The 576716-nt window shown below is 37.2% G+C and overlaps 2 protein-coding genes and 2 long non-coding RNA genes across 6 annotated transcripts; 3 read left to right on the plus strand and 1 right to left on the minus strand.

Moving 5' to 3' along the window:
* Positions 1 to 3506: 3506 nt before the first annotated feature.
* On the minus strand, positions 3507 to 371464 carry col19a1 (collagen, type XIX, alpha 1). 3 transcript variants are annotated; one of them, XM_031902343.1, is made up of 52 exons: positions 370946 to 371463; positions 354617 to 354743; positions 317036 to 317104; positions 315975 to 316074; positions 294435 to 294558; positions 293931 to 294206; positions 287858 to 287938; positions 282155 to 282271; positions 278961 to 279023; positions 274922 to 274975; positions 266255 to 266290; positions 243887 to 243931; positions 227380 to 227433; positions 224341 to 224394; positions 222626 to 222661; positions 209821 to 209850; positions 208577 to 208621; positions 176911 to 176964; positions 136875 to 136919; positions 129102 to 129143; positions 124201 to 124236; positions 121678 to 121713; positions 119479 to 119532; positions 119062 to 119106; positions 116086 to 116139; positions 115121 to 115210; positions 114474 to 114518; positions 113165 to 113242; positions 112402 to 112437; positions 112060 to 112104; positions 109509 to 109562; positions 108088 to 108129; positions 107314 to 107409; positions 104616 to 104669; positions 103759 to 103812; positions 98112 to 98165; positions 90889 to 90942; positions 89915 to 89959; positions 80660 to 80710; positions 80537 to 80578; positions 77392 to 77418; positions 75690 to 75743; positions 73922 to 73966; positions 66021 to 66065; positions 63821 to 63883; positions 44531 to 44566; positions 44346 to 44390; positions 37916 to 38095; positions 30884 to 30950; positions 19788 to 19925; positions 8449 to 8526; positions 3507 to 6527 (listed from the first exon to the last, which is right to left on the minus strand). In XM_031902343.1, the coding sequence occupies exons 2-52, from the start codon at positions 354702 to 354704 to the stop codon at positions 6397 to 6399; spliced, it is 3387 nt and encodes a 1128-aa protein (XP_031758203.1). In that variant the 5' UTR covers positions 354705 to 354743; positions 370946 to 371463; the 3' UTR covers positions 3507 to 6396. The 3 variants fall into 3 exon arrangements, with proteins under 3 accessions (XP_031758203.1, XP_031758204.1, XP_031758205.1); XM_031902344.1 differs by lacking the exon at positions 80537 to 80578 and having other exon boundaries at positions 370946 to 371464; XM_031902345.1 differs by lacking the exons at positions 3507 to 6527; positions 8449 to 8526 and adding an exon at positions 17322 to 18416.
* Positions 102326 to 104716, plus strand: LOC108647686. The gene is made up of 3 exons (XR_001924633.2): positions 102326 to 102393; positions 103507 to 103638; positions 104636 to 104716. It is a non-coding gene; the product is annotated as an uncharacterized LOC108647686 (long non-coding RNA).
* LOC108647685 lies at positions 268577 to 274237 on the plus strand. Its single transcript, XR_001924632.2, has 2 exons — positions 268577 to 268606; positions 272648 to 274237. It is a non-coding gene; the product is annotated as an uncharacterized LOC108647685 (long non-coding RNA).
* Positions 371465 to 446915: 75451 nt separating the features above from the next.
* On the plus strand, positions 446916 to 535495 carry lmbrd1 (LMBR1 domain containing 1). Its single transcript, NM_001078716.1, is given in 16 exon segments — positions 446916 to 446988; positions 451878 to 452054; positions 456481 to 456544; positions 470270 to 470367; positions 476153 to 476220; positions 481533 to 481621; positions 481976 to 482049; positions 486497 to 486622; positions 491921 to 492073; positions 502398 to 502462; positions 505252 to 505354; positions 506811 to 506915; positions 507374 to 507523; positions 509042 to 509120; positions 532402 to 532493; positions 534949 to 535495. Coding segments are annotated over 16 exon segments (1620 nt in total). The 5' UTR covers positions 446916 to 446928; the 3' UTR covers positions 535066 to 535495.
* Positions 535496 to 576716: the final 41221 nt, after the last annotated feature.

Below are 576716 nucleotides of genomic sequence, written 5' to 3' on the forward strand. Positions count from 1 at the left end.
GTAACTATAGAGCAGGGGTCAGGAACCTTTTTGGCTGAGAGAGCCATAAACACCACATATTTTAAAATGTAATTCTGTGAGAGCCATACAATATGTTTGGCCACGGATGCTGCGGGGCAAGGTAGGGTGGGTCCCAAGGATTCCGAATGCAGATGCGATGCAGAGGAGGGTGTGGCCTGTGCTCGGCGGATAAAAGACGTGTTCTAAGGCTTAGAACACGTCTTCTATCCGCCGAGCGCAGGGGCAAGGTAGGGTGGGTGCCAAGGATGCCGGATGTGATATGGAGGAGGGCGTGGCCTGCGCTCGGCGGATAGAAGACGTGTTCTAAGGCTTAAAAAACGTCTTCTATCTGCCGAGCACAGGCCACGCCCCCTGTTATTTTTTTTATTAAAGATTTGGCAGCGAGCCAGATGCAGCCAACAAAAGAGCCACATCTGGCTCCCGAGCCATAGGTTCCCTACCCCTGCTATAGAGGAAGCAGGCCCTGCCACAAACTACAGGTTCTGCTTCCTCTATAATTGTACAGATCTCTCCCCATTGTGGGGGGGCATGGTTAGGGGTTACAGTAGGGGGTTGTGATGAGCACTGGACCCCTTTGAAGGTTTTTTTTTGGACGGGAGGGTGCTGGTGCTGAGTTGTAACGCCAATGCACCTACCAATAAGAGCTGAACACAATTATAGCCTATTTAGCCTATGCAGAACCTTTGATGGACCATGAGTTTGGGATTTCAGTATAAATTTAGGACAGACAGCTTCCGGTTTTGCAATTGATATCAAACTGTTACTTTTATCACATAGCACCGACTATAGGGTCAGTGTGATTATTACAGTTTCCTATACCCCCTATTTTTAACAGATGGTTAAGAAGTCCAATATCAATGGAAGAGGCCAGGTCAAAAGAGCTGCAGCCTCATGAGGATGGTACCAAACACTTTTTTAATCTATCTTACTTTCAATTACTGTAACTGGGCCACAATTTAATAAAAATATCTTTCATGCATGCTTTATCCTTCATGCATGTGTGTATATCTCCTGCTCTTTTGAATCTCACCATGCTTTATATAACTTCACTGCTTAATTCTATTCTAATATCACCGGTGTAATAATGAGATGCCTGGCTCTTCCCTACAGTGATTCACTGACTGTGAGGGAAAATGAACTCTATGCGTAAAACTTACAGTAAATCACACCATTACTTAAAATAAGGGCCTTCCAGCAAGAAGAAAAATAATACTCACTATAATGGGCAAGGAAACAAAATGATCTTTTTCCCACTACACTAGTTTTTGTTTCATGATTATTTCTCTTTCAGAGCAAAATTCACTGACCTCTACAGTATTGACTTGAATCAAATCTATATTTGAATAGATTTCCATATTAAATTGCCCTTGAAATGCTTAAAGAATATTACTATATCATAATATATACCATAGCAATAGAATAAAATGGAACATTAATAAACGTTAAAAGAAAATCACAACATATTGGATTATTTTTCTAAGATAACATTATTATTCAATATCTGTCCTAAAGAATACATATTAATATATAAATATGCAAAGCTGCAGTTCCTATAGCATACATCTAATAAATTACTTGAAACAAGTTTGTGCTATTCTAGGGCACAGCAGCCTGTATGTAAGAGCCGTAAGACTGGCGCACTGGGCTGCACTGGAAGCTGAAAGGCAATGAAATAGCACTGAGGGGAAGCAGTACACAGTTTTATATGAAATTTATGTTCAAACACTCGCTCATGTCTCTTTCCTCATAAGAGGCCATTTGGTGCAACAATGAGCACTTATTGATGTGGAAAGGCAACCTAAATGATGACAAAAAAAAATAAAAAAGTGCATTCCTGAAACTATCCATAACTCTGTACATCTACGATGTTCAACACACATTAGATAAATGATACCGCATGTGCGTTTTTCAGCAAGTAGGAAGCGACGATGTTCCCCTGTACCGTAACTTGCTGAAAATGCTATGCATCATTAAATACTCTAGGTTCAGTCAAGACTTGAAATGACAGCAATAAAGATCACTATACAAACACAAGGAAAGGAACTGAAAAGACCTGAAATGACTTTTAAAGAAAACAAAAACCAACATTTTAAATATTACATATAGGTTATAGGTGATCTTCTAGTTAGGCAAAAATGTAATCTATAAAGGCTGGAGTGGGCAGATGTCTAACATAATAGCCAGAATACTACTACTACTTTCAGCTCTCTAACCTCTTAGTTAGTCAGTGACTTTAGGGGGGGCACATTGATCATAACTGTTCAGTTACAACCTATATTTAAATATCTGTTCAGTTAGTTTGTGAGCACGCAGATCAGATTCAAATGCAAACTAACTGAACTTATGTCCCATATGACCCCCCCCTCAAGTCACCGATTGGCTACTGACTGCTAACAGCTTAGAGAGCTGTAAAGGAGGAAGTAGTGTTCTGGCCATTATGTTAGACATCTGCCCACTCCAGCCTTTATAAATGACATTTTTGCTTAACTAGCTATATTGAAAATTTTGCGCAGTCTATCTATTTTACCCAGTTTCATTTTTGCACTGAACTGTTCCTTTAAGGCATTTATTTTATCCTTAGATCCTATTTAATATAGGTTTTGTGAATCAGTGAACATATTTAGTGCCTTTTCTATATCTAATACTATCAATGATTAAAAATGCTCCTAGACCTCCTAAGTAATAAGGGGATCTGAACACCGTGCTACCACTCTGTATATAATGCACATTGTTTTTAAATACACTTAATTTATTATTTAGTACACAGCAGGCAGTGCAAGACTCGATGATACCCACGCCTAAATCTTTGTAAGATTTATTTAAAGGGACAATTTTTCCCTTTCACGAAAAACCTGCCAAAGGCGAAATGTGGAAATTTGCCACAAATCCATGCCTGCAGAATTATTTTTCCCATCACTAGATACAACGCAACAATATCTGTGTATGAATGTGCCAGGCATTGCAGTGAGTCAGGACAGAAGGTTAGTTGTCTAGACAGCCGACTGATATAGCCACACACTGGTACCTTAGGTGTATACATTTTAGTCCAGCCCTTGTCAGTCTAATGGGGTTATGTAATAATGTAATTATGTACAACGTAATAAAAAGCACTACGTTTGCCCAGGAGCAGTAACCCATAGCAACCAATGAGCAGGAAGCATTTACTGGTCACCTGCTTAAAAACAAACATCTCCTTGGCAAACTTAGTGCCTTTTATTACATATGGGGTTTAAAATCCAATATCAACTTTTTGGAAACTATGTAAAGTTAACCATACAAAGGCTGAGCAGTGGCATCTTAAATAGTTCATCTTGCACACAGGGATGGTAAAATTGCACTTATCTGTTGGAATGATGAGTTTGCTAAGTTGGCAGAAGTGCTAGCTTGTGCATAGTAGGGTCAGCTGATGACCTGATACACCTTTTAAAACTATGGAATTTAGAATCATGTGTTAAAGTCACTACAAATGTATTTATCATCAGATATAAACATGTAAAGGTTTATTTTTCCTTAAAATTGACTCAATAAATATGTTGATAATGTCTCTTTTTCAACTAAATAAACATCGACGGGCAGTTTAACATTCAAAATATTTTTCTTCCATAGTGAAAGTAATATTTTTAAAGTTGGACTTTTTTCCCATTTAGTTTCATTTTAAGTTTAATTCAGCCGAAAATATATTTTTTTTTGCCGAAAAGTGTTTGCTTTGAACTGGCAAACACTATTATACCCGATGGGTCGATTGTAGTAAGTTTATAAAAATTCTATAAATTTGAATATCATAGAAACGTGTCATACTTTCTGGAACCCATTAACTAGAAAGTTCCCAAGTACAAGAAGGCTGTCTCCTATAGACACAATTTTAATCAAATAATTCAAATATTAAAAAGATATTTCCTTTTTCTCTGTAATAATAAAACAGTACCTTGTACTGAATCTAAAATTCTTGCTTGCCCCATAAGGCATAAAAAGCAGAAAACTATTCATTAGGGATGCACTGAATCCAGGATTCGGGACAAGATTTGGCCTTTTTCAGCAGGATTTAGATTTGGTCGAATCCACTCTCCTGGCCGAACACAGAGATTGAAAATGTTTCATTCAATTGTTCTCTTTAACCCTTCTGTGGCCTTTTTTGCATAAGCAAATTAGGATTCAGATTCAGTTCTGTATTTGGCCAAATCTTTCACAAAGGGGTCTGGGTTTGGATGAATCCCAAAATATTGGGAATATTGGGAATATTCATGTAATGTCATTTTACATACAATTCAGCTAAAAGTCATATGGGTAATAGATTGGGCCCAAAACAGTATTGAGCATAATATGCTGTACAATAACCCCCTCAGTTATTTTAAATACTAAAACAAAGCAAAAAAATAAAATATTCCAATGAGCACACAACAATATCTCAATAGTATATTCCTTTCAACATTTAAAATCTCAAAATATTAACATCTCAATTGTATATATGTACAACCTTGCATTCATGCAACGTGCATAAAAATCAGCACCTTTCGTTTATTACTATCAGTAATAGTTTGAAGTAAACAAGAAAAAAACACAGTTCTATGGAATACAAAGTACAGTATCTGACCCATGCAATGTATTCAAATCCATTGCCTAAAAATATATTACATTTATTTTTTCCGCCTTCTTTAGTGCCTACTGACCTACAAAGCTGCAACAATTGTGGAAGAGGAATAAAGCCTTTGATATTGTTTCTCCTTGCTTTTATGTCCCACCCTTGATCCAGTTATAAAATAAACTTGTATGGATTCAATTATAATAATATGCTGTGTAATGTGTTATAAACTGCATGGATTCTTCAATATTTGATACATGGTCACGGCTGCTCTAGAAGTAAGTGCTCTTTAGGATCTCACATATAGTGGCCCAGCTCTCAAAGGTCTAAATCTTTACAGGCATCTTCTATCTACCAAATGGGGAGAAAGAGAGGTGGTAACTCCTCAGCAAAAGTATACAGGTCTTCCCTTTAATTTTTCAAAATTAGCTGCAATAATTAAGGGAAGATTCTGAGCAAGCATTAAATGTGATCCTAGATTCTACAGCACCACACTGTGAGATGGTTTTTCTATCAGTGCAAAGAACCTCAGTAGAAGATACACTCCCCACAGTGTCAGGCATCACAGCCAACAGTTCTTGTGCTGAGCTGAAGAGATCACAGAAAATATAAGGCCTTATGAGAACTGTGAAAGAAAACAGGCAACAAATTCACTTTAAAATTTGCTCCTGCAAGGCCAGCACATACACACTCTCCAAGTTTCCAAACCTGCATTAGTATAGATGATATAGAAGAGCCTTCCCTATAAATTGGCAGACCCCTGCACTACCACTTTCCTAGGAATAATTCACTGGTATTCCTCATTCAGAAATGGCAAATTATTGCTAAGGAATGAAAATGTGTAAATATTACCACTGGCACTTGAATAAATAGTGATTTCTTTCTAGAAATAACAGAGGGAGAAAAACAGTAGTACAGTATGCAGAAGAGACTCAATAAGTCACTCTATGCTTTTAGTCACTAATTATACTGTACACTGAAGTCATAAAATGAGAAGGTTTGGTTAAGTGAACACTGTGCATGGGTAGAAAACTTAAGACTATTGTGGTTTTAAGGTCATGTGCAACACAAACATCAAATCTTGAAAATTACAGCAAACAGTCTAGGTACTTGGCCTCTGCCTAACAGGAAAACATATTCTTTTGAAGCTCTCATGAAAAATCTATTTTTAATAATATGCAAGCTTCTTTTCTATGTCAATTAACTCATTACTTCCAAATACAAATTGTGTATTGAAATAAAAGATGATGTACTCATATACTGAAGGTCAATATAAATAGGCATTGGCATGATACTTAGAGCAGCTGTAGAATACATCCTTTTAGCCCAGATTCCCCCAGGTTATATCAAAAGCTGAGTGTATACTGCATCAAGTGCTTAAGCCAAGGGTATAATAATTTAGAAGGAAAAATACCTCCAATCAAATACACAAACTTATTGCCATATATAATATATAAAAATAATACAACTAAAAACCCAATTAGGGAATTTCGCTTTCACTGTAAGGTCACAAAGGTTTGTTGCTTTTAACTACCAGGAAAAGAAATGTTTCCTTCTTGGTTCAGAGTGGCTTTATCTCCCACCAAGTTGTGCCTTTGGTGGCAAAGAGATTACTGAGCACCAGTCAGAAGGAATACCAAAGATTCCAGTATGGTAGTTGCATTTTGATGTGAATGCCCATTGCTTCAAAGAACACCCTAGCCTGTGATCTTATGTGAAGATGGCCTCCAGTACAAATGGGCAGTCACTTTTCAGCATTGTTGCAATCATTTTTCACATTGGTTTTCAGAGAAAGCTCACTTTCCATTGAGCCGTGATCGACCATGTGATAGAGGATAATAACAATCCACTGGATTACACCTTCCACCTATGCCTGGAGGTCCTGAAGGTCCAGAAGGTCCTGGAGTTCCAGGTGATCCGGGCATACCTGGGATTGAAAATATTTTAGACAGTATTTCTTCTGATGCAAACAAACATTAATAAGAGCCTTTGTTTATAATGTATTATGTATATTAAAGGCTAGCAAATTATACATAATTTTATATTTTACCAAGTTATAAGGCTTATATAATCATTTTACTCCATGATGTGACCATTTCTCTGTTGATATTGTGAACTGGTAATTGAAAAAGAGTTTGAAGGGAGATATATTTCCCCTAGGTTCATCTCTTACTACATTATGTATAGCGGTCCTGAGTGGGTTAATTCCCCAAGAAAGGCTCACTTGGGGAATAATTAGCAGGCTAGATATGCTTGCAGCCAGAGATGCCTAGATTGACTGAGAACTAAGACTGGTGTGGGAGGGTCTGTGCCTGTGTGGAACAGCTTGGAGTGCTGCTGGTGTCTCTCCCCAACAAAAAGGACTCTCTGAAGGTACAATGACTCTGTGGAGTTGTGTGTTTGGCTTTAGCTGTGAATCCCAGTATGGGACCGGTATCAGAGAGGGAAAGCACCCTGTGTATGAGTTAGAGCCCAAGTGTGGCAAGGGTTTTGTTTTAGCTTATTTTGTTTATGCTCCTGTCTGACAACAGAGACTAATACTGTACATAATAAACTGACTTTATTCACCTAAAAGAATTGTCTGTACGTCTGATCTCACTCACAATATCTATATTCAGGAGATTATATTAGAAATGTTATATATTCTGCAAATACTAATGTAGTCGGATCAAACTGAGAGCTGAAATTGAGCTGCTTGTGATACAGAATCTACATGAGACTGAGTGTAGGGAGAAAGGTCTGTTACTCTGGGGGCTGTATTGAGTCTTTTTAGGGGCTTTTATCATAAAAGACTTACTTATCCTTTAAATTAACTTAATAGAATGGTCTATTAAGAGCAACTGGCACTTTATTTTTTGAAGGTTTTTAATTATTTTCCTTTTCTTCAGCTTTCAAATTGGGGTCACTGACTCCAGCAGATAACATAAGACCTTTAAAATAATTTAAAGGTGAACTTGATGCTTATGGTGTCTTATAGTATTACATTGTACTATATATAGGAACATGAAGATAATTAAGTCGATTTGAAAGAGAGAGAGATACATTTAGGATGATCAGTGTCTACTGTTCAATAGGGTAGCTAGAAACTTTATTTTTCTGGAAATTGGATGCTAATGCACATTCCTGAGAAAATTAGGCTACATCGCTGAAATGTGCCTGAAAGGTAATCTTTACGGCTAACATATAATTTTGAATTAAGTGTATGTTAAGTTTTTATCATACCAGCAATGAGAGATTGGTCAATGCATATTTCCTGTGCATTTTTAAAAACTGTTTTTTTCTGCTACATGTTTACAATCATAAAATTTCCAAGCCACCATACAATATCAAGGTTAATCCCATATCGTGGTACATTTACAGCCGCTCATATTTTTAATAAGCTTACACTTCTCTGCTTGGTTGCACATCATAGAAAAAGGTTTACTAACCAAAGCATTGTTTTTACAGGGCAACTGCCTTATCTGCAACCAGATCCACAACCTGACCACCACCATTAAACAGAAAGTACTGTTTATGCAAAGTGAAAGTGACATTATTGGAAGTGGGGGGCAGAAAAAAGTTTTTATGAAGTAAAACTTGGCATAGATGAGACCAACATGTAGACTTTACAATTCACATGGTTATCTTAATCCAAAAGTCCTACCAGCAACCCACAACTTACTTGGTTTTTATGCCACATAGAGATTGGATCTGTGGAACCAGTGCTTTGGTCTGAAGACCAAGAAATGCAACCAAGCAGGAGTGTATATGGCAACCACTGCAATTACATAAATTCGTCCACACTCATGGACTCCATGGAAGCAGTCTGCTTAAACTTTATTACATATAAAGTGATGTTTGGAGACTACCTGTAGGGCCTGCTGGACCAGGACTTCCAGGAAGACCAATTCCAAATTCTCCTCTTTCACCTTTCTGCCCTCTTAATCCTGTCAAGGTAAAGAAGATATGGCACATTAAGCACCTGGAATGAAAAAAACTTCATAAACCATAATGAAAGCTTAAGAGTGATAATTTAGCCCCTTTAGCTGTGTGGCAATACTGTGTATGAGAAATTGTATTTTTGCAAATATGAAAGTATGGCCAGTGCCATACTTTGCTGGCAGTCAACAGGTTAAAATATTCACTCTGTAAAAAAAGGAGGGAAAATAAACATTGATTAAATAACTGGAACTAAATGCCAAAAAATGAATTGATGTACACTCAGGGGCTGATTTACTAAGACACGATTTCGAATCCGAATTGGAAAAATTCCGATTGGAAACGAACATTTTGCGACTTTTTCGTATTTTTTGCGATTTTTTCGGCGTGTTTACGATGTTTGCGTAAAAACGCGAGTTTTTCGGCGTCCTTACGAAAGTTGCGCAAAGTCACGATTTTTTTCGTAGCTTTAACACTTGAGCGCAAAGTCGCGCCTTTTTCGTAGCGTTAAAATTTAAAAGGCGCAACGTTTCGCGCAAGTTTTAACGCTACGAAAAAATCGCGACTTTGCGCAACTTTCGTAAAGACGCCGAAAAACTCACGTTTTTACGCAAACATCGTAAAGACGCCGAAAAACTCGCATTTTTACGCAAAAATCGTAAAGACGCCGAAAAAAATTGCAAAATTACCGATCATTACGAAAAAAACGCAATCGGACGCATTCGGCCCGTTCGTGGGTTAGTAAATGTGCCCCTCAGAGTGGTCCTCTTATCAATTTTAGACTGATAGGCAGACTTTCAGCTCAGCAGCATGCTTGAAGACCCAGAGTGCCAGTGACCCTAATTATGCACTTTCTTTGCACCATCTGGATTAACCTCCTGGATTCAGGTCCCCCTTGGTATTAGCAGTCTAAAAATTTACAAAAATGGCAAGTTTACATCAATTCATTTTTGTGGAGTATAAAAAAAAAGCAGAGACATTAACTCACCCCATGACATTACAGTGAGGAAAAAAAGTCCTGGAATTTAAAGCCTAGTAAGGTCTCAAAAATGCCTGAGTGCATTATTATCATCCATGGTCAGACAGGGCTGGTGGGACACCAGGAAACACCCAGCTGACCCAGGCCCGATCCCTACCTACTGCTCCATGCTACTCTCTCTTGTCCAATAGCAGCAAAGGGGGTAGTGGTGAATGAGCAGCTGGTCAGGGGCCCCTGAGGGGATGTGGGAGCCCCTTGGGTAGCAGCCCATGTGGGCCTTGCACACCCAGTCCGATCCTGCTATCATCCTAATAAAATGGGTTTAGTTGACGTCTATGCTGAAGCTAAGGCTTAACTGTACAAAAAACAATGGAGAAACCCTACCAAGGCCACTGTACAATTGCTGAGATCTTTATAGGGCTTTTATAGTAAATATGGAATGAGCTTTGAGATATGTGTAACATTTCTGTACAGCTCTTAGAGCCATAATGGAAAAGTTACCATAGCACGGCACAAAAGCTGACTGAAAGATGATAAAAAGCTAATTTAAACATAAATTAAAGAGTTCTAGTCAGTTTTCATTACCAGATGTAAAAGAAGGACTTCAGACCTGAATATCTCCTGGCAGTAGCTACTTCTATGTCATTAGTAAATGAAAGAGACAGTTTTATGTCCCAGCTTCCATAGATTTTGTAATACATGCCTTTCACTTTAATCACTGATTCTGCAGCATCTAAGTCACAGAGAGAATCTATTAAGCATTTAATAGTCAAACCATATTTTTCCAAGTTGTCATACAGTATATTTCAAATCTCTCAGCTTCTCAAGTGCTCTAGGCCTAAGAACAACATCAGACTTGGAACTTCAATCCAGAACAGCAACTAACTTAAAACAATGACCTGTAGCAGCTTTCATTCAAGTGAGGAGAAGCAGGGAAAGTGTTCTTCTCTCTAATAAAGGAGTCATTTTGAAGCCATCTGCACCCCAGAATTAGCAATCACGAAGAGTGAACTTTTAATCCCTGTGTCCCTCACATGTAGTCATTATGCCCTGAGAAATTCAGAGCATCAGATCATGCAGCTGTGATTAAGTTCTCTGTATGAAGTCTTCTTCATTTCAACAGAATAAGTAAAGTTTCAGGCCTTTGGAGTGCTTATTCAGTGAACAGATGAAAATTGAAAGTGAAAGACTGTGAGTGACCATGCGGTGCAGTCAATTCATGTAACTAGAACCAAAATATACTCTGGCAGATTTCTGTCAAATGAAGCCCTGCAGCACCGCAGACTTTATTCCCAGCTTCACAAAACACTGGGAAAGGAGGATGATTCGGCACTAAAGGGCTAAATGCAGCATTAAAGTCTGAGGGATATGTACATCTATGCATGCTCTCAACACAGACAGAAGCAGATTATGAAGGCATACCTTATGTGAGCAGGCTGTTAATTAAAGCATTAGGGTTAGATACTAATGTACTGTTGGCAGGCAGAGTAATTTCAATACCTTTAAACCAACATGCCAATGTTTATATAGAACAAAAAAAAGATGACATAAAAATTTAGATGTGACTTTCTTGCTTAATAGTTATATGGTGCTTTTATTAGCCGGTAGCCATGTGATCTGTGATGGTTCTGCCTTGCATTAAGAGCTGGGGATTTGCAATGCCTGATACTGAAGGTGCACCCGTGTGATTGGTTCCATTATAGAAGAGAATTATAACAAAACATCATGGGGAAGGTGAGCATGGTCAATGCAGACCTCCAAATAGGGGTTGTTTCTCAAAGTCAGGTATTGTCTTAGGACACCTTTTGCTTGGAAAAACCTTTTTCTGAGAAAAAAAATCTCAGTCTACTTTGTCACTTGGATTTACTGAAGACCTTAGCAGCAAGCAATCTGCGTGTCTTATGCTTGTTTATGTTATCATGCATTCTGCACTATGCATGGATTATCAAGAAAACATTGCCTTAGCTGAGCTTCACATGGGGGGAAGTTACCACCCCCCCAAAAAATAAATGTATAAAATATTGCACTGGCCTATTTTTGTACCTCCCAGTTCAATAGTGTGAGAATGATCCTTGCCCCGGTCACACATTCATTGGTGCATCTGGTGCAGAGTGCAGATTGCAGTGGTCTCAAAGGCAAGGAAGCCATGTGGTAAGGCAGGCCTTAAATACAGGGCACTGGAAATTCCTTGTGTTTACAGATCAATTACATTTATCCAAGGGGATCTCAACTACGCACCTAAATGCTGTCCCCTATAGAGGGCCAATCGCTTTCAGATGAAAACTTTGATTCTAATACTGGCAGGGACAAGGATGTATTATAGGCAAAACACCCATCATTTTTCAATGCCTTTATTTATCATTTGTTCTACTGCAAACATAATACAGCCTACTGTCCTATTAATTATTGATGCTCAGCAAAACTGCAGAGAGAGGAAACAGAAGCAATACTTTCTTAGTAGGCTACAGTCTCTGTCCATAAAAAACTCAAAGAGGCTCAGATGTTAAAATATATAATTTTTTTTGACAACTGGTCCTTTGAGTGTTTATGGACAGAGGCTGCAACCCACTAAACCAAGATACTGATTTCAAATATCAGTAGCTCCACAGTAACTAGCAGATCTAATATACCTTTATTTTCCTGAGGCTAAAAACCAAATACATTTCCTGCTGTATCTGCAAGTAACCCCCTTTTAATCCAGAGACTCTATTACAATTGTACATTCCAAGCTTTGGAGGTGCACCTAACCCAATTCTGGCTTTGTATCTATATGATAGGGAATAAAGGCTTTTTACAAACATTTTATTTAATTTCTCTCAAAAGGATTTTTCATTTACTCAGCCCTATGTGGATTTTCAGCATTCATACCTATTAAAAATATACTCTGCTGCCAACAGACCTTTTGTGAGATTTGTTTAGAAAAATACAATTACAAGCCATTGTCAGAACTTTTGAAAAATAAGGATTTGATTTTCACAGTGAGTGTTTAATAATTCAAGAGAATGGGATACAGATAACAAGCAAAACTAGAAGAAAGAAAGTAGGCAAGTGGAGAAAAGATTAATTTGTTTGGAGCTGAAACACAATTTTCTCCAGGTCTATACTATACATACGCTGTATTTGCATATAGAGAAACCATCCCACCTTTGTTTTTGAAAATCTGACCTTGAGGGGATAAAAATGAATTCAGGTTTGGTTATGTGCTTTGTCACACAGCTTGCCCACATTTGCTGAGAAAATAACCTCTTTACAACAATGGATTTTGCACAAAAGTAAATACAAATAACAGTATAGGACAAATGAAGAGACATCTTGCCAGCAGCCTAATATGGTTTGCTGCTTTATACACATGTTGAACAGGACTGGACACAACACAAAGTAGGACTACACACACACACACATTTTTATGACATTAAATACCCAAAAGGAAAGTATCAACCTGTTATGTCACATTAAGTCATAAATCGCCAATGATGGAGAGACAGACAAGGACCTCTGTGGACAGATGCTGTAATGTGGGGATTCCAAAATGTGGCCACAATGACAACCAAATATGTCCATTAAGGAAGGCTGTTGCCGGGTATTACATTGTTATGACTCGATCCCAAAACAAGGCCATTTATGATTGCTAGTTGCAAAAATGGATACACCATCTTAAGTTCTTCTATATTAACACTGTCATTCAATTTGCCAGCTTACTTTAGTGCACAAGATGCAAGAACCAAGGTACAGCTTGCTCTTATTCAAGGAACCTTCTACCAAACAGCTGCCTTGACTAAGGTAAGTACATAGATCCCTTGCAAATGCAATTGGGAGGTGTAAATATCTGCCAATGTCCAATCTTCATTAAGCACCTTCCCTTGGGGGTACAAGTTGGGCACATTTGCTCTCAAACTGTGTGTCCAGACAGTATCCACACAATATGTGTGCATAGGGCTTATTCACACATTAGGGGTCATTTACAATAAATAAGCCAATGTGTAAAGGTTAAGGTTTTCTACACTGCCTTTCTCTGATCCTGAATTGCTACATGTCACTTTGCTCTATTTCAGAGCACAGAGACCTTTAGCTGCCCTGACATATACAACACTGGCAGCATTTGGTAGTATTATATTCAAGAGTGGTGGGAGAGGAGAGGCACGTAGGCCTCTCCATCCCACTCCCCAACTTGTGCTTTATTCAGACGTACGAAGTTAACAAGCCACAGGCCGCAACAGGGCCCTGTCCGTACTGCTGTTCCCCAGGGCCCTTTGCTCAGATGAAATTGTACAATGGATGGCTGCAATGGTTTGTCACTAGTGCTTGGCCAGAAAATGTTGGCTGCTGCTCTAACCATCAGCTTTCTCTGTTCTTTCACAATACAGTATATATTATTTGACCAGTGTGTGTTAGTGTTTTAAATATATTTTCATTCAATTTTAAAGTTTTCTGTGAGGACCTTGGTATGCTAAACATACCAGTGACTTGCGATGGCAGTTTATAACAAATATTTATTAAGATTCCATAGTGTGGTATTTGGTGCAATTGATTGAAAATTTTTGGCTCTGTTAAAATACTACATGTCCCCCAGGTAATGGGTTAGATCACAGTGTCCATGTTAGCAACACAATAAAAGCATTTCCATGCAATTAAGAAATAATATATTTCCAGACATGGTTTTCCAAATAATGACTTTATTTCACAGTATTGTACAAGGTTAAAAACTGTGTGGCAATGAGCTTATTAGGGAATTCACATTGAATCACTTTTTTTAAACTTTCATATGAGGAATTCTGTGACAATTTGATATTTGTAAATAGAAAAAAAACAGAAGAGGTATATGGTGCTCGGTCCCTTTATGTTGACTGCATCGCTGGACTGTATATATCTATTGGGTATTAGGTTTTTGAAACACAAACAACAATAACACTGGTTCAGCACTGCACTTCATACTTTTCTAATAAGAATAAAAAAGTGTGCCATACACCTGAGATGGAGCAAAGCACTTTCAAAGCCACAATCTTTGTTGGCAAACTAAAAAGATATCTTTGTTATATGGTAGCTCTGAAAGCTGTCAGTCCTACCCCGATTCAGCTTGTTCACATTGTATGACATTCTAAAGATAATCGATCAAACACAAAGTTCAAAGGTCTCATAGCATGCCTCTATAGATTGCAATAAAAGCCAGAGAAGCCTAACAAAAAGAAAATTATTTATAAGTATCATGCACAGCTGGTTTTGCTAAGAGAGCAAGTCTATATCAACCATTACGTATTTTATTTAATAGCTTTGATTGGAAGAATTGGTAACAGAAATACAATCATGTCAAATTACGGATGTCTATCCTCACAGCATCTAATAGCTCTCTAAATTACAATATTTTGTTTCCAGTTTAATCCAGATGGGCTTAACAACAAGTAATACTGTGTACATTGTTTTATTAATAACAATATGCTCTGTGCTTAATATCTCCCTTTATAAGAGGGTACTTTGCTTTAGCATGTACTAATAATATGTTTTATAGTTTAAAAACTTTAGTAAATGAATAATGTAATCAGTTGTGTCAGATAAGTAGAGATGTAGCGAACCTCACAAAAAACGGGTTCGCGAACTTCTGCCAAAAAGTGCGAACTTTTGCGAACCCCATAGACTTCAATGAGAAGGCGGACTTTGAAACCTAGAAAAGCCATTTATGGCCAGAAAACTGATTTTAAAGTTGTTTAAAGGGTGCCACGACCTGGACAGTGGCATGCAGGAGGGGGATCAAGGGCAAACATTTCTCTGAAAAATACGTTGTTGTAATCAGTAATCAGAAAATAAAAGCAAATAAAAAGGACTATTGGGTTACAGCAGATAAGATCAGCAGGACAGCTGCCCACAGCAGCTACATACAGAGCAGTAGAAAGTAGATTACTAGTCAGCAAAGCTACCTAAACTGTCCCTCAAACCCCTGCACAGCTCTCTCCCTATGCTAACTCATCAAGCACACACAGACAGAATGTAAAATGGCTGCTGGGCTTCGGTTTATATATGGAAGGGAGTGGTCCGGGGGTGGTCCAGGAGGGAGAGCTGCCTGATTGGCTGCCATGTATCTGCTGGCTCTGGGGTGAGAGGTCAAAATTTGGCTCCAGCTAAGGCGAACCCAAAATTGCGAACATCGCTAAAAGTTCGCGAACTTGCGAACACCCGATTTTCGTGCAAATTAGTTCGCCGGCGAACAGTTCGCTACATCTCTACAGATAAGCAGCAACTATAATTCTATACTTACACTAATATGCATTATAGGACACATTAACTGAAATACCTCTTTGATTTCACTCTTCATATTTGGCTTTTGTATTGTGTTCATTGGATTTCTAAACCCAAATATTGGTATTTTTTGGTATTTTCTCTTAGCATACACATGTATATGGATACAGTAATTTCACATTCAATTGCCAGGGAAAATAATTGTCTATATTATTATATATTTTGCTGTTTTTACAGGTACCATTTTAGTTTTCAAAAAGAAACAAACAAACAAACAAATAAAAAAAAAGTTTTACTGGGTAACATACCAAATAGTTTCATAATTATAGTGGAAAATGTGAAATATATCAAAAGGTACTGGCATACATATCAAAAACTAAACTGCAATAAATACATTTTTTACAAATAGGTTTTAGAGTTTTGATATATTAAACTATTTATTGGTGTGCATGCTTAATTTGAACCTTTTTCCTGCTACTGGCAATTCAATTCTCTATGGCAGCTGGGCATTCCATATTGCAGAATAATCTTCAAGGTGACTTAGTACTTGGTGCTGGTCTAGTAACCCATAGTAACCAATCAGATGTTTTATTTCAGGCATCTGACCAGTAAATGCTACCTGCTGTTACTATGGGAAAAAAGACCAGTAGCCATCATTGTTCCTCTATGTTATGTTATTCTTTAATGCTGGAATGTTTGTCCGGCAAAGGGATTACTAACTAAAATTTACTGCATCAGCCTCATGATTGTCAGCTACTTCACTCATTTGTTCCTGCTATCAGACACACACAACATCAAGTTGTTTGCAGTATGATGAAAAACTGTTAGGTACTCATATAGCATTAAATATTTAAAAAGCTGTGAGAAAAAAAAAATCAATTTGGCAAACAAATGTATTAAGCCTCCACTACAGGTCTGAAGACAAAATGGGGTGCAAAGGAATTTTTGGCCTATCCACTACATACATACATACAAAAAAAATAATAAATTAAAAGAAATATTCTGTACAGCTTTTGCTTAATGTTGCATTCAGAAGACATGAAATAGATTCCATTTGTATTTTAGTTCAATGATAAGCAGCAGCCTTGATCCTTTAAAGGATGCTTGAAATTAAGGGGCTGATTTACTTACCCACGAACGGGTCGAATGGAGTCCGATTGCGTTTTTTTCGTAATGATCGGTACTTTGCGATTTTTTCGTATGTTTTGCGATTTTTTCGGATTCTGTACGAATTTTTCGGATCCAATACGATTTTTGCGTAAAAACGCGAGTTTTCCTATCCATTACGAAAGTTGCGTAAAAAGTTGCGCATTTTGCGTAGCGTTAAAACTTACGCGAAAAGTTGCGCATTTTTCGTAGCGTTAAGTTTTAACGCTACGAAAAATGCGCAACTTTTCGCGTAAGTTTTAACGCTACGAAAAATGCGCAACTTTTCGCGTAAGTTTTAACGCTACGCAAAATGCGCAACTTTTTACGCAACTTTCGTAATGGATACGAAAAACTCGCGTTTTTACGCAAAAATCGTATTGGATCCGAAAAATTCGTACAGAATCCGAAAAAATCGCAAAACATACGAAAAAGTCGCAAAATATTCGTTTTCAAGTCGGAACTTTTCCAATTCGGGTCGGATTCGTGGGTTAGTAAATCAGCCCCTAAGTCTCTTCAGTGTATAAAACTCAGTAAACTAATAGTTATAGGCTTGACTTTTTCAATATGTATAGTTAAAAAACAGGATCATTTGTCTGAGGTACGTTCTAAGGTACTAGTTCTTTATGGGGAAGACATAAGGATTATCAAATACACAAAAGTGATATATCTGAAATGTAATTTCACATGCATATTATTGTTTTGATGCCTAAAAAGCTGTACTGCTAAAATGCATGGCCATCAAATTTACCTTGAATTACTCAGCACTTAATCAATCCAATATAACAACTTACGAGTAAATGAACTAAATATTATGTTCACAACATTTTCAAAACACACACACTGCACTCATATACTCTCTCTCTCACTCTCTCTCTCTATATATATATACTGTATATATAAATGGGCCCATGGCTATTATACCTTCTAACTAGCTTTACTGACATATTCTCTGCAGAACAAATGCTAAATTCATTAAATATTGCATATTGCACCCAAAAATCTGCTAAGAAATCTTATTATTCCTTATAATAAGAATAAAATCATTATTATATTATAAACAAAAGTTTCTAGATAGCCATGTGCTAACAGATTATTACACTGATGGGACAGTGTTAGTGGAGGAATATTCACCAATGAGAATTTTAGTTTGAGGGATTATTGCAGTCCCTGTGCTGTGAAGGATGTGGTAATGGTGCACTCTTATGTTTATCCATCAGTATTGAAGATATACAAAAGGTACAATAACTCTGAATTCGTCTGAAGGTCTGAAGCAGGGAAGGACAAGCTCAACTGGTAGTCTGAGGTCGGACAGCTCTGGTCTACAGTGTTCAGTAATAGGTGCATCTAGTCCAGTTTTACTATTTCCCCAATCTACTTCAGGACCCACAGATACTGTTTGCTAGCAGTTACATCACTTTCTTAAGTTTCAGGCAGCTTAATTCTCTATTTTTCTTCAAATTGTTAAACTCCAAACATCTTCATATTGCACTTCTCTTGTCTTCTTTTCCTCTTTCATTTATTCTGGTTTCAGTGGAGAACCAACTAATAGAAAAAATAATAAATAGGAACCGCCTATAACGACACTACTAAAAGACCAAGGATTTTATTTATTATGTTCATGTACCATACTTAGAAAACCTTGCATTGTGATTTAACATGCTTCTTCACATCATGCCCTTTGTGAGAAGTTTACCACTGAGTATGTCTGCTGAGCAGATGTAAGTAGATTGATAATTCAAGGATACTGCATATCTGTTTGTATTTTCTGCTCTGATCAACTACTCTTATGGTCTCATGGTTTTTTTATGGACTTTGCAGCTAATTACTTAACTTCAAGTTCTGTGTGCAGCAGAGCACCCTGTCATTACATAATATAAACATTTATGAAAAGAATACAATAGTATTGCGAAGGATGAGCATAAAATGCTACATTTAGAACAACAGTAATCAGTCACACATAATCCGAATCAGAATTTTCCTGTATTCCTTATTTTTCTACTTATCTACTTTTGTGCCCCAGTTCCACACGTTAATTTTGGATTAGATGTTTTTAGAAAGCAGAAGGGCTCTATGTTAATGTTTAATGCTAATTAAGTACAATACTAGCATTTTTTTACTGACTGTTAATTATTTAAAAGCAGCTGATTTAATGTGTTCTGAGGCAAATGCATAATGAAAACCATATTCCATACACTTTGGAAATAAAACATTTAGTGAAACAAAATGCAATAGCCAGTTAGTATCTGCAATCCCAAGACAAAGCTATATATATATATATATATATATATATATATATATATATATATATATATATACTTGCCCATATGGATCACGTCTACCGAAAAATTACAGGAGCCTGCGTGCAGGTCCAAGGAAACTTAAAGATACAACAAGACTCACGGGATGGTGTTTGTGCAGATCCCCTTCTTGCTGTATATATATATATATATGTGTGTGTGGGTGTGTGTATTCAGTTGCAATAGTCTGTAAAATAACCAAATTGCTCATATACAACCCATTTTATGAACTTTGACTTCAGTGATCCCTGACCAGTGGCTCGTGAGCAACATGTTGCTCACCAACCCCTTGGATGTTGCTCCCAGTTTCCCCAAAGCAGGTGTTTATTTTTGAATTCCTGGCTTGGTGGCAAGTTTTGGTTGCATAAAAACCAAAGTCTCAACAAACCCTCCTGTAAGCTGATGCTTGTGTTGCTCGCAAAGTCTTTTTACACTTGACTGTGGCTCTTGAGTAAGAAAGGTTGGGGATCCCTGACTTATTTCTTAGAACCTTTCCTATTTTGATTTTAACAGCATCTAAAGGAGGACTGTAATGGCCACTGATTTAAAGCACTATACAGTTGCCATTTAAATCTGTATCAGCTGGATTTAAAACCAGACCACTTATAAATTTTACCTTGTTGGCCTGGGGGCCCAGGATCTCCAGGTGGTCCTGGCAGTCCATCATTTCCTGGTGGACCTGGTTTGCCATGGCCTTGAGCAGCAAGTAAGGCAGCTGGTGACTTGAGTTGGGATAGCAACTCAGCCATTCTTTCTGTTGGAATAAACACAAAAGGTAAGCTCCATGATGCAGGTCGCAGGCTATAACAAAGTTTATTCAGTTGAACAAAATGGGTATAGACTTCCAATTTTTATTATACCAAGGGGGTTGCACAGATTCTCTAGAAAGCAGTCCCACCACTTCACAATGCACAAAGAGTGAAGAAGGCGGGGAAGACTGGTTCCTATCAGCCACAAAATCATGGAATCATGATACATGTATCATGTAACTAAATGAGCATATTTTTCTTTAATATATTGTATTTTTCTTTAATACACAAATAAGCATAATATTTAAGAAGGTGCTTTACAGTCCAAGCTGTTGCAATAGATTATATTTGCCCAATATATGCATTTATTTTCATATACATAGGAATTCCTGTTTATAGGGATTTGTTATAAATAAATTTATAAAACAAAAAGTTCAATCAAAATATACATTTATTCAATAACAACTATTCATCTCAACAGTAATAAACATGCAAAATAACAAATATAAAACAAAATGTATTATATTAAAGAATGAAAATTATACCCATGTAAAAAATGCTTGTTTCTCCAGAGAACCAATTTTAGGACTTAAAGCGTAGCGGTAGTTATACCCTAAGACAGCTCTTCCTTTATTTATTCTCTTCATATTTTTTTTATCTTTCTGTAGTTTTCCCACCCCGTTACTTTGCTGTTCCTTAACAAAGTATATCATTTGTATTTCCATAGATCAACTGCAGTAATTATTTAATGCTTGAAAAGAACTTGCTTATTCAAAGCAAATGTATTGTTCACAGGTCTGCTAGATACCACAACAATGCACCCTGATATCTTATTAACTCTTTTACTGCCAAGCACGTATGGCATACGTGCTGGCAGTGAAAGGGCTTAAACGCCAACGACGTGTCTCATACGTCGTTGGCGTTTAAGCGCTGCCCTCTGCAGCGGCGGCACGTGCCGCCGCTGCAGAGGGCTTCTAACAATGACAGCCCCCCTGGGCAATGTGCCAGGGGGGCTGTCATCAGGGTCCTGCGAACCGATCGCTCGCAGGACCCTCCAGGAAGCAGCAGATGCGATCGCATCGCATCTGCTGCTTCCTGCTTCCTCCCTCTCCCCCAGCGCCGGCCCAAATGACGAAGGAGGCGATCGGTCTTCAGGAACAGGTAAGGACTTTTTTTTTTTATTGCATTTACACACTTTTACACACTTATACACACATTTACATACATTTATACACACTTACATACATTTACACACACTTACAGCACACATTTTAGCATTTTTTTATTTTATTTTATTTTTTTTTTTCATTTTTCACACTTTTATACACTTATTTACACTCATATACACACTTACACACTATCACACAACTTTTACACATGTACACACATGTATACACAAACACTTTGGTTTTTTTTTGTTTTGCTTTTTTTTTTTTTTTTTTTCATATTACCACTTTGTTTTTATTTTCTTTTACCTAAAAACTGTTTATTTTGACAGCGTAACTATTGGATCAGATATTCTGGCCACTAATTACACTGTCATGTAACTTATTTTGTTGTTTCACTGATTTGCACAATTTTTGTGGTTTTATCACATTTTATCCCTATATAAGTGTTCCTGATCTGTTTTTAGCGTAGCTTTGCCAGGTGTAACTTTGGTGTACAAAAATAACTTTACCTATTTTGAATTCATCAGAATGTGTACTTTCCAAAAATATATGGTTTTCTGGGGGTCACTGTATAGTTAGGGGGGGGTTACTGCACATAATACACTGACGGGGCTCTGTGTGCAAAAGCTGAGCTGGCAGGCGAGAAATCCTTATGCGCTATTTTCATTTAGGGTTCAGTACATACCGCAGACTTTGGTATATCTATGCATATTGGGCATCAAACTGTTCAGTAGGCCTCTGGTGTTCCTATTTGGGGTGACTTGCCTTTGTACGCAAGAAATTGTGTGAGATAAATGCGGCAAATTGCAACATTTTTAGGCGATTTTCTGAAATCTCATAAAAACCGATAACTTTAGGAAAGCTTTGCGGCTTGGTACTTTGGTGTAGAAAGGACTCTTTACCCTTGTTGGATTTGTCAGAATGTGTACTTTCCAAAAATATATGGTTTTGTGGGGGTCTCTGTATAGTTAGGGGAAGTTTTGGCACATAATACACTGACAGGGGGCTCTGTGTGCAAAAGCTGAGCTGGCAGGCGAGAAATCCTTATGCGCTATTTTCATTTAGGGTTCAGTACATACTGCAGACTTTGGTATATCTATGCATATTGGGCATCAAACTGTTCAGTAGGCCTCTGGTGTTCCTATTTGGGGTGACTTGCCTTTGTACGCAAGAAATTGTGTGAGATAAATACGACAAATTGCAACATTTTTAGGCAATTTTCTGAAATGTCATAAAAACCAATAACTTTAGGAAAGCTCTGCAGATTGGTACTTTGGTGTAGAAAGGACTCTTTACCCTTGTTGGATTTGTCAGAATGTGTACTTTCCAAAAATATATGGTTTTGTGGGGGATCTGTATAGTTAGGGGAAGTTTTGGCACATAATACACTGACAGGGGGCTCTGTGTGCAAAAGCTGAGCTGGCAGGCGAGAAATCCTTATGCGCTATTTTCATTTAGGGTTCAGTACATACTGCAGACTTTGGTATATCTATGCATATTGGGCATCAAACTGTTCAGTAGGCCTCTGGTGTTCCTATTTGGGGTGACTTGCCTTTGTACGCAAGAAATTGTGTGAGATAAATGCGACAAATTGCAACATTTTTAGGCGATTTTCTGAAATGTCATAAAAACCAATAACTTTAGGAAAGCTCTGCAGATTGGTACTTTGGTGTAGAAAGGACTCTTTACCCTTGTTGGATTTGTCAGAATGTGTACTTTCCAAAAATATATGGTTTTGTGGGGGTCACTGTATGGTTAGGGGAAGTTTTGGCACATAATACACTGACAGGGGGCTCTGTGTGCAAAAGCTGAGCTGGCAGGCGAGAAATCCTTATGCGCTATTTTCATTTTGGGTTCAGTACATACCGCAGACTTTGGTATATCTATGCATATTGGGCATCAAACTGTTCAGTAGACCTCCGGTGTTCCTTTTTGGGGTGATTTGTCTTTATCTGATCTTTATCAAGAAATTGTGAGAGATAAATGCGGCAAATTGCAACATTTTTATGCGATTTTCGAAAATGTCATATAAATCTGCAAACTTAGGAAAGCTTTACAGCTTGGTACTTTGTAGCAATAAGAAATATTTACCCATTATAGATTCGGGGGGATGTGTATTTTCCAAAAATATATGGCTTTCTGGGGTGAATGTACTTTTTTTGTAGCATTATCCCACATAAAGGATGTAAATGTGTTGATTTTGCAGGAGCTGAAATGATAGATCATATGGGGGTATGTTCCCATTGGGGCCCCTACATGCCACATACTTAGGTAAACCTATACATATTGGGCATCAAACTGTTCAGTGGACCCCTGGCGTTCAAATTTAGGGTGTTTTATCTTGGTACCTAACACTATGTGGGAGATAAGATGCTGCAAAGTGGAAGCTTTGAGGGGATTTTTGGAAATGTCATCAAAATTGCTAACTTTAGAAAAGCTGTGCGGCTTGGTACTTTGGAGTAGAAAGACATGGGTACCCATTTTAGATTCGGGGGAATGTGTACTTTCCAAAAATATATGACTTTCTGGGGTGAGCGTACTTTTTTGTAGCTTTATCCCACATATAATGATGTAAATGTGTTGATTTTGCATGAGCTGAAATGACAGAAATGACAGTATATATGGGGGTATGTTCACATTGGGGCCCCTACATGCCACATACTTAGGTAAACCTATACATATTGGGCATCAAACTGTTCAGTGGACCCCTGGCGTTCAAATTCAGGGTGTTTTATCTTGGTACCTAATGCTATGTGGGAGATAAGATGCTTCAAAATGGAAGCTTTGAGGGGATTTTTGGAAATGTCATCAAAATTGCTAACTTTAGAAAAGCTGTGCGGCTTGGTACTTTGGAGTAGAAAGACATGGGTACCCATTTTAGATTCGGGGGAATGTGTACTTTCCAAAAATATATGGCTTTCTGGGGTGAGCGTACTTTTTTGTAGCTTTATCTCACATATAATGATGTAAATGTGTTGATTTTGCAGGAGCTGAAATGACAGAAATGACAGTATATATGGGGGTATGTTCACATTCGGGCCCCTACATGCCACATACTTGGGTAAACCTATACATATTGGGCATCAAACTGTTCAGTGGACCCCTGGTGTTCAAATTCAGGGTGTTTTATCTTGGTACCTAATGCTATGTGGGAGATAAGATGCTGCAAAGTGGAAGCTTTGAGGGGATTTTTGGAAATGTCATCAAAATTGCTAACTTTAGAAAAGCTGTGCGGCTTGGTACTTTGGAGTAGAAAGACATGGGTACCCATTTTAGATTCGGGGGAATGTGTACTTTCCAAAAATATATGACTTTCTGGGGTGAGCGTACTTTTTTGTAGCTTTATCCCACATATAATGATGTAAATGTGTTGATTTTGCAGGAGCTGAAATGACAGAAATGACAGTATATATGGGGGTATGTTCACATTGGGGCCCCTACATGCCACATACTTAGGTAAACCTATACATATTGGGCATCAAACTGTTCAGTGGACCCCTGGCGTTCAAATTCAGGGTGTTTTATCTTGGTACCTAATGCTATGTGGGAGATAAGATGCTTCAAAATGGAAGCTTTGAGGGGATTTTTGGAAATGTCATCAAAATTGCTAACTTTAGAAAAGCTGTGCGGCTTGGTACTTTGGAGTAGAAAGACATGGGTACCCATTTTAGATTCGGGGGAATGTGTACTTTCCAAAAATATATGGCTTTCTGGGGTGAGCGTACTTTTTTGTAGCTTTATCTCACATATAATGATGTAAATGTGTTGATTTTGCAGGAGCTGAAATGACAGAAATGACAGTATATATGGGGGTATGTTCACATTCGGGCCCCTACATGCCACATACTTGGGTAAACCTATACATATTGGGCATCAAACTGTTCAGTGGACCCCTGGTGTTCAAATTCAGGGTGTTTTATCTTGGTACCTAATGCTATGTGGGAGATAAGATGCTTCAAAGTGGAAGCTTTGAGGGGATTTTTGGAAATGTCATCAAAATTGCTAACTTTAGAAAAGCTGTGCGGCTTGGTACTTTGGAGTAGAAAGACATGGGTACCCATTTTAGATTCGGGGGAATGTGTACTTTCCAAAAATATATGACTTTCTGGGGTGAGCGTACTTTTTTGTAGCTTTATCCCACATATAATAATGTAAATGTGTTGATTTTGCAGGAGCTGAAATGACAGAAATGACAGTTCATATGGGGGTATGTTCACATTGGGGCCCCTACATGCCACATACTTAGGTAAACCTATACATATTGGGCATCAAACTGTTTAGTGGACCCCTGGCGTTCAAATTCAGGGTGTTTTATCTTGGTACCTAATGCTATGTGGGAGATAAGATGCTTCAAAGTGGAAGCTTTGAGGGGATTTTTGGAAATGTCATCAAAATTGCTAACTTTAGAAAAGCTGTGCGGCTTGGTACTTTGGAGTAGAAAGACATAGGTACCCATTTTAGATTCGGGGGAATGTGTACTTTCCAAAAATATATGACTTTCTGGGGTGAGCATACTTTTTACTAGCTTTATCCCACATATAATGATGTAAATGTGTTGATTTTGCAGAAGCTGAAATGACAGAAATGACAGTATATATGGGGGTATGTTCACATTCGGGCCCCTACATGCCACATACTTGGGTAAACCTATACATATTGGGCATCAAACTGTTCAGTGGACCCCTGGTGTTCAAATTCAGGGTGTTTTATCTTGGTACCTAATGCTATGTGGGAGATAAGATGCTTCAAATTGGAAGCTTTGAGGGGATTTTTGGAAATGTCATCAAAATTGCTAACTTTAGAAAAGCTGTGCGGCTTGGTACTTTGGAGTAGAAAGACATGGGTACCCATTTTAGATTCGGGGGAATGTGTACTTTCCAAAAATATATGACTTTCTGGGGTGAGCGTACTTTTTTGTAGCTTTATCCCACATATAATAATGTAAATGTGTTGATTTTGCAGGAGCTGAAATGACAGAAATGACAGTTCATATGGGGGTATGTTCACATTGGGGCCCCTACATGCCACATACTTAGGTAAACCTATACATATTGGGCATCAAACTGTTCAGTGGACCCCTGGCGTTCAAATTCAGGGTGTTTTATCTTGGTACCTAATGCTATGTGGGAGATAAGATGCTTCAAAGTGGAAGCTTTGAGGGGATTTTTGGAAATGTCATCAAAATTGCTAACTTTAGAAAAGCTGTGCGGCTTGGTACTTTGGAGTAGAAAGACATGGGTACCCATTTTAGATTCGGGGGAATGTGTACTTTCCAAAAATATATGACTTTCTGGGGTGAGCGTACTTTTTACTAGCTTCATCCCACATATAATGATGTAAATGTGTTGATTTTGCAGAAGCTGAAATGACAGAAATGACAGTTCATATGGGGTATGTTCACATTGGGGCCCCTACATGCCACATACTTAGGTAAACCTATACATATTGGGCATCAAACTGTTCAGTGGACCCCAGGCATTCATATTTAGGGTGTTTTATTTGGTTACTTTATGACCTGTAGGAGATAAGATACTATAGACTAGAAGCTTTGAAGCGATTTTTAAAAAAAATCACAAATTTTGATAAAAACCAATAACTTTAGGAAAGCATTGCGACTTGATAGTTTGGAGTAGACAGACAGTTGTGCCTATTCTGTATTCCCCAGAATCTGTTCTTTCCAAAAATGTACAATTTTCTGGGATAAACCTTCTGTTAGTGGAATTTTGGCCTTGAAATCCAAAGTATGCAGTTTTTTTGGAGCAGTGCTTTGGGAATTTGGTAGTGTACTGCTGGGAGTTTTTGACCTATACAAGTGAGAAATCTCCATAAAACTATATATATTTGGTATTGGCACGTTCAGGAGACATGGGACTTTCCAAATCAGTTGTATATTCGTGCATAAAATAATTTTTGTTTCTAGTATGTGTGATTATATTATGGAAAATTTGATTTTTTTTGCATTTTTAGACATTTAGAAGCCTATATCTTGTTACAGAATTGGAATTACACAAAAATTCTACCATATTTTGAAAGCTTAGGTTGTTCTGAAAAAAACGATATATTGTTTTCCTTGGTAAACTAAAAGTCCCCCCGAGGAAAGGCCCCTAAAGTGAAACAGTGCAAAATGTTCAAAAACTGTCTGGCAATACAAGTTCCGCTTTGACCAAAATGGCTGGCAGTAAAAGGGTTAAACATGCAAGTGCTCTACTCAGGATTGTGTCCACTTTTCAGTTTATAACAAATTTTGAAAAACACTTTCTTTACTCATTCTCTTAACCAAGTAAAATAAAAATAACAATTATGGCAATAAGGACCAAGTATACAGGTATGGGACCTGTTATCTGGAATACTTGGAGCTTGTGATTTACTGGGTAAGGGATCTTTCTGTATTTGGATTTCCATAGCTTAAGGGGCACATTTACTAACCCACGAACGGGCCGAATGCGTCCGATTGGGTTTTTTTCGTAATGATCGGTAATTTTGCGATTTTTTTTCGTATCTTTTGCGATTTTTTCTGCGTCTTTACGATTTTTGCGTAAAAACGCGAGTTTTTCGTAGCCATTACGAAAGTTGCGCAAAGTCGCGATTTTTTCGTAGCGTTAAAACTTGCGCCTATAAAAGTGTTAACGCTATGAAAAAATCGTGACTTTGCGCAACTTTCGTAATGGCTACGAAAAACTCGCGTTTTTACGCAAAAATCGTAAAGACGCCGAAAAAAACGAAAAAAATACGAAAAAAATCGCAAAATTACCGAAAAAGTCGCAAAATGTTCGTTTCCAATCGGAATTTTTCCAATTCGGATTCGAAATCGTGTCTTAGTAAATCAGCCCCTAGGTGTACTAGAAATCAATTCAACATTAAATAAACCCAATAGAATAAGGACTAATTATATCTTAGCTGGGATCAAGTGCAAGGTACTGTTTTATGATTACAGAGAAAAAAGAAATTATATTTAATGTTTTGATTAAAATGGAGTCTATGTGAGATGGTCTTACTGTAATTTGGAGTTTTCTGGATAATGTGTTTCCGGATAATAGTTCCCATACCTGTATCAGTTGATGCTGGCATGATAATGCCAGGCTTTACAGAAGCTAACAAAGAGTTACGTTTTATTTTTATTCTCTTGGACAGAAATCTAGGCATAGGTGAAATGGATGCTACTCTTCACCCTTCCTTGTTACTGAATTATTATAGCACATTTCATATATATTATATATAAGAAAAGCTTATGTATCTAGCATGACAAATAAATGTGAGAAATTTAAGTTTGAATTCTTGGTGTTTTTAAAGTACAGTAGATACAAGCAGGTAATTATAACCAGTGAAGGCTGAACCAGGGTTGATATTTCCATGCGTTGACCCAGTTGAAGAATTTTCTTTAAAGGTGCATGATAAGAATGACATTACAAGACCCTCATTTTTAAATTTAGTTCGTTGGCTGACTACAGTCAGGTATGAAAGCAATTGATTTCTGTTAATTTACTCAAAACTGGTTTTGAGCAACATTCATTAAATCAATGCCTGAAGCTGTAATTACCTGCTATTAAAATGCTTTTAGAGATAACTGTTTAGCACTTGGCTCAGCATTATTGAGTTATTTCTTTAATGTGCTACCAGAGTTGTCAATTAGTTGCACTGAGCAGTGCGTTTTCCAAGGCTGCAAAAATGAGCAGCTATTCGAAGCTTTTAAAAAATGTCTTCATATCACAGAACTTTTGACCAAGTAGATTAATTGACTGAAACAACCGATAAGGATAGTCAGAATATTCTACTAAGTTTTATTTCGATTGGGAATTGTATCTTATTTCACCCAGCAAAAGCAATCATCCAAAATAGGTTTTAAAGAATTGTGCGCTTAAATAGCAAAGTAACTTTTCTAACTTCCAGTCATAACTTTGAACCATGAATGGCCATGAATGCTGTGTGAAGAGCAAAATGTTATATGATTTGATTTATAACTCATTCAGATACAGGAGGTGCCAGTATGCAGCCTTATGACCTTTTATTAGATTAGTGCACAATGCAAAATAAGTTTTTTTCTATGATTTTAATAACCTAACCTTTACACAGCTCAGTCAGAGATGGGCACCCTATGGTTTACCAGTCGGTGCTGAACTGGCTGTTAGAGCTTGTTAGAAAAATGTACAGTGTTTCACAGGTTATTCGCCATGGGAATGGACTGAGAATAATGCAAGATCTAACTCTGAAAACCACCTGCAGCATTACTGTACTACAAAAGATGAATGTTGGAAAAGTGGAATTTTTCAAATGAATTCAGTATTTTCCAATTTAAAGGTCTATAGTATTTCAGAATATCAGTTCCTTTTGGTATTGTTATACAACTGAACACTTCTCTTTAAAGTCATTCCCACTACAGTTACATTCTCTTTAATGATAGCGGTTAAGTAGTCAATAAGACATAATCTGGCAGAAGTGCAGTATTTTCATATAGTTGTGCAGCTGCCTATGGAAGACGTTTCTCTGCAATGGTTTTTTTAGGATCCTCTTACAAGAACAGTTACATAATCTCTATAATTTGCTCTTGTTTTCTTTTTAACATATTTATATTATTTATTTTTAAACTATTATTTATTCAAACTATTATCCATTTGCAGACTATCTTCATTACATAATACTCTGGCTATTACATTTCTTGCATGCTTATCTGGTAAAACTGCAGTTGATGCATTTTATGTAACTTTTTATGCAACTTTGAGCATTAGACTTCCAATAATGCGCTGTTAGTTCTCACGCCTCCTCAGTATTATTACTGGCACAACCTCTTGTATAATGATTGCACTCCCCTGTATGACCCCTGGATGAAGCCATAAATTAATGCCAGACCTGAAATGTGAGGCACAAGATCTGAATGTTACTTCATAGCCATGAAAGGGAGCTCAACCACAGCAAAATATCAGCAAAAGTGCTGACTGATCCACTTACAGTTAATTATGGAGTTTTTATGCATATAGACATGATTACCTATATTGGGAAATCAACAATGGACAGCAGATGCCTCAGATTAGTGTAAGCCTCAGAAGATTAGCCAGTTCTTGCTAATGGGGGGGGGGGAGGGCATAGCTATTTATCAAATAAAGCAATGAGCTTGGGTTCTGTTGGCAGATAAGGAGACTTGAGGAAACAATACAGTAGCTGGTTGCCAGAAGAAGGTATTAATCTTGCTTCATATGGAATTAAGCATTGCTTGAGTAAACAATGTTATTATTATAGTGTCCACCTAATCCTCTATTACTTTAAATATCTTGGCAGTACTATGCAAAGTTCTAATATAAAAGGACCACAATGGATTAAAGGGATGGATCACTTTTAAATTAACTTTTAAAATGTCATATAATGTCCTATTCCTAGAAACTTTGCAATCTTCGTTATTTATTTTTTTTTTTAAAAAAAAATATTTTGGGTTTAGATCCCCTTTAAGGCACATTTGATACTACATTTGCTTTTTTTTTTTGTTCTTAATTCAAATTTTGTCTTTGTGTCGTTAGTTTAAAATCTCTAAACTGAAATCATATTTTGTTCCTAAAACTGTGTTTATCTGTAAATGTGATTTTAAGCGCAAGTTAATTAATTTGTATGCAGATAACAGAGTGCTGCATATTAATATCTGACCAGAGGCTGCAGTAAAACTAGTGTTTTGTCTTTGCTATACAAATGCTAATTGCAGAAATACTTAAATTCCCACTGATTAATGGAGAAACTCTAACAGATTTAGGATGGACAGTTGGTGAGTCTTCCCAGGAAAGTTACATTTAGGTTACAAAGATTTGTCTTACCTTCAAATATTCTTAAAACTTCTTGTTTAATATATTTTTTCATTTCTTCAAATAAAATGTTCTCAGTCTGAAATAAAGGACATTTTGGTCATTTACATGAATGCACAAAATTGCAATATTTTAGATGCTAAACTAAACAGTTTAGAAGGTCTTTTATCTGTAATAAATAAATAAATAAATACAGGTATGGGATCCCTTATCCGGAAACCCATTATCCAGAAAGCTCCGAATTACGGAAAGCCCGTCTCCCCTAGACCCCATTTAATCAAATAATTCAGAATTTTGAAACTAATTTCCTTTTTCTTTGTAATAATAAAACAGAACCTTGTAATTGATCCCAACTAACATATAAATCATCCTTATTGGAAGCAAAACAATCCTATTGGCTTTGATTAATGTTTTATTAATTTTTTAGTGGACTTAAGGTATGTAGATCCAAATTACGGAAAGACCCCTTATCCGGAATACCCTTGGTCCCGAGCATTTTGGATAATGGGTCCTATACCTGTATTGCATATAGACATTGTTGTCATGATAGGCCTTCATTCTCCTGGACTATTTAATATATATATATATATATAGATAGATAGAGAGAGAGAGAGAGAGAGAGAGAGAGAGAGAGGGGGGGGGGGGAGTGTCTTAAAAAACACATGTAAAGGGAAATGTCCCCACTGGTTAGTAACAAATAGAAAAAAATGGTCATTCAACAGCAGCAACAGCAGTTTTTAAACTTACTGCTTTCACCTGTTTTAAATGGTTGCACAGACTATAAACTAAGGGGCTGATTTACTAATCCACGAATCTGAATCCGAATGGGAAAAATTCGGATTGGAAACGAACATTTTGCGGCTTTTTTTATATTTTTTTTCCGATTTTTTTGTCGCCGTTACGACTTGCGCAAATTGTTGCGACTTTTTCGTAGCCATTACATTTTGCTCGTATATTGTCGTGACTTTTTTGTATTGAGCGCTCATAAACGGCGGGCAAAACTTTCAGACTTTGCATGATTTTGGAAGCCTCCCATAGGACTCAATGGCACTCTGCAGTTCCAATCTGGCCCAAGGAAAGTCACGATACTGGAGCTTGAATGAATCTGAAACTTTCGTACTCGGCGCGACGGCTACGAAGAAGGTGCGACAATTCGCGCAAGTCGTAACATTACGAAAAAGTCGCGACAATTTACGAAAAAGTCGTATCGGCTACGAAAAAGTTGCGACAATTTACGAAAAAAAATCGCAAAATACCGATCATTACGAAAAAAACGCATTTGGGCGCTTTTCGGACGTTTGTGGATTAGTAAATGTGCCCCTAAGTATTTGTATACCAGTTAAGTTGGGAGCACACAGACCACAGGATAAAAAAAAAAATTATAAAAATGGTCATTTTTTTTTGCAGGAATTGGAGTCTATGGGCATTTTTTCTCGACGCTCATCTCTAATTGCATTGATGTTGCCCTAACAGTTTCAGGTTGGGAAACATTTTTTACTTTGGCTCATCAACTGTGTTGAGGCTGAACATCCATTAAGGAATTCATGCAACAGGCCAGGTGACTCCATTAGTATAAAAATATAACTGACAATTTATAGGACCTCTTGAAACACTTATACAGATTGGGTTTAGGTATTATTAGATTTCGATTGTTTGGTAACGGCTGAAAAAACACATATTAGTGTATACAAATAAATGGCATGTTCTATGCAAATCCCTCTGCCTAAAACATGTAATATATTCTAGGGGATCATGGAGAATGTTTTCATAACCATAGTGGTCTCTGTGAGACCCCATGATACGCTGTAGTGCTAATGAGCAAGCACTGGGCAAAAATATGGAAGTCTGAATTCTGGGATAATTTCTTTGGTGGCACTATGTTGATAGAAAGTAGTCAGTAGTTTCCCCTGAGAGTAAGATCACAATTCCCAAAGTTTTATCTGTTTTTAATCACTAGCTCAAGGCATGCAGTCAACTATTTAAGCCAATTTCACCTGGATATTTATTCAGTATCTGTATAGTATAAAGCACCAGGCTAGTGGGTTGGCACATGTCCTTCTACTGTCCATTGCATATTATCTAAATACAGCTAATCATATCTATATGCAAAAAAAACCTGTAATTAGCTGTAAGTGGCTTTTCATTGAGGTAAAACATGTGAATACAGGTGGGTACAACTACTTTACAAAACACTAACCTCATTTACTGTATGTTAAAAATTAAACAGGATGTTTAGGTATAAAAGGTAGTGATGAGCGAATTTTTTCGCCAGGCATGGATTCGCATCAAATTTCCGCATTTTGCCATTGGCAAATTGTTCCACGAAAATTCGGTGTATGTAAAACATTTTTGTCGCACGTCAAATTGGATGCAGTCGTGGGACAAAAGGCGTGGGCATGTCAAATTGCCCGTGGTCACGTCAAACAAGGGGGTGGTCACGCCAAACAAGGGGGTGGTCACGCCAAACAAGGGTGGGCAACAAAAAAAGACGCGGGCGACAAAAAAATTGTGCGACAAATGCGTTTCGCAAATTTTTCGGCGCTTCACAAATTTTATGGCGAAGCGGGACAGATTCGCTCATCACTAATAAAAAGCTCACATCTATAGCACCATGCAGACGTTCAGTGTACATACAAGTGTACATACTTGGATATAATACTATATATTTTTCAGCCAAGAGAACACATTTTGTAATTAAGAACCATTTACTGTTAAAGTAATGCCTTTTCTAAATAAGCTATAAAAAATTCCTGGAGTTTAGTCGTGCACTGTAGAATCTGCATTTTCTGAGAAAATAACACACGTTCCAGAAACAAATGTTTCCTTGAACACTTTTCCTGCTGCATTTAACAAAGTAACCATTCTATATTCTGCGTGTTTGCTCTAAAGATGTCATTTACATGAAATCTGCCTTCTGGTGCATTAAATTGGCCACTGCAGACCAAATGCAGATGCACAACAAAAGTTGTCATAGAAACAATTGATAGCAGGTAAAGAAAACTGTATAGGCTGAATGGAAAAAGAGTGCATGAAACAGCAGCACAACATAAACAGCTTTCTCTGTATTGTCAGCATTGATCACTGCTGATGATTGCTTTAAAGCCAGACCTCTGATAGCCAAGGGTTACACAGAAGATATCTTGGTTTTTTAGTAATTACTTTGGAAAGCCACAAGGAAAATCGTAAATGCATTTCTGCTGTATTGTCTCTTGGTTGAATGCTTAATTTTAGCTCTGTTCCAAAAATCAAAATATTAAGCACTTTACTCTGCAATGTACAAAGATTGCCCCTGATCAGATCAGTTTTGTGAGGATGTATTGTATTAGATCAAATTATCATCGTTTTTCTATTTACATTTGTTACAGGGTTTCTGAGAAGGAAGAAAATAAATGACAAATGCTCACTAGGGACAAAAGGAGCTGAACAGATCATTACATAAGAGAAACATTGAAAGCTACAATGAAATCAACAGAGAGACCAACATCAAGCACATTATCACATATCTGCCTCAAATTGCTTTTTTCTCTTGGTACACTCTGACCCTAGTAAAACCTCGGTGTACCCCTAATATGTCCAATGTTGGCCATGCATGGGCAAATTATATTGGCTAAAATGTAATCTGCTTAAACAGAATAGCCTTCATAAGTGGGCATCTGCCAAAATGGCAGCATAGGCATTTCCAATGAACCAGTCAGTGAACCAATATGGTTCCACTGCTATGAATCGTAACAGTTCTCTTTTTACTTTCTACTGATCACTAGTAAATTTTTCCCACATCTAAATAGGAAATTGCATTTATCTGATTGACCGAAACATTACATGGACTGTGCAGTCCCATTCCTAAACCATCACACATATTAAATTGCCCATCCCACTTTTCTTTCCAGCCAAATGCCTTTTGCTTTAAAGTTAAATTGGTCTGTTAGATTTATTTGCAGAACATCAGTTTCAACAGAAATATTCTATTCCAATGTTTTTAATTTCAATCATACATTTTCAACCACTTTTTTAACTTCACTTCATTTCAAGGCTATACCTTGTTTTGGAGGGACAGAGGCAATAGAAAGGAGGGGACAATTTGATCCAGGGACTGGTCTGATTGCCATCTTGGAGTCAGGAAGGAATTTTTCCCCCTTTGTGACAAATGAGAGAGGCTTAAGATAGTTTTTTTTTGCCTTCCTCTGGATCAACTAGCAGTTAGGCAGGATATATATGGGCATTAAGGTTGAACTTGATGGACATTAGTGATGGACGAAATAATTCGACATAAAAAAAAATTAGTTGCGTGCGTACTTTTTTTGCCGTGCACGTCATTCACTCATGACTAATGGACACTTACTATGTTACTATGTTACCCTGTCTATATTACTGAATGCTAATATTTTATATTGGAAGACAGGGAACCTTGCTCAGAATTTAATTGCTCATTAATAATAGGCATTTCCAATATCAATGGAAACTGGCAAAGGAGTCCATACAGTACTCATTACTGCTTCAACAGGAATGTGTTGGTGCTGATAAATACTGAATAGGGAAGAAGAAAAATGAGTGGGAACTTTAAGAATGGCATCTTATACACAGACTGCATATATGCAGATTTTAGTTTACCCTTGGAAATGAGATTATATAGTAATATTTCATAATATACTCTGCGGTTGTCAGGCCATTACCAGTGAGCAGTCTACATTTAGTGATGTTATCTTTCTTTGTTTTTCTTGTTATCTATCTGGTATAGGTAGTGAATTCATTATCCAGAAACCTATTATTCAGAAAGCTCCTAAATATGGGAGTACCAGTTCCCATGGGGTGCTGTTAAATAATCAATGGTTCTTTATTTTTTACTGTTTCGCTTCGCATCTACTAATATGATTATAAATAGGTTTAGATGACTCCTATTGTTTTATTTGTAAAAGCATGGTGCTCCACATTAGGGAAAGATCAGATATCCAGAAAACCCCAGACCCCACATATTCTGGACAAAAGATTCTATACCCGCACTGCATGTCATGCTGTACCATTTAGAAGCACCACTGTTTTATGCTTTAGAGATATCTATATTTTCCTTTACTTTATTCTATAAATAAGATGTTTCTGAATGGGTAGAAGAGGGTATATTTTCCCTGTCAGTTATCTTAGTTTACACTGTAGATACTTTCAGAAATTGTTTGTACCTGCCAGTCAAGCAAACTTTTATATAAAACTTGGAAAGAAAATCTTTTAAATATCTGTTGTCCTAAATGCTTCGGAATCTATGAATACACATTAACCATTCATTTGAAAATTCTAAGAAACAGTATAATTTTCCTTTTGCATGAATGCTTGCATTCTTTTAGATCCAAGCAGATGATGTGTAAAAAATATAATAAGGAAAAAAATGTATATTTCTTTTTTATAACTGAAAAAAATAAAACCAGAGCTTAAAAAGATAAATATTAGGTTTATGGTATGAGAAAACAGCAGAATGAAATCTTGCAAGTTTAAGGAAAGCCACAGAAACACCAGCTATGGTTTACTTCATACAAAATGAAATTCTAAAAATGATGGCTGCCTTTAAGGCAGTAATTATACTTTGAAGTGAAATGGTTAAAGAGCTGTCCCATTAGGGATAGTTAAGGTCTGGAATTGAAGAAAACTGATCTCTACTATCAAAGGCCACAGACTAGTCAAGCAGAATAAGTGAGGAATAGATTTTATAGCTGGAGGCCATTGAACAACTTTGAACAATCAGTTTAAATAGAATAAAAAATACTAAGTCAGAAAGGAGACTACAATAATGGGTACTAAGGATGGGTAGTATGTTTAAGAACATAATGGATTTCGCTGAGCTTGAAAATGTGTTAAACTGGAACACTCATTCTATAAAAATCGCACTGTTTTTGGCATTGTTCCATTCAGATGGCAATTATTTTGTAAATTTTTAAAATAAATACACAGATTGAAACATTAATAATGGGGATACAGGGCCTTGTTGAAGGACACTCTATAATCTGTGAAAGAAATTGGGTATGTACAAAGGCATTAACACCCAAAATGCATTTCTCCATTTATAAATTACATACACAAATTATACTATTATAAAATATACTTTAGAGTCTCTAATGTTTATGTTCTTCTTCTGTTACAGAGCCAGCTTATCAACTCAACATTTCATTTTGTTTGTATGTCAATTACAAATGAATTGTACACTAATGCTGTAATTAACACTTTGTGCAGGAAGTGACACCACTCCACACAAATACCAGTAAGGGTATTTGGGCCTTGTAAAATCTATCAAGTCTTGTGTATACTAAAAATATTCAATTGCTTTTTCAATATAGAAATCATTGACTGTAAACCCAGCATGTTAAACTTATAAAAAGTATATTTATTTAATCTTGTCTATTCATAAAAATCAATTCATTACCAAGTTACCTCTATAATTGTATCTTAAGAAACTCAGCCAGGTTAAAGGGGCAGAATATGAGTTCAACGAAGGGCTTGGAGGGCTTTTTGTTAGTTCTTGACTTAAACAGGGCAATCAGGGATATTAAAACTACTCCATGTTTGGTTCTTGTGAGGTAGATAATTAGATCACCATTGCGCAGATAATCCTACTGCATTCCGGTTCTTCTAACAAAACAGTTGCAACAAAAGGGGAGGGAGGAGGTTGCATGGACCAAACATGAAGTAGGTTCAGTTTCCCTGTTAGCCCAGTCTAGCTCTAGAAAACAAAAAACAGCTTTTTCATGATACAAATAGCCAGAGTATGTTTAGCACAAGCCTTATTGATTGACATCATGCACAAGGGGATATGCTGCCCCTTTAATAAATTTTGTTATGAGGGAATTTTATATGTACAGTACCACTGTAGACTGAAATGTTATTAAGCATTCAAGCATTGCTTCATCTTGGGTAAGATATAGAGGTGGGCTAAAAAAGTTGTACTAAAACTACATAAGATGTATAAGAGGATATGGCAGGTTTTAATAAACTAAGAATATTTCTAAATAGATACATTATTTCTTTTAAGACAAAAATACACAAAGGAAATGGTAGCTATCTTACTGAAATTCCCGGTCGACCAGGTGGTCCAGGTTGCCCATCCTTTCCTGGATGTCCCTGGTATCCTCTGTCTCCAGGAGGTCCTTGTGGTCCCACAGTTCCCATATCTCCCTTATAGCCAGATGGCCCCGGTTTTCCTCTTTCTCCTTGTGGACCTTGATCACCCGGTATACCTGGGTCACCCTTTAAAATATTTCAAATATTTTGGTTAATACAGTTATGGGGGTTATAAAATTAAATAAAACATTAGAAAAATGGGGTTTACATAACATGCATTACTTTGAGAAAAGGGGGTCATGATTTCTTCTCCAGTATCTGTACCATTCCGTTTCCTATCAAGCCAAATATCCATATATGTATGGATATATATTTTTATTTACATGCCTGTTGTGTATATAGTGGTGTATTAGCCCTACACTGACATTAAGATTCATGTGAATATGGCACATATATCATTCAATGGAGTAAATACAAGAATCTTAGTGGCTGCTAGCAAACTTAGCCTTTAAGGGGTGGCTACATGGGCACAAAGAATTAGGTTTATCACAACGCAAGGAAAAATCTACAGGATAAAATAGCTAATGAACAACACCACATGCAGAGGATATAGAGTTGTCAGAAGTGGTGGAAATAAGGAAACAAGTGCAACATGGGGTCACTGGTGTCTGGAGAAAAGCAAATAAAAAGGTATTACTTATTTTTTCAAGAAAAGCTCATCATTGTATGATTTTTGATGATTTAGTACATTTCTCCTTATTTGCTTGCAATTTAAATAATTTAGATGCCTACTTTAATTCTGTTAAGCAACTTTTTGTAAAACTGTTGAAATGACCCAAGATTTTTACCTTTTCTTAAGCTTTTCTCTGCACCCTGTTTCTATAAAACCTATTTGCAGTTTTAAGTACATTTTTATATTTTTATAAAGCAAGGCTTTAAATTGAGCTTTACAAATAGCTGGTCTGTCTCTCTAATAGAATACAATATAGCGTTTTACACAAGTTATCCAGCCATGTTTATAACCTCTCAAAGCTTTTGTAGTTTTGCAGTCACATTATATTGTTATCTGCTCTTCCCTTTAGTTCCTGATTCCATTGTCTGTCAATACAGTTAAATACATTGCATTGAATTTGGGCTATATCAGAAGTATTTCATTCTATTTTCAGATTAGCAGTGAAGCATTTGAAATATTTAATTAGTGAAGCAACTGAAATAGTTGGGTTCTATGAAGGCTCTTAAATGGCAAGGCAGCATTCAGCTTGAGTGTTTTTGTATTTTATGTCCCACATGGAACATTGTGCACTTCTTCTGGTGATCTATTGTTTATTTTGTCTTTATGAAATGTTACAGTTGGTCAAAATCTTTGATTTTATCATGCTCAGTAAAAAATGTTTCATAGTTTTATGAATAGTTTCCCAAATAGCCTTCCAGCAGCTAAATAGCATAGAACCCCTGGCAGAGAACAACCCAATATAAAATTGCACTATATGCAGAAAATGTTATATTAACACTCACTGCACCTCAAATCTCCCTACCTCAGCTACATGATCTGTTAGACCTATATGAACAAAACAAAAGCCTTACCAATTTTCATAACAAACCATAAATTAGCTGTTTTGCAATATAGTTATAAATATAATTGGAAATCAGATTCTATTACCTATTTAGGCGCTAAAATTACCGTGCGCTATGAAGAGCTTTATGCCTAAAACTTTGTCCCATTACCTCAAAGTTAAAGTAAAAGTCAAACTCATCAAGTGGGGAGCTAACTCCATATTGTGGTTTGGGAGGACTGCGGCCCATTAGCTTAAAAAGTAAAAGCCAAACTTACCAAGTGGGAATCTCACTCTATATCGTGGTTTGGGAGGACTGTGGCAGTTAAAATGAACGTTCTACCATAGTTCTTGTACCACTTAGAGACGTATGCTATACCAATCCCCATACATTTTTTTAGAGATATACAGACAGATATATATGCTTTTGTTTGGGGAAATAAGAAACACGGAATTAATAAAAAAAGTCCTAATCGCCTTTATCTCCCAAGGAGGTTTAGGGGTCCTATCAGTCCAAAAATATTATGAAGCAGATACATACAATTTGCTCTATATAATCCAAATGCTTGGATTTGGTCTTAATCACATGACGTCTTATCCAAAACTACTACACTCACTATTGATATCTGTAGAAAGATGACTGTCAATTACAAATTGGCCTTACCTCATTCTCCAGTGACAGCAAAACTAGGCAACCCCCTCTTACCCCACTAAGCCAACCAGGTGAACAAACTTCTTTATTCAAGGTCTACAATATGATAGACCCAACCTCAAAAATGACCCTTACACTTGAGCAGGCAAATGCCAGGACCACAAGCTCTCAACTTCCCTTGTATATGTATTTTCAGATACGCACTTTTTAGACCCATTATTCAAAAGACTTAAGGAATAGCCCCTCATGTAATTTGAAGCATTCACTCTCCAGGTCTTACCCCAAAATGGTCTGATCTCAAAAGTTTACAAAATAATTAACAACTTCCCTCTTACTGTACATCAATTTAGAAACTTTCATATATTCAAAAATGGGAGACCATCCTAGAACAGGAACTACCATTAGGAGACTGGGTTTGCATATGGGACAATGCTAAGCAGGGGATAACCTGTACAAAATTTATAATAGCCTATATAGAAGATATTAATGGTCTGGTATCTTACCCCCAGGGTGTGACATGCCTGGAACCCTTATGGGAAGAGGTGCGAACAACTCATGCAAGCCAAAATAGAAATTGATATCCAGACCTTCCTACTTGGCAAACCTTGACCTTAGTACAAATTTCCATTGCACCAAAATGGAAGTCCAATGCTATTCCCACTAGCGCAGAGATAGACCGCAAAATATAAAGTAACCTAAAATTCAAATACAATATTGCCCTGCTGCAAAATAAAACCATACAATATTTAATGATCTGTACAGCCTGGGAAGTTTGCCATCTCTGGCGCCAAGAATCAGTTGCTTACAGCGTCTAACTCGTTGAAGTCCCTGCAAGACCAGGACCCAACCCTGCAATACACCAATGCCCATCCCACCCTACTGTGTCATTTACCCTTTTCTAATATGGTATCCTTGTGTTACTTTTTCCCCTTATGTTACTTAATATTATTTTTCTTATAATGCCTTACAAAGTAAGAATGATATCCCTAACTTTACTGTTAGTTAAATAAGATGCAAAAGTATGATTGGTCCAAACTCTTAACCTCAAATGGATAATATTTCATGTGATGTTTATATCTTGTTTTGTTTAAAAATCAATAAATATTAAATTTACAAAGATAATGCAATATATATATATATATATATATATATATATATATATATATATATATATATATATATATATATAATATATATATATATATATAAAATAAAAATAATAGCACTGAAGCTTTGTACTACACAGATGCACTGAAGTACACAATCGAAATGATTTTAGCTGTACTGCTTGCAGAGTTTATCCTTTCACCAAGCGAGGTAAAATAACTGCCCCAAGGACACATAAAAAACACAAGTAAGATTAGAATCCTGTGGCTATGATCAAACAATATCTAACTGAAAACAATGATTTTTCATTTTGTTTCTTCATTAGTTCTTTGACCAAGTCTCTTTTTAAATGTTAAATGTTATTAAAATTTAAGCCAATACATGCTTCTTCCCCTATATCATACTTCCACCATTTTATTCTCCCATTGTCTTTCCTTGTCCTATTCTCTTTTTTGTTTTTCTTCCTGATTACTGATTTTGTTAATGAAAAACCTTGTGTTTTTTTAATATCTTTATATTTAGGCTAGCACTTTTCACTTTAACCATAGTAGGGGATATGCTCTGCAATGAAAATGCCCAGGGAAGATTTTTCTCAAAAGGTGCATACAGAAAAGTTGCTCTAATACAAAGAGTTATAAGGGTTTTATCATACTGTAGATGTAATTATGGATGACAAATATTAGCTATGTTTGACCTATTGCCTTAAAGAACAATCCAGATTTGTACAATGTACTTCACATCTTCACTTCATCAAAGCTAGGTCACAAATCAGTGTTCTTCTAGCTGACAAGTACTTTCAAGTTTGTTTAAATGAAATTATATTGGTGAGGTGTTATGAATGTAGACATTTCTCCTACTTATACTAGGCATGTCTTCTTAGACTTGGCTGGTATATTTAAAAGAATGCATTCAGTATTACAGAAACAATGAGTATATTCATAATAAAAATGTATTTCATGTCAGTCACATCATATAGAACTTTAGAATATCATTTTGTATTTATATTATAGAATGGCCCTTCATTCAAATACTGTTAAAATAAATCGGTATAGGAAAAGAGACTTTGGTCAAATTTTATGAGGAAAAATGTTTTTGTGGTAATGTAAACGTATAATTTAAAAGTTAACAAAGGAATGTATCTGCAAACAAAAGGTCCGGTTTCAAATAAATAACCAGTGCCATTAAGGAAAGGCTGGGCTGAACCTGACACTAGTTAATCAGTTACATCTTGCAGGGCACAAAGTTGCTGGTACAGTGCATTGATGAGAGAGTTTAAAAATAATCATTTTATAATCTATAAAAACTGGGCTTGATGAAAAAAAAGTGACCCTGCTCCAATTGTGCTAATAAAAAATGCTAAAATCAAAATCTAGATATTTTTAATTAGCATAATTCTTATCTGCCTCAACATCTTTTTAAATCCCAAAAATTTAGTTTGCTTTGCTGAACTGCTCTAAAACTACTTAAATATTACCGGTGGGTACTTAAGCTGCCAAAAAAGACTGCTTGTTTGATTTTTTTTGTGATGAGGTAAGGAGTATTTATTGAGGAGACTACTGTGTACAAAGGATAGCAGAACCACTGCCACTAGGGATACACAAACACTGCTAATTACACATGCATCAGTGTGTTCAGTGTCATGAATTAATGAGTCATGAATTGGAGCCCAGGGAGTCACTAAGCTTTCTAATTTGGAGCATCCATCTCTACCGGCATCATTGTCAATAAAGAAAGAAATCAGACAACTCAAATAACACTTTTCAGAAAGAAACAAAATGGAAGCAAAACTTTAAAATCATTTCAAATTACTGAGGTTGAATTTGTCCTAATAATGTTAGTTTTCCATAGTGAAATTATTGTGGCATGTAAGTCACTGATTAGCTCATGTCTGAAAAAGGCCAACTCAGTTATCTTGCTGTCTAATCCTGCCCAGTTATTTAATAAGGGTACTTTAAACTCTTGTATTTATAAGACTTTGTTCTGGAGTAGTGTAATTCTGGGTTGATGAGGTTGGGGTGAAATCATCGTTTTAAAAAGGTGGTAATGTTATAATATACATAATAAGCAAAATAAGAGCTCAACTCGTATACATTTGCAGACCTACTCCTAGCTAAAGGCACTGTGCCATCACCAGTACCGGGTCAAGTTACATACAACATATTATGGCTGTTATTATATCCTGTGCATAAGCACTATGATAAATGTTGTATATATATATATATATATATATATATATATATATATACAGTCACATAACAGAGAATAAATGATGCCATACCAAAAGCTGCCCTCAGCATAGGTGTGTCCCATTGGATCTAGCTATAGTATATTTGCAATTAAAGACAAGACAATAAAAACATTATTTCCCATTACGTAACTGGACCAGTTGTAAATTATAGGGAATCCATTCCTTCTCCCCAGCATGGAGATGTCACAACAAAGTACAAGCAGACTTTTCCACCACTGTGCACTGATCAGCCATAGTGCTCCACTCCAAAGGACTAAGCAGGCTCACAGAACCAAAGACAGTGAGGCAGTGAGGTGTGGAAAAGCCAGCACAGTTAAGGCTGGCAAAGTAAACTGAAGGTGACAGCCACACGCTTCTCAGCTGCCTCAGTGTGTAATGCACCAATGCTGTTGTTAGAAGGAAGAGCCAAACATATAAAATGTTTGATTTTGGAAGGGGGCTAATACATGGGAATACAGAATGGTGGTCTTGCGGTTCATTCTGAAATATGCCTGAAACTGACTGTCTAATTTGTACCCTGTGTGGGTTATTTTACTTTCTGAAGATTTACTGTTGTTCTTTCTTGCATGTGTTTATTATGCTTTATTTCTGCAACTAGTACATTTGTTGAGGTTTGTTTAATTTTGCTGCAATTTTAATGATTCACTTCCTTTTTTATTACACATGCAGTACCTAGTGAGTTCTTGTATTACCAGCAATATATTTCCCCTTTACTGTACATTTTTTCTGTCCATTTTTAAGGTTTATAGCTAAATTTCCAAAAACGATTCTGCGATCAGTTAGCATTACTACGGATGGAGAATTGTCAATTATCTTCTAGGTTGGAAATTCTACTTTTGCTGCAGTTATCTGTAACAAGGAAAAATGAAAACATACACGTTCGCCTTTTGGGCCTCTGTCTCCTGGCCGTCCGGGGGCTCCCTGAAAAACAGAAGCTGTAATTTATTGAAAAGAATTTGGAAACACATTAAGAAGAGGAGGAAAAAATCGAACGTTGCAAACAAAATGTTATTGTTTGTTCACCGAAGTTATTACAAGCAATAAAATTAAACATGACTCACCACTGAACCTGGTAATCCATCATTTCCGTTCTTTCCCTAGAAATGATAGATCGGATTTTAGTAGCGAAATTGCATAGCATAGCTTCACATGAGCTTTAGATCATCAGTTTTTCTTCTTCATCAAAGTTTGAAGAAGCACACACTGTGTACCTAGAGTGGGTGATTATAGGTGCTATTTATCAAAGTCTGGAAGCTGCTAAAATGATACAAAGGCTGTTCAGGAAACAACTTACAATGTATTAAATATCTCACATTCTTTATCAGTCGCTTGATGCTAGGGTTGCAATTTTGCTGCAGCCCAGGGAAACGTATTTTAATTCCTTACTCTGATAGGATACAACAACAAAATGAAAACATGTTAGAATGTACTGCTATATGAGTACACCACTTTAAGATGTTGGGTTATAAATTGCCTGTATTACATATCTAACTTTGGGATATCATTCCACTGTAAAAAAAAAACTGAGAAAGAGAGAAACTGTGTAGTATGACAAACCTTATGGACCATATTGGACTTTAATTCATAGTTATACATAGTAACACAGCAATACATGTAGTGATTTTTACCTCTAGCATGACCAAGTTCAGTTTTACTTATATCAGTACATATGATGTTGGTCTTTCTAAACAGAGAGTGTGCTGCTTCATTTTACTAGAGTTCCCATTGCAAAGATCTCATTTGTGGGCCCTCACAGCTGTCAAAAGGAATCAGTGGCAGAGCTACCCTCAAGCAGGTAAACTTAAAACAAAGAAAACTGCAATCCAGAGACCTCCTCATTCATAAAGGAATTGAAGTGCGTATGATACAGAGCAGTTGATTGAAATGAGAGTTCTGCTTTAAAAATAATAGCAGATGAAAAATCTCACAGTGTGTCCCCTGCTCTGGTGGGCCATGGGCACCCATTTATTAGAACAACCATGACAGGGAATCCTCTTATAGCTACAAAGTTATACAGTTACATAGTTATTTTGAGTTTGTACAGTACTTTTTATCTCTAAATTACACTGTTTACATAGCAAATAATTCAGTCTGCCATTTAAAATTTTATTCTTGAACAAACAAATGTATTTTTTTAGTTATAATATTGGTGTGTAGGCGCCATCTCAGTGCATTGTGCCTGAGTCTGAGCTTTCAGAAAGAGCCAGCGCTACACATTAGAACTGCTTTCAGATAACCTATTGTTTCTCCTACTCCCATGTATCCGGATTTGGACTTCTTACTATTGAGTGTTATTCTGATATCTACTGGGAGCTGCTATCTTGCTACCTTCCCATTGTTCTGCTGATTGGCTGCTGGGGGGGAAAGGGATTGGGGTAATAACATTTGTAAAAACACATGTTTTCCGATGACAGTATTCCTTAAACTTTTTAAAATGAAGCTCTGTGCATATATATATATATATATATATACTTGTCCAAGAAGCCATCCAAGCCAGACATTAATAGAATCAATCAACACTGCATCACCCAGCAGGGCATTCCACAACCTCACTGCCCTCACTGTGAAGAACCACTGATGCTACTTCTGATGAAAGTCCTCCTTTAATGTGCTTGTACAAAGTAATCAGTCCCAACTAAAATCCCCAATCATTCTTAATTAGGGAGGTCCAGTTCTACAATTCAGTCAAATCACTCTGCAAAGTGGCAACGTCATGGAACTGCACGGAATTTATAATTTTGCACAATTATAGTATTATCAGAAAACTTCCAATCTCAAGGTTATTAATAAAACAAATGAAAAAGCAAAGGACCAAGCACAGACTCCTGTGTTACTCTACTCCAAATCATCAAAACACATGTATTGTATTGATGAATAACTGATGAATAACTATGCTGTACTGATACTGTCTGCAGTTGGTCACTACAGATTGGTAACACGAACAAACTACATTTCATTTTCTATCTTGGCAAATTAATTATAGCATAGTCATCTTAACTAACAAATAGTTATCCACTTTATTCATGCTGACTGTATAAGGCCATTGCTGTTATACACGGGTCAATTCATAATCCCACATGAAAAGATTGCAGTATATGGGTAGACAGAGTGGAAGAGATTTAGAAAATGGTGATTATTAGTGGCATAGACATTTGTCAGCCTCCAGGATGGGGTCATGAAACAAATTTGCACTGTAGCCCTTAGACCTTTGGTTATTCCACTGGCATGTTTCAAGGTATTAGCTTAAAATATTGAAAAGTTATAAAAAAAAGAATGCTAGTGCACTGGAATCTCTGACATAACTGATATTATTGCCTGATTTTATTTGGAACCTTTTTAAATGGCTGTCTTTAAAAACATATTCTCTGTATGATGTGATATTCATGTTGTATATAGCATTTATTTGTGTGCATAAGTTTGCACTTAAAGATTATATCTTGACCTTGCAATAATGGGGAAATCATTGTTCCATTTATACTCTGATTTGTATAACAATATTCCAGTTTATATTGTACAAAGAACTGTGCAAAAGCCTGTGAATTTGTCTTCTGCAGTGTGGAAGTGAATGGGTGCACTGCAGAAAAATGAAATTGTTGCATATCCTCTATCAAGTGGCTTCAACAATGTTTAGATTCAAGAATGAACTGCAAGAAGTTCATGTCAAATATATTATTGATTTTGTGGGACTGGCTGACTAAAGATTTAGATAGGAGCAAAGCAGCAGATACATCTTATCAATATTTCAGTAAGGCATTGACTCTGTCCACGCAGAAAATGTTCTTAGAAACTTGTTTGGACTTGGCTTTTAGTAGTAGGATGGAAAAAAATGGATAAAACTTTGACTGAGGCAGTAGCAATTAAAGCTCAACTCAGATATAGAAATGTATACTTATGGTTACACTGTAGGATGCCCTTCTTAATTTATCTATCTCTCTCACTTACTGTGTGCATGGAGAAGTTAAACTGCTATATTTGAGCTGATATATACACTATTCTATACTATATACTATATATATATATATATATACACTTAAGTGGTCTAAAACTGAGACTTGCATTGCAGTAGACCAAACCAAATTTTAGAATTTTTAGATTTTACAGAATACAGAATTTGTTCAAATAACAAACTGAATCTGAACCTTAATTTATATCTTCTTTAGCTGTAATAAATGACAGGAAACCAGTTAAGTACATATCAGTAAAGCAACACCCTCTTTTAATAGCTGTCCCATCTGTGATCTGTGATAAGAGCCATTCCTGCTGCCATAAACATAAATACCTTAAGCATGCACACTTTCTTTGATTATAGTGGAACATTTTTTGCTAACCATTGGGAAGGTTGTGTGAGGTGTGTTGTGAATTCACTGGAGACCCACCTAATATTAAAGGAATTCTGTCATGATATTTATGGTGTACTTTTTATTTCTAAATTATACTGTTTACATAGAAAATAATTCACTCTACCATTTAAAATTTTATTCTTGAACCAACAAATGTATTTTTTTAGTTGTAATATTGGTGTGTAGGTGCCATCACAGTGCTTTGTGAGCTGAGCTGAGCTTCTGAGCTTTCAGAAGGAGCCAGCGCTACACATTAGAACTGCTTTCAGATAACCTATTGTTTCTCCTACTCCCATATAACCGGAGGAGTCCCAAGCTGGACTTGGATTTCTTACTATTGATTGCTGCTATCTTGTTACCTTCCCATTGTTCTGCTGATCGGCTGCTGGGGTGGGGGGGAATATCATTCTAACTTGCAGCTCAGCAGTAAAGTGTGACTAAAGTTTATCAGAGCACAGGTCACATGGCTGTAGCACCTTGTGAAATGAAGAATATGGCTAGCCCCATGTGAAATTTAAAATTACATCTGTTTGTGAAAAAAATCTGTTTGTGTTTTTTAAAAGCAGATTTCAGGATTCTGCTGGAGCGGCTCTATTAACTGATGTGTAAAACATGTTTTACCATGGCAGTATCCCTTTAACTGGGTTTCTTAAATCCCTAAATGCATGTTTCAAGAGCCAGAGTACAAGAGCTTGTAAAATATAACTTTGATGTGGTGCTGCAGGCATGTAGTGGAAAAGTTTACAGAATTTCTCAGTAAATAGTAAGGGTTAGATTAGTACAGTTCAGGAGAATCTACTGCTAAACAAAATGCTGAACTGTCAAGTGCATTTTTTGCTAAATATAATGTATATTAAAGTTAATTATACATATATAATACAGAAGAGCCATACATTTACTGTAAATGATATCCTTATAAGCAGAGCTTACGAGGATATAAGTCTTGCCATCAGTTATAATCAGTGCTTAGTAATGTAATTTCTGTCACATGACTCACTGAAATTTATGTATTATGATAAATAATGTACCCCCTGTTGTAAAATATGAGGATATTAGAAGTCACCTTGGAGTTTCATGACTTGTATAAAAGCAGTTGGTCTTTGGTCTCATGCTTTCATATGGTCATGAAACTCCGCAGTGACTTATATATACAGTATCCTTATATTTTACAAGAAGGGTACATCATTCACTATATAAACTGTCGCATTGGCAATTCTGAGATAATAAAATCCATATGACATTTTTTAATGTAAAATAAGTGTAAATCTATGTCCCTTTACAGTGGCAGAGCTTCAGGAAAGGCAACCTCAGGAGTGTGTTTGTGTGGACTGTGCATATATCTGTGTGTATTTGTCATTAAGATCCTATAACAAGAGTGGCTCTGCCTGACAGAGCTGTGGGTTAGTACTTCATTAATCAGAGGCTTGTCTCTGCTCGGTCTATTTTACTTGATTTCTCACCCTGCAATTCATTAAAAAAACTAGCACTAACTACTTCAGAAAGGATAAGCAGAGGTTTACTGACTATTTGTGAAGTATTATTTAACAATACAGATGCCTAGCTATTCTAGTAATTATGTGTTTTCCTTCTCATTAGTATGCAGCTTGTAGCATCCTCTCTAGTTTAGACAATAGTTGGTGACAATTACTAACACAGGTGTTAAATTGTAACTATGCAGTTACCAGTAGCTACCAATCATCACAATATTTCATTTAAATATTAACAGTTACAACATGAAATCTATTTTTTATTAGTTGCTGTGATTGACTGCATATTTGATATACTTGAGTAAATAAGCGCCAACTGGAATCAAAAAGAGGACTTTAGTTTTGAAAATTGCAAGAATTGACCCTGATGCACTTTGTTACTTTGTGTTGACTAAATGTTTCATTTGTGGAAATATTAATGCATTCATGAATGTATAGCTATACAGTGTTCATCTTAGAGGCAACTGTCATTTCTATAAAAGGGGCGCTGAACGTAGATTGTGTGACCCCCTATTCAAGGCAAATTTTGTGTACAGGGAAAAGGTAATACAGCAATAAGCTATTCCCTAAAACCTATGTGTCAATATAAGCAATGAACATGTTTACTTAACAAACCAGAAACAGGTTATTGGTTCCCATAAACATTAATGAGCCATAACCAAAGCACTTCCCATTGACAATGGTGTAAATGGATAGACAGTATTCCTATCTCCCTAAGGAAGATGGAGGCACTTAATCAGCCTTATGTGTCATTACTCTTACATTAAACAGTCCTCTAAGGGTGTTAAATACTGTTACTGTAATATTTCTGCTTTATTAACTGCACCTTTAAGTAAGCATCTGTAACAGTAGAAATTTCTTTGCAGGGTAGTTTATTTATATGAGCAGAAAATGCTAATATGTTATTAGCTATGTGCTCTGTATAGCTTTGCTGGATGCACAGTTTTGGAAATAGGTCCTGTATAATTTGCTTTATGACAACTTTATTTATCTGGTTACATAATGCTTAGCATACTGAGTGGTTCTTGAGCTTCAGTATATGCCTCAACACAAATAGTCTTTTTCATTCCTATCTTACTTTGTTGCTGTTGTTACCTTTATATGTAGTGAATGAGGCTGCCCACAAAGCACAGCCTGAGATCTAAAGTTGTCTTTTCTATCTTGTTCTTTGCAATTTTATATCCTAGTACTATTCTTTTAAGGAAATCTATTAAAATTGTATCACCTAGCTCCATCTCACCCAGTGGCTCAGAATGCATATCACTGTTCTTATGTGTCCTCAATTCCAAGCTGTTCTATTTGCAAAGGAATGAGTATTTTTTGCTTGGCTGAAAAGATTGGTAGTTGTATTATATAACCGTGTTCAGTTCACTGATGTGCCCAAACTGCCACTAGATGGCAGTATTGGATGGAGGAAAATTGTGCTGTGATATTTTCCAGCTATAAAGAGAATGTCTGCAAAGCTAGAATACCGTGGAATCAAAGTTCATTGCAACTTTCTCCTATTAAATCATCAATTGATACGCTTGTGGGCTAAATAAGAAATGTAAGGTCCCTGAGTTTTATGGCGTTCAATAGTTAAGTGCTAGTGACTTCATCACACCAATGCAAAGCTTTCTGTAATTCTCCAAACTGCAGAATTCATCACTGATAAACCTGACTTGAGAAAATGCATCTTATTCATTGAAACAGAGAGAAAAATATTCATAATAAACACATGCCTTTAATGTTCTGTGCTGGTTGAATAGCTCAGCTGGTACTGCATTAACTCCTTCCCCTCAGATAAGAGAAGCAATATACAGTATGTTACTGAGACAATCAAAATATTTCCAAATGATAATGTTGCAGATCAGCTCAGTGGATATGCTGGCCACCATATAAGCACAGCATAAAGAGTTCCTGCATTCAGATCAGTATCTTTATAACATGACTTGTGAGCTCTAGCACATTAAAAGCCATATGTATATAGATGTGCAAAAAAAACGCATTCATATACTATTTACACTGACACTTTAGTGTGTTGTTAAAACTGGGCACAGTTCTAAAGCTGTCATGTACATGTATAGTGTAATGCTTGGCAAAAACCAACATTGAGTTCATGGCTTGTAACACCATAAATTGCTTGCATACTGAATTTACCCTATTGATTTGAATGGGTTATGCCAAAGCATCCACAAGATATACAGGGGAGGACTGTCTGTGTCAGGTCCTAGTAAGAGCAAAGGGTGGTAAATGTTCTATTCTTATGTCCAGCACCTGGCTGCCATTAAATTATAAACCATGGTCAATGCATGGAACTGGCTGTTTTACAATATTAATATGATGTGCATGACCCCTAATATCACAACAAAATGGTGGATGGATAATAATAATAATGTGCACAACTGTGACAACATTATTTTTGGTTATGCCTCTTGGTAGTAGCCTCCCTGACTCTCCAATATCACTAAGAGCTGGCTAGACTAGGCTTCTGCTACCCACTCTTAGATTTTTTGGCAGGGATTCCTTTCCCCATAGGCTGAGAAGCTATCAGTGCATTTTGGCTATTTATCTTTAAGGCCACATGGTGCATGATCTGATCAGAATCAGCTTCAGGCAACCTCCACTCAATCAATTTAATGCAGGAGACAGTTTAAATGCATTGCACAAGCTAGAAATGTTCCTCTGCAGCAGTGCAGAATGCATTACAGAGAATTCCTGGCCATCTTGCTCCTCATTTTCTACAGCATTTTCAAAGAAAAGGCTGCTTCCAGGCTATAAAGCTAATAGTGTCTTCAACCATACCTCCCCAGTGTGCTAGAACACAGCATGGGGATTATGCAGTATTGATCAGATCATAGTAGAGAATATTATTAACAGAGATGGTTTCTGTTCTTTACACTCTTCCACCTAAGAACTTGTATTGAAGAATAAGTATCAATTTGCTTCTATAAAGGCGTTGATGCATACAAATCTCCCACATCATTAAGCAGCATGTATTATAATTATTCTGAATGATATGAGATGAGAGCAGTAATGCAAATACAGCACAGGGCGTATTTTCTCCTGCAAACCTTCTGAACACTGATTTTTAGAAAACAAGAGAGCACTGCTGTTATGCACAATGCTCCCTGCATTTAGCATCAAATGAATCCCACCCGCCGCTTCCCGATGAGCACTGTGATGTGATGCCTTCACTGAGATTTTCTGAGTAAATGCACAGCACAATATCATGTCTGCACCAAGACGAGACAGGGATGAGGTGATGTAACATAGTCCCATCTGACAGGATGTCTGATGGGATCAAAAGAGGATTAGGAGGAAAACACTGGGATGAAAGCCAAATGTCTAGTCAAGGAGCACCTGCCCTCTGATTGGAAAGGTGCTGCGCTACAGGCCCAGGGGAACCATGTAAATGAGTGTCATTTCGGGGAATCTATCTTAGGTATTATTTGAGAAAGCAGCTAGTAGGTAATTTATCACAGCGCTGCGGCTGCAAACCTGTAATAGTGAGGAAATAGCCCACTGCCTTCTGCATCTCCTTTTAGAAATGCATGCACCTGCTTCTCAGCTTAGAAAGTGTCATTTTGCCTGGACTAATTGAAATGTGCTATTGATCCATGCTCCATGTAATAATGTTTTTCATACAACAACCGAAGAAGGAAGCGTGCAGACTGGAGGTGTTGCCTGTTTGCTTGGACAGGAAAAACAAATGACCCGCACATAGTAGGACAGTGGGTAATGATGCATGCATAAGTCTCATCCACAAGTCAGGCCAAGAATCCAGATAACAGGCTAATATGAGAACACTGAAATAGGATGAGAAAGGATAACATTCTCAATTTCATATTTAAATGGAAACATGATTAAAAGTATCTATTAGAAACAATCCATTAAATAAAGTAAAAAACAGAGAAATTGGCTTCTAAATTAATATGCGCATATGTGTTTAGCGGGCTATTGTGGTGTGTGCTTAAGCTTAGCACACACAGTGCCATACACACGCACACAGAAAATAAAGGCATGTAATGTTACACAACTCAAATATCATATCAAACATAGGCACACACTCAGCCCTACCCTGTGGAGCACAGAGATATACTGTATGCTTACACACTATAGTGCTTGCCATAAAAAAAACATAAAATATCTCTTGATTGTAAGTTTAAAAATTCTGTAGTATTCATAAAAAATGCATTAAACTGTTTTCATGGCTTTACTATTTTCAGTTTTTTTTTTTCATTTTAAAATGTAAAAGGTGCAAAGTTTACCTATGTAACCCTCAGCAACCAATCAGATGGAAGTGACTAGTAAATGCAACCTGTTGATTTGCAGCTTTAATTTAATTACCCCTGTGTATTTTGAATGGCTTTTCTTGTGCATGGCTACCAGCAGTTTATAGTCAAACAGAATGCATCAGTGCCATGAACTTGATCAGCATGTGACCCTCCTAATGCTGCAGGATATCTGGTAACTCATGGAGTGATTTACTAAACAGGTGTATATGTTACTCTGCATGCATGCAAACATGTATAATGCATTGTTGTGCTAGGCACCCATTTGTTTGGAATGAAAATCTTGTAAAGTGCACCTATTGGTACAAGGGAACCCTAGAACTACTACTAAATGTAGCATTAAGTCCAGGATTCCCACAGCAGGATGTGTCAGTAGGTGCAATAGACTTACTCCCAAATAATCACATGCTAATGCCAATGTAACCCCACAAGGGTAACCCTCACCACTATTAGCCAGATTAATGAATAAACAAATGCGCAACTGTGTTCATCTTGTTTATGGGATGCATTTTGGGCAAAAAATGTCAGCTTGCTTCCAAAATTGTACCTTGCACACTCAACTTGAGGTCGGTTGTAAATTATTCTGTAATCATTGCCTGTTGCTTACTGCACCAGTGCAACATTTCATCTATGCATGTGCAGTGAAGTCAGTCATAAGCTAGTCATTAAAAGAAGCTGCTTAACTCACTTTGGCCCACGTTTCCCCTTTATACATTTCTAGCAAAGCAAAAATATTTATCTTAATTCTAGAAATCAGAAATTATTGATTCACGCCAAGAACAGAAGCTTCTATGCCATTTCTAGTTAAATGTTGATGTTTTTATAAAGCATGACTCAGAGTAATATTTCTGAAAGGAATAGCTGGTCTGAAGCCTCTGGTGTATGTGGGTGGGCATTATGCCCACTGAGGCTGCCTGAGGCACTGTACTGTATAGAGAATATAAAACCTTCTGCTCATGCCACTGAATACAAGATCCTTCACATGGTAGTTATGTTATACTTGTATTTCTACAAATCAGTCACTAAAACCCAGTGCCTTTGCGTGTAACATTGTCAGACCAAAATTGAACAAACATGCTCTTACCATCCAGGCAGCAAGATCCTACAGAGTAGTTACAATTTGATTAGAAACTAATGCAAAGTAAATAAATGTTATACAGGCATAGGACCCATTATCCAGAATGCTCGGGACCAAGGCTATTCCGGATAAGAGGTCTTTCCGTAATTTGGAACTCCATACCTTAAGTCTACAAAAAAATCAATAAAACATTATTTAAACTTAGTAGGATGGTTTTTCATCCAAAAAGGATTAATTATATCTTAGTTGGAATCAATTACAAGGTACAGGTATAGGATCCCTTATCCAGAATGCTCGTAACCAAGGGTATTCAGGATAAGGGGTCTTCCCGTAATTTGGATCTCCGTACCTTGTCTACTAAACAATCAATAAAACATTTAATTAAACCCAATATTATTGTTTTACCTCCAGTAAGGATTAATTATATCTTAATTGGGATCAAGTACAAGGTACTGTTTTATTATTACAGAGAAAAAGAAAATCAGTTTTAAAATTCAGAATTATTTGATTATAGTGGAGTCTATGGGAGATGGGCTTTTCGTAATACGGAGCTTTCTGGATAACGGGTTTCCGGATAAGGGATCCCATACATGTACTGTTTTATTACTACAGAAAAAAAGCAAATCAGTTTTAAAATTCTGAATCGTTTGATTAAAATGGAGTTTATGGGAGACAGGCTTTTTGTAATTCGGAGCTTTCTGGATAATGGGTTTTGGATAATGGATCCCATACCTGTACTTCCATTAACAATGCAAGTCAAAGGATAAACTACCAGAACTTAAAATGTCTGTGGTTGTCTTAATGATTAAAATGTCCATCCCTATTGACAGCGACTCTCCACTCACTTGATTGGGAAATGCACTGTCCATGGAATCCGTATTTCCAATCAATGTTCACCTGTCCTATAATAGATAGCAGGACTTGTTTACTAACAGAGGGCAGGTTTGCACTTGTGCAGTAACCCTTGACATTCAATCAAATTTCTGCTTTTATAAGTATTCTACCAGCTGCCTAAACAAACCTAACCACTTATTGAATGCTACAGATTACTGCTTAGGAGTGAACACAAACGCCCGTTTTGCATTAAACTTGAAAGAGGTAGTAATTTATCCAATAATCACGATGCTCACATTGCTTCTTCCATCAAAAACTATCATATATCTCCTTACTGTTGTTTGGTGTTGGGATGTAGGTATGAGCCTAAGTGACAGATGGAGGGCTGCAGCATTAACATATATGATTGATATCATTTCTGCTAAGTTTCTGCCTTAGGTTTTACTGTTCCCAAGAGTACCTTCATATCCAACTCTAAAGGGCACATTTACTAATCCACGAACGTCCGAAAAGCGTCCGAATGCATTTTTTTCATAATGATCTGTATTTTGCGATTTTTTCGTAAATTGTTGCGATTTTTCGTAGCCGTCGTGCCGAGTATGAAAGTTTCGGATTCATTCAAGCTTCAGTATCGTGACTTTCCTTGGGCCAGGTTGGAGCTGCAGAGTGCCATTGAGTCCTATGGTTTGCCCGCCGTTTACGAGCGCTCAATACGAAAAAGTCGCGACAATATACGAGCAAGTCGTAACGGCTACGAAAAAGTCGCGACAATTCACTTAAGTCGTAACGGCTACGAAAAAGTCGCGACTATTTATGAAAAAGTTGTGACGGCGACGAAAAAATCGCAAAAAATACGAAAAAGTCGCAAAATGTTCGTTTCCAATCCATTTTTTTTCCCATTCGTGATTCGGATTCGTGGATTAATAAATGTGCCCCTAAGCCTACCTATTGGTAGACTTGAAGAAGACGACTTGATGAAGAAGCTAGGAATATCTTTTGGATATACCTTTACAAGACCTATCCTTACTAATACTCCTACTCAAAATTATCCAAACTAATAAAAGTGAAGTACTTTGGAAATATTTTATTAAGTTATTGTTATAAAGAAAAGAGAATGACATCACTAGTGAATATAAAAGCTCTAAATCTGGCTCAAGTCCTTTGTCTGCCACATGTGACAAAAGATAAGTGACTTTATTCCTCTGTGCCTAAGGCACTCAAAGCTACATTATAAGTTTCATGAAGCATTGATCCACCATGCCTCAAGCATTCTGCATACAACAGCACTATGTACGAATACAGATTACTGTTAGTTATCTGAATACATAGAGAGCACAATAGCAGGCCTTTTAGATCCCAGCCTTAAGCCATGCAGCTCAGCAAAACATGGTAAAGCAAATTGTCTTCCAAGAAATACAAGGTTTTGATATTTAAAAAAACAGTACCATCTCTAAGATTTGCAGCAAACAAGGAAAGATTTTTTCTCCTTTCAAAACATACAGTATGTTGACATATATTTAACAAAATAATTTACTAATACTTTATTTTCAAAACCTGACTGTTAAGTATGTAGTAAAGTAAACATATTTTGCCCTGTAATAAGTGTATGTTGAAGCACAATATAAGGAACATTACTAGTATAAAACAGCAGTCCATACTGTCTCTTAGACTTTGGTAATCTCTGGTAGAACGCTTTCTGCAGAGCATGGAGTTTGCACAAAGGGAACAGATAGATGAACATAGATGGCAACAATTTTCAGGGGATTAATGTAGCACTCAAAGCTGGCAAAGTTTCTGAAACTGTGAGAAAAAAACATCCAATGTGTAAGAAGAAAACTAAAGAATCTGTGCACCCTGAGCAGGCCAGTCCTGTGCCTGGGCAAAAGGCTTGTGACACAATGCTGCAGTGTGAGAGATGCTGTAAAACTGGTCATAAGCATAGGGTGTATACTCAGTTCATATCAAAATGGTGACCTTTTAGTATTACTCTGATAGTAGTCAGAAAAACTAGAGGTTTCCCTTTGCCATGCCTATTTTCTAACATCTATCATTGGGGCATTGTAGTTATATGCAAGCTCTTTACATTTTCTTTCACTTCTTTAACGTCTTGGGCTAAGATTTCACTTATTCACTTAATATTCCTAAGCAGTTAAACAAAGTTTCAGTTGTGGAAAACGTCCGTGAAATTTGCTGTGAAAAATTTGATGCATGTAAAAAAAGTCGCAGTTGCGTCAAAAAAGGGCGCAGTCGCGACAAAGAGGGGCGCACCAAAAATGGGTGTGGTTCGTGAATTTTCCAGCGAAGTGAAGTGGGACAGACTCGCTCACCACTATTCATGATGGAGGTTGGATTTTTTAATATTAAATGCTATTCTGATAGCTACCACTTTTAGCAATACAGGTGTCAGGGAGCTGCTATCTTGCTATCTTCTCATTGTTCTGCTGATCAGCTCCTGAGGAGGAAATTCAATTTGCAGCACAGGTCACATGGCTGTGGAACCCTGGAAAATGAAGAATATGCCTAGCCCCATGTGAAATTTCAAAATTAAATATAAAAAAATATGTTTGCACTTTAAAAAAATGGATTTCAATGCAGGATTCTGCTAGAGAAGCTCTAATGACGTGTTTTGAAAAAAAAAAACATGTTTTCCCATGACAGTATTCCTTCAGTGGAGTGGAAATGAGTATAGCAATACATGTGTGCATGTAATCCGAAGTGCATGTTGTGATTATATTACTGGTAAATTGCTGGAGGAACTAACCATCCTATAAGTGATAGGTGTGACATTTCTAGTACTGCTGTCCATAATCCTTTTGGCTTGAAATACCTTTTGTAAGCTAATACTGCTTACATAGCTGTTGTAATTGTTTTTGAATCCATATAAATATACATCAATCATTTTGCATGCTACCTAGCTTAGAACTAATCTTTACTAACAGGGTTCAGGTTTGAATTGTTGTATAGTCACCATGAAAGCATTAAAAATTAACAGGCTCCACGTGACTACCATTTTAGTCAAATTTAAAATATGATGTATATAAAAAGTTACTGTAAGGGGCACATTTACTTACTCACGAACGGGCCGAATGCGTCCGATTGCGTTTTTTTCGTAATGATAGGTATTTTGCGATTTTTTCGGAAAATTATCGCGACTTTTTCGTTACCAATACGATTTTTGCGGAAAAACGCTAGTTTTTCGTAGCCATTCCGAAAGTTGCGATTTTTTCGTAGCGTTAAAACTTGCGCAAAACGTTGCGCCTTTTAAGTTTTAACGCTACGAAAAAAGCGCAACTTTTCGCGCAAGTTTTAACACTACGAAAAAATCGCAACTTTCGGAATGGCTACGAAAAACTCGCGTTTTTTCACGCAAATCGTATTGGTAACGAAAAAGTCGCGATAATTTCCGAAAAGTCGTAAAGGCGCCGAAAAAATCGCAAAAAATACGAAAAAGTCGCAAAACGTTCGTTTCCAATCCGAATTTTTTCCATTCGGACTCGGATTCGACCCATAGTAAATGTGCCCCTAAGTGTTTACAATTTATTGCAACAGGGAGGGATTTTCTGAAAGGTAGCTGTCTACTCACTGAACCCATCTGTGTCTACCCCTTTTGTTTATAAATGCTGTCCTTGCATTTACTGGATACAGCCAAGTCTCTTTACCACACCATTAACCAAGGTCGTAGGATTAATCTGGCCATTATGCAGGGAAAAGGGGATAGAGAAGGCACCTACATTACTTCTGTCATTTCTCCTTCAGTTTGTTTGGAATTTTCCAAATTTTAGGTACAAGAGCTTCCTTTTTAAGTTATGTAGAAATTTATTTGTTTTTATGATACTCAGTGAACCAATATTCATTTGTTGCATGTGTTACTGTTTTCTTTTCTTATTTTTATTTTATATAGGCTGTCAAAATGCTTTCAGTTTGTATTGTCTGGTCCATTGCAGTGTGCACAGATAAGTACAGTATATTCAAGGTTAAATGTTATATTATTACTAAAATGTATCTCTCTAATGACATTTCTGGTGTTTCTTACTGTGTCTAATTTTGTACCAGATATCTGAATTAATTTTAAGCATCGTCATACCCCAATGGAAATTGTCACATATTTAATCTAAAAGGTTTACATCATCACATGCCTATATTCTATCCAGCCTTGATAACAACAAAGCATAGGGTCCATAAATTATAATCTCAAATGACATGCAATATAAAGTACTGTTAGGGATTTTGAAGGGGAAATAATGAGTTATTGTAATAAACAAGGGGCAGCTGAGGAACAGAAATGGGAACAGGAACAGAATAAACTGGAGCAGGATGGAGTGGGTATAAAGACATCAATAGGCAGAAGTGGGATGTACTCAGGACAGGAATAAGACCACAGGCACTGGAGCAAGAACAGGACTGGAACAAGAACAGAACTGGAGCATGAACAGGACTGGAGCAAAAACAATGATGCAGAAGGTGGGTTTATATTAACGGACCAATAAGGCTGCTACGATGAGAGGGAAAAGCCAGGTGAAAGGTAAAGAGAGAACTTGCCAGCTGCTCTCCTGGCCTAAACCTGAAAACCTTGCTTGAATCTGAGCAGCCTAACAAGTATTGAATATTAAGGCAAATAAGATCTTACTGATCTGGTAATTTGCTATCTGTCTAGAAATAATGAAACTTAAAGAAAAAGGAAAGGCTTAATTACTGGGGGTGCCAAATGTTAAGCACCTCCCAGTGATTGTAATTGCTTACCTGAAACTCCTGGCCAGTGCTCCTGTTAGGAGAAAACTGCACCAGCCCAGGGTTAATGCAGATGAGCAATCCTCGCTAGAATGGAATAATGACCATTGATTTGTTGGTATCCCTATCCATACAAACTTGTGGGTTCTGTCTAGAACACCACCACACCATGATCATTTCTAACAGGAATTTGACCTTTCCTGAGATCTTCTTATGAGCACAAGATGAGTCAATATCTCTGAATATCAGTGTGCACATTTATTTTTATAGCTCTTTGACTAACTGTATAATGATAAATATCACAAAAGTAGTAAAAATGTTTCAGTTAGATAGCCCAGTGGTGTAAATAACAAACTTTTTGTGGGTGTTTCCTTTGTACCATGCACCTATCAATACATCAAAAGGACAGACAAAGTATTCATTGTGTTCTCAGGGAAATTGTGGCATCTCATCCTTAACATCCTTAAACATATACTGTTATACTGCAGTGTATGGAAAGGATATGGCCTGAAACATATGGGAACAAGTACAGAGCAAATACTGCATTATAAACTGGTATCTGAATTAATGGTTGCCGGTGGTTCAAGGTTATTTTATCATTTCTGTTTTCTACAATAGATATCAGAAATCAAAACACTGGCTGATACAGCTCTAACAATGTCTGTGACATTATATCTTTCTTTAGGTCCACCTAGCTGTTTTAATGTATACTTTAAGAACAATGGATATATGAAAGAACAGTAGAAGAAGCAAATAGAAAAATGTGATTATAACTATGATTATTAAAATACCCTGCTTGTAAGTAATAGAACTGAAGCAACTCAAGTGCAATATTAAATGAACTATGATGCATTTCTCATACTTCTACTTATGAAAACCATAACCAGATGAGATCATAAACACTACACTACCATTAAAGTCAACAGACAAGGCCTAGGTACAACTTTAAATCTTGCAAATTAAGCTCTGCCTAATAGTAAAGAGGTGGCTGATGCCATAGAAAATGAAACTCATCGTGCAGCATTGTCAGTTAGATCTATGGCGTAACATTTAACATGCTTTCAAGGGCACTATTTGCATGAAGTCATAGAGAGAGAGGACCCTTCAAATGGAATCTGGAAGTTCTTATTTGTAGAAGCCTAAAATAGTTTTATTGCTTGCCACAAGGAATGCAGAATCAATGAAGTGCAGCTGCAAAGTAAAGCATAGTCTCCACCAAAGATCATTTTAATTCAAAATACAACCAAGCATTTCCATTGCCTTGATATGGCAACTACTTAAAACATGCCTCATAAAGAGGGTAGTGTTATTTTAAAGAATGATATTTAATTGAATTATTTTTGCACATTTGTCAACAGATTTCACCTGTTGCAGCCTGTGAGGCTGCAAATATAAGGTACAGAAAACCAGCACTTTGTGTTGTTTACCTTATGCCACTAGTGTCTTTAATTGTTATTAAAGGCCATCTGAAGGCTTTGTTTATATAAGTTTTATCAAATAAGTTCACTTGAAATAACCAGAGAGAGGAAGGGTTGTTGTATACTATTTAGTATGTATGTTCTGACTTCCTGAATATTGACCCATACTGCCCGCAACTAAAGTCACTATAGACACAATCCCCTATAAGGTATTTTTTACACTGTAGGCCTTAGTTTAAATAGGCTGTTTCATGAATTGCTATTATGGACCAACTTCAGCATCACTACCAGCAACAGGGGTAAACTCCTCTGTGAAAAATATTCCTTAAAAATGAATCATGGTAATAGCAAGTTAAGTACATAATTTACCTTCCTTTCAGAACGGAATATTTTTTTGTCCTGCAGCTCGAAGGCTTAAAAATTGTCATTGGTTTCTTGTTGCTAGCACATATATACCCTAGCAATAAAGCAGCAATTAAAGGTCAGCATGGGATATAAATAGCAGAGGCCTAAATAGAAAGATAAGTATTAAAAAATAACAACAAAAAAAACCTGAAGTTTTACAGTTTTAGTTGCTGGGGTGGGTAAAGAGCTAGAAAACATTAACAGTTATCAGTGGAAAGATGCAGAATAGAATAAAATACCCCCATATGTAATAAAAGGCACAGGCATTGCCCAAGAACAGTAACTCATAGCAACTAGTAAGTTGTTTGCTTATTAACAGGTGACGAGTACATTTTACCTGCTGATTGGTTGCTATCGGTTACTGCTCCTAGGCAAACATAATGCCTTTTATTACATAACCCTCTAATAGTTCACAGACCAAAGCTGCTTAGAACAGATCTACAGGTATGGGATCCATTATCCAGAAACCCATTATCCAGAAAGCTCTGACTTACGGGAAGGCATTTGTTTAATTTCATTTTTAAGGTTTAATTTATGTTTAAATTAATTTTTTGTAAACATAAAGTAGAATGAAAGCTTATATGACAAAACTAAGTGAATTTGCTCCTCACTAACACCTCTCCTGAAACGCTGCAGTAAAAACTATTCACTACCTTTCTCCTGCACTGTTATGCCATTTTATATTCTGACACGTCACTTCCCCCTTCCTCAGAAAGACCTGAACACTGTTTTTTTTCCTCCTTGCAGATCTGTGAATAAAAGTGAGCAAGGAGCTTCAGAGCAGTGGGCATCACTATTTGAACCAGATGCCATTAAACTTATTGGTGCAGTTAATCCGGCAGGCAGGTCTAAGGTCAGCAATGAAGTCAGCCATCTCTTCAAAAGACAGAGGAGAGAGCTATAGCAGCACTGATCCTGGTCTGTAGCTTCAAAACTAAACATTTTTAGAGATGATTTTTTCTGACATGGTCTCTTCAAATTCAGACTATTGTCTAAACATGAACATCCCCTTTCATTCTTTTGGCATAGATTAATAGTTTTAAAAAACACAGAAAACCTTTGAGAAAAGTACCCCTGGTAAGAACATCAAAACTTCATGGCCAATAATTTTAGCTATTTTTATTTTTAACCTTTCATTGTCCTTTATGGTATGGAGTTCCATACCTTCATACCTATAAAACATACTTAAAAAGGACCTGTCACCCAGACATAAAACGCTGTATAATAAAAGTCCTTTTCAAATTTAACATGAAACCCAAATTCATTTTTATATTAACACATCCAAACCCATTATAAAGGCATTTAAAAATCCCAGCTGTCAATCAAATATTGCTTGCCCCGCCTCTATGCCTTAGGCAGACAATAACTTTAGCTTTCCATTCAGCACTACCTAGATGTCACTGCACATCTCACTTTTCCCCTCACTCCTAACCATCTAATTGTGTAGCCAGTGCATGGGCCTGGGCATCTGGTCCCCCATTCTGGCACATAAACAAGATTCTGGCATGATACAAAGCTTGCCTTCATAACTGATTGAGTAATTCCAAGAAGGAAGGAAACAAGATTTATATTATTTACATAGAGTAAGTAAAGTTTATTTTGCTCAACTAACAATATAGAAAATACTTTGGAGTTATTTCTTAGGGTGACAGGTCCCCTTTTAAAGGTAATTTAAATGTGAAATTCCTTTTTAACCTCAAAAACAGAAAAAAACATAATAATAATAATGATCTATTTTACATATTAAGAAGAATTCATTTCTTATGAATGTTTTTCAGTGTACTTACTGGTACGCCAGCAGGACCTTCAGGCCCTGGAAAACCAATATCTCCCACTGGACCTCTTTCGCCCTATAACAAAAGCAAAAATCCATGACTTAACAATCTATATAAAGGCAAATGTTGATGGAAGTAAAACTAAAGTATATGTAAAACATATCAGTATATACAGTACTTTATTATGACCTCAAAAAACTTTAGCTTTGGTGTTTCTACTAGAGCCAAAAATGATAAAATAAAAAAAATTCAACTCAGTTTTACATCTCACTGGGGGATCGTAAGCAGGCGAAGCAGCATATCCTTACATTGTATTATTAGTGAATCTTTAACTTGTAATAGAAATGGCCATTAAAAGTACACATGAAGAAGCAGAAGGTAATCTAGTGTGAAGCTGAAAGCCTTCATTGAAGTTTTAGTGTCAGCTCTTTGTGCCCTGTTGCTTTGTAATTCAAAACATTACTCCAAAGTAATATCTACCGTAATTGTACCACTATATCCTGAAATTAGGACAAACTATTCATATTGTCAATTTAATGAATCTCTTGTCATTTAGTTAACTACAATGAAAATTAGGACATGAAAAATGCACAAAAAACTTGTATGACCAAAAATGTACGCTACTGGAGGCATTCTCTTTTAAGTGTACTGTTCCTATCCAGTATTATACATTGATATTGTGTCCTATATAATGTGTTCCATATAAAAGTCTATAGTTTAGGCCTCCAATCTGAAAACTTCAAAATCACTGGGTAGAAATCATTTATGCCTATAATATGCTACAATGTTACTCTTTTCTGCATAGTCCTTAAAGGTACAAGTGGCATTCTGTCTGCTGAACCTAACACCTTTCAATATGGGAGCTCCATCCCCTTCTGCTTTTCCTGTCAATACCTTGTCTACTTCTTTACACCTACAGCCAAGTTTATCCGACAAAAGGGATGAAATAGCATAATCTTTCTGAGGGGACGATTGAGGAAAATCAATAGATAGGATTGGAAGTATGTTCCAAGAGAGTTGTGAGTGAGTTTTTGGGAGATTTGGGAAGAGAAAGCAACTGGCAGAATGAGTTGTGAAGCCTATGGAAATTTTTCCCATGTGAAGGCATGTCTAGAGACCAACATCCCTCCCCCTAAGGCCCTTTGGGCTCGGAACCATCAATAACACCAAGAACTGCAGTATACCAGTTTATCTCTGGCTTGGCTACACATGGGCTATATGTGGGACACTCTAGGAGGTTAATCCTGCCAATTGGTAGCTTACTCTTTAGAACTTATGGCTTAAAATGTCAGCAACACCTTGTGCTAATTATTGATTAAAATTACTTCAAAACCATACCCTGGACCTTTAAGTTCTCTTGCCTGACAATTATTCCATATTATGGTTTATAGGACACAAAGGCCTGTTACAACTACTTATAACTGGAGTATAGTTTCCGTTAAGAAACTAGAACATAGAATTTAAGCATTAAATTAGGAAGTAAAGGATTTTGTATTTGTATCTTTTGTATCTATTCCACACAGGGTACAATATTGCTAATAGCCAGAGCCCTATTTTGGGTATACAGAACAAAATGCTATATACTATATTGTATAGCATGTTATTGCACTGTAAAAGAACATATTACCATGTAATAATGAAACATATGCTATCAGAACAATTATATATTTTAGAAATTGTTCCTATACAATAATAAAATATAAAAATAATATACCAATGGCGTGTTTAAATGTGTTTGGTAAGCTACTCACAAGAAGTAAAAATGTGTATTACTGCATTTTATATTATTTTAATTGCTTTTTGTTATGTGTTCCCAGAGGCAATGTAATTTCAAAACAAACCATTTTGCACTTATAAAATATATTCTGTGTGTGGAGAATTGCGTCTTTGACTTACCTGACAGCCAACGGGTTAATTAAGACACAGCAGTTCATATAAACTTTGTGTTTCGAGAACAATTGCTGCAATAAATAACTATTTATTCAGTTACAGTGTTAATTACTTAGCTTAGCTCTGTTAACAAGCATCACAAGAATAAACATATGGCCACGTTCCCTAGGGTGTGCTCTCTAATACTGTAAGAAACGGCATCTCCATTTTCATGGGAGTTACGGGTCTCACATCACCAATACTTTGGGCCTTAGGGAAGCAGAGCGACCAGATTTGCTCTGCAACGAGAGTTTCCTAAGCTTCTGTAAATATGTCTACTTACTGATTCACCCGGATATCCTGGAGGACCTGGTGCTCCATTTCTCCCCTAGTAAAATAAATAAATAACAATGAATGCATCAAAAAACTGAAGCAGCTTATACAATATAAGGGTCCCTAAGCAATGCAGCTCTACAGTTAAAGAAAGTATAATTAAAAGGATTTCTTTCTTGCCGATAAATGCTTCACTTGTTGGTGCACTACAATAGCAATGTCCGTATGCTAAGAGCGGCTGTAGCTGGTAGGGCTCGCATCACAGAACTGACTGATTAACTAATCCAAAAGACAGACGCACTGATAACCTTTCTGTTTCATTTACAATGCATTGTGCATGTAAGGATTTACTGTGATTAATCTGGTCTCAGTCCCAAAAGAATTCATTTAAATCTTATACTGAACTAAAGAGTTTTTCTTTACTGGGGCCTTAACATTCCAGTGTTTTCTAAAATGTAAAGCTCTCCATCCAAAAAGATATACCTTTTTTGTTTGCCTAATTAATGAAAATGTAATAGAAGCCACTTTCTGTTATATACAAATCCCATATTTTCAATGATTTGAAAGTTATTTATAACTGAATATTCAACTGAAAGCAGTATTTGCCTATCCTTTGCTATTACTTTTGCAGTTTGCCAGACTACAGAAACAATGTATAAGAAATTAGCTCTCCTTTAGGCATATTTGCAGTTCCCACAATGCCTTGCACACTTAGGGGCACATTTTCTAACCCAGGAACGGGCCGAATGCGTCCGATTGCGTTTTTTTCGTAATGATCGGTAATTTTGTGATTTTTTCGGCGTCTTTACGATTTTTGCGTAAAAACACGAGTTTTTCGGCGTCTTTACGATTTTTGTGTAAAAACGTGAGTTTTTCGGCGTCTTTACGAAAGTTGCGCAAAGTCGCGATTTTTTCGTAGCGTTAACACTTGCGCGCAAAGTCGCGCCTTTTTCGTAGCGTTAAAACTTAAAAGGCGCGACGTTTCACGCAAGTTTTAACGCTACGAAAAAATCGCGACTTTGCGCAACTTTCGTAAAGACGCAGAAAAACTCGCGTTTTTACGCAAAAAACGTAAAGACGCCGAAAAACTCGCGTTTTTACGCAAAAATCGTAAAGACGCCGAAAAAATCACAAAAATACGAAAAAGTCGCAAAATGTTCGTTTCCAATCGGAATTTTTCCAATTCGGATTCGAAATCGTGTCTTAGTAAATCAGCCCCTTAGTGGTGTATTTATTAAGACTGGAAAGACATCTCACTGGTGATGTTACCCATTGCAAACAATTAGATCTTAGCTTTTGTTTTCTAACTTGTAGGTGACCGTTTAGGGCTCTGGCACACGGGGGAGATTAGTCGCCCGCGATTTAACTCCCTGTTCGCGGGCGACTAATCTCCCCGAGTTGCCTACCCCTGCCATCCCACCGGCGAACATGTAAGTCGCCGGCGGGACTACACGGGGGCGACTAATCTCCCCCGTGTGCCAGAGCCCTTAAATGTAATTGCTAATTCGTTGCTATGGGCAACATCAATAATGATGTTTGTCTTCAATGTTAATAAATACGCCCCTTATTCTCCTCCTTTGCAGTTTTATTAATTTTGCTATTGGTTTTCATTATTTATTATTAATGTTTTTTAAATTATTCACCTTCTTCTTCTTCTGCCTCTGTCCAGCTTTCAAGTGGGGGTCACTGACCCTGGCAGCCAAAAACTATTCTCAGTGTTGCATTTCATTACTTATTTTTTTATTCAGTCCTAGTGATGAGCAAATCTGTCCCGTTTCACGGAATTGTGAAAAACTTCGCAAAACGCGGGTACCCACTGCACCCTTTTTTGACACGATTGCGTCTTTTTTGTTACGCAACCGTGGGATTTCGATGCAAATCCATGCCTGCCAGAAAAATCTTGCATCACTATTCAGGCCCTTTTTCATATTTCCATCAATTATTCAAACTGGTTGCTAGTGTAAATGAGACCCTAGCAACTAGATAGTTGTTGAAATATTTGGAGTGCTGCTGAACAAAAAGCTAAATAACTAAAAGAAAAACATAAAAAATAGGTGAACTACCCCTTTAATCACAGAATATGTAAGGCATTGTGGGAACTTGGCTTGGGTAGAGGAGACCTGACTACAGATGCAGGGTTGCAATAGTATGAATAATAAGAGAAAAGAGAGGAGGGAATTCAAGAGACAGAGAGATACTGCTATCGCATTAAAAAACCCTTAAAATAACTGAAAAAATTGTTTAGTGGAATGTGAGCAACGTTATAGTTACATTTTATTTCATAATGCCAGTTTTTGGGTGGACACGCTTCTATACTGCAACTGTAGCTTGTAATGAGTAATTTGGAATACAGTGATGGAGACTATTGTTTGCATTAAGTAACTTTGTACAGGTAGGATCTATAGGAAGGTAAAATCATTGGGGGGTGACAAGTTGTTTGAAACCCCTCAGTGATACTAGTCGTTTGTCTGCTACCCTAGACTGGCTTTCCCTCCTTTTTATAGCATATTCAGCCAGCCTTACACACCTTTATATATAAAATAATTCATATATAAATACTACAGTCCTATTATATCTCAGCCAACATCTGCAGATTATTACATGTACAGTGATATCAACAATGTCAATTTGTCCACAACAAATGTAAAATGTATGTGTAATGATTGTGTAGTTTAGTGGGTTGCAATGTGCCAAATACAATACAGGACACTGAGACTGAAAGTAGATAAAAATTACTTTCAAAGCAACTGTATTTCTCCTGCTTCTCTCAACAGCTGACAGCAAACACTAACTCAGATAGATGATAAAAGTACTGTATACGCTATAGGCACAGTAATTGAACAAAACAAATCCACACATGCATGCCCACAACATAGTAAAGTGAAGACTATGACCATCAGCAGTTTACCAGAGAGACAGATTGATGCCCACAAAGCAACAGTGGGGTAAAAAAAATCCTTCAAGGAAGTAAAACTGGAAAGCTTAATGGTGAAAAAAAACAATAGAAATGACTGATTATGATAAAGGAGAGAGGCCAGACACAGAGAAGACTGACAGGACAAAAAACTGACAGCAAAAAGAAAAATTCATTTTCACACACTGTCCAAATTGCTGTTCTTTGCTGATAGCTCAACTGGAGAAAAGATGAGGGATGTGTACTGTGTTAAATGTTTTAGACACAAAACTGACAGCAAAAAGCCTCTGTCTGTCTATTTTTCAAGGTCACCATGAATCACAATGGACTCCATTCTGCCACTGTGTATGTAGATAATGTGAGTGGGAGCCACACTTTGCTTTAATAAAATATATTTGCTTTGCAAATGTATATACAGTATATTGTATATGTGTGTGTGTATGTGTGTGTGTATGTGTGTGTGTATGTGTGTGTGTGTGTGTCTGTGTGTGTGTATTTATAAACACAGGGCAACAGGACATGTAACTGGCTACTTTCACAAATTGCATTCCACAAATGCTAACTGAGCTTCCTATGAAATGTGGCAGATGGTACATGTCAAAGTTAGTGAAAGTCAGTGAAACTACAGCTATTTTCACAAAGTCATTGTGGGGGTAAACCTGTTCTTTGAGATGCTCCAATACTTTGACAACACTCAAGGATGTAATTTCATGCTAAAACAAACATCTATATTCAAAATAACTATATCAAAATACTCCCTAAATCATTTCTCAAAGCAGCATTTTTTCTCTCAGTAACAGTTTGTAGATCCTTGTAGATCGAGGTCTCCCCAGTGTCAGTAGGCGCATTTCTGTAGAACTCATCAGAAGAGTCAGGACAGATGCACTGACACTTGGGCAATTTGAGGAAGTGCAAGGAATGTGTTCCTTTAATGCAGTGATCCCAAACCAGTGGCTTGCGAGCAACACATTGCTCAACACCTACTTTGAGGTTGCTCCCAGTGGCAAAGTAGCTGCCCATTTTTAAATTTCTGGCTTGGAGGCAAGTTTTGAAAGCACAGGAACACAACTTTACCCCAAGCAGAGTCTTCTACAAGCCAGCAGTACACATGGGCTGCCCAAATAGCCAGTCACAGCCCTTATTTGGCATCCCCAAATAATGCTTGTGTTGCTCACCAACACTTTTTTCACCTGTGTGGCTCACGAGTAATAAAGGTTGGGAATCCCTGCTTTAATAAATAGCATTAGTACATTTACAACCTTGCACTGATTGTAGACTAGTAGACTTGGTCATAAATGAGGCTTATAGTGTGTACCAATCAATAATTTATTAATATCAAATAGTACTGGACTAACAAAATGTCCATAAAAATGAGCTTATCAGGTCAACCATACAGTGCCTATAAATACAAGCCTGGTGATCTTGTTTTATAGACACTGTAAGTGCAATATTATTTGATATTAATAAACTATTACCCACACTATGGGTTTGTGGCCCTCTGTCATTTTATATGTTTCATTTCCTTTTATTGTGTGCCAGAAGACTTGGGAACCTAAGCATGTCTGCACTTTTCCTTATTCCATTCAGGCTAACTGAAATGTATAGCCCATTTGTATAACTGATGGCTTTCTGGACAAGAGGTTGGTTTTTAATATACAGCTGCAAAGACTCAGGTAAATAGCCTCATTATACTGATAAACATCAGACAGATTAACATCATCCATCATCTACAACCAAACAAGCAGAAAACAAAGTAGTGCAATTTCTGCAACATGATGTGATATGAGGACTGTAATGATTAAATCCTATGTTTTTTTCCCAGAAAAAAATGACACAATCCAATTCAATTACAACTTCATATGGTTGATTGGGAGAGACAGTATGAGATTACTGTCAAAAACCTATACACACTAGCAACCACATTTCCTTGTTCCAAGGCATCACAGAAGATCCTCAGAGTTCTATATTAAAACGTATTCATGGGGTAAAAGATTATAATGGGCGCACTCACTCAAATAAAATCTTCACCTGTCAAAGTACAATAAAAATCATTGTTTTATGTCCAACACTTTTCTCTTCATAGCTTGTTAAAGGCAAGTAGAACATACTGTAAATGACTGCTACAGGTTCTGCTATTCTGCTATTTTTCCTCAGAGTGAAATTTCATACTTTGAATTATTTAATAACAGAGGAGCTAAATGCACCATTGCAGCTACCCATAGCAACCAATCAGATTTTATTTTTAACTTGTATATATGTATATTTAATTGTATGTATGTATGTATCTATTTATTTAAATAGCATTGCATATGTATGGTTTAAACACAAACAGGGGTATAGTTATACTAAAGGAATACTGTCATGAGAAAACATGTTTTTTTCAAAACACATCAGTTAATAGAGCGTCTACAGCAGAATCCTGCATTGGAAATCCATTTTTCAAAAATGCAAGCAGATTATTTAATATTTAATTTCAAAATTTCACATGGGGCTAGACATATTCTTCATTTCCCAGGGTTCTCTGATCAACTTCAGTTACACTTTAGGGTGAAGACAGACAGAGCTACTAGTAGATGCTACTTTTCATGGCTGATAAACTCCGAAAAATACCCTCCCATAGCCAAAACAAATACTTGCTACTAGTAGCTCTGTGTGTCTTCACCCTTACTGCCTGCTGAGCTGCAAGTTGGAGTGATGTCACCCCCTCCCAGCAGCCGATCAGCAGAGCAAAGGGAAGGTAGCAAGATAGCAGCTCCCAATAGATATCAGAATAGCACTCAATAGAAAGAAATCCAAGTCTGGCTTGGGACTCCTCCAGTTACACTGAGTAGGATAAACAATAGGTTATCTGAAAGCAGTTCTAACATGTAGCGTTGGGTTTTTCTGAAAGCTCAGACTCAGGCACAATAAACTGAGCGCCTACACACCAATATTTGTTGGTTCAAGAATAAAAATGTAAATGTTAGAGGGAATTATTTACTATGTAAATAGTGTAATTTAGAAATAAAAGTACACCAGAAAAATCATGACAGAATCCCTTTAAGTTATACTGTATAATAACACTTTTACCTTTCCTTCTCCTTTAAGAGCTTAGAACTTTCAATATGCAGTTGAGTTGAGGGCCCTGCCTTAAGGAGTATTATGAAAAGAAACAAACACAAGTTGTGCTTTACCAGCTGTTAGTAGTTTGATCAAAAATGTGCTGATCGTTTTTTATTGGTAACTGCACTGGTGCAATTAAGCATTTTATTAATTCTTGGGGTGAGTCAACTATGCCATAAACATCAACTTTGCTCTGGTGGATTCGAGTTAAAAAGGACAGTGTTGAACAATGTAATGTATTTACATTTTGAAAGGTAATGTATCATATGGGTTATATCCACTTATTTCTCTTGTATTGTGACTGTGTTCTACCGATGTAACAAAGTCCTAAATACCAGGGGTTACATATTTTCCATAAATATTTCTTCAATCTTCCTTCAATAGCTATGCCTGAATCTATTTATGGTAGCCCTGCATTATACTTATAAGAAAAACAAAGGATCTGTACCTACTATGTCATTACTCTTAAGCCAATACTTAAATTGAGGCATAAAAAGTAGAGGGATGCTTTGTGCACCATGTATAGCACAGCACGGTGTGCCAAAAATAGCCCCTCCCAAAATTATAAGCCACAACCACTGTTATAATTAGCCTCACTCACTAACACTTTCTGGTTTCACCCACTTTAAAGGAAAACCCTTTTGCTATTTCCAATTTGCTATTTCCTTCTACTGAACAGTTTGATGCCCAGTATGCATGGATTTACCAAAGAATGAGGCCTGCAGGGAGCCCAAAATGAAAAATGTGTATTTCACTTTTCTTGGTTATCATATATATGTAGGAGTAGTTATAGATAATAGGAGGAATTATAGATAGTAGGAGCAGTTATAGATAGTGTAATTGTAATTGTGCTTATGGCACACAAGCAACTATTGTCTGAAACTGCAGGCATCCACATTTTCACATGATGATTGTACAGGAATCCCATCTATTTTTGTAACAATAAGTCTAATAAGCAATTCGAAATTCCGCCTTCTTTGATATTTATATGAATGCAAAATGCCATATTACACTGGTCTTTTCTAGTGGTATTAGAAAATATACACATCATTACGCCCTGTCAAAACGAGAAGACAAAAGTAAGGCTTCTTATGAAAGAAGGCGTGTTACTGATGCTACACAATATTTGCCAGCATATATACTATATAATTCTATGTATCAATACTAAGGGGCACATTTACTAATCCACGAATCCGAATCACAAAGGGGAAAAAATCGTATTGGAAACTAAAATTTCGTAAGATCGCAAATATCACGAAAATGCTTACGAAAAAATCGTATTAGTCACAATAATATCGCATTGGCGATCCGAAAGTCCCGAAAATTTCATACAATTGTAAACAGCGGTAAAACCTTTCCGATTATTTCGTGCAAACATCCGAAAAAGTCGTGCGGCGTACAAAAAAGTCGTGCAGCGCACGAAAAAGTCGTGCGGACGCCCGAAAAAATCGGTGAAAATACGCTCGGAGCGTTCGCATGAACACTCGAGCGTTCGTGCTTTTGTAAATGTGCCCCTTAGACTGTCGTATTATACATATACTATAATTAAATTACCATATATAAAGAAATTATTTAGCAGTGGACCTCCAAATTGTCCTGAGATTACACATTTAAATACTTCCTCTCTTTCTTGACCTTTGTACCTTACTAGCATAAAATAAATCAGAAAACAGTGTACATAAACAAATCACTGTTTATAGTGTTGTTACAATGTATTTTTATTTGTATAAATTAATTAGCAAATCATCAAGCATGTCTCAATTAATTCAGAATGTTGTTTGTCCTGGGCTTCGTATTATTTGCCTATGTACTCATAAACATGTGACGATAACTGCAATCTATATACATGTTCAGCATTATTCACTATTGAATTTATAGCTGACAGAAGTACTCACTGGTATGCCAGCAATTCCTGGTGGGCCAATTTGTCCTCTTTCTCCCTAGGACAAAAAATAGACATGCAATCATGTTTAACAATCTAACACATGGTTTATTTATGAAATGGAAGAGACAAATGATATATTTATGGCTGAAAGAACAGCAGTTTGTCTTATGCATACTGTCAATGCTTAGCCAGGAATATAATACATTAGCTAATCCTACTGACATTTCTAATCTTCCTCGTCTGAAACCTCTATTATGTCTTTGTTTCGCTGATATGTAAACATTATTGCATGTGGATACAAGAACCTCAGGGGAAGGAAAGCAGAGCTCATTTCAGCCCAAATGAAGATTTCAGAAGCTTTATTAGAACAACCCATTATAAACGGCACTGAACATATCCATATCAACATTTAAATGCATTTCTTAAGGTGGATATGGTAAAGAATATATTGAGTTTTAATAAAGAGGTCTTAACAGGTATGGTTTCCTTACAAGCATATCACTGACTGAAAACCTTGTGGCAGTGGTAGAACAATATAAAAGTGTTATATAAATGCATTAAAATATCAATGTATTAACATTTAGAAAGTCTTTGCATGATACATAAACCAATATTACTATGAAAGTTACATTTACCAATGTTTTTCAGCACTTAATGAAATGCTAAAACTATGCCCCTTCACTCTGTTAGCAAGCCCACTCTCTGCCTCTTTTTATGACCAGCATTTCTATATTCATACACTGACATCATTATCGTATAGTATATTTTCCAGAAGCCAAAGTAATTTCCACTGACAAAAGTTAATCCTTTGGTCACTGATCAAATAATTTTTTTAACATTATATCAGCTCTGAATGGTAGACAAGGCCTCTGGCATAATTATTATGACTAGAAGTTAGGTCTTGATCACTGTCATACCTTTCACAATTTACTATTTATAGGACTAGAATTATAGCCACGGACTTACAGTATCTATAAGTTATGATGCTTGGTAAATGAGAACTGGAAGTCATATCACTGACATATTTATGGACTCCCACATTTGCTATTTCTAGCACTGGAAATGTGGCCATTGACATATTTATCTTTGAAGTGCAAGCCATACTTTAAAAAGTAATGAGGGAGGTTTCTGACACGAGCTATACTGTGCAGTCACCTGCCTGCCACTTGTATTTATCAAGCAGTAGAAGCTCCTTTGATAGACTGACAGTCCTTAAGCACTGTTGTGAAAGTGTCATGCCTTCAAAACAGCGTTTTTAATAAAACATATTCCCTTTTGTGTTTACTAGTTCCCACGTGAGACCTTTTGAAATCTTCAATCTCATATATTATAGATAAATTCTTCCAAACAACTGCGGAGCATTAAATCTCCTCCATTTCTAAGTGTTCCCACATATGTATAATGATGGATTTACTCTCATGGATAATTGTACCTATCCATCTGTTTGTGCAAAAGTCATCAAGGCATGCAACTAATTCATATGCAGCGGCTGTACAAGCCGTAATATGATTATGGAAATATGGAAATGAGCCATTTTTTCCTCCTTCCTTTTACACTAAGCAGAAAGATTTATATTCAGTGGCATAGGCCTACACTCTGGCTGTATCAAAGACAGAACAGCATATAAGGACAATCGGCATTTGTAACAAATAAAATTTGCCACCTGAGCAATAAAAGCTTTAAACAAGACACAACGCATATATCATTTTAAGCAGCTGTTAAAACACAAAAAATGAAAAAACCCAAACCCTTATAAGCAGCAAATGATTGTCTCGTACCTTTTCTCCTGGGAGCCCTTCCAAGCCTGGTAATCCCATAGGGCCTGCTTCTCCCTGTAACAAAGTACTTTCCAATTGAATGCTGCTTGGCAGAGGTTTATAACAAAGAAACAAGGCTATTTTTACTTTTTACAAGGTACACACACCATAAATATTTACACACGCTTGGTTTACTTTATATATTCCCTGTTCGAAAAGAGCACATTTTATATTATTAGACTTGCTTGAATGACATTTTAATTATTCTCCTACGCTTTTAACAATAAAATACTTGTAAAGGTTATGGAAAGCAAACTATAATTGCCTCAAAAGATTTTTTTTTCTCCCCTGTACAGAATCTGACGATATACAATTTATGGCCTTGTGCAACAAAATCCTATGAATAATTTTTATATTGGCCCCATAAAAGGGGATAAAAGGTGTATGGGATTCACTTTTCTCCAGAACAAATAGGTGTAATAAAAGTCTGCAATAATGCAGTGTTAAAATACTACATTACCCAAAGCATAGGATAAAGGAACATCAAAGTTCTTTGAGTTATGATGGGAACACACGCACCATCAGCCCATAGATAGAAAAAGCTGTGAGGCGTGAAGTCCTTTATATCTCCACCTAAGCAATGCAAACGTTAAGGGCTAATGTTTCCTATTTATTTTTACATACAAATTGTAAAGTTAAATCAACTCATACCTATAAGCAGAAAAGATGTTTTGGGTCTTTAGGCACAAGTAATACATGAGCAATTAAGATAAAGTTAAAAACTTTGAACATAAATATTACTACTCTTTGTAGCAACAAGCCAAAGGTAAATGTGTCCATTGTAAAATGGAAAATTAACTGTAATAGTCTGACCTCAAGGACAGTTAATGTGCGGCCCTTCATATGTTGCTGAACTATAATCCCTATCATGCCTTTATAGCTGTTATGGTATAATAATAGTTCAGCGGAAGCTGTAGAGATTTTCAGAGAACCCAGATAATAAAAACAAACCCATTTAACATAAAAATTCCAAATGCAATCGTTGAAAAAATAAATTGCAAATAAATTGAACGCTAGACCATATAAAGAATTTTGTGTGATTCACAACACTGTTTTCGACTTTCTTTTCTGTAACTGTTGCACACAAAAGGCTCAATATATCATCTTTATATTATACCTAAAATGCACAGCAACCTCTAAAGGCTCTAGACTTCAAAAGGCAGGCACCACTGCACTAAAATAAACCTACCGGCAGCTATAAGACAAGAATAACAGATCATCAAACTGTAAGTGTTCTTTTAATTATTTTTATGCTTTGCTTGCCTGTGTGTTCAATTGCTCAGATTTTTCATTTTAATTTGCAGGAACACCATGTGCCTCAGAGTCGGTTTTCTAAAGAGCACAGGATTGTCTTGATGCTTGCAGATGAGATGTTGTTTCATATTTTATTACTGTTTTGTGTGCTGTAAGTGTTCCCATTATACAAAACTGTGTATTTTTCCTCTTTATTAATGACACCCTATTGGTTAATGAGGTTTAAACAAATAGATGTAGTTAAAACAGTAATCTCAACTACATCTGCATGAATCCATATTTTCAAGATACAGTTACTCATGAAACAACTGTGCAATTGAAGCTTATATTAAAAAGAACATAGCAAGAATTGGGTTACCGTTCAGTAAAGTAATAAACAAGGTTGATTTGTATTTACTGGGATACATACCATGGGACCTTGGTCACCTTTAGGACCCTAAAATATATGAAACAAAAACAAATTAATACTTTACTTTTCTATCCCTTCCACTACTGATTGAGATAAAATAAAAAGGGCATTGAAAGATTTAAATGTGTTGGATAGATTGATTTATTATGAGGAATGGAATGGAGAGAGTAGGTGTAAATAAACAATAGCAATGAGAATTCACTCATTAACTGAATAAAATGTGTGGCATTGCTAGGTGTGAGTACCAAAGGGACAGGTGCACATACAATCACATACAATGTGCCAGACAGGAAGTGCCACAAGTGTCAGGGCTGTTGTAGGAGTGTCCTTTGGTTTCTCAGAATTATCTGGGCACATGTTAAAGTTCATGTTATGCAACAAGTGCTTTGTAGTGCGCTTTAATTTTAATCTAACCAGTGTTGGACTGGCCCACCAGGATACCAGGAAAACTCCCGGTGGGCCCAGGTGCCAGTGGGCCCTTCTGCTCTGGACCATTTGGCCTGTTTCATGGTCATTCCCTATTTCTGAATGGGAACAAAGAGGAGAAATAGATGGAAGAATAGATGCTAGCATGTAAATAAAAGAGACTAGGAGAATAAACAGGTTGGGTGAGGAAAGAAGGAAAAATAATTTGGAAAGTGGGCCTAGGGTCTAAGGTTTTCTGGTGAGCCCCTGGGTTCTCAGCCCAACACTGAATCTAACACAAGATTTTAGGGTATATTTATGAGGGCAAGAGCAGTGTGCCAAGTTGCCATGTTTTTGCCCCACAATTTGCATTGATTCCCCTAAATTCCTAAAAAACATAATGGCAGCCACGGTGGCAATGTGCCTCACACAGCTGTCTTGAGTGCTTGGATGTTGACATTTCTGTCAAAATGACTCCTATGCTCAGCCACAGGTTCATTGCGACAATTGATACAAGCTGCTGTGGGAACCCTGGTGCTACCACCCCTGCCAGTAGATGCACTTGCACTCAAATTAGAGCTCAGTTCAGTGCAGGGAATGGGGGCAGAAGCAAAGAGCACAAGTTTGCAGAAGCGCAAGGAACAACTTTAAGTGCACGTTCCTTCAATGAATGTAATTATTTTGTGCAACAACTGTACCCTGTGCCTGAAGTTGTGCAACTGCAACTGAACTTGCAGGTCATAAATGACTGCAAATACTATGATACTATTTATTTTCAGTAAGACCCAGTACAATCATGCAAGGTTCAGCAAAGTTCCTCCAGCACATGATTAAGGAAAGCATTCTCCAAAGGATTGTTCCATATAATGCACTTTAACACATGTACATATACTGCTTAGAAATTACACTGTATAATTGTGTCTAGAGGAGAGAAAATGGGGTTAAAGGAGATTGTTTATGTGCTGATTGTACACAATATCTAAATAATAATACATTTTATTTCAGCATCTCAGTGTATTTATTTCATGCAAATTTTATTACAAATGTGTACCATTATGACACATAAAGGAACCTGAAGCAAATCCATCAATTCAAATAGAGCAATTGCATTAACTATTGTTCTCCAGAAGGCAAAATGAAATAAATCTGGGCAAGACATACAGGCCTGCCTTTGAAACAGTTCAAGTGCCTGCAGTTGCAAATAATGTTGAGTCCCTGAGCTGGGGGCATGCCCATACTGTGAAATACCTGTCATGAAGATCCCATAAGTAATAAAGATGCATAAAATACATACACACAGATTCAGATTTTTTTAAAATAATACATTTAATTAAATAGAAATATTGACATAGTAATAAAATATTTACATACAGTATAACCATACATACAGTATAATCAGCACATATAGATCCCCTTTAAGAACTGAATAGAAGCTCAGGGGATAGGGTTAGCAGAAGAGATAAAAAGTGATAATGAAGAGGACAAAATAATGAGGCTAAGAGCAGGTGGGGCTGATTCTCAGCCTGTGGGTAAATGCAGGCTGAGAATCAGCCTTTACGCTGGCATAAGCCTTTTCCTGTGCCTACCCCCAAAGTCATTGTGCCAGCCTGGGTGCAGGCATACACAATGGATTTCCGCTCCATAATGCATATTTGTGCGTTTTAATACCAAAATCCACTCCTTGTGCAAGCACTTGGGCTGACACAATGGCTCTGGTGCCGGCACAGGGAAAGGTTGTTGCCAGCACAGGAGCTGATTTTCACACTGTGTTTATCCACAGGCTTAAAATAAGCCCCTTTAGCATTAGGTTAACAGTGAAATGAGATAAAAACCTTAAAAAAGTAAGGTTAACATAATAATGAGGTAGTGGGAGAGAAAAGGTGAAAGGGGCAGTAATGTATATAAAATAAATGAAAAAGAATGAGCATGCAAACAGGAAAAGGAAGGGAATATGAAAGAAGAAAATAAGATAATACAAGAAAGACAAAAGAAGGGAAATACAGAAAGAACAGAATGGAATGAGGAAAGGGAGAGAAAATTAGGAAGAGGGGGGGATTATTGAAAAACAGAAGAGGAATGGGAAAGGGTTAAAAGCAAAAGGAGGAGGAACAAAAAAAGCAGGCAGAGAAAAGTTAACAGCAAGTTAACAGGTGAAGGAAACTGTAATTTATATAACAAAAAGGAAAGGGAGGGAAAGAACATAAAAACAGGAAGAGGAAGGGAATATACAAAAAGAGAATGAGGAAATGCCAGAAATAAAAAGGGAGAAACAGAAAAGCTGAGAAGAGCAGAATGAAGTGAGAGAAGGGTGGATCATGAAGAATAGGTTAGAGGATGAGTGAAATGAAAGACAATTATCAAAGAGAAACAAATTAAGAAAAAAGGTTAGCAGAGTACATAAGACAAGGAAAGGTTGAAAGCAGGGAAGAAAACAAGAGACAGGTGGATAAACAGAGGAAAATAGAAAGAAAAAAAAAAGGTATAATTAGTTAGTATGAAACAACAATAGATAGGCTTATGTGTTTTATATATCAGTCTGTTTCCCCAGCCCCTTGAGTACCCAGCACCATGTAAAGTGACTAGAATGTGTGTTATGGAATGCCTAGGATAACTGTGGCTGAATATATGTGATTGAGTACCCAGAGAATGTGGAATAGGATGTTAAACAGTAAGTCTTTGAGCATGTCATAACAAAGGAAAATAACTAGATGCAGTATAAATAAATATAAAGAAAACTTACAGGTGGACCAGGTGGTCCCATATAGACAGCAGATGCAGCCCCCTAGGAAGTATAGTGGCATTGTTAATATTTCCTGCACAAAATTTATGAAAATGATGAGTATTCCCAAATATTATGACATACCTGTATCTTATAGAGACTTCCCATCCCATTTCTTTCAGGAACAGGTATGCCCTTTGATTAAAAAACAAAATAAAATCACTACAGGTATTTATGTAACAAAGATATCAATCAAGTTCAACCCTTCACAGAATCAGTTGCATTGGATTTACTAGGAATACAGAGAAATCCCATAATAATGAATCATATACCACAATCTTATTTCTTCCACCGTGTAAGTGGAAATATTCTTCTTATGTCAAGGAGTTTTACAATGAGCTTTGAAGGTAGTGAAAAAGGGGTTTCCCTTTGCATATAATTCCAGAATTGTAATGCTCTTCCAGTGAAGATCCTTGTTGCTAAAGATGAAAATGCATTTACTCCTATCTTAATGAGATGCTATCATTAGAAAAGTGTTTAATATACAATAGAAAAATAAATGCGGTTGTTTAGAGAATGAATAACTGATTTATTAAAATAAAGGAAACCCGTGTTTATAGCAGGAAAAGTGGATATATTTTATTTCACTTCTATTTCACTAGAAAGGTCTAGGGCTGTAAGGTATTCATCCCAGGGTACATAAAAACATTAACTCTGCAGTTGTTAATTCTCTTTACTTATACATGGTGATGAGCGGATCTGTCCCATTTCTCTTCGCCGGGGGCATTGTGCAAATTTTTTGATGCGACCATGACTATTTTCACACGGCCAGACAGCAAATTTTTTTTGCTGTAATTTGCTGCAAAACAGTTCGCCAATAGCGAAATGCGGAAATTTGCTGTGAATCCATGCCTGACAAAAAAATTCACTCATCACTACTTATAGGGAAGCCAACTCTGAACATTGCAGGTCTCTGTAAAAATATAATAAAAACATGAACCAATTCCTTTCTAGTAGTCTGCATAGCCTAGAAGCCAGGGTCGCCCCATGACTCACATGATTCCTTATGCTCAAACACAAACCAAGGGCACACAGCCATGCTAAGTTACTTCAGCCAATGAATGGATAGAGATATGTGTGTTATTCATGCACTTCTTCCTGTTACGGTCTGCATTATTTCCTGTCAGGTATCTCAAGGGAACACACAGACTATCACAAAATGATAGGAAAAAGATGTAAAAAGGCAATGAAATAAAATGTGTTATGGGGTGTTAAAGCTCTGTGGCAGCTTTAACACCCTCCTGACTCCTTAAGTTTAACTTTGTTAAAATGAACAACAGTGCAAGTCAAAAAATGACATTTTCTTTGTGATAAAGAAGAAAACTAAAATTTCTTTCCATTAAGGTGCTTATTTCCTCTGAGAATATTCTGCAGCATATCATACAGGTTTGGTTTATACAGGTATGGAACCTGTTATCCAGAATGGATACGGGGTCTTTCTGTTATTTGGATCTTCATACCTTAAGTCTACTAACAAATCATTTAAACATTAAATAAACCCAATTGGGTTGTTTTGTCTCCAATAAGGATTAATTATATCTTAGTTAGGATCAAGTACAAAGTACTGTTTTATTACTACAGAGAAAAAGGAAATTATTTTTAAAGATTTTAATTATTTGCTTATAATGGAGTCTATGGGAGATGGCCTTTCTGTAATTTGGAAACTTCTGGATAATGAGTTTCTGGATAACAGATCCCATACCTGTAAACATAAAATGTATTTCTTCAAAATGCCTTGCCCTTTGGAATTTATTGCACTGTGCATTCTTCAAATCAGTGTACAAATCAGTGATGTGTTGAATTGCAAATCCAGTCTCCTAAATAAATACACTAAAACTGCTAATGTGCAGAAGCATGAAAATAGCTGCAAACAGCAGTGTGAATTAATTTACAAACCGAGTATGGAGACTGAAAATATTTTGCATGAAATTCCAGTTTTGCCCAGACACTTTGTTCACCTCTAATGCAATTGCTTGGTTTTCTCTTTCAGAATGAGACGTGAGAAAAAGTACAATAATAACCCATAACTACTCCAGGGAACAGAAAATAACTGCTTTCTGAAGTGGTTTTGTGCAGCAGATATAGGAAATGCTCCTTACATTTGTATGCCCAAATTTCCTTTGAAACTCTCCAATCTATTCCAAATCAAAAAATGGTCACAGCAGAAATCAAGTTCTTTAATTAGTGGTGGTATTTTTAGACAGCAAACTGGTATTTTTAGACAGCAAACATTACAGGTCCTTTTTATTCTTCAGCTCACACACATACAGCATTTATGGCCTTTAATTGAGAAATTGCTTTGGATCACACTGAATATGGCCCTAAGATATATGCAAACAAGCTTCTTCAAAATATGCCAAAGTACATATTAATCCACAGACTTGCAAATGAACAGAAATTCAGACACTAAGCCACTCATTTATAAATATTGGAATACAACTGATTGACAAATCTAGATAAAAGGTTTGTAAATAACAATGTTTACTTCTTTGGATAAAATGAAAAAACAGCAGCACTCCGGAAATGTTGTAGAAAAAAGTGACTTTACTCAAGTGCACACAGCAACGTTTCGGGCATAAACCAGCCCTTTATCAAGCCTTGATAAAGGGCTGGTTTATGCCCGAAACGTTGCTGTGTGCACTTGAGTAAAGTCACTTTTTTCTACAACATTTCCGGAGTGCTGCTGTTTTTTCATTTTATCCTGGATATTGTTTTACCCTGGCTGAGGGTTCAGCTTGCACCTGGGGCTACAATTAGCTGGTTTGTCCATTGTGTAGCACACCTTAATCAAAATGTTTACTTCTTTGGGACTAGGCAGTTCATAACATTGTGATAGAACTGAGAACTGTGCATAAGTTTAGCACACAGTTCAACACAAGGTATTGGGATCTCTGTGAAATAAAGGTACAAATTAGCAAAAAATTTTGCCAATGGTAATTTGTATACCCTCCTACAAAATGCTGGAACTGTGATATCCAATCCTCCTAACTGTACTTGTTTTAAAAATAAAGCAATACCTTCCCCAACAAAACCGTAAAGTCCCTCCTGGACCTAATATCTTTAATTAGCTTAGCAGAAGGTATCTGATGTTATCTGAATAGGAAGATAAGCACTCTGATTGGTGGTGAACCATCTTACGACCCCAAAGACTTAAGGTGGCCATACACGTGGCGATCCGACGATGTTTCGTACGACCATCGGTCGCACGAAACATCGTAAGATCCGCCACACACCATTCAGGGCTGAATCGGCAGGTAAGGAGGTAGAAACAATAGGATTTCTACCTCCTTCTGCCGATTCAGCTCTGAAGGGAGAATTTTGGTCAGGCGCCTTCTATGGCGCCCGATCAAAATTTTCAAACTTGTCCGATCGGCGAGTCGCCCGATATCGGCAGCTTCCTGCGATATCGGTCGACTCGCCGACATGCCATACACGCACCGATTATCGTACGAAACGAGGTTTCGTACGATAATATCGGTGCGTGTATGGCCACCTTTAGTCCACAACTGCTCTCATCTCTTGAGAAACGACCCGTCAAGGTTTCAATTGGTCTATGACAGGAGACAATGGGTGAGAATAATTCTGCAGTAAATTCCTTAAAACCAGATCTGGTAATGACTGATGCATATAGAGGCAGGCAATTACTGTGTTTACACCAGTTTAGGAGCTGCAGGTTTCTAAATCCAAAAACCACAGTGGTATATGGCACCATTGGAACACAGTTTATATTGTGTTCTTGTATGTGAGGGGGCATATGACTTACACTTTTTGCCCTTAAAAATGCATTACAGATCTGTTACAAAGTGGTGCACAAAGATTTTTGTATAAGCTAATAATTACTGCTAATAATTATTATAGCCTAACTGTGGGAGGAAGCAATCAGAGATGTAACTTTAATCTCTAATACTGTATTTCCTTTCCAGCTCCATACACACATATACATATATATATATATATATATATATATATATATATACTGCTTGCTATAATTTATCACATTAATTTTAGCTGTATATTCAATTTGCATAAGTACCTTACTGTTGGGGATGCAAACAGACAAAAAGTGCTTAGGTTTACCAAATTCTAAAGAGCAATGCTCCCATACACTACCCATAAAATTGTATAACACTTGCTGAAATGTCTTTTAAGAATTTTCATCATGTAATCTTCATTTGAAACATATTACATTTTATAATGGCTTTGATTGGTTGTGGTACTTGCTGACCTTTTTTTGCAGATTTTGCACTTCTTTCTTTTTTGACACCTTTCTATTATGCTTGTCACGTCAGTCTCCGCATGATTAATTTCTCTTTTAGGCACTGGCAATCTGCCCCGACCAATCCAGGACAACCAGCCAGACTTTGATTTACTCTTTTATAGATACATGAACAAATTGGCTTTGGATAAAAAAGGCATCCAACTGTTCAGTACTTTATACATAGAAATGAATATTCGGTGCACCTGACTCTAAAGATGGATTCTCTCCATCTGACTGTGAAGATGGATTTATAAATGAAATTGTTTGTTGGAATATGTCAGGACACTGCTCACTAGATAACGTGGCTAAGGCTGGTTGGCAAGTCCTGCAGGTGTAGGCCATTTTTCTTACTTTTATCTGTAGTCAAAGTAGTCTTCTCTATATAGAAAAATGTCAAGCCCTAAAGAAGTATTGTTTCAGATAAATAAGTATGCTTTATTTCTATGCATATTTTCAAATAGCATCAAATAAACAGTATATAATAGCAATCATTGAGCAAAATTAATCATAGTAGACAAATTATGGAATTTCAATGCACAAAGGTTAGTTCTGTTCATTATTTTAAAATAATTATTACATGACTTATTACACGAATATAATTACATTATTAGTGCACTTTGCACAAAATGAAATGAAAGAGTTATGCTTTGGTTTGTGCTACTTTATGTCCCCTTACTTGCAGTTCACTGTTGTACCTAATCCTATTAATGCAATAGCCAGTTTCCTTTGATGGAGTTGGTGATATCTGAAATATTGAACAAAAGCAACATTTTGGGGCAGACTTATTATGTGGTGAAAAAATTTGGCACACATTGCCAGGCTTCGCTGAATAAAAACTTTGTCATTTATGTGTTTTTTCTTAGAGCAACTTCTGCCAGAAATGCCAGCATCAAATCTGGCATTCGGACAGCATAAAATAAAGCACACCTTGATTAAGTCACCATTTATTTTACACAACTTTTTCCATCATTTTTCCGCCAATTTTTTTTTACACGGCATAATAAATAGGCCCCTACATGCACAGCTGTAAGCCGTAAAGCTCACAGTTAAGTGTTTTACTTCTGCTGGGCACCACAAGCCATCAAGTTATCTTTTATAAGCCTTGATGCAGATAGTACAAGCGTCTGGTAATCTATAGATTTATGGGCACCATTCATGTAATATACATTGTGGTTGAAATTATTAGGATAATGTAAATAGCTTTTATCTTGTCTGAGATCAATCAACTGCCACTGTTAGGTAGGCATTGTGTCCATTTATTTAATGCCCATGGAGTAGATCCAATCAACCGTAGATGGGGAGTTCAATTCACTGTAAAATGACTTAGATAGGTGTCAAGTGGTTACACTGGAAGAACCCTACCTTGTATAGGGGTCAGTATACATTTGTTACAAAATCCAGCAGAAGCCCAGATATTAGCTCATATGCATACCGATCAGACAATGTGCTTTGTTTGAGGCTGAGAAAGGCAATATTTAAAAAAGAGAGTGCTACTCTCTTTCAATTGCAGCTGTGTCTGACAATCTCACTATATTGCAATATGAAGTCAATATAGTTTATTAAACACATTAGGAAAAAGTAAATCTAAATTCTACATACTGGGTATGTTTAAATGTATAAATGCCACCTATGGGAAAACACAAAATTTTGGAATACTTGGTAGCCCTTTTTCACTTTCATTTATTGTGCAGGTTATTTGAACACACCATGCTATTTAATAGCTTTTGAGCCCATTAAATTAATTCACAGCTGCACACTATAAACGTGTTAAATAACAGTAGAATATGTAAACATTAAAGCTGAATTGTTGCTTTCATTGCGGACACAATAAAGAAAACCCTAAAGCAAGGATTTTCTGTGCAGAGTAAAAGAATGCCATATTAAATGACACAATCTACAAGATAATCTATATTGAACTTTGTGTTGAAGTTTGGAAACTGCTTTATTCTTTTGAACAAAACTGATAAAAGCCTATACAGAATTCCATTCCTCAGAGAGTTTCCTCCACTACTTCCAACATGTCTAGCATAAATAAATTCAGCATGGACTGCAAGATGCGCAATGAATACTGACACGGAGAAGCTTGGGATGAAGTAAGGCATAGTTAGTCATGAACAAAGTATATATTTAACCAAAGAATTGACAATATGCACGTTCTAAAACACCAGATGCTCCTGTAATTTCAGTTTAAGGAAAATGTTTTCTGTGCCATTTATTTTCCAATGCAGTAAATTGTATGAAATCAGTGATCAGCATTCTGCTGCCTAAGAACACAGTGTAATATAGGCATCACCGCCAAACCTTTGGAGAAAGGGCACATTGAGCATCTAATATTAAACAATAAATAGTCATATATTGGTCCTCCTGTCAATGAATTGTGTCTTGCTAAAATATGAGAGAACAAATGTGACTTCCCACTGTACCAGACAGCCACAAATAATGAAAAGTTTCTTCTTAAATACGCCAAATGTAGCGTAGACATAATTATATTCATTGTTTCAAAAGCCTCAGTTAAATCAAAAACAGAATTCAATATACTTTTTGGCTATGGTTCACTTCGTTATTACTTTATGATTGAAACAGCCCATTATATTGGCAATGCTGCAAGTTTAATTGTTTCAAAAAGGCACATTTGGAAATTATTGGAAAGTTTACTGTGTAGATGATGCAAAAATAATGACACATATTGGGGAAAAACTCCAATTCCTTTTGAAGGTGGTATAAAACATACTTGGACTTTTATGAAATGGTTGTAATTGGATCAGTTGATTTGTAAAGTTCTAAGACAGTCATCCTGAAACTCTGGGGCTGAAACTGGGGCTGGGGGGGGCTGACCCTGAAGGTTAATTGGGGTCATTGCTGTCCTAGATATTCTTAAAACTATGACAAATACATCCAAAAATACTATATCTGTACTCAATTTATGAGCTAAGGGAGGTTCTGACCAAAGATTGGACCGTCAATGAAAAATTAACTTTCACTTCACTTGGGAGAAAGAATTTGCTTCTTTTTTCACTTCCTTTCTCAACAAATGAAACATATTATTTTACAGATATTTACTATTGCTAACATAATATTATTATAGTAAGCCATTTTTATGCAAAGAAAAAGGTTATTTTTTTGCTTTTTTCAACTAAATTATGAGCCAACGTAAAATTTTTGCCATACTTGAATAACAAATTTGTTTGTAAAAAAGAATACTTAAAGGAAAAGTAACATTAAAAATTGGCTTCCGGTCATTTGAAAAAAGGCGATACGGCGATGCAGGGGAAGCATCCACTATACGGCGATCGATTGATGGATCCTAGCCTTCCTTCTGTATAGGAAGGAGTCAGGCTAGGATCGATCAATCGATAGTTGCATAGTGGATGCTTCCCCTGCATCGCCGTATCGCCTTTTTTCAAATGACCGGAAGCCAAGTTTTAGCAGGTATTTTATAACAAAGCATTCAAAATAATAAATGGTTTGCAGGATAGGGCAATTATTGGGGCAGGGTAGAATAGATTTTTTTTCACTAAATTTTTAGTGTTACTTTTCCTTTAAGTAAATGGGGAGAAAATACAAATAGCAACAAAAAATGTCCAAAATAACTAACATTTCATAAATTAAAAATGTTCAAACCATGGGAAAACATGAACTTTAAAAGATTTCAAGCACTGAAAAAAACTAGTTTAGAATAAATATGTTTAGAATATCTGCCCCCATATATAACTGGTAAATGCTAATCTCAGAATGTCCCATAGATTCAATGTATGCCCTATAGAGCTACAAGTACCTCATATAGCGTTCTTGGGCTAGGCCTGCAAGTTCATCAAGGCAATAAACAGCTTTTCCTTAAAAGCAAAATCTGTTTAAAATATACTCTTATCCAACATTTAGATCACTTATTAATCTGGTTTGTATGGGTTTCAGTCCTTATATGCTAGAGGGAACCTTTAACTACATTTGTAGTGAAAGGAAAATATTAAGAATAACACATAATGACTAGGGAACTGAAAAAATATCAATAAGAAATATCTGAGGAGCTGGAGCAAAAAACATTTCAGGCAAATAGCAAGGTAAATAGCAGGTAAACTGTAAACAAAAACAACAAATCTGTATCTTGCAAACATGCTTCAAATTGCACAGACCTCCCATACCCCATGGTCCATAAACAGACCAATAGTGGTGACAAACAGACCCCAGGCTTGAGCTGTTGTGCCTTTACATAGTTTCCATGAGAGGTCACCAAACGAGCGGATCTTCTCCTGATATGCCCACCTATAGGTAGGTGATATCAGACTAATTGGACCTTTTGGCTCTAGGACTGAGGGCTGCATTAACAAGCCTATGCAGTCCTTGATTCAACGGAAAATCAAACCTGCCTGATAAAGATCTGCCCAATTTTAGGCCATACATCAGTTGGGTATGGCCCATCAGGGTGCCCATAAATGGGCAGATAAGCTAGCGAATCGGTCTGAAGAACCAAAATCGGCAGCTGAAATCTGCACGTGTTTCGCCATCTTCAGTCAACAGAGATGTTACAAATATTTTACTATTCTTTATCAATTGTTATAGCATAGTAAAGCTATGGCTGAGGCTGCAATTTTCAGTCGGTGTAGCACTTTCACAAGAGGATCGATAAAAATTAATTTTGAATGGTTAAAACAGAGAGAATTATGAGATGAAACTCACTTGTAGAATTCATATCTACAAGTCTGAGTTAGATTATTTATATTCCCTACGCTATCCAATATATTAAATTAAAATTAAATTATTTTCATTTCATTGTTTGTGTGCCTATGAGGGGCTATAGGCCCTCACTTTTGGACTAACAAGGATACAGAAATATTGCTTAGAAAGCATAAACAAAGGTAGAGGAGCAAAATGCTTGTTGATTCTACTGGTTTTTAGCACTTTTAATTTAATATGTGTCATTATTTAAATGTTTAGTCTATGAGACAAAGTGCATTTTAGGCCTCTCTCTTTTCTTTATTGTATAATCAAGTGTTTATAGAATTCAAATGTTGAATTTGCATTAACCGTAACATTCCTATTTAACAGATTCCACATCCAACATATCACGGCATATGGCTACTTACAGGAGGCCCAGGAGGTCCAGGAACGCCAGGAGAACCCTCATTTCCCTGAGCAGAGGAGATAAAATACATGATTCTTAAATACAAACATGACTTAGTTAAACAGGAAACTTCCATTGTACAGTGTAACCACTGCATTGTATTGCTATACAACAGAGTAGGCTGAAAAAGTAAATATTTCTTCCACTATACACAAAAACAAAAGCAAAACAGAAACCCTAAATAGTTTTAATTTCTGACAAGATACTTTGGGGTGTAAGAGCTCAGTAGGAGCACTGAGCACTAACACTTATCCAAGCAAGCTGGCATTGATGAACTCAGAAGTGGATTTATCAGATTATTCAAATTAGAAACATATTTTTTACTGTAACTAGTGGTATAACCAATGGTGCTCCTGTCTGGGGTCTATGTAAATAACCCTTTTGTAATTTTGCAAGTGTCTCCAGAAGCAAATAGTTATTCATAGTATCATTAATTGCTATCATTTTCAGTACATTCATTATCAAGCATTTACGTATACATGTCCAGCTCTGAAACAAAAGCTAAAAGCAATGTAAATTGCCAAAATGTGGCAACAAAAAATAAAAAAAAAGCCCACTATAGACCTGCACTGAAAATTCCTGACAAGAGCTTGCGCCAGCTTTTTGACACATATGTGGGCAACTATCACTTGACAAGCACAATGCTTTGTTGTTGATGCTTTCCAGCCACTTAAAAATGAACCAATGCATAAGCAATTTGCTATTGGCTAAGAGCCAATAATACTATTGTTTTCAGTTTCAAACAATGCTTACACAGGGGAGCCTAGTTAGCAAGGTCCTGTGACTGGTCACTGGTCAATAAAATAATCAGACAATACTATGACAAATGTAAATATAATTATAAAGTACAATTCTCAACTTAACAATTAAAACATCTTTAATATCAAATTAGAATCACTTATTCCAAATGAATAAAGTAACACAGACAATTCATACCTTTTCACCTTTGGAGCCGGCTGGCCCTGGATGTCCGGGTCTCCCCAAATGCCCCTAGAAAAAAACAAGAGAATGGTTTTTGCAAAGAACAAAACAAAAAACCTTAACAAAGAATTTGCTCAGAAAAGTTGTACTTTTCCTAGGTCAGCCTAACCCAATTAAGTCTCCCAAGAAGCATCTTTCCTTTTTGACTGATAAAACAGCTGCATCCTACTGATAAGCTTCACAAATGGAAAGTATACAATGCTGTTTGTCGTTGCTTTTTCACCTTGACAGATCAAATGTAAAGGCCCTACCTGGTGTATGTTGATACAGTGAGGAGTTCACTTTGATGCTTGAACGGCAATGTGCATATCATTATCATTTTTATTTACATAAATATCTGTTAAAAGCTTAAGGAATTGTAGCCAGATCTAACAGAAGGAAACAAAACTGTGGTGACCACCCAGTGTAATAAATGTAATTATGCACCTGAACCTTTACAATAGGTTTATGAAAAGAACGTTTAAAGGTTCACTGCAGGAACTTTGAACTGCTTCTCTGCTTGTGAAAGCTTTAAGTTATTTCACCAACAATACTAACAGATTAATTTTTTAACAAAACAGTGCAATGTAAATTCATTGTATCACTAACCATGTATTACTGGGAGTACAAGTTAAAAAACATTATGAATCAAATGATATTAATATATTTCCAACGCACAAAGATTTTAGGGATGTGGAAAAGCACTAATGGGTGCTCTGCTCCTTGCACCTGACAAAACAAAGTCCTGTGCTGCTCCCTAAGCTACACATCTAAATGATGCACAAAGTAGGGGGCAGGTAGGGTTATTGGGAGGAACTCTACATGTCTAAGCTCCACCCTTCAAGAATACAGCACTGCTGAGGCATAGACCTGTATAGACCTGAAGCAATTCCTTATGCAAGAAAGGAAGTGTGCCTGTTTTTTGCACGTTGTGCATGGCCTTACTAATAGTAAATGATTCTTTCTTAAAGGAACAGTAACACCAAAAAATGAAATAACTTTAAAGTAATAACAATATAATGCACTGTTGCCCTGCACTGGTAAAACTGGTGTGTTTGCTACAGTAACACTACTATAATTGATATAATAAGCTGCTGTGTAGCCCTGGGGGCAGCCATTCAAGCTGGAAAAAAGGAGAAAAGGCACAGGTTACATAGCAGATAACAGATAAGTTCTGTAGAATACAATAGTGTTTTATCTGTTATCTGCTATGTGCCTCTGCCTTTTCTCCTTTGAATGGCTGCCTCCATGGCTACATAGCAGCTTATTTATATAAATTATAGTAGACTTTCTGAAGTAAACACACAACTTTTACCAGTGCAGGGCAGCAGCACATTACATTTTAGTTACTTTTATACACTTTCATTTTTTGGTGTTACTGTTCCTTTAAGATTACTGCCAGGTGTAAGGGCAAAATTTCTCCTGAGGCAACTGATGTAGATGATATTCTACTTAAACGTATATAAATCTATGATAGGAGATGAAACATGCTACTGAAATCAACTACTTCCTTATCCAGTATGAAGCTCCACCCCTGAGGGTGGAGCTTCAGGTTGTTGGACTGATGAGTGAGCAGTGGGGAACGGGCAGCACTTGGGTAGTGTGCAGGACTAGAGTGCAGGACCTGTGGGCCCACCCCTAATATGTAGAAGCAGGTGCGGGCATGTCCTGGGGTCAGTTTGTGGACTGCTTTGTTGAGCTGTATGCTTGATGCTGTATGCTTGAGCTGTATTTCAAGCCTCACAAACACTGGGCAAGAACTGACTGATATCAGTAGTGATGAGTGAATTTATTCACCAAACATAGATTTGCGACAAATTTCAACGGATTTATTCTTAATATGGGCGGAAAAATTAATCACGGAAAAATTTGCATATAGTGTACATCATAGATATCCAACTTACTGCCTTACTGGCAGAGAGTCAATATGTATATTTAAAAAATGCATTTATTGGAAGATACTTTACAAAAATTGCCAGTCGCCTGCTAACTCAGACTCACTAATAGTGAAGCTCTGCTCAGCATTCCTCAAATGAATTGAATAAACAAAGAGTGTTGTCAGCAGGGAGGCTGAGGCTTTGAAATCACACAAAGCATTAGGAGCAGAGAAGTTTTCAACTACCAAGTATTGTTTTCAGCAGCTCATCATATTGATCCTTGCAGCACAAGTCTATTGCATAGTCAGCAGACAAAAATACAGTCATTGATTAATTGATCTTGAAAAAGAGATCTAACTAGTGTATCAAGGTATCCGACCTTAGGGACACAAAGAAGCAAGAGATAAGTAATACTGAGATACACAAGGAAACAAGGCTATATAAAACCATGTTGCCAGGGTAATGATGAAAAATACCCCTTTACCTCAAAGAAACACTGATGATTTTAAATGCAACATGCTAAATAGTAAATTGCACAAACCATGTATAGGTATGAACGTCTGTCCATATCCTAAGTAAAATTAAACTATTATATGATTATATTACTTTAGCCATCATGAGCTAGTGTAAAGGTATCTAAATAATTGGGAAATATACCTGTTGTCCAGGACCCACCCCTGAGTTCTGTAAAGTACAAGGTGTAGTATATACTTTTATATATGTATAAATACGTCTGTATATATAGAATATGTGTATTTATGTGCACCGGGGGCCATTTGGAACTTAATTGTCTTTTTTCAACCCAAGTTAATAATGTTGCTCTCTGTTATACATTGCACTGTTTATCTAAAAGTAATTGGAAGCCACAAACATTCCTAAGGTCAAAGTCCTACTGTAGGCTAATTTAGGAATCCAAGTGTACGTGCAATAACACTCAAATGGATGCAATAGTGAGTACACATTGATGCTATTCATGGCCATGCATGTTGCTTAGCAACTTGTGGCATATGCCAATGAACCCACTTAGCCTCCCATGATGAACTGCACATAAATGCATGTCATTTGGCAGCAAGGTATCCTGGCATTACTGGCAGCTTGAACCTGTCAGTAGTTCTAGGGTAGCTTTAGCAGCTTCTGTTCATACATGCAACCGACTTGTTTCAAATAAATGAGACACTAATGTCATTATGGATCCAGTCAAAGTAAACCATCATTTATATGAAAGCAATGTTCAACTCAGATTAAAAGAATACTGTAATTGGACAACATTTTTTTTTTTCCTAAACACATCTGTTAATAGAGCTTCTCCAGCAGAATCCTTTATTGAAATTTGTTTTTTTTTTAAAAAACTCAAACATATTTTTTATACTTAATTATAGAAATTTCACATGGGACTAGCCAAAATCTTTGTTTCCAAGAGTGCCACAGCCATGTTACATGTGGTCTGATAAACTTCAGTCACACTTTACTGCTGCTCTGCAAGTTGGATTGATATCCCCCACTCCCAGCAGCTGATCAGCAGAACAATGGGAAGGTAGCAAGATAGCAGCTCCCAATAGATATCAGAATAGCACTTAATAGTAAGAAATCAAAGTCCGGCTTGGGACTCCTCCAGTTACATGGGAGTAGGAGAGATACAATAGGTTATCTGAAAGCAGTTCTAATGTGTAGCGCTGGCTTCTTCTCAGAAGCACAATGCACTGAGGTGGCTGCCTACACACCAATATTACAACTAAAAAATACATTTGTTGGATCAAGAATAAAATTTTACATGGCAGAGTGAATTATTTGCTATGTAAACAGTGTAATTTCAAAGTAAAAAGTATACCATAAAAAAAAAATTCCTTTAACTTGATTTACCAAAACATAAGTCTGTATTGGTACATCATGCTCTGGTTGTGGCAGTAATGCAGGTATATGTGCTAAATAGATACATATATGGTTGTTTAATTATGTTATTAATATGGTTTAATATGGTCAGCATTTACCCCCAGCAACCAGCCATTTTTGCTGTTTTCAAGTTTCTCTATTTAATAAGACACTCCTAAGCCTACAACAAGCTTGCGAAGTTTCAAAAACCCAATCGTAAAAATCAACCATCAATTGTTCCCAGGAAAGACTATCTCATCTTAATTTGTCTTTAGACTGAGCTCCCTTCTACTGCTTTGGCCACTCTCCCCACAAGGAAGACACCATACAGTTTGGAAACATGTAATTTAACTCCAAAATAAGCCCTCCAATTTATGTGCTTCAACTATTTGTGCAAGGGTGAAGACACATGGGGCTACTTAGTACCAGCTACTTGTTGTGGCTACTAAACGCCAAAAAATTTCCTCCCATAGACAATACTAAGAATTGCCTCTGCTAAAACACACGTAGAGACAATTATCAGTAATGATGAGCATTGTCTATTTAAGTAGCCATGACAAGTAGCTGCTACTAGCAGCTCTATGTATCTTCACCCTTATAGGGACAGTAAGGCAAATTTTTCAACATTTGTTTAATTTGTGCTGAACATACTTTGTGCCTATTGCATATGTATGATTTATTTTATTTTTGCATTAAACAGGGCAAAATCTGAAACTGAAATTACAGTTACATTCTACTTCCCGTCCATACGAGCACAATTCAAACAAATCAGCAGTCCACTTAGAAGCCTTTATGTAATGATCTTTTCATTATCACAATCTCCAACAAAGGTTTTAACAGGAGGGAGAAAGGGGATTGTTATACAACATACGCCCCAGTGGACTGTTTATGTGTTTAGCTTGTGCTCTTATGTTTAGTGAAGGAAATAACAAAAACTATACATAGTTCCTAAATAAAACAACATGAAAAAGGTAAATGCAACACAAGCCTAATTCATTAAGCTTATATTGAACCATGGTCAGCAGCCACCAGTTAAATAACAAAACCACTTATCATTCTGTGGGTAAAATAAAAAAATAATAGACATCACAAGCCTTCAATTACTTTCCCCTTGTCTCAGTCCATTGTCCCCACCTTCAGCCTGTGCCTTACGTGACTACTATAAATAAGTAACAGACAGTCCCTCGCCTTGTTCCTCACTGTTGTGTAGTGCAAAAAAGCCCAGAAGGGAAAACATAAAGGATACCTAATGATATATGACACTTTCTAACAAATGTGCACATTCTTCTTATTTTCTTTGCTCCTTTCAAAGCAATTTATGAAATGTTTTGAGTTGAAGGTGACAGGTACCTGCAAGGCATCTGGGTACCACCAGAGAATGGTGCAGTCATACACAAGGTCAGAGCAGCTTGCAGGTCTGGCCTTTGCCTTATTCTTCCTAACACCATGTAAAGGTTTATGACTGTGCCACAGAAACTAAAGGGATACAGCAGTGTGGCATCAATGCATGGTGCAACTTCTTTGTAACTTAGCTCCATTCTGTCCTAATTTGCATTATCAAATAAAATCACTATACCACGCCATTAAATAAGATCACTATATAGTATATAGTAGCATGGCTGTGAAATTAGCATGAACTGACGAAATATGAGATCTACAATGAGCTAAAAACTGAAGATGTCCATGCATTCCTATAGTTGCAGTAGCTTTTAGTTGTCTGATTAGGGCTGCCTTGAGACAGTAATTCATTCTAGATAGCTAAAGATTTTAAAAATGATTTTAAACATTTAAATTAATTCACTAGAAAAGCATCAATCGCCAAAAAATGTCAGAAGAACTATAGACCATTAGTAAAAGAATAGGGGCATTAGTAAAATAAATTAAACTGGCCTCCTTAATTTTACATGGCATGGAGCTACTCGATTGTTGCCTAGAATAAATGTAACCTTTCCATTGGAACCCTATTAAATTGAGGTCTTGAACAAAATGCACATGAAGACAAAGCCGGTCATATAGCATTAAATAGCTGATTAATCATACATATCTTATCATTTGAATTAAACACATTAAAGAAGAAATTAATTAGTATTCCCTTTAATAGTATAACATTAACATTGTTCGGTAATGTGCCAAGTTAATTATCTAAACCCATTGATCACTTACTTTGCATTTGATTTTCATCCACCCTTGAAATAAATAGTTTTACAACTACAAGTCTCATTCAATAGAATCTGACATTGAATCTCAAAACAAATGATACAATACAGCAGGAGCATTTAATGAATAAATGTGTATGGTGGGGGCGGGTTACCACTTTGCTAAGGGCTTTGTTTAATGAACACTCCAATCACTGTAGTCTATGAACTCATTGTGATTGTATAACGGCATGTGCCAAATTGACATTCTATAATGGAATTTGACAAATCAAGGTTGCTGAGCGCTGGTTCTCCCTATGCTCAGACAATGGTCTGTCTGATAACACAGTTACATTTTCCCGCAGTCAGTCACACAAATAATCCCATTTATTAAGGGTTCTTATGTCTTCGTTCTTCCATAAAGTTATGCTCATTCCTGCATCCTATTCTGAATCAAGCTCAGTTATGCCTATTGTCACAGGTGAACCCTGGTGGTAGAGTCAAGATTCACACAGCACTCTGTTTAAATCCCCACAACATGGTTTTCACATGTTACTCGCATGCCAAATGATGAACTTGATGCTAACCGAATTTAGAAAGAGAATATTCAACACACTTGCATACAATTAACTATGAAGTGTGGGCACAATTGCATTATTCTTATGTGCACATATGGACTCTATGAACTTTGTTCATTTGCTTGAATATACATTGGACTATAATTTTGGACTACATCGTGGATTATAAACTAAGATTTTGGAATATGAGTATAACATATTATATGTGGCAGGAATATTCCTAATTTCTAATGTTCCACTAGGTGTCACTAGACGGGTGGGTATTTAAGGGATATGGATCTCTATGGTGGGTCATCATTTGAGGAAGGTCATATAATTGTTCCAAAACGTTTGATCCTGCTGTTTGTGTCTGAAGCACCATAATAAAATACTGGGGACACCCCATTATGATTATACAGGTATTGCTGCCTTTTCGTAATTTGGAAGGCTACAAAAATAGACAATGCTGATAATTTACTGATACATGTGAGGCAATTCTCAGTATTTTCTATGGCAGGGTAATTTCTGGCATATTGTAGCTGTAACAAGTAGGTGCTACTAAGTAGCTCCATGTGTCTTAGCCCTAATACCTTGCAACAACCAAACATCGAGTAGCTTCAATTTCCCTGTTTGCCCTAGAATGGGTTATCCAAAAATAACTTCCTTAAACCTGACATATGGCATATGTGAATGTTTTATACCACAGGAACATGAGTTTTTTTTTATTGATTTGCTCTGTTTGGAGTTTGCATAATACTTACTGAAGGTCCGGGAGGTCCTATCAAGCCAGGAAGTCCAGGAATACCTTGCATTCCCTGAAAGTAAAAGAAAATATATTAATATGGATAGCATACTTAAACTGAAAGTGAAAATTATGGGGCACTGAATGTAAATTTAGAAACTTGTTCAAGATAAAATGTATTCTTAATTAAGCCAATAGAAACAATCATGGTCTTACTCGCTTAAATATGTGCTAAATTGCACTAATGCAGTAGCCCATAGAAGTCATCAAGGCTTTTACTTCCATTGTTTAACATTCAGAAGACTGGTTAATACCAAGTGGCACATTTAATATAATTTGATCCTTAGGTTTATAGTAAAAGATATCAGAAAAAAACATGCTGAACATAATTTGTGTCTATAGTATACTGTATGTATACTTTCTTTTATTTCTTGCACTAAACAGGGCAAAATCTGAAACCGAAGTTACAGGTGCAATACTTCCCGTTCGTACAATCCAAACAAATCAGCAGTCCACTTAGAAGCCTTTACATAATGATCTGCTCATTATCTCAATCTCTGACAAAGGTTTTAGCAGGGAGGAAAAAGGGATTTGTCATATAAAGGACTTCCCAGTGGACTGATGTTTTTTGAATGCATTTTTTTTTAATGCAGACTGCATTTATGATAAAAAGCTTACATATGTTTTAATAATATTACTTTTGAGCACTGGACACCAAATCTCCACTAGTGATGAGCAAAGTTTTTCGCATTCCTGCATTTCACCAACAGCAGTTTTTTTATTTGCCAAGTGGGCACAAAAATTCACCGACAAAAAAATAAGTTGTATGCGGCAAAATAAAGTCGTGCATGTCAAATTTTTCGAGGTTTCCCAAATTTTTTCAGTTTCGCAAATTTTTCGGCACAGCGAAATGGGACAGATTCGCTCATCACTAAACTTCACTTAATATCACAGTGTTTTGTAAAGTACAAGAGTGACCCTCTCGTCTCACTAATCTATGCCCCTTTTAATACAGCTAAAAACCTCTTGCCCTTGCAACTTCTGACTGGCATTCCTTAGTCTATGAGCCTATTCTATTATCCACATGCACCCTGAATCTCAGCTGCCAATCAGCCATCCAAAGTGCCAGTTTGTCCAGATTCTATTGCAAATATGCAATCTTGGATAGTTTTGGGGAAGGTAGGGCTGCAGCGCTGGCTGTCTCATGCCCAGCCAGAGTTCCAGGAGCCTGGGGAAGGACAGGCTGCAGCACTGGGTGTCCCCTGCCCAGCCAGAGTTCCAGGAGCCTGGGAAAGGACGGGCTGCAGCACTGGGTGTCCCCTGCCCAGCCAGAGTTCCAGGAGCCTGGGGAAGGACGGGCTGCAGCGCTGGGTGTCCCCTGCCCAGCCAGAGTTCCAGGAGCCTGGGGAAGGATGGGCTGCAGCGCTGGGTATCCCCTGCCCAGCCAGAGTTCCAGGAGCCCGGGGAAGGATGGGCTGCAGCGCTGGGTGTCCCCTGCCCAGCCAGAGTTCCAGGAGCCTGGAGAAGGATGGGCTGCAGCCCTGGGTGTCCCCTGCCCAGCCAGAGTTCCAGGAGCCTGGGGAAGGACGGGCTACAGCGCTGGCTGTCTCATGCCCAGCCAGAGTTCCAGGAGCCTGTGGAAGGTAGGGTGGCAGGGCTGGGTGTCCCCTGCCCAGCCAGAGTTCCAGGAGCCTGGGGAAGGACGGGCTGCAGCGCTGGGTGTCCCCTGCCCAGCCAGAGTTCCAGGAGCCTGTGGAAGGTAGGGCGGCAGGGCTGGGTGTCCCCTGCCCAGCCAGAGTTCCAGGAGCCTGGGGAAGGACGGGCTGCAGCACTGGGTGTCCCCTGCCCAGCCAGAGTTCCAGGAGCCTGGCGAAGGACGGGCTGCAGCACTGGCTGCATCCCCACTGTCCAAGTTCCTACTTACTTCATCATAAAAAGCAACTGAATTGTTAAACACAATCTGATTACTACTTATAATGCAATTTTTAAACTTTTCACCACATACTTTTCAAACATACAGGCCTATAATTCTCAGCTTGAGAGTGCAATCCCTTTTTATATATTGGAATCATCAGGTTTCCTCCAGTCCATAGGTTCCATACCAGATAAAGTCTTAGAAAATTAGAAAAAGTAGCCTGGCTAAAACTCACTTAAGCTCTCTAATTACCCAAGGATATATTCCATTTGGCCCTGGTGCCTTGTTCACACTAACTTTGAGTAAACATTTAAGTACCATATCCTGTGTTAGCTATTGACTTTATTCAGCTGAGCCATTTTAGCCCTGTCAGGTTGTCAGTATTCCTTAATACTTACTTAGAAGCCCAGTTTCTGTAGTGTTTAAGAGTGTCAGGAGGGAAACTCAAAGAACAGTGGGAACTGTTTGGTAATGTAGTAGTTGGACTTGACTGTTTGACCCTTCCTTGACCGATAGCACATGTATATAACACACATACAAAGGGACTTTGTCTACTGACTGGAATTCCTTTCCCAGAGACCTCCCTTTGCTTCTATACAAACAAAATAGCTTAAAATTGCTTTGGGTTATCTATGATTCTGTTTGCATTTACACTATATAGGGTTATCATCTCAATAGAAAGCTGTTTCTAAACTGAACAATATTTTTAATACTAGTAAAAAATGTATTTTGTATGCATTTACCCCTATATTTTGGATTTTATATGTGCTTTTAAAAAGCACTTTGTTCATTCATACAGTTAGTTTAAAGCTTGCTTTGATTTTAACATCCTACAACTAATAAGAACGGCACTGAAAGAGTATAACTAATGGCATGTGTTGGATATGACTCACTATTGACTCAATGCAAATTAAAATGTCAGAGTTAAAAACAAAACCTAACATTTAACACACCAGATTATTAAATGTAGAACTTATGTTTGCCAATGTTGCACTACAATCATTTTTGTTCAGTTTGTCTACACAAAAATCCATTTTAATGCTGAAAATAAATTAATGTTGATTTAAAAAGGTTTGTGCCATATGGATGGAGTCATGTAGCCAAATGGTTTATGAGGATATTCTAAAAGCCAAACAATGGAAACTTTTACCAAGCTGTCATCCTATGTGTTCATTTTATTAACATGGCTCAATGTATATATAGAATATTCTGGCATTTTTCCTATAACTCATGTTGAGTCATCTTAATTACATGTGAATAGGCATTTCGATTCTATAAGATCTTTTATAGCATAACTATGTGCGATATCCTGAGAAACTATTTGAAAGAGCCATATATCCATCTGTATTTTTCTGCAAATAGTTGCTGTGCAAGTAAACAAATCACTCTGAATGGGCTGATTTACACTATTGCTTTTGAATATTGAGCACTTCTGTCCCAAACCTTTCCAAACTTATACATAGCGAGAACTCCCCATCCATATATTTTACCTTATCTAAGGCAAAAGTTTTAAGGAAAATGTTCTGAAAATAGATATGGTTGGAGAGTTCTCAATATATATGGCATTCTTTTGTCTAGTTCAAATGTATTATATGCAGTGATAGTGAGACAATTAAAGATGGTGTTTAGGACATATCTATACTATGTTTATGACAAAGGGAATAGTCACAATATATTACACAGAAAGTGATATTAGGCCTGATCTGCGCTTACTGCTTCTTCACATTTAATTATTGTTAGTTGTGCTTAAACAGCACAGTCAAAAATGTCACCAAACTGCATATTATAGAAACTCATTCTATCCTTTATTTTTGGATCACCCTAAACCAGGGATAATTAAACTTTCTTTAACAGAAGTCAGATTCTGGCATTCAGTTTACAGACCTGGTATGTGATTAAATTAGCTTTCTCCTTTTAAATCAGTGACACTGCCCTTTTATTCCCTGGATAACCTTCCAGAGGAGTCTGGGGGCCTGCAGTGGGTTACCAAATGTACTTACATTTTCACCCTAAGCTACTGCATATTATTGATGACAATATAGAGCCTATATGGGGCAATATAAAATTAGCCCAGTTTGTCCAGGAAAATGTGACAAAACCTGGGCTTGATATTAACACTGATCTTACCTAACATAAATTTGCATTCTTCTTCTGATCCATTAATCAGCCAATTATCAGGTATGGACCTGTTTGCCCTCTCTCACTCAATATATGACCTGTGTAAATTCTCATATTTGGAACCCTGGATATTGGCACGCTTTTGTAATGTCTGACGTGATATTACTCATAAGACTTTTTCTTATTTTATCTATCTATTTCAGAAGAGAATTTCTCAGCATTAAAGTGGATCATGGGGAGCTAATTATTGCTCTATGCAATGCTCAAGGTAAATAGACATGTCAAAATGAATCTGGTTTAGTGGGAAAAGCCAACAACATACAGATATTAGCTGTTGGTATAATTATAAAGATTGCAAATATATTTGTATATAAGTCAACAAATAATTATGAAATCTTATTGATATATGCTTAGGATCCTAGCACAAATATCTACTGCATGCAAAGCATATATACATGATTATACAGGTATAGGACCTGTTATCCAGAATGCTCGGGACCAAAGGTATTCCGGATAAGGGGTCTTTCCATAATTTGGATCTCCATATCTTAAGTATACAAAAAAAATCAATAAAACATTCATTAAACCCAATAGGATTGTTTTGCATCCAATAAGGATTATTTATATCTTAGTTGGGATCAATTACAAGGTACTATTTTATTATTACAGAGAAAAAAGAAATCATTTTTAAATTTCTGAATTATTTGTTAAAATGGAGAGATGGCCTTTCCATAATTCGGAGCTTTCTGGATAATGAATATGGATGCATGAATCCATATTGGGGGCAAAAAAATCCTATTTGGGTTTTTTAATATTTAAATTATGTTTTAGCAGATTTAAGATTTAGTCATCCAAATTATGGAAAAATCTTTTTCTGTTTGTCATATAATTACAAAACCCATCATTACAAAACCCATTACAAACTTACTGGATGACTACAATACTGAAGAATCTAACTGACAGAACTATTGTTTACTCCTCCGTCCAGCTGTGTTGGAGATGACTTAAATGCATGCTTCTGAACTATATTATAGTCCCCTCTGATAAAAGTAGATTATCTTAGGTAGCTGTAACTATGAATTTAAATGTTGGTTGAATGATTTGGAAGCTATTACAACTTTAAATAGAGTTTGAAACCCTAGTTAATCTTCAATAGTATTTTTTAATTGTGTGCAGTCATTACTTGAAAGAGTGAACCATCTTGCCCTTGCTCATCCATTATACTGTTGTCAGTAGCTACAGTACATCACTTTATACACTAAATTGGGGGTTGGAGAGGGTTAGAATAACATTTTGACCTATTTTTTTTATCACAGTGACAGCTACGATAGATCTTCTCTGTGCTTTATTGCAACATTGCCACTTGTTATTTTTTCTCTAGACAGACCAACTGCCATCCAGGAGTCCCATGCAACAGTCTTTTAACCAAGATCATTTTGGGGCCATAAGATGATATGAATTGTATAAAAAACTAAAACTTCTTGACAAATTTGGAAGATCAAACGGATCTTGGGTAATCAAAGACCATTTAATTATAAAAATCCTTTATAATAATTAAGAAAAATATATCATTTTACCTTAATTCTTCTAAATGAATTTATACATTTATTTTGGATTAAAAGGCTAACAGTACCTGATCGCCTTTTTCTCCAGAGAGTCCAGGGAATCCACGTTCACCTTTGATTCCCTATAAAGTATAAATCAGACAGCACAGCAATCTTTGTATTTCATTTCAAGCTCTGCTAACTGCATTGCTCTAAATGAACTGCACGATTCATTTCCAACAGCATGCAGAGTTACTAGAGAATCTGTCATACAGTTTCCATGCACATTAAATCCCTGGACCTGAACATGTCTTCACAAGTTCTTTTCCCTTATAACTATAAAGAGATAGCTATGATCTGCTTTGTAAATAGTAAATGCTTAAAATGATTTTTAAAGGACAGATGAAAAGTGAATAGAATAAATGAGCTCATTTTAAACCCAGGCTCAGCAGAAAAGCAAGCCTTGACATTTATTAAGATTATAAAAACTAGCCTGTTGATCAGGCATGAAAACAGGCCACTTCTAGATGGAGAGATTCATACGCCCATATGTAATATGATTGGAAGATGGATAAAACAGTCAGCGAAGCATTATAAACTATTCAAAAGGATAGAAATTAATGATTTATTAGCTGCCTGTTACTCTGTATGCTGCTAAATGGGAATGAATGAAAATTTCATTTACATGAAAACATTCCTTGCAAATCCCTATTCTCCTTCTGCTGTCTGTTCTAATCCTAAAATGAATACATGTATATATTTTTCATTTATCTCAGTCATAACCCAGGAAAAGCAATGTGCTCTGATTCTGTTAGTCACTGGATCACTAAAAATTGCAGCTGCCTAGATATTAAATATTATTTTACTGACTGAATACCTGTGCCTTTTCCTTAAATTAAAATCATTTTTAAGATCTGTGCTATTACTAGTCACTTTATTAACTTACCTTTGGTCCTTCTTTACCAGGTACTCCTGAAGGGCCCCTGGGACCAGGATCACCCTAAGATATTAACATAATCATTAAAGCTATTATTTCAAAAAAATGCATCTGAGGCTTGTATATGATCAATACATTATGAGTAAATGAGTTTTTACAATTTCTTGAACAACAAAAGAGCTATATCAAACAGGTATCACAATAATACAGCATTCACCCTAATGTTATCACATATCCTGGGGAGAGAGCATCCCCTTAATTTACAAAGTAAAGGTGTACATCTCCTTATTTATTTACAAAATACACTAAAAATGTCTGTGTCTTAATTTTTAATTTTTAGGAAAAAACGGTATCAGTAAAATTAACAACACATCAGAACATACTGAACAACATAGTCAAACAACATGGACTGTATATGGCCTATTTAATAAATGACTCTGCAAGGAATCAAGTACATTCTGATTAAATATCAGATACAGTATTTGGTAAATCCATTTGTATTATAATTGTGCTGACCCAGTACAGACTGCAAATGCCCCACCCTGAACATAGATGCTATGCAGAACTGATTGGTTGTTTTGGGCAATTGCATCAGTGATAGAAATAGGTTAATAGTTATTTTTCTTCAGTGATCTTTTTCAAGCAATTTAAAAAATGAAGTTGACTATGGTGCAATAAAAAATTAATTGAAATTTCCAAATGTGAAGTTTCCTGAGAATATGCTAACTCTACTGGAACAGAAGTAATGTCTATACATAAACTAGGCATTAGTTAGTTTAGGTGTTTTGTATTCCAGAAAGTCATAAGGTGCCTTGGACCTTAGAATACAAAGTAAAGGAAAACGTTAATTTTTATTGGATTTTATCTTGGAAATTTCTGGGATGGTGATAATACAACATACAGGTTACGCTGTCCAATTCCACTTATGTTTAAAAATAAAATATGTTGTCTAGTACTTATATAAAGCCCCAGCTGATATACCCAACAGCCTTTTGAACCTGGCAGGAAGGCATAGTTAGAGGTTACCTTGATCTGACTCATATTCATTAGGCATCGACATCATGCCAATCTTTGTTTCAATCAATTACAATTATAGCACTGCACACCAAGGTCCATGGGGGGGGAAGGCTTTTGGGAACTGGAAATCTGTAATTGGTGAGGTCATACTTCTACCTTTTATAGCCACTTGCACTTAATACAGGCACATTGTCTTGACAAATGTGCAGATATGAAATTTATTCTATTAAATGACACCATCTTTTTTACACCAGCTTTTGTATGTGTTTTATGAAGGTGATACATTGAGTGGTCATGGAAATGTCTTTTTGACAAAACGTATTGTTTGTTTTTCTAAGGCACAAGATTAGGGGCCTTGCTTGGCTTGGGACTATGCCAATATAAGAAAATAGAAGATGTACTCTAAAAGTGATATATTCTATATTGTTCTCAAAATAACATATGCTAAATTTGCAATATGTATTGAAATTGGAATTCTTTTCACAAAATGGAGCATGCCATCTTATAAATCTTATATAGAAAGGTTGCATTTTGTGTGCCAAAAATAATAGTTTTATTATACATATGTCACAAAGTCAATACCTTACAGACACTTGTTATGATTATATAGGAACCAACATAATTAATATTAAAGCAGCTTATATTTTAGAAGCTGCAGAAAAATAGTTCAAGATATAGATTTATTTAGATCTTAAATTGCCTTGCATGCTACTGTCACCAGTAATAAAACAAGGAAGTATAAGAAGCCCAAAGAACATTCCGTCCAAGAACATTCTGTCCAAGCTTATTTCATGGAGGTCAACAGAGGTCTACTTTAAATTATAACACAAGGTGCTAGTTGGTTCTCATATATATTATCCATTTTCTTATAAATATCCTAGGTTTTTTATTTGCATCCCCCAGGAACTTGTAGCCCTACAAGAAAACATTAGAATCCTACAGTAAGGTTAACATTTGTTCCCACATTTGTTTATGAATTAATAAGTTCCACCCAAGAGATAAGGGATTCAGAATTGTTTCAACATGCACCTCAGTTTGGATAGATTAGAATCTAAAAACTAGGCTACGTAAAGTGTCAAGAATGAACTGCCCTTGAAATAACTGAACTTTCGTTGTTTCACTGAAAATTTCCCCTTATGCAGGCTCTATTAAATTAAATCCATTTGCTTACATTTACCTCTGCTTTAATAACACTACTTGTCCTTCTGTCTGCAATGATCCTGGCTTTGATGCTATTAATATATTAATGGAGTCTGCATTCAAGTTGTGCCTACCTTGCTTGTTGCACCTGGTTTGTTTCCTTCCCTTCTCCCTCTCCTTTCAGATCACATTATATAAGGTTGACTGGGGTGCGCCCAGCAATGTTTGAAGATGAGAATGAAGATGAATATTTTAACCAATATTATGTGTAACATGTTGCACCTGAATTGCAGTTCTATTGTAGCACCATATTGCCCTATTCTCTCTTTCAATAAGGTATTAACTGATACCCAATTATAGCTTCCAATATGTGCATCAGCCCATATCTGAGTGCAAGGAGTCTGAAGTGTTACCTGTCTGATTCAGAAGAGACTTTTATATAGCTTTATGTGTATAGTGCTATGTATGTAGCTCTAAAATCACATGTAATATATCTTTTCTTTATCATAAATTTTTACAAAAAAGTTTTTAAGTCATTTGAAATTCTTACCTTAACTCCATGCTGACCGATAATCCCTTCATCTCCCTTCTCGCCTTTAATTCCTGTATTACCTGGGCCCCCAATTGGACAGTGGCTACAAACATTCTAAAGAAAAAAAATAATAACTAAATAAAAATAAGGAGAGAACCTCATACCTTTTTAAAAACAATGCATTCAAGCCAATGTCCTGAGGCAGCTTTGAATCTAAAGGTGTTTCTTCCAACATATGAAAAATGGAACCTTAATGAGGCACAGTACACAAATCATTATGAACTTTGGCTTAATGGCTGCTAATTGCTGAAAAGATGCATCCTGGCCAATATATCTTGCAGTCTGTAGGCTGGGATTGCAAGCATTTTAAAAGCACAAGTACATTAGAGGACATAACAGACAAATAGAGGGGGGGGATCTTTTTCTCATAGTAAAGATCGACGAACCAGAGGCAACCCTTTAGACTTAAGAAACTGAATGTCATGATACAGGCCTGTAAGAATTAATAAAGCAGGCCAAGGTATTCAAAAATCATTCTGCCAGAAAATATATATCTAACAGTACTCTCTTCATTAGGGTCTGGGGCTACCCATGTGTAAAGCGGTTTACAATCTGTGATGCCCTGATCTAAGCCCTGGCTGAAAACTGAATGATTTTTGTAGATAGTAGTCAGCACGGCACCTTAAATCTTTTTTGGAATAGTGCAGGTTCCCCAATGCCCACTTCCCATTGCTATATACAAGCAAGCTAATAATGTAAAAGGGAAATATAGTGAAATATATAAATCATTACCTTTAGTACTGCTCCAATGTCACCAAGAAGTGGAAGTGCAATCTAAAATGATAACAGAAACGGTGGTTTATCAGCATGGAGTAATATAGGTTGAGTTGAGTTTCTGTTCACAGTAGAAACCACAGTCCTAATATTGTGAGTATAAAGAATCACTAAAGCCTTTTATTTTCTTTGAAGGGTGTAAAAAAGTTTCGTTTTGAAAAAAAAAAACAACAAATTATTTAAAGGCAACCTGTAACACTAAGAAATAATTGCAAATTCTTTTTATTGTGTTAGTGGAGCAAAATAAACTTTACTTACACTATCTTTTTTTTTAAATCTTGTTTCCTTCATTCTTGGAATTTCAAGTCACAGCAAGCAGGCAGGCACCATTTGTGGGCACTGTTCTTAAGGTAAAATTTGGTATTAACCCAAGATCTTGTTTATGTGCCAGAATGGGGGACCTGATACCTATGCAGAGGCTACACAATCATAGACTGTGAGGAGGAAGTGGTAATGTGAGGAGCACAGTGACATCTAGGAAGTACTGAATGGAAAGTGACAGTAATTGTTATGTCTGAGGTCTAGAGGTGGGGCAAGCAATATATGATTGCCAGCTAAGATTTTAAAATAGCTTTATAACAGGTATGGATGTTTTAATAAAAGTAATTTAGGTTTCATGTTTAATTTGAAAATGACTCTTATTCAACAGCATTTTTATGTCTAAATGACAGCTTCCCTTTAAAGGTCACTCTCGCTCTTGCTTATGGAAGCTATTAAATGTAGCTGAGTATTCTAACTATAGCAGTCAAAGATCCTTTCTGAAAATGATCTTTTAACCCTTAACCTACCAGCAATATTGAATCTACATGGTGAAATGGTGAAAAACTGCAAATGGATTTATTTATATATTTTCTGTAACCTTGAATATTTATTAATTATTAAAGAAAAAAAAAAGTCACCAGAAAAATCTCTGCAATTAAAAGCTGGTGATTTTCTAGAGAAATCAATAGGAATTGTCTGTAAAAACTTTACTGATTTAATTTTCCCAGCTTATCAAAACATTCAAGATTTGTAGCCTTGTTTGTATGCAGGGTTATTTTTCAACAAAAAAACACAGTCATGACTATTCTGTTGTGTTCATATTAACTGGAAGGTCAAAAAATTAGAAAACTGTGTAAGAGGGAAATTCGGGGATGATATTATCCTTTTCAGTTAAACATGCACTCAGTAAGCACAACAACTCATATTAGAGACAACAGAGTGCAAATTATGCAAGAAATTAAAATGAGATTAGTTTTGAACTGGTGTGACTTTGTACAAATCCATTAGCAGAAGCAAACAAGCTGCATTTACTATTCCATTAAGAACATACATTTAATTAAGCTATGGATTCACGATAACTGCAATTAAATCTGAATAGTCTACTTGTGTTCACATACTGGGTCACCTGGAGGCCCTGGCAATCCTGGCCTTCCGTCTCTGCCGGGGACACCCTGTAGCAGGAACAAGTTTAGTTAGTGAACATCTTATTCCAGAGTTCAGCTGAATTCCTTCTTGATATAATTTATTTACAGCACTCATTAACAGCAAAAAAATGATTTCTTGTCCCAGACATGGTGAAAAAATTAAATAAGGACACAATGAGCAGTGACTGCAAAAAAATATTAATAATGAATAAGCTTTTTAAAAGGAGCTTTAGTGCTTCATGCAAATTATACAGAATGTAACAAGGGCAATAGTTACTAAAATGCCATTTATTTGCTTTAAGAATGAATAATCTACAACCACATAAGAATAGCAGAATAGCAATGTACTATAACAACAATAAGGGGCTGATTTACTTACCCACGAACGGGTCGAATGGAGTCCGATTGCGTTTTTTTCGTAATGATCGGTACTTTGCGATTTTTTCGTATGTTTTGCGATTTTTTCGGATTCTTTACGAATTTTTCGGATCCAATACGATTTTTGCGTAAAAACGCGAGTTTTCCTATCCATTACGAAAGTTGCGTAAAAAGTTGCGCATTTTGCGTAGCGTTAAAACTTACGCGAAAAGTTGCGCATTTTTCGCATAAGTTTTAACGCTACGCAAAATGCGCAACTTTTTACGCAACTTTCGGAATGGATACGAAAAACTCGCGTTTTTACGCAAAAATCGTATTGGTAACGAAAAATTCGTACAGAATCCGAAAAAATCGCAAAAAACATACGAAAAAGTCGCAAAATGTTCGTTTTCAAGTCGGAACTTTTCCAATTCGGGTCGGATTCGTGGGTTAGTAAATCAGCCCCTAAGTGTATTTTTCTTTCTTTTTGAGGGGAGTGCAGGGTAAGAATTAACTTAATCTAACAAACATATTCTTTTCATTTACATGTATTATTGAAATGCAATGGGACAAAAATTTTGCTTTGCAAGAAATTTTGCATTAGCGACAGTAGGTTTGAGACCGAGAATTTTTTAGTTGTGAATTACATTCCCCCAATAGATAGTAATATATACATCATGTTACAAATATCCAAGCTGGGTATTTGCTGACCACTAATCTTTGTTTTAGGCCATAGGTTCCATCATTTGATCAGCATTTATGGTAGAGCTCCAATAGTCTTTTAGAATATTATTATACAGTTAGAAGGCTGAACAACTGCATTAGTGCAATTTAGCCATCCATGTCCAAATCACAATGCCTCTATAGTCCTTTGGGCTAGATAGTTGGATTATTAAGGTAGCCATACACAGCCAGATTTCAGTTGCCATTTCGGGTCCTTTAGACTGATCCAGCATTTTATGGCCCTAGGGCTCCACGATTGCATTAGCACTATACCGCCCACCCACGGTGGGCATATCAGGGGAAAGATTTGTTCATTTGGTGACTTCACCAATCAAGCAAATCTTTCCATGTATGGCCACCTTTACAGTACTCGCCTATCTGATAAATTAAAATTAACTAGCCTTAGATTAAATTAAATCCCTTATTTTGTCCCCAAATTTTGTATATCATATCTAAGCCTATATTGTTTTTGTTATCAGCTACCCATTACTTTGGAATACATGTTAATCACATAAAAAAGTACACAATCAGAAAGTTTTTGCTTTCAGAATGGCATTTTGATCAGCTTGGGAGCAGCACAACTTCAAATATTTCCATGTCATACCTAATGTATACAGGCCACACCAAATGTATCAAACTACATCTCAATCCAATGCAAAACTATGTTTGGCTTAGAGGTTAAGTGATAAGTCTTTGAAGTAGGATCTTATGTCAGAGACGTTTGATACCCTGTGGCAACTACTTATGACCTGGACAAGTCACTTAATGTCCCTATAAAAACACAGATATTATCATATGAAACAAATTCTCGGTGGTATATGGTGAGATCGCCTTGCCAATCAGACAGGACTAAAAATTTTGATCAGGTGCCTTTGAAGGTACCCAAACATGTAATTTTAATGCTGAATCAACAGATAGGGGTAAAGAATTCCTTGTTTTTACCTACATATCTGACGATTCAGCTCTTTGAATCAGCGTATATCCGCTTCTCTCAGTCCTACGTTTTTCCGTCAGGCTGAGAGAAGTGTATCTGCTTGCCTATGCTGCACCATGTGCCTGCGCTACAAACTAGTGTTGGCAGACAGAGTGGAGAGGAATGGAGGTCAGTCTGGAAAACGGTCATGTTCCTCCAATCCGCTCTGCTTTGTGTGCCTGCCCTTGTGCGGTTACTGTAGTTTTTTGTGCAGGCACACAGTGCAGCGTAGGCAAGCAGATCCGCATCTCTCAGCCTGACGCTGATAGAAGTGGATATATGCACTGCGTGCCCTTTGCCCTAATGCAGCCACCACACCAAAACAGTTGGTTGCATGCAATTAATTGTAAATATGCAACCAGTCGCAGAAAAAATTATTACCCATTGTCCTGTGTCTATCATTTTTATATTTTTAAATTGCCAACATTTCTCGGTACCCATTGTTTTTGTACTAAAAAAACATACACTTACCTCTGCACCCGGAAGTCCTGGCACTCCTGGAAGACCTCGCGGACCCTTATGAAATATATTATGAGCATTTAATATTTTAATATCATATAAGTGTGCTAAAATTTAATATAGACAATTTATACTGAAAAACTAACAGTAAATAATTTCAGGGAGAAAATCATAATTACGATCACAAAATGTATTGAAAAAAAAAGCCAACAAGAACCCATTCATACCCTACGTACATACAAACCCTCACATGACTGAATACATCTAATCATTACAAAAGTTACTTTGTACTGTTAAAAGTTAATGTATTATTTTATGCACAACATATGCAGGTCCTATGTTTTTGTTATTTACCTGGATACCCGGTTCTCCTGGTGGACCTCTTGGTCCCTGAATATCAGAGAAACAAATGTTATTTTTACTGTAATACTAAATTACACAAAAAGCAGACATTCTGCCTGGTTATTTTAGATTTCTAAATTATTGCATAATAATGTAACTACCTTTAGTTGTTACTAAATTACTAATAGTGGTCCATTTTCGATTGAGTTTATGCCGAAACAACTGGTCATCTAATCAATATCTAATTCTGAATAGGTCAGATGTTGATCAGGCTCCTGGAAAATCCTGTCAAGCAAGAACAAGGGGTCTCTATTGGCCCCCTATATGATCAGTTTGTTGACCAATCAATGGTTTGAAAAGAGATTAATTTATACAAAATAAATAGGAAACCAGGAAACAATTCGCCTTCTCAGTTTATATACACATGCTATTGGAAAGTGACAGAAGACAAGGAAAAGACTTAAAGGCAAAACCTGAAATTGACAATGAAGTATGCACTGTTGAAGAAGTCAAAGTCAAGAAAACAGAGCAATAAGAATGTTTTAGTGGGCAACAGAGTGAGAAAGCAGAAGGCAAAAAATACTGTAACAATTACAGGAGACAGCTTGTTTTTGGTGGGCAAACAGATGTTCACTTTCATATAGGTATGTAGAGTTTCAATCAAACCATGTGTTACTATGCTCTAGAGATGGTAAGTTAATGTCTTTATCCAAGAAAAAGCCAAAGAGTGAATAATGTTTTATAGCCTGGTTTATTAGCTTCTTTGTGCACTTACTTGAGGGCCTTCTACACCAGTCCCAGGTGGTCCAGCTTCTCCAGGCAATCCTTGTACACCTGGCAACCCTCTTTCTCCCTGTTAATTGAGTCACATCACATCATTGTATGCTCATAAATAATATAAATAGAAACTGCTACTGAAACAGCTTTTTCCTTGCATTGTAAAGAAGCTGGGCTAATTTCTCACTGTGTAGTAACTTAAAATGGATCCTGAGGCCACTGCATCCTGGTATGATTTGTAATAAATATTGTTTACAGATCATGCAGGCATGGAACAAACACTTTTTGAATCTAATACTGTCTGTTCTTGATTAAATTATAAAATGGATTTGCTTTGTATGAGGACAAAGCAACTTCCCTTAAAGCAACGTTGCCCTTAAAGAGTCCTTATAAAGCTTCAGCTGAAGTCACTTCATAATATGATGGCATGTGATATCTGCTGAACATTTAAGCTGTGACTGTCAGTATCAGTGTTACTGGGCTCTACAAAATGAATGCCCTACCCGACACCTATTCATTTATCTGATGGAACAATAGCTTTGACAATGTGGGCTAATACTTAAAGGTTAAGTGACTCTGCATAACTGACTTAAGATATGATAGGGATAAAAATATCCTCTGAGGCTCAATCTAAGAAATCTCCATATTCTCAGGGTACTGAATAATATTGCACATTTTATAGTTTATACTTTATGTAAAACTATTTTTTGCTCTGAAAGAGTATTTTTTGCTCTTCAATTACCTTTTAAAAGTACTCTCTGCAAAGAATTTTACATTGCATAATTTTTTCCGTTGAAGACTTTCATTACATTTCCCCCTAGATGTCTACGATTGCAGGAGACCATTGCTGCAGAGTGCTGCCAGAATCACTATTGCTCTATTTTGCTTACCCATATTAGAAAATACAAAGCAATAGTGGAAAGTAAATATCATTTGCAGCATTTCCACTGTCGGAAGTGGCCACCAAGCAATATCCGGGGTTTGCAAAAGCTATATTAAAGCTGAGCAAAGGAAAATTTGAATTCATAAAATTTGAATTGCAAACATTTTTTCCATTACTGCCTTTTATTACATACCCCTGTTAGGGTTCCTAGCATGTATTATCTAAAATCATGTCATCTAAAATATACCATTAAAGGCTAAACTTCTATAAGTAGCTAAGCAGCGTATATCTTAAAATGCATTTAATTCATCCAATAATTTGTAAAAATGTACTATTATACTAAGATACAGTCTATTTACATTTGTATAACACAGTGAAATTTAATGATAACTGTTATTTTCCTTTTACTCCCAGTATATAATACCTTAGGGCCCCTTGGGCCAGGTGCACCAGAGGTTCCACTTGGTCCCTAAACAGATAAAATGTTGACAACCATTAACACGCTACAGTATGGATTTTCAGTTGTAAATAAAAAATAACATTTTAATCTGAACCTTGAAATCTATTATAAATATGCTAGGGATATTACAAAATAAGGAAGCTACAGTTTGGTAGAAAAATCCACATAAAACTCCGACCTTCATAACAATATAATTGTATTTATGTGTTTCATGCTCTACATGCATCTAATGTGTTTTGATATGGCCATCAATATCATAAACTCCTAAAATACAAACTATGCTAGAATCCTCCTGGTAACAGTGGGTTAAACATGTGGAGACAACGCACAGTCTGATCATTAAGATGTTTTTGTGACTGTGACTGACTAGCAGCAGCTAAAACCTTTTGGACCACTGGAATTCTGGAAGGTGTGGAAGGAAAACCATTATGTGATCAGTTAAGTACATACTCTGTGATTACAAAGGGGGATAAATACTCTCTATATATATATATAAACACACACACATACACACATAATGATGTAATGTAGTAGAAAAAATAAGGATAGTAAATCAGAGATAGTTTTCTGCATGTTAAGCATGACATCTGTACGAGAAAAAGTTCACTTACCGGCTCACCTTGTAAACCGGCTCCTGGTGGTCCTGTATCACCTTTTGGGCCTGGAGGACCAATAGGTCCTTCAACACCACCAGGCTCTCCCTTTTAAGTAAAAAAAAAAAAAAACAGCCAAAAAATTGCTAAGTAATAAAATCAATAATTGTTGATATGAATATTAGACATAAACACACACATACAGATACGCACTATAAAACAATTAAATTGTGCTTTTAAATACAGCAAATGGCAAGGTAAATAAATATATTTACTAAATATATATACCCTATTTAACGTTGGCTGAGAATAACATTTTCAAATAAACCTTGCTTTAAGGATTTAATTACTGATTCTGTTTATGAACAACTTCTATATTTTCCTATGTATAGAATTAAAACATAAAAAGACTTTAATAACCCTCAGGAGATAGATAATTCTATAGATAGGAAACTATTGAAGTGGCTGACAAATAGGAGGTAAAGAAAAGTAATAGCCGCAAGAGCACACATATTTTATATGTAATGCAGGGGTACCCAGATTTTAGCATTTAGTCAACTTTTACTTAAAAGCCAAGTTGTTGCATTAGTTTGGGAAAAAAATCAATATTTATTTGTGGAGTCATTCTCAATATTATTGGAAGTATCCAGAAGTGATGCAGTGGAGCTGTGTGTGGTCAGTACTGGCCTGCTTTGTCCTACTAGTCACAACTTCCAGATCTTCTGGTAAATCACAATCTACAGTAACGTTTAGGTTCCCCTGGTGTAGAATAATGTTTTTATACTGTAAATCATATCGTATTTTTTTCCTGTAATCAGCCTCAAGGTACTACTAATTAAAAGGAAATCATTAAAGAAATAAAACTATTTGCTTATAATGAGATGTTAATTAGGTCAATTCTAGCTTTAAAGATATTGAGTTTCCAGATAAGAGATCCCATACCGTCCGTACATGCAACTCATATCATAACTTGGTATTATTACCTTATCACCCTTAACGCCCTGCTTCCCAGGAATGCCATGTTCTCCTCGTAACCCCTATAAAAGAAAGTATGTTTATAACTCTATGTAATAATTTATATTAATAAGTAGAATAAAATAGAAAACAACATGTTTATTGACAGTATAAGCTTTTCATTAGGTATAACATTCACAGTACAGTACAGCATCAAAGAAATACTATTCTACACATATGGGCAGGCCAAGCTCTGCAAGGGACACCTGCAGCCACACTCTGCAGCCCACTGACTCTGTCTACAAAGTTAGAGACTTTGTTCACTGGGGATGCACCCATGGTATTTGTTTACTTATCCCCCTTGCAATGTTATGGTCCTTTCATAAACAAAGCTAAAAGCTGCCAGCAGGTACAGAGTCTTTGTACCCACTGCATTCAGAATAAGGCAATATGATCAGGTTTATGTAAAGAACTACTGGAAAAGAAATGCGGCAATTCTGGATGTTGATGAAGTACTTGTAAAATCCCCCCTATTTTTTGCAAATATGTTAGTACATTTACAGTATCTTAGTTCTTTGAGTTCACTGTTACTGATTTGAGGACATGCCTTAGTTACTCTGAAATCTAGCTATGCCAAATCAGACTTTTAATGACGGAAAGAATCTATTTTTGTGTTTTAGTGCAACATATCTGTGATATATATTTGTATAATGTTATAGCATAGTGGTTCAGACTGCTATGGAATTACACACACACGCTAACAAGCTTTGATGTGAACATTTTCAGTTATAGACAGACACCCTGTCTGCGTTCTGACTGGTTCATCCTCATGCAAAGCATTCCAGTGCAGGGATCACACACATCTGAGAATAGATCATGTGAAAGAAATTTGGGTACAGTAGCTTTTCTTTATACATCCGGCCATTGACAGATCTGTAAATCAAAGCCTTTTCAGTAGTGCACATATACTGTATTATAAGGCTGTAGCTGTGTACATACTGCAAAAAGCTGTGTAAAAAGTTAAATAGAATTTAGTTTATGTGTTGCATTTACACAGCCCCTCATAATGTTAAGTTGGGTGTATACAAGAAGCTCTCTAAACTGTCTGACAAGTGCTAGTGTGTGATGTTTTATGGTGAATCTCCTAGAGTGTAGAGTGTAATATCTGTTCCCCCTAATATAATAAAGCAACAATATAAGCATCCCTATGGTTATTATCAAGTGCATACCTTAATGTCAGAAATAGCTATATCTAACAGAATGAATCTAGCAGAATTAACTTGAGACAATTACATTTACAAATTATGCTCTCATAGTGGGATGCAAAGTTTTTACTTTGCCTGACTGATGGAAAACTAATATAAAAACAGTCTGGTATTTTACTGTAATAAAAATGTACTCTAAAAACATAGGTCATTTCTTTCAGCAACCAGATAGTAATTAGTAATAGTTATAATAAAGTATGGGCAATATTATCTACAGTATTCAATGACCATAAATATTGCAGTTATACAGTTATTACAGGCATTTATGACAATACCATATTAAAGGACATTTATCTACCATATATATAAGTTGGGCACATCTCCCTCGCCAAACCAAACCATTTGTATTGCATATACTGTATCCCCTCCGTTTTCCAACACCATCATATTTTCCTAAAACAAACAGCAACTTTATCAATGACATTTGCATCTGCAAACAGCACGTGTGCTATAAAGTCCATGCAATAAAGAATGCAGGCTTACACAGGCAGAGCTTACTTTGGTCCTGTTAGGATTGAGCACTGCAATGGTTAAGGTGAGTTTAGTACAGGGGGTTAGGAGAAAAAAACATGTTTCTCCAACAGAGTGTGCAGCTATAGCAGAGTTTCTATGGAAATTCTTTAGAGGGGGCCAAGTGCATTAGAGGAGGAGAAGGAATGCCAAGTGGTTAAAGGAGAAGTCAACCCAGAATATAATTTTTTGGCTAATAAAAGAAAACAAAATTCTAAGCAACTTTGCCATATACATCATTACAAATTTGTAGTGGTTTTTGCGTGATTTTTATACCTAATTGCTAATAAAAGCAGTGTCTGCCTGTCCTTTCTATTCTCTGCCCTGGTGGCTCTGACTTATGAAACAATGTAACAAATGTCAGCAGACTGACAGACCTGACTTGCTGGAGGAGACTGACCTTTGCAACATTGTTTAAAAAGTTCCAGGAACAACCAGGAATTCAGCTAATGCTGCTTTCTATACAATTACATTTACAAAAACATTGAACATTTTTAATAAGTTCATATTAGAAAGTTGCTTAGAATTATGTTTTCTTTTATTAGGCAAAATTTATTTTTGGGGGGATGCTGCAGCCTTACTATTAGCCTTTTAAAAAGCAGAGTCTGTACACTGATTACAATTTTTTGTGGGGGGTTTAAGTGTCCTTTAAAATATCATAAAATCTGGATATACCATTGCATACAGACAGCAACAATAGGTCCTCTGCACTCACCCATTATTAATATATATATATACAGTATATATATATAGGACATAAACATATTTTCTGCATTAAAGGAGAAGGAAAGGCAAAATCACTGGGGTGCCAAATGCATCAGCCCCAAGATTCTGAAGGAAGAAGACAGACAGAAGAGAAATGCTCACTCGCATATTCCCCAAGCTGGTGCAGGAGCACTGGCCAGGGGTATCATGTAGGGGATTACAATCATTGGGGTGTCTAACATGTGACTTTCCTTCTCCTTTAATCTACAAAGGAATGCCCTCCCCATTTAACCAAACAGGGATTGTTTGTCCATATATTCAGTATATTCAAGCTGGCCAATTATGTCAAAGTCATTATTGGTCTGGCCAGTCCAACATTTTTTTTTTATATAAAGGGTGAGTGCAGAGAACCTTTTATTTTTGTCTATTTGAATTTAGTGGTCACAGCCTCATCACACCCCTGCCTAAAGGTTTAAATGTACTGGTGAGAACAACGTTTCCTTTCTTGTTATATTCTTTACATACCATTTCCCCTGGTTGTCCAATTGCACCAGGTTCCCCTTTTTGACCCTGTAAAAAAAATATAAAATATAAAAAGAAAATATAATAATCACGTGTTATAAAAATAATGACCATCACTTAGCAATCACAAGTATAATGTGTGTATTGAGTGAAAACATTCAAAAATTATTTTCAATGTTTACTGCTACAATTCAAGATATTAATGCAACAATTACAGTAGGACCATGATTTTGAGTTTTATAGGGGCCACATAAAAATGCTGTACATTCTGGGAAAACACAAAAACACAGTTTGCTTGTGTTGGCCAGAAAAAAAAGTCAGTTCTGAAAAAACCTATATCAGGAGTTTAAAAGCACAGCATTTAATATACATATTTTGCTTATGTTTGTGAATCCATCTATTACTATCAACTAATTTTACCTGTATTCCTGGGAGGCCAGTCATCCCTGGTAATCCTGGATTTCCAGTTTCTCCCTAAGAATTTATGAAAGCAATATACAATGTTATTCTTGTCTTGAATATCATCCATGATGTATTAAATGCAGCTATAAAAGCAAAGTTGTGCAAAATAATATAAAAGCAGCAAATTGTAAGTGAGTGATATACTATGACCCTGGGCAGAACTGCCCATTGGTACATGGTACAGTATAACAATGTGTATTACTATTATGTAAATGTCTGCAGACCAGTCAATTCTATCCAGGATGTGACATCCCTGCAGCAGGATCTTGACCAACTGGCAATCTGGGCAGCTAAGTGGCAGATGAGATTTAATGTGGATAAATGTAAGGTCATGCACCTGGGATGTAAAAATATGCAAGCCCCGTATACCCTTAATGGGACTGCACTAGGCAAATCCCTAATGGAGAAGGACCTTGGAGTCCTTGTAGATAATAAACTTGGCTGTAGCAAGCAATGCCAGGCAGCAGCTGCAAGGGCAAACAAGGTTTTGAGCTGTATTAAAAGGGGTATAGATTCACGGGAGGAGGGGGTTATTCTTCCCCTTTACAGAGCGCTGGTAAGGCCCCATCTAGAATATGCTGTTCAGTTTTGGTCTCCAGTGCTCAAACGGGACATTATTGAGTTAGAGAGGGTCCAGAGAAGGGCAACTAAGCTGGTAAAGGGTATGGAAAGTCTCAGTTATGAAGAAAGACTGGCCAAGTTGGGTCTGTTTACACTGGAGAAGAGGCGCTTAAGAGGTGACATGATAACTATGTATAAATATATAAGGGGATCATATAATAACCTCTCTAATGTTTTATTTACCAGTAGGTCCTTCCAACGGACACGAGGGCACCCACTTCGTTTAGAAGAAGGGAGGTTCCATTTAAATATTCGGAAAGGATTTTTTACAGTGAGAGCTGTGAAATTCTGGAATTCCCTCCCCGAATCAGTCGTGCTGGCTGATACATTATATAACTTTAAGAAGGGGCTGGATGGATTCTTAGCAAGTGAGGGAATACAGGGGTATGGGAGATAGCTCTCAGTACAAGTGAGGGAATACAGGGTTATGGGAGATAGCTCTTAGTACTAGTTGATCCAGGGACTGGTCCGATTGCCATCTTGGAGTCAGGAAGGAATTTTTTCCCCTCTGCGGCAAATTAGAGAGGCTTCAGATGGGGTTTTTTGCCTTCCTCTGGATCAACTAGTAGTTAGGCAGGTTATATATAGGCATTATGGTTGAACTTGATGGACGTATGTCTTTTTTCAACCCAACTTACTATGTTACTATGTTACTATGTCTTGAGTGAATATTAGTATTATCCGAGGGTTACTAGGCATGAACAAATTTCACTGGGCATTTTGGCTAACTTTGTCTTTATTGTCCAACCACGCGGGCATGTATTGTTGCCCTGGGGGACAGTCCTTGCAATCATATCACACTGCAGTTGGTTTGTCCAAAATGAAAAATGTCCATTGTTTCATCTAAGTAGGTACAGCATCAGCAGCCTTTATAAATGATCTTTTCAAAAGATGGCGGGGGGAGAAACTTCAGCTTTTGAACTAAACATATTAAGCAGAACTAGTTGTACATTAGATGGTTATTAAGACTGTAGAGAGAAATGTTTAGAAGAAGAATTAGCAGCAAATCTAGATATGCATAGAGAATTAATTGAAACTTTAAAAGGGAAAAATCTCTAGGGTGGTTAATCTGGTTACATTTAGGTTATTCAACTGAACAGAAAATAAATAGTTATGTTGATGATGATAGAAAGCTGTTTAAAATGAAATCGACACATTGATAGGTATTGTGTTAGTATGGCTAACAAAGAAGCTTCACGTGCTTCTTTATTGTATTTCTGCCCCCACACCATCCCCCTAGCCCAGCATTACCTGAGGATCTAATACACCTACACACCCACTGGACAATCACACATTAATCCAGCCAACAGTAGGATAAAGCTGCCCCTAGGCTGGCTTGATTGACATATCTGAATCTGCTGTTGTCTTCACAGATCAGACCTTTATACTCTCAGATAATGATGGTTTGGGGGGGGGGGGGGGGGGGGTTGAATGGAAACTCACCCAAAATATTAATAACAGTCATTACATTTAATGATAATGACACCATTTTTATTATTAATAGTAACATGTCCATACCAATTTAATATACTGTACCTTAACACCTTGCTCTCCTTTGTTATCAGTTCCCCCCTGGAAAAAACAGGAATTTAATACACCAAGCATCTGGAGAATGTTCAGTGTTTCTTTTTAATGAACAGAATGCAATATGCAAGACTCCAAAAAAAAACCACAGTGGAAAATGAGTACTTTGCACAGCAGAAAAATGTGATTATTAAATCGAAAGCCTGTATCCAAATGTAACGGGTAATGGAAAGGAACAAATAAAGATTGCCATAAGTAAATATGAGCATAAATGTTTTTAATTTACTGCACACAATTAATTTAAGTAAATGAAAAATTATTTGCCTATGCTTTGTGAACAAGAAATTGTTTCAAAACCTTGTCAGCTTCTCAAATCTGAACAAAGATTATTTAACTTCTGGCACTGCCAATTACATTATAGTTTTTCCTAAATTGCAAGAGCAGAAGATAATCATGATATGATTTATAAAAATATATCTTACATATACATGTATCCTCTAATCCTTTTTCTGAAACTTTAATTTGAATCTATAATTATAAAACCTTGAATAACAAATAGAGATGTAGTGAACTGTTCGCCGGCGAACTAATTCGCGCGAACATCGGGTGTTCGCAAGTCCGCAAATTCGCGAACTTTTGGCGATGTTCGCCATTTTGCGTCGCCGCGTTTTTTTTTGCGCCGCGTTTTTTTGCCTCGTTTTTTTCCTCCGCTTTTTTTCGCTTCGGTTTTTCGCCTTTGCATATACATAGGAATAGCTTGCGGTTTTTTTTTGGTGTTATTTTTTTGCGGTTTTTTTTTGCGGTTTTTTTACAAAGTATTTTTCAGAGAAATTTTTGCCCTTGATCCCCCTCCTGCATGCCACTGTCCAGGTCGTGGCACCCTTTAAACAACTTTAAAATCAGTTTTCTGGCCAGAAATGGCTTTTCTAGGTTTTAAAGTTCGCCTTCCCATTGAAGTCTATGGGGTTCGCAAAGTTCGCGAATATTCGCGAGTTTTGCCGAAAGTCCGCGAACGGGTTCGCGAACATTTTTGGCGATGTTCGCTTCATCCCTAATACCAAAATGTTAAAATTCATTTGGACTATAACCTGACCACCAACATTAAAGTTAAAGGACCACAAATGCCACAAAGCAAAGTGTTTTGTATACATTTATATATTGTTAATCCTGGAGTAACAAAAATCATGTGTTTGCTTTAAAAGCAATATTACATCAATTTGTAGCCCATGGTGGCAGTCATCCAAACAGAAATTGTGCTGTAGGGCTCACACTTACATAGCACATAACACATAAGATGTGCAGAATACACTGGTTTTAGTATCTACATATGATCATGAGATGATTATCAGTGGACAAATGCAATTTATGGTTCTTGGCAAAACTATTAAAACCTTCCTTATAGTAATAGCTTATTTGTAGATGAACAGATCAGAATTACAGACTTAATAATTAAAAAAAAAAAAAAAAAATATATATATATATATATATATATATGTGTGTGTTACAAAAAATAGTAGTGTTTATGTATAGATTTACAACTAAGGATTTTTGTGGACAGTTAGATATTTAAATGTAAAATTATTGGTGGATCTAAGGAACCAATGTGGGTTGTTAAGTCAACACACTGGGATCCTCAATGAAGCTTAGGATCGCTACAGGTATGGGAAACAGCCATAAGAACACATTAGGGCACAAAGACCCTGGAGGAAATCCATACCACTGTGTAAGCATAATCTGTTGCAAGCTGGAAGGCAATCTTTACTTTTTGGGTTAAGAGCAAAGGTAGTCATACAGTGTAGGAATACAAGCCATCACAGTAAGGATTGTCTGTGTATGGCCACCTTAACTCAAGCCTGAGAAAATATGGTGCCTTGTGTAAATATTCACCCCCTTGGACTTTTCCACATTTTTCATTTGTTTCATTGTTACAAAAATATTTGTTGATTGCATAAGCATTCACCCCCCCCTTCCTTCCCAAGCCAGTACTTGGTAGATTTGTTGTTAAAACAATAACATTTGAAAAGAAACAAGCAGTCAAGTCACAGGTTCTCATATGATCTGAATCTGACTAACTAGCAAAATCATATACTGATCTTAAGCTCACTTTGCTTATGATTATCTGGGCACTATTCATGCTTATTAGTTCAAAGCTCTCCCATGTTTTTTTTTTTTTTTACTTTACATACTGCTTATTTTTAAATATGAGCTAAACCTTTTGCTACTTAGCAGAAGAAAACAGGCATAGCGCTTTATGGTTGCCTAGGAGATATAACCTTTCTGTTATGTTTATTTAGCTTTAATCGAACAAATTATTTAAGTAAACCAGCTAATTTAAAAGTAGCAGTTACAGTGGCTGATTTTTGGTTTCAGAACATTGTAGGCCAAGAATAGTCTAATATGCTTACAGTATCTATTTATTAAGCCTCAAGGCAACTGGCTATATAAAGCTGATATAGATAGAATCTCAAATGACTCAGCGTTTCTATGAAATAAAGTTTTTCAGTCTGATTTTACATTTTAATAATAAATACTTACTGGTTCTCCCTTTTCCCCTTTTGAAACAGACCCAACCTGTAATCATAAGACATGAAACATAAACAAAGTGTGACAAATTCCTTGTACAATATTTCATTCATTCGTCAAGTCTGACTAAGATGTATTAAATAAATATGGTCAATCCATGCAGCAACTTTAGAAAAATTATTATAAAGATTACAGGAGACTTTTCCAACTATAGATTCAGTGGCTGCAGGCTTACTGCCTGCAGCCACTGAATCTATAGTTGGAAAAGTCTCCTGTAATCTTTATAATAATTTTTCTAAAGTTCCTGCATGGATTGACCATATTTATGTATTTATATCCAAGGGACTTTGAGTACCTTGAGTTTATGTATGGTTCCAAAGACTTGTAGAATACAATCATTTAAATATAAACATACTGTATATCTGACAATCAGACACAGGGCAAAGTTGGAGAGCACTGGGATGCTTATTTTTCTGTCAAAATATGTTTTTATATTAAAAAGGAGATGTGAATATTTAATATAAATAAGGAGATACTAATATTTCCGTAGCTAATTCGAAATTCAGTACCTATGACTCTGGAACTGCATAATTGAAAAAGTGATTATCTGTAGATATTTACATTATTTTTAGTCTCATTTACGCTATGAAGAAATTCTAAAATGTAAACTCCAATTTTAGAAAAATAACATTCCTTCACAAATATATTGTGTACAGAATTAACTCTCCCCTTGGCATTTGAATCAGATATGCAGATGAGTTGAGACTTGTGCAATTTTCCGGTAATTTCACAATGATATATCCACAGGGGGAATTTACTTAATGTTTCCAAATAAGCCTAACCATCAAATTGGATAGTAGACCTGATAACCCTATTTTAAACAGAAGAGATGTCAATAATGTGTTTTGTCTGAGGAGTCATGCCAGATGGAAATTGTGTGAAATACAGATAGGCTTAACATTTCATTCCTGCCAACATGGTTTTCCCAATGTGGCTGTAAGCAAAAGACTGGCATGCTGCTCTAACTCAGAGCCAAAAGCCAGCAGAATATTTTATTTATCTCTTAAAGTCAGTTAAATGATCTTAGCCTTTTTATTCATCACTTTAGAGTCATAAACATTCTTATACTGCAGGGGAGGTATTAGTATTTTCCCAATGTGCGCTTTAATATTTGTGTTTCAAGATCTGTTTCATAAAGATTTCATATAGGTTAATTAATTACTGCTCTACTAGAGATGAGCGAGAAGGAATAAGCTGCCAGACCAACGCAATGGAACCCATCATCTACTAAGAATATTTTTTAATGGTGGTGGGAGCAATTGAAACATTTTACAAAAAAGCTTTTTTGCAACTGTATAAATAGACATATTTGACCAATCATTACTTATTAGAAAATCTAACTGGGCCCGACATACACATAGGTCGATATGATGATCAATAATTCAAGCATACAAGTCAAATGACCTGTTTGTATGCAACCAGGCTGTACATGTGAAAGTTAAAACTTTATAACAATCCAGTGACTGGAAAGAAGGAGAATTTTAAATTCTACTAGTTCCTGGCCCACCAACACAACTAACAGACTTCCAGCAGATTGAGCATCATTCATCCAGTTTTGCCAATAACAAAATGTAGTCCCATTTCTGTCCAGCTTAGAGAAGATACTTATACTTAGATCCTAATTCGTATGCACGAGTTCTAGCAACTCATAACAATTTATTGCCAGGTACTGTAGACTTTGAAATGCAAGAATGCCATTTACAGAGTTCTACTTAAACAAACTTATTATCTTTGGTCTGATTATTTTTTACTGTGTAATAATAACACATTACTTGCTGATAACTAAGCTTCATAAATCCATATTAGTGGCAAAACAATCCTATTCCAAATATGTTTAGCAGCCTTTTTGTGTTTTGAATTACAGAAATGTCAGATTAATGAATGCAGTGCAATGTGCCAAGTGCAAAACTCATCACCGTGTTTTTTTTAACCACAATGCAGCATTTTCCCCAGAGTTCCAGCCTAACTGCAGGCAATGCACCAGTATGGATTGTTGAAAATAGATATAAAATTTGAAGGTAACGATATTTTAAAAAAATAGACTGATTAATCATAAAAACATTATAAACTGGATATTTGTTTAAAAATCACTATTACAACTGTGACAACTTAAGTGAAGTGATGAAAATCTACTTTATATGCAATATCTCTGTTTAACTACCAGAGACTGTGAAAAGCTATTGGTATTACCAGAAACACCACTCAAAGAGATTAAGTGCCTTTGCTTTATTAGAACTCAATATTTAATGGTCCAAAAATAAATAATTATCCAAAAATAATTACTGTTGTTCATTTGTAGTATAGTACCCTCTGTTTTGTATTGCAGCACATACCAACTTGCCTTCACAAACATTTATTCACTCTCTATAAAATCCTTCATAGGTTTCTGTTCTTTTGGGGTAAAATACTATTTATATTATACCATTTAAAGGAAGGAAGCCTCTTCCCATACTTGTAATCCAGCTTTTTGCATAGTGTCTGTTGTAACAAAAAATAACTTAAACAAAATGTTTTTTTTCTTATCAATGCAGAAAAAAAATCCTTTAGACTCATAATACTAACATACAATCTAGACTAGCCATTTCAGTTCAGGAAAAGAGGACAATGAAACTTTAAATAAACTACTATATGAAACAGCAACAGCATCTATAGGCACATATGGGAAATAAGGTGTCCACTAGAGCCTCACCAGAATTGCCTGCCTGTCTGACAGTTTGAGAAACAATGTTCTAAAGGAGAATTTATCACTGTCTCTGTGTATGACTTTATGGAAGGTCATGATATTGTCATCCTACCACAAAAAAGTGAAAAGATAAAGGAAATTAAAGTCTCTTGTCTGAAATTTTATCAATGGAAGCAATGTCAATCTTATTTTTCAACAAAAGCAGCTTAATGTTATGTCATTTTGTTAAAGTTTAACTATAATTTTTATAAAAACTTTCCCTTCAAAATGTTATTTACATTAACAATTTAAAAACTATTTTATAGTGTATGTGTATTTCCAGTATGATTTATACATACATGCATTGGGCAAATTCTTTCCTCTAACAACAATGCCAGAGGTTTGGTAGAAATTATTGTTGTTTCTGAGTACACTTACAGGTATGGAACCTGTTATCAACAATGCTTTGGACCTGGGCTTATCCAGATAAGGGACCTTTCTGTAATCTCTGTATCTCTATACCTAAAGTCTACTGGAAGATCATTTTAACATTCATTAACTCCAATAGGATTGTTTTGTCTCCAGTAGAATTATTTATATCTTAGTTAGGATCAAGTACAAGGTACTGTTTTATTATTACAGAGAAAAAGGAAATCATTTTTACAAAGTAGAATCATTCACTTATAATGGAGTCTATGGGAGAACCTTCTGCCCAATATAATGGCTACCATGTATTCTACCATTCAGCAGTTGTTGTAAGTATCCACCCAAATGGGACAGCGGATAATCATGTCAGTTGGACAGGTGTCTGTTTGCCTCTCTGATGTATTAAGAAATTCTCTTTCTTTTTTTACAGGAATTGAGGTGTTTATAATTGGAATGGGAAGATGTGTTCAAAGCTGCACTATGGAATTCTTCTCTGTTCTGTACACTTCCCTCATTAGACACTTGATACGTGCAGAAATTAGGATCATAACATGCTCAATAATAATCCTGCTGCAGGATAAAAAAAAGTCCCCTTAACCCAATATCATTAACATTTGAGTCACTATATTTGTTATTTTCTCATTTCCTGCCTGTGTGTGGGCTTATTATCAATTTTTGAGTTTGTGAATTCAAGTTTGTTTTTCTAAATCGAATACTCTCATATCGAATGGTAGCTTTTTTATAAATAAGGAAAAAATCAAATAAAAAACTCACATATCTTGCATTTTTCGAGTTTAGGAGATCTAAAAATTTGAAAAACTCAAAAAATTAGAGTTTGAGAATATGGCCTGACTACAAGGCACATTTTTGCATTCGAGTTTTTGTTTTTTTTGCACTTATTAAATATTAGACATTCAAGTTATTGACCCATAACTTGAATTCAAGCACAAAAAACAACTTGAATTGAGTGAAAAAAATCAAACTTAACTGTTGATAAATCACCTCCTAAGATTTGTAATACAAGTATAGGATTTGTTATCTGGAAGCCCCTTAGCTTTGAATTACTGGAAGTCAATCTCCCATAGACTCCATTTTAATCAAATAATTAAAAATGTTAAAGATGATTTTCCTTTTTCTCTGTAATAATAAAACATCTTGTACTTCATCCTAAGTAATATATATATATATATACTGTATATATATATATATATATATATATATATATATAATCCTTATATAATTAACCCTTATTAAGTTAATTTAATTGGGTTTATTTAATGTGTAAATCATTTTTAGAAGACTTGAGGTATGCAGATCCATATTACATAAAGATCCCTTATCTGGAAAACCCAAGGTCCCAAGGATTCAGGATAACAGGTCCCATACCTGTATTACATGTATCCATAAAAAAGGAAAAAAAAAATATATATATATTCATGCTCCACATACATTACTAATATTTAATGTCTAAACATTCAATGTATATGACTGCAATGTAAAATAAATTGTGACAAAGTAGACTCTTATCTGTATTACTGAAACATCATAGCTTTTGTATGGTTTTATGATTGTGAAGCATGCAGGACAACATCCACACAGGACTATTTTGTTTCAAAATAATGATTTTACAGAAAGCCATTTGCCTGTATTTATTAGCTGTGTTGCTGCCTGCTCTGCTGGCTAGGCACTAAACCTTATGGATTTTATGGCATCTACTTCACAAGCTGTACAATCGAAAACCTAATTTGCTCTGTTATATAATTACCAGTCCTGGCAGGCCGGGCAATCCTCTTTGACCAACATCCCCCTGCAAATCAAAACAATAAGAAAAAAATTTACTGAAATTATCATTATATAAAAAAGGGTAATTTGCCAAGTGCCTACATGCCTTAATATACAAAAAGAAGATAAAACAGACGCATTCCTGTGAAAATGAAGCTGGGATGAGAAGCAGTGCCATTTCTGTAATGAGGATTTGTTTTCTATACAATACATGAATAGACGGGACATTAAATAATAATCAAGTTGTTGCAGAGGGCTATTTATAATCTATTGTAGATATATAAAATAAACATTCAGTGTAATAAAATGAACTTGGTAAGTAAATCATTCCTCTGCCACCTGCATATAGCTCTGTCTACGTCTGTTTTCAATGTGCAGCTTTAAATCCATGTTTTTTCAGTAACTTTACATTATCGGTGATAAATGAAAAACAAGGCTGATCTTTTTTGTTGAAACATGATCTGAAAGGCTTTAGAAGGACAGCACACAAGAAATCAAAGCAGCAAAAAGTAATTGATGGGCCCAGACAGCCGCTTAATTTTTTTTTCATGTAAACTAAATTATTATGCTGACAAAACTGCACATTTCCGTTTAGAACAGGACAAACTACAAAATGTTTGGAAAACAATTTATCACAAATAGCTTGCTATGGTTATTTTAAAATGTAACTGCAAGTCTCGGGGGAGAGGGATATTCAAACATTTTTCTGGAAAAAAAAAATTAATATCAAACTATATTTGAAAAGCTTTGGATGCAATTGGTAAACAAAATAAAAATGAAAGCATGAATAAACAGTAACGAAGTGGTTACTTAATACCCAGGTGTTAAAGGAAAAATAGACCTTTTATTAGAAAAAGAAATATCATAATTAAAACAGCAATATATGAGGTTATTTTGTGGTGATAATTTACCTTGCTGTAGTTATATGTAACACAGATTGTCACTGGCAGGTGCTGTATGGATAGCCCTGGCAGGGGTTTACCATTACCATTTAGTGGTACAAATTGACCCTGAAGCTAATCATTTACGTGTTTGTATTTTTTAGCAAACAGTAACAAAGGTTATTGGTTAGTAAAAATGTCCCAGTTTAGCAAGTCCTATGGTTGACACAGCAGAAAGGTCAGATTAGATCAGTATCCTTTAAAAGGGGATCTATTGATATTACGCATGGTCAGCTCCATGTATATCTCAGTAAGATACAATGGTTATTCGATATTTAAAGAAGGAGGTAGGCAGGATGAGCAACTAGAAGCATCCCCAATCTTGCTGTATTGTAACTCCCACCAAAAGCTAAAGAGTTGAGTAGTTTCTCTAATATCTAAAGAGCTGCAAGTTCCTCATCCTGGTTAAAGGGAAAGAAAGATATGAAGAACTGGGAGTAGTGCTGAGCGAATTTTTTCACCAGGCATGGATTTGCAGCGTATTTCCGAATTTCACCATCGGCGAATTGTTTTGCGAACTTCAGTGAAAATTCGCAGTGGAAAAATTCATCGTGCGTCAAAAAAGTTAAAGTCGTGTCAAATTGGCGCGGTCGTGTCAAAAAAGACACGGACGACACAAAAAAGCGCGAGCGACAAGTTTCACCAATTTTCTTGTTGTTGGATTTGATGGCAAAACGAAACGGGAAAGATTCGCTCATCACTATTTAAAAGTATTGATATAAGAACTAATGTTTTAAAGGATACACTTATAATATTGGTATTGAAAGTACTTTATGGATGAATATATATATATATATATATTTCCCCATTGCATAGTCTGATTTAACTATGTGTGATTTATGGTATTTATTGAGCAGCTCTTTGTTTTGTGGAGGAAGCAATACTTGTTTTCAATTATTTACTGAAACTACTGGTGAAAAAGGTGCCTGAGGATGAACAAGGTAAGTGAAATCACACAGAGAAATATAATATGTGCAGTGTATTTAGAGAAGGAGAAATAAGGAAAGTATCAAGCTTCCCTGAGCATGTGAGTTTTTAGGTAAAACTTTATAATTTGAAGATTAGGAGGAAAGTATACTCAGTGCACTGCAGTTCATATCCATATGGAAAGTGAATACAAGGCAGCAGTTATTGTGTGGGGCACAGTGATTGTAATAACCAAACACAGAGCCCCGAGACGGTCCTGTAAGCTAAGAATGCTTTGTGTATATTCTTTTATACACTTGCTATTAAGCCTATGGGGCTGATTTACTAACCCACGAATTCGAATCCGAATTGGAAAAATTCCGATTGGAAAACGAACATTTTGCGACTTTTTCGTATTTTTTTCGATTTTTTCGGCGCCCTTACGACTTTTCGGAAATTATCGCGACTTTTTCCTTACCAATACGATTTGCGCGAAAAAACGCGAGTTTTTCGTAGCCATTCCAAAAGTTGCGATTTTTTCATAGCGTTAAAACTTGGGCGAAAAGTTGCGCTTTTTTCGTAGCGTTAAAACTTAAAAGGCGCGATGTTTTGCGCAAGTTTTAACGCTACGAAAAAATCACAACTTTCGGAATGGCTACGAAAAACTTGCGTTTTTCCGCAAAAATCGTATTGGTAACGAAAAAGTCGCAATAATTTTCCGAAAAAATCGCAAATTACCGATCATTACGAAAAAACGCAATCGGACGCATTCGACCCGTTCGTGAGTAAGTAAATGGGCCCCTATATCTTCTAAGAAAAAATATCAGTTTTCTTGATAAAAAGAGGGTTAAATGTGTATGTGGAACTATATTAATTGGTATTTTTAGTACAATATTAGGATGAAGAACCATGAAGCTACTTAGTAGCAGCTACGTGTCACAGCTACTAAACGCCAAAAAATACCCTGCCATAGACAATACTGAGAATTGCCTCTGCTAAAACACATGTACAATTATCAATAAATCATCAGACCTCAGGACCTCAGGCAGAAGCAGCCTTTCTTTTTGTTTCATTTTACTCTCTGATAACGTCTATGCTTTGTGTTCCTGAGTGTTGTATTACCCGATAACCGATGATAAAATAATTATAGGAGTTGTGTGTTTTCTGTGCTTTCCACCTATGGCTTCTAGTTATAACTTACAGTCAAGCCTTAATCTTACCCTTTTCCTGTATTTCACACACTTGTTTGTGGTCCTACTAATACATCTCAATGGGTGCTTTATCCAGATTTTACCCCATAATGTTGACCTGGTTTTACTAATAATGTCTGTCTGTCCTCCGTGAATGTCATTTTTTAGTGAAATTAAGATTTTTAAATTACTAACCACATGCACATCCTGCCCTGTGTCCTTCTGTAAATGGTAAATGCCAGTGAGTTCAGGGGTGGCTGCATCTCCAGCATACCCCACCATCAATAGGTGCAATTGCACAGGATTGAGCAGATGAGGGAGGACAGACTGCAGAGACAACTTCCCTCCTCTCCCTTTTTAAGAAGGTTTTTTTTACATACACTGTCCAGTTTCATAAACGAAAAAAATTTAGTTTACAAAGGGTTCGCAAAGGTAATTTTGAACAAAATTGTTCACAAAGCAACATTTTTGTCCAATAGCCACCATTTTTTTCCATTCTATATTACATTCCCCAAGTAATTTCATTTTCTGCCACTGTATTTGCTGGGTGGTCAGATTTATATCTTTGCCTCTAATACATCAGCAATTTAGAATTCACTGTTTTAACTATGTGTGATTTTTATCATTTTAATATTTATTGTGCTTCATAATTGTGGAGGAAAATATCTTTTGTTTTGAAATATTTACTGGTTTATAAGGTGGAAGAGACTTTTATTATAGTGTGTAAGCCAACATCACCGGTGATGTTGGCTTACACATGATACTGAATTTGCCCCTAAGTGTATTTCAGGCCAGATACCGGTCAGGCAGGCCCCACGTGTCTGCCCCTACACGGGCCGATAAGCTGCCGAATCGGTCCAAGGGACCGATATCGGCAGCTACTATCAGTCCGTGTATGGGGACCATTACTCTGAGTCAGATAAGAAATATGGCACCGACTGAGGGTGTATTCCACAGAAAAGTAATGGAGGAGGCAAAGAGAAAAGCGAAGGAATCGTAGACAGGGCAAACACCTTTCCAAAAGAGATAGATCTAGATTTGCAGAGAAGATACAGGCATACAAATTATAAAGATCCTTTAACACTTCATATGAAAGGGGAAGACATTTGAGATTTTTGAAATGTTTTAATCAGTTATATTTTATCACACATTTACAGCCAGATTTATTTTCATTTGTATTTTTTGTTTCACCTGAATAGTCCTTTTAGCACTTAAAATTGTTTTTTGAATAATTACTTGAAAACACAAATTCATTATTTAGTTCATTATTCATCTTGTATAAAACCACGAAAAGCACTAATACAAATCTAAGCCATCTAAAGGCTGTCGAGGTCAAGTAGAAGTCAATGGGAGCTGGCTAGGCAAATTGTAACACTCTTTATTAAATTTGGAGTTTTAAAGGTTTTCGTGATTTTCAGTTGTAAGCACACAAAAGTTCTTACAAAAACAAGGATTTTAAAGTTTTTATAGTCTTTTATGTACAGGTATGGGACCTGTTATCCAGAATGCTCGGGACCTGGGGTTTTCCAGATAAGGGGTCTTAATTCAGATCTCCTACCTTAAATCTGATAATAAAAATATTTAAACAGTAATTAAACCCAATAGGATTGTTTAGACTCCAATAAGGATTAATTATATCTTAGTTGGGATCAAGTACAAGGTACTGTTTTATTATTACAGGGAAAATGAAAGCATTTTTAAAAATGTGACGTATTTGATTACAAAATGAGTCTATGGAAGATGGCATTTCCGTAATTTGGAACTTTCTGGATAATGGGCTTCCGGATAAGGGGTCCGATACCTGTATTTGTTTTGCATTTATATCCGCGCTTTTTATATTCAAATCTTTTAATAAATAAGTCAACATTTGTGCTTTTTTGATTTGTCTTTTTTTCATACTACAAAAATCCATAAAAATTACGAATTTGGTGGCTTAACAAATTTTCTTTTGTTTAAATAGCAAGTTCCAAAGATTTTTATTACCCAGTAACATTATACAATAATAAAAGATTCTGAGGTGCTTTTTAATTCAGAGTGCGACACTCCTGCCTCTATACTGCATTCTGATTCACCTCAGGACCTTACAATCAGGGTAGGATAAGCAGAAGGCTTCTGTAAAAAGTGTATATATTTCATGTTCCATGTTACTCTCCAAACTGATGTGAACTGATCCTCTGACATTAACAATGATTTTTCAACTCATAAAAAGATATTCACAATCAATCCTGCATGGAATTATAACATATTTGTTTGAATTTTCTGTCTTCAGGCTCTCTTACTACAATGCTATGTTACAAATACAAATTGACTCTAGAGGGATCACCCTAACTGTTCGTCATGGAAATCTTTATGCAGAAATCAGTATTCCAGCAATGGTTATATACAAGCTTATTGAAATGGCCTAACAGATAATAATCATACTGCCCCTGCAGGGGATATAAACAAATATGACTGGATTATACTGCATATATATATATATGGTGTGAATTATTCACCAAACTGACTGACTTTTTTCAGATTGTCTATATCTTAATAGTATGTTATAGTGATAAGCAAATTTGTCCCGTTTCACTTCACCATAAAATTCGCGAAACTGCAAGGAAATTTGCGAAACAGCAATAAAAATTCGTGAAACGCATTTGTCGCGCAATTCTTTTTTTGGTGCCGTGCAACAAATTTTTCCGTGCCGAATTTTCACAGAAGTTTCGCTAAACAAAATCATACGGAATATTAAAAATGTAATGTCACATCAGCTAATCATAAAGAGCAGCCCATGCAGGGGACATACTGCACAAACAATTATGATTGAAAAATAATATTATTCACAGAAACTCAGTCCCTTGCAGTAATTTGGTAAAATAATATATGCAATAAAATATTTCTCAGTTGTTTCATTTGTTAATTGTGTTACAAACAGCATTTAACTGCGCATTGGTTTGGTACAAGCCAGAAGAAGTTACTCATGCACTATATCTGTGTCAGTTGTACTTTAGTATAAAACACTATAAAACTAAAAAGCAATGTGAGTAGTTACAGCCATATAAAGTGAATTCTTACTGGCCAAAGCATTAAAATAAAACCTCATCTTTTAAGGATGATAAAAGGTTGGTGACAAAAATGAGTTATATACAAATGCTCTGTCAGCTGTGTGTGATTTATGACTTTATATTTTCTGTATTGATAATACAGAAAATATTTCTTTGCATTATTAATGTGTGGAAGAAACTAACTTATAGTTAAACCTATTTTAACTATTTACGCATTTCACCATCGGCGTATTGCGTATTGTTTTGTGAAACTTCAGTGAAAATTCTCAGCAGAAAAATTCGCTGCACGTCAAAAAAAGTCACAGTTGCATCAAAATTGGACGTGGACAACAAAAAAATGCAGGCGAAAAAAAATCGCACGACAAATTCGTCACAGATTTCTCGCCATTTTGTGAATTTTCTTGTTGTTTCACAAATTTTATGGCAAGGTGAAATGGGATTGCTCTACTGCCAGGCTGAAGGTTTACAGAAGCTGCATAGAAAGGAAAGTTGTAATCATAACCATTTTTATTTTTGCATAATGCTTGTATTTCTCACACTAGTTGTTACAATGTTCTTTGTTTCACTGCTACCTTCCAACTTTACAATTTGGACCCTGCCCATATGTATGTATTTTTATAAAACTGTCGTATTTTCTCTTCAACGGTTTGGTAAATTGCTGAAATTATAGGCCTATGCTCAGGAACCCCCCTATCACTGCCAATGTGTGGCTTTTTCCCTTGCTCTGCTATGGAAAGCTCTGACAGCCAATTTTTTCCACCTGAGTTAAGTTCTAAATATCAACCATAAGCCATAGGGTGTTCTGCAGTCCTCCAAATACATGTATCTTGCTGGTATTACAGCCTTATTTTATTTTTTTTACTATCTACATAGCACAAGAAACAATCCTGATTTACTTCTTAGCTTTGGTTTGGGGAACTGTTTGTAATGTCTTGATAAAGGTCTCTGTCTAGGACCGAAACGTCGACTTACACCATTATATTTTTGCACATAATTTAAGTTCTACGTTTTGGTCCTAGAAAGAGGCCTTTATATAACAGCAAGGCTGATTTTAAGTTTTACCTCAGCTGCAGATGTATAGTAAAGGATTACTTGTCTGTCCCACAGAGGAAGGGGCCATTTGTATAATAAATAGAGAATACTCACATGCAATCAAATGAGATTACTGTACATTACATATTCAAAATACTTCTTAGAAACAAAGAGAAAACAATACAAAAATGAAAAAGCAATACAAGAAGAAAAAAAGATTGCCTGAATGTGACAGAAACAATGATAATAATGAGGGTGACATTTTTAGAAATGCATCCCATAAATCCCTAGCACATGAAAAGATAAACCAGACTGTGAAATAGCAATTACATTTACTTGAATTCTGCAGGGAAGTGGGTATAATAAACAGAATCAAGCCACTTGGGCTCATTTACTAACACTGGGCAATGTGGACCTGGACAGTAAGTAACCCAGTAACCCATAGCAGCAAATTAGCGATTAGCTTTTTTTATAGAGGGACAGCTGCAGGATGATTGTATTAAGCAAAAAATTGATTGGTGGCTATGGGATACTGTGCTAAGGCAAATTTGCCCAGTCTCAGTAAATGATCCAAACTGAGATAAATGGCAACAAATCTTGCTATAGTACTAAAGTGACAAATCAAAAGATAGTAACTTACCTTGTCCCCTTTCTTGCCACTGGGTCCGCTCTCTCCAGGCACACCCTTATAAAAAAAATAGAGCACAGTTAGAAAATGTTTTTATTTTTTTTTCAATAAAAGATTTCAAATAAAATTCCCCAGTATGAGATCTAAAATGGGTATTTCAGTTCATCTTTAAGTTATCTTTTGGTACTATGTAGGCAGTAATACATAAAATGTAATATTTACAATTGGCCTTTATTATTATTTAGCTTTCTATTCAGCTGCTCCCCAGTTTGGAATTTCAGCAGCTATCTGCATGCGAGGGTCGAATGAGCCCTAGCAACCAACCAGAGGAGGAGACCCTAAATAGATATGTAAAAAGTAAAAATAACAACAAAACTGTAGTCTCACAGAGCAATAGTTTTTTTTTTTTTTTATTTGTTAATGACAGTTGGAAATAAGTTGATGAAATATTGAAATAATTAGAAAACTATTAAAAATAAGAATAGGACATGCTATAACATACTAACAGTTAACTGAAAGGTGACCACTGCTTTATATTCAGAACTACTTTCAGATAACTGAAACTTTCTGATCATCTGCCTAATCTCTTCATATTTGCTGTTTACATGTATATGAAATTTGCACAGGTGACAAAATACAGGTATGGAACCCAGGGATTTTCCAGATAGTGGATCTTTCTGTAATTTGTATCTCCATAGGTTAAAAATATTAAACAATCATTTCAACCCAATAGGATTGTTTTGCCACTAATATGCATTCATGCAGCTTAGTTACCATAAAGTACAAGGCACTGTTTAAACTAGACAAGGGGGGGGGTTGGTAAGCTAGATTCTTATGGGAGAGCTAGTGTAGATGGGGCAGTGGGACCAGTAAAGGGTTGTGGGGGAGGAGTGAGGGGGGCATATAGTTTATCAGATAAGGAGCTTCCATTGTTACAAGGGAAACAGACTAATTTTCACCTTAGCTCTAACTGTCCTTTAGCTAATGTAAGCATCAGAGGAAGAAGTAGTAATCTCCGCTGCATGCTGGCTAATGCGTGTAGCTTGTCGGGTAAATTAGGGGAGCTGCAGGCTATTGCATGTATTGAAAATTATGATTTAATTGGTATCACTGAGACCTGGTGGGCTGAAAAATGCGACTGGGCTGTGAATTTAAATGGGTATACGCTTTTTAGGAGGGACAGAGTGATTAAAAAGGGTGGAGGGGTTTGTCTTTATGTAAAGTCAGATTTAAAGCCATGTAATAAAGACATTACCAATGAAAATGTTGAATCTCTTTGGGTAGAAATTTCAGTAGGGCTGAAGGTCACAAAAAAAATGATCATTGGTGTATGCTATAAACCACCCCGTATAGATGAGGGGGATGAGTCCCAGCTACTTTTGCAAATGGAGGAGGCTTCAAAATTGGGTCAAGTTGTTATTATGGGGGACTTTAATTATCCGGACATTGACTGGAGTAATGGGGTGGCTAAGTCAGAAAAAGCTAGTAGGTTTGTAAACATGCTAAATGACAACTTTTTATTTCAGGTGGTTCAAGAACCTACTAGGAATGATTCTATTTTGGACCTGGTAATATCTAATAATACTGAACTTATCTCTAACATTTGTGTGGGTGAGCATTTGGGGAACAGTGATCACAACATGGTCTCTAGGGATGTAGCGAACCTCACAAAAAAAGTTCGCGAACCCGTTTGCGAACTTCTGCCAAAAAGTGCGAACTTTTGCGAACTTTGCGAACCCCATAGACTTCAATGAGAAGGCGAACTTTGAAACCTAGAAAAGCCATTTATGGCCAGAAAACTGATTTTAAAGTTGTTTAAAGGGTGCCACAACCTGGACAGTGGCATGCAGGAGGGGGATCAAGGGCAAAAATGTCTCTGAAAAATACGTTGTTGTAATCAGTAATCAGAAAATAAAAGCAGTCCTTACAAGGACTATTGGGTTACAGCAGATGAGATCAGAAGGACAGCTGTCCCCAGCAGCTACATACAGAGCAGTAGAAAGTAGATTACTAGTCAGCAAAGCTACCTAAACTGCCCCTCAAACCCCTGCACAGCTCTCTCCCTATGCTAACTCATCAAGCACACACAGGCAGAATGTAAAATGGCTGCTGGTCTGTGGTTTATATATGGAAGGGAGTGGTCCGGGGGTGGTCCAGGAGGGAGAGCTGCCTGATTGGCTGCCATGTATCTGCTGGCTCTGGGGTGAGAGGTCAAAATTTGGCTCCAGCTAAGGCGAACCCAAAATTGCGAACATCGGTAAAAGTTCGCGAACTTGCGAACTTGCGAACACCCGATTTTCGTGCGAATTAGTTCTCCGGCGAACAGTTCGCTACATCTCTAATGGTCTCCTTTGAGATAATGCTACAGAGACAGCTCTATAAGGGAGTAACTAAAACGCTCAATTTTAGACGTGCAGACTTTGCCAGTATAAGGGCATTTCTGCAATGTGTCAACTGGGAAAGGCTTTTCATGGGGTTAGACACAGAAAGAAAATGTAACATCTTCAAAACATTGCTTTGCAGGTATACACAACAGTATATCCCCCATGTAAGCAAGGAGAGGCATCGCAAAGCAAAACCTTTATGGCTGAATAAAAGAGTTAGGTTCGAGGTTGGTAATAAAAAACGTGCTTTTAAAGCATTCAAGTTAGCTGGGACAGCGGAAACTTTCATCAGGTACAAGGAAGCAAATAAAGCATGCAAAAAAGCAAGCTAAAATAGAGATGGAAATGGATATTGCAGCTAGGAGTAAAAAGAATCCAAAATTATTTTTTAATTATGTGAACAGTAAAAAAATGAAGCAAGAAGGGGTGGGAACTTAATTATCACGGGGGGTACGTTGGTTGATGAGAACGGGGAAAAAGCAGAAATTTTGAACTCTTATTTTTCATCTGTCTATACATCTGAGGAGCCAGATAATGAAGGCTTCCCTGTTAATATACCCAGTTCTAGTAATTTAGCTACTGATGCATGGGTCACTCGGGAGGAAATTCAAAAGAGACTTGAACATGTAAAGGTAAACAAAGGTCCAGGACCGGATGGGATTCATCCCAGGGTATTAAATGAGCTGAGCGCTGTGATTGCCAAGCCTCTTCACATAATTTTTCAGGATTCGTTGAGGTTTGGCATGGTGCCGAGAGACTGGCGAATTGCTAATGTGGTGCCATTATTTAAAAAGGGATCTCGTTCTCAGCCTGAAAACTATAGGCCTGTTAGTCTGACATCAGTAGTAGGAAAGCTTCTGGAAGGGGTAATAAGGGATAGGATAGTTGAATACATTGCAGTTCACAATACTATTAGTTTGTGCCAGCATGGCTTTATGCGTAACAGATCTTGCCAGACTAATTTAGTTGCCTTTTATGAGGAGGTGAGCAGGAACCTTGATGCTGGAATGGCAGTTGATGTCATCTACTTAGATTTTGCTAAAGCGTTTGATACAGTACCTCACAGAAGGTTAATGATCAAATTGAGGAATATTGGTCGAGAACATAATATTTGTAATTGGATAGAGAACTGGCTGAAGGATAGAGTACAAAGAGTGGTGGTAAATGGAACATTTTCTAATTGGGCCAGTGTGGTTAGCAGAGTTTCTATTTTTGCTGATGACACTAAATTGTGCAAAACTATAAGTTCCATGCAGGATGCTGCCGCTTTGCAGAGCGATTTGACAAAATTGGAAAACTGGGCAGCAAACTGGAAAATGAGGTTCAATGTTGACAAGTGCAAAGTTATGCACTTTGGTAGAAATAATATAAACGCAAACTATCTACTGAATGGTAGTGTGTTTGGGGCATCCTTAATGGAGAAGGATCTAGGGGTTTTTGTAGATCACAAGTTGTCTAATTCCAGGCAGTGTCATTCTGTGGCTACTAAAGCAAATAAAGTGCTGTCTTGTATAAAAAAGGGCATTGACTCAAGGGATGAGAACATATTTTTGCCTCTTTATAGGTCCCTGGTAAGGCCTCACCTTGAGTATGCAGTGCAGTTTTGGGCTCCAGTCCTTAAGAAGGATATTAATGAGCTGGAGAGAGTGCAGAGACTGCAACTAAACTGGTAAAGGGGATGGAAGATTTAAGCTATGAGGTGAGACTGTCGAGGTTGGGGTTGTTTTCTCTGGAAAAGAGGCGCTTGCGAGGGGACATGATTACTCTGTACAAGTACATTAGAGGGGATTATAGGCAGTTGGGGGATGTTCTTTTTTCCCATAAAAACAATCAGCGCACCAGAGGCCACCCCCATAGATTAGAGGAACAGAGCTTCTATTTGAAGCAGCGTAGGTGGTTTTTCACGGTGAGGGCAGTGAGGCTGTGGAATGCCCTTCCTAGTGATGTGGTAATGGCAGATTCTGTTAATGCCTATAAGAGGGGCCTGGATGAGTTTTTGAACAAGCAGAATATCCAAGGCTATTGTGATACTAATATCTACAGTTAGTATTACTGGTTGTATATATAGTTTATGTATGTGAGTGTATAGATTGGTTAGTATAGGTTGTGTGCTGGGTTTATTGGATGGGTTGAACTTGATGGACAATGGTCTTTTTTCAACCCTATGTAACTATGCAACTATGTATGTAGTCTATGGAAGATGACCATCCTGTAATTCAGAACTTTCTGGATAATGGATTTCCAGATAATGGATCCCACACCTGTATTAACCTTTTTATCCACAAGTTTTGCTTGCATGTAGGGAAATGCTAGTCACTCCAACTATGTAGAAAAGTAAGTTTCTTTATAAATAACTGTCACAGTTGCCATTTAAATAAAACTAAGTTTCTTTGCATTTTAATGAAAATCTGCCATGCCTCGGCTCTAACTGCATGTTTTTCTTTCATGTTTTATGTTAACTTTTGCTATTTTGTGTGCCAAGCAAATTGTTGATAGTTACTAGTTTTGAAGTGGTACCAGATGGGTATCTAATTAGCAATCCAGGCTTGCTGGCTCTGAATAGTAGACCTGTCAGAAGTCAATGCACACTAATTACAAACTTTGTTAGAATGAACACAGCCACGATTTTGTGCAGATTTAAAATGTTTATGGATAAAAATATACCATTGTATTATCTTTATTGCATGCATCTGAAAATCCCCAAACCTTCTCTGAATAAACAAGCTATCATATTGGTTAAACATATCCAAGCTTAATTGGAATTGGAAACACTCCTTCTAACAAACTTCTAACCTCCTCGTATATATAACAATGAAATAAAATAATGATATAAACACCCAAGGGAATGTGACAGCATTTTAGAGGCTGTGTGCCTTTACCACTGCATTGGACAGTAGAATAATATGGACAGTGTTGCTATAGCTGCAGCCACATAATCAGCATATATTGTGTAACTATATAATTATTATGGTAATATTGTATCATTAAGTGCCACAAGTCAAAGAAATGGCTAGTTTTGACCTTCTCTGCATCTGTGACCAGGAAGGAAAAAAAGGGTATGAGACACCAGGTAGGGAGGTGGGCAAGATCAGGAGTCAGTAAAGGAAAAGATGGTGGCATTGAGCATTGCTTTAGCAAGTGGCTATTTCATATATTGTATAGTGAAGTTATGTTAAGCTAGCAAAAAGTAAGCTTCTCTAAAGAAATGTGTTCAGATGTGTCAAGATGTGTTAACAAAAGATACTGTTTAAGAGAGAGATTGTGAGAAAGTCAGATGAGAGGGAATTCAAGAGAAAGGGCGTGGCTCTAGTAAAATCTTAAATGAGTGAGATGTTAAGTAGATCATAAAAAGAACACAAAAGAGCTAATTTTGGTCCGCAAGCGTAGTTGGCAACTTGCACTTTTCCCTGCAGGGAGTATCGTGTGAAACCACTTTTATAAAGTGTACTTGCAGCAAAATGCACTCTTTGCACTTCCTTTCACATCCTTATAGTTGTGCTTAGTGCCCCTCCATCCTTCCTGCCCTCCATTCCGAATTGGGCACTGCTAAATGTATTGACACAGGGGAACCCTCCTGACTAGGCTGTAGCTCCAGGGTCCTGTCAGTGCCCTACATCAATAGGTGCTGCACACTTGCCCTGAAAGTATATGGTACGCATGTATCTTGCACGCCAAACATCAGAAATGACACAAGGCACTTAGGAAATATTTGGTGCAACAGAGCATACAAGCAGTTGCATCTATTTTGGCTAAATGGAATAACTTGAGTAGCTGCAGAGCAATTTCATCAAGAGAATCACCTGCTAAAATTCTGGGAACAAAAAAACATTGCATTGTGGGGGAAAAAACACAGCAATTGCAACCGAAATTGCACTTTGCACACTGTGTCAAAGTAAGTGAATGTGCCCTAATAAGCGGTTTGGTAAGTACTTTGAGATAAGTAGAATAGAGCAGAGTTGTGAACTGCCAGGGTCAGTTGTTTAAATGTTGTGTGGAGACTGGCAGAGTGGCATGGCAGAGGAGGAGTAGTTGCTATGGTGTATGATTCTACACTCATATTACATTCAGCCTGGTTAGTTTTCAGCTAAAAATAATACATCTCTGTTTTGTCAATTTGTATTAAACAAGTGCATTTTAAAACAATTAAAGCAACCATTTTCTCTGGGGATTGCATATTCCTGAGTGACCCCTGGTAATATTCCATCCTCTTAGTCAGTAGGAAAATTCTTTATAATTGCAAGAGACAGAGCTTAACCATGAAATCATTGGTGGCTGTTGCTCCTAATGCATGTGTGCACCATATGAACTTTATAAGAGGCCATTATATTGATAATATCAATTTATGTGGCTGTACAAAATGAGCATGAGAGTAAATTATATAATTATATTGTCTTTAAATGATTTGTACCTGGGCTCCCTGTTTTTTTTTTAATAATGTATAAAAGTAATGACTTGGTGAATTGGAGGATACTTTTTTAACTAGACCCCAAACATTGCATTAATCTGTGGAGGCTTCATAATCTGGGGAGGCTTCATTCTGAATCACACTGCACCGGTACAGTGGCCCAGGTCAACTTTGTAGGCACAATGTGATTTAAGAATCATTTCATTTAATACAGCCAGAGTTTCCAAACTATTTCTAAAGGCAGCAGCTTGCAAGAAAACAAACAATTTTAATCTGCCTAAGTGAACTTTAGTACAATAACTTCTGCATTAAAGTTTGAGTCCCTTCCACCTTGGAATGCATTAGGATAATGAAAACTACCTGATGCCCTTTAAAATTCAACCTTTCTTTTTGTTCATGTATATACTTGTACATTTATATGCGTGGGTGTATGTATAATGCATTTTACATTGTATAACTCTGCAGTTTAGCCTTCACATATTTATATATTTTAAAAGCTTAACAGTTTATTTTTTCTCAAATCATCTTTATATTTTAACGTGAAAGCCAATCAGACACAGACCTCTTTAGCCATCGGTAAATTAATGTAACCCCTATCTGATCCCGAAGTAGTGTATCAGCATTTACATACTTATGTGGCATTCACCCTTTGATAAAATAAATACAAAGCCCATAGAATGAATAGGAAGTGGCGGAATTTCACTCTTGTGGTATGTGACAAGATCTAGTTTCACTCTTTGATAAATATGCCTACAGAGTTCTTTTAATAACAGAATTCATGGGCACTGTACTAGAATATCCTTCCCAACCCCAGCCCAGTGGCCTGTGGCTCTGTATGTATTGAGCATACTTTCTAGAGGGATTCCAATCTCCATTGAAATCCCAGATTGTTTTTGTACAGCCAGTGATTCTGAGATTTCTCAGGAATCTAGCAGGGACTGTATCTGTTTACTAAATACCCCAACCCACTGTTTACTTGACTTACAAAAAAATCCTTTCAGTACTTAAATCCCAGTGCAATTTGTCAGGCTTTACTTTTAGAAAAAAAATTCAAGTTTTGTGTGTGATTTGCCAATTTCTCTTTTACTGCATACACTCCTCCCGAACTGTATACATTTTAGATATTATGAAAGCATTTTTCTTTGTGTACTACCTGTATGCAGATGATACCCACATTTATCTGTCCACTCTTTCAGTACAGTATTAATGCCACTGGCAGTATTTTTTTTTAGTTGACATAGCAGTTATTATCCACTGCATTTTTTTAAAGTATGTTGCTTTACATAATGTTGTAGTTAATACCTTTTCATGACTTGCACCAGAAGGCCATAGACGGTAAAATTACAGATATTTTAAATGCAAATAATGCTTTCTGCAAATGATAACTATTTGTAAAAACATTACAGTGGGGTATTTTTTGTGATTTTACATACACTAAACCATCTCTTATGCTTCTTCTACATTAATTTATGCACAAAGCATTACTTTATGCACCTAATCCATGTGCTAATGCAGGAGTCCCCAGCCTTTTTTTACCTGTGAGCCTTATTCCCTTGTAAAAAGAGTTGGGGAGCTACATAAGCATGAAAAATATTCATGGGGGTGCCAAATATGGGCTGTGATTGGCTATTTGGTAGCCTCTATGTGTACTGACAGCCTACAGAGGTACTAGTGGTACAACTAGTTCTTATGCAACCCAAACTTACCTCCAAGTCAGAAACTCAAAAATAAGCACCTGCTTTGCTTTGAGGCCATTGGGAGTAACATCCAAGAAAAGAATTTCTTGTAAAAACATTTCATATACTACATATTCTGGGCAACTGGCCTCTGTATAAACGGAAACAAAATATTTGTACACCAACTTTAAAACTGCATACAAAAGATTGTGGAATGCTGCATCCTGCTAAACTCTGTGTCCATCCCTTATTGTTTATTAATCATTTTGTTGCAAGACACCTTTCATTCTTTCAAAACTAATTTTTCTCTTTTGACTAATCAGATATGATTTATGAACTAACAAAAGTCAAGTCATTTACATTGCCTTCATCAACCATTCTGCCCCTCAATCATCAATGCCAAACTCAGTTTCAACATCTTTAAGTACTAGAATTCCATATAAAATTCAGCTCTTATAGGCCAATTATCTATGAACTATCATACTTATTACCATGCATTTAGTGTTTGTAAGTCACTTAGACCCAAGTTTTTTGAGATACTGATTCTCTTCTCTTTTATTTTTGTTACCTAGAATTTATCAGTGAAGTATCACAAGCATACTTTATTGTTAATCCATAGAACTTTTTTAGATAGTTTCTAGATAACACATTTATTGGAAGAATGTTCAGTGGTGGAGACCCTGGAGACCTCAGAATAATAAACATATGTTAATATTCCTTTTACATTTCAGACGTTGCATGCATACCTTTATCATTAAATATGTAAAATGAACATTTTTAGTACAGTATTTTATACTTTTTTCCACTTTATTTGTATTCTACTGTTATGCCAGGCAATGAACATTTTAATTACAGTAATTTAGCTCCTTCTTTATCTTACTGCTTAGTTTCCTCTACAGTAACAAAACAAACTTTTGTCAGCGTATCAAATTGTGGTTGACTTTAATAGTGTTGTCATGAAGCGGCTTTAGGCTTGCTCATCATTAAATCACTTTGTTATTGCTTGGTTTTCTTTGTTCACACACGAGTAACATTTTTAAAGGTTCAGAAGACACATCCCCAATTATTCTTTACAAATGATGCATTTTATTTGATGTATCTCATTTTGCTACAAGGATTTAAATTGCTTTGCTATTTTAACAACTCTCCAAATCATCCTACATCCATGATGATGATGACCCATGCATCATGCCAATCAATCAAGAGAACTAAGTCATAATCACTGCTACATTATCTAAAACAGTAGGCCACAAAATGATAGCTGCATATAAATGTGCACTTGTAATAGTCTTTATTGCAAGCCCCACATTACTGTAATAAGAATCTGCTTACACGTTTTGATATTACAGATAAGGAAGCAAAATGTTAAAAAAAATCTCAACATCATTTTCTAGTTATAAACAATACAAAACAATAATATTCACAATTTAACATGTCCTAAATATGTGTTTTAGGCACAGCATTCTGCTTTGCCAAGAATCTATTCTATTATAGCAACAATATAAAGATAACCCTCTATCTCAAGATAATAAATACAGGTATGGGACCTGTTATCCAGAGTTGCTAGGGTTCAAATTACCCTAGAACCAAACATTGATTTGAATGAGAGGCTGCCACATGAACAGGAGAGGGGCTGAATAGAAAGATGAGTAATACAAAGAAAGTAGCAATAACAATAAAATTGTAGCCTCCCAGAGCCAGAAATTGAAGGCAAATAATTCTAAAACAATAAAAAAATAAAAAATAAAGCCCAATTGAAAAGTTGCTTAGAATAAGCCTTTCTATAACATACTAAGGGGCATATTTATTTTTGTGTGTAAGCCAACATCACCAATCTGATCTTTACTTTAGTTTTCTAACTTGTAGGTGACCGTTAAAATTTAGTTGCTGATTGCTTGCTATGGGCAACATCACTGATGATATTGGCTTACACACCATAATAAATATGCCCCTAAGGGGCTGATTTACTAACCCACGAATCCGACCCGAATTGGAAAAGTTCCGACTTGAAAACGAACATTTTGCGACTTTTTCGTATGTTTTGCGATTTTTTCGGATTCTGTACGAATTTTTCGTTACCAATACGATTTTTGCGTAAAAACGCGAGTTTTTCGTATCCATTACGAAAGTTGCGTAAAAAGTTGCGCATTTTGCGTAGCGTTAAAACTTACGCGAAAAGTTGCGCATTTTTCGTAGCGTTAAAACTTAACGCTACGAAAAATGCGCAACTTTTCGCGTAAGTTTTAACGCTACGCAAAATGCGCAACTTTTTACGCAACTTTCGTAATGGATAGGAAAACTCGCGTTTTTACGCAAAAATCGTATTGGATCCGAAAAAATCGCAAAACATACGAAAAAATCGCAAAGTACCGGTCATTACGAAAAAAACGCAATCGATCTCCATTCGACCCGTTCGTGGGTAAGTAAATCAGCCCCTAAGAGTTAACTTAGAGGTGAACCACCCCTTTAGCAGTTGTAAATGTGCTGAATAACTTTCTGCCCTATTGGTGAGACAAAGCAAATGTCTAATTTAAAGTCAACTGGCACTCTAGTTAAAACTACCGTTTTATTTTTGTGGATCTTTAAATTAATTTTTCTTGATATTTTAGTATTACTTTTTTTAAATGCTGTATTTCATTTACTGTGTATATATACATACACAGTATATATGTATGTATATACCAGTCCTTGGAGTACCTCATATACTCCACAGCCAAAATTTTTTATATAAAAATTTATTTGCAGACTGGCCCCACCTATAAAAATGTTCACAGCTGTATTGTAGACACATTGTACAGAATAATTCAATGTTTCGGTTCTCAATAGGACCTTTCTCAAGGAAAGGTCCTAATTCTGTACAATAGGGCTGATTCACGAAGGTGCATTAAAACGAGCGCTATTTATAGCATGTGTTAAAAATGATATCGCGTCTTATTTTTCGCATCTTAACGCTCAATTCACTAAAAGGATATTGGTGTTAATTTAGACGCGATGCTGTTTGCGTTATTTAAGTCGCGAAGACCATTTCCCTGCAAACTGGAGGCTGCATCACTCTAGGGCCAACACATACTTGAATAAATCACACTGTAAAGTCCATATTGTGTTGCCAAAAGCTCATGAACTGTACTTTTCTATAATTACCGCCTGCCCCAAGTAGGTGTTAATTTTCGCATAGACTAATGCGATATATAGTGCGTCTAAGTGTTTGTGAATCATGCGTTAGTATTATTTCTGCGCGAGAATTAACGCAATGCGATTAAATTAACTCATGCGGTTGCGTGCTAATTAAAGCACGCAATATGCGACTTAACGCATGCGATAATACTTTAGCGAATCGCGCGTTTTTTTCACTGCAATTTTAACGAAAAAAAGCATGCAATATGCGTTATCGCACTTTAGTGAATCAACCCTAATGTGTCTAAAATAAAGCTGTGAATATTTTTAGGGTGTGTCAGTCTAAAAATATACCGGTATATACTGGCATATATACCTAGTGCCAACAATGCCACATAGTTTTTTTTTATATCTGGAAAAAAGACATCACATAGGTATGCTTTTACCTAAGAATTACCTAAGAATTTTTACCTAAGAGAATTTATGTATATAATAGTATCCCATAAAGGAAATCTAAACAATCTATTTGTTCTGAAAGGCCATTTTAGTTGTTCAGTCCCAGTCTATAAAATTGATTATTGCCTATGATCGAGACTTGTTAAAAATGTACGTATTGCTTATGGCTACACTTATTGACTAAGGTTCTGAAATAATCCAAGGAACTTCTTTATGTGTAAAACAAAAACAAAAACAAATGTCTGCACTAAATAAAAGAAAGTGATTTGTATAGTGTCTGGTAAATTTTAGATAAAATAAAAAATGGTTTAAGACGCATATTATAAATCATGTATTACTTAATAGCCCAGACTCTTACATTCTGCAGTTTAGCTTTACAAATTTTCAAAACAATGTAACCAGTTCAAACATTTTGAAAAATCTCACATTGAATTGGATTCTGGGTGAATTCTGTCACAAAATGGCTCCTCTTTCTTCTGTTATGTGTCTTGTTTCACATGGCTGATTTCAGAGACCCATGAAGCAAATGAGCTTCTGGCAAATAAGACATGAAATATAGAAATAATGCTGGTTCATAGTTATTCTATGTTTACCTAGATATGCAGTATAATATCCCATTATCTAATCTGAAATCAGTGATTCTTGCAATGGCACACAAGAAGATTAGTTGTCTGTGGTAAATCTGCTCTTTCCCATGGACATTAATGTAAATTGCCAGTGGGAAATCATATGTGATGTCTGTGATTTTTTATACCAGCCCATAGTTTCCTCTAAAGGCAACTTCAGGCTACTATGCTGTGTGTATGTTTTCCTAATGGTCAATTTACATTAAAGCCTGTAGGATGGCATTCAAGAGATTAGGTGCCCACGATAGAGCAGATTTACCTCAGCCAACTAATCTACTTGTGTGTCATCACCCTGAGCAAAGGCTACGGGGAACTTTTTGATCCTTTTAAATCATGTTCCTGTTTCAAATTGATCAATATTGATTAAATTGAAGATTCCTAGCTAACTGATCAGAAAATAATTGATTAGAAACATTTTTTTATGGTTCAGTCTAATACTAACAGATGATCATTTTGGCTCCCAAAACATGTGTAAATATATTTCTGTATTTTTAAAGTTGTTGTACTAAACATTGCCCATAGTATATGATTTATTTATGTTCATTTTCCTCATTCTGAACTTTGCACAGAGCCACAGAAAAAGGCATTTTTTCCTCACTCTCCCTCACAGCTTCTTTCTTGTTAGACCTATTCTATATAGGGTGAATTTTGGGTTTTGTCTGCCATGTATTTAGGTGAGGTGTTTTTAGGGGCTTGGTGGAAAACTAATGATTTGATGTGATTTCCTTTAGGGGGTGGTAATGAAAAAAAATCACCTCATGCCTTAGTGTTTCAGCTTCCATTTCATTAAAGATTTTAGCCCAAACATTAGGCAATGGTCTACACCAATGATTTGTAATACCTAAGAAGAGTAGATTCACTAAGGCTTTTCCTTTAAAAGAGATAAGACTAGCATATACTATTGCATAACCTGTTAATGTGTTATTTGTATCAGCTGATATATACTGTATCTAATATATCTACATATATTTTTAAAAATAATATGAGAAAATATATTGTATCTATACATCTTTATCCTTCATTGTAAAAAAAACCCACAAGAACAGATTCGGCAATGCTTAACAATGGACAACAGTGTGAAATATGGCAAGAGTTATCAAGAAGTGAATTTGAATTGTGCCTAAGGCTTGAAGAAAATGTCTTGAGCAAGCAAATTGAATTGTGTATTTATCAAACTGTATTTGCATTTCAATAGACATCCCTATGTGTGCATCTAAAACTCATAGCAAACTCATTACAATTGGTGACTTTCTCTACTGACATCTGCCTAAAAACCTGCAGAAAAATTAATGGCGAAGACTTGCATTTAAATAACAATGACATTTAAAAAAAAAAAAAGTAAACTCAATCAGAAGTGGCAGGCACTAAACAAGGCAAAACGCATATAAACAATAGCCACACAACTAGAAAAAAATATAAAAAAGATTCATTTTATTTAAGCAGCCATTAAGAGCAGATGGCTGACTGTTTACTGTACATTAGGAAATGCAAGGTGGGAGTGATAAGGTGTGCAGCTTAATCTAAACTCACATCTACCTCCATTAAAGGGATACTAACCACATAATTGCCACAATTTTGGAATATAAAACCATTGCATTTTACACAATGTTTCATAGTGCTATTTTAGGGGTCACTATTTTATATAATAATTAGTTTGTAAGTTATCGCCTCAGTTAAACCTATTTATCTCTTTGATTTTCTTTGTTAAAAGGGAACAGACATACTGTGTGCATCATATACATACTCTTTACTTAATAAGCAACTTTACCACTTCAGATTTACTGTCTCATGAAGCTAATTTTCTGTGATGAGAAGATATTAACATGGGGGAAGGAGGTTGGCTCACTAGATGGGGACTAACATTGATCTTCATGTACAGGTATTCAGATTTTTTTTCTATCTTACATTTCTATCCTGTACAGTTCGTTAGTTTATAAGGCATCATGTGCATGATGGAAAAACATTAATGCTTTATAAAACAATACAAAAGTAAAATACATAGAGATGCCTCTAAGTGCAGGATAATTTGTAACATTGTATGACATTCCACAAAAAGCATTTGAGAGATTTTGCTTTTGTGTTCCCTTATTTGCTTCTTCTCTACATTTAGGCAGTGGTTTGTGGAATGCTTGGTTATTTCCATATATGATCACAGATATAGAATCTATTATCTGTAATGCTTGGGACCTGGGGTTTTCTAGATATGGGATCTTACGTAATTTGAACCACCATACCTTAAGTCTGCAAAAAAACATTAACAAGTCCATTACACTGTTTTATCACTACAGAGGAAAAGAAAATATTTTTGAAACATGTAAATAATTTGCTTAAAATTAGTCCATTATTAGTCCATAATTGAAATTTTCAAAAATGATGTCCTTTTTCATAATAAGACAGCACATTGAGTTTGGTGGCCATGGGAAAATTGGCCTTCCAGTACTACTGAATATTGGGTTTCTAAAATAGATTGCATATAGCTGTCTTCAAACTAAAGAAACATGTGTGAATCTACAGTATATATGTAAGAAATAAAACATAAAATATATTTTATTTGCTAACTACATACATATCACTGAAACGATAATGCTAGGTAAAATATTCTAGTGGATATATTTATAGAGGAGTTTGAAGTTCTCACACTATTTAAGAAGATGGTATTTTACTGTATATTAAAAGGTAATTTCATTATATTATGCTGTAGGCAATTAATGTCCACATTTCCTCAATGTCACCTCTCTAAAATATGATCATGCCAAACTGCCAAGTGCACAGATTTATTTTTATACTTTTTTGACAATGACACTTTGTCAGCTTGGGCAAACCCAAAAGAAATTTGGGATGACAGGTATTGCATGACTGATATGTATATCTATTTTAAGCCTGAAACGCTGCAAAATAAATAAAGCGAGCGATAGGGAACATGCCTTCCAGCTTCTCCTTGTTGTTCAATTCAGCTAAAACAGCAATTCATTCATGACCTGTCGCTGCCATTGGTCCTAAAATAGACATTTTAGGACCAACGAAATATATATTATATTTTTATTTTGTAACTGTAACTATTAATTTAAAATTACCCATTTTTTAAGATTATTGTGTTGCACCAATATCACACAGACTACATGGTTCCTTTAGTGCAGTCCCTTCCCATCAGGCAAGTCTTTAAGGTAAGGTAACTAGATAATTTTAAAAGTCACAATTGCTGCTAATAAGTAAAAATTACTGGTCTCTAATACATGGAAAATAAAATGAATTGTAAATGTATTTTCATGCCCTTAATCACCCACAGGGAGCATGATTTACATCTTATGTGCCATTCTCCTAAGGGTTATTCCAGGTGGCTCCCAACAGAAAATTTAGCCCTGAAATGCAATACTAACTATAATTTCTACATTTATATTCAGTAAAAAAGTTTTGTGGTTGCACATTATGATTTAACATACAGTGTAATTACTACACTAAGCACCAATCAAAAGTGTTTTTATGGCCTTAAACCATAGATTTGGCTTGCTTACATAAGATAGCTTATTAGCAAGACCAGATATTTAGATTTGCAATAGCAAATCTCTTAAGGGGCCACTGAAATGGGAGCAAACCCTGGGGTTTACCCCTTCTTTTGTCACAGGGGTAAATAGGGAAAATTAGAAGTTACTCACATGGAAGATGGGGGATGCTCAAATATTTTACAGGATGAATGGCTCAGGGAGGTTAAGATATACCCCTTTCTTCAGTGGCTGGAGGGCTCTATTCTCTATTGCTTTGCAATATTTTCAGACCTCTACAATTCCTTTTATACTAATTATTCATATATAAATATGGTATTGATGTAAGTATACATTGATATATCAATATAACAGATAAGAATGAATATCAGGGACGTAAACATCAAAAAACAAGTTTATTTGATCTATATAGTCTATCTGCTCCCCTCAGAACTCCCATCACTATTGGCCATTCCTCCAGTATTTTACAAATTTCCTTTTCAGTCCCATGTGCACTAAGCGCTACTGTATGAAGTAGCCGTATCGCCTAGATTCTATGAAGTAGACTGTATCTCCTAGATTCTTAATTGACATCTCATATCGCATCACATATAAGTTATGATGTACATACTTTATGGCTGTTTTAATTTAAAAAAAGATCAATGGGCTTCTTGTTTCTTAAACTACACAGAGCAAAGGGAGATTTTTCTTCATTTTTTAAATTTTTTCATTCTTGCAAGGTATTGCAAGGTATTATGGAGGTAAAAGGTAGTTAAAAAGATTACAAGTACACAGATAAACCCTGTACATAATGAAAGCTTGTTTATCTGTAAGCAAAATACAGAAACAACAAACAGCTCATTATCTATATTTAAATTGATTCAGTTCAATACATGCACAGGAAGGGGAAGTATATTTTTTTTAATTAAATTAAATTTTAGCATAAGTTCTCCTTATTTTACTTATATGTACAAATTTGTATACTGGTACCTTAAGAGAAAAATATAGTGAGTTATTATTTGCGTTATAGGGAGCTGTGTCATTATTGGTTCTCTCGTATCTAACAGAAGGAGGAGTTAATTTCCACCCCAATAAGTATAATTTGAAATATTCCACACATGAGTACATGGGGAGCCCTCTTTTTATTATTTTTAATTTTTGAAATATTTTTCTAATTTGAATAACCTCTAAAATTTACCAAACTTGAATGTTTGCTTAATTACAAAAAAAATGTTATTGAATTAAATCGTGAATACTGTGAATTTTATTCTACTCATTTTTAATGGGTCTACAAACTGTCCAAAATATTAAAAGAATTAAAAAAACTCTAATTGAAGAAACTGCTTACACTTTTTTCCTACATAAACTCATTCATTCCAGTTTTTCAATTTTTTGTGCTTAATAAATATTGAACATAGGGCCCATTTACTAAACACTTTTGAGGTAAATTCATATTTTTTCTAAATTATAGATCATTTTGAAATGTATGCAAAAATTTCAGTAAAATTCCACCAATTTTTTCATGGTTTTCAGTAAAATTCCACAAAAAAAACACATTTTGCGCAAAGAATTTTGGAAATCGTTAATGCTTTGGTTACACTTTCATGGGGACAATATTTTCACCAGGTTTGATCTGTCAAGCGCCATTGAGTCCTATGGAAGGCTTCCAAAGCCAGCAATGGAAGGCTTCAAAGCCAGAACTGTTTTCATGGCATTTACGAACTTTTCGGCCTGAAAATGTAGTGACTTTCGGAATGCAATTGCAATATTTTCGTACGAATGATAAAAGCACTGTCGAGACCTTTTAGAAAGAAATCATCATGGTTCCTACGAATTTATACCATATCGAGTTTCAAGGCCAGAAAAAAAACGCATTTTAGTAAATGTGCCCATTAGGGTAGTTACCTATGGTACCTTATGGTAATTCAATAGAGAACAAACACAGAACTCTTACTGCGTACATCAGAATTGCAATGGTATTATCTTCCAACTATATTTCCACTAATGGAGCTTCCAGAGAGTAATAGAAAGTAAGAAAACATGTATCAAGTAGGTTTAAAGGTACAGATAAAAAGATATTATTGTGGCATTTGGCTCAACATATGCAGCACAACTTTTTATGAATAGAATTCGTTTTTAACATGCTAAAAACATAATGCATCCTTAAAACCTGATCCATCTGCGTATTACAATAAAATGATCAAATGTTAAATATGCCCCAAAAGACATGCATCAAATATCATGAATAATTATTCAAGCTGTTTTGAATATACATTTTATAATATTTTATGAGGAATAGACAAAACATTTTATGATGAAAGAGTTTCTGAATGACCCTGAAAAGCACCAAACAGAATACACTGCTAGGTCAAACTGTACTTTAAATGCAAACTATCTAACAAAGCACTGTTTATTTCAGATTCTGTCTGCTTTGTGAATTGAATGACCATGTGCAGGAACAGTGTTCTTCCAAAACGACCACTTGTCACCTAGTGGTTCCTACAGGGAGATGGCAATTTCATTGATTTGAGAGAGTTATATCAAACATGTCATATTTAATGCACTTTTAAAATAAAATGAGAAATGGAATTCTTCCAAAGTGGCTTTGTGCATGAGAATGGAGAGCTCACCCCCCCCCCCTGTATATATCTCACTCTTGTGTCATGTGCTGCTCCAGAAGACCACTCTCCTGCAAAGTGGTCAAGCAATCAATTTAGAAAAATCCAGTAGAAACCAGTAAATTGCAATGGTGCACAAAAAAGTTTATTTAGCCCATATATACATGTATAGAGGGCAACATTTTGGACCCCCTGGGCCCTTTATCAAGTGGCTTGGTGTCCCTTAGTTTTGTCCAATATGACCCTTCAATCCTTCCTTCCATGTAAGGGCTTATTTAAAGGGGAAAAAATATTTCCCCTTTTGAAACAAGCTAATTTAGTTTGGCTTATATCAAAAAAGGTACATAAACACTCATACAGACATACATAAGCTCTGGCATGTAGGAACCATTTCCCAACCCCCTTAGTAGATGGATTCTGGAACTTGACAATCTGTGCATCAACAACTATGGAAAGCAGTGGGACCTTAATTTTCAGAATCCATGACTTCACAATGAGAGTTGAGGGGACAGGTGTGGATCATTCCTGCAAGTTCAGCAGACTATTATGGCTTTCTTTCATTTGTGGGATCAGGTATGTCTGTTTAAAAAAAAAAGTTTATATTTTTCTTGGAAGTTCAGATGTGGTTTGCACTCCCAACTGAATGAGCTAATGTTAAAAATGGGTTATTTTCTACCTCTAACTGGTTTTAAGTAATACATATTGACTTTCCAGTTTAAAGCACTAAGCAGATATGGGTATGCAGTCTTTAAAATAGGATAACATTGATGTAAGATACAATATTAAAACATAAGGAAAGGTTATGCACACCCAAGTGGTTATAATTGCTTACCTGAGACCCCAGGACAGTGTCCCTGGTTGATGAAAACTGCACTGGCCCAGGGTACTACTGTAGAATCACACCAGATTCTTTTTCCAATTCTTGGATCTTCCCAGGCTGGGTGCACACGTGAAAAGTTTAACTCTTCACTTTACTGCATGTGTGCCTGGACCGGGTCGTAGAGAGGATTCAGGAAGATGGTGGTGTGGCATGCCTACAGTAATATCCCATCTACTTTTAACACCCCACTTCTGTTCAAATAGTATCATACTAATAAATATTTTTTCTAAAAGACGTTTCTTCAAGGTTTTTTTAAAATTTTTTGCTTGTGCTATCTAGATAATCAGATGTCAGGGCTACACTAGGTAGGGCAAATAACAAAAAACAAACAATTATAATCATTACATATATTTTTGGCATGAATCAGAGGGTTATTTTATTTTTGTCCTCTTCTCTTCTTTCTCTAGGCTAAGCCAGCACTCTGCATTGCCATGGGTAGGAGGCAAGAAATTCTGTTATTTCATGCATGAGTAAGTCAGAGCAACAGAGCAGTATATACCCACGTACTATGACTACTTCTTTACTTCATATTATTGCTACTTACTACCAGCATTAGTTGCTTACCCCTCAATCTCCCACAATAGAAAATACATAAACATGCCTGGCCTTCTTACTATTATCTGTAAAATGAGTAATGACAGCATAATAAAATAATCATTTTTCATTTTTTTATCAAATTAACCTGGTCTTGACAAATCATAATTTTTATAAACTAGTTGGCTCTGTAGACATCTGATACAGAACATACATACATTTGTTTAACAGAATACACATATTTGAAAACTCACTCTATATAAAATTACACTGGAGGGTCTACCAACCACTGTTAAAATACAAACTTAAGGGGGCATTTAGTAACGTCCTATTTTTTTTATGATTTGTATTTTTTTTGCACTGAAAAATCATTTGTCATGATTTGTTCCCAATTATGCAACAAAACCACAACAAATTTAAAAGCAAAAATACACCAACTCTAAAACCTGTTGTGATGATGTAGAAATCAATGGCAGATGTCCCATTTACAACTGAAAGTTTTTTCTTTGCTTTGTTTACAGGGTTTTTTTGACGCTGCCATTTGTGCAACAATATGAAAAAGCTGCAGTTTTTAATGGTGGTAAATTGGCCTCTTAGAATTCTTTAAAAGATGTCATTCTTTTACAACTGATAGAAAAACAATTGTTATGTATTGGTTCGTTAAATTTACAGTTTATAGCTGATCTTATTCACAAAATATATGTAATAATCGTCACAAAGACTAGATTTTTTTTACAATTTGGGCTCTTAACCTGAATTGGTTGTGCTAAAAATCTAAACATACAATGATTTTTTTCCTTAGCTATTTAATGTGCAGTGTATGGGCAGGTTGAACAAAGAGAAATCTTCAAACATTGATCTATATTCTATAATAAGAAATACTCTTGAGTAAACTAACATATTTAGTGTTGCTGTTCTACAGGCCTTGTTAGTTACTTTCAAACTGAAATCAGTATTGTATTAATATGAAATCCATGTAGGTGATTCATACTTTGCAGTGGTTTAATGGCTCAAACCACATGGAACACAAAACACTGAGCAAATAATGTACAATTGCCTTCTCCACAGTCAGATTTACTAAATATTTGTAAAGAAATGTTTTTTTGAAGTGACAGAAAAATCAAATCTATTTTTAACTATGCTGCTCAATATAAGATCTATACAGACAGCCTTCACTAAGCTGGTACCAAGAGATAAACAGGAGAAGGAAAAAGGATTCTTTTATATTCTTTACAACAGTAGTAGCTTATTCTTACATATTAGACTTTGAATGATCGTATTGGCATACTGCTCACACTATTACTTGTTATGATGTTTTTTTAACATTTATGCCAAGTTTTTATAAGAATAAACTCATGTACAGAAGTTATCTATATTCTCCATATCAGTTCAAGCTTTTGCATTGACACAAAATTCCAAAAATAGCTTTATTGTATTTCATTGTAAGTGTAACTCCCTTAATATAGATATTTATTTTACAGGCTCAGAGAAACAGTTATTGCTGCCACTTTAATGCAACATACACCTGTATTAAACACAAAGTCAACAAAATGTGCCTAATGTTGATAATACATTCCATATATTAGGCCAGATTTAATTTGATGAGAAATCTTAATTTCAGTAAGCTTCATTGAAGTCTATGGAGAACTCTAAAATCGAATCAGCACATAAGTCTTTCTTACTGAATTGGATCTGGCCCATTGTTTGCACTTAAAAAAAAATATATCTATAGTTTGTAAGCCCTTTTGAATTAAACAGAACTAAACAGTATATTTAAAGACCACTATTGCAGCCCCCACTTATGATTCATGGCTAAAAGCTGTATACGGGGCATGCCTGCAAGAAAGGCATTCATTGTGCAGAAAAGGGAATATCACTGCCTTTGTCAATACCTGGGGGAGTTGGGTAGTCCATGCTAATTAGTACCCCCCCTTCATATATAACCACAACTGTTAGAGGGACGGATACATTTTCATATGACTAAGACTATGCTGTGTGCTGTTTGATGCAACTAGTACTTCTGCATTATGCTGAAAATATAAAAGTTTGTAATAATGTCTTGTAGGCTACTGTTCTTCAGAGTAATTTTAAAAGCAGGAGAGACAATTATATCAGCTTATTCTTCCTAGTTAAATGGACAGTATACACACTTTTTAACATGTTCAATAAATAGGGCTTGTGCTAAGCTTACTTTTTGCCTATTCTTTTAATCACAAAACAATCAATGTTTTCTGTTATTTCTAACCAAGGCGAACAGGGTAACTGAAGCTGATCCAAATTTGGTTCTTTTAGGTGTATAATAAGATTTCCAGTGCACAGATCAATGGAACTCTTTTATGCCGGGGATATTATCTACGCTCTGGTAAGTAATTATTGACCTAAAAAAAGCTTGCACAACTTTTTCGTACGCTTGCGCGAAAAATTCGGAAAGGTTCTGCTGCTTTTCGGTATGAAAATTTCCGGACTTTCGAATCCCCAATACGTTATTATCATGACTAATACGATTTTTTCATAAGCATTTTCGTGATATTATGATCTTTATGAATTTTTCCCATTCGGGATTCGAACTTGTGTTTTAATGAATCGGCCCCATGGTGTAGCTTCAGGTTTCCTGTTTGCTATGTTTACCTATATATATATATAATCTATATGTAATATGGCTTATGCCATAAATATGCCAACTTGAGTGACAGTGTACAAAAAGGATACAGAAAGGATGTTGACTGTATAATAGAAATATTATATATTGCAACAGGCTAGTGAGCCATAGGTTAGGTCTCTTGAGGCTGCAAACAAGCTTTTTCCATTAAGATCTGTTTTAGAAATATGTGTATTCCACAATCATAATTGATTAGGTCAGAACCAACACCATACACTTTTGTTCTATACAAATGTACTTTAAAATGTAATTTAATTGTACTATATAGACCTATAAATGATCAGGCATTTAAATGCATATACCAAAGACACACATTTACTTTGCATGAGCTGAAACAGCATATGTTGATCTTAAAAAGATAGTAGATAGAGTAGACTGTTTTGTGAATCCTATTTTATCTGGTACAATGAAACAAATATTAGAAAATATTACAGAAAATGCACTGTGCACTTTAGGCAGGGAAAAAGATGATTTTCTTTCTCTTGGGTCAGTATCAGCCAAAGAGTTCCGTAGGAGCTTTACAAAAGACATAGTTTTCCTTTCCATGTGAGAAGTTGAAGGAAATATTGATTTATAAAGTAAGAAAAACATGGCCGGATTTTAAAAGAATTTTATCAATGTATTTATTTTTATGGGACAAAAATAATTACTTTGGAGGTGGCCAAGCAGCTGTCTGTGAACACACATGAAACATATTTCCTCTGCTTCATTTTTTTTTCTTAAAAAAAAATAAAATAAAATCACAGTTTAGTTCAGGAAAAACTGCAAACCTCAAAATGTAGTTATATGTAATAATTAGGTTTGCTATCTCACTCTGGCTGTGGGTGGGAAAAAAACAGCAATCACAAGAATAAAAACCTAACCATAACACCTCCGAGAACAAGAAATAAAATGTCAAGGCTGAACAGTCAGCTAGTTTGGACTAATAATGTTACTCCCTAAGGGAGTTCTCACTGAACTCCTTTTTGTACAACAAACATGTCTGTAAATGCATATTTAAATAAGCCACATTTATATACATTAAAACCTATTTTATCATTAATGTGATATGTCGCTGTTATTTAGTTATATATATATATATATATATATATAGTTCATTTGAATCTATTAACATTTCATAGAATCACTGGGGGGAATGTTTGTGCAAATCAGTGACAGAACTGACTGTTTCTCAAATGCATTTTAAAACGTATGGCTGTTAACCTCTGTTGGTACATAAGGATGACGGTGGTAAGTGCAGGTTTTTAGGAATAGAGGAATGAAGGTTTTCATGAAATTAATCATGAAAATTAAATTAATCATGAAAGTTTAAAATGGACATTTTAAAAAGGACATCACCAAACCTTTATTCAGTCACATGAAAGCCAAAGTTGTTATTAGACCAGTGTCCCATGCACCATTTAAAAGAACACTTTGATGCCTAGAGGACATGGGCACCAACAGACGCAATGTAGGTGGTTCTTCACAGTAAGGGCAGGGAGGTTGTGGAACACCCTGCTGGGTGATGTTGTGATGGCATATTCTATTAATTCCTTTAAGAGTGGCTTTCTTTAAACAACAATATTATCCAAGACTATTATGATCTTACAATCTACACTGGGGGCCCATTCATTAAAGCACAATGACCACAATTGCAAAAAATGTGTATTTTTTCTAAAGTTTAGAACTTTTCGTAATGACCACGATAATATCATGACAATGGGACTCCTCAATTGCCTTTCGCTTTCAACTATCCCTCTGAACCCCATTGTTACATACCTTAATGAAACACCAGGAGCCAGAAATGGGTAAAAAGAGGCCACAGCATTTATTCATATTTTATCAAATAAATAGGACCTTGCCAGCCTCACCCAAAGGCAATATTCAAAGCCAGAATTCCATAAGAGATCACTACTATGCTCTGCTGTTCCTTACTGAAGACTTGAGATCAGCACTATGTCATTATATCCACCACTGAGTATTAGGCTGCCTTTACCTACAGAGAGGATGGCCCCAAACTCTGCTACCAGCAGGAGCTGCATCTCTCACCATGAGAGAAGTTTCTCACATGGGATGTTTCTACCTGTTCAGAAGATTGGAAGTAAACTGCTTCTCTTGTGACATCCCATCCCTATACTTCTTCACCCCCAGCCCAGCTTTCCCCCTCCTTAACTTATTGCTTCTCACCCAATTACAGCTGCATCTGATTCTGCCAATCATTAAACATAAACCAGTGTAATCTGGCTGCTGGTCATTCGGATCCCTTGTCATGCAGCCCTTGCGTTCATAGCTTCAGGGCTTCCTTTAAAATTACGCGCCTTTTGCACATTTTGCATAAATTCACGCGAAAAAGTTGTGATTTCCGAATAGGATACAAAAATTTAATTACTTGCAGATCGCAATCGCGACACATATTTTTGCGCAATTTACACACATCAGAAATTATCATGGTTACTACAAAATTTTTCCAATTGTGCTTTAAACAATCCGAAATTCATGCTTTAATGAATGGACCCCCTTAGTATTGATAATGACATATATAGTTTATATATGTTAGTAAATGTCTGTATAAGTATGGGTATATATATATATATATATATATATATATATATATATATATATATATATATATATATATATATATATATATATATATATATACCTTCTCCAAGAAAGCACTCACGGACCAATATAAAAATAAAATAATTTATTAAACAAAAAAGTCTACGCGTTTCAATCCATATAGGATCGTCATCAGGACATAGGGTTAGCACCCGGACAGTGGCTACTATTTTGGTGAGTGCCGATATTTGGACTCTGCATAGGCAGTCCTGATGACGATCCTATATGGATTGAAACGCGTAGACTTTTTTGTTTAATAAATTATTTTATTTTTATATTGGTCCGTGAGTGCTTTCTTGGAGAAGGTGCATGAACATAGGGTTAGCACCCGGACAGTGGCTACTATTTTGGTGAGTGCCGATATTTGGACTCATATATATATATATATATATATATATATATATATATATATATATATATATATGATCTGGGGGTTCGTTTGTAGGGGTTAAACATGATGGACTTTGTTCTTTTTTCCACCAAATGTAACTATGTAACAATAAGGCTAAGGTAATGGTGGTAAATTGTTGCAGCCAGTGTGATTGCCCTATCCTGAATATGAGTGGGGAAGCGCACAAAACATCAGCCTAAAATAACCAGTGGAGGTGGAGCTCAAGACCTTGAGCCAAAGATAGGAAGTTGAAGACCTTTGTTACAATAGCAGTAACCATGGTGGTCTTGATAAAGGTCTTAGATACAGACTGAAACGTTGGCCTGTCCTGTAATGTATTTACTACAATAAAAGCTATTTTTTAAACGATTCCCAGTGTGCACCAATAATCACTAGATTTTTTATTTTTAATGCTTAATTGGTAGCACCTGGGTCTTTTGACCACGCTTAGGAGTGCTGAACCTACGTATGATATATATATATATATATATATATATATATATATATATATATATATAAAATGGAGCAATGTGAACAGTTTACATTCAAGGAGTCACAATTTGTGTCAGAAATAACGTTCCTAAGTAGAAAAGCATAATATTGAATTTCGTTTTGCACCACAAAAGCCGTAAAGTGTACACATTACATGCTGGTTTGAGAATATACAGAATATACATTATTGGGGGCTACTTTTTTTAAGAGAACTTGACTCAAAATGAGTATGGATTTTGCACAAAACAAATTTCATTCTATGCCCTTTCTAACTCATGTTTTTGACCTATGAAATGCATTGGTAAAGACTGCCTTTGATGACATTTATACATGTCACTTCTTTTCCAAGTTGTCAGAGATATTTCTTAGCGAATAATGGAATTCATTGAAGCTAAGCTTGTTTGTTCTGGCTAGCCTACCAGCATTATTAGTAAGTAAAGAAACAGAGATCTTACGCAGTAAGACTTAGCAACAGGAACTTATGCAGTAAAGGTACATATATAAGAGGTACAGAACATGCTTATAACCTGGCACCATTTGGGGCTGTATTATCTTTGTGAATCTGATTAAGATTTATAATGAAGACTGGACCTTCTACAAGCCAATAGCTTGAGAACCTGATGGACTTTCACTCTCAGAACAATAAGACATAATGGTGTATAATGTTATTTATAAGTATTTTGTTCTGTGGTGAAATATAGAAAATTTTAATCAAAATCTTCCCATTGCCCAGTAGGACATGAGAATACCAGGATATCCTTTGATGCTTTAGTAGGCCAGTCTAACTCTTGTCTGTTTTAAAACAACTCATTTTGAATACATATAAATAAGAACTACCATTTCAAAATACAAATAGATTCCCCTATAACCAATCCCTTTACCAGTGTAGTTACCATTATAAATAATTATGAGAGTCAGTAATCCTCCTTGAAAATGTAATTATATATATATATATATATATATATATATATATATATATATATATATATATATATATATATATATATATATAGACAGAGTACCGCACACAAAGGGACTTTGTAGAGAAAACAAAATTATTTATTGAAAAAAATCCGACGTTTCGAGCACCAAACTGTGCTCTTCCTCAGGGACAAACCTGTCCTCTCTCCTCTGTCCCTGAGGAAGAGCACAGTTTGGTGCTCGAAACGTCGGATTTTTTTCAATAAATAATTTTGTTTTCTCTACAAAGTCCCTTTGTGTGCGGTACTCTGTCTACCAAATTGTTTGACCAGCACCAAGGGCATTTGCTTTATGTATAGGGTGTGCTCCTCTTTTGTTTTTGTATATATATATATATATATATATATATATATATATATATATATATATATATATATCTGCCAAAAGGAGCACTCAAATGTAAAGTAAATTAACTGCCTGGATGATGATAAATGTACAAATACAGAGAAAAAAAAAGTATTGCACTCGCAGGACTTTATATCAAAAATCAAAGAGACTTTATTTTAATTTCCCAATGTTTTGGTCACATAGCATGTATTGCTGTATTTAATATGGAGATCTAGGTTGCTATAGAATTCTAGATTGTAAAAACAGGAAATGAAGCTCTAAAATGTTAGTTAGTTTGTGTTAACATTATTGTTATTATTACTACTATTATCAAGTATTTTTAATGTCCCAGCATATTCCGAAGCGCTGTGCAATAAATGGGTTTATACATTGGACATACAGAATTACATACAAAGCAACCAATAACCGCTACAAGAGGTGAAGTTTGTAAACGCTTTAAGGCTGGTTACACACAGATGAACAGAGTAAAAGGGCCAAACAATAGGCACTCATGCCCCTCTGAGCTGTTTATCTGATCAGCTGAGAATTCTCCTCACATCTAAACCCAACAGCACTTATCTTTATTGACACGGCCAGTACACAGCCATAACACATAGGAGGCAGTCATCCACCAAATATTATAAAAATAAGGGCTTAAAATCCAAATTACCATTAAGAATATATGGGCCTATTCATGGAAGCAACAAAAGTTACAACCATAATATTAATAGTGAGAACAAGCAATTGGTGTTTTTTTACTTTGTGGTGAGCCTCACTGGTACTAGCTAATGTTTCTGATAAGCTTGGTATTTTGTAGGGTAACATTCTCTACTCGCAACAAAAATAATAACGCCAATAAATATCAACACTATTTATTCGATGACATAGAAACAAACCGCTTGAAAGTGATTCTCATGGAAAAGGTCAATGTATAGTCTTTCTTGATTGGACACACTGGAAAAATACCTTACAGAAATGTAAGTCGAACAAGCTCCTTCTGCATTTCAGGGCCTAACAGCTACCACACTGGCAGAGATTAAACTTGAGCCTGATGTGATGAATTGATTGCTAACTCATTGATCTTGAATAAAATGGAAGACAGTTACTCAAACATGTAGCCAACTTTTTCCCAGAGGGAAATCCTTGAGGCTTATCTGACAATATACATTCTCTCCACTACATTGCCAAATATTCAGTTCCAGGGAAAAAAAAAGGGTTTAGGGGATTGAAAATTTTCAGCAAATATACCCAGCTACTTTTGCCAAAAAACATTCACTGATTTATTTAAAAAAATTCTATTTTTTATAAATTACACATACCTACCAAATGAGTTTGGTAAATGGAAAAATAGAAAATAATCAGCACCAATAATAAAGTAAACTGTAGTCGAAAACAGCCAGAGACTGGCTTGATAGTTGTAGTTATGGATTTGAAACATTATGTCTGGCAAAGTATATCTGTTTATAACAGTCTCAACCCTTAACTTTTACAGGGTATATTGAATTAGACACCAAGGTGTCAATTAAATAGTCTCCGAGCTGTGTGCATTAGCTGTCTGCCTTTGCTTGCCTTCATAGAATACTTGTTGGGACAAGCTATTACTGTGCTGAGCAAAACCTTAAAGTGCTTGTATTTAAAGACTTCATTGCTGCAGAGTTAAGATAATTATATAGACAGTGGAGTTGCTAGACAACCAGTACACTAGGCATTATTGTGTGCATCCCACTGGCAAGTCTTCAGTTGGTACCCAGTTAACACTTTTCATGCAGACCATTCTTTTGCTGGGAAAGCAGCCAGGAGAACAAATCACAGTTACACATGTTGTGCCAGTAAGAAGCAGGGAAATGAAAATATTGTAAATGTTTGCAAAGTACAATGATTTACTGTGCAACTGCCCAAGATTTATCATCACGTTACAGGAGATAGTAAAGTATTTTGGATTTGTAATGTAAAAAAAAAACTGTTCTAATGCAGAAAGTTTAAAACCTGCTATTTCATAACTAAAACAGTTTTATATGCATTTTACAAAATGTGTTATATTTAACGACAGAAAATCAAGATACCAGAAACTTTGATTACTCTGGTTACAATGTATGCATGGCAAGCTTAAATGCCATAAGCATTACATGCGTCACGTCTAGCAGGAAATGCACTGTAGGAGATCAGAGAACTCTTAACCCTGTTCTGTCTACATTTGTTTGAGGACTGCCACAGGTAACCTGCCAGGTATAAGTGAGTGTGAGCCTGTTCTACAAGAGTGTGCCAAAAAAGGGCAACAGTACAAGAACTCCACAGTGTTAGAATGTATTAATCTGCACTGATGCTGGGCACCTATATTAGTTCTGCAGCTTTGGGTACAAAGCCACCGATGTGTTCAATTAAAGTCTACTCCATTTAAAGACTCATGTTCTTATTACAAATACTACTATATGAACTAGGCTTGATGCCAGGCCCAGGACAAGAAATTAGGCACAGAAATAATTTGACAGTAAATACTTGCGGGCAGATGTATTATGCAGTGCAAAAAAACAGTAAAAAAATTCACTACACATCCCCAGGCTTTGGCACGTAAAAACACGACATAAAATCAGCGTCATTTTTAAATGTGTTTTTCTCTAGCCAAAACGTACATAAAATAACGGCATAAAATCTGCCGTTTGGACAGTGAACGTCTCCATTTATTTTACACAGATTTTTAGATTTGTTTTTGGCGAATTTCATTTTACACAGCATAATAAATAGACCCCTTGATGTGATGGATGTCTGGACTTTTACTTTACAACATATTACAGTTTAAAAGAGACAGTATAACACCTTATCAAATACCTGAAACAATTAACCAAATCTAAAGATTTTATAAAACTGCCTCTCTCTAGATCATAATGTACACATACAAAGTTAAACAGATAATCAATAGCAATATAAAGGGTACAAGACTGGCACCCTTTGCTGTTTTGCTCCAGTGACATAGGCTAAGCCTATAAATAATTCCATAAAAGCCACTATTTTTTAATACTTAAAGCAGATCAGTGTAATCGTTTAATCCCAGGCATTCTTCATTCATAGTTGTTTCTACTAAGATGGTAGAGTGCTTAGTGATTATTTACTAAAAACTATCTCCTGATTCTTGACTAAATGAATAATGTAAATTTTTCTACCCTACCTTCTCCCTGCATTGTGTTGCAGTTGCAAGTTGCAAATAAAACAAAATGTACAGGATTTCTTTATTGCCATTCTCCTTGTCGGTGACACCAAAGCTTCATTGGAATGTTATGCCTTAGGCTTAGCATTTAAATGAGTTAATCCGTGTCACAGCAGGTGGGGAGTACATTTCTGCATGTCAAGCACGCACTTGATTGGAAGATTGCACCAGTGAGTGATGACACTACTCTTGGCATTAAAGGTCTCCATGATTTGTCAGTAGCAAAATTTAGGTTAATTATAATTTTGAAGTATACAGTAAGCAGTTGGCACATGGTTTAAAAACAAGGACACATGGTCACTGGTAGTAACTGTAGTGCAGCTGTTTTTACTCACTGCTTAGAAACAGCAGACACCAGTAGCTAGAGAAAGCTATAGTATTTATTGGCAGATACCAAGCTCTTATTTTGCGGGATTCCCAGACATTTGGGCATATTAGAGTGACTCATATAATGTTTCATGTAACAAATCCACTGAAGAATGAATAAGTTGCTTTTTCAGTTACAAGCACTGCACATTATTTCCCAGATTGTCCATTTTCCTTAGTTCAAGAGCACTGGGCTAAAAAGTGTACCAAGCACAGTTTTGTGTTAAATTGCCCCTTGATACTGAAACAAAATGATGACTATATGCCTGAGTATAGCATTATCCCACTGAATAGTACTTTATAATAAATTACTAAGTGCTGGTAAATCCCAACCAGGCTATATAGCTTGTCTGACTTCAGAAGTAACATTTTGACTTCTTAAGGTCTGTGCCTGCGTTTTAAAAAATCTTTGGTGTATAATGATGTGAGCACATGCAATTTGGATTCTAATACTCGGAGGGGTGGATAAATATTGTATTCTACTCTGGAGATTACGGCTTGATACCTTTGGAACACATCTTTTTCTTAATTACCTGAAAAGATCTATAATCAATAAATATTTGAAGCATTTTTAAATATTTAATTGTTTCTTCCCTGATTGAATGTGAGACACATCGAATGTACCTGAAAATAAATAAGAATAGAATAAGGTCACTAGAGGGAGCTGCAGGCCAGATAATATTAAGTAAACTGGATTTATTGTTCTCTATTTAATTGCAATGCAATGGAGTGTGTCAAGTGTGAGCTGCAAAGCACTGGCATAGGAAGTAGGGGCTCAGTATGGACACTAATAATAAGACTCCAGGAGACAACACAGCACTGCCAATATAAAAAGGAATAAACAAGCTATTTATGGTGCTATGAAAGTACAACAAGTATGCAAGTAAAATAAGAAGTTTTTTCAATGTTTGTAGTTTCATATAATTTTTAGTAAGTAACACATTTTACCTTTGCTTTGAAACTATACAACAGAACAATTTATATCAGTTTTCCCTGTACTTGTAGGGAAAAAAAGGAACGAGGAACCATTTAGACATAGTAGCAAACAGGGTCTAGGTTCTTAAAACTCTTAATAATTAAACTATTCAACATAAAGTAATTGCTTGGTATGCACCATGAGACTTGCTGAATAGCCATCCTATATTAATTGCTAATTAGAAAAAAGTCATCCAAAAGGTGGCAATAGAACCTCTAAGGCCAGGGTCAGACAAGGTTCCTGTCTGGTTGTGCTTTCCACCCAGCCATAAATAAAAGGAACACATTGTGGGGTGCCACAAGGAAGACAGAGCAATATGAACAGAATAAGGAACAGGATGCCTGACTGGGGTGGGGCCATTGGGGTGGCAGCCCCAGTGGGTCCCAGACACCCCAGTCCGATACTGTCTAAGGCATACAATCTGCAACCACATTTGGAAGTTTTAGAAGAAAGCTTCGTAGTCATTATGATAGGTCAGCTGGGAAAGCTAAAAACTGAAAAATTTGCACCTGAGCAGAAACCGATACCATCAGTAAATAACTTTGTTCAGTCAGTGTTTAACTATGTTTAGCCAGTCAACAATGAATGTATAAAACTGCTTGGTTGCTAGTGGTTACTGCACAAGTAGAAATTTGCACATGTTAAGTCATGGATCCCCAACCTTTGTTTTTACTTGTGAGCCAAACTCAAATGTAAAAAGTGTTGTTGAGTCACACAAGCATGAAAAAGTTCTTTGGGGGATGACGAATAAGTGCTGTGATTGGCTATTTGGTAGCCCCATGTGGACTACTAGCCTGCAGGAGGCTCTGCTTGGAATAAAACTGTGTCTTTGTGCTTCCAAAACTTGCCTCCAAGCCAGGGATGTAAAAACGGGCACCTACTTTGAGGTCACTGGGAGCAACATCATAGGGGGTGGAGAGCAACATGTTACTCATGAGCTACTGGTTGGGGATCATTGCTTTAAGTAAAAAAAACCTTTTGTGCTGTTTTACAGCAGTGATAATAGAACATTTGTGTTTGTGTGTGAAGGACAATGGATCCTGTTTAATTAGTTCATGAAAATGTGGGATTTTAAAATTGTTACAAATATTTTAGCTTTACGATGCATAAAATGTATAATCCTTAGTATGCCGTTCATGTAACTGTGGAATCGATTACAGAGATGAATAGTTTTACACAACTCCCTATGAATTAATCATATAAATAAAAGTCAGCAAATAATAAACAGCTACATCTCCGTTTTAAGACGATAAAAATGAAGCCTTCTGGCTAAGTGATATCCTATTCCACTTTTTATTACCGTTATTATTGTAGAAGCATTGATGTGCAGGACTCAGGCGTTTGAAATCCCACAGATAGCGATCTACAGAATAATATGCAAAACTTGGCATTTGGAATAGAAGATTTACAGGGAGGCAGGTATGTTTCTAACCGGCCTCCTCTCTTTGTCATGGAACATGCAGCTCTTTGCAAGAATGACTTCTTTGCTATAACTTTCCTTGCAACATTAGTAGATATCCAGCAAATTTTTGACATGCAAATGAATACTCTTCCAATATACAGTCCCTGCTATGTTCTTTATTCTAAAACAAAGTGTAACTGAGGATGTATGTATGTATGTATGTATGATGTGGTCTTGCAACAAGGTTCCCATGAGACTACTGCAAGTAGCTTAGATCTGAGAGTCTTTTGGCTCCCAAGGTGCCCTAGTTCTTTGCTGGTAGCAGCACAGGGTAAGCTAGTTCTGTCTGGTTTACACATTGCAGACACCATCCCATAAAAATAAAAAAAAAAACAACTGGGGGAGGTGGGTGAAGCAGTTGAACCCTGTGACACGACTTTAGGTGACTGTGCAAAGGATATCACTTATGATGATCAGGTAAAGCTTTGGGTGGGTCTGTAGAGAGAATGACTCCATCTAAGGAGATCTGTCTTACAATTTAGTTTAGACAAACTAGATGTAATCAGGAGGTAATATCATTTGGACCTAATCACCAGAAGAGATCATAGCAGTTGTTTTAATATCAATAATGATTACTGAATGCAAAGAAGAGGAATTTTCACCATTTATCAAACACTTTATATGAAAAGAACCTTTCCTATTGGCAAGTAATTGTTTCCCTTCAATTCCTAAACAGCCTTTAATGCATAGAGAACAGCAATTTGTATAGGAGAGAATATTGTTCCACTGATGCATCAATAAATCTTACTTCATCTGCATGTCAAGAAAGCAGCATTAACTGTAAATAAACATTTTAAAAGAGAACACATTAATCCTTATTATATAAGTGATGTTGGATTAAGACTGTAAGTTTATAGCCAAAGTATTTGCAGTGAATTTTAATATACTCTAGGCTTTTTGAGTGAAAAAGTACCTGATATCATAAGTACTTGTAGACAAAGTACCTAATAGGGTCCATTTGCCATACTTTTTTTTACCTATAATCCAATGTTTTCCCCCACATTTCCAATGTAATTGCTAGGGGTAGCTGAGTATGAGGCAATTTTGACCGCGGCTGTGCTTCTATTTTAATGCAAATAGGATAGAATTGCTCTTAAATATTGGGTTGGTGTCATATGCAGAACTCAGAGTCAAAAGGACATCTGTGTGGGCCCACACAGCTTGTCTGGTTTAATAGGTTCACTTGTAGGTAATTTAGGAGCAGAAGGCAGGAAGGATGTACAGGCATCAAACTCAACCATAGGGTTGCACAGGGAGCATTGAAACCAACTACCTTTAATGAATGGCATCAATGTGTGTAAAGACTGTTTCCATTTTTGCACAACTGCAACTGCGCTTGTGGATGTTAGCTGACTAGTAGTTTCAGATTTGCACCCCATAATATATAGTTGTCAATTAATCCTGAAGGTGCAAGATTGTGTATTACATCATCATACATTTTAGCATCATTATTCCTTATTATACACAGATTAAGCCATATTGGGAGTTAAAGAATGATGGGGGTATGCAGTGTACCATGTAATAAAAGGTAATGTGTTGCTGTCTTAAATCTCAACAGTTTTTAGCTTGCTGTATATTATTCCATGTTATATTAAGATTTTGATACAACACTACCACAGTGCTTTATTTAAAAAAGGATACTTACATAACTGGTAACAAAAAAGTGCACTTTTTGGGTCAGAGAAAGAAAAAAACACAAAGTATACACAGTATGCAAAGCTTAGCTTCCCTAGATGTTAATTGTAATATACTGTATTGAAGATTTGAATATCATTTGTATTTATGCAGAGTTTCTGTGTGTTGCATGTATAGTTTGTATGCAGTATTTGAATATATGAGCATTGACATATATTTTAGTTAGTTTATTTAATGTTATATATAAGCACTTTCAAAATCTGGTTTGACAGAATTGCCAAAATTCCTAGTATAAATAGTAGTGGGATGCAGGAAGCAATGCTGGACAGAAATGTGACCAGAGGAGAAGAACAGAGATAAGGGTTAAAGCCTTTCAGTGTTCTGCTGTTAAAGCAGAAGGTGAAGCCCATGTAAATGTTGCTTGCCAACTGAACTTTCTTTGCCTGCCTATTAGAACTTTCAAGTACAGAACAGTAGTTATTAAGCAATACCAACACCACACTTACTTATTATTGCCCCATGGTGAGTCAAGAGATTAATTTATATAGAGGCCCTGCAGCTTTGCACCTTTATATGGTTGTGGGATTCCTCATTGACTTTTGATATTCTTGTAGTTTACAGTAGCTGGTACTATCTCTATACAAATTACAAGAAGTTATAGGGGTGTAAAAGGGACTCTTTTTACTATGCTGTCATGCTTTGATTCATGGAATGCATGCAACCAGCAAAAAATTACAGCGTGAAAAACCTGGAAAACAAAATTGTTATGAAGTATATGAAGCAGCCTGCCAAGTATGAATGGTATTATAAAAGTGGAAACACAGATGAAGCAAACTTTTTGCGTTCCCTGATGCATAACAGTGGTGTTCGTCAAACCTATCCTTTGCCGTTATCACCACACAGTGGTCATTTATCTTTTACACTGCATTTTATATAGCTGGTTTCAAATATAATGAGTGCACGTTATACCACCAAAATAGCCATTTTAGTGCAATCTTAAGATGGCAATTAAATCCTAACTTTTAAATGTTGCTATTAATGTTTCATGTTCTGACAATTACATCTGGTATTTGCATATTTCTTCTCATAATTTTTCTTTAAATTAATCTCATTTACAGCCGAGTGGTTCCACTTGTTATTTCATACTCTAAGCTTGAGCATAATCCTTTTTTTCCTGTTTAATTCAGGCAGTCCTTTATCTTTCAAATTAATTAGATAAAAAAAAGTTATCCTATCTTAAATACTGCCTCATTTAGCCTATGTCAACCTCTGCCGTCTGCCCTTGTTTAAAGAGCTGTGCAATATCTCCTGAAGCTAATGTGCTTTTGGTACATTCCAATTTTCTCTTTTCATTTAAATCATGTTTGTTCTGTGGGAGATATTTTATACTCAACTCTTTATTTTAAGGCAATACAGCTGTAAAAACTTGGCCTTGATAAAAAGTATAGCATTTGTAACTGACCTGGCGGCTTCCATTTACCTTAAGTTATCATGTGGTCTACCATAATGTTGCCATACAGCTATACGCCCTGTAATGGGACATCACTGAAACCTTTCTGTTTGTTATGGTAGAATCTTTGACATGTTACTTGTGAGTCATCTCATGCTGTATAAGAAATTAAATATTTGGGAAGTGGGGAGGCTGATTTATTCATGCTCAAGCATTTGACTTTTTTCTAAGGCAATGGCACCTGGACCACCACAACATTTGGGGTGAGTTACTGCCTACTTTATATTGTATCTATCTGTAACTGAAGATTGAGGACTACAGTGTTCTCCTATATTAATGCAGGGCTTGTGGCTTTGGCATCCAAGTCACAAGTCATGCTCAATTGTAGATTGTTCTCCCTCCCACTAATGCCTGACCTGGGGTACTGAGACCCAGTTTTGATATCATAGGATATTGGGAGTAGGTGTAGCAGTAACTAACTGCATGCCATGAATCTCACTATAATTAATGTAATTGTACACTGCCAATAACCTGCTAATGTAGAATGTATTGGTAATGACTGAATAATATTTATGGTAATAAGGTACATTTAAAAAATAATTCATTATTAGTGCACAAAATAACACATATTGGGCCAGATTCTATAGGGCTACAGCAAAATGAGGTCTATGATCACCTCCATAATACCATGCTGCTTTAGAGATTTTGGATATATAACTTTGTACAGTTTTCCAGAAGATTTTGGATAGAGTACATTGTAAGGTCAGTTAGTTATTTATCTGTAACATATTATACACTGACAACTGCAGTAAGAATTTGTGATATAAAATACAGTGATAATTAGATAAATCTGGTTCTTGAAATAAAACATCTCCTAAAGTGTTTGATTGAATGAGCTGTGACATTTTTGTATTGCTATATGTTTTATTTACTGCAAGGAGACTGTTTTGTGTTCTATTTTTGTTCTATTTATTGCTGCTACTGAGGGCTAAACTGTCAAACTATTAAATAATCATAAAAAGCATCCTATTACATGTTTCTTTTTTATAAGACCCTGCAGAGCAAAACGGTTGTCAGGTGGGATATATTAATTCATTATTAATTAATGAAGAATCTTTTCTTGAGCAGCGCCTCTCGGTTTCTTGGGGATATCAGTCATGCATAATGTGCTGGTAAGATTAAGCACAGTAGTATGGAAAGAAGATCCTTTCTGGGTCTGATCTGATGTTAGGCTACTGAACAGTAATGTATGAGCTGGTTTTCCTATCAATGAAAGGCTGTAGTCCCTTCTATCTGTATCTTTTTTAAAATTTTCAACTTCAGATTCAATGGGACAATTTCTCTACGCATGAAATCAGTGCTGTCCAACTTCTGTGGTACCGAGAGCCGGAATTTTTCTGGCCTACATGGTGGAGGGCCGATAATGGAAGCCAAGTGTTGACCACTCCCCTTTTTTAAACTGCACCCACTTTAAACTACACCCATGTTATCACAAGAGCTTTTAAGACCATATCCATATCAACATTAATGGTGGTAGCGCAGGAAAAACCCAAATGGTTGGTGCTCACTGTAGGGATATCCCCCTTCATTCATATGTCATATTAAGGAACACCCTTAAATGTGGGTAGCGCAGCAACCATAGTTACACACCTTAGGGACCATATAATGACAAACTTCCAGAACAAACCCTTACCAGGTTCACCTCCCACAGCATAGGGCAGGCAGAGTATGGCACACACACAGGCAGCATAGGCGAAGCCGAGTATGGCACACAGGTAGCACAGGGAAGGCAGAGTATGGCACACACAGGCAGCACAGGGCAGGCAGAGAATGGCACACAGGTAGCACAGGGCAGGCAGAGTATGACACACACAGGGAGGCTAGGGCAGGCAGAGCCTGTCTGTGCCATACTCTGCATGCCCTGTGCTGCCTGTGTCCCATTCTCTGCCTGCCCTGTGCTGCCTGTGTGTGCCATACTCTGCCTGCCCTGTGCTGCCTGTGTGTGCCATACTCTGCCTGCCCTGTGCTGCCTGTGTGTGCCATACTCTGCCTGCCCTGTGCTGCCTGTGTGTGCCATACTCTGCCTGCCCTGTGCTGCCTGTGTGTGCCATACTCTGCCTGCCCTGTGCTGCCTGTGGGAGGTGAACCTGGCAAGGGTTTCTTCTGGAAGTTTGTTAGCATTTGGAAGGGGAGGTGCAGCGCCCGAAGGGTTAAAAGAGCACTGAGAAAGCAGGGCATTCTTTCTGATCTGTATGCCAGTGGAGGAGGTGCAGGCTGTATTTAAAACAGGGTGTTTCAAGTACAGAGACCTAAAATGCTCCCATCAGCCCAATAAATAGTGACTGTCTATGGAATTTTACAGCAGCCCCTTTGGCATTTGCAAGAATCTAAAGATTGCCACTTCTGCATATCTCCAGTTTTATTACTTTCATGCAATGAAACTTTCTTGCTGTGAAGGACTAAATCACATTGAGAAGATAGCCTGTGCACCCTCCTGTTCCTAAAGTGATCAATTTCTTGATAGCTTTAGTGTTTTTCTCGTCTAATATATTTCCTTACTCAATGCTTAAGCACAGATTTTCCTTTTGATTTAGTGCTTCTATCCTACACAACCTGAACAAAATCTGTAGCTTTCCTTTCTACTTTTACACACACCAGTAATGAACTGCCTGAATAAAATATAAGCATATCTGTCAATAATTAGACTTTTTTTCCAAATGTATAAGGCATTGCAATCTAAATGTCATTAATACCACAACAGATTTGATACCTGAACCCTTACATATGGTTGTCAGTGTGTTATATCTTCTTGAATAGAAGAGTAAATGGTCAGTCATATTTACATATATGTATAAAAACTGACATTCTTTGAACAAAACTACATGTGGTATTTGCCAGCCGACCAGATTAATATGCACTTCGTATTTCTTATCAGGAGTACTTATGGAATCAACAACAGAAATATAGGTGAGAAACATTCCCTGACATGAATGATTAAATAGGTGAAATCCTATAATGATGCAAACCTTGGAACTTGCATATCTGTACTCTCTGTCATTGTGTCAGTACCAATTACAAAATTTGCTGTTTGGGGTTACATTTCTTATAAAAATACACACACACACACAAATAAACACAGTTGGAATTGGTTATATCTATCCAGCTGGGGTTCTATATACCTGCACAACATTTTCTTGTTATAGCTCTTGCTTTGCCATTAAAGGCTGAACATGTCTACTTTGCAGGTCTCCCGATGGATGAACTGAAATAGGGTAACAAAGGAAATATGTGTTTTCTGAGTAGTACATAAAAGGAACACTGGCAAAGTACTTACAGGTGGTCCCAATGGTCCAGGATTGCCAGGGGGCCCAGGTTTTCCTCTCCTTCCCTGTGGGAAAAAGGGAAAGGAATAAGGCACTGTAATACTGATCACTTAAAATGAGCCAGAAATGAATCAATTTATTAAGGAAACAAGATTGATTGCACAGCTTATTTAGAAGGAGATAAAAATTTCTAGCCATGGCATTAAAGCTTGTAAATGCGATTGCAACATCAATCAGTTCTAATAGCTCCTGGACAGTTCTTGATAACTGTTCTAAACAATGCAAATGTATCATGGAAGCTTCTATATTGTTTTTATCCTTGTTTTTCTTAATGATGCAGATTTAAAATAAATGTGAGCAAATCAAAAAAAATAAAATACGAGTGTCACATGTGTAGAGCAGAGATGTGTTTCAGAAGAGCCTGTCTGAGCCTTTAAGTACTTTTGGTTTTGGATATTGATGGTTGCAGTTTGTGCACAGCCAGAGTATTGTGACATTAACATTTCAAAACTTTTGTTTGTTTTTCGCAAAAAAAAGGGGTTTCCTGAGTGACTTGTTAGAGGTAGTGGCTTATGATTCCAGTGGAATAAAAATGGGTGAAAGAAACTGGCAATTGGGCGTTCTAGGCACCGGTCCTCTGCATGCCCATCAGCAAGTGTGCAATGACGTTGGTGGAAGTGACGTCATAATGTAACACATGTGCATGTGAATTAACTTCTGCCCAAGGTGCCACACAAGGTACCCTCTATCTACCACCTCTGCCACTGGATTTTGTAGGAAAGTATCTGTTATTTACCATATCGCCACCTGAGTATGACCCCCCTAGGCTGCAGCCCTAGACACAGGCCCTTAAGTGGCTATATTATAAATATGTCATCAAAAACAAGTACATATTTTAAAAACAGGAATTTTGAGGCCACGTCATAAAAAAAAAAATCTAAATTGAATGAGTTAACATCATAGAGGCATCTGAAAACCTGACCATGATGAAAAAAATAGGTACAGTACAGTGCACCATTCTTCCCATGGCCTTAATGACTGGACTGTGTTCAATTTGGGCACACATGAGTATGAGGTTTATAGAGGAGTAAAGCGTCTGCACTTCAGGGTCAGCCAATGACCTCTGCACCTACTGACAGAGATACCTGAGTGGCCAAAGCTTCAGTTCCATTCTACCAACTCTGACTATTCAGAGTCTTATTACATAAGGCCCACTTTGTAATGGTTAGAAACGGCTGCACCATATGCAAGAGAGAATTAAAATTCAAAATCTTGCTGAACATGCAGTGCCCAGTAAAATGTGCTATGGTCAGATCTGTGACCAACCCAACTGTGGGTGTCCAGTTTGCAGTTATTGTATTTTCTTTCAGCTTAACTAATAACCCTCTATGTTTGCAGTAAAAGTGGATTTTGATTTTTACTCTTACGAATATTGGATGTTCAGAACAAAGATTTGGGGTCTCTATACACATAATACTGACCAATCACTACTGACTGTATGTGAGTAGCCAACTGAGAATATTTATAGGTGGGCATTTTTTAACTTTATATATAATATTTAAGTTGCAGGACTTTCACCATCCTCAACTTTTTCTGCCTTGGCATTGTATTAAATAATTCTGTAAGCTACACTGAAAAGTCTGACTGCTGAAGCATCACCTGCTGTAGAAATGGGATGATATTTTATTGCTCCTAACTGAATTAGGCACTTCATCATTTTAAGATAGAAAAGTATTAACTTAATACATGATTTAAATTTGAGCTGAATGTTGTACCCAGGAGACTCCATATCCCTTTGGATAGTGAACTGCTTACCTATTTATGTTATGTGACAGAACGTATAAAATGATTTACTAGATCATAAAAATAAACCCTCTGTAAAAGAGTCTGTTTTAATAACATTCATTCGCAAGTCCTTAACAGGCAGAATAAAGGTGTGGATATAGGGAGCCACAGAAGAAGGCACAGGAAGTCACATTGGATTTTAATATAAAAAACACTTCAAGGTCACCCTGGAGCATGGATCTTGGATGTTCCCTTGAGACCATATTTGCAATAATGAAAATGCAGATTAGATTAACATTATAGGTTTATTTACCAGCTATACGGGAGCCAGCTCTAAAGCACTAAGGAGTGCAAAACTACCTGTACTGCTGGCAGCTGCAAGCTGTCCCTGCACCCTAAATCAGATTAAACCTTCTGGTGGAAGGTGCAGAGTACAAATTACATGGGAACAAGGGAGCCAGGGGGTTCCACATATTCTGACCAGCTCTTGCCCCTTACATATGCAGGGCTGTGGAGTGAAGGCAGTGCTGCATATAGAGTGAGATGCAACATTTTAAGCTCTGTTCTAGAAGCACCAAAAATTGAGCCGCAGGGCACAACACATAAACTGTATTAAAGCAAGTTGCAAAGGAAAAACCCCAGAGTACTTTAGGCTATTATTTTGCATTTTGGTGTATGTTTGGTAAGTAAGCCTACATGTGGAAATGCATTTTTATTTATAGGAATGGAAATTTAGTGAACATAGTCTATGGGCAGCATGCACAGAGGACACAATTCTTTGTAGTGCAGTTAATTTGTGGAGGTAAAAAAAGCTTGTATGCATATCCCAAAGGGAATGAAGGAAGACACTAACTGGACACAGAGATGATTTCTGACTGTATTGTCAGCTCCATTACTCATGTTTTTTACAGGAACTACTGTGACCCTCCTGTACCCTGCAAAAAATAAAAAATAAGCTCAACCAAGGACACAAACAGCGGTGTCTAAAATTGTGTATGTTGTTCTTTGGTGTAACAGGGCAAATAATTCCAGACCATTTTCTGACAGCTGCATTGCAGCGTAAAAGTGTCAAAGTGTTCACATTCTCAGAAATGTGAAGAATTTGGAAAAGAAGCAGTAAAGTAAAATTATTTCTCTACCAATAAAAAGTGGAGCAAAATAAAAATGATTAAATAACTGTTTTGTCAGAGGAAAAATGTATATTAACAGCCATGAACCCTCTACAGTACATGGAAGCTCTGTACTTAATGTCCGCCTTGAGCATAGGGTATGTACATGGCTCCATGTGGCATTAGGGTTGCCATCTTGCCAGTACAAATGATGCTTGATGCTAATGTCATTAATAGGGCAGACATATAGAAATATAGGAAGTATGGTATTTTTTTCCACTTAAGCTAGTTCCAAACGAATAGCACACTAGTAAGAAGTAAGTATGCATATATTTAGAGAAGCTGTGACACCCAAGTGCACATTCTGACATTCTGCGTGTCTATTCTATACAGGTAAATGGCTTTGTTCGAGGAGCAATATTCAACCCATTCTCAGGTAAAATAAAACCATTGTAGGTGATATAAATATATTATGAATGCCATACTGTATATTAAGGATGCCACACCTGTGTGTGTGCCGTTTGCTGTCAGGTGCAATCTTTATGCCTCTATACGGATGCTTACATTTGCAAGGGGCATTATGGGAACCAAACATGGCTTGTTGAGACAGTCTTATAAAAGTGACTCATTTAGAAAAATAGCCCAAAACTATCCAATAAAATTTGTACCAGTAAAAGTTGGGGTTGTTAAATGTAGATTCTCTTTAAGATACTTTAGAACTCAAATACATCTTTCCATGAAAAGCTATTATCTTCACACAGAGCATGAAAAGTAAATACCTGCAGTTAGACCATCCAGCCCTTGTTACATGCAAACTGCTCGCCTCCAGCACTAGAGAAATCAGTTCTTTGACAGGACAGGACCAAATCTTAGATAAATTGCATGTGTTCCCAGATGCCCCTGGTCTTATCTGTTGTTTGTGCATGCCATTAAACTGAAAAGCACAGCGCAATGTTATCCGCTATGCCACCCTGGGACCTTGCTGTGCTGCTTTATCAGTTATCTGCTGATGTTTCTCACAGAGAAGCACTGCTGTAAACAGCTGCAGATAAACTTGCTCACGGATCTCGTCACTAAGCCGAATGGCCATAATCAGTTGAGTGCATCAGAAAGGATTTTTTTGAATAATAAAATGGATGCGTCAGGAGAAATGCTGTTAGTAAATATAGTTTTTTTTTAAAAAATTGTTAAATCTCTAAACCGGGAACAGTATGTCCGTTTGATTAAACTAATCAGCGCTTCTTCCTCTGACTGAGCGAAATCAGTTTTAGTCTGTAAATTCATTTGCATGTTTTGAAATCAAAATTATTCATCCAAACTGCGACATCTCTCTTAGTTAACTCAGGCAGGTGATATGGATTTATAGGCCCTCTGCCAAAATTATCAGCTTTCCTGCCTCACATGAACAGCAGAGAGGGTACCCTGTGGTGTATACTCTGTATGATTCTATGTACATTTCTATACATTATTATACATTATATTGCCTGTGAAAAATATTATTTTCCCAAGTGCACTTTCTGACATTCTGCATGTCTATTCTAGGTAAACGGCTTTGTTCGAGGAGCAATATTCAACCCATTCTCAGGTAAAATAAAACCATTGTAGTTAATATAAATATTTTATGAATACCATACTGTATATTTGGGATGCCACAAAAATATTTCAGCTATGCAGATAATTAAATTATAAACAGAAACATCACCACAGCAATAATCTACCATAGGTCATAGTAGTGTGCAGATGACTTGCATGACAGAGCAACAAAACTACATCCCAGGGGTCAAGTGTTTCAGTTGTGGGGAGTTATCTCCCTTTCTAGGTTAAAGTGTTCTCTAGCAGTTCTGTAGTTGGATGCTCAAGTCTTTAAAAAAAAGGAAGTCACCATGTGCTCTGTCTCTTTAGACTCCACTTGTTGAAAAGAGTTGGATGGGAAGTTAGAAAGCGAGAAAGAGGCTCCAAAAAAGAAAGCAAGAGTGTAAATACCCCGCTAGTCACCTTCCAGTATTGGGACTCAAACAGTTAGGCTCTGGAATAGGAGATTCCTGGAGTAAATCACCACTGTGAGCATCTTCTAGCACAGGGGACTAGTTCATCTAGTGAGTATTACCTCTGGGTTGTTGCTTATACAGTACCTGTGTGAATACCATCCAGGGGATATCTGAAGTATCAGTAACATCTACCTGATTACCCAAACCTAAGAATTGGTGTTTTAAATGTCACAATTGTGTTCTATGCAATTCTCTTTTGATGGGGGAAAGCCACGCACACCCATCCCAATCAATTATATACTGTCTTGTTATTCAGAATTTGTTGTATGTATCATTACTTGCCCATGCATGGGTAAAATAATTACATGCATCTGGAATCATAAAACTGCTATCAACAAAGAAATCTCTAACAAGGATTTGGTTGGTTAAAAAAACAATAATAATAAAGGGACTATTGTTCAACTGAATCTACCAAAGGATAAGAAGGAGAAAAGGAGTACATGGGAACAACCAGTTGCTCCACACTTTGCTAAGTTTTGATGCCCTCTACCTTACTTTCGTTGCATAGCTATTGATTTTGTTCCAGTCCTCAGGAGGGGCAGTTATCCTAGATATCCAAGGTTTTTTATTTTGTTTCTGTATTTTCTCATTATGTGCTAAATGCTTCTTCTTGGTTTCTGTTTTATGGTTACATGTTTTAACACTTTTTATTTTCAAATACTTGTGCATTATGTTCAATGTTTCTTTGGTTCTTTCTGTTGTTTAACAACTTTGACAATTTATTTTCTTATTTTGGAAGGCTATGACATAATGGGAGGTTGATTTGGCACCGAAACACTTATATGTCTGGATTTTGTGTTGTGAGCCATCTTGGTCTACTAGAGAAGGAAAGTGTAAACTCCATTTTGTTTAACTGAGAAAATGCCTATATTCAGTAGCACTAATTATATATATATATATATATATATATATATATTTATAAAATCCACAAAAAGACCACATGTTCCTACTAAATACACATTTGTTTTTTCATTTAAAAAATCTGGTGTTGCTGTCTTTTTGTGGATTCTTTGTTTTTAACCGTGCACCTGGGTAGAGTTTTCTGAGGCAGAGTGCTACCTTATGGACATATATATATACATATATTTTGTGGTGATAGGATGAAAAGTGCAGTAGGTATACATATGCTCAAGGTGTTTATATGAATAAATGTTACTTTACAAGCAACATGCAGTAAAGGTATAAGTATAAAAAAATTCTTGATATATTTGCTCTCTTTATAAGGGAAAAGCAAAACAAGGAAAGGGTTTAATGTGAGCAATTTCACCCCCCATTAACTTTGTGCCCAAAACACTGAGTGATTTAAATTCAAATGCAAAATATGTACCACCTGGAAGCTCGTAAAGAAATCCAAACCTTTCAAACTCTCTCAACAGGGGACCACTACAGCATCAAAGAATGCATATATTCCGTGACAAAACATCACTAAAAAGCTGAAGATGCAGTGTCTCAGAAAGTGCCGGAGTAGCAGAACAGCACTACACTCATGTATGTATAATTTATTAAGTCCCTTTTTTTTGTTCTGGAAAAGTATGAAAGCTTTGCTTTGGTATTCAAACCTATTCTTGTCACAGAGTGACTTCTTTATTCTAGCAGGAGTTATGACCTGGAAAGTTTAGGATAAAACATTAGGTATTCCACTTCACATCCTTTTTGTTCCAATCAACCATAACATGCTTCTCTGTGTTTTCCCTTGAATGCATTATGCACACAGTTCATTGCCATTTGAGCAATATCTGCAAGGCTTTCACAATGACTCTTCAACTGTCCATTTCTGCCACTCCCTCTGTGTATCTTACACCTGTTTCTTATGCTTGATATCAAATTGTTCCCAAATGCCATTTCTCAGTACAGCTATGGGATCTCTTATCTATAAAGCCAATAAGCAGAAAAGCTCAGAGTTACAGTCAGTTTTAAGCAAGTAATTCTTATTTTTTTAATGATTTCCTTTTTCTCTGTAATAATAAAACAGTACCTTGTGCATGATCCTAACTAAGCTGCAGAAACCAATATTGGTGGAAAAATAATCCTACTGGGTTTTCATGAAAACAAATCCTCATCTGGAAAACTCCAGGTCCCAAGCATTCTGTATATTAGCACATAATAATTAATAAACAATAATAATAATATCACTTAACAGCTATTGTATGTTGTTAATAATTGACATGATATGGTCATGATGTATGTGTAAGGTGATAGGTAACTTGGAAATACAGTTTTTCCAGGAACTTAGCTTAACCAATAAATCATGCATGCAACTCTTGGAAGTTGGTGCTCACATAACGTTGAAGGGAAGGGTGCTGCAGAACTGTATTTCTCGGGTAAAATCAATTAATTGGCACCAGTGGTTCTTAAAAACAAACTACATCTTTTTTAATTAACAGGGATGCAACATCAACCTCTTGGGTCACTGATACAGATTGTTGCCCAGGATATATTTATGTAAATATGTATATTTATTCTTATATATACATGTACATGAATATTCCTGGTTATAAAGGTTCTTTAATAAAAGAGATAGTTCAATCAAAAATATACATTTATTAACAAAAGCTATTGACATATATACAAAAATAACAAACATACAAAATACAAAACACTAAATCTAAATACAGTATATAACTGCTATTTAGAAAGATAATTATAAATATGGATATGTTACTTAGAATCCCATTGCCCCCCTTATACTCATCCTTCCATTGAGTCAGGCATCTGTGTCCTCACTCCAGGAACTCCAGGAACACACTACTAAAACTTAACCATGCTATTAACCTAGAGATTGGTCGATAGTTGATATGGCAAGTTCTGATTGGTCAATGACCATTAAGTTAACTTTAGGGAGTTGGCCATAGATTCCCGAGTCAGGTTGGACAATGGAAGTTGGGAAAATGCAGTTAGAGACTAAAGGGATTGAATTTCCAACCACCATTGGTCAAAGGGGAGGAGACTTAGCAACTGTGTGCTAGACAGGATGTGTTTGAAGCTTGCATCTGTTGTAAAATTATTATTAATTGTCAGGTGCAACCACAGGTGAGTGGCTGGCAGGTAGGAGCCTATGTGCTGATAACCCAGAACTCCCTTAAAAGGCCAGACAGCCAAGTTAGAAGAACAAAGGAGTTTTAATGAATACAAACAGAATGGAAATAAAAGTAAAGTACAGGCCTGTGATAAATACAGAGTCCGGTAACAGGTGAATCCAAAGGCAGGCAGGGGTCAGTCCAGGCAGGGTTCTAGCAAGATCCGTTAGTCAGGCAGGGGTCAGTCCAGGCAGAGTTCAAGCAATCCAGAAAGTCGGGCATAAGTCAATATCGCAAAAACCAAACAGGAACAAGGCAGGGAACACAGGAATCAGGAATCGGAGGTGGCAAGACCAGGCTCAGCGGGAACGATGATCAAGCACTGTATCTAGCCCGGAGAGGGTTTATATAGTCTGGTGATTACCAAAGCAGCCACACATGTGATGACCAATATAGACAGTGAAACTGGTGGAAAGGCAGAAAGGACATTAGAGCAACCGATCCCATGTAGGTCAAAGAGCCTCCTGTGGCTCAGTAAGCATGTGCACCCGGAGTTCCGCACAAAGTCCAGGGTTCGAATCCCTATAGTTCCTGACATTAATAGAGATATGACGCAAGCAAGTCTCCCTGGGTTAACACAGATGCTACAATTTTTACCCTATACTAACAAATAGAAACTTTAGAATGCATGCTTATTATGGGCCAGTGACCAGTCAACATGCAAACATTCAACCCCAAGAGTCAGGTCCTCCAAATAGAACTTAGGGGGGAACACATTTACCCTTAAGTCTGTACACTTTAGTCTCTATCCTGAAGGTAGTACACCCAGGACTCTAATCCTTCTACGTTCATCATCAGGCTGCTCACTAATCTTTCACTCCTGGAGTGGGCTATAAAAGATAATATCCTTCCAACTAACTTCCCTTACTAGGCCTGCCTCTGCCAAGGTTCCATTCTTCTTCTATCTTCTTGCCCAGAAAGAATCCAAGAAGAAACAGAGTAAGTACTATTAGCTTCCACCTTTTATACAATAGAACAATGACCCCATCCTGACTCATTATTGAACTACAAGAAGCATACTTTTACACAGCATCAAACTGTTTTCCTTTCTAGTTGGTCGACATACACTGTAAGATTTCCTCACCAAAATGAGCGCATCTTCTCCCGATATGCCCACATATGGGTGGGCGATATTGGGCTAATTCGTCATTTTGCCCTAAACGATCAAATTCAAATGGCGGGCATAGGCGCCGTCGGATCGGGGACCGCATAATCGAGCCAATGCTGTTCCCTATCAGATGGAAAAATGAAACCTGCCCAATCAAGATCTGGCCAATTTCAGCCCATATGTCAGTAGGGGAGGCCTGATGGTGGTGAGCATACACAGGCAGATAAATCTAAAGGACCGATATCGGCAGCTGAAGTCAGCCTATGTACAGTATGGCTACCTTAAGGGGTGGCAGAGATCAATCACCCTACTTAAGCCCCTATTATTTGTGATGAGAACAATTTTTGCCAGGCATGGATTTGTGGAGAAATTCCACATTTTGCCATCTGCAAACTTTTTCAGTCAAAAATTTGCAGCAACAAAGGAAAAACACTGCTGAGAAAAAACACCAGTTGACTCTTATGTATCTAGAGTAAGAAGAAATTTGCACACGTAAGAATAATGTGATGCCTAAAAAGTTGTGCTGTAGCACACCCATTGACTTTAATGCATTTGAAATGAGAAAAAAAAGTTGCACACGTTGTTGTGTGTAAGAAAAAATTGTCACCCATTGACTTTAATGCATATCATGAATTTTTCAGCAGTTTTGAAAATCTTTGCATCACTACCCATTATATACAATATAAAACAAGTAACTGTTATTCAACCAAAGCTCAGTCACCCCAGATTTCAGCTGCTAGAGGCTGCATTATGGACAGCACCATCTTGTTTTACTAGATACACGGTCGACAGCTATTGCCAGATCCCAAAAAAGGAAATTCTAGGCACTAGTCACTCTGAGAGATCTGCAATTCTGGGTACAATAAAGAGTATTCAATATAATTTTGTTGTAAAACAAGAACTTGGATATCGATGCTGAGTCTATACATGCAGAATAGCAAGTGAGACCAGAGCAAAATGATGGCTCTGTTTATCTGCAATTGATCTTTCAGTGTAATCACATAGTAATAGGTACAATTTAGGCTGTGTTTTAATCTTCTGAATAATTACTATAAAAATATAAAGGACTTTTTTTTTCATAAATGGTGCAGAAGATGTCCTATTACAGCAATGAATCATATAGTCATGGCCAATAGACACTGGCATTTTATTACAATATTCCAATTTCCTTCATGTTCTAGCTGTATAAAAACCTGAATATTCAGGGAACTGATTAAAAACTGGATCCTTAAAGGAAAGAGGGGGTTGGAGGACCACTGTGGCACTTCACCCCCTGGGCTAGTTGCCAGGTTTCTGCTTCTATGGATCAATTTGATCTTTCAGTTTATAAAGCTAACTAAAATATTAAATGCACAAAATGAATGGAGAAAAACCTTTCTACAACTTAGAATTATTTGCAAACTGACAACAATAGAGGACAGAAAACTACTACAATGCTACAGGCTGCATTTAAAGGCAAATTAGATTATAATGAAAGGTTTCCTTTAAGTACTGTCATTTCATTAATGGTTTTTATAAGGACATTCATGCATTCAGGAATGAAGGTCATTTCTGCTTTCTGAAAGGGTAAAAAGATCATACTACACAATGGCTCGAAAATAAAGAATTGCATTTGCCTGAACAATATGTTCTAAAATGCTAAACTTGCTAGGCTATTAGCTGTGTGGCTATTAGCTATGTGACACTATTGTATACAAAGAAAATTAAAGTTTTTCTTGTGCCTATAAAACATTGTTTGCTGCAAAAGGGACAATTATGTTGTTTCCTTGGAATATTCTTTGCCTAAATGTGAAAGGCAATAGGTTTACCGCTGAAGTCAATTTCCTAAGCAGATCTTCCACTGAAAAGCCAATTCATTTTGCATTTAGTGCTAAGAGGTGGTGTTTTAATTAGTATGAGACTTACACAGTTACAGAAAAGGCCATTGATTAGGAAGTCTAGGCAGCTATGACACTTAAGTGATTTGTTTTCTAAATATGTGAAATGCCAACTGTAGGGCTCATTTTAATAAAGAGGCCTTATTTATATAAGTGCAAGCTGCCAAAATTGCCATGGTGTTTTGCATTCAATGCAGCATTTCTCTCGGAATTAATAAATAATAGCAGCAGCAGCATAGTAAGTAGCACACTAAACAGAGGAAGTTTGTGTCAATTCTGATGTGCCAATGCAATGGCTGCATAAACATGCAACATATAAATACAGGCCTGGAAGTAACAACTTCTCAAAATAGGTGTTAAATACAGGGTTCTTCACTGTCTGTGCAGTTAAAAAGCTGACAGAACATGTGTATTACTACTAGGCACCTACTGAGTACCTATAGGTGCAACACACAAAGGGAACCCTGTACTTAATGATTTGTCAAGCAGGTCTTATAAACAGGGCTCCCTACCACAACTGCACACACAACTTGTAACAGTTATCTTCATCATGCCTCTTCTGTTTTTAGTACATGCCATTCATTTCCATATGTGTGAACCATTGTTGTAGCATTGTAGCTTGCTCACCTTTACATGCATCACTGTTCAATATTTATATTTGGTATAATATCTAGAGAGGACCCAGGTCCAGTTTAAGCCTCTATACATTTACTAATATTATAATACACATTTTATTGTGACCCTTGCATATTTATTTAGCTATTTATATTGGTATATAATCAGTGTACCAATATAATTTTGGTCTCCAGATCGTTTGCTCATCTTTAGGAAGATTAGTAGGCATGACCTTAAATTATCAAGTTTATCCTTTTTAAAGGGACCTGTGCAAGAAGACTGCAAGAAAGTCAGCATTTATAGGTAACCCTTCCTCTAATTTTGTGCTGTTTTGCGGTGTTGAACGACAAGATAAGATAAAATCTGACCACAAAATCTGATCAAAATCTTCCATGAAGTTTAGCCCTACGGGGCACATTTATGATTGCTGGGGACTTTTGGCTTGAGCATTCATAAAGAAAATCCTGCGTGAGTTAAACAACTCACGTGGGGTTTCAGGCAGAAACTCCAAACTTTTCATTATTTAAGAAAGCCCACTCAAGAAAAAATTACTCAACTAACAAGGCATTTTTTCCCGAAGTTGCATGTAAGTTACTTTACTTAACAGTGTTTCCTTTATAATTGCTTGAATCCAAAGACTCCAGCAATCATAAATGTGCCCCTTAGTAAGGTATTCCTAATACAGGGAGGGGTTTCCATTTGAAATTGATTCTATGGGGTATGTTTACTAAGAATGGAGATAAATATCACCGGTGATGTTGCCTGTATCAACCAATAAGGTCTTTGCTTTGATTTCTAACTTGTAGGTGACTGTTCAAATCTTATTGCTGATTGGTTGCTATGGGCAACATCACAGGAGATATTTATCTCCAATCTTAGTAAACACGTCCCTGTACATACTGTACATCTGATCTGGGTACTCCAACAGGAGAGTTGTTGTGGGATGTTTGGAGGATGGGGGAAGAGTAAAGGAGGTCAGGTGACAGAAGATCACTGCTTTCTCCTGTCCTGGAATAGCAACTTTGGAGGGTGGCTCTCTTGCAACAGGGACAGCCAGGGACACTTGCCGGGGACAATTTTTCTTAGGGACAGAAAATTTGAAATAGGGGCAGTCCCCCCTAAAACAGGGGCAGATGATAAACCTATGTTAGGGAGTCTTCAAACAACAACTAATTTAATGATATGTTCTGCTGAAAATATTACAGCTGCCAATAGAAGTTATAACTGTTGATTCCTGACATGCTTATTCTGATAAAGATCACTGAATGAGTCAAGGTTAACTTTATAGTTCCTATAAGCTATTTAGCAAGGATCAAATAGTATTACAGGTGAGTGTGACATGCTGAATGCTAAAAAGCTAAAAGGTATTGCCAGCAACATAAGCCATATCATTCTAGAATGCTTTCATTTGAAGAGAAAAATAAATTTATTAAACATTCTAAATCTTTTTTTTTTTTTTTTTTTCAAATAATCTTTCAAGAAGTTTAGAGAAAAAGGGAAAGACTGATTAAATCACATATTTCCTACTGTATTATGAGAAAATGACAAATAGATGTCAAGTGACACACACTGAGCTGTCAGTCACTGCCATAAGCCATAAGCTATGTCCTCTTGTTCCTTTTCTCCTTCCTTGCAATATTGAATAGATGTTGGAAAATAGAAAAAACAGCCTTTTTTAAAGGGGAAGTTTAATAGTTAGAAAAGATACCAGTAACATAATACACCATACATATACTATAAAAGTATATATTTGATTAAGTAATGTGGTTTTGTAACGTGCTTCCCTATACAAACGTTTTTCTTTTACAAACATTATTTGTGCAGATTTACTAGGGACCGTTCTTTTTTTCTTGGTAGTCATAATGGTTACTGCTGCTGGAAAAAATACATTTATTTCTATATCTTTTACAGCGTATTTTATCAATCAAAATAATGATGGTAAAAAAGATTTTACTGATTTGTAAGGTTGACCTGTAGATTTGCATTCAGCTGAGCAATGTGATTGTTATTGTTTTTCTGTGACTTTATAAATGAGTTCCATATAAAATTCTGCACAGCCTTGTGAGATATTTGGCATAGAAACAATGATTCCACTGCATTGGCAATCTCTGTCCCCACATTGGGGACAATTATTTATCAAGCTGAAAATTTGCATGTTTTATTACATGTTCATTTATGAAACTCTCACAAGGCTTTCGAATGTCCACAATTCCAAATTCAAGATATATATCACAGCGAATTCACTGTGATCATGAGTTTCTCGTCAGCTCAAATCTACCAAAGTACCAATACAAATCAATGGGAAGTAGATAATCTGAATTTTGTCATGTGTTTAACAGTTTTTTTTTGTTCATGGTTTAAAAATGTTTGGAAAGTGAATATTAGAAATGCATAGAAAGTTGAGATTAACAAACTGCAGCAAGAGCATCCTGGAACTGAACCAGTGACCTGCAGGCTCCTATACACAGTTTGCTTAGTGTTAACCATTAGCCTGCCTATATAAGCCCCATGCTCTGCACCAATACTGCGTATTTATAATAAGGCTCCCTGTGCCTAGAGCAGCAGGTTTTGGGAGGTGGTCACTGTCTTTCCCAGTTACATCAAGCCCCGTCTCCCTGCCCAGAGTTCCTGTGCAGTAGAGGTGGCAACCCTAGACATTACACGCACATACCTAGCACATCACTGGACCTAAATATACCCCTGATCACTGCTTGTTATAGGACAAGCTTGCTTGCTACTTGGTGCTCTGATTCCTGCTACAGTTGTTCCTTGGTTCCTGCTTCCCTGGTCCTGTTCCGTGTGACTCCTTGGTTCTGACTTTGAGTTCTGCTGCTGCTGTTCTGGTACTGACCCAGCCTGCCTGACTACTAATTTTGTCCTTACTGGGCAAATGAAGTAAATGATTGGCTCCTTTGCCTGCCCCTGTGGGAGTGCTTGGATTTTCATGAGGCAAGACTAGTCGGCACCCGAGTAGCTGAGGGCACGGCCTGAGGCCAAAGGTGTCTGTTATAGGTATTAGAGCCTAGTTATTCATGTATGTATTAAAGGACAATGAATGGTTAATATAAATTAAAAGTAAGTCTAAAGGCATTCTTTTTAAGTACTTACTGCATATCTAAATTCCCAGATCCCTGCTTGCTTCTCTGAGATATGGTGCTGGCAGCCTACAACAGTGTGAAGCCTACAGTGACATCACTGAAATCTCTCTCCCCTTCCTGTAGGTGCCAGCAGCAGCCTTCCTATTCTCTGAGCATGTGTGTAACTTGATCCTGTCTCCTGTTCTGAGCTACACATGCCCACCAGCCAATCAGAAGCGGATCTGCCAGAGGGGAGGGGAGGGGGGGAGGGAATGAAACACATGTGCAGTATGAAGCAAGGAGGGAAAGGAAGAGAGAATACCTTTTTAGAGATGGCTGCCTGTTCTAGAAAATGTGAAGTAAGTGTGACTGAGTAAATATTTGATTAGGTGAGCCAAAAGTGTGGCGTTTTTACTAAACAATAGGAGGACTATTGGGCAGTATGCTTTTTAAATTTTGACTTGCATTCTCCTTTAAAGCAGTCAAATTCAGTTGTTTCCTATGGGCATATAAGGAGGTAAAACAGGTAACAACCCTGGGTACCAACTTTATAGGCAGTAGTCTAGCAGAGCACAGAATGCTATAAGGAACCAGTTCATAAATAGCATCTCGTTAATTGGAGAGAAAGCCACTTAACGGTCACTGAATAATGTTGGATAAGATTAATAAACCTGCATCCTTTTTACAGCTCAAAATATAATGACCCTTTGCAACTGTGCTCCATAGCTTTTTCTGCTTCAAAATGATCCATAAATGTGTTATTATCAATCAGGTAATTCGACAATTCGGTGAGCAGGTCATCACAGTGCTACCTCTTTATTCTGCCTCCACCACAAGGCAAGGTCTCCTGACAAATGTGCAGCAAACACAGCCAAGTTATAAGTTCCCTTTGTTATGAGCCTGTGTTTCAAGCAGGTGATATATCTAGGGAGCATTTTACAACAGCTATATAGATGGTTTGCACTGACTGTTACAGACATTTTCTAAATAGCCATCATCAATATCAAACTAGAGCTCCTTTTCTATTCTTATCTACACTAGAATTTGGTGGTTAAATATTTATTTTTATGTTACTTAATATATGTTTCAGTCCCTGTTCCTTATATTGTAATTTTAATCATTAACACTCTTCAGCCTCTGTCAGCATATAACACAGGTTTTTTTTTAAGCCTCACTGCCAGTTAACTGAAATCTGCAACCTGCCCACAGTCATTATCCTACTGCATGCCATTAATATGGAATTAACTTTAATCCTCACATTGCACTGATTATTTCCATCCTTCTTCCTGCCAATAAAGTCTGCTGCTGCTTTCAGTGCAGAAAAAAGAGCTGCCTCGTTTAAGCTTCTTAAGGCTGCAAACAACATTTAAATAATTTTCCATTTAAAAGAACTAAAAATATGCACATATCGCTTTCCTAATTTAGTTGTCAATGAGCTGAAAATAGTAGCAGTTGTAATAACTGCCTGGCCAAATTATAAATAACCCTTTGGAACGTCCACTTGATTTCTGTTTACATAGAAATAGATGCTTCCTCTGCCAGTATAGACACGCACAGAGTTATTTTTAAAGAGAAGCAATGGAACATGTGCAGGTCAATTACACTGAAAAGGGAAGCTGTGTGGCTCCATGGCATAAATGTATATCGTTATATGATCTTTAAGTATAAATGCAAATAAAATTGTTAATAAAATAGTAATAGGAGCCCTAAGTAAAGGGCCATGTAAATATTAACATTACTTGGAAAACAGACAATCTAATGACCAGTCATACTAAAACTTCTAATAAAGGAAACACAGAAGCATATAATATATCACAATATATAACAATATACTTTACTAGATTGTATTATTAAAAATGTCAACTGGTTTAGGTGGTGTAATTAAGAGTTTGCATTTTCCCATTTAAAAAAAAAGCTTAAAAAATTAGAATAACAACTTTAATTGTAACTTTGAAGGTTCAAAGTCAGAAAGTTTTTTGCGCCTTTTCCGATCGTTCGGATACGAAAATACAAACTTTACACCGAAAAGTAAAACCGTCTTTACACATACTAGGACAGGAATATTATTTATTTTCTATTCTATTTTTCTTTTATAGGTTTGCTATTTTGCATACTAGTTGCAAGTTACCGATTTTATTTAGTTTGTTGAACCCCCATCTCTTTTTTAGCCCTGATCCTTAAGTGAAAAACTCTCCATCATTTGCCTTACTCACTTGTTCAATTCACTACTGCAAATTTTCCATGTAGGTTTCTAAAGCAACATAAGAAATCTAGGTCAAATACTAGATTGCTGAAATTACAAAATTATTCAATTTGTCAAGAGAACAGTCGTACATCATGGTGGCGTACCCAAAACAATGAAAAGTAGCATTTGTCAAAGAACACTTTGTTGAATTGAATAAGATCATTGCTAAATGCAACAAAAGATCAGGCAAAAAAAAATCTTCAGGATTGAATATGTACTCTTGTAACTTGGTGTGAAGAAAAAATACAGCTCATCGTACATATTACAATGCTGATACTTATAGTAGATTTTCCATTTAAAGTCCAAATAAGCAAGATCACTATTCCAAATGCATAGCCATATGAAATAAGTTGAAAAGCTAAATACCACAAGAAACGTATATGGCATATTTAACACTTTTTTCTAACCATCACTGCCTGCTCATATTGGTATGTATGGACAGCCATTTCATATGAGTTATGTGATCTGTTTATTATTTGCATTAGGGAAAAGGAAAACCATTTTAAACAACCCAGTCATGCAATATTCCCTATACACAGTGACAGTCCCACATAAGAGCAGTAACACAAACACCACAGTGAAGTCTAAAGTTTCTCTTAAACACTCAAAGAGATTTACACATCAATTAATTTCTTAAATAAGAGCCATCATGGATCTTTTAACATCCTAATCTCAACCAGAAATAAAATAACTTAGATTAATCCATAGTATATTTTATTACTCCACTGAGGCTTCAAGACATGGGGGTAAGCCCCAATGCCAGCTGTTCCAAGTGTCAGTCCCCTGATGTGGACTAATGCTATGGTATTTTCCTGTAGTATAGCTTATGGTCCAAAGTGGTAAAATTATGCTCAACATATGGTGCATCTACTCTGCTATGCTCTAGTGCAGTAGTCACCAACCAGTGACTCGGGAGCAATATGTTGCTCACCAACCTCTTGGATGTTGCTCCCAGTGGCCTCAAAGAATGATCTTATTTTCTGGATTATAGGCATGTTTTGGTTGCATAAAAACTGTGTACTGCCAATCAGAGCCTCCTGGATATTGCCAGTCCACATGGGGGTATCAAAATCCATTCACAGCCCATATTTGGTACCCCCACGAACATTTTTCATGCTTATGTTGCTCCCCAATTCTTTTTACATTGCTCATGGGTAAAAAAGATAGGGACCCCTGCTCTAGTGTGTTGCTAATTATATGTAATGCTGTCTCTACTAATCTGATGCTATACTGTCATGTGACCTACTTTACAATGTTGTAGTAATGCCTAATTGTGCTTGTGTTGATGGCATTGCATATATAAAGAGCCATCATTCTTTAATGTGATTTATTTTTTTGCTTCAAATAAATTGGTTGGCATTGTAGTCCAATAACGCTAATTGTCTTATCTTCAGAATGATATGTGCATGACAAGTTATTTATACTTTACAATGAATCTGTTCTGTGATGCTTGTAATAAATATAAAATTCTCTAGTTGTAGAATGGAAGCTCCAACAAATTTCAAATACAATAGAAAAGTCACAGGTAAACTTTTTTATAAAAACTGCAGATTACCTGTGTAGAGATGTTTACAATTAATTTTTATTAAAGTCACTCTTGTGAGTTTTGCTTCAATGTCAATGACTGGCTAGCATTAATAAGTATTTAAAAAATCATATACAGTACTTTGCACAAGCTACTAAAAGTGCTAAAAATTAAAGCTGCTCACGGATAGGAAGAAAAATGAAATAAGAAAAAGATATTGTTGAATGTTTTGTGAGTTCAGAATATTATAATCGTTATTTTTCATGGTTTTCTTTCCAGTTATGTTCTATAGAACAATGTCAGCAGTTAAACTGTGAAGTAACCAGTGAAATAATGAAATGCAGATTTTGTAATATAAGCAACAATGTCAGAGATCACACGCTGGAAAATAAAACAAGCTACTAACAGAAGTGAAATATGTCATGTTTAATGAATATATTTAAAAAAAAATGACTCACCTTCCCGAATAAAGCATAATAAAGTCATTGTAGATTCACACAATAGTTATGATGTTAATAATGAGTAGCAAATGTATATGAACAAATGTTATGCTCATAAGATGAATGCAACAAGCTACTAAATTACATGCCCCAATTTCTAATGGGTTGAAACAAAGAGAAAAAAATCAAAAGAATATTTTCTCTCTAAAACTGTGGTTGCGTTGCTCATGTTTATGATACTTTAAAAGCAAAAAAAAATCACAATTTTATTCCTTTGATTAGAATATATTAATGTTGCGTTAATCTTACTGCACATAGCCCTTGGGCCAGAAGTATGACTTGTGTACACACAAGTACATATATGTATATTTTTGGATCTTTTAATGACTTCATAAAAGTAACGAAATAAGAGGAAAAATGGAAGGTAATAGGAAAAAATTGAGGCAGAAGGTAACAAAGAGGAAAGAAAGGCTGACTCTGGGCATTGATATCTACTTCATAGTTAGAAGCCAACAATCCTATAGATACTAGATAAAAATACCACAGAAGAACCAGACTGATTTACATTAGTCCATGTTGTGTCTCAGCATTAATAGTAAATATACTATATTTTAAAGAGTCCATCGCCTTGAGCTGTTGTAGTGGAATTCTGTAGCCAACTGAAAGCAATAACCCATTAAGCCAATAATATTAATAAACATCGGATCAGATTAGGAGTATGACATATAAAGGAAAAAAAATATGTTGTTCAATATTTAGTATTAGGGTTTTGCCATTTTTTTGCCACAACTGGGCAAGTACACTTTGGTTCCCAAAGTATGGGGATGGCACCCCTGTAGGAGATATGCCTAAAAGCTTGGCTGAAGGTCTGTTAGCTTTAGGTGAGATGCAATTGCTGTTCTAGATATTCTTGGGACTGTGGCTGAATAAATGATACATAGATATTTTCCATACCTTTAACCTTGTTATGAGCTAATAGGGGCCGTGACCAAATGTTGGGCCTTCAAGGGTGGGGGGGGGGGGGGGCTTGAACTGAACAACTTCAACAAATGCTGCTTTATGTGGTAGTTTCAGAAGCAATATGATGAGGCCAAAGGGTCTATATAAGCTGAACTTTGCTATTTGATTCAAAGGGGTATGTATTTTCTTTCAGTTCAAGGCCACAGCCCAAGGGATTATCTAATTGCAGGCTTTTTTTTTATTTTGTAGGTCCTATTGGATAAAAACTGCAGTACATAAAACTCGATAAGGAAGTTGTAGTGGGAAATGAAGTTTCCCAATAATCCGAGATCAGGATAGGATCTGTATAGGATCCAAGATTCTATTACCTCAATTATATCTGCATGCTCAGGCAAGAATCTATATATAGACAAAAAATACAATAGGTTCATACAGTCTGTCAGGTGTTATAGTTTATATCAGACATTTTCATTATTCTAATTGGTACAGATATATTACAATTTCACATGATCATACCCAGTCCTGCTTACAATGATTAAGCAGCATCACCCTCTAGCAGCAGATAAAATGCTCTTTACTTCATATATTCACACTTATCTATTTTCCATATCATTAATTCTTTCTCCTATATGGCATAAAAATGTGCATGAATATGTCTTTTAATTAGTCAGAAATGCTACCCTTGAAAGGAGTAGTACATATTACATATAGAATTTTAATTATCAGTTAAGACAGAAAAAGGATAATTGCTCAATAGAATGTAATATGATATCTATTTCAAATAATACCTTTTCTGTATGAATGAGCAGTGGTGTGGCCAAGATTTCCTACTAATGCAATCAAGTTTGTGATTACAATTGGCAGAAGACCAATTAATATTACTATATAGAATACATCTAAACAAGCCATCTCAATTGTTTTTTCTACACAGTCCAAACAAATCAGAACTAATTATTAGTAATAAATAAGGACACATTCAATACTGGCTATGTGTTAAGGCTAAAACTTATGGCCAAGAATGTTAGCTGGGCAGGCTCATTCATGTCCTTGCTGAAAATACATTAAAAATAATAAATGAATAATAGGTAATAATGGGTTAAAAATGCTCAAATGGGATTTAATCGCTGTTTTCTGACTTGTTTATTAGTTTCCCCATGTTTTTCAGTTTCTCTTTGCTAATGAATTTACATTAGTACCGCAATAAGAGGAAATGCACTGTGGTTCTATGAAAGGATTTATTTAATATTGTGCCCTTGAAAAGACCTTGCCATGCATGCTATTACATATTTATTGCCTAGTTTTAATACATAATTAATTTTCATACAAATAAAACACCTGTGCTGCTCAAGGGAGCAGTGAGGGGTCTCAATGAGGCCCATTACTTTGATATTCTCTTCCTTCCCACTGTTCATGTTATTACTGTAGATAATACATGTGCATTTGTATGTTAAATTTGCTATAGACAACAGGTATAAATAATACAGTTGCAAATATGTGCCCTGCAAAGGTAATGAAAGAAATGCATACAGAAATATCTGCAGATTAACTGCAATATTGATCTATCCTGATTGTTGCTTCACAGTTACACTCCTATTCATGACATTGGCTAAAAACTGCTGTTAAAATAGTTTTTCACATTTAAAGTATAATGCTGCAGGCATCCTGTTATTACTGTGCTTTTCATACTTTGCATTATTGCGCTGTTGTTTTAGCCTATTTTGACAGATGAAATGAAAGGCACAGACAGTCACTAAAAGATTCAAAAGAAACTGAGAATACTACAAATATTTATATATTATAAGAACTGCTTCTCCTGGTTGGAGAAGTACACTCTGCTGCATTGTTTTGAGAACCAGCAGTGCAGAGAAAGACAGCCTTACACTAGGGTGCACATTTACTAAGCAATTTTGAGAAAATTTACAAATGAGTGTTAGCCAGTACAGGTATGGGATCCCTTATCTGGAAACACGTTATCCAAAAAGTTCCAAATTACGTAAAGACAATCTCCCATAGACTCCATTATTAGCAAATAATTCTAATTTTTAAAAATGATTTCCTTTTTCTCTCTTATAATAAAACAGTACCTTGTACTTAACTAAGATATAATTAATCCTTATTGGAGGCAAAACAATCCTATTGGGTTTATTCAATATTTAAATGATATTTAGCAGACTTAAGTTATGGAGATCCAAATTACGGAAAGATCCCTTATTCTGAAAACCCCAGGTCCCAAGCATTCTGGATAACAGGTCCCATACCTGAACTTGATTTCCCCTATATTGTTTTAGAAATAACTCCCATAATTCGTGATTTATTAACATTTAGGGGCCAATTCATTTAAACGCAAGTTCGAATCCCAAATGGGAAAAATTCGGATTGGATACAATAATTTCTGAAGATCACAAATATCACGAAAATACGATAATATCATATTGGCGATGATAAAGTCATAAAATTTTGTACCAAACAATTGTAAACAGCGTCAGAACCTTTCCGAATTTTTCACGCAAGCACACGAAAAAGTCGCGCAAGCGCGAAAAAATTTCCGAAAATACGCTCGGATCGTTCAAATGAACGCTCTGAGCGTTCGTGTCTTGATAAATTTCCCCCTTAGTTAACTTTTTTGCCAAAGAAAAAATTGTCAGGTTTGACCTGTCAAGTACCATTGAGTCCTATGGAGGCTTAGAATAGTAGAGGACAGTGACAGCCTATCATTGACACATTTTCAATGGGAAGATAATCCCATCATTGTTTTCTATTTTACACATTTTCAAGGGGAAGTTAATCCCATCATTGTTTTCCAAGAATGAGCACCAATGCTACTAAAATGGTTGTTGGAGCAATTCCTGCTTGGGAAAAATAAAAAGGATTCTTGGAAATTAACATCTGGTTTGACTCAAATTTTTTGAGTTAACAGCATTAACGGGACATTTTATAAATACAACAATGATCGAGATTAATTCTTATTTATACCATGTTGAGTTTATATCACTTTGAAGGCCAGAAAAAAATTAATTTTAGTAAATCAGCCCCTAGGTGTCACTCATGACCACAAGTACAATTGCGGGGCCAGTAAATTGACATTGGCAGCCAATGCCACATGGGATTGATTCTTGGTCTGTGTACAAATGCAGGCCCAGAATCGCACTACCATGGGCATCTGCTTTCTCCTGTGTCTGTACCCAGATTTTCAAGCCCCAGCTTGGGTGCAGACACACAGAGCAGATACTGGTGCCAAAACTTGTGCTGAATTCTATTTGGTGTAGCTGCACCCAGGCCAATACATTGGGTGCAGAAGCAGAAAAGCAGGAGCACAGAGAGACTCTTTCATGTAGGCTAAGAAAAAGCCCTGTGTGGCCGTACCCTATAGCTGTGCTTGGCCCTTCCAGTCTTGTTTTCTGAATTTTGTGCAGTTTTGCCCACTGAAGCAGGGGGAACTTGGGGCTACCACCCCCTTTGAACCAGGAGGTAGCTTCATGGTTCCCATAGCAAACTGCAATCATAGTTGTGCAATCACGACAAAAGAATAGGTCTCAAAAGTAACTTTCACAGCACATACCAGAAGCAAGTGCAATTACACGATTCTTGACATTGAGTGCACATCTTTCCCTGGTGACCAGAATTACACAGAAATCATGGGAAAAATGCTGCATAATAGGTAAAACATGCCAATTAGGCTCATAATTGCACTAGCATGTATAAATTGGCTCTGTTGTTTTTAATTCACAAATAACTGAAAAATTTACTAATAGTCAGATTTTTTTTCCCGATTTGCAGAAAACAGCTAAAAATCCAAAACTGAAAATTCGCCAGCTAAAACTTGCTGAGATGATGAAGAAGACATTGGCAGATGTTTTTTTCCATCCCTGGAAAATCCTTCTTTTTTTCAAAACACGTGCATTGTGCATTTGCTTTAGAAAAACTACAGCAATGGCACACATGGTTGTCATGGTTTTGTCACTGGAGCATTATGGAGCTCCATGGCATAGGGACAAAGCTCTTGAAATTGTCCCATATTCATTTAGAATGAGATAGCTAAAACGCTAGACATTACCACATGTGCCACTACCATTATCTAAATACATAAATGTTGTGTAGCCATGGCAGCACATTCAAATTAAATAGGGCAATAGGCTACATGTTTACATAAAAGACAATCTGCGCAAAATGCAATTATTTCTTATTATTTAGATAATCAGCCATTCACAGGTACATTAGAGGACAGAAAGTGGGGATTTTTTTCCCGCAGAAATGATCAATGCACCAGAGGCCACCCCCTTAGATCAGAGCAGGGGTCCCCAACATTTTTTACTTGCAAGCCACAGTCAAATGTTAAAAGACTTGGGGAACAACAGAAGCATCAGAAAAGTTCATGAAGGTGTCAAATTAGGGCTGTGATTGGCTATCAGCTTACAGAAGGCTCTGTTTGGTAGTACATCTTATTATTATTTAAACAAAACTTCCTGCCTCCAAGCCAGGAATTCAAAAATAACTCATCTGCTTTGGGGCTACTGGGAGCAACATCCAAGAGGTTTGTGAGGAACATGTTGCTCGCAAGCCACTGACTGGGGCAGTTGAAGCAGTGAAGGTGGTTCTTTACAGTGAGGGCAGTGAGGTTGGGGAATGCCCTACTGGTGATGTTGTAGTGGCAGAAGAGGGGCTTGGATGATTTTTTAAGCACAATATCCAAGGGTATGGTGATCTTGACAAAATTTCAACAAATCAAGCATGTCTGAGTCCAGTCTATATACAATTTAAGAATTACAATAACTTTCTGTAATTGTACTATTACATATAAAAGCCAGCAGGTTTCTGTAATCAGTTCCATGTTTCATCTCCCCCTTTTTAAATATGACAGTTTTGCATCACCTAACTTACTTTTGTGCGTTTTCAGAAATAATACCATTGATTAATATTTTTAATGCTGATTTTTTTTAACACACCAGGCCTTTGCTTTAAAATTTTAAACTTCGTTGCCATAGCAACATTGGAATATATGAAATTATTCAAAAGCTTGATTTTTATTATTCATCGTCAAAACACTGCTCTAACTTTGAATGTACTGACAATAAACCAGATGACATTTTTAGCAGCCCACCTTTTCTTTGCAATTTTTGTTAGCCATGACTCGTTAATTATCTCATACTTTGTCCCAGTAGAATAGCGAGCCCTTTCTGGATTTAATGTAAGCCTACTTATGACTAACAGTGAGTAACCGTTTCTATTTCTGCAGCTATTATTCTTGGTGTTTCTTCTAAAACTTTCTGCAATTTTATATTATTGATTGGGTTCCTACGGTTAATCTGAATAAGGACAAGAATCCTTAATGCGAGGTGGAAATGTTCATAATCATGACCCAAATATATTGCATGTTTTGTGCTGGGATTATTTCACTGCAGTATAAGATAACGCTTTTGTACACTAAAATCTAGTTGTTGCTCCAAGTCAATGGCTTTGAAACATCAAAGCAAATTATCTTCAAGGCTGTAATAAATATAGTTCCACCTTAAAGGGAAAGTATACATCATTGTCAGTACTAGTTTAATAAATTGAGTGTGTGCTATGCATACTTTTTGCCTGTTTTAATTAAGAAATACAGTACATATACCGAAAATCTGAAATTAAAAGTAAAGTCACAATTTACATTTTGTTCACTTGAGTACAGTCAAACATATCAAAAGTGCCTTGTGTCCCTCTGTATAAACAAACACCTTCCTGTGGACTTTGATCTGTTTTGATTCGGCTTGGAAGAACAGAAAGTAGAATATGACTTTACTTTCAATTTAATATTTTGCCCTGTTAAGTGCAGGAAATGCATTAAAACCATAAGCAAAAAATGTTTTTGGCACCTACTAATTTAACGAATGATGAAAAGGGGAGTATATTGCCCCTTTAAAACCAATAACCAGGAAGCCTTCACCTGTCTGAAAGCGAATTCCTGCTTGGTTAATAGACCAGGCACATTTTGCACCTTTCGTTTAATTACCTGGCTAGTGGGCTTCAACTAAAGACATGGCCTGACAAATATTTTTTTGTGCGAATATAGTTAAATATATTGAGAATGGTATGTCAGTCATGATAATTAACTGTTAAATGGCATTCTTCAAGTGCTTCATGGTATTAGCTTAATATTTTCAGGACCAAAATTGAAAAATGAAATATATATTCTTGAGACCCTGAGCTGGTGCTCCTGTTTACTAAAAATTACTGTAAGAGCACCATGCGTCGTCTTCTTCATTCTGCAACTTCTCAGCATTCAGTCAGGGTGCGCATAAAAGTGGAGCGAAAAGACCAATTTTTACTGTTCTGAGCATGCAAGAAGATTTTGACATGGTGCTCCTACAGAGGTAACCCAAGTTAGTGCAGTTATCAGTAAAAAAGGATAACCAGCCCATGGTCTTAGGTAAGCAATTATAATCATAGGGGGGAGGTGCCTGACATTTGCATGCCTTTCTCTACCTACCTCTCTTTTTAAATTTGAATTATTTGTTTAAAATGAACTTATACATTAAATATTTTTTAAATGTAAAATTGTACTAAACCATTTGCCAGAGAATTTATTCTACAATTTTTTTTTTTGCTAATAGGTTTCTATGGGTTTAAGAATTTACATTAGGAGGTCACCTAAAAGAAAACAAAAGCAAAGATCTGATTGTTTGTAATGGGCAACATAACTGGTGATGTTCTTCTCCAATGTTAATGAATACACCCCTCCATGTGCTGGTATATGTAGTCAAACATGCCTGGTTTTACCAGGGGTTGTCCATATCTCTGTCATGTATTTCTATAAACAATTTATCTTTGTATTACACTCATTTGGTAAATAAGGATTTATTAAGCAATGCTGCTTTGCTTCTTTTTAACGGTGACTAATTTTTAAACTTCATTCAATTATCAATTTGGTTCAGTAAAATGTGGCACATAAAAGGTACAATGTTTGCACAAAGTTTGGCCCTTGATAAATTATTTTAATACCTCAACAGCTGTTGTGTGGGTAGTAGCAACATGAATAGGTAAACATATGTATACAAATTGTTGAGAAATGTCTTCATTAGTGCTAGATTAATATGCAGAACTCACATCCCTTTGTGAAATCAACTGAAGAAAGGACTTAGAATGTTAATTACAATTAATTCCATTAAGTACACATTACCTTTACAGTATTTTTCATTCATTCATAAATTATATACATATAGAATTTTCTCACTACAAACCATACTGTATGTAAAACTGTGTTCTTGGCAAGGTAAATATATCTTGTTGCATATATTATATAGCATTTCTTGAAAAACATTGCTTCAAATTCTTGTAAAACCCTCTAAATTAGTTTTCATCCCGCTCAAAGACTAGTTTTACCTTTGGTGAGGCTTTATTTGGTTGATTTATTTTAAAGGTTCCTATAATAAAAAGTTATGCTTCCAAGATATTGCATTAACAAAAACAATTTAAAAAAATGTTAAAAAATAAAGTTATGCCAATTAGTTGAAGGTCAATGGAAGCATCTAGGAAAAATCATGAACAGCTCGCCCTCAAACTTCAAAAACTATTATGAATCTTCCTGTTTCATTAACCTGTGCTTTATGTTGAAGGGTGTAAGGGCAGGAATTTTACACATGTTTGTATTTGATTTACATGAATAGCACTGGATCCAAAGTTGGGTTCTTGGTCAAGGTATCTGTATTTTATCCAACAGGAAACATCTCAGTTAAACCACAATCAGGGACAGGTTTATTATAGGTACTTCCTTCTTTTTAAGCAGTAATTACAGCAAAATACTGTTTCACTATGCCAGAAAAACTATACTTATGCACTGGATGGGGCAAAAGAGGCTATCACTCAATAAATGTAGTAAACATAATGCTATCTCTATACAAACTAACTTGCGAGAGTAGGGGCTGCCCAAGTAAATATCAAATTTAGGACCATGGCTGGTATAAGAGGGAATAGAACCAGCTCTAGAATAAAAGTGGATGGAAATGAGATTGGTAAAAGGTTAATGATGACAGTGCCCCCCTCAACTAATTGTAAAACCTTGGATGTTATGTACTAATTCTTACATGTTATGTGTTAAAATCAATAAAACATATTTTGGGGGGAAACTAGAAGGGAACACCTGACCGCAATGATGTATAGTCAGAGGCTGATAAAGAATCCTGGCTCAGTTGGAATGCTCCTATGTTTTACTCTTTTGCCAACATATGGTCATCAATTGTAATTGGTATGGGAAAATAACTTAATGCAGCCATTAGTCATTGAATGCTCTCCTATTTGATAGACACAACATATTTTGTAGATAACTCATAATAATATCACATGTATATTTGCTGTTTTTGTGCATTTATAGCAATGTTGTATCCTGCATAACAGCCAACTTGAATGCTTTGAGGGTGAGAAATACATGAGCAAACACCTTAAATCTTACTTTAAGCAACTAACAGGTAACTGTTAATGGATTTCACATCCATTTATATCTGATATGATCCCATCAATTTCTAAATAGCCCGAGACACAGAAATGTTACCTATTCCCATGGGTGCTTTGTTATTAAAGAGACATGACAGAATCCTAATGGAAGGCGAATAGATCAAACTGATGCACCTTCTGTGTCATTTCTTATTCATATTTCTCTATATTTGAAACTTTCAGTTAAACCCTACCACGCTTACCTTTCATTCATGGGTTCAAACAGATATTAAAAAACAATTCATTGGGAAAAAGCAAGAATAGTAGACAGTTTATATTGCAACATTGTAAACTGTTGGAACAAAGTAAGCAGATGGCTAGACATTTGCTTCTGTTCATTTTTGCCATGATGGTAAATTCAGTGTTTCCCTTCTATTTCAAGGTCTCATCCAATCAAGCTATTAGGAGATCATTTAATGCAACTTTCCAGGAGTCTATTTCAGCCTGTCAAAATTTTAATTTTGGATATACCGCGTGTGATTACATTTGTGCTATAAAAGACCCACGGGAGAATGCATCTGCTTTACTGAAACCTGAGCAAATGTCATCCCAAGCTCCCCAATGTTATTAATGGGTAAAATTGTTAGTGTTTTCAATTTTTCATCTGCAAATTTGGAACTGATGGAATAGGAGCAGACAATTTTTATATATACTCCATTGCCATAGACAATTCATTATAAATATTTAAAAATATGTCAATAATCTAAAAATGACAAACATGGTTAATTATGTGTCATTTAGCATTTATTATTAATACATCATACTTTATAAGGCTTTATAAGGAAGACCTTTTGCAATTTGTATTCATTCTTTATTTTTTGTGTTTTTATTATTTAATTATTTAGCCCTCAGACATGGAATTTAGACTACAATTTGTCAGCTATGCAGCAGTTTAGAAATCAGAATCAAAGATGAATAGAAAAGGAAAGGAGAGGGACTTAGTAGAAAAAAAAGAATAACAACATTTTATGCAATTAGTTTTTTGGGCTGCCAGGGTCAGTGACCCAACAACAACTTGTATAGAAGCAGAATAAGAAGGCTAAAAATATAATAATCAACAAAATAGATAAGGACAAGCAGCTGAAATAGGGCTTAAAACTATCTACAACATGCTTAAAATTAATTTCTATTTTGATATATGGAAAAGGGAGGATTTAACAATTGTCAGCACAACATTTTTAATAGTTGTCTACATATATAGTATCCAGTTTTGTTTTTTTTATAAGTTTGCAGAAGAAAACTCTAACCCAGGAGTCCCCAACCTTTCTTACTCATGAGCCACAGTCAAATGTAAAAAGACTTGGAGAGCAACACAAGCATCATAAAAGTTCATAGAGGTGCCAAATAAGGGCTATGATTGGCTATTAGGTAACCTCTATGCACACTATTAGCTTACAGGAGGCTTTATTTGGTAGCAAATCGTGTTTTTATCTATGCCACCAAGTCAGTAATTCAAAAATAAAGACCTGGTTTGGGGGCATTGAGAGCAACATTCAAGGGGTTGGTAAGCAACATGTTGCTCACGAGCCACTGTTTGGGGATCACTGCTCTAGCCACTCCCATAGATAACAGGGGTAGAACAAGGGGTAGGCAGAAGAGACTCGTGCCTATGGCACAGCAATGGGGGCCACCAGGGACATGCCATTCCTATCTACCTGCCCCCAGTCCAGGCCCCGTACCTTGTCCTTGGCAGGTTTGGCCAGCCAGGTTGCCTAGGGCACCTTTCCAGCTATGTTTTGCTTTTTTACAGTATATTAATTTAGTTAGTTGTAGTTGTGATATTGAATTATTTCGTGCCTTCAGAGATCATCAGTAGGTCAGAAGAAAGTTCCTATTTAATGAGCATAAAAAATACAATAACAATAATACAGAGATGAGTCTGGAGATATTACAATGTTGACACAGTGTGACATCAATGACAATACATAAAAAGTGAGATTTCATAATATAATGCATTACATATTTTGAAATAACATTACATTGTAATATATAATGCATTACATTATTTGAAATGAAATAGGCTTAATCTGGGGCTTTTAAATTGGACTTTATAACCATCCTTATACAAATGTATATTAGATTTGCAAGGTGGTATCTTATTTACTTTCTTTATATATCCAACCCAGATATCCTAATAAAGGAAATTTCAGCAAGGCCGCACACTACGAACAGCAAAGTATGTTGTCTTATAGTCATATTTGATTCTGCTTTGCTCTACATTTTATATATATCCCCAAAAGACTGGATATACATCCAAAAGACTTTGTGCCTCATTTAGAAATCCCCCTAAGTGCTATTTCATGTATCCCCAAAGCAGTAGTAACCAAGCCCTTATATCTCTATTTTGAGATAATTCTCAATCTATTGCCAGGAAAGATGTCTCAGCTGGCCTCAGGGCCAAGTTTAAGATTTATGCTGCCCTAGGTAGCATAGTAGGTGTTGATGAACTTAACTATGGCCCAAAACACTTCCTCATATTTAATCAGAAATTATGAATTAATCCAACTCACTTATCTTCTATTAAAACCAGTAACAAATATAAGAGAATGTTTAAAATTGTAATTATGTTTATTCTTTTAAGGGCATTGGAATTAGATGATTAAAAGCATGTTATCTCCAGCTGCAAGTAACAGCTCAGGTGTCAGGGATAAAAAGTCAAAAGTCCATCCTCCCATTCATTTCTATGGCAATACCCAGACATTTGACTACTGTACATCAGTAGCCGCAGAAGTGAATATGTGTATGTGTGTTTGTCCCCTTCTTCACAACTGTGGGCACACAGGCACTTTATCTGGTGCGTATCAATTCACTGCCTCCTCCCATTAACTCAATCCAGACAGCACAACTACTGCTGCTTTTCAGACTGCTCTGCATTTTCAGTCTGAAAAGTTGACATACTGCTGCTGTTTCCCTTTCACACTGTAGGGTGTTTTAAAACATTTTCAGTCACCTAAAAAGTTGTTGCTTTAAAGTGATTCAAGTGCTTTCAGTCAAACTATCTGCAATGCTAGGCTTGGGTCTATGTAGCCTTTTAAAAAATCCAGACCTGGTTAGTTTGTTAAGCATCAGTCTTCAGCAAGAAAATAATATTTGAATATATTGTAAAACTCTTTATTCTATACCGTAAAACTATTGTTTACCATGAAGGTTCTTAGAAACAGATTGTTAAAACATAGTAACTAACCAATTCCAGGATGTTTTCTCTAACTACAGTCTTCTCTTTTAAATTCAATAAACCTACACTAATTGTGTCTTCTTCAGACAAGCAAAAATGCAAACACGAAAAAGACTGTAATACAGAATCATTAAAGCAGAGTCCCTAGAAAATAAAATGTCAGTAATACTCACCCTCTGACCTTCATTCCCTGGAGGACCTTGAGGACCTTCTGGACCCTGAAAAAGATCATAAAAAAAACTTGAGAAATCCACAGCTCCTTCTGTAAGATTACTGTCCTTATTTAAATGTTTTCTACCTCTGTGGCACTGTCTCTTATTAGAGCTAACTTGTACGAACATTTTTGCTTCATTACTTAGTTAAGCCTCAACAATAGGAAAACTCACTTTTGATATCTGGAGCCCATTTTTCATACCTGTAAGCACAGTGTGACTAAACCTAAAACCAGTATGAAGTGCCACTTTGGCAGATGAATGATGGGTTAAAAGACAATAGCCATTCACATTTAGTGAAAGAAATCTGAAGCCTCAAGTTTAAATTTAAATAGGGAAAGGATTTTTGAGTAGCTATTGAAAGCTATGCAGCCCTGTCTATGGTCAACTGGAGTAAAAAGGCACAACTGCCCCATTCAATATATATTATACTATGTGACAAAAACAGATTATTAAAAGACAAGGGTTGCTAAGACTTTAAAGAATACCATTAAACTTCTACAAAATTTTTGACAGGTTAAGTATTCACAAATTATTATGGGAACATATGCACTATATAGTCAAAAGTAGTTGAACACCTGCCTGTTCAACATTCCATTTTAAATCCAAAGGCTATCAATTTAATGCCAGTCCTCTCTTTGCTGCTAAAAACAGCCTTAGTACTTTACTCTTCTGAGAAGGCATTCCAATAGATGTTGGAACAATCCTGCTCCCATTTAAGTAAGAGACCCACCGATGATGGAAGATCAGACCTGGCTCATGCTGTTCAGTTGAGGTTAGGGATTTGTTCAGGCCACTCTTACTCTCGCATCTTTGCAAACTAATACTGTGTGCATTGAGATATTATTCTGCTGATCCAGGATTTCCCAAAAGTGTTGCTACAAAGTCAGATGTATGGAATTGTTACTCAAGAATGTCACTGTATGATGTAGTGGTACCTGTGTCAATAATGATGGGTATGACCTAACTATCCACTACACAATACCAAGAATCTCTTTACTGATCATTAATGTTGTTCTACCTTTTTCAGCTTTTTACATGGTGTGGCTCTCTGACTAGCGTTACTGGCCTACAAGGTATGGTGGCTTACAAATAAAGTTTTCTATTTCCTTTTTGTTGTTGAAAGGTTATGGGTTAGTATTTTGCAGTTTTGCAGGTGTTTCTTGTCCATCTGCCCACTCTTTACTCTGCATTTTAAAACTTACCTTATCTCCTTTTATACCACCAGCTACAATCTAAAAGTAAGAAAAAAGAATAATTTAAAGAACAGGTACTGACCCTACTTAATATACAGTTTTTAACAGTTATTATTCTGTATTCACTCAGTGTTGCAATGACTCTTATGAGAAAACTACTCAAAAATGTGTTTATATTAAACAATAATTGTATTGTCAAATTTTCAGACACAATAGTAACAGTATTCATATCTGAATGGAATATGAACAGGTGACTCTCCCCATGTTGTGCAGATGAGTGCAGAAAATAATTTATTCTAAACTTTTTACTTGCAGGAGAAGACTGTACTTGCTAAATAAAATGCAGTTAATGTTTTAAATGGTAAAAGCAAATTATACTGCATTCATCAGTCCACTGAAAGAAAGTACAGGTATGGGACCTGTTATTCAGAATGATACTAAAAAAACATTTAAACATTAATTAAAGCCAATAGGAATGTTTTATCTCCAATAAGGATTAATTATATCTTAAGTTCAGATCAAATACAAAGCATTTTATTATTACAGAGAAAGTAGAAAAGCATTTTTAAAAATTTGGTTTATTTGATCAAAAACGATTCTATGGGAGATGGCCTTCCTGTAATTCAGAGTTTTTTGGATAACAGGTTTCCTGATAACAGATCCCATACCTGTACTTGAAGAATCATATATTTTAATCTAAAATCGAAATTAGATACATTTATATATGAATTCATCACATAAACCAACATTGTTGACAAGGAAACAAAAAAAAAAGATCTAAAAGATATAAATAAAAAAGGCTAATGAATCATAATTCAAGAAGTTATTATGTATTCAGATGCACAGGTACTGAAGATCACTAGTGAAAAAAATTACTTTAATGACCAAAAAAAAAAGTTGCAGCGGAATAAAAAAAAGTTGCTGTGAAAAAGCACCTATTGACTTCAATGCATTTAACAAACTATTGCCTGTTCTCAAATTTTACCAACCAAAACAGGACAAATTTGCTCATCACTAAAGGTCAGATTGGGAACTGATGTTTACTGAACTTAATTAGGAAATAGTGATGAGTTGCAGAACAAATTGAAGTCAATAGAATTTTTTTGCGTTTTCTTTTTTTTATGCATTTTCACTCCAAATGCAGTTGTCAGTGGGCGCTTTTTCTCACTCCACAAGCATTGAAGTGAAGGGGTGTTTTTCTAGCTTTTTGTTGGCAGTTTTGCGAAAAAATTTACTTATGGTAAAATGTGCAATTTCGCCTTGAATCCATGCTTGGCAAAAAAATTCACTCATCGTTATTAGGAAACCTTAAATACCAGCTAATGAGCTGCTGCAGCTTCTGCTTCATCTGATGCTTCCTGTCTTTTAATCTGTACAACTTTTATATGGATTGAAAAAAGAGAGACTCTGACCACAATATTTGGCACCACATACAAATATACCCTCACACAACTGGCAGCAGCATAGGTGTGTTCTAATAAGCCCTTTTGTTTCCTTTTGTTCTTAGATCTTACGAACAATGCAGATTATATTCACTTTATATCACACCATAAAATATCTCAGTAGTTTCTTCCTTGATGCACAGTAACAAAGACAAGGCCCTCACAGTGGTTTATTGCAACCCTATGCTGGTGGGTGATGCCTAGGGTCCTAACACTTTCATCTCACCTCAGCTGTGAATATGGATGTTTTGCAAACTATGCTAATCCTATCAATTACTCCTAGAATGAGCTATTGCAGTAGCTAGCATTCACACAAGTAATGCTAGTAGACCTGTTTTATCTTCAGGAATTAACATAAAGTACATAGGAAACTCATTCACAGCTAATAAGACATAAACATGGTTGACATCAGTATTTTCAGAAACATCAAAGTGGCTATTTAGCTAAAAATGGTGTTAAAGAAATGGTCAGGCATAAACATGCATTTGTTCATGTGTTGCTAATTTGGTTCCTATCTGTAAAGGAATACCTGTAAATATACCATAAACAAACAAACCAAAAAAAATGAAACATTTTTCATATCAGAAATGACGTTTACGCATTTGGGGTAATTTGCAATTTATAAGCATTCAGTTGGTTAAACCTAATTTTTTTCCCTAAACTTTAGTTCTATGCTCTGTTTTAATATTTCACCCTTCCCTTCCACCCCTTGCCTCTGTCCCATTGTGTATCTGTATCTTCTTCTCACCTGTCTTCCTGAGGCAATTTAAAAATCAGATGCAGCAGCATCTCTATAACAATAACTGAATAATGAGAAGTTTGATCTGTCCCTGCAGAGCAATTAAAACTCTGTGGCGGATCTGTGCATTGAGCCCAAGCAATCTTTGCCTTAATTAACTCTAGGATTGTATGAGATTACTCTCTACAGAAAATTCTATGGACAGAAATTTTCAACAAGGGCCTGAAATTAAAGTCTAGTTTAAATTCCTTCGTTTAATCAATACTTATCTATTTGAGCAAATTAATACATTTCAAAAAGTCAATAGATGTTTACAAAACAGGGTAGGCAACAACAATATTTACTGCATAATGTAAGAAAAATTCAAAACATGTTTTTCTCACTTGCTTGACCTGAATAGGACCTACAATGGAATCTCTGGTAGGAAATTATCAGTTGATGGATGGTACTAAAGTTAGGAAGGTCTGGGAGGGGGGATAAAAACAGATGCAGTGGTATCAGATGGGATTTTATGTTGTTACATCTGTTGCACATGATGTATTAAGCCCTGCATTCAAAAAAGTCTCTAGGTTTCTCTATATATACATATATATATATATATATATATACTTATCTATGCATATAACTATGAAGCATGTAGCTAGACAGAACAATGAAGATGGATAGATAGATTGATTGCTTGAAAGCTATTTTTGAGGCTTTTATGACACTATTTTTTCCTATTTTTTTAACTGAAATTGTGATATATAAAGTGGCTCAATACAAAGAAATCACGTCTTACTCCAGCAGCCTGTGAATGTGTCATTGCTCTGTTTTTATCTTCCTTATGAATGGCAATTTGTCTGCACTCACAAAGGATAACCGTGTTCACAATTTCTGCTCATTTGTCATGTTTTCTCTATCATATTGCCTTGTTATATTACACCATATTAATAGCAGCTTTTAATACCTTTTCAAGCTTTGTTTTTTAATGTAACAGTTTCTTTGACATTCCTTGCTGCAACTTTTTTCTGTTCCTAGACGATCAACACTCAGGGAGATGGTGTTAACAGAAAGCCTTGGCTGGAAGTCCCTTGTGTGGTGACCTGTTTCTAGGCACTGAGGCATTGGCTTTGTGTAGGAGTACTGGTTCACATACAGTATATATGACAAAGTGCCACATGTAATGGATTCCAGTTTTACTGCCAGCCATAGTTGCAATCCATTGGCCCTATACAGGTCACTATATTAAAGAATAAAGTCAAAATGTCTAATTAAAGCTGTTCTTTGTAAATATATTAGAACTGACTTAACATGTTTAATACATTGCTTAATTTTTTAAAAGAAAACAAACTGAGAGAATGTGATAAAAGGGAAAAAATTAGAAATGCTTTGCATAAATAGCAAAAATTCAGTATAATATTCGCCATTTGACTGTAATCACATCAGGATCTTTAAATTAATACAGGGCTTTTTCTGAGGCATGTTTGAAGGGGATGTTTTCTTCTGGCATAAAAATCATGAGCTTCTTAGTAGGAAATGTTACTATAAAAACTGTGCACTGGCGCAAGCCATTACATTTACAATCTTATTTAACTGGCAATATGGTCGCAAAATACTTTTGTTGGCTCACAAAACCTCTATTAATTTCATGCAAATTGTTTACACAAAAGCACATTTTTATTCTTGACAAACAATATAGATTCCCAATGATCTGTATAGATAAGACAAATGGTAAAGCTGCTATACATCAGATATTTGGGCAATTCTTGAAAACGATCATTGTCAAACATATAAAACATAAGGACTATTTAGAAACCTTCAACATATCGAAGGTTTCTAACAGACTGAAAAATTAATACAAAACAAAGTAATAGCAAGCACCTCCCACTCTCATTGGAACAATCATGAATGGTGTGCAAGGTCAATGTGTTTATATAGGAACTGGCATCTCATCTGTAGAGCTTATAATTCTTATTGGTGAACAAACATAAATAACTAACAAAAGATCTACAGTGCTTAGACTGAGTCAGATGGGAATTAGTGATGAGCGAATCTGTCCCATGTCGATTCCCCCACAAAATTAGTTTGCTAAAAAGTTTGCGAAACGGTGAGAAATTATTATGCAGTTAAACTAAATGAGCACCAAAAAAAAACTTGCAACTCGTCAGAAATAATGATGAAATTAACTGCTAAGCTTGCTTAAATAATGCCACTTATCTCAAGATAAATGTATCTCATAGCACTTTAGTAAACATGGGAGCAGTGTTACTTTTGTAGCAAGAATGTTCACAGTGATAATGGGTGATGTTTCAAAGACAATTTATACAAACTTTAGTAAACAGATGCCTTAGCATTTATTTATATTTATTATCATACTTTGTAATGTGGTATGGTGACAAAAAGGTCCCCGGTTTCCTGGGGAAAAGTGATTGACAACAGGTATGTTGGGCCACGGATTCTCAGACATTTTTACTGAGGTGAGACCAGCAGTGTTTGGGGCATAGAAACACTTTGTTTCTCTGCAGTTTTTAAATTGTTGATCCGGGGCTGGTCTTACTGGGAATCCGCAAGAGCAGGGTGGGTGGATTCCCAAATCCATAGGCCAGGTTTTCCAGGAGGCCCTAGGCCTATTTGTAGTACACCTGAAGCTGTGCAGGGGAACTGATGAGCCTGTGTGTGTGTGTGAGAGAGAGACACGCTGCTGGATTTGCTCAGCTTCAGGAGAAAGAGAAGCATTTATTTTTGTGTTAGCCAGGAGGCTTGATATTTCTGTTTGAACTGTTGTTTTATACCCCCTGCGAGGGGAAACTTCTGCAGCCTCTGAAAAATAAACGCGGGCAGGAAGCCCTTACACTGGTCTTGGTGTGTGCAGTTGCCTCATTTGCAGCCTACCAGCGAGTGAACCCCCACAATTGGTGGAGGATGCGGGCATCGATTGCCACACGCGGGAGTCGCCTGACCACAGTAAGTCTCCTGTGGGAATTGTGTGGACTGTATATCGTATAAGTGATATTTAAAGGGACACTGCACATAAAAGTTATAATATGGAGGATGTCCTCAAGGCTTTGCTGCAATCCACGGCTACCTTACAAAGGGCCCACCAGGAGAGCCTGGTGCTACAGCAGCAGTCTAACGCCAACCAGCAGCAGACTAACGCCAACCAGCAGGAGGCAAATCGTTTGTTGGAAGCCCAGATTACAGCACTGGCACAGGCTGCAGAGAAAGATCGGCAGTTGCAAATTGAGCTGGTAAAACAGCTGACAGCCAAGGTCTCTGGGGATGCTGCAGTGGCCCCCGGAGTGCACTGCTCCATTCCAGGCAGCAACCTCCTGCGGAGAATGACTGGGCAGGATGATGTGGAGGCTTTCCTCTGTACCTTTGAGAGGACGGCAGAGCAGCAAGCCTGGTCGAGGGAGCAGTGGGCGATGATTGTTGCGCCACTACTAGTGGGGGATGCCCAGAAAGCTTTTTATGATCTGTCCTCCGAGGACGCTAAGGACTATGACAAGTTGAAGTCTGAAATCCTGCGGAGACTGGGGGTAACCACCTCTGTGAGGGCCCAGCGGGTCCACAGTTGGGACTTTAAGGTTAAGGGGTCACCGCGTTCCCAGATGTATGATCTCATTAACCTAGTGAAACGTTGGCTGCAGCCAGACTTGCTTTCCGGACCTCAGGTAGTGGAAAGGGTCACAATGGACCGATACCTGAGAGCCCTTCCCACAGAATTACGGCGGTGGGTGAGCCAATCTGACCCAAATACAGCAGACCAGTTGGTGGAACTGGTGGAGCGATACCTTGCTGCTGAGGACTTCACTACCCGGGCGGTGTCCACCCCAAAGAGGCTGTCTGCAGTTGTCCTACCCATGAAGTCGGCTACAGTGGAGAAGCCCAGCGCAGAGGACCCCGGGAACCCAGGTTCAGAGTCAACAAGAGGAAGATCTCGCGGAGACAGCCCACGCCAGACCCGCAGAGCTCCCCAGTGCTGGAGGTGCCGAGAGTGGGGACATATTGCCCCCAACTGCCCAGCTGATCCAGAACCCATGGAGTGTGGAACAGAGAGGAAGTTGTCTCTGTTCGCTCGACCAGGTCTTGTTGCGGATCCTGAGGTACCTACTTGTGTCGTCCAGATTGGTAAGCGCACTGTGAATGCACTGTTAGACACAGGTAGCTTAGTCACACTGGTAAACACACAGCTCCTGAAAGACTGTCCTTTAACCCAGCGTCAAGTGGGAGTGGTGTGTGTACATGGGGACTGTAAGAAATACCCCACGGCCCTAGTGACTTTTGTGACCCCCGCAGGGACTGTGTGCCATGAAGTGGCAGTGTCTCCCATACTCCTGCACAGTGTAATTTTGGGCAGAGACTTCCCCTTATTTCGAGAACTGTGCCAGGAACAGGTTCCGGAGACTGAGCATGGGGAGGGGAGACTCCACCCAATTGAACTGGATCCTTCTATGGGGACTGTTAAGGACAGTACAATGTCTGGGGGAGAGAAAGTGGGACCACTCGTCTCAGATGTTATTGTAAATGGTACTGATGAGGGGTCAGAAGAAAATGAGTTGTTTCCCTTAGCTGTATTAGTTGGCGAATCTGAAGCAACTGCGGAGACTGTTGAGGAACCTAGCATGCCTGAGCTAGAGGTCTCCCGCGATAACTTTGGAACCGCCCAGCTAAGGGACCCAACACTTACTAAAGCTTGGGAAAATGTCACCATTAACAATGAGAACACAGAAAATCCTGGTGTAGATTGTGTATTTCCTCACCTTGTTGTACAAAATGACTTGCTTTACTATGTGGATAAGATTCGAGGGGAGATTGTGGAACAGCTAGTGGTTCCCCAGCCATATAGGAGAACGGTTCTCAATCTGGCCCATTCTCATCCACTAGGTGGCCACCTAGCATATGAGAAAACCAAAGACCGAGTGTTACAGCGGTTCTTTTGGCCGGGGGTATATGCAGATATAAAGAGCCATTGTGAATCCTGCCCAGAGTGTCAGAAATCTGCTCCAATGCCCCATTTTCGCAGCCCGTTAGTCCCATTGCCAGTAATTGAAATTCCATTTGAGCGTATTGCAATGGACTTGGTAGGGCCACTAATAAAATCTGCTAGGGGGCATCAGTACATTTTGGTAGTCATGGACTATGCCACTCGGTATCCAGAGGCTGTTTCCTTAAGGAACACCTCCTCAAAAACCATTGCCCGAGAGCTGTTCCACATGTTCACCCGTACAGGAATTCCAAAAGAGATACTTACAGATCAGGGGACTCCCTTCATGTCTAGAGTAATGAAGGAGTTGTGCAAGTTTCTCCAAATCAAACAGTTACGCACATCTGTTTATCATCCCCAAACTGACGGGTTGGTAGAAAGGTTCAACAAGACCCTCAAGGGGATGTTAAAAAAAGTGGTTGATAAAGATGGGAGGAATTGGGATTGTTTACTTCCCTATCTTATGTTTGCCATTAGAGAAGTCCCACAGGCCTCTACGGGGTTTTCCCCCTTCGAGTTGTTATATGGGCGCCACCCACGAGGGCTGTTGGACGTGGCAAAGGAGACATGGGAATCTGAATCCACCCCATACAAAAGTGTGGTAGAGCATGTTGCAGACATGCAAGACCGTCTTGCAATGGTCATGCCCCTTGTGAGAGAGCATATGCTTCAGGCCCAGGAAGCTCAAAGCCGGATATATAATAGATCGGCTCGTGTCCGAACTTTCCAGCCTGGGGACAGGGTGTTAGTCTTGGTTCCTACAGTAGAAAGTAAGTTCCTGGCCAAATGGCAGGGCCCTTACGAGATTATAGAGCGCATAGGGGAAGTTAATTATAAGGTGTCCCAACCAGACAGGCGTAAGAAGGAGCAGCTCTATCATGTGAACCTAATTAAGTCCTGGAAAGATAGGGAAGCCCTGTCAGCCTATTCTACAGCTGTAGAGGTAGAAATCCCTCATGTGCCTGAGGTAAAAGTGGCTGAGACCCTCACTAACAGTCAGAAGCAGGAAATGAGAGAATTCCTGATCAGGAATAGACAAATATTCTCAGACCAGCCTGGGCTTACTGAGATAATAAAACATGACATTATAACTGGACCTGGGGTTAAAGTCAATGTCAGACCTTATAGGATACCCGAGGCCCGACGCCAGGCAGTTGCAGAGGAGATTAAAAAGATGTTGGAGCTGGACGTAATTGAGGAGTCCCATAGTGACTGGTCCAGCCCCATTGTCCTTGTCCCAAAACCGGATGGGAGCATCCGATTTTGCAATGACTTCAGAAAGTTAAATGAGGTCAGCAAGTTTGATGCATATCCTATGCCCCGGGTAGATGAATTGATTGAAAAGCTAGGACAGGCCCGATACATCACCACTCTAGATCTTACCAAGGGGTATTGGCAGGTACCCCTCACCGAAGGGGCGAAAGAGAAGACGGCCTTTTCCACTCCTGAGGGGCAGTGGCAATATAAACGCTTACCGTTTGGCTTACATGGGGCCCCAGCTACGTTTCAAAGAATGATGGATCGCATTCTCAAACCACACAGAGGGTATGCTTCAGCCTACCTGGACGATGTGGTTATCTTTAGCCCGGACTGGGAAAGTCATTTGCCTCGGGTACAAGCGGTCCTTGACTCTATCTGGAAGGCTGGACTGACAGCAAACCCCAAAAAGTGTGCCATGGGGTTAGAAGAGGCCCGCTATTTGGGGTATGTTATTGGAAGAGGGGTAGTCAAGCCCCAGGTGTCCAAAATTGAGGGAATTCAGCAGTGGCCCCGGCCCAATTCCAAGAAGCAAGTGAGGGCTTTTCTTGGGATAGTGGGGTATTACAGGAGATTTGTCCCCAATTTTGCCTCCCTAGCATCCCCACTTACTGACCTCACAAAAGGGAGTAAAGCTGGAGCAATTACATGGACCCCAGAGGCAGAGGAAGCCTTTCTAAACCTGAAGGCATCCTTGTGCAGATACCCGGTGCTAATAGCTCCTAATTTCAAGAAAGAGTTCCTTGTACAGACTGATGCCTCTGAGGTTGGGTTAGGGGCTGTTCTGTCACAAGTGGTGAATGGGGAAGAGCACCCGGTAGCATACCTAAGTAGGAAACTAACCCCCGCTGAATGCAGGTATGCCATTGTTGAGAGGGAGTGTCTAGCCATCAAGTGGGCATTGGAGAGCCTGAGATATTATCTCTTAGGGAGGCAGTTCAAACTTATCACCGACCATGCCCCACTTAAATGGATGGCCCAAAATAGGGAAAAGAATGCCAGGGTCACCAGGTGGTTCTTATCGCTTCAGAATTTTAAGTTCTCAGTGGAACATAGACCTGGAAAGTTGCAAGGTAATGCAGATGCTCTCTCCAGGGTATATTCGTTGATGGCATGCTGTGCTCAGCCCCACGGGCTTGAGCAGAGGGGGGGGATATGTGGTATGGTGACAAAAAGGTCCCCGGTTTCCTGGGGAAAAGTGATTGACAACAGGTATGTTGGGCCACGGATTCTCAGACATTTTTACTGAGGTGAGACCAGCAGTGTTTGGGGCATAGAAACACTTTGTTTCTCTGCAGTTTTTAAATTGTTGATCCGGGGCTGGTCTTACTGGGAATCCGCAAGAGCAGGGTGGGTGGATTCCCAAATCCATAGGCCAGGTTTTCCAGGAGGCCCTAGGCCTATTTGTAGTACACCTGAAGCTGTGCAGGGGAACTGATGAGCCTGTGTGTGTGTGTGAGAGAGAGACACGCTGCTGGATTTGCTCAGCTTCAGGAGAAAGAGAAGCATTTATTTTTGTGTTAGCCAGGAGGCTTGATATTTCTGTTTGAACTGTTGTTTTATACCCCCTGCGAGGGGAAACTTCTGCAGCCTCTGAAAAATAAACGCGGGCAGGAAGCCCTTACACTGGTCTTGGTGTGTGCAGTTGCCTCATTTGCAGCCTACCAGCGAGTGAACCCCCACAGTATTTAGTTATCTATTATTGTATTGACCCTGTTTATTCTTCTGCTGTACAGTGCCGCATACATAATTAGTTTATATAAATAAAAATATACATACATACAGTAGATACATACATATATAACCCTTGAGCCCCAATTTCTTTAGTCTTTGAGCATAGTTTTGAAGAGTTATATAGGCATACAGTTTTAAAATGCCGGAGTAAGGGGCAAGAGAAAATGGTTTAAGATGGGATAAAGTAAGGGGGTAGGTGGGAAATGTTAGCAGGTGGGGGCTGTAAGAGGGTTGTAGGAGTTGTGCAGGAATATATATCCACACAAGGTAGATATAGTGAGGTTCAGAGGAATGAATGGCTTTGATAGAAACGCAAATGTTTTGTAAGTTATTCTTTGATTACTGGGTAATGATTCCTTACAGATTAAAACCATTTTATTACAAGTTACTCAAGCAGCATCACTTCTTTTAGTATTGTTAAAATGATTATTAAATGCAGTACAGTAGTGTAACAGTGGTGTCTGTATAGAAATATAGAGCACACTACATCTACCATGCCCAGGCAATCTCAAAGATTTTCCATTAATACAGCCTGTAAGATCCACACTACTGGAACAGATGCAAATATGCTACATTTTTAGACACAATTATCAAAAGGACTGTTTTGGCATCATCATAGATGATGATATTTATGAGCATCTTATTTTTATAAACATTTCAATGTAAGAATTGTTTGTTTACTTAGGAAATGGCATTTCTGTATTTTGGAGTTTATAATAGATCTGGGCTTTTCTAGGTGATAGATCCTATACCTGTACAGCCCAAATGTACTGTACAATGTCATAACTGGTAGCTGAACAAGCTATAAAAAGTAATCATTGTTATTTAATATAAAACATGAGCATAAAGCTAATGTAGATAATACATTTAGATAATACATCTAATCGTATTGCCGCAGAAAATATGTATATTTTAATGGCATTGTGTTTCCTCAAATTAGACTTGATTTTTTTTTTATTCTGGTTTATAATTAAAGAGGTTGTTTACATTCCAAACACTTTTCTCAGTTCGGTTGTTTTCAGATAGTACACCAGACATAGCAACTTTATTCAACTGCTATCCACAGTATTTTTTCTTTTTGACTCTTTTTCTAATATTAAAGTTTAAAGTTTCATTTTTCACCATCTTGTCTCCCTACAGCAAGCTCTGTGGCAGAGGTCACCGATTCTGTAAACTGTTCTAATTTTAAACATTAGTTGATGCATTTCTTATCTCTGGCTCTGGGGAGAATAATCCCTGAGTTTAATTAAAAGCCACTTTTATAACTAATACAATAGTTGCTAACATTCCAGAGATGCAGCTGAGCAATGTATCAGCCTATATTAACCATTACCCTTTTCCACTTCCTAGCTTGAGCATTGTGGTCTTGTCCTCAGCTTTAGCCAATCTCTTTAGCTTGTTCTAGAATCTTGTTCCTTGTATCTTGCTCTATTCTTACTATTTTGTTCTTTTTATCCTGCTCTAGATTTCTGTTCCTTGTATTCAGTTCTTGCAATCCTATTCTTTGTATCCTGTTCTGCATTCATTCTGTACTTCTCTGTACTTTCCCAATTTGCCTTGCATCATCTCTGTTGTTTTCCTGCTAACTCCCTCTGATTGTCACCTGCTATTTCCCAGTCCCTTCTGGCATTGCCCACTTCTTTTTTTGCCTTCTTCAAGTCCTGCACAGTCAACTTTGTGCCTGCTCCCTCTGACTGCATAGTCATTTCCAGACTTCCCACTCTGACCTTCCCCTATAACTTCCTGCCTACCTACTCTGTTCTTGCCTTTGTAATCCTATCCAAGTATCATTTGCAACCGAAATTAAGTTCTTGCTCCCACTCTTCTTTTTATAGTTATGCCTGTATTGTTCATATGATTCTTCAAACCTTAGGCATTTCCTGTACGATAATAACAATTTCTCTTATAGAGTGTGCATTTAAATTCCAATTCCCTTGTTCTACTGCACCTCACTTGTTCCTTCATTTGCACCTAAATTTATATTATCTTCCTCTTTGTACTCAGTTATTAGAATATATGCTTAATGCTACACAAACAAATTTGGATTTATAAATACAAATATATATGCAGGGGGCCAGAGAACCCTGTCCCCTGTTTCTCAGTCTGTGACATCATCCAGCCTAGCTACAGACTGGGGAATCTCTGTGTGTGTCCCCTGGTGAGAACAGGTATTGTTCGTTTGCCTGCTACGAGGGAGCAGCCACCTTTCCATAGGGGAAGGTACTCTGGGGCAGGTAGCGCTACCTGGGGGGACTTAAGAGCTCTTGGGGAAGGGACTGAACTGACAAAAAGGGTTGTGGTCTATCCGGATCCAAGTTGTGACTGGGCACCTATAGAGACTGACTGTGCCAGCAGCTGATAGACTGCACAGGTTCCTCAGAGCAGGATAATCAGTTATCCATAAAGTTGTTTCCTTCCATTTTCAACCGTTATATAAAGTTTGATATTGCTGCAAAAACCGTGTGTGATTATTCCTAGTGGAAGTCCCTTGAGGTGTGTTCCTCAGTGTCCACTAGGTGGAGGCACTGCGCTGAATCCCAGTTCCCAGTATCTTAAATTCTAAGAGGGCAAAATCTCCTGTACTAAGCAAGTAAAACAGCCAAATTAAGTGAGTGTGCCAAGAAAGGGTTACATATACATAATCATCGGACTGGGTTTTCTGAAAATACTTACAGGTAATACAGCTGGCCCCGGTGGTCCAACTTCGCCCTAATAAATAAACAAATCCAAAGAATCAATAAAATATAAATAAAATACACTGATAATGTATCTAAAATAGCATTGTTGTGTAGTGCTCACAGTTTGTTAAAAAAAAAAAAAAAAAGCCATAAACACAGTGTTTGAGTCTCCTCAAGGAAGCAAGGAATACCTGCTTTAACCAGGAGGAATGTACTGGAGCCCCCTGTGTATTGTGCCTATAGGAACTCATTATTGCACCAGCTGAACTGTGGTCATTTGAACGGTGAGTATGTACAATGTTGGACTGTCCCACCAGGATATAAGGTAAACTCCTGTTGGGCCTTCCTGCTCACACAACCATTTTGGTTTGGAATATTGTTCCTTTTTTTCTGTTTGCGAACAAAGAGGAGAAATAGAGAGAATGCTAGATGACAGTAGGCAAAATAAAGACACTAGAGGGCATATGCCATGATTTTATTCCCCCACAATGCAGAGGGTGATGCGCTTGATGCAATTTTTCTGATGAACTTGCATCCGATTTGCCAAAATGAATGCCAGATGTGCAATTTGTTGCAAATCAGGGACAATTGCACAAAATAGGTCTGTCTATCATTATATCCACTGTTCGCTGGCATAATGTCTGGTATTTGGCATACAAGTGACATGTGTGCCCTATTCTTTTGGTGCAAATAATCTTGGGCAATTGATGCAGGGCGATAATGGAACCCTGGAGCTACTGCCTAGTCCAAAGTGACAGCTCTCAATTCAGAACAGAAGGCAGGAAGCTTTGAGCGCAGCCAAGCACAACTATACAAAAGTGCAAAGAGGCCAGTTTGACGCAGGTAACTTTACTGACAGTAGTGTTACGTGCAACTGACTGTCCTTAGGAGAATAAGTGTTATGGTTTAAGATTTCTGGTGGTCACCATACTGATGCTGTATATGTGCCCATGTCCCACATGCATACACATGCATACTGCCCCTCCCATCAGAGTAACCTCCATTTTCAAAACATTTACTATGCAGCCCCCCAGCATCTGGCCCAAAATTTTATAAAACAAGATGTATTATGTATACATATAAAGATTTTGCATAGTAAAAGTGTACCTTTAATGGAACCAAATTACTTAAATTATTGATTGATGGTAAAGAACCATGTGTGAAAGCTGCAAAATACAATGCAATGGCCTGGTTTTGCAGGTCATTTACTATGACCCTGGACACAAGTGCTAGAGTACTAGTGTGCTCAGAAGGGCAACCCCTTTCACTCTGCAGCTATTACCAGACTGGAAATCCAGCACTAGGTGAGAGCACAGCTCTATCATTGAATACATGAATACATACAGCACAGTATGCATATGCAAAATGCAAGGTGGTTTGCAACCAATTTTTGAACTTTGCACCCTGTCCTGCATTTTGGGATATTATTTTTTTATTAAAAAACTTTTGTTGTCTTCATGTGAACATATTTACAGTAAGTATAAAACAGAATTATGCCGTACAATGCAAACCTAATTTTTTCTTTAATTGTTTATATCCCAAATTCATACTGATAGAATAATATGTTAACCATTAGCGAATGGTGAAAAATCTATATAAACTAGTAAATACCAGCTTGGCTAATATTTCTGTGCTGTCTTCCAAAAAAAAATCCTTTCCTTCAGAGGAAATATATTTTGACATAATCAATTGCTTTATTTCACTTAATACCTTTTCTCCCTTGGGGCCAATTGGACCTTGAATGCCTGGTCTGCCATCCGAGCCCTGTACAGAGAAAGCAAAAAAGATATTTATAATTAGAAACAGCATGCATTACTTCTGAGTTATTAACAACGTTATAATAATGAAAACAACATAGTTGTTCAGTACCCTCCAATATTCATTCTACAGATCACAGTAAGTGGAAATACAGAGACAGGCTGGCACTAAAATGATAAGCAACATCTGTGCATTGGTGGGTGCAGAACATTAAATCAGCTAGTGTTCTAAATACTAAATATCTGTGCAACTTCACTTCTCGCTAAAATTACATTAATTTACCATCTGGAAGAAGCATCATTTAGAGTTATGAGATTTTAAATACCCACTTGAATTAAATTAGTGACTGAATAAATAGGACTGATTTAGCTGTTAGTTGGCCTTTAACAAGCTCACACAATGCTTCATGAATTAAATTGGAATTTTAACTTCCTTTGTTGATATAAAAATGCTTTAATTTTATCCCTGAAATTTAAAGGCACATTAAGTTCTCCAAAGTCTTACCATTATATATCAAATAAGCAATTTTAATTCTGCATTGTGACATAAAAAGAGCTTTGGGGACTTATTTTGAGTACAAATATTAGATAATCGGCCCAGGAATTTTTTTTTTTTTAACTTTAGTATGCAGTCAGAAGAAGCATATTGATCTAGAAACATTTTTAAAGCTTTATATAATACTGCTTCCTTATCTGCCAAATGGGTTTTCTGACCCAGAGATCTGGCTTTCCTGCATTTCAATTTCCATGTGATGCCTATATATCAAGCATGCTTATTGTGTTTACAATGGCACCTGTTCCATAAATAAAAAGGAATAACTACTTCATAACTAAAATAAGAAACACATTCCTTAGTATATGTTGTTCCCATTGGAGGGGAACTTTCCAGCTGATTTGGTCATATCTACACAAGCTTGGTAAACTACTACCTCTGAGTTAGTAGCAGTGCCTCATGAATCCAGAGGCATTATTTAAAAAATTCCTTTCTGGGTACATTGGATTGCAAATATACTGAATAAGAGCAGTGACACCTGCAAACAGCAACTCACGAGGAGAAAGATTTATCAAAAAATTATGATATATTTAAAAAAAAATTTAAAAACAGCTTAAAAACTTGAAGCTCTTGACTGTGAACTTATTTATTAAAAAAAAAACCTCAAGTCTCAAAAACTCCAACACATAATAATGTGGAAAAAAAATTCAAATTCTATTCATCAATAAGTATGCCAAATTTCTAATTAATCTCGAAAACTCACATCGTAAAATAGATTGAATTTTATATTCAAATTCCCAAGTTTTCTTTTTTGCCAAATAATTCTCGATAATTCAAAAGTTTTGGAAACACAAATTCGTGATGTTTGCACAAGAAACTGTGGTTCCAATTGTGTTGACTGCCATATGCTATGCACACTTCATAAAGTAATAAACAAGTAGGTATCATCATATTTTCAGTTATAATTTGATGTTACAACCTTAAAACAAAGATGCTCTTGAATGCTCATTGGACAGATTGTCAAGCAAGTAATTTTGGAGTAAATGGATGGCAGAATGAAGCCCAACACAACTGATAGAAACAGGTTCAATCTCTTGTTCTTGGCCACAACACCAGAGTAGAATAGTATGGATTGGTGTTCCCTGATTAGACAGAGAGGCAGGCATGTGATTGCGATGGTAAACATTTGGCAGAATTAAGCTCGGCACCTTTGTTATATTGCATTTGGCAATAACATAATGAAATATAATTGGTCTCCTACAATGTCTTCTGTTCAGGTGATGGTAGTCATTGACCTTCTTTAGGAGAAAAAGGATATACAGTTGGTGGGGATTTCCCATCAGCAATTAGTCTTTACTGAACTAATTACAATTTACAATTTAATTTGGATGTTTTTGTACTTTCCCAATATTTAACATTTTACTACTAAAAGCAATGTTCTCTGAACTTCCAGCGATGAATAAAGGAAATATTTCCATGTTGTAGAAAACCAGCATTTGGCAATGGAAAAAAAGCCATTAACGTTTTCATATGTTAGAAAAATATAATATATAGAAGCAACTTTAATTTTCCTTTTGTTACTCTATAAACTATTTACTAGGACACATTTTAACAGCCTAAAACCTGAATCAATTTGAAATGCTTTTTAAAAATGATGAGGTGAAACATTTAAATTGGCCTCTATACAAAGGGGTCAGAGCTATTTTGCTACTGAAAACTGGAAATTAGCTTTGCGAATTAGAAATCATGTTATTTAGAAAGAAGAATCATATTTAACGACCTTCACATTAGTTTTCTCTGCAGCTTTAATATAGCCTCTCTTATTCTGTGCTATCCATCTTATTATTGTGATGTGTATAAAACGTTACATTTAAATTACTCGCATTACACTTCTCAGCAGCAGTACAACAGCTGCCACCAGCTGAGTTTATTTCTCTACAGTATGAGTTCTGTCTTCCTTTAGTCACCATTTCACATTCTATCAATGTTAGCAGTTACACTTGATTGTATTATTCACAAACTTAAGATTAAATTACAGCGGCAATAAGAAAACACAGTTGAGCGCACATGCTTAAGCTTAACAACTGGTAGCAAAACATATGTAATTGAAGTCAAGATGTATTAGCATAGGGAAAGGGAAAAAAAATTGGAAAAAGTTATGCAGTCCTGCAGATCTTTTATAAATTGTTTTAAGGCAGAGAGCAATAAAAGATGAATAATAGCTGGTATCTAATGAATAAACTTCAATTCGCTCACCTGGTATCTCAAATAAATAAGATATTTGTGTTTGACATCACGTTTATTTAATGCACACAGTTTACAGTAGTTCTGTATAAATCTACAAAATATTTATAGTTTAAAAAAAAAGACAAATGAGGAAATGAATCTGCCTCTCCACTGACAACCCTAATTGCTTCCTAAGCAGTTTTAATATCATTTAATATCACTATGTGCAAACTTATTACTGCATTTAATATAAATTAAATTAAATTGACTTACATCATTCCCAGGTAGTCCAAAGGGTCCAATTTCTCCTTGGTTTCCCTTTTCACCCTACAAATAAAGACAATAATTCAACATTTACAAATTCTGAGTACACATTTTCCATCGGTTTACACCAAATTTTGCCCTAAATCTAAAAAAAGTGTTAAAACGAAGGTTATAATTTTTGTATTAGCCAAGAAACACTGAATATGTTTTGGTGTATAATGTTACTTAACATCATGTTAAGCATTATTTTAGTACCTCAATACATCTGTTTGGTAGCACTTTTGTTAAAAAAAAAATCTTGTATTTTTATGACATAAATAGTGCATTCTTTATGTAAATTCACAGTGATCCACAATAGCTTCAAATAAATACTAAACTATTTCCTTATATTTGTCACTTAGTTATGTCAGAGATTGATAAATACATAAGGATGTATTCCTTTAATTTTTTTCTCCCGCCCCCTTTAAACAGAAATCCTCAAACCAGATAATCAAATGTTTACATTAAGTGGCCTATTTATTATGCTGTCTAATATTAAATTGGCGAAAAAAACGGTGTAAAAAGCTTTGTAAAATAAATGGAGAAGTTCAACATCTGAATGCCAGATTTGACACCAATATTTTACATAAGTTCAGGTGCATGGAAAAAATGCGTAAAAAATAAATAATAACGCGGATATTACATCTGTTTTTTATGTAGCGAAGCCTGGCGATGTGTGGCGACTTTTGTCTCTGTTTTTTACACAGCATAATAAATCTGCCCCTATATGTACAGTTATGGTGTGTATGCCACTTCAAGGCATGATCTTAAATGAAAGGCATAAGGTATAGGCTAAAGCAGGGATCCCCAACCTTTTATACCCATGAATCACATTCAAATGGAAAACGTTTTGAGGAGCAACACAAGCATAACAAAGGTTCCTGGGGTTGCCAATAAGAGCTATAATTGGCTATTTGATAGCCCCTATGTGGACTGAAAGCCCACAGAAGGCTCTGTTTGCCATTATACTTGAATTTTCATGCAACCAAAACTTGCCTCCTTGCTACAAATTCATAAATGAGCACCTGCTTTGAGCCCACTGAGAGCAACATCCAAGGGGTAGGGGAGCAACATGTTGCTCATGAGCCACAGATTGGGGATCACTGGGCTAAAGTTACCTGATCATTGGCAACATTTTGAATAAATGTAAATTGCAGTCAGTGCAGCCCCAACTGGATTTTCATCAGTGTGTTATTTAAATATAAACAGATTAGAAACTTCTTCAGAGGAGTTGGTCTGTACTTTATATAGAGGGAACACTTCCTACTCATTTTACTATAACAGACCTCTAGTTCCTCTCACCTCTAGCCCTCTTCAACCCTTCAGTGTTCTCTATAAAAATACACCATATAATCTATTGTATCATAATGAATAATGCATCAGTGCTAAACAAATAACAATACTAGAAGTGATATTGGAACTCCTCTGCAACTCCCAAGGCCTTATGCACACAAGGGATTTTATAAGCCTACAAAGGCATAGCTACATCCTGCAGTTATATAAGTTAAGAGCAAAAAGAGAAGATGTTGAAAACAGGCCATAACAAAAGCACAAACACTAATGCACTGTTCTAAACTTGTTTCATTTATGTACAGGATAGTACGGGCTACTGCAAGTATACGTAGATGATTCTTAGGTTCCATGATCTAAAATGTATATTTTCCAGAAATGAAGCATCTGTATCATAGAAAGGGACGAAGGGCATTGCGTGAAGATCTGTTGATTTAAATGTGTACTTGCTGGTCTAAATATTCCTGGAAGCTTAGCCCAAAGGCCAAATGGGTTGACTGATATGATGTTTTTTCTAGGGTTACCACCCTGCTGGCTTTCTTAGCTGTGCAGGGGGCGGGGGTGACGTCACAGGGGGGGAAGAGGTTAAGGCAATCTTGTCATGGGGTGGGGAAGAAGCATGGCCATGATATTGTGGGGGCAGGGCTATGAGGCGGCGATCGGTGGCTGGCTGCTTACTGCCTGGTTTTCCTAATTTGGGAACCCGGCAGGAGATTTTGACACGGACAGCTCTTCCGAAAACCGGGCTGTCCTGGTCAAAACTGGACAGGTGGCAACCCTAGTGTTTTCATATATCTCGTAACCACTTATATAAAGTCAGTATACCCTCAGTCAGATCAGGAAACTATACAGTCAGATCAGGGAACTGCTTCTAAATGCAATATTATTTTCTAAATTCATTAGAGCAGAAATAGGGTTGAAAACAGCAACAGTAGAACTTGATTTAACTTTAGGATAAGATAGCAGCAATGCTTACATTGGCATTATCAGAATGTCGCTTCAGGCACGCTATGGCACGCTTTGCATTTTTATAACATTCCTCTTAATTTGCATAAAAACCTGAAATGTCCAGCAAAACAAGCCAGCTCAAATCACATTCAAATAGATGCCTTTATAAACATGGCATTAAATCTTATTGCTCCTAGACATAAATCAGCTGCACAGGAGAAAATGCAGAAATCACGCAGGGAAATGCACAATAACAGCCTAAGATAAGTGTACTCAAGCTTCTCTTACTGATGAGAAATTCAGAGAGATTAACAGGCTATCAGCTTGTTGAGGAAGCCCACTGTTATTTTAGAGCTGTTTGAAGGAAAGGAACATTAAAAGAGAACTAAAGCCTAAAATGTATATTTGATATTTTACTCCAGCTAATACACTAATGAACCTTGCTTTTTCTTTTTGCTGGCTTTTTGAATTAATTGTTAAAGATGTGCTACCATGACAATATTCTCCTCCAAATCACTGACAGAGTGCATCTGATAAAAATTAAAAATATATTTATGTTGTGATAGCTTAGAGGATGAGCATGGGGAGCATGGCATGTACCCTATCATACTTTTACATGGAAGAAACATACCAGCCCCCCTCCCAATTATCTTCACATTGAAATCCCATTGTACAACAATTTTTCTGACATCTCCATTTTTAAGCTATGACATGCAAGCAAGCATCAAAACCAGGTTCAGGCTGACGTACCTTAAAGTGAACCTGTGTTCCAGAACATTGCAGATTTCTTTAAAAACATATGACATAAAATAGCCCTTATTTAAAATACCTTTTCATATAAAGTTAATGTAAAACTGCCAATCCCACTAGCTTGCATGATTCACTGTGCTCACACAAAAAGCAAGGGCACGCATACATGCTGGCTCATATCAGCCACTTAATGGAATAAGTGAGTATTTTACTCCCACACTTGTCACTGGTATAGTAAGAGCCTGTAACAGTTCATTGCTGTTAAGTGATCTGTGAGGGAGCACAATATCAAGGTAAAAGATGTAAAACTTAATTATATATATAGATATGTATAAACCAGTTTTGTTAATATTCCTCAGTAAGATGCATGTTAGTACAGGTATGGGATCCGTTATCTGGAAACATGTTTTTTAGAAAGCTCCAAATTACGTAAAGGCCCATGGACTCCATTATATAGTGGATAACTTACCCCCTATTGTAAAATATATGTAAATGTAATGTAAAGTCACTGAGGAGTTCCATGACCATATAAAAGCACTTTTATACAAGACATGGAACTCTGAGGTGACTTCTAATTGTGATACCTGCGCCTGGTAGTCTAGTGGAGCAGCAGGGACGCCCCCCTGCCTTCCCAGGGGAGATGGACACCTCCTGGCAACGGGCCGCACTTGTTAAACGCATGTGTCCATTTATGTTTGACACACCGCGTGCTGTCGTGTGCTGCTCGAAATTCAAATATTAAAAGGTTCTGTTCCTCTGGTTCCTGGATGCTACTTTCTGTCTTGATTCCTGTGTTTGACCTCTGCCTAACCTTGACATTGATGACTGCTGCCTGTCTGGACTGATTTGCCTGATTTTTGACCACGTCTTTTGGATTTCAATTTGTACCTCGCTGCCAGTATGGTATTGACATCAGCCTCATTGTGACTTTGTCTCCTCCCTCTGATCCTGCTGAAATGCTAAGGTTCCCTAGCTTGCTCAGAATGACTGCCACGACATGACACAAATATCCTCATATTTTACAACAGTGGTACATCATTTATTATAATATACTAGTTTCAGTGAGTCATGTGACAGAAATTACATCACTAAGCTCGGATTATAACGGATGACATCACTAAGCACCATTTATAAGGATATCATTTACAGTTTGGTCCCATATGGGAATATCCAAATTGTATATTATAAGCAAATAATTCACATTTTTAAAAACGATTTTCTTTTTCTCTGTAATAATAAAATAGTACCTTCTACTTGATCCCAACTAAGAAATAATTAATCCTTATTTTTTCAAAATACATCAGTTAATAGAGCTTCTCCAGAAGAATCATGCATTGAAATCTGATTTTCAAAAACACAAATAGATTTTTTTATATTTTATTTTGAAATTTCACATGGAGCTAGCCATATTTTTCATTTCCGAGGGTGCCACAACCATGTGACCTGTAGTCTGATAAACTTCAGTCACACTTTACTGCTGAGCTACAAGTTTGAGTGATATCACCCCTCTTCCCTTCCACCCCCCCCCCCCCCCCCCCCAGCTGCCAATCAGTAGAACAATGGGAAGGTAGCAAGATAGCAGCTCCCAGTAGATATCAGAATTTTTTTTACTATCAGCACTCAATAGTAAAAAATCCAAGTCCGGCTTGGGACTCCTCCAGTTACATAGGAGTAGGAGAAACAATAGGTTATCTGAAATCAGGTCTAATGTGTACTTGAACTGGTACAGAAGCCCAAAACATAATGTACAGCATTTCTAGCCTACTTCTTTAGTTCAGCTTTAATTCTCCTTTAAAAGCTAAGCATTTCACACATGGCTTGATGTGGTTCCTAACCAACTGGATTTTCTAAATTCCCCGATCAAATTCTGACCAAGCCTTGATTAAATACTGGTTGGGCATGGCATTATTTTAGACCAGGGGACAATGAGCTTTGCTTTGAGTGTCAGATTTAGGGCATCTTCAGTTAGGTCCCTCTGCTTACTGAGTTTTTCAAATCTGTTAAGGTTGAGCCACTTAAAGGACATGTAAATCCCCCCCACAAAAATGTAATCTGTGAACAGTCATTTTAAAATCTTGAAAGACTTGCCACTCCGGTTGTTCAAAGATTAATAGTAAGGCTGCAACATCCCCTTAATCTTTTACAATTCCCTCTTCTCCTCCTCTAACCCACTTAGGCCTCTCCCTTAACTACTGAGCATGCTCACTTCCAAACTAAGGCTGTGAATCTTCTCAGCTGAGATTAATAAACATACCCCCTCCAGTCTAGCCACCAATGAAGAAGTGGCATTGCTGGTGCCATTAGAAACTCTGCTCTAGCTCTGATGATGTCTCAAAGAGAAAATGGCCACTGGGTGAAAGCTGCTATTTGTTATTAGGAAATGTGATGGTGCTGTCGAACGGAGGAGATAAATGCAGTACAAATGATACCGGTGGGTGGGGGAGATTTGCCTAACTTATATACATGGGAGGGTTTACATGTCCTTTAAGGAGATGTTTTTGTTATGTTGCATTTACAGTATAATGATATTTTACCTTCCTGAGAGACTTATCAAAAGCAAGGTACTTGCCATGGAAGTGCAAATGTGCACAGTGTACGAGAGAGATGATACAAAATATGACTTAACTTCACTAGCAATTCATTGTGTATAGTTCCTGCCTAAGATCACTGAAACTTATTTTCCAACAGCAAAATAGAAGGGTCGATTCTCACCTTTCCTCTTGATAATAAACATACTAAATATACAATTCCTCAATGATTTCTCATACTCTTTGAGCTTCTTTTCATGTTCTCTTCACTGTAACTGTATCCTCTGCTTCAGAATACCTGCTGGTTGTTTTTGCTCTTTTCTATATTCTTTTGTTCCCTTTCTGTTCTGCAGATATTCTCTTTTACTATCTGGGTACTGAAATAGCTTTATGTCTCTTTTTCTCTGCTTGGCACTGGTCTAGTTCATTAAAGTGGCTACATGTTATTTGCACAAACCATTTGATAATAGATTTTGATATACTGTATATTAAGAAGCAGTACTACATGTGTAGCATGTCATAATCAGTAAAAGTCATTGCTGTAATAACCTCAGATGGCTGTTTTTATTTATACATTACTAATATATCATGTTATTCAGTGACTGTTTGCATACGCATGGTTGTTACCATGCTATTGCAAGTTTAACAGAGAAGAATATACCCCTCCAAGAGGTAAAAACAATATAACTATGTAGGTTTGTGTAATCCTTGTACTATAGACAGAGTCAAGACAGGGTAACTTATGATTATCTACACCATCCTACATCTGCCTTTAAAAATATAAAAGAGGCTGAGGAAAGCATTGCTTTTCCACTTTACAAGAGGTTTAACCTTAAAAAACAACGCCTCAGCAAGTATGGTATCTTGTGGTCAGAATTGTTGCTGCTTACAGGAAAAGTTCCAAATTATGGGTGTAATGAGTTATAAGTCTCAAAATCTGAACCGGGTCTAGTAACCCATAAGTAACCCAGCCAGCAGGCAAGATTTACTGATTCCCTGATTGAAAGCAAACATCTGATTTATATGGGTTATAAGTAACCAACCAGCAGGCAAGATTTACAGATCCCCTGATTGAATGCAAGCATCTGATTTATATGGGTTATGGGTCTTTATGACCCCATATGTACCCCATATATAAGAAAAAATGGATTTTTATACAAGAGAGGTTATTAGAATACCATGCTCATGAAAGAAAATTCCATCTGGATAACTCACAAATTAAGATAACGGTAAAGGATCTGATCTGGGTGCATCTTAGCTCTTTTCTGACACACCCCTGATCCTCATCTGCTACTCTGTGGGTGGTATAAGCACATTACATCACATATGATACACAGTATGTAATTCTCCAATACCCACATCAACTCCTAAGGGGGATTTATTAACATTTGGATTTTCTTGGTTTTATCTCATTTTAAAACCACAACTAAACTCATTTCCACAAATGGCATTTACTAAAAAAATTTTAATTGAAAAAGCATAAAGTCGTGGAAAAAAATGTGAAAACTTTTTTGTGAAAACTGACTTTTTCAACTTGTCGCACGAAAAGCCTGCATCAAAAAAACACAGAAAAACTTTAAAATCACAAAGCAAAGAAAAAGACATCTGTTATTCACTTCTACATGATGTCGCCAGGTTTTAGCTAGTGTATGTTAGCAGAATTGTTGCAGTTTTGTTGCAAAATAATTCACAAAAAAAATCAAATTTTTCTTCCGTTTCAAAAAATCCAAACTAAGTTTTTGATAAAAAAAACAAAAACCTGAACTGGAAAAATCAAGCTTTATTAAATGCCCCCACTAGTCTCTCCTTCACTTCTTTGAAATAAAGAAATGATACAATTCAGAAGTAACTGAAAAAATTAGTATGATAGTACACTGTAGTAGTACGATAATTTTTTTTATTTGGTATTCTAAAAAAAATTAAAAACCATGTTACTATAAAGTTGTGAATATTGCTATACAGTTGGGAAGTTCTGAAGAGAGTTTATGATACAAAAGCTATATTCAAGGATTGTTTAGTAAACTTTTTCAATTTACTGTGACTCTTTATTATTCCATCTACAAAATATTGTTAAAAGACAGAATTTAAAAAACCAACACACTTGGCCAATTTGTATGTTATGGAACTATATTCTAGCAGGCTTAAAGGAGAAGGAATGGTAAAAACAAAGTATGATTTATCAGAAAGGTCTAAACACTTTATCAGAAAGGCCATAAACACAGAACTGCTGCTCTGAGCCCTTAGTGAAAAGAAACAAAAGAAACGCCACGTTTCTTTCCTTCTAGTCTGTATACATGATCTTCTGTGTCAGACTTCCTTTTCACAGAAAAATCCTTTATGGCACAGCACAAGCCTGCTCAGTTTGCTTCTCCCTTCCCCTCCCTTTTCTGTCTTTTTCCTCCCCTCTCTGCTCTCTCACCCTACCCTCTTTGCTGTAAGCTGAGCTGAGAGCTGATCCCTGCCTGAAGGCTGCTGCTTAGAAGTGAAGTCAGACCAAGCTAAAATGGCAGCTGCTATCTTAAACAAACAGAGTAAGCTTCAATGGCTCAGGTATGGTAAAGTAGTCTGCAGAATAAAGCATTCTAGCTTGCACTATTGTGACTAATCTATTGGCAATAAAATGTATCAGCTTTCCTTCTCCTTTACATGCATTTTTGTACAATTACACAGGGAGATTGAAATGGTGTTCATGGAAAAATCAATGCTAGGTCTGATTTTCACCTAAATATAGAATAAGTCTCAAACACAAATGAGGAACCTTTTCAATAAAGGCAACCTTATGTTCTGGCCACAGTTCAATGAGTTCTAGCTGTGCATTGTTGAATGACTTGAACAATAAACATTCTGTGCAGTCCTACTTTTATAACCACCAACATTTCGCAGCCAATAATGATGGTCTCAGGTGTATACTTCATACTGCATTTCATTGTTGTGGTTTTACTGCAATAGGCATTGAGTTATGAGCCCAGTGAGATGAAAGGCGACATGTTCAAGTGCACCCTACATTCCATACACAACATGATATATCAAAAATCCAAGACACGGTTTTTCTTATTTAGGTTTAAATTATGCGTGCATTTTTTTTTCTTTTCTTCTGGCCCTTCATAATTTTAAGATGACTTTCAACTTTGAAAACATTTTTCTTTTTAGAAAATGCTCAAAGGAGTTTAACTATACATTGAGCATTTGCTATTGTCTGTGAAAAAAAAAAATATATATATAGATATATTTCCTTACTGCAAATGAATGTATAATAAAAAAGACATTATACCTGTACAGCTGAATTGGGCTGTTCTAAGGTTGTGGATAATAAATATATACTGTATAAGATGATACTGACATGGGCAAAGCCATTCAAAGATATAATGTAATTGCTACAATCATATGGCAGAGCAGATACTTGAATGCACATACTATACATATTAGATGTCAAACTGGTTGGTCAATCGGTGACCACCATATAGAGTTCCATATGACGTCCACCATGTACTTATAGGATCTAATAAACTCATCCTTTCTATACTGTAAAATAATTTGTGAAAATAGATATACTCATGTTTGATATGCAACTGTGCTTGTCAAAAATTATTTTCAAATCATAGAAATATTTTGCCTGAGATAAAGGTACTTATATTGTCAGAACCAGTGGTGTAACTATAGAGGAAGCAGACCCCACAGTTGGTTAAAATGTGGTTCAACTTATAATTTTTAGTATGTCCAAGAATGTACTATTCCTAGCAACTTTGCAACTGGTTTTCATTAAGTGTTTGTTATAGTTTTTTTAATGATTTGCCTTCTTCATCTACCTCTTTCCAGCTTTCACATGGTGATCACTGACCCAGTAGCCAATTAGCTTTGTGAGGCTACAGTTTTATTTTTAATTGTTACTTTTTATTTCTGTTTAATCCCTATTCTGTTCATATTCCAATCTCGTATTCACACCACTGCCTGGTTGCTAAGGTAAACAAGACCCTAGCAACCAGACAGCTGCTAAAAATCCAGATTGGAGAGCTGCTAAATAAAAAGCTAAATATCTGAAAAACTACAAAAAAAAAATAAAAAATAAAACCAATTGCAAACTGTCTCAAAATATTTTTTCCACATCATACCAAAAGTTAATTTCAAGGTAAACAACCCCTTTAATAAAAACAATAGATTTTGCTAAGCTCTTTTTTCCCCAAACTTCATTAAAGTGTATTGAGACACAAGTCTCAACTATGACTTGTAAATAAACACCCATGTTGTATGGGACTCCAATGCATAGTTTGGCCACTGGTGCAGATACAGTAGTAGTTAAAAGAATCTAAAAGCATCATGGTTAGGCAAGCAGCAATTTCACAAGAAAGCAGTAAAAGACAATTCTGATAAAAGAATGACCATTAGTTTTGGCTTATAAAGCAGTGTCTTAAAGGAGAAAGAAAGGTAAAAACTAAGTAAGCTTTATCAGAAAGGTCTATGTAAATACAGCCATAAGCACTCACAGAAACGCTGCACTGACTTCTCTGAAAAAAGATTAGTTAGCTTTCTGCTCTCTGCTCTTTCCTGCTCCCCCCTCTCCCTCAAGAATGCTAAGAACTCACTCCCCCCCCCTTAGGAATGTGGATCTGAGCCAATCAGCAGGAAGCTGACTCATAGGGGCACATTCATTAAAACATGAGTTTGAATCCCAGTGGCAGAACCTTTCCGAATTTTTCGCGCGAATGAACGCTCCGAGCGTTCGTGTCTTAATGTTCACTTGGTCTGGGTCTCGGTGCAGGAGTGAGGCATTATGGGAACTTTCTTTACACAGCTCAGCGTTTTTTCTTCCTGTTTGGCTTCTGATTTTCTGAACAGGTGAAATATGGGGAGACTTAAGGGCAATATTGAGACAACTAAAGGTATGCCTGCAGCTTGAGATTAACTACTAGCCTTTCCTTCTCCTTTAAAGGAACAGTTGTGAAAAAGTGAAAATATTTTACTGACATTTTAAAGATTATCTGTTGTTTATTCAGCACCTACAAATAGCTATTTATATGACAAAGGTTTCACCTCTATCTTCCTGTGTAAGAACTAAAACCACGGCATTCTACATAGCTTATCGTCTACCTGCTATGTATAACAATGTTTTATAGGTTATATTCAGCTTGACTGGCTGCCCCTACCTATAAACCTGCATATTTATATAAACTATAGTAGCACTTCAGAAGCAAACACACATACTTTACCAGTGCAGAGTAACAGTATATTATATAAAAAAGCATATAAGGCACTTTTCTATTGTTACTGAAAAACCTGTTGTTACTGTTACTACTGGTACCTGCCAAGAATGGCTGAGAAATGTTGCCTTCATGTTTTAATTTGTGTTCTTCTATTTTATTAAAAAATATATTTTTATATATCACCAAATACAGAGCTGCATAAGGATGAAAAAATTCTGCATAATATCTAGGTGAGCCAAAGTAGTGTCACATTTGCATCAAACAAAATAAAAATCTCTAGCTTCAAGGGGCCAATCAGACCAATCTCTAGTCCAACTTTGTGCTAAAGGGTTAATTTTAGTATCCTTAGTATTTTCCTACTAAAAAACTCCAAACTTTGTTGAAGTGTATCTGCCAGTGCCCTCTGGACATATCTGGACTGGTAACTAAGGCATCAGAGGGATTATTATATGGTCAAGTTATACTATTTTTATAGGGTGATCATATATCCCCTTAAAGGAGTAGGAAAGGCTAAGTCACTTTGGGGTGACAAAATGTTAGGCACCCCCAAGTGACTTAAATCGCCTACCTTTTACCCCGGGCTGGTGCCCCTATTAGGAGAGAACAGCACCAGCCCAGGGTAGCTGCAGCGCTTCCTCCTTCCTGCTTCGCATGCGCAGTAGAGTGAAAAATCCGAACTTAAACTATAAAGTCCACTTTTCACTCTACTGCGCATGTGATTGTCCCAGGAATTTGTCGGCAGCGTGAATACGGAAGGAGGAAATGCTCGCTACAGGTACCCCGGGCTGGTACAATTTTCTCCTAACAGGGGCACCAGCCCGGGGTACAAGGTAAGCGATTAAAGTCACTTGGGGGTGCCTAACATTTTGGCACCCCCAAGTGACTTAGCCTTTCCTTCTCCTTTAACCCTCTACCATGCAATTTCTAAGCTTCTTTTAATGTAGAATATTGAGAATATTATTTTTATTCTGTTTTTTGACTATCCATTTAGTATTCTCTGTGGTCTGTTTTGTAAATGTACAATATTTATCACTGATGACCTCTTAATTAATGATGAGCAAATTTTTTTTTTTAGGCATGGATTCACAGCGAATTTCCACATTTCGCCATTGGCAAATTGTTTTGTGAAACTTCCGTGAAAATTCGCAGTGGAAAAATTTGCTGCACAAATTTTTTGCCGCTTTGCAACTTTTCTTGCCGTTTCACGAATTTTATGGCAAAGCGAAATGGGACAGATTTACTCATCACTACCCTTACGTCATCTGAAATTAAAATAGTTTGCATTGTGCAGGATTGTAAACTGTTAAAAAATAATATGTTGCAACTTTTTTTAATTTCCTTGTTACTTACAGTATATGCAGCATTCACTAACCAACTTCATCTTATAATCTTAGGTCCCTACATGTTCAAAAACAGAAGGGTCACGAGGAGCCAGTTAACATGTGTTTTGAGAAACACAGACAGGCAGAGGGAGAACAGAGGCAGAGTCCAAGAATAGAACTGAATCCAGGTCCCCAGAACAGCAAGGCAGAAGTGCTACCCACTGTGCTGCTTCATATTCTACCAACAATGTATTTGTGTCCATTACATATGCATGGCAACAAGATTTGAATTAAATAAAGTGGGTGTAAAAGAGGATGGTCACTTACCTGTATGCAGTACTACAAGGCTCCATTGAAGTAGCACAAAAAATTGCCCCTGTCAGCATGTGACTTGGGGTGCTTTGTGGGGAAAATAAACAGTCGATTTGCTTTCTTTTTTTTTCTTTGCACCTTGGATCCCCATTTTAAATGAGCTCACTTGTCTTATTGTGCTGTTTAAAATACAGCATGCTCTAATGATAAAGGACAACAAAGTGACTGAATCATTTGTCTACATAGCAATCTTAATTTTATTTAATGGCATTTGGGTCTGACCTGCTTTTTCAGAAGTTATGCAGGTTAAATTAATTCTATTTGAAAGAGCCTGTAGTATTCCTCACTAGTAATGATGCTTTGCAGGAAAGGTTCATGTCTGGTTTTAGCAGTGCTTGCCAGCACAGACTTGGCTTGAGCCCAGGACTACCTTTGGAGCATGCAAGCACTTAGTCTGTGTTTGATTTGTCTAGGTATAGAGCAGTAAAGCTTCTGCAAAGGGTGTAATCACCAGAGAGAAGAAGTAGGAAATCTTCTAAACAGTGTCACTTGCAACTGAAACACAAGCAAAGTGGCCTGAGACAGAGCTAAAGTTAAGAATAGTTTAAGTAAAAGTAGAAAGCAGGTTAGAGCTTTTGCACTCAGAAGGGGTCAGTCATTAAGTGCAGGGCAGGGTGCAATCTACCATGCATTTTGAAATTTGCACCCTGCACCCTAAAACATGCTACAGGACTGTGCTATAAAACAGAACACAAAATCCTGCATTCCCCACATGAATAGAGCCCTATCTGCATCCCTACCAGAAGGTGGGGTGTTCAGACCCCAATTAGGGAGTGTGCAGGCCTCACAATGGCCCTGTAATTACCACCTGCCTCTTCCGCTAGATTTCCAATATGGTTCAAGGTGCAGAGGGCAGCTAGACCCCTGACACAAATTCTTTAAAAGTGGGCACTAAGGGGAGTGATTTTTTGTCACTAGTCCCCATATGTAAAGGCACAAAGTTTGCCCAGGATCAGTAACCCACAGCAACCAATAAAATGTTTGATTTTAATCAGATGACCAGTAAATTCTACCTGCTGATTGGTTGCCATGGGATACTGCTCTTGGGCAAACTTAATGTCTTTTATTACATAACCCCATTAATGTTATTGATTTTTCATCCTGGGTCAAAGTAAATGGCCCCTAGAACCTTTTGATCACTAGCACTTTGAATTAATAATAAAAATGCTAGAAAATATTAAGGGTTGTTTTCCACTGACGACCACTGAAAAATGTGTTTTTTTTTTTTGCACATGGGCAGTGGCTGCTAACAGTGGTTCCATGTTAGTCAAAGTGATTTAAGTGTAATTCTTGGTGTTTTATTTCAGATTCTAAACAATGAGCCTCAAACTACCCACTGTACCATAAGTAAGTAAAGCAGGGAAAGTTCCAGGAATGATTAATAAACAGTTTTAAAAATAGGAAGAGTTATGGAACGGAAGCTAAGAAGGAAATGTATCCTGCATTATTTAAAGCTTAATCAAAGGCAAATGATCATATACATAATAGGAATAGTTCCCTTGCATAAAGCATGTCTTTCCTTACAGTACTCTGCTGCACCCTAGTCTTGATCTCTGTAATACTACAGCAAAAGAATGACAGCAGCAACTGCAAATTTATATCCATGACATCAACTAACATGTCTCAAATCTCAAAAAAATCTGACACAGCTGTTGAGGCACTTGTAAATAATTAACAAGTAATTTCAAGCAGGAGAAAGGTGGCCATCTCAAGAAATCAAAACCTATTTGCAAAGCTTAACAGATAACACGGAGAGCCAAAAAGGGCTGTTTCGGAAATGCAGAAGATAACACTGCAAATATACCAGAAGCTTGCCCGGAGCTTTATATCCCACTAAAAAGGTGCATAAACCAAGGTGTTTCATATTGGTGTCCTCTTTATAGTTTAATATGGATATAGTAATTTGCATTTCTAAGAAAGATAATAGTTCCAGTAGTATAAGTTTGCCACAAGCACAATAAATCATAGAAATACTTGAATCTATTTTCAGGCTCAAAAAGCAACTATTGGGGTATTCACGTGAATTTGACAAATAGTATATTGTTGTATATTTCATTGCAATCTACAGTTTACTCTGAATTATTCGCAGCTGTTTTACTAATGCACCTAAAGTACCTAAAACACATACTTTTTATGCAATATAATCCTTGAAAACAATTCTTGGAGTTAAGCACAGTGAGGATTGTGTGCAAACCCCAAAGTCTTTTTTTTTGCAGCAAATTATTGATACATTGTTAAATGCAAATATATCTATCCAGGCATGTGTAAACATAATGCTTTATGGCTACCCGATGGACCATACCAATATGATATTAATAAACCATGCCCACAGGGATACCAATCTGCAATTGATATAAAGTGCGTAAGGTGAGAGAAAACCTCAGGATTTCTGCTGTACTTAAAAGGTTGAGAAATGCCCCTTTCTTTTTTAAGTGATAAGAGACATGTCTCATGGAAAGCTTTTTCTGTGCTTGGGAGGGACTTAACACAAGAAAAATGTTATTTATAATTGTTTTGTGTATATACGTGCATAGCAGACTGGGATATCAGTCCAGTAGCAACAAAAATAGATTCTATGATTCAGTGTGAGTGCCATGTCAGTCTCTTACAATCTAAACACCACCAATCAGAAGGGGGTATTTTCATTTCATATTGTACTAATGCAGTTAAAGATGTACATAAATGTACATAGTAAGAAGGAGGAAACACATTCTTGAAGAAGTAAAGTTTGTAAGTAAAAGTTACATAGCCAATTTAGGTTTAAAAAACACAAAAGTCCATCAAGTTCAAACTCTCCAAATGTGAATATTCATACATATATAAACATAATAATACTAACTGAAGATCTTAAGATCACTCTAGCTATGGGAATTATGTTTGTCCAAGAACTTTAAAGGGTCTTTATAAAATCTGCAATCAAAAAATCACCCAGCAGGATATACTAAACCTCACTACCCACACCTTAAAGAACCATTTTCATTGCATCAAATTAAAGTTCAGTTCCTTAAGTCGAAACGGGTGGCTTCTGGTTCTTTGTTCCGTTCTGTGTAAAAAGATCCCCCCCCCGCTATCTGCTCCAACAACTAGTCTTTCTTCATAGTTTAATTGTTCCATCCCTTTTACCAGTCTAGTTGCACATCTCTAAACTTTTTTTAGCCCATTAATAACCTTCTTTAGGACTGGGGTCCAAAACTGCATTGCATACTCATATATACACTCAAGCTTGTATCTTACATATCAAGAAAATAATTTGTCTTGGTGTGACATAGTAGGGCCAAATGCAACATCTCAGAATCCATCCTCTCATCCATGAGGATGTCAACAGGTAATTTGGGGGGAAAAGAATCAGTCCATTTTGTACAAAATGCAGTGCCCTCTCTGTGCTTCTAACATTTTATTTACCTACATTTTCATTTGTTTATATTTAATTTAATTTCACATTCAATTAACATAAAATGTTTAATTAATACTTGTTAAGTAATTTGGGTGTCTTCAGAAAGTATCATTTCAGAAAGTAGAATTAAATTGTCTTTGAATATCTATTTGTTTAGAGTCCAAAATTTTGAAAAAGAGAAAAACAAAATTATTTGTTAAATCTACTCTTTGAGGAATTCTCATCTTCCTTAATAAGTATGGTTGACTTTGGCATGAGCCTTTTAAGTGAGGGAAAAAATTAAAAAAGGAAAATGAAGTGGTTAAGGCCAATATAAATGCCGCTAATGATGCCAGGAAATGTGGGGAAAACTTAATTATGTTTGATTACTTAAGACACATTTCAGCCCTGGATGATTAGTAAGCCTGTAGATAAAGGCATTTAATGAGTTTTAGTCTATTAAGACTTTGATTATGTTGCCTTCTTTATTTATTTCAGTCTTTATTGTCACTTCTCCTACAGAGGCCTACTGTACAAGAGTGAACACATGTCAGAAAGCAACTGTTCTCAGACACAATAATAAACATAAGAAAAGTTAAGTGGAAAGTTAACTGAAGTAGTTCAAAGCAGTGGCACTAAATACACATACATTTACCTGTACATAGCATTACTGTGAAACCAATCCTTAAAACATACCATTTCTCCTTTTTCTCCTTTGCTTCCATTGTGACCAGGTTCTCCCTATATTCAAGATTAAAAAAAGATTGTGCGTTATACAAATAGGGTTTGTAAAATTGTTATAATTTTGTGTTTTGTTTCTACAGAAAATCAATCTTTCTACACACTAGGCTTCATTTGCATTTCCCTAGTAAAAAGTACAGAAAAACACCACAATCAGCAAGGGATGAGCACGGAGCAAGGAGTGCACTCTTGTGCCCCTTAGTGCTCTTGCAATTGTGCCCCCATGGTCATGACCCCTACTGTCTACAAGTGTAGTCCAGCTTGATAAAAAATTATGCTTGAAATGTTGCTCTTGCCTGCATTGGGATAATAAAGGTGTTTTAATGAAATAATGGAGTGCTGCCTATAACCATTTGGATAAAAGTGCAGTGCAACCAGAGGGTCACAAGCCAAATGTGACTTTTATAGCTCCCAGACTCGCCAATGGATGTGAAGACTTTTTTTTCATATATTTTTAATATATTATGACACTCACACATGAAAAATAGGAAATGCTGTGTAGCAACACATTTTGGAGGTCAACTATGGAGGTCAATTTTTTTGACGCATTACCCAAAATTGCAAAAATGACCCCTATTAAAAAGGAAACTTTCTCACAGTCTTGCCCTGAGATTAGTATCGTATATGTCTCAATATAAATTAATTTGTATCATACAGTTAAATAATTTCCCCCCACTCTTTTTATGAAATAATGCAGAAACCTTCTGAGGCTTGTAAAAACAGTGAATCCTGAACAAATATAATGTAAATACAGCTTTTCTTCTGGTTCTCGGTTGTACTAAATGCCTAATCTGCGAGCTTGAAACTGAAGTTCTTGTGATTTCAAGCCTGCCTTTGAGCCAGATTTCCTCCCAGAGTTACAGAAAGAGCATATAAATTAAGTGTGAAGTTTTGTACACCTGCTTTCCCCTTAGAGAGGATTCTACTTTTCCCATCCATCATTGTTTCTTTTCTGTCTAATTAGAAGTTTCTCTGCATCAGTCTACTGACCCCATTTTTCCTTGTAATAAAAGGATTATGAAAGGTCTAGTTATAATAAAAGTTGGAAAATTCTGCCATTTTATTTTTCCTGAAGTGTGTCTCCTGAACCATTATTATATCTCCTTTAGGTCTCTTAAATTCATTTAAAGTTTGTGATCATTTCAAGGAGTACTGAGACCTTTGGCACCACATGTAATGATTTTCAAAGTGCTGAATGTGTCTTTTATCTATTTTCAGGATTTATAATGTGAGAGAATAATACCACCTTTTAGGAGACCCTAACCTGTAATATATCCAGACAACCTTTCAAATTAAATCTAACAATGCGCCTCTAGACTGTAAAATAGGTAATGAAAATGAAACAGAGTAATGAAAAAAATACAATAAATATGCATACAGGCAATAAGGTATGAAAGGGTAATTCTTATACAGTCTCCTATCTGCCCTTTACTTTAACCCATGCATTAAGAGATGATATAATATCAAACACAGCTCATTTCAATTAATGTGCCAGTCACAGAGAAAGGATACAAGCTCTCTCTTCCACAGAATAAAGTTAAAAAAAAATGACATGTCCAGTCTTTATTATTGGCTTTTATTAGGTTGATATATGAGTTTTAAAAAAAATATTTCTAAAGATTTGGTCCCTTAGGTCAGAAGTAACCCCATACAAGATCTGTAATCTCCTGTGCTTCACAAAAATAATGTCACAGAGGCCAAGACAGAAAAACAAATGTGGCACTTTTTTCTTTGGAAGGGATGACATGGGAGATTGTCCAGTTATAAGGATATACATATATTGGGATATGTATAGAAGTCAATTGGGGATCTATCTGAAGCGTACAAGCAAGTTGATTTAAAAAAAATTTTTTAGTTTTTTTAAAACAGTAGGGATTTTATAGCTTCATTTTAAATGAATGGAACAATGTGATTGTCTTTTGTGATTGCCATTCACCTATTCAAGTTTTTTTCTTACATATGCTAGTGATTGCAAAAAGAAAAGCAGTTACTGCTTGTGTTTAGTCGTGAGAGGAAATCTTGAGATGCAAGCAGAGGTTATTTACATCGGTGTAACATATCTAAAATGTCCCTGGCTGCCATATAGCAAATTCTTCAGAAAAAAATGGAGTGGAATATGGGCTTATATTAAAGAAACAAAATTTAATTTCACAATACCTAATTTAATGTGTTCTATAACCACTGATGTTACTGTCAAAAATGTTATAAACAGGGGGGCGTGGCTGCATGGCGCGGGAGTAAGACGCACTTACACTGAGCTCCGTGGCACAGACAGCAAAAGAAGCAGTTTCTGGCAATCTTAAACAAGATGGGGAAACACAGTAAACATATAACAACCGCTAACCATCCCAGGCACAAAGAATTACCTCTAACAGGCGGCATCAAGCAGTTTTTCCCTCGCTCACAGGAAACTTCTGAACCGCCGGACAGAGACAACATGGCGGAAAGGCTTGATGGAAAGGCCCTGCACCAGCCCAGAATCACAGGCAGTCTCAGATACAGCATCGGAGGTAGGCAGTAATCTGGGGGGGGGGGTTTAATATACTTGCACAAATGCCACGCAAAGCTGACCTGCAAACTTTAGGTACGGACCTTAAACATACTATATACACGGAAATGGCAGCACTTAAACAAGAACTAATCAATGTAAGGGACACGCTAGGAGAAATGGAGGACAGTATCACTAATCTAACAGCAGACACGCTGGCTAATACTAAATCTATACAAAAACATGACCAAGCTATCCTGGACCTAAGACGACATACGGAAGATCTGGAAAACCGTAGTCGCAGGTGCAACATACGAATTCGGGGAATACCCGAATCGGTACCGCAGGATGAGCTACGCGAGGTTGCAAATAAACTATTTTTGGAAGTTCTGAATGATACTAAAACCCCGGAAATACAAATTGAGAGAATACATAGAGCAGGCCCCCAGAGAGCCAACTTTCCCCGCGATGTACTGTGCTGCCTAGCTCGATTTGAGATAAAAGAGCAAATTATACAGAAAGCCCGTAACACAAACGGTATACACTTTAAAGAGAACACAATTAATCGATATCAAGACTTGGCATTATCCACTATAAATCAACGTCGCTTATTAAAACCTCTAACCACGATGCTACGGGAGCGGGGGATATCATACAAATGGGGATTCCCCTTTGCCCTACTAGGACACAAAGGTGGTAAAACCTTTGCTATACGTTACCCCATGGAAACTGAACAATTTTGCCAACATCTGGACGTACCGATACCAGACATTGTGGACTGGCGAAACTACGTGTTGGGGACACCGGAGGAAAGCCCTCAGAACCACCCACCAGAGATCCCCACCACACCACTCCCCAGGCGAGAGATGACCCCTCCCAGACAGTGGAGGAAGCGACTTAACACACAATCTCCAGCCCGCTCACCAAGCGTTCCTCGAGACAAACGCCACTTGTAAGACCTAAAAACCTAACCTAAACTATACCCTAAACCACAACCCAGGAACCGGCTTCTCCTCATATTCAACCACGAGGGAGCAACTACATTGGCCCGTGAGACGCATCTGGAAACCCAGAGCAACTTCGGCTGTGAGATATCGGCTTATGCTAGGCCCACCAGGTTATACGAACGGCTTATCCCCCTCTGACACCAGTACATACCCAACTGCCGCTATAATTAAGATTTAAAGATCCACGGGTTTGGCTTATCCTTATTTAGTTACCGGGGATTAGGCCCAAAAGGTTATGCGAATGGCCTATCCCCTCTTGATACTGGTACATACTTAATAACTGTTACAAAAGTCTGGTTTACCTTTATTTAATCACAAGGGACTAAGCCCACTAGGCTATACGATTGACTTATCCCCTTCTGATATTGATACTTAATTATTACTATCATAATTAAGATCTAAAGATTTAAAAATGTATGTGCTGATCTACCTTTACTTAATCACAGGGGAACAATCTCGCTGGTTTTACCCCCCCCTTCCCCCTCCCCCCCCCTTTTTTTTTTTGTGTCTACAATGCAGGGGGACACCCCGAAAAACATCTGTAAAGACTAAAAGAAATACCCCCAACCCCTGTAACTGATATATGCTTAACTACTCTGGAAACAAAGATCCCCCCCCCCCTTTTTTTTTTCTTTTTTCCTCTTCTCTACTCCCCTTCCCACTACATGCTATTATTCTGATGTCAACAACTAGTAATTGAAGTTAATATGCTATGTTATGTTAATATGTTATGTTAATATGCTAAATGATGGCACCATACCTTTCATGGTCAGACAGCGGACAATTAGAAGCTAACATATCCCCAGCCAAGACTTCCCTAACCAGACAAGATTGACCCAGACTCTAACAAGACATCCCCTATAAGGTCTGTGACACGGAACCCGGAAGAAACTCAGCGACCCCTAGCCAACTCCTACCCCCCCCAGAGGAGCACGCTCCTATACCACGGAAACAGAAACAACTGGACAAACCAGTTTTTCTAGTGGTCTAACATCCCCCCATCTATCACCCCACTTTACTTCCCTCATTCCGAATACTCACACTTCCCCCTTCCCTCACCCCCCTATCCCTTATATTATCTCGAAGTTTAGTTTCCCCCAGTTATCTCCCTGATCTAATCTCCTTACCTAAGGTATTTACACCCCTACACTCCCTCATTTCCCAATCCCTTAATCCTAACTAACACCCCCCAGGCAGGAACTCCACCGTACAATGCCTCAACCAGACAAATTTCCACCCAAATCAACAAACCTAAAGGTTTATACAATTAACGCAAACGGTTTAAACTCACCCTGGAAAAGGAGGGCCTTGCTCCAAGAACTAAAAACTAACAAGATTCAGGTTGCATTAATACAGGAGACACATTACAAAATAGACCAGACTCCGAAATGGTTTGACAGACATTATTCCACAATAATACATAGTGCCCCACAACTCACTAAGGTCAGAGGCACAGCTATTGTCCTTGCTAACGATCTGCAACTAGAAATCTTAGCTACTAAAACAGATCCCCAAGGGAACTATACATTCCTTAGGGCTCTGGCACACGGGGAGATTAGTCGCCCGCGACAAAACTCCTTGTTCGCGGGCGACTAATCTCCCCGAGTTGCCTTCCCCTGCCATCCCACCGGCGAACATGTAAGTCACCGGTGGGATGGCACAAGCGGCGGCGCGATTTCGAGATTAGTCGTCCGCGAACAGGGAGTTTTGTCGCGGGCGACTAATCTCCCCGTGTGCCAGAGCCCTTAAGGGAAAACTGAACTCTATAATATACACATTTGCCTCAATCTACCTGCCAAATAAAGAACAGGTGGATATTATGAATAAGATACACGACATACTGCTGCTATTTGCGGAAGGGACTTTAATAGTAGGCGGGGACTTGAATACCACATTGGAACCTAAACTAGACTGCTCCGTAGGAGCATCATCCCTCCCATTCACGCAAATCAAACGAATTAAACGACAACTACACTCACTTCAACTGTCAGACAGCTGGAGAATTTTTTGCCCTCAAGACAAGAACTATACTTTCTATTCGCATAGTCATGATACATATAGCAGGATAGATTACATATTCTCATCTCATAAGGCACTAGATGAGATACAAAAAGTCAACATAGGCTCAATTACTTGGTCAGATCATGCACCAGTATTCCTCGATCTATCACTCAACACTACATCCAAGAAACATTTCTCCTGGAAGATTAATGATAGCTTACTCAAAAACCCGGATACCCTGGAAACCCTAACCAAAGCAACTAAGGAATATTTTGAAAATAACACTAATACAGCTAGTAATGCCATACTAGAATGGGAAGCATATAAATGCTTTATCAGAGGTATAGCTATACAACAGGGTGCAAAAATAAAAAGAGAAAGAACTAAAAAGAAACAGGAGTTACTCTTACACATTAAGAACTTGGAGCTATCACACAAAACCTCTAGAACATCTCAACTTATTACAGATCTAACAATAGCCCGCCAGGAATTAAAATCTATACTACAAACAGAGACCAATAGGGCCTCATTTCTGCTAAAGAAAATGTTCTATGATCATGGTAATAAATGTAGCAAAATTTTAGCTAGAATGCTCAAATTTAAGGAACAAAAAAAACACATATTTAAAAGGAAATCACCTACTGGCCAGACTCTGGGCACGACTCTCCTAGGGAGATTCAAAAAATCCTGACAGAATTCTATAGGAAGCTCTATCAGATCACAAACCAAAATGCACCCCCACCTCCCTCCGATACTCTACATACTCACTATGAAAATTATATAGCAGCTTCTCAGATGGGACAGGGTGATCAAGAATGGATAGACAATACAGAAATAGAAATGTCCACTTTAGAACTAGAGCAGGCGATTAAAAACTCCCCGATGGGGAAATGTCCAGGCCCAGACAGATTTTCAATGGGATTCTACAAAACACTAAAACCACTACTTTTACCCCCTCTAACTAAAGCATTTAATGAAATTAAAAAAGGGCATACTTGGTCTCCCACCTCCTTAGAAGCTCACATTAGCTTGGTTTTAAAAAAAGGGAAAGACCCAACTTCTCCAGCCAGTTATAGACCTATTTCACTAATGATGTGAAACTATTAGCAAACATTATGGCAAAACGGTTGAAGCCCGGCCTTTCCAAAATAATACATACGGATCAGGCAGGCTTTCTTCCCCGACGAGAAACACGAGACAATCTCAATAAAGTACTCAACGTTATAATGGCTGGAGAACGTAACAACACCCCCCTCTTTCTCCTCTCTACTGACGCTGAAAAGGCTTTTGATAGAGTGAGGTGGGACTTTATGTTTCACTGTCTAAGGCACATAGGACTAGGCCAAAACTCTTTAAAATGGATTCTATCGCTGTATTCCAACCCCATTGCCAGACTTAAAATAAATGGAACCCTTTCAGAATTTATACAGCTTAAGAATCGGACAAGACAAGGCTGCCCCCTCTCCCCACTCCTGTTTGTCCTAACTTTAGAACCCTTTCTCTCAACTATCCGAAATAACCCAAATATTCAAGGCATTAAGGTTGGAACAACCCAACACAAAATCTGCGCATATGCAGATGATTTGCTTTTTACTCTTTCCCAACCTATTACAACCCTACCAAACCTGGTAACAGAAATTGAACAATACAGCTCAATAAGCAACTTCAAAATAAACTATGGCAAATCAAGTGCACTTAACATTAGCTTACCTCATACCTTGGTATTAGCCCTTAAAGACAAGTTCTCCTTCCCCTGGACCGCACATAAACTGACTTACTTAGGCATTTTTCTAACGGCTACTTATAAGGACTGGGCCTCTAATAATTACCAAGCTATTCTCCAAGAAATCAAAATTAATATCAATGCCTGGATTAAAATGCCCCTATCATGGTTCGGCAGGGTCAACACCCTTAAAATGAATGTGTTGCCAAGATTATTATACATCTTTCAAACCATCCCACTAAAACCACCCTCTGACTTTTTTCTTATGTGAAACAAGTTAACCCGCAAATTCATTTGGAACAACAAGCCACCCCGCATCAAACAAACCATCCTTCATCGCTCCAAAACAGAAGGGGGCCTAGGACTACCAAACTTTCAATTGTATCATCAGGCCTGCGTTCTACAACGTATTGTAGAATGGACATACTATGAGCATCACAAAGAATGGATACTCATTGAACAATCATTTGCGGAACAACCTCTCAGACTATTACCGTGGCTACTACCTAAACATCACCTGGGCTTACGGAATGGACATCCTCTGCTCGATTACGCACTGGACACATGGGACTCAAACATAAATATAAACTAACATCAGAACATTCATTAATGATCCCTCTAACAAACAACCCTGCCTTCCCTCCTGGTCTACAAAAAGGCTACTTTGCGACATGGCAACAAGACACAATATCACAAATCTTCCACTTGTGTCCTAAAGCCGCTTTACCCCAATGGGAACAAATGCAAATCACCTTTACTCTACCGAATTCAGAACGCTTCAAATACCACCAATTAACAAGCTTCATCTCACCCATCCTTAAAGGCAACGCTGGAGACCAACTTTACACCACCTTTGAAAAGCTGTGCCGACAAAAATCACCTCCTTCACGCAATATCTCCACTATATATCAAAATCTATTATCACAAACAACTGCCTCCTCCCCGAAACCATCACATTTTTTAAAATGGGAAAAAGCGCTAAATATACAATTTACAGAACAAGATTTGGAAGGAATAATACTTAAATCCTTCACGGGACAAAGGAGTTGCAGAATACTGGACTGAAATAATACAGATCTGCAATGATAAACTATAGCTAGACATCCGTAATGACCCAGCAACAATACTACTACATCACAACACCCAGCCGACTTCATTATATAAGAAGTCACTCACTCAGTACGCACTCAATGCGGCTAAAATATTAATCCCCAGAAAATGGAAATCCCCAACATTACCTACCATTACAGAATGGAAATGGAGGACATTCGCAACTTTGAGGACTTGCATACCGACTCCCATAAAGCTAAACAAAACCACTGGGCCACTTGGCGACTTTGGCGAATGTACTTAGGAAAAGATCAGGGTTAACTGATTATATTGCAAATACTGTCTAACAAATGCGAGGGTGAAGACCCTGCCGAGCCATGACCCTACCGCAGGTCAAAAGGCCAAAAGAGAAACAAAACTGAAACTGAGACAATTGAATTTTCACTATATAATTTCAATGCTAAATTAAGGGCTGTAAACTGCCAACTGACCTTGATCCCCAGACAATCTCTCTGCCTGGTTTCCTTTCCCCCCCATCCTCCCCAGTTAAAAAATAACTCAATCCAGCAGCCAAATTACCCTGACAACGGACAGACTCTTTTTGATGCCTTTAAACTGGAATTATATAATGCTATGTTGTATACAGCATATTATGTTAATTATTTGTAATATTGCACGATATGCCTCTTTACTTCTGTAAATCTTACTCAGATTTTATTCTGACACAAATGTTGGATTGTCACAAAACCCAATAAAAACTTTAAAAATTAAAAAAAAAAAAAAAAATGTTATAAACATTGGAATAAGCATTACTGCTAAGGTAGGACTGGCTGCACTGTTTGTTTGATGAAGGTCACTGTGACGGACTGAAACGTTGAGCAGAATAAAGCTGAAGATTAATTCAGTAACTCCTGTTAGTTCCATTTTTCTGCATTGTTTGTTTGTCAGCTCGGGGCACCCAGGTACAGGAACTGTTTACATATCTCTACCCTAGCATATGTATGTGTTATCCTAAACAAAAACACACAACTTTAAAATACTTTGAATATCTTGTATATATACTGTATAAAAATGAACCTGTTTTGATATTGTATTGGTACAGTGTAAGAAGACTCTTCTAACTTCCATAAATCATTCATAGTAAGTGTAAAGTTAAACAACTGCATTTAGACTAATTTTTGACTAATATACCAATTAGGCAGAATTATATGTGCCTTTTTCTGGCTGCTAATGAGAATTTATTAATTTAATTTAACACAGGAGCTTGACTTTGTCATGCCTAAAGATTAGTAATTTTATACTCATTAAAAAACAGAGAATGAACAAGAAATAAATGCTTTCATGTAAGCACCCTGAACAAAACGATCCTCCAAAAAAAAAATATTGCTATTATACCATTTTTTATAATTATCAAAAATATATTTCCATAATAAAATTATGATGAGGTGTGAAACTGGAAACACTAAAAAGTATGTTTTCAAGATGAAGTGATGTAATTCATGAAGTGGATGAACAAAATACAATTTATGAAATGCTGTCAGACCAGGGCACTTGCAGAACTACAACTGAAGTCAAATGACATATGAAGTTGTAGTTTTGAGCCAGTCCAGTTTATAATCCTGAACATGCAGTATCTGTTACTGTAAAGACTGTAAATCATGGTCTCTCTATGATCACATGATTTACCAATATAAGCATCCACTCCAATAAAATTAAAGACTGACACATCACACAGCAGCATGATACTTTGATCATAAACAAATTTTAAAATATCTCAAAATGCTCACACTATTACAGGTATCGGACCCCTTATCCGGAAACCCGTTATCCAGAAAGCTCCGAATTACGGAAAGCCCGTCTCCCATAGACTCTATTTTAATCAAATAATTCAGAATTTTAAAACTGATTTCCTTTTTCTCTGTAGTAATAAAACAGTACCTTGTAATTGATCCCAACTAAGATATAAATAATCCTTATTGGATGCAAAACAATCCTATTGGGGTTAATTAATGTTTTATTGATTTTTTAGCAGACTTAAGGTATGGAGATCCAAATTACAGAAAGACCCCTTATCCGGAATACCCTTGGTCCCGAGCATTCTGGATAATGGGTCCTATACCTGTATTAGCAGGTGCTATTTTTGCTATGAAATACTAAAAATAAAAAGTGTTTATTCAAATAATAATAATCTTTGTAATTAGTAATTCTATGTCTAAACTCTGCTAAAGCACATTGTTCAAATTTCTTTCCTTGTGATTGCAGATTACCGTTCAAATTAATATGGTACTGCATACATTATTTAGAATGTAAATATGTCATACAATGCTGTCTAAATGGCATAACCATGAATAAAATGTATTGTAAGAATGAGTAAAGCCTGTATTACTGGTAAGTAGAATGTAACTTTTATTTCCTACAACTTGGGACTTGGATGATATGTGCTTTCAATCAGAACTCTAAAGCTCCCCCAGACTAGTTCTTTTATTTGAAATATTTCTCACTACAACATAAACCTAAGGAGATAACATTAAAATCAATCATTTTATGAATGTTCATCAGAGACTTTATCTGATCCTCACAAAACCAGGCCTGTATAGTATGATAAGTGAGAAAGACATTGTTAACCATAAAAAGAATCCTGGCCATTTATTGGGATTCATTTATTTTTATTGTCTTTCCTAAGGAACATCAACAAATAGATAATAAAGGTTCCTGCCATGGGGACTTTATGTATTTGTACCCGCATAATTAGGCCAAGATAGCTCAGATAGTTCATAGAATACAATTCATAATCTCATTAACTGCAGTTTACGGATTTATGTGAATTGTGCTGATCACGACTTATATTTTGCTTGATTAAAATGCAAATTCATTGTCGCAAGGTTCTCATTCTCTAAAGACTCATAATTAAAGTACTGACATACCTTGAAGCTAGGGGAAATCTGGTTACCTAGTTAATTCCACAAAGAGTTACATAAAACAGAATGAGAAATCAGTCTGACAGTCTAAGCATCCTTGGAGTATAACGTTACAATACAGTATACTGAGATCCATCTTCCCTAAATTTAGCAAGCTATCTTATTTTAATTAAAAAATTAAATGAGTTATGTACATAGTTAGGTGGGGCTCATTGCCCTTTTATCACTGATAAAGTAGAAAGTGTAGCAGTCATTGGAGCCATCATTACTCACTGCTGTAAGAAAGTCTAGACACCTAATACTGAAATTGATACAGAAGAGAAAGCTGTTACACAACATCCGGATGCCCAGACACTGCAAGACTTGAGGTGACAAAAGATGACACTGCCGGAAGGAACTAAATGATAGCCACTGGCAGATGCAAAAGAGCTGCTAAGATCCCATGTAAAACTAGTTGTGCTGAAATAAAGAGACAATCTATTAAGCTTTCCGCATTGCTATTATTTCTAATAATTTGTACTTATTGCATAATTTCTTTTAGGCTGCACCCTGGAAAGTGAAATGTTTGCTATATGTTTGAAGAGGCAGAATAAGAGAGCTTCATTGTGTAGGGTCTCCCTGTGACCCTGGAACAGCTGCCTGCTCTTTGCTATGCAATAAAGGTACTGTATAAGAGCAAAGCTAGAGGCCACAACTTTTAGGGAAAGTCTATTGTGAGTTACAGCTTCAAATTACAGTCATCTTCCCTTCCACAGCTGCAATGCACATTTTTACTTTTTCAACTAATATACTGTTATAAAATGCCACCAATGGAAAGAACATGTTGATGCAACATGGTTGGCAATACTTCCATTGTGCCATCTTCTGATGGATGGTGTGCAACTGGGCATACTACACTGTGGAAACCTGGAGTTACTGATACCCTGGACCTGGTGGTAGCGCTTTGGTTCCCCACATCTGAAAAAAGATGCAATGTGCACGCATTTTGCATCGAAACTGAATTACAACAGAGTCAGTTTTGATATGTGGGGCTCAAATTTGAAGGGGGCTGCAGTTGTACTTGATTTGTGGATAAAAAACTGCATTATGAGTTGAAAACAAAGTGATTTGTGCCTGAAATTGCATTTTGCACTTGTGTTCATAAATGACCCCTTTTATTTTCTCCTATAGGTTGACATCAGGTTAATCAAATACTGCATGACTGTTTGAGTTTATACTTGATACTAATAAGGTAAAAAGGTCTTTCCAAGAACATGTCATTTATCTAACCAATAGAGGTGCATCTAACTGCATCCAGTTGCAAGCGGTGCATCTGCCTGGTTGATGCTCCTACGTGATTTGCTTTTAGGCACAAAGGTTTATGACATGGACAACATATTATAACTTAATTAATTAAATTAAAGTGGTGCAATCTGCTCACCCAAACGAATGCCCAAAATGAACTGTTAAGCTGAGGACCCTAAGGACCCTAAGCAGTCTTCAATTTGGGCACCATAAATGGAGACTTGTTGCCCATTTGGCATAACCAAAATTTCAAACTGGCAAGTCTGAACATCTATAAGTTGTCCCTTTCCATAAAAAATAATAACAGGAGCCTCAGCTTTCTCTAAATAAATTTTTTGCTGCTGGAAAGTGTCACACTGGCTGTGAACCACAAGTGTTACTGAGTGATATTTTGTTCTTTCAAGAAGTGCTGCTATGTATGATAACTGTGTGATGGGATTTAGCACTAGCTTAACAATAAAACAGACATTAGAGTGCACTTTAAACAAAATAAAAAATGGCATCAAGTGAAAGGATGATACACAGATTTCAAAGTGAGGTCAGCAGTGGTAAAATCAACTAAAAGCAGTTTTATTTAATCTTGTGTTATTTGATGCATGTGGAATTTTGAAAAGGAATGTTGTTATATAAATAGTTTCATGTATAATTATACAATAAAGCAACTGAACAGATTCCACTAATGGCAGGAAGGTTAATGTTTTGTCCTTTACAACAATACCCTGCTGAGTAGTCCTACCATGCTATGAAGTGGTGAAATCTGATTGGATAGATAGAGTATAGATAGAGGAAGGTTAAAGTTTGTCCTTTACCACAGTGCCGCTCAGAGTAGTTCTACCTTGCTATGAAGAGCTGCAATTTGACTGGATAGATAAGAAGGTATGCGATTTTGTGGTAAGGAGATTGCAGAGGTAGAGGTAAAGAGGTAGCCTAAGGGCTCTGGCACACGGGGAGATTAGTCGCACGCGACAAATCTCCCTGTTCGTGGGCGACTAATCTCCCCGAATTGCCATCCCACCGGCGACAATGTAAGTCACCGGTGGGATGGCACACGCTGCGAGTTGCCTCGTGAGGCATTTTCGGCGATTTGCCAAAATCGCGCCGCTGCGTGTGCCATCCCACTGGCGACTTACATTGTCACCGGTGGGATGGCAACTGTTGGCAACTCGGGGAGATTAGTCGCCCGCGAACAGGGAGATTTGTCACGGGCGACTAATCTCCCCGTGTGCCAGAACCCTTAAGCATTTCATGTTTTATTAACACTTGTGGGCTGATTTATCAACATTCAGTATTTAAACATTTACCATGGTTCTAGTTTTTTTAACTATAAATTTTAATTTGTGAGGTTTCAGATGTTTTTTCTACTCAAATATTTTCTTAAGTATTAAAAAATCCAAATATAAAAAAACTGAATTGAATACAATTATTAAAAAAACTCAAATTTGCCAGTTGACAAGCTCAAAAAAAACCTGAAAACATTTAATTCAGGGGTCCTCAAACTTCTGAACCAAGGGGCCGTATCAAGGGCCCCTAAGACTTTTGGGGGCCGGGCCGCCATCACCAGCATCCCCCACCCACCCCCAGCGGCAGCAAACTGTGGCCGAAACTGGTAGCATTCCCCCCCCCTCATTGTCAAACTTGGGCCCAAACTGGTCACATTCCCCCCCAACCCCTCCCCCCAGCGCTCCATTCGTTCCCGCTGAGTCTTACCTTATCAAGTTCCTGGCCAACTCCCTGCTGCATCCTGCTCCCCCTACATCCTCCAGCCCCCCCCCAGCATCCTCCAGTCCCCTTCCAGCGTCCTCCCCAGCATCCTCCCAAGCATCCTCCAGCTCCCCCCCCACGTCCTCTCCAGCATGTTCCAGCTCCCCCCTAGTATCTTCCAACCCCTCCCTAGCGTCCTCCTGCTTCCTGTGGCTCACCCTGCTCTCCCCCAGCGTTCACCTGCTTCCTCCTGCTGCATCCGCTGTGTCTACAAGCTCTCCGCTGCATCCACTGTTTTATAAGGTTGCACCCCGTGTGTACTGACGTCACACGTACGCACGGGGCGCAACCAATCAAAATCCCCACTGGCCACCAATGGCAGGGCCCGTAATTCTTTAAAGGGGGCCCGCGTTTAAAAACTATTTAACGGCAGGGCCCCCTTTAAAGCAAAGGATTGTCCGCTACCAGGGGTGAGGATGCAACGGGGGCCGGGTAAATTCACCTGGGGGGGGGCGCAGTTTGAGGACCGCTGATTTAATTGAATACACAGTTTAAATTTTGCCTAGTATGCCTAGTAAGGCTCCCAGTGACTTCTACATGACCTTGTAAGCTTTTAGATGCCAAAGTTCCAAGTTTTAAGTTTGAAAGTTTTAGTGCATAAAAACTTGAATCGCGTTAAAATTTAAATTTGAGCATTAATAAATCTGCCAATTAGTCATAGGTATGTAAGCCCCCCTTTGACTGTGGTGACTTTTTGACTTTTTTCTGGACTATTTTGATCAATTTAGAACATAAAATAACACATGAGTCTGGGCCCAAGGTATGCAGAACTATAGCACCATGGGAGCTTAATGTTATTTGAACTGATAGCACTTGTCCCTGTAAAGTATTGTTGCATTTCATTCGCCCCTTATGAATACAGCACTTCTGAATACAGGCAGTGCTTTATTTATTTGGGAATGGAGGTCACTGCACTGTGTTTTAGAGCGCAGAGATTCTGCTCTAATGTTTCTATGTGTAGACAGGGTGCAAAGTTAAAAAGACATGATGGATTGCACCTGTGCTTTTGCACTTTGCTCCCTCCCCTGTATGTAGTAAATGACCCCCAGAGACTCCTTCCACCAAACTGAATAATGCAAGTAAACAACACTAGTTTATATTTATAAATATATGTATTATGAAATGTACATTTCATGTTTATAGTTGGATTCATTTTTCACTGCTGTCCATACATCTTGCTGTAGTGCTGTGCTGAACCCATATACTGTGGGTGAAATCCTTTTAAATTATATTACTAGGTTTGCCGGGTGCTATACATTTCATGAATTTAACATGTCAAAATCTGAAGAAATAAGCAATAAAACAAGAAAAAAGACCTGGATATACTTTCTGTATCCTTCATAACAAGAAAAGGATAAAAGGATAAAAATCTTGGGGCAGTATGAAGTGACGTGAATTTCAATAGAAACTTTTTATCAGACTTACCAAGGCCTACTGTCAAAATGCCTACAAACTGTGCCTTAATGTCTGTTTTTGTTTTTCATCTACCTTTATTGCCTGACTATGTGAAATAGTCAGGCAGTGCTTCTGAAAGTCTGTTACATTTTCTCACATTCTTTATATCAGTAATACGATGAGCTCCATTTTTAATATTAATGCTTTGTTCCTCCAGTGTTCACCTGGTCTGTCTCTGCTAGCTAAAAGTGAGATACAACAAAGGGACAGCAAGAGCTTGGAGCTTCCTTCTCATAAAAGGCTCCTTAGTTGTGTAAGTCGATGTACTTTTGCATTAGACACTAACCTAGGGACTAGCATTAGTTGGAATGAATGAATCTCTAGCTATAAGCTACAATAAGGAAGCTAAATAGGGTGACCGTAATGCCATATACAGGTATCATGAGATACAGGTATAACATTATACTAAAACCTGTTACAGAAAGGCCATTTCCCATAGACTTAATTTTAAGCAAATAATTATAATTTTTAAAAGTGATTTTCTTTTTCTCTGTAAGTGCCTTGAACTTGATCCCAACTAAGCTGAATCCATATTGGTGGCAAAACAATGCTTTTGGGTTTAATTTTGGTTTAAATGATTTTTAGCAGACTAATGACCCAAATTATGGAAAGATGCATTATCTGGAAAAAAACAGGTCCTGGGCATTCTGAATAATAGATTCTATACCTGTACTATACAAATTCAGCTGGCTCCAGCTCCAGTTTGCAATAGTTAGTTCAGTTGGAAAAAGGTGCTCATTTGTTATTATATACCTAAGCACTTCAGATTTATTAACATTCTGATTTTAGTGGTTTTCAAGTTTTTTTAAACCAATACATAATACAACCATGATACTAAAACCATGAATGTCTAGTCATTTATTAAAAGATCCAAACTGAATGAGTATGACTAAAAAAGATGAGGAAAGAATGTGAAAACTGCAACTTTTTCGTATTGTTGCGCAAATGTAAGCGTCAAAGAAACCTGAAAACCTCTAAAACCGTAAAGCAAAAAAAAAAAACAGTTGTAAAAAGGACACCTGCCATTGTCTTTTAGATGACATGTTTTTTCTTTCGGGTTTGTCCCAATGTTGTTGCATAATAAATCACAAAAACACAAGTTTTTCTCTTTTTCCTGATAAAAATGTATTCTGCACAATAAAATATTAATCGTGAAAAAAAAACTTTAGTAAATGCCCACCTAGATGTCAAGATCAAATGGATAAAGTAGACAAAGACACTGAGATTCATTTATAAGTGTAGAAAATCACTATATAAATAAAATAAATTGCAATTTGCAAATATTTATGCAAATTCAGGCATTTCTTTGACTTTGAGTTACACCACACTTTGGTGATAGAGAAATACATACAAAATAATATATTATATGAAGTCAAATTGTGTATCCGAATTCTAAACTGGTGCAATAAGTAGGTGCTAGGTCAAAACATGTAAATACCTAAAAGAAGGACCAGCACGCCAAGTCACATCAATATCTTCTTTTTATTCAATGTGTGATCCAACGTTTCGGTCCCTCCTGGGACCTTTATTGATGTAACTTGGTTTGCTGGTCCTTTCTATAGGTATTTATATACACATATATATAACATACCAAAAAGACCAGTAACACTGGGATTTCTGTGCAAATAAAAAAAAAATATAGAAATGTGTATATACAGCCTGTATATAAACATTTAAATATATTTTTTTTATTTGCACAGAAATCCCATTGTTGCTGGCCTTTTTGGTATGTTGTGTTATGTTTTTAGCGAGCACCTTGGTATATAATTAAAGCAGAGTGCAACCGTCTGGTTATATATATATATATAATATATAGAGAGAGGGTACCACGCACACTGGGACTTGATATAAAGAGAAAACATTTTTATTTAGAAAAATCCACAAACAGTGCTCTTCTTCAGGGACAAACCATGAAGTTTGGATTGGATTTTTATAAATTGTCTTTTGTAATTGTCTTTTGTTAGGTTGTGCTTCTCTCTGCCTCCTATATATATATGGTTTGTCCCTGAGGAAGAGCACAGTTGGTGCTCGAAACGTTGGATTTCTTTTCTTAAATAAATTTATTATTTTTTGAACAAATTCCCTGCGTGTGCGGCTCACTGTCTTGCTATATATATATATATATATATATATATATATATATATATATATATATGTTTATATAAGAAAGTGTGCCTACATTTGTTTCCAAAAGTTCTGTTGAGGTTCACAGTAAAAAAAAATAGGTTTGGTAAGGACCAGCACTCTCTGTATAACACTTAAAATGACAAACTGTCTTTATTTCACATATGTATGTATGTATGTATGTATGTATATCTGTATTTATAAAGTGCTACTTATGTACGCAGCGCTGTACAGTAGAATACATTAATACAAACAGGGGGTTATTAAGATAATAATAGATGAATACAAAGTGTAACAATAAATACAAGACACAGTTGCAATAAGTTAAGAGTCAAAGACACAAGAGGATGGAGGTCCCTGCCCCGTACAGCTTACAATCTATATCACTTAGGAACTTGATAAAGGTCCTAATGTGGGCCGAAATGTTACAAGTGATATGTAAGATAAAGACATTTTGTTGTTTTAAACCTAATATTTTTGATTTATTGTCCCTTGAAAGACAGTAAACTAGGTTGGTATAGAGTTCCTTGCCTATGTACATATTTACATAGACGTTCTTATTTTAATCTGTATAAGGTAAAATACAATGCAAAATAAACAGGTATGAGGCAGCCATGCTGGACACAATTCCTGTGAAACAGTGGCATTTCTACATAAACAACACTGTCCCAATTTACCAATGGAGATGAACAATCATATCAAGCACATAGGAAAATTGAAACAGATACATACATGGATTGTTTCCCAAGCATGTAGCTGAAATGTGACTGAGAAACTGTAAACATCCTTTCCCAGGTCTAGAATCAATGAACAAAGCAAAAATGGCTTTCTGTGTTGTGTGCCTGCTTGTTTTTTGTTCTTTTTTTTCCAATAAAAAGTTTACAGGGTCTCATGGTAATACCCACAAACAAAATAAACAGGTTTCTCAATTTCTCGAGGCTGTTTACCAAAACAGTATATTAAAAACAAATCATTATATTTCTAGAAGCTGTTTTGATTACATCTGGCACTGGGGTCGCCTGCAGGGGAATCTAAAAAATGTGGGATTTCACTTTTTTCCCATGACATGGTGTTTTTTTGGAACTGTAATTTAAGGACATTTAGAAGAAAAAAAACAACAAAAAGTCTTTAAAAAGTCCTGAACAGTTTTGCACTTTTCAATATCATCTGTTAGGAATGCAAATTTCCTTTTATAGGGGAGAAATAGTATATGTTGTATCCTTGACGTATTAATTGATCGCTGTACTGGCCTTCTGTTATTAGCTGCCACACAGTATTTATTTTGTTGAAGCTTCCTGCCCATTTAAGCAGGCAACACAAGAATTTTCTCAGCCTCTCAAGAGATCAATTTCCTGAGTCATATAATGCTATTTATAGGCAGAACTTACAGTTGTGTAACAGAAACCTCCTTTGTAAAAGGCAGCATTAAAAAGCAAAACGAATGAAGTAAGACAGTCAATTACATCTAAGTGTTTTCAATTGTTAATGCAAAAACAGTCTGACAAATATCTTGTTCCATTAACTTTATAAATAGAGTCTCAAATACACAAATGAATTGTGGGGTATTTTTATATTTTCTTTTATATCACCAGCATGTTACATACTCTTTAAATGGAATACCTGCCAGGCAATCAGAATGTCATCCATGGCATTGCCTTGGTCAATATCAAAATCAAAGCCTCTGCACATGCCCCACATTAAACTTTACAGCAAAAATATCAGACAACAGATTTTACTCTTCCTACCTCAATGTCGGCTCTTAATGTGTATAGCACACCTCACTAGAATGTTCTTACAAGAAGGACCCTCTCTAAAACATTAAAACGCCATCTCTTGCCCAGTGTTTTTGTGTCCTTCTGCTTCTTGTTTAGAGTTTTTTTGGGGGCCTGACAAATACAGTGGAGGAAATAATTATTTGACCCCTCACTGATTTTGTAAGTTTGTCCAATGACAAAGAAATGAAAAGTCTCAGAACAGTATCATTTCAATGGTAGGTTTATTTTAACAGTGGCAGATAGCACATCAAAAGGAAAATCGAAAAAATAACTTTAAATAAAAGATAGCAACTGATTTGCATTTCATTGAGTGAAATAAGTTTTTGAACCCTCTAACAAAAAAAGACTTAATACTTAGTGGAAAAACCCTTGTTTGCAAGCACAGAGGTCAAACGTTTCTTGTAATTGATGACCAAGTTTGCGCACATTTTAGGAGGAATGTTGGTCCACTCCTCTTTGCAGATCATCTCTAAATCCCTTAGGTTTCAAGGCTGTCTCTGTGCAACTCTGAGCTTGAGCTCCCTCCATAGGTTTTCTATTGGATTAAGGTCCGGAGACTGACTAGGCCACTCCATGACCTTAATGTGCTTCTTCTTGAGCCACTCCTTTGTTGCCTTTGCTGTATGTTTTGGGTCATTGTCGTGCTGGAACACCCATCCACGACCCATTTTCAGTTTCCTGGCAGAGGGAAGGAGGTTGTCGTTCAGGATTTCACGATACATGGCTCCGTCCATTTTCCCGTTAATGCGAATAAGTTGTCCTGTGCCCTTAGCAGAAAAACACCCCCAAAGCAAAATGTTTCCACCCCCATGCTTGACGGTGGGGACGGTGTTTTGGGGGTCATAGGCAGCATTTTTCTTCCTCCAAACACAGCGAGTTGAGTTAATGCCAAAGAGCTCTATTTTGGTCTCATCAGACCACAGCACCTTCTCCCAGTCACTCACAGAATCATTCAGGTGTTCATTGGCAAACTTCAGACGGGCCTGCACATGTGCCTTCTTGAGCAGGGGGACCTTGCGAGCCCTGCAGGATTTTAATCCATTGCGGTGTAATGTGTTTCCAATGGTTTTCTTGGTGACTGTGGCCCCTGCTAATTTGAGGTCATTAACTAACTCCTCCCGTGTAGTTCTAGGATGCTTTTTCACCTTTCTCAGAATCATTGACACCCCACGAGGTGAGATCTTGCGTGGAGCCCCAGAGCGAGGTCGATTGATGGTCATTTTGTGCTCCTTCCATTTTCGAACAATCGCACCAACAGTTGTCACCTTCTCTCCCAGCTTCTTGCTAATGGTTTTGTAGCCCATTCCAGCCTTGTGCAGGTCTACAATTTTGTCTCTGACATCCTTGGACAGCTCTTTGGTCTTTCCCATGTTGGAGAGTTTGGAGTCTGCTTGATTGATTGATTCTGTGGACAGGTGTCTTTTATACAGGTGACTAGTTAAGACAGGTGTCCTTAATGAGGTTGACTAATTGAGTAGAAGTGTCTAACCACTCTGTGGGAGCCAGAACTCTTAATGGTTGGTAGGGGTTCAAAAACTTATTTCACTCAATGAAATGCAAATCAGTTGCTATCTTTTATTTAAAGTTATTTTTTCGATTTTCCTTTTGATGTGCTATCTGCCACTGTTAAAATAAACCTACCATTGAAATGATACTGTTCTGAGACTTTTCATTTCTTTGTCATTGGACAAACTTACAAAATCAGTGAGGGGTCAAATAATTATTTCCTCCACTGTAGGTAATGGTTCTAGGACTAATCCATGAAAACTTTTATTGTGACCATGTGCCATCCTTGTAGGATCGAGATAATTGTGCCATGCTAACAATGCAGGGCATGTTTGTATCCTCCATTGGTAACCTCCAGCTTAGAGTGCTTTCTTAAAGTAGTTTTGCCTGGGTATCACTGGCATATTGTAATGAGAAAACCTGTTTAAGCACTGAGCTGAAGCCTGTCTGGTTCCTTCACTGCCAATTGGCCACTATATATATACAGTATATACATGTATTATATGCTTGTGAGTAAGAAGTTCATTTATATTACTATTTATCACTCCCTCCATGTGACTGTGCCAAACTGGTTTGCCTAGGGTGCAAGGGTGCATTCCAGTAACTGCTGACATGGAGTTGGACAGGGGGGAAGAAATGATTAATTAAATTATATCATACATCCTGTGGTTTTCCTTTCCTGGACCACAGCATGTCAATAGATTTCCTTCACATTTATGAATAGGGGAAGGCTTGGGCTTTTAAAGGTCTTGGGAGAGCCCTACTGAAAGGAGCAGTGGGGTGGGGCTATACCTAGTAAGTGCTGGCATGGAGTTGTCCAGGAAAGGAAAATAATGGTAAGTATGGTACAATACACCTATTTAGTAGCTTGTGTTCGCCAAGGAATGATCAGGAATAATCTTGAAAGGTGCATGTTTTATGCTTGAATTGTGAATTATGCTACTCATTCTCATTCAGTTTGCATGCTAAAATAAAACTTGATTAACTTAATTTGAGTATTGTAAATATTCCTATATGTAACCAATGCACCCAAATAATGATACACATTTAAATATACATTTATTTGGAGTACCACTAAATTGACCAAAATTAATGCAGACTATTTAATGCCCTAGAATATTAGAGCTCATCCTTTAATTGTTCATTGTTGCAAAAATGGCTGCTCTATAGATACCCTGAACTCTATTTATAACATAAATTAAACAAGTATAAAGTCATTTTCCCATCTTACCTTTAGTCCAGTGGATCCACTTGTACCTTCTTCTCCCTACAAACAAAAAACATACTAATTAATTTGAATACTTTCCTTACTCATCCCATGACCCCTCGCCCAATACTTTCAAGTGGAGTATGGGGTCAAGGTCACATAAATTCTTGGGTAAAGGATCATAGTACTTCTACAAAGAGTTTTAAAAAGTTGAAGGTATGGTAAGAGTTGCACTGCAAAGGGCTGCCTAAAAAATAAAAATACTGCACAGCCATAGCATGTTACAATACAATGATTAATATAATGCTGGTGCTAACTTTATATCATCTTTAACCCATGCATTGTTATTATCCTTGCATGCTTTCATTCTGTAGGGTAATGACAGCGTAAAGGTGGACATTTACTCTTCATTTTTATAGTATTGTACAACACTGTTTTTTTTTTTTCAAGAGAAAAAAAGTGAAATTGAATAATTGTTTAGAGTCTCTAGTAAAACTTTGCTTTTATCAACTTCATACGCATATAGCTGTAGGCAATTTATTCACATCAAGCTGTCAGAAATATCAGTCACATTTGACTTCAATCAAATCTGTCATTTTAAGGCTACAGAAACATGAGAAGGCCAGTACTGAGATATTAAATCATAGAAAAGACAAGGAAGAATCAAACTCGTGTAACTTGGATCCTTGATAAGAACCAAAATGGAAGAATTCTGATATCCCTAGGAACTTGGAAGCCCTAAATGGACAATGTTGCACTGTTTAATAGGCTACTCTAGATAACTTTTACATTATCTCCTTTAATAAGCTTTTCTACATATTCAAAAGTGTTGCAAAGCAGGGTGTATAGTGCAAAAACAGGTGCAATCCACCATTGTGGTCTCCAAAATGTGCAAAAAAAGTAGATACCTACTTTTGTTCCATAAAACCAGTGCCTGCATTTAGCAACACTGTAATCATAAGGTGCAGGCAAGGGGAGATGCACGCCATTAGGAAGCACTGGGAGCCACAGACTGCAACAGAGCCTATGGCAGGCGGTAAGAATAGGGCTTCCTTGCTCTCACCGAAACTCTTCTCATGCCAAAATTTTTTAGTGCAAGGTACCACATATTGGCACACTTGCATTTGCATTTATAGTGTCAATAAATTACCTCCTTGTCTCCTTGTCATGAGTGGTAAATAAAGTGGTTATAAAGCAAATAATGCACTCATCAAGGGTAAGTTTGTGTATCACAAGTGAAATTAATCACCTAATATACACTGGTGTGCCTAGGTGGTCATGGGAGGTACTGCTAAACCAGCACATCACCCACTAGTATCAGAGGTAGAAGCAATATCTGTTGCCAGAATACCACTAGTTGGCTTTCAATAACCAACAACACGCTCATCAGTAATGAGTCTGTGTAGTAAAGCAGCAGCTTGCTCACCAGCAGTGAGTCTCTGGGGCACATTCATCAATGTACAATTGAGTCCGAATACAAAAAATTTGTATTGTTTCTAAGTTTTAAAACTGCATATTTTCTGCAATTTTTTCATTAATTTGCACAACTTATCGTACTTTGCAACAATTTGCGTGAAAATTTGCGCAACAAAATCATATATGAAAGTTTTGGATTCATTCAAGCTTCGGTATCGTGACTTTCCTTGGGCCAGGTTGGAGCTGCTTAGTGCCATTGAGTCCTATGGGAGGCTTCCAAAATCATGCAAAGTCGCAAGGTTTGCCCGCCGTTTATGATCATTCAGATATGTTTCAATATGAAAATTTCAGAACTTTCGGATCTAACTATGAAATTTCCGTATTCAAACAAAAAGAATTTTCGTGACATTTGCTATCATCAGAAATGATTGGATTTCATGATTCAGATTCCTACCTTAGTGAATCAGCCCCTGTGTGTTGCAGGTTAAATGAGCCACCTATCGAACCAAATAACTCCAGCTGGTTCACCCCCATTCCACCCACGCTACACACAATACCATACAAGTTTCACCCAAACCACCCAATTCCACTGAGCCTCAGCAAACTACTTTTCCTTGTGTAACTGCGTGATTCATCTATAGTGTCACTGGGCGTGTGCAGGTTCAGTAGCCAGACAGATCTTGAGTGGAAATTGTGCTTTATTTTTTTTATCACATGCAGAAAAAAAAGTTTTCAATGGTGCAATGCCAACTTGTACCAGCAGGGGGCCAAGCACACTCCTGGTACTCTATAACTACCTTTTACAAAGGCTTAACACAGACTCCCAAAAGAAACCAGTCTGCAGCTTTTATAGCCTCCAAACTGCTCTATGCTGCCCCCGGTGGTCAGCATCTACTCTATAAATATTCATTCAGAGAGGCTGCCCACCCCTTTAGGAAGTGGCTTCTCTGAGAGCTCCAGGTAAGTGCTTTATTCAACTTTACTTTATACATGCAATTGCAATGTTATGTATAGAAACAAAGTAGTTTTATGCACACCCTTTTATATACACTTATGGTAAACCTAGCTTTCTATAAGCAGTAGTTTCAGCACCATTTAAAACATACTTCCAGCACAGCTGAAGCACATGTTCCAAACAAAATAGGCCTCAGTTTGTTACCCAAAGCTAACACTGTTGCACAGTTTGTACTTTCCACACATATATACCACATATATATACAGATTATACACATAGCTATTTACACAAATAATAAATTACTGAATTAATGAGTTACTGGCCAGTAAAATTAACATTTAAAGACTCCTTCACATATAGCCATATCACCTATGGTCAGCTCACCTCAGGGGCAATTTTTAAATTCTCATTCAAGAAGTACTGAAGTAACCAAAGGTCAAGCCATGGCTAAAAGTAGCATGAAGAACAGGCAGATAGCTGAAACCTGACTTGACATTGTCTTTTACACCACCATGATAGTTGGCTGAGCCAAAAACTTGATATAATATAAAATACAGTCCATCTTTATATAATAAAGAAACTCAAGTGGAGCATACCTCCCCTCCCTTTGCAATTTAAGAAGACAGGGTTGACAAACTAAATCTGAACCTTTAAAGAAAAATTATAGTCAAACACTTTTTTTTCTAGACTAGTAAAGCAATACGTGAAATGTTTATTTTGACAATAGTGTTCTTTAAACAAGATTAGAGGGAGATTATAAAGTCTGGCTGCTGCATTCCAGTACTACAAGTGCTTTGGTAAACCACAGTTTGCTGTTCTGCAGACAGTGTTTATGCTTCACGAGTATGGTTTATAGAGACATAAGGAGATGTTTAGACATAACTCAGTAGGCAATGGGCAATGTTACAAAGACAATTCTTTTGTTCCTTGATTCTACAAGTACTTAACAGAACATACATCTGTTTGCCAATACACTGAACAGGTCTACAGCTATAAAACAAGGTCCCATTTTTCCTTAGATATACAGCCTACAGAAAGCATGCAGCAAAAGCGCATACCAAATGATCTTAGCAAAATGCCTTAGCTGTAAATCTTTTTCTTGTAGAACTACTGAAGTCTTAAGCAAAGGGCATGTTGATATGGTAGTGAACAAATCACCTTTTACAGTAGTGAATGTAAATACAGGCATTTATACAATAAAAACTACATTATATATCATCTTTAAGGAAAGGTGAATAAATTAAAATGATTTATTTTTTTAGCTATTTTTTTTAAAGCAAACACATTGGAGTTAATAGAAGTGTAAAGTCAGACAAGTAAAATACGTTGCTTTCAGTAAGGGTGGGTTGAATTGAGGCCTGAGCTTTTTAGTGGTTTCCATTATTGCAGCTGTTTTCTAGCCATTGTATATTTACAGCAGCCCGCAAAAAATAAAAGCATCAACTAATTGCCCTATTTCCTGGAAAAATAGGGTGAGGACAGGGTGAGGGCACCACTTCTGATTTCTTCTTCTTTTTACATACCATCTTAGGGCTTTACTGTCAGAGAGCCCATATGAACAACCGGTTCCTCTGAGTAGAAAAGAGGACTTAAAGGGCCAGAAACTTTAAAAAAATAAAGAGCTAAATATTTTTTTTCCCAATTAAAGAGCAGGGGGAATCACTACTTTGATGTAAAACTGTACCTTAATGCAAGCAAACATTTCCTAGAGTCAGATATGATTTTTGACGTGTGACGGCACATGAATAAGGTCATACAGTAAGAAGAACATTCTTGTGAAATTTGGTTTAAATATTAAAATGAGAAAAGATGCAGTTACAAATCAACATTCTGTACAACCCTCCTAATTTGGGCAGAAGAGTTATGAATTTTGAGTTGACTGCCAGGCTCCTGATTACTTTCCCCAGCTTTCTAACCCACATCCAGAGCTTCAGAGCTAAAGTGCAGGTTACTCCAAAATCCAATGGAGTGCAAAGCATGTAATGTCATTTATCATACTATCTCCTAGTTAGAATGGGCAGAATTAGTTGTCATTCACATTTTACTTTTTACAGTGTCCAGTGGGGTAGGGCAGAATGGAGCAGTCATACACAGCATACAAAGGGATTGTCTAGATCAGAGACCCAGACCTGGATACAGGTGGATCATAGATTGAAAAAAGGGAGCACCCGGGTTGAGGTAAAACACATTTTGGTAGGGTAGATTTTCCTAAAAGATTCGCTCATCAATAATGTCTACAGTTGGATATAACGATCTATCCAAGCAGTAATGAACACACTTTGAAAAAAGCTTGCACTGATATTATCACAGGTCTGTTTCTGACCCCAGATATAGATTAGTTATTTTGTCCAGTGGATTGCAGGTCTGTTTTAGAAACTAACCTTCAAAACGATGGCGCCACTGTATTTTCAATGCTAAATAGCCATTAGGTTGTATCTGGCTTAAACATTTTCTTTTTCACGGGAGACTATTTTTTTTACTGCAACCTTAAAGGAACAGTTCAGTGTCAACGTAAAACTGGATAAATAGATAGGCTGTGTGAAAAAAAAAATATTTGTAATAAAGTTAGTTAGGCAAAAATGTAATCTGAAATGGCTGGAGTAAGTGGATATCTAACATAATGGCCAGAACACTACTTCCTGCTTTCAGCTCTCTAACCAGCGACTTGAGGGACATAACTGTTCAGCTAGTCTGTGAGAATACAGGTCAGATTCAGAAGCAAACTAACTGAACAGTTATGTCCCATATGGCCCACGCTCAAATCACTGATTTGTTACTAACTGCTAACAACTTAGGGCGTTATGTAATAAAAGGCACAAAGTTTGCCTAGGAGAAATAACCCATTGCAACCAATCAGCAGGTAGCATTTACTGGTCACCTGTTTAAAAGCAAACATTTTATTGTTTGTGATGGGTTACTGCTCCTGGACAAACTTAATGCCTTTAATTACATACAGTAACCCCCTTAGATAGCTGTAAAAGAGGAAGTAGTGTTCCGGCTATTATGCTAGATATCTGTTCACTCCAGACTTTATAGATGACATTTTTGGCTAACTAAATATATTGAAAACATTTTTTATTTCGCATAGAATATTTACTCAGTTTCACTTTTACACTTATCTGTTCCTTTGCAGCAAGTTTGATTGGGTGGAAATCATATTGTTCTTCTGTGCACACTTCCAAAGCTAACCTATAACAGGCAGGAGACACTGCACTGGCCACATAGCAATTCCCCCTGTCACTCAAGCCACCCAATGAGTCTGTATATAAAAGCTGCAAATTCAGCACAGTATTTTCTATAAAGAATACAATGGGATCCTATTTTTACATGCCAGTATCACTTTAATATTTTCCATTTCTAAAAGGAAATATAGAGTACATTAAATGTTCTCTTGATCTATATTCATACAGATCTGACAACTAATCACAGCTATATGCATACCATATATACAAAATGGTTGGTCTTTTTCTCCAGCTTTTATTGTCTGGAAGCCAACAGAAAAGTAATGTGGCAGATTCCTTTATATAATCAATTGACCTCACATATCTCCTGCTAACTTGTGACTGGCAAAACTTAAAAGTCTCAAGCAGTTATTTGAATGCCACTGGATTTCCTCTATAATCCCTAAGTTTACTAAGGCATTGCACAGCTGCAAACACAGATACTACTGGCAAAACAATGAACTGTGTATCTTTCTAACCCAATTTCATGCAAGCTTCATCTGGTTTGCTATTTAAAGGAAATTGCATTTAAAAAAGAAACATGCAAAAATGTATAAAGCAATTGTTTTTATCTCGAAATGTACTGGAATGAAAAGAAAAATGAATCAAGAAGGCCTTGAAAATATATTTTTTCATCATTTATGTATGTTTAATTTCTACAAAGTACTTAATTTGTCTTGTCATTTTTTCTGAAACAAAAAAAATGTATTTGATATTTTAACAATTGACTAAGCCTTGGGTAAATACACAGAGGGCTTGTGATTTAGGCTTATTATGATGTTGCATACTGGTTTGTAAAATATTGTTCTATTCTAAAAATTATAGGCAGATTGTTTATATGCCTGTTGGAACAACATCACACAATTTGCTGCTTTGATGGAAGACAGTTCTACAGCATAAATACATCTCTGGAGCTTCATTGTCGGCCTGGGTACTGATTCATGCTTGCTGCAGGAACCCATGCCATGCTTTGGCAAAAGCAGAGGAAAATCTGAGCCAAGAACATTACGTGGGGAATCCCCACTACTGCAACATGAATAGGAAATAAAGTAAATCAAAATGAGAAAAATATTTTTACAAGGCTCAAAGTAGATGAAGAGAGCATATTCAGAAATGTCTGCATTGATCATACAAATCGAATTCTGGCCTCCTGGATTTATCTAAGAACATAATATTTATAATATGCTTTTACATTTGGGACTGTATGATACTCCTGTTTCCTTATTAGCACATAAATACTTGGAAATCATTTGCATTTAGATATATCACTGCACATTCCAGGCCAGTTAGCTACATTATGCAGTCCTAAACAGCCAAGACATCTTTGCAGAATTGGCAGTCCTGTGATAGCTGCTTTCAGAATAAGTCATTTGCATAATACATTTACATTTATATTAGCAGGTAATAGTGCTTTGTAACTGTCACACCCCATCCTATATTTATACCTTGCTGTAATAATCTTAGCACAATTGTACCCAGATAATTGTGAACCTGGGACTCCTGTCCAAAAATCTAGTTAGGGTTCCTCTCTCACTAATGCTATGTTAGAAACAATACCTATATAATTATTGCTCATTCTACATTAGAATGTTAGGACTTTTTAATTTAGAGATGGAGCAGATTGTGCACGGACAGTGACACCCATTTTAGTGCAAACAACATTTCCCATTAGTGAAAACTTTGACTTTTCATTGAATTGGTTGAATAAAACAGTTTTACTTAGGGAGGAGAGCCAGATTTCACTTTGCAAAGACTTAAAAAACTAATGGTGACATGTAATAAAAGTCACAAACATAAAAATAATTTGCACACATAATAATAACAATTCACATATTGAATTGTAATATTCTTCATTAGACAGTGACTGCATAGTGAATTTAATTGCCCATTGAACTTTGCCTGCAGGAGTAAATTTGAGCGACTTCAAAAAACCAATGTGATGCGTAGGCCTTTCTACCAGCGATTCCCTTTGTTGCCAGTGGAAAGGCATTTAGGAGAGATTAGCCGCTTGCAGTAGCAGAAATTTATTGTGGGCGACTAATCACTGCGAGGCATAGCTGAAGGGGAAAAGGTAGGAGACATGCAGGTCAGCTAGTATAAAGTTTCAGTTGTTCAGAGAAAAAGGGACACCTATGCACATATGCAAATACTGTATAGGAAAAACCAATAGATTTCACTAGTGATGTTTCTGTAAAGTCTGCCTCAAATTTACCAGCAGATTATAGGTGTGTAGGTAATTAGTAATCCCAGAACATAATACACACCAGAAAGTTTAAAAGGCAGCTTTGGAATAAAGATGGTAGTTAAAGAGGCAAGATGGTTCAAGCGCTGCTTTTTAAGATGGTGATTAGAGTTATGGTATAGCTTTAAGGAAAACTTGAACCTGAGGTTGCCTTTGCAAAGAGAGGCAGAAGAGTAAGGCAAATAATTCAAAAATTTAAAAAAAATATATATAATGAAAACCAATTGCAAATCATATATGCCAGTTCTGCCTTCATGTCAACCCTGCTTCCCATTCTTCCTAAACAAAAAAATCCATGTTTTTTAACACAGGTATGGAATACATTATCCAGAAACTTGCTACTTCTAAAAGCTCAAAATTATAGGATGGCCATCTCCCACAGAGTTAATTTTAAGCAAATAATTCTCAAAATTTCTCATTTCAAAAATGATTTTACTGATAATGGTTATTTTCTTAGGGTCAGTTTTAATTAGAGCTCACCAGAGTAAAATTCCACCACTTTCTGTCCATTTCTATGGGATTTTTAGAGGCCTATTTATCAGATAGTGAACTCTTGCTTTCACCCATTGATAAATACCCTTTCAAAATTGCATAGAAATAAATAGAGAACATTGGACTGTTAAGGTGGTGAGCTCTAATTTCACACTTTGCTAAATGTACCCTTTAACATGTGGAGATCTAAATTACAGAAAGATTCCTTATCTGGAAAACCCCAGATCCCAAACATTCCAGATAACAAATCCCACTCCAATACATTTTATATTATCCTTAATGACAATTTTAAAAATTATATGCAAATATGATAATTATAATTAATATAATAATATTATAAACAATGACATATGTCTCATAATTACCTTTTCGCCAATCTGTCCAGGAATACCAATATCCCCTTTAGTTCCATTCTCACCCTACAAGGCACAATACACAGAATGCTGCATAAAAATTTGCAAGGTCTAAACATTATGTTGCAGACATCAACACAATAGACAAAATCTAAGCATGGAAACTTATCCTTGTTGGTCACATAGGACTGCGCTGAAAGTCAAAAAAATTGTTTGTTTAAATCAAAGGGATACAGTAGCCCGCCTGCTTGGCATTGCTACAATTCCCAGGCTACTCTATTTTGAGGAAAACTTTTTGTTTGTTTGACTAAGGGAGGTATATTTATAATCACTGTAAATTGATGCAATATCTATTCTGCCATATATCCTTTTGAATCTGAGGCATGTGCTGCTGTCTCCTTTACCACTTTAAATTTATGTTTAGAACTTTGTGAAGAAAACAAGAGACATATCCAATTTACTTATCCTAATTACATAAACCCGTGATAATCTTGGTTACTGTCTAGAAAATGATTCATGAGTCCACAAGCCCTGACTGAATACATTTATAATTTTGATCATTTTTATAATTATCTTTCCTTTTCAAAGTTTCCTATTGTACTAACCTACTCCATAGTGAGCATAATGCCCTATGGATTCAGGATAGCATTCCAGGCTAAATGGATTAAACCACCTGTCTTCTCTTTTATCCCTATTCATAGAACAATATATTCTTTCTATGTTTTACAACACAGTCTGCATGATTGCTGCACAGGAAGGCTACAGATGTATATTTGTAGCAACACGGGATTTTTTAAATGCTGCTTAATAAATGATATGGGAGATATCTCACATTATACATGAAGAACATAATTTGAGTACACAGAAGGGCAAAGAAACCGTGTTACACTTTCAGAGGTCTCTTTGAACACGCAAAGTGATAATCCTACTAACATGCTGGCAATAAATCAGTAGCTTTCATTTATTCTGCGCGGGGAAAATATTCTATATATTTCTCCAGAATATGCATGGACTGATATGATTGTTGTAATTAAGTAATAAGTGTCTGACATTCAAATCCTCCCATGCATGTCATTCCAGCTAGCTTCAGTAGATGAAAGGATCATGCTGTTATGGGACACTTCATTGTCTCTATATTATAGTACTAAGTTGCTGAAACTCTAGACAGAAATAGCAGGTACTTCACAGAGTGAGCAGCAGCAGTATAAAGTGTAAAAAAGTTTGAGAATAAAGTTCATTATTTTTCATTTAAAAAGTCATTTTAATTAAATATCTGATTGTTTTAGTTTTTTGGATTTGCTCTAAAAGAGATCATCTAAACGTTTGTGGTTTTTTTGGTTTGTTTTTTTCTATATTTAAACCAAAGACAGAAACTACATGTATCCAAGAAGAGCCAACTAACCTCAGTGTTACTGGACATAACTCACAGGAAAGCATACACTTGACAGTCTTTTATGATCTCTGTTCAGGCTATAATTGCTCATTTTAACTTATGACTGTGGCTGACAGGGTGGATTTAAAAAAGGATAAAGAGGCTTATGGGATAAAGAAATGAAATGTTCTCTAAAGTAAGGTTAAAATCTCAGGCAGCAAGATCAGGTACATTTACAAAAGCAATGGGGAAGCGCTGCAACAGGAATATTATGTACCTTCACAATACATACATACATACATAGAGAGCCCTTTCACGCAAATACATAACTTTTTAGTATACTAAGTTACATTTGTAATTAATTAAAGCACACCTAAAGAAGTTACTAATAGGTCAGATTTAGCAAATATGTGTCAAATTTCAAGAAAGGCTATGGTCAAAGAATAAACTTCTTTCTTGCTAATTTAAAATGAATTTATCTATATTGGATTAACTATTTTATTTAAAATCAAATCAAATTAGATCAATTAACATACAAATGTATTGGGGTGATAAAGCTGAATCAGTTGATTCCATAATGATTCTTTTATTAATCAATTCCATAAATATATATACAGTATATTTTAAAAAAATATACTGTATTGCATTGGATCACAACTTTTTAAGTGATCACATAAATCACAGAAAGAAAACCCTTGATTTTCAAATTTTTTAAAGAATGTGAAAAAAGAATTATTGCATTAAAAGCCACAGTCACATTTTCTTATTGCAGTGATTTGCAGTTATTAATGGATCTGCTCTTAAGGGGGTGATTTATCAATGTTCAAATTTTTTCCAAGATTCAAAATGTTTTTCTCAAAACCCCCCAAATTTGAATTATGGTTTTCAGTGCTTGATATTTATTAAGGTAAAAACTAAGTAAGCTTTATCAGAAAGGTCTATGTAAATACAGTAATGCTGCATTAAGTCCTCTATCAAAAGAAACAAAGGATTTCTTGTCTCCTTTTTGTAAACATGATGTTCCAGTGTCTGACTTCATCTCTCAGAAACATTCTTAATTCCTGTGGCCAGAGTCTGTGCAGTTTTCTCCTCTCTCCTGCTCCCCCTCCCACTAGAATGCTAAGAACTCCCTCCCCCATCCCTTAGGAATGGGTGATCTAAACTATAACGGTTAGAGCTGCAGGCAGGAAGCTACTTAAAATGGCAGCTGCTATCTTAAGCAACAGAAAAAAGCTTCTAAAGCTGTTTACTCAGGTATGGTATTGGTTTCTGCAGAATAAATATATTGTTCTAGGTGGCACTAATGTGGCAAATATATTGGCAGTAAAATGCCAAAATTACTTTCCTTCTCCGCAAAAACTTAAATTTAAAACTTGGGCATCTAAAAGCTTGCAAGATCATGCAGTCAAGTCAATGGGAGTTATCCTATGAAAAATCTATGAGGTTTTTCAATCTGAGTTTTTAATTTTTTTTTAATTTTATGAGAGTTTGTAGACAATCAAAAATGATGGCTAGAATACAAATTTTAGTTTTTCACATACACATTCACATTCAAGTTCAACTAGGTTTTTTTTGTATTCAAATTTTTTAATAAATAAGCAAACATTCAAGTTTAGTAATGTTTTGAGTTTAAATTAAAATAAAAACTCTAAAATTCACAAATTTAAAAACTAGAAAACTGATAAATAAGCCATCCGTGTGTCCTTTTGTAAGTCTCTTACCAGTTCTAGAAAGCACAGTACAGGTATGGGATCCCTTATACGAAAGCTCCGAAATACGGAAAGCCCGTCTCCCATAGACTCTATTTTAATCAAATAATTTAAAATTTTTAAACTGATTTCCATTTTCTCTGTAGTAATAAAACAGTACCTTGTAATTGACCCAAACTAAGTTATAAATAATCCTTATTGGATGCAAAACAATCCTATTGGGTTTAATTAATGTTTTATTAATTTTTTAGTAGGCTTAAGGTAAGGAGATCCAAATTACAGAAAGACCCCTTATCCGGAATACCCTTGGTCCCGAGCATTCTGGATAATGGGTCCTATACCTGTAGTTGTATTTGGCAATCCCTGTCATTAGTTAGAAACTTGGAAATTGGCCGTAAATATGTATTATGTTCTACTAATCCAGTAAGACAGATAAAACATGGGCAAACACAGCAGAGCTGAAGGCTAACATGCCAGAATAAAAACCAGAATTGCTAACTCAAATATTTTCACACAAATAGTGTAATTTTTATTGTTACTTGACATTTAAAGGATAAGGAAAGTCATTTTGGTATTTTACTGCCAATAGATTTGTCACATTAGTGCCACCTAGAACGCTATAATTATTCTGCAGAAAGCTTTATTATAAATGAGTAAACAGTCCTAAAAGCTTTATCTGTTTAAGATTGCAGCTGCCATGTTAGCTTGGTCTTCACAGCCTCCTGCATGCAGTCTAGCCTATAGCTCAGATCACACATTCCTAAGGGAGGGGAGAGTGAGTTTTATGAATTCTTATGGGTGGGGGAAGCAGGAGAAGGGAGAGAGGACAGAGCTGCACAGACTGGCCTGGGAATGAAGGATTTTTCTGAAAGAGGAAGTCAGATACCCTAAGAAAATGTTTACAAAAAAGGAGACAAGAAATCCTGTGTTTCTTTTGATAGAGGACTATACAGTGTATATATATAATTACCTGGAGTCCCTTTTCTCCTTTCTGCCCTGGTAGGCCTGCGACTCCTGGCAAACCAGGATCCCCCTATAAGACAACAGCAAAACTTATGATAAAAATCTCATATTCTGGCCTATAATTCTTTACCATCCAGTTTAAAATTAGCATTACATTTTGACAAATATTTTCTTACATTATTATTCATTTATTACTATTCACCTCTTCAGTACACTGTGCAAATCTGCTTACTATGTGCATAAGATCTATACGTATAATTTTCCATTGTTGGATTGATAAGGAGATGTTTACGATATGCATGTTTCTACAAAGTAGTAAAACCAGGATCTCTATGTTAATAAGGTGCATAGGAATATAATGCATTCTGTACAAGGATGATGTTACTATAAAAATAGCACATAGTGCCAAAATTGTTATTATTCTCTCAACTTTTATTTAGAATATTTATATTGCTTGACAATGAGTTTTATAATAGCACAGAAGCATTCTAATGAAATATTGTCTGCGAGTGTGTGTGTGTAGGGAGGATTAATTTGCAGCTTACATGTTAGTGATTTTATTTACCTGCCTCTTAATTTGTTTGTGCAGTGTGTTTTGTAAGGGCTGAACCTTTATTAGCCAACTTAATATGTAACTATGTAAGTCACATTTTTCTATGTAACATGTACCCTTTTGACATTTTAAGTTCAATTTTAAGGAAAATATGTTCTTTTCAGACAGCTGCAAAAACATTATTTTATTACAAGTGTTGCTATATTTCATTTCCAAGTGCCTGTTATTCTGTTAACTAAGATTTGCAAAGACCAAGGGGCTGATTTACTTACCCACGAACGGGTCGAAATGAGTCCGATTGCGTTTTTTTCGTAATGATCGGTATTTTGCGATTTTTTCGTATGTTTTGCGATTTTTTCGGATTCTTTACGAATTTTTCGTTACCAATACGATTTTTGCGTAAAAACGCGAGTTTTTCGTATCCATTACGAAAGTTGCGTAAAAAGTTGCGCATTTTTCGTAGCGTTAAAACTTACGCGAAAAGTTGCGCATTTTAACGCTACGAAAAATGCGCAACTTTTCGCGTAAGTTTTAACGCTACGAAAAATGCGCAACTTTTCGCGTAAGTTTTAACGCTACGAAAAATGCGCAACTTTTTACGCAACTTTCGTAATGGATACGAAAAACTCGCGTTTTTACGCAAAAATCGTATTGGTAACGAAAAATTCGTAAAGAATCCGAAAAAATCGCAAAACATACGAAAAAGTCGCAAAATGTTCGTTTTCAAGTCGGAACTTTTCCAATTCGGGTCGGATTCGTGGGTTAGTAAATCAGCCCCTAATAGTATATTTTAGAGAACACTATGTGCATTTCATGCTAATTTTCTTCTTTAATGTTTTTGTTTATGATACAGAGGATTTAATTGTAATCATTCATGGGATTATTGGCTCTTACCAATAATGTTACTTGTATTTTCACAAGAAAACGGTTATTTGCAGATGTTCTGTCTATTTACAGATGTGTTTTACTTATTGTGACTTTGCCTTTTGCCACTTCTCAACAGGAATGTGGAACCCCCATGCAGTCATTCTACAGGTACCACATGTACGGTTGTTTCCCTTTACAAAACTGTTATGTTTTCAGTTTTAATTTCTCTGTAATAATATATTATTCATTTATACTGTATACACATTTATGGAACATAAAAATATTTTTGAATATTGTGAATATTGTGAATACCCTGTGCTTCAACTTATAGAACTCCTTATTTTCTCAACCCTCCTACCTCTGAGAAAATGAAGTTGGGGACTAGTGATGAGCAAATCTGTCCCGTTTCGCTTCGGTGAAAAATTTGCGAATCTTTCAAAAGATTCGCAAAATGGCAAAAATGTTGTGCTTCAAAAAAAATTGTCGTCCGCGACTATACTTTTGTCGCCCATGGCAGACGCACAGCGAATTTTTCTGCGCCGTATTTTTTCATCCGTTTTGCGAAACAATTCGCCAATGGCGAAATGCGGAAATTCGCCGTGAATCCATGCCTGCCAAAACATCACCCATCACTATTGGGGACCCTTTGTACAGGGAAGGCATGTTCCCTCTAATTCCTTCTCACCTATGTGTGCGAAAAAAAATTTTGTGTGACATAATAAACTTTAAACTTTTTTTAAACCAGTTGGCTCAGGTCATAATAGATACAAAATGTAGTGTTTCCACACAAAATTCTTTGTGTACATCACAGATCAGATGCAACATTGTGATGGAAGCCTTGATTCTTTAAATTAATAAAACAATGGAGTTCCTAGAGACATAAAATCCTTTTAGGAACCTATAGCAATCATCCAATTAAAAGGCGCTTGCAAGGGGACATGATTACTCTGTACAACTACATTAGAGGGGATTATAGGCAGATGGGGGATGTTCTTTTTTCCCATAAAAATAATCAGCGCACCAGAGGTCACCCCTTTAGATTAGAGGAACGGAGCTTCCATTTGAAGCAGCGTAGGTGGTTTTTCACGGTGAGGGCAGTGAGGTTGTGGAATGCCCTTCCTAGTGATGTGGTAATGGCAGATTCTGTTAATGCCTTTAAGAGGGGCCTGGATGAGTTCTTGAACAAGCATAGTATCCAAGGCTATTGTGATACTAATATCTATAGTTAGTATTAGAGGTTGTATATAAAGTTTATGTATGTGTTGGAATAGGTTGGTAAGTATAGGTTAGGTGTGTGCTGGGTTTACTTGGAAGGGTTGAACTTGATGGTCTTTTTTCAACCCTATGTAACTATGTAACCAGGTAGTCCAACCCATTGAGGCACCTCTGCCCTAGAACCCACTTTGCCACCACATAAAAGATGCTGTAATAAAAGACTTTGCTTCATGGCTCCAGAAAATAAATGCATGGTTCACCTATTACCAAACAATAGTGAATCACTAAAAGAATATATAGCTTACAATTCAATCCGAAAAAGTAAATAAATAGAAAGGCCTGGCAGATATTAAATACTGTACACTAAGGGGCCTACTTAATATGAAAAAATGGTTTAAAAGGCAGTGTAAAATAAATGAAGATATTTTCTCATACTATCATCCTTTAGTCTGTCATCTATAATTGTTTTGGCTTTAGCATGTCTTAATCTGGCATAAACTGATTTTGACACACATGGGTAACTATAGGTACCATTATAAGTTAAAAAGTAACTGTTACAAACCAACCTTATATGGCAAGCAGGGGCACTGATCTTTGGCAACTACATCTGTCGACTGAAGGGAATTTATCTTCTCAGATACAATTGCTGAAGCAGTGGTTTGAAGGCTTTCCTGAGACGGACACTAAAATGAAATAAAACATCCTACAGTTTTGCCGATAGTTGTCACTAGTGCACCAATAGCTTAATTCTGAGCACATAAGTAAGAATATAAAGAAAAAAAGAGTGAAACATATAAAAAGGTACAACATTAAAGGGGACATATTTTATGAAAAACAATATTGTGCCAATGAATTGTACTCATCTAAAAATAGAAGAAATTTGCTTTGGGAGTTTTGGGCTGATTTATTGAAAATGTCTCCAAAAACCCAATCGTCCCACCCATCCCACCCATCCCACCCATCTGTCCCACTTCCTGTTGCCTCTTTTCCCAGGCTGTGCGGGGGGGGGGGGCAGGGGGGGAGGCCGCACTCAGCACACTGCACTGTAGGATAACAGCCAGTTAGCAACTAGGCTGACCTGATAGGGAACTGAAGCCCATCTTTGCTTGTGTGACTGCAGGGCTGTGATTGACTATCCCCTTCCTAGTGCGCTTCTGGCAGGGATTGTAAGGACACACCCACCCCTCATTTGAAACACACACACAGGAACCATAGCAAATCTATAATCTCCAATAAAGGGTCAATTTTTACAGATAGTATTAATTTTTAGACCAAAGTGAAACCAGCACCATATATTATTCATAACTGCCTATATGATTTCATTTATCCTATATGTCTCCTTTAAAACATAAAGCAAGTAAGAACATGTATTGATGCAGATCTGTATATCTTTTAATTAGCATATAACATATTGCCAAATTATGGTCACATTTATATAAAGAAACTAAAAGTAATGTAGCTTTCAGCTTTGCATGCAATGTATTAAAGGAATGTCTTTCTGCAGTCTGACAATTGGAACTTTGATACCCTTCTGCAGGTAAGCAGAGGTCTTCTCCTTAGCACCTTCCTCCCCTTGACTGATTGAGTAACTAGACACAACATACAAAACTCACTACATAATAAGTCTTGTTGCTAAGATCCTCTCTTTTGGTGTCAAAGTAGAAATTTAGTCAGTAATCATCAGCTATTTCACGCTGATTTCTGAGTAGGTACATGTGTGATGTCTACTGCCATTCTTCTCTGACCTTTTCCCTGTTGTTATTGGTATGCTCAAACAATTCCTATTGAGATACCTGACTTTCTAGCAACTGTCAGAACAAAATGTTAACCTTTCCGTGCATAACCACAGCCTTTCTGGGTTTATGCATTATTTTATATTTACATTACGGATATATAGAGGGAGGAACTATCCTTAATTGTTTACTTGCCTGACAGGCATAGTATAATTATAGCATATTATGTTCAATAAAGCATTTTTACAATATATAATAGTTTCAGAATTTAGATAATAAAATCCATTTTTTGTACTGAATGGTTTTTTTTATGATCACTGTTTATCTTTTGCGGTTGCATTATACTTCATGAAATTAATTTCTTAAAGGGGACCTGCCACCCTAAGAAATAATTCGAAATTCTTTTCTAGTATGTTTGTTAAGCACAATTAGCTTCACTTACACTATATAAGTAATTATATATACACAATCACATCAAATAGGCAGGTGCCATTTTGTGGACACTGTTATCAAGGCAAGCTTTGTAAAACCCCAAAATCGTGTGTATGTGCCAGAACGGGGGACCAGATGCCCAATCCCATGCACTGGCTACACAATTAGTTGGTTAGGAGGGAAGGGCAAAGTGAGAGCTGAATTGAAAGTTAAAGTACTTGCCTAAGACATAGAGGCAGGGCAGGCAATATATGATTGACAGCTGGGATTTGTAAATGCCTTTATAATGGGTTTGGTTGTGTTAATATAAAAATGAATCTGGGTTTTTTGTTTAATTTGGAAATGACTTTTATTATACAGCTTTTTATGTCTGGGTGACAGGTCCACTTTAGAATAAAAGCAATTTAAAGGAACAGTAACACCAAAAAATGAAAGTGTATAAAAGTAACTAAAAAATAATGTGCTGCTGCCCTGCACTGGTAAAAGTTGTGTGTTTACTTCAGAAAGTCTACTATAATTTATATAAATAAGCTGCTATGTAGCCATGGAGGCAGCCATTCAAAGGAGAAAAGGCACAGGCACTTAGCAGCTAACAGATAAAACACTATTGTATTCTACAGAACTTATCTGTTATCTGCTATGTAACCTGTGCCTTTTCTCCTTTTTTCCAGCTTGAATGGCTGCCCCCATGGCTACACAGCAGCTTATTATATAAATTATAGTAGTGTTACTGTAGAAAACACACCAGTTTAACCAGTGCAGGGCAACAGTGCATTATATTTGTATTTCTTTAAAGCTCTTTTATTTTTTGTGTTACTGTTCCTTTAAGGGATGATCTAGATCAGTGCTGTCCAACTTCTGCTGTGCAGAGGGCCGGAATTCCTCTAGCATACATGGCGGAGGGCCGCTAATGGAAGACAATTTTGACTACTCCCCTTTTTTAAACCACACCCACTTCAGACCACACCTATTTTATCACAATGGTGGTAGTGCAGCAAAAACAGGGGATTACATTTTTAAACAATACATGGGAATTACAGCCTAAATATGAGGTGAGAACCATACAGGGGGCCAGTTAATCTCAGTACTGATGCCATTTAAAGGAGAAGGAAAGTCAAAGTTACTTGGGGGTGCCAAAATGTTAGGCACCCCCAAGTGACTTAGATCGCCTACCTTTTACCCAGGGCTTGTGACCCTGTACGGAAAGAACAGCACCAGCCCGGGGTACCTGCAGCGCTTCCTACTTCCTTGTTCGCTGCGCGCGCATGCGCAGTAGAGTGAACAGCCGAACTTTAACAGAGAAGTCAGCTTTTTCACTCTACTGCGCATGCGCCTGACTCACAGTCACAGCTTAACGAAGCAGGATGCGCATCGCCCCAGGTGCCCCGGGCTGGTGCGGTTTTCTCCTAACAGGGGCACCAGCCCAGGGTACAAGGTAAGCAATTAAAGTCACTTGGGGGTGCCTAACATTTTGGCATCCCCAAGTGACTTTGACTTTCCTTGTCCTTTAAAGCCAGTTGGACAGCACTGATCTAGATGATTTTTGCTGTACATTTCTATGCATTTATTCATTTTGCTAGTGTGCCAGCTGTATGGTGTACTTACTGGTAGATATATATATACTGTGTGTGCATATATATATATATATATATATATATATATTTAGAACTCCTCAATGGTTAAACAGGCAATCACGTTAAGGCAATCAAAATTGCCTGGGTGCAGTCCAAAACATGCAAAATGTATACAAAAATGGAAGGTACCGCACTCTCAGGACTTAAGAAAAACAGAATTTATTTTACTTACAAAGTTACATCTAATGTTTCGGCTGCCACTGCAGCCTTTCTCAAAGACAAAGAACAATGGTGAAGGTGCACCTCATAAACACATAATGGCGGGAAGACGTGACGTCATAGAGTGAAAAAAAACAAAAAAACACAAACACGTATGTACTAACATAAAGTACTTGAAATGTAAAATAATCCTAAGATCAAATAACAGTGTACATAAAGACAAGGGGACGATGTGGAAACATATAGGTAAAAAGCACAATAAAGAAAAGCAGACTGACACAGAGACAATGAACCGATGCACACTATGGCTCAACCACAACTCACCGCACATTAGGATAGCGCGGCATACTCTACATAAAGAAATTACAAATTCCCATTCATATTGGGATCGTATGTTCAATCGTGGGAGCAGGTAGAACATCCCCAAAAGCAGGGTGCAAAAAAACTTGGTGTAAAACAGAACTCGTACCGTTGCTGGTACCCAGACGCTTTTGGGGATGTTCTACCTGCCCCCACGATTGAACATACGATCCCAATATGAATGGGAATTTGTAATTTCTTTATGTAGAGTATGCCGCGCTATCCTAATGTGAGGTGAGTTGTAGTTGAGCCATAGTGTGCATCGGTTCATTGTCTCTGTGTCAGTCTGCTTTTCTTTATTGTGCTTTTTACCTATATGTTTCCACATCGTCCCCTTGTCTTTATGTACACTGTTATTTGATCTTAGGATTATTTTACATTTCAAGTACTTTATGTTAGTACATACGTGTTTGTGTTTTTTTGTTTTTTTTCACTCTATGACGTCACGTCTTCCCGCCATTATGTGTTTATGAGGTGCACCTTCACCATTGTTCTTTGTCTTTGAGAAAGGCTGCAGTGGCAGCCGAAACGTTAGATGTAACTTTGTAAGTAAAATAAATTCTGTTTTTCTTAAGTCCTGAGAGTGCGGTACCTTCCATTTTTGTATATATATATATTTAGAGAGAGAGAGTGCGTGCGAGAGAGAGAGAGAGAGGGTCCTTATAGTGTCTGCACTCCAAAGCTTATAACTTTGCAGGGTGCACAGCCAAATTTTAAGTATTCAGCAATAAATATTCCGTGGCCTTAAAATTGTCATAAGTGTATTTAAGACATATTGTTTTAAAAGAATCCGACGTTTCGGTCCTCAATAGGACCTCAAGGAGAAAGTTAAATGACAATTTTAAGGGTGTGCCGGCCACAGAATATTTATTGCTATATATATATAAAAATATATATAAAATGTAAAGCCAATGAAGCATGTGTAGCACATGAAGAAACCACATAAGACGTACAGGCCAAAAGTAACCGTCATAGTCAAAGACTAGCCAGACAGGTGCTAAATGCGTAAGGTTTCTTTTGTACATTTTATTTGAATAAGAAACTTTTGCACTTTTTTGTTTTGGCCTGTACGTTGGAGTTTTTGCTGAGTGCAAGTCCTATAATATTTCTACAGTGTTCCGCTCCTCTTGGCTGATGGTTTATAGTGGTAAGATTTTACTTTTTTGACAATATGGGGTTTTCTCATGTGTGCAATGTATAGCACATGGCCTATGATTACCAACCAAAAATGACAGCAGGCACTTTAGCCAGTGATTTGTGCCCATGGGCCAGCGCACAAGTGAATCCAATTCAATACAGAACTGCTCTGCATCAGTTCCCAGAATGTAGACAATGCAAGTTTTTTTTAGCTGCATTGACAAACCAACACTAGTGCTAATGTGTATGTATTAATATATCTACCAAAAAAAAAAACAAATTAACATTCTCAGTTCAGCCCATTTATAATAAAATGCTATAGAAGAATTATTTTAGATTTGACATTTACAGCCCTTAATCGAAGTTAAATGTTTGTACGGCATGTAGGTCTTCGGTCATTTTTTAAGAATAAGTAATAAAAATAGTTTCTGGTAAGTCATCAAAAGTAAACCTCTTAATGGGATATTATGGTCAGTAAACTTATCTTGAAATAAGAAGTCAGGAGTAAAATTAAATAGATCTTCCTTATTTAAATACTGAAATCAGTCTTATTATTTAATGTAAGTTTTGGCGCCATTTACAATTAATTTGCACAACTTTTAATAGGTGTTTTGGTACAATATCCTGTATAGCAGTCATTTGTGTGTTTGTTCCTATTTCCCCTGCATATACTAAATATAGCAAAAAAGCATTCCTCTTCAGAAAATTGTTAGTTTCCAGTGCTTTTACTAAAGATTGGATCAGATACAGGTACACAATGTGACATGCAGTTTATACTAAAATGACAACATACATTTACAGAAACTAATCTTACCATTCCATCAGATACCTCACAGCAGTTTTCCTGAGCTGCACGCTTTGGGCTGCAGTAAATTGTTATTCGCTGGAGTTCAATCTAAGTTAGAAAATAATATACAAAAATCAAAATTCTTCACAGTAAAAGAAAGCTGGATGAATTGTTTCTTTAGAAAAATCATACAAAAAAAATCAGCCATTTTTTTTGAAAGTTACACACATCCAGCAACCATCATTCTACACCAGACACAAAGAGAGATTTGAAAGTCAAACCAAAATGTAATGATGCGGTAAAACATTATGAAGCATATATCTAGCCAGTATTTCCAGTCAGAGAGTTGAAAAAAGCTTATCTCATAATTCACCATGCTGTTGTTTACTATTATTTATGTCTGAGTTAGATATATAGTATGGAAAGTAACAAATAAAACAGGTAGGTCCACTTTATGTATCCGAAAGAACACTACAGGCTATATTTTGACGGTGACAGTAATAGTGGACAAGGAGTGAGATGAATATTCAACGCTTGGATAGTTGACTTAAGAACCACATTCACAGATCAATGGGTAAGAGAGAGTTTATGCCTCAGCATAATGATCTGACATTGTTCTTGGGGACACGAAATGCAAACAGAAAATGTGTAAGAAAAATATAGTGGCTATTAGAAATCACAAACAAAATACTTAACATGCACATTTTTCATTTATTTAGTACTCTGTATGATATAGCTGTACAATGCAAAAATAATCATCATCATCACCACAGAATCAATGATTAAGTCTTCCTTTAACAAAACCATCCCTTTTTTCTACCCTAAAGCAAGCCTTTAATGAAGCATATCACACTGGAAAGAAAGATAATGATACTCTAAGCATTAGACTTTAGCCAGTATGGAATACATCAGTTGATGGAACTCTGAGCATTAAGTCCCAGCCAGCATAAAAGTCAAGCAGAGGCAGTGATCGGCACCTGTTAGATGTCCCAAACTGCTTATGTCTATGGGTATTTACTGTCCCCTGCAGCTACTGACTAGGGCAAGTAAAACAGCAAAAGCTCCCATTGTGTTTTTTTAAGCATCCATCAAATAAACGTTAATAGACCAAAGAACTGCCTAGACAGTAAAAGGAGAAACAAGCACAGACGAAAACAATACTGTTACTTAGTACCCTACTCATTAAGCCCAGCAGGGTTTATTGACAGGTACACAGGTGTGCTTGATTATCAGCATCTCTTGGAGCATTTAAAATGGTCGCAAATGATGCTAATAGCTACCTCTACTTAGCTTTGAGGTTAAGCAGCCATTTTGCCATAAGGGATGACAGAGGCTTTATTGTACAGTTCAGTTTCCAATACCAACCAATGAGCTATTAGTTTTGATTACTAAAATTTTGAAAATTAAATCATTTGTTCCTCTGGGAAATTGTAGTGCAGTAGTCCTTTAGGGCAATAGCACACAGTGTTCACAATACCCCCTTCGTGTACCTAAATAAACCCTGCAGCTGTACTTGGGAATCAGGTTTATAATTTATAAATATAGCAGAAATGGTTTTCAAGCAATAATCAACTGACAGTTACCATTTAGGCCAATGGAGGTGCTAATGGCAAGCTTTTGCCACCAACTAAGCTGGAAATTGCATAAGAGCAAAATACTGGCAGTTACCCTAGTATATCTTTACTGAGGTTGGTTGTTAAAAGGTATGTCATGATTTTTATGGTGTCGTTTTTATTACTAAATAACACTGTGTATATTGCAAATAATTAATTCTACCATTTAAAATGTTATTCTTGAACCAATAAATGTGGTTTTTTGTTTGTAATATCGGGTCATTGTGCCTGATCCTTTGCTTTCAGAAAGGGCCAACACTTCACAACGGAACAGCTTTCATATAAGCTATTGTTTCTCCTACTCAGTGTAAAGAGTCATGAATTGGGTGAGCCAGACTTGAATTTTTATTGTTGAGTCCTGTTCTCAAGTCTACCACTAGGTGGGGCATGGGAGTATAATAAGCAATTCAGGAAGCTGCTATATGGTTACCTTTGTTCTGTTGATTGGCTGCTGGGGGGGGGGGAGGATGGGTTGACATCACTGCAACTTGTTTGTAGCAGTAAAGACTGCTGTACAGACTGACGTTTATCAGAGCACAAGTCACATGACAGAGGGCACCTAGGAAACATGTCAAGAACATATCTAGCTGCACAGCAAATTTAAAGATTTAATATAAAACTTTTGATCTTTTGAAAAATGGATTTCAATGCAGGATTCTGCTGGAGGAGCACTATTAAAGGATAAGGAAAGGCTAAGTCACTTGGGGGTGCCAAAATGTTAGGCACCCCCCCAGTGACTTTAATTGCTTACCTTTTACCCCTGGTGCCCCTGTTAGGAGAAAACCGCACCAGCCCGGGGAAGCTGCAGCGAGTGTTTCATCTTCATTATTTTTTCTGTCCCAGGGCCGGCGCATGCTCAGTAGAGTGAAAAAGCCAACGTTTTTTTGTTAAAGTTTGACTTTTCACTCTACTATGCATGCGCAAGCGAGTGAACACAGGAGCAGGAAGAGGAGACACTTGCTGCAGGTACCCTGGGCTGGTGCTGTTTTCTCCTAACAGGGGTACCAGCTCGGGGTAAAATGTAAGCGATTAAAGTCCCTTGGGGGTGTCTAACATTTTGGAACACCCGAGTGACTTAGCCTTTCCTTCTCCTTTAACTAAAACATTTTGTGACAGAATCCCTTTAAGCACAACTAAAAGGTTGGATTTCTATTTACTTATTTTTTTTTATTTTATGAAGTGCTCTCTCTCTCTCTCTCTCTATATATATATATATATATATACACTCACCTAAAGGTTTATGCATTCTCATTAATGCAATTATCTAATCAATCAATCGCATGGCAGTTGCTTCAATGCATTTAGGGATGTGGTCCTGGTCAAGACAATCTCCTGAACTCCAAACTGAATGTCAGAATGGGAAAGAAAGGTGATTTAAGCAATTTTGAGCGTGGCATGGTTGTTGGTGTCAGACGGGCCGGTTTGAGTATTTCACAATCTGCTCAGTTACTGGGATTTTCACGCACAACTATTTCTAGGGTTTACAAAGAATGGTGTGAAAAGGGAAAAACATCCAGTATGAGGCAGTCCTGTGGGCGAAAATGCCTTGTTGATGCTAGATGTCAGAGAAGGGTATTAGTATGGTGTTCCTAATAATCCTTTAGGTGAGTGTATATATTTCAAATCTGCCATTATAGTACTTGCAAGGATGCCATCTATCCATCCCTTTCAGGGTTTGTTTAAATAGGACTTCATGGAAAATCAGCACATTTCAGAGCTATCAGGATAACAGGTGTGAAAATGGGATTATGTCCACAGAAAACATGTGATAGATGACCGCTATGAATGGATAATTTTAATTTGTTTATATTTTTTAGATCATTTTGTTCTATTATTGTAAAATAAAGTAGCATAGGAAAAATACAGCTATAACAAGAGTTTTAATACAACACAATGAAAATGCATTTATCTCCTAATGGGGGCAGCAGTGATTCAGTAATATTTACCAAGAGCCAAAATGATCTCTGTCTCCAGATCAGGTATAAAGCACTTCTTTAGAGTAATTTCCAGAAATCCACCCTTATTACTATTAGACTAGTGATGAACGAATCATAAGATTCCAAATTTGCCACTAACAAATTTTTTCATGAAACTGCTGCAAAAATTTGTTGACTGAGGAAAAAGTTACAGTCATGTTAAAATAGGTGCGGTCACGTGAAATAAGTCACGGTTGCCACATTTCAGGAAACATTCGCTTATCACTATTTTAGGCTTATACTGGTCAATCTCTAATGGCATGCTTTTTCCATTTTAAACAAAATATAATCTACAGTAATTCAAATAAAACATAATAGTTTCAACAGAAATGCAAAAGTTCTCCTCTAACTGCAGAAGGATGTGGCAAATACAATATGTTGATTTAATAACAGAAAAAACTAGTGAATAGTTATAAAATGCAATAATATAATGAAATATAATATGAATATAAGAAAAATATAATTATACAGCATAAAATGCAATTTATCTCTGCATGGTATAACACTGGTGTTGCCTCCACCTATTTTACTCAGTATAGGTATAGGACCTGTTATCCAGAATGCTTGGGACCTAAGAGGTTTCCAGATAAGGGATCTTTTTGTAAGTTGGATCTCCATACTTTAAGTCTACTAAAAAATCATTTAAACATCATTTAAACCCAATAGGATTGTTTAGCCTCCAATAAGGATTAATTATATCTTAGTTGGGATCAAGGCACTGTTTTATAATTACAGAGAAAAAGGAAATTATTTTAAAAATTAGAATTATTTGCTTCTAATGGAGTCTATGGGAGATGGCCTTTCCGTAGTTTGGATAAGGGATCCTATACTTGTATTTGGAAAAGGATTATAATTACACTTGGGACAGGATCACCCAATAATAATGTACAATATTTCCCACTGTGCCAAGGAGGAGCAAACTCTCCTCCTTAAGGAACATAAACAAAAAAAAAGTTTGTTTCTTATCATCACAGGTTCCTAATTTTCTCTGCACTTCTTCTACTAAACTGCTTTCTAGGCTATGGACTTCTGAATTCTCCGAAGTAACCTGTTCATTTTTTAATGCCTACCAAGAGAAATCACTAGATGTATTGTTTGCCAGTATTCCATAATAAAGAGTCCACACAATTTATCTTCTAACTCATAGAATACTGGCAGCACAGCCACACTTTTTGCTGATGTTACTGATGTTTCCAGTAGTTTCCTAGTTAGTTTTATAATAAGGCAGATAATGATACTTCAACAGTCAACTGTCAATTAGAAAACAGTTACTATAGCTGGATTGAATATTAAGAATTAATGTTATACAACCCATAATCCCTTAACATCTTGATTAAAGGGATAATGCCATTCTGTTTTAAAAACGCTAGACAGCTTCAATCTGATCTTCAATCTAAAGGAACTCAGGGTTACATTTACAAACTGTCCCTTTTGGCTCTGCCGCTCTAACACATCAGCCTTCTGTTATAATTCATCAATTAATTTAAATAAAAATATCCCAGGTGTATTTATTATTATAGATAAATATGCTCAACTCTTTTCCGTGTATCTGTAAAAAATACCTTATTTTTATTAATACCAGTTACTCATTAGACATGATTATTGTCTACTACTATTGTTTTATATAGTACAATAACAGAATGTAGGGTACTTATTTTGACAGTGACAACTATATTAACTCCCATTTTATACACTAAGCTACGATTTGGCATTAATTTAGCCATGTACTTTACTGCTCACTTGACTAAGCAGCATGTCATATTTAGCAAGGCTAATTAAGTGATTGCTGGCTTAACAGTATAGAATAAGGACAAAGTGTTGCTCATTCAATATTCTGCTATACATATAAGAATGCTGGAATCCAACAGATATAATTTACCCCCAATCACACACTCTTATGAATTGCATTCCTACAGGGACTGTGCAAATTAATTAATCACGAACAACACTTCTACCATGAATGTAACTGAATGTAATATGTACTAAGCAACATTGCATATGGTGGACTAGTTTCTTAGTTAACTGGGAAAAAGCAAAAAAAAAAAAAAAACTGACATTCAGCTTCTATTCCTAAAAAAAAAGTTGATGGTTTTGACCTGATAAAATATACACGGGATGGGATAACCTTTGTGAAGCTTTCATTTATTTTTAATTACAAAATGTAGAGACTACATTCTTTGCATATATCTTGGTACACATGGGCCAGACTGATTTCTTCTAGTCATGTGATTTAAGCATAATCTCATCAGTATTTGAACAGTATTAGTATATCCTCTAGTACCTATTATTCTGCCCTTGGGTAATGGTAATGTGTAGTGGGGTTAAGGTCAAACATAAAGTCATAAAGAATAGCAATTCCTGTATCAAGTTCCACTTTGTTCAGACATCTTATTGACCACAGATTATAATAAGAAGCATCAAGTACCTTATAAGTGCTTCCTATATTTAACAGTTTTGGTAGCATGTTGACTTTTTTACATATATATCAGAGCATTTGATACAAACACTTACATCAGCAGGTTTGCCATCAGAGGCACGCGTTGTAATAACTGAACTGCCTTGCATGTCTATACCGTCCTTACGATCAGTCTGTCTTCTTTCAATTAGCTTGCAGTCGATATAAAGAGAAATAATCTTGGACTCTATGCTAAGTCCAAGTTTGTGCCATTGACGATCAAAGAGATGATGAAGCTCCCGGCTTTTAAATGTGTACTGTAAAGTGATTACTCCATTATGCTTAGTTGTAAACTCCACTACTTTCTTGTTACCATCAATTAGAATGGAATCCTGCAAGACAAGTCAAATACCATTAAACAGCTTCATCAAGTATCTTCACTAGACTTCTGTAGCAGCAAAAAAAAAAAAAAAAAAATCGTTTTCAGGTGATATTAGAACTTCATTCAATAGCTGCCTGTTGTGAAATGTTATTTTCTTGTAACTATATTGATGTTATACATTTATGTACATTTTAAAAACTGAATTCAAAAAGTGAATGAATTTTTATTCCTTTCCTACCTGGGGATTGCCAAAGCGGGACATTGTTTGCCACAAATACCATCGCTCCTTTTTAGTAGTGCGCCTTACACGGAATGTGGCTACAAAAGAATATTCATCAGGAATTCCATTTGGAAAAAGTTGTCTGGAAAAAAGGGCAGATGTTTTAAAACAGTTGGGTCTTTTTTTTTATATGTCTTTGCAGTTGAATATTAAAAGTATATTATAGTATATTATAAGTGATGATTATAAATGTTTCAGTCTGCTTTAATTAACTGATACAAACAATTCCACAGCTGGATGCCTACTGTTATGTTAAGGCACTTTAATGATAATAAGATCAGCTAAATATACAATAGAAATTGTGTATCTTTTATTAGGCAATTTCTTGTTTGTAACTTACAAAATTGCTTTTCAAATATTTACTTGATAAAAATCAATAAAATAGTTGTTAGCCATATTTAAGTAGACATATGAAACTATATCTATATTTTCCATTAAATATACCTAATATTTTTACTGATAAATACTTAAACTTAGGGCTATGCAGTCTTTAGCCCTCAAAGGACTGCAGAAATACATTTCCCAGTGCCTCTGTTGTTCAGTTTTAGCTCTATAACAGATGACAGTGCCAACAATTTGCTGAACCATACTCTATACAGTCCTAGTTATCCTGATTATACAGTAGAAGCTTTCTTGTGCATCAGTGTTTCAATCCAGCAAAGGGCAGCTAGATCAATAACCAAATTATAGGTATATATGAGAAAAATTATGAATCTCTGTTTGTGCCCTGTGTACATAAGAACAGTGTCAAAAAGCTTAATATAGAAAATATTTCTTCATCGGAGTTCTTGTTTTAGGGAGCTAACTGCAATTGTGCAATGGTATTACAATTGTACCCAGCCCCTTATTTGTGCCACTAAATTTATAGATTGTTTGGGTTTTAGTCCTTTACTGGCAATAAGCCTCTAGTATGTATGCAGCAAAATCAGTAAAAACCTATTATTCTACTTGGATTAGTGTTGGTGTTGATCCATTGTAAAGTGATGTCTGTTTATTGATGCAGGCAGGCTACAGTTAAGGACATACACGCACCAATAAGATTCTCAGACTATATGTGGGCTCCAAATTATCACCCTGATAATTTTTGTACCGTGTCACAATCGGTCGTTTAGTCAACAGGTTAGAATATTTTGGTCAGATAACTATAAAATCTGCGCATCTATTGTGTATTGGACAATATCCTTGGGGGAACTACAATGCATCTCCAGGAAGGAAGGTATGTCTGGTGTCTGCCAAATATTTCATGTTCAGAACATCCTCCAATTTGGCTTTATCTTAAAATTTCAGTCTGAATGTTAGTTTTTGATTGTTGCATTTAAATGTACAATCGATATCCGAATGTTCGACAGAAGAGAACTAAATGTATGGTCACCTTTAAGCATGATGTAAATCAAATCTAGTATTGTGTACATTCCCTTTTCTCTTTTTAAAATAGTTTAATTTCTAATTATAGATTTAAAAAAGTCATCTGCCAGGTAACAAAGATTAGGGAGCCCTGATATCTATTATACTATAATCACTAGGGAGAAACAATGCTGAAAATAATGTGAAAAAAAAACTATAACACCAGCTAAAACACATTACTATGATTAATAATATAGATGGAAACAATGTTGACGTGTGGTGGCTTATCTTATGGCCATAAAATCTAGAGGATGGAATGGTTCTTTCTATAGAATGTTAAATTAATTGTTGCAAAATCACAACTTGAAATGTAGTATTTATTACCTAAATACAGGGCAATTCATATCTCCAAAAAGTGTACTGTTTACTGCTAAAATCATATGTGAAGATGGTTGCCACCAAGGGGCTCATTTATCAATGTACAAATTTCTATTGTGTTAAAGTATGGTTTGTGAAAATTTGTATACTTAACAATAATTCTGATGTGTGGAAATGTTACGAATGTTACGATATGTAAATATCGTGGTACGATCCGAAAGTTATGAAATTTTAGTATTCGAACAATTGGAAACAGCACGAAAACCTTTGTGACTTTGAACCTTCTGTGCATGTTTTTGGAAGCCTCCCATAGGACTCGATGGCACTCTGCAGCTCCAACCTGGCCAAAGGAAAGTCACGATACCGAAGCTTGAATAAATTACAAAACCTTCGCACTCATTGCGACAAATACGATTTTTTCGCACAAATTTTCGCAAAGTACGAAAAAGTTGCGCAAATTATGAAAAAAGCACAGGAAATAAGCAAAAGTTCTAAACTTTAGAAAAATTAAGAATTTTTAGTAATCGGACCTGTCATAATGAATGTGCCCCCAAGTGTTTTCAATAGTTTGCACTAATATTAACCCTGACATTTTTACCCATTGATCAACAAGCAGCAGTTAATTTTGCTACCTCTGCAGTAATAGTAAAAAATGATTGTAGCAGAACAATAGCTGGATAGCATTCCCAAAGTTGCTACTCGTCTAGAATCAAAAAAAGGATTTCTACCCAGACTAACAGCATGTAGAGATATAAACGCTCCTGGGATATGATATGAAAATGAGAATCATCAGGGCATCGCTAATTCTACATCCAATAGGGTTAACACTTGGAAATTAAAGTTTAATACTGTTTTATATATTTATGCATCTAGCTCATTGCATTGTTGTTTTACCTATACGTACTACTAATTTAAAGTAAGAAATGTCTATATATTATTTTATAATATATAAATACAAATACCTATATGTATTTTTCCAAACAAATGAAGCTGGAGGCATAGGGATGATAATATGAGTAAAGGGTCAAGAAAGGCTCATCCCTTTTACTTTGACAAAACCATACCTCACACGTCACTCGATTCAATGCCCAAGCCCATTACACCACTCATTACAGATGTATTAATAAATGGGCCATTACTCTCAAGACTAACCTGGCTAATGACTGCACTTTCTGTTAGAAGGGAGCTGAATACCCTTCTTTGACAGTTACAGTGCAATTACTTTCTTTCCCAATCCATTTGTCATTGTGGTAAACCCTGTATGGAGGAGAAAATGATTCAGGTAACAGCACAAAAACCTTTCCCTTAGTTTATTTTCCCAGTTCTAAAAGGCATTTTCATATGAAATTGTTATTTATATATATAGATATATATACAGGAGAAAGTAAAAAAAAAACTCACACTCAGGTCTTGTGAAGAAAAAGTTTTAATGCAAAATAGTAAACTAACGTTTCGACCTGAGTGTGCGTTTTTTTACTTTCTCCTGTGCGCATTCTTTTGAACTCTGCACTCAGGCATTTTTTATTTTCGGTTCCGTGAGTGCCGGCTGTTCCTGTATATATATATATATATATATATATATATATACATATATACATATGTAGGTATTACCAGTTGCCATAATTATACTATATGATGTCTAGCAACATGAAGTAACCTTACTAAATACTATCCCACACTGCTTATTAAGTGACTTTCCTGAAAGCAGTAGTGTGTACTGCTCATTTCTGCATTTTCCTAAATAAATCTTTTTGTTGAACCAAGCAGCACAAAGCACAGGTCATTGCAAGTCCGCACACAGGAATGTTCCATACTCCATTACAGGCCACTTACATTAATGCCATGCTTTTATTATCTGCCATTATTGATATGCCTCATATGGTCTCCTAGAGAAAGTTAATTACTGTGTGATGAATCTCAGTTAATGTATTTTAGCATAGTATAACTTCTTCATTTTATTCACTTGGTGATGGTGCTTAAAATACCCTACAGTATAAATCAGATTTAATTGCAATTTAATTTTAAAATGATGCCCTACGTGCCTTACAAAACTGTGTGGAATATTAAATGTTTGTGGAAGACATCCTCTCAACTTCCCACTGCCATAAACACCTTAGATTTTGACTATTGACCATACAACGAAACTGATATGAATAAGCTGTATAATGTTTTGGCTATGAATAGCACAGGAAGTGCTGTAAATAGTCACTCTTTAAAATAGTAGACTGTCAACATAGGTGCTCTGCTAACAGATTCGTTTTACCACTGTTCTGTAAACGAAGCAAACTTCCTTTCTGCACTCGTGACATGTCTTTCGGGCCCATGCTATTCTCAATAGTTTAACATATGCTTATGAGGTAGTTGAGGTTAAAATAGATGGCAACCTTCCTATTTACTAAATCATGTTTCATCAGTAGCACACATATATTTTACCATTTAATTTTGACAGCTCTAAAGATTTCTATATGTTGTTTTGTGGGATGTTTACCCCCTTGGGAAAGAATGTGTTAGTTTTCCCCAAACAGCTGTAAATGTACTCTTTCCATATTATATATATTTTAATTTTGCATATGGCAACCAATGTTTAACTTTAGACCCCTCACACCTAAAAAAAAAGTCCCTTCCCATGTATCTCGGAAAAAGAATTTGCGTTTTTTATTAACGCAGCATTACCATTCTTCTGAATGCCATATAATTACCTAAGGGTCATCTATTGGAAACTATTAAATATAATACATATCTTGTATAAGACCCAGGAGTGTGAAAACATATGTGTTTTACATCCCATAAACTTTTCAATCATGAATAAATTCATGGTCCGGTTGGTATAAGCAAATATTTTTTATACAGGTATAGGACCCATTATCCAGAATGCTCGGGACCAAGGGTATTCCGAGTAAGGGGTCTTTCTGTAATTTTGATCTCCATACCTTAAGTCTACTAAAAAATTAATAAAACATTAATTAAACCCAATAGGATTGTTTTGCATCCAATAAGGATTATTTATATCTTAGTTAGGATCAAGCACAAGGTACTGTTTTATTAATACAGAGAAAAGGGAAATCAGTTTTAAAATTCTTAATTATTTAATTAAAATGGAGTCTATGGGAGACAGGCTTTCCGTAATTCAGAGCTTTCTGGATAATGGGTTTCTGAATAAGGGATCCCATACCTGTACCAGGATCAGGCATGCACTGGGAATCTGGGAATTCTGCCAAAAGCCAGGGGGGATGCTATAAAATGCCATAGACAGTCACTATTTATTTGGCCTGTGTGGGCCTCTGTGTATTTGAAATGCCAGGGCCTATTTTGAATCCCAGTGTGTGCTAGAGAAGGGTGACCAGAGCATGAAACCCCAGTGATTTTTGCAGAGGAGTAATTGGTAGCTTGATATTTTGATATTATTTGATATTGCACAAGTAAAATTGACTAAGCAGGGGTTGGGGTTTTTCTATAGGAAAAAAACACATAAGCTACAGGTAACTATGGACAAAAGTGCAGTTTCTAAGATAAAAATTGCAGTTAATAATGGTTATATGGACCAATCTGATTTAATCTTCTAATGAAGCAGCCCTTTCAGCAAGACAATCATACAAATAAACTGTTATAGTTGCTACTACCAAATTTATGCATCTATCCATCAACATAAAGTAAGCAGACACTGCTGGAATTAAGTTTATTGTGAGTAATGTAATAGGATCTTCCATTTACATGGATTGGAGTGCTATGAATGATATATGTTTGGTCTACTAAGATATTTTTTTTTGGTTTTCTTGTGTTTTAATTTTATCTTTGAATTGATGTTTTGCCCTGCAGCTTTTAAAGAGTAGTTTGAATACTACAGTAAAAAATATATAAGAGAGGGCCTCAACTGAAAAATAAAGAGGCTCATTTCAAATGCTGTTTGTTTATGGTAAAGGACCATGATACCAAAAAATCAAAATTAGTCTCTGCTGGGTCAGCCTTTTGAAATCAATATAGTTTCTTTTTTCGTTTTTTTAGCTTATGTTTTTGTTGTCATTAAAACTAATTTTCAAATAAATTTCAATATGTCCGCTTCCTTATTTTCAAAACATTTTTACTTTATTTTAATCTGTTTCAATGAATCAGCTGTTGCTATAGCAACTTCATTTTATCTGTAAGTGAGTAAGGATTGCCATGGTTATTTTAACCTCCCCAGGAAGCAAATTTGTCAGCGACTGATTGTTCCAAAAATCAAGTATTAGGGAAAAATGTTTTCTCCAGTGGAGTTCTGTCAATGTGTTGCCATATGCTGTGGTGAGAGTTTCAAGGCATTGCTTAGAATATTAACCATTTCACAAAAGCCCTAAACTTTCAGCAGATCATTTACCTATTGGCATCATGCACTACTTTAAAATGACAGACAAATTAGCATTTAATTGTGCAGCCTTTAATTGGAATAGCAGCAATACAAGAATTAGTTTCCAATGTAGAGAGCTATTATCTCCTTAGGCAGGTTCCTTATGTGCAAATTTTCTTCTGCTGCTTTAGTATAGGGCTGGATTCCCAGTTTCTCTGATATACATACTTTTTTTTACCGGGTATGTCCTTTGAATTAGGCATATTTCATAATAAGTATGAGCATTGTGCTTCATTTCATTGCATTAGGCTGCAACATATCTGCTATTTTTTTTTAAAGATCTCACTACTTTAACACATATGGTTGCTTTCAATGTGTTATTAATTTAGAAAACATTAAAGATTTTGCTACATATTTATTTTATAATGCTTACTATATTATTTTAGGATGCAAGTAAACATATATCAAATTAATTTATTCCTTTCATTTACAGTATGTGTTTTATTTCCCTTCCTTCAGCCAGTGGAGCACTTGAAGCTAAAAGTACTTGGCGTGCATGTCTGTCTGCAACACAAGGCATGTAGCTGACCTTAATGCCAGGGAAGGAGATAAACATTGGAATATATCAAATAGTGGTTAGGGAAATCAGTTAGACTTTTATCCATTTCCACAGGGCTGATGCACATGGGACTACATACAGAAGCTGTGCACTATTCTTTTTAAAATAACATAGTATGAAGACTATTTCTCCTACTGAAAACTGACAACCTGATGTATGTGTAGCTGCCCAAACAGAATTATTATGTGATATGTAAAAGAAATGCATAAATATAACAGCCAAGGAGTATATTCTTTCTTTCTTAGCTCCTAACAGATACCTTTTGCTTAAAAAGTATATCTTGCATTTACAGTTCCTTGCTGATGTCTTTCCCTAAGACATTAATGCTAACATCACATTAACATGCTAAAAAAAACATGAGTGCATTTTTTAAAGCCAAGAGTTTTCACAAAACCATCTCTCTATCTCTCAAAGGGTTACCATTAAGCTAGTAAAAATCATACTTGATACTAGCTAATTAGTAGGGTAGAAAGTTGAGAGCTATTGGAAGGCCATTACTCTTAAAGTAATTTAGGTCTCTTACCTCCATATGTAATAAAAAGCACTAAGTTTGCCTAGGAACAGTAACCCATAGAAACCAATAAGATGTTTGCTTTTAAACAGGTGACCAGTAAATGCTTTCTGCCAATTGGTTACTAAAATACTTTGCCCACTTAAATTTTGGCCATTTTCTATATCTTCTTTAGCATATGAACTGCTAGGAAAGGGATGCTCTGCAGTAGTTAGCAAATCCTTTGATAGCTAGAAGTTGATTGTTCCAGTTATTCAGTATATGGGAGAATGATTTTTTGGTGATTTGACTTGAGGTGTCAGGGAAAGGTAGGAGGTGCAAAGGAGGAAAGGCGGGGAAGGTGTGGGTCCTTCAGGCAAGAACCAATGATAGTGCCAACAGGAGCAGAACGACAGAACAGGAAGAGGGTGAAGAGGGGAAGAAATCAGAAACAGAAGGAGTGGGGAAGAGCAGGCGTAGAAGTGGTAGCAGGACAATGTAGGGTGGAGAGGACAAGGAATCAGTGACTGTATGGGGAGGGATGGAGAGGGCAAAGAGACTGAAGTCTGACAGGATTGACAATGTAGCGGGTGAAGACTCTAAGAAAGAACAGGACGGTGCAGGTGTAGAAACAGGGTGAGAGAGTGAACTGGAGTAAGACTAGAATTGTGCAGACAGGGAAAGGAGCAAGAACAGGGGAGTGGGATGGAGTGGAGGAAGAGGAAATGACTGAACAGAGAGGATGAAGAATCAGAACAGGCAGAAGCAGGTGTAGAATCTGGAGCACTACTGGAGCTAAAACAGAAAACCAAGGGACAGTGCATTAGAGCTCAGATCAAGGCCAATACTCAGGCACTGCCAGGGAGGAGGGCCCTGATTGACTAACCCCACCCACCCAATTAGGCTGCTGGGGTGATGTAACAAAGCCCAGTATACAGGTGAATGGGAGAATAAATGAGAGATGTGCACTTGCCTGCTGCTCTCCTGGCCCAGTGGTCAGTGAGAGCAAGCAGGAGGTCCAGGGATCCAGCCCCAGCAGAGCCTTACATGAGGGCAATATGTTGCATACACAGTGGTGAAAGTAGGGTTTATACTGTAAATATATTTATATGCATGTGTTACAGTTCTGACTTTTGCCTACATGCATTCATTTCACAATGTTTTATTTTTTTCTTGGGTTTCTGAATACCATAAAATTCCATTCCTTTATACTTTAGGAACTTAATATCCAAATGTATGTTATAAAGGTAAAAAATCATATATTTTATGTGTCATATAGATTATATCAGTCATTAATAAAAAAAAAATGTGATGGCTTGCATTTTAGCATAACCAAAATGCCATCTGCGTATCATGATATTCATTTAATACTAACATTCAATCTATATATGTCATGTCAGCTTGAAATCTGTATCTAGTCTCGGTCAACTGACTCTAAAGAACTTATCAATATTTTGGCTTTTAGCATGCATAGAGCGTCTTGGTAAACGCACCCTACATAATGGGGTTGATATGCTGGGAGGCGGATGGAATGCTTCATATAAGATGGCCTTGGACAATCAAAAACTCCCTTACATAAAAACAATGTATACTGTTAATTAGATTGTACGGTTCCTTTGCCTGGAAGTAACTTGCTTTGTGGATGCTCTAGTAAATGATGTAATGGAATCTTCATCAGTGTTTACAATTTACACTTTGGATTAAAGTACAGGTATGGGGTCTATTATCTGGAATGCTTGAGACCTGGGGTTTTCTGGATAATGGATATTTTTGTAATTTGGATCTCCATATCTTAATGGGGCAATATAATAAAAAAAATATTTGCAGTGTGAAATTTGATGTCTTTGTGCAAACAAATGTTGCTTTGCGAACTTTAATAAAGCTTTAGTAGGGCCATATTTCGTTTCTGCAGCCTCCAGCCTCCAGCACCCGCACCTGCCCCCCTAAGCTAGCACACATCCTTTGTTCTTACACCAGGCGTAAGCAAATTTTTTTTTTTTGCCGCTGGGCAGCATGCTGCCCCTTAATTTGTGCCACCCTAGTCCCGGCCTTTGTGACCTTGCCACAAATCCGGGCCTAAGCTTTTGCAAACCTGGGAACTTTTTAGCGGCCATTTCTGGCAGTGGAAGAAAGACTGTGAGCTTTTAGTTTGCACTAGTGAGCAGTGTATGTATTTAAACTTCTTACTGAAAAAGTTCTTTTTGCTCCAAAAGATTACTTCCCCTTTGAGCACACTTTTAGAGTGTGCAATGTGACCACACTTTTTTGACTTTTTGTTTCACTAAATGGCAAATGCGAAATTTCACTGCGAATCCATGCCTGGTGAAAAAGTTTGCTCTTCACTACTTACCACCAAGTACGAGGTACTGTTTTTTATTACAAAGAAAAAGGGAATGATTTTTAAAAATTTTAATTATTTGCTTAAAATGGATCTATGGGAGATGCCTTCCCATAAATCAGAACTTTCTGACTTGTGGGTTTTGGGATAACAGATCTAATACCTATCCCGCAATTTTACAATTCCTCAGATTTATTGCTTGAAATATGCATGTATAGTCACAAATAATTAGCTTTATAGTAACTTTGGCCAGTATTACACAAATAAAAGTGTAGTTTAAAAGTGATCTGTTTGAATTGACCCTTGTTTATTTGTGTGACTCTTACAGGAAAATCAGACTTCGCTGAGGCAGGACATGATGTCAATGACCAAACACAAAGTGTAGTATGTAAGTGCTATATAAATAGGTTATAATTGTAAATCAGGCCCTTTCTGACCCCTTTTGTTGGTATCTGTGTAACTATGACTCATGGTTCTGTTTAGTTGCCCTCAGATTATGTACTGTAGCGTGTTGTCTGAGGGGACACAAGTCACTGCCCATTGCTTCAAATCACATTTATTTCCATATGTATAACCTCACCCCAGCAAAAACAAGCATCAGAATAAAATGAGAGTCAAAAATTCCATTGTATAAGGACACAAAGGGTTTCTTTTCAGGGGAAAGGCAGTTCTGGACACTAAGTTCATGACAGAGGTCTGAAAATAATGCAAACACTGCAGTAGCAAATACACGCTGTAATAGCAATTTTCACTTAGTGGTGACAGGTGTAGAATACATACAAAATAGTATTATTTTAGCTGTGGGATATTGTAAACTACGGATTAAAGTGTGTAATGCAGATCTGAGTTTTGGAAATCCGCCAAGGAAATGTATAAGTCTGTTTCACTTCTTGGACTTCAGTAGGGTGCGGTTCATCCAGTTATTTTAATACATCCCTGTCACAGCATTTATCTTCTGATAATATAAGTGCCATAATAAATAGACTATCACAAAGATAGACTTGTTCTACTTTTTAACAGTAAATAAACAGGGGGTTATCCTTATTGACTAGATTAATGTCTGTCTCTGAAAAACATTGGCTATTAATGCTAATTCAGTATGTTTTGAGAGTTTTAGTTGCATTATTCATCAAACAAACCTAATCATTCTAAAATAGTTTCTGGCTATGGAAAGACTAGTTAAGAGCTGAAGACGGACTTCCGTATTTACAAGTATCAATGGGACTTCTGAATGTATTCCATGAAGAGAAAGACGATCCACATTACATTTCCTGAGGGTGAAGTGAGAGATGCTTGGAGTTTATGGCAAGGGATTTTTTTGCTCCCAGCTGACACACACCATCACCTGTCACGTTACAAATAATTTGATGAGCAGAGCTCACAGAATAAGCTTTAAAAGCCATTCTCCGGCAGGGTGTTGATGTATTTAGCATGGCAGCAACAGGAGCTCTGAAACCTAAGCCATTTTGTATTTGTCTAGGCAATTCAATTGGTGACCAGTTGTTAATGAGAAAACAAAGCCATATTTCCTAATTATATCATCTGATATTATTGTCAGTCCCTGCCAAGCAACCGCAATCTAGTTGTTAAGCATTAAAATATCACGTAATCAATTCTCTTTACAGTCCGGTAACCAAATATTTCACATCCTTCACAGGAAAATCCCCCCTCCAGCTTTACCAATGAATATATAATTTGAAAAAAGATTCCCAAAGTTCATAAGAAGGTCAGTATTCAATTGCAGCAGCACCAAACAAAAGGTGCTTCGCGGAAAACATGGCTAAAACCATGCAATACATTAATTAGGTCCATATAAGCCAGGGATTTTACAAGATTGAAAGGTGGTAAACATGGCAGCTTACTAGTAGGAACATTGAAAAGGGCAAAGATAAAACAGAATTTATACACTTACTTCAGTTTTACTGTTAAATACATGTGTGTTTGTTTATTTGGCATATATCCTGCCAAAAATAACACACAAGGCTTATGTAATAAAAGGTGCAACATTTACTACAGGTCTTGTTTAATCTGTAGAAACCAATCAACATGTAGAATTTACTGGTCACATGTTTCAGAGATATGGGGTACTGCACCTGGACAAAGTTTGCTGCTTTTGTTACATATAGGGGCAAAATACATACAAGTAGATAGTAAACATCTGGCCTTTCTAGAATCTTTCTCAAGACCCGGCCTTAAATGGGCAAATAATGATTTATTATGTGTTCTTAATTTACACATCTAGTAATTTACTGCATAAAATACAACATACACCACAAAATCCCCATACACAGCTATGATTTATATTATTGTACAGGTATAGGACCCGTTATCCAGAATGCTCGGGACCAAGGGTATTCTGGATAAGGGGTCTTTCTGTAATTTGGATCTCCATACCTTAAGTCTGCTAAAAAATCAATAAAACATTAAATAACCCCAATAGGATTGTTTTGCATCCAAAAAGGATTTTTTTTTATCTTAGTTTGGATCAATTACAAGGTACTGTTTTACTACAACAGAGAAAAAGGAAATCAGTTTTAAAATTCTGAATTATTTGATTAAAATGGGGTCTATGGGAGACAGGCTTTCCGTAATTCGGAGCTTTCTGGATAACTGGTTTACGAATAATGGGTCCGATACCTATATATGAATTTATATCAGATATGTATGGATCACATATTTATAACAAGACAAATACATGTAATACTACAAAACCTGTGGCATTTTTTTGGCTAGACTATTTAACTTGTTGTGACTGTAACATTTTGTAAGACGTCTTCCTTGTTCCTTAGTAAATCCATTTATATTTTCAATGTGTACATGCATATGGGTTACCATACCAACTTACTTACATCTGGCCTATACATCATGAACCCAACTATGGCTCCCTATATAGATTAAATTATTAAATATATTACATTACCTAAAATCAAATAGCTTACACCCTTAGGTGCTCCATTAGAAGCCATTTTAGTGTTTTAAAGCCTAATTCAACAATATATCTAGTTAAATACAGAAAAAAAATAATCCCAAACTAAAATAAGCAACAAAGACCGTTTACATATTACCCTCTTCAGTGCCAGCTGACCTGGCTATATGGAGCACTTCAGACAAATACAATCTGTTTTGTTATTCTGCTTAGTTGGGAGCACTAAAATGACATTTTGCTATACTTTGCATACTACTTATTTAAGTTATAATATCTAGGGTTTTAGATTTTATTTTTTGTACAGTTGGTAATAATTATGTTTTCACTTAATGTTGTACGGTTAAGGTGTTACGCTGTAGGTGTTAAGTTTTAGGGGTGCTTTCATCTGTCATCACAGCTACATAGGATTTTACTTGCCTGCTGATGGACCCTGGTCCTGCTAGGCCTGCCCCCCCAAGATTATCCTGTTATAGGATAGGTAAGCCTTTTTATCATAGTTGGAGAGAGAGAAGGAGGGCTCAGAAAGCAGAAGGGGCAGGCTTTATGCTAGACAAGTAAGTCAGTAAAAGAGATACAATTTAGCTGCATGTTACAGGGAAACAAAATAAATCTGCATGTAGGGAGAAAGGTATGTTGTTCTGGGAGTTTTCTCACTGCTTCTGCTCCAGTTAAAAGCAATAAAGCATGTGCAGTAGGTGCCTCTTTGAGTTCATCATAATTGGAGAGAGAAGGAGGCCTCAGAAAGCAAAAGGGGGTGGTGCTTTATGCTAGACAAGGAAGTCAGTAAAAGAGATACAGAGAATTCAGCTGCATGTTACAGGGAAACAAAATAAATCTGCATGCAAGGCGAAAGGTATGTTATTCTGGGGATTTGCTCACTGTTTCTGCTCCAATTAAAATTTAATCAAGTATGCACAGTAGGCACCACTTTGAGGTCATCATAGTCAGAGAGAGAAGGAGGGCTCAGAAAGCAAAAGGTGCAGGGCTTCAAGCTAGACAAGTAGGTCAGTAAAAAGATGCAGTGCAGCTCCTTGAATTAGAGAAATTAAATAAATATGGCTCAAAAGAGAAAGGTATGGTATTCTGTGGGATGTAAAGAGTAAACTTAGAGATTTAAAAAAAAAAAAAAAAAGTTTACGTATTCTTTAACAATTTCCTCTCCCCTAGCCATTGCTAAGTGGTCATGAGTGCATAGCAAACAAGTTTGTAGAAGATTCTTATGAATTTTAACACCATTTTTAAATCTCAGATGGTGTTTCTGGCATTAGTCATTATTGATTCTGGATGCAGCTTAAAAGGCATAAAGGTACACTGTCTGCTACACAGATGCTGTTACTAGGGAGATACAGTAGGCAACAAATGAGAACAATGATGTAAAAGTATATAATGGCTTTCTGGCATATAACCTTCGAATAACTAGGTATATAAAAAACAAGGGGGGGGTCATATACATACTGCACCACAGGTTGAAAATTGAAATTGAAATTGCAATTGTCATGTTTTCACCTCATAGTTCCAGCCAGGGGGATATGCCTGCCAAACAGCGGAGGATTTCTACTGGGGGTGCCCCGAGGCCGCCCCGTTTGACGCCCCCCTACGCCCCCCCCCCGCGCGCGAACACCCCCCCCCCAAAAGAGCCAATAATTGAATTATGAGTCTGAACAAACTGTATGTATGTTCCACAACATGTTTTATTTACATGTTTTGCAAAATGGTATGAATTACATAAATAAATGTTTTGAATAGGTCAGTTGTACAGTAGAATTCAGGGCTGTCTCACAACCAGGCTTTATAATTATATTCACTGGCACTATTCACTGGCATATCCATGAATCTATTTCTGGTAATAGACAAGCCTTCTCTGTTTAGCCAGCCAGTGATGTGTTTGTGAATATACAGCACAAATATAATCATTCATGATCACAACTCATCTGTGAATGAAAGGGTACTACAGTTGACTAATAAAATCTGGATAATACATGTACTCATCAAATCGGTTGTATTTAATCATTTATGACATAGGCTTAACGAACAGAGACCATGCAGGAAATTGTCCTTAATAATATGAGGGTCACAAATGGGTACAAAGCACCCTCCCCCCCCCCGCAAAAAAAATGCAATAAAAAATGTGACTAGCTTTAAAATCAGAGCTCTACAAAAAAAAAACATTCTTGCTTAATGGAAGGCAACTTTTTAATAAACAGTATGTTAATTAAATACATGTTCTATTTGCTTATCACTTTTTGTTTTCTGGTTCTAACTTTAGAAATAATGATGCAGAAGTAATTTCTCCTTGAGGTCTGTAATTCTTCTGGCTTCTGCTACATTGTTTCATAGGTTTAACACCAGACATGTAACTCCTTTAAAATCAATTACATTCATCATTAACTATAAAATCATTCAAAATTGCTAAAATATTATTTATTTTTATTATTATTTAATTATTTTGGGCAGATAATCCCCTAAATAATGACAGTAGTGATCAACAGTTTTTAAAATTTGTTTATTGCAAATAGATAATAAAAATGGCTATTCCTAGTTTTAGATATTATTTTATATTACTAATTTAAAATCAAAATGTATAACAGAAAACATTTAAGTGATCTGGTATTTACTTTTTTTAAATGTATTACAATACCTAAAGTTCTTTAAATAAGTCTTTATACTAAATATACATTTAGTTGTAGAACCCTTTGCCCACCATTCTTCAGGCCTGTCTTGCTGCTTGATTAGTAATTTGCCAGTTTTTAGACTAATAGCCATTCTGTGCAGTATAGATGAAGGTCTTTAAATAAAAAATAAATCAGGTCCAAAGCTGAGTAATATACTTTTAATAAGGGGAACTTATTACAGTCTTATTAAAGTGACAGATTTATAACCTGAGTTCTAATCAGCCCTTAACCTTCTAGGGTATATAGGAATAAACTTCTTAAAGATCTGCATACTTGTGTCATTTTGGTGGAGTTCAGCTGTCTGTGGAGGTCTGCACAAAACAGTAGTGTTCTGTATAGATCTAAGGATACTATCACTAAGTACAGCAGGTTGAAACAGAAAATATTGCAGGCTTGTACAGGGAAGTTTTGACTATTACTGCAAACAATTATGTGATATTTCTACAGCTTGGGTGCTATGCTCACATCTACCACTAGGTGAGAGCATTTTTAGCAATGCAGAAGTTTTCTGAGAAGATTGTTTAAATGCATTTAAACTGCATTTGTCATTTGCATTTAAATGCATTTACACTACATTTGGCACATAGCATCACTGTACTATACCAGACGCATGTGTATTAATATTGGTGGTCACCAATTAATGTTGATGTTAAATATATACTAGAGAGTGAAATAGCGCAAGTGTTTGCTGTATCATGCTATTGTCCTTTTTTTATCCCCCCCCCATAAGACCTATTTCTGACAAGCAGAAGAAGGCACTCCAGTGCTGAGTTATTTATCCATTTAAACCTTTACACAAGGTATCTGGAGTGAGGTGTAAGTTTTATTACATGTTTTGAGTTTTTTATACTTTTTACAGTGGTAAGAGAAGGTCTGGGGTGTCAGGACCCCTTGACTTTTAATTGCCTCTTACTGTATTTAGGGTTTTAACACCCTAAATTCAGACAGTCTGAGGATAATGACACATGGCACTATTTCCTATAGTGTAATTTAGCTGGCAAAGAAATGCTTGCAGCCACCCAAGCAACTTCCTATTGATGTAAATTGACTGACACAGGAAATACAGGTAGTTCTTGCCCCCAAAGATGTATTAGGGTTGTGTGCATAGGGCATTTTGTCTGCCAGCAGTTATTGCAGCTAAAATGCCCCATTGCCAGTCCTGATAATATTAAATGAAAAGGACCTTGAGTGATGTACAAGGATCAGTGAAAGGCTTAGCTCTTCCTGACATTTTTCCTTGTGTGTCAGCCACAGCACACTTCATATAAACCAAATGATGCTGAACCAAAGAAGAGGGTGGAAGAGGGTAAACCTTCCAGATGTTTAAAACACACCAATATAAAACTTTAAACGTAATCACCCTTTTATAGTGGTGGGAAGCACATACTGTTTTTAAGAGAAAGAACTTCTATTTATACTCTGACCTATAGTTTTTTGTGATGGAGGGTAATTTAAACAAAATGGTCTTTAGCCTGTATCATGCATACCAAGTCATTTTTAAAATTTTATGAATTGTGTTCCTGTATGTTTTTCATTGAGTGGTTCAACAATAAAATAATATGTAACTAGATTTATTTTCTCTTTCAACAATAAGATTTACAGTTTAGTAGTTTATGTAAAACTATTGTGAAATGGAGGGCGTTTATACCCCACTTAAAGTAAAACAAACTAATAATTTCATAAATAATTCATACTATTTTTAAGTACTATATACAACAAAACTTCCATTCCAACAATGTTCATAGTTGTAATATACAACATGTTGTGTGCTCTGAGGCTTGAATACAGCATATATGGACTGAGATATCAAAGGTTTTAGTCAAAACTACAAAATACAATTGATTCTAAAAAAAAAAAAAAGAGACCTGATCTACTTAACATCTGGCTTAGCTATTCTGGCATCTGAATTATTGACTTTTAAAGCTCCTAAAATACATTTAAATACCTCTTCTTAGAAGTATCAAAAGACACAGAATGTGAACTTTAAATTTGCTGAAATCCAATATGGACACAGTCCGTTTATCCACAACGTTCTTCTAAAAGCTCTCATAAATAGTAGTTTATATCAACTGTGATACATGATTTGTCAGATTTGTCCTAATACAGTGAAAACAGTGAAAGATTACCCTTTTTTACACAATGAACTGTGGTGTCTACATCAGAATCTACAAACAAAAAAATGCATAAAAAGTAGCAATAAAAGTGGGTCTTAATCATCAGTAAAACTATCAATGTAGATTAAGCCCCCCAACACACACAATTTCCATATTGAAATTCAAGTATACCTGTCAAAATTATGACTTCTCAGAGCAAACATTTTTTTAACTGGTCCAACAAACTGAAGACTGGTGTCAACATGGGTCCAGATGATATGCCTCAATTATTAGAATTTTAACTAATCTGACTATTTTAGATTATAGTATTTGATGAATTCCAAAGTGAATCTTGTACTGGACTCATCTTATAGTACAGGTATGGGATCTCTTATCTGGAAATCCATTATCCAGAAAGTTCCGAATTACAATACTCCATTATAAGAAAATAATTCTCATTTTTTAATATGATTTCATTTTTCCCTGTAATAATAAAACAGTACCGATCTAAATTACGGAAAGATCCCTTATCCGGAAAACCCCAGGTCTGGATAACAGGTCCCATACCTGTACAGTAAATTTCTCTTAAATAAATATGTGCTCTATATTTTTTTTTTTCAAACAGAATAGCTTATAGTTAATAGTAGAATAAAGGGACTGTACCCTACAAACAAAAAATTCTAGCAAAAAACAAATATGTATGATGTATAATCAAATGTAACAACATAACACTATGTAAAAATAATAAGAATTTGTGTCACATATTTTGTCATAACTATATGTAAAACAATATTTAACAGAGTACAGGTGGATATAGAGAAGCACATGTAAAAGAACCAGACTGAATGTATAACTAAGTATACTTTAGTCTCAGTCAGATATTTACAAATCAAATCAATCTGCAGTATTTACTTTGTTAAAAGATAAATCTGTTTATTGCTGTCATAGAAGATGTACATCCTAGCTGAATGGGTGACTGCTGAGTAACTGGAGATGTAGGCAAGAGGTTTTTATTATTCTAAGTCAGCTTAATTAGATATCCTGTGTTTCCTGTAGTGGCGTTACCTGTGGTTTTGCGCCTCAGACTAAAAGATTTATTTACGGTTAATCTAGAATGTAGCTATGACAACAGTTCATGTTAGGACACTTGAAACATTAACACAAGTAGGATATGTACTGTACGTTATATGGATGTTGACATATAAGGCATGCTAGATTTTTTTAAATACAGTTTAAAGTTTCATAGCACATAATGCAATGGCGACCTTGTACTGTAGATATTTTAGGTGCAGTAAAGTGTTTTGTAGCAAAATTTAAATTGGTATAAATGAAAAAAAGAAGGATCTGTTAAACTTCTTAGGGGATGGTGGGTGGCTTCTAGCATTGAATAAATGTGCATTCATCGTCTGCTTTTAATTGTCCATGTTTTGAGGCTGCAGGAAATAAAACCATGTCCTGATGAACATGCTTGTCATAGAATGAAAATGCTAAAAAGCAGACACAGTTGTTAATTCAATGTCCAGTGGTGAACACTTTCCCCCTTATTTGCAGATTTTAGCACACAATTAACAGTAATTTAGGAGATATTTATTTTGTGACAGCACATATCCATACAAGCTACAGTGTGAAAAAGGATTTTCCAATGTAATACTGAGCACTAAAATATAGTAATGAGTATTAGCATATCTAAAGTTTTCTATGCCTACCAAGATACTAGCATAAACATGACAAAATATGCATACAATTTTAAATTGGAAAACAGCTGTTTTCATATGGTTTTATCTTTTTCCTTTCTATCAAAAAGCAGCAGTCCCCTCATGCGTTGTGGCTCAAAAGCAGCAGGACCCTCATGCTTTGTGAAATTCTAGCTTTGTTTATTAAACTGTGTTCTGTCACTGATGTTATCTAAACCCACAGTTTTCATCACCACATAAATAGAGCCCAGAATTAGTTAACAGATTAAGATAACTTGGGCTGAGGAAACTAGATCTATGAAGTTTTAAATGTATTTTATGAAAACAGTTTCAGTCATAAATAAAATCTATCCTCCATAACAAGGTTTCTACAAGATAACAAAAAAAAAAAAATAATAATAATCTTATGGGACAATAGATTTAATTCCATGACAACTCAGCAATGAAATATTGTATTTTCCACTTATTTAAGTTATAGAGGTCAAAGACATGTTCAAAAGATGTTTCACAAAGCACCAAAGCAAAATGTATTCCACGTAATAGTGGGGAGTGGCATTATGTGAAAAAATGCTAGAAATTGTGTTATGGGAAAGATGTGATGTTAGTTTTTTAACAGGGAGAAATAGTGAGTTTACTGGGAAAATGATACTTATAAATGTATTAGTGAATACATTGATAACAATTAATATCATGTGAAAATAATCTATTACCGTATTTTTCACCGTATAAGACACACTTTTTCTTCCCCAAAACTGGGGGGGGGAAAGTTTGTGCGTCTTATACAGCGAATGCGTCTTCCTGTATGTGCCGTGGCTCTCTGCCACATACTCGCTTTTATAAGGTTGCGCCCGTGCGTACTGACGTCACACGCACAGGGCGCAACCTTATAAAAGCACAGAAGAAGCTGGGAGCCGCGGCATAGAGAGGAAGACATCACGGAAGCCGGAGGCCGCTGGGGGGAAATGGAAGGTGCTTGGGGGCCCGGGGGGAAGCTGAAGAATGCTGTGGGGGAGCTGGAGGATGCTTGGAAGCCCTGGGGGACGCTGAAGGATACTTGGGGGGCCCTGGGGGAAGCTGAAGGATACTTGGGGGGGCACTGGGGGAAGCTGAAGGATACTTGGGGGGTGCCTGGGGGAAGCTGAAGGATACTTGGGGGGCGCCTGGAGGAAGCTGAAGGATACTTGGGCGGGCCCTGGGGGAAGCTGAAGGATACTTGGGGGGGCCTGGGGGAAGCTGAAGGATACTTGGGGGGGCCCTGGGGGAAGCTGAAGGATACTTGGGGGGGGGCCTGGGGGAAGCTGAAGGATACTTGGGGGGCCCTGGAGGAAGCTGAAGGATACTTGGGGGGGGCTGGGGGAAGCTGAAGGATACTTGGGGGGGCCCTGGGGGAAGCTGAAGGATTCTTGGGGGGGCCCTGGGGGAAGCTGAAGGATGCTTTGGGGGGGCCCTGGGGGAAGCCTCCTTATGTGCGAGCCCAGAGACATTTAACTTTATACAGTTGATATAAAATATTTTACTACAGTATTTGCTTCAGAATCTTTTTTTTCTAGATTTTCCTCCTTTAAAATTGGGTGCGTCTTATATTCCGGAGCGTCTTATTGGGCGAAAAATACGGTACATCATTAGCCATTATATTATACATTCAGAAACTTTTAGTTTGCAGTGGCGCAAAAAATCTGCAAGATTTATACCAGATACCAGATTAAATTGTGGAGGCCCATTTATCAACATTCCGATTTTAGTGCATTTAAAGTCTTTTGAAACCACAAATAAACCAATTTCTACTAAAACTATCTGTCTAGTCATTTATTAAAAGAACGGAATATAAAAATTATGAATAAATGAAAAGGTGGAACAAAAACAGGAATTCTTGTGTAAGAATTTTTGTTTGCTTACTGTTCCAAAAACCTAGAAAACCATGAATTAAATAAAGATTGTTACAATTTGCCTAGGACAACTCCCATTGACTTTTACATGACATTGGCAGCTTTAAAATAGTGTATTTTTACATTTGTGTTTCGCATGGTTTTGATACATAACAAATGCCGAAATTTTTCGGCACAAAAAACAGAAATCACAGAAAAAAATGAATGTTAGTAAATGGGCCCCTTAGTATGTTATAGAATAGCCAATTCTTTTTTCTTCACTATTACATTTCTATAGTTTTTGAATTATTTGCCATCATCTTCTACTTCTTTGCAGCTTGGGATTCACTGACCCCAGCAGCCAGCAAACTATTGCTCCATGAGGCTACAGGTTTTTTTTTGTTGGTGTTACTCTGTATTACTTATTTTCCTATTCATATACCAGTCTCTCATTTAAACCCCTCCCAGTGTAACTGCTCTAAATTCATTTCATTAAACTAGACAAACAATATTTTAGGTTGCAAGAGAAAAGTCACAGGTTCTTGATGTATAATGATGCCAGCACTCTTGATGCCAGCACTCCAGACAAAAGTAAAAGAGGTGCTTTTATCAAAATTACCTATCGCTGCGGTAAATTTAATTGTAGGTGATTCTACTAAATAAAAGAAGGCATTATACAGTATATAGACAGCTTACAGTATATAGACAGTAATAAGAAATGAAATATGTTTTTTATCAAAGAATAATGCATTACTTACATTGTCTCTTTAATAAGCGGCGTACTTCCAAGCTTAAAACATGTATGCTCACTGCCGCATGATATCTGTCTAAGAGAAAAACGTTCAGCAAGGTCATAGCCTGTAAAAAGAACAATTATGACATTAAGGATCTAAGGCACTGAATATAACATCATTTAATGGTATAGTCAAATCATTTTCCCCATCTGTGCAATGTACAAAACCCTTCCACAAAGTAAAATATTTCTATGCAAATACATTTTGTGAAACATGCCATTGTGAAATTATATATATCACTGTTAAAAGAAAGAGTGATAAAATTAACAATAGAACAGATGGTTTGGTAATGTTGTGGTTTGTCACAATAAAGACATCACAAAATATTGTTGAGTTGTACTGAATTTTGTTGCTGTAGGCCTTGCAGGCTTTAATCACTTCTCACTTACAGTCTCTTTGGTCACAAAGTTCAACTGCTAGCATTGAAGTCACTTGCTCTATCATTACCCTTGTTGTTGCTGTTAAGCCAAGTTGCCCAGTGGCATTGTTTGCTTTTTTACCTGCTGTGGGCCAATAGGTAGTTTAGATGGTGTTAGGAATGATATACCTATCAACCTGCCTGAAGCTAAAGTAACATGCAGGGAATGCTCTAAGAGAACCAGGGTACCTAACAAATTCATGTGGAGAAGCAGTCACACTGCCACATAAAATACGCATTTAGTTCCTTTTATATGCCTGAAGGTGCTGTGTTTTATTCAAAAATAAATTTTAAAATGTTTTTACTGTTGATACAGACTACACAGTATTCAACCATTTTTAGATGGAATATGAGTTGCTAAAAATATTATACTGCATAACCAATGCATACTAAGCAAAAACTAGTTGATTTTACTATATATTTTTCAATAATGACATCTACTATATTCCCACAACAGTATAGTTGTAATGTACCCTTGACTGAAACTGACAGAGAGAGAAATAGATATATAGTTAATAGATGATAGATAGATAGATAGATAGATGATATATAGATAGATAGATAGATAGATAGATAGATAGATGATAAATATAAAATATATAATTACCTGACATATCAACATCTTGCTTGTAAATTTGTCTAGTTTCAACTCCATCAGTCCTTAAAATTGGACATACTGTTAAGAAAACATAGGCACACTATTACACTTTTACACAATTACTTTAATGCAAGAAAAATTACCACCTCAGAATAATAATACATTTTCAAATGCATTGCCTTTATTTCAGTTCCCTATTGCAAGGTTCTACCCAAATATTTGTAACCCTTTGTTGGCTGTATTGCCTAAATCCAGGTGCTCTCAGCCACGACACTATTACATGCAGGACCCCTTCTTTCAGATGAGCCCTAGCATTTGGTAGGGAAAGGGGTCAGCGGAGGCTATTATTACAATCAATTATTTACTGAGCTCCAAAATCTGCCAAGAGACTTTACAACATGGAGCAAATCCGCAGATCTGCTCTGCTCAAGGGGCCACATATTCATTGTGTTTGGGGAGGGCAAAGTCCAGGAATGGTGCACACAGAGAACTCCAGATACTGCCTGGGTGCATGGTTAACATAACATAATTAGTAAGCACAAACAAACCACATGCAAACCGAATACAGGTTTGTTGTTGAAAAAAAGTATGATTATTTTCATGATTTATTATGCAACAAATCTGAAAGCAAAAATATGCCATCTAAAAGTTGTCAAGACCATGTAGAATGGCAGGTGTCCATTTTACAACTGGAAGATCTTTCTTTGTTTTTGAGGTTTTCAGGGTTTTTGGAAGCATGCATTTGTGTAAGGAAAAGTTAAATTTTTTGTGTTTTTTTCCCATGTCTTTTTTCATTCCTGCTTTTTCAATTCAGATTTTAATAAATGACTAGACATTTGTGGTTTTAGTCGAAATTAGTTTAGTTGTGGTTTTAAAAACCTCTAAAACCATGAAAATGAGAATGTTCATAAATGAGCCTCCCCCTGTGATGTTTTTCAAGGGAACACACATGGAAACTACTGTTCTGACTTTCCTGGTTGTGTTCCCTGAAACAAAGTCAGGGTGACTGAAACCTTCAAAGAAATACCCCCATATATTGCAATATAATTCAAGCTGGCGAACTATGTTAAATTCATCCCCAGTCTGGCCAGTCCTACATTTACTTTTATCTGATTCATTAAACATTCTGCTGCTTCAATATACATTTAACAAAGGGACTGAGTTTTACCTGCAACTTGCTTGCTTTCAAGGTTAAAACCACCAAATGGTTGCCCTTTTATTGGCTCCACTGGGATCACCTGACAGTACCTGGGAAGGGTGGGCGCTACAACATGGAGCTGACCACTGCTCCTGTATAAATTATAGCACACAATGGAAAGTTGTGTTCACCAATAAATTTTATACTATTAGACGGGGGATGCAATGAGGCTGTGCCCACAACATTCATACAGACACTTCCTCTGCACTCACCCATTATTAATATATGTAGGACATTAGGACATTCTGTGCATTAAGCTACCAAGAAATGTAGCATTCCTTTGATCATTGACTTGGAGGAATATTAGCCCATTCCTCCATACAACACAGCTTTAGCTCTTGGATGTTGGTGGGTTTCCTCTCATGAACCAACCCACGTTAGGTCTTTCTACAACTTTTCCATTATTTTAAGGTCAGGACTTTGACTTGCGTAGTTTAGGATTATTGTACTGTTGCATGACCCACTGGCTTTTGAGATTCAGTTCACAGACAGTTCATAATTCATTGTTCCATTAATGGCAAGTCATCCAGGCCCAGATGCAGCAAAACAGACCCAAACCAAAACACTCCCACTACCATGTTTCACAGATGGGCTAAGGATCTCATGCTGGAATGCAGCTTTTTTCTTCCTCCAAATGTAATGCTCCAAAAAGCGCCAAAAAGTTCACAAAACATTTTTCCAGCATCCTTCTGGTTTGTCCAAATGATCTTTAGCAACCTGTAGATGGTCAGCAATATTTTGGGGGGAGAGCAGTGGCTTTCTCCTTTCTACCCTGCCATACACACCATTGCTGTTCAGTGTTCTGATGGCAGCAACGCATTTCTAATGACAGCACCCAGGGGCCACTCATTGGATCATTTTTTTTCAATAAATACATGGCCAAATATGATAATATAATAATGTATATGTATATATGTATAAAAACATACTAGATGGTTCATTAATAATTAATTTGGAAGCATAATGTGTGCACACGAACAATTAGAGCCTGCATCCTGTATCTACATAAATTCCTAGTTAGTCATGAAAAATGTAGATTTATGAGTTAACAAAGATTTGATAACTCTACCATTGGAAGCAAATAATACAACTGTGAGTTCTAACTTTTATAGAGGGCTGCTGGGTGCACAACTCAAAACTCTGATCATTATTTTACTATTGAATTACTGTATGGCTCACTGTACTGCATATTTGCAATAAGGCCAATAACTGCCTTAGGATATACCCCTTTTACATCAAACTGTGTGTCCATAGGAGTATAACTGTTGTTAATTCAGCACCATGCCATGAACAGCACTTTACTCAAATGTGTGCCCCCTCTATGAGCCTTTTTTTATTAGAAAATAAACAGCATTTCTTTAATGTATATTTTAAATTGGCCTTTCCTAGAACATTAGTTTTATTCTGCTTAATTACACTGAGTTCAATGGGAGCACGCTAGGGGCATGGCAATGAAATATTGTATGTGTAATTGCATACCAGATGTTCAGAAAACTCCCTTTAGAATTTTACTTTTTTTTCTCTGCTATATTCCTGTACATTGCAACAAATGGAGTTGCTAAAAATATAACTTGATTCATAATCCTGGCAGCACAATTATTACTTTAAAATGGCATGTACTTAAAAGTATGTAATTATAATATTAAATATATGTGATAATATCAAATGAACATACTAACTCACTAGAACTATATGACATACATACATCACATACACATCGCTGGCCTATTATACACCCAATTGCTTAAGTGAACACATTGCAGCAAACCTTACTTCCAGGCCTGCATGTATTGGGATCGTACAGGATTTACCAAGTAAACAACTCTACTACAAAAACATATATCTGGATACTTGCCTAACAGCCCTATTTATAATAAAAGATTTCAGATTCATATAGTTTTAACAGAGAATGAGTTTAGAGGGCTCATTTCAAAGCCCCTGGGCAAAAGAGCAAGAGCATTATGGGGCATCTTAGTGCTATTCTAAAAGCACTTGAGCCCAGGGGTGTTTTGTTCTTTGCAGGGACGAAGGGAGGGAATGCCCCCCCCCCAAAAACATTGATTTTTTTTGTGGTACATTGGCATAGGGTAAGCTCCACCACTGAATTTTGTTTGAGTGCAGTCTCTATTTCTGCTTTTTTCTATACATTGTTTTTTGCAGGGAGCACTGGATCAAATATCCCTTCAAAGAGGAGCATCAGGAGGCGCACTTTAGCCCCAACCTTACCACCTGCCTTAGAGCAATCTTCTGGTCTCTCTGCTCTGAAGCGGAGAGCAGGGGCTTGTGGCTATTCAAACAATGCCTTATTGTGAGCAAATTGCAAAAGAATGACCAGTTACAGTGTTTTATGCGCTTTGCCCACTGTGTGGGGTATTGTATAAATGTTCTTAGGAGTTTGTGTGGGGGATTGTATGCATTGTCAAAAATATCCCAAATATTGGCATTGAACAGCTTTTAGATATGTACCACAGCAAATATCCATACTCCTATAGTGCATGCACTTATTTGCTTGCAGAAATTCAAACCATTCGGCACATACTGATCAAGTTACAGGACAGCGGGTTTAAAAAGTTCCAAAAACTTTATTGAATAGAACGCATTTTGTGTGTTCTCACACGTATTCATAGGTACATACATAATTGGTTCTTTTCAAATTTGAATAAGTTGGAATTTTATTAGTGTCCATACTACTTTTCAGGCTATGCTGGATCTGAAGCAAAGCTAGCTGTATTTGTTGGTGCAGTGAAACAATACTGAATCCTTCTCTCTGAAATCAGCTTTAGCAATCAAAAAATGAAAATGCAATTATTTTGCACTTTAGAAACTTGTTCAGATCTTAATGAGATTGCATTTGAGTGAGAAAGTTACTAGCCTGAGCCCTAACACATGCACAGCGCTCATTAATTATTTCAAGATTTTGATAAAATATTTTGAAATTGAAATCAAATCCAATTACTCAAAAGGAAATCCGTCTCTCAGAAAAAAAAATCACTGTTCCATGTGGCTCACCGAATGAAATATCTTTGTTCTAAAAATAGATTGCAGCAAGAAGAGCTATAAGTAATGCATATTAACTTGAATTTTTGATCCTAAGACTGAAGTACAGTGTAAGAAATCACATTAATAGCTTGAGAGATTTAGGTCATTATGAATCCATAGGCTAAATAAAGTGGATAGCATATTAACAGGGAACAGGAATGTAAATGACTCTCTTGTTAACTTTAGCAGGGAAAAAATGATATCAAATTATGTAAAAGAGGACTATTGTTTAACATTTAACTTGACTATATATGTCTTAGCACAACCAGAATCGGTTAAAAACAAAGGCAAAAAAAAAAAGAAAATGCAGAAAAAATGAACCCACAAAAGTAATGATTTCTCCAGAGCATAAAGCACTATGTGAAACAGAACTTGCTTTTTACTTAATTACATTCCACTTTTGCCATAAGAATTTGCATGGTGCTTAAAGCTATCTTCTTGTAAAATATTAATAAACGTACACTGATTTTAAGCATAATACTCACAGTATAAGTTAACTAGTTTTCCTCTAATTACACATGCATGCTGTTAAAACACATTCACCGTATTTTGTTCAGTTCACATACTAAAAACCTAAACTTATTAGACAAGACTCTTTCACTCACAGTCAACTTTTAAGGGGCAAGAGATGACCACAAAAATGTGTGTCCAATTTAAAGGGCTGCTGTGTATTTTCATTTCTATAACACTAAATAACACCTGTCTTATCTCATGTGTTGCCTGCCCACATGCTAGAGAAGGGTTAACCAACCTTTTATATGTACGAGCCGCATTCAAATAGAAAAAGTGTTGGGGGGCAACACAAGCATGAATAAAGTTCCATGGGTGGCAAAGGAGAGCTATGATTTGGTTGCTCATATGTGGAGCCTACAGAATGTGATGTTTGGCATTACTCTGTGATTTAATGCAACCAAAACCTGCCTTCAAGCCAAGAATCAAAAAAAGCACCTACTTTGAGGCCACTGGGAGCAACATCCAAGGGGTTGGTGAGCAACATGTTGCTCACGAACCACTGCTTGGGGATCACTGTCCTAGTATATACATCTAAAGAGCAACCAAATGTTACTGGCCTCAGCAAAACTACACTCGTAGGGAATGACAAGTCCTGGGGGCTCTCCTGTAACACAAATACTGTAAATATAAGTATATTCATTAATGTTAAAACATCTCCTTTTAAAAAAACAACTTGTTCCCTCAAATAAGCACCACCCCCAAGAGTACCTTGTATCTATACTTACTTCTTTGTAAGCTCTACGGGGCAGGGAGGGACCTCCTTCCTGTTGTGTCTCATACCACATGGCACTTATATATATATATACATATTTATTGTATTTATTTATTATATCACTTGTCCTCCCTGTGTGTAATTTTGTATTCTGTAAGATTGTACAGTGCTGCATACCCTTGGGGCACTTTATAAATAAAGTTATACATACATAAATACATACATACATAGCAATAATTCAGTTGGATTTTGCCAAAAGGAAACCATGGGAAAAAAACAACAAATAACCTAGCATTTCTTTTTTGCTATTCATCTTAAAATAAAGAAGGAATAAGAGTTCCTTGTACACAACATGTTTCACAGGAGAGTCATTCATACAGAGGAATGGAGGTCAGAAATGGAAAATGTGATAATCACTAAACATAATTCGTAGTGTGATCACCACTAACTGTATACTTCAGCACTTCATACAGATACAGATGGAGTTATCCATCTGTCACAATGTGTTACGCAAGCAATCTTATTAGCTTTTGCAAAAAACAACAGTAACAAATGTTGATAAGAAATTAGTGCAATATTTTAACACATTTTTAAGCGCCATTTCTTGGAATTCCAGCACAATGGCAATCGTGCAGACTTACCCACCAAAATGTGTATTATATATATATATATATCCATATGTGATTAATCATAAATATTTATTTAATCATATGCAAAGTCCACAGTTATGGTCAATACAGTGTCATATTTTTAGGGACCTCTTAAGGACCTGTGTATCACCTTCACCAGGAAATGACCAAAAAGGTACTAAAAAGCTTGTCGCAGTTAAAATGTGGCTCTTGTTGGGCTTATTAGGGTCAGGAAGGTGGTTTCTCACAGTTTGTTTGTGGATACACAGGTCCTTACTAAATTACAATGTGTACATTGCAACTACAGGTATGGGATCCCTTATCCGGAAACCCGTTATCCAGAAAGCTCCGAATTACGGAAAGCCTGTCTCCCATAGACTCCATTTTAATCTAATAATTTAGAATTTTAAAACTGATTTCCTTTTTCTCTGTAGTAATAAAACAGTACCTTGCAGTTGATCCCAAATAAGATATAAATAATCCTTATTGGATGCAAAACAATCCTATTGGGTTTAATTAATGTTTTATTGATTTTTTAAGTAGACTTAAGGTATGGAGATCCAAATTACGGAAAGACCCCTTATCCAGAATACCCTTGGTCCCGAGCATTCTGGATAATGGGTCGTATACCTGTACTTCATTCTACCATTTCAAATATTATTCTTGAACCACTAAATGTATATTTTTTGTTGTAATATCAGTGTGAAGGCAGCCATCTCAGGTCATTGTGCCTGATTCTGTGCTTTCAGAAAGAGCCAGCACTTCACAATGCAACTGCTTTCAATGTAACTGGAGGAGCCATGGCTGGACTTGGGTGTTTTACTAGAGTACGGAAGCATTTTTTTATTTTTTATTTTTAAAGTTTTATTAGGTTTTAACATGAGATCCAACTCCGAGATTTACATTGTTTACACATATAACTTATTGGGCCAGTAATAAGCAAATGTCTCAGCATAAGGCACCAATTGGTGTCAAACTTAAAAGGGAAAAGTATAAATATCTGTGCATTGTCTTCTGTCTGTAGTCTGATACTTCATCATTGAAGGGAGTGGGAGTAATTTTTTAGGGAAAGGAATTGCAGGCAGAGAGTGCTACCTTTTATATTTATTTTTTATCTGCACATCTCAGTCCAAGGAAGGCTATCATCAGACAGGGTCATACATATTAAGCTATGAATATTGTATAATTGTATAATAATACACATATCTAAAATATCCTTAAAAGAAACATAGCTAGAAACATGGTTTGGCAGATTTGTTTCAACGTAGGCTAGTGTAAATTGACCTATTTGATAAAAAAAAGTGTAAAAACATCCTGTGACTAGTGATGAGCGAGTCTGTCCTATTTTGCTTCCCTGAAAAATTTGTGTGACGGCGAAAATTCACAAAACCCATTAAAGTTAATGAAAGGTTTTTTCCCATTCTGGCCAACTTTTATTGCCCACTGGAGTCTATGGGAATTTTATTACAGCAAAACCGGGCAAAAAAAATGTTATACATTGTACATTTTGCTCTCTTATGACAGTTTCAAGTTATTCTGACTTATGCTGTAGGGAGATGCCTTTGTAATTATGATCTATTGTAATACAATGGATGCAAATGCAGCCATAAAATATAGCTACTTGTGCTCCTCTGCAGAAGCATAATAACAATAATAATACATAACAAAGTAATACTCAAGAAGGTTAGAAAATGTAATATAAATTATCTGACCCTAGGTATTTTTATTATCCGGAATATATTTTTAGGCATTATAAGCAGAAATGCTTTCTTATTTTGTTGTTATAATTAGTAACCAGTTATTAGCCTTTACACCTAATGCAACATTAATTTACCATTTCCTCAGAAGAAAAACTGAGTGCTTTTTTACCAATCAAGATTCTGTAAAGTTTTGCAAAGGAAGAAAACAAGCATACTAACATTTGTCAGCAATATAATTGGTCACAGGAGAATAAGAACTGACTTATTCTACCATTGTTATTATTTTAGTGGATAGATATGGGCAATATAGAAGTCTGTGTAAATGTTTTTTATGTTTCTTTTTAGGAAATCTCACCCCACCCTAAGCAAAGAAGCAATTAAAATGATCCAGATCAGATCTTGTAAATGTGAATAGATGGTCAACATCAGCATCATGATATGTGTGCGTGCACTGGTCATTCTCACCTATTAGATTAGATTATTATAAGAATTGCAATCAGAATGTGAATGGCTAAAACATACAAGAAAATATAAGTTCACAAATGACTAGTTTATGGATGCCTCTTTCTGTAATGCATTAATGTGCACAATTTTAAGTACTATATTTATCTATGAATTTACAGGGATTTTGCCTGCAAATTTGTCACTGTAGAATATGATTATAATGATTATGGCATATGAATAAAACACTAAACAGGAGTATACAGCTGTGTAACATGCACAAGTAATAACAGCAACAACTGCCCAGTACGTGCTGAAAATGTATATAGTGTATGTGGATAATGACATCAATAAATTATCAGTAATATCCCCCTTATCCCATCACAGCAGTTCACTAGATAGAACAATATACAGCTGTGTAACATGCATAATCTGGTTTTGTACAAAAATCCAGTAACATTTTAAACTCACTACCACCCATCAGTTTGCATAGGGCTAGATCTGCCCAATATAGTAAATGTTACCACTGTTTACATTTTATCTACTATTAGGGATGAGCAAACTTTTTGTCTGGTACAATTGCAAGTGCAAAGAGCATATGTTCCTGCAAAGTACTTTTAACGAATGGCGTTTAACGTGCAAGCTGCCGCGCTTGTAAACGTAAATCAAACCTGTGGTCTTTTGCGCAAGAAAAAATGCAGAAAAATGCAGGCATCATCATTATGTGCCCCTTGCCTCCACATCAACCAATGGGATGGGAGATCTACCCCAGTCTAAGGCTCTGTCCAGGTGCCATGTTTGGAAGGCAAGATATACATTGTTATGCCTTTCTTGTGGAATTTTGACTTTATGCTTGGGGTCATGGGGGTTATTTCTGAACACTGGGTAAATTTGCATCTGTAGCAAAAAAGGGAAAAGTTGTGCTCAACCACTAAATTTTAAACCATTAGGCGGGTGTGCAATGAGGTTTTGACCACAAAATACAGATAAATACAAAAAAATTTAGCATCTGGACATTGGCTAGAACTAGGGGTAGGCAGAAAAGGAAGATACCTATGAGGGTGCCTTTCCTAATTTCACCTGTTTATAAATCCAAGGGATTAGGACCATGAGTTGCACATGTGTTTGTGGAGGGTTATCTAAAACTAGCCAATTAGATGAACAGGTTTTGGCTGCAGCTGGCTGGAAACAAGCTAATCACTGGTTGCTATGGGATTCTGCCCAGGAGTAAATTTGTTTAAAAATCTTCTCTCAGGGCAGATTTTTCTTTATATTAGGATTAAACTTGATGAATCATCTCCAGTGCTGTCCAACTTCTGTGGTGCCGAGGGCCGGAATTTCTCTAGCATATATAGTAGAGGGCCGCTAATGGGAACCAGTTTTGACCACTCCCCTTTTTTAAACTGCACTCACATAAAACCACACCCATGTTATCCCAAGACCATGCCCACATTAATTGTGGTAGCGCAGCAAAAACCCAAATGGTTGGTGCTCACTGCGGGGATATCAACCATCATTCATATGTGAAAGAATTATATTATGTCATATTAAGACAAACCCTTAAATCCATATGCCTTCTCCTCCCCTGTGAATAGCACAGCATTTAATGACACACCTTAGGGACCATTTAATGGCTATTTCCAACTACTACCAAACTCCCAGAACAAATCTCTGCCAGGTTCACCTCCTACAGGCAGCATAGGGCAGACAGAGCATGGCACACACAGGCAGCTAAGGGCAGGCAGAGTATGGGACACACAGGCAGGGTAGGGCAGGCAGAGTATGGCACATACAGGCAGCATAGGGCAGGTAGATTATGGCACACACAGGCAGCATAGGGCAGGCAGAGTATGGCACTCACAGGGCATAAGGCAGGCAGAGTATGGCACACACAGGCAGTACCCTGCCTACCCTATGCTGCCTGTGTGTGCCATACTCTACCTGCCCTTAGCTGCCTGTGTGTGCCATGCTCTGTCTGTCCTATACTACCTGTGTGTGCCATACACAGTACATACAGTGACACAATGCTGGCACTGTTCCTACAGTCTTTCTGAGGTGTGAAGAAGTGAACAATGTGGATAATTACAGCCTGAGCCGAGGTGTGAATAATGCAGTGGGTGAACAATTCAGGGATTAAAAGGTGTGAACAGTACAGGGGATTACATATTTAAACAATACAGGGAAATTACAGCCAGAATCTGAGGTGTGAACCATGCAGGGGGCAGTTAATCTCAATACTGATACCATTCAAATCTTACACAAAGGTAAAATATCAAAGCAGCCAGACAGGCGGGGGGCCACAAATAGGGGGGTTGCAGGCCTCCAGTTGGACAGCACTGATCTACACTATAAACACAACCATCCTAATGTTCCATATGCGTATAAATATCAGTTACATAGTAGGGTTCATGAACAACATGAAAGACATGGTGCAAAGTGCAAAAAAGTGTCCAGTCCACTTTTCCCAATACATAACAATTGTAAATATAAAACATTTGTAAAATGTACACAAAAATGTAAACAAAAATTCCACCATAAATATGAAATCAAATTTCAGTCACACCAGCACTGTAGTAAAACAGAGTAAACACAGCTCATTATAAAACAAGTAGCATTAAATTAATTGTTGCTCAATCTTGCAAAACATATATTTTTGAGAACTTCGGATAATAAACCTTATTCTAGCCATTCAATCCTTATGTATAAAGTTAATTAACTAAATTATTCCACCCTTCTAGGAATGGGATATTTGCTCCAGTCTAGGAAGAGAAAAATAGCGACCTGAGCAATCCCTATTCTGGCTTTCTGTAAGGTACGTGGAAGCACCATGTGTCGTTAAACCTTATAAATACTAGGTACAAGCTCACCTATTCCAAAATCATCAGCTCTTTAAACCCTGTCTACAGAAAGCTTTTTTATTCAGGTATAAATTAACACGTAATTGCCATTGACGCTAACTCACAATTAATCATTATTCTTGTCAAGGACAGCAACGTCTGTTACTGTCATACATATTGTTATGTGCCACGGAATCACAATTTATTATGCTGATGTAATTGTTAAGTTTTTGATTCTTTTGACCTTTTAAATGCTACATGCCTTAGAATCTGTAGTGCTAGCATATGAGTACCGTTGCAAACCCTCTGTAGTTTCTACTGTTCTAGTTTTTATTTGATCTAATGCACATCACATGTTAACTGGAAACACAATTTTAAAAGGGCCAGTATATCCCAATGTGCTGTACATACTTTTTGCTAGGAATGCACCGAATACAGGATTCAGTTAAGGATTTAGCCCTTTGCAGCAGAATTTGGATTTGGACGAATCCATATACCAGGCCAAACCAAATCCAAATGCTTAAAATCACGTGACTTTTCATCACATAAACACAGTAGCGAGCTGTTATACCTGACATAAACTGGGCGAAGCCCTCTGTATAAACAAACCACTTCCTTTCCCTACTGCAGCTTATTAGGCTTTCAGATAAGAAGAAGCTCATTAGATATATATATAAATAAATAAAGTTTATTTGTTATTCCAATGTTTCGGTCTTCCTTGAGAGACAAGGAAGGAAACATTGGAATAACAAATAAAGGTTACTTCTTTTTCACCATACTTTTAAGTCCTGTGAGTGCCCTGCTTTATATGATAGTATATATATATACAAAGGGGCTGATTTATCAAAGTCTGAATTTCGGACTTTAAAAACTACGAGTTGGAAAATTATTGTATTAAATACTAAAATTTCGGATCACATCGTGGTTATACGAAAATATTGTGGTACGATCCGAAAGTTCCGAAATTTTGGTATCCGAATTATCGTAAACGACGCAAAAAACTTTCTGACTTTGAACATTCCATGCATGTTTTTGGAAGCCTCCCATAGGACTCAATGGCACTCTGCAGCTCCAACCTGGCCAAAGAAAGGTCACGATACTGAAGCTTGAATGAATAACGAAACTTTCAATGGTACTTTAATGAATAGGCCCCTTTGGGGCCCATTTATCCATGTACAATGGTTTACGATTACAAAAAAAATGTTTCTATCCTAATTAGCATATGCTATTTATAGCATATATATTTAGGATTCGGATTCAGTTTGGTATTCGCCCGAGACCATCAGGGTGGGTTCGGCCGAACCCAAAAAACTGGGTTTGGTGCATCCCTATTACTGACAGTAAAGAAAATGTTGTTATTCTACCCAGTATGAGAGTAAAGGCACTAGATCATAATCAAAAATAACAATCAGCACTCAGCACTCACCAAACTTATAAAGTTCAAAAAATATGGTGCATATGTTGGTGTCCACTTCCACCTGAATCCATAAAATGAAATGCAGAGTACAGCACCAATAGAGGAATATGTCTAAAAAGCCTTTATTAAATATCACATGGCTAAGATCTACGACAATGCAATGTTTCAGGCCAGTGCTCAGCCGCTTGTCAAGCTACCTAAAGCCCTTACATGTTAAAGCCCTTAGAGCATATCTAATGTCCAACCTTGGTCACAACATCAGAGCAGGCCCAGACTGGCAGTCTGCAGATTATAGCAAATGCTAAATGAGGTGCTGTGTGATGTCATAGACACAATGGGCCTGATTCACAAAAGTTTGTTATCACTTAATGCAAAGTTTTATGCGTTAAAAAATTATTTTTAATTAAGTAACAATTCATCAATGTAATTTCATATGCCTTCCTAGTCATATCACGTTCTCAAAAATCTCAATTATCGCGAAGCGATAATTATCTAATAGAAATAGTCCTAACGCATAATTAACAGGCATATTTTAAGTGTTAAAAGCATAAAATGTTGAGATAATTACTGTGAAACTTAACACCTCCTAGGCGTTAATAAACAACATTGCGGTTCGCAAGCATTTATGAAGACAAGATGGAGTTTGCAGTCTGATTTTTTTTTTGAATGTGAACAAGAGAATCAAGTATGTGATCGTCCTAGAGTGATGCATCCTTTCAGGGAAATGGTAATTTTCAGAACAGTAGTTTTCAGAAAGTCACGGTTACCTGGGTAATAGCGTGTGATAATATCTTGTGCAATAAAATAACGCATAAACATAGTGCATGCTTTAACATATCACTTAAAAATATGGCATTGCACGAAAAATAATGACAATAAAATCACTTCTTAAGTCAGACTTCTTGAGTCTTCTGAATCAGCCCCTATGTATTGGGCTATTTGGGCCTTTGCCTACCAGAAATCCCAAAGCATATTTTAAATCTCAGTCCATACCTGCTTTAGAGGTATCTTTTCCGTTAGCCAGAGTCAAAGCTTCCCCAGCGGGTGTCTCGCCATGCAGTAAGAGGTTATTATGCACAACATAAACTCATCCCATCCAAAAAAAAAACGCAAGAGACTGCAGGCTAGCCTGATCTTTTGTGGGACTACCAAACTGAACTATTAAGAAAAGTATCTGATCTTTTCTCTTCTCTCTAATTCTATTCCCATTGATCTATGTGTTCTTTGCCCTCTTTGCCCTTTGTATGTTAGACACAATATAATTATAATGTAACTGTACTCAATTCATACTAAAAATCCAATGAAAATATCAATAATAAATAAAAAAATACAAAGTGGTCTAACTTCAACCATCAGAATATAAATTAAATGTATATGCAGTTGTCAGCAATGCAAAGAGAAATATTGAATTGCACTAACAAAGGGAATAAATAATAACATAAATAATGCTGAATTAAAGAATGATTATTTTTCTGAACTGCACAGTAAAATGGAACTTAAATATAATGGCTGGCCACTTCAGGAAGGCCGCACATACAATAGCTTGAATATAAACATTACAACTGTTCTAGAAGTGTTCATTCAGACCAAGGGACATACTTTGGGGCACATTTACTAATCCACGAACGTCCGAAAAGCGTCCGAATGCGTTTTTTTTTTGCGACTTTTTCGCGAATTGTCGCAAATTTTTCGAGCGCTCAATACGAAAAAGTCGCAACAATTCGCAAAAGTCGTAATGGCTATGAAAAAGTTGCGACAATTCACGAAAGTCATAATGGCTATGAAAAAGTCACAACAATTCCTGAAAGTCATAATGGCTATGAAAAAGTCGCGACAATTCGCGCAAGTCATAATGGTTACGAAAAAGTTGCGACAATTTACGGAAAAAGTCGTAACGGCGACGAAATGTTCGTTTTCCAATCCGAATTTTTCTCATTCGGATTCATGGATTAGTAAATCAGCCCCTTTGAGTCTGTTGTCATCAAGGAACTCTGCTGTCTCTATTACATTTTCAATTTAAGATGTTAAAAGGGCTGATTAAGTACTTTTGGGGTTGGGGATGAAGTTATTCAACTAAGCACTACTCCAAATTTCTCCAAAACCCTAGAAAAGGAGAAAAACAAGTGGGTAAACTGCATTGATGAGCAAAAGTGGAATACACTGTCTATTGATAAGCTCACTAAGCAAGCGTATATTTACCCCTTTTTTACACAAACACACTGGTACCTATTATTATCAAAATTACACAATCAAATCTATCTTAATACACAAAAGCTACAAATATCCCTTAAATGATATCCTTATTAACACTTACTGAGGTCATCAGTTATAATTGGTGACTCACCGAAGCCTGTGTACTATCATAAATAATGTACCCCCTGTTGTAAAATATAAGGATACTAGAACTCAGGTTATCATCGACTCTGCCCTGTCTTTCACTACTTATATCCAGTCACTTATCAAATCATGTCACTTTCACCTAAGAAATACTTTTAAAATACTATAATTTATCACCCCAGATGCTGCCAAAATTCTAATTCACTCACCATATCACGCCTGGACTATTGTAACTCTATTAATTGACTGTCCCCTCTCCATTTCATAATAAATACTGCCAGGCTGATACACCTCAGCAACTGCTTCTCTTCAGCCATGCCACTCTGCCAATCCCTGCACTGGCAATCATCCAGAACAAAATTCAAACTACCATTCAAACGACCCACACATTCAAAGCAGTTCACAACTCTGACCCACCCTACATCTCTGAACTTATATCAAAATACTCACCAACCCGCTTGTTATGCTCCTCTACTGACCTGCTTCTCAACTTCTCTCTAATTATCTCCTCACACACTCACATTCAAGACTTTGCAAGGGCTGCACCCCTTCTTGGAATTCTCTCCAACATTCTGTCCGACTTTCTTCCAGTCTTTCTGCCCTCTCTAAACACACATTTATTTAGAAAAGCTTACCCTCATTTAGTTTAGCACAACTACAGTGTGCTGCTAATACCCTTTGCTACATCTTTTGCCTTACTTAATTCTGATCTTGACCATTTCCACACCTTAGGGTTGACTAAAGTGCGATAAAACAAGCTATATCGCGTCTTATTTTTCGCGTCTTAACGTACGATTCACTAAAAGTATATTTGCGTTAATTTAAACTGGATGCTGTTTGCGTTAAGTCGCGAAGACTATTTTCGTGCGGTATTCGACGCAACGCACGCTAATTAACGCACGTGCACTACTTATCGCGTGCACGCCATATTAGCCATACGCACCATTACGTTTGTAAAAATCCTTTTTTTGAAAATGACCATTTCCCTGCAAACTGAAGGCTACATCACTCTAGGGCCAACACATACTTGAATAAATCACGCACGTTTTTTCATGTCAATTTTAACGCCAAAAAGCATGCGATAAGCGTTATAGCACCTTAGTGAATCAACTCTCTTGTGTCTTAACCCCTCCTCATTATAGATTGTAAGCACTTGTGCAGAGCCCTTCTCACCTCTTGCAGCTGGTATTGCTTGCTTTGTATGTAACTCTGTATGTCCAATGTATAAATTCATTTATTTACAGTGCTGTGAAATGTTGGTGCATAATAATAATAATAATATTGCCATCTCTGAGTTCTGTGACCTGTATAAAAGAACTAGTCCTTCACCTTGTGCTTTTAAATGGTCATTGAACTCCGTGGTGATTGCTTAGTTAACAATATTTTGCTGTCATCAGGTCCTCTTTCAGAAAGTAACGTGGCTACACAGTATTTATAAGAAGACAGCAACTGTTGGAAGAATTGTCCATCCTATTAATACACATCAGTACCCTTGATAAATAGATTGTGACAATGCTTAAGCCTAACTAGGTTAAATAAATAATACTTGGAAAGCAAAAGTCTGTTGTGGGCCTAGTGTGGAAAGTTCAGAACATCATCATACATCAAAGTGCAGTTGTTGCAAGTAGCACTGGGAAAGACATAGCTCAGTAAGCTTCTAATTCTGTGCAGAGTGAAGCTATATAAAATAAACAGCTATAAGATTACAGATTCAAAAGTATAGCACAGAAATTAATATCTGTATTCTAACATGATACAAAAGAGTACCTGCCATTCATGGAGTGAATTTCTTGTCTGTTGCTTCTTGCAACAGAACTGGAATTCAATTAATTTACATAAAAGATGCATGCAAGGTTCAATAAACCTCTGTGTGAAAGTTACATTAACATTTACTGCACCTTTCACTTAAAAGGTCTATAATAGGCTGAAACGGAATAAGAGAATGTGGACCATTAAATTATGTAAATATTTGAATACAGAACCTTATGTATGACAGAAACTTGAATAGCACTATTTGTGTAGCGATGAAAACAGATTTCCCTTTGCCAGTAGACAAATTATCTCCTTTTCAGGAACAGATCTTCATAAGAGATCATCTGAGTATTTTCATTAGTGAAATGAGTTATGTGTCCATAATAATTCTCCATGAAAGCCTTTTCTGCAATGTGGATAGAAGACAATGACTGTGCAATGTTTCCATTACTAAAGCCATCCTTTTTTTGCTGGTATGTGATTGAAAGGGGTCATTCACCTTAAGGCTGCCATACATTCATACATTCTGTTGCGCTGAGACAAATGTTGATGACAATTTCTACATCAGCTAAAAACATAATTGACAAATAGCAGTCTATGGCTTTCATAGGGCACTTATAACAACAAAACACAAGCAATATTAAGGGCACTCACTGTCTACAAAAATAAAATTGCATACATGTCTTTATAGCACTCTTTCTATAAACTGATGCTTATTGGGTGACCCGCAAAGTTTCCCCTACATACCCAAATCTGGTCAGCAGTTCGTCCAAATTTAACTATACTTAACTATGCTGAACTGCACGTCCTGATGCTGCGTTCTTCTCCTAATTCCAGATTTTCCATCCAACCCTAAGCACAATGCAGCATTAAGGGGGACGGGGCATACGTAGGGACACTAAAGAATGTACTCTTTTACCATTTAGTGCTCTTGCACGTGTGGCCCTTAGGGCCTTAAATGACCCCTTCTGTTTGTTGAAAATAGCAAGAATGCAGACAAAGGATGCTGGAAAAAAATTACGAAATGGTTTTAATCTCTTTTCCAACTGGTGATGTGAGCTCAGGGGTAAAGGTATAGAAATATTTTCAAGTGATCATTTTTGACTTATTAAGGTTTCCAACATTCACAAGGATTTATATACATATATATATTATAAAAAACAACAAGTGACAGCACTCACAGGATTTTCATAGTAGCAGGACAAAGTGGCAGAAAAAATTCTTATCTTACAAGGTTTTTAATGATCCGACGTTTTTAGTTCCATCCTGGAACTTTCATTAGGGAGGATCATATATATATATTATATATATCAAAATACAGATGCACACTGAGGATTCCTTTCCCCTAACAACTTTTATTGAACATCATTAAAAAGAAAACAGGCCAATGTTTTGGTTCACATCTTGGACCTTGTTTGCATATGTATTTTAATTTTTTGTAATACTGGCTTGGATAGCACCCGGGTCTAAGTTGAGGTTCCCTACTTTTGGGTGTACTTGAACCTTTACAACTTTTAAGTGAGTGTTGGAACTGAAAGCATCGCTTAGCCATACCAAGCAAATGTGTAAGATATCTGATACCTGTAAAATAATTCATATACTCTTTGTGAATATATGTCTAATTGTGTGATTTTTAAAAAATATGTGGTAATATTATATCTTGACTTAATCAGTTCATGACATATTTTAAAAAGCCAACATTTTCAGCTTAAATGGAAGTAAATCTGTTTCTCAAACACATTCAGTTACATAAAGTTATCATACAGGAAAATTCAGGTGCCATTTTTGCACGCAGGGGCCAAGAAATGCACTCAAATATTGTGTTCAGCAACTCTATCAATTAAAGATATTTGTGTCCAGATAAGCTCCTTGTACTTTAGAATAGTTTTGCCAAATGTCATTGTTTCCTTCCTGTGTATTCTGCTGAATCGTGTGTAATTATACCTACAGATACCGTGAATGCATCAGGTTGGAATGAATTGAAAGCATGTCTTACATTGTCTCATTTTTTAATATTAAGCTAGGAGAAAACAACATCATAACCAGGCCAGAGTAGTCAGTGTTTAAGGTCACTAATAGCCATAGGGACTTTCCATAGCAACAGGTGATTGATGGTCTGGGAAATTCTGCCTGCAGCATGCTACAGCTAGTGTTTCTGATCACTCTTGTGAAAGAAGAACAATGCAGTGGGCTTTGCAAGGCATTAGGCTCTCTTTTGGGTAGGAGAAAGACAGCTTTGAACCTCTCCCATTCTATGTATATATATATGTATATATATATATATATATATATATATATATATATATATATATATATATATATGTATCTATCTATGTATATATATATATATATATATATATATATATATATATATATATATATATATATATATATATATATATATATATATATATATATATATAGAAAAAGGCTGAGGCACACACTTATAGGGATAACAACCTGGGTGCAAATCAGATAAACAATGCAAATATGTAAAAAATGCTGATGCACACCAGGAAAATTTTATAAAAAAAAAGATACTTAGTTTATTTAGATCGACGTTTCGGTCCTCACCCGGGACCTTTATCAAGCATATGTATATAAAAGAAACATACATATGTACATATGGTTTTTGGAGGAAGGCAGCTATGTGTGAGCCACCTCCATTCATATTGTTAAGCTAACATACAGCCGACCTTCTATTTTGCCAGTTGCCTAAATACTTGGATGGATGATCCCAGCCTTAACAATTACATACAGGTTGAAGGCCAAAGGGTCAGATATCCTACAGTTTGTGGTCCTAGGATGATGCTCAACAGGACCACATTTAAAATAAGTGTGACATATAAGTGTTAGTCTGACATCAGTAGTAGGAAAACTTTTGGAAGGGGTAATAAGGGATAGGGTACTTGAATACATTGCAGTTCACAATACTATTAGTTTGTGCCAGCATGGTTTTATGCGTAACAGATCTTGCCAGACTAATTTAGTCGCCTTTTATGAGGAGGTGAGTAGGAACCTCGATGCTGGAATGGCAGTTGATGTCATCTACTTGGACTTTGCTAAAGCGTTTGATACAGTACCTCACAGAAGGTTAATGATCAAATTAAGGAATATTGGCCTAGAACATAATATTTGTAATTGGATAGAGAACTGGCTGAAGGATAGATTACAAAGAGTGGTGGTAAATGGAACATTTTCTAATTGGGCCAGTGTGGTTAGTGGAGTACCGCAGGGGTCAGTCCTTGGTCCTTTGCTTTTTAACTTGTTTATTAATGACCTAGAGGTGGGCATAGTCAGTACTGTTTCTATTTTTGCTGATGACACAAAATTGTGCAAAACTATAAGTTCCATGCAGGATGCTGCCGCTTTGCAGAGCGATTTCACAAAATTGGAAAACTGGGCAGCAAACTGGAAAATGAGGTTCAATGTTGATAAGTGCAAAGTTATGCATTTTGGTAGAAATAATACAAACGCGAACTATCTACTGAATGGTAGTGTGTTGGGGGTATCCTTAATGGAGAAGGATCTAGGGGTTTTTATGGATAACAAGTTGTCTAATTCCAGGCAGTGTCATTCTGTGGCTACTAAAGCAAATAAAGTGCTGTCTTGTATAAAAAAGGGCATTGACGCAAGGGATGAGAATATAATTTTGCCCCTTTATAGGTCCCTGGTAAGGCCTCACCTTGAGTATGCAGTGCAGTTTTGGGCTCCAGTCCTTAAGAAGGATATTAATGAGCTGGAGAGAGTGCAGAGACGTGCAACTAAACTGGTTAAGGGGATGGAAGATTTAAACTATGAGGTGAGACTGTCACGGTTGAGGTTGTTTTCTCTGGAAAAGAGGTGCTTGCGAGGGGACATGATTACTCTGTACAAGTACATTAGAGGGGATTATAGGCAGATGGGGGATGTTCTTTTTTCCCATAAAAACAATCAACGCACCAGAGGTCACCCCTTTAGATTAGAGGAACAGAGCTTCCATTTGAAGCAGCGTAGGTGGTTTTTCATGGTGAGGGCAGTGAGGTTGTGGAATGCCCTTCCTAGAGATGTGGTAATGGCAGATTCTGTTAATGCCTTTAAGAGGGCCTAGATGAGTTCTTCAACAATCAGAATATCCAAGGCTATTGTGATACTAATATCTACAGTTAGTACTAGTGGTTGTATTTATAGTTTATGTATGTGAGTGTATAGATTGGTAGGTGTGGGTTAAGGTGGCCATACACGCACCGATATTATCGTACGAAACCTCTTTTCGTACGATAATCGATGCGTGTATGGTATGTCGGCGAGTCGACCGATATCGCAGGAACCTGCTGATATCGGTCGACTCGCAGATCGGACCAGTTGGAAAATTTTGATCGGGCGCCATAGAAGGCGCCTGACCAAAATTCTCCCTTCAGATCTGAATCGGCAGAAGGAGGTAGAAATCCTATTGTTTCTACCTTCTTACCTGCCGATTCAGCCCTGAATGGTGTGTGGCGGATCTTACGATGTTTCGTGCGACCGATGGTCGTACGAAACACTGTCAGATCGCCACGTGTATGGCCACCTTTAGGTGTGCTGGGTTGAACTTGATGGACACTGGTCTTTTTTCAACCCTATGTAACTATGTAACTATATATTTCTCAAGGTCTAAAGCAGTACAGCATGATGCTTGTGTACAATGCATCAGAAAGATGATTTAGAAAGATGACCCAGAATGGTGAATGGGATGCTATATACATAAATAACACCCCAGGTGATTTAGTGCAACAGGTCAAACCTTTAAAATGTGTTTCAAATAATTCTCTTCAATGTGGACCCTAATATGTATGAATTAAGCACTGCATACTTTTAATTCTACTATTTGCTTTAAACATTTAATATTTGTATATAAAAATGTAATATGGGCGGCTATCTATCTATTATGAGTTGAAGTTATTATTCTACGCAGCTGTAAATTAATGGCAGGACTGACCCAAACATGGCTGTGTGTAAGTGTGCACACTGTTGTCTCACTGTTAAAGATAAATTGGATTTGTGGAATATGTCACAGTTAGACAAAGCAGGAATAATAAACTTTGGTTTAAATAAGGCTTAAAATAAAATATCTGCTGTACATTTAAGGGGCAGAATAATCAATACTCTGAATATTTTTTTCCAATTTTTCAAGATCCGGATCACACCAGGCCACCGCTTTTTAACATTAATAAGAATATTTTAATAACAAAACATATGTTAAGTACAAGGAGATCACATTAATAAAATTAAAGAAAAAGGGAGCTCACCAGAGAGCTATATATTGCCTTAATTAGGTTTACTTTGGTTGACGATCCTTCCATTTCTTTACTAAAAGTAAATTCTGCACAGATGGCAGTACTGTAAATGACAGTGGCAGCAAAAATTCCAATAGGTACATTGTGCATAAATTAAAACTAAATGTACTATAGCATGCATGCTGGATACCATTGATAAGTTTGTATTATTCCAATTCAGTTAGACTCATAGTGGGTTCAAATTAATAAGGGAACTTTATGTATTGCAACGCACAACCATCAATGGTAACACCTATGGAATTGTGAAAAACTACTTAAGCAGGAATAAACACTAAAATGTAATATAATATCTTACTTACTGGAAAACTCACCAAACTCAAATGTGTGCTTATTTATTTAAAAAAAAAAAAAGATTTATAAAAAATAAAATTAAAAAAAAAATTGCCTAGGACAAATGCTGTTGGCTCACCAGATGCTTATTTTTTTTTTTAAACATTCGAGCTTCAGAAACTTTCGAGAAACTAATTTAAGTTTCTAGATGTTAGCACAAAGAAATTCGAATTGTGATAAAAACTCAAACTGGAACACTGATAAAGCTGCCCCTTAGTCTAGCATGCTAAGGTAACACCATACATAAGACATCTCTTATACATAATGGATAGGCTACTGCTATGAGAGGATGGTCTGGATATATGGGGACAACACTGTATTTCTATATTTCCCTTTTTTAGGACAGTGAGCCCAGCAGATAACACAACACTCTATATGTATAAATGCTGTACAGAGACATTGGACCATAGAATTAGTTGGAAATTAGAGTCTGTTCAGTTATCAAAGGTGTACTTGTTTTCATTAAATCTAGATAAAACTAGCACAGTCCATTACTTCCCTATCTTTATTGAACTGATTCAAAGCAACATGTCTATTACTAATGCATTTTAAATTCTGTTTAATAATATATTTTAATCAAAGTCAATCTTACAATGAGAGAGCAATCAGAACCGGCAAAAAGTTACTCTTACGTAGGATGACTTTGTACTACTTCATGACTGTCTTTTTAATGCATGAATGAAGTATTGACCCTTGTATGAAATAGCAGGTTTCAATTTTTAATATGCTATAACATCTCAATGTGCTATAAGTATTGTTAGCACTATGGAGCAAAAAAGCACACTGTTTAGTACTGCCAAGTATATTTACTAAAGTAAAAAATACCTGTGCAGAACCACTGATCTAGTGTATAAGTAAATTTGCAGGGTCCTGTAACCTCATGTCTTGGTTTCTACAGCTTGTAGCATGGGTTGATCTGTTTCTTATTGCAATGTAATGTACATCACCTAAGAATATATTCGTAATGTATAAACAAATTATCGTAATAATATTAAAATAATCTATAGAGCAACAGGTTGCTCTTAGCTGTGTATTGAATGCTATTTTAAAAATCACAGGTACAGTTAAATTATATAAAGCTAGCTGCTTTACTTAATGAAGTAAACATAAGTCCAATTCTATTTCACTTTCATTGCTTTACCCAATCAAGACTTCTGCTTTCCCACTATAGATGATCCTTAGCAGTATGAAAGGTATCACTGATATAAGAGGGTCACAATTAAGGTACTGTACATACTACCTGGGCCTACTGGGGAAAAACACTAGGTTAGGGGCAATGCAACTAAATGTTTGTGGTGTGATAAAATATCTTGACATCAAATGAGAATTGGTATAAAAAAATTATTATAACAAGATAACCAAATAGGCAATTATAGCTCTTATTCCAGGAACTTTTCCCATGCTTGTGTTGTTCCCCAACACTTTTTTCCATTTGAATGTCGCTCATGGGTATTAATGGTTGAGGATCCCTGATATAAGACAATAAATTAAATTACTACTTAAAAAAAGAGTCTAAATAACATTAGTTATTAGTGTCCCCAGATCTTAACAACAAATTTGTTACTGTCAAAGTAGCTCTGTGTCCTTTGCAATGTCAGTGAACCTGTAGATGTCTCCCCTTACAGACTTTGCAAATCCAATATGGCCACCACTATTACTATACTCAGTTTTTCTCTCACCCACCCAGTTAACAATTTTTCTACACTATAAGCCTTATAATATAATAAATTGCTGCTTCAGTCACTATAAGCCAATTAGTATTTTATTTTTATATGTAGGGTCGAATTTGTAAAACAAGAAAAAGTAAAAGTAACTTCATCACAATTCATGATTGCCGCATTGCAAACTTTTAATTTTTGAAAAAACACTATACAGGTATGGGATCCCTTATCGGGAAACCCGTTATCCAGAAAGCTCCGAATTACAGAAAGCCCGTCTCCCATAGACTCCATTTTAATCAAATAATCCAGAATTTTTAAACTGATTTCCTTTTTCTCTGTAGTAATAAAACAGAACCTTGTACTTGATCCCAACTAAGATATAATTATTCCTTATTGGATGCAAAACAACCTTAATGGGTTTAATTAATGTTGTATTGATTTTTTGTAGACTTAAGGTATGGAGATCCAAATTATGGAAAGACCCCTTATCCGGAATACCCTTGGTCCCGAGCATTCTGGATAACGGGTCCTATACCTGTAATAAATAAATAAAAAGGAATGGAATAAAATAGTAATTAATAGCAAAAAAGGAATAAAATGTAAGCACTAAGCCAAGTGATTTTTTACATTGTTTTAAGCACAGCCTTATAGAATATAATAATTACTGAGAAGTGTCTATGAAGATTCTCATTCATCCAGGTCATGATATACAGTATCTAGTAGAATTAAGTCTAAAACAACTGGACTTTTCTGAGTTTTTACTGAGAAGACTTTGTGGTTGCTACGGCCTTTTCATCAAGAACTGTCACTTTAACCAAACACAGCAAGTGATCTACTATTTATGTATTTGTTTGTTTGTTTCTTTATTTATGTACTATTTATTTATTGGTATTGTTGTTTAGACAATCTAGACCGTAAACATCTTTAACAAAACATTTTTACAGCTTTTTTTGGATGGGTTACAAAAACAAAAAATAAACAGATCAAAAACACATTAGAAACATATTTTTTAAAGGGGGAATCCAAGAGAAGAAAACCACAAAGTTCCCTGAGAAATGCATCTTATACTGGAATGGAATTTAACAGTGATGCACAAATGGAATCATTTTAACAAGTCGTCTGAAATACATTATAGCTAACCAAACCATTTTGGGGTCTGCTGCACTTGTTTCACAATTTACTGGCAAAGTCAAACATTGTTCTGGTTTTGATTGGATTTTAATCCTTCTTTACAGATATAACAATACATAGTAATGTATGAAATGCTTTGCAGTCTTAATGATTTGAAATAATGTGAGGGACTTATTAAAAATGACTTCAACCATTACAGTTCAAAGAATTTTCGATCTAAGCAATCGCATAGCCTTTAACCAGTGCCGCTGTGCCACTGCATGGTATCAGGAAATTTACTCAGCAGTGCACTGTAGCAAAGGACAAAATATATGCCTAGAGGTTGTCAAAAGTGTTTAGCTTTAGTCTATCATCTATTTATCCCCAAGTCACAGGCCTGGTTATTTGATCAATGACATTGCTCCATTCCACATTATTGGCCAAGCTGCTCAGCAACGCATTATACCTAAAAAGAAAACATATACCTAAGGGTTTCCAAGGGGTTTGGGGTTCAATTTGCCTGGCAATGCTGCCATGCCATGCGCTGTTCCAGCCTCACTGCTGCCTGGAGATGGCCTTTTTTTCCGAATCTGAGGAAGATCACAATGATGTGATTGAAACATTGCAATTTCTATTATTTGATTATAAAAATCAGTCACTCCAACTGAGCTTGCTGTGTGCGGTACATCCAGACAACAATCCCTGTTGGATCGAAATGCGTAGATATGAGTGTGGAGCAATAAACTTTTTTTACTTTTTTGAACTTACTCTGGCTGCGAGTGCTTTCAGCTTGGTATATAAATAATTTATGAGAAACATCCGGCATTTAATGTTGGAGTAGTTAGTGCTGTCGATGGAGGACATATATATTTATATATATAGAGAGAGAGAGAGAAGAGAGAGAGAGAGAGAGAGAGAAAGAGTACTGCACACTAAGGGGCCCATTTACTTACTCACGAACGGGCCGAATGCGTCCGATTGCGTTTTTTTCGTAATGATCGGTATTTTGCGATTTTTTCGGAAAATTATCGCGACTTTTTCGTTACCAATACGATTTTTGCGGAAAAACGCGAGTTTTTCGTAGCCATTCCGAAAGTTGCGATTTTTTCGTAGCGTTAAAACTTGCGCAAAAAGTTGCGATTTTTTTCGTAGTGTTAAAACTTGCGCAAAACGTAGCGCCTTTTAAGTTTTAACGCTACGAAAAAAGCGCAACTTTTCGCACAAGTTTTAACGCTACGAAAAAATCGCAACTTTCGGAATGGCTACGAAAAACTCGCGTTTTTTCGCGCAAATCGTATTGGTAATGAAAAAGTCGCGATAATTTCCGAAAAGTCGTAAAGGCGCCGAAAAAATCGCAAAAAATACGAAAAAGTCACAAAATGTTCGTTTTCCAATCGGAATTTTTCCAATTCGGATTCGAATTCGTGGGTTAGTAAATCAGCCCCTATGGGACTTGGTGCAAAATAAAAAAAGTTTATTGAAAAAACTCCAACATTTTGAGTACAAACAGCACTCTTCTTCAGGGACAAACCAACAGACTGAATACCAACACGCAAATATATATACAGTAAATATATATATATATATATATATATACACATACACATACATACATATACTATAACCAATTAGATTCTTGGTGCAAAGTCAATTTACTTAAGATACTTAGGATTTAATAGCACATACAGACCATGAAAGCCCCTAAACATCTGGCAACATGAAAGATGCACAAAATATATATTTTTATTGATTTACATAAATCGGAGTGTGTGCGTGTGTGTGATCTACAAGAAAAATGTATACCCTTTTGATAACCTACCATATAAAGCAGTTCATGCTGTGGAGTAATTTATATCCATACACACAAAAATGTTACAATAAATGAAGGCTATTAGCATCACAAGGAAGAATTTCCATAAATCTGGCTCTGTTTACATAAAATGCATTCTCATAAAAGTGTATATTAGACCTTAAAAATAAATCCTGTAAGTCATATCTGCCATTTGCCACTCAGAACTCATCTTGCCAAGACAGACAGAGGTGATAAAATCTGTATGTTTATGCACATAATAATTATATGGCTTTGACATACAAGCCAAGGCCACACATGCCCCTAAATTATTTGTGTCAGCCTGATGGAAAAGCAGATACAAAAATAAATGTTACTGCAATGGAGTCTTTTTCATAAACATATGGATTGTTGCATTGAAGTTCTTTTCATAAACATATGGATTTAACAAATTCCACATGAAAAAAATTCTTGATACAGAGAAAAAAAATTAAAATGTAATACTCAACATCAATAAATATTTGCTTTTAAAGTATTCTAATTAAAGCCAGATTAGATTTGGCACATTTCTTACAATGTTTAAAAGAAATGTATAAAACGAAGCTTGTATTTAGAGATCAGAGTGTGATTTACACATATAAACACATTATTAGAAGAATTCTTTTTATCCCCTTTATATTTTGAAATTATGAATGATTGACATATTACTTATGAATTCCGAATATACAAGTATGGGTCCAAGTATTTCTTGACAAACTGTTGATTACTTTCAAGAATTCCACAGTGAATCATAAATCATGAATTTGTGATTTAAAACTTTATAAAAGCTATATTCCAAACTACTAATGTGTTCATTCCAACAGTTATAATTTAAAATATGGCAACATTTCTCATTAATGCATATGGGTATAAAATAAAACTTTATTTATTATTTATTAGAATACTGCAAGACAGAAATTGAGAAGGATGTGAATTATGATTATTAGTAGAAAGTGAATGCAGTATAGTTTGGGATTTGGCTTGCTTAGGATCTCACATATAATTTAAGCTAGTGATAAGCAACATAAGCATGAGGAAAAAGATCAACAGAGAAGGAAGTTAATAATGTATATATGATTTGAGGGTCTCTCTGGGCCTATATCATAAGATAGGAAATAAAAATGCAGTAAAACAGCAAAACCGCAATAATTATTTGTAAGGACAACTTGTATAGCAAGGTGACCCTATTGAAGTTGGTGTTCTGAGGATTATAGCACCTAGAAACCGTAAAAGAAAAAATGGTTTATGGTAATACATATATTTAGTTTGCCCTTCATGTAAAACCCATAACACCATATGGGGCCCATAACAATACCCATTCCTTATGAACAAAGAATAGTGCGAGTGACAGAGTAATAGGTGGGATACTGCATTCTTTGAGCTACTTGAAGTCTGGTTCATTCAGCTAGGCAAGCATTTACTTGTACTAAGTACATAATTTATGAAACATGGGAATTTACAAATGTTAAGTAAAATTATTTATCAGTTAATGCTCATTTCAGTAGAAAACACTTTTAAAGGAAAACTATACCCCCATAATAAATATATACCCTACAGATTATATCATATTAAGTGGCCTATTAAAGAATCTTAGAGGAACACTGGGGAGGACGTTGTGGGGGAGTTGAAGGATGTGGGGGAGGACGCTTGGGGGAGCTGGAGGAAGGTAAGGGGCAGCTGGGGGATGCTGGGGAGGATGTTGCGGGGGAGCTGAAGGATGTTGGAGAGGACGCTAGGGGGAGCTGGAGGATACTGGGGGGAGCTGAAGGATGTTGGGGAGGACACTGGAGGAAGTTAAGGGGGAGCTGGGGAGGACTTTGTGAGAGAGCTGAAGGATGTTAGGGAGGACACTGGGGGAGCAGGAGGATACTAGGGGGGAGCTGAAGGATGTTGGGGAGGACGCTGGGGGAGCTGGAGGATATTAGGGGGGAGCTGCAGGATGTTGGGGAGGACACTGGGAGGGAGCTGGAGGAAGCTAAGGGGGAGCTGGGGAGGACGTTGCGAGGGAGCTGAAGGATGTTGGGGAGGACACTGGGGAGAGCTGGAGGATACTAGGGGGGAGCTGAAGGATGTTGGGGATGATGCTGGGGGGAGCTGGAGGATACTAGGGGGGAGTTGAAGGATGTTGGGGAGGATGCTGGGGGGAGCTGGAGGATAGTAGGGGGGAGCGGAAGGATGTTGGAGAGGACACTGGGAGGGAGCTGGAGGATGCTGGGATGGAGCTGGAGGACGCTGGGAGGGAGCTGGAAGATGTTGGGTGGATGCTGGGGGGAGCTGGAAGATGTTGGGTGGATGCTGGGGGGAGCTGGAAGATGTTGGGTGGATGCTGGGGGGAGCTGGAGGATGCTGCAGTAGGGAATGGCCCATAGTATGGGGACACTGGGGGAGAACCAGCAATGTTTTAGGGGGCCCTGGCCTGGCTTGGCTAGCAATGTTTTAGGGGGTCCCTGCTCTGGCACCAATGCAAAACGTAACACCTGAGTCTGTCATGATATACAAGTGCCACAGTGCATAATGAAATCCTTAGGGCCACAATATGGCATAAAATGATTGGGGCCACTGTGTCTTCTGGTGCACTTTGTGCGTGTTATGCTTTTCAGGTGTGGTTTTGTAAAATGGGCCTGTTTTGGGGTGTGTGGCCATAAAGTGGGCGTGGCCTGAAACAATTTAACTCCCCTGCTGCTTGTATACTCATCACCCCATCACTTTGTATAACCTATACATTATTTCTCACATAATTGTCTTCACCAGGGGCCATATTTTTACAGTGGGGAACTTTTAGGGAAGCTTCCAATTCTGGCCTTATATTAATGCACCTGATTACTACCTGAATCTGCATATTTATAAACAGCATTTTTATAAGTTAGTATTTTTGTTAATTGAAATGTAGATTGCTACAGTGTAAAATGACAAGCCAAGAGAATTGACAGTGGCACCTCCTCTCGCCATAAAAATGTGCAGTAAACTGGCTTAAATCTAGTGAGCAAAGTTATAAAAGCACCATGTGACAATATTAACATTTATGGGCTTAAAAAAAAAAAAACTCGAGTTTGTGAATTCAAGTTTTTTTAATGTGTAAAAACTTTTTTTTTTAAATTTAAAAAAAGAAAAAAACTCAAATTATTGCTTATTTATTAACATTGCAGACTTGTTTGAATAAAAAAAAACTTGAATACCTCAAATGTTCGAGTTTAGAAACTCAAATAAGACTTGAAAAAATACTTTTGAAGATATGGCTTGACTTTGCCTAGGACAACTCCCATTGACTTCTGCATGAACTTGCAAGCTTTAAGCTGCCAAATGTTTTAATCTGAGTTTTCAGGTTTTTTACACTTAATCAATAACATACATTCACATTTTTGAACCATAACTTGAATTTTAGTGCAAAAAACTCAAATCATAAAAAAAAAAAATCAAATTTGAATGTTGATAAAGCACCCCCTTAATGTTGGAAGCACTATGGAGTCAGCAGCGTTGATTTTATAAGAGTGACAAACTTGAAAGTACGACTCAAGGAAAAGTTTAAAATTCTATTTAATCTAACAAATGAAGCCTGCAAAGGGAAAACTGTAATTTTTTTTTATGTATAATTTTACCCTCCTCCGATCCCCTCATCTTATATTATATAGTCATAGTACTGTTCCCATGGTGGTAGGGAATTGTGGATTTTTTATTGTCCCCCTTTTGAGTTTTTGTCTTGGGTATTTACCTTCTCTTGTTTCTGATAATCAGATTACCCCAAGGAAGTCATGCTGATTGTGTCAAGAGGATTTGGGAAGGGGTGGTCACGAGTAATGGTGCAGCAATATGTGTACTAATAATGGTCTTAAAGACAGGCTCCAAGTCAATATATGTGATTGTGGCATAACTCCATATACCAGCTGAGATCTAATTAAGATTGGGAGCATTATCCTACGACCCAGGTTAGCTGTAGGGAGAGGAAGCTACTGAGCAGCACCTGATAAGGGTCAGATTTGAGCACTAGGGTCAGGTCCCCTTCTTTGGTGCAGGTTGTTACAAATTGATGGAGAGCAGGATCACTTAGACTTCATCATAAATATATAAATTTGCTGGACACAATAACTTTGGTATACTTAAGTAGCCTGAAGTAAAGATAAGAACTATTACCCTGTTAAGACAATAAGGCTAATTATAGGGAAAGGAACCCGCAGAGCAGCACCAAGGAAAGGTATAGACTTTAGCACTGGGGTCTGTTTCTGATCACAGGTGCATGTTGTTTAAAGTACTGTACATAGCTTTGACAGTGTATGTTATAAGTAGCACACCATTTAATGGTCTCTATAGGCTCATTTTTGTTGAAAACCACATAATTCTCTAGCACCAAGAAACCCTTCAGGAGTAATTTGTGTAATTAATTACAGAATATATAAAATCCCTGGTGATATGGATGTTGGAATAAGTTGCTAATGAATGCAATATTATAAGCAACTAGGACCCTCCATAAGTATCATATCCTATTGTTGTCCTACAATACACATCTGCATCTCCTAAAAGATTAGGAGACCTGGTCTTAAGGGCTCTGGCACACGGGGAGATTAGTCGCCCGCGACAAATCTACCTTGTCACGGGCGACTAATCTCCCCGAGTTGCCATGACCCGCCATCCCACCGGCGAACATGTAAGACTCGCGAGTCTTTTTCGGCAATTTCGGGAAATCGCGCCGCCGCGTGTGCCATCCCGCCGGCGACTTACATGTGGGATGGCAGTTCATGGCAACTCGGGGAGATTAGTCGCCCGCGAACATGGAGTTTTGTCGCGGGCGACTAATTTCCCCGTGTGCCAGAGCCCTAAAGAGTTAGTGTGTTTTTTTTTTTTACCACAATTGTTTTACTATTGAAGGTTCACCTTTCCTATTGTACATAGTCTCCATCCAAGAACACTTTGGGGCTGATTTACTAACCCACGAATCCGACCCGAATTGGAAAAGTTCCGACTTGAAAACGAATATTTTGCGACTTTTTCGTATGTTTTGCGATTTTTTCGGATTCTGTACGAATTTTTCGGATCCAATACGATTTTTGCGTATAAACGCAAGTTTTTCGTATCCATTACGAAAGTTGCGTAAAAAGTTGCGCATTTTGCGTAGCGTTAAAACTTACGCGAAAAATGCGCAACTTTTCGCGTAAGTTTTAACGCTACACAAAATGCGCAACTTTTTACGCAACTTTCGTAATGGATAGGAAAACTCGCGTTTTTACGCAAAAATCGTATTGGATCCGAAAAATTCGTAAAGAATCCGAAAAAATCGCAAAACATACGAAAAAATCGCAAAGTACCGATCATTACGAAAAAAACGCAATCGGACTCCATTCGACCCGTTCGTGGGTAAGTAAATCAGCCCCTTTGTGTAAACTTTCCTATGAAGGTGGTCATCTGTTTGGTGTATCTTTGGATTAAATCACTACTTTCTTTAACAAAATTTCATAGAAATGTATAGTCTTAAGGGGTTATGTAATAAAAGGTAGTAACTTTGCCCAGGAGCAGTAACCCATTAGTGCCTTTTATAAGATAACTGCTTGAGACTGCAATCTTCTGTAAATTTTTCTGAAATTTTGTTAAAGAATTTTTTCACCCTGCAGATTTAGTAATGGGTGGGGTAAGAGACTTATCAGTAGGCTTAAAGAAGAAAGTAAACTCTATAAACAATCCTGGTATTTGCAACATTCCAGTCTTTTTCAAAATCAGAAAACCAGAATCACTAGATCCCAAAAGTCACAGTTAAAAACAGCAAGGAATCCAGCCTGTCCAGACTCCCAATGTGAAGGAAAGATTCCTACAATTTAGGGAAGCCAGGGGAGAAAAAACTCAGGATGGGCTTGGGCCCTAGATATTATTCACAGGAGTCTTAGGATAGAGTTCTTCTCTTCTATACGGATTATTTTTGCCAAACCAAAGTTCCGAAGGACATACAGGGCCCACTAGCAATGAAAGAATATATACAGCAGTAGCAAGCAAGTCGGCCCTGACTGTTTGCTTCTGTCAGCACCATTCATGAATGATAATACTTCAAGTGGTCTTCTGTGATAATCCTACCTTTATAGTAAACTCTGGGGAATGCCTAACATCTTATGAAAGTATAACTAGTGCAGCAGTGGTAATTAATATTGCAATGTGATCTTTATATTTAATGTAATGATATGTGCCGTTTAACCGGACTCTAGTATGGAATAGGGACTGTTCCAAAAGCAGTTTAGAAAGCAGGCACTTCCTGAAATATATCAAATTAAGTGTACAAAATTGCAATACTCAGGAATAGTCAGTAAGGAGGATACTGTTACATGAAACTGTTAGGAGGAAAGGAAACAAAGTGATGGCTCCTGAGCTACAGGGATGTCAAATCAGGGTGGTAATACAAATCAATTTATGGCAGAGTGCCAAGGGGTACATGGATAATGGGGAAAGGTGGGGCAGTATTATGCAGATAAAAAACTCTATATACATTGTTTGCATGAATTTGGAGGAATGTATTATCTGCTTTTACTGATTAAATGCCAAAGGGGTCATTTTACAATCCCCAGGTGCAAGTGCAAGAGTGCTAATTGGCGCAAGAGCCTACATGCTTCTCTTGGATAGAACACTGTCTAATGAAGGCAGCATGTTAAATGACGTCTTATGTTTTGGTCTACTGGCATTCAAGGAGTTTAGTGCTAATGCTATGGACTGCTTTTTTAGTTTCCCTTTATTAAATCATTGTATGCTTTACCCTTTGGCCTACTGCTATTAGACAGTAGGACAGCATTAGAAGTTACATATAAATTAGTCAGCTAGAATAAAGTAAATATTTCTGTATTAAGGGGTAAAATTTGACAGTAGCCAATGAATAAAATGTGTCTTTCCATTTTCCATGTGCGGCGGGTGCAGCCCCCTATATGTTCTTCCTTTTCTGCAAGTGCGCACTGTGTATATGTGGGCCCGTGAGTCTGGCAAGTAAGGGGACAGCAGGCTGGGTAAACAATCACCAGCCCAAGGATGCTTAACATTATATTCCAGCCCTGGAGATGGGGTGGGATTGGATACCCAAGAATTAGATATGTTTTACTGCTAACCTCCTGCTTTTACACTACACTGGTACTGTTATAATGCTTGGATTTGTATGCCTATTGTTTTATTAATTTTCTTCTGCTTCTTTGCATTTAATAGCCTACTACTCTTATAATCATAATTGTTTGAATTTTATACTAGGTTTTATGTGAGTGTGTCAGGTTGTTCCCAATTGGCAAGCTCAGAAGCACTGGCCTTACATGTGTGTACCAGCAAAAACTTTCTGTTCCCTTCACATACTTTTCCTATATAGACCCCCCCCCCCCCCCCGAATTGTGGGGTCTGATGTATTGAGCATAACCAGTAAATGCTAGCATTAGAGCATCATATGTAGTTATCTTCCATACATACATCTTCTAAAAGAGTAACTTAACTTGCATACAGTACGAAATGTTGTATATCATATTGCTTTTTGATACTGTGTATAATTATCTGCATTCTGTTCATTCGCAAAATACATTCATCTGGTTCTTGGGTTACACTCCTATAGAGTACTGAGGTCCACTCAACAGAAAACTGTCCACTGTCTATTTTACATCTGCTAAAGAATAGTGTAAGATTCTCACATACATATACACATGTGTACACATCGTCCTACTATAAGAGTTTTCTCATTATATTCTTTTTATTTCTACCATTGTAATTTTACTATAAAGGCCCCTGATATTATTTCCCTGCCATGGTTATTTCATATTCAGCTTTTGCGCACTGTTTATTGTATGCCATGTAGTTTTCAAACTCTGTTCCATCCAAGTCATAGGATATATGCAAAACTTTTTAGAAGTTGGTCAGACTTTAAATACAGCCAGCCTAGTATTTCTAAGGGCAGATTTGTATATTATAATAACTTTAAAGTGGTTGGCACAAGTTGTACAGGACAGCATGAAATTTGCTGTGGGGGCATTGGGTGAGTTGAACTACAAAAAAAAAATAATAATGAAGTGTCACAATTCATTTTATTTTACCATGTTTGGAGCAGGGACCTAAGCTGTTCTGAAAGCTTGCATTCTGTAATCTACTAAATTAGCCAATAAAAGGAATCTCTCTATTGTTTCAGGTTTTATTATTGATGAATACAACTTGGTGTTTAAATTCACCAAAAAATTCAAGAATCCGTAGAAAAATTTGTGAAATGGTGAAAACTGACCAAAATTTTGGTAAATGCATTAGAGGCAAAGGTTCCCATGGTGCCAATTTCTTTAAAACATAGCACCCAGAAAGCTTCTTAGGTAGATGGGGAGAGCTGGGAAAAGGTCTGATCTGATAGGTTAAGTAGAAGACAAGAAATACATAATAAATGTTTTTTCTGTGTTTTTTTCTGGAGCTTCCCAATTTTTGTGCCAAAAACACAATTTCACAGTGAATTAATACCTGGCGGAAAAGCTCACCCATAGTATTGATCCATGGCTGACATGGTGCTATTACTATTGTTACTATTAACTGCAGGTACAAGGAAATGGCTTTGAAATCAAACAGAGAATGTGACACAAAGAATTTGTTGTTTAAAACTCACTGCCATTAGAAGAAGATACAGGCAGTAAAAGGAAAAAGGCAGCCATGTGAATTGCTATTACTTTTATTCACAGTTACAAAGTAACTAGTGTAAATGAACACTTTCAGAGATGATCATTATGAAAGGCTCTCACACTGTTCCCACTATATAAATAGTTACCATAATAATATCAGTTTTACGATATAGTTCTATAGTTCCACAAAGCCATGCAGCCAGAATGTGTCACGCACAGTGAATCCCAGCACTGTGTAGTTTACAATGCAATTTAGGAGCAGATGTGTGGGTAGAAACAGACACTCACTGTGAGCTTTAGCTAAGTGTACAAATCACAATTTTCATTATCACCATAGCAATGCCTATTCTCGTGTCATACAGTAGCCTATATACAGTATGACAAATAATTCTAATTCATGACATTGTCTTTTTCTGGATTATATATGAAATAAAAAGAATTTCTGTTACATTACAAAGGTAATTTGTGATTGCAAGTGTGGCAGCAAATGATTTGGACATGTGTTTGGACATGTGTACATCTTAAATACCAGTACATAACAAACTGGCAAGCAATGCTTTGAACTACACATTAGTTACTATTCGCCGCACAGGTCATCCTTGTAGACCATTTTGGTACAAGCCTACATAGTAAAATACAATAAAAATAGAACACTCATCAGTGGGCAGATTTATGTGCTAATACAGGATGACCTTGACATAGATGCACCACCCACTACAAACAGTGAATTTCACTCAAGCCAGACCTTCAGGACAGTAACGTCCAAATCCCCCAAGCTGCCAACACACCATACATGTTCAAGATACAATTCGATAACTGTCACACCTAATGTGCAATGTAAAATAACTTTCAAGACAAGCTAGTTATGCAAACATTAAATTACTTTGAGCAAGTGTAGGCTAAAGTATAAAATACGTAACTTGTCTTTCCCTACAACAGGCTAAAAACTAACCCCCATATGTAAGAAAGGGCACTAAGTTTGCCTAGGTGCAGTAGCCCATAGCAACCAAGTAGCACGTAGCATTTACTGGCCACCTGTTCCTGTTTGAAAGCAAACATCTTATTGGTTACTGTGGGTTACTGCTCCTGGGCAAACGTAGTGCCTTTTATTACATAACCCCACTAGTGTTCTGAGTAAGATACTGTGCAGGAGCGAGGCAGAAGCATTTAAGCAACTATTGAAGTAACGTATTTGAATGCATTTATTATACTACCATCAGGAACCAAATGGTCGTTTATTTTGGGAAGCTTAGGACATTGCCAAGATGCAAAAGATAATATCAAAATCTGCACAACTGTATATGTCTCTAAGTCACAGGTGGTCCTCATCCCAAGAGTTGATCGGTTTCTTCTACAGAATATCTGTCTTTTTAGAATCTCTAAAGGAATGTGGGCCTTCCCAGCCTACACTTGTTTGGTTCCTTCCCCTCATATGATCTCTCCCTCCGTTTTACATTTCAGAATACTAGTTAGGTCTGGAAATAGCAGCGTGAAGAAATTCCATTCACTGACACACTGAACTATGAAGCAGGAAAATGCTGGTCAGTTTTCATCACTTCATATCCATGTACATTAGGCACTAAAAGTTTATAATAAGATAGTCACAGTGTACAAGCATATTTTAAAAAATGTAGGTTGACGTTCAAATCAGAAATTTGCTTCTCTACACGTCGTTAACCTGTTCCAAACCTGTTGCCCAAAAAATCAAAAAGGCCCAGGTGCTGCAAAAAATAATATCGGCATATAGAACATAGAGCACTTATGGAACATAAATTATGTGCAAAAATGTAATGACGTCAACTTTTTGCACATAATTTAATTTTTAATTTTTGCACATAATTTAAGTCCTATGAGTCCTCTGGGCTCCCTAAACAGAAATCCAGCGTTGCACCTGATGATTTTTAAGTTGCTGCACTTTTGTAATGAAAAACAATGTTTTTTTTAGTTAAAAGTAACACATATTTAGATTAGGATTGTTTTATTATATAGGTCACCCCGTTAAATAATTAATGAAAATTCAATGAGACTTATTTCATTGTCTTTTGTTTACATTTATAATATTGCACATACTCTATTACTCTATGTGATTGATGGAGAGCTATATCAAGACATCACATTTCTGGGCCACTGTAATTCTTGACTTGCAAAAAAAACAACAAATGAAAGGACAGTACTTTTCTTACCTGTTCGGTTTGACAGTGCCATCGATGAAGAAACAGGGAACAGGATTTTCATTCCAAAGTAAACCATCCAAAGAATTATATAATCCATATCCAAGAGAAATCATGTGTTCCACATACAAGTTATTCACTAGTGAAAAAATTAAACATAAAAAAACAAAATCAATGTTTGTCCCCCAATATATGTATATGTCCCCCAACGGGGACCAAAACGTTGGGTAATGCAATGAAATGAATTAGCACTATTTTCATATATTGGTGTATTTAAACTTTATGGTCAACAGCACCCATTTTTTATGTTTGGTATAAGAGTGCAGACACACACTTGGACATGTGTCAGACTGGCCCACCAGAATACTAAATACTAGGAAAACTTCTGGTGGGCCCAGGTGTAAGTGGGCCCTCCTGCTCCTGAGCATTTGGCCTGTTTCATGGTCATTCCCTATTTGTGAATGGGAAGAAAGAGGAGAAATAGATGGAAGAATAGATGCTAGCATGTAAATAAAAGAGACTAGGAGAATAAAGAGATTGGGCAAGGAAAGGAGGAAAAATAGTTTGGAGAGTGGGCCTATGGTCTAAGGGCCCCTGAGGTCCCAGTCCGACACTGGGCACGGTACTCCAAACTAGTGAAAACCCCAGGCCCCAGTACCCCAGTTTATTAGTAACTATACTTGTATGTATTTTTTCTGAATTTATATGTTCTAGATGGCTTGGGTAACATTTTACATAGAGTAAAGTTTGGTTTGCAACAATGTTTAAAAAGTGACAACCAGGAGCTCAGCAAATTATACTTTCAATAGCAATTACATTTACAAATAACTTTTAAAGCAGTAAAAATTTCTAATAAATTCACATTGGAAAATTGCTTGGAATTATGTTTTCTCTTATTAGGCAAAAAACAATTTTGGGGGTTGACGTGTCCTTTAAAGGTCTAGTGATTTGAATTTAAATTTAAAGCCCCTTTATCTGGAAAAACCCAAGTCCCATGCATTCTGGATTACAGATTTTACAGTAACATAAGTTTTAAAATGCACCAGTGTAGTTTGCCTATAACAACCTGTCACTTCTCTGTTTTTATGTTCTAATTTGCAATAGGTACTTTAGATCAAGGGCCCCCAGGCTTTTTTAATTATGAGCAACATTTACATATAAAAAAGTTGTGGAGCAACACAAGCATGAACAAAGTCTCTAGGAGGTGACCAATAAGGGCTGTGATTGGTTATTTGGAAGCCCAATGTGAGTTGGCAGCCTAAAGGAGGCTCTGTTTGGCATTATATGTGGTTTTTTAGGGCTCTGGCACACGGGGAGATTAGTCGCCCGCAACAAATCTCCCTGTTCACGGGCGACTAATCTCTCCGAAATGCCATCCCACCAGCGAAAATGTAAATCGCCGGTGGGATGGCATTTCACTGAAACCGCGGAAGTTGTCTTGAGAGGAAACTTCCCTGAAATCGCGGCGCCGCATATGCTATCCCACCGGCTATTTACATTTTCGCCGGTGGGATGGCATTTTGGGGAGATTAGTCGCCAGTGAAAAGGGAGATTTGTCGCGGGCGACTAATCTCCCCGTGTGCCAGAGCCCTTAAGCCTCCAAAACTTCCCTCAAAATCAGAAATTCAAAAACGAGCACCTGCTTTAGAAGCAACATCAAAGAGCTTGGTGAGCAACATGATGCCACAAGCCACTGATTGGGGATCACTGATGATCAAAGCTAAACTATTGCAATGTAGCATCAACATTAGTAAATCAGCCCTTTTGTCTGTTATCTCCATTTATGGAGAGACAAAAGTGAATTATTAACTTGGCTTTAAATTGCTTGAAATGTTTTGTATCTTTGCGATAATAACTACAATGATGATTTGAGTTATTTAGCTTAGTATATACAAACATACTACAAGTAAACCTTCAGTTTAAGTGAAAATGTTAGAGCAGCTTTATATTTTATATTGTAGGGTTATGAAATATTTATGATCCAGTAATTATAAAAACCAGGACTTATGCAGATTTTAAGTAGAACTCATTTCAGCAGAGACCACTAAATGTACCAATATGCTATTTGCTAATTACAAGGACACAGTATTCTGCTAATGTTACCTTTACTCTTATATATTACAGTGCCACACTATTTAAATCAGAAATCATGTAATACCCATTGTTTCAATCCATGACAGAAAGGCACTTGATGGAAGGTACCACAAGCTTTCCCACTCTCATTAAAAACCAGTAAGTTACTTGTTATTTCTACAACAAAAGGCACATTAGGGGGGACATATAAAGCTGATGCAGTGGAAAATAAGCATTTAAGTAGCATTCTGGGATGCAATTAAAGTTGTCAGCACTGCCTGAGGGATACCCATATTAGCAAAGGGAATAGGTGAAGTAGGCACCATTACAATTAACATACATGCATTTAAGCAACAAGATGATAAAGTAAAAAATATCTTAAAACATTTTTCCCATAACACCAATTAATAGGTGCAGCTTCCATGTCCCTGTGCCATGCGTATTTTTAGTACATACTGATTATTTATAAAAACACTTTTTCTATAGGGTAGTGTGAATTACTCTCGGAAGCTTTCCAAAACTTTACAATGAGCTGCTAGTAAAATACATTGTACACAATTTTTTAAAGCGATACAGGTATGGGATCTGTTATCTGGAAACCCGTTATCTAGAATTACAAGAAGGCTATCTTCCATACAATTTATTTTAATTAAATAATTAAAATGTTTAAAAATGATTTCCTTTTTTACTGTAATAATAAAACAGTACCTTGTACTTGATTCCCCACAGCCCGCACAACCACTTCCTCTAGAGTTACACCACTAGCTCTAGTTACTACTAGTTATAACATGTCAATATAAGTTTGGATAAAAATAGTGCCATGTATGTCTCTTGTGTTTTTCATTTGTTTTTAAAAGATTGAAGAAGGTTAAAAGAAACAAAGAAGGTTTAGGAGTCCCCTACAAATACAGCTATGACTATCAACTCCACTAAAATGACAAGAGATCACTCCAGATGGACTCAAACTACAGCAGAATGTACCAGAATGTCATCCATGAATTAGTTTGCTTTCATAAATGCTTATTACATGAAAATGCTCTAAAAATAATGTGATGTGATCTAAAGTATTTATAGAATTGGACTGAATATAAGATAAAGGCAGTTAAAAAAGATAAATATTTCCGTAATTGAAAGCATGCTTTATGTGCAACTGATTAGCTCTGCTGCCACATTGTCACATTTTTAAAAAAGGCTTCATTTTTAAAGAACAATACTAAGTCCACAATATTGAAAATTAGCAATTATTATGCATCTAAAATATGTGCTATATCTGTAATTCTGTTCATAAAAATAGTGAAAGGGAAGGGTACAAAAGTTACTGATAACAAAACTATTACTCATTGTCCTGATGAAGTGTTATATTCAAAACAGTGAAATGAATTGAAATGGATGAAACCATCTTCTGAATTCTAGCATGGAGGATTATACTCAGGGCATAGTTGTATATGTAATGCTATTTTCTTTTGTATTATGCTTGCAAAATATTGGTCTTTAAGAACTAATGTTCCATAATATTATGCTGAAAGAAAGAACTGTGGAATTATCTAAAGTAGTGCAAACAAAAAGTCCTTGAAAATGCAGAGCAGTCGTTCAGTACATTTGCTATAAGCAGAGAACTGCAGAGTCATTTTGATAGCACAAATGTTGTTTTTCCAGCTCTCCAGCTCTTTTTTCCAGATCCCTGATGTCAAAAACTGGTACTGTAGCTCATAGAAATAGATTCAGACAAATTGTATATAAGCTTTTTTTTTTTAAGTATAGAATTGCAGAGTCATTTTGTAAGTGCAAATGGTGTTCTATGGTTGCCCAAAAATAGAAGTCAAGAACAGGTTGTGTGGCTTGTTTTTGTAGTGACTCAACAGGCATTAAAAGGACTTAGCACAGTAAATACCCAAACTCTAGAAGCACAGTTGTTAGATACCACCTGTCTTTAATTTGAACGTTATTTAGAAGAGCTTTTAGGACTGAAATTACAGTTCTGTCCCTAAGGATGCCAGTGCTGTATTCAGACTGAGACTGAAGTGGACAAAGTGATGAAGCTGTTACTTTCTTCTACAGCAGATTGCTGATTTACATGCAAATAAAATAATAATGGAAAATCCGTGCTCCTGCGGCTGCCACTGATCTAAATCAGCTACTGCACCATCAGCCAACTTAAGATGTGAAATGAGCAATTCAAGGAAATTTCACACTGATAACTTTTTAGTAGTGCTTAACTCCCTGCAGATTATCACTCCAAGGCAAGAGATTAAGCTAGGCTCACGAACTGTCTAGGAATAAAAATAAAACTGTCTTTTATATATTTTATCTTTGTCTACAGCCATGTGCGCTATAATGTATTGTATTCAAATTGGTTTTAGTATATTATATATATATATATATATATATATATATATATATATATATATATATATATATAAATATATTAATCATACAGATTGTTTTCTAAAAATGTGTGTGTGTGTGTAAATTTAGATATTAAGCAACACTTGGTCAGGGACAAATTTGACTGATGAACAGTCTATTACATTCGCTGTAAATGCATTGGTACTATGTAAAACATAAACAATATATATATACATATGTTGCTAAGAGTATATATACAGTCCGCACACTAAAAAACAGTAAACACTACTGTGTTCTAAATAATATTAAGTAAAAACAAAAAGGAAAGTGCGGAAAGTGAAAAATAATGTGTTTGTGCATAACAATGGGGAATCATTGATAAGGGGAGGCATGTATGAGGCAAAATAATTGATTCAGCTTTTAGTAAATAGTACACTTAAACCAGTTTCACTATTCATCTTAGGTGACCAGCTACTTTTAAACACAGCAATATGACAGAAGCACAGAAGAATAAAAAATAAATAAATTAAAAAAAAAATAGAAAATAAAGCCAATCTTCAATACAGTCCACTGTAGGTATAAATAACTCAATTGTTTTAATTATTCTAGTTTTCTTTCAAATATAAGAGCATTAAGTACAGGATTAGTAAAGGTATATACAATACCGGAATACTACTAAGGGTCAGATCAATTATTTAAACTAAGGAATCTTGAATTTATCAGAATTCCTGTTCTTGTTCCTGTAATCTGCTAACTTTTTGGCCAGATATCAGTTGGGCAAGCCCGTCTGAGATTCCCATGTGTGGGACAATAAGCTGCCAACTAAGACCATTGGCAGCTTTTATCAGCCTGTGTATGGCCACCTCCCAGATGCAAATCCCAAGTGGTAAGAAATTAGACTGTTTAATCTAAATCAGTAGCATGTTGCCAAATGGTAGTCATTGTTTCCACTTCCAAATTTACTAATAATTGACACTCACCGCCGAGGTTTTAAAGCCTTAAATTATAAAGAGAGAGTGTGGCGGTTAATTTCCTGAAACAAATCCTCCTTCACCTCCTTTATTAAATTGCATTCTAGCATTTTAAACTAAAATCCTGCAGGATTCTCCTTTCAGCAGATGGTCCTCATTGTTTAAGGTTTATCATGCCTCTCTTCTTTATATTTTTAAGGCAAAGTAAGAAGGATTACACTTCTCTCCAGCTTCCAATCTAGCACAGTTCATTTTCTCCAACCACAAATGTGGCATGTTACGGCATTGCTTGACCAGCTACAACTTGTGGTGCAAAAATCACAGCAAACCCCTTTTATAATAAGATATAGTATAGTAAGCTCTGTCTATATAATTATGCATGTATATGGTATCATGGCATCATCAAAACTTAATGGAGCAGATTCATCAAAGTACGAGTTCGAATCCCGAAATGGGTAAAATTTTGATTAGATACGATAATTTCTGATGATCGAAAATGTCAAGAAATTGTTTACGAAAAAAACGTAATAGTCACGAATATCGTATTGGTGATCCGAAAGTCACAAAATGTTCATATCCGAACGATCGTAAACGGCGGGAAAACCTTTCTGACTTTGATCCTTCTGTGCGTGTTTTTGGAAGCCTCCCATAGGACTCAATGGCACTCCGCAGCTCCAACCTGGCCCAAGGAAAGTCACAATAATGAAACTTAAATGAATCCGAAGCTTTCATACTCGGCACAACAAATACGATTTTGTCGCGCTAATTATCGCAAGGTACGAAAAAGTTGTGCAAATTTATGAAAAAGTCACAAAAAATACACACAGTACAAAAAATACATTTTTTTTGTATTCGGATTCAATCGTACTTGATTCAGCATGTGGAACTTATCATACATAAAAAGTCAATTGAAAAGTCAACTTCTTGGTTTGATTAAGTGTACTGATGTAGCAGAGGATAAAAGATGAATTTACCTGTCCACAGGAAATTTTGATCATTGCAACCCTTCAAAGTAAAAACACAGCAATCAAATGACCTGCCTGGTGGTAGGTCTGGAGTCACCATTTTTTAGTAAAATCAGCTTTCTGAGAGAAGTGTCATTGAGTTGGAATATGCTTCCAGTCCAGTCTTCCCACTTTGTTCCCTTCTATGGCCACATTGTATATTACAAAGCAATGCTGGCCAGTAAAATAACTAGGGAGGCGCTCATGCAGGTACACAGAGATAACCATACGGCAGCCTTAGTGCTCACAGCTCCAGAATGAATTTGTGTCCCTAACTACTGTTGCCTACAATATTGCCTTTGGTTACAAAATTTAAAAAAATGTTGCCAGGTGACTTAAAAACCTGTACATAATTCTGTTTTTTCACTGGTGCAAAAATGTACAGAAAATAGGAGCCACACATATGCATAGAACTGTTTACATTTGCCCTGCCCCCAACAGCTTCTAACAGCAGGGTAAGGCCAAGAACTACTTCATGAGTGGCTCCATTCATTAAAGGGTGGGGGGGGAGGCAGGTGGACACAATAGAAATGTGAGAGTATTAATGGGTAGCTTAACAGCAAGGGTACAAGTTTCTACAAAAGTAGAAAGTGTCACAATCCATTTAAGATGCCTGTGGGCAGATATTTGGTAGATATTAATTTGATTATTTATAAGACAATAAGCTTGTCCATCCTTGGGATCAAAATAATCACATTTCAAATCATTATCACATTTCTAATCAGATCTCATTCAGATAACGATTCCATGTGGGTGGATAAAGCAATTAACCTACCCTAATAAGTGGATATTTGGATACATCGCCAGATTTACAACATACTGTCCATATTTAAATACACAATTTGATAACAATCTTTTCAAGTCTATTAGGGTGAAGACACATGGGCTAATTGGGGGCGACGTTTTAAAGTCACAGAGACTAATTGTGCACAGGTTTTATCTGAGCGGATTAGTCCCTGTGACTTCTTAAAAAGTTGTGGCAACTAATCGGCATGTTTGTCTTCGCCCTTAAACCACTTGGTCGCCCAACAGGGTGAAAAAAAATGTACACATGAAAAATCAGTTAATTTAATACTGGATATGAACCTGCAATGTAACTATGCAGTTTAGGAGATGATGGCCTTTATTCCCAGGCTGGTTTATGGAGTGCATGCTATTCCTACATTACAGTATAACATTCCATATACTGTATATGAAAGATTATAAGCAAATAAATGGTTTAATATTTGCCTCGACCCCATATGTTTCATTGTCATGGCCTGTTTTTCCTGCACGCCAGTACAGTTCTCGCCCTTACAATAGTCTGACTTGCGTTGACATCTTAATGACATTATCACATTGGTGTGACTTTTATGCTTTCTTGATTAAAACCACAGCTACTAGAAGCAGTAAAATTCCAGCTGTCTTTAAATTTACTGTTACTTTTAATGAGTGTCATAAAATTATCACTAATGTGCCCAAAGGACTTCATAAAGCAATCTCTTGTAAACTGCCACCTGTGTCACTGTAGCTAGCCACAGGCACAAAAATCTGACTTATTTGGTCCGTAAAAAAAGTCCAGTTGTAAGAATTTTTTGGTGTGTGTGGTCCCAGGTGACCACTAGGCTTATTTACTATGTGTACAAGGCCAGGGTGCAAAATCATGCCCCTTGCTCTTAGGATTTACATCTGCACTCATAGGAAATGCAACATTAGCTCTGTGTCTTGTGCCTTATTTTTTTACTTATTTTGACCCCTTTGTGGTAAACTAAACCTTACAAAGCTGTTTAAAGTGACTTTTTATTTAGAGTTTTTGATCATTTGCTACCAATACCTTTAGGCTAGGCATACAAAGAGCAACATGATTGTGTTTTTGAGGCATTAGGCCCATTGGGATGGAATTTTGGTTAGTCATTTTGCAAACCCATCAGATCACAGTATGGAGGTGGTGGGTGCACGTTTTCTAGTTTCCTTGAATCTCTCGTCTCTTCTCCCCACACAAATTATTTGGTCTTTACCAGGGCAAATAATATTTTTTTTTTACATTTTGAATTGTAGCTTTGACATATGCAATAATTTACAGTAAATGTACTGATGGAAAAAGGGAAGCTGTAACCAATAGATAAAGTCATACATTTTATATACTTCATTTCCACGTGGGTTTTCACATGAAGTGTAAATAGCTTCCCAAGACTCTATTTTTCTGCTGTAATAAGAATTATTTAGGTGTGTGGTGGTAAAGCATTAAACAATTAACCGTGTTCACTATATTAAGGGTGCTGTAAATGTTCAGAACCAGCTCATTATTTTGTGTAAAGTGATCTTGGCTACTAATTATACAAAACTAGTCTGATACATTCAGAAGGGTTTCTAAAGTAGCAGCAGCTGTTTTCCTACAGCGGGTCACTAAAGTGCTGATCTGTCTGTGCCTAAGTTTCCTTTCTAGTGATCAGATGAACTGGATGACATTCCTTACAGCTCATAAGCAAATTCTAACAGAGTTCTTATTCCGTTTATATTTTGCAGGCTTTTAGTACGGTAACTCACAGTAAGATTAGGCCTTTATATAGAAATAACACAGATCTTTTCTGGGATTTTTCCTTCCCTCTTTAAGACCCCTATTTTTCATAAGTGTTGGTCTGAAACTGGGACAGGCTTTTATTATCTAATAACCAGAATATGATATATGGACTTGTTTTGTTTGAGGCTTCTACGTGTCTTTATTTGCAGACAAGCTCTGTTAGTATACACCAACCATCAGTGCCCTAATGCCACAGGATACACCATGTTTGCCTAGTTATACATCTAGTATAACTTTGCCTTATGTAATGTGATTTGTAAAATTTGTTTGCACAAATTTGGCCATTGACTTCGATGGGTTATGCTAAGCTGAGGTGGTTAGGCTACGGCCACACAGGGCTGATTCTTGGCCACACAAGACTTAATCCACACAGGGCTCATTCTCCATCAGTCTTATGCTGTGAACAGCCTTTTCATGTGCCAGCATCTGGAGCCAGTGCATCAGCCTGGTTGCAAGCACAAGGAGCTGATTTTGGGTGCTGAAATGCATATTAAATGCATTTCAGTGCCTTAATCCACTCTATGTTTCTGCGCCCAAGCCAAAGCATGCTTGACAAGGAGACATTTTCCCTCGAAATGTTGCACTTCCACATTAAACTTGCAAAGGTTTTCCCTGCTGAAAACGCTGATGTGTGCCTATGTGATTCTTTATTCTACTGGATAGGGTTGTCGATCCCCCGCACATGAAGCACCAGTCATATCTCACCACAAGCAAGCTAGGGTGTGCGAGAGCTGCATTATCTACCATACTCTGCCTATCCCACTCTGCCTGTGTGTGCCATATTCTGCTCCACTATGCTACCTGTGTGTGCCATATTATGCCTGCCCTACCTGTTTGTGCCATATTATGCCTGCCCTACCCAGCCTATGTGTGCCCTACCCTGCCTGTGTGTGTCATACTCTGCCTGCCCTATGCTGCCTGTGTGGCATACTCTGCCTCACCTGCTCTGCCTGTGCGAGGGGAGTCTGGTGTGGATTTTTTAGCATTTGGAAATAGTCATTATATGGTCCCTAAGGTGTTTATCTGCTGGGGGTTGCTGCACTATCCACAGGGGAGGAGAAGGCCTATGGATTTAAGTCTTAATATGACTTAATGAACTTTATTCACACACTAATGTTGTGGAATATCCCTACAGTGAGCACCAGGTATTTGCTGTGGTTTAAAGTAGGTGTGGTTTAAAAAAGGGAGTGATCAAAACTGGCTTTCATCCACCATGTAGGTCAGAAAAATTCCAGCCCTCTACAGTATCACAGCATACAATTTTCTTCTAATTTCAATAAATTCTGAAACTTACCAAACTTGAATGTGTACTTATTTATTAAAACACTCGGATATATCTATAAATCAGATTAAACTGTGAAAAAAACCTTGAATGCGGCAAAACGGCATCCTACTCATTATTTTCAATTGGTCTAAAAAAATTGAAAGAACAAAAAATTTTACATTTTGATAGTTCAACTCCTACTGACTTCTATACACATTTGCAAGCATTTAGATGCCAAGGTTTTACATTCAAGATTTTTAGGCTTTTTGCACTTTATAAATACTGAATATTTAAATTTTAAAAACCTTAGTTTGAATTTGTGAGTTTTAGTTTAACAAAAAAAAATAGAATTGCGGCTAAAATTCAGGTTTGAACATTGATAAATCAGCCCTTTTATTGTCGGTACTGCATTCATTTAACAAATGTATTGCTATGAGGTGGAACACATAAAAAAACCACAGTGTAGTAAATGCAATTTATAATGCTAGTGGATACATACCCTTGCTTGTAAATAAAAGCAGTAAAAACAAGAGATTTCTTAAAAGTTTACTTTTAAATGTCTTTTTCCTATAGCATATACTGCACACAGTTTAAAATGGTGAGACCAGTAAGCAGTTACTTCTATACATGTTCAAAGAAGAACAATCTTGACTCTCTGCAATTAATGGTGTTATTAAAAATCTATAGTTAAATTACAAAAAAAGGTTTATTTAAGTTTTAACCTGTCCCAAAATAACATTTCCATTGAAGCAGGTAATGAAATAAAACTGAACAGGTGAATTATATAACTATCCTAATACAAGCAAAGTCATATGGTTTAAAGAAATTTAGACATGCTGAATTATGTATCATTCTGAATGCAAAACAGTGCTAAAGAAAATATCTCAAAGGAAAAGCTGAAATCTCTACCTACAGTAAATATATATTAGCACAAATTCCTTTGATTATCACATGCAAACTCACCAGAAGTCTGCTTCTGTTTTGGAGGAAATGAGGATGTGTGAGGAGTAGGATGCAAGGAGTGAGGTAAGACATAAAAGGTCGCAGGGGGCCGCCTCACAAATTGCCCCCGCAGTAATTTTAATTTCTGTGTCCTTTTAAGGGATGCTAACACATATTTACAAATCATGGGGTATGTGACATCCAGGACCTGACTTCAGGACACAATTTTCAGTGGGATAGCCACCCAAACCTTTAAGCCCAACTCACTAAGGAGCACTGGTTGTTGGCCTGCTGCAAGCTTTCCCATATAGAAGCACATACAGCAACATATAATCCAAAGTGCTATGTAATAAGTCAGGACAAAAATGTTGGGTGGCTGTTCCACTAAAAACAAAAAAAATTCTATAAAAAAAAAAAAAAATAAACAACTGTAAAGCCCAGAAAATCAGGTCCCAGAAATAATAATTTTTGAAAATGTTTCATTGTCACAGGTTAAACTGATACAACTGAACCTGTCATCTGTCATAAACTTAAATAGGGATCATTTACCAGCACTGGGCAGTAATAGTAATATTAATATGTTGTTTATGCAACATAATATTTTGCATGCTAGGTTTCATTGGATATGAAAAAGTCTGACTTTCGGCAAGTCCTTTTAAACTAAAACAAGCTCCCAAACTCTACCAAAAAAACTGATGACATTTTTGGTGATAATGAATTGGCAAATTTGGAACAGTAAAGTGAAATATTATAAAAAGAATATCCTTTTAATACATACTTTAAACACTTATTAAAATAAGGTGTAAGTTGATGCACAGCAGCTGGAAATAAGTACAAGTATATTCTGTTATCCAGAATGCTCAGAACCTGGGGTTTTTCAGATAATAGGATCTTTCTGTAGTTTGAAATCTCCATACTTTAAGTTCGAATTACGAATGGGACAAATTTGGATTGGATACGAACATTTCTGAAGATCACAATTATCACAAAAATGCTCATGAAAATTTTTTTGTACCGAACAATTGTAAACAGCGGGAAAATCTCTCTGATTTTTTCGCGCAAGCGTACGAAAAAGTTGCGCAAGACATGAAAAATTTGGTAAAAATACACTCGGAGCGTTCAAATTAACGCTCTGAGCGTTCGTGTCTTAGTAAATCTGCCCCTAAGGGTGAAGACTACTTAGTAGACTACTTAATCTGCCCCTAAGGGTGAAGCTACTTAGTATCAGCAACTTGTCATGGCTACTAAGGGCGAAGACACGCGGATCGGTTAGTCGCCGCAACTTTTGGACGAAAGTCTATGGACGGAAACTCGCTGCGACTATTCGCCGCGACTGGCTTAATTAAAAGTCGCGCCCACTAATTGCCCCGTGTCTTCGCCCTGAATGCCAAAGAATAGCCTGCCATAGACAATACTGAGAATTGCCTCTGCTAAAACACACGACAATTATCAGTAAATGACAAGCATTGTCTGTTTTAGCAGCCGTACTAAGTAGCTGCTACTAGTAACTCTGTGTGTCTTCACCCTATATAAACCCAATCGGATTGTTTTTTCCAATAAGGATGACATATCTTAGTTGGGATCAAGCACAAGGCACTGTTTTATTTAAGCGACTGGCTTAATTAAAAGTCGCACCCACTAATTGCCCCGTGTCTTCGCCCTGAATGCCAAAGAATAGCCTGCCATAGACAATACTGAGAATTGCCTCTGCTAAAACACACGTAGAGACAATTATCAGTAAATGATAAGCATTGTCTGTTTTAGCAGCCGTACTAAGTAGCTGCTACTAGTAACTCTGTGTGTCTTCACCCTATATAAACCCAATCGGATTGTTTTTTCCAATAAGGATGACATATCTTAGTTGGGATCAAGCACAAGGCACTGTTTTATTAAAGAAAATCATGGGCTTCCCATAATTTGGAGCTTTTTGGACAATGGGTTTTCAGATAATGGATCTTATACTTGTACAATTTGTGAATCATAGATATGCAAGTCATATCAACATTTCTACATATCAATTTGTTATTCTGTATGCTATTTTACAAGCCCTAGGATGTGCTACAATAAGCTATTATTCTCTTTGCATTCCTAAAACCTGAAATTTGCTACCCAAGTTAAGAAAAAAAAAACAATGAAAATCAGGGACAACTCATCTTGGAATATGACTATATACTCAATGTACAAAACAAGAGCCTGGATTCTAAATAAACAAAGAAGAGTTTCTCATTAAAAAGAAATATTCACAGCTATTAACAGCTCTAGAAGGAAACCCCCAGCTATCAGTCACTACAAAGACCACCCATCTGGGCACAGCCAGAGTCTATTAGTCTGAGTGGTGTAGAAAGCACTATTTTAGCAGACTTAATAAAATGTCACTTACTGCACAGGTGCAGATTCCGGCTGTACAGGACAACATGCTTCTGCTGCAAGAAGTCAGCTAGTACTATCACAAATGCAGAAATTTTAAGCAGTTATATAGCCATTGTGACAGTTGTTCTTGAAATAAACCTTTTTTTTTTTTTTTAACTTTTATGTTATGAACACTTTTTTTTATATTTATAGAAAGCTTTACATGATAAAGTAAGGCTGCCCTGTATCCTGGTTTCCCTCGTGTTCCCTTCTCACTGATGTCAATGGGAAATGACAGAAAGTTACAGACAACCATGCCCAGACATACATCACCCTTCACCCTTTGTGAATACAGCACTGCCAAACACAGGCACTGCTGTATTCATGGAGGGAACACTAGTCCTTATGATTTAGAACCTGCCACCAAAAGCAATTGTGGGGGAGGGTGCATACTTTTTTCTGTTTACTAGAAGAATGTGACAAAAACATAAATAAGAATAAAAAAAAATTTCCTTTTGCAAACATTCATTATTAGACAGTATTTACCCTGCAAATAATAACCAAGTATAGATTAGTTAAGACCTACTTGAAAGTGGCATGTTTTTGGCACAAATGTCATTATATACCCTGGGATTGGCCCATACTACCAATGGCACACTGTTTTGTCTGCTCGTGGAAGAAGACCTACAGCTTATCTTGGAATAAATAGATTCAAAGGAAACATTGTTTAACAAAATAAAACCTTTTTTACTCTTGAACATATTTTTTAGCAGCTATAATATTTCCCCAATATCAACTACCCCAAATACACAACATTGTATTATGCAAAAGGTGACACGGAGTGGGCACAGGTGCTCCAGCTGTTGGGGAACTAAAACTCCCATCATCCCTTGGACAGGTCTATTACAGAAGCATGCTGGGAGTTGTTCTTTTAATACTACTGACCTTCCAAAGCTTGGAAACAAGTGCTATGAACAGCATTATTTGTAGATAACCAAAGAGAAATATGAAAAATGTCTATGATATTATAATTTAGGCTAAATAGGAACAGTAGTGGCTACAGTGTTGTTATATAATGCTGTATAGATAATTATCTATGTTAAAATAAATTCTGACTAGTTCCAATCCAGCTCGGTTCTTCTGAACTTATCAGCAGGAGCTATTCTAACTGATGTTCTGCTTTGTATCACCTTCCAGCTCCTAAATACTCAATCAAATACTAATATTATTGCTTTGTCAGATTGTAACATCTTATTCTCCTCTAGGTTATCAAACAGTTCAGCAGCAAAGCACGCTTGGCATTTAAGCCAATTATTTAGTTACTGAATCACAGATTTGTATCAGCCATGGCCTTTATTTAGCCTGTCAGCACATGGATTGGAGTCCCCAATTCAGGTTGTTGCTCAAATAAGTTCCCAAGTCTGTTCCATGGCAGCTAATGCTCTGTCTCTCAGCAGGTGGGTAAGATCAGGTGGCATTGCTCCTTCCTGTGCCATCCATCACACAGAGATCTTTCATTAGATAATGTGACACTGCATTTCCATGGTCATCACTTACAGTAAACTGCCAGCCTCTTTAACTTTAGCAAAAACTTCCCTTTGTAATGCCCATTGCTTGTCAGCCTGTGCCACCAACAATCCAGCCCTTGTACTTGGCACTGCTGCTATTAACAGGGCACAGTGACTGGGAAATAAATGGCATTTACCCTGCGGCTTATTGGAGATGGGCAAGTTAAACTAATGCTGAAAGGGAAATATCTTGGCTGTTGGAGCCCATCAATAAATAGTGATTAGCACGTGAGGGGGGATGGAAAAAAGCCAAACATTTCGAAAATGCGACATTGAGGAGCCCCATTGGGAGGAAATAGGGCACGATCAAAGCAGTAGAAAACCATTAGCTTCCCTTGTAATCCTGGAAAATTCACTGGATAGCTTTTCTCCGCCTAAATATGAAGCATGATATCTAGCTCAGCAACTTTAAATCACTTAAGCGGGGATATCCAGAGCCCCATCGACTTCTCCTTTGTCCTCACTCAGCGAGTGTGACGTAAAATCCCTACACTGATGACGTCACGCCAGCTGCGTCATGGACAGAGCTCTGGAATCATTTACAGCTTTTAAAAGTCCCAATACTGCCAGTGACAGGTTAATCACAATGTCGCCACCCTCGTCCCTGGTACCAGAATTCCAGTGATTTGGGTTTTATTTAGAGCTGTTAGTAAGCTGATGACATGCCAGGCTGTCACTAATCATTCTAACTGTGCCCACTCCGTCCCGGCTAAAGCTGAGAGACAGAGCAAGATAAAGAGGTGATAGTGGAAACAGATAAAGTGTTACTGCGGCTCCTGCGCGACTCGCTGGTATTTATCATTCAGCAGCCCGAGTCTGCCTTCCGCAACACTAAAATACAGTATTTGGCAGCTCCGGGGATCCCCTCCACCAATTAGCTCTTTGCTTTTTTCATCCGGGCCTTTAATTACACAACGTGCAAACTTCAGCTATACTTGTAATTAATGTCAGATACACAACACATGCATATGTATGTTATTGATACTTTCATTGTTCAGCTCTGGTGTCACTTATTCGTTTATCATGTAGAGTCAAAGGCAATCGTCTAAAGAACAGAAAGTTTAAAGAAAGGATATTCTGCCACCCTAAGTTCATATTAAATTACACCCCCCCAACAAGAGGTTTCTGGGAGTTGCAGTTTATGAGCTGGTCGCCGGCAGGTTGAACAATCCTGATTTAAATTAATAAGAATAAGTGGAATAAAACACACTGAGAAGTAGTGATTGCAGTAAGAACAGTGAAGACTAAATAATCCTTTTCTTACCTTGAGTCCAAGTCAGTAATTCCCGTTAAAAAGATTCGAGAGTTGAAGTTGACTGAATTTCAACCTCCCAAAAAGTGGCAGAGGGGAGAGACGGCAGTGTCCTTATTAGTCTCCCAGTGTGATCCTCCCACTCTGTAGCCCAGCACAGATGAAATCCCACAGCAGCACTGCTGCACCCACTCTGCCCGATCCCAAGCCAGCACCCCTGCCGCTACGGCGGCTGCCCGACAGCAATCAGGCACCTTTGGATGGAACAATGCAGGGCCCTTCTCCCACCAAGACATTCACCCTATCAGCAATACTGCATTGGAGCTGTAGGATTCCTTCCCAGCGCACACAGCCACACACTCACTCAAACACAAGGTAACCTGAACCCTGAATGGATTCTGTTTCAATGTAACGGGGTGATGTGTTTTAGGAAGCCATAAAACCTTCCCTGTGTGTCTGAACATATATATATATACTGTATATATGTGTGTGGTATTAACTCTGGAGCCCTCAGGGGACTAATGGCATTTATTGGTTTGCCCATTAAAGACTACGGCTCCGCACAGAAGCCAGGCTTCCCTTGCACTGTAATATCATCTCATCCTAAGAATCTGACATGGAGCCTAGCAACTGTCTCACTAGGGTATGTCAGACTACTCTTTTTTTTGCTTTCCCTGACAGGCTTTTCAGTTCCGGAAGTGAAGTATTTCGGGTATGAGCAGAATGTGACACTGAGGTGTATCCATACATATGTATGAGGTACATTTTGCACTTCATTTCGATATTTCCAGTAGTGTGCCCTTCAGCAATTACATATCCTTCATATAGCTCTTTCTTACTTTTGATTTAGAACTGACAACTGGACTTCTGGCTTGACATAAACCATTACATATCCAAAGTTTTCAAGTAATGTCCTAAATAATGCTGTTTCAGGACCTTAGTACCTGGAGAATATTGTCCCTAAGTGAGTCCCCACCTGCACCTGTTGACTCAACAATATCCCCATAGACTCCACTATTCTACTGTAGTTTAAATACTTTTGGGTTAACAGCACAGCTGTATAACTGGTGTGCTCTTCTAATGGTTTAAAACGAGGGATCTACCATTTCAGGGTGATGTTTCAGTTATAGCTAATGAAAGATCTGATAGTGGTTCCCTGTCCTGTTGGGGCTTGGGCAAATGCCCTATAGTCTGCCCTATAAAATTATGACCACTAATTGTGTCCTTTAAGTAGTAAGATGAAGTTTCTCCTGGTTTCAATGGTATAATTATAAAGAAAGCAGACCCTGTGGTCACTGGGGGGTCTGGGGTGGGGGGCTAAGCTGCAGTGTCTGTTTGCTCTATTAAAAATTCCCCCTACCTAGATTTTCTCCAACCTGAGAGCGGGCAGGACCTGGGGAGATAATGGCCAGAAGGGCACGGGGTTTGGTAGAGGGTAAGGGTTGTGTTGGCTGTGTGCTCTGGACCCCTGGACCATGTAGTTACACGGCTGTCTGGTTTTAATGCAATTATAATTAACATGCAAAAAATGCAAACCATTTCCCTACCTGATTCTTTTTGGAGGGCAGCCCATTGCCACATTGTTGTGCTGCTGTATGGTTTTAATATAATTAAACTTAAATGGAACATTGTTACTCATCGCTGCTTTAGGATAGTCAATCATTCATTATTTGCATTTAAATAAATGTTACATACAGTATATAACTTACATGTTGGGATGCTAATCAGAGGTGCCCTTGTTGGAAAACTAATCTAACAACTAACACTCTTTTATTTCCATCCTCTGTTTCCTGACCTTGTAGCGCTGCTGATTTTTTCAAAGAAAAAAAAAGCACCTGTTTTTCCCCTCAGCAGCCTCTAGCTGCATGGGCTCTGTATGTCTGTGTCTGGTGATCGCCCTTAATTGGAACTCAATTGCCAAAATTAAATGGTGAGTGGTGCATTCCAGCTGTATTTGGCATCACCGTATTCCTGGGGGGCAGGTAGAGAATGTCATGTTTTTGTACCATCTCATGCCCCCTACCATGCATAGCAATCGAAGATGGTAAGAAAAAGGCTGCTTTGTACCCTACAGGGTTGTGCCAACAAGAGGTGCCAAACACAGCAGTGCATTGTACCCAAGTGCATGAGCACTAAGGGATGTTGCTGTAGTGCTTTTGCACTTGAATGCAGTGCATAAAGAAATAAACCCTTATATCTGCAAAACCCAACATTTCCAGTGGGCAAAACAACATTTTTTAATGAACCAAAATTTGGGAGTTTAGATCATCCAATCCAATGAATTATTTGGAGAAAAAAATGCAACAGTCCATGTTCCCAGGTACAGTTACCTGTTTGTGTCATTAATGCTTCCAGGATATTCAGTGGAGGCAATTTTGGGTGCTTTAGCAAAATACCAGAAATTTCCTCTTTTCCATAGTCCTTATGCCTTACTCACCATAACAGTTTTTACCCATCAAGTTAAGATCAAGTTCATTATTTCAGCTACTCATTGTAAAGGAACTGCTGTGTGTGTGGGAGTAACAAGCAGAATTCAAAATCAAGCAAAATGAGTTGTAATATATCACCATGCTTGGGCAAACTGCCTATTTTTGAAAGGTAATACTTCTTAAACTGTTATTTTATTTACTGTACATAGTAAAGCTCATTCCTGCTAATTATGAGATTAAACAGAATTAAAGTTGATTGAAGGGAATAAGCCAAGACTGCAGTACTTGAATTATGGTATTCAGACTTGCGTAGTGTTGGAGCAGAAACTCATGTTCTTTTATATAACTTCCAAAAATGTTTAAGATTTTATAAAATTAAAATAATGTCACAACTGCCTCCTCATAACCTTTACTATATGCAAAACAGAATTGTATGAAAAGCAAAATAATGATATAAATTGCCCTAAAAAATTATAGCCTCATGGAGCAAACAGTTTTTGGCTGCTGTAGTCAGTGACCCTCATTTGAAAGTTGAAAAGAGTCAGCAGAAGAAGGCACATAATGCAAAAACTATACAAATAAATAATAACAACCAATAAAAAGTTGCTTAGTATTTGTAAAAGTACTAAATGTCAACTTAAAGGTGAACCATCCCTTGAAATCACTTTTAGAACCTATAGTTGGGAAACTGTGTAGCTGCTACATTGCTCATTCAAACAATAACCTCGCTTTCATGAAATACCAGCTTTCCTTACTGATATCTTGAGTAACTGCAAAATTGGATCTCTTTTTTCCTGATATAATACCTGCACCACACCAGGTGAAGAGTAACATTTTTTTTTTTTATTCTAAAGTAATATCATTCATTCTGCTGGATGGCAGCAGTGGTCAGAATGCCCCTTTGAGCCTTTAGCGATTAGGGGATGTTTAGTTTTTAAATGGTCAAACATCTGCCAAGAATTTCATCTGGAATTTTGTCTTTGTGTATGGCCAATTGGGAAAAGATCCAAAAATTCAATGGTAGAGAAATCATATTTTAAGAGAAATAAAGCTAATGGTGTTTGGACATCTTGTACAGGTATAGAATCCATTTTTCAGCAATCTGTTATCCAGAAAACTCCAAATGATGGAAAGGCCATCTTTTAATTTTTATAAAATCATTTGCATTTTTTAAAAAAAAAATACAACAGTACCTGTACTTGACCACAACTAAGACATATTTAATCCTAATTGATGGCAAAACAATCCTACTGGGTTTATTTCATGTTTAAATGATTTTTAGACTTAAGGTATGAAGATATAAATTACAGAAAGACCCCTAATCTGGAAAACCCCAGGTCCAAAGCATTCTGCATAATAGGTCCCATATGCGTAACACTAATTACTTAGAAACGTACATTTAGAAAAAAAAAACACCAAACAAAAAATATTATGAGTATAAGAAATTTATAAAGGGAATTCCAGGTACTAGAGGAAATTCTTGATGTTGGTAAAGGTGATATGTTTTTAGGCAACAGAAAGTAGCAGCTTAATGAGCATTAGGAATATACTGGGGAAGGACAAAGAAGGCAGAGAACAGAACATACTAAACCAAGATGGAGGGGGTGTAGAACAGGACAGAATATACTTGGGCCAGCTGACACAGAGTAGGAAAGAAATCTAAGGTCAGGCTGGAAATCTCACAGGAGAGAAATGAGAACATACGGGACAGGCAGGATAAAAGGATACTAAGACAAGGCAATTTGATAGAGTTTGGAGTAACAGGCAAGGGAATGGTTAATATATAAAGGGCTCATGGGTTATTGGCTGCACCTAAATGGCCAGTTTGGTTCCTGGTATTTGATACACACTTTTAAAATCATATAAAAAAAATCATGAGCCCAAATTCACTAGAAACGAATCTTGCAAAGAGGACCCCGGTCAGAGATGATGTTTTTTGTGTCATAATCACTATTGTACCGACTAACATTCTGGAAGCCACTACAGGGAAAAGATAACTGAACTAAAGCTGTTCCCGGCTGCCTTTCTGTTAAGTTTAGGGTTGCCACCTGTCTGGTTTTGACCTGGACAGCACGGTTTTCCATAGGGCTGTCCGGGTCAAAACTGCCTGCCAGTTTTCTCAATTTGAAAAGGATTCTCCAAGATTTGCCAATCATCGATTGCCGCTTCACAGCCCCGTAACACCAAATAAAATGCATAGGAATGCAAGTATTCCACCATTTAATTTAAAGGTTTGTTGCACTTTTGCACTATTGAACTTAATTACCAAGTTGCTAAACTCCTCTTAAACAAGTACAACTTGTGTCTTAAATTGGCTGGCTGAATCAACCTGATTGCACATTATCCTCCACATGAAAAAAACTGACATGAAAACAATACTGGTGGCATTTTTCTCTTTCAAGCTCCATTCATATAATACTAGAACTGACAGAAAGATCTGATTAAATTTAATTTAAAAAAGCTGCAAAATATGAAAAATGGAATAGTGGCATATCATTTTTTATAGCACTGTAGATAACAGAGCTGTTGCTGTTAAACTTCCTTTCAGATCATCTTAATAATGGAAATATCTGACAAACTGTGGCTTATATCTCACTACAATGCACACCTTTCATTAAAGAGGTAAGCACCATTGTTCAAAGAGGCCAAAATATGATGTGTTGGTATATTAGTCTTCAAAAATTGTACATATTGGCAAATATATATCTAGGGCATTTGCAAACTGGAAAGCAAATAATTACTTTGTTATTTGATTTCATTTCTTCAAGAGATAAAAGACAATAGGGGCAGCTTGCAAATACCAGATGCAAGTGCTAGAGCATTAAGGGGCCCAAATGTATGTTCATTCTAAAAGCACTTGCAGATGGGATCTGAGTGTACTCGGCTTCTGACTGGTGCAGAGCTCAGCTCCAGGCGTGCAAGGTAGGGGAATGCAGGTACCACTTTCATCAGATGCCGGCAGCACTTTCTCCATGAGGAGAGCACAGCTATCTGGGATCCATTCTGGAGCCCACAGACCTGCAGAAATTTAGAGGAATGCAGGGCATGGAGCCATCTGTATGAAAAACACAGCTGATTTAACCTGTTTTATGCAAACTTATTAAATGACCTGTGATGTTCTTATATGCACTAGTTGCTTATAAAATAGTAGATGTTAAGGGTCTCTCTTTTCTACCCTATGGTTGGCTTAGGGTTGTTTGGGGTTTTAACTATAATCTGGCCAAGAAATTTAAAATACTTATATATTAAGATAGTAACAGTGATTTTTTTCTACCAACATGGCTTAGTTATCATCAAGTATAACTAATTTCCTATTACTATAGAAAGAAAAAAGCTATTTTTTTTTGTTATTAGAAATGCTGTAATTGAGAGCTTCTTTGGATAACTGGTTTCTGTATAATAGATCCCATACTTTTAATTAAAGGATTGGATTTGCTCATCAGGCAGAATATAGATAAAGCTAGGTTTGCCACCTGTCTGGTTTTAAGCCAGACATCCTAGTTTTCAAAGGACTATCCGGTTCAAATATTTTTGTCCTGTTTAAAACACTGAGAAAACTGCAACTGCCACTGGCAAAGGTTGATTCTGGTTGCCATTGCAATTGATATATTAACGTGCATTTTCTGGGGATTGTGTGTAAAAAGAAAACATTTCCCTGTTTCTTGGGTGTGACTAGAAAAAATTGATATGGGATTTATCAGCTGGCACAGAAATCAAGCTCATGCCAAACATATAAGGGCATTTTTTCCGTACCTCAAGAATGAATTCTTAGTTAAAGACTGAATGACTGAATTTTCTTAATTATGTGTAAACATTATAGGGCTCATTTACAATTCCACACATAGTGTACAAAGTGCACAAAAAGGCAACAATTGTATGTTTTTTTTACACTTTGCCCTTTGTGTGGGGTGCTGTGCAAATAGCTGCAGGCCTCTGCACCCTGTGTCCGAGTGCAGAGACCTGTGGAATGTACCTTGAATCAAGAAGGGTGGGTGAAGGGAGACACATGGGCACCCCCAGCCCCAACAGCTCCATACCTTGTGTGTCTTTTAGAGGCTGCTGACGCTGCTCTCTTTAATGAGGGACGGATTTTTCATCTAGGGCTCATTGCAGAGCGCAGCAGGCAAAGTGTTTCCTAAATGAACCATAAGAGTTCCTTTCTTCACTTGTGCTCACAGGGTTTGCAAATGACCCCTTATATGTTTCTTGGTGTGTGTATATAGCTCCTGGAATTTAAAGAAGGTATCTTACTGGATTGTAATATAGAGTTTCCATGCTTATAGTACCCCTACAACTACATCTAAACTGCTAACAACTGTCAGACCTACTTCTCACGTAAGTATGTATCATCTTAATGACTTAAGAGTAAGTTTTGATACAAAACCTAAAGTCTGGAATTACCATGGTAGGTATAATGACATCACCTTGTCTTTTCTGTGCAGGAGTGTTTAGATTTTGTAGTCATAATGGATGTCATAACACAAAGTCCACTGTTGCTGATCACAGTTCCATCAAATCAGCACACAGATAGTTCGGCCTCTTGATATTTAAATTGATGCACCTCATCATTTCTTAATCTTCCATCAATGTAATTACTGTATTTAATGTTATAATGCAATCAATATGTAATGTTGGAGAGCAGCGAATGCTGCATCACTGGTGGCACTATGCTGGTATGTTATGGTTAGATTCCTTTTTATTAATATCTATACATATATTAGCAATTAGAAATTAATTATATACCGTACATTGTTTGAATGGTACAGGATGATTGAGATTTGGCAGAGAACATAGTGGTATGTAATGTAGTCTGAATTATGCTTTCCAGCATGGTTGATTTAGAATGGATTACATTTCAACACAATCCTTTCTCATAAAGAACCATTGTATGCCATCCCAACAATTTGTAATTCATACTGATTAGCTGATACTACGATGAATGGGGCATGCTGCCTCTGAAAATTAATGCCTATGACCATTACCAAATACTTTCTTTCGCAAGAGCAACTGTATTTTACTGTGACAAAAGAAAATACAACCTGTGTGCCATATAGTGTAAACCTCAGTGAAGGGGCTCAATCAGACAGTGGTGTAGGTTTCGCCAGGTCCACTTCAATAAGTACCATGTAAAAATAAAAAAATCCACTGGAAAGCCAAATGCGTTCTGTGTAGTTTATTGGTTTAGAGATGCATATCACTACATGTTTCGGACCTCTAGGGTCCTCCCTCTGGTGCAGTACAAAGAACACTAAGGGGCTGATTTACTAAGACACGAATTTGAATCCAAATTGGAAAAATTCCGATTGGAAAACGAACATTTTGCGACTTTTTCGTATTTTTTGCGATTTTTTCGGCGCCTTTACGACTTTTCGGAAATTGTCGCGACTTTTTCGTTACCAATACGATTTTCACGAAAAAACGCGAGTTTTTCGTAGCCATTACAATTCGCTTGTATGTTGTCGCGACTTTTTCGTATTGAGCGCTCATAAGCGGCAGGCGAAACTTTCAGACTTAGCATGATTTTGGAAGCCTCCCATAGGACTCAATGGCACCCTGCAGCTCCAACCTGGCCCAAGAAAAGTCACCATACTGAAGCTTGAATGAATCCGAACGCTACGAAAAAATCGCCAGATTTTGCGCAACTTTCGGAATGGCTACGAAAAAGGCGCGACTTTTCGCACAAGTTTTAACGCTACGAAAAAATCGCCAGATTTTGCGCAACATTCGGAATGGCAACGAAAAAGTCGCAATAATTTTCCGAAAAATCGCCAAGTACCGATCATTACGAAAAAAACGCAATCGGACGCATTCGGCCCGTTCGTGGGTAAGTAAATGTGCCCCTAAGTGAACAACCCTTTTAAACCCATAATCCACCAATTAAGTCATGTGATAAAGTTACCATCTCCATCTAGAGGCCAGGTACACCAATTACACATACAGAGCAAATTCAGGGAAATTACCACAGGGTCTATCCACAAAACACCAAAAATACATATAGTATATTTATGTATCAAAATGTTAGTCATACCATCTGGTAGTTCAATCCATTTAAAAAATTGGTCCATATGACTGTAGAATCAGTCTGCAAAAAAAAAAATGTATCCGTTATTAACAAATGTATAGAATTGTAGTTTATAGGAAACATTTGAGACTCCATGCCTCATTCATTCCCCTTGGTTCAATGGTATTAAGAGACTCGATCCATTTCGCTTCAAGTCTTCATAGCATGGCTTTCCTGTCCCCCCCTCTTGTAGGCATCGTAACCTGCTGGAGGACCATCCACCTTAGAGTGGTGACATTGTGTCTTTCATTAAAAAAATGTCTGCCCACCGGTGTGTGGTTTTTTCTTATTAGGATCATATGTGGTGATTGATCTCTTGTGTTCCCCAATTCTTATTCTGACTGCCCGTTTGGTTTGTCCTACAACTGCAATTTAGGCATGTAAATGTGCAGTTCTTTGGTTTGGCAAGAAATCTATGTTGCTTAGTGTTAGCTGAGTTTAGCTCAGCCCTCACACGATGATTGGCAATATTCTTTCCCCTTTTGAAGGAGAATAAGTGATTTTCCTTAAAAAGTTTTCCAAAGGTGAAATCCTATGATAGAAGTGACCAGTGTTTTACACAATATTTTCAACTTTTTTACTTGATGGACCATATTCCATGACAAAGGGAATCTTTTCAAAAAAAATTTTCTACTTACACTTAATAAAGTGTTTCTAGATTTACCCAAAACCTCATTCCTTATGTTCTCTAAGCCAGCTCTCTTGTACCCTCGGCTGACAAATTTATCAATTAGTCTATTTGAGGCTTCAAGGTATTTGTGCCATCAGAGGATGTTCTCCTGGTGCAAAGGAATTGCCCTTTAGGGATCCCTCTTATTGTACTGGGAGTGTGAAAGCTGTCATGTAGTAGAATGTTGTTCCTTTCAAGAGGTTTACTGTAAAGTTCTGTGGTAATAACACCTAGGTGATTGCACACCTTCACATCAAGATAGTGTATGGAAGTGTGACTGTAATCAGCGGTGAATTTCACTGTTTGGTGCTGTGTGTTTAAGTAAGCAAGGAACGCTTCCAGTTATTATTATTATTAACATTTATTTATAAAGCGCCAACATATTCCGCAGCGCTGAACAATAAGCAGTTCTGCTTCTGATGAGTTCCATATCAGGAAAATATCATCCACAAAACGATAGTATCATGATATTTTATCGTTGAATTGGGAATTCTGAAGGATCAATTTCTGTTCGATGGCATCCATAAAAATATTTGCATAACTGGGAGCCAAATTACTTGCCATTACGGTGCCCTGTGCTTGTATAAAATGATCTTGGTTAAACCTAAAGTAATTCTGTTTCAAAACTAAGGCAACCAGATCCAAAAGAAAGTAAACCATTGCATGTTGTAGGTTTTCTAATAAAAGCCTCTCTTCCACGTATGCCATCCCTTCCTCATGGGGTATAAACGTGTATAGGGACTGTACATCAATGCTATATAGTATACTATTTTGTTGCACTGTGCCCAGGTTGGATAATCTTATAAGAAAATCCATTGTGGCAATTTCTTGGAGGAAAGTATCAACATATTGGGATAAATGTTGTAGGACAGAACCCATTCCTGACATTACTGGGCGACCAGGTGCCTTGTTTAACCCTTTGTGGACATATGGACCAATTTTTGAAATTGACTGAACTACCAGATGGTATGACTAACATGTAGTGCTATGCATCTCTAAACCAATAAACTACACAGAACGCATTAGGCTCTCCAGTGGATTTTTTTTATTTTTACAACTGTATTTTAGCAGCTGCTTAGAAGAGTAATTTCCTTAACATCTAATTTCCGCAGAAGGTATATTGTGTTGTTCCCAGCTATTGGCTAGAACTATGCCATACCATACTACAAAAGCATCTCTACATTATAATGTAAATATAATAGACAGTAGATCAATTTTCCAAAAGGAGGTCTGTTGCAGTTCAGTAGGAAATTTTATGATCATGGTAATATGATAACACAGTGATCCCCAACCAGCAGCTCAGGGGCAACATGTTGCACCCCCTTTAATATTTCTCCAGGTGGCCTTAAAATAGGTGTGGCTCACATCTAATAAAGGTTGGGGCTCCCTGTGATAACATAACCCACAAATGGACAGGACAGCACAATTAGATAAGAAATATTAAAAACAGGAGTTTGTTTTAACCTGGCAACCCTGGGTATCCTTCGTAAACTCTCATAATAGACTGTAACTTGAAAATGGTGATATTGCAGTGCTATACCGAAACACCAAATATCACAATACTTACCATACAAGTGCCATCCAGTTCAAGCCTTAGTTCTTCTTCTTTTCTCCTCTCTTTTTTCCTTCTTCTAGCCTTTCTCCTCCCCATAGGCTGTCCATGATTTCTTGTTCTTTCTCTTTTTTTTCTTTAATGATACTATATATTACAATGTAGTCGACTTTGTATGCACTTCAGAACAAACAAAGCTGTAACTTTTGATTTGTTTATAACAATAAAGATCTTGTTGAAATACAAAAAAAAAAAGAAACGTTAAAAATGACAAACATATTATTTATTTATACATTTGTAGATACAAGAAGTTAGAATCTGGGAAAACTATTTCCATTAAGCTTGTGTCACCCTGTGCCAACAAAGGATCGTTGATGCCTGCACAAAAACCAAAGAGTTGCACTACAGATTCGATATTTCCACTCAGGTCCTTGAACTATACTGTGCATTTTTTCCCTAACAACCGGCGTCATGAATCAAAAGACCCTAAAGCTAGTAAGGATTAATCTACTGTAGAATTGTTGTGTTTCACAACTCTATTTAGCAAAATAAACTCTATTATTAAGCTAGTTCAATATTCAGCTATTCAGACTAAAGGGGTACTTGTAATGATTAGTGCAAGAGGATTAGATGTTGTACATCTCAATGCAAATAACATTTGCAAATATTAATTATATTTACCAATGTTGTCTAAATGTCCATAATCAATGAATAAACCAGAAAACAAATTTATGGTTTTCTTGCAAATGTGATGAAATTCTCTTTATTTGCCCAAACATCCAGTTTACCATGCACCTAAAGTTGGTGGGGCCCCCTTTTTGTTCCTGGTGGCCCTCCGGGCCAGTCCATAGGTGATCCTTGAATATCATAAATTAATGCAACTTAATAAGAATGAAGATGCATATCAATAAACATTCAGGTAGAATCTCTACAACTCATAGTAAAAGCTGTCTCTAATTTTAATTTAATTCTAAATGATTTGTATTGAACAATTTTTTATTAATAAACTTTAGAATGAAATTTTTGGTAGGCAGGTATCTGGATATTGCAAAATATATATTATGTAGTACTATAGAGTATATGAAAATACAAGCTCCAAACCAAACACAGAAGGTCTTCACCAAGCTAGTAAAAAAGAATATATGTAAAATAACAGCAAATATTTAATTAATATTATGCCATATGGTTTACACCTAATTGAGTCTTTTTACTTTTATAACACATGCAAACAATTTTTGGCTGATGTGCAAGTAATATAGTAATGGTGCATTCTGCATGAGGATATGAAATACTATGCAGATATCACAAAAACTGCACATAATATGCAAAATATTTATTTATACCTATAGGACATGTAGATAATGTCTGTGGTTAATTTTTTTTAAAGGACAAGGAAAGGCTAAGTCACTTGGGGGGTGCCAAAATGTTAGGCACCCCCAAGTGACTTAAATTGCTTACCTTGTACCCCGGGCTTGTGCCCCTGTTAGGAGAAAACAGCACCAGCCCGGGGTACCTGCGAGCAAGCGCTTCCTCCTTCCTACTCGCGCTGCAGCCAATTGTCCCGGACAAACGCATGCGCAGTAGAGTGAAAAGCCGACTTCTCTGTTCAAAGTTCACTCTACTGCACATGCGCATGCGATTGTTCAGAAAGGAGGTGTTGTTCTTTGCTGTTCTTTCTGTACAGGGGCACCAGCCCGGGGTAGAAGGTAAGTGATTAAAGTCACTTGGGGGTGCCTAACATTTTGGCACCCCCAAGTGACTTTGCCTTTCCTTCTCCTTTAAGCAGTGTGGAAACGTCTGCAGTATATATATAGAAGCTTTAATTGTCAAAAAAGTGTCACTTACCTGGCACATAACCCCACATTAATGCTTGCTGCCATCTTTCCTTAAACTCCTTAATCCGTGCTAGCTTTTATGCAGGATTTGGTGGCAGAAAATTATTGTCATAAACTATGCTCTGTTAAATTTTCTGCTGATCCTGTCTGAGCTTCCCAAGAACATATATCAGAGTCATCTGAAAAATAGGTATGTGATCTTGCTTTAAAAAGGGAAAATATACCCCCTTTTTGACACTAGCTCACTTGGATTCAGTATGACAGACAATGACAGATACCTGTACCTGCCTCGTAGGCTCACAGAATGTGTGTACTTTGCACTATTACTTCACAGTGGAACAAGGTGAGTGAGGGCTTGCATTACATTGTCAGCTTAAGGGGTGTTGGAAAGTGCTTCTTATGAGTAATAAGACTTTATCTGAATCAGATACTTCTGTGTAAAAAAAATACACATTTATTTTTGAAAGTTCACAACAGACTTTTCGCTCTATAGCTTTAACCACCAGCCATAAATGGCCCGCTGAGCAGCCATAGCTACTACCAGCGTATTTATATCCCACAATACCACAATACTTCTAATATGATAGGCGGATATGTGCTTGTGTGGGCTGTGAATGTGCATCTTAAGCTGTGGCACTGAAATTAAACAAACCGAAAAAGTTTCCATATCCTAGACCACAAAATGTAAGCATTATGCATGATTATTCTCTTAAGGTTTATGACTTTTCTGTGTGCTTTTGCCAGTATTTATTTCTACTAGAGCATTCCAAATTCATAATTTTATCTGCCGCTCTCTCTTGTTTGCTTATGTTTCAAACAAACATAGCAATGCCTGATAACATTTTTGTATATTTGAAATATACAGTGTAGCTCACTTACTTTATTTGCCTTGGCATTTCACATAATTTGTTTATATTGATGTATAGTTTTATAATGATAGTGTCAGCCTTGGTATATACTTTGGTTACATTCGACAGCAACATCAGGAGTTGGACCAGTCTGTATGTCATTACTCTATTGATGATGCAGTACAATAACTAAGCTCACCTATTCTTCAGGACAAGCATTTGAGTCTCTGGAATTAAAGAATAAGTAAACCTTTTTTTTCTATCAGTAAAATTACTCCAGCCTCCAGAATTACCTACCTATGTCCCAGCATGCTCTCTGACCTAGTTCCTCAGTTACAAGTTAATCGTTTTTCTTTGCTTCCTTGTGCAGAGTGAAGCCCCGCCCTCACTTCCTGTTCATCAAAAAAAAAAAACCCTGCTAATGCACAGATATTGGGCATCAAACTGTTCAGTAGACCTTAGGTGTTCCTATTTGGGGTGATTTGTTGCAAATTGCAACATTTTTAGGCGATTTTCTGGAATGTCATAAAAATCGGCAAACAGGAAAGCTTTACGGCTTGGTACATTGGAGTAAAAAGAAATGTGTACCTATTATAGATTCAGGGGAATGTGTACTTTCCAAAAATATATTGCTTTCTGGGGTGAGTGTATTTTTTTTGTACCATTATCCCACATAAAGGATGTAAATGTGTTGATTTTGCAGGAGTTAAAATGACAGATCATATAAGGGTATGTTCCCATTGGGGCTTCTACATGCTACATATTTGGGTAAACCTATACATATTGGGTATCAAACTGTTCAGTGGACCGAAGTGATTTTTTTAAAAAATTTCACAAATTTTGATAAAAACCGATAACTTTAGGAAAGCATTGCGACTTGACAGTTTGGAGTAGACAGACAGTTGTGCCTATTCTGGACCCCCCAGAATCTGTTCTTTCCAGAAATGTGTAATTTTCTGGGATAAACCTTCTGTGGAATTTTTGCCCTTGAAATCTAAAGTAAGCTTTCTGAAGCAGTGCTTTGGACATTTGGTAGTGTACTGCTGGAAGTTTTTGACCTATACAAGTGAGGAATCTTCATCAAACTATATATATTTAGTATTGGCACGTTTAGAAGACATGGGACTTTCCAAATCAGTTGTATTTTTGTGCATAAAATATTTTTTGTTTCTGGTATGTGTGTTTATATTATGGAAAATGTGATTTTTTTTTAATTTTTTAGACATTTAGAAGCCCATTTAGAAGCCTATATCTTGTTACAGAATTGGAATTACACAAAAATTCTACCATATTTTGAAAGCTTAAGTTGTCCTGAAAAAAACAATATTGTTTTCCTAGGTAAACTAAAAGTCCCCCCGAGGAAAGGCCCCTAAAGTGAAACAGTGCAAAATATCTGGCAGTAGAAGTTCCGCTTTGACCAAATATTTTCTAATATGCAAACTTTACAATCATTGCATTGAATACAAAAAAATATTGTGTGTGCGGAACCCATTTCTGGCATAGTCTTGTAGAACAGGATGCACAGTTTCAAAACAAAATACAGATCAGTGCCACAAGCAGAACAGAACCTAGTGCAATATTGTTAACACTCAGTAAAAACACTAGGGTGTTGCAAAACAATTCTATGTTTGTCCAGAACCAAAGAAAGTCTATACACAGATTTTTATGTGTATTTTAAAGTGATGTAGTAATTATTGCAAAGTGTTATAGTACTTTCTCCAAGCATAAACTGATACAAAACAAGGTGCTATAAGTGCTTTCTTCAAAAAGTTCTATTGTGCTTTCTCCAAAAACAAAACTCAGAATACGGCTTCTCCGCTCTCCTGTGGGATTAGCAATTTACAAGATTCCTGATTTCAAAACAACATATCAGTACCAACTTTAGAGTACAGTACTCCTTTTCTAAATCACACTTCTGCGCACATATCAAGCAGTCACTTTCTCCAGTGTTATGATGTAGCAGGTTGCCTACCTGCTAGCAATCAGGTAAACCTGGGAACCCTCCATGGCATTTGTTGGAGAGACTGGGAAACCTGGGAATTAACTGCACAGTGCCCAATGCATATACCTCAGGTAATCCCAATAGGAAATAAAATACCTTTAGACAAATATAGAAACAACATTAAGCAGAAATGAATAGAAAAAAGCAATCTAATACAGTAGAACAGCACCTGCAATGGGAACATGTAGGGGGTCTGTCTGACCAAAATGAGGTTTTTAGATTGAAAGTCCTATTCATTTAACTCCAGGAGGAAGTTTTTAAAACTCTGTTCAGTTCCTGCCACCAAGTCCCTTCACTTAATATCCCAGGTGGAGCAGGCACACACATAAGACCTGTCCTCCACTAGGAGGCCCACACTTGGAACTTGGTATCCTCCCCATGGTGGCCTACTCACAGGAATGTTCTCAACGACTGACAACCTGGATTTATTTGGGGGGAAAAAATGTGCAAATGAAAAAAAATAAACAGGTGAAATAGGTAAAAGAAATGAGGGGAAATTGTAAAATTTTGGTTTTATACCATTGCAAATGTGTAAATGTCATTTTCTCAGAATAATTCTGTTTTCAGCTTGCACACAAGCTGGACTGCAGAGTTTCCAACTCTTTGGGTGTAAAAATGAATAACAGACGGCCACACACATACAGCCTATATTCTACTAATCAAATATTGTGTTTCAATAGTAAAAAAGGGTGTGGGGACACTCAAAATTTCTCTATTGTTTTGCCCAGGAAAAAAAGACGTATAAGGGAAATGTTTAATTTTCCATAGAGCATCCAACTAGAAGCAGCAGAAGTTGAACACTGCTGAATTAAGATATTTTGTGTGTGGTTCACTTGATTTTTACTTAATATATAGTTGTGGTTTGCATTTGTCCTGATGCCATACATGATGAAAATCATTTGTGTTGACTAATACCCCATTTGTGTTGACTAATTCTGCAAACAGAACACTTTATTGATGTCCCAAGCGTTCATGTATTAGCCGGTGTTATTAAAAATTCAGTACAAAGGTTTGTGATCAGTCTCATCACTAAATTGTTCAGATGTTAAGAATTCAATTAAGTTCAAGGAGATGAGTCCAATTTTATCTATTCCTTGATGTATTATTGAATAAAAATTTCCTTATGTAGGACTTAAAGCTACATGTTGCTTGACTCAACAAATTTGACAGAACTATTTGAAGGAAATCAATATTCCTCTGAAAAATGTTAGGTATAGAAATAGCAGTAATTAGTACCTAAATTTAAAAAACACGGTGCATAAAAAAATGACACTTAAATAATAAGCTGCATTAAAGAAAGTTAGTTCTCAAAGTCCTGGTTTGCTTGCTCATGCACTTAAGAGAGCACTGCAGTCTGTAGCTTTATTCTCCTTTAATTCAAGGGAAAGTATATATATCTATGACTGTGTAGGGACCCATAGGGTTAAGCTTCCTATGGCTTTACAACCCTACCTCTTCACATCTTTATTATTATTGGGCAAAGCCCTCTGTACTCAAGTTACAGTTTAGAATCACTATCCCTATTGGTCTAGTTAGGTTTTTCACACCCCCTGCAGACTGATAGCTAGCAGGAGGGTGTGACTTCCTGGAAGACAGCTGCAGGCTGTCTTCCAAGCACCACACCATTGAGCCTGGAGGCAGACCTTAGGCCCAGAAGCCATTGTACCCTAGAGGATACTATACCTCTAGTGACAGGGACAGGGCCCCGTGTATGAGGTAAGCAAGCACAGTCAGATTGTTTAATAGCACTTTCTAGGAAAGTGAAGGTAGTTAGCTCTAGCAAGAAAGGGCAGCCATAAGCCCCATCAAGGATCCAGGATTATTTCTCCTATCCGGCAATGTTGCCTCAGTGTAGGGCCACGGAATAGAGATAGTGACAGGCAGGATAACCCCTGATCCCTACTCACCCAAAGGACTCATCCACCTGAAGGAGTTCCTACTACTTGGACTACCTCCCAAGGGGTACTGGTTGAAAGGTGTGTTTCCTTGCCCAGACTCTACCAAGAGGTGGGATAAAACGGTGCATACCCTCTCTTCTGCAAAGAGCATTTCCTTATTGTACCATCTCAATCTGCCTGTCTGTGAATATGATAACCCTGCTTAACATCTGTGTCTTTGACAAATAAATCTGTATTATAGTTCACCATAAGAACCTCTCTGGCATCCATTTATACCATCTGCACTACACAGCCTCAGAAAGTTGTAGTTTAACTACACCCTCAGCTCCTATCCAGCTTTCTTCCAATTAGCGAAGGCCCAGTCTAAGAAAGATTGTCGCATTTAACACATGCTCTACATCATCTACTAGCCTGGTTTATTCCATATCATAGCCGAAATAGTGTTACAACTACTTTATTGTGATTTACATTCATTGTTTTTACGTTTTGTTTTTTAGTATAATCTTGAAAATTAATTAAATAAATGAAAATGCTTCAGCCAAGAGGAAATATCATAGGGAAACTCTTTTTATTGTAATGAAAAGAGATTATGCACTAGAGCAGTGCTGTCCAACTGGCAGCCTGCCTCTATGTGGCCTCCCACCTGACTGGCTGCTTTGATGGCTTACCTTTGTGTAAGCTTTAAATGTTATCAGTACTGAGATTAACTGGCCCCCTGCATGGTTCTCACCTCAGATTCAGGCTGTAACCACCATAGGGTTGATTCACTAAAGTGCGTTAAAATGTGCGCTATTTATAGCGTGCGATAAAAATGTTATCACGTCTAAATTTTCGCGACTTAGCGCACGATTCACTATAAGCATACTTGCGTCGCCGCATATAAATGGTAGCATATAAATAGTGCATATAAATAGTAGCATATAAATAGTAGCCGCTAGTGATGAGCGAATCTGTTCCGTTTTGCTTTGCAGAAAAATTTGTGAATCTTTCAAAAGATCCACGAAACGGCGAAAAATTCGCAAAACGCCGAAAATGACGTGCGGCAAAAAAATTGTCGGCCGTGACTATTCTTTTTTGACGCCTGCGACAATTTTTAGGCGTGCTGCAAATTTTTCATTTCACAGATCTTTTGAAAGATTCGCGAATTTTTCAGCGAAGCAAAACTGAACAGATTCGCTCATCACTAGCAGCTACTATTTATTTGCAGCTACTATTTATATGCTACTATTTATATGCTGCTACTATTTATATGCTACCATTTATATGCTACTATTTATAAGCACTATTTATATGCTACCATTTATATGCGGCTACTATTTATATGCTACTATTTATATGCACTATTTATATGCACTATTTATATGCTACCATTTATATGCTACTATTTATAAGCACTATTTATATGCTACCATTTATATGCGGCTACTATTTATATGCACTATTTATATGCTACCATTTATATGCTACTATTTATATGCTACCATTTATATGCTACTATTTATATGCGGCTACTATTTATATGCTACTATTTATATGCTGCTACTATTTATATGCTACCATTTATATGCTACTATTTATAAGCACTATTTATATGCTACCATTTATATGCGGCTACTATTTATATGCTACTATTTATATGCACTATTTATATGCTACCATTTATATGCTACTATTTATATGCTACCATTTGTATGCTACTATTTATAAGCACTATTTATATGCTACCATTTATATGCGGCTACTATTTATATGCTACTATTTATATGCACTATTTATATGCTACCATTTATATGCTACCATTTATATGCTACTATTTATATGCGGCTACTATTTATATGCACTATTTATATGCTACCATTTATATGCTACTATTTATATGCTACTATTTATATGCACTATTTATATGCTACCATTTATATGCTACTATTTATATGCGGCTACTATTTATATGCTACCATATGCAAATTTTTTCATCCGTTTCGCGAAACAATCCGCCAATGGTGAAACACGGAAATTCGCCGCGAATCCATGCCTGCCGAAACATTTCGCCCATCACTAGTAGCCGCATATAAATAGTCGTGCAAATAAATGCATGCCATGTTAGCCATACATGCTAATACTTGCGGAAAATTACTGTACTGAAAATGACCATTTCCCTGCAAACTGGAGGCTGCATCACTCTAGGGCCAACACAGACTTGAATAAATAACACTGCAAAGTCCATATTGTGTTGCCAAAAGCTCATTAACTGTACTTTTCTATAATTACCGCCTGCCTCAAGTAGGTGTTAATTTTCCCATAGACTAATGCGATATTTAGTGTATCTAAGTGCTTGTGAATCATACATTAGTGTTATTTCGGAGTGCACATTAACGCATGTGTTTGTGCGCAAATTAACGCACGCGGTAATACTGTAGTGAATTGCGCGCTAATTGTCGTGTCTATTTTAACACAAAAAAGCATGCGATAATAATTAACGCACTTTAGTAAATCAACACTCATGCATTGTTTAAAAATGTAATCCACAGTACTGTTCCCACCATTCAATGTCTGCATTGTTCACCCCCTGAATTGTTCACACCTCAGGCTTAGACTGTAATCTCCCACATTGTTCACCTGTTCACACCTCAAGACTGTAGGAGCAGTACCAGCATTGTGTCACTCTATGTAGTGCCTGACCTATGCTGCCTATGTGTATTGCACACAGGCAGCATAGGGCAGACAGAGCATGGCACATACAGGCAGCATAGGGCAGGCAGAGTATGGCAAACATAGGCAGCATAGGGCAGACAGAGCATGGCACATGCGGGCATGGTCTTAATAGCTCTTGTGATAACATGGGTGTGGTTTGATGTGGGAGCAGTTTAAAAAAAGGGGAGTGGACAAAACTGGCATCCATTAGCGGCCCTCCACTATGTGTGCTAGAGAAATTCCGGCCCTCGGCACCACAGAAGTTGGACAACACTGCACTAGAGGTATGTGATCCCTTATCCGGAAACCCATTATCCAGAAATCTCTGAATTACAGGAAGACCATCTTCCATGGATTTTAAGCAAATAATTCTATTTTTTTCCTCTGTAATAATAAAACAGTAACTTGCACTTGATGGTACAGTAACTAAGCTGTATGAATCCATATTGGTGGCAAGACAATTCTATTGGGTTTATTTAATGTTTAAATGATTTTTAGCAGACTTAAGGCTTTGTGATCCAAATTACGGAAAGATTTTTTTGGATAAAGTGCACCAAAGCAAACTTTCCTCTTTATGTATAAAAAAAATTTTGAATTGTTTTTTAAAAATAGTAAAATACTTACTGAATTCCATACAATCACAGCTAATTGCCAATTATCTAATTTGCAGCATATTGTATTAACAAAGAATATGTTTCAAATTACCTGTAGTTCAAATGATATGTGTTCTCCTGGATAAAAATTATATTAAATTTAAATTTGTAGCAAAGTAAAAGACATGCTAAAGCAGGCAAAAAAGCATTTGGACTTTGAGGACTTTTAAGTGCACAGTGCAAAAAAAAAAAAAAAGATGCAGTCCTCTATCTCTTTCTTTATATCTGTGAAATCAGTGATGTGAGTTGAGCATGCAGCTCCATTAAATGAAAATATTTTGGTTACAACGGAGTCTGAAAAATCAAATGTACTTAATCAGTTATCTTCCCCTGTGTGTCAAGCACACTAAGATAATTTACAATGCAGGATGCCATGTGCAAAGTGGAAAAAATACTGAAACCAGACATATTTTTGTGCACTTTGCTGGCTGCGGGTGAGCTATTGGTGAGGGGCGAGTGGGGGAAAGCACATATAAGCACTCCTACTCTGGCCCTCTACAGTAAGGTAGGGAGGAGCAAATGGTGAAGCATGCATCAGGGCCCTGATCCTACTGACTGCCCTAAGGCTGAGGGTGCATTAATGCTCTCCTTATTGCTCTACAGGCTTAGGTAACTGTAAAATTCAGAGGTACCTGTAGGTAACAGACATAGCTGTAGCAAGCACCATCAGTGCCATTCTGAGTGATGCTGTGATAGCAGATTCTATTAATGCCTTTAAGAGGGCTTGATTGATTTCTTAAACAAGCATAATATCCAAGGCTATTGTGATCTTAAGATCCCTCCTCAAAGTGTGCCATTTCAGTTGCATGTTGTGAGATGCTGCTGGCGTTGACACAAAAGTTCTGGCATTACGCAGAGGTGTTCTCCTGTGGGTTGTGTATCATGACCTTAAGAACTACAGCTACTAGTACAGGTATTTGTATATGTAGTTAATATATGTGAGTATAAAGATTGGTCAGTGTGAATGTGTATATGTGCACTGGGGTTCGTTTAAAGAGGTTGAACTTAATGGACTTTGGACATTTTTCAACCCAACTTAACTATGTCATTGTGGGAAGTCTGAGTTATTAGGAAAGGCTGGCAAAGTTGGGGTTGTTTATGCTGAAGAATAGTCACTTAAGGGGAGATATGATAAAAATGTATAAAATAAATTGTTTCATTAGACACAATGGCACAAGGATCAACTAGCATTGATTATTTCAATGTAAACCTTTTGCTGTGCTTGGGTGGAAAACAAATAGTGTAAAAATACCTGAAACTGTCAGCCACCGTTTATCTAAACAGGGTATGGCAAACACTGTTCTTATTGCACACACTACTGGTGACCAATGGCCTCCACTCTACAATAAAGGCTTGCAATGACAGGCTATACAAATCTTTGCTAAATGTCTGTCTCAGTCAATAAACACTTTGTGCTTCTATTAAGCCTAGAGAACATTTTTCAAAGGGGTTATGTAATAAATGGTGCAGTTTGCTTCAGGTATAATATAGCAACAAATCAGCAGGTTCTACTAGGTTTACTAGTCACTTGTTTAAAAGTAAGCATCTTATTGGTGATAAGGGATACTTTTATAACATTTATTGGTGATAAGGGATACTTTTATAACATATACTGTAGGGGCAAGTGTCTCAAGAATACTCCAAGTAGTAGCTTTGTCCAAGGAATATACATTCAGAAGATGAACACATTCACTATGAAATGTAAATCCACACCACATATAACTACTACTACTTCAGGCAGCTGTGGACTTGTGTGTGTCAATAGATTGGCAGTCTTACATAAAGAAATCTATGACTCACATTTAGTAGATGAACTTGTTTTACATAATCAGCCAATCAAAAGAATTAAAGCTGACCCCAAATCACCTTCAGTAAGTATCTATCACTTTTTAAGGTAACTTAAACAGAGTTGAGCCATTGCAAACAGCACAGCTGCATAGTTTAGCTACCTTTCCTGGTTGTAAAAGCAGCATTTATAGTAGCTTTACATTATCCTGCTAAAGCATTATCCATACGCAGTATTGAAGGCTGCTGTAGAAGAGCATGTTATCCCTTCCCTTTATTTAGAAAACCTAATAGTTGACTTTGATTTATCAAAATGCAAAGTAAATTTACAATCTTCCCAGTTAAAAGGATACAATATGCACATATTCTAAAATTCAGCACAAATTAGTGAGGGCAACTTCTTTATTATACCCTGTGCTATAAGTCAGATTAAATACCAGTGCCTTCAATAAGTTGGTTTAATGCATGGTGCAGGGTTGCCCCCTGCTGCCATCACTACTTATTTTAGTAAGCCTTTTATTTATCAATCTGCTGGGGACACAAAATTACTCACCCACAAAGCCCTAACATGTGTGTGATTAGCAGTACAAGCTGCACTTTGCATTTGCATATATATAAACTTACGAAACAAGTCAAAGAACACTGTGCTGTGTACTGTGCAAGACAGCCCTGTACTTAAAGCCTGCCATAGGCTAGCGGTAAGTACAGGGCTCTTCTGTGACTTGCAGACCTCAGAATTCTCTAATCTGCCCTAATGCACTAACCTCCTGTGTTTACATGACAAGGGGACTCCTCAATTGCCTTTCGCTTTCAACCATCCCTCTGAACCCCATTGTTACATACTTAAATGAAACACCAGGAGCCAGAAATGGGTAAAAAGGGGCCACAGCATTTATTCACATTTTATCAAATAAATAGGACCTTGCCAGCCTTAACCCAAGGCAATATTCAAAGCCAGAATTCCATAAGAGATTGCTACTATGCTCTGCCGTTCCTTACTGAAGACTTGAGATCAACACTATGTCATTATATCCACCACTGAGTATTAGGCTGCCTCTACCTACAGAAAGGATGGCCCCAAACTCTGCTACCAGCAGGAGCTGCATTTCCCACCATGAGAGAAGTTCAGCAGCCGTGCTGCTGGTCTTAAATCTGCAGTGCCTCAATGATAGGAAATCCAAGCAGGCTGTCACCTAGCACAATCAGTAGTAGCATCTGTATCAATCAACCCACCACGCAGTCAAAGGAGAGAACCTCCTTTCTCCCTCTTCTAAAATTTCCTGTGCTGTACTCTGGCAAGGTACTACCGCTGCTGTGACAGATAAAACTTAAAATACATTACCATATATTAACTGTTTTAATCCATAGGAAGGCAAAAAACCCAGCCTAAAGCCTGTGCCAATTATGCCTTAAGAGGGAAAAAAATTCCTTAGTGAGCCCCATGGCAATCGGAAACATTCCCTGGATCAAGGATTTGACTCATTTTACATAAAAGATACCATGCAGACTCACATTTATACTGTATAACATTACTGAAACCACAATATAACAGTACATACAGGAAAACATCCACATTCTGTTATTAATAGATAATATTAGGGCATAAAGAAGAGAATATCCTGGCATTTTACAAAATATGCAAAAAAGAGGGGAGGGTGGGCGAGATATTTCTACCTGTTCAGAAGATAGGAGATGAACTGATTCTCCCCTGACATCTCCATCTTCTATATCATAGAGAGAGTACATTTTTGGGCCCAGGCTGACTTCCATGCTGCCTGAGTGACTACAGTGAGATTAACTGCTGTAAAACTGCAAACGAACAGCAAGAGACTAACAAGCAGCTGCCCAAATAGGTCTACCCCCAAAGCCAGCAGTATAGTGAGGAGTTAGTGTGCATATACTAAAGCTAATAACATTATATTACAAAGAGAGCTCTGCCTCATGTTTCTACCTGTTCAGAAGATAGGAGGTCAACTGCATCTCTCGTGGCATCACAACCCTATGCTTCTCCACCCCCAGCCCAGCTTTCACCCACTAACTTATTGCTTCTAACCCAATCACAGCTGCATCTGATTCTGCCAATCTTTAAACATAAACCAGTGTAACCTGGCTGCTGGTCATTCAGATTCCTTGTCATGCAGCCCCTGCGTTTATAGCTCCAGGGCTTTCCTGTACTGCTGATCAAAGTAGCACTGCATTCAGTGGAAGGTACAGCTTTTTTTTTTTACAAAGTACTGCGTATGACAGGGCAACACACATAACAATGATGTGGAAAGAATTAGGCCCTTTGTCCATTAAAATTAGGCTAAAAGTGGAATAAGTCGCAAACAGAAAATAACTAGTTCTCTAGACTCCAAGGCTTCGGTTAAAAATGTAATAAAAACTAGAAAGGGAAGTTTGAGAACAAACTTCATGTTGGAATGAAAAAGGTTGTCACTGATGGTTTTCACTGAATGAAATCTGATCTGTTGTTGGCTCTGCCCACTTTTTGTAACCTTGGATGACAGTTATATAGTAAAAACCACTGTGCAAAGTTTGGGGACCCTGGGTTTTAATAGTGTCTGAATGGCAGCAATTTAAATTTTCCCACTTAAAGTCAACGAGTGACATCTGGTGGCTCCGCCCACTTTTTTCTAACCTGGAACTCTAGTTACCCAGTGACTAACTGTAAAGTTTAGGGACCCTAGGATTAATAGTTAAAGAACTGCAGCAGTTTAAATTTAAACCAATAAAAGTCAATAGGTAAATTGTGATTGGTGGCTCCGCCCACTTTCTCTAACCTTGAGTCAAAGTCACCCAGTGACAAACAGTGGGCACCCTGGCATAAATAGTGTGAGAATGAGAGCATTTTACATTTAAACCAATAAAATTCAATGTATGAAATCTGATTGGATGAAATTTAATGGGTGGAAACAATTGGCTGTTGGTGGCTCTGCTTCGCAAAGTTTGGGGACCTTAGTATTAATATTTAAAGAATGTCAGCAGTTTAAATTTAAACATATGATGTCCCTGACATCAAACCAATAAAATTAAATGGGTGAAATATGATTGGCTGTTGGTGGCTCCGCCCACTTTTTCAAAACTAAAACTGCAGTCCCCTAGTGACCAACTGTGAAAAGTTTGGGGACCCTGGGGTTAATACTGTGAGAATGGCAGCAGTTAAAATTTCCCCACTGAAAACAATGAAAGTGTGAAATGTGATTGGCTCTTGCCAGCCCTGCCCACTTTTTCTAACCTTGAGTATGTAGTCACCTAGTCAATAGGTAAACTCTGATTGGCTGTTGGTGGCTCCACCCACTTTTTATTACCTTGAACCACAGTTACCTGGTGCCTAACTCTGCAAAGTTTGGGGACCCTGGTGTTATTACTGTGAGAATGGCAGCAGGTTGAATTTTCCATGTCAATAGGTAAAATCTGATTGGCTGGTCACAGCTCCGCCCACTTTTGGGCATCCAAAAATCATCATATTTTCATTCAGGCTGACCCCATGAAAAAATATAGCGGGGCACCACAAGGATAAGGATAAAAAAGTCAGTCTTTATTCCAACATCAGTAAAAGGCACATAAATATCCCCAAGGACCTACACTTTTAATAGACATACCTTTGATACATAACCCTGCAAATCAAGCCAATTAAATAAACAAAAATTGAATAGGATCCTCCTTTGGGAGAGGTCCTGCGTGCAGCATACTTGGTATGGGCGGTAAGTGCTCCCGTGTTTTTCTATATTTTTGCTTTCAGGCTGACCCCTCAAGTTTGGAGAGTATATCCTCAAAGCTGTAAGATTGGCAGCAGTTTCAATTTCCCCATAAAAGTCAATGGGTGAAATTTGATTGGCTGTTGTTGGCCCCTCCCACTTTGGGTTATCAAACAAATGTCGTTGTTTCATTCAGGGTGACCCCATTATTATGTTATTCAAGTTTGGGGGATGCAGCTTCAAAGCTGTAAGAGCAGCAGTTTGAAAATCTTCCCTGTCAAAGTCAATGGGAAAAATAGGGTGTTGGGAGGGGCGCCACAGAAAGACGGGGGGCGGGATCGCTTAGAAAAGCACAAGCAACCTGCTCCGCTATAGGCCGAAGAAATGTGGAGAGTTTGGGTGTTGTACCCCTAAAACTGTAGGAGGAGTATTGTCTAGAAAACAGGGGGCGCTAAGAATAAGAAGACGACGAAGAAGAAAAAGAGGAAGAATAAGCTGAAGTTGAAGAACAGTAGGTTGGCTTTTTCAACACAACATAATGATACTGTTTCCTGACAGCCCCTATAACTAAAGATCGGACCGTACCATTTTGGTGGATGGGGGGGTTGGACTGTACCATTTTATTGGAGGGGGGTCGTACCATACCATGTTTTTTTTTTGGGGGGGGGGGATCGGACCGTACCATTTTGGTGGACGGGGGGGTTGGACTGTACCATTTTATTGGAGGTGGGGGTCGGACCGTACCATGTTTTTTGGGGGGGGTTGGAGTGTACCATTTTTTTGGAGGGAGGTGTCAGACTGTACCATGTTTTTGGAGGGGGGGGTCGGACCGCACAAATTTTTTTAGGGGGGGTCGGAATGTACCATTTTTTTGGAAGGGGGGGTCAGACCGTACCATTTTTTTGGATAGGGGGGTCGGACCTTCCCATTTTTTGGAGGGGGGGTCGGACCGTACCATTTTTGGAGGGGGGGGTCGGACCCTACCATTTTTTGTATGGGGGGGGTCGGAATGTACCATTTTTTTGGAGGGGGGGGGGTCAGACCGTACCATTTTTTTTGGATAGGGGGGTCGGACCGTACCATTTTTGGAGGGGGGTCGGACCTTACCATTTTTGGAGGGGGGGTCGGACCGTACCATTTTTGTATGGGGAGGGGGGTCAGAATGTACCATTTTTTTGGAGAGGGGGTGGACCGTACCATTTTTTTTGGAGGGGGGTCAGAATGTACCATTTTGTTGGAGGGAGGTTGGACCGTACCATGTTTTTTTGGGGGGGGGGGGGTCGGACCGTACCATTTTGGTGGACGGGGGGTTGGACTGTACCATTTTATTGGAGGGGGGGTCGGACCGTACCATGTTTTTTGGGGGGGGTTGGAGTGTACCATTTTTTTTGGAGGGGGGGTGTCAGACTGTACCATTTTTTGGAGGGGGGGGTCGGACCGCACCAATTTTTTTTAGGGGGGGTCAGAATGTACCATTTTTTTGGAGGGGGGGTGGACCGTACCATTTTATTGGAGGGGGGTCAGACCGTACCATTTTTTTGGATGGGGGGGTTGGACCGTACCATTTTTTGGAGGGGGGGTTGGACTGTACCATTTTATTGGAGGTGGGGGTCGGACCGTACCATGTTTTTTGGGGGGGGTGGAGTGTACCATTTTTTTGGAGGGGGGTGTCAGACTGTACCATTTTTTGGAGGGGGGTCGGACCGCACCAATTTTTTTTAGGGGGGTCGGAATGTACCATTTTTTGGAGGGGGGGGTCAGACCGTACCATTTGTTTTGGAGGGGGGGGGGTCGGACCGTACCATTTTTGGAGGGGGGGGGTCGGACCTTACCATTTTTGGAGGGGGGGTCGGACCGTACCATTTTTGTATGGGGAGGGGGGTCAGAATGTACCATTTTTTTGGAGAGGGGTTGGACCGTACCATGTTTTTTTTTGGGGGGGGGTTGGACTGTACCATTTTGGTGGACGGAGGGGGGGTCGGACCGTACCATGTTTTTTTTTGGGGGGGTGGAGTGTACCATTTTTTTGGAGGGGGGGTGTCAGACTGTACCATTTTTTGGAGGGGGGGTCGGACCGCACCAATTTTTTTAGGGGGGTCGGAATGTACCATTTATTTGGAGGGGGGTGGTGGACTGTACCATTTTATTGGAGGGGGTCAGACCGTACCATTTTCTTTGGATGGGGGGGTTGGACCGTACCATTTTTTGGAGGGGGGGTCGGACCGTACCATTTTTGGAGGGGGGGGGTCGGACCCTACCATTTTTTGTATGGGGGTGTCGGAATGTACCATTTTTTTGCAGGGGGGGGGGTCAGACCGTACCATTTTTTTGGATAGGGGGGTCAGACCGTACCATTTTTTGGAGGGGGGGGGGTCGGACCATACCATTTTTGGAGGGGGGGTCGGACTGTACCATTTTTTGGAGGGGGGGTCGGACCGCACTAATTTTTTTAGGGGGGATCGGAATGTACCATTTTTTTGAAGGGGGGGGTGGTGGACCGTACCATTTTTTTGGATAGGGGGGTCAGACCGTACCATTTCTTGGAGGGGGGGGGGGTCGGACCATACCATTTTTGGAGGGGGGGTCGGACCCTACCATTTTTTGTATGGGGGGGTCGGAATGTACCATTTTTTTGGAGGGGGGTCAGACCATACCATTTTTTTGGATAGGGGGGTCGGACCGTACCATTTTTTGGAGGGGGGGGGGGTCGGACCGTACCATTTTTGGAGGGGGGTCGGACCTTACCATTTTTGGAGGGGGGGTCGGACCGTACCATTTTTGTATGGGGAGGGGGGTCAGAATGTACCATTTTTTGGAGAGGGGGGTGGACCGTACCATTTTTTTGGAGGGGGGTCAGAATGTACCATTTTGTTGGAGGGAGGTTTGACCGTACCATGTTTTTTTGGGGGGGTTGGAGTGTACCATTTTTTTGGAGGGGGGTGGTGGACCGTACCATTTTATTGGAGGGGGGTCAGACCGTACCATTTTTTTGGATGGGGGGGTTGGACCGTACCATTTTTTGGAGGGGGGTTGGACCGTACCATTTTATTGGAGGGGGGGGGGTCGGACCGTACCATGTTTTTTTTGGGGGGGGGGGTTGGAGTGTACCATTTTTTTGGAGGGGGGGTGTCAGACTGTACCATTTTTTGGAGGGGGGGTCGGACCGCACTAATTTTTTTAGGGGGGGTCGGAATGTACCATTTTTTTGAAGGGGGGTGGTGGTGGACCGTACCATTTTATTGGAGGGGGGTCAGACCGTACCATTTTTTTTGGATGGGGGGTTGGACCGTACCATTTTTTGGAGGGGGGTGTCGGACCCTACCATTTTTGTATGGGGGGGTCGGAATGTACCATTTTTTTGGAGGGGGGTCAGACCGCACCATTTTTTTGGATAGGGGGGTCGGACCGTACCATTTTATTGGAGGGGGGTCAGACCGTACCAATTTTTTGGATGGGGGGTCAGACCGTACCAATTTTTTGGATGGGGGGGTTGGACTGTACCATTTTTTTTAGGGGGGGTCAGAATGTACCATTTTTTTGGAGGGGGGGTGGTGGACCGTACCATTTTATTGGAGGGGGGTCAGACCGTACCATTTTTTTGGATGGGGGGTTGGACCATACCATTTTTTGGAGGGGGGGTTGGACTGTACCATTTTATTGGAGGGGGGGTCGGATCGTACCATGTTTTTTTGGGGGGGGTTGGAGTGTACCATTTTTTTTGGAGGGGGGTGTCAGACTGTACCATTTTTTTGGAGGGGGGGTCGGACCGCACAAATTTTTTTAGGGGGGGTCGGAAAATACCATTTTTTTGAAGGAGGGGGTGGTGGACCGTACCATTTTATTGGAGGGGGGTCAGACCGTACCATTTTGTTTGGATGGAGGGGTCAGACCGTACCATTTTTTGGAGGGGGGGGGGCGGTCGGACCCTACCATTTTTGTATGGGGGGTCGGAATGTACCATTTTTTTGGAGGGGTGTCAGACCGTACCATTTTTTTGGATAGGGGGGTCGGACCGTACCATTTTTTGGAGGGGGGGGGGTCGGACCGTACCATTTTTGGAGGGGGGGTCGGACCTTACCATTTTTGGAGGGGGGGTCGGACCGTACCATTTTTGTATGGGGAGGGGGGTCAGAATGTACCATTTTTTTGGAGAGGGGTTGGACCGTACCATGTTTTTTTTTTGGGCTGTACCATTTTGGTGGACGGGGGGGTTGGACTGTACCATTTTATTGGAGGGGGGGGGGGTCGGACCGTACCATGTTTTTTTGGGGGGGTGGAGTGTACCATTTTTTCGGAGGGGGGGTGTCAGACTGTACCATTTTTTGGAGGGGGGTCGGACCGCACCAATTTTTTTAGGGGGGTCGGACCCTACCATTTTTTGTATGGGGGGGTCGAAATGTACCATTTTTTTGGAGGGGGGTCAGACCATACCATTTTTTTGGATAGGGGGGTCGGACCGTACCATTTTTTGGAGGGGGGGTCGGACCGCACTAATTTTGTATGGGGGGGTCGGAATGTACCATTTTTTTGAAGGGGGGTGGTGGTGGACCGTACCATTTTATTGGAGGGGGGTCAGACCGTACCATTTTTTTTGGATGGGGGGGTTGGACCGTACCATTTTTTGGAGGGGGGGGGGGCGGTCGGACCCTACCATTTTTGTATGGGGGGGTCGGAATGTACCATTTTTTTGGAGGGGGGTCAGACCGCACCATTTTTTTGGAGGGGGGGTGTCGGACCCTACCATTTTTGTATGGGGGGGTCGGAATGTACCATTTTTTTGGAGGGGGGTCAGACCGCACCATTTTTTTGGATAGGGGGGTCGGACCGTACCATTTTTTGGAGGGGGGGGGGGGGTCGGACCGTACCATTTTATTGGAGGGGGGTCAGACCGTACCAATTTTTTGGATGGGGGGTCAGACCGTACCAATTTTTTGGATGGGGGGGTTGGACTGTACCATTTTTTTTAGGGGGGGTCAGAATGTACCATTTTTTTGGAGGGGGGGGTGGTGGACCGTACCATTTTATTGGAGGGGGGTCAGACCGTACCATTTTTTTGGATGGGGGGTTGGACCATACCATTTTTTGGAGGGGGGTTGGACTGTACCATTTTATTGGAGGGGGGGTCGGATCGTACCATGTTTTTTTGGGGGGGGTTGGAGTGTACCATTTTTTTTGGAGGGGGGTGTCAGACTGTACTATTTTTTTGGAGGGGGGGTCGGACCGCACAAATTTTTTTAGGGGGGGTCGGAAAATACCATTTTTTTGAAGGAGGGGGTGGTGGACCGTACCATTTTATTGGAGGGGGGTCAGACCGTACCATTTTGTTTGGATGGAGGGGTCAGACCGTACCATTTTTTGGAGGGGGGGGGCGGTCGGACCCTACCATTTTTGTATGGGGGGGTCGGAATGTACCATTTTTTTGGAGGGGTGTCAGACCGTACCATTTTTTTTGGATAGGGGGGTCGGACCGTACCATTTTTTGGAGGGGGGGGGGTCGGACCGTACCATTTTTGGAGGGGGGGTCGGACCGTACCATTTTTGTATGGGGAGGGGGGTCAGAATGTACCATTTTTTTGGAGAGGGGTTGGACCGTACCATGTTTTTTTTTTGGGCTGTACCATTTTGGTGGACGGGGGGGTTGGACTGTACCATTTTATTGGAGGGGGGGGGTCGGACCGTACCATGTTTTTTTGGGGGGGTGGAGTGTACCATTTTTTCGGAGGGGGGGTGTCAGACTGTACCATTTTTTGGAGGGGGGTCGGACCGCACCAATTTTTTTAGGGGGGTCGGAATGTACCATTTTTTTGGAGGGGGGGGGGGGTGGACTGTACCATTTTATTGGAGGGGGTCAGACCGTACCATTTTTTTTGGATGGGGGGGTTGGACCGTACCATTTTTTGGAGGGGGGGGGGGGGGTCGGACCGTACCATTTTTGGAGGGGGGGTCGGACCCTACCATTTTTTGTATGGGGGGTGTCGGAATGTACCATTTTTTTGCAGGGGGGGTCAGACCGTACCATTTTTTTGGATAGGGGGGTCAGACCGTACAATTTTTTGGAGGGGGGGTCGGACCTTACCATTTTTGGAGGGGGGGTCGGACCCTACCATTTTTTGTATGGGGGGGTCGAAATGTACCATTTTTTTGGAGGGGGGTCAGACCATACCATTTTTTTGGATAGGGGGGTCGGACCGTACCATTTTTTGGAGGGGGGGGGTCGGACCGTACCATTTTTGTATGGGGGGGGTCGGAATGTACCATTTTTTTGGAGGGGGGTCAGACCGTACCATTTTTTTGGATAGGGGGGTCGGACCGTACCATTTTTTGGAGGGGGGGTGGACCGTACCATTTTTTTTGGAGGGGGGTCAGAATGTACCATTTTGTTGGAGGGAGGTTGGACCGTACCATGTTTTTTTGGGGGGGTCGGACCGTACAATTTTATTGGAGGGGGGGTCGGACCGTACCATGTTTTTTTGGGGGGGTTGGAGTGTACCATTTTTTTGGAGGGGGGTGTCAGACTGTACCATTTTTTGGAGGGGGGTCGGACCGCACCAATTTTTTTTAGGGGGGGTCGGAATGTACCATTTTTTTGGAGGGGGGGGTGGTGGACCGTACCATTTTATTGGAGGGGGGTCAGACTGTACCATTTTTTTGGATGGGAGGGTTGGACCGTACCATTTTTGGAGGGGGGGTCGGACCGTACCATTTTTGTATGGGGAGGGGGGTCAGAATGTACTATTTTTTTGGAGAGGGGGTGGAACGTACCATTTTTTTTGGAGGGGGGTCAGAATGTACCATTTTGTTGGAGGGAGGTTGGACCGTACCATGTTTTTTTTGGGGGGGGGTTGGACTGTACCATTTTGGTGGACGGGGGGGTTGGACTGTACCATTTTATTGGAGGGGGGGGTCGGACCGTACCATGTTTTTTTTTGGGGGGGGGTGGAGTGTACCATTTTTTTGGAGGGGGGGTGTCAGACTGTACCATTTTTTGGAGGGGGGTCAGACCGCACCAATTTTTTTTAGGGGGGTCGGAATGTACCATTTTTTGGAGGGGGGGGTCAGACCGTACCATTTTTTTGGATAGGGGGGTCGGACCGTACCATTTTTTGGAGAGGGGGGTCGGACCGTACCATTTTTGGAGGGGGGGGTCGGACCATACCATTTTTGGAGGGGGGGTCGGACCGTACCATTTTTGTATGGGGATGGGGGTCAGAATGTACCATTTTTTTGGAGAGGGGGTGGACCGTACCATTTTTTTTGGAGGGGGGTCAGAATGTACCATTTTGTTGGAGGGAGGTCGGACCGAAACAATTTTTTATATACTAAAAACCACTGTGCAAAGTTTGGGGACCCTGTTTTTAATAGCGCCTGAATGGCAGCAATTTAGATTTCCCCACTGAAAGTCAACGAGTGACATCTGATTGGCTGTTGTTGACCCCTCCCACTTTGGGGTCATACAACAAATGTCGCTGTTTCATTCGGGGTGACCCCATTATTATGTTATTCAAGTTTGGGGGTGCAGCTTCAAAGCTGTAAGTGTGGCAGCAGTAAATATCTTCCCTGTCAAAGTCAATGGGAAAATTGGGGTGTTCAGAGCGGCGCCACAAAAAGACGGGGGGGGGGGCGTTTTTGCTTAGAAAAGCACAAGCAACCTGCTCTGCTATAGGGCAAAGAGGTGTGGAGAGTTTGGGTGTTGTACCCCTAAAACTGTAGGAGGAGTAGCATTTAGAAAATGGGGGGCACTAAGACGACAAATAAGAAGAAAGAGGAAGAATAAGCTGAAGTCGAAGAACAGTAGGTTGGGTTTCTCAACCCCATAATGATACGGTTTCATGACCCTGTAACTAAAGATCGGACCGTACCATTTTGGTCGACGGGGGGTTGGACTGTACCATTTTATTGGAGGGGGGGTCAGACCGTACCAATTTTTTTAGAGGGGGGTCGGACCGTAACATTTTTTTGAGGGGTTGGGGTTGGATCATACAATTTTTTGGAGGGGGGGGGTCAGACCATACCATTTTTTTGGAGCGGGGGGTCGGAATGTACCATTTTTTTTGAAGGGGGGAGTTGGACCGTACTATTTTTTTGGAGGGGAGTTCGGACCGTACCATTTTGGTTTGGGGGAGGTCAGACCACACTATTTTGTTATTTAGTAAAAACCACTGGGCAAAGTTTGGGGACCATGGTTTGACCCACACTATTATGTCTGAATGGCAGCAATTTAGATTTCCCCACTGAAAGTCAATGAGTGACATCTGATTGGCGGTTGGTGGCTCCACCCCGGTGTTATTACTGTGAGAATTGCAGCAGGTTGAATTTCCGCCAAGTGAATAGGAAAAATCTGATTGGCTGTTCACAGCTCCGCCCACTTTTGGGTATCCAACAAACATCATATTTTCATTCCGGCTGACCCCATGACTATGTGATTCAAGTTTGGGGAGTGCAGCCTCAAAGCTGTAAGATTGGCAGCAGTTTCAATTTCCCCATAAAAGTCAATGGGTGAAATTTGATTGGCTGTTGTTGCCCCCCCCCCCCCCACTTTGGCTCATCCAGCAAATGGCTCTGTTTCATTCTTCATTCTTCAAAGAGGAAGAATAAGTTGAAGAACAATAGGTTGGCTTTTTCAACACATAATAATAATGATATGGTTTCATGACAGCCCCTATAACTAAAGATCGGACCGTACCATTTTGGTGGACGGGGGGTTGGACTGTACCATTTTATTGGAGGGGGGTCGGACCATACCAATTTTTTTGGAGGGGGGGTCGGACCGTACCATTTTGGTGGATGGGGGGGTTGGACTGTACCATTTTATTAGAGGGGGGATCAGACCGTACCATGTTTTTTGGATGGGGGGGTCGGACTGTACCATTTTTTGGAGGGGGGTAGGACCGTACCATTTTTTTTGGTATGGTGGCCGCCAAGTCAATAGGAAAAATCTGATTGGCTGTTCACAGCTCTGCCCACTTTTTTGCATCCAACAATCATCGTATTTTTATTCAGGCAACCCCATGACTATGTGATTCAAGTTTGGGGAGTGTAGCCTCAAAGCTGTAAGATTGGCAGCAGTTTCAATTTCCTCATAAAAGTCAATGGGTGAAATTTGATTGGCAGTTGTTGGCCCCTCCCGCTTTAGGGTCATCCAACAAATGTCGCTGTTTCATTCAAGGTGACCCCATTATTATGTTATTCAAGTTTGGGGAATGTAGCTTCAAAGCTGTAAGTGTGGCAGCAGTTTGAAAATCTTCCCTGTCAAAGTCAATGGAAAAATTGGGGTGTTCAGAGCGGCGCCACAAAAAGACAAGGATAGCTTAGAAAACCACAAGCAACCTGCTCTGCTATAGGGCAAAGAAGTGTGGAGAGTTTTGGTGTTGTACCCCTAAAACTGTAGGAGGAGTAGCGTTTAGAAAATGGGGGGCGCTAAGATGACGAAAAAGAGGAAGAATAAGCTGAAGTCGAAGAACAATAGGTTGGGTTTTTCAACCCAACATAACTAGTCACTGAATGATATCTGATTGGCTGCTGTTGGCTCCAACAAGTTTTTCTTACCTTAGATCACAATTATATAGTAAAAACGACTGTGCAAAGTTTAGGGACCCTGGTTTTAATAGAGTCTGAATGACAGCAATTTAAATTTCCCCACTGAAATTTAAAATGTGACATCTGATTGGCGGTTGGTGGCTCCGCCCACTTCTTCTAACCTGAAACTGCAGTTACCCAGCGACTAACTGCCCAGGGACACTAGGATTAATAGTTAAAGAATGGCAGCAGTTTAAATTTAAACCAATTAAAGTCAATAGGTGAATTGTAATTGGTGGTTGGTGGCCCTGCCCACCCAGTGACAAACAGTGGGCACCCTGGCATAAATAGCGTGAGAATGACAGCATTTTATATTGAAGCCAATGAAATTCAATGGATGAAATCTGATTGGCTGCTAGTGGCCAAACCCACTTTTACATTTTACATTTCACAATGATAGGTGAAATGTGATTGGCTGTGGGTCGCTCCACTCACTATTTCTAACTTTAAACCGCAAATACCCAGTGACTAACTTTGCAAAGTTTAACAACATTAGAATTAATACTTAAATAATGGCATCAGTTTAAATATAAACCAATGAAATGTAATGGGTGGAAATAGATTGGCTGTTGGTGGCTCCGCCCACTTTCCCCAACCTTTAACCTTTGTCCCCCAGTGACCAGCTGTGAAAAGTATGGGGACACTGGCATTAAATGTGTGAGAATGGCAGCAGTTAAAATGTCCCCATTGAAATCAATTAAAGAAATGTGATTAGCTGTTGGTGGCTCCACCCACATTTTCTAACCCTGAATACGTAGTCAGCCAGTTTGGGGACTCTGGCGTTGAAAGAAGATTCAGGGGGAAACATGAATGTAGCCACCGAAAAAGGTACACCAGCACTAACCTGCCTCACAATGAAGGCAGGCTTTGTACCGGGACCACGGGAGGTTAAGCAATTGTCCATTTTCTCAAGATAAGGTCATCACCTAGAGGGGAATTGAACCTGGGTCCCTGCGGAAGACCCACGCCTACTGGCCCAACACCTTAACAACTAAGCTATCCTACCTCCCCCCACTTGCTGGAGTTTTTTTGTCCTATAAAAACAGAGGTTGGTGTATTCTAACTCTGTGAATGAAACATGCAGTCTTAAAGCCCAGCCCTTGCACCAAGGCTGTATACTAGGGGGACTGTCCGATAAGTAAAGAGTTTGAATCCGGAAAATGTGCTGCGCTATGTATAATGTCAAAATAGGCAAAAAAAAAAATCTATTTGAGAAATGTACCACTCCCATTTTACACATCTGGCAGGTTCTCAGCTCCCCCAAGAGACCTATTTATCTTATTAGTTACAATTGTACCTAAGTGCAGGTGTTGCCTGTTAAGTTTTCTGGGCTCTCTGCCATAAGCTACTTATTTAATTAACTTTGAGAAACATTGTATATTTTTGAGCATGCAGGAGATCAAAGAGGAATGTGGGACTTTCCAATAAGCATCTGGGACTGTGGGCTCAGTTGTTAAAATCAGCACATTTGGGAGGTATGCAGTTAGGTGGAGGGGAAGCCTACATGCCTCCATCATTATTTGATGTTGATGTTGTTTGGGGACACTGGCATTAAAGGTGTGAGAATGGCAGAAGTTAAAAAGTCCCCACTGAAATCAATTAAAGAAATGTGATTAGGTGTTGGTGGCTCCACCCGCATTTTCTAACCCTCAATACGTAATCAGCTAGTGACTGACTGTGCAAAGTTTGGGAACTCTGACATAAATAGTGTGAGAAAGGCAGAATTTTAAATTTAAACCAAAAAAATTCAATAGGTGAAGTGTGATTGGCTGTTGGTGTCTCCACCCACTTTTTAAAACCTGAAAATGCAGTCCCCTAGTTACCGTGTTGTTAGTTCTGTGAGAAAGGCAGCAGGTTGAATTTCCCCATTAACAGTCAATTGGTAAAATCTGATTGGCTGTTGGTGGCTCCGCCCACAAGTTTGGGGACTCCGGCGTTATTACTGTGAGAATGGCAGCAGGTTGGATTTCCCCCGTTGAAAGTCAATAGGTAAGATCTGCTTGGCTGTTCACAGCTCCGCCCACTTTTGGGCATCCAACAATTATCATATTTTCATTCAGGCTGTCCCCATGACTATGTGATTCAAGTTTGGGGAGTGAAACTTCAAAGCTGTAAGAGTGGCAGCAGTTTGAAAATCTTCCCTGTCAAAGTCAAAATGAAAACTGGGGGGTTCGGAGCAGCGCCACAAAAATCCAGGGGGCAGCATCGCTTAAAAAAGCACAAGCAACCTGCTCCGCTATAAGGTGAAGAAGTGTGGACAGTTTGGGTGTTGTACCCTTAAAACTGCATTAGGAGTAGCGTTTAGAAAATGGGGAGGGCTAAGAATAATAATAAGAAAAAGCGGAGGAATGAGCTGAAGTCGAAGAACAGCCTGTGGGATTTTTCAATCCAACATAATTATTAAAAACATGCAGCAGCCTCCTGGCTAAAGCCCTCAAGGTAAGTGTCTAATATGAGGAAATCATGTCTCTTTCATCTAAGCATCCATGCAAAATTCAACAATTTCCAACACAAATTTCTCATATTTTCAAAAATTGGTGTTATAATATAAAATTGTAAGCATCATCATTTTATCTTAACTGTGGCTGAGGCCGACATTACGTGAGGTGAACTACTGTTAGATGTGAATACAGTTCCTACTGCTATAAACTTACAAACAGGTGTCCAGTGTCAGAGTGCTCAGGCACACTTGTGTCATGATAACTGACAGTGAATATCCCCTTTAATGCGTCATCTTTTTGTGGTTAGGATGGAGACACAATAATTTCTGAGGCTTTTAGTCCTACATTGAGGGGAAGGAATGAGTAACTTGAGGCTGGGGTAAGTAATTTGAGTAATTTAATTAATCACCACTTACTCTCATACTTTAGGCTGATGCCACACGGGTGTATTCTCGGCAAGCCAAAAAGTGCTTGCTGAGAATACAACCCGCTACTCTACATTTACTGTACCTTGTGCCTGTACCCAAATGAATGAAATACGTTCAGGTGCAGGCACATCAAGCCGATATTTGCCAAAAAATGCAAGACTTTCTATCTTCAGCAGATATCGGCTACATGTGCCTGCACCCGAGTGTATTTCATTCGTTCGGGTGCAGGCACAGGTAGGAGCATATGGCGTTATCTTCACCAAGCGATTTTCAGCTTGCTGAACATATGCAACATACACTCAGGGGCACATCAAAGTACGATTGTTTCAGAAGTTTTCGTACTGTGCGTTTTTTTGTGACTTTTTGGTTAATATGCGCAACTTTTTCGTACTTTGCAACAATTTGCGCGACAATTTGTGCAACAAAATCATATTTGTCGCAACTAGTACGAAAGTTTCGGATTCATTAAAGCTTTGTTATTGCGACTTTCCTTGGGCCAGGTTGGAGCTGGAGAGTGCCATCGAGTCCTATTGGAGGCTTCAAAAACATGCACAGAAGGATCAAAGTCAGAAAGGTTTTCCTGCCGTTTACGATCATTCGGATACAAACATTTTGTGACTTTCGGATCGCCAATAAGATATCATTGTGACTATTACGATTTTTTCATAAGCGTTTTCGTGACATTTTCGATCATCAGAAATTATCCTATCTATTCCGAATTTTGCCCATTTCGGGATTTGAACTCATACTTTGATGAATCTGCCCCTCAGTGTGGCATCAGCCTTACAGCAGTTAATTGGCCAGCTAAGCATAGAAGAAATTAAACCTTCCCGAGTCATACAATATAAGCACTTTGAAACCTAAGTTGCAGGGAGCCCAAGGAGTATTGCTTTTTAAAAAGCATGTAGCGAGGCACCAGGTTATTAGTGTTTGAGGGGTAATAAAAATGTGTTTAGCAAATGACCAAGCAACTTAAAGCCACAGGACTGAATAATTCAGCTTTAGTTTCGAATGTTTTTCATTACTAACTTATATACTGTAATTTACAACTGTATTAGTTTTCAGGATAAACAAATAGAAACTGCATTACAAATATTTTTTAACTGCTGTTTGCCTTATTCCAAAATATGTGTTTTTAATATGTTTCGTGCAGTGTAAATCCATCTGAAAACAGAAGGTACTGTAATTACATCTCATGCTACACACATAGCACTGACTTAAAACCAAAAACGAGAGATTTTAACTCTCACATAAGGCATTATGGGTGAAGATATGCAAGTAATTCCTGAATGTTCCCGTGTCAACTATGCATCTACAGCTGTTGATTTAATAGCACTGATGCAGTCTAACCGTTTAGAACCATATATCCAAACTTGCAGACAGACTATTTTGATCTTGTTAGATCTCATCAGTGCAAGATACTAAAATTGGAAAGCAATGAAACCAACTTAGTTAGGGTGAATGGGGCTAAAAGGAGCCAGAGAGCCCTTCACAGTGTCTCAAGGCATAGCCCTGCCTTTAAAGGAGAAAGCAAGTCAAAATTTAAAAAGCATACTGCCCAATAGTCCTCCTATTGTTTAGTAAAGATGCCACACTTTTGGCTCACCTAATCAAATACTCAGTCAAGAAGTTCCTCTGATGTAGCACCCAATGGTGCGAAACGCGTTAGGAGAGTGGGTACCATGAGGCACTGGGATGTACCTTTCCATTGTTTGGAATAGTATGTTTTGTTTTTTGATTTTTTATGTTTAAATTCTGAGCCAATAAATGGTTGTTTATTTCACTGAACAATGTGTTAAATTAACCATAAGCAATCACAGAAATGCTGCACTGAGCCCTCTATCAAAATAACATGCTGTTCAGTGGTCTGACTTCCTCTCTCAAAAACATCCTTAATTCCTGTGGCCAGAGTTCTCTCCTCTCTCCCCTCTCCAGCTCCCCCCTCCCATAATATTGCTAAGAACTCCTCCCCCCACCCTTAGGAACGTGTGATCTGAGCTATAATGGCTAGACTGCAAACAGGAAGCTATTTAAAATGGCAGCTGCTATCTTAAGCAAAGGGAGAAAGCTTGTAAAGCTGTTTACTCAGGTATGGTAATGGTTTCTGCAGAATAAATATATTGTTCTAAGTGGCACTAATGTGGCAAATTTATTGGCAGTAAAATGCCAAAATAGCTATCCTTCTCCTTTAAGCAGATTGCTAGTTGGGTTTTTGTAACCTGCAATACAATTGTGGGGGTCTTTTGTCACCATCACAGTTTTTCTTTGCTATAGCATTTCATTGACACAATGAAAACTCATATACAGTACAGATTGCTAGTTGGGTTTTTGTAACCTGCAATACAATTGTGGGGGTCTTTTGTCACCATCACAGTTTTTCTTTGCTATAGCATTTCATTGACACAATGAAAACTCATATACAGTACATGTTTTTTTTTTTAATTTAAAATGTGACATTTTCATAAATATACCCCTTTAAGCTGAAATATTATGCCTCTCTAGTCCGAGACTAGACTCTGGTCTGTTATTTATTTATAGTGAGCTTGTGATCTCAGCCTTCTTGCTATAAATACTGCAAAAACATACAATTCCTATGGGATAAAAGTACTACAGGTATAGGAGCTGTTACCCAGAAACCTGCTATCCAGAAAGCTCTGTGTTACGGGAAGGTCATCTGCTATGCATTCCATTTTAATCAAATAATTAATTTTTTTTTGTAACAATAAAACAGTTGTACAGCTTGTACTTGATCCCAACTAAGCTGCATGAATCCATATTGGTGTCAAAACAATCCTATTGGGCTTATTCAATGTTCAAATAATTTATATAGTAGACTTAAGGGCTGGTGATCCAAATCACGGAAAGAACCCTTATCCAGAAAACCCCAGGTCCCAAGCATTCTGGATAATAGATCCTAAATCTGCATATACAATAATTATTTTCTCCCTGAGCTTTAGTTTATCACTAAAAACCAATTTCCAACACCAAATTTCCTGCCAGACATATTTATCTGTGTAAAAGTGCTAAAGGGAAGGACATTAGATTGAAGTGTGCCAGCATTTAATACATTCCAGCTTTTTGATTGGCTAATGCCTATTAAAACATTCTGTGGAGTGTTCTTCCAGATTGGTTCAGTGATATTACTCTTTTTCTCCTCTCTATCACTTTATTATGGAAGCATGTGCCCCTTTCTAAAAAAAAAAAAGTAAAAATATTTCAGCAAAAAACGTTATATTAAAATGAATTTAGCAGCTGTATCAAGCAATATTCTCTCTTTTATAACATCTGCTGTGCCATGTGTTATGTAGTACAGTAACTGTCAGTTAAACTGATGCCTTTTTAATGCCTGCTACATTGTTATTGTGCTTCTGTGACAAACCTTTAGTATATGTCTATTATGTTGTTGGCACTGATAATCCTGGAACGCACCGCATTGTTGTAAACATTAGTTTATTTTAGAACTGGTAATTCTAGTTAGTAACAACCATTATTCTACAAATATTCTTTCAAATTGCTTTCTGCAGTGAGCCATTTGTTTTGCATAATCTACTTTAAACATCTCCAATGTAAAGGATTATAAAATAATAAATTCATTATGTTATAACAGCTCGAGTGCCTGTTATTATAAAAGAACTGAGGATTTTATGGTGCGGATGCTCAGCCCAGTGCTAAACATTTTACTTCAAACTTCACGATGAACAAAAAAGTATAGAAATGTCAAAATCCGCTCAGATAGAATGTTGTTGCCATAGGAACATTATTATAAAAATGGAATCAGCATGAGCATAGACACCATCACATCACTGCATAAAGTAAAATCATGACATTTCAAGAAGAAATCATTATTCCATTGTAGCCCAACCTTAAGCGACTTCACTTAATTATCAATAAATGAACTTTGCATAATTCTAATAATTTACACAACATGAAAAGACCAAATCGCTTTTGCAGCAAAAGTTCAACCACACATACAATTTTACTTTAGAGTTTGCATTTTGTACATCTGCATTTTAGTGCTTTCCTTGTCTCACTGATGCTGGCATGGTAGTGCATAGTGCCCATCAGCAGCCCATATAGCTAGCATATTCCACTATACATTTCTCTAAACTTTTCCATATCACATGAAGACAGCAGTGCAATGGGAATCAAATGACCTGCACAAGAAGAAAATAATGGGAACCCCCCTGCATTCATTAAGTCCTGACAATATGTGAATTCATAAATAAAGGGAGGTTCCCCACACTGTGCTGCCTTGTTGTCCCAGTTATGAGTTCTTTATAGTGGTTTGAAATCTTCCCCAACTGAGCTACACCGAGCTCGGAGGCTAGGTTAAACTGAGTCTTAAATTAATTTGATCAGGGTCAAAGACAATTTTTTAAAAAACAGACCTGTTTCAAATGCTTTTTATCTGAATTTGAGTAAACTTACATTTTTTCGCTTTAGCTAACTGGTAACCCTATTTAGCAATTTAGAAGTCTCATGGTAGCCATGGATTTCTGACTGCTTCCCCCCCACCTTAAAATGACAGCTTATTAGGCAAAAACCATAAAACAATCAAGATGTGTAACCATTACTGGCCAGCCCATTTCAATGCAGGTATCAATGCACAATAAATGTATGTGGCAACAAATGTTAAGCAGAACAACCACAGATAAACTGGGAGTCCAATGACATTTATGGCTCTCTAAAGGGCTATAGAATTTGAACCTTTTCATATAAAATATGGCATTTACTGTCAAGAACTGAATCAAACTTAAGATATAAAATAAAAATTCACTTGTGATTAAGGTTGTGATAATTGTAAACCTACAGTTGTGTTTTAGCCAACTTCAGATTTGTCAACAGAATTTATGTACTGCACAAAATGAATTGATATCATTTAGAGGGGAAAACAATAAAAATGTGCAATAGACTATCCTCTAGTAACCCCAAACTATTTTAAAGTTAACACACACAGAAGACAAAGCTGATTACTTAAACAACACGAATGTAGTCTTAGAAGCTTGAGGAGTGTATTTAAATTAATAGCTTTGAATCATGACTAAATAGTAAAAGAGAAGTGCTTTCTTTGAAAACAAAATTACAGCAAGAGAATGACAGAATATACCATATACATACTAATGTTTACTGAATGTGAGTTGTAAATAAGTTCTTATTGTGGGTAAATTATAATACTGCCAGTGCTGCTCTCCATTTCATGCACTTAACTAGAAATGCAGTCATAAAGGTCTTCTGTAGTTTATGAGAACAGATCTCTTGCCCTTATTTTTCCTCAGGCATTCTGCATAATGGTCAAATATATAACAGATAAATCAATATTTTATTTGATTCAGAGAGACTGTTACATACTTAGCTCATGGGTTCACTGTTGTCAGCATTGGTTAACTTAAGTACACATTATACACTTCAAGTTGTTATAACTCTGTGAGCTACATGGGGGCATACACATCTGTTGCTGTGTACCTACCCAGTGTGTTATTAAAATAACAGGTAGAAGTAGAAACATGTAGAACAGTGTATGAAAGTGTAGATATTGAAATGAAAGCTCTTAGGTCTGCAAGGAAAATATTGTTACGACAATAGCATTCAATATAATCTAACATGGAAATGCTCAATTATTAATTACTATGTTCACAGTCTCTGCAGGCTGCACCACCTTGGGCAGATTAGTAGATCCTGCTGTCTGAGCAGTGTTGTAAATAATGCCTTGTTTATGATTATACTATTAAGCGGCATAAAAGGAACTCAATTAATGGTGCTGTCCTACTAAGGTTCAGAGTTTTAAAAGGAAAACAAATCTGCAGAAGATATTTTCTTAACTTATGTAGCCCACTTTTGCTACTGCATGAGATCTAGCACGCATTCACCTGCGTGTGGCGCTACAGGGATCCTGAGCCCCGCTTACTATGGGGAACAGATGTTGCTGTACTATTTGGCGTGCCTCCACCCAGGATAGTGATAGCTTGAACTATAACTCCCCTCCTGAGAACTTGATATTGTACTTCTGCTTTGGGGACTCCCAGCACTCCTGGCACCTTGCCCCCTCCCTGGGGTAGTTGCTTACCCGGCAGTGTGGATCCTCCAGATAGTAAGACAATGCACTCTGGTATTATGCCGAACCAAGTGATTTCTTTATTTGCAGAAAGGAAGCCCTGAAGCTATAAACGCAGGGGCTGCATGACAAGGGATCCGAATGACCAGCAGCCAGATTACACTGGTTTATGTTTAAAGATTGAAAAATTCAGATGCAGCTGTGATTGGGTGAGAAGCAGTATGTTAAGGAGGGGGAAAGCTGGGCTGGGGGTGGAGAAGGATAGGGATATGATGTCACAAAAGAAGGAGTTCACTTCCTATCTTCTGAACAGGTAGAAACATCCCACCCACCCTCCCCTCTTTTTTGCATATTTTGTAAAATGCCAGGATAGTTTCTTCTTTATGCTCTCATATTATCTGTTGATAACAGAATGTGAATGTTTTCCTATATGCACTGTTATATTGTGGTTTCGGTAACACTATACAGTATGAATGGGAGAGTCTGCATGGTATTATTTATGTTAAATAAAAGTCAAATCCTTGATCCAGGGAATTTTCCGATCGCCAGGTGGGGTCAGGAAGGAATTTTTTCCCTCTTGAGGCATAATTGGCACAGGCTTCAGGCTGGGTTTTTTGCCTTCCTCTGGATGAAAACAGTGGATATATGTTAATGTATTTTAAGTTGTTTCTGTCACAGCAGCAGTAGGACCTTGCCAGAGTACTGCACAGGAAATTTTAGAAGAGGGAGAAAGGAGCTTCTCTCCTTTGACTGCACGGTGGGTTGATTGATACAGACGCTACTACTGCTTGTGCTAGGTGACAGCCTGCTTGGATTTCCTATCATCGAGGCACTGCAGATTCAGGACCGGCAGCAGGGTTGCTGAACTTCTCTCATGGTGGGAGATGCAGCTCCTGCTGGTAGCAGAGTTTGGGGCCATCCTCTCTGTAGGTAGAGGCAGCCTAATACTCAGTGGTGGATATAATGACATAGTGCTGATCTCAAGTCTTCAGTAAGGAACAGCAGAGCATAGTAGCGATCTCTTATGGAATTCTGGCTTTGAATATTGCCTTGGGGTGAGGCTGGCAAGGTCCTATTTATTTGATAAAATGTAAATAAATGCTGTGGCCTCTTTTTACCCATTTCCGTCTCCTGGTGTTTTATTAATGTATGTAACAATGGGGTTCAGAGGGATGGCTGAAGGCGAAGGGAAATTGAGGAGTCCCCTTGTCATGAATGACAGATAGGCTTTGCAGGAGTTACAGAACACGTCAGGGAACACTCTTTTCCTTAGGGGACCCTCTCTCCTGGGATACTGTCAATACTCCAGCCAGATGACCCTCTTTTGGGATTCCCTCCGGTACTTCACGCCAGAAGCCCCTCTCTAGGGCACTTCCCGGTACTCCCGCCAAGCGGACACCCCCTTGAGATCTCACCCCGGAATATCACCCGGCTATCCCCCGGATTAGGCAAATCACCTATTACTACCACTTGGTTCCCTGACTCCAGCAATCAGTGCTGGGAGATCTTAATCTCATTAAATCTCCTGTAGGGGCCAAGCTGCCCAGCTAAATAGCCTATCTACCACTCCTAGAGCGGCCTATAACCTTTAGCTCACTAACTACTCCTGGCCTGTAGCTGGCCTCTTGCCAGAGGGTCCCAGGCAGGAAGACCTGGCTGCACAAGGCTGCACAGCCTTATATACTGTGTGCACCACCCTGTGGCCATAACCCTGAACTGCAGGGATACTCCCTTTCTTAACACAAAAACAACTAGGACCACCCTTAGGTGTCCAATTCCCTAAGGCCACCCTCTAGTGCCTGTCAAAGGAGAACCCATCCTAGGGGCCCAATCTTGGAGATCCCTACACTTATATTTATAATAACAAAAATGTATACAGCTGTACATAAAGACATGCTACCTGCATTCGTCATTATCACTGTAAAAGGTGAAGTCAAATAAAGCATACCGGAAAAAGGGCTAATTTACTTCTGCAATCTCCACAATTTCCCTGCAGTCAAATGCACATAAAACCGCTTTCATTAAAGGTACCTGTGTCAAAAGGTGCTTCTTAACCTTGCTTACAGTTGTGCTCTGCGCTGCTCAGTTCTTCCTGTCTTCCCTTCCGAACTGGGTGCTGCTGTGCCTATTGACGCAGGGGAACCCTGGAGCTACCTCCACCTTGATTTGCTGCAAAATGTGCATGCTGTTGTGGTAAAAAACAGGAAAGCATAGCTCCTGCTGAATCTTCATTTGTGTGCCTGACTTTTTTTTTGTGCAAGGCAGGAAGAAGATAAAAGGGTAATTTACCTAAATCCCCATACAGTAGTGCTAGAAGTGTAAAAGCATGTCCATTAGTGCTTATCTAGAGCACCTCCATCTGAGTTCTGGATGCACTCTGCACCCCACTACAGATAAAAAATCCAGTGTAAGGTGCTGAGTTCAGTGTCGGTGGGTTCAAGGCAGTCATAGGCCAGACAGTAAGTACAGGGTACCATAATTTTTTGCACTGAAACAGTATTACAATTTGACTTATTGTAACTGCTAACCAGATTACTGTGGGAAAGATAAGTAATATATTTTCACATATGTTTTCTGCTTAATGATGGGATGTAAGTAGGGGTGAGGGCCATAATTATTATTAAATTGTTTATGGGGCAAAAAATAAAAATGTGTTTGAAGATTTAATTTACTTTTGGTTGGAATCCAAAATAGTTTTAATACTATGTGCATTGGACCAGCCCCAGCAGCCTGCAGCCTAATATCTGGAATAACAATAAATACTCATGCACACTAGTCTTTTCTTTGAAGCAGCTTTATTGTAATATTTTGGAAGAACTTTACTTGGAAGAAGCAACTATCGGAAAAAATACACTTCCTCATCACAGCACCAGAAGGTTTGTTCTCTCTCTGAAAATAACAATTCATTTTCAGTTTCTCTGTCATAATAAAACAGAACCTTGTACTCCCATCTGAGATTTAATGAATATTTATTGGAGCAAAACAATGTCATTGGGATTATTTAATACTTAAATGATTTTTTAGTGAAGATCCAAATGACAGTAAGACCCCTTATCTGGAAAATCCCAGAAACACAAATCCTGACCAATAGACTTAGAGTGGGGTCATTTATAAAATTTCGCATCACAGAATTATTTGCACAGTGAACAAATTTTCCCTGTCCGTGTTTATATTTATAAAGCTGGACAAAACTGGAGCATTTAATGGGCAAACATAATTGGAAAATTTTTATTTACAGTGTGAATGTCCTGAAAGCTTTTTAAATATGGCATATTCGCAAATTGCGAATATTTATGTGCACACTCTGTGAGTTACATCACAGAGAATTTATATACGCAAATAGAAAATCTGCGCTATATTCAAGCAAAATAAATGTGCACAGAAGGCATGCAAATTGCAATCTCATTTGTGCGCAATTTTTATGTGCAATTTGCATTTCACTTTGATTCGCAGAACAGTGAAAAATGTATGTATTTAGGGGAAAACATGCTCAAACAACTATTTGCAAAAAAAAAAAATGTTCTGCAAAAACATTATAAATGACCCCCATGACAAATGACCTGCCTGACAGAACTGCCCTCAATAGGAGACTATACACTAAATAAGTGATGTATTTATTAACATTGAAGACAAACATCACCATTGATGTTGCCCTTAGCAACCAATCAGCAATTCGATTTGAACACTTGTCTCCTACAAAACAAGCAAATGGGCTATGGGCAACATCACCGGTGATGTTTGTCTTCAGGGTCAGACTGGGGGGTGCAGGGCATGTATAAATTGAACGCGTCAGGGGAGGAACAGTCAGAAGGGGGAGCGCCGGTAAAGGTCGGACCGGGCCGCCGGGGCCCACCGGGATTTTTCCCGGTGTCCCGGCGGCCCAGTCTGACCCTGTTTGTCTTCAATGGTAACTAATACACCCCTAACCTTTTTGCCAAACATTAAAATGAGGGATCCAGAGTTATTGGATCACTAGATGCTGCTAAAGCCCTATCCCAATCAATTCTAGTAAAAAGTTATACAAGGCAAGGCTGCTACCTATCCCTGCTTTTCTTTGCATTAGCAATTGAGCCAATAGCAATACTTTTTTTTTGCTCCTCTCCAGATATTAATGTCATTCATTTGGGAGAAATGGCATTCACTTGGGAAATGTGGAAGGTTATATTTCTTTATAAGTTGATGATGTGGTTTTATACATTAATGACCCAGGACCATTTTGACAGATAGTCCTGCAATCGTAAGACAACTTTAGGAAATACTCTGGCCTCCCAATCAATTAGGAGAAATATATTAACCTCCCATAGAAAAGAATATCCCAACTTTGAACATACTGTTTTGACGTAGGTAGACTTTTTTCAACTACCTTGAGAAAATATGTAAGGGTGTCCGCCGTCTGCATGGGCTCGATCAGAGCACTTGCGCACGAAAGAGCGTTCATTGTCCGACGTGGGTCCGCATGCAAGTGACGCAATTCAGCGTGCGTCTTTACACAAATGCGTCCTCGTGTATTGGCGCCATCCTTTTAGTTTAAATAGTCGCCTAGAATCTACCATCTTTGCTTGGTTATCAAGTTTACTCTTGTGCCTGGCATTTATCCTGATCCTGCTTCTTTGTTTTGAACCTTGCCTGACCTTCGCTTCTGAACCTGTTCTGCCCGCCTCGACCTGGACCTGTCTGACTATTCTCTCTCCTGATCCGTTGTACCTCGTTTGGCTCTCCGGCCTCTCTCCGCTTCCGTGCTTCCTGTTCCCATACTCAGGCAAGCCTCCGGTAGTGTGGGACGTTTGTGGGCTTGCTTATATCGACTTGTCTTCCTGGCTGTGACACAATAATAGTTAGCTATATCAAATAGTAATGAGCCTGTCCCGTTTTGCTTCACCAAAAAATCTGTGAAACTGTGGAAAATTATGCATAACGCCAAAAACTTAAAGAAACGCGTTGAAGTTAGTAGGCTTTTTTGTCAGTTTTTTTTACCCAAAATACATTGAGGTCAATGGGTGTTTTTTTAATGTGTTTTGTGGCAAATTTGTGCTGCAGTTTTATGAAATTTTGCTGCAAATGTAAATATGGTGAAAAAATTTGCTCATTAGCAATATTAAACAATACACCAGGCTCCATCTTGTGTCAATTACTGAGAATATGACCCAGTATAGGTGAGCAGGAACCTAGACAATGGGATGTGATCTACTAGATCAGTGATACCCAACCAGTGGCTTGTAAATGACATGTTGCTCACCACCCCTTTTGATGTTGCTTGCTCTTAGTAGTTATTTTTACATTTCTGGCTTGGAGGCAAGTTTTGGAAGCACAGAGACCCACGTTTACTCTAACCAGAGCTTCCTGCAGGCTAGCAGTCACATGGGGCTACCAAATTTCCACACAGTCCTTATTTGGCATCCCAAAAGAACTTTGTTTATGCTTGTGTGGCTCCCCAACACTTTTTACAACAAAGGTGTAGCTGATGCACAATAAAGGTTAGGGATCCCGGTACAGATATGGGATCCCTTATCTGGAAACTCATTATCCAGAAAGCTCCAAATTATGGGAAGGCCATCTCCCATAGACTCCATTTTAATTAAATAATTCAATTTTTTAAAATTGATTTCCTTTTTCTCTATAATAATAAAACAGTACCTTGTATTTGATCCCAACTAAGATATAATGAATCCTTACTGGAGGCAAAACAATCCTGTTGGGTTTATTATGCTTAAATTATTTTTTACTAGACTTGAAGTATAGAGATCCAAATTACGTAAAGATCCCTTATCCCGAAGACCCCAGGTCCCGAGCATTTTGGATAGCAGGTCCCATGCTTGTACAAGACTTTTCTAAAGCATATGATACAATACCACACAAAAGGATACTAATTAAATTAAGGAATATTGGCCTAGAACATAATCATTATACTTGGAAAGAGAACTGGCTAAAAGATAGATTGCAAAGAGTGGTGGTAAATGGAACAATTTCTAACTGGGCCAGTGTTGTCCAAGTACAGCAGGGGTCTGCCTTTGGACATTTTTTTTTTTAACTTGTTTATTAATGACCTTAAAGGAGAATGCAAGTCAAAATTTAAAAAGCATACTGCCCAATAGTCCTCCTATTGTTTAGTAAAAAGGCCACACTTTTGGCTCACCTAATCAAATATTTACTCAGTCACACTTACTTCACATTTTCTAGAACAGGCAGCCATCTCTAAAAAGGTATTCTCCCTTCCTTTCCCTCCTTGCTTCATACTGCACATGTGTTTCATTCCCCCCCCTCCCCTCTGCCAGATCCGCTTCTGATTGGCTGGTGGGCATGTGTAGCTCAGAACAGCAGACACACACATGCTCAGAGAATAGGAAGGCTGCCGCTGGCACCTACAGGAAGGGAAGAGATATTTCAGTGATGTCACTGTAGTCTTCACACTGCTGTAGGCTGCCAGCACCATATCTCAGAGAAGCAAGCAGGGATCTGGGAATTTAGATATGCAGTAAGTACTTAAAAAGAATGCCTTTAGACTTACTTTTAATTTATATTAACCTTTCATTGTCCTTTAAGGTTGGCATTGAAAGTACTGTTTCTGTTTTTGCTGATGATACCAAATTGTGCAAAACTAAATTTTGCCTCTTTATAGGTCCCTGGTAAGGCCTCACCTTGAATATGCAGTGCACTTTTGGGCTCCAGATCTTAAGAAGGATATTAATGAGCTGAAAAGAGTGTGGAGGAGTGCAACTAAAGATTGTTTCCCATAGAAAAGATAATCACACCAGAGGCCACTCCTTTAGACATGATGAACTAAATTTTCATTTGAAGCAGTGTAGGTGGATCTTCACAGTGAGGGCAGTGAGTTTGTGGAATGCCCTGCCACATGATATTGTTATGACAGATTCTATAAATGCCTTTAAAGGAGAACTAAAGCTTAAAATGTAGTCTAAAGCTAAAATGTAGGCTAAAAATGTAAAAAAAAAAAAAGGCTTTTGTACCATAATATCCATTATTATGGTCACAAAGTTATATAGCAATTTAGAAGCCACAATACCACCACCCTTCTTCCAAGCATATCAGATCTTTCAATGTAAGAATGGGATGAGGGTGCACTAAAAACCTAGACAGACTAATGCAATTTAAGATGCTTCATAATGTCTTTATCATCCTATTAGGCCTTAGCCAAATGTGTGCCACCAACAAGGCCTACTGCCCCAAATGTAACAAATATAGAGCAATTTGTATGCTGCACATGATATGGTCATGTCACATAATATTTAGGTATTTATCCAATGTAAAACCACCTTTCCTTTAATCCTTCCCTTCTGTTATTGCATGACCACTCCCCACCATATTGCTTGATTACATGCTGCTTTGTTTTTTGTCAGCCCTGCTGCCCAAGTAAGACTGAAGTATTTCAGGTAAGGGATCACTTAACTGGAAAACTGTAGTGCAGAAAGCTCCAAATTATGGGAAAGCCCATAAAACATAGGGTCTAATTTAAGGAAATAATTGTCATTTTTAAAAATGATTTCCCTTTTCTCTGTAATAATAAAACAGTACCTCGAACTTGATCCTAACTAAGCTCCATGAATACATATTGGTGGCAAAAAAATCCTGTTGGGTTGTTTAAATTATTCTTAGCAGAATAAGGTATGGAGATCCAAATGACAGAAAGGAAAGGTCCTAAGCATGCCAAATAATAGATCCTACACCAATACAATACACAAAGACCATCTAATTTGTTACATGCTGGTCTGGCAGAATATCATATGTCTATGATATGTGATATGATATATGATAATACATATAAATGATATGACATATATGACAGGTGACATGTGATATGATATCTGGTGTTCCTATCATACACTTGGCAAATCATATGTAATGTACTGTAGATTCTATTGTCTGCCTTGGGCTACTTTATTGAATAAGATGATGATCCCTTGGTAAATATAATCGTTAGGGCCCATCCTTTAATAAAAGATTGCTGTGATGCCTAAGGTTTGGAGTTTCTTTTGGGGTTAATATAAAGCACAGGGCCCACAGCCTTAGATATTATGCTAATCTGCTGGTTGTCTGTAATGCAGAGACACCATCTTGTTTTCTGCACAGCTCTCCAAGCAATTGTGACATCTTTGGGTCTAACAGCATTATTGTTCTACTGGGGGGTTAAACTTCCACAACTCTCTCATTTTGTCCCTGATCTGCCTGTTGGTAATTTGGGGCACAGTGGCCCATATTTGCTATAGTGTTGTATAGTATTCTGCTGTTAGCAAAATGTTACCAATTTTCAGCCATGATTTTCAGCCTTTCCATTATACAACATATTTTCAGTCTCATCTCATTTCAGTTTGTCTGTTTTCCTCTCTCTTTTTTGAGACTGCTTTTTAGTCCTTCTCCTCTAACTCCTCCCATTTTTCTGGTTCCTTCTGTCTTCTATTCTATCTATCCTTTCCTACTTACATTTATCATTTTTAATGTCTCTTACATATTGCTAATGTTTACTATTATGACCTTCTACAGACTAAAGACCCAATGATACTGCCTTTGCTACTTGTTAATTTGACATTAATTTGTTGATGTTAGACAGGGACCAAGCTTTAGAAGCAAATTTCATTGGCACGTCATCCTAATACAGAAGATACAGACTTAAAGGTTCTGGATACTGGCAGGAGTCAGTCACCATATTAACATTAGTGCAAGAACATCTGACATAGTAAAATGTGTAATATAAAAGAGGTGGACGTTCACCCTCATTTGTTAGTGCAGGCACATCTAGCCCAGCAGAATGTATAATTATATAATATTAATTATGTTTATAATCATTTGAGTACCTTTTATTTGCTTTTAGCATAATTGTTTTACTTTTGGATTCAAAGGCCGACTTCATTAAGGTTAATCGTGTCATTGTTCCTTTCTGTTTAATCATAGCTTTTCTGTTTTTATTTTAAATCATATGGTAAACTTAAGCATTAATCATGCCTGAGATAAATTAGTGCAGTTTAAATTAATTCAACTATCAAATATACAGGGAACGTTTTTAAAATAATTAAAAGATATGCCTATTAAAATGCTCAAATGTTATGTAATTACTAAGACATGGTGGGTTTTATTTACTGTAGGAAAAATTCTAAGAAGAGGTACAGTAGATAGGGGCCAAAACCGCCTTTATGTATGTGCATTGACAGGAATGACATCCACAAAATGCACATGGGCAGATTTAGGCCACAAAATACTGAACTGTGCATTTTTAGGTCAAAATCTGTCCTGTGTTCACTGAGACAGGTGGCTTCCCTTTAGTGTGCACACATATGGGGCAGTTTTGGCTCACATCTGCCTTTAATCCACTTTGTGTTATAGGCCTAAGAAGTTCCTACAATAATCCATAGGAATATGTCACAATTAGTAAAGAATTAGGTCACGAAAATCTTTGCAGCCAAAAGTCCCCCAAAGCCACTCCCAGCTCCGGAAAACCCAGGCTCTTCCACAGCTGTCAGTCATGCTGGGTTGGGTGTGGAGTGATCCTTCCAATTTACAAATTAAAATTGTACTCTGGCTTATGGATGCATGATGCATACAACTGGGGAGTGTTTTCAGTGAGTATTACTGAACTGGGGCTGGTTTTGGGGGACTTTTGGCGACATAGATTTTCATGCTGCAACCATTACTGACATGTTCCTATGGATTTTTATAGAACATGTCAGTAGCGCTTTAAACATGGCCTAATTTATTCACTTGCAGGTGCTGGAACAATGAGTACATTAGGTCAAAAAATAACAGGTCTCATTCCTTTGGCACTTACTTTACCTCATTACATCTCAGTAAAAGCATGCTGTAATATTTTATATGCTTAATAATATAAACAACCGTTTTTTTGTATCTTAAATACAAATTAAAATGTAGATAAAACAGTTGTCCCACCACCTCCACCAATCCTTGCATAAGGTAAATAGATAAACTGTGCCAGTACCTATACATTTTAATACATCTTTTGATATCAACCATTGCTGGTGTTTTGATGTTCAGCTGTGCCTTTAATACCTTTGTTTAAAGTCATCCTTCTGCCCTATGCGAGCCCATATACAAAGTGTGATGGAACTCAACAAAGAAGAGACTATGCAATTTTTGCTTTTAAAAAAAGTATCTATACTTCACTGCTTTTCCAAATGTTTATTTACTTGAAAGTCCAGGCATTTTTTAAATTAAAAAAAACAATAAAAAAAAGTCTATGAAAAAGTTTACTTTTAAGGTGAACTACTGATTTAATACCAGTGCTATTCATTTGATTCTGTCACAAAATACCCTTTACTCATATAATTAATGAATCCAAGATTTAAAAAAATATATCTTTTTATTAGAACCTAAAATATAAAACATGTTTTGTGCTTGTTTGAAAAGCTTTCAGACTCTTCAGTATTAACCACATTTCCCACTGTGCAAGGACACTGAAACATTGCATGAAATATTTGAAATGATGAGTTAGTCAAAGATAAGTTGAAAATCCAACCAGACAGTTTTAACTGTTCTACTAAACAAAGTTCCTACAATTCATAAAAAAGGCTTTTGGGACCTGTACTACAATGCAGTGACAATATGTTATTAAATTGTTCACATGCATAATGATATTGTTGCATAAAAAGCAATAATCTAAAACAATATGATTCCAATCACTCTGTGTTAGGTTCCCTGTAGAACTACAATTTTTTATCTCCGTTGAATGCCAAATAATCAATATTCCCTGCTTGAGACAAAGTGACAACATTTCTTTTTGGTACGATTCATTTTAAGATTTTAACGTAATCTGCTTTTTCTTTAATAAAGCCCTCTGCAAACATATAAAGGATAGCAAACCTCCAGATATTTGTTACATTGTTTAGAGATACATAACAAACAGGATGGGGTAACCGTCAAGCAGAACTGAAACAGGAAAAAATAGTGTGCTGCAATCCCATTTTATCCTTCTTTTGACAAAATATATTTCATTAATCTGGAGAGTGACATTTTCTTTCACAAAAGGTGCAATCTCTTAGGCATATTCATTTAGAAAGGAAGCAAGCACACTTGCAATTACCATCCAATTACTTCTTTAAAATTATAGACTAGAACTGATTGATGGCTGAAGGGTGTTATTTATTTATAAATCTATATATTCACTAGAAATCTAAAAGTTTGGCTCTGTATGGTTTCATAAGCACTTGCTAGGTCAAAAATTTTTTTTTTACATTTTCTTTGACTTTTTTATTTTAAAAACAGTATGCAGCAGTTAGCTGTAACTGCTGCAAAAGGGCATTTTCTTTTCTGCCTTTATGCCAAATTAATACTTTCATTTAATGTTTACCTTCATTCAATATCTACCTTTTGCATTTTAAGGAATAAATAAAAAATGGAAAAAGTAGATCTTGACTCCTAAGTTTCATTTTATTCTATTCAATTAATTTAATGCTAGTTTCTTTCAGTGATAGATATTAAGTGATTTATTGTGTTGGTCCCTATTTGTAGTTTCTTAAAGGGAAAGTTCACCTTTTTTTGGAAGACATTTTTTCCATTTAATTTTTTTAAAATTGTCATGCATTTTAATTATCTTTACAGCTCTCACTGCATCAGCAGCTCCTATCTCCCCTCCCTAAAAACAGTACAAAGCATATCTCTTGACATAAACTTGTCAGGGTCTAACCCCCTTGTCTGCTTGTCTGTACAATGGTGCTTTTCCTGGGGCTCTCCTTTTTCTTACTTAGTAGCTGTTTACTTGACTTGATTTTACCACTTCATCCAGATGTTAATGGATACAGAGGGCCTGATTCACTAAAGTGCGATAAAAATGATCGCACGCTTTTTTTTGTGTTAAAAAACACTAAATAATTTGCGCGCGATTCACCATAGTATTATCGCGTGCGAAAAATCGCCATTTTCGCATGGGTTATTTCTCGCGCTAGTTTTACCGCATGCGTTAATTCCCGTGCTGAAAAGAATACGATCGCATGATTCACTATAACTTTTGCGTGATAAATATCGCATTCGGCTATGCGAAAATTAACTCCTACTACAGGAAGGCGAAAAATTATAGAAAAGTACAGTAAATGAGTTTTTGCAATAAAATATGGACTTACAGTGTTATTTATTCAATTATGTGTCTTTTTACTCAATTTTACTAAAGTCTTGGCATGTATGGAATTTCGCTACTAATATACAGTACTATAGCGGTGAATATGTTGTCCCCAAAATATACTGTACTGTAGCGGCGAATATTTTTTTCACGCAAAATACATTACTATGTATATTTGGCGGTTTTTTTTCACGATTTTGTAATCTCGCGAATTGCGGACATTTTGTGGCGATTTTGTAATCTCGTGACATGTGTGACTTGGGGCCATTTTGTGTCATTGAGGCTGGAGCCACCAAACTGAGAGGAGATGCCTGGGGTTTCCGACTTGCTACCAGGGGAGAGGCGCTATATTATCAGCGTGCTCCTGCGTGCAGGATATGACCACCCACCGCCGGGGGACTTAGGGGTCCACGAGAGGAAGAGGGCAATCCTAGACGAGCTAAGACAAGGTTTGCTCGCCAGGTTTGCCCTTGATGTGGGCCCCCACCAGCTCCGGCGGCTGTGGTCCGACCTTAAAGGGACAGTAACACCAAAAAATGAAAGTGTATAAAAGTAATTACTATATAATTTAATGCTGCCCTGTACTGGTACAACTGGTGTGTTTTCCTTAGAAAGACTACTATAGTTTATATAATAAAGCTTCTGTGTATCCATGGGGGCAGCCATTTACAGGAGAAAAGGCACAGGTTACTTAGCAGATAACAGATAAAACCCCATTATATTCTACAAAGCTTATCTGTTATCTGCTATGTGCCTGTGCCTTTTCTCCTTTTTCCCAGCTTCAATGGCTGCCATCGTGTTGACTTAGCAGCTCATTTATATAAACTATAGTAGCGTTTCTGTTGCAAACTTACCAGTTTTACCAGCGCAGGGCAACTGTACATTATATTTTAATTACTTTAAAACACTTTCATTTTTTGGTGTTACTGTTCCTTTAAGCGCAGGAGCCCAGAACTGGTCTCTGAAATTAGAGAAGGTAATTATTGTACTTTTGTTGCTGCATTTCTCAACTTTGTTGAAAAAATCCGGAGTGCCTGCCTTTTCCAGTTTTGATTTTCCCATGATGGCTCCCTGTGCTGAGAGGTCTGGGGCATGAGCACCTGGACCCACCATAACTGTGGGTAAGAGATATTTCTATACTCTACCTAGTGTGATTACCCTTTATTTTGTTTTTGAATTATTGTACTTTATTATGCTTTTACAGTTTACGTTCAGTAAAAGATTTAGCAAGTAATTTGAACTAAAGGTACAAATGTCACAAATGTCAGGGATGATGAAAGTAACATAGTATCATAGTAAGTTGGGTTGAAAAAAGACATACGTCCATCACGTTCAACCATAATGCCAGTGAGGAACTGAAACGTTGGTCACAATAAACCTCTGAATATTATTTCACATCTTTGTGACTCCTTGTGAAAATCCTGTGTGTGCCGTCACCCCATGCCAGGTATTATTGTTCCTTATGGTGTGCAGCTATATATATATATATACTGTATATACACATCTATTTTCAAATACATATGCATAAATAAGTTTAAAGCAGGGGGGAAGCAGCAGGGAGCGGCCCATAGTTTGGGGAAGGGCCACAAATGTTTTAGGGGGCCCTGGCTAACAATGTCTGTGTGTCCTTTGTGTTGATGTGAGGGTACACAGGGGGAGGGGCCATTGGGGGTGTGGGAGGAGGGGGGCCCAAAAAATGTTGTTGTGAGGGGCCCCGTTATTTATGATGGTGTATGAATGTATATATATATATATATATATATATATATAATATATTACACAAAATAACATCTTGCAATACTTACAATAATTTCACAGAACTTCAGCTGGCGCCTCCCCAGGCCCAACCACAGGCCCTCCAGGCTCTACCGGCCCCAGCAGCCCAACCTCCTGCGGCCCATCCACCAGCCCCCGCGGCCCATCCACCGGCCCCTGCGGACCAACTACCGGCCCCAGTGGCCCGACCTGCGGCCCAAGAACTGGCCCCAGAGGCCCCAGAAGAGGCCTCCGAGGCCGAATATGCTCCCGAGGCCCCAGGGTCCCCCGAGGCCCCAGACACCCCCCCCTTCTTTCCTCCCCCAGTTTCCCCTCAGTTTCCCCCAGGCCCTTGGGTTCTCCCCCCAGGCCCCGGACTCCCCCCAGGCCAAGCGCTGGGCGCCAGGTTCTCCTGCGGGACCATCAGTGCAGGAGGACCTGGCCAACGTGAAAGCTGAGCTGGCCCAGCTCCGGGGGGAGGTGGATCAACTCCAGAGGGACATGCGAGAACTCAAGGGCAGCAAGCCCTAAGTTTTTTCCCCCCCCTTTTTTATTTTATTATTTTAAGTAAAAGTTTTTATTTTTCTACTTTTGAACTGAGTAATGTGTCATTATTTTTCCTTCCTTGATATGGTATTCTATACTTTCATGTAGTTTCCCCTACACTCTTACATTTATCAGTAACAGCATCAATATGCTATATGGTTTAAATGTTTGCAAATATTCTGCCAACAATTTTGTCTTTAGCCCATTTTGCTGAATAGTAAAACTTGCGTTAATTAGTACGTAGTGTATTTTCTGGCGAGTGGGATAACTGCCAATCCAATGTTTTGTTGCCAGAATAATTGCAATATTATATTTGTCCCCGTTTAATAAAGTGCCCATAACATATTTGCCATTTATTCTGTGTCTAAAATCTCTAACTTAATTTAAGCCACTTTAGCAAACGGACCCCTAAGTATTTGGCTAAATATTCTTAAATGCCCCCCCCCCCCCCATTTTATTATCTCTAGCACTTCTTTTTTTTTCTTACTTAGATTTTTATAATTTTTGGGTTTTTTTTTTGCAAATAAACTTTTATACAGCACCTCTTTAGCAAATGTCGCCATTTTTATGCTGCCGATTGTCGCGTATTAATTAGCACATTCGATAAATAGCCTGCATGCGGAAAATACCGCATTGAAATACCGCGCGTAAAAAAGTGCGAGTATGCTTATAGTGAATCGTGCGATAAATCGCCAAAATTAAGACGCGGTAAAAATTTTTGTGCACGCTAAAAATAACGCACGTTAAGTTGCACTTTAGTGAATCAGGCCCATAGTATTTTAAATTTTTTGGGTTGCCATCCCCCCAGCAGAGCAGTGGGAAACTAAGCTGATATACCCACAATTCCTAAGCTGCTAGGGAACCTAGGGGGTTTATGATACTAAGTAGTTTATTAGATTTTATGTATAGTTTAATTCAAGTACGATAAATTATTGTTTCATAAATGTTTTTGTCTAAACATAAGTCAATGACTTTAAAAGTAGTAATGATCCTAATGTTTTCTGTCTATTGTTTGTTATTCTGCACTGCTGGTCCTGACTACATGTACCATTAATAAAATATAGGAGTACTCAGTCCTTGTCCTGTCAAAAAAAAAAATTCAACAATGCCTTGCACAATTTCTCCTGCTTTAAGGGTAAATTAAGTATAGAAATTTGTAAAGAAATATACATTGTACAAAGCATTTTTGAAACTGGAGTTTTGACTGGACAAGAGCTGACTACTCCTGTATTAAGAGCAATCACTCACTTACTTATGTTTAGAGAAAAGATCTATGAAAGTAAGTGATCATACCTACATTAAACTATAGATAAAATCATACAATAAAATAAGTAATAAACTACTTGGTATGATAAAACCCTAGGTTTCCTAACAGCTTACAGGTTTGACACCTACTGGTTTACCAATAACCATTGGTAAAAAGGTGTGATAACCACTTTATATATTTTTGTTTTACACTATACAGCCTGTACATTTTTTCACATTATACACCACATATATCATTTTATAAATAACATTTATTTATTCTGGTATTTTGTGCTTACTGATTTTTGGGTGAGTTGTTCAGTTCAAACAGCAGTTGAAACAGAGGGTAACATTAGAAACAATGTATAAATTATTTAAAAACCGTTTTCTGTGTTTACACTGTTTACCCAAGCATAATTTAATCTCTTCTGTAAGTGTCCCCTTTCTTACACCTTAAAACCTTTAATCTATTAAAGCTAAATATAATTTAACACTATCTACTGTACATGTATAATGTCAGGGTCAAAACAAGCAATCTATTTCTACGGCTATTGGGCAATGCTCAATTAACACATATAAAATGCTACAACCTTGCTTTGCCTGCTAATTAGGACCATAATTTGAGCATAATTGTTGGCATTTATAAACAGGATTTCTATAAAACATATCTTTAACTGTTATTTACTACAGCTAGAGCATTTTATGAAAACCAGTAATTTGAGCACACCACATATATAAATCTCAATTATAATCTACATAATAAAAACAATGAATAAAAATCTACATGTGGCATGGTAATTGCAAAGGTGGTTAACCTTTTACAGGTCTAGCCAGCAGCACCATGTGAAACTGAACATTAATATAAATGTTATACCCCCGCCCCCAAAATCCAGCTACGTTTCTTTGTATTTCAACTTTTCTATTATTTATCTTCAGACCATTTTTGATGTAATTATTGAGGTTTTTCAAAATGATTAAAAGTTAAAGTACAGTCAAAATGTAAAGTTAATAAATGAGGCAATGGCGACACCATAGCAGGAGGTTGGTTGAAATAAACATGTACTTTAAAGAATAAGTAAACCTTTTTTTTCTATGAGTAAAATTACTCTAAACAGCCTCCAGAATTACTTACCTTTGTCCCAGCATTCTCTCTGACCTGTTTCCTCAGTCAGAAGGTATTCTTTATCGTTGCTTCCTTGTGCAGAGTGAAGCCCCGCCCCCACTTCCTGTTCAGGTCTCTCTTCAATTCGACAAGGTTGTCGGACTGGAGAGCCTTCTGCGCATGCCTCGAGGCAGCAGGAGCCAGTCTGTGCATTAGCCGTTTTTTTTTTTTATAAAAGATCTGAACTGGAAGTGGGGGCGGGGCTTCACTCTGCACAAGGAAGCAACGATAAAGAATACCTTCTGACTGAGGAACCAGGTCAGAGAGAATGCTGGGACAAAGGTAAGTAATTCTGGGGACTGTTTAGAGTAATTTTACTCATAGAAAAAAAAGGTTTACTTATACTTTAAACCCAATGGAACATGTTTTTACAAAAGCTTTGTGGGACACCCTGAGTATCTTGGGAGATGTCAAAGCCATATTTACTGTTGGGTGCAATGTGGGTTTATGCATTTTACCATTGTTTGCATTTACATAGAGGAAAAAGAGTGGACATTTCCCATCAACAGGCATTAAAGGTAAAAAAAAAAAAACTCTCCTACTTTCTGAATCATAACAGAGCATGTCAGTAGTTTTGGTGAAAAACTGGAAGGTAGCATAGTTAACATAGGTTGAAGAATACCTCTTGTAACCACCCCAGTCTGAATCACCACTTCAATGTTGGGTTACATGCAAAAACAGATAATCAAGTACATCTTGAACACAACCAGAAATAGAATACCACGCTCAGTGTTATTGGCTAGCAAGAACCAGGGAGGCTTGGCAGTCCCAGATATAAGGAAATATTATGAAGCAACCCATCTACGCCAAACATTAGCTTGGCTACAACCACGGGCCCCCACTAAATGGGCAAGATTAAAGGCCTACTGGACCCACCCCCACCATATTAGCAATTTGGTCCTACCGAACAGCCTCAAGAACTATCAACTTTAGCCCCAAAACCTATAAGGTTCACTTTGAACATATGAAGCAGTGCAACAGGAAATACCAGATTTGTAAATACTCCTCCCCTTTATTCTTGCTTCTAGCAAATCCGGAATTCCAACCAGGTCAACAAAAACTATTCTATACAAACTGGGCAGCACAAGCCCTAACAAGAGTCATAGATTTTGTAAACGTACTGAAACAAAACACATATGAAGATCTCCTCAGAAAATGTACTGTAAATGGAGTTCTGATAAAAAATGGAGTACCTTCAAATCAAACATTATATAAAGATATTATTTGGGCAGCAAACTCAGATTAACTTCACACCATTTGAGAAAATACTTGGGGGCAAATACCCATACATGGGCCTCATCTCCCAGCTTTACTATTTAATGAACACTATGCCTGAAGACCCCTTCCCAAAACATGCTTGTATGCGATACTGGGAATGGGTCATAGAAACAGAACTAACCCTGCCTAAATGGGTGGCAATTTGGGAAAACCAGAGTGCATATAAGGTATTAATGAAGTGGTATCTTACCCCAAACAGACTCTCCAGAATCTACCCACAGAGCAGCCCCATGTGCTGGAGTGGCTGCCAACATAGAGGTACACTACATCATATCCTATGGGCAGGCCATAAAATCTTACATTTTTTTCAAGTGGTTAACATAATACAGACAGTCTTAAAATACCATTAAACATAGAAATGCCCCATTTATTGCTGGAGTCCCCCTCCCAAATATTAACAAACCAACCCTAAAAGTTGGTCAACCAAATAGCCACATTAGCAATTACTTCTAAATGGAAATCCACAGTAATTCCCACTATCCAAGAATTCATTTCTAGACTAGAAAATAACAAATAATTTGAAGAAATGACAGCACGAATATCTAACACATTACAACAACATAAAAATATCTGGGATAGCTGGTATTACCAAAACCAATGATGCTCCAACCATTTTGAAGGGTGGACCACATCAACTTTTTACTATTATCAATAACCCTGCATTTTTTCACTTGCTAAAAAACCATCCAACCCCCTCATTAAGTCATTTAATGTATCAGCCAGGGAAGGAATTCCACAACTTTACAGCTCTCACAGTACAAAACTATTTCCAGATATTAAGATGGAACCTCCTTTCTCTTAATTGGAATGGATGCCCTTGTGTCTGCTGGAAGGACTTTTTTTTGTAAATAAAGCATTAGAGAGATTATTATATGGTCACATTATATATTTATGCATTGTTTCAAGTGGCTCTTCTCTAGTGTAAACAACCAGCCGGTCTTTCTTTGTAACTGATGCATGCCAAACCCTATGACAGTTTAGTTACCTTTCTTTTGACCCTCTCTAATAACCCATTTGAGCACTGGAGTCCAAAACTGCATGGCATTTTCTAGAGGGGCTTTACCATAGTTTACCATTGTAGAAAAATTACCCTCTCCTCCCACTAACCTATGCACCTTATGCACACAGAAGCATAATGTGAAAAACACAAAAAATATGAAGAAAAATATATTGGATTGAAATGTGGCTTTTCAAAAATAGGAATGTTTCCACTTTGAGAAAAATTACAGTTTTGTTTGAATTTCAGCAGGGTGATTCTCAACAGGAAATCGACAGCACAGTATTACGAGACATTATAAAACAACAAAAGTGTAGAAACTTAAAAATATCAGCTTCTATTATACAATTATGGACTGAACTGCTCTAAAACCATAAGCAATAAAAATGTTACCCAATATTTTGCAGCTATATTTGAATATTTGTTTTACTTTTCCTGAATGTAAATAGAATAAAAACGTGATCAAGAAAAACTGCAAAAATGTGGCACAAAGCATTAGCAAGTACAAGATTGTGTTCTTTACAGCAATTAATCCATTCTCCTTAAACCCAAGGACTATTGTTTCTTTCTACACATCTGTCCATATGCCATACTTACAGTATTTCCTGCATGCCTCATTTTAGTCTCCATTACGCTTCTTATTTCTGCCTGTCCTCATGTGCAGTTTTTCAATAGCTTATTTGGCATTTTGCCAAGGTTTCACATTTTTATATAAATGTTTTTAGGAATATGTGATAAGGAATATGTGTTAAGATATGTTTTAATATGAGATTCCATACCCTGTATATTCAATCCCTCTTTGTTAAGGATTCTCTTCTTATAAATTATTCTGTCTATAAGATAAGATAAATTAAATACATTTTGTGAAAAAACAATCAAAGTAAAAATCCATTTGGCATATGAAGAAAAGAAACAATTCTGAGATGTTTTATAATGAGATACTTGAACTTTTATAGAGTAACTTTAAAAATGCAGATGTGAAGCTACGTATTTTAGAGACTACACAAAGCTACAAATCAATATAAAGTAGTCAAGCTTATATGTATATGTTAGTTCTTTAAAGATGCATTGTATTTCATTTTATGTTTACTATGCAAGATTAATGTAATTTATCAATAGAATCGTAAGGAAACATATACTGTAGTCCATGGAAGGGCATAAATAAGAAAGCATAGAAGATAGTGTCACTTTGTTTAGGGAAAGCATTTACTAAACTATCCAATCAACATATCAATATCTAATCACAACAAACAAAATATAAACACACAGAAATCGAACACTACCCTTATTTATTCCAGTGTTCAAAATGGAATCTTAAGAAATATATATTTAACTGATGAAACACTAAACACATGATGATAGATGGAATTCATAGGTGCAATCAATAAGCCCCTGTTTTGCATAGTTGTTTGCATTTGGTATCAGGGCTAGTGACAACAGTAACAACAACCTGAATGATTGGAACAGAAGGAACTGTTATTTTCAAAAACAGGGGTTTTTAGTTACAAAGTTATGATCATAAAATTGAGAAGGCACCATACCACGTCAAAGTAATATTTTTCTAAAGCTGGCACCCCCTGCATGGTAGCATTTGTTGGGATAAGTGACTCCTGACATGGGCATTGGTTTCAGTCACAGGGCTTAATCCTCCCCTGCCATTAGCTTTAAAGGAGAAGGAAAGGCTAAGTCACTTGGGGGTGCCAAAATGTTAGGCACCCACAAGTGACTTAAAGGAGAAGGAAAGGCTAAGAATGAGTTTATCTCAAGCTGCAGGCATACCTTCAGTTGTCTCAATAGTGCCCTTAAGTCTCCCCATATTTCACCCGTTCAGAAGATCAGAAGTCAAACAGGAAGAAAAAACGCTGAGCTGGGTAGAGAAGATTCTCATAATGCAACGCTCCTTCAAGACTTGGCGACTTGTTACTGCAGGCGGTGCATGTGCACATGGCAGGAGCGTCCGGCTGCCATGGCGACGCAGTGTTGCCGAACTCTGTGATAAGCAGGTGGGGGGAAGCGGGGGGGCAGTTGCTGCGAGTGGCGGAGGGTTTGTGGCAGGAGCGGGGGGGTTTGTGGAGCTTGGGGGGGTTTGTGGCAGGAGCGGGGAGCTGTGGAATCTTTGTGACAGGAGTGGGACATGCTGGACAAGATGGCGGTGCCGTTCACTGAAACAAGTATGTGTTTCTCTGTAAATCTTTCATTAGGCAAGCCAGGAATATAGCGTTTTTACACAGCAATAGTAGTACTATTTAATAGTGTGCTTAATAATAGATTTTGACTTTCCTTCTCCTTTAAATCGCTTACCTTGTACTCCGGGCTGGTGCCCCTGTTAAGAGAGAACAGCACCAGTCTGGGGTAGCTGCCAACGCTTTCTTCTTCCGCGTTGGCGCGCTGCGCATGCACATTAGAGTGAAAACCTGAACTTTAACAACAAAGTCGGCATTTCACTCTAATGCACATGCGCCGGCCAGGGAATTCGCCGCAGAAGAAACGCAGATGAAGGAAGCAAGTGACTTAGCCTTTCCTTCTCCTTTAATAAGGCGATACACTGCCAAGACCACAACATTGGTTCCACAGGCTTAATCCTCCCCCGTTGGCACATTTTAAAGGAGAGAGACTGCCCAAACCATCACCCATTTTTAAAGGCATAAGAGCACCATTTATAGGTACAGGTGAGGGAGTTGTACCTGGAGGTTTAGCCATTTTTTTTTGCAGAGTAACTGTAAAATACGAAAATACACAAAAAGGGAGTTTGGGAGAACTCCAAGGCTATGTGAAAATATATAAGGACAATAGAAGTGTAACTGATTTGGTAAAGCATACATATCTTTTAAAAAGCATTTGGTTTATCAGCTATCACTGGGATACCCATAAAAGCAAATCTATAGAGAGCATAATAAAGACTGCTGGTTTTAACATTTGCACCTATACCCAATATTGTACTCTGTGAGTTTTCAAATTATTTTATCTGAAGTTTTACATTTACAATCTGTTTTTAAATAGGGGAAAGGGCTAATTTTATTTTCTGCTAATTCTCACTTTAAGTCACTTGCGAAGATGACGCTAGATTGCCTATGGTACTTAAAATCTGATAGCAGTGACATCTCCATGGTCAGAAACCAATGGTAGAACGATGGACTGGCCAGAATCAAGGGGAAAGTTTTGAACAGATTAAAACTGAAATGTGTCATCCATGCAGAAAACCAGAGCCTTGTGGGAATAAAATCCTTCAATGAAGAACAGAAAGGTAAGACTGCAGAGAAGAGGAAGCCTTTTTAATACAGTCCAAAACTCCATACTGAAGTAGTCATATGGAATGGCGGTGTATAAAGCTGTATCCCTACTGGTGAAGTGTATTTAATATATTGTTAGAATTTCAAGTAGGTTGCATTAGTTTTAAGTGACACTCTTTTTGGGCCTTTAAGTTTTTGTGTCAATGCCTACAAAGCAACCCCTGAGCAACTAAAAAGACTAGACAGCTGAAATACCAGGAACCAGGGGTGTAGTCAGCCAAGTGAGTGAGCAAACAGAAGGAAGGGAATTTGATATTCAGGCTGAAGGTTAAGGCAGGACAGGGGTCTATATCTAGGCCAAAGGGTTCAAGTAGGCAGAATCTATATGCAAGCCAGGTGTGAAAAATAGTAAAACAGAATACTAGCTAAAAGAATAAAAGTGCTTAGCAGCTTGGCCAGTGAGAAGCTTCATAATACCATTTTATTGGCAAAAATCCTTGCTGTCTGCTGAAATTTGCATAGGGCACAATGCCTTTCACAGAAGTGGCATGGTAGCCAGGCAGCACAATGGACAGAACAACTTTTAGATTACATTATCTCCAACAGGAAGTGTATGTGCAGTTGTCCTAAATTACTTAGGTAATGTGATGGCTTATTATCTTCACGCTTTATCCCATGTGAGCGGCAGGGCTCATTTATAAAGTTTGCGCAGCACAGAATTATTTGCACAATGAACATATTTGCCCTGCCTGTGTTTATATTTATAAAGCTTGACAAGATTGGTGCATTTAATGTGCAAAAATGATTGCAAATTTTTTACTCGTAGTGGAATTGTCCTTATGAGTTTTTTTAAATATGGCATAATTGCAAATTCCAAATATTTATCAGCACACTTTAGGGTTGATTCACTAAAGTGCGATAAGCGTTATCGCATGCTTCTTTGCGTTAAAATTTATGTGAAAAAAATGCTCGATTCGCTAGATTGCAAGATCGCAAGGCGTTAATTTTAAGGCATTGCATTCATTCTTGTAAAGAAATAATACTAACGCATGATTCACAAACACTTAGACGCACTAAATATCGCAGTAGTCTGTGCGAAAATTAACACCTACTTGGGCCAGGCGGTAATTATAGAGAAGTACAGTTCATGAGCTTTTGGCAACACAATAAGGAGTTTGCATTGTGATTTATTTAAGTATGTGTTGGCCCTAGAGTGATGTAGCCTCCAGTTTGCAGGGAAATGGTCATTTTCAGAACAGTAGTTTTCCGAAAGCAATGGCGTACATGGCTAATATGGCATGCATTTTTTTGCACGCGGCGACAATTTGTGTGCGCTGTGTTAATTAGCACGTGTGTCAAAAAGTCTTTGTGACTTAAATAACGCAAACAGCATCGCGTCTAAATTAACGCAAGTATGCTTTTAGTGAATCGTGCTTTAAGTCATGAAAAATAAGACGCGATAACATTTTTAACGCATGCTATAAATAGCGCTCGTTTTAACGCACTTTAGTGAATCAACCCCTTTGCATCCAAAATAAGCCACAACTTTGGTGAGGAAAAAAATATTTGCTAAACGGATTTCTCAAATTGAGACTTTATATTCCCAAACTGAATGCACAGTGGCCATGCTCGTGCAAACCTCAACCTCATTTGCAATTCACAAAAAAAGGAAAGGCAGTAGTGCAGTGCAAGATTTAACTGTTTAGGAGAACACGTGTAAAACAACTATATGCAAATAAAATATGCACTGTGCAGACTTAAAGTGAATAATAATTTTTACATGTGCTATACCCAAAAACCTTAACTTAAATTGTTATCACTTAAATTATTCAAAAAAAAAATATATAACATGTATACATAAGTTACATAGACTTACAACTGTGTTTTAATTACTGGATTTAATGTCTATTAAAACTGTATTTCATTTTTAATTCTTTCAGTGTAAATGCTTCATTAAATATTTATGAATGCAAACCAGAGAACATTATCATAGCCTTTAGGGAGAATACAATTTTAGCACTGTTTATAAAAGTTTTAAATACTTTATAGTATGTGAGGAATTTATTGTTTCTTTGCATAAATAATTGATAACATTAAAGAAAACATTTGCAGCCACTAGGTTAAATACATACAGCATAAATGACGCATATGGGATGCATTGATAGGAAAAATTAGTGAAATTCCTGTTGAAACTGTAAAAATAGTTACTGCCATGCTTTGATTCAGACATAAATTAGAATATTTTAAACTATTCAATATTTTTTTTTTGTCATACTGACATCATCAAAAGAATAATAATTTTTTGTCATACTGACATCATCAAAAGAATAATAATTTTTTGTCATACTGACATCATCAAATGAATAACAACATAAATTACAAGAGAGTAAAACAGGCCAGACATAAAGCTTATTATGCTGGAATAAAAGTGAACATTTACAGGCTAAATAATATAATAAATCTAAAAGTGATTAGCACTATAACCATATATGAATAGTGGAAACTTCATAAGTAAAATAGCATCAATAGTTCAAGAAAACCCTAAAATATGTATTGTTTCTCCTGTTACAATAGCCTTTGCAGTGCTTCATCAGGAAACAGAGAATACATTCATTATAGTTGATTTTAATATATATACTAGAACTTCCAAGGTTGCATAAAAAATATGAAAACCTTGGAACGTGTTATAATTTAAAGATCACTTACATACATTTGTTATTCATAGATGTATGTTTTATGAATGTCTTTTTAAAACACATTTGTAACTAGAAAGGGAAGTTTGAGAACAAACTTCATGTTGGGTTGAAAAACATGAAGTCACTGAATGGGCTCCGCCCACTTTCTCTGACCTTGGACCACAGTTATATAGTAAAAACCACTGTGCAAAGTTTGGGGACCCTGGTTTTAATAGTGTCTGAATGGCAGCAACTTAAATTTCCCCACCGAAAGTCGAGTGACATCTGATTGGCGGTTGGTGGCTCCACCCCGTTTTTCTAACCTGGAACTGCAGTTACCCAGTGACTAACTCTGCAAAGTTTAGGGACCCTAGGATTAATAGTTAAAGAATGGCAGCAGTTTAAATTTAAACCAATAAAAGTCAATAGTTGAATTGTGATTGGTGGTTGGTGGGTGTGCTCACTTTTTCTAACCTTGAGTCAAAGTCACCCAGTGACAAAGAGTGGGCACCCTGGCATAAATAGTGTGAGAATGACAGCATTTTAAATTTAAACCAATAAAATTCAATGGATGAAATCTGATTGGCTGTTAGTGGTCCAACCCACTTTTCCTATTTTTGAACTGCAGTCCCCCAGTGATCAACTCTGTAAATTTTGGGGGCATAAAAATTGTGAGACTGACAGTATTTTACACTTCACCATTGAAAGTAAATAGGTGAAATGTTATTGGCTGTTTATTGCCTCCGCCCACTTTTTTTCTAACTTTGAACGGTAAATACCCAGTGACTATCTCTGGAAACTTTAACAACCCTGGAAAAAATACTTAAATAATGGCATCAGTTTAAATAGAGACCAATGAAATCTAATGGGTGGAAATGAATTTGCTGTTGGTGGCTCCTCCCACTTGTTCTAACCCTAAATATGTAGTCATCCAGTCACTGACTGTGCAAAGTTTGGGAACCCTGACATAAATAGTATGAGAAAAGCAGAATTTTAAATTTAAACCATAAAAAATCAATAGGTGAAGTCTGATTGGCTGTTGGTGGCTCCACCTACTTTTTCTAACTCTGAACCGCAGTTACCAGGTGACTTGCTCTGCAAAGTTTGGGGACCTTAGTATTAATATTTAAAGAATGGCAGCGGTTTAAATTTAAACATATGAAATCTATAGGTGAAATCTGATTGATTGTTGTTGGCCCTGCTCACTTTTCTAAACTTGGAACATTGTCACTCAGTGACAAACTGTGCAAAGTTTGGGGACCCTGACATTAAACATGTGAGAATGGCAGCAGTTAAAATTTCCCCACTGAAAACAATGAAAGAAATGTGATTGGCTTTTGGCGGCCCTGCCCACTTTTTCTAACCTTGAGTACGAAGTCACCCAGTGAGTTTGCAAACCCTTACTCCTAACCAATAAAATTCAATAGGTGAAATCTGATTGGCTCTTGGTGGCCCCGCCCACTTTTTCAAAACTAAAACTGCAGTCCTCTAGTGACCAACTGTGAAAAGTTTGGGGACCCTGGTGTTAATACTGTGAGAATGGCAGCAGGTTGAATTCCCCCATTAAAAGTCAATCGGTAAAATCTGATTGGCTGTTGGTGGCTCCACCTACTTACAAAAATACAAAAGACCTTAAATGTGTAGTCACCCAGTGTCTGACTATGCAAAGTTTGGGAACCCTGGCAACAAACCAATAAAAATCAATAGGTGAAATTGGTTGTTGGTCGCTCCGCCCACTTTTCAAAGCTAAAATTGCAGTTCCCTAGTGACCAACTGTGAAAAGTTTGGGGACCTTGGTGTTAATTCTGTGAGAATGGCAGCAGGTTGAATTTCCCCATTGAAAGTCAATAGGTAAACTCTGATTGGCTGTTGGTGGCTCCGCCCATTTTTTTTTTACCTTGAACCACAGTTACCTGGTGCTTAACCCTGCAAAGTTTGGGGACCCCGGCGTTATTACTGTGAGAATGGCAGCAGGTTGGATTTCCCCATTGAAAGTCAATAGGTAAAATATGATTGGCTGTTCACAGCTCCGCCCACTTTTGGGCATCCAACAATCATCATATTTTCATTCAGGCTGAGCCCATGACTGTGTGATTCAAGTTTGGGGAGTGTAGCCTCAAAGCTGTAAGATTGGCATCAGTTTCAATTTTCCCATAAAAGTCAATAGGTAAAATTTGACTGGCTGTTGTTGGCCCCTCCCACTTTGCATTTAAAAAAAACAAAAAAAAAAACTTGAATGCGTAGTCACCCAGTGGCTGACTGTGCAAAGTTTGGGAACTCTGGCATCAAACCAATAAAAATCAATAGGTGAAATTTGATTGGCTGTTGGTGGCTCCACCCACTTTTCAAATTTAAAACTGCAGTCCCCTAGTGACCAAGTGTAAAAAGTTTGGGGACCCTGGGGTTATTACTGTGAGAATGGCAGCAGGTTGGATTTCCATGAAATCAATAGGTAAAATCTGATTGGCTGTTCACAGCTCCGCCCACTTTTTGGCATTCAGCAATCATCATATTTTCATTCAGGCTGAGCCCATGACTATGTGATTCAAGTTTGGGGTGTGTAACCTCAAAGCTGTAAGATTGGCAGCAGTTTCAATTTCCCCATTAAAGTCAACAGGTAAAATTTGATTGGCTGTTGTTAATCCCTCCCACTTTGGGGTCATCCAACAAATGTCGCTGTTTCATTCAGGCTGGCCCCATGATTATGTTATTCAACTTTGGGGGCTGTAGCTTCAAAGCTGTAAGATTGGCAGCAGTTTGAAAATCTTCCCTGTCATAGTCAATGGGAAAATTGGGGGGTTCGGAGTGGAACCACAAAAAGACGGGGGGCGGGATCTCTTAGAAAGCACAAGCAACCTGCTCCGCTATAGGGCAAAGAAGTGTGGGGAGTTTGGGTGCTGTACCCTTAAAACTGTAGGAGAAGTAGCGTTTAGAAAATGCGGGGGCGCTAAGAATAAGAAGAAGCGGAAGAATAAGCCAAAGTTGAAGAACAGTATGTTGGGGTTTTCAACCCAACACAAGTTATATCTAGCAGAACAAAGACAGAAGTCTACCCACCATCCCCCATGTAGCAGTAACCCATTGGAACCAATTAGATGTTTGCTTTTAAACAGGTGACCAGTAAATGCTTCCTGCTGATTGGTTGCTATCTGTTACTACACCTGTGCAATGCCTTTTAAAATACATCCCATAAATTGTTTAATAATCTATGTTATATTCTTAATTTTTTTCAAGTAATTGTGCATGACATTAAATATTTCTTATGGAATTATGATAATAGAAGAATACTAGACTGTGTAAATGGAGGCAGGAGTGCCTTGGGAATGTAAGGAGACCTGCAGTTATCCTTGCTTTTAGGCCATAGGTTAAAGGAGAAGGAAAGGCGAAGTCACTTGGGGGTGGCAAAATGTTAGGCACCCCCAACTTTAATCGCTCACCTTGTACCCTGGTTGCACCTGTTAGAAGAAAACCGCACCAGCCCGGGGTACCTGCAGTGAGCGCTTCCTCTTCCTGCTTCACGCATGCGCAGTAGAGTGAAAAGCCGAACTTTAACAAAGAAGTTGGTTTTCACTCTAGTGCGCATGCGCCAGCACAGGGATTTCGCCGGCAAAAGAAACACGGAAGAAGGAAGCGCTCGCTACAGGTACCCCGGGCTGGTGCGGTTTTCTCCTAACAGGGGCACCAGCCTGGGGTACAAAGTAAGCGATTAAAGTCACTAGGGGGTGCCCAACATTTTGGCACCCCCAAGTGACTTAGCCTTTCCTTGTCCTTTAAGTGCCTTTCTTTTTCCTAGAGCAAGGGAATCTAGTAAGCAGGTGGTTATTTAGGAGTAGACAGAGGTGCAAACACTTTTGGGCAGGGCCCTCTTCAACTCTTTAATCACTTATTGGTTGCTTTGCATGAAAAACTGTATGTTCAATGTAAAGACCTATTTAATATAGACCGCTATGGAATATGTTGGCACTTTCTAAATACTTGTTAATAATAATAATAATAATATCAGCAAGAGGTTTGGAGAAGGTTTTAGTATAACAGATGTACATATTGAGGCAGCTTATAATGAGCTGGAGGAGGGGGATAAAGATGGTGGATAACAGGAGAGCAGCAATACTTATACTACCAGCCTAATAGGTTCCAACTAATTTTTAGCAAGTACAAGTGGTTTCTCATTTAAACTACCTCTTCCCCTGCAATCTTCAGAGTGTTTGACTTGAGAAATTCGTTAGATTGGCCAGAGAAAGCCCAGGGGAATCTTATAGCAGGATGTGGGGATAAAAGATGAAAGGACCAAACAAGCTGCCAGTTTCAAGCTGGAATGATAAAGGCAGATGGCACACGTAGCAATATGTGCCTATGGCACATAAAGAAATTTGATTGCTCCATTCTCCAGCTAGTTACAGTGGCAGAATTTTTTTTAATCTCAAATTTCAAGGGGTCTGGAAGAGATAATCAATACCTTTTCTCCAATTGACCTTTCTTTGCTATTTTCTACACATTTTTATTCCTTTCCTCTGTTTCCAGGCTACTATAAATCAAATTTCTTGATACCCAAGACAGCCAAGCCATCACGATATGGAACAGAGTCTCCCTAATCTAATGCAAACTGTTGGTTTAGAGACAAGGAGTGTGCATAAAGGGGTAAGGTCTACTTTGGAGTCCTTATGGTATGGACTAAGGAATAAACTATTTTTTAAATAAACTTGGAATCACTATACAGTATGTTTATTAATGTGTTTAAATATAGTATGAAAATAAATAGTTTTATTAATTGTAGTTAAAGGAGACTGAAAGGCATTTTTGCATTTTATTGCCAATAGATTAGCCACAATAGTGTAAGCTAGAATGCTATATTTATTCTGCAGAAAGCTTTACCATACCTGAGTAAACAGCCCTAGAATCTCCCTCTGTTTGTTTAACATAGCAGCTGCCATTTTAGCTTGGTCTCAGTGCTGCAGCTCTAGCTGATGGTAGCTCAGATTACAGCACAATTGGGAGGTGGAGAGAGGAGAGATGGGAAGGGTAGGAGGAGAAGAAAGGAGAAAACTGAGCAGACTTGTGCGGTGCCCTAAAGGATTTTTCTGAGAGGAGGTCTGATACTGAAGAACATGTGTACACAAAAGAAAAAAAGAAATCCTGTGTTTGTTTTGATAGAAGACTCAGTGCAGCTTTTCTGTGAGTTCTTATGGCTGTATTTACATAGACTGTTCTGATAAAGCTTACTTCATTTTTACATTTCCTTCTCCTTTAAGAGGTTATTTCCTTCTTTGTTACTTGTTTTATGATATAACAACCATGTCTGAAAAATGCAATGACATCTAGGAAGTGATAAATGGAAAGTGAAAGTGATTGCCTTCCCGCCTCTATGCCTGAGTTATAGTATATACAGCAGTGGCCAGCTCCACGATGTAGCTCCCACCCTTTCCAGCTACAGTCAGGTGATCCCAGTGGAGTCAATACAATGTAAACCACTTGGGAGTTTTACCATGAAAGCAAGCAAGTTGCAGGTAAACTCAGTTCATACTTCAAAAGGCCCCCCAAAAAATGTGTAAAATCTAGGATGCAAAACGACGACAAATCCAGCGCTGTTTGGCAGAGAGCTTGGAAAGTTAAACAAGCTACACCTTAAATACATTTGATTAAAAAGTGTCAGTTTCAGCTAACACCTAACTGAACAAGTTCAATGGAACCATTGTGATTGGATGTCTGTGACTGTACTACCATCAAGAGTTTAAATACCAGGGAATTCCCTACCAGTCATTTGAACTGAAGAAGCCACTCGGATGAGTGGTGAAACGTTTTCAAGAAAAACTCAGAAAAGTCCAGTTGTTTTAGACTTAATTCTTCTAGATACCGATTAAAAAGTAGCTTTTGGCAGAGAGCCCAGAAAGTTAACAAGCTACACCTGCACCTTCCATTTTCAAAATGTTGGGAGGTATGCCCCAGCAGTGGCCACTCACTTAAGCCACTTTGCATCACGTTTGGGCATAGTCACTGTGCATCCTGCACACAATTTTAAAAAATCTGGAAGTGGTATGGGCTCCTAGGCTATAGCCTAAGGTTGCTTATTGGGTAATCCGCCCCTAACTCAGCTCAGGCAGACTATAAAAACTTATGATAATGTAATGCATTAATTCCAACAGATTTTAACCTGTAATAGAAATAAACATTAACGTTTAAAATAAATGTAGTTGCTATGGTTACAAGATGCTGTCACCACTCCTGTAAGCATTGTCCCTTTGCCGCAAACATGATTCTACCTACACTATACCCTTGACTGGAATGGGGCGGGCCAAAGTATCGCTCTGAAAATCTATTGGCTATCAAATTAGCGTGTATGCGTGGCCATTGGTTGGCTTCTATATTCTATGATCACGGGGTCTTTCATGTGCACTGCGAAACAGGAAGTTGAGAAATGGCGACGGGGAGCACCGAGCTATTGATAGGATGGTGTATCTTCGGGGTGCTGTTACTGGTAGGAGCTGGTTATGAAGCATTGGGGCGGTAGTGGCGGGTGGTATACAAATAGTAGCTCTCAGGTCAGTGTCCATGAAGCGGCTCAGTGACGAAATTATACATAAGCAGGCATGGGCTGAATGGTTACATTGACAGTGTTGGTTGTCTGTGACAATTTATGTTATGCATATATGGTAAAATAATACACCTTCCTTCAATAGAACATTCGAAATATATTGTTCTGTCGTTTTAAAGATTGTTATTGTATGTGCTATTGAAACAGTTCGTGTTGTTTCTTTTCTCTGCGCTGCTACTCATAACTTCAATCAATGTTGCTGCAGCTATTCACTTTCCTTCAGCCAAGGCTCCGGCAAGGCATATTGGTAATCGGAGTCTTGGCAAATGAAAACTGACTTTAGCTACACTCAGTAGTCAGGCAAGCCCTGCAGAACATATAAATGGACAGTCAGCTAAAACTTTCTATAGATTAGCTGTTCCAATCCATGTCTCTGCAACTCCCCATTCTCTCCTCAGCAATGTTGCTGTTGCTCTAAATCCACTCTCAGTGCCATGCCATCTCTTCTCCACATTATTCTGCCACTGCTCAATTTGATCTTTTGAGCTCTCCTCCATAATGGCTTTTGCTTTAATTCTACCTCTTTTTGTTCTTGCACAATAACTTACCAATGCCCACCCGTTCCTTTCCTGATGTCCATTTGTCTCACACTTTGACAACCATACACCCCTCCCTTTGTTAGTATGCCCTCCCATTTTTTATACAGTAACAGTGGTTTAATGTATATTAAAGAGACACTCTGACCCTATTTGAACATGGGCTCAGTCAGTTATGCAGAAACTGAAAGCAAGTCCCATTTAGTAACAGTAACACGAAAAAATGAAAGTGTTTTTTAAGTAATTAAAATATAATGTATTGTTGCCCTGCTAAAACTGGTGTGTTTGCTTCAGAAACACTACTATAGTTTATACAAATAAGCTGTTGTGTATCCATGGCACAGGTTAAATAGCAGATAACAGATAAATTCATTTAATCCACACAGCCCGGTTTTTACACGGGCAGCTGTCTGTCTGGATTTCCGACCTTGGATGAATGACAAGGCAGTCAGCCAATCACTCGCTCCGTGTCATAGCCCCATTCCTTGACATGACCCACCTCTGTCACCAGCCCTGACCCCTATCCAAATTTAGGTTTTAGAAAAGGTTTCAACCCTATTCATACTAATTTAATACAAATCATCAGTCCTTGAGAGAGCCTGTATATAATAAAAATACAAATAGTCTACCAGCTGCAGTTTCTATTAGTCTTTGAGGTAAGGAACAGCTCATCATACTGAGGGATTCTAAGTGGACTGGCAATTTATCAGTTTGTATGGACCAGGAAGTTGGAATAGGGTTTACATTCATTAACTTTGTAAGAACTATGTCCATTGTATTCTACAGAGCTTATCAGATATCTAATATCTCTTTTACCTGTTTTGCTTATTTAGTTTGAATGGCTGTCCCCCTGGCTACACATTAGCTTATTTATATAAGCTATAGTAGTGTTTTTTTCAAGCAAACAAAAAAGTTTTTACCAGTGCAGGCTAAGGCACATTATATTTCAAATACTTAAAAGCACCTTTGGTATTGCTTGTTCCTTTAAAGCAAAAGTAACACTAAATTTTTAAGTAAAAAATCTATTCTACCCTGCACCAATAATTGCCCTATCATGCAAACCACTTTTTATTTTGAATGCTTTATTATAAAATACCTGCTAAAACTTGGCTTCCGGCCATTTGAAATAAGGCAATACGGCGAAGGAAGGAGCAGCATCTACTATGTGACGATCGATTGATCGAGCCTAGCCTGACTCCTTCCTATACAGAAGGATGGCTAGGCTCGATCAATTGATCGTCGCATAGTGGATGCTGCCTTATTTCAAAAGACTGAAAGCTTATGCACATTTGATTGAAGCAATAAAGACTCACCAATGTAGATGTTGAGTTTGTGCTGAGCTCCAAGCCTTTAGCTTAGGGGAGAAGAATTCCATAAAGAGAATGAGGCTTGCACTCTTACAAACTCTAAGTAATAGGTACAATAAAAAGGTAAAAGTCTTTATTTAAACATTATGTAAAAATGGAAAATTAAACATAAAAAAGAGATGTATTCCCAAAGCATAAAATTAACAATTGGCTTTTATGATATAAAAATAGGAAGTGAAAGACTTAAAAGTTAAGGGTGCGCATACATGCACCAGTACAAGCCCAAACGAGACAGAGCGTGCCCGTCCACAACAGGACGTGAGGGAAGAAGGCCTTATGGCCACAAGCTTGCAAGCCCAGCATGACCAGATGTGCCCATCCACAACAAAGCCCAACTGACAAAGAACACCAAAAAGCAGCACAGTGTTCTACTTGGGTGCCACCAGGTTTACCTAGCGAGAATCTAGGCTCTTCCACAGGGGCAGGCAAGGTAGCCAAACGTATACTGCACAGAAGGAACCAGTAAAGACAAAACTAGTCGAAACAACCATGCCTTACATATTCAAGAACCTTGAACGACCAATAAACTTAGTTTCTAACTTAACAGAGGGCACCTGAGGTTGGACGTCTTTAGTAGAAAGCCAAATCCTCCACCTGGTAACCAGGAGCTGTCCTATGATGTCTGGCAGCAGTTTTTCTGTGGCCGGCACCTGCAGAGTTTCACACCCTTTGCCAGACATTAGCCATAAGCTGGGCAGACTGAACAGTGGGAACATTAGGGAGAGAACAAGAATGAGAAAAGGCTTTAACACTTATTACTAGGGTGCCCATATTTTCCAAAAACATGAATCTCCAAAGATACAGCAGGGCAGAGATTCTTGGAAACACAATATCAGTGAATTCAGTGTCAAGGGCCCATGTCTGCAGCAATCATTGACTTGGGGACATTAGTATCTTTTTTCAGTGATATTAGTGAAATCCCCATCACATTCAGGTAGTTTCTCAAGGACAGTGCAGCAAGGTGTAAAGGGCATTAAATGCAGACTGACTTACAGCCAAAACCCCATTGTAATATCTCCCCAGTACTCCAGTCAATGCGTGGGTTATGTAAACGTTTACTAATACATAACGGAGTTGGCGCTCAAAAAACAAACTACCAAGTATTATAAATTGTATCAATCTAATAGTGTTTAATAATTCATTACAATAAAAATATTCACACATAAATAACAATACATAAAGTAATAATCAGAAATTCATTTAAATGCCTAGAATGGAGAAAAAGTATTAGACCTATCGATACATAGATGGATGGAGTTGGTACAATATATAGATTCAAATGAGGATAGATTAAAAAACTAAACGTTGGTGATGCTAAAAATACATGTACGTGTAATAAATTAATTAGGAATACACTAAGGGGTAGGCAAAAGAACTACCAAATGAAGCAGATGTGCTTAATAAATCTGTAGTAAACTGCTACATTAAGCACAGGAGGGGATGGGTTATTACACAAATGCCCAGTCTGTAAATATGTGATTAATTACGGTTTCATCAATACCTAGTCAACGGATACAGCAGTTAAATAGGGCAAATTGGCCTCCGTGGGGGGCTCACTCCCAAACAGACACCCAATGTGGAGAAGGACTGTCAAGTGCGATCATATGGGCAAACACTCTAGTAAGCAACCTAACACGTGGCGTATGTGATATGAGGTATCACCAAAAGGCTAAAAATTTTTTCAGTACAGACATTTCCTAAAGCCTTAAACTAGTGCTAGATAGATCCCCCACACCCTAGAAGTTACACACAATACCCTCTGTCCCGGCCGGGAACTTACTGTGGGTCTAAACACTGGGAGGATCTTTACACTTAAGGTGGCCATACACGCACCGATATTATCGTACGAAACCTCGTTTCGTACGATAATCGGTGCGTGTATGGCATGTCAGCGAGCTGACCGATATCGCAGGAAGCTGCTGAAATCGGTCGGCTCGCCGATCGGCCAAGTTAGAAAATTTTGATCGGGCGCCATAGAAGGCGCCTGACCAAAATTCTCCCTTCAGAGCTGAATCGGCAGAAGGAGGTAGAAATCCTATTGTTTCTACCTCCTTACCTGCCGATTCAGCCCTGAATGGTGTGTGGCGGATCTGACGATGTTTCGTGCGACCGACGGTCGTACGAAACATCGTGAGATCGCCACGTGTATGGCCAGCTTTAGATTTAATTTTATGGTAAGCGCGGATAAGGTTTACTATATGGTTATGTAAACGTTACCAGGGTAGCCACAAAACCACAGGAGTGGAAGCACACTGGATAAGGTGCAAAGCAATCTCTTCAGGATGTGTACTACTCACATATATATCAAATTTAATGATAAAGGGAATGGAAGGGACAAACATTTTAGCAGCCAAAGTGGCATCAAGAAACTTCCCAGCAGCATCTGAATCAATTAAAAAAAAAAAAAAAAAAAAACTAATTTTTTTTTTGTGCTTCTCTTCATAACTGAGACTCAGAACGTTTTTTTTTATGTCAAATGTTTGTAATTACATATAGCTGCAATGTAAGTGATAAAAGCCTCATTTTATTTTTCTTAAATATATTTATTATAGATAAAGATGCTTAGTTTCTGTCTTCGAGAACTGACAAAATATATTAAACTTCACAACAGACCACCTGTACATTAATTGCTGCCAATTAGTTATTTTTGTGCAGGTGTATTTAGGCTTATAACTTAGGCCATGGGTAATTATACATCTAGATGCCAGTCTGGTGTTCTAAAAGATTACCTACTCATGTGTATTGCTATTATTTAAAAAAAAAAAAACTAAAGCAAACCAAACAATGAAAGCTGAAAGCTAACACTGCAGTTTGTTTGATTGCACCATTAATTTAATCTGCTTGATTGATTTTTGTTTTGTTTCTTTAGGCTATTTTGGCCTTTTGCTGGGTTTATGTCCGAAAATACCAAAGCCATCAGGAAAGTGAAGTGATTTCAACTATAACAGCGATATCATCACTAGCTATTGCACTCATCACTTCAGCACTTTTGCCTGTGGACATTTTTCTTGTTTCCTTTATGAAGAATCATAATGGAACATTTAAGGTAGTCTTACTAATTGTTTTTCTTTGTGACAATGCGTGGGATTTATTGCTTTTATTTATGTGAAATATTAAAGAAAGCATTAAAAGAACACAAGCTGAACTTTACCACTGTTTTCTGTAACATGATACTAATGCTTTCTGAGAAATAATATTCATGTCTTTGTGAAAAATTTTGCTAGTGGTGGTAATTAAAAATTCAATTGTTAGATTATTTCATCTGGTTTTAGCAAATAATTTGTTATCCACTTTAGCTCTTAGTATCCCAAGGTCCTGTTGAGAGGTAGAAATATCCTGATAATAACTATATGACAATAGCCTCTAAAGAGGGTTATGTGAGGTTGCAGCATGCCACGTTGTCAGGCACACCCCAGTAATTCTTTTCACATTCCTGCTACCTCCAACATAGTACTGGCTACTGGCCTGAGTTTTGTTTATTTCCACTTCTGGAACAAGATTTAGAGCTCTAAATAAAAAAAAAAAAAAGAAAAATTGCTATTTTTCATGATATAGGGATTTAAACCAGAAAAATATTGTTTTTTAGGGAAAAAAAATTCACTGATTTGGAAAGTCGAATGTGGCAGTATCACATATGTACAGTTTTATGGAGATTTCTGACAAAACTCCCAGCAGTAAATTGCCAAATTTTCACAGCACTACAGCAGAGTACAGCATACTTTAGATTGCAAAACTAAACATTAGGTTATCTCCAGCAAACCACACATTTTTGAAAAGTAAACATTCTGCCAAATCCAATATTTTTTGTGGGGTAAAAATATAAAAAAAACCCATCAAAACCATATATTTTTGTAAAGTACAAATTTGGGCGAATCAAAAATGAGTACACATGTCTTTCTGCTCCAAACTATGGAGTCACAGTGCTTTCCCAAAATTCTCAGTTTTGATAAAATACCTAAAAAATTTCCTCAAAGCTTCCAACATAGCATTAGGTACCTAAGTATGAAAGCCAGGGGTCCACTGACCAGTTTTATGCCCATTGTGCATAGGATTACCAAAGTATCTAGCATTTAGAGACCCCTAAAGGCATCATCTCCCCAATAACATTAGGTACCAACAAAAAGCATCCTAAATATGAATGCCAAGGGTCCACTGAACAGTATAATGACCGTTGTGCATAGGATTACCAAAGTACAGGTATCAGATCTGTTATTCAGAAACCCATTATCCAGAAAGTTCTGAATTACAGAAAGGCTGTCCCCCATAAACTCCATTATAAGCAAATAATTCTAATTGTTAAAAATGATTTCCCTTTTCTCTTTAATAATAAAACAGTGCCTTGTACTTGATCCCAACTAAGATAAATTAATCCTTATAAGAAGCAAAACAATCCTATTGGGTCCCGAGCTTTCTGGGTAATATGTCCAGGCCCAAAAAGAAAGTTAGTGCATAAATATTTCATGGCATATATTTCTACTACCACAAAATACATAGCCTGATTTATGTGTGGTAAAAGTTGCAAATTGACCTCAGAAATCCTCATATTTTCAGAAAATACACATTCTGCCTAATCTAAAATAAGTAAAAATGTCTTTGTATGGCAAAGCACAAAACAGCAAAGCTAAGCTAAATGTAGCAATATTTATGTAATTTCTGAAAATTGTCTCAACGCTTGCATTTTAACCCATTATATACCCCATATTTTGTAATGTACCAACATAAAAAATATGAGCGGCTAGGGTCTACTGAACAGTTTGATGCCCAATAATCATAGATGTACCAAACTATGTGGCATAAAGTGGCACCCAATGAAAATGTGTACCATGAAAATTGGTAAATGAAAATTATGTGCCTTAAGACAGACCCCCTAACAGTACGGAGACCCTAGAAAACCAAATATTTTCCAAAAGTACACATTCTAATGAAAGCAAAAAAAGGTAAATACATCTTTATACTGCAAACTACCAGACAGCAAAGTTATGCTGTGAAAATGGTTGCAAATCTTTCAGGGACCCAATGAAAATAGTGCACATGAATTTTTACATTTGACACCCTGACTGCTGCAATATAAGCACCTGGTATATGTATTATGTGCCATATTTAGGTACGATTCTGCCCAGATTTGGCCTTTCCATAGTCCTGGCTGAACCAAATCCAAATCGTTTAAAGCATGTGACTTTTTTTCACAAACACGAAAGTTGAAATTTTTTGACTGCACGTTGTGCATGCAGGTTTTTTTTTACTCTTCCGTGTGCTAATTTGCATATGCGAATTAAGATTCCGATTCGGTTCAGTATTGGACCAAATCTTTCACGAAGCATTTGGGGTTCGTCCAATCCAAAAATAGTAAATTCAGTGCATACCTAGCCATAAGAGCCCATAACAGTATGGAAGCCATAGAAAATCTGCTGCAAACTACAAAGCTATGCTAAATGTAGCAGTTTTTATGAAATTTCTAAAAATTGTAGCAAAGTTTGTATTTTATCGCATTATATACCCCATATATTGTAACATAGCAACATTGTAAGTATGCACATCAGGGGCCTACTAATAGTGGGTACTTTCCTCTAAATCTAAAGCAACTGGACTTGCTAAGTTATCATTGAAGATGTTTCATTACTCATCCGAGCAGCTTCTTCAGTTCAACTGACTGGTATGGGAAGTCTGCAGCATATAAACTCTTCTGCATGAGTAGTGTAATGTCTTTAGTGATTATTTTGCAAGTCCAATTACTTTAGATTTACTTATACTAGATATACCATGACCTGGATAAATGAAAATCTTCAAAGTCATTTCAATAGATGGATAATTTGTTTTCCATGTATTCTTTAAATTATCACCAGATATTTCTAATAATTCTGTTGAACATCTATAGCTATATTTGAAAGCAAAGATGTATAATAGTCATCCAAATATTCTGAACAGTCTGGAGAAAATCTGCATAAAAATATGAGCCAAAATCACTCTGACACAGTCAGCAAACCTCATACATACTCCAAATGACATAAAGCTGTTATTGCTGTAAAAGGTGACATTTGTGAATTGAATACACATGCAAAAAATATACTTGTCATCCAACCTGGTGCTGCTGTGGGATAATCCTGTTTATTTCGTTACAAGCACACTTTTTCATTTAATAAATGTGATAATCCTAAAGCAGCACCAGTTGAATGCCTGGGACCTAGATATAAAGTTGACTCACCTAGCTCCGGGGAATAAACTAAAACTGTATTTTGCAAAACATTGTTCTGTGGTAATTAAAAAAAAAAAAATCTTTAGCTTCAGTGCTTTAAAATAATTTTTTCTCATAGAAGAAAGTTTCAGTGTAGGATTTGTTATTCAACCAAATAAAGGGGGTGGGGGGGGTCTGGAAACTTCTGCAGGGTAGTGTATGTATGTTAGTACTTTCTAAATAAACTATAAATTCAACCTCCCGTTGAATATTTTTAATGTTTAATAATACATATAAATTATTCTAAAAATGTACAAAATCTTTGCAACTTCACAGTGTAGGGAGCTATAGGTCAGCACCACAGTTGAATCAATTAAGATGCAAGTGCAAGCAATCCATCAATACAGTGATTTAATTGATTCAATTGTGAACTATAACTCACTGCAGTTGCAAACTTTTTGTACATTTTTAAAACTGTTTATAGGTATTATTAAACATTTAACGCTAGTATGAGGTTTCTGTATTTGATAGTGTTTTGTGAGTATTTAGTCAGTTATGCAGTCATGAATGATCACAGAAAAAAAAGCTGCTGCCCACTGGCTCCTGCTTTTCTGTGCATTCCCAGAAAGCTTCTTCTCCATCAGGCATGCCAGAAGGCTCTCATCTTCAACTATCCTGTAGTCAAAGAGATATGAAGAGCTTAGCAGGAAGAGGGGCGGGGCATCACATTGTGCCAGGAAGTAGAAAAAAAGGAGCTGGAGATTTCAATTTAGAAACCAGATCAGACTAAATGCAGGGGCTAAGGTGTGTTATTCTGGGGGTTGTTTAGAGTAATTTTAAAGATAGGGAAAAAAGCTAACTTTTCAATATATGCCTAATTAAGCTGTGCAATTTTTTTTTTTTTTTAAAAACATTTAAATTCTTTATCTTAACCAGGGTCTACAAATCAATTATTTACTGGTCACAAATTAACTATTTTATGTTAAAGAGGTTTTCATTCCTCAGGGATCAGATGCACAATTTTAACCAAATCAGGGTAGCTGTGCTTTATATTATAATGCATTCAAAAAACCCTTTTATCTTTTTTTGGCATTGCTGGTCCCTTAATAGGTAGCACCCAGACGCACAGGATGCATTTCTTTACTTTTTTTATCCACCAAAGTATATTTATTGCCTTGCCTTGATATTAATTGCAATCATTTTTGATGCTAAAAAACTATTTTGAGAAAACTTTTTTAAGTGAATTACATTTTTCAAAATATATATAGGTTTACTTCTTTTTAACATTCCTATTTTTTAGGACTGGGCTGAAAGCAATACCACACGATTGCAAATAGAGAACACAGTATTAATTGGATATTACAGTAAGTATAATTCATGGACGGCTAATAGCATTTTGGTTTATTGTCTATTAGATTTACAAGAAAGTAACTTCATAAATAATTACCAAAATCAGGAGTTGTTTGTTTAACATTAGTTAAATAGTATAAGCATTGATAATTAGTCTTTAACTATAGAGTTTATTTTCCTAAATGTAACTCATCAGAATTTATTCATAATCTGAAGTATTAATTAAACTAATCCAACATTTTAAATGGCAAATCTTAAACATTTATCTACTAAGATAATTTTCAGCTTGTTTATCAGATATTTTTATGTGACATGTTGTGTGACAGACCCTAATTACTCTCATTTAATATGAACTAGCTTGGAATGCAAATGTTGTATATTCAAAAATAATTAAATAATAATTATGTTTTGTTTAGTATGTATATATAATATATATATATATATATATATATATATATATATATATATATATATATATATATATATATATATATATATAATATTGGCATTGTTCTTTTTATAATCGTCATTAATGGTAAGTGCTGAATTGTAATAAAGTACATTTTTTATTTGGCATCTCAATGTAAGGTTGGTGGTCCCCAAAAATATTTTAAGATAAACCTACCATCATTTTATTGCACACAGTATTTGGTCAGGGTTGATCTGAGCTGTGGAAACCACAAATGACCCACTTCAATCTGCAAAATCTGCAGGCGTAGCTCAGTTCCTAGGTACTATGCTGTTGAAACCTTGTGATTACTATAATCCTCTGGCAAAAACCTTGTGACTCACTGGTCATGTAGTAAGTTACCTCCAGGCAATGACAGTGCCTTAGAGCCTATGTGACCCATGTGACCTCCCTGGCATAAAAGTTTTTGTTCTGGTAGGCAACTTTGCACAATCTCAGAAAAACAAGCGATGTGTAGACCTTTCAACTGGCGATTCCCTTAATTGCTGGTGGAAAGGCTTTTCAGGGAGATTAGTCACCCGCCTTATAAGAGATTTATGGCAGGTGTCTAATCTTCCTCCATCTTCCTGTGGAGCATCAGCCTAAATGTTTAAAGGAGAAGGAAAGTCGTTTTGGCATTTTACTTCCAATAGATTTGCTACATTAGTGCCACCTAGAACAATATATGTATTCTGCAGAAACCATTAACATACCTGAGTAAACAGCTTTAGAAACTTTCTCCTTTTGCTTAAGATAGCAGCTGCCATTTTAGGTAGTGTCCTACCTGCAGTCTCTAGCCATTATAGCTGAGATCACACATTCCTAAGGGAGGGGGAATGAGTTCTTTCTTGCATTCTGGTGGGAGGGGGAACAGGAGAGGGGAGGGGGGAAGAAGGAGAGGAGAGAGCTGCGCAGACTCTGGCTTTGGGAATTAAGGCTGTTTCTGAGAGAGGAAGTCAGACACTGGAACATTATGTTTATCAAAAGAAACACAGGATTTCTTGTGTCTTTTTTTTGTAGAGGACTTAGTTTTTACCTTTCCTTCTCCTTTAAAGTATGGTGATTCAGATTCCAGAAAGATCCCTTAACTGAAAAATCCCATGTCCCGAGCATTCTGGATAACTAGCATTAGTGATGGGGCACTTGTATTTATAGAAATAAATATTTCAAGCAGTCAAAAATCTATACAGTTAGTGAATAGGAGCTCTTCAGTGGTGATATAACCACAAATGTCCCCATTATAAATGTTGTCCCAAATGCAGTCAAAGTTTCTGTGAACCAGTAGGCACTGCCTCTTCAAATGGGTAGTCAAACCAAACAGTATCTGTAAATAAATAAGAAAGGGTGTTCTCCTCAGGGGCCGACTGAGGAGTAGTCTTCCCCTGAGGAAGTCAATCCATTGAGGAAATGCATTGGGCTTTTATGGACATTATTGCTTCACTGTTTGATGAGCAAACTTACAACTCTAATTCTGTAAGTGCAATTTTACTAATGGAATAAAAGTTGTGTTATTTATCACACTAGGGGAGTGCACCCTTCTTCCTGATGTAGTCTGGATAACAGGTCTCTTACCTAGAAATAAGAATCTCCCAACAATATATTACCAGTTTCCCAGAGCACTGCTCCAAAAATCTGCATACTTTAAATGTGAAGGCCAAAAATGAGGGTTAAATGGGTCTTTCTTCACATAACCACTACTTTCAAAGCTATCCTTAAAGTAGTTGTTCTTATGACTGGAAATCACCAGGCCCGGATTTGTGGAGAGGCCACAAAGGCCCGGGCCTAGGGCGGCAGAAGTTTAGGGGCGGCATGCCGCCCCGCCGCAAGAACATTTTTTAATTTTACTCCCATACGGAGCAGTCGGGACCTCTCCCCACTGCTCCGTATGGGAGTTAAAAAGAGCGTTCGCGCATGCGCAATGGGGAGCTGGCGCTTTGCGCATGCGCATTGGGGGCGCGTTCGCGCATGCGCACCGGGGTGCGAGTTCGCGCATGCGCATGGGGGACTCCCACAGGGGCGGCCTCGGGGCGCACCGGAGAGAAATCCGGCCCTGGAAATCACCTCAGACATTTCTATATGCAGCATCTTATACCTCACAAATCCTTGTGACAAATAAGAAATATAGTAAATGTGAATGTCAGGGGTTAGAACAGTTTCATGTCCAAAGTGCATAGATTTTATAAAGTGTGTTGCTGGTACAGATCTCATAATGAAAAAAAGTGCCTATTCATGCCTTTCATTGCTGACACCCTGGCTTCTGCAAAATAACCACCCCGTATGTGTATTATGTTGCCCTTAGGCAACTTTTTATGTACAATAATATTTTAAAGATTTTTTTTTCAGTGTCATTATCACTTTAACAGTACGAAGACACTGTAAAACCATTTATTTTTGCAAAGTACACTTTATCACAAATTCAAATTGAATTATAAGTCCGTTTAGAAGCAATCTGTATAAATAAACCCCTGTCTTTGTCTAGGCAAGAGCTTATAGAGCAACTCACTCTACTTCTCAGTGTACAGGTATGGGATCCCTTATCCAGAAACCCATTATCCAGAAAGTTCTGAATTACGGAAAGGCCATCTTCCATAGACTCCATTATAAACAAATAACTTTAATTTTTTAAATTATTTCCTTTTTCTCTGTAATAATAAAACAGTACCTGTACTTGATTCCAACTAAGATATAATTACCCCTTATTGGGGGCAGAACAATCTTATTGAGTTTATTCAGTATTTAAATGATTTTTAGCAAGCTTAAGTTATGGAGATCCAGATTACAGAAAGATCCCTTATCCAGAAAACCCCAGGTCCCGAGCATTCTGGATAACAGGTCCCATACCTGTACTGAATATAAACTTCTGGAGAACCTTTCAACTTTTGAAATAATTGAAAAAAAAAATCTGGATTGGCATCTTGAATGTTTGGCATAATGGAGTGTAATTAATCTTTTAATTTATGTACAATTGTTTTAGTGTTGATGTTACCAGTAGCCTCTTGTTAAAATATGTTTCCTTTTTATACTACCTAGAATTGTTACTGTGTCTGTGCCAGTAAAATTCACAGCCTTGACTCTAAACAGGCTCTTTTGTTGTATGTCTATTTGAAAAGTATCATCTCATAAAGTATAAATGTGACTTGCCAGTATGTATGTTTACTTATTTTTGCATATTTGATTTGCAAATTATAGGGCCAGTCAGCCAAACATTTTTCACAGCTTTACCTGTCTGAGCATTCATATTGCATGGGAAAAATGGAGAAATAAATGCTTAGCTTTGTGGTTAATATTTAAAGAAAACACAAATAAGAATAAAAACTTTGGATTGTCTTGTGTCAGTCAAAATGCCTATTCTATGAGAGAACAAATAGAGTCTGCTGCGTGAGCAAAACTTAAGTGCGTCCTCCTGTCCTCTGAGACAGATCAATTCACCTTGGCATGACTCGGCTCGTCCTAAGCTAGGTTTATCCATCTCAGTCAGTTTTTATGTATGCCTGAGCACAGTGCTGTTAACTCATGAATCATGTTAATGTCACTAGATATAGATGTAGTTAGGCAATCCGTAACCAAGTATCAACTCATTTACATTCTGTTAATCAAAATTGTACTACTGTAGAATCTTAGCAAGAAGGTTCTCCTGTAATGCTGCCGGGAAGTAGGATATTTTTAGCTTTACAATCTATTACAGAGTAGGCGTGAGCTGTAAGATAAAGACAAAAATTTATTCCATTATTAATTTTCCCAGTATTATATAATGAACTGAGTATTTTTTGTGGAGCATAGAAATCGTGAATTGAAAAGTAGGGATTATAGCCAATAGAAGGCTCAGGAAATACAATATATCAATCCAGTGTGACACGGTTGTAAGCTGATTGCATAAATCAAGGAAACTGGAAGCAGTAAAAGGAAAGGATTAAGTTATCCATGCTAAAGAGTGACTGCATTCATCAGTTTAATTATGTGCACTGACCAACACAATGCTACATCGACACGTTTAAATGTATTTATATTACAGATGTTTGCTCATTTGACTTAGATGGTCAGTTGCTTTTGGTGCTTGACCATAAAATGAAAATGTACCCTTAAATTAACTTTTATTATTCAAAGATAGTAGATTAGATGTTATAAAGAATTTTTAATAAGTATTTAGTTTTAAAATGTAATTTTTTTAAAAAAAATTGTTTATATCTTAAAATACTATATAGTTTAGAGCAGGTTATACCCCATACAGGATTGACCCACAACAACGACCAACTGCTGAGCTGCAAGTTGGAGTAAAATCACCCCCCTCCCAGCAGAACAATGGGAAGGTAGCAAGATAGCAGCTCCTAGTAGGTATCAGAATAGCAATCAATAGTAAGAAATCCAAGTCCCACTTGTGACTCCTCCAGTTACAGGGGAGTAGGAGAAACAATAGGTTACCAGAAAGCAGTTCTAATGTGTAGCTCTGGTTATTTCTGAAAGCTCAGGCAATATTACAACTAAAAAAAAATAAATTTGTTGCTTCAAGAATAACATTATTTAACTGAATTATTTGCTATGTAAATAGTGTGCAAAAACAGTATACCATAAAATCACGACTATATCTTTTTAAGTCCCTCTACGTGGTTTTAAGACTTTGAAGCAGTTTGAATTCAGAACCTGAGAGCAAATATTTAAATTATTTGTAGAGCAAAAACACTACAAATCTATAGTCCACATCTGCTAACTTATTACATAGTGGATGCACAATATATTACATAACACCTTTTACATGTTCTTTAAATGTGTGGAAGAAACAGCTTTTCAACCTCTCCCAAGAGACATCATGTCTTCAGTTTATCTCTACCAAGCCAAATAATAGCCTGTTGTCAGACACATTGACAAAAAGTTTCTAACTTAGGAAAAAGTATTTGCCATTGGTGGCTTTTAAGGGGTAGTTTAAGTTAAGTTGTTACTATGTTATAAAATAGCCTAGTTTTTTTAATTACTTGCCGCCTTCTTTTTTCCAGCTCTCAAATGGGGCTTACTGATCCTGGCAGCCAAAAACTATTATTAGTCAAGCTATCATTTTTGTTATTGCTACTTTTTATTATTTATATATTAGTCTGTCATTCAAGTGACTGCCTGGCTGCTAGGGTAAATAGTAACCTAGCGACCAGATAGCTGAGGACAATCCTAACATTAATAAAAAATAAAAACCAACTGCAATATCATTATCTACACCATTCTAAAAGTTAAGTTAATGTTAAACTACACATTTAAAATATAATATCGGTATGGGATTTAGGGGTGTGTTTACTAAGATTGGAGATAAATATCACTGGTGATGTTGCCCGTAGCAACCAATCAGATCTTTGCTTTTGATTTCTAACTTGTAGGTGACTATTCAAATATAATTGCTGTTTGGCTGCTATAGGCAACATCACCAGTGATATTTATCTCCAATCTTAGTAAACATGCCCCTTGGTATCTGAAAACCCATTATTCAGAGTGCTCCAAGTTATGGGATGGCCATCTTTAATGGACTCCATTTTATTTTAAAAAAACAGTTGTCCTGAGCATTCTGGATAACAGGTCCTATACCTGTGCTATAATTTGTTACCATTGCAAGAAAAACTCCTCTGTGATTTGCAATAACCATTTACATTTTAGCAGGGAGTGTTCAACACTCTAGAGCCACAAAAACAGTGCTAAGTGCCAGGTCAGTCGAAGCGTATATCTGCTTTTCTCAGCCTGTTTTTTGGACAGGCTAAGAAAAGTGGATCCACTTGCCTATGCTTCTCTGTGTGCCTGCATAAAAACTATGGCAAATGCCCAAGTGTGGGCACACAAAACTGAGCATTGAGCAGGCCTGAGAGAAGCAGATATACACTTTGTGTGACCTAACCCTAATGGATTGAATTTTCTACATACATTACTCAAACAAATGGCCATAATAAAGTATTAAGATTGCTTAAATTTACTCAAGTTAGGAGAAGTTAAGTTAAAGTTCAAAAAGAAAAACTAAAGTAGAAACATATCAGGCACACAAATACCTATTTAGAGAAGAGAAGACAACTACCGTATATACTCGAGTATAAGCCGAGATTTTCAGTACCAATAATGTGCTGAAAAAGGGCCCCTCGACTTATACTCGAGTATATACCGTAGTTTACGTTCTGCGCTCCTGTAACACAGTAGATCGTACGGTATCCATGGTTACGCGATGCTTAAAGTTACGGCGCACATGGAGTACAGCGTGTCAGGGAGCCGGAAGTGGAGGAGCTGGTTGTTAAGCATCGCGCTGGAAGCGCATTTTTGGGCGAAGAGGAAAACAGTAAGTTACAAAACATACACCTGCTTTCTGTATTTGTTTTCTGCAACTCACGGTGCAGAAAGGTCAAAGTACCAAGCACACAAAGGGTTAAATAAAGTTTACAGCCAGCTTCTGGTGTACAGCTACCGAATTATTGGTGATAGCATTAAATTTTGGTAATTCACTGTAGCTTTTTGTATTCGTCATTAAGTAAAATGCTGAGGGAAATTTTTATCTTGACTAAAATAGTCCACATTTTTAACTTGTACCCTTTAGAAAATATTCTCCTTTGTATCTATATCAGATGGGATGTCTTACCTGCTGACCTTTAGTGCTTGTAGTAGTCAGAGTACATAGCCAGTATAAAGGAAAACTATACCGCCAGAAATAAGACTTAACTAACAGATTATTTGCACATACAATTTTGGAATAACAACTATACATGTGAATGTATATATATATATTTCCCTGCATTTGCATGCTCTAGCTGCAAGGAAGTACATTTTGTTTCCCTTTCAGGCTGCAGTTATGGAGCCAGAGTTTCTAGATAAACTTAAACTTGTGATTCTACATCACTCACCCCAAAAAGTATACAGAACTATATAAGAATTAAATAACAAATTTACACATCAAAATTTCATTATGTATGTAAAATTAAATGAGATATTAACCTGTACAACCTTGCATATGGTTATCTTATGTTGGTTGCGCCTCATTTTCCAGCCCATACCTTGTGTTTATTAATATGGTAGTCATGTAAGCACTTGTGAGTGTCCTTTTATTAAATAATTTGATTATTGAAACTTAGCAGTAGCAGCTGCATCTCCCACCGTAGGCTTATACTCGAGTCAATAAGTTTTTCCAGTTTTCTTAGGTAAAATTAGGTACCTCGGCTTATACTCGGATCGGCTTATACTCGAGTATATACGGTACATTTGATTTTTAAAGCTCCCAGTTGGTGCTTATAACCCATGTATCAGAAAACTCTGTTAGGAGAATCTATATAAGAAAAAAATAATAAAAATGTATGAAACTGGGAGTGAAAAGGCACATATTCAGCAGATTAAATTGAAATTGCTCATTAAGTCCAAAAGTATTGCAGGTCCACAGTTTGTAAATACACCACTGTTCTCATTGCAACCATTAAGTAACAAGCATGCCACCTGAGAAACGATAATAGGTACCCTGTTGATTTCTCTCTTTTGTTTGTATTCCAAGAGCGTGTCTCTGGGTATTTCAGTTGCTCTGTGGATTTGATCATCAATAACCTGTGGATGGTAGCCCTGATTTAACAAAAGTTTTCTGTAAGGAATGAAGATGTTTTTGTTCTGTCATCAAGGTTTGAGTAAATACGGTTGTATTTCAGTGCCTTGCTAAAAACAAATGATTTTTTTAATGTGATATGGATGAAAACTATCCCACTTAAGATATGCTGGTGTGGGTTTTTAGTATATGTATGTTTGTGTGATTCTATTTTTGATGTAGATGGTAGTATTCAGGAAACTGTTGCGGGAAGAGGAATGGTTAAGGTTGATTGTGCTATGAAATTGGTTAAATCTCTGGTGGAATGTCAATAGTTCCTTTTCTGATGCTGTCCATATACAGTAAGTATGTCATCTATATACCTTAAATACATCAAAGGCCTGGTGTTGCAGGAAGCCAGGAAATTTTATTCTCACTAGGCCATTAACAGATTTTGCATACTGAGGTGCCATTTTGTTTCCTATACCACTTCCCATCAGTTGGAGGTATATGGCACCTCCCAAAGAGAAATAGCTGTGTGTTAGTACAAATCTGATTAGTTGTAGAGTTGGCACTGTGGGAATATGACCATACCATCTGCAATACCATTGTCATGTAGGATGTTGGTATAAATAGACTCCACATCCATGGCAGCTAGAACGGTGCCTTCTGGAAATGGACCTATGGTGGCCAGTTTGTTTAAAAGGTCAGTGGTGTCCTGTATGAAGCTGTGTGTTTTTCTGACAAATGGCTTCAGAATGTTTTCTACCCAGCCAGATCTGCCCTTCGTTAATGTTTCAGTGATGATAGGTCCTCCTGGGTTCTCTTTATTATGTATTTTGGGTCGCATGTAGAAGGTACCAATTCCCGGTATTCACTTCCATCAAATCCATTAAGGGTGGGGGGAGAGGCCACTGATGACTTGTTTAAGTTCCCTTGTATATTTATGAGTTGGATCCTCTTCCAGCCTTTTATAATATCTGGTGTATACAATTGTGTATTTTTCTATGTAACTGGTGGTGTCCATTATTCCCTGGATTACCTCTTATGTCTTAGAGACAACCTCCTAGTATGATTAAATGATTGTTAGAAGTGCTCTTCCCCAAACAACTAAAGTAGGTACATTTCCCTGCAATAGCAAAAGATGGGAAACTTGCAAGTATATCCTGTGCAAAGATCAAATTGCTATACCAAATACACAAAAAGTCTACAACATTCAGTACTGCTATTCATGTGCTTCCTCCAATGTGTTGTACATGATTATATTTACTAAGTGCTCTACTGGAGGAATGTACATTGGAGAAACAGGGTGGAAACTACACACAAGGATGAACCATCACCAACATAAGATCAAGACCAAAGCATGTGATACACCAGTGGAACAACACTTCTGCAATCAGGACCACAGTCTTCAGGACATGAAGGTGTTAATTCTAAAAGGGAACTTTAAAACTGAACAAGAAAAGTTCTATGTATTGAAATGTATTTTGTTATTTAACACGGGGCCTTAATTTGGGGTCAGGTTTCATGTCACATTGCATTACCTAACTTAATCCCCTGGACTATTTACAACCCATCCTAATAAACATTAATTATTTTTCTTATCTTCACAAATTATCTCTATCTATCTGTAACTTCTCTCTGATCTAACAGCATATATGTTGGGAAGGGCTCCAAAAGCTTGCAATGTATTTTTATTGTTAGCCAATATAGGTATCATTTCTACAATACTTTTGTATTTGTGTTTTTTATTTATTATTTTTGCTACTGGCTAACAGAGTACTACAGTTTTTATTTTGGTTTTTTTTCTCTAAAAACTTAAGACATTTTGCTGGCTTTTGTCCAAATATCATGACTTTTTCAAATTGTTGCAGCGACTTCCTTTCGACTTTTTTAAGTAAATATCAGACATTCTGGAACACGAATTCAGTCAAATTTGAAAATAAAAAAAGAGAAATTATGGAGTTTTAGTAAATCTGCCCTGTGGTATATTTGTTATAGTGTGTAAGCCAACATCACCAATGATGTTGCCCATAGTAACCGATCAGCAATTGTAGCACTTAACTTTTGGGTGTATGTATGTATAAATAAAGTTATTTATACACACATACATACATACATACATACATACATTCACCCAAAAGTTAGAAAACAAAAGCAAACATCTCAATGGTTGCTATGGGCAACATCACCAGTGATGTTGGCTTACGTGCTATGATAAATATGCCCTTAACAAATAAAGGGCTGTTGACAAGTTGCTAATAGGATATTCTAAAACATACTAAAGCTTAACCCCCTTTAACCCTTTTACTGCCAACGGCGTACGGCGTATGCCGTTGCAGTAAAAGGCTTTATATGCCAACAACGTGCGTTGTATGTTGTTTGGCAGATAAAGTTAGGGGCAGATTTACTAAGACACAAACGCTCGGAGCATTCATTCATACGCTCCGAGCGTATTTTCGCTGAATTTTTAGTGTCTTGCGCCGACTTTTTCATATGCTTACGCGACTTTTTCGTACACTTGCACGAAAAAATTGGAAAGGTTTTCCCGCTGTTTACAATCGTTTGGTACGAAAATTTTGTGACTTTCGGATCGCTAATACGATATTATCGTGACTAATATGATTTTTTCGTAAGCATTTTCGTGATAGTTGCGATCTTCAGAAATTTTCGTATCCAATCCGAATTTGTCCCATTCGGGATTCGAACTTTTCATGAATGTGCCCCATACTCTGTGTAGAAGTGGCATGTGCCGCTTCTGCAGAGAGTTTTTAGTGATGACAGCCCCCTGGGAAACGAGCCAGGGGGGCTGTCATGTCGGCCCTGTGACGCGTTCGTCGCAGGGCCGACCCCCAAGCAGCAGACACAATCGCATCACGTCTGCTGCTTGGTCTTCGCTTCCTGCTTTCCTCCCAAGTGCCGGCCCATGGATGAGGACTGCAGCAAGAGGACCAGGACTGCGATCCCTGCTTCAGGACAGGTAAGGTGGGCTTTTTTTTTTTTTTTTTTTTGCACTTACACACACTTACATACATTTACACACACTTACAGCACACGATTTAGCAGTTTTTTTTTTTCATTTTGCACACTTATATACACTAATATACACACTAACTACAGAAAATTCAGTGAAAATAAAACCACATTTTAATGGCTCAAAGATTTTTTCAAGACATAGTACATAACAAATTTAAATGTATACTATACCACACAGTGACAGGGTACATCCTAGTGCCTCTCCTAACGCGTTTCGCACAAAGTGCTTCATCAGAGGAGGTACAGAAAATTCAGTGAAAATAAAACCACATTTTAATGGCTCAAAGATTTTTTCAAGACATAGTACATAACAAATTTAAATGTATACTATACCACACAGTGACAGGGTACATCCTAGTGCCTCTCCTAACGCGTTTCGCACAAAGTGCTTCATCAGAGGAGGTGTGACACTTACACACTGTCACACAACTTTTACACATGTACACACATGTATACACAAACACTTTTTTTAACACTTTGTTTTTAGTTTCTTTTCCCTAAAAACTGTTTATTTTGACAGCGCGACTATTGGAACAGATATTCTGACCACTAATTACACTGTTGTGTGACTTATTTTGTCATTTCACTAATTTGCAAAAATGTTGTGGTTTTATTGCATTTTTATCCCTGTATTAGTATTCCAGATCTGTTTTTAGCATAGCTTTGCCATGTGAAACTGTGGTGTAGAAAAATAACTTTACCTATTTTGAGTTCATCAGAATGTATACTTTCCAAAAATATATGGTTTTCTGGGGGCCCCTGTATAGTTAGGGGGGGGGGTTACGGCACATAATACGCTGTCAGGGGGCTCTGTGTGCAAAAGCTGAGTTGGCAGCCGAGAAATCCTTATGCGCTATTTTCATTTTGGGGTCAGTACATATCGCAGACTTTGGTATATCTATGCATATTGGGCATCAAACTGTTCAGTAGACCTTAGGTGTTTCTATTTGGGATGATTTGCCTCTGTATGCAAGAAATTGTGTGAGATAAATGCGGCAAATTGCAGCATTTTTAGGCAATTTTCTGAAATGTCATGAAAATCGGCAAACAGGAAAGCTTTACGGCTTGGTACTTTGGAGTAAAAAGAAATGTGTACCCATTATAGATTTGGGGGAATGTGTACTTTCCAAAAATATATGGCTTTCTGGGGCTAGTGTACTTTTTTGTAGCATTATCCCACATAAAGGATGTAAATGTGTTGATTTTGCAGGAGCTGAAATGACAGATCATATGGGGTATGTTCCCTTTGGGGCCCCTACATGCCACATATTTGGGTAAACCTATACATATTGGGTATTAAACTGTTCAGTGGACCCCTGGTGTTCAAATTTAGGGTTTTTTATCTTGGTACCTAATGCTATGTGGTAGATAAGATGCTGCAAAGTGGAAGCTTTGAGGGGATTTTTGGAAATGTCATCAAAATTGCTACATTTAGAAAAGCTTTGCGGCTTGGTACTTTGGAGTAGAAAGACTTGGGTACCGATTTTAGATTCGGGGGAATGTGTATATTCCAAAAATATATGACTTTCTGGGGTGAGTGTACTTTTTACTAGCTTTATCCCACATATAATGATGAAAATGTGTTGATTTTGCTGGAGCTGAAATGACAGAAATGATAGATCATATGGGGGTATGTTCACATTGGGGACCCTACATGCCACATACTTGTGTAAACCTATACATATTGGGCATTAAACTGTTCAGTGGACCCCTGGCATTCATATTTAGGGTGTTTTATTTGGTTACTTTATGACTTATAGGAGATAAGATACTATAGATAAATTTTGATAAAAACCAATAACTTTAGGAAAGCATTGCGACTTGATAGTTTGGAGCAGACAGACAATTGTGCCTATTCTGGATTCCACAGAATCTGTTCTTTCCAGAAATGTGTAATTTTCTGGGATAAACCTTCTGTTAGTGGAATTTTGAAATCTAAAGTATGCAGCTTTCTGAAGCAGTGCTTTGGAAATTTGGTAGTGTACTGCTGGGAGTTTTTGACCTATACAAGTGAGAAATCTCCATAAAACTATATATATTTGGTATTGGCACATTCAGGAGACATGGGACTTTCCAAATCAGTTGTATTTTTTGAGCATAAAATAATTTTTGTTTCTAGTATGTGTGTTTTATAATGGAAATATGATTTTTTAAACATTTTTTTAGACATTTAGAAGCCTATATCTTGTTACAGAATTGGAATTACACCAAAATTCGACCATATTTTGAAAGCTTAGGTTGTCTTGAAAAGAAAAATATATATTTTTTTTTCTAGGTAAACTAAAAGTCCCCCCGTGGATAGGCCCCTAAAGTGAAAGTGCAAAATGTTTTGACTGCTTTGACCAAAACGGCTGGCAGTGAAAGGGTTAAAATATTGCATTCTCATAAGGGTCCTTTAAAAGTATCACTTAAGTTTTATAAACATTGTGAATGTTTGATTCAATGCAGTTACCCATAGTGACCAATGGGCAGTAAGCATTGTTTGCAATGTATTTGTAACTATAGTACTGTCAAGATTGTGGTCCCACTCAAGAAGAATAGATAAAAGAGACCACCACCTTGTTTTTTCTTACATCAATAACATTAATTAATGTTATATTTTGGAGAATGTGTGTGTCACCTGTTTGCATACATTTATAGAGCTATACCTATAGATCGTTACTGGATATAGTATCTAATGGCATGTGTTAATAAACAGAAAGTCAGACCTTTTCTGATGTAATTGTTTTTCCTTTTTAGCTTTGTATTCTATCATACTTTTCTGCGTGTTCTTGTGGATACCTTTTGTGTACTTCTATTATGAAGAAAAGGATGATACTGATGGAAGCCAGTGCTCTGTGAGTTTTTGTTGTTAACTGTCTTTTTCCAATATTTTATTTTAAATAATGCAGATTCAAATATTTAATTTGCCATTATTAAGGTATTATTGAGCCACCATAACAGTAAAGAGCCACTGTAAGATCAATTGTCAAGTAGAATTGCTTAGTACAGCATAGATTTAAAGGAATACTGTCACAAGAAAACATATTTAAAAAAAAAAATTCTGCACACTGAAATCCATTTTTTTAAAAGAGCAAACAGATTGTTTATATTTATTTTGAAATTTGCTAGGCATATTCTTAGTTTCCCAGGTGCCCACAACCTTGTGGCTTGTGCTTTGATAAACTTCTGTCTCTCTTCACTGCTGCGCTGCAAGTCAAAAAACAGTTGGTAACAAAATAGCAGCTCCCTGACACATCTGCTGAAGGATTCAGCTGCCTCCATGGGCTAATAGCAATTCTGGTACTGTCTTGAATTTTAGTGAGTGGGCAAACAGGCAAAGATGCCTATAGTGCCTCCCTATAAGTTAGGGTGGCTGCAGGCTTTTTTCTACTAAAATACACTGTGGGAAAAACCTGTGCCATTAACCTCAAGTAGCTTGTACAGTTAAGGAAATCTAGATATATGAACTCAGTATGTATTTGTAAATAATGACTCCTAAGAACCAATACACTAAATACATTATACAGTGAGGGTCAGACATAGTGGCGCCCACCATTAAAATACAGTGTTGCCTTCCTCTTCTTAAATGTGTGTGTGCTGGTAGTCTCAGGATTAGCCCACAAACATAGCCGATTTTGGCAATTTTATGTGCCATTTCTGTTCCTTCAAAGAAGCTTGGGAAAATAAACACATGTTCTACTCTTAATGTTTCCATTATGCAATTCCATTGGGAAAATTAAACAATAAAGTTTGGCCCTATAAATCTGACAAAACCTTTTGTTCATCTTTTTATAAACACAGACATTTCTTTATCATTGCGAATAAGCAAAGGAAATTGTTAGCTTGGGAAAATTTCTGGTCATTTGATTCTGCTTTATACTTTCTATCACACAAAAGACAAAGCTTCCAGGTGCCCTAGAGAATAGCTCATGTACTGAGTAAATTCGTGCCTCTGTCAATCAGTAGTATCAGTGCTGGTCCAGTAGGCAGTGTATTACATGAATCCCTCTGCAGCAAGCTGTTCTGCTGTGCTGAATAAGCAGACTGTAAATGCACAATAATCACTACACAATGATACACATAATCTGTTTTTCCTTTAAAAACTCTTTTTATGAGTTGCTAAAAGTTGATTCATCACAGGAGAGTAAACAATAAAATTTGTAAAAAATTTCCCTTTGTTATCTACGGTACTAAAGGGTTTAAAACTGACATAAGATATGTGAAACCTGATACATTAATTACATTTCGAAAGTCTAATGGAAGATATACTGAACATTTTGTGCAGTATTTATCTTACTTTCCAGATTGTTTTCATTTACCACAAAATATTGTGTTTGGAAATTACTGTAGAACCAAGAGGCTTTTGTGAGCAATTGTGGCAGGGCAGCCATTCAGGAAAGGTTTATAACCAAATGCCATCAAAAAAAGTCATAACCTGTTGTACTGTAATGAGTACAAATCTTAGGCGTCTGAGCAGTGTAAGAAAACAATATGAAAAAAGTCAGTTTGTATTTTATTTTGCTGCATTTGGTTGAGATAAAATTAAACGCAAGTCTTTTTCGCCTGTTCCGGAATGCTAAACATGGTGTTGGATTTATGGCATTAGCCAGCACCTATTAGAGCCACATTATTACTGTAAATGAATATGTTATGGCAGTGGAGTATAAATATATATCAAGTGAACCTGTGAACCAATTGAATGATATTGCTTCCAGGCATTCTTTACTTATTCAATGATGGGCAAAACTCCCATAAAATCAACTTAAAACTCTACAAGGAAGACCAATTTTGTGAGCTGAGGGCAGGAATATTATTTTCTGCCTCCCTGTTTTTGTGAGGATAAGCAAAACACACGCCACACTACACTAATGGGGATACTCTGCGCTATACATTTTTCAAGTTTTACTATAACCAGCAACACCTTCTGCCTCACATAATGATACTTTACAGTTTTGAAACTAAAAGGCTGGTTTAATATGTTGGACACTGAGGGTAGAAGTGCCTTATTTGAGTACCTGGATTTAGACTAATGAAAACACTGGACATAGACAGGACCATGCTAGATAACTTGCAGTGTTTTCCCTTTTGTAATACACACAGCCCCCTCCCTTTTTATTTTCTTTCTTGCCTCTAACCTTAAATACAGGATGAAGTTTTTTTACTTTTGCTTACACTTGCTTCTTTTTCATTAGCCTTAAAGGAGAAGGAAAGGTTAAAACTAAGTAAGCTTTATCAGAAAGGTCTATGTATACAGCCATAAGCACTCACAGAAATGCTGCACTGAAGTCCTCTGTCAAAAGATCTGTTGTCTCTGTTTACCTGTGCCAGAGACACACAGCTTTCTCCTCTCTCCCTTCTCCTGCCCCCCCCTCCCTCATGAATGCATGCCAAGAACTCACTCCCCCCCCCCCCTTAGGAATGTGGATCTGAGTCAATCAGCAGGAAGCTTCCTCATAGTCTTACAAACTGAGCATGTACACGGGTCTGGGTCTGGGTCCAGGAGCGTGGCAATGTGGGAACTTTCATTACAGAGCTCAGCGTTTTTATTTCCTTTGAGGCTTCTGATCATCTGAACGGGAGAAATATGGGGAGACTTAAAGGAGAATGCAAGTCAAAATTTAAAAAGCATACTGCCCAATAGTCCTCCTATTGTTTAGTAAAAACGCCACACTTTTGGCTCACCTAATCAAATATTTACTCAGTCACACTAACTTCACATTTTCTAGAACAGGCAGCCATCTCTAAAAAGGTATTCTGTCTTCCTTTCCCTCCTTGCTTCATACTGCACATGTGTTTCATTCCCTCCCCCCCCTCCCCTCTGCCAGATCCACTTCTGATTGGCTGGTGGGCATGTGTAGCTCAGAACAGGAGACAGGATCAAGTTACACACATGCTCAGAGAATAGGAAGGCTGCCGCTGGCAGCCTACAGGAAGGGAAGAGATATTTCAGTGATGTCACTGTAGTCTTCACACTGCTTGTAGGCTGCCAGCACCATATCTCAGAGAAGCAAGCAGGGATCTGGGAATTTGGATATGCAGTAAGTACTTAAAAAGAATGCCTTTAGACTTACTTTTAATTTATATTAACCTTCCATTGTCCTTTAAGGGCACTATTGAGACAACTGAAGGTATGTCTGCAGCTTGAGATTAACTCTTTATTATCCTTTCCTTCTCCTTTAATTTAAACTTTGTTTTAAGCTAATTCTGCAATACTATATTGGCATCAATTATAACTATCTGTAAGTTGGTTACTTGTAGGTGTCAGTGCTTCTATGTTTTGCTTACTTTGGACAAGTTCAACCCATACCGAGATATCTATATACTCACATGCATAAACCATATACCAATATCAATACTAAGGGGCAGATTTATGAAAATGTGAGATTAGGCTTGCCACAAAAAAATTCACCCACTTTCTATTCATGCCTATGGGATTTGTACAAAAGAGTAAACTCTTAACTTTTTTTTTTTTTTAAGATTTTATTTTGAATTTTCCAAACAGATATTTTAACAATTACAGAGAACGGGAAAGAGAAAAGAAGCTAGAAGAGACAACTAAAGTGAGGCAAGTGCATTTAGTGTTCTTTGACAGTATAGGATTTATATACAATCAAACATTAACTCTTAACTTTCTCACATTGATAAATACACTTCTAAAACTCACATAGAAATGAATAGAAAATGGGTTTTTCTGTGATGAACTGTAATCTCACATTTTGTCTGCCACTAATTGTAGATTTTAGTATCAGAGTAGTCTTGGATAAAATGTTATTATTATTATTTTATTAACACTTATTTATAAAGCGCCAACATATTCCGCAGCGCTGTACAATAAGTGGGTTTTATACATTGGAGAAATACAGAGTAACATATAAAGCAATCAATAACCAATACAAGAGGGGAAGAGGGCCCTGCCCAAAAGAGATTACAATCTACAAGGAGAAAGGATTGAGACACAAGGGGGCACATTTACAAAAGCACGAACGCTCGAGCGTTCATGCAAAAACTCCGAGTGTATTTTTGCCGATTTTTTCAGGCGTCCGCACGACTTTTTTTCGTACGGCGCACGACTTTTTCGGACGTTTGCACGAAAAAATCGGAAAGGTTTTACCGCTGTTTACAATTGTTCGGTACGAAAATTTCGTGACTTTCGGATCGCTAATACGATATTATCGTGACTAATACGATTTTTTCGCAAGCATTTTCGTGATATTTGCGATCTTCCGAAATTTTTTCCCATTCGTGATTCAGATTTGTGGATTAGTAAATGTGCCCCAAGGTGTGGGAATGGGCATGACCAGAGTTGTGAGAGGTGTGGCACAGGGTATTGCTAAACTAGATTTTGTCCAAGATGTCCAAGCCACTCTTAAAGGCATTAACCTCTACAACCTCGCTGTAAAAAAACATCTACGCTGCTTAAAATGAAAGTTCTGTTCCTCTAATCTAAATGGGTACATCCCCTATCTGTCTATAATCTCCTCTAATGTTTTCTCTCAAGGCAACTTCCGCGAGCACCGCGTATGCCATCCCACGCTGGTGGGATGGCATTTCGGGGAGATTAGTTGCTCGCGACACAGGAGATTTGTCACGGTTGACTAATCTCCCTGTGTGCCACAGCCCTAAAAGCTTTCCTACCACTGATGTCAGACTTATAGCACCACATTAGCAATTCGCCAGTCTCTTGGCACATGCCAGACCTCAATGAATCCTGAAACATTAAGTGAAGAGGTTTGGCAATCACAGAGCTAAGCTTGTTTAATACCCTGGTTCCGGGCCTTTTTGCTAGTCTGCACACCTCCCTATCTTTGCCGTACATGCTTAGGAGGGAGGGGTTGTTAAATTTTAATATAGATCCTCAATAGATCGAAACTCACCACACAATATGAAATTATGGCTGCTAAATTTTACTACACAGTTGACAAAACATTTAAATATTAGAAACCATGAAATATTTGCAAGAAAAAATGTTGCTCTGCAGGCCCAAACTAACAGTGCAGTAATCTATATTTATGTAATTGCCTCAATTATTATTTCTAGAAATATTCACTCTTGCACTGTCTCTCCCTTTATGTTATCCCCAGTCTTTTGAATATTTGTTCAGTGTTTTTAAACCATGTTAAATCCAGTTTCTCTTCAATATCCAAATACTGATGACAACAACAGTTAATAAATCTAATATTTTGTATTTGGTCTAATACTACTGAAGACTAGTAGCTTTTAGGAAAAGGAAAGGCAATGAGCATTAGTAGTTAAGAATATTGGGCAATACAAATTTTTGTAAAACCTATTTTTCTGTACCATTTTTCATCATCGCTGTTGAACACTTGCAACTTCATTGATGTCAAATAACCTGCATCTGGCCAGTCTTTTGTAATTGTCCAAGACTAAGTGAATTAAAAAAAAAATAAAAATAAAAAATATATATATATATTTTTTTATAAAGCACATGCAAGATCCCACAATACAGTATTTATAAATAAAGAATGTATTTATGCAGTCTTTGAGTGAATCAAAATCAGGGGACACAGAAGCCACATGAAGTTAATTATCATTAAGCTACAGCAGTGGAATTTGCTTAATGTTGAAGATGAAATAGATATGCTTTATGATGTCAATAACGTAGCCTTTTTTCTTATGCAGCAAATAGCCAATGCTTTCAAGTACACATCTGGGTTTATTCTAGTCTGCTCATGTCTGCTGCTCATTGGGTAAGTGTACTCAAGATCTCCTTACCATACCTTTGTGCACAAAGTTTCCTGGGCCAGCTGCTGGTTTCACTCTGGTGTGCACACTTGAACTTTCTAAACTGAATACAAAATACTAAAATACAAAAAGTTCACAGAGGAATTATCACACCAGAGAACCTCAACCAAGTATCTGGCCAGCATTCAGAAAAGCAATTCAAAGTGACAAATGCCCCAAAACCTGTCAGTAGGGCTTATTTATAAAATTTGTGCAGCACACAGTGAACATATTTGCCCTAGCTGTGTTTATATTTCTAAAGCTAAACAAAATGCATTTAATGTGCATTCATAATTGTGATTTTTATTTGCAGTGCGATTGTCCTTAACAGTTTTTAAATATGGCATAATTGCAGATTGCAAATATTTATGCATGCACTCTTCAACTGAACTACACCACAACTTTGGTGGTGTAAAAAAAATTCCCTAAACAGATTTCACATATTGCGAATTTATATTCTCAAAGTGAAAATTGCCACTATATTTGCAAGATTTAACTGTTTCAGGGATAACATGCACAAAACAACCATATGCAAATAAAATATGTGCTGCGTAAACTTTATAAATGACCCCCGGTCTATTTTAGGCATTGAAAAAAGGTGGGAGCGAAACACTCAAAACTCACCCTAATGCTAAAAGAGAGAGGACTTTTGAAAGGATATTTTTCTTATATTTTTTCTAGTGAAGCTGGTATTAGCAAATAATGAATTGTCTCAAACTGCAGATGAATTGTTCTGACCAGTGGCCACATAAAGGCGAGATTTTAAAGATACAAGTAAATGTGCTGAGCGAACTGGCCAATTCTAAGGATGCTTATGCGTTGGGGTTTGTATCTGATTCTTATTTGCTTGCAGTTTGCCGTTTTAAGCCTTTTTGGTCATGACAATGCCCTTGTTGTATATGATTGTATTGTTAGAAATATAAGGGAGCCGACACAGTTCCTTTTCTGTTGAGCTTAAAAAAAAAAAACTGAATGGCCTCAGACATCAATTGAACATCAACCTGGTTGTCCACTTGAATTTATGAATCAGCAACTGTTTAAAGGAAGGCAGCAGCTCGCTATTAGGAACTCACCACCAGACTAACTGTCAGTGTGTAGAGATTTATTCTGGTCCAGACCGGTAACAATCCACCAGTGACCTTACATATGGACAAAATATGAACTAAAGGGGTAATAAAAGGTGCAATATATATCGTACAGGTCTAATAAGTTACGGAAACCAAGCAGAAAGTAGTATTTTACTGGTCACCTCTTTTAAGTAGAAATCTTATTTGATTGCTAGTGGTTACTGCACCTTGGCACACTTTGTGCCTTATATGGGATAAGGGCTTTATTTATAACACTGTGTGTTTAATAAAATGTATGGAAAGACACTGGCATAGAAATCAGCATTGCTAGTTCAGGAACTTAAACATGTTTGCAACTTTATTAGCTGCTTTGGTTCCTAAGCAATTTTTTATACTTGTGCTAGTTTTATACTCTGTTTTTAGCTTTATAGTTGCTTGACTGTATTAAAACTTTGCAAAGTGCTATGCAAAAAAGCAGGACAGAAAATTGTATGTCTGCACTTACAGTGGTGTGAAAAACTATTTGCCCCCTTCCTGATTTCTTATTCTTTTGCATGTTTGTCACACTTAAATGTTTCTGCTCATCAAAAACCGTTAACTATCAGTCAAAGATAACATAATTGAACACAAAATGTAGTTTTTAAATGAAGGTTTACATTATTAAGGGAGAAAAAAAACTCCAAATCTACATGGCCCTGTGTGAAAAAGTGATTGCCCCCCTTGTTAAAAAATAACTTAACTTAACTGTGGTTTATCTATCTTATCAATTTCTGTAGTCACCCCCAGGCCTGATTACTGCCACACCTGTTTCAATCAAGAAATCACTTAAATAGGAGCTACCTGACACAGAGAAGTAGACCAAAAGCACCTCAAAAGCTAGACATCATGCCAAGATCCAAAGAAATTCAGGAACAAATGAGAACAAAAGTAATTGAGATCTATCAGTCTGGTAAAGGTTATAAAGCCATTTCTAAAGCTTTGGGACTCCAGCGAACCACAGTGAGAGCCATTATACACAAATGGCAAAAACATGGAACAGTGGTGAACCTTCCCAGGAGTGGCCGGCCGACCAAAATTACCCCAAGAGCGCAGAGACTACTCATCCGAGAGGCCACAAAAGACCCCAGGACAACATCTAAAGAATTGCAGGCCTCACTTGCCTCAATTAAGGTCAGTGTTCACGACTCCACCATAAGAAAGAGACTGGGCAAAAACGGCCTGCATGGCAGATTTCCAAGGCACAAACCACTTTTAAGCAAAAAGAACATGGCTCGTCTCAATTTTGCTAAAAAACATCTCAATGATTGCTAAGACTTTTGGGAAAATACCTTGTGGACCGACGAGACAAAAGTTGAACTTTTTGGAAGGTGCATGTCCCGTTACATCTGGCGTAAAAGTAACACAGCATTTCAGAAAAAGAACATCATACCAACAGTAAAATATGGTGGTGGTAGTGTGATGGTCTGGGGTTGTTTTGCTGCTTCAGGACCTGGAAGGCTTGCTGTGATAGATGGAACCATGAATTCTACTGTCTACCAAAAAATCCTGAAGGAGAATGTCCGGCCATCTGTTCGTCAACTCAAGCTGAAGCGATCTTGGGTGCTGCAGCAGGACAATGACCCAAAATACACCAGCAAATCCACCTCTGAATGGCTGAAGAAAAACAAAATGAAGACTTTGGAGTGGCCTAGTCAAAGTCCTGACCTGAATCCTATTGAGATGTTGTGGCATGACCTTAAAAAGGCGGTTCATGCTAGAAAACCCTCAAATAAAGCTGAATTACAACAATTCTGCAAAGATGAGTGGGCCAAAATTCCTCCAGAGCGCTGTAAAAGACTCATTGCAAGTTATCGCAAACGCTTGATTGCAGTTATTGCTGCTAAGGGTGGCCCAACCAGTTATTAGGTTCAGGGAGCAATTACTTTTTCACACAGGGCCATGTAGGTTTGGATTTTTTTTCTCTCTAAATAATAAAAACCCTCATTTAAAAACTGCATTTTGTGTTTACTTGTGTTATCTTTGACTAATAGTTAAATGTGTTTGATGATCATAAACATTTTGTGTGACAAACATGCAAAAGAATAAGAAATCAGGAAGGGGGGAAATAGTTTTTCACACCACTGTATTTGTACATATTTTATAAATAAGGCCCCAAGGTGACTGTAAAAACACAAGCAAATCCGATCTGTGGGTCCTTGGGATTTTGGCCTGTTCTTTACTACAAAGCATGTCTCACACGCTGGCAAATTCTTGTTTACTGTTTACAAAATGAATAACAATACAGTTTTGCTTCAGTTAAAATAACTGCAATTAATCTGTTTAAATACCAAATTAAAGGAATTTCCTATCCAAAAACCCCTAAGACATCATGTTTATATAGTAAGGTCACAGTAACTTATCACTTTAATTCAGATTTTGCCATTGTTTCAGGTCTACAAAACTTATAACTGAGGGGAAATTTACTCTAATTGTTGTGTAAAATGTTAAATAAGATTGATTATATTCTGGAATGGCATAACTATTAAGACTGACTTTTGTGAGCATAGCTAGAAGTTATCATTTGTATAAGCTGTTTATGTAAGTTTTTTTTATTATGCATTTATGCTGCTTGTCATCACCGCTCATACTCTCACAAACCACAAAAGATGGTGTTAAATGCTTCTTGAAATGCTGAGAAATAAAATATCACTCTAAAAATTGAGAAGCATTCAGAGCACATTGCTCTTGGAAAACAAATAACTTTTTATGGCAACATCTATATGCCTGTACAAAAAAATCTATATGCCATTCAAATCTTTACCCTACATTAACCATGGTACACAAATTCTAATAAAATAAAAATGTTTTGCCTGTTCGTCATAAACTCTCAAATGTGCAGGCTGCAAAGTAGTAGTATAAATCTCAGAATCTATTTATTAGACCAAGATATTTGCTTTGACAACATACTGATCAGTCCCTTTGAAGGACTTTTTACTTTTGTTTAAACTGATGCTAAGGCCCCAGTTTTTTACAGGAAAGAGTCAGTATTAGCGTAAAAAGTTTTGTGCCATTGTCTGTCTAATTCTTAAACTTTAAAGGGGTGAGTCACCTTCATAATAAAATGTATGTATTGATTCCTCTGCACTAAAACTAGCATTTTTGCAATATATCTTAATTGCTGAAAATATGGGTTCAGGAGATACTCTGCACTGTCTGTTGACTAGCTATTTTCCAATGAACCTGTTCCAATGCAGGGGTTCGCTGACACTATCTCTCAGTCTTCCTCAATGCGACTTACATCAGACACAGTTTGGGCACATCCTGCTTTAAGCACTGATGCTCATGTCCCTGTGCCTCATTGGTCATATATGTTGCCATTCATTGGACCACGTCATGGCTTGAAGCCAGCTGTGCCCAAAACTGCATGTGATGTATGCCACGCAGAGGAGGATTAAGGGACTATGTTGGCAATTGTCAAAAACGCTTATTATGGTTAACTGAAAAATATCCATTTTGGTATCTCCAAAACCCTATATTTTCAGTAATTAATATATATTGAAAAAATGTTGGGTTTTTTTGTGCAAAGAAAGCAGTATATTGTTTGTATGATGAAGGTGAATCACCCTTTTAATATAATACCTCTACCCTACAGGGAGGCACGTTCAAATGTGCAAGTAAGGGAGCATTTTGAGGCGCAGCCCGCATCAGGGGCCTGTAATTTCTCCCCGCCCAAAGGCAGATGGTATGCACCGAGCTAGTTGTATTGATGCTGCTGCGTGCACTGAGTGTACTTACACTTCTATGTATTTACATAGACCTTTCTGATAAAGCTTACTTAGTTTTTACCTTTCCTTCTCCTTTAAGAACAAAAGGCTCTGTGTGTGCTAATGCTATAGATGCAATAGGACATGGCTACCTGATTCCATGGACATCAACAGTCTTGTACTATTTTTATATGCCCTATTTAGTAGCTGAAAGGGCTTTCAGAAATCTGTTGCACTTGATCTGATGGTTACAGTACACATCATTGTGCACCACTGCCTATGTAAATGATATTAAATAGGTAGCACAAAGCAAAACAAGTAACTTGTCCCCAGAGATGTTTAATCTGATGCTTTTTCAGTCCAAGTCCAAATAGACATCTTTTAATAGTCCATAACAGTGAAAGTAAATTAAATGTTGTAAAAAAAAAAGTAATTAAATGCATTTTATTATTATCATGATGTTTACAGAGCTTTTGCTCCCTTGGATATCCACACGAACAAAAACTCCACAGACCTGGATAAAATTAAGCTTTTATTTCTGGAACTTGGGAGCAGCAGTAAGTATTTATTTATATCTTGATGCTTGTAGTTATTCTGTGAAATCCTAAGGGTAAAAAAAAAAGCATTTTTTTAAAAAATATTTTTTGTATTTATTGATCATTTTGGGTTGTCCCTTAAGGACATTATAGATCAGTTTTTACAAAGGTTATGTTACCTTTGGGTTTTTGACAGAAGTGAACTGTGCTGTTATTATTCTCTTGGTACATGTTGTCATGTTAATTTAAAAGTCACACTAAAGAAATTATTACATTAATGTAATTAATTCAAATGTTTCTTTATCAAAAGTACCTAAAATATTTGTTTATTTCTTTGTATGAGTTGTTTTCCCAATTATGCTCTTTGCATTTCAGATGGTTTGGCTGCCTTGTCATTTTCCATTAGTTCACTGACTTTGATAGGAATGCTAGCAGCGATCACCTACACAGTGAGTACTTTTTTCCTCTTCTGTGAACCATTTCCTGTTTTGTATTTTGTAAAGCAAGTTCATCTTTTAACCAAAATCAGTGTTACTTCAGAGTGGATACAGTTCTAAATCTTAAAGGCTTGGCATTTTTTCAGTTCGTTCTTCAGATCTCATTAATTTTTGTGTCCCTAAGAATGTATTTCTTTTATTAAATATAATTTAATTTATGTTCACATTTGTGTGGACATGTATGTAGTATGGCCATCATTAGTGGCAAGCCTTAGCTGTGATTCTTTGTCATGTATTATTGGATGGATATTCTTGTTAGAAGCACTACTGTAGTGTCATTGAAATTTAAGATAATGGTAGAAGTGAGCATGACTGTTAGTTATTTCATTTCCATGTGCCACAAAATATCAAGACATTAGTTTGTTCCTTTTACTGTTAATATTGATTTACCAAGGTTGATTCTCAATTGTTGTTGGTGTTTCAATGTCAGTTGGATGTTAGAAGCACATCTAAAGCTTGCCAGTGACTTTTTTTCATTTGGCTTTTATGATTTTATTGCATACTGTAGAACATGTACTGCTTGGCTAGGTAAATAAGAAACACCTAATTCATGTGAATATATTCTTTAATGCATGTAAGGACTAAAGGTGCCAAATCTGACTTTTTCTCTTTTACATTAAAGAGATACTGACACCAGAAGTTAAGCCTTTTTTACATCTATCATAAAATTGTCTTTGAATGCTATTTATAATTTTGCCATAAAAGTGTTTGCTTGACGCTCTTCCATTACCTATCTGATCCCTCATGTTCTTCATATGGGGGCTGCCATATTTATGCAGCAGTAGGCCGTTGGCACTAGAAGCTATCTGACAGGCTGAGAAGGGACAGTCAGGTCTGCAAAACGGTCAAGTTTAGGAACTTCAGGTAACAATTACTTACAAAACCAGCCCTATCAGCGAAAAATGGTCAACATGATCTATATGGAACGTTAAATGTACATTTATATTTTTAAAAGTAGTTTTTAGTGTCAGTATCACTTTAAGGGTTATTTATTATTATTATTTATATAGCACCATCAATTTAAACAGAGCTTTAAAAAATAGAGGGGTACAAAAGACAGAACAGTTATCATATACATGTAAACAATTCACAAAAATGGTTTGCAGTTACATTGGATTAGGATCGGAGACACTAGGGGGAGGGCCCTGCTCACGAGCTTACATTCTAAAAGGGAGGGCTGAGAGGGTAGGTTTGAGGGTATGAATGGCATCTAAAAGTAATTTTCTGGATTAGATAAAACAAAATCTCCTTAGTCAATGTTTATCAGCTTGTCTTCACTGTGCTAACTGAAAATTACAGCATTCAATGAGGTCCCAGTGCTACAAATTGTTTTTATTGACCCACAGGTTGAAAATCTTCTTAGACCTGTACTACCCATCTTTCCACCCATGCAGTATGGGTTTCTCATATCAGCAAACTATTTTGTTTTTTTTTCTTTTCAGGATCACTGTTTTATTTGTTAAATGTCTGCTTCAGTAAGCTTTTATGCCTCTTTTTTTAAAGAGGGCCTGTGCACGTACAAATTCAGTTCAGATAATAAGCAGCGTTTGCTAGTAAAGCTCTGATTATTATTCACTAGAGGGCAGTGTTTGTCAGTTAATGTCGTAACCATTAATTCATATATCATAATATAAATATATTTTACTTTAAATGTTTTTATACATTTCTGTTAACTGTTTATTGTATAGAAATGTTTAACAGTTAAGTAATCAAATCAAATCAAGTTTTTTGCTTTTGTTTGCATTGATTGGACCTTCAAATGATAATTCTCTCTGAATTTCTGATTTAGGTACTACATAGATATTAGGCTAGACATTTTTTTTCATGTTGATAAAAACATAATGCATTATTGGGGTATAATACAGGTATGGGATCTGTTACCCTGAAACCCATTATCCAGAAAGCTCCTGGAAGCTACTGGAAGGCTATTTCACATAGACTCAATTTTAATCAAATAATTTAAATTGTTATAAACAGTTTCCTTTTCCTTTAATCCTTATTGGAGGCAAACCAATTCTACTGGGTTTAATTAATGTTTAACTGATTTTTAGCAGAGGTATGGTATGGAGATCCAAATTACAGAAGGATCCCTTAACCCCAGGTCTCTAGCGTTCTGGATAACAGGTCCCATACCTGTATTTTACTAAAAAATGAAAAACAAAGGTGTCAAAACAGCTAGCTTGGTTTAGATTATTGAAATGTATTTTTTTCTGTTTCGCTTATCTGTGCAACCGCCCTGCCAAAATTTTTGCAAAAGTTTTGTTTGCAAAATTGAATTTTTTAGCTATTTCATGGCTTCATTACTAAAGATAAAACAGCATAAACTTGCAAAATATGAAGTTAAATAATATCTTTGTAGATATTGAGGTGCCATGCAGTTCCAGATCTCCTCTTTGTTGAGGTTGCCAAATAGGTTTGGGCTACCAAAGTGCAGGGCCGAAAAAGGGACCAATCCAGTCATTGGCCCTGGGGCCAACAATCAGATCATACATTGGGGCCTATGGAGGCCTGTCAGACAAGGACCACATAAACATTCCAAAAGGATTTTCAAACCTGCAGATTTTTTACACAGATGTCGATTGGGCAACTGCTTACATGGACCAAAAAGCTGCTGTCTAAGTCTGAAGGCAGTCAACAGCTTTAATCTGCATACTTTTCTTGTGTTTTCTCTCCTTTAGTAGTAATGCTTCTAAAAAAGAGACTAGAAAATCTCCTGCAATCAAACATAAAGTGTTTTACTGAAATTAGCTATTAGCCATCACTCAAATTACTCAAACACCCAGTTTATCTATTGTTTGTGATGTTGGAGGTGAGCAGCAGGTCATGGAGACCTAAAGCATTGCTGGCAAATGTATGTCTAAGAAACATTTGGATATTTAGATGCAATTGGATGATTAATTAATTAAAGGGCTTAGAATCAGTCTGATTTCCTATACTATTGTCTGGCAGTACAGATATTCAAAACACACTACTAATTGTAAAGTAAAACTGCTGCTCAGATTTTGCCTGTGCAATACGTCTGATCTACTGAATGGTGCCTCATATAGGCAGGCTGCCAAAAAGTCTGTACTGCTTCTACTCACCTATGGTTTATGCAAGCATAGCTGTACCTTTGGAGAAGGGAGAAAGAAATCCAAAAACGAAATCATGACAATAAATGGATTTGTCCCATAACAATATTAATGTTCTGTACTGGGATACTATATCTCTGAGTAAGTTTTTATTACATTTCCTGTAATATAGCAATCCCCCATTGCACTCAACAGAAACTGTACCCACTAAGCAATGACCCTCTACTGGCAAAGTCTAAAGGTTACTATTCCATACTCATCCTGTTAGGACTACTGCAGCCTTTTACATAGTCGACCACTCCTATCAGAAATTTTGTACTTTATTGGCATTCATGACACTGTCCTTTAATGGTTTATATCTGATTTTTATGATTGCTCTTTTAAAATTGCCTTTCCAGCTCAATTTCTACCTCACATCCTCTCTTCTGTTGGAGTTCGCAAGGCTCCATTCTAGGCCATCTGCTTTTCTGACTGTGTGAATTCCTATAGAAGTAGTAATATATTATTTTTGGAGTCATTGGACTCCAATATCACCCTAACACTGATTTTACCCTAATGTACCAAGTTACAGATTGTCTTTCTGCTATGTCCTTCTGCCTGTTGTAGCATTACTTAAAACTGGACCTTCGTGAAACTGAGTTCATTATTTTCACTCTTATCTTCCCCTGTTCCTGACAGTCAACAACATCACCTTGCCACATCACTGCTCAAATCCAAACCATTGACAAATTTAATTTCCTATCAATTTGAATTAAGCGGCTTTTCTCCAGTGTTAACAAACCTAACTTGGCCAGTCTTAACTCAGACTTTCCTTACCCTTTACCAGCTTAGTTGCCCTTCTCGGTACCCTCTCTAATTCAATCATGTCCCGTTTGAGCACTGGAGACCGAAACTGAAAGGAGTATTCTAGATGGGGCCTTACAAGCGCTCTGTGAAGGGGAAGAATAGCCCCCTCCTCCCGTGAATCTATACCCCTTTTAATACAGCTCAAAACCTTGTTAGCCCTAGCAGCTGCTGCCTGGCATTGCTTGCTAATTGCACTGGTTCAGGGTACCCAAAAGGCACATCTGATGCCCTAAAGTGCCTATAAGAGTACCTGATTGTTTTTAAAGCGGGCAGTACTACTGCATGAAAAATCTCTGGTGCTGGCATTTAGGCTAACACACTAACATCACATAATAAATCGCCTTGTAATGTGCTGATAAATTCTGTCTTATATTTTCAACTGCTTATTTTCACTTTATTTGAAAGAAAGTTAATATTCTAAATATAATATGTTTTTTTTGAGAATCAGACTAAAAATACATATTACATCTATTTTGTTTTAGGCTTATGGGATGTCTGCATTACCATTAAATCTAATTAAAGGTACAAGAAATGCACATTATGAACGCTTAGAAAACTCTGAAGATATTGAAGAGGTGGAACAACAAGTGGAAAGGATTATGTCAAAGGCAAGTTGAATGGAAATTTTAAATTAATCCAGTGGGATAATGTGGAAATATTGTAATTAGACAAATATAGCATTGCACTATTACAGTTAAAGATGTGATACGTATGTAAGTGAAATTAAAGATTTATATAAATATGTTGCATTTTAAGTGAATAATGATGAATGTTTCTTCCGAATGTTGACATTATTATGTATTATAAGCATGCCCTGAAGTGCAAATGCATTCAGGAATGACAACCTATGTTTTGGCCAAATAGATAGCTAAGTTTTTCCTTGGGCTGGTGCTCCTGTTAAGATAAAACTGCACCTGTTAGGGGAAAACTGCTCCAGCCCATGGAAGAACTAAGAACTGGCATGTCCTTATCTTTGTTCCTTTGGTGTTCACCTTTTCACTCATGCACAGTAAATTCGATTTTGCTGGCTTTTCTCTATTGTGCATGTGCAAACAGGAATTTTTGTGAGGGGTGCCTGGGATGCAAGTAAGAAGGCAAGTAAAATGCCTGTGCATTTTTTGTTTCCCACAGGCCAGTTCAGTTATCTGCTTATGAGCAATGGCCTAGGGAAAAAACTGTGGGTGCCTAATATTTTGGCACCACCCTCCAGAGAAATAGACTTTACATGCCCTTTAACCGTAGGGTGCTGTTACAATCTGGAGCCTGTTCCCACAGATCTTGGGCTTTTCTACATTCTGAATATAATTTAAGGATACTGTTGCAGGGGTTCATAAATCAAGTGCTAATTTTAATTGGGCTTTAATAGGAAGCATAAAGCGAAAAATAATGATAATATTCTGACCTGTCTGAAGTTATTTAATCTGACATTTCAAGCTGAGGTGTTTGCCTGCTAAGGCTGACAGTTGCCAAACAACCCTAGGTTAACAGGCTATATTTATTAAAACTACTAACAATAAACTTTACTGTGACAAGAAAATTCATCATACATTTTGGTAACCAGCTGCATGAATCGTTCTATGAGTGATGTGAAACTGACATCCCTTCTTTACTCAAGTGTGGAACTTGCCCATTGCCATTATCACTTTTATCATTTGTGGCACGCTATATTTCTTAATTCCACCCACGGGTAATATATTTGTGTTCGAAACAGTGGAAGCATAGAGATGCAATTATATGGTAGTTTGTGCTGATTTTGATTGATTGTTTACAACTTTTAGTTGTTCTATAAAATATAACTGTACTTAATTGATCTTCATTATTATCTGTTCTGTATGGTTTGCTGAAAGATTACACCATATAGCCTTTACACCTGATCATAAGAACTTTAGTTGTATTGAATATATATTAATAATAAAAGTATTGTAAGTGTTGTGTTTATGTGTAGTGGTAGTAATGGATACTAAAACTTAGGAATTTTTACAGACTGTAGGACCAGCACAAGTGTGGTAGTGTTATACTTCTACTAAATAAATACTGAATTGCTTTTTTTTTCTTTTTAAATAATATGAATTCTAAAAACAATAATTTTGTTTGCATGTTGTCCTAGGGGGATAACTGAGTGAAAGGATGTTTGGTAGTGATACATATTTGAGTACTGTGTTCATTCAGTGCAGATTCCATTGTGTATATAGTTGTATAGCTGAATAGAGTTGGACTTCAGCTGTCAACTACAGCAAGGTTATAGTTGAGCAGACAAAATAATCTTTCTTCACACTACTTACTTGATTCAAATGGGTTTTTACCAGGCCATTTCTAAGCCAAACCATCCAATGGAGACCCATGTAGGGGGAAAGCACACCACCATGCACCGGCAAATGCCTTGCAATACTTAAACCCCCTGGAGCCTCCCTGAAAGCTTGTGCCACTTTGTTCTGCAATAAATGTGTTAAGGCGTTTGCTGGCATGTGGTGATGTTCCTTTTCCCCACATGAGTTTCATGAGCAGACACAGCAAGCATAGTTATCAAATATTTCATTGTCCTTTAAATGTTATTTATTTATTTATTTTTTTACATGTTTCTACTCACTAATTTAAATGTAATGTCCTTAAACACCAAATACATGGCTTCGTTTGCTGATGCACATCTATGGAAAATCCTTTCCATACCCTATTGTAAAAGCAACTTTAGAAGAAACATATACAGGCTTAAACAAACAAATAATGACACACATCCATTAACCCTTTCGCTGCCCACCGATTTAGTGCTTCTGGTACTTTTATTGCCAACAATAAACAGTTTTTAAACATTTTGGGCTCTTTCACTCTTTTCACATATTATGAGTTTATATTATTTATAAACACACATAAACACACATATCAGAGACATAAATTATTTTATGCTTGAAAATACAACTGATTTGGAAAGTCCCAGGTTCTTTGAATGTGCCAATACCAAATATATATATAGATTTATGGAGATTCATCACTTGTATAGGTTAACAACTCACAACAGTACACTACTAAATTTCCAAAGCACTGCTCCAGAGAGCTGCATAGATTTCAAGGTAAAAAATTCCACTAAAAGTAGGCGTACCTTAGAAAACTATACATTTCTGGAAAGAACATATTTTGATGAATCCAGAATAGGTAAAACTGTCTGTCTACACCAAACTACCATGTTGCAATGTTTTCCTAAATTATCAGTTTTTATAAAAATACATAAAATTTATAAAAATTGCTTTAATGCTTCCATTTTAAAGCATCTTATATCCAGGTCATAAGGTAAATAAGAATGCCAGGGGTCCGCTGAATAGTTTGATGCTGACTGTGCATAGGTTTACCTAAGAATGTGGGGTTAGGGGCCCCAAGGTGAAGATACCCCCATATGATCATAGGTATATCATTTCTGTCATTTCAGCTTCTGCAAAACATTTACATCATTTTATGTGGGTAAAACTACAATAAGTAAGTTCACCCTGAAAACCATCTATTTTTAGAAAGTACACATTCCCCTGACTCCAAAGTGGGTACTCTTCCACTTTGCAGCATCCTATCCCCCCCATATCATTATGTACCAAAGTAAAACATCCTAAATATGAATGCCAGTGGTCCATGGAAAAGTTTGATGCCCAATGTACATAGGTTTATCAAACTACATGGAGACCCCAAAATATACCTTGTAATGTATATGTACAACGTACATTTCATGGCTTAAATTTACCTAATTCATGAACAGTGTGTAGTAAAAGCTGCAAAAAAGTAAGGAGACCCCTGAAAACCGTATATATTTTTTGGGAAAATATACATTCAGACAAGTCCAAAATAGGTAAATGTTTTTTTATTTTCTAAAAAAAATCACCTAAAAATGTTGCTATTTGCCTAAATTATTTCTGACAGTAGACCCCAAATATTAACGCCTACTGAGCAGTTTAATGCCCAATATGCATAGAAGCATATGGTATGTACAAACCCCATATGAAAATAGTGCATATGGATTTTTTCTGGCTTGCCAAATCAGTTTCTGCAAAAAAAAATATATTATGTATCATAGGACCTCCTAACTATACAGACCAGAAAACCAATCTGTTGCAACCTGATACAAATGACAAAGACAAATCACCCCAAATATCCCCAAAAACGCAAGAGGTCCAATGAACAGTTCTCCCAATATACATAGATATAGCAAAGTATGTGGTATGTACAGACCCCAAATGAATATAGCGCATATGAATTTTCTCACCTGCCAACTCAGCTTTTGCAAACAGAGCCCCCTGACAGCGTATTGTGTGCCGTAACCCCCCTCTAACTGAACTGTTCAGAGATCCCCAGAAAATCATATATTTTTGGAAAGTACACATTCTCATGAATTCATAATAGATAAAAACTACACTAGAAAAAAATAACAAAATTAATGAATTAAAAAAAATAACTTTTGACAGCATGGTTAGTAGTCGGAATATCTGATCTAGTACTCACACAGTCTTTAAGGGAAAAACAAAAGACAAAATGATAAAGAAACAATAACAAAAAAAAAAAAAAGAGTGTATGTGTTTGTGTATGTATATTTCAGGAAGTACGTGGGCGGTTGCTGGAAGGGGAAGCACCAACAGCATACAAGTGGTTGATCGTGTCTGCTGTTAGAAGTGGCAGGACCAACTTGGCGGCCCCCTTGGCTCGTTGCCGAGGGGGTTGGGGGCACATATAACTCTCTGGACTGGCAGCAAAAGCCTTTACTGCAAAGCATGTAGGTACTACATGTTTGGCACTACATGTTTATAGACAGTGTTGAGGGTGGGACAAGTGCAGAGGAGGGCAGAGACATCAAATAAGTGCACTACAGTGCTAAGTAGAGGTGGAGAATGCAAAATATGATTGACTTAAATTTCTAAATAAGTTTATAACTGGTATGGATTTTTAACCAATAACAAAAAAAAAATAGGTTTCATAATATACAGATCTTTATGTTTTGATTACAGGTAGGTCCCCTTTAAGAGGGCCTAAACCTCTAAGATGTATACTGCAATTTAGTATAAATTCAGTATAATGTCTTTTTTTTTTAGTCTTAACACAAATTGAAATAGTTACACTCATTGTTATAAGCACTGTTTGTTCATAGCAATCTGTCAGGGACGGTGGATCTCCAGCTGTACAACTTGCAAAATGGCTTATGGAATAAGAGATGAATAAATGAGAATCATAGCATGCAGTCTTAATTTCATGCTTATGTCTATTCCTTCTAAACCTGCATAAATCTCACTCTTAAGTACAGTGTTGATTAGATATGAGCCCTGTAAAATGTAAGCTTTAATAAATGTTTAACATCAAAGCCATCCCTCGTTACATTGTACTTACTATTCCAAACTCTACAATTTAAGATAAAAAATTGCAGAAGTATTTATTAATCTCTTGTATAGGTTGTTCCGATATTTATGTCCATGTTGTAGACTGATTGATTACAATATAGATGTTGTACAAAAAAGGTTATGGACACATTAAAGTGACAAGGTGCCTTGAGAAAACCATGATCCCCAGCTTTTGACCTCACAATACAACAGCCTTTGCTAAGGCCAAGCATTGTGTAAAGGGGTATTCACTTGTGAATGTTTCTTTAATGGCTGCAATGTTGGCCACCTTAGCATGCCAGACCTCTTGCACATTGCATAATAAAGATATATGGTTGATTTAATCAAATATGTCATATAAAAGACTATAGTAATTGAGTTTACATCTGCCTTTAAGCAGACCTGAACATATGGTAGAGCTTTTGGAGAATCTCCAGTTTGCATAATATCCTGTAAAAGCTTCTTACAACTATGGCGGCTTTTGGCTGCTAGTTGGCTTCTGAGGAATCATTCAGATGAAATGATTTGTATTTTATACATTGCCATACCTTTGCTTCATTACAGTGCAAGGATGGGAGACCATTATCTAGCAAGGACAGACAAGCCCTATACAAACTTAAAGAAAAGCTGAGGACATTGAAAAGGAGAGACCGGCATCTTGAATATCATGAAAATAATTGCTGGACAAAATGTTGCATTGTCATAAGACCATTTAAGGTAACTAACAAGCTAACTTTGTATTGATATGACATAATATATATGTTTGAATGTTTATCCTAATATATACAGTGGTGTGAAAAACTATTTGCCCCCTTCCTGATTTCTTATTCTTTTGCATGTTTGTCACACAAAATGTTTCTGATCATCAAACACATTTAACTATTAGTCAAAGATAACACAAGTAAACTTCAGTTTTTAAATGAGGGTTTTTATTATTTAGGGAGAAAAAAAAATCCAAACCTACATGGCCCTGTGTGAAAAAGTAATTGCCCCCCTGAACCTAATAACTGGTTGGGCCACCCTTAGCAGCAATAACTGCAATCAAGCGTTTGCGATAACTTGCAACAGCGCTCTGGAGGAATTTTGGCCCACTCATCTTTGCAGAATTGTTGTAATTCAGCTTTATTTGAGGGTTTTCTAGCATGAACCGCCTTTTTAAGGTCATGCCACAACATCTCAATAGGATTCAGGTCAGGACTTGGACTAGGCCACTCCAAAGTCTTCATTTTGTTTTTCTTCAGCCATTCAGAGGTGGATTTGCTGGTGTGTTTTGGGTCATTGTCCTGCTGCAGCACCCAAGATCGCTTCAACTTGAGTTGACGAACAGATGGCCGGACATTCTCCTTCAGGATTTTTTGGTAGACAGTAGAATTCATGGTTCCATCTATCACAGCAAGCCTTCCAGGTCCTGAAGCAGCAAAACAACCCCAGACCATCACACTACCACCACCATATTTTACTGTTGGTATGATGTTCTTTTTCTGAAATGCTGTGTTACTTTTACGCCAGATGTAACGGGACACGCACCTTCCAAAAAGTTCAACTTTTGTCTCGTCGGTCCACAAGGTATTTTCCCAAAAGTCTTGGCAATCATTGAGATGTTTTTTAGCAAAATTGAGACGAGCCTTAATGTTCTTTTTGCTTAAAAGTGGTTTGCGCCTTGGAAATCTGCCATGCAGGCCGTTTTTGCCCAGTCTCTTTCTTATGGTGGAGTCGTGAACACTGACCTTAATTGAGGCAAGTGAGGCCTGCAGTTCTTTAGATGTTGTCCTGGGGTCTTTTGTGGCCTCTCGGATGAGTTGTCTCTGCGCTCTTGGGGTAATTTTGGTCGGCCGGCCACTCCTGGGAAGGTTCACCACTGTTCCATGTTTTTGCCATTTGTGGATAATGGCTCTCACTGTGGTTCGCTGGAGTCCCAAAGCTTTAGAAATGGCTTTATAACCTTTACCAGACTGATAGATCTCAATTACTTTTGTTCTCATTTGTTCCTGAATTTCTTTGGATCTTGGCATGATGTCTAGCTTTTGAGGTGCTTTTGGTCTACTTCTCTGTGTCAGGTAGCTCCTATTTAAGTTATTTCTTGATTGAAACAGGTGTGGCAGTAATCAGGCCTGGGGGTGACTACAGAAATTGATATTGAAATTGAAAATTGAAATTGATAAACCACAGTTAAGTTATTTTTTAACAATCACTTTTTCACACAGGGCCATGTAGATTTGGAGTTTTTTTTCTCCCTTAATAACGTAAACCTTCATTTAAAAACTGCATTTTGTGTTCAATTATGTTATCTTTGACTAATAGTTAAAGGTTTTTGATGAGCAGAAACATTTAAGTGTGACAAACATGCAAAAGAATAAGAAATAGTTTTTCACACCACTGTATATATATATATATATATATATATATAATATATATATATATATATATATATATATTTACAAATAGTAATGTATATTAACAAAATATGCCAAACGCTAGTTAACAAAATGTACTAACTGTCAGTTGGCATTCTTAGAACGTTCTTTTGGCTATTTGTCTCTGTAAATGATAAAAACACAGAAAATTGTAGAGGGCTTATTCAATTAAAATCAGAAAAGTTGTTTTCTGTTTCCTCCTTTTTATAACATTACTGAAATTTTTACAGAAATATTTTTTTTTTGGTGTGGCACACCAAACTATGCTATGGTTCCTTATCCTTTGGTATCATCAGGCCTTCTTTTTTCCAAACACCAAGCATTGTTGGTATTTATATACCAGCAGTGGACTAAGCTGCTTTCCACACCAATGCCTAGTTGATGTGATATAAACCATGAAACGATGAACTGTGCTCCCTAACGCTACATGTGACCAGCACATGCTTATGCCCTGACACAGGGACCTTGACAAAAAGGAAGCATGCTTAACTACCTTAGGTAAGAATACGTGAAGTGGAAAATAAGCCATGGAAACACAATTTTGTAAATCTCTTTGTCCAAAATATTATGCCTAACATTTACAGTCTTATTACAGGTCTGTGATCTGTCATCTGGAGTGCTTGGGAAATGTTTTCTTCCAAAAAATGGTTCACCAATATTGATTTCTACCTTCTGTATAAAGGGTTTCCAGTTAATAGAACCTTTACCTGTATTAATAATAAATGCATAGTAAATATAGAAATAGTAGCAGATTTAGCAACCCTTGTAATATTTTTACAAGCTTTCTAATTGGAAAGAATTACATCTAAACTGCTCAAAGCACTTGTTTCTGTTTTGACAAATTGACATATTGGTCTTTTTTGATAAATGTGTCAATCCATTTAATACTTTTCTGGCAGGAAAATGTAAATGATTGGGAAGAGATTACATCAGTAAATTTGCCTCAGGGGGGTATATTTATTAAAAAAAAAATAAACGGATTTTTAATTGAAAAGAAAAATTTGCCATACACAAATGTTTGCTTATTTGTTTAAAAAACTTGAATCTCAAAAACTCCAACCTTCAAACGAATTCGATAAATTTTGCTAGGCAGCTCCCATTGCCTTCTACATTGGCCAGCTTTTAAATGCCGAATTTTTATATTCATACTCAAGCTTTTGGGTTTTTTGTGCTTAATAAATCTCAAGATTTGGAAACCCTAATTTGACTTTTGAGTTTTAGTAAAAAAAAAACTTATTGGTCGTTTTGTGTGACTATAAGATTTTCATTCATCCAGGTCATGATATATCTAGGATAAATAAATCTAAAGCAACTGTTTGTTAAGTAATCATTGAAGATGTTTCACTACTCATCTTCGCGGCTTCTTCAGTTCAACTGACTGGTATGGGAAGTCCTCAGCATATGTACTCTTCCACTAATCCAATCACATTGGCACTTTGTAACTCTTCAGAAAGGTGACATCTGAAACTCACAGAGTTGTGAATGCTGTGACCTAAAGAAGCTGCTCTGATGAGTAGTGAAACTTCTGCAATGATTACTTAAAGAAGAAGGAAAGGCTAAGTCACTTGGGGGTGCCAAAATGTTAGGCACCCCCAAGTGACTTAGATCGCTTACCTTCTACCCCAGGCTGGTGCCCCTGTATGGAGAAAACAGCACCAGCCCGGGGTAGCAGCGATCGCTTCCTCCTTCCTCTTTCGCTGCGCGCATGCACAGTAGAGTGAAAAACCGAACTTTACATAGTTACATAGTTACATAGTTACATAGGGTTGAAAAAAGACCAGTGTCCATCAAGTTCAACCCATCCAAGTAAACCCAGCACACCTAACCCACACCTACCAATCTATACACTCACATACATACACTATATATACAACCACTAGTACTAACTGTAGATATTAGTATCACAATAGCCTTGGATATTCTGATTGATCAAGAACTCATCCAGGCCCCTCTTAAAGGCATTAACAGAATCTGCCATTACCACATCACTAGGAAGGGCATTCCATAACCTCACTGCCCTCACCGTGAAAAACCACCTACGCTGCTTCAAATGGAAGCTCCTTTCCTCTAATCTAAAGGGGTGACCTCTGGTGCGCTGATTGTTTTTATGGGAAAAAAGAACATCCCCCAACTGCCTATAATCCCCTCTAATGTACTTGTACAGAGTAATCATGTCCCCTCGCAAGCGCCTCTTTTCCAGAGAAAACAACCCCAACCTTGACAGTCTCACCTCATAGTTAAAATCTTCCATCCCCTTAACCAGTTTAGTTGCACGTCTCTGCACTCTCTCCAGCTCATTAATATCCTTCTTATGGACTGGAGCCCAAAACTGCACTGCATACTCAAGGTGAGGCCTTACCAGGGACCTATAAAGGGGCAAAATTATGTTCTCATCCCTTGAGTCAATGCCCTTTTTTATACAAGACAGCACTTTATTTGCTTTAGTAGCCACAGAATGACACTGCCTGGCATTAGACAACTTGTTATCAACAAAAACCCCTAGATCCTTCTCCATTAAGGAAACCCCCAACACACTACCATTCAGTAGATAGTTTGCGTTTATATTATTTCTACCAAAGTGCATAACTTTGCACTTATCAACATTGAACCTCATTTTCCAGTTTGCTGCCCAGTTATCTAATTTTGTCAAATCGCTCTGCAAAGCGGCAGCATCCTGCATGGAACTTATAGTTTTGCACAATTTAGTGTCATCAGCAAAAATAGAAACAGTACTGCCTATGCCCACCTCCAGGTCATTAATAAACAAGTTAAAAAGCAAAGGCCCAAGGACTGACCCCTGCGGTACTCCACTAACCACACTGGTCCAATTAGAAAATGTTCCATTTACAACCACTCTTTGTAATCTATCCTTCAGCCAGTTCTCTATCCAATTACAAATATTATGTTCTAGGCCAATATTCCTTAATTTGATCATTAACCTTCTGTGAGGTACTGTATCAAACGCTTTAGCAAAGTCCAAGTAGATGACATCAACTGCCATTCCAGCATCGAGGTTCCTGCTCACCTCCTCATAAAAGGCGACTAAATTAGTCTGGCAAGATCTGTTACGCATAAAACCATGCTGGCACAAACTAATAGTATTGTGAACTGCAATGTATTCAAGTACCCTATCCCTTATTACCCCTTCCAAAAGTTTTCCTACTACTGATGTCAGACTAACAGGCCTATAGTTTTCAGGCTGAGAACGGGAACCCTTTTTAAATAACGGCACCACATTAGCAATCCGCCAGTCTCTTGGCACCATGCCAGACCTCAATGAATCCTGAAAAATTAAGTGAAGAGGTTTGGCAATCACAGCGCTCAGCTCATTTAATACCCTGGGATGAATCCCATCCGGCCCTGGACCTTTGTTTACCTTTACATGAACTTTAACAGAGAAGTCGGCTTTTTCACTCTACTGTGCATGCGCCGGACTCGGAGTCACAGGGAATGGAAGGAGGAAGTGCATCGCCCCAGGTGCGGTTTTCTCCTAATAGGGGCACCAGCCCGGGGTACGAGGTAAGCGATTCAAGTCACTTGGGGGTGCTTAACATTTTAGCACCCCCAAGTGACTTAGCCTTTCCTTCCCCTTTAACAAGTCCAGTTGCTTTAGTTGTTTTGTGTGTAATTCTGTATGTTCAATGTATAAACCTATTTATTGTACAGCACTGTGGAATATGTTGGTGCTTTGTAAATACATGCTAATCATAAAATCATAAAAGTAGTCTTCTGGTGTAGTCAGGTTAGGGACCCTAATTTTTCTAGGTTTGCTGTTCAGTTACAAAAGGGTAATGTAGAGAAACAGCTGCCCCAGGCTTACCGGTGTCCACTTCATATGTGCAGAAAATGGACATAATACAATTAAGTGTAGATCGTGCTTATAAAGACAAAGATAGCCAACGCCCTTTCATGACAAATTTAACATTTTCATAATTTTTTATAGAAAAACAACTGTTAAATGTTTTTAACATTAAAGTTACCCTTGCTAATACGATGTATTTAGTACAGTTAGTATAGCAACTGCACTTATTTATGTAAGACATTAAGACAATTTTATTGATTAGGGGTGGGGTGGAACACAACCCTAACAAAGCAAGGGTTATTACCCTAAACCTTTGAATTGCATTCCTGATTGCTGTGATTGTTGTTCCCATTGTTACTCAAAGTATTAAGTAGTCATTCCTGGCCAGACATCCAGGACGCAAGAGTGCAGGTAATTTTCTACCATAGACAATGCAGTTAGTGCAACTGCCATTAGGTGCCAGCCTGTAAGTTCAAAGCAGTTAAAGGAGTATAGTAATTAATATGTGACATGGCACATATTCTTGCAGTGAAAGCATCTTCTAGCTAGCTCTTATGTAAAAAAGAAATGTTTATTAATTTGTATGTAACTTTCATGAGCATATCACTAAAACAGCACACTTTTTTATTTTTTATCATCCTTAAGATTCACATACATCAAGAAATCCCATATAAACCGTAGCACAGCTGGATTTTACTACACTATGCACGTAATTTCCTATATATTGTGCCCTTGTGTTCCCTTTTACCTAAAGGCATATAGTTTTACTGAAACTATTACTAGTCCTCTCCTTGGCACAATTGCCTTACCGTGATTTTCAAAATTACAGCAACTTAAGAACTCCAGAACGTCAGTATATTCATTAATCCTCATTATGTCCCAGCTGTTAAAATTTTCATTAATTGCAAAAGATGATTTTTTTAGAGCATTCATCGAAATTGTAAAACAAGAATTGTCATAATAGTTGCTATTTCACTTCAACTTCGCTATCCCAAATGCTGTGTAATAATTAATGGCATAGCTTCAGTGGTGCAGCTGTTCTTTCATTGTACATAACCTTTAAATATAGTTCTTGACATTTTTTATCTTTATTAGATAACTATTTTTTATGGAAATTATCCAGATGCTGTTACAAAAACTTGCAAGAACACAGTACTTTTTGAAATAAAATTCATAAATAAAATATACAGAAGTTTTTTACTTCAATGCTGTAAGGGATTTTTGTTGTTGGTTTTCTAAAGGGTCTACATGACTTTAATACAAAAATTCTCACATGCAAATATTTCATAAAACAATTATTAGCAAAAGACTGTTAACAAGGATTTATGTTATTTGCAAACACAGGAATCACATTGTACTGTGAGGCATCACATTCTAACAATGGCTTTAATACATGAGATTTACTCTACAAGTACAAGCAATATTACATTTGTTACCCATATTAATCTATAACAGCAACACATAACCTCAAAAACTTTAGAGTGCTGCCTCCAAGAATGTTAATTTGAGACACAATAAGGGGCAAATTTATCAAAGTGCGAATTTGAATCACGAAATGGGAAATAATTCGGATTAAATACAATAATTTCTAAAGATCAGAAATGTCACAAAAATGCTTACGAAAACATTGTAATAGTCCCGATAATATCGTAATGGTGTTCCGAAAGTCACAAAATTTTCAAAATTAACGCAAAGTACGAAAAAATTGCGCAGAATGAACGAAAATGTTGCACAGTTCGAAAACTTAAAAAAACGCACAGTTCGAAAACTTAGAAAAAATACGAATTCTTTGTTTTCGGACTCAATAGTACTTTGATGAATCGATGAATGTGCCCCTAGGGGTCATTTACGTTCACAAGAGCAGGTGCACTCCTGCACTCTTCTGTACAGCGAGTTGTGCAATTAACCCCCATTCATTAATTTTTGCCAATTGGACACAATTGGTACAGCAGAGTTGCATCAGGCACAAAAACCCTTGTAATTGAAGTAACACTGTAATTTTGGGAAAAACACTGCATTGTGGTAAATAACATGCAGACTGCATTTGCGAACATAAATGAGCCTTATTGCCTATTATAAAAAGCATGCCTGTTTAGTGTAACAAATACATACTGAACCACAAAAATGCATTCACGATATATTGCACAATGAAAAATCTTTACAATCTGGCCATATCAGCTGTTGCAGGAGATACTGTGGATTTTAAATATGCAACTGATGGAGTCTGAGATTGTCCTCCCCTGCCTCAAAATGATTACCTCAATAAGGCAATAGCCAATCACTGACTCAGTTGTTACACAATTCTGCAACAGCTGGATCTCAACAGCTGGATTTGTGATGTGTGGGCAGACTCATATTGGTTAAATTGTGATGTGGGTCATGATGGACAGCAGGCCTGGATTGGGATTCAAAATAGGCCTTGGCATTTTAAGTACACAGGGGTCCACCAGCCCACTGAATAGAGACTGTCTATGGCATCTTACAGCCTAATGCCCTAAATGCAACTTATTTATGGGGTAGGGTTGTGCAGGGCCCACCTGATGTTGATCTTTGATGTCACTGAGGAACTAGGTCAGGTGCAGGTAAAGTACCATTTGACTTATAACTACTATGTATCCAAAGCCCTAATTATTTTTTGCATTTACTTTTGTTATTGGTTTCTTTCAATGTTTATAGCTCAGTGCTTACAGAAAATAACTTATTCGATTTTCTGACAATAACTAGAAATATAAGTTTAAAAAGAAAAGTGGTGGAGTAAGAAATTAGTAGCCACATATTCAATGTCTCAGTGGCAGTCCAAGCTAAATAAATTACCGTATTTTTCGGACCATAAGACGCACCGGACCATAAGACGCACCAGTTTTTAGAGAAGGGAAATGAAGAAAAAAAGATTCTGAAACAAATACTGTCCTAAAATATTTTATGTGCATTAAAAGCAAACCTGTACCAGCAGCACCCAACATATTGCCCCCCACCTGTACCAGCAGCACCCAACATATTGCCCCATCTGTACCAGCATATTGCCCCATCTGTACCAGCATATAGCGCTGTGCATGCGCACAGCGCCACAGCTAAGCGCCGGTGAATAGAGGAGGGCCCTGCACGGAGACCACACGGGCAAGTAAAAACATTTTTTTAAAGTATATTCGGACCATAAGACGCAGGGACTTTTTCCCCCCACTTCTGGGGGAAACAAAGTGCGTCTTATGGTCCGAAAAATACGGTATCAAAAGCTCAGCCTATTTTTTTATTTATTTATTTAATGATTAAATACAATGTATGGCTTCTTATAAGCAAGCTTAAGGTATGGTGATTAAAAGTACAGAAAGGTATCTAATCTTAAAAAAGTGGAGGGATAGTATGTGCACCATGTGAAGTGTGGCGTGCCAAATATAACCCCTGGCCACAATTATAAGCCACACCTACTGCCATAATAAGCCTCTACCACTTGAATGTCCTTATTTCTTCTGAGCTCTTGCTCCCCTGCTTACCCTGTTTAATTATCACTTTATATTTATGTCCCTTATGCTTTTCTATCCACCTGCTGACGTTTTCTCACATTTCACCTTTTAGCATTTTGTAATTTCCTCTTTCCTTTTTTTCATTTTTTCTTTTTACTTACTCCTTTAGTTATTTTGGCTATACCCTTTCTGTAAGTTTTTCTCTCATGCTTGCCTTGACCTGTCTTTTAGAGTAGAGAGATTGCAGTTAAAAGTAGGTACAAGATGCAGTTCTGGCTCCTTTTCAATCAAAACATAAAACTATTTTTTTTTTTTTTTTAAATTAAAACAACCTTATTATAAATGTATTTCAAAATGTCAGCTGCTAATCATATTTTACCTGCCTCAGCTCTATGCCCCAGGCATGGTGGGCAGGCAGTTAATTTCACTTTCCATTCTGCACTTCCTAGATGTTACTACATTCTTCTTATTTGCCCTCTCTCTTCACAGTCTATAACTGTGTATCCCATGCATGGGTATAGGCACCAGGCCCCATTCTGCTGTATAAACAAGATGGTATGATGCAAAGCTTGTATCTGTAGTAAATAAATCAACTGGACCTGTGTTTTTCTTTAAGAAATTTTGCCAGTCATCCGACTTGCTTTCTTTATTCAGAATTCCTAGAATAAATACCCTGTTATCATAACCAGCATGGGGTCAGGGATCTTGTGACGTTAAGGGGTTCATTGTATCAGCATGATTGGAGCTATGAGGTGTTATTAAACTATCCAGGGAGAGGTGCCAAAACAGCATTTTATGTGGCAGACAATAGATGTTGCACCCCCCACCTGTATTTAAGCTTGGTTTCTCTGTATTCACATATATGCCTTATTTATCACCTCTTTTGACCAGGTTGTCCTCCCTGTCCAAAATTTGAACTTGGTAGTCTTTAAAAAGGTCTTTTTTAAAGGTCATCTCCACCCAAAAAATCATATTGATTAAACATTTTTGGCGTTCTTTGGTTATTTATAAACATAATTGCAATAGAAAGCATGTTTTTTTTATCCATTTCTCTTCTCTGGTTTTGACTCCTGAAACAATGTAGCAGAAGTCAGTTCTCCACAAGGCTTCTGTTATATTGGTCAGAGCCACTAGACAGACACCGCTTATAATAGCAATGACATTTACAATAGGTTTTTACAATGTAATGTATTTTTGAATGTTTGTTGAACACTTCTTATCATTAAACACACACAGATACACAACTCTAACTCATTTTAATTGTAAGCTGTAGATTTTGCAGAGTAGAGTCGACAATTTTTAGTATTAATTATGTTAATTACCTGATGTTATCTACTTTTTTTTACCAATATTTTTTCTTACAGATTATTTGGGGAATCCTTTTCATCCTGGTGGCTCTTTTATTCATAGTTTCACTTTTTCTCTCCAAGTAAGTTTGCTTATAGTATCATTTACCAATTCCATATTACATATATATTCACCAAACAAAAGTGTTACCATTAGACTGTAATTATTTTTTATTAGTCTACAAATATTCATATTGAATGATTATGAACTTGCATCATAGTATTAACAAGCTTCCGTATGTTTCCCATTCAAAATTCATTATGAAAAATTATAAACATTACTTACTAAAATGTATCTTTTTTTATTTATAAAAGAAAAAGATATGTGATGGTTAAATTGGCATAGACTATATGAAGAAAGCACAAAACAACATCTCATCTCTTCTGAATTGTGGATTTTCAGACTTCAAAATTTAATGTTAACTGAGAAAACAAACATTATAAGTGGCACAAAGAACTTATCCTTAATGTGGCCATACACGGGCCGACTATAGGTGCCGATATCGGTCCCTTGGACCAATTCGGCAGCTAATCGGCCCGTGTATGGGGAGAGCAGAGCGGCCTGGCCGACCGATATCTGGCCTGAAATTGGCCAGATCTCGATCGGCCAGGTTAGAAAATCTGGTCGGATCGGGGACCACATCGGCTCGGGCCAAACGATCGGATTATTATTTTTTTTACCTAAATGGTCCCCGATATCGCCCACCCATAGGTGGGAATATCGGGGGAAGATCCGCTCGCTTGGCGACATCGCCAAGCGAGCGGATCTGCTCGTGTATGGCCACCTTTACTGTCTTTAGGTGTTTCCTTTTAGCGAACAATGTTTGCATAATAATGGCAAAACCTTAAGGGCTCTGGCACACGGGGAGATTAGTCGCCCGCGGCAAAACTCCCTGTTCAACTTACATTGTCGCCGATGGGATGGCAGGGGAAGGCAACTCGGGGAGATTAGTCGCCCGCGAACAGGGAGTTTTGCTGCGGGCGACTAATCTCCCCGTGTGTCAGAGCCCTAAAATACTATAAAGGTAAACATACTATGGTTTACAAAAGATAAGCTCTACTGTTCCTGTAACACTTACAATATGCCAAAACTTATGCTTATAGCCATTAATTTAAATAGGCTTAATGAATCCATTAAAAGATCTCTAATTTCTACAAAAATTGTGTTTTGATGAGAAACACATTTGAAAAAAAATTCCAAAAATAAATGCAAATGTTGAGTCATGATTTCTGAGAATATTCCCTTTACACAAATAGATTAATTTAAGAGAAAGGACAAAAGATGTTTTATTGTAAAGAGGAGGCTTATATGATGTTAGCATATATCTACCAAATACAAGCCAGCACATTCCGAACATGCCATATGATATTGCTCACAAACTAGATATCCCTTTCACTAAAGAAGAAATGAAGAAGTAATAAACTGAAATTAGGCCCAGATGAATACACAGCTCATTATTAAACAAATATTTTATAGTTATCAAAGATATCAGATCAATAATCCCAGACCAATCACAGGAAGGACACATAATTTCAATGCACAGAAAAGTCTCTTTAGAATGTGCCAGCTATAGGCTGATCTCATTAATAAAGATTGACCAAAAGGTTTTTGCGCAATTTATAGCAAAGAGTATTAAAATTTACCTCCTCCGGATCATTCATTCCAACCAGTTGGCTTTGTCCATTGAAGGCTAGGTAAATATGATCCTATTAGACTATATTAAATTTAATAGAATTAGTACAGATGCACTAAATCCATTATTTTGGGTTCGGCCGAACCCCTAATCCTTTGTGAAAGATTCGGCCAGATACAGAACTGAATCCTAATTTGCATATGCCAAAAGCAATAATAATTTCAGTGGATGGTGAAAAGACATTTGATGGATCTTAAAAAGAAAATGAGGGAAAACTCCAATAGTGTATAAACAAGTGATAAAATATAGGATTCCAAAGTAGTTATTACCAGTCAGCAGGGAAAGTGATTAAGGTTTTTCAAATAAGGGTCCACTGCTGTGCTCCCCCTCACCTTTATACTCACACACAATGTTAAAAGTTGCTTATCAATAACTAGCTTGTTTCCAAAGCAGTTCCACAATTACTTTCATTCAATGGTGCACAGAAGAAAATTCTAGAACCATAAACTGCAATATACATGCCTATCAGAAAGGAAGCAAGCCAAAGAAAAGTTGTGAACTTATTTTCTCCTGTAACATTATCTGATACCTTTTTTTAAATGGAAGGAGATCCATCTTTATAAAATCAAAAGATAAAACACATGGCTGATAGCATGTTACAAGAGCATTTAAAGTTACCATATGATGAAATTGTTAAGAAGACACTGTATCTAGCATTCCAATCCATCTGTTCTCTTTTTGTAGCAACATTTTAATCCAGCCCCCTCCTCTGGAGTGTTACTGAACTACATCAAACACTCTCCACTTTAGCTGGGAGTTATTATGTTTAGCTTCATAAAAATGTTTTGCCATTAGGGGATCATTAAGTTTCTCAGGGTCATAGTTTCTTATGTACCCTCGATGTTCACTAATGCCCACGTCAGCATTTGAGCATATACACCATAGGTTGCAGACACCTTTAACCAAATATTTTTCCCAATATGTGGGTGACTCACCCTGTCACCTTTTATGGCTGAATTGCACTCACTGCAATTTAAACATGGGAAAGTCCCATATTTAGGTTTGCCTACGACTGGTTATAGTCCAATGATATAGGCTGTTTTTATCACACTTTCATTTTGGACTGGAGTTAAGGAAAGTTAAAATTTTATATTTATTCAAGTTATTTAAATAACTTGATATTTGTACTTTCTTTACCAATGAGTGCAATATTATTCCATTTTTAAATACTTTTACAGTTTGGATAAAGCGCTTCACTCTGCTGGTATTGATTCTGGTTTTATCATTTTTGGTACCAACCTAACAAATCCTTTGAATATGCTCTTGCCTGTTCTGCAAACAGTAAGTAACAGAGATGTAATATAACAGAATATTTTTATTTTATAATTATGTAAAAGGTTTGTATCTTTGATCAATCATGAACATTGCATCTTACCTAAATTCTCAGAATGAAAATGACGTTGTTGGGTTTTAGTCCATCTTGGAATTCATATGAAATTATTTGCATTATTAGTAATGTAAGAATTCCAAACCGAATCCTGGATTCAGTGAATCCCTAAAATATACATACACATAGCTTTTCTCCTTAGGTGGCTCTTCTCCAAAGTAAAATATAGCCCAAATTAGCCATCCACAGTAAAATAACCAAAATTAGCCAGCCTTTCTTCGTAACTGGAATTTTCCATAACATGTATTAGCTTAGGTCTTTCTTAGTTTGACCTACATATATACTGAGATATTCTAGATGGGGCCCTTTGCCAGTGTTTTTTAAATAGCAGAAAATTATCATCTTTCCCAGAATCTATACTTATTTTTTAAAGCTAGAAAGTACCTTGCTGCCTTTGCTCCTTCTGCTAACTTGCACTGTTTGGTACAGCCACATTTATAATCAACAGGTACCCCTAGGCCCTTGTCCACAGAGGACTCACTTATCTTAGTATAATTTGGTTATATATGGCCTGCATATTTTTACATACAACTTTATATTTAATGCAATTAAGCTTCATCTCAAACTTCCTGACAAGGTTGGTCAAGCGTACTCTTTCGGAAGAAACAGTTGTCAACCCCTATCACCCAAGAGGAGGTCACTGAAGTCAGGAGATAGCCAAGGCCACCAGGTCCTTATTAGTATGAGCCACAAAGAGGGAAAAAGCCCCCTTAAAATGTTATTAACAATCCTTTATTTAAATGTTTTAGTATACTTGAGGGGTTGTGGCCAACTTATGAAAAAACTCTATATCTGGTAAACCCCATGTCCCAAGCATTCCAAACAGTAAATCCCTATATATTATACAAAATAAGGAAAATGATATAACACAGGAGCTACTGTATCATACAATGACATTCTTGCAAATATCATGCCCTTTCCTGTTAGAGCACAAGTTAGATCTTTACAGAATTGGTTGTCTCAAATGGGAGCGGAACAACATGACTGGCCTGCACAGACCTCTGGTGTGAATCTGGCTCTCAAGTGAATATACCTTATAAATGTATAGGAGCTTAGGAAAGAATGGAAACAAACTGTATTTATAGTAGCCATTGCAAACTAGGACTCTAATGGTCTTGTTTTTTTCACTTCGAAGAATTGATACTGCAGTGTTTTCCAGTTTGTAAAGCACTCACAGCTGGTTTAATACAAGAAATTGTCATTTTGCATGTGGAAAGTGACTATTTATACTTAATATGTTCTTTGGCATTTATGGCTACATATTTATAAAATAATTCCATACTATTTCTTACAGCCTGTAACTTTGTCTTATAAATGCAAACCTGACTCTGATTTCTGATTGCCTTTTAGGTGTTCCCTCTTGACTATATCTTTATTACAATCATCACAATGTATTTTATTTTCACATCAATGGCAGGAATACGAAACATGGGCATATGGTTCTTTTGGATAAGGGTAACATTTTTATGTTCTTATGTTTTAAAGTTATTATTCCACACATAAATAACGATTTTGCTGTCTGATTTACATTTCTATTTATAATTGCAATCATTATATGCAATTAACATAATCACATGCATATACTGAGCTAATAAATACATTGGAATTGGAATGCACGTAAATACAATAATAAATATGTGGTGTAGCAAGATAATATATAGGGTGGCAGCTACTATTTCCGTAGGTGGTTGTAAATCCACTGGTTGGAAGGAAATTAATTATATAAAAAAAAAGTGTATCTAATAATATATGCACTTTTCATATAAGTATTCATAGAAATAGATTATGTATAAATAGTGCAAAAAGGGGCCTGAAAATAAATTATTAAACAAGGTGTACAGAATAAAACAGTTGAATTAGAACTTAACATATGTTTTGAAAATCATATTCTGATTTGTCAAACATTTGCACAGTTATACAAAATAAGAAGAAGGCGGACTCGACCACAAGCTCTTCTGTTTCTGTGCATGATCCTTCTTTTGATTGTTCTACATACTAGTTACATGATTTACAGCCTTGCACCGCAGTATGTGATGTATGGCAGCCAGAAGTATCTATGGGAGGTAAGCAGACTTGAATATCTTTCAGCTTTACAGGTGTGTCTTACATGTGTAATATCTATGTGAAAATGTAAATTTATATTCTCTCACTCTCTGTATACATACAGTAAATGCTATATGCATACATAGGTGTGTGAAGCAGTGAACAAATATCATATATGCATATAAGTATCAAACCTCGCAAATTATCTTTATATATACACACTTATTCAGCAATATGCCTGGGTGCAAGCAGAAGGTATATACAAAAATATAAAAAATGCTGATGCACACCAGGACTTCAAACAAAACTCAATATATCAAACTATAAACTTGTGATGTTTGATATCATTACGGTCACTTTGCGGTTTAACACATTATCTTTGTGAAGGGGGTGTGTCACATTGGTGGGTGAGTGAATAAATTGTTTTATTGTTTTTAATATGTTTGTTCAGTATCTTGATAAAGGTCCACGGTGAGAAACGAAACGTCAATTCAATAAAAATAATTAGAAAAATAGAAATAGGTCATAATCCTTATTCAATCCTGTTGGATGTAGTGATTTAATCCATTTAGGGCAACGGTACATGGGGTGGTTTGTCAGCCTGGGAATAAGCTTAAGATGACAGTCCACCTCTACGCTTAAAAAAAATCTTCTAGTTGTTCCTGCATACAGAAGCATTAAATTTGCCCAGGTGCAGGCACAAGCAGCCGATATCTCGCAAAAAATGTGAGGCATTTGTTGGCAGATATTTGACTGCATGTGCCTTAACCCAGTCAGATTCAAAGCTTCTGGGTGCAGCCACAACAACATTTTTTAAGCACAGGGACTGATTGTCAGCCTGCACTTATCTGCTGGTAGACAATCCACCCTGTGTGCCCCTTGCCCTTAAGCTTTAGTTCTCTTTTGCCTTCTCGTGGAGGCCCAGTTTCAAAAACTATATTAATGGCCTTTTTGCAAACAGAGAGGATAGCACATAGATCACAAATTTAGAGATACACGTGTACAATCTTATCTATATAAGTGAGACCACGCAGATGGTAAAATCATATATATCTCAATATAGATGTGCAATACTTAAAATTTATGGTTTTCGAAACTTTGAAGGAGACAGAACTGAAGTATAAAAGATAAGAGGCTTGCACACAAAACACAGGAGGAAAGAAGCGGCCAATACACCCTTTGTGCCCTCAGCCTTAGTGTATATATGTGTGTTTACACTTTGCATGCATATGTGAGTGGGTGGGTGAGCTATGAGTGTAAGTTTAAGGCAGACAGTGGATCCGCCGGAGTTTCTGGAGGGCGGAAGAAGATACAACTATGAACCCAAAAAGCCACATGTTTCTCACTCTGCTTTTGTGTAAGGGCAGGGGAACAACAGGGTTATTAAATCTGCTCTCCTAACTGGAATCAATACAGATCATACAATCTGTGATATGTGGCATGTCAGTCCCTTTACCCGCATATGGTAGATTTGACAGTTAAAGAGCTAAGATAATAAAATTTCTATTGCTTACAATAGGTTGTTCTCTACATTTCAGAACAATAGCACACAAGAGACTGCAATAGGAAATTCTTCTGCCTCTGTTTTGAAAGATTGTGATGCCAGTGCTCCTGAGGGTAAGTGACTTTGACAATGACATAACTGTAACATCCTCATGGTAAATATAATTTTGGGCCTGACTATCTTGGACGTTTTATAAGTAGTGTAACTTTTATACTATACATTTATAATAACAATAACGGACCAGCATACCTTGCAAAATGCAAAAATGTTAAAAAAAAAAAAAAAAAATTAACTTTTGTTGGGTCATCTTTATAAAGATAGCCATGCACGCTACGAAGTTTGCAGAGGAGCAGATCGTTCTCTTTAACCACTGAGATGACGGCGGGCCAAATTAGGTTGATTTAAGTGACTGCCCCAGGTCAAAAATATAAAAAAATATTTTTAATTTAGCTTGCTGGATATGTCCACCAGGGAGACCATTTGTTGCCTAGACAAGGATTATTAAACTGCTGCCTTGGCCAAGTCGGATTCTACAAACAATATTGGTTGTGACCACTTTAGGTGTGAGAATCTTCCAGTGCAGAATTAATCATTAGTTTTTCATTTAGTGATGTTGAGGATTAAGCACCATGCAAATCTGTAGTGGGTGGTTATGACCTTTTTCAATCGTGTTCAGTGTGACTCTAGCTCATCATGCAGTGACCTTTATTCTAATTAATGTTGTTTTGTTTGTTTTGCAAGTGTTGAAAAAGAAGCAATCAGTGTGTATTTGCAGTGTAGACTTCCAGATTAAATTAAAGAAGATTAACAATATTATTGTATGAGCCGTCCAGAAATTACAGACACTTTTGTACATAGGTTGCCCATTTTCCTTTCTAGTGACCCTTTGCCAGGCCTTGACTGCAACTGTCCTCATTGTCTGCCCACAACTGATCATGAGCTGTAAACCCTTGTTCAGATGTTATACGATTTTAGTGGCTCTCCCCCAGTGTCCGTAAGTGTGCATGACGTACGTGACATCACTTCCGGGTATCAAAAAATTTTCCCCCAAGAACCGTTGAAGTTGACAGCCCTGCAACTCGTTAGTCAATTGTCCAAGTACTTTTGGTTCCTTGAAATAGAGGGCACTATGTATAAAATGTGCTGCAATTCCTAAATAATTCACCGTATTTGGATGTAAATACCCTTGGTTCAAAGCTGACAACCCACACTTTCAGTCCATGTTTACTTCTTTAACTCAGTATTTATGGACCTGGCAATATTTGGGCACGGTACAGAAGATTTTTAGGATATTTCTTAAAGGTGTGTTGGCACTAATGGCTGGGCATCTATTTCTATTCACCTTAATTCTATTGTCACATGTGCTTTGTTCCTATGAGCTTGTAATTATTAGTTTAAAAAGTACAAATAGTTTAGCATCAACATTTACATAGGCCAGCATGTGCTGTTAAAGGAAATATTGTTTTATTAATTATCTCAGCTTTAATATGGTACCACATCAGAAAATTGATTTGCTTATGCTTATCACATTTATATATTTATTTTATTTTTGTGACGGTAAAGAATTATTTGATTTAAATATTTATTAAACAGGATGGTGTTTCATAAAGTGCCCTTTTAAACAGAATAATCTATTATGTTATAGCTGTTTCTTACTTCAGCAGTTTAGTGTATAGGCAGACGTGATGGATGCCCTGTAAGCTAAAATTACTTAACAGAATTAGTATTGTAATCAATAATGCTAAATATAAACTTGCTTGCTTCAGTAATCTAGGACATCCACTAAATGAAAATAAAGTTTATGAGTAACAGGTTGAGTGTTTTTGACATACATTTAGAACAGTGAATGTCAACAGTTTACATGTTACCGTATTTTCCGGCATATAAGACGACTTTTTAACCCAGAAAAATCTGGGTTAAAGTCGGGGGTCGTCTTATACGCCGGGTACTTGCTTGCAGGGCCCCCCAGCGTCCTCCACCACCCCTCCCGCTCGCCTGATTCATCCGGCTTTAAAGGGAACGGCTTTATCCACCACCCCTCCTGCTCGCCTGCTGCGTCCTCCGGCTGCTTAGGTTGCACCCCGTGCACGCTGACGTGACGCGTATGCACAGGGCGCAACCAATAAAATTAACCGCTGACCACCAATGAGCCTGTAACGCTTTAAAGGGGTCAGCGGTTAATTTTATTGGTTGCGCCCTGTGCATACGCGTCACGTCAGCGTGCACGGGGCGCAACCTAAGCAGCCGGAGGAAGCAGCAGGCGATCGGGAGGGGTGGTGGATGAAGCCATTACGTTTAAAGCCGGATGAAGCAGCCGGAGGAAACAGCCGGACTCAGCAGGGGTGGTGGAGGACACTTGGGGGAGCTGAAGTACGTGGGGGAGGATGTGGGGGAGCTGAAGGATGTTGGGGGGAGATGAAGTATGTGGGGGAGGATGTTGGGAGGAGCTAAAGTATGTGGGGGAGGATGTTGGGGGGAGCTGGGGCATGTTGGGGAGGACGCTAGGGGGACCTGGATGATGTTGGGGAGGACGCTAGGGGGAGCTGGATGATGTTGGGGAGGATGCTAGAGGAGCTGGATGATGTTGGGGAGGACGCTAGGGGTAGCTGGATGATGTTGTGGAGGACGAGCTTTAGGACGCTGCGGGGGGAGATTGAGGATATTTTAACTGCAAAAGTTGGGGGTCGTCTTATACGCCCAGTCGTCTTGTACGCCGGAAAATACGGTATATGTTTAGAAATAGGCATTATCAAAGAAAGGTGACATATTATAAGTAGGACTGTTCAGAAGAAATCTAGTACTGCAAATAGCATTCAAGGCACCCTTATGGTGCACATAAAAGAAACTTCCTTGTAGGAGTGATGATCTGTGACCAACAGATGCTCATATAGTTTTGTTATACCTACAGCATATAAAAAATATGCACAGGTTGGTTAAAAGCCCTGCAGTCCTATATTAATGTACTGAAGATTTTATTTTTTGTTCAAAAATATGTTTTGTTATTTACCGTAAGTCTTCATTATATGAATAACAAACTAGTCATTAGTCAAGAAAAATAATAGCAGGAATGTTCTGTCATTGTACAGAGGTCGATACTGAAGTCAGCGCTCGTAGACATAGTGGCTTCCAGACAGGGTCGGACTGGAATGCCGTGACACCGGGAAAAAACCCGGTGGGCCCCAGCGGCCCAGACCCAACCACTGACGGCTCTCCCCCGCCCGCAGGTGTCCCTTCCCTGATGCGTTTCACTTATGCACGATCAGGGGAGGACTTCAGGCAGTGGCTGGGGCCCCTAAAGGGGGGGTGTTAGGGGACCTGAGGCGGGCGGCGGGGGCACCTTGGGGGGTTCAGGGCCCCAAGGCAGCAAACCCAGTCATATATTTAGTCTGAGGCTATGGTGGTGTGATCAGAGGGACTGGATTCTTGGAATGGCCTCATAGGTCCTTGTACATAAAGTAATCTAACTGAGACAGCTGGTAGAAATTGCAACATGCAATTAAGCATTATGCTTCCTTTTATTAAATTCACATGCAAACTGATGTCAGTTCAGACATTCAGATCTAACCTGTATACAGTAGAGCATTTTTCCCTTGCATGCTAATGATGAAAGAATCACAATAAACATTACATTCTTTTTTTCTTTGGTTTCTTATGAAAAGCTTTAATTTGATCACACTGATGGAATTACACTAAGTAGTCCGATGATTTTTAGTCATTGCATTGATATGGTCTCAGTTTCCCATACATACTATTTAATTCATTTTTGATTGTGAGATATTTTGTAGGATGCAGCAGTAGTATGTCTAATCCTGCTAATCACATTCCAGTTTTGATTAGGTTTGATTTTCCAGCTAGCAGCTGGACCCAATTTTATTTTGAAAAGTTATTTTCTGAGTTATTTGATTTTGTTGAAATTTTTGCTTTTCATAAAGGAAGTGTCTAAGTGGATAGTTAGTAAACTTGTGTGATTTCACACATTCAATCAATAAAGGTGAAAATGCAGAGCACCAGTGGTTTTAAATTTCAGTCTCATTCTTGTGTGTAAAAACTCATTGTGAACAGTTATGGGGATCAAAATCATTGTTGTTTGTTTTTGTATCTTAAAGGGAAAGATATATGCCTTAAAGCTTTAGTTTTAGTTAGAGAGAGCAATGGGTGTGGATGGTGTGAAAAGACAGAGGATCTGAGAGAAGTGGAGGAGACTGCCAGGAACTTGCAGGGAGACCAGTGAAGAAATGTAGTGAGGAACTGAGCAGTGAAGGGCTTTAAATGTTAGCAGAAAGATTTTATATGAATTTTTTTGCTTAACAGGCAGCCATGCTAAAGGAATTAAGTGGAGCTGTACAAGTTCCCTCTTAGGAAAGACCAGAAGGATCCTGGCAGCAGAGTTTCAGATTAATTACAGGTGAGAGAGGTGGGAGTCAGGGAGACCAGTTTGCAGTGATCTAATCGGGAAAGCATAAGGGCATGGATTAGTGTTGTAGCTGTAACTTGTGAAAGAAAGGGGCGTTTCTTAGCAATATTATGTAGGAAAAAGTGGCAGGTTTTGCCAGTGTTATTAATATGTTTAGAGAAGTTTCAGTTTCAAGTTTTATTGTCATATACAAATAACAATGACAAAAAGGGTTAATGTTAAAAAATAACAAAAAGGGTTAATGGCCATGCCATCAATAGTAATGGTGAAAGGAGGAGATGGGCTAGACCATGAGATCTGTTTTAGCTAAGTTAAGTTTGAGATTGTGTTGGTTCATCCAGGAGAAGATAGCCAGGAGGCAGTTAGCAATCTGGGTTTGAACATCATTGGTTAGTGAAGGGGTGGTTAAATATATCTGGATGGATCTTGTCTGCATATAAGTGATATTTAAGACCGAATGAAGAGATAAGGTCTCCTAAAGAGAACGTGTACAGGGAGAACAGCAAAGGACCAAGTACAGAACCTTGAGATACTCCCACACTAAGCTGAACCAGGGTAGAGGATTTGTTAGCAAAAGCAACAGGCAAGGAGCGGTTAGGAAGGAGAACCAGGATGCAGCTTGATCTCGGATACCCAGAGAATAGAAAATTTGCATAAGGACAGAATTGTCGACAGTATCAAAATCAGGATGCTGCTGCACTGATTTTCAAACAATTTAGGGCTGTATCTGTAGGACTAACATAACAATCACATAATTATTGCTTTTTCTAAGTTTTCTACATAATTACATTTACAGGAGTTCTTTTGTAGTTTTGCTGTTTATTATATTTTGAAAGGAAAAAAATAAGTTTACTATAGCCTATCTGTATATACAGTTGCAAGAAAAATTATGTGAACCCTTTGGAATTATATGGATTTCTGCACAAATTGGTCATAATGTGATCTGATCTTCATCTAAGTCACAACAATAGACAATCACAGTCTGCTTAAACTAATACCACACAAATAATTAAATGTGTCCATGTTTTTATTGAACACACCATGTAAACATTTACAGTGCAGGTGGAAAAAGTATGTGAACCCCTAGACTAATGACATCTCCAAGAGCTAATTGGAGTGAGGTCAGCCAACTGGAGTCCAATCAATGAGATGAGATTGGAGGTGTTGGTTACAGCTGCCCTGCCCTATAAAAACACACACACCAGTTTTGGGTTTGCTTTTCCCAAGAAGCATTGCCTGATGTGAATGATGCCTTGCACAAAAGAGCTCTCAGAAGACCTACGAATAAGAATTGTTGCCTTGCATAAAACTGGAAAGGGTTATAAAGGTATCTCCGAAAGCCTTGCTGTTCATCAGTCCATGGTAAGAAAAATTGTCTATAAATGTAGAAAGTTCAGCAATGCTGCTACTCTCCCTAGGAGTGGCTGTCCTGTAAAGATGACTGCAAGAGCACAGTGCAGAATGCTCAAGTGAGGTGAAGAAGAATCCTAGAGTGTCAGCTAAAGACTTACAAAAGTGTCTGGCATCTGCTAACATCCCTGTTAGCGAATCTACGATACGTAAAACACTAAACAAGAATGGATTTCATGGGAGGATACCACAGAGGAAGCCACTGCTGTCCAAAAAAAACATTGCTGTATGTTTAAAGTTTGCAAAAGAGCACTTGGATGTTCCACAGCAGTACTGCCAAAATATTCTGTGGACAGATGAAACCAAAATTGAGTTGTTTGGAAGAAACACACAACACTATGGGGGAGATTTACTAACCCACGAACGCTCCAAGCGTTCTTTCAGCGTATTTTCGGTGACTTTCTCGTATTTTTCACAACTTTTTCATACTTTGTGACAAAATTTGTGCGACAAAATCGTATTGTCGCGCTGAGTACGAAAGTTTAGATTCATTCAAGCTTCGATATCGTGACTTTCCTTGGGCTTTCCGAGCTGCACAGTGCCATTGATTCCTATAGGAGTCTTCCAAAATCATGCACAGAAGGATCAAAGTTTGAAAGGTTTTCCTGCATTTTACTATCATTCGGATACGAAAATTTTGTGACTATCGCCAATACGATATTATCGTGACTAATACGATTTTTTCATAAGAATATTCATGATATTTGCGATATTAAGAAATTATCGTATCCAATCTGAATTTATCCCATTCGGGATTCGAACTCTCGTTTTCATGAATGTGCCCCTATGTGTAGAGAAAAAGAGGCACACCAACATCAAAACCTCATCCCAACTGTGAAGTATGGTGGTGGGGACATTATGGTTTGGGGCTGCTTTGCTGCGTCAGGGCCTGGACAGATTGCTATCATCGAAGGAAAAATGAATTCCCAAGACATTTTGAAGGAGAACTTAAGGCCATCTGTCCACCAGCTGAAGCTCAGCAGAGGATGGGTGCTGCAACAGGACAGCAACCCAAAGCATAGAAGTAAATCAACAACAGAATGGCTTAAACAGAAGAAAATACGCCTTCTGGAGTGGCCCAGTCAGAGTCCTCAACCCGATTGAGATGCTGTGGCATGACCTCAAGAAAGCTATTTACACCAGACATCCCAAGAATTTTGCTGAACTGAAACAGTTCTGTAAAGAGGAATGGTCAAGAATTACTCCTGACCGTTCACGTGCACGTCTGATCTGCAACTACAGGAAACGTTTGGTTGAAGTTATTGCTGCCAAAGGAGGTTCAACCAGTTATTAATTCCAAGGGTTCACATACTTTTTCCACCTGCACTGTGAATGTTTACATGGTGTGTTCAATAAAAACATGGAAACATTTAATTATTTGTGTGGTATTAGTTTAAGCAGACTGTGATTGTCTATTGATGTGACTTAGATGAAGATCAGATCACATTTTATGACTAATTTGTGCAGAAATCCATATAATTCCAAAGGGTTCACATACTTTTTCTTGCAACTGTAGCTTCAAAAGTTTATGCATAAAGAACATTGGAATTATTTATACTTTTTTTTTTTTTGTTGTTTTTACGAGAACCTTATTATGGGTTCATTTTATTTAAGTGGTTTCTAAGAGCATCATTTATCATTATGGATATTGGAGAATGAGATATTGGAGATCCCCTGCAGCAACACAAACATGAAACGGCAATGGAATAACAAAGACTAAATGAAAGGTGTTCTTTTATAATATCATTAGTCACTGAGTCCTATATTACTTAAAATGGATGAATTTCGAACTAGTGTGGAAAAAAACATACATTACTGTGTGATGCAAATGATGGTCCACAGACAGATGGTGATCCACAGACAAATTAAGTTGAAAGTCCTCCAAAAAGGCAAATCAAATACCTTTTGAAAGCTCCCAATCCATCTGCTGCTCCATAGTACAAATGGAATGGTTTTATTTCACCAATCTGTGAAAAACAAGACCTAATTCTGGCACAAAGCCTACATATTATGATAAATGTTTATGGAATTTCTGTTAAATTAGACAGATATTGCACACAATTTGGTAATATTTACTTTAAGGAATCATTTGCAGGGTAATTAAATCTGTGGATTTTTTTATTCCCCGTTATTTATATTGTGCTGACACTCTTCCAAAGTGCTTTACAGAGATTATACATCATTCACATCAGTCCCTGCCCCTTAGGAGCTTACAATCTAACATTCCTATCACATTCACACACACACCATGGTCAGTTTAATTATAAGCCAATCAACCTGCCTGTATGTTTTTGTGGAGTATGGGAGTTACCCGGAGAACTGGAGGAAACCCACACAGGCAGGGAACTCAGGACGCCAGTGCTGCAAGGCAGAATTGCTACCTATGTTTTTATTATGTAAATTAAAAACACTTATAACAAGTGCTTTGGAATTATCTGGCTCTCATTTCAAACCAGAGCACTCAGTGTCAAAATAAATAGTTAAATATTACTAACTTGGCCAACTAAATGAATGGCAAACATCAACTTTATATGCCTTGTGTGTTGTTTTGTAATAATAAACATAGCATCAAGGTGTGAGTGTCCATAGGAAGCTGCTTTGATACATGCACATGCAGGTCTATGTGCACTTGAGCATTGACCGAAAAGGGGCATCTGACCATTAAAGTATGGTAAGTTCTCTTCCTCCTTGCCTTTCCTTAGTGTTATCTTTTAAATGCAGTTAGGAGTACCGGATATACTCGAGTATAAGCCGAGTTTTCCAGCACTCAAAATGTGCTAAAAAAGGAATCCTCGGCTTATACTCGAGGCAAGAATCCTACCGGCGCAGGTCCCAAGTAATCCTTCAGTGCTCCTTTGTATTCTGGTAGTGCTCATCCGGCAAGGCTCCTCCAAACGACATGTGAGCAGCAAGACTCACGGGGGGGGCGGCGCGCCGCTCGCACCCCCGCCCCCTGTGGCTTGGCTTGGCTCGGCGCGGCACGCCGCTACCCCCGGGAGTCTCGCCGAGTCCTCATATTGCCTCCTCATGTCGAGGAGCTTTGCCGGATACTAAATCTGCAGCATCTGCGTGCCGCACCCCGTGCGTCCCGTCGCACCCTCCCCCGCCCACCTGTGTGTAGTGTGCGTACCCCCCGGGAGTCTCGCCGCGTCCTCATATTGCCTCCTCATATCGAGGAGCTTTGCCGGATACTAAAACTACAAATCTGCAGCATCTGTGCGCCGCTCCCTGTGCGTCTCGTCGCACCCTCCCCCCGCCCACCTGTGTGTACTGCGCACACGCCCACATGTTGTTTGGAGGAGCTTTGCCAGATACTAAAATCTGCATTCAGGTAACGGCTGGGAGCAGGTTCTAGCTACACTCCTAGGGATAAACCATCTGACAGTTAATCGCCTAATTGTCGGCAGACTCTTACCACATTCCTAAACCTTATTACAGTTACCAATAGTGATTAACAATGTGTGAGGGTCTGCCGGAACCAATGGGCTCATTTGTTCATTTATGTGTGCAGGATTCCCGTGCCGAGTATCAGGCATGATGTTTATTGTGCAGCAGAGAGTTTCTCACACTAAATTATTTGCACTGGTAAAACATTATCCAACAAACAATACTTGTAATGTAATGAGTTCATCCTAGTAATAGTAGTAATACTTATTTTATGAAAAGGAATGTGGCTCTATTTATATACCAGTTTTAATTGCCCCCGACTTGTCTTTAAAACTTTGCAGCACTGATACCACATAGCAATGCCTTGAACCATGCAACTTTACTGAAGACCAAACATTTTATTCATGTATTCTGTTGCAGGCTTTAATGAGGTCTGCATGCAGTTTGCCTAGTTCAGCTGGTGTTAGAGCTCAATGATGCTGCAAAGCTGCCCTCACATCTAACACCCTATTGAAATTGATGTGTTCAATATCATAGGAATGCCAAGGTTATGCACAGCCCAATAGAAATGGGGAGCAAAACATGGGAAACAGGAAAGTGCATTAGGATAACAACAGCTTGTAGGTTCCCCTCTTTAGTAATGGCCCCTGAGTGTGTGCTTATTCTTGACTTATACATCTTAATATTATTGAAATAGGAAGTCTTGTCTGGCTTTGCGCAATGAAAATGTTATTCCAAGTACCGGATATACTTGAGTATAAACCGATCCGAATATAATATATAACATAATATATTATGTTGGATGCTTATGTTAGGCTTATACTGGAGTCAACAAGTTTTTCCAGTTTTCTTAGGTAAAATTAGGTACCTCGGCTTATATTCGGATCGGCTTATACTCGAGTATATACGGTAGGTGTGCTAGGGTGAAGTAGATGAAAGTCATGGACCTGGGATCTGGGAACATTAATAATAGAAGGTTCCTAGGTGTTGTATTAGCATCCATTCTATTTGACAGAATACTGTGGTTCCTTCTAACACTCAGTTAAAGGACAATGAAAGGTTAATATAAATTAAAAGTAAGTCTAAAGGCATTCTTTTTAAGTACTTACTGCATAATTCCCAAGTCCCTGCTTGCTTCTCTGAGATATGGTGCTGGCAGCCTACAGCAGTGTGAAGACTACAGTGACATCACTGAAATCTCTCTGCCCTTCCTGTAGGCTGCCAGCGGCAGTCTTCCTATTCTCTGAGCATGTGTGTAACTTGATCCCGTCTCCTGTTCTTAACTACACATGCCCACCAGCCAATCAGAAGCGGATCTGGAAGGGGGGGGGGGAATGAAACACATGTGCAGTATGAAGCAAGGAGGGAAAGGAAGGGAGAATACCTTTTTAGAGATGGCTGCCTGTTCTAGAAAATGTGAAGTAAGTGTGACTGAGTAAATATTTGATTAGGTGAGCCAAAAGTGTGGCATTTTTACTAAACAATAGGAGGACTATTGGGCAGTATGCTTTTTAAATTTTGACTTGCATTCTCCTTTAAGAGTGTTTCTGATGGAAGAGGAGTACAGCATTTGATCATGATATACATATTACGCAAAATGAAATATAGGGTGCGTTATATGAGATGATGGCTGTCTCAATATGAAAGATACTTTGTCTTTTTAATAATAGGAAATGAAACTGCAAATTTGTTTCCAAAGTTTTGAGTGAGACATTTGATGAATGTATGCAAAGTAGTAAACAAAACAGGAGGCCCTGCTTTAACCCTTTAAGTGCCAGCCGAATTCGTCATTTCAGTTCCCCCCAGTGCCAGACGTTTTGTAAACATTCTGTGCTCTCTCAATATAGGGGCTTTTACTGGGGGCAGGGTTAAGTTTAGGTAGGCAAACTATATATTGTTTTTTTCAGGAGAACCTGAGCTTTCCAAATCTACCTGAGTGTATTTCCACTTCTGGAACAAGATTTAGAGCTTGAAATACAAAAAAAAAAAGAAAAAATGCTATTTTTCATGATATAAGGATTTCTACCAGAAACATATTTTATTTTATGGACAAAAATTCAACTGATTTGGAAAGCCTCATGTCTCCCGAACGTGCCAATACCTGATATGTATAGTTTTATTGAGATTTCTGACTTCTATAGATCAAAAACTCCCAGCAGTAAATTACTAAATTTTCAAAGCATTACAGCAGAATACGGCATACTTTACATTCCAAAGCCAAAAATCCTGGAACATTAGGTTTACCCCAGGAAACCATACATTTTTGAAAACTACACATTCTGACGAATCCGAAATGGGTAACTATGTCTTCCAACAGCAATGCTTTACTGAATTTAGCATTTCCTATAAAAAATTATGAAAATTCTAAAAAATCACCTCAAATCTTCCACTTTCAAGCACCTTATCTCCCAGATAACATTAGGTACCAAAAGAACACACCCTAAATATGAAAGCCAAGGGTCCGCTGAACAGTTTGATGCCCATTGTGCATAGGATCACCAATGTATCTGGCATTTAGAGACCCCATAAGTAAGTTAGTGCATACAAATTTCCCAGAAGATCTCTTTAGCTACTGAAAATTCAACACATTTACTGCATTTTCTGTGGGGTAAAAACACAAAAAAATACATTGACCCCCCAAAACCATATATTTTTTGAAAGTACACATTTAGGCGAATTCAAAATTGGTACCCATGTCTTTCTACTCCAAACTACAGAGTCACAGTGCTTTCCCAAAATTGCTAGTTTTGATGAAATACCTGAAAATCACATCAAATCTTCCACTTTCAAGCACCATATCTCCCACATAACATTAGGTACCAAGAAAACACACCCTAAATATGAAAGCCAAGGGTCCGCTGAATAGTTTGATGCTCATTGTGCATAGGATCAGCACTGTATCTGGCATTTAGAGACCCCATAAGTACATTAGTGCATAGAGATTGCCCCAGAGGTCTCTTTAGCTACTGAAAATTCAACACGTTTACTGCATTTTCTGTGGGGTAAAAACACAAAAAAATACATTGATCCCCCAAAACCATATATTTTTGGAAAGTACACATTCGGGCGAATTCAAAATTGGTACCCATGTATTTCTACTCCAAACTACAGAGTCGCAGTGCTTTCCCAAAATTGCTAGTTTTGGTGAAATACCTGAAAATCACATCAAATCTTCCACTTTCAAGCACCTTATCTCCCACATAACATTAGGTACCAAGAAAACACACCCTAAATATGAAAGCCAAGGGTCGGCTGAACAGTTTGATGCCCATTGTGCATAGGATCAGCACTGTATCTGGCATTTAGAGACCCCAAAAGGAAGTTAGTGCATACAAAGTGTATACACTGCAATATAAGCTACCAGCATGTGCATTATGCAGCATAAGACCCCCTAACAGTACAGAGACCCTAGAAAACCATATATTTTCCGAAAGTACACATTCTGACAAAACAAAAATGGGTAAATACATCTTTCTACTGCAAACTACAAAGCTATGCTAAACAGAAAGGTTTTTATGACATTTCTGAAAATTGTCACAAAGCTTGCATTTTACCCCATTATGTACCCCCACATTTTGTACCGTATCAACATAAAACATTCTAAATATGAACCCCAGGGGTCTACTGAACAGTTTGATGCCCTATATGCATAGATTTACCAAACTATGTGGGGTACAGGGGCACCCAAGTAAAAATAGTGCATATGAATTTTCACATAAGATGCTTCGGCTCATGCAGTTTTTGCACCCGGTATGTGTATTATGTGCCATACGACCCCCTAACAGTAAAGAGACCCTAGAAAACCATATATTTTCCGAAAGTACACATTCTGACAAAACAAAAATGGGTAAATAAAACTTTCTACTGCAAACTACCAAATTACAAAGCTATGCTAAACAGAACTGTTTTTGTGACATTTCTGAAAATCGTCACAAAGCTTGCATGTTGCCCCATTATGTACCCCACATTTAGTAACGTACCAACATAAAACACTCTAAGTATGAACGCCACTAGTCTACTGAACAGTTTGATGCCCAATATGAATAGATTTACCAAACTATGTGGGGTACAGAGGATGCCAAATTGAAATACAGCAGACAAAATGTCCATGTGCAAAGACAAGTAACAAAGAACAATGTAAAAAGCAATAAAATTGATAAAGAAAAAAAAAATCACTAAAATCATTTTTTTTTTTTGCCTAATATCTGCGGGCAGAATAACAGTTTGAGTATTTTGGCTAGGGCAAATAAGTTTTACAGACAAAGTCAAGCGAACAAGAACTATGCATAACTGAAAATGCTATAAAATGGCTAAACATGCAGTAAAATACCCAAAAATCCACCAAAATCACAGAAAATGTAGTAGAAACACCAAAATAATACACAAAAGGTATTGCGCAGTGCGGTTAGCGAATACACTATCCGCAATGGCAATAAAACATTTTTTTCAGACAAGAATAAAAACGATGCGATTAGAAAAAAAAAAAATTACAAAATTACATAAGTGTGTAAGTGTGTGTGTACATGTGTGTAAAATGTGTTTTGTGTCCATGTGTGTGAGTATGCAAGCAAGTGTGAGTTTTCTCTAAGTGCTGTAAGTGATGAATGTTTGAAAACCTCCCAAAAATGCATGTGTGTGTGTGTAAGTGTGAGTATAAGTGTGTATTAGTGTAATAAATGTGTGATTGTGTGTTTGTGTGTGTATATAAAGCCGTTCCTCCGCTTCCAAAACCGGAAGTGCAGCAGGACGTAGAATCTACGTTCTGTGGCACTTTGATCCTTTGATACACAGGACGTAGATTCTACGTCCTGTGGCACTAAAAAGGTTAAATTATGAATTAGATTTGGGTTGTTTGCTTATGATTTGACATTTTGAGACTTCTGAATTGTTTGTGAACAACTGGAATATTGTCAATAAGAAACATCTATCTTTCTTCTACATCTGGATTTTGTAAATGTAGGCCAGGAAGAATAACTGGGTGGAAAAAATAATCGAAAATAAATAATGTGTGATCAGTGGGTGAATGATTCTGTTATATAAATGTTGTGCAAGAGGTTGGCACAGTTGTGCTGCAGAAAAGTAAAAGAAATACAGGTATTGCTCAAGAGTTTGGTACAGATCTCACATATACCTTGCAGTCATTTGTTGTGCCAGGCAACCAAAATAGTCTTCTGGGATCTTATAAAGACCAACTAGTTTGTCCAGCAATTGGGTGGTCATTAATTATTTTTTAACATCAGTATGAAAGTTTTCTGAAAGATGTTATTTATTAGTAGTCAGTCTCCAAAACAAAGAATTTGAAGTAGAGGAAGGCATTCAGAAAAGGGTTCATTGCTTGAATAAGCTGAAAATTACGTGGAACAGGAGAATTGTCTAAAAATATTTGGATTGGGAATCCCATTTGCCATTCTTGGAGCCAGGTTTATAAGTAATTTGAAAAGTATGCCTAAAGAAAACAGAGCCTAATTTACTTGAGACTTTTAGAAATATGTGGTTTTTATGGTCAGAATAGATGAGAATGTGATGATTAGCTCTCCTTGCAGGAAATGTCTTTATTTCTTGAGGGAAGCCTTAATTGCCTGTAAATCCTCTAGAATTGGGTTTAGGATTTTTTGGAAAAGAATATTCAGACTAGATCTTTGAGTTAAAACAACTGGAATAACATAACATAAAAGTAATAATCACAACAGAAAAGCTAAAAGATAATAGTTTAGGAAGAGATGAACTAGATTAATGTACTGGTATAGGCATTCGCATAACTGTAGTATGCTTTGCTTGGTCACATACATGCTTGCTCACTTGCTGGTGTGTCCCCTTTAGGCACACACATCTCTAGACTGGGGTTATAATGGTGACAACCATTTTTAGCTATATGTTAAAAAGAAGGGAATTTTTATCTTTTATTTTAGGTGTCTGTTTGTATCCTGAGGACAGACATTTTAGCTATATTTATCATATATTATAATTTTGATGGTATATTTATATTGTATTTAAATGTATTTGGCATACTGTCTTGTGGAACGGCTGAGTTATTGAATTTGTTGGCACTGTACTAGTCAATCAGACTGCAGTTAGGTACATTCTAAATCTCAATATTTTAAAATACATTCTTAAAAATAAGGATGTAAATGAATGAAATACATCAATAATAAATGAATGAATTAAATACTGTATATACTAGAGTATAAGCCTAGTTTTTCAGCACCCAAAATGTGCTGAAAAAGTCACCCTCGGCTTATACTCGAGTCGGGTGGCATGGGTCCCTCCAGACTAGCACCATCTGTCCTTTGTGTGCAAATTAGGCCACCCGCAACCAGACCCTCCAGTGCCCTGGCCTGCTCCCAAATTCATCTTCATCTACCATCCTCACCTGTCCCATTCTACATTAGACATTGCACTTTATATTCGATATAAACTATATATAGTTTTGAAGGATTTTAACTCTGTGTTTTAGCTCGGTTGCTGATTGAGCTAAGGGAGTAGTACTCTTAAGGTATCATCATTGATACCATATTGTTTTTGTTGACCCTCTTCTCCACTAGAGCTAGTTTACTGTTTAAAACCACATACCCCTTATTCTCTAGTATATACGGTATGTAAATACAACAGCTAACTAATAAGCTTGAAATAAAACCATTTACTTTTATCTCTATTCAAACCTAAGGAAGCAAGTGTTTTTAGTGCATGAATATATGTTTTGTCATTGGAATGACCTTGACTTTGCTACCTCATCTCAATTCTTTGTCTGTTTCTTATTCAGACCTCTTGAGTCCATAAAAAGGAACTGCTGACACCTGCATTGCTACTGGCTGAGTCTCACTAGGCTTTGTAGGCTTGTCCATGTCATTTATAATAATGTTTTGTTCCCTCTGCTGATGGACCACCTGAGCAGCTTATTGGCCCATGTAAGGGCCTGTCCGACCTACATCTTGGCGAAAATCAGGCAGATTGAGATCAGGCAGGTTTAAAAATTCTGACGGGGTGGGTAGTGTGTCAGCTTGTCAATGTTGTCCTTGCCTTGACAGTCTGCATCTTATCAATGTGATCCAAAATTGCCAGCCTCAGTGTGGGTATATTAGGGAAAGATTCGCTTGTTTAGTGGCTTGCCAGCGAGCAGATGTTTCAGTGTATGGGCAACTTTAGTTTTAGGGCTCTGGCACACGGGGGAGATTAGTCGCCCGCGACAAAACTCCCTGTTCGCGGGCGACTAATCTCCCCCGTGTGCCAGAGCCCTTAGGGACGCCAAGTAATACACAGAAAATGCAGGAGAGTTTTTCAGTTCTCAGATACTATCTAGGAAATCACTGATTTTAATTAGTGTTTGCTCAGGCAACAAGACCGAGGGGGGCGGGGCAGGGTCCATAAAAGACCTCTAATTCTCAATTATTGGATAGAGTGAAACTGGAATTGGCCTCTACCAGTACTGGGGAATCTAACATCTAGTTTATAAAACTTTGTAAATATGGAACAACATTTTTCTCTCTGGTTTGTGTTTCATTGTTTTCCCTTTTGTTGTATGCCATCTGTTTGTCAACATTGTATTCACATCACCTTTAGGATAAAATATATGTATATAAATTATGTTCGCTTCTCATGCAGTATGGTTATCTGCACAAAACATGTTTGGCTTAGTGTATAAAGCACTGCATTCAAGCACAAATTATTTATTGTTGTGATGTTTTAATTTGTGCACAGGGAAATCAGCAAAGGAAATACAATGGGGTTGGTTTTCCCCTAATTACAAACTTTGGTTTGTAATTAGTAGAAAACCAATCCAATTGTACCGCCTTTATTAATTTCCCTGTGTACATCGATCAAGAAGTTTAGCTTTGGACTCAAGTGTGTGAATGGAGAGTTTCAGAGAAGCAGCATACTGAACCAGCCCACTGGGAAACAACTATGTAGATGCCTAATGCATTGAACAGGATATTTATTTGTATTATATCTGAGTGCAGCAATGTGACAAATATTGGTCTTTACTATGAACAGCTTGATAGTAGGGTCACAGATGTTGTGCAAATGTTATATGAAGAAAACAGATGGATAGTTCATTTAGTACCCCTGATAAAATTTACACCAAATTGCCTGAATCCTTACTTTGGTATTGATGGGCATCATATCTGTAAAAAATAAACATCAGTACAGAGTGATATATGTGATACTGTGCTTACTGTTCTTAGAGGGAGTTCTTGGTTACTGCTAATACAGGTGTGGGGCCTGTTATCCAGAATGCTGCATTAAGGGGCAAATTTATAAAAATGTGACAGTTCACCACAGAAAAACTCTCCCACTTTCTCTTCATTCCTATGGGATTTTTAGAAGGTTATTTATTCAATGGTGAACTCTAACTTTCACCTATTGATAAATACAGTTCTAAAAATTTGCATAGGAATGATTAGAAAGTGGGTAACTTTTTCTGTGGTGAGCTAATTATACACATTGAGAATTCCGCCCCTAAAAAATCATTTAAACATCAAATAAACACAATTGGATCAAGTACAATGTGTTACTTTAGAACATGGATCCCCAACCTTTTATACCCATGAGCCACCTTCAAATGTAAAAAGTGTTGGGGAGCAACACAAGCATGAAAATGGTTCCTGATGGTGCTAATAATTGCCTATTTAATAGCCCCTATGTGAACTGACAGCCTATAGAAGGCTCTGTTTGGCATTATATTGGGTTTTTATGCAACCAAAACTTGCCTCCAAGCCAGGAATTTAAAAATAAGCACCTGATTTAAGACCACTGGGAGCAACGTCCAAGGGGTTAGTGAGCAACATTTTGCTCACAAGCCACTGGTTGGGGATCACTGCTATAGAAAATAAATACTTATTTTGATCATGCGGAGTCTATGGAAGTTGACCAAGCTGTAATTCACAGCTTCCTGGAGAATTGGTTTTTGGATAAGAGATCCAATACATGTACAAGCACTACTACAAGAAATATTGTGTCTGCCTTATCTTGGGGGTATTTAAAACCCCTGGCACATGGCATTCCATTACTAATGGAGATAACAACAATTGCATTTTAAACTACTACATGTTTACAGTATCTAACATTAGTGGGGTTTTTCTAAATCAGCCTAATGTGCGCATTGACAGGCAGATTGCACAGTTTATCACACAGTGGTTCATAGAAGCATTATTGCCATGTATTGTTGTATGTCTAGTGTTAAGGGCATATGAAACAAAAAGTGGAGCACCACCTATTAGATTGAGACTTAATGAATTTTTGGTAGTTAAAAACCTCTGGATAGTTTTATGATAGTACTGTAAAGTTAAAGATAGTGTGCGCCATTGTAAATTAATATTGCTCTATTATGTAGAGAGTTTGTAGGTGGTAAGATGGAATCAAATTTTTCTTTAATCTTAGATTCTAAAAAAGATTGTAATCTCTTGCATCATTTAAAAATAAGTATTAGATAATGTGGAATCTTATATCAATAATCATAACGAATAAGGGCCTCAGGATATAAATCAATATAACAACCTCTCCTCTTGTGAGACATTTTGGCAAATTTGTAATATACATACCTGAGTGAAGAGCTTGTAAACTTTGACATAAACAATGGAAATAATGTTAGAGCTAGTTAGAGCACTGACACAATTTGATTTGCAGAAGGGTGGATTTTATTCCAAAATAAAAATATACTTAAGTAACACCCAATGAAAAAGTTTGGAAATTATGGGATAAAAAGGCCCACAGTTAACTTAAAAGGAAGCTTATGTTGTTAAGCAAACTCTCTGTCCATAAAACAGTCACTTGTCCTAAAGTCCATTTTGCAATTTTGCATTGACTTTAGCTTTCTGCTCTGTCAGGAGGAGACAAGGGATTTGCAACCATAATTACATGTTCAGAACCCAGTAGCAGAAGCCTGTATACAGGCGGGTTACTTGTTAGAGCTGTGTTTGAGTTTGTTGGGTAAGAGACACTGTCACAAGATGTGCATCTGTTGTAAACAGAGGGGGCATCAGATACATGAATACATGAATTTATTTATAATATCAGATACAAGTATGATTTTAATTACACAGCATGGGTAGGGTAAAGGAAATGGTCTTAGTACAAATATTAATTTATGCTTCTCTTTTGTACCATTCATCTGGATTACAAATAGGCCATAATTTTTTTAAAATTCTTGCAACAAGTTTATAATGTCACTCCCTGAAAGTAGTTCATTACATGACTCACTAGAGATACTCTGTTCCAGGATATCCTTGGCAATATGCTTTAAAAAGAGATTTATAGGCTTTTAAAGGTCATCCCCTGCTGCAGTTAGAATTACAAGAGGCAAAATGGCAGAAGGCTTATGTCAACCTCCTACCATTTGCTAAATATTGTATGGAACATGTTGTAAATTATTATATATTTTTGAAGGTAGATTCTTTATGCAGCCATCCCTAATAGCATATTCCTTAATCTGCTTAATTTGAAATATCCAAGCTTGTTTTTTTTAACTTTAAATGCAATATTTTTATTTATCAATAAGATAGGGTAATGAACACATTATTCTACGACTATCTGCTATTGTGTATTTGTTCTAATTCTGAATTAAGGTTATATGTTCATCATATCGCATAGAGCTACCTGCATTTGCTGCCTTTATGTACTGGCTACTCAGGTGGAATTTGCAGGTCATTTTCCCAGCAGAATATGTACATAACTTCATAACTTTTTTGGAGGTGGAAGTGCTTTTTCTTGAAATTCTTATTATTTACTACTTATTTTTTATACATATGTAAAAGTATTGGGATTCAAAGAATTGCTATCTTAGCTGTCATGAAAATGTACATTATACGATCATCCAATTCACCCTTTCCCCCCACACTTATTACTCCAGAGTGTTCTTCGGTTGAAAAGCACAAGAAAGCTTGTACATTTGCAAGTGTTAAACACTGATATGGACATGGAAATGGTAACACCAGAGCAAAAACAGAAAATCAGCAAGGCGAGAGACCAAAAGTTGGTTACTGTACATGCTGGATTATCTGGCAATTCTGGTCGAGCCATATTTGATCACAGGTACTACTATGATGGATAAGATTGAAAAAGGGAATTTTACATAGCTCTATAAATGCCAAAAGCCTTCAAAGTAAGTGAGTTGTTATAATGTCCCTTTGGGAAGCTGGAACAGCAATTCTCATACAAAATAGTATTGTTTGTTAATAATCCAACTGATTTTAAAGAGTGAGACCATGCATACATTTAACATTATAGCAACCAACACTGCAACTTAAGGACTACATGATTTTATATGATTTGTTTGTGTGTTTTGTTTTTTTATTACTTGATTTTTACTTGATCTTTCAGTCCCTAAAGAGCAACTTTGCCAATAAAAAATGTACATCACACAGTAAAGTATAATCCTAGGTATGTTCCTAGGAGTTTTTGTTTTATTTAGTTGTTGTATACTACTTTAAAATGTTAAAGGAAGCGTGTTGTGTGTAAAATGACAAAATACTGATAGTAATGTTTGCTGCAAGCATGTATAAATTGGCCGTTATAAATAAGCAGTATTCAAAGGGAAGGACTGTAATTAAAAAGATTTTCCTGCAGTTTTCTTGCACAGGCTGTGTGCCCATCTGTTCCTTCTCTGAACAATTGCTTCATCAAATACTTTACTGGGCAACCATCCAACTGACCGACTCTTACAACCAGCAAATAATTTATATTAAACCCCAGTGACACACTCCTCAGGTCATCACTTCTGTAGCGTCCTGGAAGACCTTTATGACAAGGTCAAAGGAAATGCTTTATCCACAGAACATGCCCTTATAAAAGGCAGTAAGACCAAATAAAGCAATGGAAAAATTTAAGACCTTTTATCTTTGATCCATTTTTTTTCCAAAATATTGCTGCAAAGAATTCCTGAAGATTTATCTTTTGCCTAGTGTTTTAATTGGGCAATATATATGTTTTTTTGTTATTTCTTGTTCTAAACAGGTCAAAATCTGACACTGAAAGTAAAGTGATGATGCGAGGGTATAATAAACTGCCCCTTATCTAAAAGTATAACAGTCCGTAACTGAAGGGTTTTTGTATACAGAAGACGTCTAATGGGCTGCTGATTTGTTTTCTTAGAGGCTTATAAGTATTTACAAAAATAACATATATATTTACATAATACTCTGTATATTCCATAACTACTTTATTTCATATATGATTTTAGTCCCTTTTTACTTTTTCCAACTTTATCGGGCACTAGATTTCTGTCAATGTTTGCACCATTTTTACATGTTGCTTCAGAGTAACTTATTTTATGCAGTAAAGTGCTGAGTAAAAAAGAGGAGTAAAAACCTGTATTTCTGTATCATTTTTTAACAGGTGTTTCTTCATATGGTTATACTATATAGCTGCACCTTTATCTGGGTTTCAAATAAAGGCTGTGGTATTGTTTGACTTGCTTAACAGGTTTTGTTTTTTGCTGTTAATATAGCTAAATAGTTTCTGCATTCAGCACCTATTTGTCGTTGGTAGTTTCAAGAGTAAGATAGGGGTATGAGATCCAGAAACCTGTTATTCTGAAAGCTTCAAATTACAAGACCATCTCTCATGGACTGCGCTGAGGCAGGCAGGTAGTAGCCAGTGGTGAGGACACAGCGGGGGAGGGAGGGATGTAGTTTGAGGACTAGCTATAATCCGGCCCCCCAGGAGTCTGAGGAACCGTGAACTGGCCCCCTGTTAAAAAAGTTTGAGGACCCCTAATGTGAGGTATGGTGATCCTTTATCTGTTAAACCCCAGGTATGTATACATTTTGGTAGAGTGGCTGAAATAAACTTTAGAGTATGTAAATATATTTATAATATTAAAGAAGATGTAAACCCTACAAAAATAATGTAAAATAGCTTAGAGCACTCTTCTAAGTACTTTTTCCAGTTACATATATTAGTTTTACTGTTTAATTTGTGACAACAGTTCTGCCTGCTGGTAAAGTCTGAGAAAAGAAATGTGTTGGGATATTGCTCTGCTTATAAAATTAAGTTAGAAGAGACGTGATCTTTCGTTGGACATTTCTAATAAAACAGTTATTTTTTTCTTGAAAAATGGGCTTATATAACAATTTACACTGAGGCTGGGTTTTTAAGATATGTAGGGGGCATGAGAGTATGGGGTGTCAATAGGACAGAGATTATAATGGGGCATTGGTGAGTAATACAAGGAGGAAAAGGAGTTGTAATAGTGGTATGGATTGCTCCCTATGTTATACCTTTATATATTTCCTAGATTGTTTGAAGACTTGCAATAGTTGAATAGCTGATGTGTTCTAGAATTGCTGTGTGTGTGACTTCGCCATTCTCTTTTCATGCAAAAGCAGCAATACTGTGTTTGAAAGTAGGTGCCATTTGATGCAGCAATTGCTAGGTTTGTGCTGAAATAGGAGAAATTCTATCAATTTGAGAGCAACACCAAGAGTTCACAGCACATTTTAAAGATTTTTTTTTTTTAGCCATAACCGTTTAAAAAAATTTAAATAAAAAAATATCTGCTAGCTTATATTGACATGTTGCTGTCCTGTTTACAGAAATATTGTCATTTTACGCTTATATGAAATATAATAATTACATTTATAGAGCATGACACTTTCCTGCAAATTTTATCTGCAAAAACAGCTGCCAAGCCCAGTGTCACGCAGAGTTGCAGACAAATAATGCTGTCCATGTAAGCTTTTAGAAGCTTGGTCGATAATGCACAACTTAGCTTGGACTTCTTGTTCAATAATGCTGTGCTTTGCTTATTAATTAAGCATTTCTTTTACATCAATACAACACTTGGCTTCAATGATGTTGTGTATTGCCTTGTGACAAGGCTGTCAATTTAATAACATTTACTCACTTGGAGTAAAAAAAAAAATGCTATAAACCTTATTTACATATATTCTAAAAACTATGTAGTTTTGTTTTCTATAGAAAAATAAGAAAAGGGTCTTGTACCGTTTTATTATAATGCTGCCATAAATCACAAATAAAATATATAAGAAGTGTCTTGAAGCAGAATTTGTAGCATGAGTCTACACAATCTGCGTTACATGTAGTTCGATTTTCAGCTTGGCAAGGGATGTGATTCCTTGGACCGTGCTGTGTACTCTTGGGTAGGGCAACTGTTACTTTTACATTGTAATACACATATGACATTTGTAACTTGGCAAAATTAAAACTGACTGTTCTTTTCTTTCTTACAGATCAGTGCACAGTTACTCGAACATACCTGTTTCTTCACAAGTTTTGGTTTTTCAGTTCCATCTATTATTTTGGAAATTGGGCTTTTATTGTGGTATGTAATCATGGTTTGTGTGCTACTTTAATTAGAAAGCTCTTTTTTAATGAACAAACTGAGTTTTTAAAACTTGCCCTTACTGTGCAATGAATATAATATAGCCATAAATCTGGTAGCAAGTAACACAAGACATATTTGTATGAAAGTACTGTCTAGAGCACTAGTTTCCACATAGTAGGGTTGCCCCCTACCCTCCTTGAGGGCCTAGTGTAGTAAAAGGTCAGCCCAGCCAATCACTGTAAAATTTAGGGAGAATAGTTTGCTGTCAGAGTGAGCATGAGGTTTGGTTATTTAGCCAAGGCGGTATGCCAGTTGCCAGTGAACGATCCGATTACAGTAGGGGCCTTTGCAAATCTGTTGTCAGTGGCCCATATCAAAATCCCAGTTCAGCCATTAAACAACTAATTTCTGCCCATGTATCTGTAGCCATACTTTTGGATCTGTTGCAAACATTTTCATATATAGTTAACTCAATTTTAATCAGAAGAGTAACGAAAACACACAGAGCGCACACTAGAGCGCAAAATGCAATGTAAACCTTGCCCTTACTGTGCAATGAATACAATGCCAAGTATTTTGTATATCAACTCTTTTTTGATGGAGAGAAGTTTGAGAGATCAACAATTTCTGTAATTAAGGCTTTGTGGTGAAATCCTAGTCGAATTAATGGCAGGCTTTGAGTAGCCTGTCACATTATAAGTTGTTATCCTCAGTGAACCCTTTTCTGTAATTTTCACTACACAGAGTCATTAGGGAAAAGAGTGTTTCAGCATGTAAGTATAATGTGACTCAGCAAAGCCTACATTAGACTCGTTTCACTTCCTTATCACATTTTCAGTGTCTCAGACTTTATAATAATTTATATTGTAATTGTAATTTATAATTGTATATTGTAATTTGTATAGATGAATAGGAAAGCATAAAACTGGCAACATTAAAAAAAGAAAAGATTTTAACACTGTAGTACTCTGTATCATCTATTTAATTTTTTCTAGATCTAGGTAGTTGAGCAAGTCTACCTAGATGTTTTCCATGGTATGCTTTAGGTGCCCCAGTCTGATAACAGTATACAGTATGAAAAAGTTTGGGAACGCCTCTCAGCCTGCACAATAATTTACTCCACTTTCAACAAAAAAAGATAACAGTGTATGTCTTTCATTTCCCATGAACATTTGAGTACTGGAGTGTTTTCTGATCCAAAATTTTTAGAGCAGTATTTAGTTGTATTTAATTAAATCAAATGTGAAAATTTTGCTAATTTTGCTAATTTTAATGTATGTAACTGCTCAATACTGATTACTGGCAACACCAAACTGGTTGGATTAGCTTGTTAAGCCTTGAACTTCATAGACAGGTGTGTCATGAGAAAAGGTATTTTAATGGCTAATTGCAAGTTGTGCTTCTGTGTGGCTCTCCTCTAAAGAGTGACAGCATGGGATCCTAAAAGCAACTCTCAAAAGATCTGAAAACAAAGATTGTTCCGTATCATGGTTTAGGCGAAGGCTACAAAACGCTATCTCAGAGGTTTAAACTGTCAGTTTCAACTGTAAGGAATGTAATTAGGAAATAGAAGGCCACAGGCACAGTTGCTGTAAAACCCAGGTCTGGCAGGCCAAGAAAAGTACAGGAGCAGCATATGCGGAGGATTGTGAGAATGGATACAGACAAGCCAAAGATCACCTCCAAAGACCTGCAAGAATATCTTGCTGCTGATGGTGCATCTGTACATCGTTCTACAATTCAGCACAATTTGCACAAAGAACATCTGTATGGCAGGGTGATGAGAAAGAAGCCCTTTCTGCACTCACGCCAAACGGAGTCGCATGTTGTATGCAAAAGCTCAATTAGACAAGCCACAGTCATTCTGGAACAAAGCGCTTTGATCTAATGAGATAAAAATTGAGTTATTTGGTCATAACAAAAAGCACTTTGCATGGTGGAAGAATAACCCCGCATTCCAAGAAAAACACCTGCTACCTACTGTCAAATTTGGTGGAGGTTCCATCATGCTGTGTCGCTAGTTCATGGAGGCCCTTGTTAAAGTTGAGGGTCGGATAAATTCAACCCAATATCAACAAATTCTTCAGCATAATGTTCAAGCATCAGTCACAAAGTTGAAGTTAAGCAGGGGTTGGATATTCCAATGATAAACAAAACTCCAAAGAATTAAGAGGGGTTGCCAAACTTTTTCATATGACTGTATAAGGTACAGTACCTTTTAGCTATGTATATAAAAAACTGATTCAGTTATGGGGAGGCAGCTTTTTTTTTTAAATGACTTTATTAATTATCAACATTTATTTATAAATATTAATTGCATTGTAATAAACAATGACTGAATGTGCATGTATAATTTTGATCAATCTACAGAAATGATTTTTTATGAACCAAAAAAAAAAAACGTGCAAAATTAAAAGCGCTGCATATATTACTAAATGTATTTTAATTGCAGGTATTCGTTATTGGATTAATTGTGTCCTGCTGTAAAGGGAAAAAATCCGTCATTGAAGGGGAAGTGGAAGATGATGATTCTGACCTAAGTGATGATGAAGAGCATCCATATGCTTAAGCCAATGTACGTGATTATGTAACAAATTCTAAAAACTGTTTCGTTTCAGAAAACAAGAGAATATTTTAAAATAATGGGATAGAATCTTTGTGAATTCACTCATGGAATGCGGGTCTGCTGATAACTGTATGGTATAAGAAAGGTGCAAAGAAAGATTGCTGCTGCTTGATCTCTGCAATGTATTAAAATTATAACATGTCAAATTATACAATTTGTTTTACAAATCTACTGCATTAATTTAACTTTGCTTGTGTTTGCAAAATAAATATGTTTTCTGCAGGGTGATGGCATTCCATTATTTAGCTCTGCCTACAAAAAATATTTTGTTTGAACTTTCCTTATACAGGCCATCTTTGTTTGATTGTTATATTTACATCAATTAAAAATATAATATTTTTCTATTGTCAATTAAACAGTGTTTTGCCTTGAACAAAAATGGTGTTATTTGCTTTTGCTTAAAATATTGCAACTTTCCACAATGCCTTTACAACAGGGATTCAGCATGGTTTAATGAAAAAAAAAATGTGCGTAATACAAGACAGAGGTCCGTCCTCTTATAAGCTTTCAATTTAGGAGAATTATACAAGAAGGCATCTGTTATAAGCAGTATTGTTTGTTCGTTTGACCGCCAGAGTTCAGCAACCTTCAAGTTTTTGTTTGCCTAGCAATGCATTTTTTTTATTGGATCACCAAAATAAAGAAGCTACTTTGCTGGCAACCTGTATCTTTTTGCCAGAAATGTAGATTCTATATTCATAGAAACCATCAAAGGGAATGTTGGGCCAAAGGACTGGCGAAGACTCTTCTTTAATGTAGCACCAAAAATGTTACACAGCACCTTTTTACTGCACAGGCATGATTAACAACTTGCATTTTTAACACATAAAATATCTCAAATTATTAGTAAAAAGGGACAGTTAGCCTCTAAAACCATGGCAGGAAATGTCAGCTATGCAGTTTCTATAATGGCAATTACTGTAGTAGCTAATGTCATGAGGTATGCTTTCAGTAATTGTATCCTGTAAATTGTATCTTGTCTTCTTTTGTGTAAACATGTTCTTTGGTATCAGAATTCCTCAAAAAAATCCTTCATTCTCCGGGGCCAGAGTCTGTGCACCTCTCTTCCTTCTCCTGCTCCCCCCCCCCCCATAAGAATTCCTCACATCAGTGTGTGATCTGAGATAGCAGCGCCTAGAGCTGCAAACAGGAAGCTACAGAGACCAAGCTTAATTGGCAGTTGCTATCCTAAACAAACGGAGGGAGCTTGTAGGGCAGTTTACTCAGGTTTGGTAAAGCTTTCTGCAGAATAGTGTACTAGCTTGCATTAATGGGGCTAATCTATTGTGGCAGTAAAATGCCAAAATGACTTTTCTTCTTTAAAATTACAGGATTAATGTAAATTAATCTTACCTGAATATTAGTAGTTGAACATGTTCCCAGTTGTGCTATTCTTCATTTCCACAGCAAACAGTCACATGTAGTGGATTCCCAGTGGTGTAATTTGGGGGGAGAGACCCTGTTATTACTCAGGCTTTAGTTATCTGATTACCCAGCAACCATGTAGCAGGTTGGAACTCCACAAAATGGAAGGTCAGTGGGAGAGGGCTGGAAAAGAAAAGTGAGCAATTCTAAAGTAAGAACAACAGATGTAGGGGTTTTTTTTGGTTGCTAAGGTCAGTGACCTCAAACAACCAAACACAGCATTTTCAGTTGCAGTCTGGAAACAAGCAGAATAGGGGACTAATATTTGGAAAAAAAAATGCACACTTAAAAGAAATACTGAAGAATAATAGAAAAGCTTGGAATAGGTCCATAAATAATTTACTAATACTCAATATTCACCTGAACACCGTGTCTCAGGCTCTGTTGTCTCTTCATTATAGCCTAAGAGAAGCTAATTTTGAGACATTCCAGGTAAAGTGTTTTACAGTGAATAGTTATTTCATTTCACAATTTTTAACACCATAATAAGATCGTATGAGAATCTATTGAGATTGCAAGCTGTACACTAGCATTGAGCTAAAGGTGATACTGACATGATTGTGTCACACTTAAACCAGCCCATCCTTTATTAATATAGCACTTACATATTTCATGATGCTTTTCAGAACTTGTTTATTAGTCGCATTAGTCCCTGCACTAGCAAAGTTTACAAACATCCCCATCACGTTTACATTACATATGCACTTTACGCTCAGGTTCCCCAGCCTCTTTTGCACAATGTAAGGGGAAGCTTTTTAAATAAATAATTAAGCAGTAGCAAACGCCCGTGGTCCAGTTTTTGCCAGCCTATCGATGCCAGTTTGCACCTGGACCTACAGTATGGTGTGGTGAGTTTTCTACAATTGCTAAATAGAACCTGTTTACTTTATCCATATTTTGTATGATTTTCAAGTCTAGATGTAACTGAAAGAAACGTTTACAGATGCTCCCTACCCTTCTTTTGCATGTTCTAGAAGTAACTGTGGTAACTCCCCAACCTGTGTAAAGAACTTTCATGGCACAAGTGAGAGTTTATGATTCTCATGACTGATGCAAATAGGGGTGTCTGGCTTTTTTCATTGCTCTGATGGTCTTTTTTTTGGCCGAAGTCAAGCTCATAAGTGTAAGGCAGGGATGCCCAACCAGTGGCTCAAGAGCAACACGTTGCTCACCAACCCCTTGGATGTTGCTCCCAGTGGCCTCAAAGCAGGTGCTTATTTTTGAATTTCTGGCTTGGAGGCAAGTTTTGGTAGCATAAATACCAAGTAAAATGCCAAACAGAGCATCCTGTGGGCTGCCAGTCCACATAGGGGCTATTAAGTAGCCAATTACAGCTCTTATTGGCACCCCCAGGAACCTTTTTCATGTTTGTGTTGCTCCCCAACACTTTTTCCATTTAAATGTGGCTCACGGGTATAAAAGGTTGGGGATCCCTGGTGTAAGGTATCCAGTAAGAGGGATGATGCAGACAAAACCCTCTATAAGATACAATGTAAACAACTGCCTTGTTATGGTCCAGCCCTGCTATTCAATAATCTTATTTTACCACAATATATGATGTTTTTAAATATCCATATGCCAAAATTTAGGTAAATAAGAGATCAGTTTTTCCAGGTATAGCCCCATAGGTCAAAACTTAGTTTGATTCCTAGAATAACCAGACATGCTTGAATATATGAAAACTAGATATAAAACAAATTGTCTCTTTTCTGATCAGTTTAAATGCAATATAAAAATAGTGTGTATGTAATGGGAGACTGAAATCACATTATTTGTATATTGCATGTTATTTGACTATTACACATTTGATTTTCAATTGCAGTTTTTTTTTCTTTTTTTTTTTTTTTTAACTGTCACCGTTTTGTAAGCGCTATTATCTAGTAAGCCTGCTCTCCCATTTTAATGAATGATATCACTGGCACGAATATAAACTAGAGAGTTAGAATTCCAGAAGGGAAAGCTCAAAAACAAAGTTAAATTGAAGAAATGGACAAGGGTTTGGGATTTTAAACATCATTAGACAAACTAAAATAATTGATTTTATAAAACTGAGATCCAAATGCAGAACACAAAATTATATTTTGTACGTGAGAAAATAAATGGGATCTAGCAATTATAGTTTAAGATGATTAAAAACAACCAGCAATGTTTTGAAAGTAAATAATATGTTATGCTGGTTAGAAAATAGTATTTGTAGAAAGAGGGACTTCTACATTATAGTTGCCCAATGAGACTTTACCGCGATAATTATGCTAGGTTTTATGGGCCTTAAATAAAGATGGAAAAATATATTACAAAAATAAAGTTGACCAGTGGAGAACAACTAAGATGGTCTGTGGTCTAATAATGTTCCTTACTGGGATAGGATTGAGTGCTTATCATGTAGAGTATGACAGAGTATTTACATTATGTATCACATAATACTCTGCTGCATATTAGCATATGGGATGTGGTTGCAAACCACAGCTGTATTCAGTATAATACTTTTAAAAGCACTCAAATAATTCCAACGTTCTACTTTGGGTAGCACAGGTAGGCTTATTTATCAAAATTAGAATTTGTGAATTTTAGAGTTTATTTCAATATGAACAAACAAAAGGAATTCTGGGAATGAATTCCAGACTCTTAAAAAAAAAAAAAATCCCATTTACATGGGTTTATCCTATAGGCTACAGCTCACCCACTGGGTTTGAAGCTGAAGCCAGGACAATTGCTGATCAGATTCCCAACTACAGACCGGTTTTGCCCTTATTGGGGCTCATCAGTGTAGTGTAGGGTTTTCTGATCAGCTTAGGTAGAGTCACCATAAATTTGAAATGTTGCTTATTTAGTAAAAAATGATAATTTAAAATTAAAACCAGTGTGCATTCTACTCATCATTTTCAATGTGTCTACAAACACTCAAATTTTTTTTTAAAAAACGCTTACATATTGCCTCCCATTGACATCTACAGTATAAATATAACTTGCATGCTTTAAAATGCTTCATTTTTTGCACTTAATAAATATTGAACGTTCACGTTTTGGAAGCTGTATATGAATTCATGAGTTTTAGAGAAAAAAAATAAATTCAAACATTGATACATCAGCTCCTTTGTGATAGGCTTGTTTGTGTGCTGTTTATATGTACAGGTATGGGATCTATTATCCGGAAACGTGTTATCCAGAAAGTTCCAAATTACAGGAAGGTCATCTCCCATACACTTAATTATAAGCATATCATTCTTATTTGTCAAATATAATGTTCTCTTTAAAGGACATGTAAACCCCACACACAAAAATGTAATCAGTGAACAGCCTCTTTGAAATCTTTCAATACCTGCCACACTGGTTGTCCAGAGGTTAATAGTAAGGCTACAGTGTCTCGTGTCACTTAGATTTCCTTCTCCTCCTGTAACCCACTCAGCCCCCGCCCTCAGGAATTTGTTTTGACTTCTGGCTTGTGGGCATGCTCAGTTGTTCTAAGCTCAGATTACTATTTTTTTTTATTATTATTGCTGGTTCCCATAGAAACTCAGCTCTAGCTGTCTGCTTCAATTTTTTTCTCCTGAGCTCAGCTTTACCATTACAGTTCTCAAACAAAGCTGAACTTTTATCAAAGACAGTTCTGCCTGTGTGAGCCTGTATTCTTGATGAAATGTATGCTGAATAAGGGTCTGTGTGTGTGTATGCTGTTTGCAGATTTAAATGTATCTGATTATGTATCGGAGGAAAAATGGCCACCGGGTGAAAGCTGATATTTGCTTTAGAAAAATGTGATGGTGCTGGCAAGAGAAGGGAACATATTCAGTACAAATGATGCCATTTGGGTGGGGGAGACGTGCCCAACTGATATACATTGTAGGCAAATGTAGTCTAGGCTTTACATGTCCTTTAATACTAAAACAGTACCTTGTATTTGGTCCTAAGATATAATTAAACAATCCTATTGGATTCATTTAATGTTTAAATGGTTTTTCAGTAGACGAGGTATGGAGAGGAAATATCCATTATCCGGAAAACCCCAGGTCCTGGGAATTCTGGATAGCAGGTCCCATACCTGTATTGTTTTATTCTAATTCATAACCTTGGTAATCATAAGATACGTCCAAATTGTAATTGTTCTGTACTATGGGAAAGTCTCTTATTTCTTCCTTTTGAATTGTATCTATCCAATGGGGCAGAACAGACACTCTACCAAATAATCTCTACCAAAAAATAGAAAAAAATAGAAACTTGTTTTTTTGATTCCTAAAATTTCCTGGCCAAATCATCTTAGTCGGAATCCCAGTTCGTAAAGCTATTTCTTTTTTAATATTCATTTGTTACTCTGGGTCTCATTTATAAACACTGGCCAAATTTGCATCTGGGCAGTAACCCATATCAACCTATCAGTCATTGGGGTTTTTTTCAGCCTGTTGCAGGATGACCATTAAAAGCAATCATCTGATTGGTTGCCATGGGTTACTCCCCAGGTGTAAATTTGCCCTGTGTTTATAAATGACCCCTTCTATGTTGAGCTGAAGGTGCCCTTAAAGCCTGTGTCTCTCTATTTGTCTCTACACATAATTACATTCATGAACAAATTCAAATAAACGGGTTTATCTCTTGGAAGCATTGCCCACATATATGCTAGAAATTTCATATATTTTAAAAGTATGAGCTATAAATCTCATGAAAAGGCATTAATCATAGTTACTGAATTGACCGTTTTTTCCTTGAAAGGAAATGTTCCGATCAATACATATTAGTTTCTCTCAGAGAAAGAGATGTTAGGGGAATACCAGTACAGTAGATTTAAACAAGCCCCTGAAAGGCCAGCGTTTCTTAGGATCTTCCTTCTCAAATATTAAAAATGTAAGCAGCTTTGACATGGAAGAATTGTTGCTGGGAAGGAAGAAATAAAACAGAAGGACAATATTTCTGGTAGAAAATAGAAATGTTTGTATGGAAAACTGAGGAGATAGTAAGAACACAATGGGAGTCATTTGCATGCATGTAGGTTCAAGAAAAAGTGACATAGGAAGCTGTGCCTGCATTAGCAAAGATTTATGAACCTGCCAGTACTGCAGCCTGCTGCATGGCTTCATAAATATCCCTAACATACTGAAAGTCATCATGTCCATACACACTTGTAATGCTGAGGGCACTTTAAAGATTCTTAACACAGAAAGGGTTTCATATACTTTTAAAAAGGGTGTCTGGAGTAGGATTTTATTCTTTAGACTAGTATCTAGTATTAATGTATAAAAAACACTTCTTTTCTGGTATAGCTGGCCTGTAAGGTCATATGGCTGGCTACCACTTCCTCAAATACAGTAAAAATAACCACCTATAAATTGTGTAGTAGTGCACACACGTATACAGCAGGGTAGCTTATCTCCAGCACAAGAATGCTAAATTAGATATTATGGGACGGCAAAACAGTTATGCATAGTCCAGTTGGTATGGCACACTAATCATGCATCACCTTGAGTAGTGTTTGCGGGTGTTGGCTTTTATAAGAGATCTTCCATCCTACCTGTTGTGGTTTGAAAATGACATGCAAGTCCTATGGTATAATGCACCACAGTCCCTGATATGATTTTGTGTTTAAAGGCTAGAGAAAACCATGCATATATTTTAATATATCTTTTAATAGATAATCAATGAATGGTAAAAGGAGACCAAATTATTTTCCTTTGCACCAGTATATTATACAGCAACATAACAGTATTCTTCTAAAGAAAATTAGACTGCCCAACTGCCCAAAGAAAACCAATGCAAACACATTATTTTGCTTGTGTCATCACAAATGATCAACGTACCGGAGGCCACCCCTTTAGATTAGAGGAACAGAGCTTCCATTTGAAGCAGCGTAGGTGGTTTTTCACGGTGAGGGCAGTGAGGTTGGGGAATGCCCTTCCTAGTGATGTGGTAATGGCAGATTCTGTTAATGCCTTTAAGAGGGGCCTGGATGAGTTCTTGAACAAGCATAGTATCCAAGGCTATTGTGATACTAATATCTATAGTTAGTATTAGTAGTTGTATATATAGTTTATGTATGTGAGTGTATAGATTGGTAAGTATAGGTTGTGTGTGCTGGGTTTACTTGGAAGGGTTGAACTTGATGGACTCTTTTTTCAACCCTATGTAACTACGTACATCTCCCACTGCCATAGTTTAATTATCAACTCCCTATGTGCCAAGTACCCTATGTGTAAAGTTTATTTACAGCTTTAAACAGTTTAACGTCCCCCTTTAAATGCCAGCCTTCTCATACATAACCCTTCCAATGTGTTATTCTCCACCTCTTTTCAATGACATTATTTTTTCCTTCCTCACCACATGTACCATTTCTGCTCATTTCCCTACCCTTAATAATGTCTGTGCATGCTTCTTCTCAGACAGTAACAGTCTTCTGTATTACTGTATACAATACATTAACAGGAGGTATGCTTGAGCAGACCCAGGAAATGTGCACAACAGCTGTAACATTTTTAATTCATGCTCTGCATGCAAAGGGAATTAGGCAACATGGTTTCCCGGTTTAGCATATAAGCATCTTAGTGAACCATTAGCTAAGCGTCCCCGCCGCGCCGTTCTCCCTCTGTGCCGGCTCCTTCCTAGGTGCGCAATTTAAAGGCGAATGCGCGCTGACGTCATGACGTCAGCGCGCAATGGCGCGAAATTCAAACTATTTAAAGGGACTTTTGTTTACATTTTTTGCCCGTGATAGGATTTGTTTCCTGGTGCCTTCCTGAGCCTTGTTCCAGTTGTATTTTCCTGTTTTTTGACCCGGCCTGTTCCTGACTACCCTGATATTCGTGATCTGACCTTGGCTCCGATATTGCCTCATCCTGCTGTTTGATCATCCGGTTTTGACCCTTGTCTGTCTGACTATCCTTGATTACTGCCTGCCTCGACCCAGCCTGCCCGACTACAAACTTGCCTAACCCTTTTGTACCGTGATCTTCGGCCTAACTGACTTTATCTACAGTCGTGCCCCTTTGCTTGCCAGAACTTCTCGCCTTGTTCCTCTCGTTAAGTCCAGGTGGCATCTGAGTAGCTGAGGGCTCCTCCTGAAGCCAAAGGCGGTCACAATACTGGTGAAGCCGAGCCGAGACCAAGGAACTTGGCATTAGTTCTGGTTTAGGGTGCCGACCGTGACAGCGAGTCATATCTTTATCTGCATTGGAGGTATGGGGCCTGGTAAACAGAATAAGATAAGGGGTCTTTCTGTAATTTGGATTTCCATACTTTACATCTACTAAAAAATTATTTAAACATTGTAAGTGTTTATGGTGGGGAAGTCCTTCAGGTGAGGACTAATATTGTGCCAATGAGTACAGAAAAGAGAAAACTGAAGACTGGAGCAGGCTAGACAGATTCGGAATGTAGAAGGTGAAGTAACAGGGAGAGAGGGCAAAGGATCTGTGACTGACTGACATGAATAGGGTTGAGCTGTCAAAGGATCTGTGACTGACAGGCACAAACGGGGTACAACAGAACTGAAGGTACGCTTTCATTATTAGAGAGAAAATAAATCATTTTTTACAAGGAGTCTATGGCAGATGGCCTTCCAATAATTTGGAGCTATCTGGATAATGGGTCTCTGGATAACAGATTACATACTTGTACTTCACTTCAGGTCCTCATTCTCATCTATTATAATGTTCCAGCGTAATTCTTATTTTTTTATTTCTCTTGAGGATTCTTGCGACATCCAAAGATATCTGTAATAACCCAGTATGGAAGCTTTGAAGCTTACTAAATGCAATGCCTCACTGATAATGATAATGTGCTTTTGTTGTTGCGCTTTGTTATTTTTTAATATTCTGAGACATTTGCATTGATGAAGAGTAACCACACATGCGGATTAATTTAATTTCCAGCATTCAGTATTTGCTTTATACGTGACATATTGAAATCTTCTTGATTATAGAAGTTTGAGGTTATATTCTTTAAATATCATTACACGCATATAACATTAATTGCATTAAACCGATGTGCCAAGTTTTACTTAAAGTTATAATACTTTACATATATTCGCTCAGCAGCATTGCTAAGAGAAAAAAAAAACCTACTTAATTAGAAATATAGCAACTGACAAATATGATATGAAAATGTTTACGTAGAAACTCATGCAGCACATTCCCCAATGCTTACAGGATAAAGCTAAAAGAGATACCACATTGGCCCAGGGCAAGTGACCGACAGCAACCAATCATACACTTGCTTTTTTATTTTTTAAAGAACAATATAAATTATTTGAGAGTCTTCTTGGCCATCTGGTGCGGCTTTCTTGGGATGCCTTGATATCAACAAAAGGTACAAAAATTTATATTATAAAATATAAGTTAAGGATATTTTTTTTATCCTTATGTGTTGATGCAAATGTAGTTAAATGAATACAAATGAATGTAAATAAAATTTAAAATGATCCGTTGCCTTTCCATCGGTGACCTCCAAAAGCACAGCTCTAACTTGTGAACATTACCCAAAGTCAACAGAAAAGCCTTTCTAAGAACCATGTGACCTTGCGATACATGTTATAAAACAACCTCTATTCCCAGATGGGCTGACAACTTTATACAGTGATATAAATTATTATTCTGCACATTTTTATTTTAGTAACGTGCCTTTCTTTATATGTCCACTCAAGGTCAGGACAACAGATATTGTGCCAGTTTGCCATTGAAACAGTGAAGACATTGTTCATAAAATGCCATATCACAGGTTAAAAACAAACATCAAATGTAATTCATAAATATGTGTGGACACTGTTGGGCACCATAACATGGAGCTATAATCACATTAGATTAAGCTTGCTGCATCATCAAGTTACCCTGTAAGGTAACTCATTAGAGTACTCATTCTATTAGTTATTTCAATGGTGGAGAGACAGTGCCTAATATAATGTCACATAATGGGCAGACTTTATGAAAAATTTGATTTAGTTTGATAAAAAAAAACAAAATTCTGTTGTATTTCTATTATATATTTAAGGAACTGCCCTGTGCTGGGCCTTTTCTGGGCTCTCTGGTATCTGCTGGACCAATCAGGCAAGCATATGCATGGTAAAACATTTTATCAGAATTTTGTAGTATGCATGTGGCCTTCAAGATTCAGAACAGAGATGGCAATGTTGCGCTTAGTACCCCAGAAGAAAAAGAGGAGGAGCATGCCACAAGGTAGGAGGCAAAAGACCACAATTCAGACAGGGTTAATTTTATCTACTGCCACATGACATTTTTTTCATTTAATAAATAGTGACAGACAGGTCATGTTGACCGCCGCTGTTTGACAATCAAAATACCCAGTGTACCTTTGTATCTATCCATTATAAAAAAAAACTCCTTGTGAATGCCAACATTAACAACAATAACTGAATAAAGAGAAAGGTACAGTTTACATATGAAAAGTTCCTTTATTTGTCATTACACTGCATAGAGAACTATGCAGAATTAAGCTGCAGAGGGGGAAACAAAAATATAATATATTTATATGGAAATAAATTATTATAGATGCATGTTTATTGATCTTCTATTTAGAACACTATTGGGTGTGATTAACAAAGGCTTTTTCTTTTTGTTATTGCCTTAAAAATAGAGACATGCAAAATCCAAAAACATTTAAGTTAAAGAACCATTTACATTTATTGCACTTGTGACTGATTAAACATCTAAATACAAAATATAATGTAACAAAAATCTGGTTATTAATGTGTTGAGCTGAAAGCCTGAAAGACCCTTGTGTCTCCTGTGCATCAGTAACACACTTACTACAAACAAAATTTATTATGGAGAAATGGGAATCCTACTTTCTGACCCACTTCTCCCAACAATCACTTGTTTACTATAATGACCTTCTTCCTATCTTAGCTGCAACATGTTCCAAATGAATGATTTTCATATTTATATAAAAGAACTGCAGGGCCGTTGGAACTTTACAACCAGCAGCTGCACATTTTATATTAAAAAAAATATATAGTTTTTATAAAGCCAATTTTAAAAACAAGTGCATGCTTTTAGTCCAACACAGATCAGATGCATAGTCACTTAGGATTAACGCAAATACTGTTAGTACTTTATGTTCTAGCTTTCACTAAACCTCTTCTGTTTCTGTTCATCCATAGAAAAAACAAAGACTTTTGGAATTAAGAAGGGGAAAAAAAATTCAATACTCTTAAAAAGGAAATAGATTTCTTTCATAGATAAATACTCTACTTGTGTTTAAATCAATTACTTTCATCCGGATTACATTGCTTATAGAAAACATATTATTATGGAATTATCATAAAAAAACAAATCATTATCATTACCATCATTATTACCATTGTGGCTATCAAAAATTTTGAAATTCATCACACAAAATAATGCTTTGGTTTGGAAGTTAATGCAACCCTGAAAGCATGGACAATAATTAAAGTCAAACCTAAAGTAACACTATTTCCACCACCATCCTTAACCCTCTCAACTATGGAACAATGTACCACTGAGCAGAAAGTTACAATTTTCATTCTAAATGTTTCAAGATTATTTATATCTTTCCAATGGAAAAATCCACACACGCCCTAGGCTTGTGGATACATTGTCTAGAGCAGGGATCCCCAACCATTTTTACTTGCAAGTCACACTCAGATGTAAAAAGCGTTGGTGAGCCACACAAGCATGTAAAAAGTTATTTAGGAATGCTGTATAAGGACTGCGATTGACTATTTGGTAGCCCTATGTGGACTGCTAGCCTGCAGAAGGCTCTGGCTCAAGTAAAAATCTGTCTCTGTGCTTCCAAAACTTACCTTCAAGCCAGAAATTTAAAAATGGGGGCATTTACTTTGAGATCACTGGGAGTAACATGTTGCTCACGGGCCACTGTGATAATACAGGTATGAAACAATTTACAACAATACATGATCAGTTTGGATTCCCAATATACTATTTTGCAAATTTGTAAAATTAAGACCTTTTGCAGTGCAACAAAATAGCTCACATAAGATAACCAACAAAATTTAAACTCAAATGCTCAAGATGAGCAACTATCAACAATTTAGTTTGGGCTGATATTGCCTAACAGCAAAAATACTTCAAATGCGTAAAGAACAGATGGTACAATTACAGATGGTTACACTGATGGTAATGGACACCAACTCAGCTGCATAATATCTATGAAAACATATCAGATTTATGTTAAAGATAATGTGGCAGACCTTGGACATTACAGTATATCATATTTGGTGGCCAGTATGCGCAAGTTTACTGGTTACAAATATTCAAGCTCATTGATAATTTCCTCAAGAAAGCAATACCTGTTACCAATGTTCACTCTACGCTGTGTGCTCATGCAGATACACACAACAAATTGTGATATGCACAAAGAATTTATTCTGACCTTTTAAAAATGTGCACACAACTGCACAAAATTGTGCATACAAAATAATGTTTTTAGCACACTTAGCCAAGAAGGAATTAGAGGGAACGTTACTTGTTATCCCCAAACTGGCCTTGCTGGGTCTATTGAGTCTTGATATTAACTTTGAGCAAAAAACTATCCTTATGCACATATTATTAGAAAGCAAACTATTTCAAAACTATTTTAAGATTTTGGAAACAACTTGGCCTTTCCAAACACAAAGGTGTGTGTCAGTGCAGTGAATAAATCAGTAACTATGCTTGCTATAGTTTATTGCCAATAAGTGCCCCAATAAGAACTCCACTAAAAGTTAAGAATGTACTATTGACAACTACCCCTGTATGCAGTTCTTCAGCCAGCTTCTATCCACATACAAACAATACTACATTACCAGTTAAATGGGCCCCAAACCAACTACTTAATAGTGTATAACTATCATATTATTTTTGGCCAAGTTAATAACCTTAAAAACACTGAACATCACTTGTTAGTTTGCTACCCAGTTCTTCGCATTCTATTGCATGGCAGCTATAGTTTTGCACAAAGTAATATCATCAGACAAAGTAAAGTAAGTACTTACATTTTCAACATTAAAGTTATTTGTAAATAAATTCAAAAGTTAATAACCATGGACGGATCTCCACTGGTACCCCACACAGGTCCAGATTTAACTAGTCAATGTTCCATTTATCACCAATCTTTGTTGGTTATCTTTCAATATTTCTTAATCAATAACCTTTTGTGTGGTATTGTATCAAATGCTTTAGCAAAATCTAAGTAGATCACATCCACTGCCACCCCCATCTCTATGCTTCTGGTTATCTCCTCATATAAGGCAATTGCATTTTTCTGGCAAGGTCTATAAAACCATGTTGACACAAATTCATAATATGGTCATTGTATTCCAGTGTCTTATCCCTTATCCCCAAGGATTTACCCTCAGAGATTTCAAACAAACAGGCCTATCGTTACCAGCTTATGAATAGAAAGCCTTTTGCACTGCTTCATTAATGTTTTTAGCTGCACTGGACCACAAGATATATACAATGCTGTTTTCTCTCTGAAAAACAGAAATCCTTTAAATAACAGATATATCTACTGTTATTGCTGCTATTGTCCCTGTTTCCTTCCCCCTCAACAACCCCCCCAACATCATGTTGCTGGCTTCTCTTTACAAATACTATCTGTAATTATACCAGTTACTCTAACTGACACTCACACAAACAATACTGCTCAGATACATGGGGCATATTTTGGACAAGATATCTTAATTGTCATAGCACTGTGAAAATGACCATATAAGGCAGGTCTATGGTATGGGTTTTTTAATATATAATCATTACAAACACTGCTATTAAGGTACATGTAGACAAAGGTTAAAGGCATAAGTATATTGTTTTCTATTTAGAAATTTCTATTCAACAGCTCACTATATTTTGTGGTGCATTTGTAGGAATTTTTTGAGAGCAGGCTTAACATTAGAAAAGTAGTGCAAAAAACATATACCTATTTTAGCAGCATGCACTTCAGTTAACATAACGATAGCTTGTGCTTATCTTAGTAAGACATACTTTTCTTTTCTGCTGGGGCCGCAGCTAACTCTTATACAGCTAATGTGATCCTGATCTCAAGCAGCATTATATTTATCTGGTAGAGTTGTTCTGGAAGAAGAGTTTGATAAATAGCATAATAATGGGTTTCAGCTAAGCTGTCTGCTTATTATTTAATTTCACAATTTGCTTTCAGCTACATAAATATCTTCCATGGAGGAGAAAACAGAAAATATTTTTTTATTGGTCTTATTTTCTCATGTGGCCCCTTGTCTTCTTTTCCTACCATGCTCTACTGTTCCTTAGGTATTAGTCATTAGTGACTAATGCTAAATGTAAAAAGAAGCATGGCTGATTAAGGCTTTCCTGAGGATTGATAAGGGAATTATTAATGCCTCTGAATGCTTCAAAGCTAATGCTGTGCTCCAGGCAAGACAAAATCATCTCTATATTTATTTCCCAATTACTATTAACATTACACAAAATATATTTTATATTCTCCATTTCAACATTTTAAATGATGTTTGCTGTTTATCTATAATAGCTATTATCTTGGTCATTTTTTTTATTTTTAAGTTGAAATGCACAAATTGTTAAGAAGACCCATTCACTTTTTTGTACTTATTTCCGTAACCATTAATCCAATGCATTGATTTAAGCTTTCTCATCTTATCCTCATTTAACTGCTCCAAAAAGTCATTTTGTATATTACTATAGTAACGCCTCTTTCATTTGAGAGGATTTGAGATCAGTGTTATTGAAATGATCCATCAGGAATGTTTGACTCGCAATGAAGAATTCAGCAATAGCCAATACATCACTAGTTTTATGTCTTTCATGTTTGTTCTATGTTCAAATTAACCAACTAATATATACAGTACATGTTCCACAAGAATGTATTCATTGATACTACATCTAGCAACTGCATATGCACTTATAAAACATATTAAAAAAAACTACAGCTTATATAGATGCATCTCACTTCTTCTGCAGTATTTTAAATCATCATTAATCAATGAAGTAAAAAATACCCTCTTTGTTTGCATGAGCTCATTGTGTTGGGCTTATGTAGAAAAGGTGCATAAATACTGAACTTTCATATAGTTTATCTCTAATTCATAAGAACCATTTCCCAAGCTCCCTTAGGCTGGTATAAACATGCAACCCTTCCCTTTTCTTGTTGCACTGTGATGTGATAGATGTGATGGATTCTGAAACTTGAAGTCCCTCTGCTTTCCATAGTGGGTGGTGCACAGATTTTCTGTAAACTAGAGGGATTTTAAATCACCAAATCCATCATTTCACAATACAACAAGGTGAGGGAGGGGTTGCGTGACTTTAAGCCTAAGGGGTTCTGGCAATGGTTTTTTACAATACAGACTATTGTAGTTTCCTTTCAACCGTACAGTCAGGTGCATCTGTGTAAAAATATATCCATTCATTTCTGGATTTTTTTTGGCAAAATGGTAGAGATTCAATCAGCACTATTTACAGTAAGAGACACCATATCACTGTATCTTAGATATTTGCATTGTAAAGGTCGATTGATGGGTGAGTATAGAATAACATTTCAGGGGTAAATAGTTTACAGTCAGTCTTATGCTGCTTAGAGCACATAAGATAATGAGTAAATCTGGATTTTGTTTAATAACACCTTCTTAAAATAATATAGACTAAACACTTTATTCAATATTATTTTATTTTACTTCATATTAAATTGATTCTGATGGTTGATTCTGAATGACATATTGCACACAGTAAAGCTCATTTATAAAGGCTTTTTTCTTGCACTGTGGCTGATGCCAAGTTTGGCTCAACTTTTTTTTTCTGGGGTTAGTGAAACTTTGGACATTATGTCATGATATACTTACTGCAATTAATTGTTTTATACTTATCTACCTCTTTATCATTTTAAAAGAATTGATGGATTATGAGTAAACTTCATTAAATAAAAAACCCTTTTATTTTTTGACCTCTAGCTTTATTTTTCATACAAATCAATAAATCACATTCAGTTATATCAGTACTTTTGGTACTTTGAACGCTAAGTAGTGTTTCTACAAATGGTACCATCTGTAATACTTTAGCAAAAGACTCTCTCGATTTAATTTCTTTAAGAATTATGAGGAAAAAAATTTACTGGCAGAAAATTAAAATGTTCTGTGCTTGTCAAAAATGATACTGACTAGAGGTGCACACTAGACAGACTATTCTATTATTCATGTTGCTTTGAAAGTGCTCATGTTGTACCTGTACTTCACCAAAATCTATTCCTTGAGCAAGATTAACACACTTTCTTCTTTTCTCATCCTTGGCTATATTAACGAAAACATTTTCACAATAATCATCATCCTCATCATATATCAGTGCCTGTGATAAGGTACTATAAGGGGCCCATTTACTAAACCCCGATTAAGTATTTTTGAGATAAATTGGTATTTTTTGCATCTTATAGAACATTTCGTAATATCCATGATAATTTCGTTAAAATTCCACGACTTTTTCTTGGTTTTCGTTCCACAAAAAAGACCACGACCATTTCAGAATTCATTCAAGCTTTGGTATCATAAATCATACATTGAAGGTTTCAAAGCCAGAAAGGCTTTTGTGCCGTTTACGAATTTTCAGACCCGAAAATTTCATGACTTTCGGAAGGCAATTGCGACATTTTCTTACAACCAATAAAAGCATATTGTGGACATTTTAGAACATCGGAAATTATCGTGGTTACTACGTGGTTTTCCATATCGCGATTTTAACCACCAAAAAATCGGATTTTAGTGAATGGGCCCCTAAGGGGCCGATTTACTAATCCACGAACGGATCAAAGCGTCTGAATGCGTTTTTTTTCGTAATGATCGGTATTTTGCAATTTTTTCGTCGCCGTTGCGACTTTTTCATAAATTGTCGCAACTTGTTCGTAGCCATTTCGACTTGCGTGAATTGTCGCGACTTTTTCGTAGGCGTCGCAAAAAAATCGGAAAGGTTTGCGCGCCGGTTACTAGCGCTCAATACGAAAAAGCTGCGACAATTCACGCAAGTCGTAACGGCTACGAAAAAGTCATGACAATTCGCGCAAGTCGTAACGGCTATGATAAAGTCCCAACAATTCACAAAAAAGTCACAACGGCGACGAAAAAATCGCAAAAAATACAAAAAAGTTGCAAAATGTTCGTTTTCAATCCGATTTTTTCCCATCCGCGATTCGGATTCATGGATTACTAAATCAGCCCCCAAGTGTATCTTAGTTAAAATAATCAATCTGAGCTTTTCCCCTAAAAAGCAGTTTAAGGAGAATATTGTACAAACAAACAAATGCACTATGCTTGTGTAACATGGATTTGACTGATTAATTAATTGAAATTGATTTATATCTTAAGTGTTTGACAAGTAATGCACTTTGTGACACTTTTTCTAATTACCAAATATTCCTATAAAGCTCTGTAATGCTATACCATAATCTAAGGGGCTGATATGTCATGTCCCAATATTTTTCAAGGAGTGGTATTTAACAAATGAATCGACTGAATCCTTTCACCCCAATTTGCATCAGCGAGTAAGGATTCATATTAGTGATAGTGCTAAGAGTGCTGCCATTCAACACTGCTTAAACTGATCACACTCTAATGAATAATTTAATCTTTAATAAACGTGTCTTTTTTCTGTAAACCACCCTGGCAAAGAGGAAAACTTTGATAAATGGGGAAATCAACTGGTTTTCCTTTAGGATTATGTTTGATAAATCACCACTGGCGCTTGTTTAAAAATGTTTGTTGATCATAATCCTGCCCAAGCATCAGCTATTAGCTAAACATTTTATCTGAATGGGGAAAACAAAATAGGGGTAGAAAAGAATGTCTTCAGTATTTTAAATGTGAATTCAAGATTCTAAGGGGCTAATTTATAAAAAGATGAGTTTAGAGCTTAATATTTAAAATCTCATCCTCCTTCTATTGATTCCTATGGGATGTTTAGAAGTGAATTTATGAAATGGTGAGTTCTAACTTTCACCCATTGATAAATATGCTTCTAAAAATCGAATAGGAGTGACTAGAACGAGGGTGAGTTTTTCATGTAATAATCTCTAAACTCACACTTTGATAAATCAACCCCATAATCTATCTATCAGCACTATCATTTAATTAATTGCAACATTTGTATTGTTTAAATTACCATCACATGGGTATTAGAAGAAGGACCTGTATTAACTCATCAGAAATCTGATACTTTTAGAAATGATACACTTAGGTGCAAACGTAATAAACATTTATCAAAAGTTAAAATCCAAATTAGCATTTTGTAATGTATTAGTGTCCCCCTAGATAGTTATTAACACTTTTTACTACATACAAGGCTTCAACTGCCAATGTGCTAAACTTGTTTTATTATTTGAAAATATTACATCAGTTTTATGATCGAGACATCAAGGATACAATGGAATAATTAATGGTTCTGTCCTGAGAACATAATTGAACTAGTCATATTCATGATTATATATTTGGGCTATCATAGTATGATCAACTAAAATTACATGCACAGCTGAAGGTTCTCTCAACTGCATAGTGTACAGAAGTCAAATCTATTTAGGGTTCCCATGTACATTTTTTCTGGGGTCCTTTCTGACATTGGCATGGTCTCAAGTTCAGTGGAACCACAATGTCACACATTGTAAGTTAAAAATAAACATGTTTATAAATGTTTATAAACACATAAAGATTGGTTTGCATCAACTGATGTTGTGGTTGCAATCACTTCAGTAAAAAAAATGTAATGGGTTAATATTTTATGAAAATAAAACAGTGCTTTCTGCATCCTTCAGTTATATGAGGATAAAGAACTCCACCCCAGTGTTGGCATTTACTAATATTAATTTACATCAAGTATATATAGTGGTTGGAAAAACTAGTGTCCATTCTTTAATGTCGCCTTACAGCACTTGGTATCTTAAGTCCCCCCCTCCCATTTTTATCATTGTATTTAGGGAGAAAGTAAAATTGGCGGTCCAATAACGAATTGTCAATTATATCAAAGCACTGACAGAGATGTCAGATGTCTACAAACTATGTGACACTTTTGTGAAAAGGACATCTAATTAGTAAAGACTTTAACTGGTGAGAAAGGCAAATCACAAGACGATCTTCAACAGCATATATGTTAGAAAAATAAAAAGAGAAAGCAAAAGGGAGCTAAAAGATCACTTTGGCTGAACAATGAATGGCAATAAGAAAGAGACGACATTTGAAATAAATTTGTTCTTTAATATTTTCTAAAGAGCAAGAAATGTCATAAACTACTTAGCAATGTTCTGATCTATAAAAATGACCCATCTAAGGTAAGAAGTGAGGCTGAATAGACCAAAACTGGTAAAACATCTGACCCAAGTCTGATCCATTTACATTCTCTGCGGGAGTTTTGTTCACTAATTTATTATAACTTTGGACTAATTTATTAAGGACTCATTTATTAAGACTGATCTAAAGCAGCTATAAAACCTTTTGGAAACAAATATCACCGTGAAGCCATAAATAAGTAGTGTGGAAAATGTTTGAAGAAATTATGTTTAAAAAGCATATTATACAGAGCAGATTGATTGCAATATGGTAAGACTAGCTTCAATAAAGATATAGCTAGCAAACTGAACAAAAGCAGTACTTTCAGATAGATATAGTTAGACTTTTCTTAAACATGTTACACTTCCCCTTTCACAAAAAATAGATGCATGGAATTTTAAGACATGGAGAATTTGTCCATTTTTTTAAAAATACAGTAGAGTTACTTGTTATTAATCAAATATATTCCACTATGGATATAACTATTTATTTAATACTACAAAGGTTAGTCCTGGGTGAACTCCAACTTTGTATTAATAACAGCTAACATAGTCTAAAGGGCAAAGGTTTTAGGTAATAAGGTATTTGCAAATGGCATACTTTGCGTAGCGGTGGAGTCATAGCATGACATTTTCTTACTAGATTTTATTCAGCGACTAAGTGGAGGACTAAGGGGACCATTTACTAACGCTCTGATTTTTTTGTTTGCCCAATTCAAACTTTTAGCACTAGAAGTCACAGAAAAAGTCACACATTTTTTCGAGATATACTATGCGACAAAATGGCTACAAATCTGAATCCAAACAGCTAAAAATTGGACCCACAGTAAAATGTAAAAAGACTTAGAGAGCAACACAAGCATCATAAAAGTTCATGTAGGTGCCAAATAAGGGCTAAGATTGGCTATAACGTGGCCTCTATGCACAATGTCACTTTACAGGATGGTTTGTTTGGTAGCAAATCTTGTGAATACTCAACCAAAACTTGCTCTAAGTCAGGAATCCAAAATAACTACCTGGTTTGGGGGCACTGAGAGTAACATCCAAGGGGTTGGTGAGCAACATGTTGCCCCCGAGCTACTGGTTGGGGATCACTGCCCTAGAGGATCCTTCTTTGCTTTGAAACTTTAGAGGTTTTTGGATTTCTGACACTGGATTTTTGTGTGACAATTTGAAAAAGTAAAGGTTTTTCGTGCAACAATTGAAAACAATTGCAGCTTTTCTGCAACTTTTTTTTTCTACTAGAAAACAAGTTAAAGAGTAACTATCCAAACAAGAAGAAAATATAAGCTTTTATCACATAGAAATGAGAAACATCATAAATATAGTCAATTAAAATGCTGTTTCTGAAATAAACAATCATTGTAAGTGAAATAGTCCATTTCCATTAATCTTGTGAAAATAAAAATGGATCACAATTATTTTTCCAAGATTCAAATATTTTTGTACAAAATTCTGGTTTTTGCAATTCTGGTTTTCAAAACTCGCGTGTATTGTGCAAAAAACTCAAACCTAAAATTTTTGCATCGAAAAGCTTGTGAGAAGAGTTGTCCTAGGCAAAATTAATGTGGTTTTTCAATTCGAATATTTCCAGTTTGTAGAGCCATTAAAAAATGATGAATACAATTTGATGCCAAATGGAATGCTATATTTTTTTGAAGTTTTTAAATATAAATCAGTATGCTAATTCATATACATACATAATACTATTTAACAAATATAAATTAATTTCTAAATTCTATTTCTCCTACTATTTTGTTTGTCTATATTTGCCCCCATATCTAGGTATTACTTAGACACTAGGCACTAGGACGTACATCTTTAAGTCATTATTTGTCTGTGACAATTGAGTGGCACAATTTTTATTCAGCAGTGGTTTGGACGTCTTATCATAACAAAGTTACAATATCACAATGTTGCTTTGGAACTTTCCCTGACAAGAGAAATAATTTTAAATTCAATGTGACAAGTCACCTAAAAGCCAATTATAAATAAACTTAATTAGAACTTCATGGACATTAATGAGGATACCAATGTTGGAGTGACTCAATAAAGTTGTGTACTGAAACACTTCCCCCTAAGAATGTATCAGTCCATTCTTGCAATATACTTATATGGCTATGTTATGCATTCTGAGTATGTTGTACAATGTAAAAAAGCACGGTTTGTTTAATTCAACACTAATAGCCATGATTAGTGATGAGTGAATCTGTTCCGTTTCGCTTCGCCGAAAAATTCGCAAATCTTTCAAAAGATCCGCGAAAGGGCGAAAAATTCACGAAACGGCGAAAATGTCATGCGGGAAAAATAATTGTTGCCCGTGGCTATTCTTTTGTCGCCTGCGGCTATTATTTTGTCGCATGCGGCTATTATTTTGTTGCACGCCTATTATTTTGTTGCCCGCGGCCATTAATTCGTCACACTGCAATTATTTTGAAGCCCACAACTATTATTTTTTGACGCCGGCGACAATTTTTGGACGTGCGGCAAATTTTTCCATCCGTTTCACGAAACAATCCGCCAATAGCGTAACGCAGAAATTCGCCGCAAATCCATGCCTGGCGAAACATTTCGCCCATCACTAGCCATGATACCCAAAGATATTGTAGTTTGCACTTATGTGCAGAATTTCATAAAAATTGCAACTAGACATGATTCTTGTGTAGCATGATGTTCAACTGTCATATTTTTGCAGTCAGTTTATGTTATGACATTACTCGTAATTAAATCTTGTAATAATTCAATAAATACATTAATGAATTCCATTTCAGTCATAGCTGTTTGTAAGCTTTTTAAAATTATAAATGCTATTTGTTTCTTATTGGTTTTACATACAAAAGAATATAAGGATGTATTAGTCTATTCTTGCATTTTACCTATATGGCCATACATAGGCCATACATATAATTAAAAGGTTTGTTCTCTGTTTTATATTTTTATTTGCAAATGATCTCAGTATTTGGCCATGTAGAGTTCTTTTAAGGAAAAGTATTACCAGTTTTAACTAGAAATGCATAAGCTTTAGGTAAACAAAGGTTCTTTCTTTTCAAGGACATCATTTTAAAAGCTGAAGTGCAGTCGTGACAATATTCCTCTACTGAAATCATTTACTTTTATTCATTGACACAAAAACTCTGAAGTGAATGACAGGATGTGGAAGAAGAGACTTCAAATATAAAATGTATTATTTCAGAATAGGCCCCTAATGTGCATTCACATACATTGGTGAAGTGGCATTAAAAACATTATGGGGCACATTTAATAAAATTTGTTTTTTTCTGGCCTTGAAAGTCGTATAAACTCGACATGGTATAAATTCGAATTAAACTCGATTATTGCTGTATTTATAAAATGTCACGATAATGCTTGAATCGTTCGTACAAACATTTCGAGGTTACAGGTAACCTTATCCGGAAACCCATTATCCAGAAAGTTCCAAATTACGGAAAGGCCACCTCCCATAAACTCCATTGTAATCAAATAATTCACATTTTTTTAAATGGTTTCCTTTTTCTCTGTAATAATAAAACAGTACCTTGTATTTGATCCCAACTAAGATATAATTAATCCTTATTGGAGCCAAAACAATTCTTTTGGGTTTAATTACTGTTTAAATACTTTTTTTTAGTAGAGGTAGGAGATCCGAATTACAGAAAGACCCCTTACCTGGAAAACCCCACGTCCCAGGCATTCTGGATAACAGGTCCCATACCTGTACAATTGAAAATCCCATTTTTTTCAAGTTGAAAGCATTTTTAAAAAATTGATTTTTAAACAGGCATTCGTTTCCATTAATCCTCTTTATTTTTCCCAAACAGGAATTGCTCCAGCAGCCATTTTAGGAGCAATGACGCTCATTCTTGGAAAACATTGTGTTTACGTTTCACTTGAAACTGGTTGAAACTGAAAACAATGATTTGATTAACTTCCATTGAAAAGTGTGAAATAAAAAACAATGAGGGGATTAATTTGTCCTTGTCCTTTTATTCCCCATTTACATTCTTATAAATGTCATTTTTTTAAATGTATAAAAGTCAAAGAACATTTATTTCCAAGAAGTGCTTGAAAATGTTTTTGCGACACGTTTCTGACACAATGTGCCCCTATATGAAGGAATAGCAATGATTTTAGTTTTAGGAAATAGTTAGTTAAAGTGGGAATATGGTACATTTTATTCAAAATGTTGAAAATAATTATTAAATGCCCCCTTTCGGGATTATTAACCTTGTCTGGAAAGTGGCCAATGAAGAAGGATTTTTTTGGATGCTGAGCCAAACAGAATCCACTCAATCAAAGCAGCTCCACAAAACAAAAAAATTCTGAGCAGATAGCCCTTGTCTTAGATCCAAAGATCCCTAAACACAAGTACCAACCTATAGAGATTATTGGTGTTGTCAGAATTACTCCTATCCTGGCCCTTAAACATAACTCAGTTTCTGCTCATCAGAAGCTTTTAAAACCTCTAAAACCTTTAAAACCTTGATGATGCCCTTCAGAACTGCTCCTATCCTCACATCCTAATCATTATGTTGGTTTGAAAAACCCAACATACTGTTCTTCGACTTTGGCTTATTCTTATGCTTTTTCTTCTTCTTCTTCCGCTTCTTCTTATTCTTAGCGCCCCCCCCCACCCATTTTCTAAACACTACTCCTCCTACAGTTTTAGGGGTACAACACCCAATCTCTCGACATTTCTTCGCCCTATAGCGAAGAAGGTTGTTTGTGCTTTTCTAAGCGATCCCGCTCCTCATCTTTTTGTGGTGTCGTTCCGAACACCCTAATTTTCCCACTGACTTTGACAGGGAAGATATTCATACTGCTGCCAGCTTTGATGCTATACCCCCCAAACTTGATTAGTATAATAATGGGGTCATCCTGAATGAAACAGCGACATTTGTTGGATGCCAACAAAAGCCAATCAAATTCCACCCTTTGACTTTTATGGGGAAATTGAAACTGCTGCCAATCTTACAGCTTTGAGGCTAAACTCCCCAAACTTGAATCACACAGTCATGGGGTCAGCCTGAATAAAAATATGATGATTGTTGGATGCCCAAAAGTGGTAACTGTGGTTCAAGGTTAGAAAAAGCGAGTGGAGCCACCAACAGCCAATCAGATTTTACCTATTGAATTTAAACAGGGAATATCAACCTGCTTACATTTTTACTGTGTTTAACTTTTCAGTACTGTTCAGAGGGAATGAAGCCCTTGAAACTTTTGGTCTGTATGTGCACTCAGCAATAAACAGGTTGGAGTGTATGGACTTTTTTTGTTTGCTATTCTCACAGTGTTAATGCCAGGGTACCCGCACTTCAAGATTAGTAAAAGTGTGCAGAGCCACCAACAGCCAATCAGATTTCATTCAGTGACTTCAGATTTTTTTCAAACCAACATGAAGTTTGTTCTCAAACTTCCCTTTCTAGTTGTCTATCTTACTTCATTAGACATCAACTTTGTTATCAGGTTGCATGTTTTTAGGGTAACACTGTGATATAGGTGATTGCTCAAGCAACATGGCACATTTTACCCCATTAAACAAACATGTTAAACAAACATGAACACAAATATGGTCTCCTTGATTTTTCGATTGAAATTGTATCTAACAGAGGACCTCAATAAATGTTATATCTAGCAAATTCTCTTGGGCTCAGCATGGTTTTCTGCTTATCATCACTTCCTGGTCTAGCTAATATAGCTAGTTAGGCAAAAATGTATAAAGTAATGTAATCTATAAAGGCTGGAGTGAGCAGATGTCTATCATAATGGCCATAACACTACTTCCTGCTTTATCTCTCTAACCTCTTAGTTAGTCAGTGACTTGGGGGGGGGGGGCACATGAGACATAACTGTTCAGTTAGTTTGTGAGCATGCAGGTCAGATTCAAAAGCAAAATGTCCCATATGCCCCCTCCCCCCCTCAAGTCACTGATTGGTTACTGACTGCTAACAGCTTAGAGAGCTAGGAGGAAGTAGTGTTCTGGCCATTATGTTAGACATCTGCTCACTCCAGCATTTTTTATTTTGCACAGCCTGTATATTTACCCAGTTTTACTTTTACACTGAACTGTTCCTTTAAATGTCCAAGATCTGTAAGTAACACAGAGTAGTACAGCACCATCCTCTAATTAGCTTTATTCCTGTATATCAGATTGCAGCTGATAGTTATATGAAGATCAAAATGCAGTGGTTGCAAAGATTGCAATATTCAAACATGACCACCTCATTGAAGTCCATAGCCATGATACATCGATCCATAGCTTGGTGTGCTCACTCAGAGTGTGCCAGGTCAACAAAATCATGAGAGCTGTGAAATGCAAAGCAATAAAGAGAACTGACAATAGAGAATTGACTATTTTATTCAGTTTATGATAGATCATAAAAAGTCATATTTAACTGTATCTCTTTTTCCCAAACCTACAGCTTTTCAGTGATATCTGTAATGTGAAAGTATATTTTCCCACTTTATTGGGAAGCTGCTATTGTATGTTCAATACTGAAAAAAAGTTGGTGAATAAAATGCACAAAAATCCACTTCTAGATTTCATAAAATATCATTAACTTTGTAATGTACACATAATAGCAGGTCTGCTGCTCTGATCAATAAAGCCTTTCCATTTGTCAAATAACAATAATTTACCCCTATCAAGGTGTTATCTCAAAAGGATCAGCATCCTTGCTTGAAAAGGTCACACTTTCAAATGATACATCGCCTTTGCCACATGTCCATGATTCATTCAAAAGAACACAAATGCTAAAAAACAAATACAAAAATACATATAATGCTCATAACCATATAATTAGTATTTTAACAGTTTAATAATTTTATATTTTGTAGAAATGGAAATATGATCTTTGGACAAAATAATAATCAAAGCACCACAGATCATTTATTTTCTCATTTTATTATTTTTCTTAATTGGACAGAGGCAGATTTTTTATTTATTATAGCAAGGACATCGTTAGCTTGGGCTAAACTTTATATACTTCAGATTGTTGCCTCCCAGGTTTAAACTAATGCAACTGGTTGGAGAAGGTTTATGATATTGTGCAGAATATGATGTAGAATATTAATGAGCCATAGGTGAAAATCTGTAATAATACTTTTTCAGATCTATCAAGACTGATATATCAGAGCCTTGTTTTCAATATATATGATCAGTTATCAATAAACCAAGTATTTTATGCAGTTACTGCTAGGGGTATATTTTCCTATTTAAATGTTAGATGTTAGAGTCAGCTGGCATCCACAACACTGGCTCAAATCATGTAACTTCTGAGCAATAACTGATGGCAGCAATCATCCAGTAGCATTTTGATTGTGGCCACAAGCAACAGTGACTAAAATGACTAAGGCTTCATTGGCCTAAAATTTATTGTGGGGGCAATCTGCTCTAAACTGTAATTTATTTTCAAGGAAGAGATACGATTAGATAAGATAAAGTAAGACTGAAAGGCACATTTGCAACAAGAGAATTTTCTTTCCTGTTACTTGTTAGTGCTTTGTATGCATTTAGATATAATGTAGTTGCCCTGCACTAGTGTTTGTCTCTGCAACACTACTGTAGTTAAAAAACATAAGCTTCTTTGTAGCCATAGGGCAGCCATTTATGTTAAAAGGAACATAGGTACATTGCAGAGAACAGAAAAACTGTGCAGAATAGAATGGGCCTAATTCTTATGCAGGAAGATAAACAGGGGTCGCCAATTTGGTCAAAATAGTCCGTTAAACATATTTGAGGGGCACTGGGGAGCCACCTGCATAACTTGTTGTTTGCTCTCTCCTTAGTAATAACAAGATTTTTCCCACATTTTCCCAAATTATTTTCTAGCTTTTTTCATTAAAGGAGAAGGAAAGGCTAATAAAGAGTTAATCTCAAAATGCAGGCATACCTTCAGTTGTCTCAATAGTGCCCTTAAGTCTCCCCATATTTCTCCTGTTCAGAAGATCTGAAGCCAAACAGGAAGAAAAAACGCTGAGCTGGGTAGAGAAGATTCCCATAATGCAACGCTATTCCCCAGACTTGAGGACTTAGAACTGAGGCGGCGCATGCGCAGAAACAGGAAGCTCCCCCTAGCGTCGCAGCAGCAGCAGCATGAGACACAGGCAAAAGGGGACACAAGTGGCGGTGCTGGTAGGGGGGAGAGGCACAGGGGGAACGAGCAGCGGCGGTGGTTCTGACAGGGGGGAGGGAAACGAGCGGGCCGGTGGTTCTGACAGGGGGGAGGGAAAACGAGCGGGCCGGTGGTTCTGACAGGGGGGAGGGAAAACGAGCGGGCCGGTGGTTCTGACAGGGGGGAGGGAAAACGAGCAGGTCGGTGGTTCTGACAGGGGGGGAGGGAAACGAGCAACGGCAGTGGTTCTGACAGGGGGGAGGGAAACCGAGCAGGTCGGTGGTTCTGACAGGGGGGAGGGAAAACGAGCAGGTCGGTGGTTCTGACAGGGGGGGAGGGAAACGAGCAGCGGCAGTGGTTCTGACAGGGGGGAGGGAAACCGAGCAGGTCAGTGGTTCTGACAGGGGGGAGGGAAAACGAGCAGGTCGGTGGTTCTGACAGGGGGGAGGGAAAACGAGCAGGTCGGTGGTTCTGACAGGGGGGAGGGAAAACGAGCAGGTCGGTGGTTCTGACAGGGAGGAGGGAAAACGAGCAGGTCGGTGGTTCTGACAGGGGGGAGGGAAAACGAGCAGGTCGGTGGTTCTGACAGAGGGGAGGGAAACGAGCAGCGGCAGTGGTTCTGGCAGGGGGGAGGGAAACCAAGCGGGCCGGTGGTTCTGACAGGGGGGAGGGAAACGAGCAGCGGTGGTGGTTCTGACAGGGGGGAGGGAAAACGAGCGGGCCAGTGGTTCTGACAGGGGGGAGGGAAAACGAGCAGCGGCGGTGGTTTTGACAGGGGGGGAGGGAAAACGAGCAGGCCGGTGGTTCTGACAGGGGGGAGGGAAAACGAGCAGGTCGGTGGTTCTGACAGGGGGGAGGGAAAACGAGCAGCGGTGGTGGTGCTGACAGGGGGGAGGGAAACGAGCAGCGGCGGTGGTTCTGACAGGGGGGAGGGAAAACGAGCAGCGGCGGTGGTTCTGACAGGGGGGAGGGAAAACGAGCAGGCCGGTGGTGGTTCTGACAGGGGGGAGGGAAAACGAGCAGCGGTGGTGGTGCTGACAGGGGGGAGGGAAACGAGCAGCGGCGGTGGTTCTGACAGGGGGAGGGAAAACGAGCAGCGGCGGTGGTGCTGACAGGGGGGAGGGAAAACGAGCAGCGGCGGTGGTTCTGACGGGGGAGGGAAAACGAGCAGGCCGGTGGTTCTGACGGGGGAGGGAAAACGAGCGGGCCGGTGGTTCTGACAGGGGGGAGGGAAACGAGCGGGCCGGTGGTTCTGACAGGGGGAGGGAAAACGAGCAGCGGTGGTTCTGACAGTGGGGAGGGAAAACGAGCAGCGGTGGTGGTGCTGACAGGGGGAGGGAAACGAGCAGCGGCGGTGGTTCTGACAGGGGGGAGGGAAAACGAGCAGCGGCGGTGGTTCTGACAGGGGGAGGGAAAACGAGCGGGCCGGTGGTGCTGACAGGGGGGAGAGGCACGGGGGATGCAGCTCCAGACAGTGAGGCACAGTGAACTTAGAAGCTGGCGGCGGCCATTTTAAAGATGGCGGCGCCGTTCAGTGAAACAAACATGTAGTTCTAGTAAGTGTATCTCTGTAAATCTTTCATTAGGCAAGCCAGGAATATAGCGTTTTTACTCAGCAACAATAGTACTATTTAATAGTGTGCTTCATAAAATTTGACTTTCCTTCTCCTTTAATAGGAATATTGCCAAAGTTGTTTTTTGTCTAAGAAAAAACACTTGTATATTATGAAGATACGATGACCAGTCCGAGGAAAGTTTGCATATAAGCTTTTCCTGGTCCTCCGGCTATGACTCCACAAAGTGCTTAATCTGTAGGAAATGAAAGAAATTGTCTACTTGTAGTGATGAACCAAACTACCGCATTTTTCTTTACCAAAAAATGCTTGACATTTTGCCAAAATGCATTTGAGTCTTTAGAAGGCAAAATTATATACACTGCCCTACCTTGTTACAGAAGCTTATTTCCACTATGCTACAATTGTTCTTCACAAAAAGATAAAAGGCTCCCATGTTGCCAATTTTTTCTAAACCCAGCACCTGAACAGCTCCTTAGACAGGGCTTCAATCCCACTGACAGATCTGGATGGCAATGGGCACATAATACTGGCATCTGTGAGTTTTTTTGTGGTGCAAAAAGCACGTTTTTTTTCTTTAAAACATATGGGTAAATTCTAATACAAAACTGTAAATGTTGCCATAGAACTATAAAATTTGAAAAAGTTTGCTCATGCGTGCTATTTCTTATTTTGTATTGTTCTTTAAACTATGGAAAGGAAAGCAAAAATAAATAGGTGGTGGTTCCCTAAGAGGTAAATTATGGGCATATGTGTCCCAAATAACTAGTGCCTTGTTGTATACAGTTTATATCCTGTGTTTTCTTGGGACCCAGTATAGGTGTGCTATTGCAAAGGGTGTTAAAAAAGTGGTTTATCGTGTCAAGACAGGATATTTCTAAGTAGTGTGAAGTTACCATTGCCTCTAGTGTACTGGCTTGAACTTGATCCTAAACACATGTGGTAATGACAGGGCTGCTGTGGTTTCTGTCGTGAGATAGATCCTTTTATTCTAGGGTGTCTTCCAAACAAAGCTGAGGATAGCTTTCCGTAAAGATTGTGCTGTTTTTTCTGGAAAGTATCTTAGGTAATAGCTCACTCTAAACTATATTCATATTGCCCAAGCCAATATAGATATAAAAGTAATATCTAAATCCCTATAAAATCAATAAATCATCTACCTCTTTTACAGGCAGTGGAGCAATGTGGAAACCTAAATCAAGCTACCATGCATTTCGTACGTTAAACCCTACCCAGCCACCCGTACCTTTAAGCACAGATCCTGTGCAGATGTATTATGCTGTGTAAAAAACGGCAACAAAATTTGCAATACATCGGCAGGCTTCGGCGCGTTAAAAATGGTGTACAATCGGCATAACATTTTTTCAGCTATATCTTGTAATTTCTTGAAATAACGACGTAAAATCTGGTGTTCAGACAGCAAATTTCTTCATTTATTTTACACAACGTTTTACATAATTTTTCTGGTGAATTTCATTTTACACAGCATAATGAATAGGCCCTAAGAGGTATGATTTAATACCCCTAAGGTCTTTGTAAACGGCCCCTTTCAAATTATCTGAATTAGATGTTCAAGCTTGACTATCAAGACAATTCATGATATATTCCTGAGAAAAATGCATGTAAAATTTGTAGCCATACTTTAAAGATGTTGCTGCAAACAGTAAAATTACTCCCTCACTCCATAAATGAGAGGTTCGCTAGCAATCAGTAACCTAAATAAAAAGGGGTTCTTTTCTTTATATGAGAAGAATTGGACCTGGGTAAAGAGAAATGTATTTAGTTCAACGGTATTAGAATATGTATTATTTTTAGTTAGATAAGTGAATGTTTTAAATATACCAAACCAAACTATATAGTATACACAGAGTTAATTTATTTATTTTGGACTTACCCCAATCTTGCTCTTTTTATGTAAAAAACAGCATTTGTAGAACATTCTTTTGCATATGCATAATGGCCGTTAGAATTAAGACATGGTATAATGTGTACATTCAAGAAATGCAATGTGCTGTGGAGCCAGGGTCACTATGATTTCTCTGTTCTAAAAATTAGAATAAAGAAAAAATAACAAGAGCTAATTGGTATCAACTTTTAAAAGACTTATTACATTTAACACACTAAAATGTAAAATCTTATCAAAATTTGTAGAGGTGTGACATAAAAAGGCTCCATAACATTGATATCACACAGCCTTCCTATACTGAATATTGCAGGAAATACTGCGCTACTCAAACCTTATTATTTTATCTTTTAGAATAAACCCTTGCTAGATGCAAAGATAAAAACCATTATTAAAACCACTATTAAGGATCATGTGCTTTCAGGACCAGAATCATTTAAGCATTGATCATGGAGTAAGCAGCATCACGGTTCCCAAAGAGCATTTGTTTAAATGTTAGTTATTTGGATCACCAACATAAAGCCATGAAACATTCACATTTATCCAGTATTTAATTATGTCTTTAACATCCACAAATATGTCTAGAAATTGACAGACACCAAATGATATGGTACTTTGTAAAGCTATAGGTTCCTTATCAATAATCAGATTATCCAGTTAAGCTTTTCACAGGTAATGACATTTTTAGAAGTAAAAGTTCAAAATACCAGCATCTTTCAATTGCACAGTTTTCCTAAAAGCTGAAGAGAATTACTTAGAATAAAAAGAGGAAAAGAGAAACTTTATGCTGCCACACAAGACTGGTAAATGCCTAGAGTCTTTCTCTATTGCTACAATAAAATGTGTCAGATTAAGATATGTCCATATTTTTAGCAGAGCTTCATCGCACAATGGAAGCTATAAACCCACATATCAAGCTATATATCCACCAAGAGGATAAAATATACCAAACATTTCTGAGTAGATGCACTTTAACCATTTGGTTTGGCATACTGCAATAAATGGGTGTGGGGGTCTTTTTTGTGATCATTACACATTCTTTAATAAAAGAACTATAAAAGAATGAAAAAGAAAATAATGTAAAACATACTGTATCCTGATGAGAATACTGTATGAATTTTAAGCAGATTGGCTGTACCTTTTTACTCTGTGACCAGCTGTTTAGAATCTAACAGATAACAGCTTTTTCTTTAATGCAACAAATCATTTAAGAATCTGTAGATTTGACCCAGCATCTAATGAAAATGTCAGCACTATTCCTTTCAATACAACACTATAACCATTCTGAGACTGTGATATCAAAATATCCGTATAGCCTCTGCACCGGCCTAGAGGTTTTGTTACTCAAGATCAAGGGAGGAAAGAGAGAGAAAGAGTGTGGCTCTATGCCATCTAGAGTACTTTGAGAGACAAAGAAAGGCACAGCTGTGTTGGATAATTTCCACACCAAGAGATATTCTGGCATAGGTTGCGTTACCCAGGCAAATTAATGTTGCATTCTTAGAGACCATGTACATATTGACACATAGCAGGGCATTTACTAACATTCGATTAAAAAAAAAAAAGCCATCTATTATTGCCATCTATTATGCAACAAAACTGAGACAAATCTAAAAGAAACAATCTGTTGAAATCATGTAGACGTCAATGGCAGGTGTTGTTTTTACAACTTAAAGATCTATCCTCCATGATTTTAGAGGTTTTCGGCTGATGCCACACCAGGCGTAGGGCTAATTTTTTCGGCAAGCGGAAAAACGCTTGCCGAAAATTCAGCCCTACGCCTGCTACTTGTGCCTGCACCCGAATGAATGGGATACGCTCGGGTGCAGGCACATGTAGCCGATATACGCACGAAAACGCGAGAGAATGCAAAGTCTCGCATTTTCATGCGTATATCGGCTACATATGCCTGCACCCGAGCGTATCCCATTCATTCGGGTGCAGGCACAAGTAGCAGGCGTAGGGCTGAATTTTCGGCAAGCGTTTTTCCGCTTGCAGAAAAAATCAGCCCTACGCCTGGTGTGGCATCAGCCTTCAAGTTTTTTTGCTGCTGTGTTGTTGTGAACCTCTCCCCACTGCTCCCTATGTGAGTTTAAATGGAAGAGTGAATGCGCAGGTGCGAAGACTACAAATCCGGCGCTGTTTGTCAAGAAAAATAACACCATATAAATAATATAAACTGTGTTTCTACCCCAGGGCATGCAATACATGATTGACAGCTGGGATTTTCAAATGCCTTTATAATGGGTATGGATGTGTTAATAGAAAAATGAATTTGGGTTTCATTTTTAACTTGTTAATTAATTTAATTCATTCATTCATTTTGTATAATTTTTTGTTATACAACTTTTTATGTCTGGGTGACATGTCCCCTTTAACAAACAAATTCAAAGTTGTTCATATATTGGGAAAATACTACAGAATCCTATAATAGCCCTCCTCCAGGGCGAGCTGTCAGTTTTTTTCTTTGTTGAGAAAATCTAAATGATTAGAATACATAATATGGGTTTGATTGTAGGAAAATATTTGATCCCTTTTCCTATTCTATGCCTATTTGCAAACTGATAACAGAGAAAGAAAACTTTTACACTACTCCTGAATGCTCTTAAAGGCAGGTTAGTTTATAATGATTAAGTACTGACATTTCATTTATGGGTTTATGAAGACATTTATAGATTCAGCAATGAAGGTCACTTCTGTTTTGTGAAAGGACAGAAAGATCATACTGCTCAGTGGCTTGAAAAAAAAAAAAAAAGAACAGACAGGAATGTACACATAATACGCTAATATGACACCTCTACCCCCTGACTAACATACATCTATGTATATCTAAATAATTGTCCAATATTAAATGAAATAATTGTCAAATATTAAATGGATGATAAAAAAGGAAATGACTCACACAATGCTTAACTGTGAAAAAAGTTTTCATTGCAGCATTTGTGTATCAGGTAGAAATACTGATGTAGTGAGTCCATAAGTGCAAATGCTAATAACTGAAAGGCAAAACTGATGGCATTTTCTTGAAAGTTCATTTATAAAGAAAGTTTCCCTTTTGTTGTTATTTCATTTATGGTTCTAGAAGGACATTCATGGACTCAGAAATGGGCAGTTCTGCTTTTTGAAAGGTTAGAAATACTGCAATGCACAACACAGAGAAAATCCAAACCAAATAAATACACAATAAAGTTGCTTTGACGGTCACTGTGAGATAAAATTATGTACAATACAAAGGAAAGTTTGTCCGTGTCTTATTTTATGAATAATAGAAAAAAAATGCTATTTTCTTTTGCCATTGAGGAAAGTTAATTCACTTGACATTTGGTAGTGAGGGAATGATCTTTTGAATACTATAAATTGTGAACAGCCTGGCATTGTCTGGCTATTGTGTGACAAGTCAGGTAAAAATGACATAAGTATGGGAAAAAAAACGTAGAAGGAAAAAACTAATGTTAACATTCTTGAATTGTTCTCAGTCACATGTACAATGCAACTGAAATAATTTGGAGTAAACAAATGATTATACTGGGGCCCTTGTGCAAACAATATCCAATATTAGGCTACTATTGGGGGGTATATCTAGACTTAGGGGCACATTTACTAATCCACGAACGTCCGAAAAGCATCCGAATGCGTTTTTTTCGTAAAGATCGGTACTTTGCAACTTTTTTGCAAATTGCCGCGACTTTTTCGAGCTCTCAATACGAAAGTTGCGACAATTCGCGAAAGTCGTAATGGCAATGAAATAGTCGCGACAATTCTCCAAAGTCATAATGGCAATGAAAAAGTCGCGACAATTCTCCAAAGGCATAATGGCAATGAAAAAGTCACGACAATTCGCACAAGTCGTACCGGTTACGAAAAAGTCGCGACAATTTACGGGAAAATCGTAACGGCGACGAAAAAAACGCAAAAAATACGAAAAAGTCGCAAAATGTTCGTTTTCCAATCCGAATTTTTCTCATTCGGATTCGGATTCGTGGATTAGTAAATCAGCCCCTTAGAGAGACATAGAGATATAAAATAGTATTGTACACCATGAATGCCTACACTAACATATAACATGTACAATGAATGTAAAATAGCTTGTAACGAGTGGTAACTCCTTCTGGTGGGACTTATAAAAATGTCTTGATCTTTCATGTTTGTGAATGCATTTGTTTTTAGCTTTGATTAAAAAGTTGCTTTTATACAACACACAAGGGTTCTTTATGTCTATTAAAAAGATACTGACACATGAAATAAGATCTTTTTTTTACATACAGTATATCATACTATCGTCTTTGCATGCTATTAATAATTTTTCCATGAAATTATTTGCCCGATGCTTTTACATTACCCTTATAATCAACATGTTCCCAATGTGGGGGCTGCCATATTTGTGCCACAGGAGTCCATCAGCATTTAAAGCTATAAGTGACAGGCTGAGAAGGGACAGTCCGGTTGGCAAAGCAGTCAGGTTTAGGAACTTAAAGTAACATTTGCTTACAAAAGCAGCCCTATCAGTGAAATATGATCAGCACAACCTATAGGTAACTTTTAATGTACATTATTATTATTTTGAAGAGTAGTTTTTTAGTGTCAGCATCACTTTAAGCAGCAACTATCAAGATGGTATGTGAGCAAGTTCAGAATCTTATCTTATTTATGAACTCATTGTTTTCTGTATATCTATTGGCAATGCATCTAAGGTTAGGTATTTAAGTTGAAGCACTTAAGGTCCCCATACATGGTAAGATCCGCTCGCTTGGCGAGATCGCCAAGTGAGCGGATCTTCCCCCGATAACCCCACCTACGGGTGGGCGATATCGGGGAGCTTGAAGTTAAAAAAAAAATAATCCGATCGTTTGGCCCTGGGGCCAAACGACCAGATTATGTAGGCGGCAATGGGGCAGTCGGTTCGGGGACCACATCAACGAGCCGATGCGGACCCCGATCCGACTGGATTTTCTAACCTGGCCGATCGATATCTGCCCAATTTCAGGCCAGATATCTGTCGGCCAGCCCGCTCGTTTCTGCCCCTACATGGGCAGATAAGCTGCCGAGTCGGTCCAAGGGACCGATATCGGCAGCTTCTATCGGCCCGTGTATGGTGGCCTTAATTCTTCCAACAGTGGTGGAAAAAAGAATAGCCATTATCTTCATGCACGGATAAACCCTCTGAGTATAAGACTACTGCCACACACAGGGATTCTCGTCAAACATGGTGGAAAAAACACAGGCCAAGAATCTGCCCATATGCTCCTACAGGCTTCTTGATGTGCCTGCACCTAGAACCATTGTGTCAGCACAGGTGCAGGCACACAGAGCAGATTTTGGTGCAAAACTGCACATTTGAGGCGTTTCATGACAAAACCTGCACAGTGTGCCTGCACCCAGGTTAGCTGTTTTTTTAGCACAATTTTTATACAGTTTTTAAATCCATGGATTTTATATGCATGAAATTGGTATTAGTAAAGTAATTTAGTTTACCAAATCCACATCTTTTTCATGCATGAAATGATTGTGCATGCAGTTGTTTAGGGACATTAAATTTGCAGTACTGCTGCATCTGATCACAGTATTATGTTATATACTGCGTTAAACATACATTTACCCATATACAATTGATATTTCAGCATAACACTTAATTCTTTTTTCCCATTGAGACCTGTTCTGACAGTTGAAGGTAGGGGGTTCTACATCATCTGCAAAGATATTGCTATGCCGTTGTGGCTTGGGTTTGAAGCAGCCTTGCAGCTAGCAAGATGCTTATTTTTATCAATTACATAGTTTACTAAATTGAAAAGAAAAATAAAGGGTCATAGTATAGTAATAAAGTGACATTGCATCAGAAAAATATATAAAAAATGAACCATACTTTTTACCACAAAAATCTAGGCTGGATTGTGGGTAGTGTTTAGGGTATGGAAATGTAAGGGGCATTTGCACACTGTTTATATTTGTAATTTTTTGTACAATTAGTAAAGAATATGAGGACACATTACATGAATAACAAGAATATTCCCATGTATGCCTAGATCATCATGTTTGAAATGACCACTGTCTTTGACAAGAAAGTTATTGAAATATCTTTCTGCTACTGTTTTCAGCAAAAGGGATCTTGACGTACCCAAAGCTTTTGTGATTCTATGCGGTCAATTAAAAAAAAAATGTTAAGGACTAATTAGAATTAGAAAATACATAAAACATTTTGACTCTTCTAAATGCAATCTGCTGTTTTGAACTTCTTGTACTTTTATAATTATTTAATTCTGAGACGTCATCTACAACAAACACATATGGACAACTTGACCTTAAGATCACAATTAAATGTCCCTATAATAGAAGGTATTGTGTTAGTTGCAGGATTACCATTATCTGCCATCCTTAAAATGACAAACCCCATTAAATAAACTGCACATGTTATTAGTTATCAAAAGTGATGAGCAAATATGTCCCATTCTTCTTTGCTGAAAATTTGTGAAACTTGAGAACTTTTTTGATGCAACCGCAATATATTTGATGCAACAGCAACTTTTTTTATGCAACCACAAGTTTTTAGATGCACCCCAACTTTTTTCCTTACTCTGCAAATTTTTGTGCCCATTACACGAAGACATGTGCAAATGGCGAAATGCAGAATTTTGCTGCCAATCTATGTCTGGCTAAAAATTTTGCTCATCACTATTTATCAATTTTTCACTCTTTCTTCATTGTCTATGTACTGCTTAATGGAGGTCTTAGAGGGTTTTTTGTTATTTCTGGCACTAAACAAGGAAATGAAACCAGATTTACTGTAGCACTTCCTGTTACTTCATGGTCTTGCAGAGCACAGGAGAAGCTGATAAAACTAATTACCACTGAGTGAAGAGCGAATCTGTCCCGTTTCGCTTCACCATAAAATTTGCAAAATGGCAAAAAAATTCACAGAACGGTGAAACATTTGCAAAACGCATGTCGCGTGATTTTTTTTGTTGCCCGCATCTATTTTTTGTCGCTGCGGCTATTTTTTTTACACCCGTTTTGATGCGACCATGGTCTTTTTTGTGATGCGACCGCCCCCATTTTGACACGTTTTTTTACGTGACCGCGCCCAATTTGTTGCACGACAAAAAATCCCATGCAACAAATTTTTCTGTGGCGGATTTTCATGGAAGTTTCGCGAAACAATTCGCCAATGGCGAAATGCGGAAACTCGCTGCTAATCCATGCCTGGTGAAAAAATTCACTCATCACTATTACCACTGTCTTTTATTAATAAACTGTTTAAAGGTTACATAGTTATATAGGATTGAAAAAAGACCAGTGTCCATCAAGTTCAACCCATCCAAGTAAACCCAGCACACACAACCCACACCTACCAATCTATACACTCACATACATAAACTATAAATACAACCACTAGTACTAACTGTAGATATTAGTATCACAATAGCCTTGGATATTCTGATTGTTCAAGAACTCATCCAGGCCCCTCTTAAAGGCATTAACAGAATCTGCCATTACCACATCTCTAGGAAGGGCATTCCACAACCTCACTGCCCTCACCGTGAAAAACCACCTGCGCTGCTTCAAATGGAGCAGAGTAGGTGGTTTTTCACGGTGAGGGCAGTTTGTTTAGTCTAAGGTAAGTAATTTGTTCTAAACAAACTGACCTGTTTATAAATGGGGGGAGGTTCACACAAAAAAAAAACAAAAACAAATATAATCAGTGCTTTTTATTTTTTTTACTGAAAGAATAAGAATAGGCAGAATGCATTATATACACAAGTCCTATTTATTGTACTCATTTTAGCAAAAGTCAACTGAAGATGTAACATTACTATAGTGTAAGGAGTTGAATATTAAATTTGTGGCTAGAGTAAAGATATGGTCACCAACTAATACTCATATTATTTTTACATACAGGTATAAGTAGTCAGAGCAACCTGTGCACATGTGTTTTTAATAACCCTTTCTTTTAGATATTCCAGCACTTACCCACATATGTAATAAAAGGCCTTTTTTTGTTGCCTCTATCTCAGACAGAACTTGATTATAAGTGTGTTTAACTGTGCCTGTTTTAATTGATTTGATTAACTTTCTTTTCCTTCAACTTTTCCACAACTGATGTCAGGCCCTCAAAGCCATTAGTACGAAGAAATAGAGCTTTAGGGAAAAAGTAGGTCTGGGGCAAATGGCAAAACAGGCAAAGTTTAATGACTTGGTATCAGAAAAGTCAAAATTATACTAGGGCAAGTGATATCAGTGGTGTGGGAAAAAGAAATTGCTTTGCACTGATCACTGCAAGTAATATTTTTTCATAATCTAAATACGCAGAAAGTGTGTTTAACAGGTACCTTAGTCATTGAACTCATGTTGAACACATGTATATTGCTCTTTATTATGAAGCTTGTCTGATGCTTGGGTTTTAAATAGCACATACTTTTACATTGCCTTTTTATTTCAAATGTTATATTTTTTTCTGAGTGCTCTTGAAATTCCCATAGAGAATCTTTATTTGAATATATTTGATCAAGTGATCTTCCCTAGAAAATGGTATCCCACAGGATGGTGTTAGTCTATCTCATTATGTTTTTTAATTGAACGCCCCGTGCCTGCTCTTTATTGCAGTTTTAATGGTGTTCACCAGCATCACATTACTTTCCACGCTCACTCACTGCATTCATATAGCATTTTTGATCTGCATGAAAGACAGTTAATCAATTATTTACCCTATTGATCTTAGGATGCTGGACTAACAGCATAAAGTCTTTTTATATCCATCTATAATACTTAATAAATGGACATACCAATTTTACTATTCATTACATTTTCTATTATATGACAAAGAAAGGCAGGGGGGAGGTGAATAATATGGTTTAAATTCCTTTGGGTATTAGATTTACTTGATCTGTTTAAACACTAAAATACCGTAGCAATATCTGCTGCTTCTAGTTTGATTCAAGGGATTTGTAACAGCACATCTTCTAAACCCAGTCTCCTATATAAAGTATGGAATTGAACTTCCTTCGCAGGAAATGTGGCAATGACTTTAATATTTGCATTGCTGCATAGCTGCTGATTTTACCACTTCTTGTAGAGCTTCTCATGCAGCAACAACCTTGGGTTTGTGGTCGCATCCATGACAAGCAAGATATATTTACATAGTACCATAAGTAACATTGTTAATATATATATATATATATAAAAATAAGCTGACTGACACTGTCCAGGGCTACAAAGTTACTTATCCACAGTATATAACTAGCATTCTAGCATTCATATAATTTTATGCATAACCTTGTATTAATAAACATTGAACCTTGTTTGCTACCCACTTTGCCAATGTTTCTGGAGTAATGGGGTGGCTAAAAAGCTAGTAGGTTTGTAAATATGCTAAATGACAACTTTTTAGATCAGGCGTTCAAGAACCTGCTAGAAATGACTCCATTTTGGATCTGGTAATATCTAATAATACTGAACTCATCTCTAACATTTGTGTGGGTGAGCATTTGGGGAACAGTGATCACAACATGGTCTCCTTTGAGATAATGCTGCAGAGACAGCTCTATAAGGGAGTAACTAAAACGCTTGATTTTAGACGTGCAGACTTTGCCAGTATAAGGGCATCTCTGCAATGTGTCAACTGGGAAAGGCTTTTCATGGTGTTAGACACAAAGGAAAATGGAACATCTTTAAAACATTGCTTTGCAAATATACGTTATATTCCCCTTGTAAGGAGAGGCGTCGCAAAGCAAAACCTTTATGGTTAAATAAAAGTGTTAGTGTGGAGGTTGGTAAGAAAAAATGTACTTTTAAAGTATTCAAGTTAGCTGGGACAGCAGAAACTTCCTTAGGGACAAGGAAGCAAATAAAGTATGCAAGAAAACTATCAAGCAAGCTAAAATAGAGATGGAAAGGGGTATTGCAGCTAGGAGTAAAAAGAATCCAAAATAATTTTTTAATAATGTGAATAGAAAAAAAAGGAAGCAAGAAAGGGTGGGAATGTTATTATCACGGGGGGGTAAGTTGGTTGATGAGAACTGGGAAAAAGCAGAAATTTTGAACACTTATTTTTCATCTGTCTATACATCTGAGGAGCCAGGTAATGAAGGCTTCACTTTTAATATGCCCAGACTTGAACATGTAAAGATAAACAAAGGTCCAGGGTTGGATAGTATTCTTCCCAGGCTATTAAATGAGCTGAGTGCTGTAATTGCCAAGCCTCTTCACTTAATTTTTCAGGATTCGTTGAGGTCTGGCATGGTTCCGAGAGACTGGCGAATTGCTAATGTGGTGCCGTTATTTAAAAAGGGATGTCTGTTTTTCAAGTATGTTATTGCCCTAGAGTCATGCATCCTCCAGTTT

This window comes from Xenopus tropicalis, chromosome 5 (genome assembly GCF_000004195.4).
Source record: "Xenopus tropicalis strain Nigerian chromosome 5, UCB_Xtro_10.0, whole genome shotgun sequence".
Lineage (NCBI taxonomy): Eukaryota > Metazoa > Chordata > Amphibia > Anura > Pipidae > Xenopus > Xenopus tropicalis.

What these genes read in the sequence shown, in the direction of transcription:
- col19a1 (XM_031902343.1), bottom strand. Translation starts at nt 354,704, where the DNA reads ATGGATTATATAATTCTTTGGATGGTTTACTTTGGAATGAAAATCCTG. An exon ending in GTGAGGTATCTGATGGAATG is followed by an intron (nt 282,272 to 287,857) that starts GTAAGATTAGTT and finishes ATTTCATTTTAG; the next exon opens with TGTCCGTCTCAGGAAAGCCT. An exon ending in CTGGACCATTGGGACCACCT is followed by an intron (nt 136,920 to 176,910) that starts GTAAGTACTTTG and finishes TTTTTTTATAAG; the next exon opens with GGTGTGCCTGGAGAGAGCGG.